At 41.1% G+C, this 554759-nt stretch overlaps 24 protein-coding genes and 2 long non-coding RNA genes across 39 annotated transcripts; 13 read left to right on the top strand and 13 right to left on the bottom strand.

Annotated features, from left to right (window-relative positions):
* Positions 1-6051: 6051 nt before the first annotated feature.
* LOC140573915 (galectin-3-binding protein A-like) lies at positions 6052-8595 on the top strand. The gene is made up of 5 exons (XM_072693539.1): positions 6052-6243; positions 6471-6680; positions 6774-6905; positions 7039-7306; positions 7383-8595. The coding sequence occupies exons 1-5, from the start codon at positions 6120-6122 to the stop codon at positions 8404-8406; spliced, it is 1758 nt and encodes a 585-aa protein (XP_072549640.1). The 5' UTR covers positions 6052-6119; the 3' UTR covers positions 8407-8595.
* An 11833-nt stretch (positions 8596-20428) lies between these two features.
* timp2b (TIMP metallopeptidase inhibitor 2b) lies at positions 20429-28424 on the top strand. The gene is made up of 5 exons (XM_072694401.1): positions 20429-20836; positions 26432-26532; positions 26760-26862; positions 26966-27090; positions 27198-28424. Exons 1-5 carry the CDS (start codon positions 20713-20715, stop codon positions 27393-27395), a joined length of 651 nt encoding a protein of 216 aa, XP_072550502.1. The 5' UTR covers positions 20429-20712; the 3' UTR covers positions 27396-28424.
* Positions 28425-29580: 1156 nt separating this feature from the next.
* Positions 29581-51310, top strand: usp36 (ubiquitin specific peptidase 36). 2 transcript variants are annotated; one of them, XM_072694400.1, is made up of 21 exons: positions 29581-29668; positions 33253-33514; positions 36826-37047; positions 38370-38480; positions 39771-39873; positions 40014-40081; positions 40879-40949; positions 41212-41294; positions 41405-41516; positions 41605-41745; positions 42130-42230; positions 42323-42458; positions 42667-43023; positions 43869-44090; positions 44821-44993; positions 45202-45912; positions 46020-46216; positions 46318-46509; positions 47531-47646; positions 47771-47904; positions 49182-51310. In XM_072694400.1, the coding sequence occupies exons 2-20, from the start codon at positions 33262-33264 to the stop codon at positions 47894-47896; spliced, it is 3495 nt and encodes a 1164-aa protein (XP_072550501.1). In that variant the 5' UTR covers positions 29581-29668; positions 33253-33261; the 3' UTR covers positions 47897-47904; positions 49182-51310. The 2 variants fall into 2 exon arrangements, with proteins under 2 accessions (XP_072550501.1, XP_072550500.1); XM_072694399.1 differs by having other exon boundaries at positions 36799-37047.
* Positions 51311-54686: 3376 nt separating this feature from the next.
* On the top strand, positions 54687-118010 carry cyth1a (cytohesin 1a). Of its 4 annotated transcripts, none has more exons than XM_072692878.1 (13): positions 54687-54933; positions 102386-102468; positions 104310-104374; positions 105013-105079; positions 105170-105288; positions 107312-107392; positions 107517-107629; positions 109304-109452; positions 110152-110264; positions 114076-114154; positions 114588-114656; positions 114784-114938; positions 115677-118010. In XM_072692878.1, exons 1-13 carry the CDS (start codon positions 54915-54917, stop codon positions 115753-115755), a joined length of 1191 nt encoding a protein of 396 aa, XP_072548979.1. In that variant the 5' UTR covers positions 54687-54914; the 3' UTR covers positions 115756-118010. The 4 variants fall into 4 exon arrangements, with proteins under 4 accessions (XP_072548979.1, XP_072548981.1, XP_072548978.1 ...); XM_072692880.1 differs by lacking the exon at positions 54687-54933 and adding an exon at positions 70067-70180 and having other exon boundaries at positions 110152-110263; positions 114078-114154; XM_072692877.1 differs by lacking the exon at positions 54687-54933 and adding an exon at positions 85405-85604.
* Positions 118011-144974: 26964 nt separating this feature from the next.
* On the top strand, positions 144975-147330 carry socs3a (suppressor of cytokine signaling 3a). The gene is made up of 2 exons (XM_072693227.1): positions 144975-145126; positions 145424-147330. Exon 2 carries the CDS (start codon positions 145482-145484, stop codon positions 146103-146105), a length of 624 nt encoding a protein of 207 aa, XP_072549328.1. The 5' UTR covers positions 144975-145126; positions 145424-145481; the 3' UTR covers positions 146106-147330.
* A 55340-nt stretch (positions 147331-202670) lies between these two features.
* LOC140573991 (transmembrane protein 235) lies at positions 202671-220961 on the bottom strand. Its single transcript, XM_072693650.1, has 4 exons — positions 220325-220961; positions 218223-218300; positions 217263-217400; positions 202671-205476 (listed from the first exon to the last, which is right to left on the bottom strand). The coding sequence occupies exons 1-4, from the start codon at positions 220494-220496 to the stop codon at positions 205232-205234; spliced, it is 633 nt and encodes a 210-aa protein (XP_072549751.1). The 5' UTR covers positions 220497-220961; the 3' UTR covers positions 202671-205231.
* Positions 220962-221287: 326 nt separating this feature from the next.
* LOC140574211 (baculoviral IAP repeat-containing protein 5.2-like) lies at positions 221288-228954 on the bottom strand. Its single transcript, XM_072693963.1, has 4 exons — positions 228701-228954; positions 225983-226092; positions 225763-225880; positions 221288-221562 (listed from the first exon to the last, which is right to left on the bottom strand). Exons 1-4 carry the CDS (start codon positions 228806-228808, stop codon positions 221473-221475), a joined length of 426 nt encoding a protein of 141 aa, XP_072550064.1. The 5' UTR covers positions 228809-228954; the 3' UTR covers positions 221288-221472.
* A 608-nt stretch (positions 228955-229562) lies between these two features.
* On the bottom strand, positions 229563-237034 carry LOC140573889 (E3 ubiquitin/ISG15 ligase TRIM25-like). The gene is made up of 6 exons (XM_072693501.1): positions 236410-237034; positions 234348-234443; positions 233985-234218; positions 233043-233202; positions 232865-232915; positions 229563-231336 (listed from the first exon to the last, which is right to left on the bottom strand). The coding sequence occupies exons 1-6, from the start codon at positions 236992-236994 to the stop codon at positions 230798-230800; spliced, it is 1665 nt and encodes a 554-aa protein (XP_072549602.1). The 5' UTR covers positions 236995-237034; the 3' UTR covers positions 229563-230797.
* A 3457-nt stretch (positions 237035-240491) lies between these two features.
* On the bottom strand, positions 240492-247300 carry fscn2a (fascin actin-bundling protein 2a, retinal). Its single transcript, XM_072693926.1, has 5 exons — positions 246478-247300; positions 243278-243434; positions 242955-243076; positions 242652-242819; positions 240492-241008 (listed from the first exon to the last, which is right to left on the bottom strand). Exons 1-5 carry the CDS (start codon positions 247298-247300, stop codon positions 240803-240805), a joined length of 1476 nt encoding a protein of 491 aa, XP_072550027.1. The 3' UTR covers positions 240492-240802.
* A 4327-nt stretch (positions 247301-251627) lies between these two features.
* On the top strand, positions 251628-259422 carry LOC140574106 (actin, cytoplasmic 1). 2 transcript variants are annotated; one of them, XM_072693818.1, is made up of 6 exons: positions 251628-251692; positions 253854-253985; positions 254073-254312; positions 255197-255635; positions 257389-257570; positions 258993-259422. In XM_072693818.1, exons 2-6 carry the CDS (start codon positions 253860-253862, stop codon positions 259134-259136), a joined length of 1131 nt encoding a protein of 376 aa, XP_072549919.1. In that variant the 5' UTR covers positions 251628-251692; positions 253854-253859; the 3' UTR covers positions 259137-259422. The 2 variants fall into 2 exon arrangements, with proteins under 2 accessions (XP_072549919.1, XP_072549920.1); XM_072693819.1 differs by having other exon boundaries at positions 251637-251692; positions 253859-253985.
* A 40131-nt stretch (positions 259423-299553) lies between these two features.
* bahcc1a (BAH domain and coiled-coil containing 1a) lies at positions 299554-498717 on the bottom strand. 5 transcript variants are annotated; one of them, XM_072692865.1, is made up of 29 exons: positions 390979-391174; positions 388228-388552; positions 340725-340907; positions 333118-333243; positions 330693-332927; positions 330279-330393; positions 329982-330187; positions 329407-329565; positions 327778-328022; positions 326294-326639; positions 324567-325457; positions 323342-323511; positions 323099-323235; positions 322803-322916; positions 316358-316481; positions 315276-315492; positions 314937-315140; positions 313123-313296; positions 312549-312790; positions 312022-312102; positions 311134-311266; positions 310862-310979; positions 309172-309247; positions 305648-305756; positions 305331-305447; positions 305007-305156; positions 303436-304643; positions 302892-303128; positions 299554-302666 (listed from the first exon to the last, which is right to left on the bottom strand). In XM_072692865.1, the coding sequence occupies exons 2-29, from the start codon at positions 388397-388399 to the stop codon at positions 302457-302459; spliced, it is 8499 nt and encodes a 2832-aa protein (XP_072548966.1). In that variant the 5' UTR covers positions 388400-388552; positions 390979-391174; the 3' UTR covers positions 299554-302456. The 5 variants fall into 5 exon arrangements, with proteins under 5 accessions (XP_072548966.1, XP_072548967.1, XP_072548969.1 ...); XM_072692866.1 differs by having other exon boundaries at positions 333118-333240; XM_072692868.1 differs by lacking the exons at positions 388228-388552; positions 390979-391174 and adding an exon at positions 498712-498717.
* Positions 393572-395928, top strand: LOC140574052 (uncharacterized). Its single transcript, XR_011980699.1, has 2 exons — positions 393572-393789; positions 394543-395928. It is a non-coding gene; the product is annotated as an uncharacterized lncRNA (long non-coding RNA).
* On the bottom strand, positions 396046-434828 carry LOC140573945 (uncharacterized). Of its 2 annotated transcripts, XR_011980689.1 has the most exons (5): positions 434771-434828; positions 434541-434689; positions 426878-426932; positions 401963-402074; positions 396046-397131 (listed from the first exon to the last, which is right to left on the bottom strand). It is a non-coding gene; the product is annotated as an uncharacterized lncRNA (long non-coding RNA). The 2 variants fall into 2 exon arrangements; XR_011980688.1 differs by having other exon boundaries at positions 434541-434821.
* LOC140574026 (protein VCF1) lies at positions 438880-441525 on the bottom strand. Of its 2 annotated transcripts, none has more exons than XM_072693711.1 (3): positions 440840-441525; positions 440503-440602; positions 438880-440095 (listed from the first exon to the last, which is right to left on the bottom strand). In XM_072693711.1, the coding sequence occupies exons 1-3, from the start codon at positions 440854-440856 to the stop codon at positions 439850-439852; spliced, it is 363 nt and encodes a 120-aa protein (XP_072549812.1). In that variant the 5' UTR covers positions 440857-441525; the 3' UTR covers positions 438880-439849. The 2 variants fall into 2 exon arrangements, with proteins under 2 accessions (XP_072549812.1, XP_072549811.1); XM_072693710.1 differs by having other exon boundaries at positions 440488-440602; positions 440840-441522.
* Positions 442849-461029, top strand: hid1a (HID1 domain containing a). The gene is made up of 19 exons (XM_072692870.1): positions 442849-443006; positions 444209-444358; positions 446181-446351; positions 448024-448146; positions 449089-449195; positions 451387-451503; positions 452112-452319; positions 452964-453020; positions 453115-453255; positions 453662-453752; positions 453914-454065; positions 455092-455170; positions 455275-455439; positions 456821-457048; positions 458293-458438; positions 458799-458888; positions 459087-459178; positions 459292-459450; positions 459990-461029. Exons 1-19 carry the CDS (start codon positions 442941-442943, stop codon positions 460051-460053), a joined length of 2406 nt encoding a protein of 801 aa, XP_072548971.1. The 5' UTR covers positions 442849-442940; the 3' UTR covers positions 460054-461029.
* On the bottom strand, positions 465840-473012 carry otop2 (otopetrin 2). Its single transcript, XM_072693979.1, has 7 exons — positions 472923-473012; positions 470143-470503; positions 468839-468975; positions 468664-468722; positions 468119-468249; positions 466612-467426; positions 465840-466097 (listed from the first exon to the last, which is right to left on the bottom strand). Exons 1-7 carry the CDS (start codon positions 473010-473012, stop codon positions 465927-465929), a joined length of 1764 nt encoding a protein of 587 aa, XP_072550080.1. The 3' UTR covers positions 465840-465926.
* Positions 477250-484531, top strand: ush1ga (Usher syndrome 1Ga (autosomal recessive)). Of its 2 annotated transcripts, XM_072693741.1 has the most exons (4): positions 477250-477529; positions 481576-482026; positions 482389-483188; positions 483623-484531. In XM_072693741.1, exons 1-4 carry the CDS (start codon positions 477366-477368, stop codon positions 483624-483626), a joined length of 1419 nt encoding a protein of 472 aa, XP_072549842.1. In that variant the 5' UTR covers positions 477250-477365; the 3' UTR covers positions 483627-484531. The 2 variants fall into 2 exon arrangements, with proteins under 2 accessions (XP_072549842.1, XP_072549843.1); XM_072693742.1 differs by lacking the exon at positions 483623-484531 and having other exon boundaries at positions 482389-483192.
* Positions 494740-498121, top strand: LOC140573904 (tripartite motif-containing protein 16-like protein). The gene is made up of 6 exons (XM_072693522.1): positions 494740-495355; positions 496152-496247; positions 496461-496694; positions 496920-497091; positions 497172-497267; positions 497448-498121. The coding sequence occupies exons 1-6, from the start codon at positions 494870-494872 to the stop codon at positions 497984-497986; spliced, it is 1623 nt and encodes a 540-aa protein (XP_072549623.1). The 5' UTR covers positions 494740-494869; the 3' UTR covers positions 497987-498121.
* amn (amnion associated transmembrane protein) lies at positions 498662-500083 on the bottom strand. The gene has a single exon (XM_072692871.1). The coding sequence runs from the start codon at positions 500081-500083 to the stop codon at positions 498662-498664; it is 1422 nt and encodes a 473-aa protein (XP_072548972.1).
* Positions 500084-502697: 2614 nt separating this feature from the next.
* On the top strand, positions 502698-507716 carry LOC140573768 (Golgi apparatus membrane protein TVP23 homolog B). The gene is made up of 7 exons (XM_072693319.1): positions 502698-502800; positions 503096-503166; positions 503581-503725; positions 503890-503979; positions 504185-504310; positions 506963-507091; positions 507193-507716. The coding sequence occupies exons 1-7, from the start codon at positions 502789-502791 to the stop codon at positions 507217-507219; spliced, it is 600 nt and encodes a 199-aa protein (XP_072549420.1). The 5' UTR covers positions 502698-502788; the 3' UTR covers positions 507220-507716.
* Positions 507717-509485: 1769 nt separating this feature from the next.
* LOC140574525 (5-hydroxytryptamine receptor 3A-like) lies at positions 509486-514912 on the bottom strand. Its single transcript, XM_072694370.1, has 9 exons — positions 514858-514912; positions 514623-514768; positions 513450-513494; positions 513205-513311; positions 512807-512976; positions 511769-511878; positions 511348-511558; positions 510639-510803; positions 509486-509736 (listed from the first exon to the last, which is right to left on the bottom strand). The coding sequence occupies exons 1-9, from the start codon at positions 514910-514912 to the stop codon at positions 509486-509488; spliced, it is 1260 nt and encodes a 419-aa protein (XP_072550471.1).
* A 4086-nt stretch (positions 514913-518998) lies between these two features.
* On the bottom strand, positions 518999-525460 carry LOC140574524 (5-hydroxytryptamine receptor 3A-like). Its single transcript, XM_072694369.1, has 9 exons — positions 525406-525460; positions 524450-524586; positions 524233-524277; positions 524055-524161; positions 523253-523422; positions 523029-523150; positions 521130-521340; positions 520273-520425; positions 518999-519255 (listed from the first exon to the last, which is right to left on the bottom strand). Exons 1-9 carry the CDS (start codon positions 525458-525460, stop codon positions 518999-519001), a joined length of 1257 nt encoding a protein of 418 aa, XP_072550470.1.
* A 2068-nt stretch (positions 525461-527528) lies between these two features.
* Positions 527529-535089, bottom strand: LOC140574523 (5-hydroxytryptamine receptor 3A-like). The gene is made up of 9 exons (XM_072694368.1): positions 535035-535089; positions 534764-534909; positions 534634-534678; positions 532744-532850; positions 531264-531433; positions 529906-530027; positions 528918-529128; positions 528571-528693; positions 527529-527782 (listed from the first exon to the last, which is right to left on the bottom strand). Exons 1-9 carry the CDS (start codon positions 535087-535089, stop codon positions 527529-527531), a joined length of 1233 nt encoding a protein of 410 aa, XP_072550469.1.
* A 3522-nt stretch (positions 535090-538611) lies between these two features.
* On the top strand, positions 538612-540845 carry whr1 (winged helix repair factor 1). 2 transcript variants are annotated; one of them, XM_072694436.1, is made up of 6 exons: positions 538612-538956; positions 539096-539241; positions 539463-539698; positions 539920-540017; positions 540214-540361; positions 540469-540845. In XM_072694436.1, exons 1-6 carry the CDS (start codon positions 538854-538856, stop codon positions 540512-540514), a joined length of 777 nt encoding a protein of 258 aa, XP_072550537.1. In that variant the 5' UTR covers positions 538612-538853; the 3' UTR covers positions 540515-540845. The 2 variants fall into 2 exon arrangements, with proteins under 2 accessions (XP_072550537.1, XP_072550536.1); XM_072694435.1 differs by having other exon boundaries at positions 539093-539241.
* On the bottom strand, positions 540570-547603 carry rac1b (Rac family small GTPase 1b). The gene is made up of 6 exons (XM_072694437.1): positions 547318-547603; positions 544575-544646; positions 544054-544171; positions 543780-543842; positions 543475-543634; positions 540570-542379 (listed from the first exon to the last, which is right to left on the bottom strand). The coding sequence occupies exons 1-6, from the start codon at positions 547350-547352 to the stop codon at positions 542249-542251; spliced, it is 579 nt and encodes a 192-aa protein (XP_072550538.1). The 5' UTR covers positions 547353-547603; the 3' UTR covers positions 540570-542248.
* Positions 547604-548118: 515 nt separating this feature from the next.
* On the top strand, positions 548119-551696 carry LOC140573931 (salivary gland specific protein SAGSIN1). The gene is made up of 2 exons (XM_072693561.1): positions 548119-548516; positions 550262-551696. Exons 1-2 carry the CDS (start codon positions 548337-548339, stop codon positions 550280-550282), a joined length of 201 nt encoding a protein of 66 aa, XP_072549662.1. The 5' UTR covers positions 548119-548336; the 3' UTR covers positions 550283-551696.
* The last annotated feature ends 3063 nt before the right edge of the window (positions 551697-554759 follow it).

The following is a 554759-nucleotide window of genomic DNA, read 5'->3' as shown; positions in this document are numbered from 1 at the left end:
AGGCCTCTAGATTACTGCTGCACCATTTAACAGTTTGATTTAGAGCTGTGGACCACCAACGAGCCGAAAGTTACCAAAGAATAGATGTAGATAGATGTCTCTGTAGTTAGTGAGTAATACACCGTAGTGTATAATGAGCATTTCTGTGTTAAGGGGTTAAGGATAGATCAAACTTATCCCATAAAAGCCTGAATATTATGATGGTATCATGGTTTTGTCAGAGTGAAAGTAGGACAGACTCCTCAAACAATGCAAATACTGGTGCTCCCTTTTGAACAAAGTTTCAAAGTTCAATTTTAAGTCAAGAATTGTCTCAAGATTTGGAAGAGTTTGTACACATTTCAGACCTATCAGACCCTTAATTAAGGGTGTAAGAAGAATTCATGGGGTGCAAAAATTCATGGCAGACAGTGGTTCATTTTGCATTGTGCTTAAACCCCGGCTGCTAGGTAGCAGTGTTGTGCTCTGTCTTCTGATCAAGTTCAGGCTGAAGTTCAAAGTTTATTTGTCACAGTTATGTAAAGCCGAAAAGTCAGCACACCCCTTTCACCTTCCCTACGGTTTCTTGGCTGTGGACTTATTCTACAATATATTTTTATCACATAATGTTTTATCACACAGGTTTTTAAACACTTATGATAAAACGTGTGCTAAGCTGGATGTTGTTTCCACTAATACTGTGTACTTGTGTACACTAATACTAATACTGAGGTTTCTACTACCTGAGGTATGAACTGATTGGACATGATAAGGTTTTGTCATTTTGATTGCAACAAAGAGAACAGTCTGTTTTTCTTTAGGATCTTCCTGGTCTTGGTCTAGCAAGATGGTCTGCAGGTCAAGAGGCTTGATCCGAATGATGAGCTTGCAACCCGTCTGCCACGTACTTGAAGAGGAATTGAATAAACAGCCCAAGGAGGTAATGTTGAAGACAATACTGCTATTTAACTTTTTGGAGCTTATAAAAAAAAATGGATAAAGGATAAATTAATGAAGAAACGGTAAGGATTCCTTATTAGTTTAGGTTTAGGTGTAGGTTAAAGTAGTCAAATTACATTTGACATTTTTATATTTTTTGCAGAACGTAGAAAAGGGTCGCTTTACAAGATGTAAAAACTGTTTACAGAGGATGATTATGTCCCTACGACATAGCTTGTGATTCAAGCATGTTGAATCACAAGCTTGTCCAAATCATCTTTACAAGATATCTCAGTCAGGGAAGTCAAAACATTCCTGCATGCAGGGCATAGATTGTTCTGTCCAGTCCTTGCTTTATCTATGTGCTTTATCTCTCTTTAAAATCACGATCAAGTTATGATCTGCCGACCCAGTGAGGATAGTGGGAGAGAATTAAAAGTGTCCTTGAATAACCTATAGCAAAGATCTAATGTCTTATCCTGCCTGATTGAAGAGAAAACATTTTTAACAGGGGTTAAAAAATGTGTTCATCAGTTTTATTTTCAACATTTCAGATAATTCAGTTAGTCTTGCAAGCTGGGCCAATGGTTCACCACACTGCTCCACAACAGTGGACAAGCACAACACAATGGCAATGAAAATAGTATACACACGTAGTACTGGTACACAGCCCCGACTAGCACAGGCAACACAACGTTACACCTGTCGGACATTTCGCTCACAACTCAAGTTGTAGATGCACCAAGCCTGGAGTGTCAACTGTGAGTGTTTAATGCCCCAGTGGTCCCATATGCGAAGGCGCTGTCACTATATTCAGAGGATCGCTGGTTCAAATCCCGGTCATTCTCCTAGCCATCGGCAGCCAAGGCCCAGAGAGAGCACAATTGGCCTTGCTCTCTCCTGGGTGGGTAGATGGGTAGGTGGTCTGCAGGCTAGTGCGTCGAAGCCAGGTATGTGGTGCTTCCCTCCAGGCTTGATGGTTGCATCTGCAACAGTTAGAAAATTAAGAGGCTAGAATTAGCATGTGATGGGTGTGCAATGGGGGGGGGGGGGGGGGGGGGGTATAATAAAGGATATTATAAAGGATACTGAGCAACATAGCAAAAACACTGCTGCATATCACTGACACAACCAGGCCATCACGACCATTTCATCACTGATTTATTAAATCCAGCAAGATAACAGTGTCATGTTTACATAGACACATAGATTTACACATTAGCAGTAATTATCATTGTATTATGTAATGTGTGATATCATGATTTCACATGTGGCATATACTCATGACATCATGACATCAAACATGGACATAAAATATTTGTTACTAATAATGGCTACATGACACTAGTGGTGTAGGTAGGTACACAGATAACATTTTGGGCATTGGGGGGGGGTTACAAGGTTTGCCACGTCAAACTGAGATCATCATACTACTTGAGTAGTGTGTCTCTTTCTCAAACCTGTCCTCCGGGGCGCTATCCTGTATACCAGCTCTTGACTCACTGGATTGAGCAATATTTTTTCAACTATGTGAGGCACCCTGAGGGCTGGTCTGAGAAAACTGCAGTTAGCTGTAGCTGATGAATAACGATGAATAATGCCAGAGTCAGGCAGACCGAAGAGTGCAATGTTGGAAATCTTACACTGAAATGCAGCAGAATTTCAATTCAGTACCAAAAAACTGAAATACTTCAGTAAAGTACAGATGCTTGAATGTACTTACTTGTACTTACTTGAATGTACTTTCCTTGCCACTGTCGCCGTTTGGCTTGCTCACGGGGGTCCTTCATGTTATTTCTTCTTTCGTCTCTGTCTCTGTCCTTTATTAAGTACTAATTATGTAAAGCTGCTTTGTGATGACAACAGTTGTAAAAAGCGCTATACAAATAAATCTGACTTGATTTGACTTACTGTCCAGCATTGAAACGAAATATGGTAGAATGCCTGGGATATCTATGATGAAAGGTTGAAAAGTGGACATAGCTTTTATTAGGAACCCGTAGGCATTTTTTTACTGTAAGGCAGGAGTGAAAACTCCTACTCTTTCTGTAAACAGAGAGTTTGTAGGAAAGATTGGAAAAATTCTTAGGAAGAGTTATCATGTGGCCTGTTAGAAGGAGTGGTTATACAGGAACAAGAGGACAGCTGGGGTACATTAAAACACTGTCAGCAGGCTTGATACAGAGTTCTGGGAACAGCATGTCTTGGCCTTAAATGCATGCGGGCGGGTGGCACTGAGGAACACCTGCGATCTTGGCTCAGAAAGGAAACATGAGGTACTACAGCCTGTTCCACCAGGAAAGGCACACAGGTATCGCCTGAAAAAGTTAGGACACACCAAACTGACAGTCCAGTGCTGTCAGTTTTTAGTTTTCCTCATCATTTGAACCCTGTAGCTGTTCTGAACACTGTGTAAGCAATTCTGGATAAATGGGCCAATAGAAATGCTCTGAACTTCCCTGGAATAAAATCTTTTTACATTGAAAGTTAAGAAGGTTGTTTTCGTCTCCTGTTAAGTTAACACTTTGGAAGTGTTTTCATTGGACAAGCCAGGATGTCTAGAATAATGGAATTTGGACAGAATCTTGACCCAAACACCCTCCATTGAAAGTTAAACTTGTTTGGTATCTTCTGATGGTTGATGAGGTACGTTGATATCAACTGTGGCAGGGGATACCTAGAGGTCCCATGATGAGGACTGAGGATGAGGATTTTAGGATTGTTAGGGACTTCTTTGCACATCTTACGGTCAGCTCTTGGGCTGAACTTGCGAGGACAGCCTGACCTGACCATGTTGACAGATGTATTACTTGTAAATTATTGCCCGGACAGTGGAACGGCTGATTTCTAACTGTTCTGAGATCTTTTAAAATCCCCTTTCAGACTCATCTTCCTCTACAATCATCTACATCTGAAGGCCTCAGAAAGCTCTTTGGATCTTGCCATTTTTAAAACTTCAACAATCAAGAGCAAACCAATCTAAATATCTGGGCTTTATATAAGACAGGTTCCTCCAAAATCCTCTCTGACCATCTTCTAATTATCTGCAGCTGATGTGGTGCACCTGTTTTTCATTTCAGGCATTTTAAGCAGCAATAAATGTGGGGGTGTCCTAACCTTTTCCTTACAAGGGACTTACACTTGTATTAATTATTCTATTTGCCTCTATAAATTATCATTAAAAAATGATTCAGTTTTATTGGTTTAGTTATGTCCATCTCCATATCCTCCTTATCCTCCATATCCATATCCCCATAAGTCCATATTTGTATAAAAGACAAAGGCAGTCAACTTTAGCCAGGGCAAAAATCGTAGAAGACACACCAGAGAGCACAGCAAGCAATGAAAATACAAAATCCAAATACGGGGACACTTGTTGACATTACTTAACAAATGCATGCAACTAAAAGAAAGTATAATACAGTGTCTTGTCGGGTTTTCTTGGTAAGTGTTTGGTCAGTGCAACCTCACAGAGTAAACCCATGTCTTATCCATAAGGTCCCGGCACCAGAAATCTGAATATACAGCGTTTTAGTTCTGGGTGTTGTCTTTTCTCCTTGCCTGCATTCTCTTGTGTGTTTGTGTTTTGTTTCTGTTCTTTGTCCACTCCCCTCTCCAGCCCTATTGTTGTTAGCTCTGAGAAATAGCTACTGTATACCGGGCTGCTTTGATGTAGAGCTGTGTTTAATGTGACTGAAGTAATATCTGCTTGCATTGGTTTCATTTAGTTTTGCTAGCTAAACATAATTACATTGATTCTCATGGAAGCATAAAAATACATATTACTCTTTCATAGGAACACATAGGAAATTCACAATGTTATTATTCTGCATTAAAAAGGGATCAGTATAGTACTGAAAAGGCTTAACTCAATAACCATGTAAGCAAAAGTTGAATTATGGTTCTATATAGAACTACTGCCTTTCCTAAAGAACAGACATCACTTTTCTGTTTCATCACTTTTTTGACTTAGTTGAATGGAACTAATTGATATTTCATGTTTTTGGGTTGTAGAAGAACATTTCTGTTTCTTTACTTATACTGAGTCAACATAGTTTCAATGTATCATAGCCCAGCAGTACTAGGGAAACCTGCAGTTGGCCATTAGAGGTTATGTCCTTCCCTTGTCCTTTGGTGCTGCTGTGTTTCACCTTGTAAAGAACTTGCTCACAAACTGATATCATCCCCAAAACAAATCCTATCTCCTGTATCCGATTCCTCTCTCACTGTACAAGGCGCTAGTTCAGCTCATCTAACAACATAGGTAGTTTTTAGGTGACTGAAGTAATATCTGCTTGCATTGGTTTCATTTACTTTTGCTAGTTAAACATAATTACATCGATTCTCATGGAAATACATACACATACATACATACATACATATACATAGGAAATTCACAATGCTATTAATCTGCATTTACACTCTATGCAAAAAAGGGATCAGTATAGTACTGAAAAGAGTTATTTGATTCATTTTAACAATAGTAGAACCTTCCCGGCACTATATACAATCCTTGTTTAAGACATTTTATAAAGAACCATATGCAGAAGGTTTTTTTCTTGTATTTGTACCAACTCAATAACCATGTAAGCAAAAGTTGAGTTATGGTTCTATATAGAACTACTGCCTTTCCTAAAGAATCCGATTCCTCTCTCACTGTACAAGATGCTAGTTCAGCTCAAGATTTTTAGGTGACTGAAGTAAAATCTGCTTGCACTGGTTTCGTTTACTTTTGCTAGTCAAACATCCTCAAATCCTTGCTGCAAATCCTGTATTCTGTATGCGATTTCTCCCTCATTGTACAAGACGCTAGTTCAGCAACACAGAGTGTTTTCCACTCTACATTTAGTTCCATTTTCTTATTATGTGTGTTGTGTGTTTATGTTATAAACAATACAGAGTTTCAGCACTTTCCCAACCCACCCTATAGTTCTCGAATACAGTCCTGTGGTATCCCATGCCTCCTTTGTCTGAACATGATCCATGACCCTGAGTTTCACAGCTACGCCACTTCCTACTTCTAGTTTCTCATGAAATGAAACTTGGGCTAGCTCTGTGCTCTGATAGGCCAGTGGTGGTTCCATATAAAAGAGATCATGTGACATAATCCTCTTCTTGCTGCAGAGGTAAGTTACAGTCTTTGTCTCTGGAACATTTTGTTCATTCTGTACCTTTCATTGCAATTAGACCTCAAGGTGTTTATGTTTAAGTTGTTACTGTTTTGTCTTCACAGTTCTCCAAAAATGATGCTGTCTAGATACACTTTTTTCATCCTTTGGCCTCTTCTCTTCCTTCAAGTCTCTGCACAGGGCTGGAGTCTGTTTGGTCAGTGAGCTCTTATATGTGCATTGCATATTGTTTTTAGAATTTCAGGAACAAATTTCAATTTGTTTTGCATACAATGTCTAAAAGAGAATGCTAAAAATGATTATTGCTATTTGGATGTCTAAGACATTTGATAGAAACGCTACTTTATTTTGCATTGCATTTGTGTAGTATCTTCCTTTTAAGTTTTAAGAATTCAGCATGAAGTGTATGTTATCAACTTACAGATGTCCAGCCAAAGGGGCCACCACAGGAGGGTGGAATAAGACTGGTGGGAAACGGCCAGCCCTCCGCAGGCCGTGTGGAGGTGTACCATAATGGGGAGTGGGGCACAGTGTGTGACGATAATTGGGAAATGGCTCAGGCGCATGTGGTGTGTCGCCAGCTGGGTTTCCTTGGTGCTGTCTCAGTCACCATAGGAGCAACAAGTGGGGAAGGTACGTTCACAGAGGACATGCATATGCAGAGAAGCATTAAATACTATTTAATGCTTTTTTTGGGGGGAAATACTCATCATTTCATTTTCTTAGGTTCTGGACCTATCTGGCTTGATGATGTAAGTTGCACAGGATCTGAGAGCTCTTTGGCCAGCTGCCGTTTTAAAGGTTGGGGTATAACCGACTGTTCTCACAAAGAGGATGCAGGAGTGGTCTGTCAGAGTGGTAAGCTCTTTATCAAAGAGTCTTCAATGCAGTTTTGTACTAATGGTCTTAAGTCTTAAGGTGCATTTAGCTGGACTGACCTGCACATGAAAGTTCAGACTGGCTTCATCATCTGCTTTTCAATTCTTTGCAGGCAAAAGTATGGACAGTGGCCAGGCGTTTTCATTGGACCATAGCCTTGGCCTATCTGAAGACCTTGGTTCACTTTTTGACAGAGGAGATAACTGTGATTTCAATATTCTGCTCCGTGACCCTAGCAAACAGCAAAGTGAAGAGCAAACAATCTGTGCCCACAGGGTGATCCTCTCTCTTTACCCCCATCTCAATGTCACAAAAACCTCCAGAAATCTTTCAGTTGAGATCAGCCAGACCTGCCATCCTCATGTCTCTAGCTTTTTCAGGTAAGGGTCCCACTGATTGCATAGACCCACCTATTGAGAGTGTTGATGAATTATGACGCATTACTTTTTATTGCAGGTATTTGTACACACGCAAGATTGATGTCACCGTTTCGTCAGCCCAATGCCTACACCAGTTATCTTATATGTTTGAGTTGAAGCAGCTTCAGGAGGAGGTAGGCAAGGTCTTCATTCTGCTCCTTCCTCAGGACATGACCTTCCACACCCAAGTGTCCTTGTACGAGTACGCCGTCCGCACAACAGACCTGCTGCTGCAGGAGAACGTTCTGCAGTACCTCTCCTGGAACTTCGAGTCCTTCATCAGTTCTCCAGTATGGAAAACCATCTCTGTAAACATGATAGAAGGTCTCCTGTCTCGCTCTGACCTGGTGGTGCGGGATGAGGCTTTTCTTCTCGAGACACTGGAAGACTGGCTCAAAGAGAGAATGGACCTAACATGCCCGAAACGCAAAATGAGTCTGCTGAGTCAGATTCGCTTCCCCATGATCCCAGTGGAAAAGCTTTATGAAATTCAGTTCACCTCATATATCTACCAGAGCAATGAAGCATTTTACAGTAGTGCTTTTCTGAAAGCTTTCCAGTTCAATAGCCTGCCGTTCTCAAAGATCCAGGAGCATTTTAATAACACTGATGGTTACCTGCCCAGGATCTACACTGCTGACCCATGGAGTATGGTCATCAATTCCACTTCGACTCCTAATAATCAATTGTATCATTACAATTACTACTACAATTCCGATAGAACACGGTCGTTTACGACTCCTGTCCATAACAGTGTGCTTTTCAAACAGCAAACGCTTCAATGGCAAGCACAGGTTCTTCTGTACAGTGGGGAATGCTCTTCCCAAGGTTTCACCTGTAACTCTCTCCCTGTAGCAAGGCTCTTTAGTAATTCTTATCAAAGTACCATTCGCTTCAGCAACAAGCTGATTCTTACTTGCAAGACTGAAAATATTGTGTTTCATGTCCAAGATTTCAAAAATGACAAGGCAGTGATTCCGACCAACAGCACTATGGGTCTGCCCAATCCCTGCCCTGATAGCTATAGCTATACCTTTGTAGTGCGTCCAGAGTACATCTGATTGCATTCGAGCGTCTACCATTTTCTTTCTGTTTTACTTTCTATTAAATTAGTGGTTTTATATCTTTTAAAATATTAAAAGTAATTGAAATGACAATGCAGGGGACTTTCTTTAGTATTTTAGAACATATATTGACAGTATTAAAAGCTATGTACAATTTGATTCAACAATAAACACTTTTCTTTGCCAGTCTGTTTGTTTGTGTGGTCTTTATAAATAGAGTAGTTAACAAGGTTTATAAACTATGGCATTCTTATTCTTTAGCTTAAACTCGCTTTAGCTTAAACTCACTTTACATTTGCTTATCAATTCTACTGTTCTTATTAGCAACCATTCAGTTCAACCTTAACAAAGTTTTGGCTGAGAACTAATAGCTTCTGATTTACTGTTACAGCGCAAAATGCAGTGAGGTTACCTAAGTGTCTCATCCACAATCTGATGCAGAACAGTATTTGACTAATACAAAGATTCTCCTATGAGTATTTCCTGGTATGATGTAATGTTTCCTAGCAGAATTCCACAACATCCAATACCATTCCCAGAAGTCTGTGATTGCGCCTACACATTCTGGTGAGACAATAAAGTCTGTATAGGGGATTTACATCACAACCGGACAGATTTGCGTCTTTCAACACATAAAAGGCTGGTTTGGCCAAAGTGCTGAGTCTAATGCTTGTTGAGAAAACAATGAGCTATGCGGTAAAGGCCCATGGTTGAGGACTAAAGAATACATGAAACCACTTTTAGGGTTTGAAATGAAAGAAATCCCAAATATTTTGTCTGATCCTATTCAAACACATTCAGGGAAAGCTTCAATTATAGGAATTTACCCTTTTTTATTAGAACTGCATATATATGCAATTCTGTATAACACACACAACCTTATTTAAGACAGAACATCATTTTTTGATAAATGTTACTTTAAAGGTTTACAGAATTCTGGATATGTTTCCTAGATTAACTTGTTCTGTAGAATAATAAAAATAGAGATTTAGATTTTTAGATAACACTAGGAACAATAAGGACTCACTATTCAGCCACTACATTGTTACCAGCTGGATTTTAGTTTAGTTAATTGCATGTCCATGAAACCAAACTTATGTTTTTCCTCCAAGACCTCTAGAACCAAATTCAAAATTTCGTAATCATGAAAAAGTTTGTAGACAGTTTCCTATTCCTGTTTTCAGAAAAAGATGCTGATTTTCCAGTTTCACTTCGCTTTTCCGTTAGCACTGAATGTTTTACCACAGTTAAACACAGCTGATAAGTGCTGACAGTAAACAAGTGTCATTTTACATAAACCTAAACATTTCTGGATCTGCTGGTGGATCCAAATTTCCAGCCCTCAGCCCTGTAAATAAGAATAGAAATGAAAAACAATAGCAAACTGGATTAAAGATAATCAACTCAATCAACTATTACAATTGGGTCTAAATCAGGAGGTGAGTTAAAAGTGAATATAGATAAAGAACCAATTGAACAAGTTTATGAACTGAAAGTATTGGGGGTTATCATAGACAAAGAATGATCATGGGGACATGAACGTTGTAGCAAAAATGGGAAAATGTTTATCAGTGATGATATAAGGCATTAAATAAGGCATTAAAACTAGTGATACAATCCTTAGTATTATCTAACCTAGATTACTGTGCAGAAGTATGGTCAAATGCAGCAAAAAAAAAAAAGTTTAATGAAACTGCAGATAATGCAAAACGTAAGAATGGTATTACAATGTCCTTACAGAACCAGTCTAAATAAAATGCATAAAGTGTTTGAATTGAACTGGCTAAACATCCATATACAGCCTTTATGAGCAAGTAAGAGAGCAAATACAGCAAATAATAGATAGAATAAAAGATATTAACTAAAAAAAATTTATATTACCAAGCAAAAACTAGTTACATGTGTAAAACTGCAGTTTACGGAGCTATCAAAGAATGGATTGCCTGTTTCACTGTTGAAAATTAAGTAAAACATGGTTTAAAAATTTACTAAACAGACACTACCTAAAACATATAGAGGTCAGTAAAGTGAAATAAATCATTAAAGCTAAAACATACAACTGAAGTTTAAGATGATGTCAATAAAAATCTAAATTAGATTATTTTATTAGAATTGTTTTTTACACAACTTGTGTTCTTTTCCTTTCTTTTCCATATTTGCCATATTCTTTTACATATTTGTTGGATGTATAGTGATGATGTATGATTGCTATTTGTTTTGTAAGTATGTCGGACCCCAGGAAGAATCAAGACAGCAGCTAATGGTGATCCAAATAAACAAAAAACTGATAATATAATTCTACTAATTTAACAAAGGCTCTCAGTAGAAACATCATACATGGTGGTGGTAGTGGCCGATTGTGGACATATTTTGCTGCCTCAGGACCTGGAGAACTTACTGTTATTGAAGGAAACGTGAATTCTGTGCCTTTTTTTCAAATAATAATAATAAATAAAGTAGATAGATTGTTTGTTCATCTGGGCTGAAGCTTAAACAGGTTATATAGCAAGACACAAAGTTTCAAACAAAAAGCACACTCATATTTGAATATCTGAAGAGAAATAAAATGAATCTTTTGTAGTAGCCTTGTCAAATTCCAAACTTTAACCCAACAGAAATACTGTCGCAGGGCATCAAACAAGGTATGTGATATATCAGCCAACAAAACTAGAGTATGTAAATTCCTTCACAACAATGTGAATGTCTAATATGAAACAAAGAAAGATGAAGAAATCAGGAAGAGGGCAAATACGTTTCACAGCAATGTATATTACTTATGTATGTTGTAGAACAAATGTATTTTTACTGATGTATAATGTACAAATACAAATGATTAAATAGAGTAGTATTTAACTTTTTACTCTTAACCAGAAACTTTTTTCATTTTTCTTTTGACCTAAAAGAGGATTTTCTTATAATTACTATTTTAAATGACTATAATTAACACATTTTACTGTCAGGCACACAATAAATGTGGAGGATGTTCAGTGTTGGGAAATAGCAGAGACCAAGGTGGTGTGTCATCAGCTGGGGCTCTCTGGAGGTGTTTCAGCTATCTTGTAGGAATCAGTAGGGATCACGGTTACTTGACATCTATGTTCATAAGATTCTATTGAGCCTTATTATGTGATATTGCAACAATTATTATGTCTTGACGTTTCATATGCATGTATTAATGTCACTGTAAGTTGTCTTGGCGAGAAAACAAGAGGCCTAATGTGTGAGACTGGTTGGCCCTCTACTGGAAAAATATAGAGCTGCATTGCTGTGGAGTCACTAGAACCAACCTAAATATGTACACCAGTAAGTATGCATCCTCATATAAAACCTTTTTTCTATTTTCTATATTTTCTAAGTTCACAGTAGCAGTGAGTTGTTATTGGATCACAGGTTTCTCTCCATAGTGTCGAATTCTCTCAGTGTTTGGCTTTCATGGAGCACTTCAGCAACAGGTTACACCTCACACATTAATGTTGAAGTAGGTTTTCCCGTCATAGATAAGGCTCAAGGTTTTCCCGTACAAGGCAAGGCTCCCCAATACCAACCCAAACAACTGTAATTTTTGCATATATGGAATGACTAATGGATGTCTTCTGGCACGTTGATTGTGAAAACTTCTAGAATGTGCTGTCGCTCCATCAGAGGACTTTAACAAATAATGTTATAGGTCCTAAAAATTGTCCATAAAGTAAAGTTCAATAAAATGGTTACATTTCATTAGTATATCAGTACTCTAGCTGTGGCTGTAATCTTTACACAATACACATATTGAATTTAGTCACACTCTCAGACACTGGCAACTACTAACTTGGTGGAAGTTAAACTGGACTTAAACTGGTGGACAAAAAAGGTTAGATGTCAAATAACTTCTTCCTGCTAAAATTTTAGAAAGGTTCTTCTGCTTGGCCCAAAATCTGCTAGAAACAGACTGCCTGATTTAATGCTACTCAACATCAGGTACAACTGAAAAACCATGGTGTTATGATAGACTCCTTATGATAGATCTGTTACTAAAGTAGCTTTTCTTCATCTTCGAAATATTCCTAAACTAAAATCTGCTGAAAAACTGAGCCTAGCTCAAGATAAAGGTGCACATATTTGCCACTGTACAATGTACAGCTAAATGTGTCCTCTGCATTTAACCCGTCTGTGGTAGTGAACTCACACACACACACACACACACACACACTAGTGAACTAGGGGCAGTGAGCACACACACACCCAGAGCGGTGGGCAGCCAACTCCAGCACCCAGGGAGCAGAGAGGGTGAAGGGCCTTGCTCAAGGGCCCAACAGTGGCAGCTTGCCGAGCCTAGGAATCGAACCCACAACCCTGTTATCAAACTCTAACCGCTGAGCCACCACTGCCCCAAAACACAGCTGCCAAAGCTCTTCCAAGAACTAGAAAATGTGATCATACCAGTTCAGTGTAATCAGCACTACATTGGCTGCAAGTCAAATTTCAGACTGATTACAATATTCTGCTGTTGATATGTAGAGCTATGAATGACCCTGCCCATCAATACCTAAATGAACTCATCTCCAGTTATGAATTCTCACACTGTTTAGATTAGGAGGTAACAGCCTCTTATTATCACCTAGATTTCTGAAAGCTATCGCAGTCAATTAGTTTTCATATCAGATCAGATTTCATAAAAGTGGAATGGAGGGACACTTTTTCCCCCCTTGCCACTATTGGCCATGACCTGCCCACTGCAACACGGATCTCTGTAAAGCCGCTTTGTAAAAACATCTGGTGTTAAAACACAACTAAAAAAACGTAAAGAAGCATAGCTACTTTTGTGTGCATGCAGATGTTGCATAACAGATGTGTTGGCTACTACACCTGAACGTATACATGCTATGAAGCTTTGCAATTGACATGTGATTCCATAATCTTATGAAATGAAATTATTGAGACGAGTGCAGAATGTTCAGAATCTCCTCATTTTGTAGATTTTGCAGTAGAATTGTTGTGCAAGTCAAAAATATCTGAAATGCGCATAGATGTACGCCAATGGTTGAAAATCTATTAGTAATGGTTGTATGAGTTTCACAATTACTGACGTACATATTAAGGTCAAAACATCCAGTCTGGCCTTGTGCAATACCAACGTACCAGGGTCTGACCACATATGCCCCACGACTCTCTGCCGTTTCGTCAGGGCTAAGATTACAATAGATCGCTTGAAGCAACTCTGTTAAGGCCTGACCTGAAAGACACTGCAGAGGTGTGTTATCCAGCTGCGGACAGTGACTGAACCTAATGGAATGCCCTCTGAAACTCAGAAAGACAGAGGAAAGATGAATAACATGAGAAAGGGGCAGAATGAAAATGAAATGCATGCTTTCCTTGTGGTACATCATCTGTTTGGGCTGAGTCTGAGGCATCGATTGACTGTGTCCTTTTCACGCCCCAGCATGTTTGATGTCTCACCACAATAAAAAAATCCAGAGAGAGGTCTCTAATCAACAATACGATTCATGCTGCTCTTACACAACACTGTGCTCTCCCTCATGGAGAACACTCACTCTGCTGTTTTGATTAGATGGGGTAGTTGCGTTTCTTCCTACCAAACATGGCGTGCAGCTTTCAGTCATCCCCGGCGTGCAACAGTCCAGTCGGAGCCAGGGTGTATTACTTTCACTGTACTGTAATATCATTGTCTAAGAAGTGATCTAGTTGCGAGTAACGCTGTGACTCACAGTCACGTAACCAGATGGTCCTTTCGCCTCAGGCGGCTCCTTTTCCAGCTAAGACTAGAATGAGCTTTTTGATTGTTTTAGCATGCATTCTTACAAATGACCCAATATGGGTGGATCTGAGAAGTAAAACGTCCACTTAAAAACAAATAGGATGAGAAGGGAAGAGAAGAAAGGCTTTGCTGTCGTCACTAGTTGTTTAGTAGTGGGTGACTACATCGCAGATCCACCTGTCAGCCACTCTACACACTCCCATAAATCTAGTTGAGGTATGATTTCCAGGCGGCTGAAAGTGGTTTGTCTCCATGTCATGTTAATTGCCATGTCATACTATTTTTATTCCAGAAATCCTTTTTTTTTGGAGGGTGGGGGGGGTGGTTTCCAACCCTTGTCATTTCCTGTGCTTGGTTTTGCTGTTTGGTTTTACCTCGTCACTTTTTCGCCCCCAGTTTTACTCAAATTCATTGCAGTCGCAGACAGACATTCCTAAAACATGCAGCTGCCAGGAAGTATCTACACTAGACTTCTGTAGATGTGTAAAGTGAGGGGGCGCTCTGAGTTCCTGGAAACCCCAAGAATAAGAATTACATCATGGCTGATAAAACTGAATTGGAAGCTCTTTTTACAGGCTCTGCAAAGAGAGGGTCTACTACTTTCCCCAGGAACAGGTCCAGTTTCTCTGTGTAAGAAGTGTCCCAAAGAGAAATGTTCTCTTTATGTTTAAAATATAGTGCTAGTTGCATAGCCTCGGGCCTCCCTAATAATTTAGTTGAATAAAACAAAACAATAGATGGATGTTTTTAGTTATCTTAGAATCGTTAGAATCTTACTTATATTACAAGTAATACAGAAGTATTTTAGAACAAGTCTTGTTTACATTATTACTTTCTACTACTCTCTTTACTTTCTTTATCATTATTTAGCCTTATTAGGCTAAACAGATAATTGTCAAATCAGGAGAATCTAGGTAAAAACAGCTAAAATGAGCCTAAATTAGAACATCACTGGTCAAAATGTGGGAACACAATTTAACCACCAACAAAGTTAGGATCTAACAGAGGAACTGACCAAGCCAATTTTTATGTATTTAAAAATTACATTATACATATGTCACTAAATGTATAATGTACCAGGGATCTAAACTGACGTATATATAAAATGTATTTTGTAGGCTTTGAATGTTTGTATTTAATGTAGAGGGCCAAAATGTTCACCTGCATTTTGTTAGCTTAGCATACTTAGCTTAGCATACTTCTCGAATTCCAGTGAGGGGCCAGCTGGTCAAAAAAAAAAAAAAAAAGTACAGATGACATTTTAACATTTTTTTATGTTTATGGTTTCTGGTATGTAAACTCCCCAGACAGACTTATCTGAGTGTCTGAGGTGGCAGTAGGTTCAGGCTCATGCAGATAGCATTGCACAAGAAAGATCAGGCTACAAAGAAGTGATCGAATTTGCTGGTGTATCAAAGCGTATGGTCATATGGGTCTACCAGCAGTGGCAAAAATTCCAGTCTACAGAACATTCTCATCAGAATACACCCATTATATAAAATTAAGTGTATAAAATCAAGATGCAGTCTGTTTTTACAAACATTTGTGCATACATTGTACATAACGAATGCATCATTTTAAAGAGCTCACTAAATTCCTGAAACTGATTGTATGTAGGATGCCACCATTGCAACAAATCAGTTTGTGAAACTTCTTCCCTCAATATTTCATCCCTTCCCTAGATATTCCACAGTGGAAGTGGAAAGTGGAAGCATTTAGGAACCACAGCAAACCCAGCCACAAAGTCACAGAGCGAGGTCTCCAAGTGCTGAGGTGAATTCTGCTGACTCAATAACCGAGCTCCAAACCTCCACTGGCATTGACATCAGCACAAAAACTGTGTGCCGGGAGCTTCACGGCATGGAAATTTGGGGCGGACTGAAAGTTTTATTACACACTTCTATTACCATGGAATATCCCCTCCAGTTTGTACAGAAGTCCCTGTGGTTACTTAATAGTGCACCATAGAGTGTAATAAGCCTTGGAGTGTTCAGGGGTTAACAGTTTAAAGAAATCACTGAAAGCTCCATAGAAAGCCATGACCTACATTACAATGACAAACATATGTAAACATCTGACCACATCTGCATATAAATAAAAAAAAACATTCTATAGGTGATGCTGTTGTCTGATTCTTCTGCAGGCCATTTGACCGTACATAGAGTGAGGTCAAGTAGTAAAAATATTGCATAACTCTCTGTCATCTGTTATTGACAGCTTACGTACAAAGCATGAAAGGCAGGATGTGTCTCAATTGGACCATGTGTCGTAGTACAAAAGTGAGTGACCTGACCTTACAATAGTTTTTGACCTGAGAGGTCCTACAGGGGACAAGTCTGCAACCTCGGGTTTTACATTCTACACGTCGTATTCTCAACAGTAGAACATATTATCTTACAATTACATGCTTAGTACAATATGAGCATGTAAATTACAGCTAATTATCAGTAAAACCACTAAGCTCTGAACTTTTTTAGCTTATATTTATATGGATATACAAATTTGATTGATTTTGCACATCATGAAGATTTGTACTAAATGGCTAACAAATACATACTGTATGTAATGTTTATTGTGTTATTAGTTATTCATCATATCCACCGCCTTCCGGAACCAGGCCCTCAGTAAGCTAAAATAAGACCAGTGTATGTATGTAATAATTCATAAATACTGTGATGTTTCCATGATCGAGCAGCTGCATGCAAGCCTTACATCCCCAAGTGCTAAATGCTAAGTGTTGGATGGAGTGGTGTGAAGTTCACAGCCACTGGACTCTGGAGCAATGGAAACGTTTCCTGTGGAGTGGCGAATCAAGTAAATTCCAGGAGAATACTACCTGTCTGACAGCACTGTGCCAACTGTAAAGTCTGCTGGAGGCAGGAGAATGCTATTGGGTAGTTTTTCAGGGGGTTGGCCTATGGACCTTAGTTCCAGTGAAGGGAAATCTTGATGCCTTAGCACCAAAAGCACCAAGACATTTTAAACTATTGTCTGCTTACGATTTTGTGGAGAAAGTCTGGGGAAGGCCCTTATTTGTAGGACTGATGCTACAGTGCACAAAGAAAGGTCCACAAAGGCATGGTTGGGTGAGTTTAGTATGGAAGAACATGACTGGCCTTCACAGAGCCCTGACCTCAACCCTATCAAACACCTCCATGTGGCCAGACCCCCTCGTCCAACATCACTGTCTGACCTCAAACAAGCACTTCTGGATGAATGGGCAAAAAAGGCCCACACACACACATACTCCAAAATCTTGTAGAAAGCCCACTGTAGCTGTAAAGGGGGAATCAACTCCATAGTAATGCCTATGGGTTTAGAATGGGATGTCATAAAAGCTTGTGTAGGTGTATAGGAGTGCAATACTTATGTCTATATAGTATATTTACATTGTACATTCACTCTAAATACACATTTTAAAGGATCAAGTGGCATTTTACAATGAAATAACTGCTTTAAACTTATTTTGATGGAATAGAGAGAATAGCAGCTCTATAATTGCCACCACAGGCCCAGTATGCAATACAGTGGTCAGAGGTTTACATATATTCTATATATATATATATATATATATATATATATATATATATATATATATATATATATATATTAATATATCAACTCAGTGGTACTGAAAAGTCAACAATGTCTTCACTTACCCAGTCCCTTAACTTCCTGTTAGTGATCCTGATTGGCAATAGCTGGTCGATTTCTGTGTACAAATAAAACCTTATTTTTTCACAACACTGATTGAACTGACTAACACAGTATAATGGGTAAGTCCAAGAGCTCAGTGCAGATCTGAGAAGGATGATTGTAAATTAAGATTAAGTCTGGAATCTGAAACAGGACAAAGAAGAGTCCAGTGTTAGCATCTGGATATTTTTTGTGCATCAATTACTAAATATAGTGATTTTAAATGTGCTAATCGTTCTGGAGTAAATTACTACTTAGGCACATTGTTGAAGAAACACAAGAACCACCAACCTGCCATGAACTAGAAGGTGGTGGAACACCAGTGTCACAGTCCAGCTAGGTTTAGAACGCCCTAGACTAGGAAGTTGCTGTCCATGAAAGAAGACCCTACTCCAAAAAAAATCAACATCCTTTTTTATTACTGTGTAACAGTTGAGATGCATTTCAGTCCATTAAAACTTCAGATAGACCAGGGTGGACAATTTTGGTCCTGGAGGGCCGGATTCCTGAAGTTTTGTATAAGCACACAATTCAACTCACCTGTTAATTGGCTTAGTAGGTCTGTTAGAATAGGGACATCACTAAACTGTGCTGGACTCTGGCCCCCACTGCCCACCCATGAGACAGACATGCTCCAACAGGACAATGACCACCAAAGCACATCAAAGGTGGTTGTGCGAGGAATAAAGCAGGCTATCATTAAGCTTGTGAAATGTCTTCTTCTGGCCTCAAACCAAACAAAGATATGTGGACTGTGCTTAAAAGCTTAAAACCAACATATTTAACCAAACTTTACCAAGAGAAGTGGTCAAATATCCAACCAGACTTGCCAGAGGCTTTTTGCTTGCTACTAAAAGTATCTGGTCAAGGTGAAACTTAGTGCTTAGGGACATTTAATCAAATATTAGATAAACTGTATGTATACTTTTGCCTATGTGTTGAACCCAGAAATGCCCAATGAGATGAAAACCTATGCATTCTTTTCTTTCTTTTTTTGTATGCTCATTCCACCCCAGGAAATTAACGTTGAATCGCTCATTCTACCACAGGAAATTACCATTGCACACTCATCCCACCCCAGGGACATTGGGGCGGATTGGCAGTTTTATTGCACACTTCTTTTACCAATGTTTGTACAGAAGTCCCTGTAGTTACTTAATAGTGCACCTTCATGTGTAATAGGCCTGGGGGTGTTCAGGGGTTAACAGTTCAGAGAAACCAGTGAAAGTTCCATAGAAAGCCATGACCTTGTAAACATGTAAACATCTGACCACATCTGCATATAAATAAAATAAAAAAAAAACACTCTATAGGTGATGCTGTTGTCTGATTCTTCTATAGGCAACACTTCTCATAAGAGGTCACTTGACCTTACATAGAGTAAGGTCAGGCAGTAAAAAATAAAATATTGCATAACTATCCATCTGTTATTGACAGCTTACGTACAAAGCATGAAAGGCAGGATGTGTCTCAATTGGACCTGACCTGACCTTACAATAGTTTTTGACCTGAGAGGTCCTACAGGGGACAAGTCTGCAACCTCGGGTTTTACATTCTACACGTGGCGTTTTCTCTACAGTATGTACATGTACAGCTAATTATCAATAAAAACCAATAAGCTCTGACCAATAGTCTTTATGCTATATCAAGCACTTCATGTACTGTATATACTATATATATATATATATATATATATATATATTTGTTTTGCACATCATGATAATTTGTACAATGTGGTTAACAATTACATACTGTATGTAATGTTTATTGTGTGTTCTATATTGATTATGCATCACATCCACCACCTTGACCTTGGAACAAGGCCCTTTGTAGGCTGATCTAGGACCTGGTTAGTGTCCAGATACTTTTCATGCATTGATTAATGGTGTGTTAAATGGTGCTAATCTTTGTACGGGAGTAAGGGTACGAGTTTCAGCACAAATCAGCCACATTTTGGCCCATTCACACGTGCAGCAATCTATGGCTATGGCTTCTCAATAGAAAGAAATATGATATTATCAACAAGATCAAGATATGCTTTTTCCTCATAACAGTTCGTAAATAATACATATTAAATACAGAACACAAACAAGTACTGTAGCCAAGTGAGGAGTGGAGTGTGGAGAACCTTTTTAAGGGTTAAAGGCACCTCCACATAACACACAGTAGTTGTTCACAGTCACGGATCTTGGATGTTTACTAGTCCACATGAAGAACAAGGGGTCTTTGGGACACACCCAGAGTGGGAAAAGACAATTACAGGGGCCCTGATGCAGTCATCAGCCACAGGGTGTGTGATTTACAGAAATTCTCCGCTGTGTTTAACAGATCACATCAGCTCTGCACTTAGATTAGCTTAATTATTATGACCACATGTTTATAAAGCTAATGCGCTCCTAACAGCTTCCCGCAAATATTTAGGCGTGACTTTTGCGCACTGTCTAAGCTTCGTGAATCTCGGTGTACGCCTACGTTTAGAGGAGGGAGGGGAGGGAGGGGAGGAGGAGCAGGGGGGGGGGGGGTAAAAGCGCAAAAGCGCCTGACAGGGCGATCGGTCAGTATGCAAATATGGTCACCGGAGGGCGAGGCTTGAAGCTCGGCTCGTAATAAAAAGCAGCTGTTCGCGAGCTGAGGAGCAGATTCACCGAGCTGAGGCACCGGCGCACTTCCAGTGGTTCCGTCCCCTCCTCTCAGGACTGTAGGAAGTTTGTTTAGTCGGTTTGACTCCGTCGACGAGTTGTATTCAGGTTCTGGGGTCTCTACTGCTTCCAGCCTCCGCAGTTTACCTTCACTTATTTCGAGTTCATTTCGTTTAGTTTACTTTTAGGAACAACCTCCTTTGTTTTGACAAGATGACCAAGGCTAGTTTTTCGGCTCCGTTGTTGGTGTTCCTGCTCTGGAGGGTGGGCGAAGTGGCGGAAGCCTGCAGCTGCGCTCCTGCACATCCCCAACAGGCGTACTGTAACGCGGATGTCGGTAAGCCTTCTCCTTTTTCTTCGCCCTTTTCTTCGCCCTTTTCTTCGCCTTTTTCTCCAGAAACATTTGACCCTCGTTTGTTTGGTTCTGTCTGTAAGTGTCCCCCGAGTCTGAGGAAGTCTGCGAGGCGTCCTGACCTGTCTTAATCATCCTCAGCCTGCTCTAGACGATCATGTCTGTGGCCTGTTTTCGAAATTTTTCACGTATCTAGAAAAGCGACGCGGTTTTACTCGGTTTACTCTCTGTGGTGTGAAAATGGCCTGGATGCAAAACAACTTGGAGTTTTTTTCTGCCATGACTTTTCCTTCTGGGAGCTGCTCGGTGGTGAAGTGTGCCCTTCTACTTAGGAGGAATGCACGAATGTCCAGACTAGGTCCTCCTGAGAGTATCTTCACTAACCACAGCTTTCAAAATGTCTGCTTAAATGGCTGACTTTGACTTTCTGATATCACCACAGGTTATTTGCTTCAGCTAAAACCTCCAGTGCAGTTTAGGCTGTTCTACTAAACTGGGCCAGTTCTAAAAATGAGGTAAGGGGGGGAAAAAACACACAAGGGTGATCTTGTGATTTTCACAGAGCAGATTTCCTCAGTCTTCAACCTAAAGTCGAGCCAGTCCTGTAGCATTCCTACTGGACAGTCCTCCGTTAAAACATCTCCCTGTTCTTCTGAAGGTCTGTGCTGAATCTGTCAAAAACACCGACTTGGTGTCTTAAATTCCCTCTTCGGGTCAGATTGTCTGCACACGACCTCTTCTAATGTTCATCGGGTCAGTGAGGGTCCACAAGCTCTGCCCTTTCTCCAGCTATAGTGAAATTGACCGGACTCGTAACTGTGGTGTAGGCATCACTTACAGGAGCTTGCATCACCTTAACCAAAAAAAAAAAGGAGGCTGTAACGCTCACATTGCCACTTCCTCAAAAACAACTCACTAACACTCAGAAACACTCAGCTAACTGCATCACAACACTTCATGTATGTGTGTACTACTCCGGCCGATATGGAGGACTGGATCAGCTCGGACTGGATCAGCTCGGACTTGATCAGGATCGTTCTTCTTTTTCCTTCCAACGTCCATTCCAAGATTTTCCGCTCTCTGTAATTGCATTACAACTTGAGAAGGATAAACATGTAGAACCAAAGAATAGGGAGACCAGATGCATGGATTCCCCCTAGCCAAACAGCCAAAATACATTTACCAGGCAGAGAAGGGGTGGGCAATATTGTAAAAATATTATATCATGATATTTATAGACATTTTTACAACACACAGTATTGTAATACACGTGATTCTTTACATTTATGGCATTTAGCTGACACTCTTATCCAGAGTGACTTACAAGGAGGTGGGCCAATGTAGTGTTAGGAGTCTTGCCCAAGGACTCATATTGGTGTAGCACAGCATGGTCACCCAGACCTGCAATCGAACCCCAGTCTCCCACATGGTGTGGTAGCTCACTGGCAGATAGTGGTGTTATCTGTTGCGCCACACCAACCAGTAGTAAGGGAGAGCGCTTTTGACTCTGGTGGGACTCGAACCCACAACTTGCACTTTTAATTGCTCCAGCTACTAATCTAGAAATCCAATGCCCTATCCATTGCACCACAGAGCTGAAAGATTCTTATACATTACCATTCAAATACTCTCCCATACTGTATAATTCATACAGTTAAACCAGACCAATTACTCTGTACTTAAACGGTATCCTCGATATGCTTAGAATAGTATATTGTATCTCACAAGAACTGGCAAACTGCATCTCAAGGCAATATCGCCATATTGCCCACCCTTACCTACACCCCTAATAAAGGTTCCTTAAATGGACGTTAGCTTGGCTGTATGGTTCTTCTGGAAGGTGTTTAAGCTTCAAAAAGTTCACCACTCTTTTCTGATTTAGCAAAAACGCCTCTTTAAGAAACAGTCCATTGACTGGAACCAAACGTAGTTCTGTGTCATTGCGCCAAAGAACCCAACCTAAGAACCTAACCTTTTTTTAGGCATTAAACCGTTCTGGTACACCTACAGCATTTGTTGTTGTTGCTGGTGGTCTGCTTTGCCTTTAGACGTGTATAGACTGGTATGATGGTTTATGGTAAAACCGTATAATCAGAAAGCCTTTTAACGGAAAGTGTTCATCCTTCCTGCAGATTGTTTAGTTAATCCACCTGGGGTTGGATGTGTCATGCCCAGGCATTTTAGGCCACAAGCTGAAAAGCCAACATGTTTTTGCCAAGGAAGGCTTGTGGATTGGCAGCCTTAGATGCTTTAAAATCAACTTTCAAGAGTTTCAAAGGAAGGTGGGGCGACACAGCGAAGTGGTCTCAACACTGGCTATCCATAATTTCATGTGGCGGAAGTAGACAGTCAAGGCGGTTTAAGGCTGATTGGGGGAGGCTTGAGAATTCGAGTTTATCTGTTTATCTCAGATGTTTAGAGGTTTATTTGACTGCGCAGGTTGGAAGCAAAGAAATAGTAGCCTTCACCTTTCAACTTCCAGTGGTTGGTCACACAGCATTGCATGGTCATCGTGTTTCTTATTGTTTTTCAAAGGTCAGTTGGTGGAAAGCTCCTCGTCATTGTCTTTGGCTTTGGTCATTGGCTTATTGCAGTTCCAGAGATGAGAAAGCATTGCTACATTCGACTGGTCCTCCACCCAACCGTCTGGCCGTGCCACATTATGTGGTTTTCCAGTGACTGTTCTGATGCCATGTAGGGTTGTGGGATTTGTTGGAGGGGTCTACCACACGGACCAATTGCCTTTTGCCCACCTACACCCTGTCTTTAGTCACTGTGACTGAGCCTTTTTGTGCAACTTTCCGTCATTTAATCTGTGGTCCCTGGTGACCTGAGCCACTGATATTTGGAATAGTCACCGTTATTTCGGTTGATTCCCTGTGTGGGGAAGACGATTTATGGCATTATGGTACTTCCCAGGTTGGAGAGTTAGTCATTTATGGTGCTTCAGTATGCCTTTAAATGTAAACGTTGAGAAATATTCAAGTCATGCCTGAGTTGCTAGTTGTTAGTGTTTCCTAAAGTCTGTTTGCCGGTGCCGTTTTTACCCACCCACTATGTTGAGCCTTTGGTTAAGTCAGAAGTGCAGTTTGGCCTGGATTTAGGAATCAAAGGGAACTCCACACTGCATCAGTTTCTAAATGGATATAGAACAGGGTGATCCAGGACGGCTACACCCTCAATAGCTCTCAGTGATGTAGGATACTTCTATTACTCTAATAACCTGCATAAACAGGCTGGCAAAGAATACTTATGCCGTATTATTGTAAAACGAGGTCTCTGTGTGCGGAAAGGGCCATCTAAGGTTGACCCCACACGTAACTGAAAAAAAACAGTGTTGCTGCTTCCATTTCCCCGTCCTCCCCCTTACCTGGAGCTGGAAACAGCCGACGCACTGTGCTCCTCTGCTCCACCTCAGAATGGAATGAGCAAGCGGAAAAGAGAGGTTGAGATTGAACTGGGATGAAACATTGCAGGCCTGTGTAGGTTTAGTTACTGATGAGAACGCTGTGCTTGACTTTCGAAGCTGGGGCTCCTGTGGGCGTAGCTGGCATCCCACACGTGTGTGTGTGTGTGTGTGGCCCAGAGAAAAGGCGCTCTGTGCTCGGCCTTGTGTTTGGGAAGGGTATGTATGGACTCTCTGAGAACACACTTGAACGCATGGAGGAGAGTGCTGGAAGGCCAGAGAGAGCACAGAAGACCCATGAGATTGCACCTCTGACTTCCTTTGTGAAATAAGGGAGTGTGATGAACGGTTACAGGAAAGTATAGGAAAGGGCAGAACTAGGAGGAGTGAGGCTGTAATAAGTATAAAAGAGAAAGACCGCAAGTTCCTGCATCTCATATTATCCTGGCATAGTCATCTGAGCTTTAATAAATTTGTCCAACAATCTTTTATGAATCCGCACATTTAAAAACTGTCTGTGTACAGGCATGCGCTTTTGGGTCCGAGACAAAAACCGTGAAAGCTTTTGCCGTTTTTGCTAAAGGGAAAAGCTAGAACTTTTTTTGTCTCATCTTTGGCCAGACTCTGATCTTGCGAGTGAGCCTGTAGCACACAGGGCTGGACACAAAATAGGCTACAGGGAGGGACTGGTATGTTTGTGTCAACAACTCTCCTGGGACGAATGGGCTAGAGATCTAAGAGTCTGTGAGAGTGAAGCCCACTGCCGTGAGACTGCTGAGCGACTTCAGGCTGAGATCTTTGCCCCAGACGCAGCACATTCCTCCCTCTACTCCACCGCTAATCAAACACTCATGTTTTTCCGTATATGCACAGTTTCAGCACCTGCAGGGTATAATCCTTCAGAGCAGAACGGTGCCCTAGAATGGAAAACTGTATTTACCTTGGCACAGTTGAATAATGAGCGTATAGTACGTGGAAGTGACTGTGAATCTCAAACTGTTGTCTCCTCGTTCAAATGCATATCCTGTATTAGCAAAACTGGGCTGTAAAATGGGTACATTTTTGAAACCCTAATCTTTTGTGACCATCTTAACTTATTAATATTCTTGCACCCCAGAAACGTACCAGCATTCTTTGCCTTAGTCTGTGATGGCTGCGTGGTCCTGTGTTTGGTAACGTGGGGCAGATTTAATGGACAATTAAAGATCCATAAACCTGTCCATAAAGTCTGTGACTATTAGTTATCTAGTTATCAGAAAATATGTGATCTGAGGTTGGTGCATGAGGTCAGTACCTGGAAAGCAGTGTGCGAAAGCAAAGGATTGCAAATGGATATCTATTCTAGGCTAAAAGATGACCCTAGGCTAGCAGCATTCCAGATAAGACCATTTAGCTAGCCAACAGGATTGCAGCTTCAACTGGCAAGACTCACATTGGCAGTAATAGTTACAAAGATGTTCTTGTTAAAGCTTATTTATACTCTCATTCTGTACGAACATGAATATGTCCATTACAGACCTTCTAACCACCATTGCCCACATAGTTCTATGCACCCTTTACGCTGGTATGGATGTTAAGCAATGCGTCCGGCAGAGGGCTGTTCAGAGTCTATAAATGATGACGGTGGAGGTGGTTGTGGTGATGCAAAACATGTGTATAAGCGGTGTAAAGATCTGTTACGTTTATTTTCTGCCAGTTTCTTCTTCTTTGTATCCGTATGACTGTGGTCGCGTTTTGCTTAAACTATTGGCTACTCAAATGGTACTGCTCTGTTCTGTCCATATCCATAAGCGTTCACAAGAATGCTCCGTCTTTATCCATATCCATATTTAACGCTCCGCATAAATGGGCCTTTACAAAAAAAAAAAAAAAAAGCTGTTGGCTAGTCATGTTGAGGGGTGTGAGACATTGCTGTAAACCATCCAATCCAAGCAGAGCTCATCAGATTATTCATGAGCACACTGTAAAAGGAAATACAGCCTGTTTCATTGTTGTAGGGCCAAATCATAGGGCTGTAAATTGCAGTGTAAAATCCCATCTGGTTTGCTTAACCAAAGTCACATACTTTCTAGGTATTTCTATTTGAAAACAGAACCACAAGCATTTGCTCATAGAAATGTTTTCATTTCTCTCTCTCTCTCTCTCTCTCTCACTCTCACTCTCACTCTCTATAGCTATAAGAGCTAAAGTGACTGGACAAAAAGAAGTGGTTGTTGGCAATGACAACTATGGAAATCCAATCAGGAAGATCCAGTATGACATTAAACAGATGAAGGTATGTTTGCATATACTTTATTTATTCTAACTGCTGTTGGTGGCCCTTAACATGCCCCCAATACACTTTTTAAATGTATTGTTAGCATATTAAAGCGACTTAGTACTTGTTGCATTACAGAACCTACGACTGTGGTACTATACTATTCACATAAACAGTATTGTTCTGCATTATACAAACATGTATGAACAGACCTATTTTACATTAAAAATCATTTCACCCATTAGATGTTCAAGGGGCCTGAGCAAGAGATCAAAGCCATCTTCACTGCTCCCATCTCTCCTGTGTGTGGGGTGAATCTTGAGCGGGAGAAGGAATACCTGATCACAGGTACAGCAACAGCTGTGAAATGCAACCTTTTCAGTTTCTGCTGTGCAGCTGTTAGCGGGGCCGTGATCTCACTTGTTTGCTTGTCTCGTCATTCCCTGTGTAGGTAAATTGGAGTCCGACGGCACGGTGCACATTACACTGTGTGACTTCATTGAGCCGTGGGTGTCTCTGACCATCGCTCAGAAGAGGGGCTTCGAGACACGCTATGAGACGGGCTGTGAGTGCCGGGTATGTACTGGAGCATGGTGTACATGTGCATCCAAGTCACTGATCTAAATCAGTCATGACCAGTGATTGTATTGTCATCTCTCTTTCTCTCTTTTATCTCCACACAGATTGTCCGCTGCTCCTCGGTTCCCTGTTCTATCAACGACCCCGTAGATTGTCTATGGACTGACTGGATTACGGAGAGCACCGTGCAGGGTCCCCAGGCGCAGCACTTCACTTGTGTAAAGAGGAATGATAACTCCTGTGCTTGGTACCGTGGGGCAGCCCCGCCAAAGACCGATTTCATGGACATTGAAGATCCATAAACCTGAAGGCAGCAGATTTCAGAGCTTGCTTTAGAAAGGCCTCCAAACACTGCTATGGACCCTCACAATAATCCCCCCAGTTTTTAGTACTTTTATACCATACTTCCGATTACATATGACAAGATGAAAGAATATGGCAGAGGTGAAGTTCTCTGACTTTCTTAAGCACTTTGAGTCCCCGGTAGCACCTAGTTGTGACCTTACTCTTTAAGGAAAATAAATTAAAGCTATTACCACTTTTTTTTTTTTTTTTTTTTTTTAGTTGGGAGTTAAATAAGTAAAGGATTATAAAAGTATAGAATTATCTGTCTGGTACACAGCATGCACGGAAATTGATTTTTAGCACCTACAGCAATAAATTGATCTAATCCATGCTTTTAATGTGATTTAGGTATGGATTCAGATTAGATAAAGACCAGTACTCGCTTCTTTTTTTGCTTGTGTTCTGGAAATAATTAAAGTAATTGGGGTTTTGTGCATTCAAGTCTGTACAAAAGGTATAAATTGCGTACTATACTGTGCACAATGAAATGGCATCCGGTAATATGCTAATTTATGTATGTTGTAATATATATGCAGACATTTCTAATTTATATCTCAACATTCCATTATAGTGTTGTTTCATAAAAAATACTTTTCCCATTTTCATTTTCTATTCAGTTTGTGATCCTTTGATGGAAAGTGTTCAATTAGATTTGAGATGATGATGTTTATAGGTTCCAGTGTTCCAGTCCATCTGATATTATTCAATATTCAAACGTGTGAAAAAGGTCATGAAGCCGATTGTTTAATGTAGCCATTTTGTATATCATGAAATTGTTTTTTTTTTTCTTAATTTTCCATGCTCCTGTACTGCGTGTATTTGTATGTCTGAATGTTTTTTTTTAGTATCACAAAAAAGTGTGAGATTTCCGGTGCTGGAACCACTTGGGAAGACTTTGAGCGCTAACCTGTGCATGCCTTTCATAATTCTGTATTATTCATGTTGGTGTAACAGTTAAATATTATAAATAAAGGAAAAGAAAAGCACTTACTGGGGTCTTGGGATCTTCTGTAATGTATGTTGTTCCTTTGTCGTTCAGTTGATACTTTTAACTAATCCTTATCTTCCATCATTAAAATGGTGATTAGTTTAAGCCTAGAAGAAAGAAAGAAAGAAAATGTTTGGAATTTGATTAGAAACAGAACAGGCGTGCATTCTTGTCTTATAGTGTGGGGGTGAAATTTACAACTGGGAAAGTGACCGAACATTAGTGCCCCAGAATAAATTGGCATAGCTGAATAAGAAGCGCTCAGTACATGGAAGTGACATAACGTGAACCTCAAACACTGTTATCTCTTAATTAAAAAACATCTGGCATTACCATGAATTTGCTAATTCCAAAACCATGAAACTGTTACATAACAGTCTTGATGTCTCGCACAGTTGGTGTACGTCCATCCCACTAGTGAAGAATACGGAAGCAAGGCTAAAAGCTAATGCTAGTCCAACAGGAGAAGCGAGAATTGAAAAGGGCTGACTGGGACTGACTGAGAGGAGTGCCTGAGTGTGCGGAGGCCTGGGGCCACATCGGGGTGAGATGAAGATGGGTGAGCGGCTTAAAAAGTCTGAAATGCTCAATCCTAACACCAGTCTGGAAAAGGCTGACTGGAGGGAGATAGAGGACCGCCGCAGGGAAGCCGAAGACGTGAGCAGGTGCTAAGCTGGGGCTAGACTAAAATGCTAACCCAGTTTACTGTCTGCAATCACTTCAGCTAGCTAACCTCTCATCTCTCATATATTCTTGTTACAGTGCTAAGCTAGGCTAGGCTATTCCACATGGCTGCTGTCATCCAGATAAAAGCAGAGCCCATCATTGCCTGATTCTGTGAATCCCACAGATGCCTCATTCTGAGGCAAAATAACCGGGTTGTAAAACCACATCTGAGCAGTTTTGAGTACAGTTGCAAGACCACCATCACATACCCTGCACTATAGGGTGTAATGCTGCACATTCTGTCCTTAGCTATAGTAAACAACAAAACGTGATCAGAGCGGTTATGTTAGAGGCGCCCGCGTCCCGCCCTCTGATTGGACACCCGAAACATGAATGAAGCGCGGCGTCGGTCTTATCCTTGCAGCCGATTGGCCGCTCTGCCCCGTCCATCACTCGAGACCCCGCCCTCAGATAATGCAGCATGGGGGAGAGAGCGCAACAAAATGAAGGACTCCACGGCCGTCGAGGGTCTTTATAGTAGAACAGATTGAACGACTCTCGGTGGTTCGCGGATGGGTATGTATACAGCGGGCTCTCTCTTTTTCTTTTTTTTTGCCAATGCTGAAACACACCAGCTTCAGTGAACGGCTCGTGTCCGGGGTTTAATCGCATGAAGCCCACGTTCCCGCGGCAGGGTGGTGATCGCGTTGCAGTAATGTACAGCGCAGCAGCGGCGGAGGAACTGCGACTCCCGTGTCCGTCCACTGTAAGTCAGTAGGCCAGTCAAGCGCTGGCTGACCAGCAGCGAACAGGCACCATGTCGTTTGGGACCGCGCTGAAATGTCACGGTACAGACCGATAGCAGGTTCGTTCTCGACTGCGACTCGGTCTGAGCCAGACTCGTCGATGCCATGTTGTCGAGAAAGGATGCTGATGCCTGGCTAACCTCACCTGTGTGGACTCGTCAGCATGGGGTTTAGCTTGATGGCTAGCTGGCAGTTAGCTAGCTAGCTAGCTAACTGTGTAGCTGTCTACCCGTTTTAATGAGTTAGCTATCCAGCAATTTAGCTACCAAGCTAAAAAACACACTTCTTTGCTTATTTAAGTTTAGTTAGCTAGCTAGCGCAATGCAGCCCGTCACTCAAATGCTGTTTGCCAGTGGACCCAGTTAGCTAGCTAGCTAGCTGGTTACGGTTAACCTGCCTCAGTGCGCTACGGTAGAAAACAAGCCTACGTTAGCACTGTTGCTAACTCGTCGTTTTGGCTAGCGCTCTTAATCTCACGACCCCTCTCTTGTGACACTATTAGTCCTCTGTCTAGCCGACAGAAGCACGGAGTTTAAAATAATGTCAAACCTGTAGGTTTTATAGCTACAGGTTTAGGTTCCAGACTCCAGTGACTAACGTTAGCTGGCTGGCTAGCTAGCTTGGCTAACACGCCGTGCTCTTGTGAGCTTCTTGTCGAAGACAGCAGTTATTCTGACCAACGTTACTCTAGTCAGGCCACAATACTTGACTTTTGTTGAAAACTCTTAATTCGTTGACTATTTCGCCGTGTTTCGAAGCACGTCGCTGAAATTGGCTGGCTGGCTAGCTAAGATCCAACCTGACCGGAGAGGAGCTGTGAACGTCAGGGCCGCCGACGCCGTGCTGTAAATGTGTGGCTAACGGAGCTCTAAACACACCGACACGTGTCCGGATTGGCGATATACAGTTTGTGATGGAGATCATTTTGAAAGTATTTAAAGATTTATACGAAGCTACCGGTCACTTTTCACCTTTTATTGTGTATAATTTCGCTGTTTGGCAGCTCGCTCGCTCTCCGTGCTTTCGGCACGTGGCTTTTCAGCGCAGTGGCGATGTTCGGCTCCTAAACGAGTCAGTTTTAAATAAACCGGCCGAGTCGAATCCCGATTCTAATGGAATCGAACTTTTTTGCAACGTATGAACACAGCTGGGCGCCTGACTGTTTAACTCAATAAAATGTCCTGTATTTGTATTCACTTACATTGACCGCAGTCCTTATTCCTGTGTTTAGGAATCGGTCGTTCGGTGAATCGAATCAGATTGTTCGAAAGAATCGGTTCAGTCAGGCTGGAGCCTTTCTTTCTGAAACTGTTAACTAGTGCCGATAACGATACAATCCGAGATCCGAGAAGTACTTCCCCACTCTTACATGATATTATGTAGGTACTGATTATACCATGACCTAATTTTCTGTGCAGTTTCAGGGATTGATTCATACTTTGTGCCCCCCCCCCCCCCCCCAATCTAAACCAGCATGTCCTAATGATGCTGAGTTGGTGCCATCTACAATCTTATGCCAATGTGGACTTTTCCGTGCCCCCCTTGGTCAGTGATCTTAAGTTGTTACATGACCTGTAGGAGTATATGAAGGGTGGCTCCTTGTGTTGTGCAATAATGCATTATCTCAAAGCCCTTGCTTTCTTTGGTGACACTGGAGTTCCTTCTAGGAAACCTTTAAAACATTTAGCCTCTAAAAGACATTTATGGCGCATTCTACTGTACTATATCTCATTAAATCAGTGAAATGTGTCTCTAAAATCACTAAGTAGTCTGTCAGTGTGACAGCCTGTGTGCCAGTGGAAGGTCAGTGCTTACATCACAGCGCAAGTCCTTGAATGTGTGGCTTCGGCGCTACGAAGATATTCCGTCTTTGTCATGGACCGGCTATTGCAGAGGAAAGCTGATCTGCCCTTTTTTAGCCGAATGCCAGCAAACATGAGAAACATGACGTCGATCATCCAGAGCCTTGGCGTCCGGACACGCAGAGCCTTTGCATCGCGGGCGCTTGGCTGAGTCGCGATAAATCGCATCAGTAACGGCACATGAAGGTTAGGCTGCCCTTGTGGGGTTGGATGCATGTGCAGCCTCCTCGCTGCTCGGCTTCTCGTGTGCGTCAGCACCACAGCTGATGAGTAAGGCTGCTCTCTGCGCTTTCTAGCACACTACAGCTCGCCCCTTCTGTCCCCCTGAGGACTTTTGTCTCGAGTGTGCTCATATGGTGGGGTAGGGGTGGGGGGGGGTGGATTGAAGATAATATAAAATGCTTGGTAATGATGTATAGGGAAGAGAAGCCATTGAACCACTGCTGGGTTTATAAAATCTCGTTCAGTCGGGAGTGGTTCACTTAACAGATTTTAGGAAATCCATGACTGTGGAGTCGAGTATTTATTTATTTTTTTTGGCATGTGTGCAAGAAAGCTTTGCATCTACTACTGCTGCCTGGTGGCAGTACTTTAGCATGTGTACGGTACTTTTATGGTGCAACAAAGGCAGGAATCTGGAGAAAGGTGTGTCCAGATACAGTCAAAACTTTTCTATGAAAAGACGACCAAAGGCACATTCTTGAACGTTAATGTCTCACCTATCTTTTTGTATTAACAGTCTGTATACAGTATTGTCTCTAAGACAAGTTTCTGTCTTAGTCTTATCACAGTGTAATTGTCAGGCAGTATCGCCCACCACTAGCAGTAGTCATAGCTTCCCATAAAGGCAAAACGCCAGCCAGCTGCCTGCTCACTACCCAGCACAGGAAATGACCAGTCTGATGAGTCTCCTTTCAAGTGGCAGAAGGAACCTGTATTTTCTCACAGATGGCCTTTTTCTTTTTTGGCTTTGCTTCACTCTCACTGCCTATATTGATGATGCTTGTCTGTTTTTGCTGTTAAATATTTAAAGGGGGTTAATCAAGAGTGTTCAGTTTTAGCTCTGTGCGCTTTGATTGCTTTGATTTTCATTCTTGGAATGCAGTGAAAGTTATCAGGTTGAATCAGCCTTTCTATACCCGACCATAGACACACAGGTGAACTTTCTGCATGTTTGCTGCCTTGTTACGTAACTATTAGGAGAACTGCCAAGTTTTAAAGTCTCTCCCAGTACACTTAGCTTTCAGGCTTTTCACTCACATCAGCCTATCTGATGCCTGCTCTCCAGATTTGTAAAAATTGGAACGGCAGCTCGTGTGCCATTCCTTCAAAATGGGCCCATTTCCTCTTTGCTAGAACCAGTCATTAAATGCACCTAGGTCATTGGTCTTCATCAGATTGTGCTTAGCTTTTTTTCGGTTAAGTTCCTGATTGAATTTGAAAGGGCTTAGTCAATTACAGTGTCTGATTTTGTTTTCTGATTTGCTTTCAGTGATGCACAATGCCCATAGTGGACAAGCTCAAGGAGGCCCTGAAGCCAGGGCGAAAGGACTCTGGCGATGAAGGCGACCTGAACAAGCTGCTGGCCTCTTCTGCCAAGAAGGTCCTGCTACAGAAGATTGAATTTGAGCCAGCCAGCAAGGGCTTCGGCTACCAGCTGGAGACCCTCAAGACCAAGTATGTGATTCTGAACCCCAAGAACGATGGGGTGTCGGCCCAGAGACAGACCGAACCTGCTCCCATCAAAAGGCAGGGTAAGGTTGTAATGCTGTGATGGCAGCTTTACACTTTATACCAGTTCGTTGGATGTGTTTGAAAAGGACATTGGTTTCCATGTAATCATAGCTGTAAAATGGTGTATGTATATGATGTGTACTTCAGCGTGGCAACTGTGTTTACCAAGATTATAAATGTGACCTCAATGATTGGGTTACAGTTAATGAAATGTGGCGTTTCTAAGGATGCACGTTATGGGAATTCAGTTTATCCTATGGATCTGTACGCATCTACCAGTGTCTGTACACAATGGGAATAGAATTGGTGTTCACCTGGATTAGCATTACAGAGAATTATTGCATTAATTTGTAAATTCTATAAAGTAGTAATACATAATCAAATGTTTGTTTTAAATGGGGGGGGGGGGGGGGGTCACTTTAGAACAGTTATTTGGCAGAAATTATATTTAACTGCTATTGTGCATCCCTATAAAGTTCACTGCACTTTGTTTCGATGCACTTTAAATTGGGAAACTGTAGTCATATCAGAATATTATGACCACCCCTGGTTTAAATGACCACTGCCTGTTTTGTCAGCTCCACTTACCATATAGGAGCACATTATACAGTGGGGGGGAAAAAGTATTGTCAGTCACCAATTATGTAAGTTCCCCAATTTAAAAAGATGAGAGGCCTGTAGTTGACATCATAGGTAGACCTCAACTATGAGAGACAAAATGAGAAATTTATTTGCAAAAAATGGTGGAAAATAAGTATTTGGTCAATAACAAAAGTTTCTCAATACTTTGTTATATATCCTTTGTTGGCAATGACAGAGGTCAAACGTTTTCTGTAAGTCTTCACAAGGTTGGCACACACCGTTGCTGGTTTGTTGGCCCATTCCTCCATGCAGATCCCCTCTAGAGCATGATGTTTTGGACTTTCAACTCCCTCCAAAGGTTTTCTATGGGGTTGAGATCTGGAGACTGGCTAGGCCACTCCAGGACCTTGAAATGCTTCTTACGAAGCCACTCCTTTGTTGCCCTGGCAGTGTGCTTGGGATCATTGTCATGCTGAAAGACCCAGCCACGTTTCATCTTCAATGCCCTTGCTGATGGAAGGATGTTTGCACTCAAAATCTCACAATACATGGCCCCATTCATTCTTTCATGTACATGGACCAGTTGTCCTAGTCCCTTTGCAGAGAAACAGCCCCAAAGCATGATGTTGCCACCCCCATGCTTCACAGTTGGAATGGTGTTCTTTGGATGCAACTCCGCATTCACTCTCCTCCAAACACAACAAGTTGTGTTTGTACCAAACAGTTCTACTTTGGTTTCATCTGACCATAAGACATTCTCCCAATACTCTTCCGTAACATCCAAATGCTCTCTAGCAAACTTCAGACGCACCCGGATATGTACTGGCTTAAGCAGGGGAACACGTCTGGCACTGCAAGATCTGAGTCCCTGGCGGCGTAGTGTGTTACTGACGGTAGCCTTTGTAACGTTGGTCCCAGCTTTCTGCAGGCCATTCACTAGGTCCCCCTGTGTGGTTCTGGGATCTTTGCTCACTGTTCTTGTGATCATTTTGACCCCTTGGGCTGAGATCTTGCGTGGAGCCCCTGATCAAGGGAGATTAGCAGTGGTCTTGTAGGTCTCCCATTTTCTGATATTGCTCCCACATTAGATTTCTTCACACCAAGCTGCTTGCCTATTGCAGATTCAGTCTTCCCAACCTGGTGCAGGTCTACAATTTTGTTTCTGGTGTCCTTCGACAGCTCTTTGGTCTTCACCATAGTGGAGTTTGGAGTGTGACTGTTTGAGGTTGTGGGCAGGTGTCTTTTATACTGTTAATGAGTTCAAACAGGTGCCATTAATACAGGTAATGAGTGGAGGACAGAGAAGCCTCTTAAAGAAGAAGTTACAGGTCTGTGACAGCCAGAAATCTTGCTTGTTTGTAGGTGAACAAACATTCCACCATTATTTGCAAATAAATTCTTTAAAAATCAGACAATGTGATTTTCTGAATTTATTTTCTCATTTTGCCTCTCATAGTTGAGGTCTACCTATGATGTCAATTACAGGCCTCTGTCTTTTTTTTTTTTTTTTTAAAGTGGGAGAACTTGCACAATTGGTGACTAAATACCCCCCCCCCACTGTAGTTCTATAGTTACAGGCTGTTGTACATCTGTTTTAATCTATGTAAAAACTCCAGCAGCACTGCTGTCTGATCACAACACACACCAACTCACCACCACCATGTCATTGTTACTGCAGTGTTGACAATGACCCACCAACCAAATAATACCTGATCTGCAGTGGTCTTGCAGAGAAACAGAAGGACTACAGTGTGTAATTATAGAAGGGATCCTGTTGTGATTGTGTGTTTACAGTCAGATAAGTCAAGCTTTTTAAATTTATTTTGAATTTGTGGGTTGTTTTGTATCTGCTCCTGAACCTGGAGGTTTACACTGCATAATTTAGCATTGTCACTTTTCGGTCACACTTTACTCAACTCATGTAAATAATTGAATCATGAGCTGATTTGATTGTGTTGATGCTGAAAAAAAAGACTTTACTATGGGTCTTTTAAAGCAGCATCATGAATTAGGATTTTTTTGCTCCCAGCCTCCCCCTACAGATGGGGAATACAGATAGACAAATCTGGCTTTGCGCTTCCACTCTCATGGCACACATGAAATCGGTGAGAGATGTGAGAAATGCAGAACCGACACAAGCCTGAAAGTGAAAGCATGTGATCTGTGGCAATAGAGTAATATTTTTAGGTTTTATGTGAATATAACTGATTACGCAGCATTACGTAGTTCTCGCAAGCATTGTCCTGTTACGTACGTAAAGTTACGCGCTGCAGTAAACGGCTTGCGGAAGCCGGGAGTTGCAAGGCTGAAGAGATTCTCTCTTTCAAGTCGGTGGTGATTTTGGAAGCAGTCATTTAGAGGCGAAAGTGCTACATAATGTTGCTTTAAAGACGTAAGATCTTAATTCTGATTGGCTACTTAGTTAAAATAACGCTCAGAGCTGAAATGCGGCATGGCACTACAGAATGGGGTGGGGCTGAACCGTGGCAGGCTGAAGATGCATGTATGGTTGGTTTTTGTAACATCTGTAAATTGATAAGCTGTTTGTGTAGCTTAGTTTCCAGGACTGGAGAGTGGGATTCCATTTTTAAGAGGAGAAGCTCTAGGCAGAAGCATAATTTTCTCTGGTCATGTTTATACAAGTCTCATATCTATTTCACTACTTGGATGCCTGCATAGTTTTAGTCTCCAGATTAGAAAAACGATGTCTTCCGCCCTACAGCTCTAACTGCCGTCAATCTTCCGGCAGTGTCGGAAGGCCTTGGTGGGGGGCAGGGTGATGGCATCCCTGCACCACAGAAGCTGCTCTTTCCAGGGAACAAGCTCTCCATGAAATGGGAGCGGGTGTACCGGGTCGGAGCCGGCCTCCACAACCTGGGCAACACCTGCTTCCTCAACTCCACTGTGCAGTGTCTAACCTACACGCCGCCGCTGGCCAACTACCTGCTGTCCAAGGAGCACAGCCGTGCCTGTAAGTATAAAACTGCATAGTTGAAAAAGGCATAAGCATAAAAATTGCACAAGTGTCTTTTTTCACTTCAGTGTAAAAAGTAATGCGCCAGCAAGTCGCCACTATCTCCACCTACAGAGATGAAAATGTTGAAGTCTTGTTTCTATCTGTAGTGTTGTCATCAGTGGCATACAGTATATTTAAAGAAACTGATATGTCCTTGTCATACGAAAACCTTGTATCTCCCTTGGTTTTCTTTTTTTAAATAATGTGATTCTGCCAGGTGCTCAGTACGTTTCATGATGAATGGACCAGTAGAAATTCTTTTTACATTGACTTCTTTGATTACATTGATTGATACCTTTCATGACATAAAAGAAAAAAAACCACCCAAGTAGATGTTGTTTAATTATAGTTTTAAGAGATGAGGTTTTGGCCTTGCTTATTCATGGCAGAAAGGTACACAGTGTGTTTTGGGGAAAAATCTTCCCCTAAAATGATTATTTTTATCTATTAATTTCAGATGAACAGCTGTTTTGCTATCGCCAACATAACATACAATGAAGACGCCTGTAGGTTCACTGATCATTTTAGAATGAAAATGAAATGGCTATGTTTGTACTATAGATGTTTAGAATAACCTCTTCTGTTGATGAACATTGATAAAGGGCCTGTTTACATCTGGCTTTAACATGCGTTTTGTATCCAGATCGTTTTGGGGTATCTTTTGACCAGATTCATAAAAAGCACACCAACGCGCACACAGTTTCTGTCTTACTTCCTGTCTTGCTCCAGCAGACTGTGAACAGTTTACAGGAACAGTAAGGGTTTCTACAACACGATGGAGCAATAGATGGTTCTCGCATTCCTGTAATGGCACTAGTAGATATCTAAACCACATTGAACCAAACTCTACAGGTAAAAAAAAAAAGTGCTAGTGCGTTTTTTTTATTTTTTATTTTTATTATTTTTTTTTTTTACACACACGCGAGAGACAGGACGAGGGAGTGACGAGCCAAGATCTACAGCAATTATTACTTTCATTAGCATTTTTTTTTGACTGGCGCGTTTCTGCTTGTGTAACCGAATCCGATCACAGAAAACGTGTGCCGTTTATACTCATATTAAACTTTGACAAGTGGTCTGATCATAATCCGATCACGAAAACGCATGTTGTTGCGTAAACTGGTGTAAACAGGCTCCAATTCGGCCACAGAAATGTAGAAAAATCAGCAGAATTCTCCCTTACTTGGTTCTAGCTATATGGCATGTTCTCCATCTTTACATGTCCCATTTTACCGTTACTATTATTGCTAATAACAGTAATGCTCTTTCTCTCCTAGGTCACCAGTCAGGATTCTGTATGATCTGTATAATGCAGAACCACATCATCCAAGCCTTTGCCAACACGGGCAACGCCATCAAGCCTGTGTCCTTCATCCGCGACCTGAAAAGTAAGCTGCCTTTCAGCCGCTCCTGGACAGGTGCATGTGCTCCAACCTGTTATTGTCGCTCAGTTACAAGAAGGCACGATTCACCTTCATGACTCAGACGTATCAGGAAATGCATGTTTGGGTGCTCTCACCAGACTTCAGACACCGCCTCACTGACTGTGGTCTGTGATTAAGGGTTTAGTCATGAGCTTTAGCTCCTGTTGGGGCTGGTGCCAGACACAGAGATGTTCTGGTGTGTTGTGGCTCCCCCTTCTGATCCTTACTGTGCTTTTTCTGTCTGTGTTTTTTTTTTTTTTCCCCTCTCACGTGCTCTCGCACGCCCTTTCTCATAAACACATTCTTCCTTCTCTGTCATACACATTCAGGCTCTCTCACTCCTCCTCTCTCACATATGCCCTCTCTCTCCTTGCGGCTGTGCTGGCGGAATCGCAGTACTAGCACAAATTTACAGCAGTGTTATCAGCACCCCATCAGCAAGCAGAGCAGGACTCTCCCCCTGCAGACGCATGCTTCGCCTGTTAAGACCTGTTCTCTTGAATGTTCTCGAACTTTTAGTCTGTTTACCATCAGCATCTCTGTCATCTGTCTGACGCTCATCTGTGCGTGCATTCTCTGTGCTTGCGCAAGAGCTGCTAATGGGTGTCGTTCTTTACGTTTAATTTAAAATGTTATTGTGTGTGTGGGGCGGTTAAAAACAGAATTTGCCAATAAATAGTTCAACCTATGCACAGGTGTAAGCATGCGTTGACCTGACAAGATGAGATCACAGCTAGATGTACATTCTCAAAAGAAACTGATATCAGTAGAATGTCAGGGTCCCGGTATACCATCTTGGACTGGGCGGGACCACCATTGTCACTGCTTTGTTCATTAGTTGATCTAGAGAACCCTCTTAAAAAGGTGATAGCAGGTGTGTTTTGTAATTGTCAGCTTTGGTTCGATTAAATGATTAAATTAGTGTACTCTGCTGTGATTGCGCTCTCAGTGCTGTTTGTTAACCCCTTAACACTCAAAGGCTTAATACAAACTAAGGGTCCCAAGGGTTGTTTGAGGTGTCATTGTTCTGTATAGAGCCATTGCCTATGCCCTAATGGTACTTGTGGTTTACTGGTAAAGGTTGGGGCAAAACTCGCACCGTAGAAATATTTTTCAACTGCAATACTTGTCCGGTGCCCACTACTACTTTTGAGGTTGTTGCAGATTGTTACTCATTTGGTCTGAGTCATTTGAAGGGAAACCAAGAATTTGATTTCTGCTCATTGTAATGCACTGTTTTCCTCCTCCTTTCAGAAATTGCTCGCCACTTCCGGTTTGGAAGCCAGGAGGATGCCCATGAATTTCTACGCTATACCATTGATGCCATGCAGAAAGCTTGTCTTAATGGTTATCCCAAGTAAGAGCTGCACTGACCACAAATGAATAAAGGACACCTTGATAAACTTTGCTTGCATTGTTTATGAACAACACTGTGTTTTTGTTTTTTTTTTTTTTAAATAAATGTTTTTGCCTCTCTTTCTCCTCCCAATTGATTAGGTTGGACAGGCAAACGCAGGCGACCACACTGGTACACCAGATCTTTGGGGGTTACCTGAGGTCAAGAGGTAAGGCAAACTGTCCCTGTTGAGCTCATGTGCAAGATACAAGTCATATCAGTTCAGAATATAGACTTTGTATACAGTCAACACGCACAGGCTGACTGTGTATATGGCAGGCTGTACTGCTTTTCAGCTTCTCTGATGTTAGATTTGTGCCTGGAAAAATAATGTTCATTTGAAGTTACCACAAAAAAAATTCTTGAAGGTCCTATTTTGGGCAGGTGTCACAGTAGACAGTAGAAGTACATGCCGCCCCTCCCTGAAGCCAGTGCAATCTTGTGGTTTTCAAAGTTATTAATGATTAGGTTAATAATACACTACACCGGTGTTTCTTAACCCTGCTCCTGGAGGCACCCTGCCCTGCACATTTTAGTGGACTCCCTTCTTTAACACACCCCTTGCAACTCTGAAAGGACTTGTTAATGAGCTGATTAGTTGAATCAGGCAAGTTGGGAGCAGGGTAAGCACTAAAGTGTGCAGGGCAGGGTGCCTCCTGGAGCAGGGTTTAGAAACACTTGCTTGTGGTTGTACAGGCACGTGATTTTTGTATTTTAGCATTTTTTTTCTTATTTTATTTCCTTGCTCTGTTTTCATTGGCTGTTTGATCAGTGACTCAGAATAGATTCCACAGTGTACACTACCCTATGTCCAACGATATGTCCAAACACGTCTGGCTGGCTCTGCTTCATAGTACGCTAGAGCCCATGAGCCCTATGATCAGCCAAGCTAGATAAAAATGACTGCGACTTCGTCTGAGTCTTTCTCATCTTTTTCCTGATGTTTTCTTGTTCCTCTTGTTCTAGTGAAGTGCTCCATTTGTAAAAGTGTGTCAGACACGTATGACCCTTACCTGGACATAGCGGTGGAAATTCGGGTGAGTTTCCTGCAATGTAAACATTTGAACAAATACAAATCCTCACATAGTACTGCTTTCAAGAAAGATGTTTGTTGAGTTGGATGGTGCGTTACTTGCACATGCAGGTCAGTTCAGAAGTGTGACCTGTTCAGGCTTATATCGGATATTGGCCACACTGAAAATGACATTGCCGTAGTGTCAAGATGATGGATGTGTCTCTTCCCTGTGTGAGAGAACTCCCCTCTGTCTGAACCTTTTTTCGTGTCCCTCTCGCTCTCAGCAAGCGGCCAACATCGTCCGTGCCCTGGAACTCTTCGTCAAGCCAGATGTTTTGAGTGGCGAAAACGCCTACATGTGTGCCAAGTGAGTTGATGCTCGTAATACTAGTAGAATGTGTGAGCACAGATGTTCAAAATCAGCGTGCAGCATGCCAAACTGTTGGGTTCATCGTGTATCGTTGTACAATGTTCTAGGTGTAAGAAGAAAGTGCCGGCAACGAAGCGGTTCACGGTTCATCGAACATCGAACGTGCTCACGTTGTCCCTGAAGCGGTTTGCCAACTTTAGTGGGGGAAAGATTACCAAGGTCATTACCTTGTCAGTACCTTAGTGTCTGCAATGCCAAGCAGCATACTACATTTAAATCTCACTGATGCCTGTTATGTTTTGTTTAGGATGTTGGCTACCCAGAGTTCCTGAACATTCGTCCATACATGTCTCAGAGCTCAGGAGACCCAGTGATGTATGGCCTCTATGCAGTCCTAGTGCATTCTGGCTACAGCTGCCATGCTGGCCATTACTACTGCTATGTCAAGGTATTTGTGCTGGAAAAGCAACAGCTATGGACTACTGGGCTATACTTTTGCTTCCCTTAAAGTTATGGGGTACATTTTATTTTTTTAATCTTCAAAAGGTGTTTAAAAATAGCCATTAAACAACTGCAGGTATTGCATGAGTGCTTGTCATATTCCTTTATAGAGCAAAACCTGCAACCCCTACAGTGTTTCGCCAGAGCAGTGCTGCAAACTGTGAATGGAATAGAATAAAGTTGTTTTGACTGGATCTGTGGCATTAAAATGTATTGCTCAGTAAAGAGGGACCTGCAGAAACTTCTGTTTCTCAGGAATAATATTCAAAAGGCTTACCTGGGAATTTCTGTTTTCTTTCCTTTTTATTTCTTGTTTGTTTGTCCTTCTCAGGCCAGTAATGGGCAATGGTATCAGATGAACGACTCAATGGTGCATTCCAGCAACATCAAGGTCGTACTCAATCAGCAGGCTTATGTCCTCTTTTACCTGAGGTACGACGAATGCTCTTTTCACTCCTAAAGTGATTCAACTCGTAGTTTAGAAGAGAAATGTGACTCATGATACTTGCATCCTTATGCTGTAGGATCCCAGAAAAGAAGAACACGGATGGTCCAAATGTAAAGCAAAACCTGATGCATTCTGGGAGGACTAACATGACCCCTGAACAGCTGAAGAAAATCACACTGAACGGACCGTTGTCCTCACCACAGATTACCAAGGTAAGGGCCCTCACTGTGATATCTAGATGTTTACTAAAAGCTGTCTTGGTGTTCATTGCAACTGGTGATGAGCATGTTTATTGTGATGCTAGGTTAATGACTATTAACTGTATCTTTGTGCTAAGCTACATTTGTGTAGATTTGTGGCTGATTCATCAAGCGAGTGATATATTGCTTATACTTTGTTCTTTCCTCCTCTCTCCAATAGAAGCTAGACACCGCTCAGCTAAGAAAGATCCAGTCTGTGGATGGGGGCCTGGGCGTGCCCGTGGCTCGAAACGGTTTGAGCGTCCAGTCGCCTAAGCTGGCCAATGGAACACCCTCTGCCCACGCTGTGCCCAGGCTGCCTGGTGGCCCGACGCTGATCGAGGAGCCTTTCAAGAAGCTGAAGAAGCCCGCCCCTCAGCCCCAGGGTCGTAGTAGTACACCCAGCGCCTCCTCCAACGGGATCGCCAAGCCAGACCCTGACAAGAAGGGCAGCGGCGAGGGCCGCAGCCTGGTGCTGTCTACCTCACTTAAATCCCTGTCGGACTCATCTTCAGCAGACACCTCCTCCGAGTCTAAGGTAAATTTGTAGTAATTTAAAGGTTAAAGCACAAATTCTTTACTTATTGCACAGATTATGTGGGGGGTTTTATTTTGAATATTTGTCTAAATAGCCGTTGATGAGGAGAGCTACATACTGTTCATTAAAAGTGTGAAGACAGCAAACTTTCTAAAGCCTTTACAATGAGTGAGCTGATTTTAGAACCTCTGATATACAGTATTTATAATATATGTAGTACAGTAAACATTTGACAATTAAAGGAACTGCTTTAAGTCATATGATTTTTTTTGTTGTTTTAATTTTGGGTAACGAGATCACAGTTCTGCACATTTTTAATCTGCCTTTTTTAATTTAACAAATTATGAAATGTGGTGTGATTCTAGGTATATAAAGTTATTTTTCAAAAGATTCTAGCAAAAGAATGTTTTATTTACAATATTGATCAAGTAGCCGCTTCCTCTACAATTTGCTTAAGAATGCCATATTTAACCTGTAGAAAATCTGTAGAAAAGATTTTAAAATCAACAAAACCTTTTGAAGTTCAAACTGACTAATTCTGTTACTATACAGACATGTATATGCCACAGTTAATGACCCCCTAAATAAAGAAACCTGAGGATGGTAAAACATTTGGTTTGACTTTATTATTTGATTAATTTTTTTGTTTACCCACTCGAAAAAAGAATGTTTAATAAAAGTGTGTTCTCAAGCCAGGCCTCCTCAAACATTTGGCAGACAGTGTAGATGTAGACTTGGTGAACCTTCTATAGCCCTCATTGATTTGTCATTTATAGCTGTCTCCGTGCAAATTGTATAGACCAAAACATTGAACAAGTCTTGTTGCCTCTTGTCGCCCCCTCCAGGAATCTATTGGCACCAGAAGTGCTCCTGTGGGAGATGTGTGCGCCCCCGCCAAGAGCAACACGAATGGGACCGCCTCTCCGGCTAAAAGTGCAGAGCGAGCAGCTACGGAGGAACAGAAGTCGGCAAAGCTGAAACCGCCGGCCCTCACCAACATCACGTCTGAACCCAACAGCACCATGTCTCCTCCTCCCGCCAAGAGGCTGGCCCTGTCCGCCAAGAAGGTGAGCGTAACCGCCACTTCTTTACGTGGTTGCATGGTCCTTATAGTTGTGTTTGTGGCCTAGGACTGGGCAGTGTGGTCTGAAAATTGGATTGCGATATTTTCAAGGTTATGATACTGTAGTGGATATTGCTCAAGCCTAACCATTCTCCTTCTGCTGTTTGTTCTGCAGAGCAGAAATTGAAATCTGTGGCTTGCATAAAGTACTATTTTTGCATTGTGCCAGTTTTGTCAAGATTAGGCAATTATTAGTTTGGAAATCCCAATCATGTTTTATATCGCAATGACCATATTGATCACATTACTCAGCCCTGGGTTTGGAGGGTTATTTGTGTTTGCCTGCTGCCTGCCCCTTCATTTCTTTCCAGCGGATATTCATGACTGAAAGTTCTCCCGTTGCGTTGCATAGCCGCGCTGATAAGTGCAGCCTTAGATCTCTTTGTGTCTGCTCTTGTGTCTATACTGTTGACTCAGGTTTGGCACTACTGTCCTTTTTAGAATTTCTTTGTCTTCCTTTGCTTTTGTATTCTTTATTTCTAACCATTTCTAATTCTTCTCTGCCATGCCTTTTTTTTTGTTTTTGTTTTTTCTCTCCCTGTTTTTGTTCGTTTTCTGGTCTTGATTTCCCTCCATGTTTGGATCCCTCTATCTTTGTCATGTTTTGTTGGCTATGGTTTATTTTTCTTTTTTTTTTTCGACCACCAAGTTTTTATTTATGTCAATAACTGCAGGCCAGTCCCAGTCCCAGCCTCAGCCTCAGCCGGACCCTGAACAACAACAGCAGCAGCAACAGCAGCCGCAGCACTGAGGCATCGTCCTCCTCATCGCATCATCAGTCCTGTGTCCCCACGCATTCAGCTCAACTTCACCATCTTACCCCTGCTTCACCTCCTCAGCGCCACAGGTACCACCTTTCAGCTGATGTTTCAACTATGGGCTTCATAACATAATACTCCTACCATAAATGAATAAAAGCTATTGTGTGCCCCTTGGATTCTGTACATTTGTATCTTAGTGCGTTTATCACTGTATTTGTTATTAGTTTGTGATAAGGGAATCCCTCCAGCAGTGCTGTTCTTTAGCATGCTGCTCTTGTTTTTGTCTTCTCTCAGGGTTCCATTCCATTCACCCAAGCTTCAGTCTCCACCTGTGACTCATCTCTTTAAAAACACGAGCCCCCTTAAAGAGCCCCCCTCTTCCTCGCAGAATCCGGCAGTCTCCTCACCAGTCAGCAAGCTTCTGCCCCACCCTTCCAGCCACCCTGGACCAATCAAGAGTCAGAAAACTGTGGAGTCCGGTACAGATGTTGCTGATGGACTTGGCAGTCCCATCCTAAAGAAAAAGAAGAAGAAAAAGAAACGACGCCACTCTGATGTAGAAGCTCCCATCAGTGAGCTTCCTGCCAAACCCCAGCAGAAAGAGCCAGAGCTAAGAAGTGAAAAGAAGAAAGAAAAGAAACGGAAGAAGAGGAAAAGGGAGGAGAAACAAAATGGTCTTGAGACACAGAGAGAAGTTGTGCAGTCTCATCTAGAGCCACCGCCTCAGGATGAAGACTGGTGCCTCGGAGACACTTGGACGATTAGCGTAGATGCTAAAAGAACTACAGAACGGCCAGATAAGCAGTCTGAACCCTCCACAGAGCCAAAACTATCTCAGCCCAAGGCCCAACCTCCGAGTCCGTCGACAACCCACCAGACTCTGCCGTTACCTTCCCCTGGACCAGACCTGCAAGACCCCACTTTGAAAAAGAAGAAAAAAAAGAAGAAGAAGAAGCTCCGAGAGGAGCTGCAGGAGACCAAGGACCAACCTGAAGTTTCTGCAAGGTTTGGTGGTTTGATATCAGTTTTTTTTTTTTGTTTAGTTTTTTTGTTCCAAACAAATGAATTCCTTTCTGTAACCTTATGTTTTATCTTCTGACCCCCCTCTGCAGTACTAGTGGAACAAATGGGATGTTGCAGATAAACACAGAGTTGGTGGATTTGCGTGAGTCAAAGAAGAAAGCCAAAAAGAGGAAAAGAGAAGAGGCAAAGCAGAGTGAAGCTGGGGGAACTCGAGAAGAGCCTGCTGGAGAGGAGCCGTTTAGTCACATGGACCACGTGGAGACAGAAAAGTGTAAACCTGCTGCAGGTAAACACATAGACCCGGTCCAGTCCCAACATATAACTTGCACATACTATTCTGTATCTGTTCTGGTGTTTACTTCTGTTTTACTGTTCTGTGGTCACCAGAACCAACCACCGTGGTAGTTTGGGACAGCCAGGTTCAGGACGGCTTTAAACGCAACAAGAACTCTGCCGGGTCGGAAGACGCACATGAGAAAGAGCCTCGTCCTGCTCCCATGGTGTGGGATGGCAAGAAGAGCTCAAGTGTGGTCGAGGAGCTCCTGAAGAATGCCACGGATAAAGCGTATGGAACTGAAGGTGAGGCTGGACTGGTGCATGTGGTGGTTTTGTTGCTTTTCCTTATCTTCATTGTTTCTTTTGCTTTTGCATAGGGATGTCGATACATCGTTGTATCGACGTATATTATGTTTGTCAATACTGTGTTAATTCTCAAACACTGTATTGATTTTTAATTAATTACATGCAAAGATTCATAGCAGACGTTATTCATTTTGTGTTTAAACCCCTAACTGCTAGGTAGATGGAATCAGATCCCACTGTTCTGATTGCATTACTTGATACTTAGATTTAAGCAGATATTTCTTATCTTGCTAATAGAAAGCAAGTTCTACTCTTTCCAGACATTACTGGAAAACTTTCCAAAGCCCCGCTGTTTGAAAGATCTTTGGTTATATTTTTTTCTTTTCTGTACGCTGTGTAGTATTTGCTGAACAATGTTTGTGTTGTGAAACTACTGAAGACAGACTGGTGCTGTCTCAGTAAGGGCCTCGTTGTACTTCTTCCAGCGACAACATTCATGTGGCTTTAATGAGCCATAGCCCAGGGTGTAATTATTGCAGAGAAAACGAACGATGCAAAGCGTTACACTAAGGGTGTCTCTTGTGGTGCTCGCACATGGCAGCTGGGCCAACTTTACGGATGAATGCTTTACAAACCATGACAAAGCAAGTGATTGGGTGCTTCGAAATGACCGCCAAGATGGGGGAACTCAAAGACCTTAACTACTCACTCAAACCTTTTACTCATACAAATGTTTCTGTGCTACTATAATCTGGCTTTAAAATGGTATGTTTTAACATTGTGTTTTTATTATTATTCTTATTATTATTATTTTATTATTATTGCTCTATCACTTTTGTTCAGGGAGCATCTATGATGGAAGATATAATGAATAGGGAGCAGTTTCGGCCGCAGCATGCAGGATGTTGTGTTTTCTTTGCTCTAATGGCATATTCAGCTGATTAAGGGTGAAGGAATGTACGAATATGGTTTAAGCACTGGCAACTTTGGGCAAGTAATTAGGTGTTCTTGCTTTCAGTTCTCAGTTGGGATGGAGAGCGCTCTTCCATTAGTAGAGATGCCATTGAGGATGCGCGTTATGCCAAACATGACACCGTAATCGATGAATGGGACGAGGAGTTTGACAGTGGAAAGGTGAGCTGTTTGATTTGGATTTTTAATTTTATTATTTATTTTTGGACATGCACGTTTTATCTAGACCTGTGGTATCAGTAACTACTTTTGTTACGAAATACAAGCTGTGTGAATAAATCAACAGGTAAAGAAGATAAAGTTCAAGAAAGAGAGGCGAAAAAGTGGTAATGTCTTCCAGAAGATCCAGGACCGTCGCAACATGTGGTCTGTCACCGCGAGAGGAAGGAGAAACAGTTTGGGATATCATTGACACAATGGGTAAGCCTCGTTTACATGCACACTTATGGCTAGATGTTAGTCTGACCTAAGACGGGTTGTCTTGACTGTGCTGGGAACATGTGAAGAGCACATCTCTATTATCAGAGCCCTATTCGAGTCTTAGTTGTACTAATCTTACCCTAATTAAAACATGGTCCAGCCTGATATTTGCAAGACTATTCAAGATCCACTTAGACATGAAAGCATTTTCTCTGCAGACTCTTGTGCTGAGCCTTTGGGACATTTTGCAGCTTGCGCTGTAGAACCACACATGTGAAAACCGCTTTTTGGCACAAAAATAAACACTTCTAATAAAAGGCAAAAGGGCTGCGCTTTTGTGGAAAGGAAGACTTGTCCCTCATGTTAAATACTTCATGGGCAGGGGGAGGGATTGCCGACGTTTTTAAAAGACAGGAAATTCAACATGGATAACCGTGGGTGCAGGCCAGACTATGCTGGCGTGCATGTAAACACCTTGTTTGCTCCAATTGAACTGGGCAGTGTGGTACCAGTACTAATTTGAATGCAGAACTATCTGTACTCTGGCTAAGTTCTTGTGGTGTTTTTTCTTTTTTGTTATTTATTTTGGCGGGAAACACTAGGTGTGGAGCTTTTAAAAGCTGTGTACCTTTTTTTTTTTTTTTTTTTTTTTTTTTTTTGTGGCAGGCTGTGTTAAATGAAGTAAGAATGTGCTACACAGCGCTAAAAGTGTGCAGGGGTTGTGCTAATTGCGTCCAACATGGCCTAATTAATTCTAATTGATAATCAGCTCAGAAGAACAATACCGATGCAGAAACATAAAAATGTTACTTTTACATTACAGGCCTCATTAATTTAATTCTAATGTTTTGCTCAGATCAGATTTTATAGTTATACCTAAAGAACAGATGCTTTGTGACACATTGACCTCAACATGCCCCTTCTGCTAATATCGGAGCTGCATATAGAGTAGAAAGACCCCACCCCCACTCATCATAAAGCTGATTAACCCACAGCATTTACATGCACTTTAGGGTCTTAATAAAGTAGTGCTATGTATTGAGACCCACAAGTGCATGCACATGCTGTGGGAGAATCTGCTTGATCACAATTGGATACTTCTTCTAATGGAATGATACTGTAGAAACCGCTGCCAGCCCATACACTTAGACAACTGACAGATTTGCTTTACGGGGTCGGACGCTTGTAATTGGGGCGCGTCGAAGAATAGAAACTCGGAGCAACCTTAACACGCACTCTGTTATTTATAACTCGTCTTGTCTCTCTGTCTTCCGCAGTTTTGAGACTGAGTCTTGCTTGTGCTCCCTGACTAGACCGCTTGCCTGCTTGGACAAAGAGCTGTGCGGCCTCTCCGAGAGCGCTCTGGAAAAATGAAGAGGATTGTCCGAAGAGTACTGTGAACTAACTGAATGAGGCCAGGGTCATCCTTTGGGGCTTAGTCTGGTGTTTGAGGTCTAGGCCACTTTTTTTTTTTTTTTTTTAAATTGTGGGATTAAGGTCAAATCGCCACAATAAATGACTTTAGCCACACTGATCCAGCTTACTTCTATGATGAGATACTGTACTGTAGCCACTATCTTGTTATATCAGGACAGGACACAAATTGAACCTGAAAACTGACAACCCTCCAGGGTGAAGGGTAAAGGTGCTGTTATGGGCGTACTTGGGCACAGACCACTGTTGCGTACTGCCTCCCAGTTTACTGACGAAGAAACAAAACCATGATCTCAGAATGATGATTATTATTTTTTATTATTGTTATTACTATGATTTTTTTTTTTTTTTTTTTTTTTTTCCAAGTGTTTTTAGTTCCTTGAAGCACAACACTGAATGTTGGACGTTTAGGAGAACATTGCCCAAATCAGAAGTGAATCCACTCTGATCCAAACAATACAGTATCACCTGCGCTCCTCAGCTTCAGCAGTGATGAGTGCTTTGGAACAATGTGATTGTTGTGCATGTTTTTTGTTTTATTTTTATTAGGTTTTTTTTTTTTCTTCAAACGCTTCTTGATGATTTGGGGGCGATTCTGAACCAAATAGACTGTTTGTCATTGAAATGTACCTAGCCTTGCTCAGTGCATTGCTCAATTTAATATGCAGCAGCGTCACTCAATGGCCCCGAATCTTCCGTTATGTTGTGGGTTTGCCTTATTTGAGTTGTATGAGAATATTAGGAATTTTCTTCTCATAAATGCTATGAGAAGCTTCTTGAAGAGAAAGCTGTAAAGAAGGGAGGAGGAGTCCCTTTTTGTGTGTACTATCCAATCTACCCAACCACCCATCAGTCGAAGCAGCATATCCAAAGGTTTCAAATGTAAGACGCCTTTTAATTGGCTTTGCTCTCCAATGTGGAGATGATGTATTCGTCTGCAACATGAGAAAAAAGCAAATGGACGGCATGCTTTCTCGAAAGCATGTATCCATCCGTTTCACTGCTTGAACTCCATCCTACAGAATTCAGCGGGTTGATGTTCTCGCACATATCCCATTTTCCAGCCCCATTGCCACTCTTTCTACTCTATGCAAGTCGCACAGGTCACCTAAAGCCGGGGTTCACCTCAGGAAGCGCCCCGCAGGAGCTGGTCCTAAGAGAATGGCGCTCTCTTGTGTCCCTCCATCGAACCTACTGTAGAAACCGAGCCACAGTCCAGCCCTTCTCATTTTCACCAGTCATCTGTAAGACAGAGATAGACGTCTCTGGAATTGTACTATAATGCTTCGGGGGGGGAAAAAAAAATATATTCCAGATACTTGACCACAGACAAGTTGTCCATTAATGAGAGTAAGATGTGATGCTTTATTGACTAGAACATTGTACAGTCCCACTCGTGCTCTCTGTGACTTCCTAAACAACCTTGTAGTTGAGAATTACCCCTCCATCCCCAGATTCTTCCATTTTAGAAAAGTTGCCTTGAACTGATTAAAAAAAAAAAAAGACTAGATGATCTTGAAAGTTCTACTTTATCATTTAAAGCGAGAAGTGTATTAAAATGCACATATAATTCACAAAGTAAACCTATTATTATATTTAAAAGGTTTTTTGAGCTGTAACTGGGACCTTCTCAGTGGTTAGATGTCCGGGTGTCCTGTGTGAGAGGACTTGTGCTTTTCTCAGACAGGGCCCTCGTTTATGGCAGTACTTTAAATCCAGGAAGAGGACAAAAATAAAAAGCTGATCTCTGTAGAAAGTGTTGGTGTTCTGTTAGAAATGTCACTCGAGATCCTTTCAGTGGAACTGATGCTGAAGGACACGCTCCGATCTCCGATCCATGTCATATTTGCACCACTGATTCTGTACCTTTATGCCGCCTTTTCGAGACTAAGAAGAGACTATTGTTGACGATATTGAGGATACATGAATATAAATATACTGGTGCAATAAAGTTGTGATTTTTTGTGAGAAACTTTTGCCATTGGCCTCAATTCTCATGTGCACACAATCTATACTTGGACGTTTTCAAATGCCAGTGGGTTCAGATGGCGGTTTGTCAAGTCTTCTAAAGCCAAGTTCTGTGCGTCTGTCTAGCCTTTTTTTTTTTTCCCCTCTCTAAAATACAGAACAAATGCAAAACAGACTGCAACGTTCTTGCAGACCGTTCTTGCAGAACTAATTTAAAGAAATGGTGACCAGTGTTTTGTTTGAGACCGCAGAATGCATATGAGGATTCACTTACCCTGATAGTCATCACAGTTCTAGTAGACCCTGTTAAGAATACACTGGTTATATTGTTTATGCTGAGTTGAAGTACTTGTTTCCATGGAAATGCAGTGGCACATTTTCTGAAGTATGCCCACTCACAGTACTGATGCTTTGCAGTTATAGTAGAGTGGTCAGCAGCTCTTACCTGGAGATTTTACCTCCAATCTCCAAGTACAACACCCTTCATTCGGCTAATCTGGCACTATCGCTGGCGACAATTAAGGGATTAGCTGGACTCCATGTAATAGAGAAAGTAATAATGCCTGCATGGTTGGTGACCACTGTTCGGGGGTATAGATGGACAGAGAGCTAGATAGAGAAACATGCTGAAGTTTGGGAACCCCAGTCACAATTTGTTACTGTGAACAGTAGACGATGAATTGGCAGTGACTTGTGGCATAGACAATGAGGACCTTGCAGAAGGCTGGGCACCCAAGAGCTTTGGGCTCTAATAAACTTTACCAAGGTCCCAGACCATAATTAGCTTGTAAGTTTTTAAAATGCATATCAAAATTAAAACATAATTCACAAAGTAAATAGTACTACTATATTTGATAGGTTTTTGGAGTTGTAACTAGGACCTTCTCAGTGGTTAGATGTCTGGGAGTCCTGTGTTAGAGAATGCACACTCTTCTTAGACAGGGCCCTCGTTTAAGACAGTACTTAAAATTCAGGAAGAGGACAAAAATAAGCTGATCTCTGTAGAAAGTGTTGGTGGAACTGATGCTGAAGGACACATTTCAAAGATTAATTGATTTCTGAAAGGCCTACACTTTAAAGGAAGTGAGGACCATGCAGGAGGCTGAGCACTCTAATCAACTTTAAGGTCTCAGACCATAGTTAGCTTGTACAGGCTTGTTAGGACGAAGTGTTCTTCACAATCATTGTTAAAAAAGGCCAGGTGATCAAATTTCAAAGCTTTATTAAAACGGTGGCCTTTTCCTTAGTTTGTAATTGAATTAAGATATCAAGAATAGTGGAGGTCAGATGGAGGTCTGGAAGACCAAATAGACTGCTCGTAGGATTGTTAGAAAGCTAATTAACAAGCCAATTTGACTGCAAAAGACCTCGAGGAAGATTTAGCAGTCACTGGAATGGGGGTGCACTATTCAATTGTGCAGCAACTCCTGCATACATATGACCTTCATGGAAGACGCACAGAAGAAACCCTTTCCTGCATCTTTGCGCCTAGAATTCAGAATCGGACGTTTTCAAAGACGTATCTAAACAACCCTGATGCCTTAGGAAACTGGTCTTGTGGACTGACTTTCAAACTTTTTGGCCACAGGATGTAGTACAAAATGTGTGGAGTTGAATGTGTATTTTCATGAAAAGCATAGAATAGAATAGACGAAAGCCTAATGCACTACACCATGTTTGGAGGGAAAAAACTCTGCATACTAACATCTGAGCATCATGGTTTGGGGCTGCTTTGCTGCCTCATGGCCTGGACACCATGTGATCATTCAAGGAATTCAAGGGTGAAAGTATAAGTATGTGACCACAAGCTGAAGAGACAGTAGGTGATACCACAGGACAATGACTTAAAGCACAGGAGTAAATTAACTAAAGGAACAGGTAAAAAAAAAAAAGAAAAAAAAAGCAGATTTATGTTTTGTGTAAGGAGGAAACATTTGAACAACATTTGAAGTGAGGCACATTTGCAGGGAATTGTCAAAAAATTCCCTTCAACATTGTGCAAATCTTATTTGCAGCTATTGGAAATGTTTGGTGGAGGTGATGCCAAAGGGAATCTACAGGTTATCTAATTCAAGGGTTCACTTACTTTTTCTAGCCTGCTTCAATCAATGTGCTTCAATAAAAGACATGAACAGCACAACTGTATGTGCGTTTCTAAATTAGTGATATTGTGTTTGTCGACAATTGCATCTGTAAATCAAACCACATATTATTAAAACCCAGGAAATTATATAATCAAATATAAATGATTTTATAATGATAATAATAATATAGTCTGACAATATCTTAACAGGACACGACTGATGACTTGCGCTTGAATTTGTATGAATTCGTTTTTTTAATGGACGTATTGCAATTAAATATTTATATTTATATTTATATTGCAATTTAATATTTGTGAATGAGGTATTTATTTTCATTCTTGCATACGGAAGAATAAGATAAGATAAGATAATCCTTTATTAGTCCCGCAGTGGGGAAATTCTCAGTGTCACAGCAGGAAGGGATAGCAAGAGGGTTTGAGGGATCTCTGTTCCCTGAACATGAACATGTGTGTGTAGTTAAGTGTGTGTATGTGGTCCGCTGGGAGCAGTGCTGGTTGTGTAGTCTGACGGCAGCAGGAAGGAAGGACCTGCGATACCGCTCCTTCACACACTTGGGGTGAAGCAGCCTGTCGCTAAAGGAGCTGCCCAGTGCTGCCAGAGTCTCATGCATGGGGTGGGAGCTGTTCTCCAGCATGGATGCCAGCTTGGTTGTCATCCTCCTGTCTCCCACCACCTGCACTGGGTCTAAGAAGCACCCCAGGACAAAGCCGGCCCTCTTTATGAGTTTGTCCAGTCTCTTCTTATCTGCCGTCGAGATGCTACTGCCCCAGCAGACCACAGCAGATGTTCATACCCTGGATGTTCACTGATGGAGGGGGGTGTCTGCACCTGCTGAAATCCACCACCAGTTCTTTGGTTTTCCCTGCGTTTATCTGAAGATGGTTCAGCATATCTTAACAGGACACGACTGATGACTTGCGCTTCAATTTGTATGAATTCACTGTTTTATGTTTAAATATTAAATTGTGATGTCCAGTAAATCTAATCATAATAATATAATATTTCTCCCCTGATCAAAGTGAATGAGGTATTTATTTTTATTCGTGCATACGGAAGAATATGACTGGATGATGAAGATGATCTGACACACTGTAACAATCCCCAGAAGCAAATTTACGCGAACTTTTAAAATATTTGAGAAAAACTTGTATTAGCCATTAGCTATTAGCATTGCAGATGCATTAACATCCCGATCTCCTACGTCACCATCCGTGAAGCCCCGCCCATCGCTCCAGGTCCAGCAGGAGTGGAGGGAGGGAGGTTTGGACCCAGCAGCCTGGCAGAGCCCACAACCGCAGCAGCGGCAGCAGCAGCAGCAGCAGCGGCACGGTGGCTGCAGACGGCCGGGGCGGGGGGCACCGTGAGGCGGCCTGAGGCGCTGCTAGGAGTCGGTAGGCTGATTGGAGAGACCGAGAGAAGGAGAGAAGGAGAAAAGGCGAGCCAGCGAGCCGGAGAAGACCTGCTTCACGGAGAACGCCCCTGTCAGTCAGTCAGTCATTGGCCATGGACGAGGGGAGCTACGGTAAGTCACGCTTCCCTTCGCAGCGCATCTGAAGTCATCTGCGGGCGAGATGAACAGGTAGCTAGCATTAAAACGAGTGGATTATTAACGGCGCTGTGAGCAACACTGACAGCATGTCCTGCCGCTGTGCGCGGATTCTGCGGCAAGGCTGCTCCCTCAAGACCGTGACCATCCCTAGACCTGGATCTGCCTGACAGATCTGAAGACATCCAGGCACACTTTTGGGGACTGATCATTCATAGCCTTAGAGGCCAGAGGCCAGAACCTCCGTGCTTTCACTGACTCCCATCTGTGTTGGGAGTGTCAGGAATGCCTTCAGAACTTTTCACAACTCCTCCATGCAGCTTCATTGATCATTCAGTCATATTTCCAGTGGCTGTCGGCCTGTCATAGGCAGAAGCGGGCGGAAATCCCTGCTGAAGAGGTTCCTCGTTTCCCCACCGAGTATGAGGGTAGAGCAAGCTGTAGTCGGCCCATGTATTGTAAGGATGCATGGCCGTGGAGGCCACGGTGTACTGGTCTTACTCATCAAAATGGAAAGTCTGGTGTTAATTATTCATAGTGTGGCTCGCTAAGTGCATGATGCATCTCGGAATAGAGCTGAGCTGTGCCCTTGTAGGAGACCGTCTCTCCTAGGAAGTTAATGGCACTGGAATTTGATTAGCAGTTGAATGGAGATGTAATGTGTAGGAAACATGTATGTATGTGAGAGAGAGAGAGAGAAAGATATCATCCCATAAACCTGGTTAGGGAGTCATGACATATAGGACATATAAGGGCCCATGCACTGTGCACAGCAATATGTCAATATTCCATTGGACAGCACCAGCAGACGATTTCGGCCACAACCCGCCCACGAACGAGCACACCATAGACTAATTGACACGACAAGGACTGTGCTACATTTACCAAGTGACCGACCTTACATAAAGCATCTGATATCTCCTCAGGCTTCTCAGGATACTTGCTGTCCTGCGTCCATTTACACACCAGAGTAATGCTTATCTCTCTCGCTTATCTTCATGTCTGTATCACCCCAAGGTGGTTCTCTATTACATCCATTCTGTAATCTGATAAAGGGTATTAAGCCCTGAAATGCAAGCCCTAATCAGTTTTACTTGGCTGTCCTGCATCCTTAGCCTGCGCCCTATCAGCCTGTTTGGAAGGAACAGTTCACTAGAGATAGCGTGGGTCCCACTGTGTGTTCAGAAGGCCTGCACAAACATGTAAACTTGGGACTTTCCGAGATTACCAAGAGATGAAGGACTTCAAATTAAAGACACAGAGTAGTAAAGTCAAAGGGGGACGTCGTGGCCTAATGGTTATTCTAATGGTACCTAATCCTAGGTGGGATAAATGTGGAGGACACGTTGTACAGTGACAAATACCTGCACCTTCCCCAGTAAACCCAAGTAAATTCCAGGTTACACAAGCTCACAGGTTGTGGCGTATCGCCGCCCTGCTAAAGAAACTCCAATGAAACTTGGTCCATTGGATCTGGTTTCAGGTGGTCTAAGCTGGTCTTTGATGGTCAGGGTGGCTAGCTGGTTATAATGAGGGTAATGTTGGATATGCTGCTCGCTAAGCTCATCCACCAGCTAAGCCAGTTGGACCAGCTTGAGTTAGCTAGCCAGTGCACTGCAGCACAATGCATCAAAGCTGAGTGGATGAATAACTGTGCGTACACACACCTACTAACACTTCTTCTTCAGGCTACCAAAACTGGACTGAACTAAGGTCTACAAGAGTTTGTCCTGATTAGGGTCTTTCCCTTACATGGGACCCCTACTTAATGACACTGTGTGTGAGCCTCCCACCATTTTCCTGCCTTTGGCCACTTGCAGAAAGCACTGAAAAACACCTCAAAAGCTCCGTGTGTGAGTCGGTGGAGTGATTTAAGATATTTTCTGTCCAAATCTACCTTCGTCCAGCCTTCGTCGGGTTCTTCGGACCATGACAATCCAACTGTACTGTTTCCGTGCTGATTTTAGCTAGCAGGGATCGTGTGGTAGTGACTGCACAGCACTGGCAATTTCTGTGTCTGTATAATGGTGGTAATTGCACCGAGCCACATTTCCATCTGAGCACAAACACTGCAATGTTATGATTTTGTGACAGTTTTCGACTCTATCTGATGAGTTTAAGGATGTGAGAGTGTGCGTTAGGGAATTTCATGTAGGATGCCTTGAGATGGAACAAAACAACATGCAGTGTAAAGGTGCAGATATGGTGTGATGTAATGTCAACGAAACCACAATGTTCAACAGAATTACCGTGGTATGGACTATTGGAGTAAAGACAGAGAAAAGCAACATTGTGCATGTATTCCATAAGTGAGCATAAGCTGTATTCTAACGAGGGGTGCGTTGATCTGATACTCCGTATCAGCGCTGGTCCGATACTGGCCAAAAAAATGGTCAGTCTGATCCATTACCCTAAACTATCACGTAAAAATGCATGGTTCAAGCCTGCGTGCTGGTCTTCTAGGCCTCATAACTCCGAATCAGCTGCAATACCTCTCAATCTAACCTTGTTTCTGACGGTCTTTACATGTGCATGGTCGTATTTGTACAAATATCTCAATTCTCTTAATATTTACAACTGAGATTCAGACATATTTAACTAACCTAAAATCTCCTAAACAAATAAAACTGAAGAAACGTCTTTTAAAAGCAATTGGTGAAATTAAATTAATAGAAATGTTCAAATTAGAAGGAGATGCTCCACATCAGCTGCAGACGATTAGAAAATTGTTAGAGAGGATTTTGAATGGGCTGTTATGTTTAAATCACAGACGTTCAGTCTGGTTTGCTCTTGATTGTTGAAAGGAGTGTTGTAAATGTTATCACCATTGAAAGCTCCAGTGAGCCCTCTGAGGCCTTCATTGGGAAGGCTGTAGATGCAGGTCTGCAAGAGACTGTTCTGTGATCCTAAATCCCTTTCCAGTTAGAAATCTGCTGTCCAGAAAACAATTACAAGTGAATCAATTGCCAACATGGCCAGTTCAGACTGTGCTGGGAGCTCAGGAGCAGACCACAAGATGTGTAAAGAAGTCATCCTTAATGTTCTCACAGGACCTACAGGCAGTTCTTGCCACAACTGATGCTGAAGTGATTCCCGTTCCAGTTACTTTGGGGGTTGATCTATTGTTTAAGACCTTCAGACCATCTCTTGAAGCCCTCACCAATGGGAGATATTACTTGGCTGTATCTGGCCTGGATACTATAAGTAAAAGCATCCTGATTGGATAATTTCTCTTATTGTATTTCAAGGTTTTTTTCAACCTGGTTTCACTAAAACAATTAAAGGAGTATTTATATTATACTGTTTTTTTTAGATACCAAGTCTCCTAGAAGACCCCGCAGGTTCCCCGCAGGTTCCCCGCTGCACAAAACACTGGCCGCTTTAACTCGGCTTGAGGTTCTGGACAAAGCCTGCTCTCACTTGCAGGTCTCTGACAAGACCTGCAGGTGTGTGATCTGCGAGACCGGTCAGTGCAGTCTTGATTCTTGCTTTTCAGCCCAGACGGCTGAACCCAGATCAGATGCCCCACCGTGAGAGACATCGAATTCAGACGCAGGGCTGGCGTTGAATCAGACGGCCAGTATGAGTGTCAGCTGTGACGAGCTGTTGTGCTTTGTGCCGGCACCGTTCCTGTGAAAAATGTGTTTGTGTGCGTGTGGGTTGCTTGTGTGAACCACCTGTGCCTCTGGAGCTCTCTGCCTCGCCTCCCACATGCAGAGCACACTAAAGCGAGGAGACACTTTTTGAACTCGCTCAAAGGGAACCCGCCATACCGCTCACGCTGAGCTTTTCTTTTATAGTTCCAGCTTCTCAAAGCAGATGACGTGTTCAAGTAGTTTGAATGCAATGTCAGCCTCCAGAGACTGAAGCTACATGCTGGAGACAGGCGCATGGTGAAGACTGGAGACTGTGAGCTGCTTCCACCAATCGATCGTGTACTGAATGCTTACGGTGATTACTAGCACCTTCAAATTAGGAGACCATGTAAAACCCATAGGCTGATAGGGTGCAGGCTAAGGATGCAGGACTGCCAAGTAAGGAGCTCTCTGAGGCCTTCAGAAAGAAGGCGGCAGCCATCAGAAATCAGCCGCTCTGCTGTCCGGAAATTAAATTACTAGTGAATTGACTTGCAACATCAGACCAGGTCAGACTGTCCTAGCAAGATCAGCCCAAGAGCAGACTAAAAGACAAGTCAAAAAGACGTCATCACGGGACCTACAAATAGCTTTTACCGCAGTTGGTGCCAAAGTATATGGATCTACCATCAGAAAGATGCTGCACAAGCTGATTTTGATGGGAAGACCTCACCCCCTTTAACACGTGTCCCTCTTCGGCCATGTACAGCGGTATGCAAACATGCAAACATTGTGTTAAGCAAGTAAAAAATGACCTGATTTCCAAAAGGCACAAAGTTAACACATTTTAAAATGTATATTTTAAGCAAGATTCATTTAAAATTTCCATCTCTAACAGTTGTACATTTCTTTTTCATCCACGTGACTTTCAGGCTTGTTTAGATGTGTCTTGTGACGCTGTAGTTTGTGTTTTCTTCGTCTGGCCACTCTGTTCATGCAGACGGCGCTGCACAGTAGAACAGTGCACCGCTGCACTGGAGTCTGCCGAACCTTCTTGAAGGTCTTCTGCAGTCAACGTGTGGCGTGTCCCTCAAAACCAAAGCTAAAAAAGCTCATTTTCTGTGCTGGCTTTGGTCTAAAACATGAGCTCATCACCTCTTTCCAGTATCTCTCTATCCCAAGCCTCCACACAGCCCTGCGCAGTGTGCTGCCTAGGTGAGGACGAGGAGAGGCTGTGTGGGTGTTGGCAGCGCAACAGTAGCTCTTCAGTAGTCCTCAGGCATGAGAGAAAGAGAGAGAGAGAGCAGGAGAGAAAGACAGCACACATCAGATCGCTTGTGTGAAGAGCGAAAAATAGACTGCGACTGTTCTGCCAGGCCTCGGAAGTTTGTTTGGGCTTTGTTTTTGTTTTTTGTTTTTTTGGGGTCTCTTGTGCCATTTTATCTCTAGGCACTCTGACAGTTCCCACAAGATCTGATGGGATGAGTTTACGGTTGCTGCCTCTTGCCTTCTCATTAGGGGGTGGGTGGTTTGCAAGGTGAAACGACATGCGTTTTAGCTTGCCTTGACTAATCTTCCACTTGGTGACCACATGATGGCGACATCGTAGCACTGTTGATTTTGGAAGCTGCTCCAGTTCAAAACAAGCAAGAGAGATGAAAGCACTGGGAAAATTATATAACAGTGTTTTCAATTACCATCCAATATCTAGTAAATAAGGAGAGCTGATGGTTGAGCTGAACAAGTCCCATACAGTGGCTGGAGGTCCCAGAGAAGTCAGCAACCAAACCTGTGCTCTTCTAACCAGCCCTTTTAACTAGCAATGTTTCTTTGTAGTTATTCCAAGGGTATATAGTATATTCTAAGCAAAAACAACCCAACTGCTAAGATACATAGTTTCATGACTGCCTAACCCTTTTGGCACATTGGCCCCTTCCTCTGGACGAGCTAATGTAAGCTTTATTGAGCAGATCTCATGAACTGGAGTTTCTTTGTATCATATGCAAGTAGCCCTGCATTCTACCCTGAAAACCCATGTAGTTCCCTTCTTTCCAATTATGTGGTGTTTAAAGAGCGTTAAAGCGTCAATCCGTAAGTTTTGGGGATTTGGAGACCTCTCTGGTGAGAATGTGTAATTGCATTGAGCATGCGGAGGAGTACTTTATGTGATGTGGTCTCCTTCCAGAGCGGATAAATGTAAACATTTCTTGGGTTTCACAGTGGGTGAATAAATATAGAGTTGGCCGCTCCGATTACTCCACATTTGCAGTAGGTCTCGCAGTAGTCGTCCTGCTTGTATCAGCACCATGAACAGCGCCGTGGTTGCTCAGGTAATTAGCGGACGGTGCTGGATGGTATGTAAAACTCTATTGAAAGACTAACAGACCACTCTATTGTTAGACTGAATATATTAGGCTTTTGCTGGTATTTTCGTGCAGACTACCTCTCCTTTAGTTGAAATGAAAAAAATATTAAGGACTGCTGCTTTAATTAGTGGGTGATGTTTTGTTTGTAGGGCCTATGATTAAGCACAATCTTTTCTATTGTATACATTATTGAATAAACAAACCATGGTCTACAAGTTAAAGTGATGTCCATGGGTGAGTTATAGGTCAGAGATTAATATACACACTTGTGGGAATTATAGGTTCTGTAGTTTCTGATACACACATCAGTTTCCGCTAGGGATTTTTCTTTTCCAGCAGCAGTGGTAGGCCCCCACAAACCTCCCACTCCCTCCCTGCCGGCTGATGAACGTGAAAAGATACTACAACTGCAGAATTTCCAATAAGATAAATAATTAGATAAAAGAAATAGTTTTGTGAACTATTTATTTACAGCATTTAGAGCATCTATACACGTGGCATCTTTCATCCATTGCTTACGTAGTGCAGCAATATAATTGTTATATATTTTTCATTTATTAGTGGTAATAATTAGTTGACCCGCTGAACATCAATAGTGTAGCAAAGCGTTGCGTATCAGAGCACTGTTATATAGAGTTGCTGCAGCGAGAGCCGCTAATCGCTAGGTTCAACTTCATTTGTACACTTTACTCGCATAAATTAAATGATATAAACCATTCAGCATCTCTGGCTGTTTGAGAAAGATGCGAGATGAGGTTACTTAGCCATATCGTTTGTTTGTTTGTTTGTTTGTTTACCAAAAGACCATCTCAAAGAAGAATTTTTGGAAGGGAGGTGGCGTGTCCAGTGTGTGACGGGCTTTAGGTTACATTGCAAATGTTCTTTTTCTACATTAATGTCAGCTAGATTGTTGTTAACATATTAACTAGCTAGTATCTAATTTACCATTAACTAGTTTGTATGTAGTTTAACATTAGCTAGTTAGTATCTATTTTACCATTAGCTAGTTTGTTAGTTTAACATTAGCTAGTTAGTATCTATTTTACTATTAGCTAGTTTGTTAGTTTAACATTAGCTAGTTAGTATCTATTTTAACGTTAGCTAGTTTGTTAGTTTAACATTAGCTAGTTAGTATCTATTTTAACGTTAGCTAGTTTGTTAGTTTAACATTAGCTAGTTAGAATCTATTTTACTATTAGCTAGTTTGTTAGTTTACCATTAGCTAGCTAGTATCTATTTTAACGTTAGCTAGTTTGTTAGTTTAACATTAGCTAGTTAGAATCTATTTTACTATTAGCTAGTTTGTTAGTTTAACATTAGCTAGTTAGTATCTATTTTAACGTTAGCTAGTTTGTTAGTTTAACATTAGCTAGTTAGTATCTAATTTAACGTTAGCTAGTTTGTTAGTTTAACATTAGCTAGTTAGAATCTATTTTAACGTTAGCTAGTTTGTTAGTTTAACATTAGCTAGTTAGTATCTATTTTAACGTTAGCTAGTTTGTTAGTTTAACATTAGCTAGTTAGTATCTATTTTAACGTTAGCTAGTTTGTTAGTTTAACATTAGCTAGTTAGTATCTAATTTAACGTGAGCTAGTTTGTTAGTTTAACATTAGCTAGTTAGAATCTATTTTAACGTTAGCTAGTTTGTTAGTTTAACATTAGCTAGTTAGTATCTATTTTAACGTTAGCTAGTTTGTTAGTTTAACATTAGCTAGTTAGTATCTATTTTAACGTTAGCTAGTTTGTTAGTTTAACATTAGCTAGTTAGTATCTATTTTACCATTAGCTAGTTTGTTAGTTTAACATTAGCTAGTTAGTATCTATTTTAACGTTAGCTAGTTTGTTAGTTTACCATTAGATAGCTAGTATCTATTTTAACATGAGCTAGTTTGTTAGTTTAACATTAGATAGCTAGTATCTATTTTACCGTTAGCTAGTTTGTTAGTTTAACATTAGCTAGTTAGTATCTATTTTACCATTAGTTAGCTAGTATCTATTTTAACGTTAGCTAGTTTGTTAGTTTACCATTAGCTAGCTAGTATCTATTTTAAAGTTAGCTAGTTTGTTAGTTTAACATTAGCTAGTTAGAATCTATTTTACTATTAGCTAGTTTGTTAGTTTAACATTAGCTAGTTAGTATCTATTTTAACGTTAGCTAGTTGGTTAGTTTAACATTAGCTAGTTAGAATCTATTTTACCATTAGCTAGTTAGTATCTATTTTACCGTTAGCTAGTTTGTTAGTTTACCATTAGCTAGCTAGTATCAAATTTAACGTTAGCTAGTTAGTATCTATTTTAATGTTAGCTAGTTTGTTAGTTTAACATTAGCTAGTTAGTATCTATTTTACCGTTAGCTAGTTTGTTAGTTTAACATTAGCTAGTTAGTATCTATTTTACCATTAGTTAGCTAGTATCTATTTTAACGTTAGCTAGTTTGTTAGTTTACCATTAGCTAGCTAGTATCTATTTTAACGTTAGCTAGTTTGTTAGTTTAACATTAGCTAGTTAGAATCTATTTTACTATTAGCTAGTTTGTTAGTTTAACATTAGCTAGTTAGTATCTATTTTAACGTTAGCTAGTTGGTTAGTTTAACATTAGCTAGTTAGAATCTATTTTACCATTAGCTAGTTAGTATCTATTTTACCGTTAGCTAGTTTGTTAGTTTACCATTAGCTAGCTAGTATCAAATTTAACGTTAGCTAGTTAGTATCTATTTTAATGTTAGCTAGTTTGTTAGTTTAACATTAGCTAGTTAGTATCTATTTTACCATTAGCTAATTTGTTAGTTTAACATTAGCTAGCTAGAATCTATTTTAACGTTAGCTAGTTTGTTAGTTTAACATTAGCTAGTTAGAATCTAATTTAATGTTAGCTAGTTTGTTAGGTTGTTGCTGTTCGCTAACTAGTATCTAATTTAACATTCGCTAACTAGTATCTAATTTAACATTCGCTAACTAGTATCTAATTTAACATTCGCTAACTAGTATCTAATTTAACGTTAGCAAGTTTAATCTACGTTTCTATCTTCCCTCCTTTCGGTCTTTCCTATTTCTAGGATAGGAAGACGGGATTGGACGTCCTCACATGTGTCCAATTCCTGAATCTGTTGTTTCAAGCCCTCTGCAGAGTTTTGGAATTGCAATTTCATGACGTTTCTGAAGCTGATATAGTCTATCTAGCAGAAACACTGCGCCTACTGGCCTCTTTACTGGTGAACAGTTGGGGTGCTTTACTTCCCTGTACTAGGGTCCTCATGTTGCGGTGAGGTTGTAGGTAACTCCTCATGTAGCGGTGAGGTTGTAGGTAACTCCTCATGTTGCGGTGAGGTTGTAGGTAACTCCTCATGTTGCGGTGAGGTTGTAGGTAACTCCTCATGTAGCGGTGAGGTTGTAGGTAACTCCTCATGTTGCGGTGAGGTTGTAGGTAACTCCTCATGTAGCGGTGAGGTTGTAGGTAACTCCTCATGTTGCGGTGAGGTTGTAGGTAACTCCTCATGTAGCGGTGAGGTTGTAGGTAACTCCTCATGTTGCGGTGAGGTTGTAGGTAACTCCTCATGTAGCGGTGAGGTTGTAGGTAACTCCTCATGTTGCGGTGAGGTTGTAGGTAACTCCTCATGTTGCGGTGAGGTTGTAGGTAACTCCTCATGTAGCGGTGAGGTTGTAGGTAACTCCTCATGTTGCGGTGAGGTTGTAGGTAACTCCTCATGTAGCGGTGAGGTTGTAGGTAACTCCTCATGTTGCGGTGGTGAGATTTAAAAAATGAAAAATTAAGCAGCATTATTATCTTTTACAGTTTCATATTTCCATCTCCTTCTCTTCTTTCCAAAATGGCTTGATTAGCTCCTGAAAATGTCATACACTGTTTTTGTGATGAAGACACAGGTATTGCTGCACAGTAGAACAGTGCACCACCACTCCAGAGGTTTTTTATGGTCAAACGGGGGGTTTGATTAATGTGCAGTTCTCCCTGAAGTTTTTCGGTCTTCCAGATCTTAACTTGACCTCCACCATTCCTGTTGTCTGCCATTTTATTAAGTACTTTACAAACTGAGGGAAAGGCTACATGGCTACAGGAAACGGATAGTTCCGGATTCAGATAACTTGCCGTACAAAGCCGTACCGCACTGCCTGGAAGCACCCTTCGAGACTGTGGCCCTGTTGATGCTTAATTTGTCTTAGCCATCCTGTTGCTCTTCACGTGTGACCACAGAGCAGCTCACGACAGGACACTGATAGGTGGGGCAGTAACACCGACGTGTGTAAAAGCTCAGCATCACCGCTGTGCCTGGTCCACTCATACCAGCACCACACGCAGTAGCATTGCAGTACAGATACCAGCGTCACTGCTGTGTTGAGAATGTTCCACCACCCGACTAATATGTGGTTCAATATGTAACATCCTGTGGTGAATGGGGAAGAGGGAGAGGTGGACTAGTTGCACAGTTCCACACTCTGTATCTGTGCACCAGTGTAACTCTTAAGGTCAGTGGAGGTCATATAGTATAGGGCTGTATTGTGTATCTATTGGGCAGGCTATTTTTATAGTATCTGGGGCCTGAGAATACTGGGGGCTTTCTTTTTACATATACATATTTTTCTAATAATTCTTCCAGACATGAGTAGCTCCTCTCTTTCTGTTTCGCATTGCATTGTGGGATAATGGTGTCCTTCGTAACCACACGAACCACACAAAAAAACACCTGATATCAAGTATGTATCATGGATATGTGAGTAAACTCAATGCTGACACTCTTATCTATACCACATGCTCCATCCTCAAAATAATAAATGTAAATAATAAACAATAATAAATACATGAACAAATCCTCCACAGAATATGAACTAATTATTAATAAAATAATAAAACAAAAAACTATTCAACATACTTTGTTAAATATGCCAAAATCTTTGGACATGCCACATTTAAGCAGTCATACACGAGAGGGAGAGGATATTGGCACTTGGGTACTGCGGCTGTTTACGGCTGCGTCCCAATTGCGCACTATACACTACCACTATAAGGCCACTGCAAGTTCACAAGCCACGGTTGCCCTTTTTGTTTCACATTGCATTGTGGGATAATAGTGTCCATCATATCTACGCTCAAACAGCCACCGGTTCTGAGTACGTACAGTATCTTGGACATTTGAGTAAACTCAACTTTGACACTTTTATCTACACTACCTACTACATACTCATTAGTATCAGTAATTACGAATGCGATTGGGACATACCCAACATTGTCAGACTTTCAACCAAATCAAATTAAATATATTAAGATCTTGCGTTTATGTGATGCTGAACTTTGTTTCGTATTTGCCCGCTCTGTATTCCAATTATTCATTCTACCCTTAAATAGTGCAGCTGATCATGCGCCCTCCTATTGGCTGATCAAAAGCCGTGTCTCAAACCACGCAGCGTACCCTACCTAGCAACACTTCTGATGTGTACTGCTCTGTGTTTAGTCAACTTGTGTGCTTTTTGGGATGCTGTGTGAATAACTGCGTAAAATCTTCTACATTTAAATTGAACATTTTAATTAAATCATTATAATTCAGTATAATCATTTTCTACTTGTATGATTATTACATTGCTGCTTTGTTACGGCTGGTGTTTTTGTCTTGTAAGTGCTGCCGTTATTGCTGGGTAATGTGTACATATGGCGGAGTAATACTTGAAGAGGGTCGGTCAGAGTACTTAGAACATCTCTTAGCCAATCATGTAGTGAGTTGGAACTAACTTTAAAATTATGTGTTTTTAGGATTTTGTCCCAGTAACTGTGTATTAAATGATTATTATTAATAATTATTATTATTATATTAAACTGCACAGTATTTGTTTTTCTTTTATAGGAGTTGAACTTTCCATTTTCACTTCAGAAATCAACAAAACAGGTCATTTGACCTAAATAACCTCTCTTCTGATTGGCTGACCTGTACCTCACTCACAAAAAGAGGCGTGGGCTGACTCTTAACTCTTAACTCAATTCGAACTGAAATAAAAAAAAAACTCTTTTAGGTTGTCTGGATCTCCTGACAGTCAGCAGGAGCAGGGCAACATTCAATGGTTTTCCCCACAGCTTCTGCTCCAGTAGCACAGGTTGTGGCATCATAACCAAAGTCAATTCTTCCATTGAAAGCTTCTTCGGTATACAGTATAGGGACGGTATATGGATATGATATACGGTAAATAGGTACTGGGAAGTGACCAGTACATTATTGTGGTTAAGTTTGATAACTTTAACAGTGCTTACATAGCACATCACACTTTTCTGTCTCAGAAAGATGTGTTTTTTCTTGCTATGAGCTTTTTAATGCTCTGTCTCAGGCTGAAGTGTGAACACTTGTGTTTACTGCATTGTGAGTCAGATCGGATTGAAAGTGCATACTAAAAGTGGAAGTGCACCCTAAATGTGGAAATGCATACTAAAATGTGAAGTGTGAGGCATTCGCTGACTTGGTGGAATGGGCTCTGTGTGTGTGTGTGTGTGTGTGAGTGTGTGTGAGAGTGTGTGTTTGTGTCCTCAGATGGGCTTGTTTCTCTGACATGCAGCTGCAGCACTTTCCCTCCCTGACTCGGCAGCTCCCGAATGTGCACTGTGGCCCCTCTCTGTCTGTCTCTCTCTCTTTCTGTCTCTATCTATCTCTCTCACTCTCTCTCTCTCATTTATCCAAATATATGAGAAATATATGATATGATATATGATAAAATTGAGGATTGTTAAAAATAAAAATGTCTGTATCTCTCTCTCTCTCTCTCTCTCTCTCTCTGTTTCTATGTGTCTCTCTTTCTTTCTGTCTTTCTCTGTGTCTTTCCCTCCTTCACTCTACATGTCATTCTTCTCTGTCCTCTTGATGTCATGCTCCTTGTCACTTCCCGTGGCTGTGTGTGTGTGTGTGTGATTGTCATGGAGGAGGTGAGGCTGTGGGACTGATGACTGTGTAAGGTGTGGGTATGTGTGTGTGTGTGTGTGTGTGTGTGTGTGTGTGTTCTCCGCTACATGTAGGTACAAAGGTGTGTAGCATGACTGATGAGTATAGAATGTGGTAGGGGTGGAACGGTACGTGTGTACATACTGAGCCATCATGGGGGGCGGGTGGGGGGGGTGTCTCACGGTTTAATTCACACAGTCGCACGGAGAATAAACCGTAAACACAGCGATTTCAGAAGTGCAAGTGCCGCCCAGAAACCTTTAACTGTAAGCTGTTGGGTTTGCATCATGGTATTGTGGGAAATGTAGTAGTTTATAAGTAATGATATGGCTACTGTTGTCTTGTTTGCCCCCACCCCCTTTCTCATCTCTCTCCTTGTCGCTGCTGTGTATAGAGAGAGTGTGTGTGAATGTATCGGACAGTGTGTGTGTGTGTGTGTGTGTTTGTCTCTTTGAAGGAGGGATCGAGACAGACAGAGGGCGGGGGCTTCTGTAAACTGTAGTTTGCAGAGTAGCAGAGCTGATGCTGGCAGTGGCTTTGTGTTGAAGTGAATAAGAAAAAGCAAATGAATCATTTCATTTCTGGCAGCATGGCAGCAAATCACCTCTGCAACCTGTTGCCAAGCAACAATGCCATCTTGATTAGTATGTGGAGATTTTATGAGAGTAAATAGTGGAAATGGGCAGTTTAGGTAATGGAGGAACGCTGAAAACATCATCAGCCTTCAGAATTTTACAAAACAACAGGACAGAACCTTTAGAACAACAACCTGTGCAACATGTGATCTTACTTCTGCACGTATTTATTCAACATATCTCGTTCTCCTCAAAGGCAAATGATAAGATTGAAGTGTTCTGCTTTAAAGTGTGTGTGTGTGTGTGTGTGTGAGAGAGATCCAGAGAAGTACCCTAGGAGTACTGATACTGACACATGAAGTGACCAGGTGTAAACGGGGTCCCTGAAACTGAAGATGCACAAAGTGACCAGGTGTAAACGGGGTCCCTGAAACTGAAGTCGCATGAAGTGACCAGGTGTAAACAGGGTCATTATGTGTAAGGAGGTGGGGCAGTGGGGCTGATGAGTGTGTAAGGTGTGTGTGTGTGTGTATTGAGCTTATGCACAAAATTGTGGTGGATGACTAGGCAGTGTATTGGCAAAATACCTGGCGATTCACCACACAACACAATACAGGGGTTATGATTCTATATATTGCGATATATTGTGAACCTGTAAGCAAAGAGATATATTGCAATTTAAAATGATCATATTTTTTTTGTTTTACAAAAACTGTCATAGTATGAAACACATTGTATACATAGAATCTGAGTCCAAAAGTTTACTTTTTGAGAAATTGGAACAGTGTGATCTGAAGACCGCGAGCTTTAAAGGGGTTTAGGGGTTTAAACACGCAAAATGAAGCACTGTCTGCCACCAGTCTTTACAAGCAAATTAATTATTAATTCAACTATGACTTACAACTGTGCTTGAGAATTGATGCAGTACGGCTAAACATAATATTGTGATACTTCAATATCCAAGTGAATGTGCAGATTATGTGCTTTCAGTCATAATGGGCTCAAAACAGTGAGTGTGTATATGTTGAGCAAGAGAGCGTGTGTGTGTGCGAGAGAGTGTGTGAGTGCAAATAAGTGAAAAATGTGAATATCTGTGTGTCAATCAGGATGCTGACTTGCCGGTAATGCACTGCTGTGTGTGCATGTGTGTGTGTGTGTGTGTTTACAGTTTGCTAGACCTTAGAATACCTTATACAGGCACCAAGCACAACAGCAGCCAAGCCAGTAGAGAGAGAGAGAGAGAGAGAGAGAGAGAGAGAGAGAGTCAAGCACATGCCAGCAGAGAGGGGAGGGAGAAAGGGGTTTACAGTGTAGAGAGTTTAAGACGCTGTGCAACTAAAGCAGAAGGCTGAGTGTAATGCAAGATTTGAGGAAATTGCTCTGGAGACGCACTGGAATTATCACAGAGGGAGAGTTCTGTCTCTCTCTTTTATACACACACACACTACACACACACACACACACGGCCACTTGCACACATCCAGGCATGACCAGTTGAAGAGCAGTAGCCCCACAGAGCTAAGAGCAGCCCTGCTGAAAGCCTCAAGAATGGCAGCTGGACTGACGCTGACACATCCTCGTCTACCGTCACCCTGAAATTGCAGAAGAGCGAGAGAGGAAGTCGCGAGGCAGTGGGGAAACCGCGCTGCTTGACGCTTGCTTGGTGTTTCGCAAAAAGACCGTCAGACCTCCGAAGCTATGGGGACTGTGAGTGAACTGTGCGTGTCCAGCTTACAGGCGTTCCTGTGTCCGACCGTGCCGAGCACTGCCCCAGGTAAGGCGAGGGTTGAGGTGATTGAAGCCTGGCTTGAAGTGCCTGGCTGTTGATCTTTCCTGTATGACTTGTGTTAAAGGTGTGATAAGTAATAAGTATAGTGGGTTTGGTGTAGCTCAAGAAGTCCTGTCGGAATTTCATCGGAATCTGTGAATCTGGGGCTTTTGTTGGAATTCCTTGGATGGAACAGGTGAGATGATGTTACCTGATAAAGACAGCTACCGTGGGAGTACGGGAATTGCAGAAAAAAGGGCTTATGCCGAACGGCGCTCTGAGTAAGTGACGTTTTTTGACGGTCGCTTGCGCACACTCGGAATGTTGTCATGGTCTGGAAAATTGCGATTGCAAGGCTGATTGAGAAACACTTGCGGCCATTGATGTAACAAGAACAGTTCCTCAAACATAACGTTGGTTGTTGAGTCCAGCATCCTCTGTATTCAGTGGTGCTGTAGCGTGACCGCATTGCTTGGAGAGTGTTGCTGAGAGTGTTTAGTCACTCAGCATATGGACCTCGGTCCTGGTTAATTAATCATAACAATATGGGAATTGCTTTGAGAGAGAGAGAGAGAGAGAAAGAGATGGTGAGAGAGTGCACTTGACTGCTCTGGAAGGAGGAAGAGGAATACCAACATCAGGACAGAAATAGTGCAAGCTCGTTCTGCCTAATGAACTTTGTCTCATTACGGTCAGCTTAGGTTCCCCCCTGCTTTTACAGGACAGCAGCTAAAAGCTGTTAAGAAGAGCAGGCATATGTAATCCCTCAGGCTGGACCCTGCCAAGCAGGCCGAGATTTCCAAAGAAATCCGCTCCCGGGCTTGGCGCCCCCTTGCTGCGCTTAAAGCAGCCAAGCGTGCATGTTGTGTCTCGGGGGGGTTAAAAGCGTCCACTGTTTCCTGTGGTCCTGTTTTCAGATCCTTCAAGCTCATTTGGGGTAATGCCTGCTCGGAAGATCTCTCCGAAGATCTTATCGTAGTTCAGCTCTGCGCCTTCTGTTCCTCCAAAGTCTTAAAAGGCACAAGAGGCCGTATCGCTGCCCAATCATCTGCCAGACTTGGATGAAAATAGCCCCTTTCTGAGGCAAATAACAGTGGAAGGCGCGCGGAGGACGCACTCCGCAAACAAAAATGGCAGGACGAGGCCGTTCTCTCGCTGCCACCACGCAGACAGACAAATTAGAAGTTAACTATGGTGCGGGGAATTGTGGAAGGGAAAAGTGCAATGAGTGCAGTCGCAGTCAGGGGAGGTTAGAGTGTGGCAGAGCTGCAGGGAAGGTGCTGTTGCTCGGAGAGGTGTAATTTGATGCTGTGTGATAGCTGTGCTTTTGTGGAGGGTTGACATGGCTCCAGGGGTTGCGCAGTGCCAGAATACAGGCTGCTAGACAGAAGCAGAAATGATGGGATATTTATATATATTTTGTGCCACCCTGATGGAAGAATGGGTTGAGTCCTGCACAAGAGATATGCGCACACAAGGGGAGTACATGGCACTCAGGCTCAGAGATGTCTAATGTAGAATCTCCCTACTCTACTCTTTTTTTGTATGGTGGGGTTCTGCAGGGAACAGTGTTAGGGCCCATTGTGTTGTGTCATGATATACCACTATTTTGAAGAAACAAGATGGTGACAGTTTTGTTCAGGTTCAATTCTAAAGCTTCCTTTATAAAGCTTTGTGTGGCAGAGTGCTGCAGGATCCAAACTGAACGGGGGCTGACTGATGAATTAGCAGCAGGGCTGCAGGGAGCAGTATTAGGGCCTATTATGTTGTCATGGTATAAAACCTGTTTTGAAATGGCTGATTTACGCCAGTTCTGCTTAGGTTCTAGAGGTGAATCAGGACCTAAAGTGTGATGCCGTTCTCTGCAACCTTTGTTAGACTGTCAGCTGGCTTCCATTCTTTATTTTAAATAAAAAAAGTATGAGCAGCCTTTGCATGTGGATTATAAGAAATTAGAACTTAGACACAGCTGTACTATTTCACTTATGTGGCCACATGTTTAGAATAATGCAGAGGTGAAACACACTATCAAGCTGTAGCACCTGATGGTAATTAGCAGATTAATATTGGTCTAATTGGGCACCGGGTTGGCCACCCTTACCGCTGAGAGCGAGTGAACAGACACGTCTGCCCAGCGTCTGCACATCTTTATTAGAAACAGGTGAAGGAGTTGGAACATCAGTGCTGTGGGAAGGGCTGCACATGTCGACAGCCACCTGTTTGCTCCCCTGGCCTCCCCTGGAGGAGTAGCAGTGGTCAACAATGCTTGTATTTAACAGCGGTAATACCAGGGCACTGCTTCATCGGTCTCTGTCTTCTGACTGCCGCACTGTGGTGGCATCAGTCTCTCTCCGCCAGATGCAGATGATCTCTCACTCAGCTCGTTTTCCCTGCTGCTTTCCCGACCCTGCAATTATCCACAAAAGCTTCAAGCCTTGCTGAGACTGTTAGTGATGGTAAGTGGGGGAAAAAATGGAAAACGTCCAATGCGAACCAGTCACTCGAAATGGAATTTGCTTGACGGAAGATTGGGCAAGATGGACAGAAATGTGATGAGGGTGGGGATTGTGTGTGTGTGTGTGTGTGTGTGTGTGTGGGCGGGGGGGTGGGGGGGGTTACAGAGAGATCATGCTGAGCACTAAGAGTTTCAGAGCGCAGTCGCTCTGACAGCCACATCAAAGGGACTCCATTGTGGGGGAATCCAAACAGGGATCCTCAAAGCCGAGTCTTTCAAAGCTCAGTCTGACTGTTTGGTGTCTGCCTTGCCCCCCCCCCCCCCCTTCCCCTCCCCTCGCATCGCCGGCATATATTGGGAATTAAAGGAGATCAGAACTTAGTCCCCCCCACCCCCCACCCCCTTCCACCACCACCAAATGAGACATCTAAGAGAGACCGTGAGGAGTGATTAGGTGATTAGGCCAGTGACCATCTTGCAAGGCCACATTTTGATCTGTAGTTCCGGTGTTTACTCTCTTAATCTTGTCAGATCACATGCTCACTGTATTCCAGCTGTCTATAAGGCAACATTGACAACAGAGCATCAGAGCGCTTTGTGATCTATAGAGGTGCTCCTCAAATGGCGAAATGTTGATGTGCCTCTACATCCGCTGTCTTGCCCGGTTCCCACAGCTTATTGGTTGCTCGCTGTAGGCCTGTCACTGTAGGACCTTGATCATTTTTTGCTGACCTGTTTACTTGTTTTCTTGTCACATGCTTTTGTCTGCTCTCTGTTGGAGTGAGTCCACCTCATCTAAAACACATGACAAAATTGTGCACGCCCACAGATGTAGCAAAAAAGATGCTGCCATTAAACACTGTTTTAAAACAGTAAAACAAAAAAGTGTAATTGTGTTATTATATTTTGTATCAGTGGCATAAAATTGTCTTAAAATGATAGTAGTAGTAGTGAGAGTAGTTGTTTCTGGGAGAATATACCATCCCAAAAAAGTGGTTATTGTTGCATTCAGTCTAATTCAATTTGGGTGGTGGGGTGCTGCAGGGTGCAGTATGAGGGCCCACTAAGTTGTGCCTTACTGCAATTATAAATAACTGTGACATGCCATTTTCATTCAAATTCACGTACATACATAATTCTTTGAGCTAGCAGGGAGCAATAGCATGGGTTCTGACAATATATAATTCCTGAAAGCAAGTCATCATCAAAGTTATTGAAAGCTCAGCTTTGGCTGCAGGCGCTAGAGTGACATCCTTCCATTACTGTTCAAGTGCCACAATATCTTGCAGCAAAAAGATTGGAGTAATTTACGATTACCAGTGATTTAATGAAAATTCTGATCTACAAAGTAACATCTTACTTCAATTGGTGGTTGGTGTGGCGCAAAAGATGACACCACTAGCTGCCACTGAGCTACCACACCATGTGGGAGACTGGGGTTCGATTCCCGGTCTGGGTGACTGTGCTGCGCTACACCAATAAGAGTCCTTGGGCAAGACTCTTAACACTACACTGACCCACCCTCTGTAATACGAGTGACCTTGTAAGTCGCTCTGGATAAGAGCGTCAGCTAAATGCCACAAATGTAAATCTTAATGGCCCAGATAAAGAATACAGCAGGTATGCTTAATGGACCTAAATGCCTTGAGGTGAGTCTTTTCAGTTTCTGCTTTCAGAACTTACAAAGCAATAACTGAACTCACCTTGGTTTACAATCCAATCATCCTACACCATTCTTTGTGTTGTTGTTGGAGTCTGAGGGCATAGGCTGAGGTGGGTGGTAGCAAGCACAATTTCGCCTAGAGGTGCCAAATAGGTCAGGCCTGCTACTGTTGGTAGATAACAGAGAGGTACAGATAATGGGGCTGTGTCCTTGCATTGACGAAGGCCCTTTCATAACCTTGCAGTGGTGGATGCATAATAAAAATGTTTGTCACGGCATGACGCAATGGAATTTGGTACGACTTCCAATCTCAGGCTTTGATGGAAGAGGTCTCCTCGTCGGACCACCACATTTCACACTCCTGATTTAAAGCCTTGATCGATTAGGTCACGCTCACACACCGATACACAAACATTCAACAGGTCCACTGCACTGAAAGGCCGCTGCTGAATTTGTGTGTGTGTGTGTGTGTGCAGGGGCATTCAGCAGCTGTTCATAGCCACAGGGCTTCCATCTGTATAAGATGCATAAGACTCGTTACAATGCTTGGATGGACCCACATTACTTTAATCTCACCAACGGGGTCAGAGGCTGATGAGAAGAGAGCAAGCCCAAGCTTTAGTGGATTATTGCAGTTCTTAAAAGCACATAACAGCCTGACTGCCTCCTTAATTAGTTCTTTATCAGCATCTAAAAGGAGCTATTCTGATTCATGGACTACTGTGGATGTGCCAGTTGTTGGTCCAAGCCAACAGGTTATGTGAATTGCGTCATCTGCCTAAAGAAAACTATGTAGGCTATGTATTAGATGCATATTAATAGCTAGTAGAGGTGTAACGGTATACACAAGTTCAGTTCGCACCACAGTTTAGGCTCAGTATGGGATCTGTACAGCATAAAAAAGTATTGTATCATTAAAATGATCAATTATTAATCCTTGTCATATATACGAGTATAAGAACTGTTGGTTGAGATGGATGCCTTGGTCTTTAAGGCTTGACCATTTGAAAAATTCACCTGGTAGGTTACCATAGAGCAATCTCAGATGTATCTCTAGACCCTCCTTCAACAACATTGTGTCTCTGAGGGAACTGGCTTCATTGTGTTGCTGACATGCCTCCCCGTTTTAGCATGGAGCGCATTCATTATACTCCCGAATTACCCCGGCGAAGAAGAGTGCTGTTGCTACAAGGAGGGAGACGTCTGCAAATGAAGAAAAATGAGCCAATTACTCCGATAATTGCAGATATTCCTCTGCTTCCAGGGGGCCGCTTGCCATGCTTTTATTGTTGTGCTACCTCATATTATCATTTGTGTCCTATTTAAGGATTAGATTGGTCCAGCTGGGTTGTCATCTTTTTTTCCAGCCTGGTGTAGAGTGGGATTCTATTACTGGAGCTCAACTGGGGTGGTCATGCGTTGCAAGTGGATCCAGTAACCACCAGGAGGCGCTTAAAGAATGATGTCTGGTGCTTGAGGTTGAGCTCCTTTTGAAATGCCTTGTTTTTGGCTTTAGAATTCAAAAGGTTGGATCTGTGTGACGTTGTGTGTTTTGCTCTACAGTGGGAGACCATATATGATTTCTCAATGCTTCTTGTGATACTGGCCTTTTTAATGATGACATAGAAGATGGGATACAACAGGCAAATATTTTTTTGGCAGTGTTTTGACCGGTGTTGACCAATGACACTTGAAGGCCGGTCTTTAACCTTGTAACGCTATTGATAAACAAGTGCACTTTTAATATACGTCAATCATAACTAAAACACATGTATTTTATCCATAACGCACTCCTCGTCCTCCTTTTGTCTCGAGAAGCTGACAGTCTAATTACCTTCCCCGTATCTGCCCTTTAATTCTGATGCTGCGTTATATAACTGTGCAGCCTACGATAATTAGATTCTGTAATGGCTTCAGTACTTCAGCCTTGTGTATTGTTATTTTATAATCACCTAAAGTCTGAGTCACAAGACACTTAACAGCTGTCAATCACATCACCACTCAGTTTTCCACTATGCTTGGCTAAAAGTAGGTAAAGGACTGTCTTTTGATGCCAGAAGAAGTGAGAAATGCTTTTGTGGGTTAAGTAGGTTATGGTATGGTATGGTATGGTATTTTTTGATTTTGGATTGTCATGTATATGGAATCTTTGGCCCAGATGGGTAATTTTTGGTGATTTTTGGTTTTGGATATTCATGTATATAGAATATTTTATTTTGGGATAGTCATGTGTATGGAATTTTTGGCCCAGCTGGGTCATTTTTGGTTTTGCATAGTTAAGTGTATAGTATTTCTGATTTGGGTTATTCATGTGAATGGGATTTTTGATTTTGCACTGTCATGTGTATATTTTAAGTTTTGGATTGTCATGTTTTATGGAATTTTGGCCCACCTGGGTCATTTCTGGTGATTTCTTTGGTTTTAGATAGTCCCGTGTATGGATTTTTTATTTTTGATAATCATGTGTATGGATTTTTTTATTTTCCATCGTCATGTGTATGGAATTTATAATTTGGGATTGTCATGTTTTTGTGGTATGAGGAGCTTGCATGACTTCTCACCCATACTCTTATGGTCACATTCCAAAACACAATACACAGTGGCGTGTCCTTGAGGAACAATAAAGGGAAAAAATAACACTCCACAAATAGCCAAGTGTGCTTGTGCATCATTGTGATAACAAGGCGAAGTCCACAGTCAGGAAGATTTCAGGAGCTTTGGTTTATTGGGAGTTCCTATATGTACATAAAGACCCATTGTGATGAACTTTAAAAGGCTGTCTGACATGCTAATATGGCTAACATGAAGAATAGCCCTACGTACAGCAATGTACTTGCTGTACTATCTAATTATAGCTCTAATACTCTAAGTAGCGAGTAGTAGGGCCCATAGGCTACACATTCCTTGTGTTTTACTTCTTTCCTCTGTGGTCCATGAATACCATTTGTATACGTTTTATGTATCAAAAAATATTTTTTATTTGCTTGTTTTTTATGTAGTTTTTCCAACCTCTTTTTCTCCTTTAGAATTAAACAGACTTACATTTACAGCATTTAGCTGACGCCCTTACGCCAGAGCGACTTACAAGGTTACTCGTATTACAGAGGAGGGCCAACGTAATGTTAGGAGTCTTGCCCAAGGACTCTTGTTGGTGTAGTGCAGCACAGTCACCCAGACCGGGAATTGAACCCCAGTCTCCCACATGGTGTGGTAGCTTACTGGCAGGTAGTGGTGTTATCTGTTGCGCCACACCAACCATATACAGACACAGACTTGCCACAGACTTACCACTGTGGTTTTACTGTGCTTTTAACATGATAATATGGAAATGATCTAATTGGCAGACCTGGATTGTGTCTCATTTAAAAAGCATTCGAAAATACTCTGTATAACCTAAGCTTAAATGGGTGGGTCTAAACTGCAGCGTATGTGGATGTACAGGGCCATGCAGAGGTTTGGGCACCCATGGCCAAAGTTTCTATTGAATTCTCTGTTAATAATTATGTGAGTAGAAGATGAATTGATCTCCAAAAGGCATAAAAATTAGAAACATTATTTTCAACATTTTAAGAATTAGTGTAAGATTAGTGTATTGTTTGTTTTGTACTTTTTGTAATTTTAGACTGATTAAAAAAGCGCATCCATTCAAAAGTTTGGTCCCCCAAGAATTCCATTTTTAAGTAATTTATTATATTATATTATATTCATTTATTTATTTTAGTTCGCTTAAAAGAAAATGACACCTCTCCAACTTTTTACAGGTAGAAGGAAGAATAAGTTTACTAAAATACCAGCAAATTCTGGAAATAAACATCACTTCACTGTTAAAGAAAAAGCTGAAGATGAAAATAGGATGGGAGATACTAGATAGGATACTACAGCAAGGTAATGATCCTTAACACATCTCAAATCCCACAATGGACTTCCTCATGAGGTGCAAGCTAAAGATTTTGCCATGGCCCTCTGACTTCAGTCTCCCAACCTAAATATCATCAAAACTCTGTGGATGGACTTTAGAAGTGCTGTCTGTCTTGCTGTCTGCAAGACGGCCCAAGAAGCTCACAAAACTAGATTTTTTGTTCAATTTGCTGGAAGAACAGGCAAAAGTTCACCAAACAAGAACTGAAAGGTTCTTAGCTGCTCCAAACAACATTTACAAACTGTGATGCTTGCTATAATGGTGGGGTTAGGACTGACCATGTAGGGGCCCGAACTTTTGCTTCAGGCTCTTTTTTTTTTTTTGGAAACTGTAAAATATGGAAATCCTGCATAAAATCTAACAATAACAGTGTGTCCACTTTAACTGTCATTTTTGTCATTAATTATTTCAGCCTTCGATTCAGTTCATGAAACTTAGTTCACAATTCGTTATTTACACAAAATCTTCTATCTGAACAGTAGTTTTTTTAGAATCTGTCGCTACTGATGTATTTACATGTATCATGCTAAATCTCCTTCATCATGAAAAATCTTTAAAGTCTTTAAATATTGTGATATAGTATTTTACCATATCGCCCAGCCCTATTCTAGGGCTTATTACACATTTTACTCAGTAACCAGAGGGACTCCTGTATAAACTGGTGGGGCTATTCTTTGGTAATAGTAATAGTTTGTAATAACACTTTCACCGGCGGGCCATAGGCTTTTAAATGGGCTAATGAAGAAGGCTGCTCACTATCCATGTTGTTGCAAGATCCATTAATGAGACTAGAGCTGGGAGGAGTGTAGGGACATAACATGACTGTACTGGAGTTGGGTGCCGGATATTTTGTGTTTAAAAATGCAGTTGTATGAAATATCATAAACAGAACCTCTATTCTCAAATATATTGTCACATATCTTTGATGCACATGGTTTTTCATGTTTTTTTTCCAGCATTTCTATGGTGGCACTGGGTGGACATTTTGTCACAAAAGAGGTCTGTAAAGGCAGAATACAGCTGGAAAACGCTGGTCAGAAATGTCCTTTGCATTTTCATGTTTCCATAAGCAGAACTGAAACATCAAACATGCGAACAAAGCCCATCTGAAATGCGTCATATGTCACCATCACATTTACATAAACAGATTTTTTGCCCAATTCAGGCCGAGCATCAGATCTACATAGGTCGCGCGATACAAGGACAGCAGCGAAAGCATGACCTTGGGTAGAAATGTGAGGATGTCTTGTCCCAGTGTTTTTCACATGTATTTACAATATGGGTCAGTGGGCGGGAAAAAAGAAGCCTGTCTTTGTGCTGGAAATCTGCTGCACTCAACAGTGGCTGTATTGTCAGAGACTGTCAATTTGAGGAAGCACAGCAGTGGCTTTTGTGAAGCAGACAAGCATGTCTGCTCTGCTCATCAAAGTGATGCTTATCAGCTTCCTGAGTAGCTCTCCGGAGATTCCATTCTTTGAAGGAATTAAAGGTACAGTCAATACATTAGACCAACTGCTTCTGTTTCGGTGAGGGCGGACATGAACTCTTTCCCACAGGCTGGACTTTAGAATGGACATTGTTTTCAAGAAGTGATCATGGTAAACCTATTAAATAGTGGTGTAACAGATTGAACCTCGAGGTTCAGGACGTGACTAAAAAAAGCGGATTAATCGGCAGAATTTAGTGTGGAATGCAGATTTACTGCTGCCGTAACTTTTTACAGTAGTAAATCCCATCAATCTAAACACACAGCAGCATTGAGTCCGTCTGACTGGAGCGTGTGGATAAAACCACTACAGTTTGAAAACACCTTATTATATTATATTATATTCATTTATATACCTGCAATTATATCATATATAATACCTGCAATTTCCAGCAAATTCTGGAAATAAACATAATTTTTAAAGAAAAAGCTGAAGCTGAAGATGAAAATAGGATGGGAGATACTAGATAGGATACTACAGCAAGGTAATGATCCTTAACATATCTCAAATCCCACAATGGACTTCCTCAAGAGGCGCAAGCTAAAGGTTTTGCCATGGCCCTCTGACTTCAGTCCCCCAACCTAAATATCATCAAAACTCTGTGGATGGACCTTAGAAGTGCTGTGCCTGCAAGACGGCCCAAGAAGCTCACAAAACTACAAACTACAAACTGGATAAAACCAGTACAGTTTGAAAACACGGTGTGTGGTTGGAGAGCAGAGTTTTATTAGTGTGAGGTGTGGGAGTCTCATATGGACACAGGCACAAGTGTGAAAAGGAGAAATCTCCAAGCAAGTCAACCTTAGAACGATGGACTCAGCTGTTAACTTTAACTGTGGAACGTTAGGAATGAAAAAAAAAAGTGTGAGAAAGGGACAGGCACGCCACTGAACCGCTACATCACACATAAACTAAGTCACTAATACAAACTAACAAACAGTGTCTACATAAGTTACTAGTACAAACTAACAGTGTCCAAATAAAAGTTACTAATACAAATAAACCATGTCAAAATAAAACTCACTTATACAAACTAATAGAAAGTGTCAAAATAAGTCACTAACACAGAATAACAAAGTTTCAAAATACAAATCACTTCTACAAACATAACAGTAACACAAAATACTTGTGCTGCTTAAATTAAATACTGCCTCACATTTGTCCCTTTTTTTGCTGAAAAAAAAAAGCTCAGATCTGTGACTCAAAAACCATAATCCGATGTCAAACATGAGGTTTGTGCTCCTTTATACCACTGCTATTAAATGTAGGCTAACCAGGGGAGGTGGGCATGGAAAGGTTAATTTTCCCTTCTGATCACATGTTGGGGCCCAAATTTAAAAAACCTCAACACGCTGAACGACTGTGGCCTAAATACTTCTGAAGGTTCATCTAAGACACTATATGGGCAAAAATGTTGGGACAGCTGCTTATTTGTTGTTTCTTCCAAAATCAAGGGTATTAAAAAAGAATTTATGCTGCTTTTGTTGGAGTAACTGCCTCTATTGTCCAGGGAAGGCTTTCTATGAGATTGTGGAGCATTGCTGTAAGGATTTGATTGCATTCAGTGACAAGAGTGTTAGTGAGGTTGGGGTATTGAATGATCACCACCCCACCTCATCCCGAACGGCCCAACTCATCCCAAAAATATTAGATGATGACTATGATGATGATATTCCACTGTTCCACAGCTCAATGCCAGAGGGGTTTATATATATAGCCCACTCCTAATATTACACATGGTGCCAATAGGTTTATGTTTATCTGCTATTCCTATTTTTTGGTAGTACTTCTTTACAGGGCCATGTGTGTGCATTTGCACATCTGTGTCAGCAATGGTTGCAACTTAAAATAGCTGAATGCATTTATTAGTTGGGGGTTCTACAAATATTTGGACATGTAGTGTGTGATTCCTGAGGTTTATTTCCTTTTAAACAATGCGGGGTCATCTGGTCTAATGTTTTGTCATTGGATGACCGTGATCTTTGTGTTTATATAATAAGTTATAAAAGAACAGTTATTCCTTTTTGGGGACTGTGAAGACAGCGTTTTTGTGCTATTAAAACCAAACTGACCAGTTTATTTCCTCTCTTTGTGTGCACAAACCCTTGCATAGATAATGAACAGTTTCACAGTAAATTAACTTAACTAGCCCTGTTTGTAAACTTGGTAATTTCTGAAGCTGTGTGCATGTAATTAAGCTTCAGCCCTCGTATCATTTTAAAATCCATAAACCTTCAAATGCCACCCAGGACGCTAAAGCATCCTGCCCCAACACTCCTGATCCAGCTCATTCATTGATAACTTAACAGTTGAGAGAATTGTTGAGTTGAATCAGGTGTGTTGGTGAGGGGAATAGCTGAAATTGTGTAAGGAATGGGGTCCCCAGGCCTGGAGTTCAGAACCACTGGAGAAAAGCGCAGAATGCAGGATGTGTGTTTGATCGAGACTGAAAGTACCTGCTGAAAATATACACTTTCATATGATTATTTACCTTGATATGAGTCATTTTCTAGGTCAGGCCCTGTATCATGTTCTAGAGTAGTAATAATTACAAGATAAATAATGATTTAAAACACAATCACTTCATCTGAATTTTCAAACTGGGTTCATTACCAGTTCCCCAAAAACAAACTGATTATTGTGTGGCACTTAGTTGCTCACCACATAACAATAACTCTTAATATGGCATAACAGTTAAGAACCTCTCCCCAGTCTTCCTGCTTCGGTTCGACATTCTTTTGGCCTTACTTTATACAACCGCAAGCAGGGACACGCTTCCATACATCTGACAACTTTAGCAGGAAAACGTCTAAGCAGTGCCAGTATTAATCTTGCTCTACCTGTTCCTTATGGACATTATCAAACCTGTAGTAAGACAGAGCACAACAGAAAAGATCTTACTTTAACCGTAGTTAACTGGAAGTTAACTCAGGAAGTTAATAAAACTACAAACTCCAGTGTAATAAAGCTACACATACGTACTTTATTAAAAAAAAGACACATCCTAGCACTAGTACTTTATTTAAAAAGACATGTCCTAGCACCAGTACTTTATAAAAAAGACATGTCCTAGCACCAGTACTTTATTAAAACAAAGACACGTCCTAGCACTAGTACTTTATTAAAACAAAGACACGTCCTAGCACCAGTACTTTATTAAAACAAAGACACGTCCTAGCACCAGTACTTTATTAAAACAAAGACACGTCCTAGCACCAGTACTTTATTAAAAAAAAGACACGTCCTAGCACCAGTACTTTATTTAAAAAAAGACACGTCCTAGCACTAGTACTTTATTAAAACAAAGACACGTCCTAGCACCAGTACTTTATAAAAAAGACACGTCCTAGCACCAGTACTTTATTAAAAAGATACACCCTAGCACCAGTACTTTATAAAAAAGACACGTCCTAGCACCAGTACTTTATAAAAAAGACACGTCCTAGCACCAGTACTTTATAAAAAAGACACGTCCTAGCACCAGTACTTTATTAAAAAGACACGTCCTAGCACCAGTACTTTATTAAAAAGACACGTCCTAGCACCAGTACTTTATTAAAAAGACACGTCCTAGCACCAGTACTTTATAAAAAAAGACACGTCCTAGCACCAGTACTTTTTTAAAAAAAGACACGTCCTAGCACCAGTACTTTACAAAAAAGACACGTCCTAGCACCAGTACTTTATTTAAAAAGACACGTCCTAGCACCAGTACTTTATTTTTAAAAAAGACACGTCCTAGCACCAGTACTTTATTTAAAAAGACACGTCCTAGCACCAGTACTTTATTATAAAAGACACGTCCTAGCACCAGTACTTTATTATAAAAGACACGTCCTAGCACCAGTACTTTATTTTAAAAAAGACACGTCCTAGCACCAGTACTTTATTATAAAAGACACGTCCTAGCACCAGTACTTTATTAAAAAAAGACATGTCCTAGCACCAGTACTTTATTAAAAAAAAGACACGTCCTAGCACCAGTACTTTATTAAAAAGACACGTCCTAGCACCAGTACTTTATTAAAAAGACACGTCCTTGCACCAGTACTTTATTAAAACAAAGACACGTCCTAGCACCAGTACTTTATTTTAAAAAAGACACGTCCTAGCACCAGTACTTTATTAAAAAAAAGACACGTCCTAGCACCAGTACTTTATTAAAAAGACACGTCCTTGCACCAGTACTTTATTAAAACAAAGACACGTCCTAGCACCAGTACTTTATAAAAAAGACACGTCCTAGCACCAGTACTTTATAAAAAAGACATGTCCTAGCACCAGTACTTTATTAAAAAGACACGTCCTAGCACCAGTACTTTATTAAAAAGACACGTCCTTGCACCAGTACTTTATTAAAACAAAGACACGTCCTAGCACCAGTACTTTATTTTAAAAAAGACACGTCCTTGCACCAGTACTTTATTTTAAATTTTAAAACTACATGTTCTAGGGTCAGTACTTTGTAATGAAGTTACATGTTCTAGAATTGGTACTTTGTAATAAAGCTGTATAATCTAGAATACTTTTTACATTACTTGTAATAACTACGTTTTAGTGTCAGTAGGCTACTTCGTAATAAAACATGTTATCATGTCAGTACTTTTTAATAAAATGGCATGTTCTAATGTTAGTTTTAATTGCAAAGTTAGCACCTACACTAAAACTAGCTACATGTTCTAGTTCTAGGAAGCCTGTCCCTCTCAGCCTTTCAACTACAGGACCATAGAGTCTACTGATATTTCTGCCATATGATTAAACTACCATCTCTCAATAACGGTACACAGCCTAACTGGTCGTATGTTTTGATGAAACTACATGTTCTAGTGTCAGAACTACACTCTAGTACCTGGAGTTGTATTTCAGCTTGTCAGCTTTACTTTGTTTTGTAGGAGTTGTAATGGTCTTTCCCCATGTGGCTGTACGCTAGTGTTTGTCAAGCCCCCCCTCTCTCTCTCACTCTCAGTCTTAGTCTCTCTCTCACTCTCTCACTCTCTCTCTCACTCTCAGTCTTAGTCTCTCTCTCTCACTCTCTCTCTTAGTCTCTCTCTCTCTCTCTCTCTCTCTCTCACTCTCTCACTCTCAGTCTTAGTCTCTCTCTCTCTCTCTCACTCTCTCACTCTCAGTCTTAGTCTCTCTCTCTCACTCACTCTCTCACTCTCAGTCTTAGTCTCTCTCTCTCTCTCACTCTCTCACTCTCAGTCTTAGTCTCTCTCTCTCACTCTCTCACTCTCTCTCTTAGTCTCTCTCTCTCACTCTCTCACTCTCAGTCTTAGTCTCTCTCTCTCACTCTCTCACTCTCTCTCTTAGTCTCTCTCTCTCACTCTCTCACTCTCTCTCTTAGTCTCTCTCTCTCTCTCTCTCACTCTCTCACTCTCTCTCTCTCACTCTCAGTCTTAGTCTCTCTCTCTCTCTCTCTCTCTCTCTCTCTCTCTCTCTCTGTGTTTCCTGGGCGTGTGCATGTAACCGAACACCGGTGGAGCTTCAGGGCCTTCTCGCGCAGGTTGAGAACGCGTCATCCGGGTCGTTGCGGCCCAGCCCGATACTCCACTTTGTGGTCTTGTGTTTTTTTTACGAAACCTGGAGCTAATTGGTCCGTGAGTCCCGAAGCAAATACTTCATTGGTTCTTGAGTCGTGGCTGTAATACGCGATTGGTCATTGCGGTGTGACGCAAACGCCCGAAGCCACGCCCTCGAAAGCGGACGACAATCTCCCCCTCAGTAGCTCCCCGCACGGTATCGGCTATCGAGTAAAACGACGACCTCGGTGTCCGAAAGTTGGTCCAGAAGTTTAAAAAACTGACCGTCCGCCTGTCCGTTTAAGCGCTCTGTGATTCTTCTCCAAGCGGAGGTCTAGAGGTCTACCAAAGAAGGCGCAATGGTGTTGAAATCGGAGGACGGTGTCGGTAAGTGACGACTGTCAAGTATCAGCCCAGGCTAGTGAACGTCCCCACAGGCGCCTGGCAAAAAGGCTCGAGCGCAGTTTTCTGGAAACGGTTTTTATTAAAGCTCGTTTTAACGGTTCAACAGGAGCCAGCCTGGACTCCTGTTCTTCATAGCCCTGCTTTAATCAGACTGAAGTGGGCTGGCTAGGTAACACAAGCGGGGCAGAAGTTGTTAGCGGTGTTGAGTCACATTAGCTCGCTGCATGATTACATGTCGGTTTGCTCAGAGTTTGGATTCCTCTCCTCAGTCTTAGAGATGTATCACTATGTTCAGAAGAAAATCGCTGAAGCGCCGATTGTCTGAGTTAGACATTTATACTACACTGAAATTCAGAGAGAATATATAACTGAAATGTTAGCTACAAATGTCAGAACTGGACCCCAGATCTCGTTTCCGCTCCGGAGTCTCTGTAGTTCAGTAGTTAGCTGTAGCTAACGCACTGTTTACAGTGGCGAGGCTGATTCAACAAGTGCATTTTTGAAAGTTTGCATTTTCTATGTGATTTTAGTTTAGTTTTTTTTTTACCCCTAAATTAAAAAAAATGGTCCAGAGTATTCGGACATCAGCTATGATGAACGACGAATCAGACTTGTAAACAAAAAGCTTAGGCACGGACAGGTTTCACAGGCGTTGCTGTAATGCCAGCTAGCGTTACGGCTTATCCTGCACCTCTCAGACGCCTCCTGGCCTTTAACCGAGGACTGAAATAGTGTCCAGCACGCTGAGAGACTGTCTCAGTCTGAGGCCTGTGAGAGAAGAGCTGTCTAACTCCGTCATTGATCTCGTCATCCTGTTTCTTATTAGCTATCTAGTTAGCTCAGAAAAGTCCCTTTGGTTTGTGGATAAGTTGAGATCGTCTCTCTGGAGCTCTTCACTATGTGTGTTTCACCAAAATGGCCCTTCCCTCTGAATGGCTTTCCCCTTATGTCTGTTACTCATATGATGAACCGTTTAGCTGCCTTTTTTTATTTGGCTCACTTCTCATTTGGGCTCATCTTGTCAGTTGATCAGAGGTGTAATTCTCTGATGTATCAAACATGTGCCTTTGAAGTAAACAGGCCTTCTTCCCTTCCAGTTTACAGCTAGTACACGCTTTGGTTCCATGTAGTGCTAAAAAAGTTATCCTTTGACCCATAACAATAGTGGAACCTGATTTTAAAGGGGGAAAAGGTAGAACCATTTCAGCAGCTACATTTGAAGGGATGTTTGAGTTGTCAGGGTTCTAGATAGAGGATAATGTCCTTGCTGTAAATATATTTATAGATGTACCGGGGTTGCTAAAGTTAACATGTAATAGTTAACAATGCAAGTAATGCATTAATGAGGAAAAATCAATATCACATTTTGTTTTTAACAAATTAACAAAGTTAACAAATTGATTAATTCATCAGACCCTTTATTACAATGCAGGTTGAGGCCCGCATATTCATGCCAATTTGTTTTTCTGAGCTCTCTACTATATGAGGTCAAGCCTTTTCAGCTTATGGTTTCTTCAGTGCGAAATGTTAAAAAAAAAAAAGACAGATCTTATTAAACATTATGGAGATCTGTGAAGATCGAGACTGCTTGAATGTTTGTAAAACAAAATGATGCCTATTTAAAATCGATATATTACTGAATTGATTCCACAAAATACCAGGAAATCTAAGACGCAGGAGATGTTGGGATGTTGAAGCTGAAAAGGATGACTTCTGCAGTAGCACAGTGAGACAAAGCATACCTTTAAAGATCACCAAGGACTACCTAAGGAGACACAAACTGACACTTTGGGATGCTTTTTACGGTGTCTGATCTAAACACCATAGAAATGTCTTTAGGTTCCTTTAAAAACCTATGTTGACACGATGAAAATAATCTGATTACATGACTAACATACATTCGAATGAAGCTCATTTTCTTCAGGGTCAAAAGCACAGAAGACGAATGTTATTTATCACAATTAACTAGGTAAAAATAAGGCGTTTAGCAGCTCTGTTATGTATGTGTCCTATGCATGTGTGCATGTTGACAGATCTGTTTCATCTGTTGGGCTGTCATTACAGACTTGTTGTCCGGGTCTGTTAGATATGAAGGTACAGTGAGTACAACTGGGTTGCATAGTTTTATTTTCCAGTACATACTATTCATCCGTTATTTCCAGACTGAACTACATATGACATAAACTAATTGAGTGTTTTCTGGAGTAGAAGATCTTGGAAACTAAATTCTAAGTTCTCAATGGTGGTCTTGCTTGGTGCAGACTTTATGATTCAGATACCGGACACTCGTATCTTCTGTGTGAGCTCATCAGTGTGTCATATGGTGGCTTTGTAAATAAGCACTACTTGTATTTAATATCTGAACATTTGTAAAGTTACATAACGTAACACAGCCTGCATGAAAGAATAATACATGGCATAAGAGGTCATTAGATTATTGTTTGAAGGCCAACCGGTGCTTTCCTTTAATCGCAGTGCTTAAGCTGATCCCGCACGCAAGGACTGATTTTGCGGCCGTTGTGCTATGTCGGGCAGCAGGTTTGTTATGAGTGTTTCTTTTGTGTAAGAGACTGAGAGAAAGAAAAGCCCGCCATGATGGGGTTATGACTCAGATTACCTGGCAAAAGTGTCTGGGCGTAAACCACACAACGCAGACCGTTGGTCTACCGTTACAGTCTAGTCTGCCGTTAGTGCAGAGGTTAGTTCACGTGTTGTTTGCAGCATTTTGGGCCTGCAGAGGTCAAATGTTAGGAATGTTTGTTAGTAGCCATCTTCTGCTCTCATGTGTGATTCATTCTCTGCACATTCCTCAGTTTTCCCCTTGCTTTTTTTCTTTTAGTTTTAACCTTAGTAACCTTAACAAACAATCATGGGTAGTTTATCATGGTGTTAAAAATCACTCTATAGGTGTATTCAGTTCACTTTGTAAATAGCTAATCTTTAAGCAAATGCTTCTCCTATCATAATGCTCATTCCCACTATAGAGCCCCTGTTGAACAGGCAGTGCTGTTTATAGGGATGTAACAATATGGGAAATGTTTGTGTGTAAGGGATCTAAAATTTACAGCTGATACTGATCTGCATTAGCTATTGGGATTGGCATTATTGTTTATGTAATGTTTTATTAGTGTTACAAATACAGTAAGAGCGCAGTAGCCCAGTTAACCACTACCTCACACTTAAGCCCTATTTGGACTGGATTAGTTTGACAAACTAGGGGAGGTGGAGTAATGTAATTTTACTACAGGATGTCCGATTTGCACAGCATAAGAAATCTCTGCATAAACAACTTGAATGGGAGTGGCTACACACTGCTGTCACCTCCCAAAAAATGGCCTTTGACCACTGTATTACAGGATGATAGCAAATATTGTAACCTTGAAATTTACACACTTGTATACCTGAGGTATCTGTGCCAGTGTCTCCTTGAGCGCCTCCATACATGAGAAAAGCAGCGAAAAACTAGGATGTGATAGAATATGTATGTATGACAATTCACTTAATATTTAGATAACCCAGGGTTATTTTTATGGCTTGTTTTGTGGTAAACGTAAAGGTAAAAGGCTTGAATCTTTACTGAAACAGAAATGCGCAGTCCATAAAAATGACTGACATGGAGCATTCAGATGGGACAAAAATCGGTAGGGCTTTAAAAAAGCCCCAAAAATAATAGGGCTTTAGTCTTTAGCGTGCAATACAATCCAAATATGAAATTTAATATAGGTAAAAACGAAACATCTGTCTTATGTCTGCTGATACCAAAATAATTGCGGTGTTATTTTAGCGGCTGACAGCTGAGCTCACTTCAAAACTACGTTCAAATTGTTTGATTTGGGCCATTTTTGGTCTAGATTTAGGCCTACTAGGTTTTTTTTTGCCTCCCCAAAGCTGAGGGGTGGTGGGCTTGAAAGGACAGGCTGTCTGACCCATATAAAGAACCTGAAAATGCTGCATGAGGAAGCAAAAGCACAGACGTACAAATACAAATAAATTATTATAATGTTCTTATGACAAGGATAAAAACAAGGACTATGCTGTGATTTTTGGACGATCTGTTATGGTGCCTTGCTGTATACCAGCCAATCAGAGCGGAGCTCCTCAAATTATTCATGAGCCCAGCATGAGGAAAACAGCTTGTTTCATTCTAGGGTTAAATGATTAGGGTTATAAATAAGTGTGTAAAACCACGTCTGGGCATTTTTCACACCAACCAAAGCCATCAGACCATACAATTTAAAACACTTGGAAGAAATGCATTTTTAATGGCAGAGGAGGTTTCTATAATCGCACTGCACATTTGTTTGAAGGCCATTTTACTCCAGGTGTTTACTCGCTCACATTTCCTGCTTCAATAGATTGAAATGTTCTTTTTCTTGCTCTCATTTATCCCTCTCCTTTTTCACCTTGCAACTCACTCGAGGCCTAAAACAAGCAGCTGCATGTCTTAACCCACCCCGTTGTCCCGACAGTCAAAATCTGCTGATCTGCACTTGTTGATGAGACCCAGCCCTCCAACAGCCATGTACGCAGCACTGTTCTCAACTGCTGTCAGTTTTCCGAACCACGATTCATCCATGCATCTCCCTGATATGAGTAGAATAGAAACCGCAACAAAGTTTCCAGGAACAACATTTGCCTATCATTTGCACACAGAGACAAAAAAGCAGCCAGAAATAATGATAAGGGCTATGTGGAGCTGTGCTTAAAATGTGATTAATATTGTACTACAGTGTAAACATGAAGGCTTGTGGTGCATTGTAAAGCAAAGGGAGCTCGCATTTGCTCAGCATGTGGGTGAGCATAGCTGCGTCGAAGGCGTGTGAGAGCCCAACACTTGTGCTCGTAACCGAGTCGACTGTTGAGAAGGACAGGAGGGTGTGCAGCCCAGCTGTCCACAGTGTGTGAACAAGGAGGCATGAGCAAGCCTGGGATAATGAGCCCTTTTCAAGGAGTGCACACAGTAATAATAGGTCATTATTAATGATATTGGGTTTTTTGCCATGTAGCAGCTCTTTTTAGACACTTGTACATGTAACAGCTGTAAATGTTCTGTATTCGCTTGCAAGTTGCTTTGAAATGTCACCATGCAGAAAGACAAATTAATAATCAACGTTTCGGTAAACTCTCAGGTTCTGTATCGACCGTAAGGAAACAGGATGTTGTGTGGGCTGCCTTTCCCACGCAAAGGGTGTGGACTTTGGTCTCTCGTGTGACGTAGTAGTTCTAAGCGAAAGCCTCAACAGGAAGCAGTGACTTGCGCTTAACCTGATCTCCAGTCCCAGCCCTGTGAAATGTATGTAGCGCAGCAAAGGATTGTGGGGGATGGGTAGCAGTTTGGCTGTCATTGAAGAAAGTGTGCATGAGATGAGATGGGTGAATGTGTGCAACTCTGCTCATTTCCTGTCTAAAAATGGCTGCTGATGTGTTCATTTTCTGCTGTCACATGACCACTGCCTATGGCTTCCTCTGTTTAAGCTGTGGTAGTGTGGGTGAAGTGGCATATTGGATGTATGTGGGTTGCCCCCCCCACCTCCAATTAGGCTTTGTGCAACGTGTGTGTGTATGTATGTATGTATGTATAAAGCTAGGACTGTTTGCACAGGCAAGTATTGAAGTATTGAGTGCAGAAATATTTAAATTGACTAAACCACTGCTCAGTGCCTTTTTTTGTTGGGTGACTGTGATTTGCATGTACTCTTACAGATTTCTGTACAGATATAAATCACACACAAGTGTTTATCGCATTGTATAAATACCAATGGCCTACTTGTACACATAGCACCTTTACCACAAACTATTTTGAGCCTTACTCACTAAGTAATTGTGTAATTGTGCGTTTTTTTGTTTTTTTGTTTTTTTGTTTGGTCATTACTTATATAAATAAAATGAGGTCAGTTTTGTATGAATCACAGCTCTGAGCTGGCCCTTTAAACATGAATGGTGAAAGTTCTAGTTAGGCTGATCCTCTGGGCTTTCCTCCGGTCACACACGCTGCAGGATGTTTACGCTGCAAATCCCGGACTCTGTTTGCTTTGGGGAGGCCCTGTCTGTCCAGCCTCCCCTTCACACACACACACCTATGCGCGCTCCAGGAACACTCTGTACCTCTCCAATCACATATTGACATGGCGGTAGCTGAATAGATGGAGTCTCACGTGGTTCCGAACACTTTTCTGTTTGATTTAATCTTTTTTTTTTACTGTCCGTAAGCAGTGGGTGATATTTGAGATTTTGATCATTTTCTTTTTCAAACAAACTGCTAGATCAGTTGTAGTTTAAGTTTGTGGGGTTAAGTTTGTTTCACTCTTTACCCTAGTAGTGATGATCAAGATCCTTTTTGGCATGAGGTCAGCAGACAAAAGTTTATACTTTACTGGGAGTAACTATTTTAGTAAACACAATGTTTAAAAGCACTGCCACAGGTTACAACACCTGATTTGAATTGTTAAATTCCAGTCTGGCTGAATAACGAAAATGAAACGAAGCAACGGAATGAGAAACAGACCTCCCTTTACGGCATCGTTCGGTTTAGCTAATGAAAAATGTTCATTAGGGCCACAAGATTGATTGGCCAGTGCAATTGTTTAGATCTGTCAACCCCTGAATTTAAACCTGGAGGCATTATGGGCCTACGAGGTTGTCCTGAGGGAATGGCTACCGCATGACTACAGACTGTGTCATTGCCCTCCCAGATCATGCTGAAGTCAGCTCGGTTCAGGAACACAGTGTGAAATGATGGTCCCCGACCCAAATGAGTAGTGGACTGAGTAATTTGGCCCTGCTTGACTCACCTTTTGGGACTTTGTGGTCTAGTGAAATAGCTTTTGGATGCAGTGCTATCGATGAGCATCATGTGTATGAGAAAGATGGAGGGAGAGAAACTCTGCTGATTAAACGTCTAGAAGGATGATTAGTGTGAGGACGTCTTTGGTCTGACTCATTGGCTTGAGTGAGTTTTTCCTGTTTTTACAGACATGTCCGCACACACACACACACACAATGTAGAGCACACATGCTGTAAACGGCCTTTGAATTTTTTTTACTTTTTCAAAAAGCGTCAAAGCTACTGCACTATAGCTTGGGTGATGTAATTGTAGACAGTGAACATATACTGAAAGGCTAGCCTGAAGTAATACTTGTACTAGTGGTTTCACCCTCGCAGCGCAATCAGCTGACATACATTGTATTACTGCTGGTATCTCCAGATTTGCTTGTCCCCTAGCAACAACCAGAAGATGGTAATGAAGGTACACCAGAGTTTAAAATCAAGGGTAACAAGCCTGGCAAAAAGAACAAGCTTCAGTGTCACCATGTCCTAACAGCAAGCGACTAGAACAACAACAAGACCAACATGCTCCCATTACAAACACAAAGCTCTCTACAACCAGCACCAGTGACTTCTGTGTTTGGAGCAATGTGTTGTTCCACATGGTCAACAACACCACAGGGAAGGCAGACATCTTTCATCAAAACACACAGTAAAGCTATCCAAACACAGGCAGGAGAAACTAACCCATGTGATGGAGACCAAAAGCTGGGCTATTTTTCTTCATAAACTTGTTAATTGGTTTTTTTGTGTCTTAGTAGTCTGAAAATGTAATAAATATCAGGACTAATAACACATAAATGGAATAATAACCCAATAATTCCCTTCAGATCATGTTCTACTATGGCTCTTGGCACTGTTGTGCTGATCTGCTGCAGCCACATCACCCTCAGAACCTGCCGCATTGCTGTATTGAGCCCCTTCCTATAGACAAGCTCATTCATAGCTCGTTAGTCGGAGTAGCCCAACAGTTTAGCATCACTTGCTAAACAGCAGCATTTGATAATGTGTTTAATTATTCAGAAATAGCTAAGAGTAATCTGTGGGAGTAGCTGAGTGCCTCTATAAAGGAGCTAAATAGCTAACGCTAACCAGTTGTGGATGCTGAGGAGGACTTGTTGTCTAGGGCACTCATGATTCTGAATATTATAGTGTACATTTCAATACATGCTCACTCACAGACACAAACGAAGTGTCACAGTAAATGTGACTGTGTGTTGAAAGAAAGAAGAATGACCAGGACTGTCCACTGGGTGGAGCCTCTGGGTTATTGACAGAAGAGCCTCAGGAGTAGGGAGGGAGGGAGGGAGGAGGAGAGGAGAGGAGTGGAGTGGAGAGGAGCACAGAGAGAGGGATGTCTCCAGATGGACCTAAGCAGTGTGCTTGCTATGGGCGGCTAAGTGACAGCTCTGTGGTGCTGTCAAGCCTCTCTCTTCCCTTTTCTTTTGCTTTCTGTCTGTCTTTCTTTCCGGAGAGTAGTGTTCGTTCTTTCTCCAGCATGCTGGCTAGTGGACCGCCGCCTTTTCTCTGGACCAGCTGACACAATGTGTCATGTAATTGTGCTTCTCGTCACTGACAAAAATAGAAGGCTCATTTAAGAAGGAGACCTGGATTGGCTGGAGATCTGAAGGAACTTACGAGAACTTGCAGGTCAGTTTTGTTGCATCTCTGTGAGGACGCTGATTTGAAACTCCTGAACTAAATGCTGTGTATGAGGACTGTGGTACAGTTTCTGTTGCTGGCAATATGAAGTTGACCTCTGAAGAATCTTTGTCATGTTGCTGTCATCAGTGCATGAGCAGGCTCTTTAGGCTATTATCAGTAAACCCTGGCACATTGCGTTTTGCTGTGAATCCTCTCAGAATTGCATGGATCAGCTTAAGGCGACCGTCTGTGTAGGTTTGTGTGTGGTGTTTATTTTAACTTCGTGGGGTCAAGCTTGGGTCATAAAAGGAGAACTGTCAACCTGGCTGGCTGTGAGTTTATGACTGAGCTGTAAAATGAGAGTAGCTGTAGCAGTGTGACCTGAAGTCATTATGTGCCACGTGCTTGTTATTTACATAGAGGCCTAGGAGTCCTGGTCTGTGCAAAGGGAGTTTGCAAACAGTGGGCTAAGATTGTATTGAAAATATCATGAGTGCCTAATGACACCCCTAATGGAAAAACAATAGCTGAAGTAGCTAGTTAGCATGATCTCATTTGGGTAGAGCTACATGCTAACATTCTCTCATTATCAGTGGTTGCTAGCATTTTTGGGTAAGGCTTTTCTTTAGAGTAGACAGTAAAAAGGGCCAAATGGGAAGTGAATAACTGGGCATGATGAAGGACCTCTCTTGTTCATTTGCTCAAGTGTTCCTTTTATAAGAGAAGAGGTTCATAAAATACAGGATGCCTGACTTGAAGATGACCGTACAAGAGAGCAGAGCCTCAGGTTCAGCTGTTCATTATACTGTGTACGTTGAATAATGCCATTGAAGCTTGAGTGGGTGCTGATGTGATCTGATCTGTGATCCTCCCACCGCTCATGTGTTCCTCCGCCAGTCAGGCCCACGCTTCCTCTGTCCAACACTGAGCTCTCTCTTCCATTGCCGGTCAGGTTGAGCCCCCTGTGGCCCTCGCTCTGTTAAAGACAGTTCTGTCCTGCTTTGCCTCCCCTTATGCCACGGGCTGGACTGTGACAGTCTTGACTCTATGAACGTGTGTGGTAGTGCGGTCAGAACGAAGAGCAATTTCGAGTCCTACGCGTGATTGTTCACGACGGGGTCTCTTGTAAAGCTGCCAGAAGGTCCTCAGATGCAGAACAGGCCCTGTGTTGTGAAGTGGGTGTTCTGGGAACTTGGAGTGTTCCTGATAGTTTTCATTTGAAAGCTTCACAAATATCTCTACCGCTTCAGTGTTTTAGGCATGGAGTTGTAGCAGGCCCACTCTGGAGCAGAGCCAGGAGCTTTGTTGCGCTGCGTCAGATTGATGAACGAGGTTTGTTCGAATGAGTAAATGTCAGCATGCTGCATGGCCAGATGTGCCCATCAAGGCCACGTGTAGTGGTCTACAGTATACAGAAGCCTTGAGTCAGATGAGAGGGGGTGGGTATTGTGACGATGTTAAGATGGGTGGGAAACCGGGTCTGGAAGATAAGGAAGCATGAGGGAATGCAAGATGGCAGTAGATGAAAGTGGAAATCATGGAGAGGTCTGAAGAGCAGGATAATAAAGGATAATGAAAAGTGGGTTCAGAGCACAGCCAGATGGGAGTCTGAGTATTGTTTTGTTTTGTTTTGTTTTTTTCTTAAAAAAAAAAAAAGGAAGGGGGACTTGCTTTTTGTTTTGTTTTTCAGTTTGGTTTTCAGCTGAGAAGCATTCACATTAGAATTAGCAGTGGCTTGGAGGTATATTTGTTCAAGTCAAGACTGGCTAGAATCCAACCATACACAAACCATTCTCAGTATATGCATCCATGTCATAGGTGTTAACTCTTGGTCCCTGGCTTGAAAGGACTAAGCAAGGTCATGGGTCATAATCATGATCATGCAGCTGAGAGCTTATTGACATTTTGGGTTTCCAAGCTGCCCGACTTCGGGAGGTATACTCTGAAATGGGCCACATCAGGAGGGTTCCATATCAGATCCTCGTCTTGGCCGGTACTCCAATTTCCTGATTTTTTTTTTTTTTTTTTTTTTTTTTTTTTTTTTTTTTTTTTGCTCGCTCAGAGATTTCTCTAGCGGTCTGGATGGAAATGAGCTGTCTGCTAGCAGTCCTGCTGCGACAGAAAGCAGGCTGGGTCTTGAAGGGCTTCGGCACATGGGAAGCTACTCTCTAATTGAGCCTCTCCCCAGCAGGCCATTGCTGTCTCATACCATAGATTCCCTCCCATCCAGAACTTGCTTCAGTAGGACCTCACAGGGATGACTCTGCTGCTGTGAAAATGTAAAACATTGTCTTGTCTTGCCTCCCTTTTTCTGTCCTGCTTGGAGTAATCTGGGAGCAGCAGTGCTGTGACGCAAGCAACGAGGGTAAAAAGAGCTAAGAATGACAGAAATTCTGCTAAAACATGCTGTGATACTGCAGACAAATAATTTATCAGTGTTTCACCGAAACCTCCCAACCAAATCAGGTCAATGGATAAGCTGTGTTCCAGATAATACGCTTATACAAGCTGATGCACTTTGTCTCAGAAAACCTGATCTGGGTCAGTCTGTTGTGTTGATGAGTATTAGAGGTGTTGATTTTGCAGATCCTCATGAAGTCATTTGATACAGCAGTTTTTTAGAACCTTTTATTGCAGAAAATGATAGCTTTTTGAGCCGCAGGGGTCCTTAAGAAGTCTGCCCCTTGTGAAATTACAGAGCAGTCAGCATGCACAGAGTATTAATAGTTATAGTGTCAGTACTATGTATTGTTTTGATTGTATCCTTGTAAGCTTCTGTGTTGACGGGTAAACTGTAAAACAGATATTGTACTTTAATAATGTTGAATGCTCCAATAAATTCAAAAAGGTGATAGTACAACATTAATAGAATCAAGTCTGGTTTGGTTTTGTAAGGAAAAAGTCATATTGTGAGTCATTACACCCCTTGCTGATACACTGTTTGTTGTTCTTAAAAAATAATAATTTCTTCTGTTAAGTCTCTTGTGTGCTTACAGGGAATCAGACTGTGATAGCAGAAAAACTCTTAACTGTAAAAATCCACTTACTTCTTAGTGAAACAAGCAGCTATGAAAGGTTTTCATGTGAATTCCCTTACATTCTGAATGACTTCCATGTTCAGAGTCAGTGTCTGAATCATAGCCCCAAAGGACCTGTGTAACTGTAAATGTAAGATCCAAGCCAACAAGCAGGATTGGTGGCCATACAGAAGAGTTTATCATCCGAAGTTTCTGTGAAATAGAGCAAAGAATAGAAACCTGCTACAGATGGCAGCACAATAGGGAGGATATGCTCACTCTGTAAACCTGTAAACGTGTGTGTGTGGTGTTCTTGTTCTTGGAGAATTTGCTGCTTGTGTGGGCTGTCCCACCATATGATTCTCATATAATACAACCGATTCAGTGTTCAAAGCTTTTTAAGTTAGTCTCAGTCTTTGACCCCGTTTACACCGGTCACCTCATGTGACTAAAATCTGCATTGTATGCATTTACACTTGGTAGGCAAATGCGTCACCGGTTAGTCAGACTCAGATTGGCTCATTGTGCAGCAATTATTACAGGTTTTGCAGTTGTACTTGGAGGGGTTTTAGTTGTTTAAAGTGTTTTGGAGGGATAGATGCATTATGCACTGCTATAACGTAGCTCAGATGCATCTCAGACCACCTCCTGCCTTGACCTTATTCAGATGAAATCCTGATGCTCCCAATACTGACCAGGTGTAAGTGGGGTCATTTGTTTCTTATCCTGAGAACTGAGTATGACAAGAAGAAAACTGGGTCAAAATGCTGTAAGAATTTGGTTTATGGCATAAACACCAAAGGGTATGACTGAGATCACATCTCTACTAGGTTAACAAGTGACCATGTGTTTATGCCATACGGAGACACCATAGAAGGACCATATCCCTATAATATTTCTTAGGTATATGCAAGATTTTAAAAAGCACATTCACTTGCAACATATCTGGTCCATAACTGGAAACTTGGGTGCTAAAACACTGTTATAAAGTTGCGTCCAACACAATTACATGCATTTACCTATTCAGTCTATAGCAGTTTAGCTCCTCCCATTTACCCTGAAGAAATCTTAAGCTTCAACCTTAAATGAGACACAATAGAGAACAACATACATTGGTTTTAAAGGCACTGTAATGGCAACAGCCTTTATTTATTATAAAGGATAAAGAGAGCTTAAAATGAAATTAAAGCTCTGGTTGGTACATAAAGTCACACAGATATTCTAAGTGGACCACAAAAAATATATACAAGATTATAGCTGATTGTTAGGGAGAGACATATATACCAGCCAGCATTTAGGCATATTAATAAAACATATGTATTTCTATTCATCTCTAGTAGCATTTCTGATTTTTCTTTTCTTTATTTCAGTCTTTCCACGTGATAACGCAAAAACGACCTAATGTGAAAAGTTGCTAGTGTGAACATCACCGCTCAGCTCTTACCAAGTCAAAATGATCAAGAAACAGCATAACGCCCAAAACAGACCTGAATACAGCGCAAAGTTAGAGCATATATTCATACATGGGATACATGTAAACAGGGCCTTGGAGATCTTCATCAAGCGTTAGGTGCCCAGTGGGATGGTTGACTCTGATGCTTCTAACAGCAGAGGCTGTCTGACCCTTCAAGCAAGCCAGTGTTCATTGCGATAGCAGAACAGGCAGTTGTGAAAGAGAGAAGGTGAAATGACAGAACATTGTGCACTACGCTTCGGGGCTTTCCATCATTAAAACACAGGAACACAACAAAAGTTCATCACTTACTTGAACTGATGTGCTACATCCTCCTTTCAAAGGCAGCACTGAATGACTGGCCATACTGAAACTTACTTTGCTCTTTCTCTTACTTAATAGTTCGTAATTCTGAGGGTTCATTCGTTGAGAATTGATGTTTAATGCCTTGCCTTTCTAAATGTTAGTTTCTATCCTCTTTTAAAGAAGCCCATCATTATAGTCTTCTTCATGTAGACCAACAACCTTCTTACTTGAAGGACGTTCATTGGTTTGATGTTGAGCAGTATTGCCTGACCCGAAAAATCAGTTCCATTCTGAGAGGTCTATGAATAACTGCAGGCGTTCGTGCCAGAGTGTCCTCAGGGGCCTGGCCACAGGACATCTCTCTCATCCAAGCCCCAGCCTGTGGTCCATCAGCGCCACCGGAGTTTCTAAAAAAATGCTGTGGGTGGACGTGTGGTGCTCAGAGGGTGTCCACACATTATGACCTCACTCTTTCCCTGCAAAAAAAAAAAAAAAAAAAAAAAAAAGAGATGATAACGTCCTGTTTTCTCATGCAAACTCCAAACTCCTTTGAGGCTTTTGCGAGTGTAAACTGCTTTGCTCATCATTAAGATGTTCCATGAGACTGCATGTAATCCAATCTTCAGGGAGTGGAGGCTTAATCCAGTAACTCAGAACCTAAAAGAATCTGGTTTCTTTGCCAACGTCTTCTTTAGCCACTGACTAATATTACATGTGCTGCTGAATGGCATATAGGAGCTAACGCCTTTGAAAAGCTAAAAGCCTGAGAGCCCCTACTTTGCTCACTCGTGGTCTCCGTAGCATCACAGTGGGAGCATTTTTAAGTACTTCATTGCAATTTTGAGCATAGTCATTTGGAGAGGTAGCTCTGAAACAGTCCATGTTAACTGAGTGGGGATGAGGGGGGAGGTGGTTAGAGAGTTGTGACCAGCTTCTCAGGGAAGTTCAGTAACAACAGCTGTTGTGCCGTGAAGAGAACATTGCGCCATTGTTCTAGGTACACTGCGTCATAATGTGTACACTCTTTGCCTCAGGCCTGTGCTTGATTGGGCACGTGCTTCATTTGGGCGTCTGTATTTGTTTTCTCTTACAGACCAGCCATCTCATGTTAATTCGAGCTTTACAAGGATAGTTCACCTTTGTAGTGATTGAAGCTATTTTTCTTATTTTACTTTGTTTTTGACAAGAGATGGACGATCAGTGTTTTTGGGGCCAATGCCAATCGCCTTTTAGTACGATCGGCTGATCTATTGTACCAATCGAGGGCTGGGCTGGAAGCCACATTAACCTTTCCAGGCAAACTTGGTAATGCATCATTTGCAGGGCTTTTGTAAGGTCAAGATGAAATGTGCTTTGCTTTTTTGGAATGAACTACTTTAAGAATGTTGTCGAACTCCCAACGCTATCTGCAAGAGCCTGTGGATTTCTGTGTAGAGATTCTGAGACTGCACCTCAATTGATGATGAAATGGTGAGGATTTTCCTCATTATTATGTAGCGCTGAGTGGCCTTCCGAATGTTGGCTCTCCCATTCATGGCAGTAGTGACAAACAAAGAAGAAAGGCCTCCTTTCTACCATGCACACTCCTCACAAAGCCATGCCTCTCTATGATTGTTGTCAGTGCCCTTAAATATTAAGGGTGGATATACTTTTTAGACTATCTAGACCCGGTCTCGTTACATTCTGACTTATTCTGGCATCTGTAGTGAATGTCCAAACAGTGATTTTGAGTACCTGTATACATCCAGTGTATTCGCTTAATAAAGCTTATTTTCCTGTATTGAGAGTAAGCTACATTAAACCATCTGTATAATGGAGCTTGGATGGAGTTGGATGATGATGTGTTGTTCACCTGTATGAAAACAGCAAGGATAGAAGTCAGATTGCAGTGATTCTTAACCTAAACAAAGGTCCATGGCTGACCAGTCTTTCATGGACGAAGAGAACATGTGGTGTTCTGACCTTCTGCACAGTCTTCCCGTGTTGGAGTGTGGGAAGGGACACTTAAAATTGATGAAGATTTGCCGCCACTGTAGCCGATGGCCTGTTCAGCGTGGGTGGCTTCCTCTGGGAGACCCGGAGTAAGAGAGGTGGGGTAGGGTAAGTGCATTCTGGAGATTGTCCTCCTTGTCAGAAGCAGTTTAAGGAGCCTGTGGGATATGAATCATAGAATACCAGCGATCTTGCATACCTCCACCCCCACGTCTCTCAGTGTTGCTTAACTAGTTATCCCCTTCTGAGGATGTGACTTGATAGCTGGACAAACCTCTGACCCCAGAACTGGCCTTTGGCCAGGACAGAGTAAGGAAGTGGGGTCATCGGTGGTGATTAAGTTGAGAGGGCCACTGAAAGGGCAGACTCTCATAAGAAAGGCATCAAATTTACTCTTGCATGACCGCCTTGTGTACCCTTCACAAAGCTGTTGTGGTAGCAAAGCGATATTCAACCATTATTTTTGTAATTTTAGCATAGGCAGGAGATCCACACAATATCCACCTGATATTTATTGACAAGACAACCATATTCACCGTTTGGGTTGGACACAGAATAAATTTGGCCTCCGGCTTTAATCCATCCGTGCAGTGAACACACACATACACACTAGTGATCACACGTAGTGCCCGTGTAGCAGAAAGGGTGAAGGGCCTCGTTCAAAGGCCCAACAGTGGCAGCTTGCCGAGCCCGGTTAATAACTGTTATTACTTTGTCATTACACTGACAGAATGTATACCTAATCTGTAATAAGACATCATCCATTATCCTTACACAGCTTTCCTATGGGACAGTTACCCTTAAGCTTTAATGTGGCTTCGTGCTCTTCGACCCAGGAGGACATGAAGGGTTTTTTTAATGATGGTTTGCCAATCTAGTGACCAGAGTACCGGCACAAGGGAACAGCCTGCATGGGAAGAGCTTTCATCCAATGTCTTATATAACTCCAATTAAAGAGCCATTCATGGATGTTTCAGGACTGTTTTTTTTTAATAACCTTTGTTATTAAACTTTTTATAGTGTTTAATATCTTGACTGACCTACCTGACCATTCAGCTCCTAGTTCCTTTAAGAGAATGCATTCGAATCACTTTGCATGTTGTGTAGAAATATATGATTTGCTTTTCTTATGCTGTTCTTGCTAAAAGTTGTTGCAGGCAAGCATACAAAAACACTATGCTGAGTCCAATACATTGTGTGTGCACATATGACATATATAGCAGAGGGTAGACAAATCATCCCTTTCGTACGTTTTAACTATTAACGTAAAGATAGATGTTGTATAGGGTGCACAAAATTTAATGCGATTCATAATATTGGCTACACCTTTCAGTATTCACTCACCATATTGTGAACAAAAGTGAGTGTGGGATTGTAGTGTTCTTGTTCTGTTCCAGTTCAGTATTAGTTGATGTGAGTGCCTCTGTCTCCATTAGCATCCTTCAAGTACTGAAGGTCCGTTCTTAATGAGACTGTTTAAAGTGTTGCTTATGATCCTTCCCCTCTCTCTCTTTTTTTTTCTCAGTGCCAGACGACCTCACTCCTGAGGAGCAGCAGGAGCTGGAGAATATCCGCCGGCGCAAGCAGGAGCTGCTGGAGGATATTCAGGTACCAAAACTTTCAAACTCTTCAGTCTCAAGAGTGTTTGTCATTGGTTATAACACTGATGCACATCCTAGTTGTCTTGTCTGTCATGTGCTGCAGATGTGCAATCAATGCGCTTTAAGTGCTCAGGATTTTCCACTGCTCCCAGTGCTCATAGTGCAATCTCCCAGGTTGTAAGAGTCATGCCGAGAGCAGGGGAACAGTCTCCTCTCTTTCCCCGTCTAGACGTTTGTCTAGCCTTCTCTGTCTACATTTCCCCTACTTTTTAATTAAACATTTATATCCTCCTCCAGACGTCTCCAAGAGAGAGAAATAGTTTAAATATTTCAGGCCCAATGTAACTCTCCCATCTGTTGAGAGAGCTGTATTTGATTAGCAGTTCTAAGAAGTGTATGTAATGAAAGTGTTGATGATTTGAAAAATGTAACATGCAGGCTGGGTATTAAAATTCAGTACTTCTATTGTAAATGTGTAATTTTACATAGGAATATGGGAATGTTAGGTGAGGTGGTAATCATCCAACATCCTGACGTCACTAACGCTCTTGTCGCTGAATGTAATTAAATCCTTACAGCAATGCTCTGTCAAAATCTAGTAGAAAGCCTTTCCTAGACAGAAGAGGATGTTTCTCCAACAAAAGCAGGATAAACAGTTTCTTCATACTTTTATAAGTATGAAGAATATATATATTTTGGAAAAAAACATGAATGAGCAGGTGTGCCAATACTTTGGGACATTTAGCATAGGCTGTCTGAATTATCCACATTCATGCTATTAATTTCAGCGCTGTTTGATTAGTCTGACAGTCATTTATGGTTTAAGACACTAGTATTGAAGTCAAAGTACTGGAACGGCCCTGTAACAACAGTTAATTGCAGTGGACACACTTTTCTGCTAACATCAGATGCCAAGGAAATGAGTCAACTTGACAGAGAGGGACTTAAAATCTCCTAAAACCCTGCAGAAGAGACTGCTTACATGAACCAAGGCAGTCTGACTAGACTAGTTATGCAACCAAAATCAAATCAATAAAATTCACTTGAATTTTAAGCCCAGTGAGGACTAAGTCTCCTTGACATTCACATCGGCCAGTCAATTTTGTATTGACAGACCACCACAGATAAGGTAGCTTAGCTCTGGTCTCCATTGCCCTCACTGTCTGTCCTTCCCAAACCTACTGTACCTCTTACCCTTTCAAACTAATAAATAAATACACCCCCCCCTGGCATTTCAAGGTCTTCTGTTACAAGCACCGCTTTTGTTTGTGGAGGCAAACATCTGAGGAATGTGTTGGGATTGCTCAGGCCTTGAGTGAAAAAAACAGCTGCTAAATTGTAACAATAGGGCAGCACAGAAAAAGTCTGAATACTAAGAAGAACAATGGTGAAGGAATTTCACTTATTGCATTCATTCTAAGCTAGATCAGCCATATATGGGGCCTGGTAACCATCATAGTGGAAGCTCGCTATTCTACTTAAGACTTTTTTTCTTTAATTTGGGAGATACTCTCACAATTAGATGTATCCTGTACACTGCATTTGTGAAGCAAGGCCTCATGGTTTAGCTTTGGGGATGTGCATGTGTGTGTGGTCAGTTAGCTACTATTTCCATTCTCTGCACCACACCCCTTCGTTCCAAACACAATCATCATCATCATCCATCCGTTCCTGTTTACGTTTAGGTCTGACTAGCATGACCAGCCAGCAGGCGAATTTCTACATGTAGTTGATCAAGATGTTGTGAACCCACACATCCAGTCCAGTCTCACATTGTCAGACTCTTGACTTGATGATTTTGTTCCATGGTGCTGCCCTGTGCTAACATCTTTCCTCTTCTCTTCACAGAGATTGAAGGATGAGATAGCGGAGGTAACCAGTGAGATCGAGAACCTGGGGTCCACTGAAGAGAGGTGAGTGTTTCGCCCCCCTCCTCTTCACGCTCGCCCGCCATCTAATTCACATGGACAGGAGTGTATTTAATTCCAATTGTTAACTCCAACCAACTGCATTAAGCATTAATGCCCAAATTGCCAGCGCTGGCTTCCAGACCTGCTCCACACCGGCTCTGCATTTGAAATAGTCTATGGTGGCGTAAATCTTTCATCAACCCACTCTGCTGTCGGGAAGCCGTTGAATAATTCACGGTGGTTTTTGGTAAAACAGACAATAGGGAATCTCCAGAGGAGAACATGAAGAGAGCTTGAGTGCAGGTGGGGGATTCTTGCTGTTCTCAAAACTGGAGTCTCAGAAGCTCTCAAGATCTTTTAAAGCTCTTCACGAGGAGTTGTAGGGCTGTGATTGGGTGCGCTTTTAGTTCCATTAGCTACGCATGGGTCTATGAACTGAGGCGCCTCCCTGTCTCTTTCAGACTGAGCGTTTCTCTCTCCCCATCATGCTCGTCATGCAAGTGGTTTTTGTGTCTGCCATTAAGAGTCAAATTTGCTGAAACTGACTTGTAGAAAGCTGAGATGTGTGTTTTAGCATAAAGCATATTGTACAGATATTTTCTCCTGACTGCTAATACTCATAATGCCTTTCTCCATTATAGGAAAAATATGCAGAGGAATAAGCAAGTAGCCATGGGTCGCAAGAAGTTCAACATGGACCCCAAGAAGGTGATTAAGTACTCCATTAAAATCTGTATGTATGCAGACATGACATCCAGTGTATTGATTACGCTGAACTGTGTGTGGATGTGTTCTCAGGGGATCCAGTTCCTGATTGAAAATGACCTTCTGAAGAACACCAGCGATGACATTGCCCAGTTCCTGTGCAAGGGCGAGGGCCTGAACAAGACAGCCATAGGGGACTACCTCGGAGAGAGGTGAGTGTGTGTGTGATGGTGTTTTCAGTGTATAGCAACAGGTTAAGTTACATACTGAAACTTTAGACTTTGTTCACATAGCAGGTAAAGTGGCCCAAATCCTTTTTTTAAGCTTTTTAATCTCATCCTTTTAATGTGACCTAGTGATTACATTTTGAACTGACGCACATGCGCAAATGTGGAGCAATGTCACATTTCACGGTTTCATCTTCACCAGCGTCACAGGAGCTATCAGAGAGTTCCAGTAGCAGACAGCTGGGCTTATTAACGAAAATCCATTCAAGCTCGCTGTAAAAAGGGCACATTATTCGGCCATAGCACTTCCTTGGTTTGCGCCTTTGCTTTCTTTTACCTGCAGTTTTTCTTTCTCAAATCTGTTTCAGTACCTGCCTCTTCTTAACTAACGAGGTGCAGTGTTATTGGAATATCAATAATGGCTCTATCGTTATCTGATATTCTTCTGTCTGCTTTATTTTTGCTGGCTAACTCATCCCGCAGTTTTCAAAATATCGACTTCATTAAGTGTGTCTTATGAAATGTCTTATTGGGAGCAATGTGCTTGTACAGAACAATTTGATCTGCTGTACAGTTTCCGCTTGGCTACCGTTTTCTTCGCCTGTGTATAACAAATAGGCCCCTGTTGTTTTCATAGCTGGTATACTAGCAACACCCTTGCAATTACTTGTAAAATCATAGAAACCACCAACTAGTCAGCAGCTCACTACCAATTATCTGACAACCACCTAGCAACTGGGACAGCATTGCAACTGCACAGCAAGCATTTGGAATAGCGGAGCAGCTGCTCGACAACAGCATAGGAGCCACTTGAAGCCACATAGTAATCAACTGGGACACCTTAGCAACCACTGGGAACATTGCACTGTAATGCTAGTCAAGGTGAATGTAGTCACCATTTCTACGTTATAAATGCTAATATATATAATATAGATCAGCATTGACAAATCGGCCCACAATTCCCTTATCTGTGCATCCCTAGTCCAAATAGTTTCCTACACTCTTCCTCTCCGCTTTCTGTTGGCCGCAGAAAGTTGGATGGTGTGGATTGCTGTGCTAATCTCCTCTCCATCTGCGTTCTATTTCCTTCTGAACTGGTTAATCAGTTTGGATTTCTGAAAGATTGGGGCAAACAATGAGGATTTAAATATTTTTTCAGTGGTCTCATTCCAGCCAACGCCCAGCGAAAGTACGTTGACTGTACGTTGATCTTATGCCATCACCCCCCTCTCTCTCTCTCTTTCTCCTCGTTTTCCCCGCCATTTCCAACCACAATACCTGGGCGTGTCCCCGAGAGATCGGGAAATGGAGAGTACACCCGCTCAGAAAAGAGCTGATTGGTATCACCATTTCATGGCTAATCTGTCAGGAGAGGATGGATGATTGGGAAGGTCTGCATTACTTACTCCGTGGGCAGATTGGATCCTGTGATACCAGCAGAGAGGAGAGAATAGCAGATGGGTCACTGAGAGATGAGACCTTATCAGAAAAAGCTTTATTGTGGTATCCCCACAATCCTCCTGGGGGATATCGCTGGCTCAGCATAGGCAAGGTCAAATGTGATGTCATGTTTTTGATAAAGGAACTGCATGTGCATGCCCACGGCCTTGTCAGTGTTCCTTATCCTAGAACTGCACTCACAAGATTTCACTTTGTAGTGAAGACTTCAGTCTTCTTGATTTCTGACATTAAATCATTTGTCAATCTGTCTGATTGATCTGCATTTTCTGATGAGCTCCAGTTATAGTTCAGTTTATGACTGCTTGTAAATGGAATTGACTTGCATATCAAAAAAGAAGCCAAAAGCATCAAAGCAGAATAGGTGCTGATGTCAATTTGTACAGTTTTTTTTTTTTTTTTTTTTTTTTTTTTTTTTTTTATTGTGAGGAATGCCAGGCTGAATCTATAATGTGGAAGAAAGTGAACGTTTGAAGATTCAGGGTGTTTTTAAGTAGCTAATGAGGATTAATGTTTTTTATTTAATTCTTTTTTTTTTTTGGGTCAACAGGGATGACTTCAATATCCAGGTCCTGCATGCTTTTGTGGAGCTGCACGAGTTCACAGACTTAAACCTGGTTCAAGCTCTCAGGTAAAGCATACACATGGAAGCCAGTTCTCCAGCGACCCAACTAATCACATGGATTCGTACATACACATTTCACACATCCACCAATACGCTGATTTGAATAATGTGTGTATTCTGATGTGTGCAGGCAATTTCTGTGGAGTTTCAGACTGCCGGGAGAGGCACAGAAGATCGATAGGATGATGGAGGCTTTTGCCCAGCGCTACTGCCAATGCAACCCAGGAGTCTTCCAGTCCACTGGTGGGTCACTGCGTGTTTGTCATGAAGGCTAGTCCTAATGAACATATAGGACACACTTTTTAAATTGTCTTTTTTTAATGTAAATTTAAATTGTAAATATTTAGAAAAATTTACTATTTTGGCTTTTCACTGCTGAACTGTTCTGCTATCAGGCACATCTTTCATGTTTGTGTGTGGTTAGGAGGTGGTGTGTGTGATTGCGACAGTGTGTTCATGGCTGACTGTCCCACTGTTGGACAGATTGAACTACATTATTCATGTGCTTTCTGCTGAGACGCACAGACTAGATAAAGTGTTGCTGTGTCAGCTTGAAACACACACACACACACACACACACACACACATACATATACACATTCAAAGATGCAAATGTGTTGACCTAAACATCCTGTCTCACAATTTTCTCTCTCATTTTTCCTAGATTTTAGCGTAGTGTCTTAATTAGCATGCATTTAAACTACACTACATCTTATTTGCATTGCCTAATGCAGTGTCTCCCCTGCTACCCTGCTTTCAGAATTACCACCGTTAGCATCTTTGTGTGGAAACCCCCCAGCTGTATCCCAACGTTATTACTGTATTCCTTTTACATTTTCAGCAGGGATTTCTTTCAAGTGAACAGTGCAGCCGAGCAGTATTTAAGCAGCGTAAAAGAGCATTGCTGTTTTGTAAGGGTGGGAATCTCCAGGCACAAAAGTTTAATGCAGAGTATGTGTTATGCTCCATAATGAATTTACTCCAATTATCTTTTTTTAATAAAACAAATGGAAGCAACATTGCAAGTCAACTGGATACAGTGGGTAACATGAGAGGTCAGGTTTACTGTGTGGGCAAAGCATTTCATATGCATGAATTTACCCAGTTCAGCAGCATCAACTATGTTTGAGGTATGTTATCAGTAACTACGACTAAATCTTTCTTGGTGATCTATCGTTCCCCTGCTACATTCTTTAACAGCTCAGCCATGTCTGCACCCGTGATAAAATGCGCAGTTATGGTGACACAAGATTCTGTGCTAATTAATGTTACACCTAATCTACTAGTTTTCTCCAGTCAATTCATGACTTTGTTTTTGGTCTTTTTGAAATGAAAAAGATAGAAGTGGTGATAGTTTGTAATTCTTTCGCCGTTGCTCGATGGTCTTTTGGTTGGCAGTGGGCTGTTGTAGTTGCTGCCAACCATAGCCAAAGTGGTTCCATATGCTAGCTTTTAATGCAGAGGGTGGCAGGAGGGTGGGGGATTTCCCGCTTCCTCGTCTTATGTGCACACCACAGATTGTCCGGTTCTACACATTCATGCGTGAAGAAAATCAATTCAGAATCGACCACGTTCATGTCGAGATGCATGTAAGAGTCAAATCTTACCCCCCACCCCTAGTGTTTAGTCATGTCCAAGTCTGATAAAGTGGTTTTCTCGGCACCTAGGAACTTCCTGAAATGTTAGTATCAATTCTAATAAATTATGATCAGATAAAATCTGCATTTAAAAAAAAATGTATATATATATTGTTTTTTTTAAACTATAAAACTACAAAACAGAAGGCTGTATAAATAGTTCATCCAGTTTCATTTGTGTATTTTTATAAATGGTCGTATCAAAATCATGAACAACGTTAGACACGGTCACAATGTGTGATGATGTAAGTCTAAAGAATATTTGTTTGTTTTCCCACAGACACATGTTATATTCTCTCTTTTGCCATCATCATGCTCAACACCAGCCTTCACAACCCCAACGTGAAAGACAAGCCCACCGTGGAACGCTTCATCTCCATGAACAGAGGCATCAACGACGGCGGAGACCTACCAGAGGAGCTGCTCAGAGTCAGTCTCTTTCAAACTCCTATATAATTATCATTACTGCTAAGTAGAATTACTGTCCGCAATATGTTACTTAAAAGCACAGTGCTAGTATCAGTCATGATCCTTAAAAAGCCTAATAATAGTTTCTAGGATGCATTCTAAGATGAGTTACAAAGAGCCATCATGTTTACCTATGCACGATAATGAGTTACCTAAAATAAACATTAATGGAATGCTTTCTGGGGGGTTAAATGCTGTTGAACCTGTGCTTAGACTAATGTTGCTAACAAAACACTGGGCTGGCGTTTTTACAGTAGTGTTTTCATTTGGGGAGGGTTCAGAATCTGAGGTCTGGGGGTTCTCTAGAACCTTCTCTGACTCTAGTCTGGTCTGCCGCATGGGTGAAAGCTGTCTGCTCCTGGTGTTGCGTGTGGGGTTGGGGTTGCTGCTTTAACTTCTCATCTGCAAGGAAAAGCAATAAATGGATGAAACTAGTTCCTACCATTTCACAAAAATGTGAGCAGTATAGAGGTGTGTTCAAGCATGTGTTTTGGAGATGATATTGTTCAGGTCAGTGTTTGTTAGCAACGTTAGCCTAGCATCTCCTGTTCTAAACTAAAGAAGCAAACTTCAGATACCAGATACTATTCTAAAACATGCCATTTCTGGCGTGATCCATGTTCCTTCATGTTTATCTCTGCCGTTTCATGACCCCTGTAGAACCTGTACGAGAGCATCAAGAACGAGCCATTCAAAATCCCTGAGGATGACGGCAATGACCTCACTCACACGTTCTTCAACCCAGATCGTGAGGGCTGGCTACTCAAACTGGGTGAGTGGGACCTAAAACACAAACCTACTAAATACACTTAAATAACGTCCCTATTTCACAACAGGTGAGACTTCACCCAAAAATGCAAACTTTGGTTGAAGTTAGACAGTCCTTTAAAACATCTGTTTTGGAAGGAGGTTGACTTGTCTGGGGGATGAGTATGCTGTTGTATCATGTATAATGGATGAATTCTAACATGGAGTCTGAGGAGGATGCCATTCACCCCCACATCCATAATTAATTTGCAGTCTTGAGGTCAAACAGCCACATCTGGGAGGATATTAATAATGCACATATTTGTGTATCATGTATTTTCTTCCACAGAGCTTTAGGTATAGACTAAGCCTGTAAGTGGGCTCTCCGTGGGTGGTGGTCACTGAGCGGAAGGTTTTGGTCGCAGCCGTGGTAAATTAGTTGGGCTGCGACGAAGATCCGGTGGACTGAATGAAATATATGAAGGACTTGAAGAATTACAAAAACCACACACCTTCTTTTTTCTCGCCCTCTGTCTACACACAGACAAATCTACACACTAACTACTTAATACCTCTGGAGCCCTGCTTTGCTGTAGGTAAACAGCTTTATGTTGACATGCAGCAAAACACAGCTCATTGGTTCTCTTCACACTGTTCCTCTGGTCAACCCGACTCGGTCTCTTTGGGATCATTACAACAAACCAACCCAACCAACAGTTTGACATTTGACATAAATCATCAGCCACTGTTTCAGTATTGTTCTATTGTTTTGTCGGAGTCTAAGTTGCATCTGAACCAGAGCAACAGATCCTTGGGCGTCGATCAGAATGCTGCCGCTTTGGTGAGGAGGGCAGAGATGACTGGCCTATATATCTTTGCTCATTGAGATGTCGTTTATTTTAACACACAAACACCCCCTAGTGGTCAGAATGAGTCATTCACCCAAGAAAGTTCCCAGAAAGATGGATATAAGCTTGATGCTGCGCAAATATATTCATTCACCAGAAGTATGTTTATATAGAGAATATTGATTTGTGTGTGTGTGTATGTATGTATGTATGTATATATATATATATATATATATATATATATATATATATATATATATATATATATATATATATATATATGTGTGTGTGTGATATATATATATATATATATATATATATATATATATATATATATATTATAAAGAACGCAGTTGGCCTAACAATGTAAAATTTGCTGGGGGGGAATAATTTTTGATCCTGATATACTGGTTATCCTTTTATACTCTCTTACCTTCTGTTTAGAAAAACGTGCACCTCTTTTGATGAGCAGCGAGCGGTGGATATGATTTCTTATTATTTAATTTGATTTTTTTCTTTTCTTTTCTTCCTCGTTTGTTTGTTTGTTCCCATGATTTTGGCTGTTGTCTTTACCTCAGGAGGTATGTACACCTGCTTCCACCCCCCTCAAAAAAAAAAAACAACTCAAACTAGTCCATCTCTTCGCTGTCAGGTGCTTCTGGTGATCTGCCATGCCTTCCTTTTTTCCTCTGCTCCTTCTGTTGTTAGCATTCTTGGGTTCCTTTTCATTTTTTTTTTTCCAGCTGAATTTGTCCTTCCATCAGTTTGGTCTAGTTTATATATGTGTGCGTTTGTTTGTTTGTTTCTGTTCTGGGTCTGTTATTTTCCATCAAGCTGGTGGTTTGTCCGTGTGCCGCTCTGTCTGTGTGGTTGCCGGGCGGTTGCCGGGTGCTTGGGGTTTGGGTTCTATGTGACCACCGTAGTAAAGAGTACTACTTCTCACTGTTTGCTGTGGTGTTCAGATCTTTTTATTATTATTATTATTATTATTCTGTCCTTTTTCACTTTGGGAGCTGCAGTAGTTTCTGTCATAACCGCCGGTCTGGACGAGAATGTGCCAACACCAATATGAGTACCCCCCTCAAAAAGGAAAATAAATAAATAAATAACCTCAATCAGGAATAATATCACCGCAATTAAAACTTTATTGATAATTAATTATGTTGAGTCATTGGAAGGAGACGCTCATTATGTGGTGTTTGCGCTATGTCTGGACTGATTCGGAATACTGCACCTGGACCAAAGTGCTTGGGCTGCTGTTCTCCATGCTGTCAATGAAGCAGATGTGTGTGTGCGTGTTTGTATATCTCTGTGTGTGTGTGTGTGTGTGTGTGTGTATGTGTGTGTGTGTGTGTGCGCGTGTGCGCGTGGCCTGCTCTGTAGCAGTGCTGGACTGCAGTGCAGTGGCATTCGGAAAATAATGGTGTGTGTGTGTGTGCGCGCGTGTGCGTGTTAAGGGAGGGTTGGGCTCATTACTAAGGTACAGGGAGAAGTCAGGTTGTGGTCATTGGCTATTAGTCATCAGATACTTCACCAGCCCAGTACGGAAGCATTATGTCACCTCTGTGAGCCATCTAAACACACTTCCCCCCTGTCCCTGTGTCTGTCCGCCAGTTACCCAGCGCTTTGGGTTCCTGTCCGGCCCCAACCTCCCCTTAACCCCTCCACAAATCTCCTCAGGCTGAACAACTGAGAGACATTTGTGTAAAGGGACGCCGCTGAATGACTGTGCTCCAAAGTGATCATTAATCCTCGGTTGACAACCCAATCAAGCAATCAGGTTCTTTGCTGAGTGTGTGGATGTGTGTGGGTGTCTGTGTGTGTGCGTGTTGTCTGCTGCAGCTTTAACAGTTCCACAAGAAAGAGCTAAAAAGAGAAATACTGAGGCAACTCCTTTAGAGTTTCAGAAGACCCCTTATTGTAGGACTTGAATACGCAACTTGACACGTCTTTGATTATCTTGTAATTACAGGACATATATTTTTGGACGCGTTAGTTCAGCCAAGACACAAAAATGAATAATTAAACTAATTATACAGATAAGCAAGAACTGTTGAGCATCTACAGGTTTTTAGTTTCAGACGCCAATAGTCGGTCCTGGCTTTGAAGTTCAGGGTTCTCTATCTTTTTTAATTCACCCTCATATTGCTTTTGGCACCTTAACTGCTATTTGCTGTCAGGAACAGGTTTCCAGCTGAGGAAACAAGGGCAGCAGAGGCCAGGGGTCACATCCAGATCACTGAACTCGCCTCCCTGTGGAGAGCACCAGGCAGCTCGTAAATCATCGACAGCCAGTGGTGTAGAACTGCGTATCTAGTCTTCTGTGCTCAGTGTTTTGTTATGGACAGTTAAGATTACCGCATGGCTTTGTTATCCCATTGTTGACCCTAATAAACACACATCCTTGACCACAAGGTGTTGTGTTAGCCGATCAGGGAGAGGTAACTTCTGAACTAACACATCATCCAGAAATACTGTGATGATTAATAATGAATGAGAGCTAGTCAGAGCTGCACGATGCCACTGGATTCCCACTAACTTTTATTCAGTATTTGGACTAAATCCATTCCCCCAAAGACACTTAAGGTCAAACTAAATGGCCTAATACACCTCTGCAATTGTGTAGTCTAGTGTAGTTCCCATATTAGCACAGGTGTCAGGAGATCCTGAACTGAAGAGCGTGAATGGTGGAGAGATTTCCTTTTCCATGCGGTCAGTACTATCAGTAGTGGCATTTACTTAGCAGCTTGGTCAGAATATCAGGCTGAATGCTACTGACAGTGTTTGAGCATGGTGTGGGGCTGGAGAGGAATGCAATGCTTGGGGTGGAAGATCATGAGAAATGGAGTCATTAGTAGAAAAGCTCTCATTGTCTGCTCGCTCATCCGTCTGTCTTGCTTGTCGGCCGCTCCACTATTCAACTGCTGGGTGCTCTGAGGGTCCCTTGTGCTCTTTCGCTGTCCTCTAATACCCGTCCCTTCTGTTCCACAGGTGGACGCGTCAAAACCTGGAAGAGACGGTGGTTCATTCTTACAGACAACTGCCTTTACTACTTTGAGTACACTACTGTAAGTGCGCTCTTTGTGGAGCTCCTGTCCCGGTTTGAGGGGCTGTTCACTTGAGGACTACGAATTGTGATTTGCTGTTTTACTTGTATATGTACATTTTAATAGATACCGTGTCCTACATGGTGGTAATTTAATCCAGTGGGTCCCAATCACCATCCACATTTTAAGATCAGGTGTTCATGAAAATCATCCAATTTCAGTCCTCGAGACTCCACGCTCTGTGCAAATATTATCTCAAACTCACCTGATTTAGCCAATGAATTATAATTAGCTGAGCTGTGTTATTGATTTGTGTGTTAGGAAATTAGAACATTGGGAACTCACTTATATAATGTATAGGAACACATTGCACTCACTGTCCGTTACAAGGAAAAAGAGTTCTATGGCTGATACAGCAGCTCATTCTTATGATGGGATCTATGTTTTCTTGCAGGACAAAGAACCCAGAGGAATAATTCCTTTGGAAAACTTGAGCATTCGTGAAGTGGAGGACAAGAAGCCGGTGAGCTTCATTTTAAGCAGTTTTGTTACCTTAACGACAACCTTTTGTGAAGAATTTGCATGAAAAAAATGATGTGGCTTCACCTTAAAATGATAAATATGTGATGATCCATGTGTTTGCTCCTCAGAACTGCTTTGAGCTCTTCATACCAGATAATAAGGACCAGGTGATCAAGGCGTGTAAGACCGAGGCGGACGGACGGGTGGTGGAGGGCAACCATACGTTCTACCGCATTTCTGCACCCACCACAGAAGAGAAGGATGAATGGATCAACAGCATCAAGTGCGTAGATACTTACATGTAAATGTAAATGTAAATGCGTAGATACTTCATTAAAGAGCCCTGGTCAAGTTTACCGTTAATTCTTAAAATGCATATGTAGATTTAAGGCCAAACACTATGACTTCACCTTCTCCAGTTGATATGCTAAATTTAAATAAGTAGGCTACTTCATAATACAACAAGTCCTATACGCTGCTAAACAATACCTGTATTACTGTTTGTAGTGTATAGTACATGTTGTATTATAAAGTAGCCTACTTATTCGGTTTGAAGGTTTGAAATGTTGATGGTTTTTAGTCATAGTGCATAAATGATTTATTTTTTTTTTTCTAGAAATCTTTGTCCATGCACATGCACGGGCAACTGAAATCTGAGCATGATCCAATCGAGTTGTTTATTACACAGACTAGAGCTGCACTGAGCTGCACTTTCTTTTTTTATTTGTAATTTTATATATTTTCTACCTTTGTAGTCCGGGCTTAAGTCAAATACAACAGAACCCAAACTTACAAAAAAAAAAAAAGTACACTTTGGGCCAATAAAGTGTCTTTAAAGCACTTTTAGCATACAGTGGTGACAAATACTGTCACACAGCCACACCACAGCGATTCCAATAATACCATGCGGTCAGCCTGAAAGCGCAGCCTCAGAGTTCACTTATGTGCTTAAAAACAAGAATAAGTGATAACCAAGACTTGTGGAACACCCCATGATTTTTTCTCTCCTCCCCCCCTCCAGGGCGGCAATCAGCAGGGACCCTTTCTACGAGATGCTGGCTGCCAGGAAGAAGAAAGTTTCCTCTATGAAGAGGCACTAGATTTGCTCAGGGCGCCGGTGCTGCACTCTGGAGATTCAGGGCTGTGTGAAAGTGCTCCCTCTAGTGGAGAGGACTGAGATTTGCAAAGGGAGGATGAGGCTGGTCTCCCCCACCCACCCACAAAAAACCCATTCCCACCCCCACAGAGTTTGTTTGTTTGTTTTTTTGGACAGAAAGTGTTTAAACACAAGGTTGGACACTGCAGAGAAAAAGGCCTGGACCGGGCTGCTGTCTCAAGCAGGAATCGCACCTTCTCCCCCCCCGCTGCCCCTTTTCTGTTTGAAATTCCTCTCCCTCGGCTCAAAGTGTGAGTGTGTGTGAGCGTGCACGTGTGTATTGTAGAGGAGTCAGAGAGCATGATGTTCGCTGCTCTTCTCTTGAAAATCCCCAAAGAGTCTATTCTACCCTCATGCTAAACCAAATCACACATGCTCGCTCTATCTCTCTCTCTCTCTCTCTCTCTGTGTCTCTCACTGTCTTAAACATGCACACACAAACACACGTTATCTTTTAATCAGCAGGTCTGACAGAATGTGGGTTACCAAAAAAAAAAGAGGCTTCTCCTGGATTTCGAAAAAGGAAAGACTTTCTTGTGTGCTTTGATATGTACAGGCAATAAGTGTATTTTTACATTTCTATATATTCTCTGTATAGTCTTCTTTCCTTCTCGAATTATTTGATAAAGGCTATTGTAAACCTCGTTTGCTTATTGTACACCTCGTTGTTTTCATGAGAAACGAAAGAGACGACTTTAGTGCCAGAATGTAGAACACGTGGCCAGATTCAGCTGGATGCCCAGTGCCTCTCGTGGTAGGATTGCTGATCCAGGATCAGATTTCCCTGTGTACGTGCTGGTCCAGGAGAGTAGGATGGTTAAAACACCAAACTGTTTTAGAAGCAACAGTCCTGCTTTGAGATGCTTTGTGGACACTGCCCGTGCAGTTTGTGCTAAATGACATGAATATTGCAAAGCTGTTCATGTTCTCAGCTACTTAGAAGATGAAGCAAAAACCTATTCTGGGAAATCTCAAGCTTTTCTACTTAAATAACTGCTCAGGTTGGAGCAGTCTTAACTTAAAACTGCCAGTTGTGAGGATTATCTGTGTGAATACACATGTGTATCATTCGTTTGCAGCCGTGAAGCTTGAGTTTTACTGCCAATAGGGTTTCATGCAGGCGTACATGAAGAAATAAGGCCGTAGACTTAAGCTTCAGAAAATTGGATGTTTAGGTTATCGCTAGAACCTAAACCTGAATAGTTATTTCAAACAGTCGCACAGTGGACGACCTCCAAGGTCCTGCGTTATACCTAGAGCTACTGACAAGCGCTCCTAATATGAACAGAAATACGAAAAGTATGGTGTTCGTTTTACAAGCCATTTTACAAGCCACGCTTCTTGATGATGCTCGTAGGACTTCAGAGAGAAGGCAGGTATAGGCGAGAGACTCTTATGAACTTGGACTTTGCCCACTTTACCCAAATGTGCTGTTTTGCTACACCTGTATATAAACATATGAACCTGTAAGCCTGCAGAGCAGCAAGTCATGAATGATGAATGCCATTGCTCCATTTTCCAGCGGTTACGTTCTGGATCGACTACTTTTGACGAGCTTCAACTCAGGCCAGACTCACTGATGACTCTTTTGAAGCCTAGTTGAGTCCAGTGCAAATCCAAATGTGTCCAAATTCATCCAAAATGTCAAGTTGGCGAATTGCTCTAATGCCTAAAACTGTTTTAGGTGAAGCTCTCTGAGAAGACTCACACAAACCCCCTGATTCAGCAATTCTGACTGACGAAAATGCCTTGATGAAATTAGAGCTTGTGAAAATGTGCCTAACTATAGTTAAAGGCTCTAAACAGTAGTGAGGACTCTATATAATACGCCAGAGATTTTATTTGCAGATCAGCTCTGCTGTCGAGTTCAATATTGACAAAGGCAGCGATAGCTGATTGACTTTTTCCTTCCTGATCTGACTGAGTGCCTGCTTTTAGTTCACTCCCATTCTCTCAGTTTCATACTTTTTACCAAGCTATCAGTCCCAGTGCACTGGCTATTCTTACAGCGAAGTCTTAAATCTGAGCAGTATTGGTTTATTTATCAAGGATGTATATACTTCAGTGTATAGTGAGTATCTTCCTCAGTTTTATGTAAATGTTTATGTAGCAAATATATTATTAGCTGAGTGCCATTCTTTTTTTTTTTTTTTTTTTTTTTTTTGTTTAAAGTGTGTTTGATTCTACCATAAAAATGGTAGTGAAATTCATACTGAAATAAAAATGACTATATATCAAGAATGTTTGTAAATGCTTGGTCCTTTTTTCCGTATCTGTTCCACATCTCTGATATGTGGACATCATCATCGTCATCAAAATGAGGGAAAACAATCATCACTTTTAATGGAAGTCAATGGGGAAAGTTTTTTTTATGATGTCTACACTTGGACATCTCCCAACTAAGTGTGCTAAATGTACATCATATAGGCAGTGTTGTTTGGCCACTCTAAAGCACCTATCCTAAAAACACTTAAAGTAAGGGTTCAAATTGCAAACACTTTCCAACAGTAGGGGGAGCCCTGGAGCCAGATATGCCAACTCTCACACAATGCTGCTTTAACATGCAATGTCACTTTTCTCACCACGATACCCAGCATGCATTCTGCAAATACGTCATACGAACTTTGAGAATCCCTGCTGTGCTTAACCTGTCCTGACTGCCAGCCTAGCCCCTGGTCAAATGATAGGTTTTGCATTTTATTTAAAAGTCCAGGTTTCAGAGTCTGAAGAAAGCGTGGGGAGGCACAGAACTTCAGTGTGGTTTGGGGTGGCCGTGTCCACTGTGTTCTGTTAAGTCCGAAGACCATTTTGCGTCAGACGGATGGAATTTGGCTTCCGCTTTTAACCCATCCGTGAAGTAAACACACTCATAAACACCAGTGGACAGTGAGCATACATGCCCGGAGCGGTGGGCAGAGAGGGTAAAGGGCCTTACTCAAGGGCCCGATAGTGGCAGCTTGCCGAGCCCGGGTATCGAAACCCACAGCCCTGTCATTAATAGCCCAGAGCTCTAACCGCTGAGCCACCACTGCTGCTAGCCATCTGCTAGGAGATTTTAGAGGACTTCATGGAGATGCCGATTTCCTTCTCAAGCTGGACTTAGCTTCCATGAATACTACCAAATGATTTGCTGACCATGATATGACTGTGCTTGACTGGCCAGCCTACTCTCCAGACCTGAAATGCCAAGAGGAGGATGAGAAACACCATTCCCAGCAGCATGTCATGCAGTAATTCATGATAAAGGAGCCCCAACAAACCCATTGCATGTATGAACGAACATACTCAAACGTCAGAAGGTGGACGTCTCATGATCTATTCGCATAGCGCTTTATTTATTTATTTATTTGTAAACAACTGCTGGTGTCCCACTGCAGCTTTACAGAAATCCAGTAACAGGGCAGGACAACAACAAAACATAAAAACCTAAAACCCCTGGGGGAGAAAGCCAGAGATGACAGTGGCAAGAAAAAACTCCTCAGAGCTGGAGGAAGAAACCTTGGGAGGAACCAAGACTCACAAGGGGGACCTGACCCGTCCTCCTCTGGTCAGAACTTCATATAAATTATTGATCAGAAGTCACTGTACCACCACATAAGACTGTGCTACTGCTCAAGTGTGCTGATCTGATCATAATGTGACTAATATAATCATGGTGGAGATGGTAAAAATAATGATAATGGCAAATAATACATAATTTTCAGTCCAGATGCACTAACATGTTAGACAATATCTAAACAGTTGGTCCCTTAGTGACCATAGGGCACCTCAATGCTCTTGTAAGGTAAGTGTTTTGGTGGCATGTAGATGACCATTAATATCTTAGGCATGTGGTGTTAATGTTTTGGCTCAAAGACTATAAGCTGTACAATTTTCCAAGCCTCTTGTGAATACTTGCTGAATACATGTTTAGACCTACTACTCTTACTAATGAATCAAGCTGGGCTATAGTCTACATAACTGTGCCTTTACACAGTGGACCAGTGCGTTTCAGCACTCATTTCTCTACTGCAGTGTATAAGGAGTGTATGATGTCATGTGAGTATTCACATACGATGTCATATCAAAATACAACACTAGGTGGCACTGTCCTAATGTGTTTCGGATGGGACTAGGCCACTTAAGGACATACGTGGTATGCAGAGACAGAAGTAAGTACCCTTAAAAAGCAATTCCCTTTTACAGGAACCCTCAGCAAAGCTGGGGAAGATAAATCTCCCACTTCTATTTTACTGGTGCCTCAGAATTCAGGCCTCAGCCGCCTCCTATAAAACAATATTGGCTCATCTCATGCCAATAAAAGGCACTGATGTATTTTGTTTAACTAGAAGGATGCTATAATTCAGCCTCCCATTGTTGGGTGAACCTGATAAGAAACAACCTTTGCTGTTGCCACAGGAATCACTGGATTATGCTAAGCTTGGATAACTGGAAGCCACGTTGGTAGATAAAGGAAATTATATGAATCTAGATCAGACAGCCAGGCAGTAAACTAGTGATGACCCAGTGCTGGCCTGCTCTTATGCTTCCATCCAGCTCACATACCGCCATGGAATTTGGGTGATGCCTGTGTCGGAATCTGCGTGCTGTTTTGGCCCAAAACAAACAGACATGCAGTACAATATTTCATGTGATGGGCTGCTGGTGGACGACGTGACCCGTAAAAGCCCTATGTCATAGAAAATCTTATAGAAAAGCATCCGTCAAGGGCTGGGATAGATTATGCAACAAGGAAACAAACAGTTCTTGAAGGTAATATGTCAAAAGCAGGAAATACGGGCAAGCATGAAGATCTAAACCACTTTAACCAGGACCAAATTGTGATGACTAGATGACTGGGACAGAGTATCTCCAAACATCAGGCAGGTCTTGTGGGGTTTTTCTGATATGCGGAGGTCAGTACCTAACAAAAGTGGTCCAAGAAAGCACAACTGGTGAACTGACAACAGCGTCATGTAGACATCTAAGGTGATTCATAGAGGCCCACCTCACAATTTACAGGACTTGTGAGGTTTAAAGGATCTGCTGCTAACGTTTTGGTGCCAGATACCACAGGATGCCTCCAGAGGTCTTGTGGAGTCCATGTTTTGAATAGTCAGGTCTGCTATAGCAGCATAAGGGGGCCCTACTTAATATTATACAGGTGGTACTATTGTTATGCTATGGTATGTTGGGCAGATGGTTCTACAGAATAACCTCATCTCATTTACACACCTCTGCCCATTCAGCGTACAGCAGTTTAGCCCCACCCTTTCAGTTTGTAGTTCTCAGGAGTCTTTTAATTCTGGATGATTTTTGAATGAGGCATAATCCAGGACAGCCAATCAGAACAAAGCTCATTTATCTTTAATCTGTCCTAACAGGGACAACAACCGGCAGTTTAATTAGGGATAAAGAGAGTTGGGAAAATGGGCCCACCCAAGCCACCCAAACGTGGCGCTCATTTTTGTTTTGGAATCTGGCAGTTGTAGTTCTTTACATTGTCCCAGACTTTCACAATGAATGCACCAATAGAAATGCTCCAAAATGAGTTGGATTCAAATGTTTGTACATTGACTTCTATTGAAAGTTAAAAGGGTTCTTTAAATCACAATACACTTTAAGACCCATTAACCCCCTTTTTTTTTTGACTCAGAACCGTCTAAAATATGTCTGGACTATGTTTGTAGATCTAATCTAAGGAATGCCCCTGTCCACAACCCACCTCTGTTCTATTGCAAAGTGATTCACAGCAGAATAATGGAGAAGTCCCTTGCATGTCTCAGTGAATTCATCCACTCTCCATGGAAAATGACTGCTTCCATTCCCTGGAAGATTATGGCCAGGCAGACTGTGAGGTAAAGTGAATGGAAGTGAGTCATGGCAGAAAGGGATATGAATGTAATGAATGCAAATTCTAATTCAGCAGAAAAAGTGATCCAGCGGAGATAATTAAAGATACAGTACGGAGGAAACCAGTGACATATTTCCTTGTACCTTCTCTCCCTCTCAGTGCCGTGTCATTTTAACAGAGACGCAATACTATCGGACGATGACGGCCAATTCGTCTTTGCATTTTAGCCTCACTATCTGTTTAGGACAGCTGGTTTATGGGCCGGGCTTTTTAAATGGCCATGGATAGGTGAGGTGAGCGTTATTGCTCTGCGCTGCTGGAATTGCACTCCTCCTGGATGCTTGAAAGGGGCATTGGGTGGCTCTGTTTACACAATACAAGGACATTCTGGTGATTTTCGAGAAATCCGGGCGTGGGCCAGGCAGAGGATGGGCTTCACCTCACTGGGTACACGTGAGCGGAGAATGCCTAGAAGAATTCTTTGTTTGGCCCTCGTAACATGACACTTGTGTGAGAAGCGTCTTTTTTCCACCTCGCACGGGTCATTTGAGTGGAAGAAAACAAGCTGGGCTTATGTGTTTGTTTGTGTGTGTGTGTGTGTGTGTGTATGTGTGTGTGCCATGCAGTGGGAGAGAGGGTGCAGGTCAGTCGTCGGCAGGAATGGTCTGAAGTCTATCATGGTTCATTTACATACATTTGCCCACTTCAGCTCATTAGATAAGGCCTTCAAACCAGACTAAAAACAGCAAATGCTTAAACCACATCAGACTTATTACTCAGTTATTAATCCTAATGCAGAAACGACTGTTTATTTTATAACTGTTATATTCTGTAATGCCACAGGGTTCTATTTTAGGGCCTATGACAGAAATTTGACAGCAGTATAGTTATGAGAATAAAGAACTGAAGAAGTGTGGGGGTCATTTACTAAAGGGGTCTAAGGGGTTAATTCAGCTCTTTAACCTATAACTTAAAGCTCTGTAGATTCGGCTGAAGTCATCATGGCTGTTCTATCTACAATGAGTAATACACTCCAGCACTAAATGCATGCAGGCCTCCCCATGCCCAAGAATGGGCAGCTGGACGTGGACTTGGCCTACCTGCTGTCTGGACTGAAGTGCACTGTAAATGCCTTTGCCCACCAGTCATCCTTCTTGGCAGAGGGCTGCTGTGAGGTCAGCTCAAGGGGTCAGTGCCTGGTGAGCTCTGCGTAAGGAGTGCAGTAGGCCAGGAACTGTGGGATCCCCTCAGCCATGCCCTTTCAGCAGAGCCACGTTTGAATTGCTTAGAAACCAGTTCACTGCAGCCTGCTTCCCAGAAGTGCCACACTCCACCTGCCTGCAGAGCCAGCTATGCACACACACACACACACACACACACACACATAGTCACAAGCCTCAAACTCTCCTCCCTTTTCTGAGTTACAATTAAGGACCAGTGTGTACAGTACAGTACAGGAGTGAAGTGGCTTGAACAGGTCAAACTTCTTTACACTGTCGAGTAAGCATGCTGTTATTAATGGGTTATATTCCCACCTAAATCTTACATTTAATATATTATTGCCAATGTTTTGTGACATTCTGATATGCAGCATTTATCCTTCGGCCTCAGTGTTTTTGATAGAATTCAATATGTTGTATCCTTTTTGGTCCATCAATCTCCTTTCACTGCAATACCCAGCATGTATTATGCAAAATATCATACAAGCACTGGCAATCCCTCATCCCTTTGTGTAAAATCCTGTACTCTGTTACTGTTATTTTCTCAGTCAACATTGTTTATGCTGTTCCACTTGTCAACAAAAACACATGTACAGCTGCCCATATGCAGGAGCTCATAGCACGATTTGTTTTTACGGCAGTGGTGTAAAAGTCAATTACCCTCCACAACTGTAGGGGGAGCCCAGGAGAAAAAATAAAACATTTCGCAAAATGCTGCTTTAAGCACAAGTACAAGTACTTATTATTATTATTATGGTTCTTTGTTTCTGTAAACACTTACCTTATACATACATTTGCATATTCATAAGTCATCTGTTTTGTCAAGTGTAATGTACACACATTTTACACACATACATTGTTTTCAACAAGTGTTGAAGACATCTGCCATAGTTAGTCAGCTACACCAAAACCTGAGGGCTGTTCTAAACACACCTCTTCTTCAGAAGTCTGAGCGCATGAACACAATCTCACTTCCCTGTAACACAGAGTAATCAGACTGCAACTGACTCAGCAGGTCCTCAACTGTAAAACTTGAGCAGACATTCACTGGGCTCCTGGGAATCAGATACACACACATTCACGCAGATTTGATACTTCAACAAAGCTTACCTTTGTGGGGACTAGAGGTCTGCACAGAAGCATGACCCTGTACACAGTCCCTTCTGTGAAATTATGAGTCAAGTCAAATTAAAAGTACCTTTCCCAAGAACAACGTGATCAGAAGTACAAAAGTAGCAGCTGAAAATACTTTATAAGCGCTGTGGGTTTCTGCAGAACTGCCTCAGAACTCAGTGGAAGTTAGTGAAATGGCTTAAACAGATCATCATCCCTTTAATAATGACACATGCTACATATTACAATATTATATATATATAGAACATTGAATATTTCTGAAGTTTAATAAGCCGAAGAAGGAAAAAGCTCAAGTAGTGCCACATATTAAACCAAAACTATAAAAGATTAGACGAGAACAATGATTTTTGCCCACAACTGCCCTGTGTTTATTAAGTACTGATGACATCCACGCAACACTCCGAAAATAATACTTTGAAGTCATTTATCACAATAATGATAATAAACTGCCGAGGACAAATCAGTGTGATGTCACAACACCAATTACCTTCCGGATAACATTAGCTTCCCGGATAACAGTGCGCTGCGATGAAACAAAAGGATTATGTACTCTTAAAAGTTATTTAACCATTTTTATACACCTTTAGTGATTTTATGAGGAAATGGTAAATGCTCCTAATCCCATGTTATTAATAGCAAACCTGGTGCCTTCACTTTTGTTCACTGGGTTTCAGTATAACAGCAGCTTCTTTTGGTAGCTGGAAAACAGGAGTAACTGGTATTTTAATTGGAGAAAGTGTTCAGTGTGATGATTGCTCGACCATTTAAGAATCATCCGAGTGCTTTTGGGAAACCCAGCCCTGATTATTCTGCTTCATCACAGCCGCGCTGTCATTTCACGAGAACGCACTCCCTCTTGTGTTTTATTGCTTTATTAGTTTTAAAGTTCGAAATTCTAAATCAATTACTATAAAGAGTGACTGACCAATAGGTGTAATTTTTAGTATTCCACTCTAGCTTGTGGAAGATCGAATTTTACATCGATTAAAGATATGAAAAGGTATCAATAACTTTTTTATTGATACATTGTCCTAGAAATAATTGCAATATCTGATATTATTGTCCTTTTAAGACTAATGTATACTACTGATACAATAAACAGTGTCAAAATAACAAAATAATATGAATGCAAATAATAAAACTACTGTTTTTAAACAAAGTTGACATTTCAGCTCACTCACATTAAGAGACTCTCCTCATTAAGTAAACACAATGGCCAAAATTGAGGTCAGCTAAAATGATTGAGGTCATGTCCTGTTGTACGATAAGACAAGATTATCCTGGCAGGCTTGGGTATTGCCCTAATGAGGAACTGGCAGACAAATGTTTAGGTTCAAAATCTCACCTCTGCTGGAGTAAAGACCCACTGATGTCAAGTACCACTGGTCAGATTTTGAATCTGAATGAAAGCTGAGAAACTGATGACCATAGTACAATAAAATTTGAGATAAAGTTTTAGATGTGCACAAATTAGGAAAAGGCTACAGAGGATCAACTGTGAAGAAATGGAAGCTGATTCATACCACCCAGACACTGCCTGGACAAGGCTGTCTCTCAAAATGTAGAGAGACTTGTGAGGGAAGCCACAAAGACACCAATAATCACTTTGAAGGAGATACAGAGCTCAGTGGCTAAGACTGGAGTGAAGGTGCACTCAACAATACAAGAGACTCTCCAGTACAAGAATGTGTGGTTAACCAAGAAAATAGGTAAATATTCTACAATTGCAAAGTCAAAGTCTAGATCCTGATCCAACCCAGAATCTGTGGTACTTCAAATTACAATAAAAAAACACCCTCAAATAGTGTGCAAAACCAAAATGTACCCCAACAGATGGCCAAATGTCAGCAAATGGTGGTCCTACTAAGTACTAGTCCCAAATAAGAATACTTATGTGATCAAATAAATGAATGTAAATAAAATGAAGATGATCAGCATGCATCTTCATAATTTTTCTTCATTATCACGATGCCTACAGAAGAGCATAAACAGAAGAGCATAACCAATAATGTTCATTTTAAATATATAAATATGAAGAAAACACAAACAGCAGAAAATACAAGAACAGGATTAAGAAATACTGGATAATCCAAATCCAAATCAGATAAAAAATGTTTATGATTAAATGTAACTGAGACAGAAAAAGTATTATTTCTACAGAAATACACATAAGCAGAAGTAAAAGTAAGTTCTGAGTCACTAAGTCGTCACTTGCTACCTCTGAGGCGAGGACATTTGGAAATACAACTTGCGTATGCACAAAGCAAACACATAATAAAGCACAAATCTGTCACGTTTCAGGACGCTGTCCTTTGAACACCCTTGGAAAACAAGCTAATGTTTATTATGTACATGACCATAAAGCAGGTTCAGTCACTGGAAACACTGTTTAACACTGACCTATATTTGAGACAATATGAGCTCACCCAGCACAGCGCTTTCTCGAAACACCTGTTACCTCACAAACCTACATTTCACCAACCAAACCAGGAACAAGAAATAAAGTAGGCCTATAAAGCCACCAGAATCCTATAACAAGCTCCAATATAATAAAATACATCCTGATAAATCATTCTAGTGTTCAAAGCAGGTAACTTCTTCTTTTACGAACTGACGGAAACCATAAAAATATACAGAAGAACTGTTTACAGTCAACTAACAGAATATGCTATTTACTTGATTCAAATATGTACATTGATTCAGGGGACACTTTAATGTATGTTTATCTAGATTGTTTAGAGTAGCAAACAACTTAAAACCAATCAGAAATATGCTATGGCTGTTTGGAGAAGTTTACATGCAGCTGATCTGTCTCTTCATGGTTAGTATTATACACATATAAGACTTGATGCTTTCCATCAACTTCTAACAGACATGGATCAATCAAGTCATACTGAAGTCAAGCAATGCTCTATCAAGCATATTCAAATACTCAGACTATAGACTGGTACATGTTCATACTTGCTCCTTCAGCCCTGTCAGTCTCCACCAGCTTCTCATCCTCACTTTGTCTGTATTTAATGACTTTATTAATAAATTCAGATTTACAAGAATTGGGCTTATATTAGTTAAAAATCATTATCCATCTACAGGTTAAGTAACTAAAAAATGAACACTGCCACTCTTTCACTGACATTAACTCACTAAACAACAGTCTTTTCCAGCTATCTGTGACTTTACTAAAAATATTTTACTCGTCATATTAACCTAAAAAATTAGCTAGCTAACAAGACGCTAAGAGCAAGGTTAAAACACAAGGCTAGCTATTGTAGATAGGTGGCCGATGTAAACATTGACTTAGGGTACAAAGTAATCTGCCTTTACACATTCATGCTCTGCATCAAAACACCTCCATATTCATAAGAAATGTTGGTTGTAATCATCTGGATCCTAGAAATAACAGAAACACATGTACAGTATTTTTGATGAGATGTTAAGGGGTGATCTGTGCTAGCTATTTTTTTTTTTTCAAATCCTCAGTTTCACCTTAAATGGAGCAGCAGTTGCACTCTGGCACCTGTGCTCCAGTTAAGGTAACTGGTACAAGGTGGGATTGACAACTGACACAACAGGTGGCCGAAAAAGAAGCAAACCAGACTTGTGACAAGAGGAGCCAAATACATCCACACTGCTCTGGGGTGACAACTTTTTTTCATTGGTAAACACATTTCCTTTAGTTTAGTACTGTAAATAATCTGTGTTCTGTGGTTTTTGTTACTTGTCATACATGTTGCTCTCACCAAGACAAATTCCTTATATGTGTAACATACTTGGTGAAATAAAGAGATTCTGATTCTGATTCTGATAACTCAGAATTTGGAACTCAGAACTTGAGTTAGAATTTGGAATTTGGAACTCGGAATTTAGAATTTGGAATTCGGAACTCAGAATTCTAAATTTCGAATTTGGAACACAGAACTCTGAACTCGGAATTTGGAACTCAGAATTCAAAATTTTGAATTTGGAACAGAACTCTGAACTCGGAATTTGGAACTCAGAACTTGGAATTTGGAACACGGAACACGGAACACAGAACTCAGAACTCAGAACTCAGAACTTGAGATAGAATTTGGAATTTGGAACTCGGAATTTAGAATGGAATTCTAAATTTTAAATTTGGAACACAGAACTCGGAACTCGGAATTTGTAACTCAGAATTCTAAATTTCGAATTTGGAACACAGAACTTGGAACTCGGAATTTGGAACTCAGAATTCTACATTTTGAATTTGGAACAAAGAACTCGGAAATTGGAATTTGGAACACGGAACACAAAACTCATAACTTGAGATAGAATTTGGAATTTGGAACACAGAACTCGGAACTCAGAATTTGGAACTCAGAATTTGGAACACGGAAAACGGAACACAGAACTCGGAACTCGGAATTTGTAACTTAGAATTCTAAATTTTGAATTTGGAACACAGAACTTGGAACTCGGAATTTGGAACTCAGAATTCTACATTTTGAATTTGGAACAAAGAACTCGGAAATTGGAATTTGGAACACGGAACACAAAACTCATAACTTGAGATAGAATTTGGAATTTGGAACACAGAACTCGGAACTCAGAATTTGGAATTCAGAATTCTAAATTTCGAATTTGGAACTCAGAATTTGGAACACGGAAAACGGAACACAGAACACGGAACTTGGAATTTGGGAGAGTAGATTTTAGGAAACCCATGTCACATGACTGCACAGGCCTAAACATTGTCTCGATGCAACATATATCAGGTGGAACCAACATTTTTCTTGGTGTGGCAGCTGTAAAATACTTCAGAACCATCTCATTTATAGACCTGCTTTGAAACATCTTAGTACATCCAGTATCTAGCAGCATGGGAACTGAAGATTGCTAGGCTCCATTCTTCTCTTCATGAAAATCCCTTAGGTGTTCAACTGGGTCGAGATCAACTGAGCAGGGCTTGTAACTGAAGCTTCTGCTCACACCCTACTAATGAACCTTCTTTCAAAGTCTTTTGATTTGAAAGAACCTCCACCACATCATGTAAAGATTCTATACCAATTTAAGATTTTCCTGGAACCATAAATTCAACCCAAGACCCACTTACGTGCTTTTATTTGTAAGAGCAAATACACATGTATCTTTTGCCAAATCAGCTAGCTTCAAATACTGCTCTGATAAACTGTGGTAGCCCAGAACCCTGGGGAAGACAAGGTTCTGGTGTTACCAACTATTGAAGAACAATGAGTAATATCTTTGTGACTCCAGGGGGATTCCTTGCACAAAACAAGTTCTTGAACAACTGTATTATCGTAAGTCAACCCACACTGATGTTGTAACCCCAGAGTAGCACTGGAACTCCAGGGTGGAAAATGGACCAACAAGGGTTTGGATGTTTTGAGTAGGGGGGGGGGGGGGGGGGGGATGAGAACACACTGTTCCTTTCCTCTGGAGAGATCCGATTATTGGGTGCAGAGCAGGGGAAGTGAGTTTGGAAACCCTCCAGACAAATTTCCTGTGGGCAGAAGGTCAATTAGAGACTAAAGGAACTGGCAACAGAGTAGTAGGCCTCACTGTTCTTCCACCTTCCCCAGACTGACCAACAAATCAGTGAGAAGAAAGGGGAACACAGTGAGGAAGTTGCACAGTGTGCCAGGCAGGGAAAGAACTTCTTAGCAATGGTATCAGCATTTAGAGACAACTCAGGAAGTCCAGTCTGTGGAACACTACGTTATTGTTCTCCCAGGGCATGGAGCAGACCTGCAGAAAGTCGGTACCAGGATGTGGGGGCACTTGCCGAAAAAACAAAAGGCAACCTGCCCAGAACAGATGCAGTAAAAGCAAAGGTTAGCACACTCACAACATAGAAATACAGGATCGAGATACAGCCTAGAAGGCCTGAGTGGGCTTTTCTCAGTAATTTTTATTCATACAGAGTATTTCTGCTAATCTTTTGGGATTTTCAAACAAGTCACTAGAGTTTCCTCAAAATGGTGCCTCAGAAGAAAAAAAACACACCTACCGAGGAGCAGTTCTACAGACACGTTGAATCTTGAGGTGGATATCAAAAACAGCAGACCACATTAAACTTCTGTCAGCCAAGAACACAAAGCTGAGGCTGCAGTGGACACAGGCTCACCAAATGATAGCCTGGTCTGATGAGTTCAGCTGAGGCACACAGATGGTAGGGTCAGTATTTGGCACCAACAGTATGAGTCCATGGACCCAACCTGCCTTGTGTCAGCAATCCAGGCTGATGGAGGAGTTGTAATGATGTGTGTTATCTTGACATGATTTGAGCCTCTTAATACCAGTTAATCATCACTTGAATGCCCCAACCTCTTTACATTATTAGCATTTAATGCAAATTACAGTGTGTAAGTGTTTAATCATTCACTGGACCCCAAATTCAAGATACTTTTGAGCTCTGATCCTAATAACCCTAACCTAATAACCCTTTATGCCCTATTATTTGCAAGCAATACACAATTCCTAGAATGTAGAGACCAGTATTAATCCAACAAAAGATTTTAAGAGATGCTAATGCTTTATTAGCTCTCAAATAAGGTGGGTCTTCAGTTGATGTTTGAAGATAACAAGTGATTCTGCTGTTTGGAGGATTTCATTCCACCACTTTGGTGCCAGGACAGAGAATATTTGAGGGTAGTTGCTGACCAAGTGCATCCCTTCATGGCCTCAGGCACCCTCCACCATGATGATGCACACCCAAAGTTAAAATCATCTCAAACTGGTTTCAATGACAAAGACTTTCCAACCTTGTGGAATCCACGCTAGGGCTGTTCTAAGAGCAAAGGGAGTATTAGCATTACCCAGTATTATTATGATGTTCCTAATAAAGTGCTTGGTGAGCGTAAACGTCAAAACACACGATCAATTAATGATTAAAACCCCTTTACCTATCAGATAAGAATAGATTAGGGTAGTTCTTGTCATAAAACTCTCCTACAGATTACTGCCACTATGATGTCTTGACCACAGTGGGTGGGTGGAGTGACCCATATGGCAAATGCCCACATAGCTATTACAGTGATTATAGTGGGCTGCTACCATCTGCTAGGTAACATAATTTGGCCATTTCTATCTCCACTGAGATCAAAGTCCAGTTTTTTGTTCAGATGCCTACTGGACTAGTTCATTTCCCCTTTCAGCGGTCATTACCTTTGATTATTTGTATTAAAGTTTAAACAGAAATGCCCAAAAAACATTTACTACTGGGGGAAAAGTAGCTTATCTTCTGAAGTTTCTCTCTGTTCTTACTGTTTGTAAGTCTCCTCGCCATGAGCAGTCATCTTAAGAACTGGGCAGATGCTGATAAAACCTTCTCATCAAAAACATTTGTTCCAGAAAGTTCATTACTACAATCTACCTCACTATCAACTACGTTCTGGAGTGACACAAAGGAAAATGGTGATAAAGCATGATCAAATACAGCTTGCTCACATTCACTTCCTTACAGTAAAACTGATAAAAAGGCACCTACTGACACAGATCGCTCTACTTTATATGGTCAGTGAGTCATTCACAGCATCTAAAGGCCATTGACCCTCGTCTCGGATGATTCTGACATTCTGTGCATTTGGGTGACACATCAGTCATGTGTAGCTTCCAGTGTAGCATTTCTTATTTCATTTCACTGTAGACACCTTAGAGAACAGTATCAAATACAAGAACAGAAATCACACAGCTGAAATGTTACACCCTACCGCTTCCTTTTTTTTCTTTTGCAACACAATGACTCTAACTGGGCTGAAATATGAAAAGGTTGACCTGAGTTCCACAACGTCATTGTGATTCAAAGAATGCTTGTCGCTCATCACTGCAGCTCAGAGCCAAGCTAAGTACCTGTTTCACACCCTTTCCTTCAGGCAACCCTTTGGGCGATATTCAATCCTATTCAGTTATTCATCCATTTAATAGCTAGGAATGATTTAGTTAGCACTAATAAACCAATACTTGAGGTATAGTATACAATACTTGAGGTATACTTTTAAGAAAAAGGGCTCTGTATGGTACCAAAATGGCTCTATAACCTTTTTTTAAAGGTTATTAAATTTCTTTTTTTTTTTTATTTGTGTTGATTTGAAATGGATCCGCCCCCTTTTTAAATGTTGATCTCACATTGTAATATTTTCATAATGGTGTTCTTGGGACAAAATGTAATGTGCTGTTTCCAATGTTCATGATGATCTAACTAATCCAAAATGACTTTTTCTAGATGTAAATTAATTTTTTCTTTTGAACTTTTTGAAAAATATCACATTGCAATATTCCATAATTTCTATAATGTCATAAATTTACTTGGAGTAAAATGTTGTTACTAACTGTAAAATGTTGTTACTAAAAGTGGTAAATGGCCATTTTTGAGAGGTTGTTGCTTGTTTTATGCAATTGCCAGTATGCCCTGTGTACTTAACCCCCTTACGTGAAAAGGCATATTATTCAGTAACTTCTGTACAAACTGGTGGGGCTATTCTTTGAGGTTTCGGCTGTTTAAGGGGGTAATACAATGACTATAACAAATATGAAGAATTGATGCAGTCGAGAATCTAACACCCGCACCAGTAAAAAACACTGCAGCATAATTAGAATGTCACACATTATCTAACCTGGCTTGTCACGGTTATGCATATTTTTCGTATCATTTTTAACGGTACAAAATTTGAGAGCACAGGCTCTTTAGAGTTTAAGGATGTCAGACATCTAAACGGTCAGTGTCAGTGCAGTTCATTAGCCCTTGCGTGTTATATCATGATAAGCTATGGGGGAACAAAACGGTCATTAAAATTCTGTCACTATCTTTGCATCAAATAGAGGCCAGTGTTAGCTGAAGCTAACTGACACTTGACTCATTTACATTAGCTAATCGGAGGGACAGGCCCATCCAAGTGTCCAACCTTCTGCAGAATAGGAGGAGTCCCGGTTTACTAGCTGGATATTGGCAGTCATAGATAAATGCACTTTATAAGGAAGCACAGGAGAGCCGCAGTGCTGGGAATTCCTGATTTCCTGGTCGTCTTGTCTGCAACTTTGGCTGGCACCTTTACTACAAGGAAGCAGCTGCGTGATTAGTAAAATATGAAAAACAATGTTAGCTCTGAAGATATTTCAGACTATGTTCCAGAACTAGAGGCATGGTACATATGGCTACACCTTTTGTGGAACCAGGAAAAGGAAAAACAACAGTTTATAAAGGACAGTGAAAGTACTTTTGGTAACCTTCATGTTTACAGTGTCAACTTCAAGACTTCATTAAACAGAGAAAACACATTCACTATTTGCCTTAAAACACACACCCGCTCATCCTGCATTTCTTCTGAAATCAGTATCCTGTAATAGTCGTCACTGTAACTCATCCCAGAGATACTCAACGGTGTGGTGATCATGGGTCACATGTGCGCCTTATTCAATCGGCCTTGCTTTTCTATCAAGATTATAAAAACAGGGTGAACAGTTGACCCTTGTGTCAGCAAAGCATCTGAATTCAATACTAATTGAAAGGGGTGTCTGGATACTTTCATAAAATATAGAATAACCTGTATTGCTTATGACTGTTCATGTGACTCAGTGCTGACAGTGTTTTAAAGTCTAAATATTTAAATATAAAGTCTAAATATAATATAAAATTCTCTTGTAGTTGTAGAATTACAACAACCAATGTATAATATATACTGCTATACTTTACTTTTGTAGAAAGGAGAGATCTTCTGAGACCCCTTAATAGTTATATACAGAAACTATATATATATATATATATATATATATATATATATATATATATATATATATATATGCAAAATAAAACACAGGCTCAGAACCAAGAAAAGTCATTTCATTGATCCATTCATTCTCCTGTTTGTCAGTATTACAGTGTGTCCAGAGCCTACCCAGGATTATCAGGCACAGGGTGCCAGTCCATTGCAGAGTCCATTGCTTACATAAATATGGGGCCATTTAACTACTTTGTTGATAGGTGGGAGGGAAACGAAGCACCAGGAGGAAACCCATGCAGACTCTTCATAGACAATGACCAGAGAGAGGCTCAACCCATTATCTGGAGCTGTGCAGCACACAAATACACTACCGGCACTACATGCATCAAACATGCTCTTTTGGGCAGTGGTGGCTCAGCGGTTAGAGCGCCGGGATATCGATAACAGGGTTGTGGGTTCGATTCCCGGGCTCGGCAAGCTGCCACTGTTGGGCCCTTGAGCAAGGCCCTTTACCCTCTCTGCTCCCCGGGCGCTGGAGTTGGCTGCCCACCGCTCTGGGTGTGTGTGTGTACTCACTGCCCCTAACACGTGTGTGTGTGTGAGTGTGTGTTCACTACCAGATGGGTTAAATGCGGAGGACACATTTCGCTGTACAGTCCACACTGTACAGTGACGAATACATGCACCTTTTATCCTTTATCCTTTTTAAAATCAGGGCTTAAATTTTGTGTAAAAGATAATTCCAACTTGCAAGTTAACACACAAGAGTGACTGACTGGCTGCTATGCTGATGCATAACCCACATGCAGGGTTCGTCTTTTGCCTAACTATGTGCAACTCTGCTCATTCTGGTAGGAAGACTGCAGCACTGCTTTGAGCGCCCTGCCCAAGGGAATAACAAGAAGTTCCCAGTCATTTCTGGGATTTGGTTGCTGTCTTAAACTGACTTCCCCCTTGACTCCTCCTCCTTAGCAGCACCTGCAGTGTTGTGAAAAAGTATTTGCCCTCTTAAATTTCTCCTATATTCACGTATTTTTTGTTGTTTATGTAATCATGCCTGGGGTTGGGGGTTGTTGTTTATTTTTTTAGTGGACCCAATTGTCGATTTCATATGGGTGATACAGGTTTTGAATAAATCTTTATCTTTTATGAGTGACCATTGACGAGCTGCATTGAGAGCTTGAAGAGCTCATATTAATTAATTGTATGATCTGAAATTAAAATGTGACAATTATGTAAAAACATCATCAGTTAATCAGTCAAATAAAGTGCTGAATAAATACAAATTTTACTAATTTAAGGTAAAATAAATAAATAAATAAATGGGAATTTGCCCAAGAGCAAGTAAGATGAGATGAGTGCATCGTTAAGGAAAGATGGTACGTTCCCACAGAACTACTCTCACATGGCCTGGCATCTGTTTTTGTTTATTCTTCGACCGGTTGACACCGCAAATGAGAAGATGAAGTCACCCCTTATTTTTCCATTCTCAGAAGATAAGCCGAGAATAGTCGGCAATGTTGTTTCTCTCTGCGCTGCAGAATTCTTTCCAGCCACATCAGTTGTACCACACTCACATCTCCCTTTGTCCTCTGATGTCTCAATAAGCTAGATGAGCACAAAGGTTTGTTTATTCGCAAAAAAAAAAAAAAAAAAAAAAAAAGCCAAGTCAGGATCAGCAGCCTGAAAGAAACCTTTCAAGCACTCCATGCATAATGACATTAGTAACACAGGTAAGCCACTTTGGAAGAAAAGGAGAGGGAGATTGCGCTCATCATTGGGGCTGTCAGTCACTCTCTCAAGGTCAGTAGTGTGGAAGTGTGGAATTCCTGCCTGTACCCCCTGTTCCATTGCTCGCACTTGCATCCTTGCACTCCTCGTTTGAAAATAGCAGCAACTGTAAAACCCAGCATTGTGGCAGCTGCTGTGTTTGGTGTTTAAGCTGTAGTGTTATGTACAGATAAGGGGACATCAGGCGAAGTTTGTCCCAGAGCCTTCGACCACTTCATAAAAGTGTGGAATTGGGACAAGGCCTTTGTATGTGGTTCAGCGACTTAAAAATCTTAGTAATCTTAGTTGCACAAAGATGAACTAGCATAAATATTAAAACACAACTCACGAAAATGTTCTCTGGGGAGATGGAGCAAAAAAAAAAAAGAAAAAATAAAGAAAATAGAAATAGAAAAGTCTTCTGGCCTTTTAGATTTGTAACAATTACGTTACAAATAAGTAAATTAAGTAAATTAAGTCAATTTAACTACTTAAGTTAAAATATTACAATGCTACTACTAAAAAATACTATTTTCTGCTCTTTCCTGACATTCAACTTCCAAAAGTTTATGTTGGCTTGAGATTTTGGTAGTTAAAATGCATTTATTTTCTGTTTATACATATCTATAACTTTAATATTGTTCTATGTTATATGAGCGTTTGTAGTAAAAGTAGGGGAAACTGCCTTTCAACACTGTCACATTCTTTTCTCATTACAACCTGAACACACCAGCTGTGCCTCAGCGATGAATAATCAGTGGGTCTAGTGCTTATTCACTACCAGTCTACACACATTTCCCATCATTTGTAGCAATCTGTTGGTTAGTTTTAACAGCAGTGTTCACAAGGTTGTTACAGTTTTGGATTAGTTTTAACGCTTAAATCTTCAGTTTTGTTTTTAGTGTTACTTTACGACAATAACCCAGATCACACACTTCTCCGATTACTGGAAATCAGATGCCCTGAGGATGACTGGTCTTGTTTGCAAACTGGTGATGCCACCGTGGATGTGCGTGTTTGTTCCTGTAAAGTTAGGGAATGAGTTTACAGGATGGGAAAGAGCTGATCGACTGAATATACAACGGAGGTGGAGGGGGGGGGGGGAGGGATCAGGAAATAAAGCAGTTCTGAAACCTCAAAGTGTGACAAAGCAGTTACAGTTAATGCAGTCCAGTGAGGAAGAGCCAGGATGGTAACATAGGAACATTTTAATTTATTTGCTGATCAAATCAACTGCAGGTGCTTCAGAATCTTTGACAGAGACCATGAGGACCATACGGTCCATGTATTTTAATCAGGACCAGGGGTAGCAAGGTAGATGTCCAGCATTTTAAACATGTAATTCCCCTTTAAATACTTTTCCTGGTCATTTCTGTGTCTGAGCTTTGTTTGTGAAAAGCTGTATAAGGTAAGGTGCCCCATCAAAGGCTACATCATCAACCGCCTAGAAAGCCCATAATTACCAAAGTAACCTGGACATTGCTTAAGCTGCGCAATCACTCACACAGTTTTCTAGAACTTTTCTAAAACTGTTAAAATTTTATCGAGCCTAATGCCAAGCGTGGACTGCAGGGGTATAAAGCCCCCTAGCGTTGTACTGTTAAGCAGTGAAACCGATGCTCTTGTGGATGAGTGCAGTCAAACCCACACAGCAATGTTCCAGAGTCTAGTGATAGGAGCTTCCACAGAATGGTAGAGACTGACACTAATGTTCAATACTCTTGATTTTAGAAGAAATAGTGAATGGGCAGGTGTCCACAAACTTTTGAAAATGTTATTTATATAAGACTACTGATGAATGTAGAAAGGTTCTTCATTATAAAATACATAAAATAAACATATACAATAAGACAGTCAAAAAGAGACATTTTAATGTGTAGAATGCATAATGTAGAATGAAATGGGTCAAATTGTGATGGCTAGGCAACATCACAGAACATCTCCAAAACTGGAGCTCTTGTGGAATGTTCCCAGTCTGCAGTGGTCGGGACCTGCCAAAATTGGTCCATGGAAGAAAAACCGGAGTCATTAGTGTCCAAGTTCTTCTTCTGATGCACTTGAAAAGGGAAGGCTGGCCTGTGTTGTCTGATCCAATAGAAGAGCTCAAACTGCTGAAGAAGTTAATGTTGGTTCTGATAGAAAGGTGATAGAACACACAGTGCATCGCAGGTTGTTGAACATGGGGCTGTGTAGCCGCAGACCTGTCAGGGTGCCCATGCTTACATGTGTCCACCACCAAAAATGCCTACAATGAGCATGTGAACATTAGAACTTGGACCACAGAGCACTGGAAGAAGGTGGCCTGGCCTGATGAATCATATATTCTTGACCATTATGGGGATGGTTGGTGCTGTGCTTTGCTGGGAAAATCTTGGGTCCTGCCATTTATATGGATGCTACTTTCACCTGAACATTGTTGCTGACCAAGTCCACCCCTTCCTGGTAATGGTATTCTCTGATGGCAGTGGCCTTTTATTTTTTAGCAGGGTACTGTGCCCAGCTAAGCCAAGCGAAAATGGTTCAACAATGGTTTGAGGAACACAACAATGAGTTTGGGGTGTTGACTTGGCCTCCACATTCTCTACATCTCAATCCAATCAAACATCTGTGAAATGTGCTAGACAAACAAATCCTATCCACGAAGGTCACACTTCGCAACTAAACTATCTGGGACTGCCGGCTTGGTGACAGATACCAGAGCATTCGTTCCAGGGTCTAGTGTAGTCTAAGCCTTAATGGGTCAGGGTTGTTTTGTTTGCAAAAGGGGGGCCTACTCAATATTAGGCATGTGTTTTAATGTTATGGCTGATTGGTATGTCATTTTTTAGACTGATCCATTCATAAACCACTATCTATTGTTTAATAACTACACTGGATCGAATATGTAAGTCGTGTAGTTCCGAGAGTGAATTTGAGCGACCACAGACAGGCCCTTAGAGTGTGAGGGGTTAAGGGAGGTCAGCTTTGTCGCAGGGGAGGAGAAGCATCAGCCAGAAAGAGGCAGCTCTTCCCTGAAAACATAAGCTCAGCTGATTTGTATGACAAACTTGTACATTTACGTGAACAGCTTTGTTTGGTGCCGATAGGAGGTCTTCTTTATTCCCATGGCAAATATCACACATTCATCCAAAGCAAATGAGTAACTGACCGGTCATTTTAATCAGCGAGTCTAGGAAATACTACACCTAACTGTGTGTTTGCCTTATTCACGCTCTCGGTAAGAGGCTTACTCACTTCATTTGCCAATATGGGAAGGGACAGACAGATACAAGCTTTGCCTCAGGGGTGTCATAAATTTGTGTGTGTGTAGGTTTCTGTGTTCTAGAAAATACAGCCTACAATTGGGTTAAGCACACACACTATTTTCTCTGCCGTGGTCTCCCTCGGCTCTTGAGGGGCTCAAGCCGGCTTTCTGTAAAGCAGCTTTGTGACTACGCCCGCTGTAAAAAGAGCTATACAAATACATTTCACCTGAATTGAACCGAACCTTAACTCCCACACACCCACACAAACACACACACACACACACACACACACACACACACACAGATGTACAGAGATACAGTCTAACAGACAGATGGACACACAGGCATACAGTCCAGACAAAAATAAGACAGATGGACACCCACCGTACAAACACTCACCGCTGTTTAATCTTATGCAAACGTTTGGGCACCCTAAATGACATTTTGCTCATTTTTAAGTGTAAATAAGTTTGCATTGTAAACAGTTAACACAACTCCAGCAGATCTTTCAGGTGTATCTTCATGCATTGAATGCAACATCTCAGAGATGTTATACTGGATTCTGATTCAGTGAGTGGGAAGGCCACTGAAGAACACTGAACTCATTGTCATGTTCATGAAACCAGTTTGAAATGGCTTCTGATTTGTGACATGGTTGCATTAACAAGCTGGAAGCAGTCATTGAGAAGATAGGTAAATTGTGGTCATGAAGGAAAGCACATCAGCAAAAACACTCAAATTCAAACTCGAAAAAGGCTGTGACATTCGAGAGACAGTTGTTTGGAATTAACAGTGTGCCAAGAAACCATTTCCCACCAGCCTGAGACTGTTGACTCAATTCAAGCTGTTGGTGCCAAGTTCTGACTCTCCAAATCTGTGTACCTCAGCAGAAATCAAGACTCACCAGACCAGACTATGTTTCTCAAGTTTTCAACTGTCCCGTTTTGGTGAGTTTTTGCCCTCTGCAGCCTCAGCTTTCTGCTTTCTGTTCTTGGCTGAAAAATGTAAACAGTGATTACCTGAGTTCCTGTAGCTAGCTCAAACCAGTCTCAGGCCTCTCTCATCAGCTGTCTCTATTCTATGTACAGGCAGTTACATGCATGCATACTGGCCATGTGTATTCTAATGAATGCATTAAGTACTTTATGTTGAACCCCCTGCAGACACAGATGTGCAAATGCACACACAATAGTAGGTATTGCCGAAGGAATGGGACTATAACATAAATCTATTGGCCAGGCATGAGCTACAGGTGTATAAAGCCCCCCAGCATTGAGCTATGGAGCAGCCGAACTGTGGTATCCAATATATTTGGGATGAGTTATTCCTCCATGATCTACTAAAAAGCCATCCCTGGACAGTAGAGCGAGTTACACTGTTTTTAATACCATTGATTGAGTGTCCCAATACTTTTGTCTATATATATATATATATATATATATATATATATATATATATATTATGTAAAATAAAACATGATTCATCAGACCAGGCCAGCTACTCCATGGGTCCAGTTCTGATGCCCAGGGTAGATGCTGTCAGCTATGGTCAGGGGTCAGCATGGGCACTCTGGTCTGTGGCTACACCTTTCTGTCATAGCCAACATTAACATTTCTGCAGCTTGTGCAACAGTATCATGGATGCAGAATCCATGAAGTAAGTTTTTTTGTTTTTGTTTTTGTACTGTATGAAGGTCAGAACCTGTTGTTTTCAGTAGTATTTGATGTGAAGAATATGGTTGGAAACCACTGGACACAGGTTTGGGTTTGGTTTAATGAAGGACTGATTAGATGAATTAGGTCCCGGATGGTAACTGTAAATACTTGTTTCCTCAGGGAGAGCTTACTTGCTTATCCTTCCATCCATGTTCTTATCTACTTCTTTCTGGTCAGGGTCACAGTGGGTCCACAGCCTTGAGAAGCATTGAGTACAAGGCAGGAATATCCCCTGGACGTTTTATGTAAGACATTTATGTTCTGCTTTCCTGAATGGCCATTTTTCCCTGAAACTATATGCAATCAAAGATACCGACACACACTAAAAACCCAACACAAGCAGAAAACCTCAACAGAATCTCTACAACAGACTGTAGGAAGTACAAAAGCCCTCAGACCAAGACATCTCAATTGCAGTTCAGTTGAGCCTTTGCCTGCTGGGTCACTCTACTGCCCACAGGTTTTTCATGGTCAGTCTCGGTTTGTAAAATAGACGCGGAAAGTCCGGCTCAGGGCTCTTCAAACATGGTGGAACTTTCCCTGAGTGGGCAGATGGAATATTGGCCTGGAGACTTTTCTCTGTTGCGTCCAGTTTCTACCAAAGCGAACGAGGCCTGCTTCAGTTCCCCTTCCGGTTTTGCTGCAGCTGACTGGTAATTTCACAAGCCGGTGTGCATCTCCGGAGACATCATTACACACTGTTACTATGCCAGCTTTCAGGAAACGAGTGGCACAATTACCTCGCTTGTTCCCACCTGTAGCGCCACTGCATCCTTCCTGAGGCACTCCCTGCCGTCTGACTCACCTCGCTTAACACAGCTGTTCGTACACTTTTTTACCACAATCGACCACACACTGGCGATCACTCAGCATTCATAAATCGGAGCTCGTGTGAAACGCTCTGTACGTATTAAAGTTTTCTTGGGTTTTTGTCTGGTTTTGCAGGTGTTCAGATGTCTCTGAGGAAATTAGTAACACCATCTGGATAGTAGGGGAGAGCAGGGCACCAACTAACAGGGTTTTTTTTAATGTAATTTAAAGGAACTACTTTATGATGACATTATGTGAGTTTTGACCTTATAGACTGTTTTTTAGTTACTGACTTGTATGTGTAGGTTACAGAATTCTTTTATTATTATATATTATTTTAATCTATTTCATAGTGGCTTTAAGGTAGCACCATTTTGAAGCATGCAAACAACTAACAGTGAGTCCTAGCAATGCTGAAATACAGCCTTCATGTGGTGTTTTTAGGTTTTTCAACTTTTTTTATCCACTTTTTCTCCCAAATTGTTTCATTAGCCCATTACCCAAACTCGTTAGTACTCTTCCCCATCACATGTAATGCTCCAGACACTAAGAGGGTGAGGTAATGTCACCAGGCAACCGACATGGAAGGAAAGGAAAGGGCCTGTTAAAAGGGAGGGCTACAGCTCCTCCCTTTTAACCCTGTCCTCAATCATTGCATGTATTGGAAATTCGTTACAACCAGCCCCTCAATGTGTTACCATTAGTCCCACATATGGGGTAAATTGAAACCTTTGCACACTTCACTTACTGTGTGACTGTTCATAAATGGTGTGTGAGTTTAAAAGAGGGAGTTATATCTTGTTGAAATACTTTATTTGATCACTAAATACTTAGTTAATAGGCCATTTATTTCTTTCCTACATCCTTTCGACACAGCAGCTGTGCTGTACATTGTGTAAAAAGGCCAATATAAATGCTTCCAAATTACTTGGAATGAAATCTCGCACCCATAATCAGGCTTTATTGGCCAAGTGTGTTTGCACATACAAAGAATGAGTCTTTGAGTTATACAGTAGCTCACACCTAGACAGTAGCACAGACATCCATACCTTCAGTAGTTTTACTACATATACACATTGTCACTCGCACACACACAAGCATGTACATCCATACCATGTACACATTGTCACACATATATGTACAGTGCTGTGAAAACATATTTGCCCCTTCCCAATTTCTTCAATTTATTTAATAATATATGATAATATATTAAATATTTTTGATGATCCACCTAATTTTCATTTCAGCTGAGGACAAGTTGCCCTGGTCCTTCAGAAGCAAATCAGTTCCAAACCATCACACTACCACCACCATGTTTGACTGCTGGTATGATAATCTTATGGCGAAATGTGGTGTTAGCCTTATGCCAGATGTTACTGAACCCATGCCTTCCAGCATGTTCCAGCTTTGACTGATCTAGATGTTTCTGTGTGTCTTTGTGTACATTGACCTTAACTGAGTTCTTTAGATGTTGGTTAGAGGTTCTTTTGTGACCTCCTGGACGAGTCGCAGTGCACTCTTGGTGAAGCTTTGTTAGGCCGAACACTTCTGAAAAGATTCACCCCTGTTCCAAGTTTTCTTCTTTTGTGGATAATGGCTCTTGCTGTGGTCCGCTGGAGTCCCAGAGACTTGCAGAGCAATGGCTATGAAAACTTTTCCAGTCAGCTACATTTCAAGGACTTTGTTTTGCATCTGTATTTGAACCTCTTTGGAACGCAGCATCCTGTGTTGCTTTTTGCCTGCTTCACATTGCCAGACAGGTTCTTTTTAAGTAATGTTTACATTCAACGGGTCCAGCAGTAATCATGCCTGGGTGTGAAACTTGGTCAACTGGTTGATTAAGTACCTAAGGGGGGGTAATGTTGTGAGGAATCTATATCTCAAATAAATGGCATGATGGAATGTTGTTTTACAGCTATTTTATATTTTAATCTCGGCTTATGGTCCGCTGGTGGGCTGAACTTTTTTTCCAAAGCATATCCACACCAGTTTGTACAGACGTCCCTATGTTTATTGGATAATTTGCCTTAGTGTGTAATAGGCCATGCTGTGTTATGAGGTTAAGTAACACCATCAACATCTAAAAAAGTAGTGGACATGTGTAATTTGTGTAATTCATGTTGATTTGTATGGACATCATGACCTCTGGTCCCTATCGCCACCACTGTACATGAGTCTGAAAATTTCTCTACAATGAGCCATTTCACAGCGAACCGCTCATAATGACTTTATTTATATCTGATGCAGAATTTTGAAAGATCACTGGAATTCCCCTTTAACCCTGTCTGGCCTTTTCCCATGAAACTACCATTTTGGAGATACATATTTTGTTTTTGGATGACAAAAAATATATATTATGTATATATAAAATATAAATATATTAAATATATATATATATATATATATATATATATATATATATATATATATATATATATATATATAGAGAGAGAGAGAGAGAGAGAGAGAGTACTTTTCCACTGTACATATCAGAGATTTTTCAACAGTCTGTCAGTGTAGAAGGAGAACCCATGCTTTTCTCAATTAAGTTCCTCTTTCCTCCTACGGAGAATTTTAGGAGCTCCTTCATTGACACCGTTTGGAGACTCCGCTTTCATTTTCCTGACACGGCCTTAAGACTGTCCTTTCGGGAAATCTGTGCATTAGCAGTGGCTGTGTTAACCTCAGTGTGTTATTAACCATCATTCACGCTGTTCGCTCCCTCTGCTCCTCTGTGGTCTTGCTCTAAATTTAAGTGTGACGGTAAGCTGCTGTAAATAGGCAGCAGTGGGGCCTCTCTCTCTCTCTCTCTCTCTCTCTCTCTCTCTGTCTTTCTTGCACACACAGTGGGCTGGCGGTCAATGGGCAAAGCATTAACACTGAAATATTACAATACGGCGCTGAAGCCAGTACAGTACACATTGTGGTGTATTACAAGCACTGAAGGTCTACATGACCTACCAGCCAGTAGACACACACACACACACACACACACACACACACAGAGACAAATGTGCACGATCCCATGTGATTCATGAACAATGACGAATCAAGGCCAAGCGATCACAGCAGACTTCATTGATCACCACATGAGCACATTACAACTCACTGGCATGTTTCAGATTTCCTGTGCTTCACTCCTCTTCGTGTCTGTTCCAATGGGTATTGAGATATTTGAAATATGTAATAATAGAATACATATAATATAATATATATAGTCTTTTTTTTTTATCAATATGAACATATGACTATGCAGAATTAATATTAGCATACATCTCACTGTAAGATAAACACTATTAAAACTCCCTCCTTCTTCTTCTTTTTTTTTTCGTGGGCTAAATTCTCTTGAAGAGACAGGTATGACTTCATATGTTGGTTCATCTAACAGTTTTGTGTTTGTACTCGAGGCTCAATTCCCCCTGTGTAAAACCGTGGCTGTTGCCAAGCAGCGGTGTCTGTTTTACTATCAGTTCAGCAGTGATCTGGCACAAACTTACTGTAAACGAGCCGCACAACTTCTCCTTGTTGGAAGAACAAAGAGAGGGAGGAGGGGGGAGGGGCCACAGCCAGTACCAGGAATCCGCTTTAACACACTTACTGACAGCCTGCCTTTACTGGAACGGCTGGGGAGGAGCCTATGCAAATGAGCGGGGCGGGGTGTTCGCGGAACGGGGGCGGGGTTAGGGGAGTGCGTTTAAAAGGCCCCCGGCGCGACTGGAGAGGCAGCAGACGCTGAAACAGCCGCGGTGAGGAGAGCGCTGAAGTTACACAGAGCGGACTACTTCTCTCTGCGCGGCTCTTTAACACTGGAAACATACAAAACCGGCAAAGTCCAGCTTTGTCAACGAATCATTTGGATATAACAAAGTTTCACCACAAGACCTGTTAAGGTAAATATCCGCTACATTGCTTATATAGCTTGCTTGAGTGAATTCTGGGATATTATATTATATATTTAAATACATTTAAATAAGAGCCCTGACTAACTTCAGTTTGAGTATTCATTTGAGTTTGGGTGTTTCTAGTGATGTTCATCGTTCCCTAATTCAGAGAGATGGTGTTTATGTCATAGGAATGAATGCAAGTGTGTTGTCACCTAGTTCAGGCCTCCATGCAGATGACCATCCTCTCGAGCTTTGGGTTTGGCTTAGAGTTCTGTTCTAACACGTTTCCCTCCTCTTCCTCAGGTACCCACCATCTTTGAGTAACTTGGGCCTGACCTTTTATGCCAGCCTCAAGTGCGCCATGGTAACACACAGCAAACCCGCAATGAGCAGCTGCACTCTGGATGCCAACATGCGGCTCGCTCCCCACCGTTACAAGACCTTCAGCTCCAAGCTACAGTATCAGCTGGTCCAGGGCACGGTTAGGAAGCTCCAAGAGAGCGGCTTCTACTGGTCCTCCATCAGCGGCAAAGAGGCCAACAGCATGCTGGCCTCTGAGCCAAGTGGCACCTTCCTGATCCGCGACAGCTCGGACAACCGCCACTTCTTCACCCTGAGCGTCAAGACCGAGTCGGGAACCAAGAACCTGCGGGTGCAGTGCGACAACAAGTCCTTTTTCCTGCAGACGGACCCCAAGAGCTCCCAGTCGGTGCCCCGCTTCGACTGTGTGCTCAAGCTTGTGCACCACTATATGTCTTCGCCAAGGACTGCCACTTCTATGGGCAACATCCGCAGCGCCTACTACATCTACTCCGGAGCGGAGAAGATCCCCCTGGAGCTGCTAAGGCCCTTCTCCAGCACCATGTCTTCCCTGCAGCACCTGTGCAGGAAGACGGTCAACGGCCACCTAGACATTTCCAGCACGAGGGACCAGCTGCCTCAGCCTCTCAAGGACTTTCTTCAGGAATATGATGCTCCAATTTAAAGGGCAAATCTCGGAGCATACTCGGCATAGATGCACTGCTATCCAGCACATGGGTCGAAAGCAAGAAAGGATGGCTAGACTACAGCACAGACAGCTGAAGCTCTACAGGCTTGGACTGCATGGAGAATGGACTTGGAGTGGAGCTAGAAGCTCTGCCGGTTTTGAGTTTTAGGAGAAACGACGCAAACCAACAGTGCTGCTATTGGTCGCGGCGACCAGGTTGCCCCTAGGGAGTCTTATTTGCACAAGAAGTTCTCATCACGACAGTGGGTCTGCTGTTTAGATGACCACCAACTCGATCTGGGCTAACAATGGACAAGCTTTGTGAATGGGCAGCTGTTGCACTGTTCCATTTGCCCCCGGCGCTGGTAACACGATCCACTCCATGCCCACATGGGCACCGGCCTCTGTCTCCTCGCTGCCCCCAACCCGCCTGTGCTTACCGAGCAGGGAGCGGGTTTGGCATTTAGCGGAAAACCAACCACCGCCTTCTTCCAAGTAAATATTTGTGCCTTTCATGGAAAAAGGAAGAACTGAGTAACAGCACAACACCCAAAGGCAGAGGAGCAGAGATGATTATGAGAGATGACTTCTGGGGAAAGTGAAGCAACATGAGCCTTAGAGAAAAAAAAAAACTAACAAAAAGTGATCGTTTTATGATCAGTGTTCTGTTTAAACTGGTTTAGATCAAAACCTGAATAGAGAAGGCTTTAAAAGACCTGTACTGTTAATGTTGAGGTGGAAAGCATCAGAAAGGATTGTGTTTTGAAACAGTAACATCTGGATAAAGAGCTTGTTCCTAGGAAGAAAGAGCAAATGCGCACACAGCTGGAAGTGTGGTTGTTATTAAGTAAGGGGCACAGTAGCAGAATATACTTGGTTATGAATGTATTTAGATAGGGGCACCTTAACCCTCCTTTCTGTCAAGGAAAGGGCCTAAGATTCACCCCTATCTAATTGTTGTACTTTAGAGTATCTCTTGTACTTCAACAAGACACTGTTTACATGTGTGAAGACCGTTTTCTTTCTTTTTTTTAATCTGCTGTCTTTTGTAAAGATGTTTCAACCTTATGTCTGTTCATGTGACTTGTGGTTTATGCTTGAAAAAACAAATCCCTGAGAAACCACAACAAAAGCAAGCAGACTGAAAATGCATTGCACATATTTATATTTATAAATCATTTCATAATTTATATTAAAGAGCACTATTTTTCTAAAAACGAAATCCTTGTGTATTTGTGGTGATTCCTTCAGTTTCAGAAGAATGACGCTCAAACCTTGAGGAACACTTCATCCTGAAGTGCCACCATAGCCAACTATGGATAAAAGCTGGCTCAGGTCCCTTAGCATTTAGCAAATGTGATGATATTCGCATGTCCCCACTAGGTCCTCTACTGATAGTGTTGAAATACTCTTTGAAGGTATACACACACACGAGACACGACCCATTCAAGCCCAGCCTTGTTCCTTACTCAACATATTTGGGAAAAGCCTAATCTCAGAGCAGCCTATCCTGCTGAGATGAATCAGACTTCTTCAGAGTAAGAGGATGGTTACTGTTGATTCAGAGATATTTACTCCTGAAAGCGGGAATTTTCCTCCCCCCTCACAGTCTCTGACTTGCCATTTCCAGTAAGACTTTGACCCTCATGAGTAACAGATCCTTTTGTATGCACAGGATTATCGTCAGTGTATCACACAATGATATGACAAGTCATGTATCATTACCTAAAGTTAAATCACTGGGAAAAGAATGAAAATCACAAACTCATTTATATGTATTTCATCCTTTAAGCCTACAAATATCCAAAACCTAAAATTATTAACATGATATAAAGGTTACTAGATTATCTTTAATTCTTATCAAAGCCTTGGATGGATGTTCTTTAAACATTATGGGCATTCTTCACACTCACACTCCATGCTAAGCTCTTCAGAGAACCAGCAGAAAGTGGTTCTTCTGTGAATTGTTAGCCACTGGTATTTGGCATTTACCCAGAACATCAGTGTAAATAAAATATCCGTATGACTAAATCCACAATTTAGGCATTTAACTGTTGTCAGGTCCTCACTTTCACTCTACTGGTTTGACATGGACATCAAATGCCATATAAACAATCTGTGTTATCATTAATACAAGAATAACTTTCACTATGTGGATTTAAACATTACACATGACCAACCACAGACATTTGAATCAATATTTTAATAAATCAAAACAAGAAATTCTTTATTATATTTTAATAATAACAGCTAATGTAATATAACTAGACCATAATCTACACATGCATTTATTATTTGTCAATAATAGTGATATTTTGACTTGATTCTCAACTCTCAACATTACTGTAATTAGTCATTTCTGAACACAAAAAAATTACATTACTAATTATTTGAACTAAGAAATTAGAATTTCTAATGTACACAGTTATCTAAATCTAATTGGTTTAAAAATACTGATTGATTAGTATAGCTTACTGAATCATTTCCAGTACTTTCTAAACGACAAGTCATACGATTAATAAGTTTAACTTATATAAACTTATAACTTTAGTGTGGTTTTATATCACATCATTCATTCATTAGTACATGCTCATCTTCCATCCTCTCTTTATCCCTGAGAATTTCACTTCTGTTGACCTCTGTTCTGATTGTGCAGTAGTGGTTGGTGTAGTGGGTAACAACACTGCCGTCCCTGTGGCAGAGTGGGGTTTGATTCCCTGGTCTATTTTAACCTATTCTAGGCCTATCTGATCCTTATGATAAGGCTCTATTGGCCTACCTGTGTAACATGATTGACATTTATATATACACATACATGTACATGACATATACATACAAATGCCATATTAACAATGTGCTATCATTAATACAAGAATAACTTTCACTATGTGGGTTTAAACATTACAATCAATATTTTAAGACATCGAAACAAGAAATTATTATTAGAAGTAGTGTAATTGTATTGCAATAATAAATAATGTAATGTAGCTATACTTCATATTTTTTTTATTTTCTTAGTGTTACTAATTATTTAATTAGTAGTGTGCATAGCTTACTGAATCATTTACAGAAGTTCCTAAACGACAAGACATAAGATTATTAAGATGATAATAATACGTCCAGAGTTTTAGGCGGGCAGGATTAAAGGGTTCATATTCCACACCTGTGTGGTTTTATATACCACAACAGACATCATTCATTAGTACATGAGCACCTTCCATCCTCTATTTGTCCCTGACAATTTAACCTCTGTTGACCTCTCTTCTGATTGTGGTTAGTGTAGTGGTGTAGTAACAACACTGCCATCCATGTGGCAGTGGCTTCTAGGCCTATTCGATTCCTATTGTAATGCTACAATAAGCATTCTTCCCATTCACACAGAATCAAGAGTCAGAATTCACAGCTAAGCTCTTTAGAGAACCATCAGAAAGTGGTTCTCCTGTGATTTTTTAGTCACTGATATTTGGCATAACTTAATGTTTTGACCCAGAACATCAGTGAGAATAAAATACTGTGACAGTGGCTTCTAGGCCTATTCACTTCCTATTATAACATGGAGCGAACAGGACTGACATGTGTATGAAATGCTATTAATGTAAATGTAGCATTAGTCTTGACTGAAACACACAAAACAAAACAACTGAAACAAACTGATACACCAGGGGCTAAGCAGATGTAGACTGTCAGTGCAGTTTCTACATGGACTGTATGTACTGGGGAGTGAATGCTACATTGTGAAACACTATCCATGTTAACATAGTAAATAAAAAACAGCACTGCTGAATGATTCAGTCTGGCGGTGCAATTAGCATTCCTATTATTCACTTACCTTCAGAGCCGTTTTTACCTTAGGAAAGCCTAAACACTTACACGCCCTCCCACCAACCTTTTTAACAATGAGACAAAACAGCCCTTATTATTTACGACTCGTCTTGTGCCGCGCCCTGTGTCAGGGCACTGAATGGGAAGTCCCAAAAAAAAATGGCATGTTCCCAGATGAAGATGGAATGCCAAGCATTCACCTGTACAGTACTGTGAGTACAATGCAAATAAAGTAATCTGCACCGGAGATGGGCGGGGAGTTTGTACTGTAGTGAAATGCCACACATTGTGGACAAGCTCTTTTTTTGTTGTTGCTTGTTGTTGCTTGTTGTGGGCAGTGGTGGCTCAGTGGTTAGAGCGCCGGGATATCGATAACAGGGTTGTGGGTTCGATTCCCGGGCTCGGCAAGCTGCCACTGTTGGGCCCTTGAGCAAGGCCCTTTACCCTCTCTGCTCCCCGGGCGCTGTGTGTGACACATGTGTGTGTTCACTACCAGATGGGTTAAATGCGGAGGACGCATTTCGCTGTACAGTGACAAATAGGTGTACCTTTAACTAGTGTATGCTCTTTAGACTCACATGGGTGTTCCTCAAGTCAACAGCCCTGTTGAATGTGGTGTTTGAATAGGGTTGGTGCTTCTGCTGGGAAACCCACTCGGATTGCTCTGATTTTAACTCCTGTGTTGTGGTCTACCCAGCACATACAGAATGTGTTGCGCGCACACACACACACACACAAGACCAGAATGTGTGAGTTCCAAAGAGGTTCTACATTTGCTGCATTGCATCTGAAGATGTGTGCACACCCTGGTGTGCCTACACACCTCTCTTCTAGTGTAAACAGTCCTCCTTAAGCAGTGTATTTTCCCACCACGTGGCGCCATTAACTTGATGACATCTCTGTAACTCTCTGAGTGTGCAGCATTTAGTGGAGCATGGCTTTACCACTAGCCATTATTATTATTATTATTATTATTATACATATTCTATACGGAAAATGCAAAAATGTCCTGTTTGTGATGTTACAATAAACACATTTGTGTTTACATAAATCTGCCAGTTAAACATATAGCAGTTTAGCTCCACCTATTCATGATGAAGTCATAAGGAGTGTTTTAGCCCAAACACCTTTCGTAAATGAGGCACAATATAGGGCAACCAATCAGAACTGAGATCATTTACATGTATTAGTCTCAAAATACAGGCCTGTTTAATTCCAACTTTTTAAAGTATATCAAAATAACTACTAGATTTTGTTTAGTAATGTTGCACTATTTCTAATGACCTATATGTCAAGAAATATGAATTGCTGCCATGTGCCACTGACAGCTTACATTTTTAAATGGTAAAGCAGGGAAAAAAAAGGTTTGGATATGACTGCGACAATCTCCTCTGAGTTGTCTCTGTTACACATGATTACTGAACATCTGTTTGTAATGTGTCAGGCAAGTTTCACTGAAGCCATAAGCATCCCCTGTCTCACTTCCTCCAAACACACTTTGCACTCTCTGTGCTCTTCCTGTTCCTCAGGAGTTTACAGTAAAACCAGACTGTACTTTCAAAACACATGTGAACTATAAGACTTTTCACACATAGAATATATCCTATATAATATATACTTTTCACACACACACACACACATATATATATATATATATATATATATATATATATATATATATATATATATATATATATATATATACACACACCAAATAAATATAAATACAAATAAAAGTGTACTGAGTTGGGATTTCTAGCTTATCACATGACTCAGTGAGAACGTAGCCTGGTGTGAAAGGCAGGTATGTGACTCCTGTACAGTCAACAGGTATTCCCGCTAAGGCTAAGGTTATGAGAAAAACTGCGTTTCTGTCACATGTGCAAGGTGATCACATGGGGTGGCTTTAAAAAAAAGAAAACACACAGCTCTCACTTTGTATCTGAGGAAAGCCACTGCCATGGAAAGATCGTGCTGTTGTGTTCCGTAGCAGTTGGGTGGATGTAGCTTGTAGAACAACTGTTTTCAATATTAACAAAAACTATTCTTAAGTATTCTTTGCACTTACAACTGTTGGTACTTCAGTGTATACAGTTTTAATACAGATTCTCTTTGGATTGAGATCTGGACTTTGGATGTTGACCATTCACCTTTTTTTGCTCCTCAGCCACTTCTGAATTGTGCTTTCATTATTGCCCTGCTGTATGCTAAGCTTTACATAAGCTTCACGTGAAGCTAAACTGAAGCAGGCGGTCTTGCAGTATCTCCCTGTATTTTGTATTTATATCTTAACAAGGTGCCTAGTTTCAGCTTTACGGGTGCTCACAACATGATGCTGCCACCCCCATGCTTCACTTTTGGGATGCTGTTTGTTGAGGAAGGAACAGTGTTTTGGGCCACATAGCATTTGTTTTTATCCAGAGACGATGAATGGTCCCAGATAAAGGCCATCTGTGTCCTCTGTATGGCTATATACATTACAAAAAATTCAAAATGATTTTTAATAGAGACAGATATGAAAACTTTAAACCAGGACTACCCAAAGTATGGACATTTGAGTATGGAAGGTTACCCTAATCCCACCCCCTAACCCACAAAATGTTTGTACTATATATAATTTATATAATATACATAGAAGTATACATATAGTGTAATGTCATGTAACCTACCAACCTTATTTACTTACTATGTTTACATCTTTTGACCCTTGGTCTACCTTCTAAAACTTCTGCTCTAGGCTGTATTAGCCTATACTATTTGGTACATATATCAACTAGTACAAGGGTCCCCATTGGGCTACTGTGAAGTTAAAGCTAGTCTTTTATTCAGAGGTGTTTTGTGAACACTTTAGCTATTATCAAGCTGTTATATCACACACTGTTCCAAATAAGCTACAGGCTATTTGATAAATGGTCACACATTAAAGAAACACCCCAATTAATCTGTTTCAGTCAAGAACTCTTTGGAACAAACGCTACAGTATCACACCATCAATGTTTAAGCTTGTTCCCCAGTATCTATTAATCAACTAAAGAGAAATTCTGGAGTACCCGTGCATGAGATTCCGGAGAAGTGCAAGCATGATTACGCAAGAAAAAGAGCTGTTGTGAGCTGTTGCTCTCTCGCTGTCTTTCTCTCTCTCTCTCTCTCTCTCTCTCTCTCTCTCTCTCTCTCTCTCACACACACACACACACACAGAGACTCTCCCCCTCCCTCTCGCTCTTTTCATCTGTTCCTTCCCACATGGCCTTTGTCTGTGAGGTGTTCAAACACATGCCGCCCTGCCTCTGTGCTCTTCCAAAGAAAAGCCACGCTTACACTGGTAACATTACGACTGAGCTAAATTTAGACAGAAGGCCAAATTAGAGAGGTTTGGTCTGAAGTCAAATTATACCGTTTTACTCTTAAACTCCTAATCAGCCCAGACATGTTTGGTGCTAGACATTTGCACTTCTTTAGCTTTGCACTGCAGTAATAGAATCCGATTAGGTTAGTGCAAACAGTATGTCTACATAATCGCATTGAGCTATTAGCTAAGGGACAACCTAGGTCATGTCATTGCTAAAGTATGGAGCAAATTCAGACTTCAGGGTAGCTTCTAGGTATGCCAAATATTTATTCATGCTTTGACCCTTTGACCTATCCATAGTACAACTGGGAGCTATGTGTGCTATTTGTTGCTATGATAGAAACTATGATCATTCAAATACAGCTTTCAAATAATAATTGATTAGATGATTAACTAAACAAAGTAATAATGTGATCAATCGTGACTAAACACTTTGATGATCTGGCAGCTCTTCTTAGGAAGAAAAAAGAAGTTTATACAAGTAATATGCTAACTGGTGTCTATAAGCCTCCATGATTGTTCAGCCTCATTAGCCTCAAAACAAAAAAATGCAAAGAACAGGACATCAGATATGTCTTGCATGTCTGATGAGAGCTATTTGAGATGAAGGGAAATCTTTAAGAATCAGGCTTGCGCCCCACAGCCCTCGCTGTTTCACAACAAACCATTTCCAGCGGACTGACCTGACTTTTACTTCAGATTTGCGCATTTAAGCTTGCGTAATCAGAGGAGGATGTGCAGGAGCAATAAGCAAATGAGATCGCCATCCAAAAGACTCACAAACACACATCGCAAGATTAAACCACCAGTGCGACCGGCTGTACGACGCCAGTGTTACTTGAGGCCATCAAGACAGAGTCTTATCATAACTCCTGGGAGGCCTTTAAAATGACAGCTTCTCAGAAGCTTATCTGTCGGGTGATAAGAGTTTCAGGTTTAAAAGAAAAGTTGACAGCCTGATAAAGGCAGTAGTAAAAAGCTGTCTGTCGAATGTAGGGATTCCCCTCCCTCCCCATACCAGTGGCTTAGAGTGGCTTGGCGTCATGTTTGTCATTTGCATCTGTGATGTGCTGTCTGTACATATCACTCAGGAAATTACGTAAGCTCTTTTAGAAGGGGAGAGGCAGTCGCTGACATTTCAGATGACTTTTAATAAAAACTGTGACGCCACGCTGCTTCCTGAAAGCTTAGATGTCACAATTGACAGACAGACCCACAGACAGACAGGCTGAATTTTTACACTCATACTCACAGCATGACACTGAAAAATGCTAGTTGCTATAATAATAATAATAATAATAATAATAATAATAATTACTAATACTTGTATTTTTTATATATGAATAATATTAATCATCCTCATCATGTATGCCAATACTTCTTAAACCTTCTATAGATAATGATTAGATGCAGTGGGGAAGAAAAGTATTTAGTTCTCATCATAATTTTCATCATAGGTACACTTCAACTATGAGAGACAAAATGAGAAAAAATCCAGAAAATCACATTGTAGGATTTTTAAAGAATTTATTTGTAAATTATAGTGGAAAATAAGTTTTTGGTCAGTAACAAAAGTTCAGCTTAATACTTTGTAACATATCCTTTGTTGGCAATGACAGCGCTCAAACGTTTCCTGTAAGTCTTCACCAGGTTTACACACACTGTAGCTGGTATTTTGGCCCATTCCTCCATGCAGATCTCCTCTAGAGCAGTGATGTTTTGGGGCTGTTGCTGGGCAAAACAGACTTTCAACTCCCTCCACAAATTTTCTATGGGGTTGAGGTCTGGAGACTGGCTAGGCCACTCCAGGACCTGGAAATGCTTTTTACAGAGCCACTCCTTCGTTGCCTGAGCGGTGTTTGAGATCATTGTCATGGTGTATATCTGTCTTGTCCAAAAATAGTCAGAGACCCTTCTAAATAGTGCATGTGACCATTGTTGACATAGGCCATAGCGAAATGTGTCCTCCGCATTTGACCCATCCATGGTGGTAAACACACACACACACACACACACACACACACACACACACTAGTAAACTAGGGACAGTGAGCACGCATCGACCCTGAGCGGTGGGCAGTCAACTCCAGCGCCTGGGAAGCAGAGAGAGTGAAAGGCCTTGCTCAAGGGCCCAACAGTGGCAGCTTGCCAAGCCCAAGTGTTGAACCACTACCCTCCTTTATAATCACCCTTGGAAAGGTATTGCCAGTATGGGATGCTCTGCTCTCTTTTACTTTAAAGCCTTTGTATGAAGCTAAAAGTAGAATTTAGTGACCAGTAACAAACACTCTTCTTTCTAAAGAGGAAATGAAATTCAGTGGAATAACCCAAATGACTCATTACTATTGCTAGCGTACTCTGTGTAATGCTAGTAGACCCATGCTACAACATGACATGTACCTACATGTATTAGTAACACTGAATTCACACAGGATAGAAGCCCAGTTCCTCAGTACAAGGAAATCAGGGTATAGCTAACACCGCAATTTATACAGAGAAAACTTCCCAGACAGTGTTTATTCCATTATTGAAACAGCAAACATTTTAGGCAGATTCAGTGGAACGTGATTTCCCAGAAGGCGGTGGTGGTGATCTGGAGAGGCAGGTTTTTTGCATTGCTGTTTGCATTGGTGTCATGTCTATTGTGATTCATTCATCTGTCGGTCTGTCTGTCTGTCTCTGCTACTTTAAGGTGCACCCATTGTTGATTGCATGCACCCATACTATAGCTTGTATAATCTCCATAGAAAAGCCATGCTGGTAGATTGGGGTGCTCTGGAGATGCCACACATGAGCCTAAGGACACCAAGCCCAAAACCAAGCATTAGCTAGTGAGGTATAAAGCACCTCAGCATTATGCTGTAGAGGAGTAGACCTACATTTTCTTGAGGGATGGAGCTTCATCCAATATCTGATAAGTTGGAGTGGCGTCCATGATCCAGAACTGCTCATCCAACATCAGTGCTTGACCTTGTGTCTGAACAGCAATCAATTGTTTTACATTACTGTTTAAATGTCTATAGTAAAACCATCCCAGAAGATGAACAATGTGACTGCAAAAAAATAAGGCCAAAACAAAGAAATGTTGGATGAGTTGAATTGACATTTAAATCATAAACATGAGTGACATTTCAACATTGATTCAATGGCCACATGTTTGCTGGGAGGTGTCTACAAACATAGAGTCTACAAACCATTGCCAATAGAATAGGATACACTAGAGCAGTTACATGTGAGCCTGTGTTCACCATGTCCACTGACAATCGTAATAAATGCAGGTAGACATCGCCATGTATTTTACAACAGCCTGTACAGAGTGAACATTAAAGATCAATACATAGATGTACAATAACTGACTGTTGTATACAGCAGTCCAGCGACACCACTGTATCTAACAGTCATGCAAGCGCCACATGCAGCATATGCCATCCCATTTAGAGCTTTCTGGTTAGTAGAACATTACCTTAACATTTTTCAATATTACCATTTTGGTTTTCACAATTTACAATTTTTTATTTTTTATGTTTATTTGTTTATTCACACAATTGAATGTGGGCTTTTTTCATTTTTCATTTTTTATTATCAGTGCAAATTAGTTTTGGGATTACTTTGGGAAATTACTTTAGAACCTGGCCAAAAAGAGCCTTGCAGTCAAAAACTGACCAATAAAGTACTAGGAGATGGCTGACAAATTCTGCATGGCTACAGTCAACAAAATAGGGTAGTAATTATTATTATAAGTAAGTATATTATTATGTAATATTCCATGTGATGATATGTGATATAATAAATGTTCAATACAATAAATTGTATGTTGCTAAATTAATCTAATTCTGGTTGTCAGAAGTCCAAACTTCAGTAACAAATCTAAAGAAACACAAGCATTGTGGTTAAGTATTTGTGCTAGCCTTCCAATAACTCTTCCATCAATGTTCAGTGTTGACCACACAGAGCTGCTCATGACTGGTAAGTTGTGGAGCACAGGGATTTCCACTGTTGGCCAGTGTGGCGTAGAAGTGGAACTACAGCAGATCGACTGACCAGAAACTGACATTGAAACAGTCCAGCTGACGACACACTTCTTTTAAGGCCAGTTTGCTGGGAAAAGTGTAGAGCAAGAGAAGTGTTGAGGTGTTTTCACTGAGATATCATTGGAATTTATGAACTTGCGTTGCACACCGCTTCTGTACTTTCTGTACAACATCAAGCTGAAAAAAGTAATGCTTTAAGACTAGACTAGATTTCAGAAGTGTAACATATCTTTTGTCAAAAACATCGACACAGTTGTTGCCAAAAATGATTTAACTAAAAGACTGGATAGTGTTGATGCTATATATTAAATTCATGTGTAAATGACATTACACATTAAATCAAATAAAATCAATGTCATAATACTGGATCACGACCAAACCAATGGTTGAATTTATTTAGGTCAGTGACTGGTATCTGGGTAAAGATCTAAGCGAGATTGCCCATTGGTTGGGACATCACAAAAAAGAAACGCGTAAACGTCTCAGTTTAACCAGCAACATAATTAGAAAGTCATGGTACTGTTTTGATGTACAATATGCAGTCCAAGTTCATAGGAAGATACGGTAACACTTTACTTGGATGATCAACTGCAGATGTGTCATAGATGCCCACCTTATGTTAAATTGAATGTCTATTAAATGCAACTGAACTCTAAGCTGAATGTAAATGACTTCCTATTGAATGTAACCCTAAACTTAACGGCTTTAGGGTTAGGGTCCGCTGCCGGGTTACATCCAATAGACAATCATTTGCATTCAGCTTAGAGTTCAGTTGCATTTAATTGATAATCAGATGAATGTTAGTTGAATGTCAGGTGAGCATCTTTGAGGCATCTATACATACATATATACAATAACAGTGAGAACAATAGTAGCGTAACCAGGATTGTCCAGTGTAAAAATGGAAAACAGGGGTCGCATGAAAGTCACAGCAGAAATGTATGTTAATGTCTGTGTTTAATCTAAAATGGCCAAAATGTTCCAAACCATTGCTGTTAGCTTAGTGCTGACATACTCCTTGAATTTCATAGTGGGGTATTTATGGCTTAAGGCCTACTTCTAATAGTCAGGGTTCACCACTGTTGTTAAGCGAATAACTGTGGTGCTGATATGGTGTTACAGCTAGTTTGAGATGTTTCCAGCTAAGGAGGGCTCTGTGGTCAAGAAACAGTCTACATATTTACATATTATTAAAATATTTTCATATTTTATATATACACACTAAAGTACACTAAAGTAAAAGAAAAACTGTATAAATACAGTACAGTATGTATGCATGTGCAAGTAAAGTTGTGTATGCATGTGTAAAGTGCATTGTGCGAGTACAAATGTAAGCAGTATTTGTAAAAACAGTAGCAGCAATGTATGTAGTGGACTTATATTAATGGGTGCACGTTAGAGTTGAGGCAGTTCAGAGTGGAAGGGGGGAGGAGGTGTTGGCTTGTGTCACTGATGGCTTGTGGATAGAAACTGTTGTCAGTCTGGCTGTCCTGGACTTCACACTCCTGTAGCATCTGCCCGATAGTAGAAGCGTGAAGAGGCTGTGTTGAGGGTGTGTGCTGTCCCTGATGATGAGGCTGCTTCAGAAATGGACTTGTGCAGTCTTGATCACATGCTAGAGAGCCTTCCTGTCCTGAGCGGTGCAGTTTCCGCACCAGGCTGTGATGGAGCTGATTATAGCATAAACAAAATGCAGCATAAAAACCATGATAAAACTATTAGTGTGACCTGAGAGCATGAGAAAAGCACTACACTGGAGGTAGTGTGGAAGTAAACATACTGTTTCTTGTGCTTAGTGAGAGTTCCGGAGCTTTGGATTTCTCTGGAATTCTGAGATCTGGATTTTTTTCTACTTCTCAGGAAGTCAAAACATCCGGACGAACACTGGCATTGGACTGTTTGATCTACAGATTAGAAAGTGGCATATGCGCAAAGAAATGAAAAAGAAAGAAGGAGTGTTCCCTGTCATGCTTGACTTGTATGTTCAGAGAGTGCCTTATAACTTTAATCACCTACACACAAGTTTACAAAATGTTCAGCTTTGGGGTGGAACGTAAGCACATTCAGGCCTACCTGTAAAGTGAGATAGCGTTTGTGTGAAGGAATGTTAAGAAGGACTTAATGTCTTGCTGATGTCATCCATTGTGAAGCACCCCACCTTTTACGTACTGCTCTACTCTGATTGTGTGCTGCTGATTCACAGCTTGAAGCACTAAATTAGTTATGGGCGCCATGGAATGGAATGCCATTTATTTTTTGCCTTTGAATTGTTCTTGATGTATTCCTCATAACTATGAGGGATTTCTGTAGAAATCATCAAGGACAGCCAAACTTAGAAAGACTAAAGTTAATAAGGCAAAAGAAGAAACAGATTACACCATTAAAAAGTGGTGTAAGTGGTTATTTGTTGTAAAGAATTAGATGAAATTTTTTTTCCATAAAGAAATGAAAGAGGTATTTTTGTCAATATGATGTGTGAGTGTAAGTGTATGTGTGATTTCAAGGTTTTTTTTAAAATACCTTTCTGGTAAAGCGTGTATGGGTAAAGTGAGTGGTTTCCCCAGAAAGCCTCATATGAACCATCCATTCAAATGAATTGTCCTTAGTTGAATTACACAGGGAACCCATGTGGAAACACTGGGCAGGCAGGCCAAAAAAACCTGAAGGGTCGACTTCCTCTTTCTTTGCATTTTTTGCCTGCCTAAAAGCTTTAGAGAGGGGTTGCCAGAGTGTTCTTGTGTAGTGTAGAAGTCACGTGGAATAGCAGATGTTTCAGTGGAACTATAATATGCTGCCTGGTAACAGAAAACAACAATGAACCGGTCCAGCTGACTATGTCTTCTTCTAAAGGCAGTTTACCAAGAAACATATAGAATAGGGGAACTGTGGGTGCTTTCCCTTATTCCAAATACAGATAACACTGGAATTAGTGAACTCTTTTTAACTCAGTTCCACAACATCACATTAAAAAAGGATATTGAAATTACCTGTGTTCCTCATTTCCACAAAAATAAAGCACATTACATATGGTAGCCATAGCATACTCTTACATACACTTTGTCACACTGCTCTTTTTAAATAGGCAGTTTGTAAACATATTCCGGTATCAATATATGTAACTGCTATGGACCTCATACAACATATATATATATATATATATATATATATATATATATATATATATATATGTTCTGTATTTCTAAAATTTAGTAATTTGGGCCCACATACATACGTTAGAGTAGAATTATAGAAGATGTCAGTGCTTTCCATATAAAAAGTGAGTGTATATATAGTTTATGTGTATACAAACAATGGTACCAGCATTGTTCTAAAGATCCAATGAAGGCTGTAAGCGGAGCTTTATATCCACAGAAACTTCCAATGTACATAGATCTCAGGTCACACATAGCTGATAGTTACTTCTCTGTGACCAGGACCCTGAAACATTACTGGAATGTGATGTTACAGGAAATGAGGAAATGTGCTTAGGCACCAAGATGTGTTCATGATGACACGACAACTTGGTTAAGAAAACTTCAGTTTCTGGTCAAAGTTGTAATGAAATCCATCTGAACTGCAGAACTTCTCCTGTAGGTTTTAGGTAAATTCGCCCAAAATGTAATAATAACTTCCATTGACTGAAGTTAGCAGGAACTCACTGGAACCTCTAGATAAACTTTTACCCTTATCTGAATGATTGTCTCACCTTGATTTATTTCTTTTATTCAAACGGCTTGTAAATTCTTTGGTTACAGAGGCTGTGGAGTTAACCCCTTAAATAGCATATAGGTAGAAAGTGTTATTACAAACTTCTATTGCCATAGGATAGCCCCACTAGATTATACAGAAGTCCCTGTAGTTACTGAATAATACACCTTAGTGTGTAATAGGGGTCCATTAAGTCTATTTTCATAAAATCATGCAGTATGCTTTTAAGCACCAACCAGAACACCAGGGACACCAGGTTATTGGATCTAGGCCTTCAGTTCAGGCTGTCAAAAAAAGAACGAAATAAAAACAGCTACATGTCTAATTTTTTCTAGCCCCCTACAGGATTCTAGTAGTATTATATACATGTTGTCTAGTAGTATTTGTAGTGTAACAGTGACTCTTTTAGTGAAGTATATTATAAGTGTCATTAAGAAGTGTTATTATAAGTGTTAATTTAACACTAACAGTACACAAATTTGTTGTGTAGTGTTATTCAGAATGCAGCTGATTCACAACGTAAAGCACTCGGTTCTGGACACCATAGAATGCCATTTATTTTGGTTTTCGAGTAGTTTTCACATATTGTTCATAACTATGAGTGACTTCTATGGAAAACATCAAGGGCAGACAAACTTGAAAGAAACAGAGAGGATCTTTAAACTTTTTTTCTTTGTTGCCAAAAAAAACCTTTCCATAAAATGTATGAGTGTAAAGAAGGCAAAGTAGCCTTCTAGTAGAAGGCTGTACTAACTATATCCATTTACTAATTAAAACCGTTGTACTATATCTAAAGTAGATTGATCCCCCTAATGGGGACATTTTTTCGGGCAGAACTGGTCCCACTTACTGAAAATCAGAATGTGACTATTTCAGTGGTCTATCATTTCCTAATTATGTTGGCCTTTAACTTGACATATTAGACCTTCAGTTCTACCAGTGAAGTCCCAACCAAACCCAGAACTCATTTAGCTGCATCGGCCTGAATTTCCAAGGGGGAGAACATATTTTTGGACAATTAATCTATTGTTTCACAAATGTAGCCATTTTATTGCCACCCAAAATTACAATTACACACGACTAGTAGTGTAGTTATCCAGAACAATTACAGATATGATTGTAGTTTATAAAAACAAACTACGATTACAGAAATGCATTTTCTAATTCCCTTGTATGAAAACCTAGTACATTAATGGGATTCCTGTTGAGGAACTCAATTATATCCAGACAATAACAAAAGCAAGATGCAGATGGATAGAATTGAACTCAGACATTAGATTATTAGTATTAGTGACCAAAAAAAAGCGATAACTGCTAAAGCATTTACTTTAAGAAGGGCTTGGTAATTCACAGGAGTGTGAGACAGCAGGTGTGCAGCCAAATGAGATCTTAGACATGTCATAGCCAGGAGCATTTTGAGAATAAAGTGTGATAGAAAGTATTCAGCTAACCCATGTCTCTTATAATATTTAACTGTGTAAAAAAATTCCTTTTCCATGGTGACAGTTATTATATGATAGCTCAGATTTGCAGTGCAGTGTCACTGTGCTTACATTTAAAATAAAAAGGCCTTACACTATTTCTCCAGTTTGCACACTTTGCTTCTGGCCCTGCTTCTGATTCAGTTTCCTTTATTGTTGGGTGGGCTTTGTGCAGCCCTCATTATGATAAATCTCACCTTTCATATCTCGCACAGAAAAATGTTTTTGTCCACACAAACAGAGAATGTGTGTTCTGATGGAATCGCTTCCAGAACAGAAGAGGATTTCTTTGCAGAGCTGCATTCTACAGCATACACACCCACAGCCACTCACGCACTCTCTTTCTCTGAACACAAGTGCAGCTAAAAAAGGACCCCAAAAACATATTTTCAAATTGTCCCGCTTTCATTTTCTATTACTATTCAAAGCTGCACATAAATTCATTTACTGTAAATGGCCCTGAGGTAAAGTAAAGAGGGTAAAAAGAAAGTGAAAAAGATACAAATACAAAGAAAAAAAAAAAAAAAAAACGGGGCATGCAGTGTGACTCATAGTGACACTGAAAGATCAAAGGGAATTAGGTGGTTTGATCAATGATGCTGGCTGTGCCAAATGCACCACCTGGAAGATGTCGAGAGAGCTATCAGATATATCTACATCTGATCGCTCTCACACAAGTCATGCTGTCTGTCTGAGCCAGCTCATCTGTGAGCAAGCACACCCATCCAGCTTCATCTCAAAATCCCCCACTGGTATTTGATCATCAACTCTCTGGAAATGTTCAGCTTTCAAGTGTATTTTTGAGGACATCAGTTAACCCCTAAAGCCCCCCAAAGATTCTGACTATGATTAGCTCCTGAATTAGGTAGTCGCAGTTTTGTGCCAGGATTAGAGTTGGATTAGGCTTTGGGTCCTTTCAAGTGTCATTTTGAAAAAATGTGTGTGTATGTATGGAAATATTCTTCCTTATGTCCTCATTACAAGAACATCTGAACCATCTAAAATACAGGGTGAATCCCATAGGGTACAGCTGGCTACACAGATGCCTGCAAGCATCAGCTTGCTTGTTTTCTAGCAAAGTATCCTGCCAGCATACGGTGTAGAAAATATGCTTGTTATAAAGAAAACTTGTTTCCAAAATGGAACTTTTGCAGGAAAGGGTATATGTAAAAAAATGTATATGTATGTTACAAGTCTAAGGTTTCACAAGTGCAGGAAACCACACATTAATAGGTTAAAAAAACATGGTTTTACCTCTTTCAAAACACCCACAAAGGGCCTCTATTTCTACATTTTCTCTATAAATAGTGTAGAACCTCACTGATGCTGCATTTACTGGATATGGTATAAATGTGATCTAACAAAACTGAAAATGTATACATTTATGTTATTTTAGCATCAAAAAACATAAGAAGAAAAATTTAGTGTAAGTTACACATCATTTATGTTTTATACTTACTCAGAATACAAATAATAGGCACATAGTGATGCAAACTGTTCTCTGAATGAATACTTGCACTGTAATTAGAGAAAAAAACACAGTGCATCCAACAAGAACAAAAGGCTCAACCATTGTTGCATTTTTTATGCAAAATAAATAAATAAATAATCATAAAGCTCTGATTCTGCATGCTGATCTATTTTATTATGAGTCTAACCAATCCAGTATTTCCATTCTCCCTTCAGAATGGCCACTAGGGGGGTTGCGGAACAAGACTACCATGCTAACTTTTTAGTAAATGACTTTATATATGTAAAAAGAGTTAGGACTGGAATTTGAGCGAGTGCACTGTTGAATATCATGTTGAGTATTAGGCTATTTTCAATATGCAGGGCTGCCTGTGAGTCAAGCCTTTGATACTGTGCCTAAGATTGATGTTTGCAAATTGGTTCTATTCAGACTGGCTGCGGTTCATTGTCAAGTCAAGTCAAGTCAGTTTTTTATTTTTTTTGTATAGCGCTTTTTTACAACTGTTGTTGTCACAAAGCAGCTTTACATAATTAGTAATTAGTAAAAGACAGAAAAAAATAAGCTAACAGCAACAGTCGCAAGGAAAAACTCCCTCAGAGCTGGATGAAGAAACCTTGGGAGGAACCAAACCTCACAAGGGGGACCCGACCCATCCTCCTCTGGTCAGACCTTTAAATAAATTATTGATAAAAGTTACCAAACCATCTATACTGTTGAACTGCTCTGGTCATAATCATTATATAATAATCATGGTGTAGTTAATATAGTCATGGCAGTGATGGTCAGAGTAATGATGGTTAATAGTGGTGATATTAATAGAGGCAGATAGTTAAGAGTCCATTTAGGTTTTAACATGGTCATTAGACAGGTAGCAGTGGTAGGAGGGTGTGCCGCTGGTCTGGCATGGGTGGTGGTGGGGGCAGGGCCTGCAGGTTATACTGATAGGTGGCAGCTGGTCTTATGCAGGTAGAGGGGACCTCAGCGGGCAATCTTTCAGCAGGTCGGGCTGGGTGACCATTTACTCAGAGAAGGTAAAGAGAGATAGTTCTGAGGGGATTTTATAGAGAGCAGAGAATGTTTGGCTGTAACATCCTAATTAAAAGTAGAGAACCAGAAGGTAACACAGACACGGGATCACCCTGAAATGCTAGCATCCATCTGCTCCACCATCCACAAACCAGAGTGATTGGGTGCAAGCAGCGAGACGACAGCTCCAGCATCTCAGTGTACTACAATTCCCTGTGTCCGCGAACCCCTGGACCTGCAACCTTTATCTAAGAAACATTAATTACCAAAAGCTAAACTAAACAGATGAATTTTCAGCTTGGATTTAAAGATTGAGACTGTGTCTGAGTCCCGAACATTATCTGGAAGGTTATTCCAGAGTTGGGGGGCTTTATAAGAAAAGGCTCTTCCCCCTGCTGAGGTTTTCTGAATTTTGAGAACTACTAAGAAGCCAGCACCCTGAAATCTTAGTAGTCTTGATGGTTTGTAATATGTAATAAGATCTCGCAGGTACTCAGGAGCGAGGCCATGTAGGGCTGTATATGTTAATAGAAGAATTTTGTATTCAATACGGAATTTAACTGGGAGCCAATGTGCCTCCTTCTTAAAGCAGTCCAAATTTAAACATTCTTAAAACACAGGCTGTTTTTATATTTTAGTTTCTATATATATATAGTGAATGGACTGGAGAGTGAATGGTATGCTTTAGCAAACTTTAGCAATGTTTACGTTGAAAATTAAAATCGTTAATTTTAAACAAGAGAGAGAAAGGTTTTTCCTTGTTATGTGTCATTTAATCTGTATTATTATATTAGTGTCTACCATTATGTAAGAGTTTACTATTTCAGAAGAGGCTTATTTATATGTATATATGTATAAATTAATTTACAGTATAGTTTATCAATTGTATTTTTGTCACATTTTAGCATTATCGCTACTGTTTTAGAAATTATAATGAATGATTCTAAAAAAACAACATTTTACAGGATTTTGTGAAAATAAATATTTTTGGATTGTTTACAATTGACTATGCATAATAATGTATAATAATGCTGCTTATCTTATAAGATCTAACTCTTGATTACCATATAATGAGATATACACCTCGTTTTATCATTATTTCACCAAATGTATATTAAGAGTTGCTGTATTGATTCATACATGAATCGACTGCAAAAAGTGACTGGCAGCTCCAGTCTGTTGATTTTCGGGTATATTTGTAAGATACCAGCATTTTTACAACATTTTAATTTGAAATCAGCACAAATGGAACTAATTAAACTTAAAACCTCATGTTGAAAGAATGGAACCTCCTTTCAAAATGAATTACTTGTGAATTACAAGCAGGGTTGGTCAATACAAACCACAAAAGTAAAAAAAAAAAGGTAACTGGGGAAAAAATGTTGGAAGCACTCCCAGAAAAGGAAGGGAAAAAACATTGTGCTTCCATAGCAACCACGCCAGAGCACAACCACAGTGCTGACGTCAACTCGAGCTGCTTGGAAAACCAGTACGCACAGTACTGTACCCGGGCTGTTGCTATGGATACCACACATGGGAGAGTGAGACATGACTCCAAATAAAAGTTCATTTCCGACTACACCGGAGAATTCGGGTTCACAGCCTGGCCTGATAACGATTACTAGAATCCATTCATAAAATTGGCTTCAACGTGAGTGTTGAGAGACCGCCATGAATAACAACAGAGACTTACGAATCTCTTTATAGTTAAAAAGGCAGTATAACTTTCAACAACCACAAAAAAAGAGCTAAAAGAACAGCCTTTTAGCTCTCTAAGGGAATTCACCATAGGCTAAGCAAAGCGGAGGTCAAATCAAGCTGTTGGAATGCCCTAACAAATCAGTCTGGGAGGTCTTAGGAACAAGTTCTAGCCGGTTACCACAAGGATCCTGCGCAGACATTTACTCTCTGTAAGAGAAAGCAAGTCCTGTTCTGGGTATCTGAAGGAGGTTTTGCCGATAGGGAGCGCTCTCCCCAGTTCCAGGAAATGCTGCTGAGTGGATTATATCACTGTTGCCAAAAAAAGCTGTCTCAGTGCTAGAAAAGCTGGCACTGTGCTATAAAAATATCACACAATATTTATTTCACAAAGCAGGATTTTGCTAAGCTTGCCCAAAAGGAATGTCAGTGACCTCTCTACCTATTGGACAGGCTTGACTTTCAGCAAAAGATATATGGCTAATTGAGGAATCTTGCTTAGTCTCCAGGTATCTATGATATCTAAGTCTGATGACCTCTTTGAAGACTGGAAAAATGCAGCATGTTAAAGCTTAGATAATAATAATAATAATAATAATAATAATAATAATAAAGAGGAAGAAGAATATCCTGATTCCGTGTTCCATTTGGTGCACTCTTCTTGTGTCCATGTAGGTTTTCTCCAGGTATTACAGCTCCCTCCCACCTCTTAAAAACTGCCCCAAGGTGTAAGGGTGTGAGTGGTACCTTGCAATGGACTAGTGCCCTATGAATATTAAATACCATTTGTTGGGTGATTCATACTGTTTTAGAAAAAAGTTCAAAATGCCAATTAGTTTCTGTCTGGTTAACATTTAGAGTCGACTACTGAGAAAATATCAAGGGCATGGCAATAAAAGGAAGCTATTTTTTTAATATAAGATTAACAGTTTTAAAATTAAGTTAAAAAATCTTTTGTTCGGTAGTCATTAAAGCCAATAATTGTTCCCTGAGTGCATTTTTTCACCTAATATTGGGGGGTTGTTTGAATTACAAGGTCTTTGAGGATAGAATATGTGATTGTTGACACTTCTGCACATTGGATTGACACTATAAGACTGTGTTCATTGTGAGACTTAAGGTGCATAGTATCGTTTGAGTAGTTTAAGTAGTTACATGATACTATTGTAAATGTAAAGGTGCACGTATTTGTCACTTTTTAGAGCAAAATGTGTCCCCCACATTTTACCCATCTGTGGTAGTAAACACACACACACACTAGTGAACTAGGGGCAGTAAGCACACACACACCTAGAACGGTGGGCAGCCAACTCCAGAGAGGGTGAAGGGCCTTGCTCAAGAGTCTGTGTATCAAACCCACAACCCAGTCATCAATAGCCCGGAGCTGTAACCGCTGAGCCACCACTGCCTCGTATTGTTGTCCTAACATCATATTTTATTCAAAATATTCAAACATTCTCTTTTTTTGGCAGTTAACATTTGGATCCTCAGCATTGCCTGATTTGCCTCCTGCCTTCTATTTACATTAAGTGGTTCAGTTCTCTGTCAGAACAGGTGTCATTTGTAATTGAGAGCAGTGCACTGTGAGTTGGGGGTGAAGCAGCATGTTGCCTTTAAAAGAAAAATCTAGTTGCCAGAAACACAGAGAAAGAAAACAGGAGATAGGAGAGACAAAGAAAGCCTGGGTCTAGTCTGTGAGTGGGGGCAATGAACCTGTTACCTTAGTGCATAATAAAATATCCTAACATTGGTTATTTAATATCTTGTATATTATTATTTAATATATTAAAAATTCTGTTTCACTCCTCTTTTACCTGACATTCAATCAATGCAGCAACATTTTTAGCAGCTGTTGAAACTAAATGAGTTGTCCCTGCCTCTTCCCTGTATCAAGACAGGCTGAAGCAGCTTCAGGCTCAGCAGCCCAGCCTCCCCATCCCCACTTCACAGCCATATTAACAACCGAGTAGCACTGTGTTAAACGACTTGTCAGTTGGCATAATTTCAGAGGCTACGTGGAAATTTCTTTTATTATTATTATTTTAAAAATCTTATATATACAAACCTTTTTACACTAAAACAAATTATAGATGGTATCAGTTTTGCCAAATAGTGATTTCCACTGTATGCATAATGTTACATTTTCAGGGTTGGCGTGGCCTGGGGCAGTAGAGTGGTAGGGCCCAGTGTATTATCTTTTCTTGGGGCTCAAAATCCCTGGCAGAGCCCCTGTTTGGGAACAATGAGTGGTGAAATTGTAAGAAAAGCAGAATGGAGCAAAATGAAGAATCAAATCAAGCTATAGCACATTTGTGAGACATTCTTTATACATTGGGGGAAAAAAGTATTTAGTCAGCCACTGATTGTGCAAGTTCCCCTACTTAGAAAGATGTATGTGAGACGTATCACCATGTATCGTGAGATTTTAATCCAAAACCTCCTTCCATCAGTGAGAGCATTGAAGATGGAACGTGGCTGGGTCTTCCAGCATGACAATGATCCCAAACATACCACTCGGGCAACGAAGGAGTGGCTCTGTAAAAAGCATTTCAAGGTCCTGGAGTGGCCTAGCCAGTCTCCAGACCTTAACCCCATAGAAAATTTGCGGAGGGAGTTGAAATTCTGTGTTGCCCAGCAACAGCCCCAAAACATCACTGCTCTAGAGGAGATCTGCATGGAGGAATGGGCCAACATACCAGCAATGGTGTGTGCAAACCTGGTAAAGGCTTACAGAAAACATTTGACCTCAGTCATTGCCAACAAAGGTTATGTTACAAAGTATTGAGTTGAACTTTTGTTATTGACCAAATACTTATTTTCCACTATAATTTACAAATAAATTCTTTAAAAATCCTACAATGTGATTTCCTGATTTTTTTCCCATTTTGTCCCATTTTTTCCAATCAGTGGCTGACTAAATACTTTTTTGCCCCACTAAAATAAAATAAAAGCATACAGTACCAGCATTCAGGAATAATGCAATAATTACTTTATTAAATTACACTCAAATATGATCAGATACCAAGAAAATAGTATTTGTTTCATTGTGTCTACAAGGATAAACAGTGCCTTGATTGGGTGGGCCCTCAATAGCCAGGAAAGCACACTCAGCTTCGGCTTACTCATCAGTTCCCAAATGTATCCAGGCAGACTCAAAGTATTTCAATATTTGGATTAAAAAAATAACCTCAAGCTCACAAAGCAAGACACTCCCTATGCATCATTATGAATGTAACAGCGTTGCTTAACAGTTGCTTTTGAAAAAAACTCCTCAAACTCAGTGATGATGGTGGGCTACTTTGCACGAACTACACTTTTTAGATTCTTTCACATTTCTGTTTGAAAGTTTGCTTTGAAATCTAGACTTTGACTTTGGAATTTGGTTATTTCCAAATGTTACATTTCTTCAGTTTTAACCATTTTTTGTTGACTAATGTGTGTGTTTGTGATTGTTGTCTTACTGCATAAACCTTATTAAGCTTTAGTTCAAGGACACATAACCTGAAAGTTTCAAGACAGATTTGCCAGCACAATCCATCATAGATCCATCGGTCCTGGATCATGATACACCCTCATGCTTAAAACGTAGGTCTGGTCTTTTTCAAATGTAGCTCTTTTCTTTTAAAAAAAAAACGGGGAGGGGGGATTCATCTGTCAATAGAACATTCTTCCAAAAGGCTTCTGGCTTATCCATGCAGACCTGAGCAAACGTCAGCTGGACAGCAGTGTTTTTTTTTTTGTTAAAGAGTAGTGGTTTCCTCCTTGCTATACTGCCAGGAATACTGTTCTTCTTCAGTGCTTACTTGATGGTAAAATCATGAACCTTGATTTAATGCAAGAATGGTCAGTAGGGCCTTAGATGTTCCCCTGGGGTTCTCCTTTTTGACTTCTTTCACCACATAAAGTGAATTTTGTTAGGAGAGAAACAGTGGTGTTGAAGTTCCCCCATTTGTATATCATCTGCCTTACGGTGGAGGCCAAACTCTTTAGATACGTAACCATTTGTAACACATTATATTTTATTGTATACATTATAATACACTGATATTGACGGATATCAACATATGGGAAAGCTGGTTTGTATCTGCCTAAGTACCACACAAATAAAAATCAGTTTTCACTGGGTGTTTCACAATGTTAATCCTTTTTTCCCAACCAATAATAGATAATACATTTTATTACAGTTCTAGCACAGTTTATATACAACAAGCATGGTTATTCTATTATTCTGAGTAAACAACATTTAATATATTTGATAAATTCCCAGAAACTAGGTTTTCCACCGATTTCAACCCTTGTGCTATCTGAATACAGCTGTATCGACCCCATTTAAAGAATAAGCCCAATGCTTGCAGCCATTGTAATGCAAAGGGCTCTGCATTTTTCAGAAGAGAACCAGTGACTGTGGTCTGCAAGTGAGAATTTCTTGTTAAAGGAGTGTCTCATAGTTCCCATAGATCAACTAGTGTGTCAACAACTTCTTCTTTCTTCAAACCCATTACACTTACATGCTCACATTTGCATCGTACCACATGGGCACATGCGCATGCAGCTCGCTGCTGAAGATCAAAAGAATGACTCGACATCTCTAAAACTGAGATCTTACAGCACATTAATTTGTCAGTTTAAAAATACAGAAATTACTTGAGGTGGGCTTGGTTGTACATTACAGTCGGCAGGAGTTTTGTGGTGACTTAGTTGGGTTTCCCTGAAGAGAAGAAGGTTTGAGCTGAGTAGAACTCCCATTTTCACCGTTCTTCTGCTTTGAGAACCCTCTACACTACCAGTAAACCTAGACAGAATAAAACATTTAGGCCCATGGAAAAACTGAATGAACAACACTGAGTTTTCAGTGGTTTTTACCCCTTCCTCCCACCCCCCCCCCCTTCTTCCAGATTCTTTCTGACTCACCCTGTGGAACAAACTGACCACTCACCCGTACTGTAAAATCCACTTTTTACCACTTTACTATAACCCTCACGCTGACAGTCACAGACCTGAGATTTTTCAGCAAGTGAACGTAACAACAGGCCCCTATGAAGCCTGCTCCAGTACTAAGCTGTCACAGACTCATATCTACCACAGCTTCCTGCCTGTCTATTCACCTTCATTTCCTGGAATTGCAGCTGCAATGATGACAGCTGTGACATAGAAAACAATGCTAGCCAGGTGCATGCTTATTAGGTTTTTTTTTATTTTTTTTGGAGAAGGGGGGGGGGTGTAGAGCAGGAGGAAGAAATGAAGCTATCTTATTTACATTAGATAATATGAAATGACTTGTTTGTAAGGAGAAAGGAGGACAGCCAGAACAGAGCTAAGTCTTTGATGCTTAACAGATAAGCACACCTTTCACGTCTATGTTTTTTTTTTTCATTTGCACAGCCTACATTGTCTGCCATTAGCTAGATGGAGCTGGCTGATTTGGAAATGGAGTTATTTCAAAATCAAGTTCCAAAGGCTGTTCTTACGAGAAGGCGATGATAGGTCAGATATTGCACCAAGAACTTCTGCCAAGTAATGGTAGTTTTTGCCAATTAGGATTCCGCCTAGAGAGGTTTCCCCATAAATGGCAGGGATATCGCTTCAATTATGCTATTGCACAGATCATAAACAAAAAAAGACTACAAAAACACTACAAAAAAAGGACAAACAAATACTACAAAGCGTGTAGAGTAGCTAAAAGTTGAAGGGGGGTGAGAGGGTGTTCTCTCACAACACAACGAACGATTCGAGGAAGTTGCAAGTGGTCTCTGAGAAGAGTGACTCATTACTATCAGGAAACCCTGGACATGATACTCGCAATCTGTGCTTGGCCAATCAAGAAGGTGGATGAGGCCATGCTTTTGTCACGCCAATTCATTTCTATCTGCCTCATGCAAACAGTTTATTCCACTGCTGCTCCAGAGCCGTCTTCTATATTTGACTTTGCTGGAACGCAAACTGGGTTACACAAGTGCAGGGCACTTTCAGTCATTTTTGGCTCAATGTGCAAGGGGGGGCTGCTGTAAATCTGTCTCCCAGAGTTATAGCCTACAGGAATCCATCTGCTACATTTTACATTTATCCACATAACGTGACAACGAGAGTAATAAGTGGCCATTCCTTTGCGAATATGGGAAGCAAGTAGCATTGTTGTGTTGCATTAGAAACTGTCCTGAGAATACTGCTTTTCAAGGGGTCCTTTGACAAATTCTGTATAATTAAAAAGTCATGATGTAAACAAAAGCCATTCGGAGTGGTTTAATGCAAAATGGTTCGTTATGGAGAGATTTACTTATTTAGATTTATTTATGGTGGTGATAAACAGTACAATGCAAATGTACTCATTTTACTTCCTATCCAAAATTAAATGAATGGTTTGGTGGTTAGCATGTTTGCCATGCTTGCCTATCAGTGTATAGATGTGTATATCTGTTTGCCCAGTTATGAACTGCCACTCTGTCCTGGGTGAAGAGCCCCCCCCCCCCCCCCCCCAAGCTAAATGCAGTTCTTTAGGTGGTTGAGTGCTGAGTGTGAGTTCCTGTAAAGAATCTGTTGATTATGAAGCTTACTTGTTTATTAAAAAGAAACTATATACATATACCTTTCATTGATTGATTAATTAATAAGGCGCAGCCATTCTGGCTCTGGTTCGCTGCCTTACATCAGCATTTAGAGCCTGTGCAAGCACAACTGGCCTTGCTCTCTCCAGATGGGTAGATGTCTCTTTCTCTTTCCCTACATCACTTCAGTGTGATGCTGAGTGTAGTTTTCCTGTGAGCGTGTGGGTTGCCCGGTGACATTGCATTGTCCAGTGGCAGTTCAAAAAGAAGCGGTGGATGGCTGTGCATGATCAGTCCTCACCTTCCCATTGTCAGGAGCATTACATGTGAGAGGGAGAGAGTACTTGGCTTTCTAAAATTGGGTCAAACTATAAATAAATAAATAAATAAACAGTCAAAATATATTATGCAGAGACTTTGAATAACCAGTGGAATTTCCCTTTAAACCTCAGAAGTCACTGACATTTCTGCATAGTATATTTTGAGAATTTCTGTGGAAGATGTGCATTCTAACCTTGATGATTATAAAAATGATAGCATATCATGAGCATTCTGTTTTTGCTGAAAAAACAGACATTCCCTGACATTTAAGACATCCTCATCCCCATTTTAATTCTTTTGTTGACACACCAGTTGACTTACTGTACAGAATATTTAATAAAACAAAACAGCAGTAATGACTCTTAGTGTCTAAGGGTTAAAGCTACTAAAGTCAGAGTGAGCAATATGTTTGAGCGATATTTGAAACCAGCGCTGTTCCTAGAATGAAGTCATTTCTGAGAGATGCGAGTAACGTTTAAAGGCCATAAACAAAAGTGAGACTGGCTGCTCTTGCTTTGAATGAGGAAACCCTTCCTGCCCACACCTCCAGCCTCTTGACAGGAAGTCACTTGCTGGGAGGTTCTTGACTATGCTGAAAACACCCACATCCAAGTATGATTGGCTTCCTTTTGTAGTAGAGTCAAACAAGCTTCAAGGTTGTAGCTTTTGCATGTCGTGCTGCCGGTGCCAAAGATGTAGTGACTCAAAGGTGACGCGAAGGAGGCTGGTGTGAGGAGATTCTGAACAGTCGTTTTGATAGTAACTAGGCTGTTTCATGTTTTGTGTATCCACCCACTCATTCAGTCTGCTTAAGGTGGCTGTCACTAACGTGGCCTACGCATAGGCAGCAATACTTTAAATCCTAAGAAGCGTCTACCTGGAAAGTCCTGAGAGGTTTGAATCAGATAAGACTGCGGCTGAGGTTTCCCAGTCACAGGCCTCGTTAGCTTAAACACACACAGCTATCTCACCCAGAACAAGTGGCAGCATTCCCAAGCAGTCATTCCTCTACACTGCCAGCAGATATTTCAAACAAAAGGTCAAACCAAAGTATAAAATTACATGTGCTTGTTAATTTTATAAATCAAATACAACACTGCTATATCGGTACTTTCTCTCTCTCTCTCTCTCTCTCTCTCTCTCTCTCTCTCTCTCTCTCTCTGCCACAGTCAGATCCATAAGTATTTGGACAGTGACACAATCTTCCCTCTCACACCACCTCAATGGTTTTGAAATCAAGCAGTCAATATCTGATTGAAGTGTAGACTTTCAGCTTTAATTCAAGGGGGTTAACATAATATGGCCTTAACTGTCAGTTGACTGATAAGCAGGTTTAGGCGTGACCTGTCCCATCAGTATTTCATAGCAAAATGAAAATGAAAAAAGGTCTGGAGTTTATTTGAAGTGTTTTGCGCTCAGTAGCTGTTCATGGGAAGTTATCACTAGACATTTGATTCTGAGTACAGAAAAGCAAGTGTGCGTGTGTGTGTGTGTGTATATATATAAACACAGTATCAGTAAAAGCACCAGGGCCAACTCCTACAGAGTTCACATGAGCCTACTCAGGCGAACATGGTGGGAGTTAGCTTAACCATAGTAGAGTTCGTTTTACAGTGCTGATATTACTGTGTGGGTGTTGAGGGTGAAACCCCATTGAAAACCCACACTAAACTCAGTCTGCTCCCTTTTTCCTGGAAATACTCTCTACAACGCTGCCTTGATGTACTTCTCTGAAGACCTGTATGAACAAACCCCAAGACTTTCCCACTACAAAAGCTTTCTGAGCACTGTGGGAAATATACAGCTCTAAAGACTGTCAATTCTGCCTAAAAAAAACTGTAGCAGTTTCTAGTATTGAGGAGCTACTAGTTGTCACTTTGTAAGCAGAAATGACTTCCGTATCAGCGCAAGAGAGGAAACAGCTAACGTTGCGATAATATTAAACAAACTCACACACAGAAACACAGAATATTAGGTTCATAAGAGGTCTAATGTGGAGTTTAAAGATTTACATGTAGATTCTGTATTGACAAGTTGGATTCTGCACTTCTGATGTTGTTTTTTTCTGTTTGTTTAAGTGAGAAATAATTTATGTAAAATTCTGCAATGCTTTTGTTAGTCATTAATGCAGCTTCTTAGGATTAGGACTCCCTACCCTAATTTGAAATACAGGAATATTATTAGGAACAGCAGTGTTGGCACCACCTGGAAAATAGCTCCAAATTCTTTAACTATTACACCTACAAGATAAAAAGTAATCACTGGAACTTATCACCATGCCACGCTATTTAGCTTGATTGCTAAGCATCGTCTATCCCTCCTGAGCTTCCCCTTGCAGCTGTTGGCAACACAGCTTTATATCTGGCATATGTTATCATGAGACTGTTTTGAGACTTGCCACTCGTTGCTTTAGAAAACTCACATATCAAATGACTGACTGTCAGACCTCATTTATAGATACAACTGCTGTGCGACATTCAGCTTAATATTACTTAGACATGTAGCTGCATTTGTAATTACAACTGACCTGCATCAACAGTCAAAGCCCATTCACACACATGTGAACACACATGCATACAGGGTGCTGCCAGGGATTACAGATACAGAATTTAAATGTTTTTTAGGGCCCCTGCCAGTCACAGGCGCTTAGAATCATCCGAACTTTTCTCCCCATACGGCGTCCCTGCATGCATACATACAGCCAAATCATTCCATGTGCCAGGAACTGACAAGGAGGTGTAACCTTAAGTATGCCCACCCATGGTTCTGAGGAACGACCATGAGTTGAGGTTTTATTAATATGTTTTATTATAACTTTTATATAATGAAAGTGGAGATGATGCTGCATACAAACACTGTAGTGTGCTAAAGTAAGCCCATATCTCTTCATCTTAAGAAACTAAGTAATTATTTTGAGATACCATGTTATTATTATGAGATACTAAGTCAGTATTTTGAGATACTACATCATTATTTTGAGATGTGGTCTCATTTCTTTGAGCCACTAATGACACTAAGTCATTATTTTGAGATAGTATTTAATTGTCTTAAGACAATAACTCATTATTTTAAGATACTAAGTCATTATTTTGAGATACTACAGCATTGCTTTGAGATACTATCTCATTATTTTGAGATCCTTTCTCGCTATTACATTATAGAAATTTACTTAAGAACAGCTGCTCTTCTGGGGTTAGCCTTTAACCTTGCATCGTCTTCCTCTCTAGCTGCATCAGACAACATTGTGATCTCTGGGCCTCATCCATTAGTTCCAGAATAACTGGATCTGAACTTTCCAGAGTGGTAGATCTCCAAAAGCAGGATTGGACACCCCAGTTGTGCCTCACTGACAATATGTTTTCAATCAGCCTTGCAAACTTAATTCTGTGAAAGTATGATAGAAAAATAGCTTTAATTAGAGCTGAATTTGTGTGTTTCCGGCCCTCTTCCAGTAACCGCTTACCTAGAATTTCTTTGGTAATGGTCTTGAATGTAAACATGCACAGAGCCATTCAAATTCATTCCCACGGGACCATAAGACATTGCACGCCGCATGCAATTCTGAGAATCGATTTGAATAGCTAAGTAAATGAATAAGACACTGTTGCCAAAAGCCAGATGGTCACAGTGTCACCATTCTGATGTAGTAGTCACCCAAGTTTTGAATTCCGTTAATCAAATTGTCCTGTGTTTGCAACAAGAATGCGCAAGACTAAGACTGCTTTGTGCACTTCTCGGACAGGCTGTTAGGATAAAACGGAACAAATCTTGCCTACAGAAGATGAACCTTTGGAATGTGTTGTCATCAGCAAAGTCAAAAACAGTTGCTCACAGTTGCCTACTGAGAGGCATAAATCAAGTCAGCTTGGTCTCAAATTCTGAAGAAAAGAACAAAATGCAGGGATTCAGGACATAAGGAAGCCACAGGAATAGTCTGGAGTGGTTAAATTCCTGTGTGTGCTTGCACTAGTGGCGCACTGTTAAAGGTAATGCTGTGTGTTTATGACAGCAAAGTTTAACATAAATTCCAGGCTACATTTGCTAACAATATTAGGCCTCTGTTGCCTGGTATTTTGATGGAGCACATTTTGCACATTTGCACATTTTGAGGATCTTACACGTTTTTTGTATTTCCTACTCAATGTACACAATTGACTTGAATCCTAAGCAAACGTAGTTTGACTATGGGCAATATAATCAGTCTCCACACCACATTTCAGCTACCTGTTTTGTCCCCACTCATTTGCTCATTTGCATAAAGTTCATTCAGAAGGAGAGAACTCAGAGTGAACAAGCTATGTATGAGCAGGTTTGTGTGTCTATAAATGTTTATATTTTCATTTCTTGTCATATGTTAACACCATTTGACACATTTTATTGGATGTAAATTAAAGAATGTAATGAAAAAAAGGCACACATTTTGCACATGTACCCCAACTCAGAAACATCCAGGACATTCCATGACAGAATGATTAATGGGAATTGTTGCTACACTAGCTAACCTAATAATGCAGCAAAAACATCACTTGTGTTACCATTAGTATTTTTCCACCCAAGTTGGTTCTTCCTCTGAATTTCAAGACAGGCCATGGAATCAGATGGTTCACATGCCATCTGGCATTTGGCTGAAACTATGCCTCCACACACCTTTACAAAGCACCCCAAAGGAAAGCCATGAACAACCATCTCTTTCATAAAGCCCCACAATTACCCCATTCCAGTCCATGTGTTGCTTGTTATTGTCTTTTCCTCCTCCAGTGCCTTTTCCTTGGAACCAAATATAGAGTACAAGTCAGCTGAAATTATAAAAGTTCTGAGGAAACAATTGAGACAGATGTTTTCCTGTGATAGCACAGCTCCACTAATGAATTCTGTAAACAAGTGGCTTGCTTGATCATTTGTAAAGCTTTATTTAGGAAAAGCAACTATTCTTTTCCTCATAACTATACAAGGCCCCTGTGCTTGACATACTGACAGATTATTCAAAAAAAAAAAACTATGATCCTCAGCGTATTGGCATCCAGTTACACACAGTTTACATTTTGATAAACTGCTTTTAAATGTGATTTTTCTGTATGTTGCACCCATAAGGTGCCATTGAATGCATGTATTAATTTCTTTAGGTTGTTGAGTATTTTAAGTGAGTATTTGTACAGCTCACAGGAGCCACATAGCATAGCATAACATAGCACTTTAACAAGAACACCTTTGTCATTATTATATCAGAAGTTTACCGGAAAATTTAGCTGTCCTCTTGCTGCTGTGAGAGATTAAGAAATGACCCACACAGCTAGGGTTAGCTTTTAGACGACACCCACACACCTCCCCGGTGGGCATGTTTCTCCGGTGTCGACCATCATGTTAGCCCTGTAGCTCCAATTTACAGCTAAAGAAGCAAACATTAAATCCCAAAAAGTCTGGGTTTGTGTGAGGAAACTGTTTGTATTTATATTTACTATTTATATAATATTCACATTTATTATTAACTTTATTAAATGTAATTTTATTTAAAACCAAGCCCAGACATGCGGCCTATGTTCAGAGCTATTTGGAGGATGCAACTGATGCATCCTTCCTGTCTCTTGGCTCTTGTAGTTTGCTAAAAACAAATGTTAGTTTTTATAATTATGAATAATTTCTATGATGTTTTCATAGGACAGTCCTACCAAGGACCCGCCATACCTCAGCTGCAACCTAGACTTTAGAAAAGAGCTTTATGATAGATTTAAATAATTTTTGGCTTTAAACATTTTGATGTGTTTGTGGTTGAGGGATGCATGAAGGACATTGCAAAGCTTGATTTGCTGGTTGTTTAGGATAGTTCATAAAATACATATTTCTGTATATGAGAAATATCTATTTATGTCTATTTATAGTTGCTCTCACCACCACTGCTCTCACCACCCCTACTTCTCTACCAATTAATCATTTCGTGTCAAACAACTCAAAACGACTGTTCATACACCAGCAACTTATTTCTAAAGACATTTCTTTTTTTAATCAGAGGACGTGATCTTTGAACTGGGCCCACAGTTCAGTTCTTCACTCTCATAATCATATTACTTGACTATTAATATAATAGCACTAAAGACTAAATGATTCATAATGATTACTTTGCAATTTCCAGAATAACAAGCCAAGCAATTTAAAAAAGTCAAAGTCATTGTATGAACTGTATGAAACTTTAGTCTAGGTTTGCTGCTTCAGATCTCATGCAGGACACCAAGGTATGCTAATCTGTCGTCTGTGTCTTTGAACTTGTAACCTTAAGTTGCTTAAGGTGAGCTGCAACATTCTGACCAAATTGTACCTTCTCCTTTCACCATGTGTTCATTCGTTGAAATTGGTTCTTGGGAAACTTAATACATTGTGAAACATTCTTTTTACACAGGATTTCTTTCTCAGAATTCTAACTGCGAACCAGTGAACCTCAGTACTGAAAAAGGTGGCGGACTTCAGAAATATTACTTCCATGAAAGAACTCGCCAAGGGGTTCCTAAGAACGTGCTTCAGTTCAAAAGGCCTGTTAACTCGGCTCTCACCCTAAAGTGAGGGTGGACAACGTTGTGAAAGACACAGTGGAGCTACGCCGAGCAAACGGAAATGTATAATGCATTAGAGATAGAGTTCACAAAGAGATGGCCCAGGATCATTGACTCATTTCACCTATTGTTAGAAGCTGATTGTGGAACTCATTCCAAGAACTCATGCAAGCAGCACTGCAGTTTCCATGTGTTAACCACAACTATGATGGCTGTGCTGAGTTCAGATGGGTTGGCTGAAGTGAGTACGCAGTAGTGTGAAGTACCAGGAACTGGCTGTAGGGCTGGTGAAAGGTGGCCTATCTAGGTCATGTAATAGAGATGTACAACTGATGTACTTTCTTATCTCTCGCAACAGGGTCATGTTAAAACGAGAAGATGTTTGCAAGTGTGAGGGTGTATCAGTGGGGAGAGAGAGAGAAAGAGAGAGAGAGAGAGAGAGAGAGAGAGAGAGAAAGTGTCAGTGACCATGCAGTTCCCCGAATGACTCTAGCAGGATATAGATTTGTTATTCCAGCTCTTTCGGGAAAGGCTGGATCCCAGCATTCGCACGACAACCAGGTGCAATGTCATCCATCTGCTGAGCCTATTATTGTTGAGGGAGGACAAACATACAAATGGCAAACAAGGACACTCTTGTTCTCCCGCAGTGCAGACAACAGAGCGGGGCATGGTGGGCTGACCATAACCGCCCGAGACCAACAGTGACCATTACAATGCTAGCAACCATTCATTACGATGTGGAGAAGGATAAGTAGTGGTACTCAAAATACTCAAGTCACTTCACATATCTGTGCCTCTTTGCTAGTCTTGATTTCAGACATAATGAACCTCACATTATAAAATGACTGAGCCACATTTCCTAACAAGACTAGCCTACTGTTAACAAACTAAACAGTGTGGTGTAGGAACTGCTCATTGTGATTATATTGTTGATAATACATTATATATTTTATTGAACATTGGTGTGTTTCATCATCTCACAGTTATAGTTACAATAGTTAATCATGTTAACAATCATGCTAATATGTCTCTACTGCCATATTGCTTTAAAGGTCCAATATAACAACTTTTTCATTTATAAATCTGCAAATATTTTTAACATATGCCATTTATGCCAAAATAGACCTATTTAGCAATTTAGCATTCACGTTGCTAAGCCTGGACAGCACAGGGCAGCCAAGCAGAGCAAATATCACTGTATACCAGTCATACAATGACAGTAACTAATGAAGCCTTAATATTATACAGTAGTAAGAACAGTGAAACACAAACACTTAACAATAAAGGTAGGTTGGAAAATGGTCATCGCTTACTCTTTTTTGTTAAATAAACCCACAGAATTATCAGCAAAGAAAATACACAATGCAAGAAAATGCAGGATATGAGCCCTTTAACAATATCTGTGCCAGGCAGAGTTCTCTGGGGGAACTTTCTGGCTCAAGTAACCTGTGCACTGGAAGAAGGCTGGGCTCAGTACGGTAAATCCTGCCTCAATGCAGCTGTGGTTATTCAGTTGACTTGTAGAAAATGACTGACTTATATATGAAACCTGCTCCCGCTTCCCTCAAAAACTGAAGTTCAGCAGTGCAGCATGTTCACTGAGGCTGCATTCGCACTAAATGTTAAAGGTTTCCTCAGGCATGGAGAAATATAGCTATATTCCTGCCTCAACAATAGCAAAACTGTTGGAAACATGCAGGGTGACCTTTTGTAAAACTAATGAAATATTAATTGTGCTTCTTGCCTTTAAAGCAACCGATAAAACAGCTGGCTTCCACATTTTCGGCAGAGGAATTGTTAGTATCAAGCCATAAAGTTTTATGCAGTCTTTTGAGTCACTATTAACTGTGGTCCACAGGATCAAAACAGTGCACATATGCCAGCTGCTGCTACTAACAAGAGCTGTGACCTTTCCTGGCATGTGAAAAGGTTTTGGCACCTTCTCCACTGTCTGTGTGTCTAGGCTATCTCCACTGTGCTCAGTACTGAAACCCTGTCTGCAGTGCGTAATTCCCATTCCCACACTCCATTCATACGGATCACTGCTCAGTGTGTTTTGTAACCGCACACTGGCTATCTTTATCAGCCCTGTGCATTACCGTCTGTGCTGAAACACTATCCACACACTCGTGCTCAATGACGTGCCATTCGAGTGCAGCTATTAATGGCAGGACCATGTCACTGAATACTGAAATGCATCCACTGCTAGCATTAATTAAACCTGTTCCAGCTCAATGGGGTACGCCATGAGATTTTCCAAAGATTCCCTGACTCTTCCCTACAGCAAATTGTTATATTGAGAATGAGAATGATTATATCTTACACCAAACAGTTTCTAATAACGCAGCAATTATACACCTTAGTCTAAATATAGTCGACCTGCTAAGACACGTTTGTTCCTTAAGTTTTGCACTGGAACTAACAGGCTAATGTAGCTAACAAGTAAAGAAAGAACCAGTTAGCATCATGCCAACTCCATCACACTTTCCTTAAACCACACAGATGTTTGTGAGTCAAACTGACAATTGTTTAGCTTGACCAGCATAAGGTATGTTTTTGATTTAATGGTTTAACTGGTCTACAAGCATGATCAACCTGACCAAGCTAGGCAATCAGTATGACCCAGCTTGATTATGTAGGTCGACCAGACTGATCAGTATGACCAAGCTAGTTGTCCAGCAACACCAGGTCTGTCGACCTGCAAGACCACGTTGGTCAGCCTGCGTGACCAAGCATGACCAAAATTGAAAGCAGCATGAACTACGCAGGTCAATAGCTGGTTAACCAGCTAGGTTACCAGTATTGGATATGGTTTCGTCTGGATGATCAACTCTCAACAACCTTGACAATCAAAGACCAGCTTAAGCTTTGATGGTCAAGGTTGTTGAGAGTTGGTCATCCAGACGAAACCATATCCAAACCCACAAACATCCAAAACCAGCTACCAGCAAAAGCTGTTCATGAGCTGGATTTTTGGGTAGGTAAAACAGACAGACTCCTGAAATGTCTTTTAAGAACAAGACTGTTGACATTTCTTTTTGTCAGTCATATGTGTGTAATATGTATTTGACCACTGGAGAGAGTTTATGACAGTGGGGGGCAATTGTATTTGAATTAGCTTGAAAAATACTAAGCAATAATATAGAAATGGTGCAATAAGTACTAAAAATGGCTCAAAGGTGAAATAAGGTGAACGTCCCCTTTATGAATTACGTGCTTGGCCCATGGAATGACATGTTTGGCAGCAAACAATGATTACTAAGAATCCAGGTGCCAAAGGCTTCATTGCATTTTGTGGAGCCAAGGATTGATCAACACTACCCCCACTGTGTTCCCCACTGTGTGGAACAGGTTATAGGCAATCAAAACGATGCTTCACTACGTGCCGTTACATGCAGTGGACTGAGCGGCCTTGTTCAGCCCTGCGGCTGTGCAGAGATGGAGTATTGACCGTAGCTGTTCGGGATGCTGGGAAAGCGCTCGTTCAGAAAATGTGCAGCCATTTGTCTGGAGCAGAGAGCTCGAAACGCAAACCTCACTAGCCTGAGGTAATGCCTGCGGCTCCACCGGTGTATCAAATAACGGGGAGACAAAGCCTGATGCAGTTAAACTGTAATAGCTGCGGATGCAGACGTGCACGCATGCACAGATCCACGCGGTGTGAACTGTCACATTAGCTAGAACTGTCAGCCATGCATATTTTTGTATTATTTTGTAACAATATTGCAGTATTATAGATATTAAGTTTAAAAACTTAAAGTTAAGTTTAAAAACCCACATCCAGTTTTTAGAAGTGAGCCAGAATGATCCTAGGGCCTGTCTTACATAGCAGGATAATCTGCTCCTAGACAAGTTAAGTCCAGGATTTCAGGTCAGTAACGTCTTTTAGGCCATTCAGGGCAGAGTTTCTGGTGGAGGTGGACCAACTCCAAGATTTTTTTCTCTTTGTGATGTTTGCATAGTCAATCCCATGGCAATTATACATTTTCAATGAAGGGAAATGATTCATATTAAACATAGATAGAAAAAAATTATACTTTTTACTTCAACTGTGGTAGTGTTGACAACACTGCTCTTAAAAGAGTTTAAATGCTTATATGTAAAACCTTGTTCCTTCTTTGACACAACAACAACATTTGACTCATGATTGGCAGATTGACTTAAACATTGAACTTTCAAGTGCACATGGTAATGGTCAAAAGCTGATCCACACCAAGAGCCCTTCGAGCTGGCTTTTTTCTGCCCTGGCACCAAAGTGGTGGAACGAACTTCCCCTGGGTGTCCGAACGGCAGAGTCGCTCGCTGTCTTCAAACGCAGACTGAAGATCCACCTCTTCCGAGAGTACTTGGGCGAATAGTAGAGTGGTCACCTTATTGACTTGTGTTTAGTAGAGTCTAAAGCTTAGAGGTATATTTGAATTTTTAGTCTATTCAAACTAGCTGAGGTTTTTCTTGAGTAAATAGCAAAGCACTTTTGTAAGCTGCTCTGGATAAGAGCGTCTGCTAAATGCCTTAAATGTAAATGTAAATGTAAATGTACAATAATCCTAGCTTGAGTACCTAAACCTAGGTGACAAGTTCTGAACTACTTTCATTGCGTTCATCCGGCTGCATCTGATGAAACTAGGTCAGAAACACTATGTTGAACCATATTTTCACCCCAGTTTTAGTCATTACCAAAACCTGACTCCCTCTATTACACAAGGTCAACAGTGCAAGAAAGGTTAGAAGCTAGCTTGTGCATCCTACAAATCTCATGCCTCAATTCCTCTGAGTTATTTGACTTGCTTGAACGCAAATATCATTGGACAGCTGAATGCGCTTGGAGAAGAGTGGTAACTGCCAGATGATTACTGTTACATGAACTGACTAGCATTGCAGAGGGATTGTGTTCTCCGGGATTCCCAGCTTGGCTGCGGCATCGCCAGAAATCGACCAGGCAATCTCCCAATGATAGGGCCAACACCACTGCCAGTACCAATGCCACTAAGTTGAACTTAGTTCATGGGACAGGCCCCTGATGAACTTGAACAAAAAATCCATAACCATTAGAACTATGACAAATACCTGTAAACTGTATCTAAACAAAACCTTTAGCACTAGGATAACATGGTATACTTACTACCAACCAAAGAAAACTCTAAGAATGATCTAATTTCGCTACAAAAGCCATGTTTTGTGAACTCAATATAACACTCAACATGTGTACCTCACAGATGGTAAAGTTTGGTTAGTTTTGCACAGGGTCCATGAGGTTAATGTAGCTAACAAGTAATGTAAGTTTATACTCTACAAATTAGCATTGTACAAACTTCATGCCTGAACCAGAACTCACCAAATAACATGTAACAATAACTAAGGTGTTACAATTGAGTTATTAAGTCATCTCGAGGCTGGGCTGTATGAGTTGTGAATTAACTGTGATTTGAACGAATTACCAAGCCTAACATCTGTAAAACATCATATAAATGTTTTTTTTGACATAGTCATTCCCCAGTCTCTTCTCATACCACAACCATGGCTGCTGGAACCATGAGGACAAGCCATCATTTGACTTATCACTTTTTAAGTACTGGGAAAATACCGCAACAATTTTTGGTTGTGTTCGGGCCACTCTCCGGAAACTCCTGAAAGGATAAACTCAGCTCAATAATCCAGTAACTGTAAAAGAGGAGGGAGAACTAAGGGGACTTTGGGCTGTAGTTCACAAGGCTTCTGCTTTGTGGTAAGAAGCCAGTCCATCCTCTGATATGTGGAGCTTAGAAAGACAGATGACAGGGTTAAAAGGGAGGTGACTGGGTGGAGGAGGGTTGTGCAGACTTGTTCTCTTGTTCTATGAACAAGAAATGGTATTTATAGGTTGTTAGATTAATCAAATCAAAATCAAATCAAATTTTATTTGTCACATACATAGTCATACACAGTATAACTTGCAGTGAAATGCTTTTATGACAGTCTGCCCACATCAAGCTATACAATAAAAATCTACATTTAAACTTAACTAAACCTTAACTTAATGAAGTAAAGTGCAAAAGTGCAAAAGAAAAATAAAATGAAAAAAAAAAAATAGAATAAGTTACATTTAAGTTAAAGAATAAAATATAAAAATATGAAAATATAGAAATATAAGCAAAAAAAAAATACAAATATACAAATATATATACACAGATGAAATAGTGCATGTCTGTGTGTGTGTGTGTGTGTGTATATATATATATATATATATATGTATACATATGTACATAGAGAGGAGGGGCTTAGAGAGGAGGGGCTTCAGGTTTCATGTTTTTCCTCCTCATTTAGATATTCTTTAGAGTTGTTATGTAGCGACGTTTGTTAACTAAAGTAACGAAAAAACGGCTGCTCTTTTTTCAAACATTAGCCTCATAGCTCCAGTGGAAAACTCAAAACACAAAAGTCATTTGAACAAATATTTGCTGAAGCACAAGCCTGGACAGGGCCATTTTTTCTGCCTAATTAGAAAGCTTGTCTGGTGCATGTTTCATGATTGCCAATGTAAATAAGGTTACGATGCATATCATGTTGCAATCAATTTCAAGTAATGTTTCTGACAACAACCCTTTCTTCATCATTCATTGAAGCCAACAGTTGGGTTTGGACAATTTTTTTAACAGTTCTAAATCAACATCAATCAAGCTCAACAGTGAATCAACTCATTGTTATTCATACAGCACAATTCCCTTTGTAGACTAATTGTCCTCGGGCAAACTATGCACCGCAAGCAACTCCAGAAAATCTGCATGTAACAGCCTGCTACGTCCCTAAAACAGCTAACGCCTGTTTGTTAGCATGAATGAAAAATAAATAAATGTAAAAATAAGTGACCAAGTCACAATTTATACATAATTCAGCAGGAGCTTATTCAGCGATCTGTTATACCGCATGACGTATGGTAAATAATACACAACACAAATTTGGAAATGGCCCCAGGCAGCAGGGAATGTAGTTCAACGCAGCTAACATTTGGAAGATCGTAAATGACCTTGTGTTTTCTTTGTTGTTTTTCTCGCGAGATGGAAAATGAATATTGTCAATGACACCATGAACTGTGTCACAGGGCCGAAATGCATTCGGTGTGTGTGATCTGAGTCCTACAGCAGTGGATATAAGGAAAAGTATGTTCAGCTCCAAAATACCTAATATGTGCAGTGAATATGTGCCCTTAATGAAGTTCACTTTGAGCAATATACACAGGCTTGAAAGCAGATAAAGGAGGAAAAGAATATACCAGATCTTGTACCAGATCCTGAGGACAGTGACTTAAATATTCTGCTTAATGTTGCATTTGAAATGTTGGAATTACAAGTAACAAACTTCAATTGTAGATGATTAAGGTGTTTACTATGTGCAGGCCTTCTCCTTTCACGCCAGTGAAAAAATTATTAACGTTGGGCCCAAACATGAAAAAAATTGACCTGTGCAGTATGTGTATTCTCCAGAATAGTGGTGGGTGTATCTTTCAAGCACTCAAATAGAGTGAAGTCATATTTATTAGTTAACCATTTAGTATGTACAAAGCTTCCAATGACTCGAATACAGCATTAGACTTGTCATCCACCATTTAAAAGCCATTAATGATAAGAAAAGCGCATTCTGAGTAATTATTTTGAAATGAAAACATAAACTCCAGTAAATTACAAGGAATTAATGCAATGGTATTTCAGCCTGAAGCCCAAATCAGTCTTTAAAGGTGTATTGGTTATTTCATGTTGAAACGTGAATGCTTCGTGTTTGAAACTGTTATGAGGATGAAAGGTGGTTATCTTGAGGAACCCCAGATTTAACTGTTGCTGTGTCTCTTCTGTGAACTACATACATGGGTTTCCTCTATGTGTTTTTACACTGGAAAGTGTTTTTCTTGTAATGTCTTGTTGATGTTGATGTTTAGCGAAACCATTTCGCTCCTGATACTGTAGGCCTACATACAGTTACTCAGGAAACTCTGTAAACCACATCATTCTCAGAAATCATGCTTAGAATTGAGTGTTTTTTGACTGTGAACATTTCTGGTGTGTGATAGGGGCTTATGAAAATGTAATGATTATGTAATGTTTGATTTTCCTTCCGCACATAGAGATTATGTCATTATCTGATAGGTGGTGTGTGACACAATCAGCCGGATTTCACAGCCTTGCTTCAAAGAAAGCATATGACCAATTGAAAACTGCACCCATGGCCTACAGCGTCATTGATGTGCTTCTGGATAACAGGGAAAACACTGTGATGGTGCTGCCTAGCAACCATAGGAAATAAGGTCTTGGAGGAAGGAGAACTGGGTGGAATGACCTCAGGTGGCCCATAGCACACATCTGACAGCTGGCTATGGGCTGCAGCTTTGATCAGTGTAGCATTTCACCTGCTAGTTGACCCATTTGCCATCCATTCATCAAAAAGCAATGCTCTGGGTGTTGTGCGGGCAGCGAGAGCGGTCATTCATCACTGGCCTGGAAAACTTGCTGTTGTGTTCTTGTCATGCCTCACCTCTCTCTTGACTCAGATTCTCCCCTCGTCTCATTTCTCCCTGGCAGTCTCATCATCCGTGTTTCTCCCTCTCTTGGATTGCCACAGTGCTGCAAATGCTGGCACTACTGCACTGATCTCGCCCTCACCGTCTGCACAAACTGACTGTGTGGAACCCTCTTAAACTGTAGGCTTATGGATCACTTACTAATACAGTTGCCACTTCAATCCAGTAAAATTCCTGGACAACCAATTTGATGGTTTAACTGGGTAAATTGTGTACCGGTTTCAGTACCTTTATGCTCAAACCTAGCAACACCTTTTCTCACCATCACTTTGCTCCGTGTTTGGTGTAGTTTGGTGGAAATGCTTGAGTCGCCGAACTTTGTATAAAAATCAGTGATCTGGATGCTTGTTAATGAGTTAAACTGCTGTCAACCCAGCAAGAAATAACCTTTGTGCTGCAGTGCTGCCAAGTGCCAAAACTCATTGCCAACAGTGCACCTTTCTTAAACAATAGACTATAAGTGAAATGCTAACATCCTAAAACACCATAAGAAAAGCATCCATATGTCAGCACATGAAAATACTCATATTCCGGGATGCTTATGTCCAGGAAAGGAATGCATATTTTTGTCTAGGAAAGATTATGCAAGAGAGAAAGCTTTAAGTGGGTGGCAACTCTATTCATCAATTGTTAAACCAGTTGTGTAGTCTAGTCTAAAAGCAAGGCAAGGCAAGGCAAGTTTATTTATATAGCACATTTCATACAGAGAGGTTATTAAAAGTACTTTCCAAAAAGAGATAAATAAAAAGATATATATAGAAACAAAAAACTACAAAAGCTAAAATGCTAAATGCCTTGTTTTATCTGAACTGTAGGCCCTATTACCTGACCTGTTGATGGATGTAAGAGTTATTTTCTTTAAATCTACCATTGAAGTATGCTGGGCCTAAACGATTAAGTGACTCATAGACTAGTAGCAGCACTTTCAATCTATTCTATAGCTACAAAACTGCCTGTCGTTTGGCACCAGTGTAATACAGATATGTTCACATCAACAATGAGAATAGGAGGCAATGCAATGTCAGAGAGTTTAAACATGGCATGATTGCTGGTGCCAGACAGGCATGAATGCTGATCTCTTGGGATTTTTAAGCATGACAATCTCTAAAGTTTATTCAGAATGGTGCAATAAAAGCTTCCAGTGAGCGGCAGTTACATGGATTGAAACAGCCTATTGATGGGAGAGGATAAACTGAGACTGTTCAGACTAGTTTGAGCTGACAGAAAGGTCACAGTAACTCAGATAATCTCTCTAAAAAGTTGTGGTTGGCAGAAAAGCATCTCTGAATGGACAACACGTTCAACCTGATGGGCTACAGTGGCAGGAGACCATGTTAGGTTCCAATGCTGTCTGGCAAGACCATAAATCTGTGGCTGCAGCAGATATATGGACAGGTGTAGCCTGTCCTGGAGGTCTGGATGCAGACGGATGATTGGGTCAGAATTTGGCACAAACAGCATGGATTACTGGGCCCAACCTGCCTTTTATCCAACAGTCCAGGTTGTTGGAGACAGGTGTGTCCAGGTGTGGGGAGTGTTATTATGTTATGTTATGTAATATGAGAGTCAAGTCTCAGCGTAAAAAACAAAACAAAAAAGAAACAGTGTAAACCAGCATAGCTGGTCACCAGCAAAAACATACTGGCTTGGTAATCACACATACAGGCTGGTATGCTGGCCACCAGCATGTTGTGTTTTGAACTATGGTATCCTGGTCAAAGCATGGCATGACCATGCTGGATATTCATCTAAAGCAGCGCCACTGTAAACTGTTTTAGACTGGTATAGGCCCATCGTTTCCCTCAGAGGTGTGAGAAAGATTGTGTGTATAGCAGAGATATTTGAATATGCATTAAACTTGACTTTCTGACACCGCTCAGGGAACCTTTATTTAAATGATTAAGCAAGCTTCATCTTAAAGTAAAGATCCCTCTGAAATGTTTGTATTTATTGCCTTTGACTGGGGCCTTAATTAGGAAAGCTAGACCCTAAAGTTAAATATAGCTGCCTGAGAGTTTAAGGGGTTTATTGCTTTCCAGGCCACAGCTGCTTTCTACAGTAACACATGGCAGCCAGCCTTGTAGACAGAGCCAAAGCTACATCTACAAGCTCAGCTGCACCTTTTATCCCTCAAAGCTTTGTCTTCCCTGCCATGAAACAAAAATGCTGCCAGTGAGCTCATTCTTGGAAAAGCCTACATTAATCACCTGCTCACTGTCACTTTACATAGGTCCCTGAATGACCTCAGAAATTAGGTCATCAGGTTCATTTGAAACTAAACAACCAGGATGGTAATGCCAGGTGAGATGGGGGGGTGGTTGGGTAACAGGAGATTGAACATGGCCTCAGCTTGTCCCGAGCACATGCAGCACTCCAGTAAAAACCACACAAGAATGTCGAGGAGACAAACACAAGGGGGGAGGCTTTCAGGCCAAAATACATTCATCTCTCCCACAGCAAGTGAAACGGCAGGATGACTAGCAATAAATCTCCTCCAAAAATACCATGTGCTGACTACACTTCATCCCACATGTAAAATAAACAAGGCTTATTTGAATAAAACGCCCAGTTCTGCAGACACATTTAGGGAAGGCGACTAAAAATACATTCAGAGTTTTGATAAACACGCCAGGCACTTTAGCAGTACATTATAATAGGCCATTGCCACCATCTTCAGATCCTTGATTACCTAACTAAATGTATAAAGAAATAGTCACATCTTAAGACTTCTTATCAATGGAAAACCAAAAAATACAAGATGCATTCACACAGTAAAGCCAAAAGGCCTTTTTTTTCAATTCTTTGCATTTGCTCATATCATTTGAGAACACAAAAAGGCCTACTTCAACAGTTCCCTAAACAGTACACATGAGGACGCTCCTTCAACAACTTCTTTCCCCAAACGTTCTCTTATATCAGAGCGACCCCTAGTGGCCTTCATGTGCTTGAAATCATGTGTAGTCTTCAAGCTCCCAGTTTCATTTAATTTTTAACAGCTGAACAGACAATAAATGCCTGCATTTCCTACATAAGACCTACATATCAATCAAGCACCCCCCCATGAAGACAAATGATTACAGTCTGAGAGTCTCCATTAAGCTGCTCTTTAAATAATTCTGGCCATAATGTGATTTAGCAGCACAAAGGAACAATGTTCAGATGGCTGCATTCTCAGAATAGTACATTTCACTCTAACAAAAGGCATGGATGACAGCATCTGTACATGCCAAATACTGAAAATCCATTTGCTGTAGAATAGACAGTCTAAATCAATCCTGGCTCTGCTCTTTCGAGGCATGCGGAGGCATGTTAGATGAATCTTTGGCATAGAACATTTTTAGTCCATTCCAAGGAATGCTAGCTAGCTCTGAACATGCCCAGAATTGGACAGTAATGCATTTGTGAAGAACACAGGCACTAACATTATGGAAAATTAATTTACCATTACTGAAAAAGCAAATCAGTTAAATGGTCGATCAGACTCTCCAGGAACGGGCAACTTTAGGGGTCAGCTTTTTAAATAATATTCATTTGACCCGTAGAAGCAGAGACATATTTATTTGTTTCATTTATTTATTTATTTACAAACAAACCAATAAGCTAACAAAAAAAAAAAAAAAAACACAGAATGCCTTCAGCCAGTTCATTTCCACTTATCACCCAGCTGCAGACAGTTTGAATGATGCCTCAGGGACCCGTTCTCGCAAACTGTAATTTTCAACCCAGTCTTGAATACTGCCCTTGACTTCGACAACACAGATTCATTAAATGGACCCCGTGTAGGTGTACTCAGACCGCAGGAGTTGAACTCATCAGCTTACAAATGTGTGGGTTTACATAAGCCTATGAATATGTGACGGGTTTATGCAGCTTGTAGTTTGGGCCTCAATGCCAGTACAGGATTTATGAGCGCATCTTGCATGCTTACAAATAAAGGTTCCTAAATGGTTCTTGGCCCAGTGTTTTAGAACCTTTACAGAATGTGGAGGTTCTATACACTTTATCCTTTATTTTTGAAAAGTGTGCATGCATCTTACAGAGCTTAAAATTGGGAACCTAATACAGACAGTGACACAACTGTACAGCCATGACTTACAGAAAGATCCCATTTCTGATCAGTTTTCAATTTCAGTTAGCTTTCATCAACAATTCATACATAGCCCTATTTACCCCCCTCTCATTGCTAACGCAGCTCATCCATAGTAAATATTCTCAAACATATCCTTCACAACCTGGGAAATCATATATATTTATATTCATAAATATGGATATAATGGATATAAATATTTTTGCCCATTTAACCTCTGTACACCACCGCAATGGATTTGAAAATGCAAGATGGGATTAAAGTAGACTTTTAGCTTTAATTCAATATTAGAGTAACCATTCAGAATGATAATTTTTCCAAAGACAAACTAACATAATTGTAAATATAAGGAGAATTTTTAATACTTGGATGCAAATTATTTGCCGTCAATGACTGCCTGAAATCTGTAACCAATGGATATCACCAAAATCTAAGTTTAATTCCTTGAGTTGCTTTGCCAGGCCATCTCCAGTTGCTGCTTGTTTGGGGTCTTTCTCGTTTCAGTGTCCTCGGTAAGTTAGAAAAAGCATGCCCAATTGGTTTGAGGTCAAGTGATTGACACAGCAAATTAAACACATTCTATCTCTTTGCCTGGAGAAGCCCTTGGCTTCCTTGCATGCTATATTTTGAGTCAGTATCTATCTGTACTGTGAAGCACCATTCTGGTAGTTTTTCAGAACTGTCTCAAATCTGAGCAGAAAGAATAGCCCTGTACACATCAGAATTTGTCTTTCTACTACTCTCAACAGTCACATGACCCTGTTCCATTGGCAACCATACATGCCAATGCCATCACAGTGCCTCCTCCATGTTTGACAGATGATGTAGACTCATATCATATTCAAATCTGATCTTTCTGTTCTTAAGTGTAACCAGTGGTTTGTTTCTTGAGGTAAACCCTCTATATTTACATTCATGAGGGCGTCTCTTGGTTGTAGACTTTGACAATGATATGCCTACCTCTTTAAGAGTGCTCTTGACATGACTAGATGTTGTAGCACTGTTGATTTGGAAATCTATGGTTGATTTTTTTTTTTTTTTTTTAGCCTGAAGAAACCCTCCTTGCATCAACTCCTCATTGGAGACATACTGAGAGCTCCCATGAAACACCCAGAATCAACTCCAGGACTATTCTTTCCTAAATCATGAAATAACGAGGCAACAGACTACACCTGGCCATGAAACTGCTTCAATCCATCAATTACTTTATCTGAATATGATGGCAGTTCTTACACAAGCAAGCGTATGTGAGAGGAACTCACATCCAGATCCTGATGTTAAGACAACTAAGGCAGCTTGTCTTGTATTTTACCTTATTTGTACAGCCATTGTATCCCATACAAATGTGTGTGTTGAAGGGTTGGGGGTGCCATCAATTACACAGGGTGAGCAAAATCAATTGAACTTCCATTAATGAAGCAGCCAGTCAATTACATTTCAGCTTAACGGTTTAGTTCAGATACTGCTGACTCCAATGGTAAGTTAGGAAATGAGGTACTTAAAGGAACAGTAAAAGGACAGTTTTTTCTGTCTAGGCAGTGCAGCTACTTTTGAATCATTGAGGTCTCCGTCGATACTTGTGAAGAATTTATGGGCTGGAACCTGGCCCTGGATCAGGCGCCCTTCTATTCACACTGATCCTCAACTTCATGAAGACCAGAAACACTGGCATTACAAATTACAAAATGTGTGGTGAGCAGGTTGCAGCCATTAGGCTCCTGCATGACAGATTGAGAATCTCTAAGGAATAAATCAGCCATGAGAAACATAGGAGTGACATCCTATGTTTTTCTTTTATTTTATGACATTGATTTGGTTTGTGGTGTACTTCTACAGCCACTTAAGTATCTAGGTATTAAACAAATATGTGTGATTTGTTTATGTTTGTTTGTTGATTTGTTTGTAACATGCTAAGGTGAAAAAGGACATAAATATAAATAAAGGACAAAAATATATGAGAAGTGGTTCTCATTATTTGGAGTATCAAGGCAAACCTTCACTCTGACATATACAAGTAGGAAAGTAAGTCAGACAAAAAATGATAAATACACAATAAAACCATAATGTTAATCTTTATCACTATGTTTTATCTAACAGCCCAGGTCCAGGTTTGTGTATGTAAGTACATACAATATAAAACTTGTATGTCTTCGACAGCCTTTGTACTGCCTTGGTAGTTCATATTACTACCTGGTACCCATATTACGTTTACCTTTTTTTTACTCTGATTTACAAGAAAAATATGTAAACATATGTTTCTGAGTTTCCCAGCAGACATTTAGCCACTGTGACGATGTTTCTCATGTGTATGATTTCAGTGTTATGTATAGTTCATAATCGCTGTCCTGATCTCCTAAATGGTAACTTTACAGGAGAAGGCAAAATCACTCTGAACGCTGAATGAAAGTCAAAGAAAAATAAGTGTAATCCATGTAATTTAGAGCATTTCTATTGGTCTGTTTATCTAGAATGATTCACACAATGTACAGAGGAGCAACAGGGTTCAGATTATGGAGAAAAAGTAACAAAAATGGAGGTACATGTTTTTCATTGGACAGCAGCGATATATGCATATACTTACACTACACAGACCAAAGTATTGGGACTCACCTCTTAATTATTGAATTCAGGTGTGTCATTTCAGTCCCGTTGTCACAGGTGTATAGAATCAAGCACCAAACATTAGAGAAAGAATGGGTAGTTCTACAGAGCTCACTGAATTGCAACATGGTACTGTAATAACAAGTCAGTATCTTTCCTTATAGATATTCCATGTTCAGCTGTGAGTGGTATTATTGAAAAGTGGAAGCGTTCAGGAACCACAGCAACTCAGACCACATTACAGTAAGAGTTACAGTACAGTAAGAAGGGTTGCCGAGTTCTGAGGCTTACAGGGCCTAAAAGGATTTCCAAACCTGCTGTTAGAGCTGCAATGGGGGGACCAACTCCATAATATTGCCTATGGATTTAGACTGGGATATCATAACATATTCACTGGTTAATAAAACAGCTACATGGGATGCAAATGACTTCTAACTGGCTATGTGGCTTGTGCCTCTTTTAAACAATTATCCACACGGAAACAGTCCCTATAACGTCAGCATGAATGACCAGAGCTAAGATGCTGTGAACTGAATAGGCAGAAATAAGCATAACTATTGTTTCACTGATAAAATAATGAATAAATTAAAATTAATTAAACTGTTTACTGAGAAAATAAGCTTGTTTTTATAGACTAGGATCCAAAAGATACCTCTACGCTTAGACACTGCTAAATACAAAAGTCAGTATGGAGACCACAACACTACACTACACTTCACCCAAATACTCTCGGAGGAGGTGGGTCTTTAGTCTGCGTTTAAAGACCACCATGATTAATATATTATGATCAGAACAGTTGGAGGGAGTTGAGGGAGTTTCTCCTTGCCTCTGTCGCTGTTGGCTTGCTCACTGGGGGTCTTGGATCCTTTATGTCTTTTTATGTTATTTCTTTTTTTCTGTCTTTTACTAATTACTAAAATTGTGTAAAGCAACAGTTGTAAAAAGCAACAGTTGTAAAAAGCGCTGTACAAATAAATTTGACTTGACTTGACAGTAAGAGACTCTTTCGTTCGGACACACAGGGGAAGTTCATTCCACCACTTCAGTGCCGGGACAGAAAAAACTTGGATGCTTGTCTTTTATGGATCTTATAGGATGGCGGGTTGAGCCGAGCCGTATTTTAACTTGAAAGGCTCTTGGTGCAGATCGGCTTTTGACCATTGCCATCAAATAGGGGCTGGTCCGTTCTTGGCTTTGCAGACCAGCATCAGGGTTTTGAATCTGATGCGGGAAGCAGCTACAGGAAGTCAGTGAAGGGAACGCAGCAGAGCAGTTACATGGCTGAATTTAGAAACGTTGAAGACGACCTGTGCCGCTGCATTCCGAATCAATTTCAGGGGCCTGATGGTGCGCAGAGGGAGACCAGTCAGAAGAGAATGGCAGTAGTCAAGTTTTGAAATGACAAGGTAATGAATAAGGATCTGGGTGGCCTCTCTAGAGAGGAAAAGTCACATTTTTATAAAAGATTTCCCAGTGGAACTCTGTCATGTGTTACTCCTAACACATGACTTAGAATGGCAGCCATGTAGCAGTTAGCTCTGGGCTATCTCTTGCCATCTGCAACTTTGAACAGTGTGAGAATCTCGGTGCAAGCTTGCAGAACTGTTGTTTTACATAACATCAAACCATTCTGCCTCATGCTAGCAAGATGATGTCAACCCAACTAAAAATGTTACACTTAGAAATCACCCAGTCACAAACATAAGAATTACAGAAAATCATGCGAGAAATAGCACAAGAGTGTTTGAAGTTTCCAAAAAGGAAAATGGAAAAAGTAAGAGTGTGAAGAGGAAATGTGAGACCCTGGAGAGCTGTGATGTGTGACATTATGTGCAAGCATGGTAGAGGCTATCAAATGGAGCTGAAAGCAGTGTTCAGTCCCCCTGCACACTAAGAGCTGAGATCTTTATTCTTAAGTGCAATTATAAGAAATATTAATAGCAAAACAATGTGAATAGAATATAGCATATTAGCATAAATATTAGCATAATTAGCTAATTGTAAAGTTTTTTTAATTTAGTATTTTTGGATGGTGGCACCCATATCCCTTTTATTATGATAGTTGTTGTTTTGAGAAGCTGTTTAACCATAAATGAAAAATCAATTTACTACAATTACTGCAAAACAACAAATTACATTTGTTTACATTCACAGGATTGAGTCAGTCCAAACGATGTAAACTAAAAATAATCTAAATAAAATAAATAAACTAAATACAAATTAATTAACAGCATGCTTTTGCTGCTAGCAATACATTAGATTGTAATTTTCAGTTCGTTTTTATATTTAATAATTTTTGTTAGATTTAAAATCTGCAAGTATTTGAAGTAACACAATCAGTGCTAAGTTTTGTTTGAAAACGAAACCAATCTGCGCTATCTAGAGATACATCATGGCCAGCTTTCTAGTAAAACATGGTATAATGGTATCAACTTTTTTTCTCATTTTTAATGAATTTAAACAATAAAAATGATCAAAAAATGTAATAGTGTCACACTCAAGAACATGAATCTTAGCAAAAAAAAAGGTTCCTCCGCTTTTAGAAATATATTGATGAAAAGTAATTATTGCCATTTACTAAAATAGATAACATTTGTATGCTTTTCTTGTTGTAATTCATTGAGCCATGCTAGAGAAAATCCCACTATAAGACAATTTTGGAATTTGGCTCAACATTTTTTAACATCTAATAACAAAGCATAATAACAACTGGTTCATGTAGAACTGCACTGTAAATGACGACAAATATTAATTATATTTTGGTGACAGTAAAAATGCCATATCAGGTCAACAACCCACATACTCCCACTTAGTTTAGTAATTTAGTGGTTCAGATTTAACCAAATATTGGGTATGTTCCACATATAAATATCCCTGAACTGTAGTAAGTATAATGTATAAAGATCTGGCCTAATTATTTTCACAGTCCTACATATGTCCCTGACTGTGCTATCAGGAGTTTAACCAGGTTTAACAAGGAAAAGTAAAACTCACTAAGGCGAAATGTTAATAGCTGTAGCAAGCATCAAAGAATATAAGGAATGTCTTTTACAAACATCTAAGATGATGGGCATCTTATATCTGAAATATTACTATGAATCAGTAGGACGGTCCTGTCTGTCCTCAAATAGACTCTGTTGACTGTCCTAACTCTCATAATGCACCTGATAAAGTCTTATTTATATGATAATAACACATTTTCCAGATCTTCCTCACTTTTAATCATGTTCACCTGTATTATATGCCTGGTTGTCTCAGCTTTTACAAAGCATTGCCTATCCACATGCCTCCTAAGTTTTTATCCCTGTCCTGCTTTGGTCTGTTTCTTCTTTGCTTTTTTCAGTTTTCATTAAAATCCCTCTGGTTTGTTTTCATCCATGTGTCTCACCAATCCTAAAGCGGTACAATTAACACATTATTAGATAGTCTAGCTCCAATAGTCATGTTTTGAGAATATGAACGTTGCATCCACTTGTGTCTTCATCTTAAAAAAAGGAACAAAGGCTTTAACAGATGGTGGTACTGATGGGGGAAAAAGGCCAAAGGACCAAAATGACAGAGCTCAGTCACAGTCCGGGCAAAGCCAATAGGAGAGAAGACGAATGTGCTTTGCCCCCCCCGCAACCCCCCCAGCAGCTCATGCCCAATATGCAGTGCAAGAGGGTTGAAATATTACACTCTATAAAAGTTGAATGAGTTCCAGGCTCTACCTAATCTAGCCATGGCCCTGTCCCAGTCTAGTGCCTTCACACAACCAAACTGGTCTCCACATACAGAACAGGCACAGGTAATAGCTCTTCAAATATTTACAACTAAATCATTTACTGAGCTAAATCAACCAATTATAACCTGCTGTATTATAACCTGGAAATGGATGGATTCAAAAAGAGATATAAGGGAAGAAAAAGAGAAAATTGGAAGGACCGTAAAGAAGTTGACCCAAAACAAAGATTTTGTTGGACTGCCATTAGCTTTGCTTATTTATTTCTGTCCAGAGCTCTTCTTTCCCCAAGATCTTGCATTGATGATGGGAGATTTGGACCACTGCACACGTCCCAAAGATTCTCAATGGGGTTCAGGTCAGGATTCTATGGCGGCCAATCCATGTGTGAAAATGATGTCTCATGCTCTCTGAACCACTCTTTCACAACTTGAGCCCGATGAATCCTAGCATTGACACCTTGGCCCATGCCTGTGCCATCAGGGGAGAAAAAATTCCATTGATGGAATAACCTGGTGGTTCAGTATATTCAGGTAGTCAGCGGGGCAGTCTTTCAGCACATAATGTTGCTGAACCTAGACCTGACCAACTGCAGTAACCCCAGATCAACAAACTGCCCCCATAGGCTTGTACGGTAGACACTAGGCATGATGGGTGCATCACTTCAGCCAACTCTCCTTTTACCCTGATGTGCCAGTCACTCTGGAACAGGGTAAATCTGGATTCATCAGATCACATGACCTTCTTCCATTGCTCCAGAGTCCAAAACTCTGCTTGCTCCCTCGCAAACTGAAGCTGTCGCTGCCGATTAGCCTCAATGGCAGGTGGTTTTCTTAAGGCTCACAGCTGTTTAGTCCCAATTCCTTGAGTTCCCTTCACATTTTACATGTGGAAATGCTCTTACTGTCACTATTAAATATAGTTCTACTGCTGTTGATTTCACCCACCAATCAAGTGATCACCGATCACGATCATTCAAGATTTTTTCTCGACCACATTACTTTCTCGAAGTACCATCTTTCCACTTCCTAAAAATGCAATGTGACAGTTCTTAACCCGATTTAAGTAGTTTTAGCAATCTCCTTAGATGTTGTCTCTGCTTGATGCATTGTCAATAATTTGACCCTTCTGAAACAGATGAACATCTTTTGCATGGCCACGGATGGATGTTTAACAAATTAGAAGCTACTCACTGTATTAGCTAGGGTTAAATAACTTCTTGTAACACAATCACCCATGCAGTAATTATCCAATGGGAGGCTCTTCCTATTTGCTTAGTTAAATCCAGGTGGTGACCTTTTTTTTGGCCAGGCAGTATATTTGGAAGCTTCATGCTCACTGGCCTCAGTAGCGCTATATTACAGTGGCAAAAATGGGACCCAAGTGAGTGGCTGAATATGGCTGTTAAAAACCAACTACTTCTTATGAGAGAGTTTGATGTATGTAAAAACATACATAAAGACGTTTCAAACTGCAGTTTAGCTCCAATTGGTTACAAAGATGCTGTAATGAGCATTTCAATCCGAATTGCTTTTGAATAAAGCACTATACTGGGGGGCCCTTTACAACCGATCATTTTCATATCAGTCTTAAGGGAACAGTCTGTTTATAAGGTAATAAAGTATCGTCCGATTTTGCCAATTTAGACCCTGATAAACATTGTAAGTGAATCCCAGGAGACAGTTAAATACAAAAAAAAAACCAAAGTAGGTTATTTCAATGATCTTACATTTTAGAATACGCAAACAGAAGGAGCCCATGGATCAAACAAGCTCCTTTAAACACTGAACCATAACCGGCCTCCTGTTCTGCAGGATTTCCAGGTAAATCGGTTGATAATTGTTTGCTCATTTCCACCATTCACTGCAGTATCCAGAATAACTGCTGAAATAAAGCTGCCTGTCCAAGCGAAATAAAAGCCATAGCACTCAAAATAGACAGAGAAAAAAGTCAAGGCATGAGATTAACAATATAATTGGCATACTCAGAACTCCATATGGTAATTTCAACATTGATCAAAGCTTTTTTGAACAATTGCGCACAAATCTGCAGCCTGTTTTAGCCATGAAAATCAGTTGCATTATTAATGTAGCTGTGATTGCACCTATTCCAGTCTTCAGAGACATAATAACGTCATTGATGTCTTCTTCCCTTTTGTCATTTTGTGGACAGCAATTTCAACATTATCATTTGGAGCTTCCAGACAGATCTAAAAAGTTTCCTCAAACAATACCAACACCCCTTCTGTGAGGACATCAGAACAGCTGAACACAGCTGATTATTAAGAGGCAAACTGATGATTCACAGTGAGGCTCATGTCCAATACGGTGCAGAGCATGCTTATGGCTAATCAAACATGGGCCGTGAATACCCTGGCATACTTGTTTAGCCACAAATTGAAAACATAATCCTAATGTGAGTCATTAAAAAAAACTTATTAAAGATTATTTGATGAACTGCATTGGGGTCCAAAATCTGAGACTACATTAAGAGTCAGGGATTTTTTTACTCATTTAAAGATGGAAAGAGAAAGTGGGCCAAACTCATAAAACTCAAAATGTGCACCAGTATTTAGGTCCTACTCATAAAGTCGCTAGTGTTCAACATAACGCTCTGTCTTTATAGCCTCAGTAAAAGCCAATGAACATGTTGATATGTTAGCGCCTGTTTGGGTGTGGAAATGAACTAAACATTGGGATCATGGATTCCAATAAAAGAAGCAAAAGTACTGTTTGGTGAAATTCAGCAAGAAATAAATAAAAATAAATAAATATTTGATATAAATAATTACACTTACTTGACAGTGGAATAATTCCATCCACTTTCAGGAAGTTATTTTTTAAAGATTCATTCTCCTTATGAAAAATATTTAAGAGCTAACTTTTATCTTCTTAAAATTTCTATCTGGTTTTAATCTGATGACTAAACCTTGGATTTCTCAGATTCTGTATTGGCAGAAAAAAAAGTCAGAATTGTCAAGACAATTTTTTTCCTGTGCAACAGCTATGATCATTAACATGCATGCAAATTAGTGAACAACAAACATGCTGGTATTTTTTCTTTATGAATAAATGCCATAATGCTGTCATGCTAAATCTGGCAGCGTGTTTTGCATCTAACCCAACCATATTTTAAAATTAAGAATTGTTAATAAAAAAAAAAAAATTAAAACCCAAAACAAACAAGGAGACATACTAATAGCACCCCCTTATGGACAATTTTCAGCCCAACAATGAGTTACAGCCTAGGTTCTTGATGTCCTTTGCATTTAATAAGTAAGCAAAATTAGGAAACAAATTTCCTTGCATCTATTTCCTTGCATCTCAGTAACGCAAAAATAGGACATATGTATTGAAGACGAAGTCATTCTTAAAACTTCTCAAAACTCAAAACTGATCCTTTCATTTCTAATCAATTTTTAATAATGTATTGCATTTGAAAAAAAATGCAAACAGAAGCATTTTCACTAGTGCTCCCAGTCATTTGGACCCCAATATATGCTTTCTAAATATACATGCCTTGGCAAGGCTGCAGATAGTATGTCAACACTGAGTCAAATATGATCTACATTTGTAGATTTCCAACAAAGAGTAGAAGAAAATGCCACAAAGTTAACAGGACTTAACTTTATTTGTGCACTCTGCTGTTGACAGGTTATGGGTCATATAATGAGAAGCACTGCCATAATAAATGACACATATGTGTAACTATGAGCACAGTGTCCATTTCATCCATGCAGTTTTATGAAGAGGGGCTGTCCAGGGATCAGTCTTTTGTTGGTTTTAAGAGTACTACAGTAAAAAATACTGATTGTTAATTGAATGAAAATAATTTACACCAACACCTTCCTACTAGGGCTTGACCAATGTATTGGCTGGTTGATGATATTGCCTCCAACACCTTTAATATGAGGAAAAAACATTTACTTCTGAGAAACTTTGTGATTTAATATGCTAAACATAAGATTATCTGCTCAAATCAATCATATTGATACAAGCTAAGCTAGAACACAAAACACAATCATAACCTGGCAAGCTTCAACCCAATTTACATGTCTAAGATACTGAGGTTTTAGTTTTTTGACACTATGGACACATGAACATCTGCTGTGGATAGGATACTGTGACTGGAGGTCTTCAAGCAGTCCCAAGTTGTAGACCCATAACAATGTGTATGTGTGAGGGTGGGAGACTAAATACCTCTCTAAATGTGGAACTATGTTAATGAACATTAATACATAAACATTTGTTCAGTTCAACCAGGACTAGTAAGTAGTATTATTAGCCTATATGGTCAAATATCTTACCAGTAAAATTTAAAGTTTAAATAGTTGTACATTTACCTTTTCTTTTTACATACATACATACATTTTCATGGCAATTCACTTGTAAGTCCTTTTGATGTGTGTAACCAGCTATTTGACACAGATTTAAAACTCTTGAATATTAGGTCCACTTTGTTCTAACAATATGAAACCACATATTTCTTTCCTTTAACAGATTTAGAGTTGGGTGGTATCCACTTGTTTCATACAGTCATAGTGTCTACAGATATTGCCACGGTATATGGTATTACCAAGGGCCCAGAGCAGCATAAGCACAGCACAGATGATTTTGGCTTTCGATTAGCTCTTTTTTTTTTTTTTTTTGGGGGGGGGGGGGGGTGTAGATGCATGTAAATGTAGACCATTTATTGTGGCACTGAAGAATCCAGACAGGGAATGTATTCCACCTGTAAAAGCAAACGCTAACATGAGGTTAAAGAGAAATCCTGGACATTTTATGCAAAATAGAAAACAGACAAGACAAGATCCTAAAAGGAGGACATGTCAAAAAAAGAGGATACATAACCCTGGAATTGCAAGTAATGCAATGTAATACAGTTTTCCAATCAAACAGCCAGTTCAGATTTTTTTACAGTCAGTATTAATGGCAGCGCTTCCCATAAGGGTGTGAAAAAGGTTTTCTGTAATGCTGAACTTGACCAATAGACCATTGTCAGTTCACCTGGCTGCAAATGCTGCGAAAAAAATAAATAAATAAATGTAATCTAAATGCAAAATGTGCGTCAGCACAGAGTGAACGTAAAGACCTTTCACGTCTGTTGAAGAATATATGTTAAACATATATACGTTAAAAGGGTGCACAATAAAAAGAGACCAAACATCTCACAGGCAGAAGAAGATATAGACTGGCACAAAGGATCGTTTGCTATACACATTACGCAACCCTGTGGGACACTGCGCTGCAAGATACTCATACAGCTGCAGATGTACACAGATGTCTACGGTTCTGATGAAGAGCTTTCAAGCCCGAACAAAAAGGGCATAATTTATTCCAATTTGAGGGCATGGCATGAATCAGGAAAATGAGCATAAAAACCACCACTACCCCTTTCCACCCCTGCCAACAACCTCCCAAAAAAGAACATGTCTAAGTCCGCTCTTCAAATGCTACATGGTTAATCCTCCTGCTGCATAATTACACCCTAATTAGTAACATCATCATAAAACATGAGGAACAATAATTCATGCGCAAGCTTCGCTAATCAGAATTTGGCTTCTTAATAAGGATTTGAGACTAATTAGGAGTAGACAGAGACAGCATAGCTAGAAGTGGTGTGTGCAGCAACATGGCATTTGACTTCATTGCTTCGACTAAGTGAATGAATGACTGGTAATAAGCGGGGACACAGAGCTAAGCTGTACAAGACAAAGCAACATGCCTCCAATGCTTATACACTTATATGCCTTAATACTTCCTCAACACACCAGTTTTGCTAGCAATGAAACCTGCAGGATCCACTGATCATTTTGGAATACAATATCGATTCCTTCTATGCCCACATCATTTCTTTGATAAGGCAGAGCTACTTCAGCAGTGCAGCACAAAAATCAAATAACCCATTTGTTAGAGACTGTTGGTGGTAGGGTTGAGGAAAACCCTTGACTGGAGCTTGAGTAATGGGAGACGAATTTCATCATTCTTCCACTGGGCAGTCCTCTTTAATAATGAATCCACAGCAAATGAATTCAGCAGCTTTGTCTTCTCAGGCTTTATTATACACGCAACTCAAAAGAATCCTAAAAGTCAGGCTGGAAAGTGATTTGTGCAAAGTGGAACGAACATGAGCCCTCAGGTCCGTTGGTCTTGTGCTTTTTGGAGCCGCGACTCTACGCCATGGACAGGGCCACGGAGGACTCGTGATGGTGCTGGCAGTAGGCGAGTCGAGCAGCCAGCATGAGCAGAACGCTGGTGGCTAACTCCAGGCAGTAGGAGAGGCAAGCCATGGCCAGAGACCAGCCGAAGGACACATGCACGTGAGCTGGCAGTTCGGTGCCTATCTCCCACTGCAGCAAATCCAGAGCCTGCTCAGAGTAGCTGACGTAGATGCACACTCCAGAAAGAGTGAAGAAGCCTATGGAGAGAATTAATCACAGTCAGTGACTAGATCCAACATGAATCATGGTTAGTGACTGGACTGAATGTCCATCAGAATCACTTTACTGGCCAATCACACTCACTGACATGCATCTTGCCGGAACATGACAGGTAAATAAATACACGGTTATAAGAGAAAGCCTAAAAATGATTAGGTTCATGCAACACAAATATGGTCTGATCCATTTGTCGGATCCAAGCCTTTAGAAGTATCTAAATACTAAATCTGGTTTAGATTTTTTTTTCTAAAGCTTTTTTTTTTTTTTAAAGAAGGTATGCACTGTTGAACTTGGCTAACAAAAAAAACACTGGCAAAACCATGGAAGACAACTGAAGTGTATGATTGCAGAATTCTGTCCTTGGTGAAGAAAAATCCTTCTATGAAATCTAGTCAAGTCAAGAACAGTAAAATGGCATATCACTGTCAAATTCTACAATTAAGTGATGCCTTCATTTGTTTAAATACAGAGGGTTTACTTCCTACCATACGTAGGAACAGAGAAGCCAGATTAGAATTTGCTAGAAACAATCTAAAGTTGGTTCAGTTCTGGAACAAGATACTTTGGATAGATGAAACTTAAGGTTAACTAAAGAAAGGAGAAGAATAAGGGTTCTTGATCTGGATACCACCATCTGTCAAAATGGTAAAGCACTGTTATTGCATGGGCATGTATATCTGTAGCTTGTTTCCAAGTAATAAAATCCATTCTTATATTTATAATTGCCAGCTAGTTTAATTACTTTTGTTTTATCCTGCTTTTATTAGAGTAACTGTCTCGACTGTCCAGGGAGGGCTTTCTACTAGATTTTGGAGCATTGCTGTAAGGATTTGATTTAAGAGTTCAGCAACAAGAGCATTAGAGAAGTCAGAATGTTGGATGATCACCACCACATCTCATCCCCAACTCATCCCAAAAGTATTGGATAGAGCACAATCTGGAAGCTCCTCTCCTGGTTCTTGCTGCAGTCCACCATCAGTGGACTGCTAGGCATGGGTGCTTGGTGTGCCCAAGCCCTCAGCCTGTTCCTGACACTGGTTCGCTTTCCTTAGGGCCAGTGCTTTGCGCGACGTTCTTTGTTCTTCCTCAGGATCTCAATCATCCAGCTTGGATCCAGAGTTAATAGTCAATAGAAACAAGAGTGTTTCTGTCATAGCTGATGCTGGATGAGGTGAATTAAAAAAAGAGCCAGCATAAGTGCAAAAAATAGATAAAAATTGCCAATGTGTGAACGGAGCTGTCATGACGGCAGGCGACCTCACTGATGCCATCTTGAAAGATCTGTACATCATATCGGGACACTACCATATTGTTTCGTATCCAGATTTGAATTTTGAGTATCGTTTTACGAGTACAGTACTCCAGACAGCATATGGTGTGCTAATGATTAAAGATGTGCCACCTTAACACATTTATATGCCCATTGCATTGGGAGCACTTTTTGTTTATTTACGTTTCAAAAAAGATAATGGAATCAAAGAGACTAAAAAAGTAAAAGTGTTATTATTAGGGTCTATTTAATCATTTTGAGAAATTTTACAAAACAATTACAATAGTTCAATAATTATAACTGCAAAATTCACTGCTGAATATTTTGAAATATGAGATCCACCTGTCAGAGATTCTCATCCATTGCATTCAGGGCACAACTTGATTGAAATTTCAACCTGATTTAAATTCAGTCCTGCATGATTATTCTCATATTAATAATTTAATTCTTAATAAAAATGTGTATATTTCTTTACTTCCATAGAAGGAAGAAAGGATGGTCCTAATCCATGGTTGATGGTTGAAGTGCTTGAATGCTGAACTGCCAGTGTCGTACTTATTAGCATAATTAGCCAGCTGACATGAACTTTCAGGAGTCCTGACCTTTGAAAGGAACAGGGGCAAAATTTTAAACCTTCTGCACAGCACTTAAAGCCCAATTTAAGACAGTCTTTGAACCCTGCCTTCTCCCATTGTGTGTCTGTTAAATACCTATAATGCCTACATAATCAACCTGTAATCAGGCGTCTTTTAAATGGGATGTGGCAGACATCAATTACAACAATCAATAGTTTGATTGAGCTGCTTTCTGAAGTCACCCATAGAAACTATGCAAGCATATAGACAATACAGGCAAGAAGAGAGAGCAAAGCAGAAAAGTGTGAGAGCACAATATAGAGTGAAACACAGAGAAACAGGGGGAGAGAGTATGGGGGGATGGGTTGAAATAAGATCCTCTGTAATGGCCCAATTGTGTGATTTCATTAAGAGAAGATCTAAGCAACACACTAGACAGAAAAGCATCAATCTGCAGTAAACACTTCTTTGTTTGCACGTTGTATTTAAAATAAATGTTAGAGTAACTGCCTCTACTCTCTCAATTGGGAAGGCTCTCTGGTGTGGACATATAGTGTATATATACCCAGTGGGAGGATGCATGCAATATATCAAGTCTACACACAGTCCAGACACCTATTTTTCTTAGACTAGAGGCAGACTAGGGTTTGAATACCTAGCCCTTGGGTAAGACTATTTTTGCCCCAACTGTGTAACGTGACTCAAATGCAAGTCGCTTTAGATAGAGAATCAGCCAAATGCCATAAATGTAACTGTACTTGCTGCCAATGATGGTAACCATCTTCACACTAATTCACCACAACCTGCAAAATGATATGCTGCTTAATTGAAACTTTAGAACTTCCAAATGATTCAGTTTTAATATATTTTCAAATATGCATGTTATCAATAGTATGGTTTCTCTGGAATGTATGTAATTTGGTCAGTATTATTTTTGTGATGCAAAGGTTAGTATTGATTGTTTTTGCACTGAGGCCCATAAGGTCCTAGTTATGCTATCCCCATCTTTAAATACTAAATACTGTTGTCAAAACATGTCTAGTACATATCAAGCACTTATCAACAGATATCACAAGAATCTGACCCCTCAGTTAGAACTGATGATCCTGAAAGAACAAATTAGGCTTTCAGAAATAAGCTAGCCACCACAAGTGCTGTTCTAATCATGTTGAGATTCCAGCCTTGATTTGCTTCCCTACATGCTTCATGTGCTGCTGATTACATGAAAGCACTGTGGAGTTGTGGAACGAGCAGGTATTGACAAGCTACTTAACACTGTGCCCTCCTCCATCGGCATCCTCCACCTCCTAAACAACCGTGGCACTGTTCAGAGACATTGTAAACAGCAGTGAGGTGAACACACCTCCAGACACAACAAGGGAGAATATGGAATGGAGTGAATTTGGTGTGTTTTCGAATCGAGATCTATTAATAGCACGGTAATCGTATGGCTTCACACATGATTTACTTCTTGCAATAAATAGAAAAGGGTTGATTGAACAGGGTCCGAAGGTACACATTATGATGACGAGCCTCATGTGGAGTATTACTTGTATTAGAAACCAGTCACGGATTGGAACAGATGTTGATGAAAGCTCGACTACACTTCTCACATTGTACACAGTCAATTTACAAGTAATTAACACCAGAATGCTTTCGTTATCAAGGGAGATGCTTTGACAAAGGAAGTCTGGAAGGTAAACAAAGGCACGATATTTAAAAAAGCTTTCAAGAACATCAGTTGTTATTACACCCAAATGAAGGAGCAGGACCGATATTCATGCTGCATTAACTCAAGTAAGCATAACTTTGACACACAAAGGAAACTGTAATATCTCCATAATGAAAAGTAGCTCTCCCCACACAATAGCGACTGGCTTGTTATCAGTGTCTTTATTTCGGCAGCTAAAACAAAAAGTTCAGTTTCAGACATAGTTGCCAAAAATAATTCTGAGGCCCGTCTGCCTTAAAGAGAGCCCTGACTGTTGAGGCATGTATGTAAATATAGTACATTTGTCCGATACTATTCAAATAGAGTGCCTTGTGAAAGAATCCCCATTCAAAAGTGATTCTACAAGACAACAAAAGACATTTCTATTTATATTTACGCTTTACATGTGTGACATTTAGCAGAAGATCATATCTAGAAAATAGCCATAGCCGGTTTGAATAGGCTAGAATCTAAAAGAAGACCTCAAGCTTAGATGCTTGATGCCTAAGGCAAAAACTCACAGTACTCAAACCAAGAAACACAATTTTGCCTGAATATCAAAAGTGTTCTAATTGTTTTTGTCATATTTTACTTTAAAAGGACTCTCAACTAATTAATTTCAATGCATTTATGTAAGAAAATATTTTGTGACAAAGATTTGAGGATGTCTGGGTTGAGGCTTCAGTTCAGGGTGGTTTAGTACCCAGCACATTTCACACACACCTGTCTGAAATGAAAGTGAACTCCACACACTTTGTCAACATACTTTAATTTTGGCATGACTTTTGGAGGTAAATTGATCTAATGAGCTTCTGGTTGGCCAACTGCCAAATCAAGATGTAATTATAGCACCTGTGAGTGTATTAAAGGGCCTATGTTTACAGCCACTGTAAAATCCAAGCGACTCATTTAAAAATTTGGACCTCCTCAAGTCTGGCCTCAATTCCAAGCAACGGTACAAACAATAGTATGCACATCTGAAACATTTCGGACAACGAAAACACTACATTGTTCAGACACAAATTCTGAAGCCCCAAGGCTGAACGAATTAAAGGTGCACGTATTTGTCACTGTACACTGTACAGTGTTAGGGGCAGTGAGTACACACACACACCCAGAGCGGTGGGCAGCAAACTCCAGCGCCCGGGGAGCAGAGAGGGTAAAGGGCCTTGCTCAAGGGCCCAACAGTGGCAGCTTGCCGAGCCCGGGAATCGAACCCACAACCCTGTTATCGATATGCCCTGTTATCGATCCTAAGCTACGATACTGCCACTGCGCAAAGCTGTGGCAAATTATGGACCAAGACAACAACAAAGGAACTAGTGAAGGAGCCTAAGGCATCAGGTACTGAAGTACCAAACGTCTATCAATAAGAGAGTGCTTTGCCCATACTTCAAGACCAGCATAAACAAGCCAGGCTGATGTTTGCATGTGATCACCAGGGCAAAGACTCTGGTGAGATGAAACAGAAAACCATAATTAATCTGTTACTCAATTCATTCTTCAAACATCAGGGTTCTTTGCATTAAGGTCACCACAACAATTGGAGCCACACCAATCACTGCACATTACTGTGTGCCACAATGGAGACTCGACCCCAAAAACCCCTACAAAAAGTCAAAGTCAAGAAGAAGCTACATTTCCTCAACAAGACTGGAATTCTCCAGTCAGTGGTAATCTTCATAAAGCATGAATAAGGCTTTTGAATGTAGTCTCTCGAGAAAAGATGCTGCAGAGCTGGTTCTTTTCCCACAGTAGAGCAAAGAGGTCCACAAAGAACAGCATGAAAGATGAAGAATGATCTAGGGTGAATGACCTCTACGATCCGGCCTCCAGATGTCATGCAGACTCCCTTCTCTAACAATCACACCAGCCTTCTCTCTGATACTGCAGCATGCAATTTACTGCACTGCCAAAATCAGTTTCAGTTCCAGGCTGACTCAGAACCTGGAGAAGCTATCCAAATAGCACTCCACAACCACATCCCATCCTTTAAAAAAATAAAAAAGCAAAAATTTATATTAATAGTCTCATGTGAACAACATTATGCAACACCACTAGACCCACAGCCATCTAAATGCTAGATGTGATGTCATGGTGTCACAATGAGATGCCTGTTTAGCTGTCAGAGCCATCATTAGAAAAACAAAAGCAGACCAGGTGCAGACCAAATCCATTTCACAGATTTAACCTCATGTTTTTCAGCCGTCTACAGCTAAGTATAAATGTATATTATTAAGTATATGTTACGCACAATATGAAGCTCTACAATCTAATGTGGAAAGGGCACAATTTATATGATTAATGTTTGTTTGCGTTATATTAGAGTATATTACATGACTATGCCAATGGAATTACTCAATATGCATGCAAGAGAGGTTTAAATATATGTGACAAGTCTGCAAGTCAGCATGATTTAACTCTTTAATACTACATACTTTTATCTGGTCTTTTGAAGTGATGTTACAGCTGAAATCTATCACGTAATTCACCACGCAGCCAATTGTTATGGAGACTGTGTTCCCCATGCACTCAAGAGCTAAACACAGTCACAATCACTTGAAATGGGAAAAAGCTGCTATTCAAAATACACCTTGAGCAACATCACAAATCATGCAAAATGTCAAATTACACCATTCAGCATCAACTAAAATGAAATTTCAGCCTCAGAAGTGAAAAGGGTTGTCTATGTAGCAATCCAGATGAATCCCCATCACCTAAGTGCAAAGCTAATAACCCTTAATGCCACAGCACACCCCTGGGCATGAGTAATTTTCTTTCTGCTAAATGCTCAAATGTTCACAAGGTTTTCCTCTCTGTTACCCCACAGATTTAAAACGACTTAATATAATATAAATGAATAACAAGTGAGTTTCAAAAAGCCCATGGTTTAATGCATATGGCAAAACCAAATTAACAACATTGATTTGTTCCAAACTCTAAATTGTATTCATAGCAGTCATTGGGCTGCTAATTTCCAATCAAACTTGGCAGTCACAGGAGCTACTGGCTTGCATGTCAGAATCACAACTGCTCTGAATTTCCTTTTTGCTGAATTAATACATTTTAATTTATTTGGAAACCCTAGCATAGGGGTATCAAACATACAGCGCAAGGCCCGGAACTGACCAGATAAAATATATATGTGGGTTCATGGATGGGTTAAAGGCAGAGGCCAAATTCCATCTGTGTCCAACAGTAATGATGAATATGTCTATTTGCAAACTCACCCACAAATTGACAACACAGGTATGTTCCACCTTGTGTGAAATGTAATAAATGTCAGTGTTTCTTACTACTACACTCTTAAGCTGCTTCAAATGGTTCTTTGAGTAATGCCAGATGTCTGAATAGGAAGAACCCTTTAAAGATCTAAAGAGCCATCAATTAATGCGTCCTTACCAATTTAAAGGTTCTTCACACTCAACTTTTACAAAATATTCACAAACTCTTCATCATTAAGTTGACAATGCCATGCTGTAAGTACACCAACTTCCAAAGAAATTGAAATAGGTTTTGTTACATGGCCTGTTACCAAAAATGAGTTTCCTACCCCTGCCCCAAAATATTGGAAACCTCACAGTGGAAAAACACCAACCACATTTGCCAGATTGGTGGTATTTTTTGTCCTTAAACCTGAAATATGTGACCCATGCATTAACTGTTCTCATTGAAATATTCTGTACAGATGTCATGAGCGGTGTTGCAGAATCCATTGATCAGTCTCAAACTAAGCACTAAAGTATATTTCTGCTGACAAATGATCAATTTCTGGAGCCAGTCAGAACAACCCCCAATTTGTCCATGTCCTAGGGGACCTTGCAGGATAGCAGAGTCATGCTGTTATGGTTAGAATGTGCTGAAAACTTGAAAGTTAGGTTAAATGAAATGAGGTGCACCATGTGCGTGTGTGAAATGCACAATTTTAAATTAGTCATGAGAAAATGCACATTTCAGTTCTTGGGTGATTTGATGTATTATTAATTGCAAACAAATACAGAAATGATCAATCATCCTTAGTTAGCCTGCATGCATAGCCATTTGGTTTTTCTCAAAGCTGTCAGACATGCATGCTTTATTCAGTAACATATGTGAGCTTATGATCCTAACATGCATGACCTCATCTACTGTTAATGCCACCAGTATGTGCTTTATTAGGCTGTGCTTAAATGATGTAGTTACTTATTTTGAGTTTTGTAGCCACTGATAAAAGGACTAAAAACCATGACACTAATTGAGGTTACTACACTTTACATTGGTTCTTCGAGGGTTCTTTAGTAAAGGCAATGGTTCTGCATATAACCACGCCACCTATTCAAAGAACCATTTGAATGCTTAAGTAGTAGTTTCATTGCATGGTGGAAACCTTTAGTAGACTGTTCTAAAGTGAGGAGAACCTGAAAGGGTTCCCCTATTGTCACAAGCCAAAGAACAATTTTAGTAGTACTTCTAACCTTTTTAGCTTACTCTAACTTTCTGCTCAGGAGTGATACCAAACATAAATGTCACAAAAATAATTCTCACAATAAATAGAAATCAGGAGAGCAGATTCCAGTTCACCATGCATTCTCTGAAATGCTTAACACATCTGAGTGAACCACAGCATGCAAATTACGTCTTATTCCAACACCTGGCTGAGTGCTTTACTATAGTGGTATATCCTGGACTGTAATAATAGGACTGTATGTGTATATGCCAGATGGTTTCCAGTTATACAGCACCTCTTTCTTACACTTGAAAAAGGACTATCAGAAGTACAGCTGAAAATGTACAGCTGGAAAAGGAAGAACCTTTGAACTTTGGACCTTTCTATCCAACACATCCACTGTAAATGTTGTAAATGAGTCTTGAGTCTTTCACCCAAGGGAAGTGGCTGGAATTGGTGATGTTCAGATTGAGACGGATCTATGATCTTGCTGATGGGCTTCATGATTTCACTGTTAAATATTTCTTCAAGCATTGGCAAATTACACCCAATGATTATCTCTGCTGTCCTGATTATGCACTGCTGTTTGGCTTGTCAGGTTGAATTTCTTCAGCTGCCTCAGGAAGACAGAGGAGACAGAGATGGAGACAGAGATCCGTCTTGGATCCTTCATGTCTTCTTATGTTATTTCTTTTTTTTTTTGTCTTTTACTAATTATTAATTATGTAAAGCTGCTTTGTGATAACAACAGTTGTAAAAAGCGCTATACAAATAAATTTGACTTGACTTGGCTCCAGTGCTGAGTGTCTGGATTTCTGATGCATATTCCAAGCTATAATGGCTGCTTCCAGTTGATCAGGAAAACCATGGAAATCAGATGGAATCTGACACTGACAGCTCAAACATTTGACCTGCAGGGCCTATCAGTGGCACAATGGTGTTAAACACTGACCTGAAGTCCAAAAACAGAACTAGGATCAGCATAGGATGTCAAGATGTTGTGGTATGAAGTGCAGGGCCAAATTTACTCATCAATTATCAATAGACTGGTTTTAATCTGTACACAAACTGCAGGGGGTCCAGCACAACGTCTGTAATAGCTTTCAGGTGGGCTAGGACAAGGCCTTCAAATAAGTTATGACTACAGAGGTCAGGGCAACCGGTCTAATTTAGTCCTGTAATGTTTGTTCTTTTGGGGACTGGGGTGATGGTTGAGAACTTAAAGAACATAGGAAAAGAGCCAATGTTCCAATGATTGGTTAAAAAAGGTCTGCGGAAATTGGTGCCCTGATCACAGGAATGCTTGAGACAACCATATTTCATATTCACCATTTGTGTTGGAATTTGGCCTCCACCTTTTCCAATTCACCTTTTATTCTCCTGAAAAGATCATTTTTGGTGAAAAGAACAGCAGGTGGAGGTGGCTGAAGAGCCTGGTGGTCATTCAGGAGAAGGGACGCTTTTCTACACTTTTCCAAACTGAAGTTGGGTTGTGATCAGCAATCTGACTTTTCAGCTTCTCTGGGAATTTTATCTTTGCTGCTTTAATCTCTTTCTCCACCCAGGCCTCTTTGTAGATCCCGGGAACTGCTGGACTTCAAAACGATCTTGCCATCTCCTTTGAGAACTCCTTTGGTCACTCCATTTACAGAAGCTTGAAGCCTTGGTGTAGTCATGGATGATCAGTTATTGTTCTCAAGTCATGTTGCAAACGTAACTCTATCATGCAGATTTCCCCTGTACAACATCCAGAGAATTCAACGCTTCCTCTCTAGAGAGGCCGCCCAGGTGCTCGTTCGGTCACTTGAAGACTTGACTACTGCAACTCTCTTCTAGCTGTTCTCCCATTGCACATCATCAGGCCCAGAATGCAGTGGCATGAGCCGTATTCAACATTTTAAAATTCAGCCATGTCAGTCCACGGCTGCGTTTTCTTCACTGAATTCCTGTAGCTGCTTCCCACACCAGATTCAAAACCCTGACGCTGGCCTACAAAGCCAAGAATGGCTTGACCAGCCATCCCTTAAAATCCACGGAAGACAAGCAACCAGGCTTTTTTCTGTCCTGGCTCCAAAGTGTGTCTGTCGCTGTCTTCAAACGCAGACTGAAGCGAATTCCTCTTCTGAGAGTATTTGGGTGAATAGCAGAGTGATCACCTTATTGACTTGTGTTTAGTAATGTCTAAACTTAGAGGTATCTTTAAATTATCAATCTATTTAAACTAGCTGAGGTTTTTTCTTGGGTAAATAGCAAAGCACTTTTGTAAGTCACTCTGGATAAGAGCGTCTGCTAAATGCCTTAAATGTAAATGTAGAGAATTCTTCCCCCACTTCTGAAAACTGGGGTTAAAATGCAGCTGTCTTCGCAGAATCTGTAGATTCAAAGCCGCTTAGTGGCTTTACAAGGTCTTCACTGGTCTACCCCTTTAACTGGCTTGTTGGTTTTTGAGCGTAGGGCCTGTAATATATTTCAGATGGGCTACGACCGACGTTCAAAGACATTCATGACTAAAAAGAGTCCTGTTATGTGTATTTGTCTACTCTGTCTGTTGCCTCTTCAAAAACAGTGCAACTCTAAATGCCTTGTAGCATTTCATTGTCTTCACCACTCTTCCTCTTCAACAGGCTTGTTGGTTTTCAAGTTTCTGCCTGTATGTGAGAATGAGGTGAATGAGGCCGTGGATACAATGCCCGAGAGCTGCTCACGTGACGACGCAATAGATCCAGAATGATCCAGAATGTTGACCGTGCTGTTCTGTTCCTTCTCTCTCTCTCTGCTGTGGCTAAATCTTCTCAATCTAGCTGCCGGGCAGAGCGAGTAAATAAACGTGTTTTCTGCATAATTTGTTGGCTCACTCTGACTTAGCCAATACATGCTAATGTGGCTTGAATGATTTGTTGCCCATAACAGCCACCCAGCTCCAGTGCAATCCATGCCTTGGGAACACTTGATGTACCACTTTTTAAAGGACAGGGGCAATGTCCCATCACTTTTTGATTGCAAAAAAAAAATCCACTTTGCCTGAATTATAAGGAGCTCTACCCAATAGACCCAAGCAAACGGTCGCACTGTGTGGTAGAGCTAATAGAAAATCTTTATCTCAGCTGGACACCAGTTATTTTTGGACATATTACCAAGCAAATTTAGTAATCTGAGCAGAATCTACTGAAACCAATGTAGTGCTTTTAGCTAGTTAGTTATTCAGTCAGCTGCCCAACTGAGGAAGCTGTCCTTTGTCAGTTAGTCAGCAATGGTTCCACTTGTACACTTTATGAATTAACTATAATTAATGAATGCTTAAATAAGCTGCTCGAGTTGGTCAGGTGGCTCGGTGCTTCCTGGAACAGGTGGAGTCACGTGACTACACACATAGTAGTATGCCTTTAAGGGGACAGTACATGAATGTCATATTTGACATAATTGGCCAGCCCTACTTGTTGCTATGATCAATAAAATTCAAACAGCGTCTGCATAATTGACCTGATTCCTACCTGTCTTAATCACCAATACTCACTAGAGCAGTTATCATAGTTTCAAATTTCCTTTTCACAAACAGGCATTTTTAAAACACTAGAACTAATAACTGTATTTCTATACAATGTGAACATATTCAAGGTAGGTAAACTTTCTTCCTTTTTATAGCTACAGTCTGAAAGCATGCTGTGAAATTCTGGTCAGAGTGACTGACACTGTTCTACTATACCTGCTCACTAACCTTGAGTGTTTGTTACATCTGATCTAGGACTAACAAAGCATCCTGAGGCACAACAAGGCACACTTACTGCAGATGAGGAAGTACAAGGCCTCGCCAGAGAGGAGAGTGTAACTGCGTGCCAGGGAGGCCACTAGCCCAAAGATCCCTCCAAACACCAGCAGGACCAGGCTGACGGGAAGTAAGATGACTATGGCGCTGTGCAGGTCTACAGAATTAGAGAGAAAAGAAAATCCATGAAAAAAATGTTGCAGGCACTCAGGCATCTTAAACAGTAGTTATTCATTTATTATTCACACTAAGTTAACATTTTTAAATCTATTTTGGACATTTCTGCTTATTTCATCAATTTTATCAAGTGTAATTAAGGATGCATTGAAGTTGACAACTATCACTGATGCACCCCCCCTCAGTCTTTGGCAAGCTTTTCTGATTTAGTAGCTTTCGTGGAAAGCGTGGAAATCAGCGAGGCATCTCGGTAGCGTCTTTAAGTGAAAAGGGCAGGGAGGCGAAGATGCTGATGTTAAGTACTTTTGAACGACTGAGCTCTTTATGAATTAATAATACATTCAAACTGTTGCCGTTTTAGGGGTGTATTTTGTTGAGAGACCACAAACAAATATCTGAAAATGAAGAGTATTCAATATTCAGTATTCAGTATTCATAATGGGATAAAGGATTACACCCATATTGCATTTGAATAAAATTAGCTGCTTGCCAAGATCAGACAAATCAAATATTTACAAATGTATCCACTACAGTATTGTATCTACTGTATACCTCATAGTTCATTGTGCCCATTGGGCTATTAAGAGAAATCTTTCATTTGGTCTGGCAGATTACAGTGGAGTGTGTGGGTCACACTTGCCATGACCATTTTGGTCCCGGTAATGACCCCTACCGCTATTGTGCACAACAATACTGGGAGAGTCCCTTGCAGAACCGAAGCCTACGCTCACCATTCACATGGTTTCGAGTCACTCCATTACTGCCATTACAGCTAATGGAGAGAGGGTTTTCGCAAACTCACTTGAAAGGTGTTCGTGTTGCTCAGTCTGCTCCGTTGTATTCATATAGATGGAGACGGCATGATAGCTTCCATTCTTTTCTGTGTATGATAAGGAAATACCAATTATGCATAGTAACACAATTCATTACACTCCACGTGCTCTACCATGATAAAACACTCAGAATGATACAGCGAAGTGTAGACAAAAATACACACTGAAGTCTGCGTTAGAGCATGTGACACAGGGCAATGTTCAGCCTGCCAAAAATGAGTCAGAATGTTTGTGATAAAATGTAAAAACAGCCCAGCGCTGTAAAGGAGAGAAAATGATGTTTATTGTGTCCAGAATATCCCAGCAATTACGGCTGTTCTATTCCAAATAGAAAAAGATAGTCGTAGACCACGGCTGCATTCGGTTTAACCATTTGGTCTAATTGCATTTCAGTATAGGCTTAGCATGAACACAGAGACAAGAGCTCTGTGATTAGTTATCATTGCCTGTGCACATGCACCAGAGGCCAGCACAATACAAGCACATCACTGAGATTCATGGTTAAGGAAAAAGAAAACCACAAGCCTCGTTCATCCACTATGTACACTTTTTTTCTTTTTTAGATTAAGCCCACTTTATTGCAACCACCCCAGGTTATGTGATTTTTTTTCTTGATATATTAGGGAGTAGGGAACGGTAAATTTTACAAGAGGAAAAAAGAAAAGTATTCCGATAATATCAAGCAACACAAGACATTTAAAAGACTGAAGAGTCTAATGGCTGTGCATCTGTGTGTGCATGTGTAATTTTCAGTGGGAAACTGAATAGAGAGACTGCCTTTCTGAACAAATACCATCTAACCATAATGCTCTACATTATTTGATGAACACCTGAATTCCACATGGCAAGTCCAGATATATCTGGAATCACACCTTTGTGCATCTGACCAGCTCTAAAGATATCAAAGAACCAATTGTAAATAATGCTTTTTCTATTTCAGGGCATAAAGATGAGCAAACACTCGTTAGAAGTAAAAATGAAACACCTTATTTATCTCAGTGTTACTGAGCTCTACTAAAGTCTGAGTAGACTGATAAATCACTGTGCTGATCAGTTATTTATCTCAGTGTTACTGAGCTCTACTAAAGTCTGAGTAGACTGATAAATCACTGTGCTGATCAGTTATTTATCTCAGTGTTACTGAGCTCTACTAAAGCCTGAGTAGACTGATAAATCACTGTGCTGATCAGTTATTTATCTCAGTGTTACTGAGCTCTACTAAAGTCTGAGTAGACTGATAAATCACTGTGCTGATCAGTTATTTATCTCAGTGTTACTGAGCTCTACTAAAGTCTGAGTAGACTGATAAATCACTGTGCTGATCAGTTATTTATCTCAGTGTTACTGAACTCTACTAAAGCCTGAGTAGACTGATAAATCACTGTGCTGATCAGTTATTTATCTCAGTGTTACTGAGCTCCACTAAAGCCTGAGTAGACTGATAAATCACTGTGCTGATCAGTTATTTATCTCAGTGTTACTGAGCTCCACTAAAGCCTGAGTAGACTGATAAATCACTGTGCTGATCAGTTATTTATCTCAGTGTTACTGAGCTCTACTAAAGCCTGAGTAGACTGATAAATCACTGTGCTGATCAGCTCTTTATCTCATTTTAAGGCATGACAATACGCACAGATCTTTATCTGAAAATCACATAGCAACTAACTTTACAGTCAGCGTTACAGGGTTGTTTGATAGGGATACTGAGAACTGTTTGCTGAGTACATGAGACAGATCACTTTTGCTCATGGCATTGAGGAGCAGTGGTGGTTTGAAGCAGAATGCCCCCAAAAAATCCATAAATCAGAATTTCTGAACATAGAACATAATTACAAAAAGATAATTTGTGGTGGTTTAAAAGGTAACAAGTAAAACTGACATTAGCAGGTTATATAGACTCAGGGAATGCAGACTGAACACCAAACAGCTACCCAACAGGTAGCCAGCACTGCTAGCCCTGCCCAAGCCATATTTAGACCTTCACCACCATCAGCACCACCACCACCACCACCACGCTGCCTCACAACCCAAAAAGAAAAGTTATGTGAGCATCATAAGCATTATACCCTACCTTCATAGATCCTCCACAGCCCTGAGTGGGAACTCTTGAATTCCCCAGTGGAGTTGCTCTCTTGGTCCACGTCTATGATGTACCAGTACTCGCTGCCGATGGCCACGGCGAGGAAGGCGAAGCTCAGCAAGCCGGACAGTCCAGCTGCGACCACCACCCTGCCGAAGTTCATTGTATGGCTGAAGGTCCACCAGCAGCGCGGCTCTGTGCGATGGGAGAGCGTGTATGCCTACGATACCAACCGTCCGCATTGGTCTGTCGCTGTGCTGGGCAGTACATCCAGTCAGAGAGTGAGCAGGACCTGTGGTTCTAACGCAAATGCTGGAGGAGGCGGGGGGATGAGGAGAGGGTCTTTTTTTTTTTTTTTTAAACCAGCCCTTAAACTACAGGATTTAACTGATCAGTTCATTTTTTGCATTAGTCCCATATAATTGTCCATTGAATTAGAAGTAGCCTAAGCGCACGGACGCAGTCCAGGCTCCACGGACAGAGGCTATTAGCGAGTCAGCGAGTAAGCAAAAGAGCGTGGACTTAGAGAGAGACCCCCTAAACTGGGTTAGTGGCGCCCTTTAATGACTCGTTTCGAAGCGTTTGTGCCAGTTTGTTGGAGCGTTGATGCGTGTTAGCTGTGGGAACCTTAGTGGTCCACTGCTCCTGCTCTGAGGGGAGAGAATAAACCAATAGAAAACCAATGATATAGAAGGGAGGAGGGAGGAGGGGGAGGGGGGGGGGTACAGATGCACAGTTGGTGTGTGTGTGTGAGTGGTTTTTGTGTGGAGGGGGGTTGGGGGTGTTAAATCACATCAAATCAAAGCATCCATACACATAAATGCTCAATTTGCTTAGAAATGACTTCTTCAATGTCAAGGGTTACAATTCTCATTTGCTGACATTATGGTCTTCATTAAACTGACAGAAGGGGTACAATCACCATAAAAAAAAAAAAAAAAAAACACAACACTGTACTGATAATTCATGTTTATTGAATCAAACATGCAAGGACAGAGTTTCCTTGACAACAAACGCTCAGCTTATACAACAGAAAGGAAGGACTATGGCACAACTCCATGTTGTACACATAGTGACATGGATAATCAAAGACAAGGTAAGAAGGTAAGGTAAGAAACACATACACCAGACAAGTCCATTTATGCCTCCATGGCCATTCGGACGATGTCGCCTCTTCTGGACTTTGCAGACTCTTCGAATTTCTCAATGACTTGGTTGCAGGTCTTTTTCTGGAACGAATAAAAATAAAATAATAATAAAAAGAGAATATGCCTTACATTTAAAAAAAAAAAGAAACACACACAAAAGAAATAGCATTAAACATCCAGATGGGCATTATAATGATAGTCTGGAACTGAAATCCAATCTTGGCTGTCAGCAAGAACAGGAAAAAAGAAAAAAAAGGAAACAATCCACATCATTTCTTATAACCCATAAGTCAAAAGACCGCAAAACGTGCCACGAAAACTAATTTCACCTCATGCTGACTTACAGAGGAGGAGATAGAAAAGTAGTCAGAATGGGGCCCCTAAAACCCCCAGATAAAACTGGAGAAAATTGCTGTAAAAATGTAATGCAAGCTCAAGGCAACATTGGACACATGCTGATGGAGTGGTCATCAGTTTCGCCATTATGGTTCTTTGCAAATCTGCACATCACTAGCTCAGGTCCACTCCAGCAGTCTTGAGTAAGGAGTGTGATTGAATGCATTCACAGTGAACATTAGTTCAAAAAGTATAAGCACTGCATTACCCTCTTTCACTTGGAAACATCATCTGTTCAATGTCGCATCAAGGACTGGTAAACGTCATTCAAAGACCCATTAAAATTTTTCTCTGGTATGAAGCGATTTCAGAAAGGCTTGAATGAGAAACCACTTCCAATAAGCGGTTTTAGTATTCGTTCACGTCTCTGGATTTTTCACTATCCATAAGAGAAGCCATAGAAGCCATAGAATGACTTGTAGGCAATGCAGTGTTTTAAAGGATCCTCTCTTTATCTCTGAAAATTAAACATGAGGTTTTGTTCTGAGCTTTTAAAGACTGATATGCAAACAAACAATCTCCATTCTGATCGTTCTATGCCTCATTTAAGGAATATGAGCCCTGGATGAAACACTTCTTATAACTTCAGTATGAACAGGCAGAGCTAAGCTGCTGTTGGGTGACCGGCTTATGCAAAGCTGTTGTAATACTGGTTGAGGCAGGCTGCATCTGCATAGGAACTTTATTAGGGCCAAGGCAAAACTCAGGAGTCCAAAAATAAATACATTTTGTTTATTTATTTATGCTGGGATATCTCTCCACCCGAAAACCAAAAAGCATCACAAGCACAAGTTTAGGTAGTGTTACAGTGACTCCAGCAAGAGCACGCCAAGCCGAGGTACTTTTGAGGAGTTGCGATCAGCCCCCTAAATAAACAGCACCTGTGTGCTTGGAGTTTCAGGTGAGGGGCGGAGCTTAGCCCTCGCTCCTTAGAGTGCTTGACATGAGCCATGAGCTCCCCACTGAGGCCAGCAGAGGGAGGCAGTTTAGTGTCCTTATATTGACCGTATGGTATGGGCTGTAGAGTGGAGTTTTGAAAATTTGCTGAATCCAATTTCATATAATATAAAAATATATATATATAAAAAAAAAAAATTAATACAAGTGTCTAGCGAATCTTGCTTGAAATAGCACACAAATGTCAAGTTAGCTGCGCAATTCTTCATGTGGGGCAGTGTTTGGGGTGTTTGATCAGTTCGAGCTTGATCGGCCACTTGAGTGAAATGATTCTATTAAGAACAGCCTCCAAGTACAACATGTGTGGTCAGCATGTCTGAACATATACCATAAACAGATTGTAGAGCCATTATAGGGCGACCAATTTACACACCTCACTCGTCTGATGAGGTAATTCTAAAGCAATGCATGCGCCAAGGTTGAAAAACACAAAAACCATGTGCTTTAGACCCCAAGTACATACAGTAGCACACAAAAAAAAGAAAAAAGATGATTGCTGAGAAGCTTCTCACCCAAACCTTGTGGCTGTATTACCTATGAAAACACAAAGGTTGAAATAGATATTGTGCATGGAGGTGCTTGGATTGAATCCCTAAATAAAAGGAATGAATTCAAAGAACCTCTCTGATGCACTATGACTGAAGATGAAGTCATTTCAAAGATGAGTGAGAAGATAAGGCTGCACAAGTGAGCCTTGTAAAATACAGCAGGATGAAAGGTCCTGAAAAAGAATACAAAAGAGTAAGCAATTTGTGACCAGAAGGCAGTTAACGAAAGACTGCAGCCACATGTGAAAGAAAAACCATTATCAGCTTTAAAGAAAGAAAGAAGAAAAAAAAACAGCAAATAAGAGCCAAACAAATTGCAGACATTCTGTAATGTTGAGTCAGAAGTATAATGATTCACCATTCACACAAGAAAGAAATGAAATCTAGAAGTCACGCTGCTAACCTCTTGTTGGGGCTCTTGCGATGACTAATCAACTTAGTCGTCTAAAACCAGGCATGTTTCTTGTGCTAACTAGGAACGGTTCAGGACAAACGTGAACCATGGATTAATCGCCAAAGTTCAGCAATAACAGTGTGGAACACAGTTTTACAATAATAAATGTTTCAACACCAACACTTCCCTCAATCTGCACTCTTAAAAAGAAAAGGTGCTACAAATGCTTCTGTGAGCAATGCCATAGAAGAACCACCTCTCGTTCCAAAAAGAACTATGGTTGTCAGAGATGTGTCAGTGTAAAGAACCGTTATAAGGTTAATCAATTTTAAATTCCACATCTCAGTTATGAAAATGGTTCTCTATGGAACCTAAAATGGTTCTTCTATGGCGTCGCTCAAAAAAAATCTTTTGTGGAACTTGCGTTTAATTATTTAATTAATTGTAGCATGCCTTTTTTTTTTTTCTGTGTGGACCCAGAGCTGTAGTGAAAACGGACAGACTGAGCAGCCGCCAGCAGTCATATGAACTGAGCATGTGGATGAAACCATTACAGAACCATAAGGAAACACGGCCACACATCTGCAGCAACATTACTCTGGTGCTCTGGTGTGTGAGTGGGGAGCAGAATTCATTGGCGTGAGGAGACTATCACAAGTTGGAATATGAATGTTTGTTCTCGTAAAGCTGAACATGGCGTCTGTTTCTGGATAAAGTCCCGCCCTTCAACAAAAAGAGTCAATCAGCTTTCTAGTAACGCATAAAATCCTGCCCTAAAACACTGCAAGCAGAAGGGCCGAGATCACAGCTCCAGCCAGGCCATGTCAGAATAAAATTCACCAATACAAACATAGCAGTAACACAACAGTTTCAAACTGAAATATAAATTTACTGTCTCATATTTTTTTCCTTTTTTTATTCCTGTTACTTTTACTTGATTTTAGCTGACAGGTAACAGACACTTTATAAAATCCTTATTAAAAGGAAAGTTCTTTAAAACTGTGAATTATTGCATACAATTGATCTCTGTCATTGTTGGTTGGCAAATGCATAAAACAAATTCAAGCTAAATGTTTAAAAAAAAAAAAAAAAAAAAAAAAAAAAAAAAAAAGGTCAGTTATTCCTTTTAATAATCAATAGGTTATATGACTACGTCTGCTGTTGCAACCCTAACGCTCATCAGCACCAAGAACAGAAAGGAACTAGTAAAGTGGTATTAGCAAAGCCCTATTCGGTGGGGTAGTTTCTCTGTGATTTTCGTCCTGTCTGAATGTGCCATGTTATATGCTGTAGAAAGGATTTCCAGTTTTCCAGTGCTCAAGGAGACATTTAATATCGTTGTTCATTGCATAGATAGGTTGGGTTGTTCAAGTCTGTAGCAAACCTCAGTCCAGAAAACTCCTGACAGCTTTAGTTTCTACTTTCACCATTTAATTATTATATATATATTCATAATAGGTGGGGTTTTTTGGGAGCGGTGAAGGCAGTGAGAAGCCACTAGTAGCCACTCCCATCTCAGTCATTTGTGATTTTTTTTAATCCTGTGCGAATAAATTGTACAGACATTCTGTTGTTCTGCTAGCCTAACTTCAGCACATGGTCAAATACTTTTTCTTTTATATACAGCGTGTCAGATAAATTATGTATTTTAATAAAGATATATGTAATATAAAAATATATTAATGATTTCTATTATTTATAATTATTTGTTAACATGTCATCTTTGTGCGTCGTTGTCCTTTTTGCATACTTAAAATAATAAAATAAAAAGACATTCTTTTTTGACTGACTTGAAAAATCTCACATTGACTGACTGCTGATTCGACTTGTCGACTTTCAGTGGGCAGCCCTGTTAAAAAGTGTGTCATTTTATAAAGAAAAGAAAAATAATATATATAAAATTACACTGAAAAACCCAGCACACGCTCCCGCTTGAGAATTGATCAAGCCAGTTAAACATCACATTCATCCACACATCTTACTCACAATGTGAAATTTCTGTCTCTCCTTCTGCAGCTTCAGAAACTCCTCAACTGTGAGCTCCTCCACTGTTTTTTTGAGCAGAATAAAATTACAACTTGGAGAGTGAGACTTGTGTTCCTTCCTAAAGGGGGAGAACGAACAGTGAATACCTTCATAAGATCATTTGTTATCATAATCTTAATTTGAACTTCATACTGCCAACCTGTATTAATCAAGCACTCACACTGGATCATCTTGAGGCTCCCAGCCCTCTAGTTCTTTGCAGCAGAAGAAACACTGGACGACATCCGGACTGTTGTCAGTGGGAGTATGGATAAAACCAGCTTGGGCCATCTGTGAAATTATATTGTAAGGTTTTCAGTAGTGTCTTGCTGAGAGTGTGCACATAAAAGCTTATTTTCCACATTTCTCACAAATAAAATTCAAACGCACAATAAACCTCAGGTGTCAAACTGGGTTTCTACCAGGCCACAACACGGCAGGGATTAGCACTTTCCACTTGCGTTAAAGTCACAAAGGCTTTGCCAATTAGCTGCTGAATCACACACATGCACTAAGCTATTGAGCTCCCCGTTTCCCCAATGAGGTTCCTGGAACTCGCAGGTTTTTTAAATGACCGCACTAAACTACACTAAATGCTACATATTAAAATAAACATTTATTCCCAGATATTTACTGTTAGTTTCCTCAAATCTAGAGACTATCACTCTTAGATATTCGTTTAAAACTGTTAAAATTATTGTTATTGTTAAAATCCAAAACAAATCTTTTCTAATGATAACCGAACAAGCCACAGCCCTTGTGATTGGCTTATTTAGAGGTCAGACTGAATTTGACAAATTTCGATAGCAGAAGCCTGGCCTAACTGGTCAAAAATACTTTCCACAGTTCATGTGACAAAACCAAACACATGCATTCAACCAGCAGGAAACTAGACCAGGGTATATCTGGAAGCAAACCAGTCATCTGTGGACCATGGTTCATCTATTTTGTGCATGCGCAAGTAAATTCACCTGTAAACTAAAGAATGCCAGAAAACACTTGATTGGTACACACCAAACAAGGTACGTGTGAAAGCGCCCTAAGGGGACAAGCAGATCCAAACCACGGCAGACACCAGACATCCTCACTGTAAGGGTTAAGCATTCAGGCCTGTACCAGTCTCTTGGTGAATGCCACACATATACTGGATTATGGAGAAGGATGATTCATCTCGACCACTCACTTTTTTTCTTCTTGCTGACAGTCTGATCACGTCCTACACTGAGATTCAGTCACCTGATGAACAGCTGCTCTCCTGTTATTCCTTATCGCACTAATGCACAAGCATAACACTCACTGAACGTGCGCCATCACTTTTAATCTAATTTACTGATGTCTTTCCGATAGGTCTAAAGACAGAGGTCACTTTAACCACTACTTCTATAGGCACACCGGTCATTCGAGCCAACTTTGTGACTAAAACTTTAGGCGGCCATTCTCAAAAATGCATTTGTCTGGTCCTCTTGCAATCTTGATCCAAACATGAGGTTAACAGGGCCTGTTCGCCATTTCTTTTAACGTCACAGAGCATAACAGACCGTTTCCTGCATAATAGTAATACAACAATAACAGGATGGTTTGTGCAGCAAACATGCACTGATCATGCATCTCTGATCATTTAGTCAAGTTTTTCCTTTAATTTGTCACTGTTCTGTTCACATCCAATTACATCCGTCTAACTAGCAGATCCCCTCTAACAGAAAGCAGTAAAGCACAACACCAGTGAATCAGTGATCAATGCTTGAGACAGGTTATATTGTAATTAGCTAGCTATATTGATTATTGGCAATCAGAAATGTTCCCATTAACCTAAATTACTGTACCAACGTCCCTGCTCCTCACTGCTTCTACTGAAAAAAGAGAGGTCTCAAGTAAGTCATACAACGCTGATCAAAACATGTTAACATTGTCTCTGGGGCTGGACGATATGTTAAAAAATACTATATCGCAATATTTAAAAAGACATTTCTCATGATACATGATATTTATCACAATACATGTAGCTAATCACAGACTAAATACATCAGTGGTGACCGATTCTAAAATCTAATATTCAGATACTCTCCTCTGCAGCACTTTGTCTAATTAAACCAGTCTAATTAAGTTTGTAATGAACCCTACAGCTGATCAGGGACCTTTAAACATTGACAATATCCTAAACATGCTTAGAAAAGCATATTGTGTATAAAATATCGTAATATTGCCCAGCCATAGTCTCAGATATGTCTGCAGAGCTAATAGATGTAATATAGCTACAGCTCTAAGATCACACAGGCAGTTTGACCTAACGAGAGAGAGAGAGAGAGAGAGAGAGAGAGAGAGAGGGGTTTACTTGTGGTTCCAGTTTTAATTGCAAGCACCAGCTAATTATCCGATATTAACCAAGAACATATTCATAAAACTCAAACAACATTCAGGGAGGAACAGCCCCCTCAAATTAACTAGCTAAGCTAGCTAATATGTGCTAAATAAGGGACGCTACCCACCTAGCTAGCATAGCTAGCTATAGCTATCTACTGAGGCAACTGAAGGCAACGCCTAAACTGGGAAAACCTCAGATATCAGACTATACAGCCCGGTAACTAGATAGTCTTGTTAGTTGACTAAATAGTCTGATAGTTGAACATTCAGAGGTCTTTGCTGTTGTCTTTTGAGTTAAATAAATAAACTGCGCTGAAGAAGGAGAGAACATTTTAAGCACATTTTAAGGCTCTTGAACTGTTAGCTCGCGCTAGCTACGGCAAACCGACCAGACGTTTGTGTGTGTGTGTGTGTGTGTGTGTGTGTGTGTGTGTGTGTTTCTCCTCGTTTGTCAGGTCGCTGTACTCCTGCCTGTACTTTCTGAAAGCTCGCCGTTATGTAGATAGCTAGTGTAATGCTCGCCGGCTGCGACACTCACATTTTCAGACGTGCAGGCGCACTCTTCGTCAAACGGCCATCCTGAATACGTGGATAATCTGTTCTTGTAAAAGTACATTTTTAAATGATCTTCGTGTGTGGGATCCATGCCTTCAAGAAGACGAATGAAGCTGTTCAGATGCTTGGTTATAAAAGAGAAAGCTGAGGTGAATAAAGCTATAGCTAGCGAAATGTGCTTAACCAGAGGAGACTGTTTGAATTCAGCCCGCTGGACCGACGGCTCTGTTCATTGGTGGAAACCGCTTACGTCATCATGTCAAACCGCTTTTCCGCTTGAGCTAAATGGACCAAAATAACAACAACAACAACAACAACAACAACAACAACGATAATAATAAAAAGAAGAAAAAGGAGAAAAGAAAGTGTATTGTGCTTCGATAATCGTTATCTGTGCCCAAATGAAGTGGTGTTGCATTTGGCTGTTTTCTGTTGTTGTTGTTGTTATTATTATTATCATTATTATTTTTTATTAGTAGTAGTAGTAGAAGTAATAGTAATATTTAGTTGTTAATATTATAATTATTTTTTGACAGTATGTAACTATACGTAATAAAAAATACGTATATCTGTACATTAAAATACAGATGTAATGCATTTAATCCGGTTTACTGCGCCCTCTAATGGTCATTCGAAGAAAATAAACGTTTTATTTTTATTTTTAAAACGAAATGAAACTTTATGAATGACATGAAAACGGAATCACCTCATATATCTTAAGGTTAAGATTAAGCCTGCCCAATAGGCAAAGAGCTGAGGAAAATTCCTATTGGACAGCACACTTGAGGCGTCTTGTCTAGCAGACTGCTTTGTGAAACAGCCCCCTGTTTAAACCTGTTTCAGTGTTTATTCAGGTTTTTTTTATTATTCAGGTGAAATCAGAAATTCACCACATTGGAATAGCATATAAAAGTACTGCAATCCATAATGATTCATTAAGCTCACTGCATTTCAAATAGGCACGTGTAGTGGTGTGTTCTAACATCTGTCAAAACACTAGTGGTAATATGACGCAATAATTTGTCATATTGATAAACAGCATATGTCATGGTCTGTTAAATCAGTGTTTCATACCCATCTGTGGTAGTGAACACACAGCGCCCGGGGAGCAGAGAGGGTAAAGGGCCTTGCTCAAGGGCCCAACAGTGGCAGCTTGCCGAGCCCAGGAATCGAACCCACAACCCTATTATCGATAACCTGGCACTCTAACCGCTGAGCCACCACTGCCCCTTTTTGTTCCAATAATAAAAATATCATCAAATTATCAAAACTCAAATTGTCTGTGGCATTCGTCCCATAATCACACCACCTCCACCTGGCTGGACTGTTGAATCAATGCAGGTTGGGTCCATGGATTCAAGCTATTGGTGCCACATGTTGATCCTTTTGACTCCGTCTGGCCATTCTACATTGATCTACATTTAAGGTTTTTCCGTCTGTAGAACTGCCGCTCGCTGGGAGTTGTTTTTTTTAACACCATTAAGCAGTTCTAGAAAACCTCAAACCAGCCAACAATCAAGCAACACTCAAAATCACATTTTTTCCCCATTCTGATTGTGGATGTGAACATTACCTAAAGCTGCTGCTCTGTAGTTACATGATTTTATCCACTGCACTGCAGGCACATGATTAGCTGATTAGACAAATGCATGAATATGTTTGTGTACAGGTCTTCCTAATGTATTGTTTGGTAAGTATATTTTGTGTCATCATCATTTGGTTAGTGCCCGAAACAGATCTCATCTGTGTTACAGTAGAGTTCCATCCTCCTCTTGTGTAGAATCCTCTAATATCTCTCAGCTTGTCCAGGAATGCATGTAGACATGTCCTTTAGGGCTGACTCAAAGCAAAAATGATACTTTTAGGAGTCCAGGTTTGAGAAATACCAATCCTCCGTAATGCTGCTTTAATGCACTGAAGTGGTTCTTCTTTGATATTGCTCCAAAGTAGCCTTTTTGACACTTAGCCTGAAGTAAAGTACTGCTATGTGCTTGGAAGAGACTCCTAAAGATCTGTGAGTAGCTTGTATGGATCTAATCTATCCCCAGAACAGCAATCCTCATCATTATCTAAATCCTTCTCACAAATTGCTATCACAAATCTTAATTGTTGAGCCATAATAACCAAATCCAAACCCTGGATAGAGGGGCTGAGTGAATGCGGTTTTCACTTTGTGGAGGAGGATCATTGAATCAGTGATGCTGTAGAAGCAAAGAGCTCCTGCCCTATGATCCAGATATATTCCTAATCTAGAGGAGCCAAGTGCTGCTGAGATTTGAAGTTTTCTGTTATTGTGCCAGAAAGAAACAGCTCTCGATGAGCAGTCGAGTCTCCAGGACTGCTGATCGCATCCAAAGAGACATTCAAAACCCCAGCCCTTCCTGCCAATGCTTTTGTAGGAAACTGCTACAGAAAGTCCATCCTTTCCATCCAGCTCCACCTCCCAGTAGTTGCGTCCTGTCAAGCCCTCACAGCACAGCACCTGAGAACTCTTTTCAAATCGCTCAGGATTATCGGGATAGGCCTGAGGTGAGTTAATATAGCTCCCTTTTTTGTTCCGCTCCGTCAGATAGAGGTGTTTGTGTGCTGTATTGGGGTCCAGTGTGAGCTGGCAAGAGTCTAGCAGAAGGAATGAAAAATTGGTGATCATTAAAATGATTATGAAATGAGGTGAAAATGTCATTCAGTTACAATTATTTCCTGTCAAAAAAATTAAAAATGCACAATATTAGCATATTTTATATGGTTAAAATATGAACAGATGTCCACAGCGTAGCACAGATGTGAACTTGGATACATCGCTCCAATTATGTAAAGACAGAGGGGTCTGAGGTGGGTAGTAATAGAGCTGCAGAAAATAATTTTCATTAAAATATTACAAAAAAATATTACAAATGGAAATTGCATTGAATTTAATGTAAGAAATATATTTTTCCTTTTCAATCCAATAAACAATTGGAGCCTGATACCCAGACCCAGACAACTATAGTAGTGTATAAGTAGTGGGGATTTACCATTAACACTTCAGTTTAGTCCAAGATTATAGGTTTAATTAGTGTCTAGAAAACTGGCCTCTGGTGTTCAGACAGCGATAGTGTTTAAAAATGTTTGTATTGAGCTATGTGATACTATACTTGGCATTGGTTTCAAAATCAAATTGTTATTAGTAACACAGTAGTACATTTTAACCAGTTACACACGCTTAGTAAAATATGGATGGATTTGTACTGTAGTATTTGCAAATGTTTTATATATACTGATTCCTACATTTTTTGAATTCTCACTTTGTCCAAATGGTCGATACATTTTAAGGTTGAGCCTAAAAAACTGAAGTTGCTTAAATATTTTGTAAGACTTTAGTAAAATTAGTTTACTTTTTCAATCTGCAAGCAAGAACTTTCCCTATCACATAGGGGGAGGAGGCCTTCCTATTCTCAGGCTCCTCACCATGGAGGGCCGTGGTGTTGATGAGATTTGAACTTATGATCTCCTGTCTCTTGACAAGCAGGCAGTTAGACAGTCGCACCACTGTGCAACTGCAAATCCCTGTAGATTTCTGTGTTCAAGAAAGAATGAAAATGTAAATTGACTCAGAACTGGGTTTTATGTAGTTTTGCAGCTGCCTGCGCACCAAGAGATTATGAGTTTAAATCCCAGCAAGTGCTCAGTGCTACTGAATAGCTCATTTACAAATGTTTTTGACTAGGCTCAGCTCAGTATGTATTGTTGACCAAACTGAGATGCAGAACTGAAAATGTGAGTTAGGAGAACCTATGACTAAACTAAGCTGAGTGAACTAAAAAAAACACGCTGTGTAATCAAAAAAGCAATCTACTTTGTATTCAGTTCTACATTAGCCATTCACATAAAATTTCTAACTCTCTTTTTTGTGTTTGAGTTCATTACATTTTGTTGGATCAGCTTTTCACTGGTCTGAATTGGTTAAAACAAGTTCGATTTAACCTGCCTAAAAAGTGCGGGTGTGAAAACGCTCCTACAGTTTATTTTTTGATCAGAGCTTATTTCTTTTTTACTTTGATTTAGGTATGGGTTTAGGCTCTTTTACTCACTACTGTATAAGGCCTTTACGCTAAGAGGGGGGTGTGTGTTCCCATTTCTGATTTTGTGTTTTCAAGAAATTGCTCACATTGCAGGAAGTCTTCTCTGGTCAGAGGTTCTGTAATACCGACGAGATTAACTGAAAAAAAAACAACATAAACACACAGTATTAGATTTCTTTCAATAAAATCTTCTCAAATCTTCTCATTTTGTAATATTAAACGCCAATCTGTATTCAGTGTGCTTTTGTACAGTATTCTACTGACCGTCTCTGGATATCTTGACTACGTCTTGCTTACAGAGATTCTCCAGGCCGTCTTTCAGTTCAGATACATATTTCACCACATCTTTAAAAGTGTAGAGTTGGTTGACGGCAATGCTTGGTAACGCTGCAGACCCAGGTGAAGCACAGAAAGCTGGGAATCTCTAAAGACAAAGAGCAGACTCCTGAGTGCTAAAAATAATAATTGCCAGTCATTAAACTGTAAGAGCACTGTTTAAAATGGCTCAGAGTTACTGTGAATTATAACTCTATCCTCTTCAGATAGAGGGCCATGAGAGACCATGAAAGTTTAGCACTTCTTTACAAAGAAATCAGAGCAAGAGCTTTTTCTATTTTTTTCTATTATTCTCTGCAGTTTTTGCAGAGTTCTGCAGAGTTTTTCAAGACAAGACAAGGACACCCATTTTCACCATTTGGCTTCTGCTTTAACCCATCTGTGCAGGGAATACACATACACACACTAGAGATCTTAAAAACACACAGTGACAGTGAGCAAATGTGCCTGGAGCAAGAAGGGTGAAGGGCCTTGCTCAAGGGTACAACAGTGGCAGCTTGCGGAGCCTACAAACCCACAACCTTGTCATCAACAGACTGTTGCCACCACTGTCCCTTCATTGTGATACCTGGCATTTGTGTGGCCAAAAGTAAATATGATCATAATTAGCTTTCTTTTTTGTAATTTGGTAGATTTGTATGTGTATCCGACCCTGCCGATTCACAAAACAGGCCAGCAAGCAAGAACCTTTTTCTAGCTTGACCCAGATTTAATCTCTGGAGCTGCAGGCGTATTATTTAGGTATCACACAGAAGACTGCCTCTTCATGGTGAAACCATCATGAAATTTCATTTGGGTTGCATATTGTAAGCCTCCTGCAATACACTGCAACAGTTACCACTACAACGAATAGTTGTGGCGTGACTCTACCTGGAGGGAATGGATGTGATTCTCTGTGTGTAAAAGCTGCTCCAGTTCATTGTCTCTCCCCTTCAGCTCAGCAATCTCCTGCTCCAACAGCACCAGCAGTTCTTCAGCCCGGCTCACTGTGGCCTTCTCCCGTGCTCGAATCAACTGCTTCACTTCAGAGCATGTCTTCTCAATGGAGCGGATCAGCTCAGTAAAGATTTTCTCGCTGTCCTCCAGTGCTGCCTGTGCACAGGACTATTAGGAAAAACAGAATGAAGCGATGTGCTCCATTTAAAGCAGCCAATGATCCAATGACCTCTTATGTAAACTCCAGGCAGCCTGCACTGTATGTTCCTTTAAAAGCCGATACAGCACCAAACTCACCTTGTAAGACTCTACAGCTTTTCGCAGCTCCTGAAGCTCCTTCTCTCTTTCTTCAATCTGCTGCTTGAATTTGCCCTTAGTATTAACCATTTGTTTCTGTAAGAGACCGTAAACCAGTAAAAAACACTTTGCAAGACACTGTAGTATTATTGTACGAGAGCAGTGTGTATAACAGCTGCCTACTTGTTTTGTTCGCCTGAATTCTAGTAGCAACAAAATCATATACTGAGATCTGAAGATAATATATATCAAAGCCATGGGATAATGTACTGAGGCCAAACAATAATGTAAATAAATATATTATTTTGTGGTCTCACTATATTAACATGTTGCTTGTGGCCACAGCTTATTAAAAACAACCACCATATCATCTTCAGGGCTCTGTGGAAAATTGACAGCATTTTGGTATTCCCATGGAAAAAGAGTGTTTCACTAGTTTGAGCATGACTCCTTTTTTTAAGAATTTGTCATGCCTGCCCCTGTTCTGTCTTGCCTGCCCCTCTCCAGCACATGACTCTGTTTGTGTCTTGTCTGTCCTAGCATCTCCTGTTCATTAGTGTTTCCACCTGTGCCTCCTCTGTAGCCACACCCCCTTGTTAGTCCCAGGTGTTCCTCGTTGTCTCTCTGTATAGGCATTCCCTTGTCTGGTCTTATGCATGTTAACACAAATGTTTCCGTGTCAGTTTATGGTTTGTTGGCGTGGCCTGTTTGTGTTTAGTTTCTGTATTGTTTGGTTTGTTAGTCCTAGCACTTGTTTTTGCTAAACCTGTTTGTTCTGTCTGCTTGTTTCTTTGGTCAGTTTCCCTTGTTTGGACCTCTAATTAGTTTTCTTTGTATCCTATTTACTTTGTTTGGTTTAGTATTTCATAAATACTTGGGTTTACATCTGCCTCTGCCTCCAAGCTCCTACACACGTGACAGAATTCAAGTAGAAAATGTTTAGACCAGTTGTAGTTTATACCAGACATATAGGCACACAGAGGCATTTTTACACATTTACATCTCCAAAAAGATATTTTGTCTGCACAAAATGCAGAAGACAGCAAAGCCTGCGTTTATCCAGACTCTTATTTGTCAGGACTATTTGTTTCTCATCGCAGAGAACCTTACCTGGTCCCTCAACACCAGCTCCATTGCCAAGAGAGGCCAGAAGTGCCTCTATGTGCTGAGGAGATTGAGGAAAGCTAATTGCCCCCCTCCATGTGAATTAGAAATAAATTATATGAGAAACTGGTCGATGCATTAGAAACTGGAGTGATTAGCAACAGAAAAAATCTCCTGGTCTTTGGGATGAACAGTGATGAGAGTATTTAGAAGGTTTAGAAATAAAAGAAATAAAAAGTTTGCCTTTTTCAGTTAGAAATCTAATTGTGTAAAAGTATAAGCGTTTAGTTTCAATAATTCTGGAATATCTTCCAAATTTGGGAGGAGTGGCTTTAGACATGTTGCTCCTCCCAAATTTGGAAGATATTCCAGAATTAACTAAACACTTATACTGTCTAATCTAACGTCCTCTAAAATCCATCTCTTCCTTGTTCACAAGTGTGCACAACCCTCCTCCACCCATTTAACCCTTAAAATAGCTTCCTACCACAAATGGCATGGCCCAGACAAAAAAAAAAAGCTAAAGGTGCAGGTATTTGTCACTGTTCTATGTACAGCAAAAGTGTAATTGTCACTTCATGGGTTAAATGCGTCCTCCGCATTTAACCCATCTGTGGTAGTGAACACACACACTAGTGAACTTGGGGCAGTGAGCACACACACACCCGGAGCGGTGGGCAGCCAGCTCCAGCACTCGGAGAGCAGAGAGGGTAAAGGGCCTTGCTCAAGGGCTCAACAGTGGCAGCTGGCCGAGCCCGGGTTATCAAACTTTTTTCTAGATAAATGAGATAAATATTTGTATTAAATCAACAAAATAATGAATTCAATATTTTTAATTATTATATTAACAAAACTAACATAAAAGCTGAAGCATAATAGGTGACGTGAAATGACCAGAGCAAATACTTCATTACTGTAGTTTGTAGGGTAAGGGTTAAGGAAAGTAAAGTCTGCTCACCTGTTTTTCAGCCCTTTCTGTGGCTGCTGAAACAATGTTATGGCCCTTGTGTTCGTCCAGCATGCACAACATGCAGACGCATTGCTGGTCAGTGCGACAGTAGGCCTCCAGCAGTTTGCCGTGATGAGTGCAGATCTGCTCCTGAAGCTGTGTGGAGGCTTTGACCAGCGAGTGCTTCTGAAAGGCAGGTGATTCATAGTGAGGCCTGAGGTGAGTTTCGCAGTATGAGGCCAGGCACACTAGGCAAGACTTGATGGCTTTGAGTTTTTTGCCACTGCAGACATCACATGACACCTCTCCAGTGTAACTCTGAGTTGCTGGCGTCATCAGCAGTCCGGCGTTCATCATCTTCTCCATCATTTCAACTATCAGGGTGCTCTTGTTAAGAGCAGGTCTTGGAGAGAAGGCCTGTCTGCACTGTGGGCAGCTGTAGACGCCCTCCGGATGTTGGTCCTCATTCCAGCAGTGTTTAATGCAGTCCATGCAGTAGCTGTGTCCACAAGGAATAGTCACTGGATCCTTTAGTAGATCCAGGCAGATCGGACAGCTAAAGGAATTCTGATCTCTTGCCATGGCGTTAGCCATTTTACACTCACACAGACACACACACTTACAGACACACACACTCACAGACAGACAAGCAATGAGAAATAACTTTCTATTTCGTTTCCAGTTAAAAGCAAGGAGGAAGTCATGGAGGTGGAGTTTATTTCTTGACTTCCTGCTTAGGACTAGCAAGCAGGAAAACATCCAAAGAGTCATTCATCATTAACTTTATCTCTCTGTCTTGGTGCCTAACTCCTGATGGATGAGAAAACTATTGCGCTTAAAAAGGAAAGTAAAAGTAATCCTGGTCATGCGCACTTCATGATTTATTGTTTGTGATACCAACATGAATTATAGTTGGATTCATAAACTGTGTTTATGCACTGTGACACATCTAACACCTTATACAGTGCTTTATGACAAACCCATGTGATCATAATGACAGCATGGTGATAGCAGTGTTATGCCCAAGAGACACTGTAGCACTAAACCTGATTATTATTCTTCTGACAAGCTTTTACTGAACTCTTAATATTCCATTATACCAAAGTAAATACATTTTTCGCATTCTATAATCATTCTGAGCATTTATTGCCTTTTTTGCATTTTTAAATGTAGTTTTATTTAAAAAACATAAAAGATGAATTCACCTCAACCATTAAAAAAAACCTCAAACTTTGTTTAGGATGAGAAATGCCCCGAATGATATAGAATGTCATTCTTGGCATAATTCAATAACTAGAGTTCAGTACATGGAAGTGACATACTATGAATCTCAAATATTGTTTTTCTTCCAAAGAAAAGTAATAATAAAAGGTTATTGGTTTTATCATAGATTTTATTCTGAGGCAAAATAACGAGCTTGATAAATGACATTTGAGTACTTTCTGCCCCAACCAATGTCACATACTTATTTATGTGTCAAAGAAAAACCTAAATACTCAATAAAAATATTCTTTGGCGCTTTTAATAATGTCTCGCTGTTGCAAAATGCACTGTTTACTCCCCCAGTACATTCTATGTATTAACTGTCTTTTTTTAATCCATTATTTTTGTGATGTAATGAAAAACAATGAATTTCTAAATGCTTGCCTACTACAGCAGGTTAGCCCAACCATTCACACGAATATTATAAATAGAAAAAAATACAAGACAATGTTGAAAACCCTGGTCCTGCACATGTATGTGTTTTTCTGCTCTAATACACTTATGTGAACTAAGATTGGGCTTGGTAATATGCTAATAAGTTGAATCATATGAGCTGGAGTACCAAAAACACTGTTCAAGGCAGGAAGTATTCCAGGACCAGGGCTAAGTTTAAAAGACCTACAAGTTTAAAGCAGCCAGGTTACTTATGCTTTAAACCACAATAGAAGTAGAAATTAGCTTTTTGTACAACTGCAGCAAGTCCTTTACTAATTAACCCCCATTAGTATGATTAAACTCAACCTGAAACCATAATGGCCCTTTCTTAACATTTTAGCTCATGCCACTGGTCACATTAAGCATTGAGTCCTCACCTCACACTTCATAATTTGTCACAGTGAGGAATTATACAGCATTATGTGCAGTTAAATATCAAGGGGGCTGGATTAGTTGTTTATCTGAAAGCCCAGTATTGTGTGTCCCCTTCTTTTTTCTAAAACACAAAATACTGAGAAAAATTACTGACAAATTATATATCGTTAGCACAATTTGGCTGTAGTGTGCAAGTGGAACAATTCCAGATTGACTGACAAATGTCATTCATCAGTTAAGTTAAGTTAAGTTTCTTTAGCAGCTTTAAAGCAATATTATGTAGCATTTTACCTTAAATCATTAAATCATCCCAAAATCATTGGGATGCTCCACTTGTAATTGGGAGAATGGCACCTATGTCATTGCCACTCTGGGTCCGGAACACTGCTACTGCACAATGTCAGTTTGTAAAACCTGTAATATGTAATAGTGTCAATCCACATATTTCTTACCATATTACACACGTTCAGACGCTGGTTCGGTATCTCTCAGCTTGAAATGCATGTGTAACGCATGTCCTTAAGGGGGAACTCAAAGCATGATTTGTATTTACTGCAATGGTATGAAAGAGAATTATACTCTTTCACGCCATTGCATGCTATTGCAGTTTCATGCCACCTGTAGGGGGAGCCCAATTCTCATGTAAGGCTGCTTTAACTGGTGTCTCAATGCTCTGGGGTATAAGGCTTATCGTAGCATGTAATTCCACTGGTAAATCCGGTGGTAATTGAGAGGAAATTGTAAACAGCACAGAGTTTGGAACTTCTTCTGTCATAGAGAAATTCAGCCTTGCCCTGAAGATCCTAAAATGGGCATGACGTTTTCTAAAGAACAGTACACAACATTAGATGTCTACAGGTTAGTGTCTATGTAGTTAGGCAGAGTGGGTGTTTGGAAGTCACACAGACAGTATTCACACAGTTTGAGGACAATGATTAAACTTCCAGAGCATCAGGATATGACCTAATTACTACACATCATTGTAATGCTGCCCTTACACAAGCTTATGTATTAGGTATTTGTATTATTCTGTGTTAAGCTTAACGGGAATCAGGTGGATAAGCCAAAATATAAATAATTGTGAGGGATGGCAAAGGCCTTTTGATTTGCATGTGTTTGTGGGGATGAATTGATATGTGGATTTACAGGGTCGGTAAGGGCAAGCATTTTAGTAAGGGATAAAGCAGACAATGGTGTTGCTGTGCTGTAGACAGACATACACATACCCTGAGTGGCAAAGTCTTAAAGTTAATTTCTTTAGTCAGAACTAAATGGATTCAGCTTTAGTAAAAAGGTGTATGGTGTCACCATTTCAACTTCAAAATCAAGTTGAAGTTTAGCTGCTGGGGGAACTAGAGGGCAGCCTAAAGACTCAATTTCTGAAACAAACTACAGGAAACCCCACATATTGATTGAGTTACAGATGAAGGAAGGAAGTAAAATTGTCTTTGAATCATGTGAACTGTTGGCTTGATTTTAAGCGAGGAGCCAAAGAGCAATGGAGACCAGCTTCAATCTGCCTAATTAATTTTCTTCCCTGGTAAGAAAAAAAAAACGGGAGCTTTTACATTTTTCTGTAATCAGAATTTTAATTAAACAGAACAGCATTATCAAAGATATGAATACACAGTGTGTCCCTAGAAGTTGATATGAATTGAGCTGGTTGAGCTAGTTTACTTATAAAAAAATTCAGACAAGCCCTAAGGAACCTTTAAAGCAGTGATCTCCAGTGCTATAATGATTAGTGGGTAAGAGTAAGTTGTCAAACAAGAGAGACAAAAGTGAGGGGAAATTATTTATAATAATATTTTATTCTTTCGAGGGAGTTTCTTTTTTCTGCAACAGAGAGGACTCTTCAGTGGATCAATTTATCATAAGAATCATCACTTTTTTGGTCTTATGCAATTCCCTCATAAAATCAAGAGGCATTTAGTTGTTACCCAGTTTTCATATCACTTTTTGAAAAAAAAACAACAACATTTTGTTGTCATTAAGTTTGTAATGCATACACATCATGGGAATATTATATTAACAGTATCAGTATCCTAACTAATCAACTACCAGTGTTAGTCATGCTGAGAGATATAACAATGTATACCATCCAAAAATAAATTGAACATGAAAGCAGTTGCAATGTTGAGAACCTGAACAAATATTTATATTGATTCTAATATTACACATTATTTGCAAAAATAAAAGGTCTAGAAGAAAGAAAGACATCAGTAAAAAGTCAGCTGTGAGCCATTAATTAAATGAAGGCTTTCGTTTCTCCATCAGTCTCTGAGGCTGATGCTGCTGCATGGAGCTCCACTGAAGCTCATCACAAGGCTCAGTATTCCCAGAGAGAAGAGAGGTCCAGGCCAGCAGCGTCACACTTGAGGGTGCCGCCCTGATCTCCACGTAGGTATTTGCCATTAATGCTCTTGATGCCTACCCGTCCATGCTCAGGGAACTCTAAGAAGAAGTCCTCAGGTTTGTCACTGTCCGAGCAAACCAGGCCGCTTCCAGAGACGTACCAGAACTTTCCATTTCCGCCTGTGGAGGAAGCCAATCAGTGAGTGCACTGCAAAACATGATATCTTAATTCATCTAAATCTAGTCATCTAAACATCTAATATTTCTCATTTTGACAGTGTTGTAAGAACATATAGAGAAATTATATTAGTTTGATGACATTTTACTAACTGACAGTGTTCTATTGGCAGATCATTTTGCTTATTTTAAATAATGTTTGAAATAATGAATAATGTTTGTTAAAATAATTTGGCATTGAACACTTTAAGTGGATACAGTTTTCTTCAAATAAACTTAGAAAACTCTAGAAAACGTTTTTCATTCTTACAACAAAAATTATACATTTAGACTTGATTCAAGTGATGAAATAACCACAACACAAGCCAGCAACAAGATGGGGTAGTGCACTGAAGAAAATCTCAAAATTATTTGCCATAACAATCAATTTATCATAATGTTTTTATTCAACTGAAATGGATACTTAAAATAAAGCAATATACAGCAAATATTATATTATAAGATAAGATAAGATAAGATAAGATAGTCCTTTATTAGTCCCGCAGTGGGGAAATTCACAGTGTAACAGCAGAAAGGGATAGCAGGACACTCAGTTACAAAAATTTAGATAAATAATTATAATTATATTATATTATATTATATTATATTATATTACATTGGATTATATTAATATTCTACAGGTAGTATTCTAGTGATATTTATATATGGTATTTGCTTTTATCTGTGTTATAGCCTCCTTGCTTTGGATTATACATTATCCTATAATGGTATCATGTAATTTATCTTATTGTGTGACATTATTAAAAAAGCCATATATGTGACCTTTAGCCAACATGATGTTTAACCTTGTGATTTGCATTGTTTATTATTCTAAAATGTTGTTAAGACTCTTAGCCACTTACAGAATTTTATCTTTATGGAGCCAGATTAAATTAATAAATATCCTCATGGATTCAGCCTTTGCCAATCCCAGAGTAGGTGATATACAGTTATTTATTCATAAAGGTGAGGTTTAGATGCAATGTACTGGTATTTATCATTTAAATTGATCAAGTTTAAAAAGAAATAAATACTTTTTTACTAAATACAAAATCCATTGAAAACAAATAAAAAAGGAGAAATTTTACCAGTTCAGCCTGTATCATGTTTAACTTGGTTATCACTAGGTTCACTGGTTGTTGCCTCTGAAGACTTTCTGCTACGGACTAGCACAAATGAACAAAACCAATGCAATTCCTTAAGTTGAGTTATATCACAACTGATTTTTGGGAGATGGACCACGACCTAACTCCTCCTTTCCCTCCCTATGTAAACCCTCCAGTCTCATCCTATTTTCGCGTTGAGCTACATCACACCCACTGTCTCCTCTTTTCATCCCTGCTATTAACCTCAACCATGGGGGAGGGCACAGCTTCATGCACCACCTTGAAGGCTCCCCGAACTCCAGCCCAACACACTTCTGAGTTTGCCTCCCCGTGCTAGCTCCAAGGGTATGGCCCTCACACGCAAAAAGGTGTATTAGGATAATTTGCTTTATTTATTTTTATTTCTTGTATAGACGTTCATTATGTAGTGTTCCTCTGCACAAAGGTTTATGCAAAACATGTTTGTAGCAAAACACAGAGAGCTAGAACTCCCAAGCTTACTTTTTATGTGGTATGCACCATCACTGAAGAGCAATGAGAAGATGTCATAAACAGAGCGGTTGCCATCCAGGGTGTTAGAGCTCTTGTGGTGACAGACAAAGCCGTTCTCCCCTCGCAAGATCAGAATAGGACGGTTGATCAGTTTCAGCAAGAAAAGCTCGTCATCACCTAGAGGAGTTCATGCCATATAGAAAACAAGTTCAAACCCTGAATGCCTTGTTCAGTTGTAGTAGCATGAATAGAGTTTAAATGAAAAAAATGCCAAACACCACAGAGACTATTGTCTCGGCCCAATGCACTCACCCACAGTATCACTGACAGCTGCAAGCTGGCCATTTTTCTTAGTGCAGACGTACTTTCCATTACTTGCCTTCAAAGCTACTCTGCGCCCAAGCCATTCGATTTCGAACATTGTGTTAGCCTCACTGTTTGTGAATGAATAGACACAGTGTCAATTCTGAGGTTTTTAAAAAAACATATCAGATATTGGACATTTTCTATTTTGTCCCACCCTTCACTGATATCACTCATATTTAAAATCTAATACATAATTCTAGTTATTCTAATGAATAAGAAGAGCAGAAGCAGTTTCAGAGATGCTAACCATGCAAGAAACTTTGGCTTACATTTCTGTAGCTGTGGACTGGATGCCTCCATGTGTGACGAGTGTCCAGTAGTTTCCTGCATTTGTTCTGAACATGCATTTCTTTGTCTCCTTGTCAATTTCCATCTGAAAGGTCTCCATATCTGTTTCTACATCCTGATTGGCTGAGATGCTGACACCTGAAAAAAGGACACATTATGGTGATTATAGGGGAGGTGAGGAGTACAACAAATAATTCATATTCTAAATGATTCTTTATGAACACGTCTCTGACTGTCACTGTCTTTCAGTGTTTAACCCCTAAACACAGGAAGGCTTATTACACACTAAGGCATATTATTATTTAGTAACAACAGGGACTTCTGTGCAAACTGGTGGGGCTATTCTTTGGTAATAGAAGTTTGTAATAACACTTTTGGGCCTAGCCTTTTTAATGGGTTAAACCTTCGACACTGCTGGTGATGATAACCAGCAAAATCAACCAGATCATTCCAGAGCACGGTTATACTACAAAGGCTGCAAATTTCTCACAGACTCTCTGTATTTCTTTACTACCGATTTAAACCACTTGAAAACTCCTCTGAAAGAGGAGGCTTGCAATCACAAACTCACCAAGGACTATGTCATTGTGCCATTTTGGTGAATATCTCAAAATGCTCAATTATAACCTAGGTATGTAATGCCAAGACACTTGTATTTTGGTTCAGGACCATTTTGAGGATTTTGGATGTGGCGCTATCCCCTGCAGAAGTCTAAAGGAGGTCATTTTACACTGTTGTTTACTAAAGGTAAAGAACAGTAGTACATTTATACCCACACCAAAAATTCACTTTACATTTGTAATGATACAGTCATATGCACCAGGTCACTCCCAAAACAAACAATGCCTTTCCAAATATCTAAGATTTAAGGATTCAGAGATGCTATGGAAAGTTTTGAAGACTACTCGACGCACTAGTGCTATTTACTTTGTTTGTTTAGTCTTGATTTTTCTGTGGAACTTTGGAATTTAATTACAAAAATGAATCAAAAATGTCTGGTCAATGTAGCCATCCCTATAGACCCATGAACTTAAAGTCTCTTTTACAGCCAAGAGGGCAAATAATAAAGGAGACAAAGCTGCATCTGAGCTACAAATGATGCACTAACACACCAGTTGATTCCTTATACAGTGTAACCAATGCGCCAGACTAATACAATAGTACATTTTAGTAATAATAATAGTTTGACACTCATATATGTCTTACTCATATGTCTACACATCTCATTTCCAATATTAAATATTTTGTTTTGGATTAGTAGCTTTACATTTTAATAATTTAAAGCTACACTATGTAGCAATTTTACCTTAAAGTAACAACTTGCAATAGGGTGAATGGCGCCTCTATAATCAGTGGGTGCTCAAAGTGTAATTAATATTTCGGCACTGGCGTAAATGTAAGTTACACTCCCCAACTGTAGGGGGAGCCCAAGAGTAAAAAATGCCAATTCTCTAATAAAGCTGCTTTAAGTTCTTTTTTCCCACGTCAGCATCCATGGATAACACAATATGGCGGCCTAGCATTTTGCTAAACCCGCTAATCACGCTCTCTGCATCTCTTTCACTCTCCCTGAGCCTGTTGTTTAAATAACACCACCGGTGGTATTAAATCCATGCTCTTGTTTAACGAGGGCCAGATCGTAAAGGATGAGGTTCAAACGAGATACCTCGGAAATATCCATCAACCTTTCGCATAAGCCTGTTACTAGCGTAATCCTGCACACACACCCTTCCACCTAGCCTGTTCATTTGCCTGCTGCAGTAATTCCCTCTGTGGTGCAATGCAAATCTGTGATGAAGGCCCCACTAAGCAGCTTTAGGTGCCTTGCTCCAACCACCATAAAGTGGGGGGAATACAACATACTATGTTACAGTAGTGAGTAATATTTCTCAGCTGAGGCACTGAATAATATAAACTGTTTCTCACCGCGTGAAAGATATGATAAAGTTCACTTTTTCTTAGATAGTACAGACGGTCTCTGAATAGTTTAATATGATATATGTTTCTTGTTCTCATAAATTCCCTTTGATGATCTTTTAGTTATCACAGCTACTGAATAAAACATTATCCAATGAAATTCCCATTTGCAATTCATGATACGTTGCTCCTGGGATGGTATAATCCCTACTGTAGATAAAGACATCATTGGTATCTCATTGGTATAAATCTCTATTTTAAGGGAATAAGAAGTAATGCTTAACAGTTGCGAGGCTCCATATTTCATCCGCTTTGTTTTGGGGTTCATCTTCCTTTAATTTTCAGTCCACGCAAACCTTTTAAGACCTTCTCAGATCTAATTTACTAGCCAGGATGCTCCAATACACAACACCTCCTCAGCACCACGCTCCTCACTCTCACTCAATGAGTAATAGTATGGGTATTTAGCAAGCCAAGGGTTCTTTCTAATAATAGCAACAGTCCTTTGGCTCATTGATAGGAATTACACCAGGGCACCAGGACGTGTCTGACTGAAGTCATCTGCAACTCCTTTAATCTGCACTGGACAAAGCCCATTAACTCCGAATGCTTCCCACAAAAGCTGTAAATGTCTGGCCAGATGGTTATGAGTAATGGCTTGTGCTTTCTGTTGCAGGTAATTGGTTTGCAGTTGCGATTTGGAAGTTTTTGGTCTGATCCGGTTCTAAAAAATTGAGTTTCAGCACACTCTTGCTTTGGACATCTAGCAAATGTGCACATTTCAAAGATAATTCTTAGAAAGGTGCTTTAAATTCCAGTCCTTCTTGTTCTCCTGTCACTTAGTCTGTCGTAGCATGCAAAATGCCATTCAGTGGTGTGCTCCCTATTATTCCAATGTTGCTGGCCAACGATAGTGGCGAATCAAATTGTGCAAACAGGAACAAAATAGACCTTCTGAGAAAAGATTGTGTGTAAATGTTCCAAAATAAAAAAAACAACTACAGTGTAGGGAACGTCTGCCTGTGCTCTTGCATGCCCTACAGTTCTTTTGTCCCACATAATAGCTCATAATATTGTCTGATTGTCCTCATTCCTCACAATAGCCACATCAAAGTGTACAATTTTGTTGTTCAGATGGATGAGCTGTCCACATTTCAAAAACTGCAGCAGTTTGAATTCAATTGAATTCAAATGCATTTAAAGCGATTTACCCTCTGAGCACCAACAATGAATGGCTTCTAAAAAGAGAAGTATGATGCTTTACCTTGTCGGATAGATACGTATCTTTTGTTGGCTGCCTGGAACACCACTTGTGGATGACTCTCCTCCAGATCAAAAAGCTCATCTTTGCCTGGTTTCGTACATCTCCCAGACTTCAGAGTGCCAGTAGGACCCATTGGGGTGAGATACTTGCCCTCATTATCTTTAAAAGCCAGCTTGCCAGATCTGAGCTCCAATGTGAAACCCGTGTGAGGCCCATACTCCTTTACCAGCTTGCCATCACTGCTGAGAAAGCGGTTGTCACAAGTCTTAAGGCAGTACTTTCCTTCCGCATAGACCAGGGTGACCAGAGAATCTACACCCCATGGGATGTTGCTGTCCACCGAGATTTCACTATCTGGGGCGGACAAATGCGCATACCGCTTGCGGGCCACACTCAGCAGGTTAGCTTGCGGATGGAGGGCCATGTGGACGGCCCACAGCTCGGCCTCTCCGATGGTCTGGGCGAAGCATGATAGGTAGTCTGCCGAGCCTCCAAAGTACCGCTGGTATGGCTCAGACTGCAAGGCCCAACGACCATCTGACTGAGCCACGATCATGAAACGGCATTCGGAGTCTGGTACCTCAGCAGCGCAACTCACCTTGCCGTCTTTATCTGTAGCCATGTAACGGCCAAGGTGACTGCGCAGGAAAACGACCTGAGTGTCCTGGTCATCCTGCTCTAAGGTCCAGATCTGCTTCTTCTTCATGCTGGAACCAGATGCATTTACCTTAAAGCCAAAGGTCTCTGCTGTAAGGTACCGGTTTTCGTGGTTGATGAGCCCAAACTGGAGCTTTAAAGCTTTGTTTATTCCATTGGTGGGCATTTTGACCAAACAGATGACAACAGTTTGGTGTTATGAAGGTTAGGATGAAAGGAAGGGAGGGGAAAAAAGGGGTAGGACTGCAGATTTTACTGGCTGTCCTTTGTATCAAGGTTGTAGTCTTTCTTCGATTACTGCAATGAAATCCCTTTGAGGCGCCCCAATCATTTGGTCCCAAGTTCACTCACCCTTTTATCCTTTCTGATTTGCCCCCAGACTTTGTTTCGACCCTTCTTGATGCTCCTATTGTTCATAAGAAAGCTGGCCCCACTCTTCACTGCGCTACGTCTCTAGAACCCACTGCACTTGCACAGGTGCCTGCTTTCTGTTCCCTAATCAGCACGGATTAAACTCAGCAGGACACCGCACCTCAATCCAGCAAGCCTCTGACGTCACCCTCCACGGCTCTGACCCCTCCTCTTCCTCACTCTGTCTTACACTCTCTCCTTCTTTTTTCCTTTTCAATACACCCTATTACAAAGACTAAGACCCCTAAGACTCCATGCCCACTTCTCATTTGAACTGTTTTGCACAGTTTCTCTGTTGTCCAGATAGCTTTCTGCTAAGACAACCTGTGTCAGTGGGTCAGCAGTTGCTTTGTAGCGATGCCCCACAATGTGAATTATCCAGGATCCTCTGATGATCCACTGTTTAGTGGCTCCTCATCTTTTAAAGATTTTCTCTAATAACCCTCTGTGATTATGTTGCAATTGGGCAAATCTATACTGTGCAGGATATATATCACTTGATTTCCATGAGTTCAGTAAGCCTCTCATTCTGAATTCAATGAGATTTGGGCCCTTCCCCCTCACTTACTAAGTCTCCTTTTACTTTTGTCCCCATTTTTCCCTTTGTGTATCCAAAATTTACATCCACTTTGACTGCTTATACCCTTTTCCTTTTACAGGTACAATGTTTCTGCCCTATATGTCAATCCTACCAGCAGGATAACTCTTTCACCATTCCTTCTTTACCTTCTAATTTCCAAGTCAAATGTCTTCCATGAAGTAGCTAAGACACCCAAGATGGGACGAGAAGGAACTTTCCAATGACATACCGCATTCAAGGCTTCTCTAAGAGCATTACTGACCTCACTCTCTGGAGCTTCAGCTGTCGGTAGGGACACCTGAAGATAACTCTTAAAATGCAGCCAGCCCCTTTCCTGACCCTCAAATGTACCCTCTCTTCTAGACACTTAATAATTGTCCCACACTACTTTTGCCCATGACAAAGATAGTGAAGAGGATTGACAATGAAAGTCTCCCAGACCACCAGTGGAGACTTTAATGTCTTTACTCTGTCAGGGGTAATGTGTGGAAGCTCCTTGATCCCAGAAGCATAGTTTCCTACACTTGTGATCAAACTCATGGTATCATGTCATGTGATATATCCATTTGCACTTCATGTTATTATCAGTGCTGAAGTCACTGAAGTCCTTTGTACATTTGTCAAGAAAATGAAGTTTAACAATCAATCAGTTTAACAAAAGATAATCAATCACTCATGCGATTATTTCAGTCCCACAATTACAGTGCAAACATAGTTACAAACTTATGGATGCATCTCTACCTTGTTGCCTAATACACATTTCATCTGACACCTCCCTTGAAAAGTAGTATACAGTGTATACACTGCAGACATTTTTCTTAATCTATATCAAACGTGATCATCTACAACAGGTCTACAGTAACATGACATCTGAAATATGCTCAGATCACAGAATTCTGAGATACTAATAGCAAATTGTAATCTATGCATTCTCTGCGCATCCTCCTAGCTGTTATTTAACAAAGCCGTGACAAATGTCCAACACGGCTAATAGGATTTGTTCTAGTAGTCAGTCAGGCAGTCACAAGTGCTGACTGCAAAAATATCTCAGCTACATTTTCTATTTGAACCAAAAGAGGGCGCTGTGAAAGTCTCCCTGTACTAATTCATGCAGTGTGGCTGAGGAACAGACTACAAATCTTCTTTCTGTGACTTTAACTGTTTGACAGTGTAAAAGAAATGTGTGTGTCTCATGTCTTACCTATAGAGTGTATAGCACCTGCGGTCTCTTTTGACAAAGTGTGAGGACACTTCATATGTCTGAGGTAGCTGAGGTAATCATCGGACAATGGTTTTAGGAAAGTTTCTGGAGCTGTACTGTACAGTTTTGACTATCGACGTGGCTCAGGCTGGACTGTAATACAGTATTTTACACACAAATGTCATAGAATATTAATGAGCAAAGTCCAGATACTAAGATCCTCATATGTAATGTAACCCTAAAGTTCCCAAATAACCTGCTCTGTTTCATCCTCTATATCTTAATCTCAGTTTACATGTCAGAGACAGTTGATTACTGTATTCTTCACTTACCTAGAGATTTGCTACCATCACAGTGTAATTATAGAGATCACAGAGTCCTCAACACATTTGACCTATTCTTCAGTGCCTGTTACCTTTGTATAATTGTATAACTGCCTGAGTTAAATACCTCCTATATATATATATATATATATATATATATTAAAAAGTGTGTTATTATAGGACTGTATAACTAAATATAAATGGACTGTGACACTCCAGAAAAATGTTCTGTGCATATTGAAAAAATGACAATGAACTACTCCAGTCTCTACTTCCTCCGGAAGCTGAGAAAGGCCCGTCTCCCTCCACCCATCCTCACCCTCTTCTATAGGGGAACCATAGAGAGCATCCTAAGCAGCTGCATCACTGCCTGGTTTGGGACCTGCACAGCCTCTGACCGCAAGTCCCTCCAACGCATTGTGAGGACAGCTGAGAAGATCATCGGAGTCTCTCTCCCCTCCGTCATGGACATTTACACCACCCGCTGCATCCGCAAAGCAACCAGCATTGTGGATGACTTCACCCACCCTTCACACAGACTGTTCTCCCTCCTGCCATCAGGAAGAAGGTACCGCAGCATCCGGTCCAACACGACCAGACTCTGCAACAGCTTCTTCCCCCAAGCCATCAGACTCCTCAACACAACTCAACTTCTGAACTGATGTCTTTCTGGTACATGTACACTCTCCCTCTCTCTCTCCAACCATTTACCCCAGATAACATGGGAAGCATTTTTTGCACAAGCATTTGCACTAATAACTTTACTACCTCACTGGACTCTATTTATTGCACATTGCACAACTTGCACACTACCGTCATTATTTATTATTATTCTCTGGTCTGTACTGTGTTGTGTTGTCTGTCCGCACTTGTTTGTTTGTGTTGCACTTGTGTCTTGTATGCACTGTCTATGTTGCACCATGGTCCTGGAGGAACGTTGTTTCGTTTCACTGTGTACTCTGTATGTAGTTGAAATGACAATAAACCCACTTGACTTGACTTGACTTGACTAAAACGATTACTCAATAAATCCATGCTGACGTGCCAAACGGGGCAGAACACTCACCAGATAAATAACCACTATTGTAACACTGAAGGCCAATTCTCTGACCACTCCTAAAGCCATCATCTCTTTCGCAGATGAGAGCTGCTCCTGCAAGCTGAAACTCTATTGTAGTCGTATGCTGAGAGTCGTATGCTGGCGCCAGGTCACAGCCTCTCCATTATTCATCAGCTTCAGCACAGCCACAGAGGACCACTGCACTGCAACAACACAGCCCTGAGACCTTACACACTTTCACCTGACCACTGCTAAAACAACACCTTAGACTCAGCCTATCGCTAATATGGCCTGCAGGCCTAATCCTGCTGTCTAATCCTCCCCTCAAGACGAATGGATGTGGCCTAAGGTCGACAAGTAAATCCTCTGAATAAGGCGTGTTAATAATGATGGACTGGCGTGAAGCGAGCAAAATGTAATCCGCCCCACTAGCACAGTGAAACACACACCTGCGGAGGCTGACTTTGACCCACTGTAGGTAATTGTGTAATAAGATTGATTTACGCAGCCATTAGGCCAGCTCTGTACAGTGTCTGTGCTTTTGAAAGCTTGCATATAACGACAACAGCCTTAGCTGATACAGTCTAGCAAAGTGATTGACTGTCCTTAGCGAGCAAACACGCGCTTCCTTGTTCGGAGAAAATGCCCTTATTTGGAAAGAGCAGTGACCTGGCGAGCCTCTGCCTGAGCTCGGGCGGAAAACAGACACAGCAGTGGGATGTTTTCCCACCCGTTTTCCTACAGCTGTTGGATAGGCTGTGCATTCATTCTCACAAGGCGCTACGTGAGGCAATAGCCAATAAAGTAGCAGAACGCGACACGCTACTAGCCAATCGTAGCGCAGGGGGCGGGTTTTGTGGGAAAACGGGTGGGAAACAAAATTAGGCGGAAAGCTACGGTCCTCTGTTTATGGGCTGCGCAGCGGTGGAGAGTGAGCAGAGCCTACACTACAGTTACTGCGTGTTTACCGGCATCTTTACCAGGTAATCTGAATTTACTCTATTATTAGTTTCAGAAATGCAGCAAAGCTGATTTTATTATTTTATGGATTATGTTCACGCTGTCTGTCTTTCATGAAAAAAAAAAACTATGTTTAGTAACCCAAAAATGCAGTAAATAAATAAATAAATAAATAACTGTTTATGGGACTCGTACGTTAATGCAGACTGCATTCGTATTATTATTATTATTATTATTATTATTATTATTATTAATAATAATAATAATAATAATAATAATACGTTAATAACAACAACAGAGTTGTACTTTTTTTTAATATATATATATATATATATATATATATATATATATATATTTATCTTATATGCAAATGGCCTCTGTTCTGATAGGCTGAAGGTTTCCCTGTGTTGTGCCTTAAAAAGCAGTCCAGGTTAAAACACTTGTTTATATGTGTAACTGTTGTAGACTAAATAGATGAATATATGTAAACATGCTGTTTTCTGCGACATCACAAACACAGGCGATCCAAAACCAGCTATATTTGCAGCTTAATTTCCATATGTGTACGTTGTGTATTATGGATTGAACAAACATGTCTTGGAGCAATGTTAACATCATACAGCAAACTCTGTTAGTTTAAAACTGTGTGGAAAATTTGTTCTTTCATGATTGTGGGCTCTTTAAATATATTACGTAGCCTGCCTGGTGTAAATAACATGGATATGCTACTGACCTGGCCTACATTCACGCATCATTTGAATTGGGTTTGGGTCAGAGGGGATAGCTGTCACTCAGCAGGGCAGATAAGTTGATAAAGGCAGTGGTACTGTTTCTGCAGCTGCTTACAGAACTTCACCATAACTTAGAACCAAAAGCACTAGGTGTGTTTTAATGGGTGTGAAGTGGGACGGTGGAGGAGAATTGCAGTGACATGATCTGTATTATAACAGATAAGTTGCTGTTGCTGCACATGGAGGGGAGATTGACATGTAAAGCTGAGGGGATAAATAATGCAGGATGCAGGCTGAAGAACTGCTTGAATTGCAAAGTAGCAGACCTGCTCTGTATGCATGCAGTTGTTTGGCTGAGCTCCCAAGTTTTCTTAAGTTTTATGCTATTCGCTTTGTTGTTGAGTTTTCTGAAAACACCGAATTCATGAGATCCTTTTAAACACATTCTTAAAAAGGGGAGTTCCATATTTTTCAAGATGGTTCCAAACATAGAAATCAAACATCAGACTAGTTTAGTCCTGCTGAAAGTTACAGTACTTTGTTACACAACATGGTTGCTGCCTCATATCTGCATATCTGAGACAGGTTTGAGACAATGTTTTGAGCTTAAACGTGAATTTAACATTTACACATTGTAGAAAATATGGAAAAACTATCCCAAAAAAAATAATATTATCACTATTCAACCATTATCAGTGGTTGAACAGTTCACTGGTGGTTAAAACAATTGCTAAGTCAGACAGTGTAGACAGTGCAACTCTTTACTCACAGCTTTCCATCACCACCACTGTAAAGAAACCTGAGTCTGTAAGTTTCTCTGCATTGAACCATTAATTATTTATTAATTAATTATGCAGAAATGTAAAGTAAATGGTAGAATTCCCCTTTAAACTCTTTGTAATGCTTTGTTTTAAACACAACTGCTTTACAGAAAATGTCATAAAAATGTATAAATATGTATGTTTTATTATATTTAAAATATTAAGGATTAAAATGATGCCTCAATCAGTCAACTGATAAATAAAAATACACAATATAACGCATGATCTTTCACAAATAATTAACAAAAAATATATATCCATATCTTCACCACAACAAAATTGGCCCGAACAAATAGATTGAATTTTACTATATAAGCTACATGCCTTTTATCCATCTGGTTTAAGGAGTATTTGCTCTGAAAAATGTAAAAACAGTACAATGACTTGATAAAGTAATGCTACATATGTTTCAGAAATAAATCTGGTTATATTCTCCTATGGTAGTGATAGGTGTGTGAAGTTCATATACAAAGGCTTGTTTTGACCTCTAGTGGTTCAGCTCTGCTATTGCAGTGTGCTACATTTCTGGTAGTTCCTTCAAGACATAACTGATACACATTTTAAAGTTGTCCGTCTTCACCAATGTTTATGCCAAAAAATGCTAAATGGGCAAAACTGCTATCTGTCCAAAGCGCAGAATGGCTGATGATGACATTGCTGCACTGGTGGTAGATAACGGCTCTGGGATGTGTAAGGCTGGCTTTGCAGGAGACGATGCTCCCCGTGCTGTTTTCCCCTCCATTGTTGGCCGTCCCAGACATCAGGTGAGGACCAACGTTGCCTTTTTCCTCTGTAATTTTTTTTACTCCAGTGTAAATTGTGTACTATTCTCACAACCATCTCCCACTTAGGGCGTCATGGTTGGGATGGGCCAGAAAGACAGCTATGTGGGTGATGAAGCACAGAGCAAGAGGGGCATTCTCACCCTCAAGTACCCCATTGAGCATGGCATTGTCACAAACTGGGATGATATGGAGAAGATTTGGCACCACACCTTCTACAATGAGCTGCGCGTGGCCCCTGAGGAGCACCCCGTTCTTCTCACCGAAGCCCCTTTGAACCCCAAGGCCAACAGAGAAAAAATGACCCAGGTGGGATCTTGTAGCGTAGCTGTCCCTGAACAGATCACTGGAACTCAAATATCCCTATACTTAACCATATTATGTTAATAGCTGTATTTTATCACTCTTAGGAAGTTCATGTAAATTAGGAGTTTATTCCAAGTCATTTAGAGCATTTATATTCATCTATATTTACCCAGAATCATTTACATGATGTACAGGGTCGTTACAGGGTTCAAACTATGGAGGTACTATTAAGGGAGTTGTGACCTTTACATTATTATAAAGCTTGTAAAATGTAAGTAATATCTTGAAAGCGTCTTGCTAGCATAGTGGAAATGGATGTTCTGCAAATCACTAAGCTTGTCTCGAGAGAGAAAAAAAAGACTCATCTGAGGTCAGCTCAGCTGTCCATCATTAGTGTTGCCGTATTTTGATGGTAAAACAATTACAGGATGAAGAGTTTCTAGATGGTTGTACTTTTTAGTACACTAGACAGCACTAGACCTTTACTGTGAGCTGTAAAGGTGTAGAACTGCTCTGTGTATCGAAGAAATCTCTGATAAAATTGCAGCTTGTTTGACTGAAATGTGTCCATGATAACAATATTGCGTGTCGAATGTCATAGTATAGCTTATTATCGATGGTCAGCTTGTCTAGTTGCATTAAAGAATCTTGACCACAATCATAAAGTCCACAATCTTTTGAACTAAGCCATAAAGTTCACAATTATACATATAGCAATAGCTCTTGCTACAATATTGACAGTCACTATGCTGCAAACCAGTGACCTTGCCTAAGGTTTAGTATTGATGACCAGCTCCTAACTTTCCATTCCATTGTCACCCTTTGGCACACTGGCGAAAAGCTAAAGCCAGACTGGCTCTTTGTCTCCATCTCGCCCTGTCAAGCAGATTATGTTCGAGACCTTCAACACTCCAGCAATGTACGTGGCCATCCAGGCTGTGCTGTCTCTGTATGCCTCTGGCCGGACCACTGGGGTGGTGATGGACTCTGGCGATGGGGTCAGCCACACTGTGCCTATCTACGAGGGCTATGCACTCCCTCACGCCATCCTGCGCATGGACCTGGCCGGTCGAGACCTCACCGATTATCTGATGAAGATCCTGACCGAGCGAGGCTACAGCTTCACTACCACGGCTGAGCGTGAGATTGTGAGGGATATCAAGGAGAAGCTGTGCTACGTGGCGCTGGACTTTGAGCAGGAGATGATGACTGCTGCTTCTTCATCCTCGCTGGAGAAGAGCTATGAGCTCCCCGATGGGCAGGTCATCACCATCGGGAACGAGAGGTTCCGATGTCCAGAGAGCCTCTTCCAGCCCTCCTTTCTGGGTAAGAACCAGATGGAAAGTCAGGGAGACACCAGAAATCACACCAGTCAACCAACCATCAACTAACATTGAGTACCCAGTTTAAAATTGTCATAAACTATCATAAACAATGCCTCAGTATAATTCCACAGGTATTGAACTGCAGGTATATAAGTTAAACACACAAAATGGAATCAAAACCCCTAAAACAAACTGCTTGACAACAAGAGCATGAGCATTATATGATGGAAGGAATGCCCTATATCTTTCAAGCATATTGAAGGAATGCCCTATATCTTTCTAGCATATTGAAGGAATGCCCTATATCTTTCTAGCATAATGAAGGAATGCCCTATATCTTTCTAGCATAATGCTGAAAATCTGTGGTCATAGACAGCCCCAATTGAGTGTGGATGCAAGGAGATTAGCAGGCATTTAGCAGATGCTTTTATCCAGAGCGACTTACAAGGTTACTCGTATTACAGAGGTGGGCCAGTGTAGTGTTAGGAGTCTGGCCCAAGGACTCTTATTGGTGTAGCGCAGCATAGTCACCCAGACCGAGAATCGAACCCCAGTCTCCCACATGGTCTGGTAGCTCACTGGCAGGTAATAGTGGTATCTGTTGCACCACACCAACCACCAGAGATGCCTTCCCTGTTTAAAAAAAAAAAAAGAGAATAACAATGTATATTTGAATTCTTATTAAATCCAAAAGTGTTCTATCCATTCAATTAAAGAGAGTTTTTTTAAGACGCTGACGCACGTTGTCCTATATAAATGTTTTTTGAGCTGAGCTAAAAAAATAACTACCTTGCATCTCCACCTTACAAACCAAACAGACACACAGCCTCAGGTTTAACTCAACATTCCACTTTAAACACTTAATGCAATTAGACCACTGGTTATGGGTATATAGTAAAATAAATAATATTGCTATTGCTTTTTTAATTCTTATTTATATTGTGTATATAGTGTAAATTATTTATCTACATTTTTTGTAACTGAGTGTCCTGCTATCCCTTTCTGCTGTGACACTGAGAATTTCCCCACTGTGGGACTAATAAAACTTATCTTTTCTTATCTTATCTTATCTTATCTTATAGGTATAGGTATATATATATATATCTGGTTATTTTATGTTAATGATAACTCAATTACACAACAAGAAAACTTTTCAAAGGTACAATATATAACCATTCATTTGGCACAATCAAGACAAGGTAATTATGTGTGAATTTTAGTGCAAGTCAGTGTAAAGTAAACAGTGTCATCTTTGTTTTTGATAAAGTTCAGCATATTTGTTTGTATTTTGAAAGATCGTAAAAGCTTTTGTGGCTAAGGGCCACAACTTACAAAAGGTTCAGAACCACTTTGGAACTTTTACACATGAACAGAATAAATATTGTTTATACTAAATACTTTTTATTCGAGGATTTTGACATTAGGTTAAATAGATTTATTTTAGCTAAGCTTGTCCAACGGTGCAACAGTTGTTATTAAAAAGAACAACCAGAATTTGTGGCCAGAGCACGGATTGGTCTATTCCACATCAATAGTGTCCTGATAACACATTCTGCATGAGACAAGTAAGCTTTCCTAATGTTGAATCCCATTTTTATATTACATGCTCATAAAATATAAAAGGTCATTTCATCACTTATAGTGCTGTTGTGTAAATAATAATATTCACTTCCCTCATGCAATAAAGCTTTAGGGCATCACACATGAATCTCCTTGTTAATTTATGCAATCAATCATTATTGGCATTGTTGCAGGAATGGAATGTTCTGGAGTTCACGAGACCACCTACAATTCCATCATGAAATGTGACGTGGACATTCGCAAAGACCTGTATGCCAATACTGTGCTCTCTGGAGGAACAACCATGTATCCTGGAATCGCTGACCGGATGCAGAAAGAGATCTGTGGCCTTGCTCCTCCCACCATGAAAATTAAGGTCTGTTCATGATCTTCGTAACCTTGTGTCTCCTCCACAGTAAAGTTCCTCGTGCCATCCATCTGAGCTGTTAAACTCTTGTCGTAACACTTGCTATGGCATTGCACTTCGCCTTTCTGACACTGAAGTCTGTGTCTGCATTAAGCATATGGGCTGTGTCACACTGCCTTTTGGAGGCTCTGCTTGGGAGTGTGACTTTGGCATAGATCTTTAGTCCATGGCCAAAGAGGGGATTGGATTTGTTCGTGATAAAATTGGCGCGAGTGCGCATGGCAGCGGATGGCCGAGGGCCCTGCTGATTGCCTTTGGCATTCAATAAAGATGGTGGTTCCACCCTATCTCTCTCGCCCCCTCTCTCTCTCTCTCTCTCTCTTCCTCTCTCTCTCTCTGTTTCTCGCAAACTCACACAAACACAAAGCTTCTCTCATCCATACTTACATGCCTTCACATACCCTCAGGCCTATTAGGAAAGAACGACTAAACTGCACTGTTCAGTTTTGTATATAGTATATACTCTATAGGGTAGAGTGTAGTACACAACCTTCATCGTGGCCTCCCTCACCAGTCTCCTTCCTTCACGGTCGCTCAGCTTGTGAGGACTTGAGATTTACACACATGCCATATTCCTTCATTCCTTAATTCATTCCTTAATGATGGATTTAACTGAACTCCAGGGAATGTTCAGCAACTTGGATTTTCATTCCCTGATTTCAAGCCCTTTTCTCAGAGTTGCGTGGCATGTTAGCGTAGCCAGAAATACTGAATAAGCAGTGACTAGACTTCCAGACACGTGTACTCACTGCACTCAGCTGATCTACATTTCACTAATCATGAGACTAATAGCACCAGCTGCCTGCAGCTTTGTTGAATTAGGCCAGTCGATTTAAAGGGGGTGAATATTTATGCGATCACTAATTTTATAGGTACTGTACAAAGCAAAGAGGCCAACCTGTGAAGCTAGACTACTGTTCAGTAGTTTGGAATCAGTGTTTATGATGATCATCAACATGATGATGAGATACTTGTCCTGTGCAACTTGACAGGTGTCACATATTTAGTAGAAAAAATAATAATTGTAGATTACTGGATGTTTTTATGTCACTTTTAACCCCTTAAACAGCCTGTGGCCCAAGTATTATTACAAACATTTATTACTGGAAAATAGCCCCACCCATTTGTACAGAAGTCCCTGTAGTTCCTGAATAAGACACCTTAGTGTGTAATAAGCCTTAAGGGTGAAGATAAGATCTCTACCAGCATGATCAGCTTAACCAAGCTGGGTGACCAGAATAACCACACTGGCCATCAAGCATGACCAAGCTGGCCTGGTCAGCTCGGCTGAATATGAATCGAATATGTTGTAAAATATTTTGTAATGAGCATGTTACTCAGGTGTGTTCTGCTCTGTGCTGTTCTGTGCAGATCATCGCCCCCCCTGAGAGGAAGTACTCGGTGTGGATTGGTGGCTCCATCCTGGCCTCTCTCTCCACCTTCCAGCAGATGTGGATCTGCAAGTCCGAGTATGATGAGTCTGGACCCGCCATCGTACACCGCAAATGTTTCTGAACACCTCGCCTCTCCACGCTGCCCTGTCCATACCTGCACAAGACACACCAACTGACCGCAGCCAGCATTTTCTGAGGGCTTGACTGAAAACAAAGACGTGTGGGATCTGATACCACATGGCCATTACAGTGACCCAGTGCTGTGCTCAAAACGTACCTCCTTCTCTTCTCCTTACCTCTCAGGTTATTCTCAGCCAGCCAACCCGTAGTAAAGCCCAACACTCGCCTGGCTGTTTTGTATATACATCTTTTCAATTTTTGATGCAAGTGTATACCTTCTGAGCAATCCTGATGGCTGCTAATGGCCCTTTGAATAAACACTCAGAATTTAAAATGTTGTTTTCTCTTTGTTGATTGGGTGGTAATGACAGAGCTGAACCAAGTAAGCAGAGAGGAAATGCTGCAGCCATTTAATATAGACTGCCAAGTTTCAGGCTTTTGTCAGTGAAATCAACCTCTCCAGAGCCAGTTCATCAACCTTCTGCAATCAGGGTAAGTACTCTACTTATCAGCCAGTGTACATCGACAGAGAAATTGTGCCGAGCCTATTCTCCAGTTGTATGGATGCCCTGGGTGTGTAGCCTGTCTCTAAAAAACATTAAATAATAATAAATAAATACAAAAAAGTGAATGAAATTAAAAGCTAACTGACTATTTAATCTCGTCAGACAAAACTTCTATCACTGAAAGCTCTGGCATTATTTCTGCTTAAATAAATTAGAATGGCTTAATTTCTCCAAATTAGTTATCCTTCGATACAGGCAAGTTGCTGTTTCACCCATTTTGATGCTAATTTAAATGAATTTCTAAACATTTTGCCAAAAAATTCAACAAGCTGTCACAAAAAACTCACACTTTCACTGTGTAGCCTAGCTGACAGTGATGGCTAGACTACAGCAAACAGTTTCATAGACATATTTAATTAGACACAAACAACACATCTGATGGTGGGCTTTTAGAATAGCTGATTATTCTAAAATGTAATCAACAGTCAATTACTGAAAAAATAATGACTTGCTGCAGCCCTAATTCTGCTAATAGATTCATTCATGTATTTCACCTGAACCAACTGTCTGCAATTTCCCAAGATAATTTTAATGAAAAGTAAAAGCTTGCAAAGAGTTTTCTAGCCTGTTATCCAATTAATACTGCAGGTGCTGAATGTGCAGTAAGCACTGGTAATGAATGAGTAGCATTTAATGCATATGAAGAATGTGCATTAAACAAAGCTTTAACTGGGCAGTGAAAATCTACTGAGTGGTATTAACTGCAGATCTTTGTGTGTGGATACAAAGTGAGAGACGTGTACAGAGATCCATTGTTCATTAGCAACCATAGCATAGCATAGCATCACCCATACTAAACTAAAGCTCTACAGGTACCGAACATGTCTTGGCTGATCAACTGCAACTGGGATAAGTGATAAATCCTGTTAATTAGATTTTTCATTGATTAAAAACAAATCCTTTAAGTTCTATGATGGCTGACGAATAAGAAACGGATTGGAGGAGCCCCGAAGCAAAAAATTCCAATTTTCCATAGTGTTGCTTTAATACATGGTGGATATTGTCAGTACTTTAACAGCAATACTTTTTTACGTTCAGCTACATTCATGTTCATGTTCATTATACGAAGAGTATCCTTTTCTAGATTTCTTTCAATTTCACAAGGAACATGATTTAAATTTACTTCCCACCAAATGAAGTTTCCTTCACTTTACTGAGAAGGGTCATGTTTATGTGTTTACACTGTGTACAACATTTTTTTTTACTCTAATGTACTGTAATATTCAATATAACACGATATAATAGAATGTTTGGCAAAGCATTGGAGGCTTGAGTGAAATTCAATGGAGATTTTTTAATTTTCCAGATTATTTTGTGACTGATCATGCTGTGTCACATCCTTGGTCATGATCTTAGTAGTCAAAGAGGCTTTAATTTCCTAATGGAAGATAATAGCCAGCAATTGTACAACTCTCACTGACTTCAGGTCCTTTTGTTTTTTATTTCTTATACATCTTTTTTGTATTTTACTCTATAACTTTAACATGATGGGAGGACATAACATATTTGTTGGTTATACAAATATGTAAAACATTGATCATACATTGATCAATGTAAAACATTGATCATACATTGATCAATGTAAAACATTGATCAGTATCTTTTAAAACCTTAAAAACATTATCACTCATCACTTAGATTAAAGTTTTTTTCACAAAAGCAAGAACAAAGCAGGCAGATGCTTAAGCTAAGTGAGGTTTTGGCAATTCAACATGCTAACTGAGATTATATTATTAGTGTCCAGAAGATGGCGCTATTTAACTGTGTAATGGGAGTGTTTCTGACTACGAGGTGGCAGTAGAGTCTGCAGATTTTAACACAGTAATCTGATTTCAGGTTAATTAACAGGCATTGTTTTTACTTTATTAAATACTAAAATACTGGTCCTTAAAGATGAGTGAAATGTTTATTCTAAGAACCTTAAGCATTAAAGACATTTTACATTCCCTAAAAATCCTGACTAAGGAAAATGATTCTGAAAGAAATCCACAAACCTCTATAATTACTGGCACCAATAATAAAAAGAGAGGAAAATCTTTGATGAAATTTTAATGAAAAGAAAATCTCTGGTGTCATCAAAGCACAAGTGCCTGGAATTCACATAAAAGATCTCGAAGCTGCATGGAAAGGAGACCTAAACCGCCAGTGATGTATGGTGGTGGATCCATCATTTTAAGCTGATTTTCATCTAGATAGGTGCTCCAGCCCAGTAATCTACTGCAAACCTCAAAGTGCAAAGACACACAAACCTCCAAGTGCATCTGACCACACAATACAGCTTTTTGCTCTGGCTATCCCAGTCTAACCCAAACCCCACTGTACTGTAAACCTGTGCAGTGACCCGAAGTTGAGTCCTTAAGTGAAGAGCAAGAACTCTCATTTTTAAGGTCTTTTATATACTCTCCCACCCCTCTATTACCTACATATATTCTCCAACCTCACCCAGCACCCAGCATTATAAGAGAAAATGTTAATAATGTGGTTTATGATCTGGAATCTTGGAAATTTAGGCTCTATAAGGAGGGGACTTTTTCTGTAAATAAAATTGCACTGAAAAAAATGCCTTAATTTCTCTCATATTTTCAGTAAAAGAATGAGCTGGAAAACAAAATATATGTAAGATATTATTCTTAACTTATTACCAAATGTGCTAGTCCATGAGGGCTTTGTATAATCACAGCTCACTGGTAGAGGATAGAAAAGTATAAAATAAAATATCATATTCAATAAGAAATATAGAAATTAATACCAGTAGAAAATTCATTTCTGTTTGATACTTTCTACTTAAAAATAGTAGCAAAATATTTTTTATTTCACAGCTTTAAGTCATTTTATAAAGTAAATCATCTTATTATATGTGGCAGATAATTGTATGTGTTATAAAACAATATGTGCTACCATACTAGATTTGCAGCTTTCTGGTTAGGGTCATGGTGGGTCCAGATCTGTATGAAACTGGGCATGAGGCAGGAATACCAACAGAACAGGGCACCAGTTTATTGTAGTGTACCTCACACACCAAGAGGCAATTTATCATGGCCAACTAACCTTCCCTGTGTTTTTGGCAGATGGGGGGACCTGGGATACCCAGAGAAAACCCATGTGGACACCAAATGCCTCTTAGACAGCAAAATATTTTTATAATCTAATTATAATCTTACAACACTCACCAAATGAGAAATATTTGCCAGTATAGTACAGTATTTTCTTTTGCCTAACAAATGTAAGCTACAAATGTTGCAAATGAGTTCCAGTTCAATCAAGAAGCTCAGCTCTGTTTAGGACGACACTGCTGCTGATACTGCACTCACATCCATATCGCCAAAGTAACAGTACGTTGTTTCACATGGTGATATAATCACACCATTTCAACACCCACATTAACCACAATAGGGCCCATCCTGCTCTGTATCAACCTCCCACTGCCCTAATCAACACATCTAACTCCACCACTGAAAGACGAGACAGGAAGAGGCGGCCTCTTCTGACAGGAAGCGAGCTCTGAGTGACAGGTGTGGTGTGCAAACCCATGCCTTAAACAATGCTAATAAATGTCAGCGGGTGACAGCAGCTGTGGAAATGACAGTTTGACTTGTTTATTCAGGCACTAAACATCACGATTAGCGACAGCATTCAACAACCTAGTACTGCCATTAGCCTGATATATGGCTTTTCTTTCACTGTACACTGAAAGAGTATGTTTATCTTTGAAATGTTAAACCCAGAAGTCTTATTGTACCCAAAACACACCATGATAACATAAAAAATACATGGATTCTATTTATTACATGTGAGTTGCTTAATTCGGAAGAATTTTTCGTTTGTATTTAAACTATTTCTTATGAGGAAATTATAGCAACTGTATGTGTGCTGCACTGCTCCCTAAAGAGATCCTAGCTCCAGCCTCTGTCTGTGAGAAGTTTCCTCCCATCTCCCACATGGTAGGTGGTTTGGTCATGCTAAATTGGCCCCTAGGTGTGAGTGTGGTACCTTGCAAAGGACTGGCACCCTATCCAGGGGGTACTCCTGTCTTGTGCTGAATAATTCCAGGTAAGCAACTATTTGGATGGAATTGTAAATTTGTGGAATTGGAAACCATGCAATTATTTAAATTTCAACATGTCAAAGTTGACAGCAGATAGATAGATAGATAGATAGATAGATAGATAGATAGATAGATAGACAGATAGATAGATAGAAAGATAGACAGATATATATATATATATATATATAGATAGATAGATAGATAGATACATAGATACATAGACAGATATATATATATAGATATATAGATAGATAGATAGATAGATAGAAAGATAGACAGATATATATATATATATAGATAGATAGATAGAAAGATAGACAGATATATATATATATAGATAGTTAGATAGATTGATAGATAGATAGATAGATAGATAGATAGACAGATATATATATATAGATAGATAGATAGATAGATAGATAGATATATATAGATAGATAGATAGATAGACAGATAGACAGATAGATAGATAGATAGATAGACAGATATATATATATATATATATATATATATATATAGATAGATAGATAGATATATAGATAGAAAGATAGACAGATATATATATATATATATATATAGATAGATAGATAGATAGATAGATGGATAGATACATAGACAGATATATATATATATAGATAGATAAAAACCTAAGCAGACGTTCATTGCTACCTTGGCAGTGAATTGTCAACACAGGTGCGTGCCTGACGTGCATACACCCCCGCTTTGCGCCGTTGAAATAGCAATCCACCAAAGTCAGACCTCATCTGGCTCTGAAAGGGAATGGCAAGTGACACGCTTATTGGTCTATTGCACGTTACCCCCAAAGCACACCCTATTTTAGCGATCTTTTGGCGAGCTGTCAACCGTGCACCACACAGCTTGATTAGGGCGTGTCAGTGTGTCTTTGCTATTGCAACGACGAGACAATTATGCCTTGCGCAACTCGAAAGACGCAAAAGGCATGTACTAAATCTCTCAATTAATCAGGGGTGTGTTTTGGGCATAAAGAGAAATTTACCTGAACACACCTCATTTCAAGACCACCACGCCCATCAGCGTAGATACTATATTTGCAAGCACCGTTGATGTTTTAACGACGCAGGTAGATGGCGTGTGTGTTGGCGGGAAAATAGAAAATTTGCACAAGTTAAAATTCATTTCATTCATACTACTAAACATTGCTCCTTCTAAAGGTGAAAGTCAATTGCGAAATAAAATATTACATGCTATATTATACACTTAGTAGTGCGTAGTGTCTCTGACCCTGTTTTCAAACTGAAAGGTCCTGAAGTCAGTGTGAATTACAACATCATTATTCGTCCCTGACTCTCATGCATACAAACATTTTTGGCCTTTTTAGATTAAGATCATTAAGATTAAGATTAGATCAGCACTTAACCACTGGTGAGGGGTTTTGGACACAAATGAGAAAAGCATGACATTTCCTTCCTTTCCTAACTGCTCTCATAGACTGCTAAAATATTTCTGAGGTGTAGGAGAGAGCTTCATAAGAAAGGAGGAGATCTTACACTTGTCTTATATGAATACTGATTAAGCCTCCTGTGCCCATGGTTTTGTTTCTCAGGAGCTGAATTTCACACATTACGTCTGACACGTTGGTCTTAAACAGAACTAAACCATGTCTAGGAAAAATAATAAGACTAAGAGGAGATCTTAACTTGAATATTTCTTTCCTCTGGGGAGCCCTGGCACATAGTTGCCACTACTGTTCTCCATTTCTATCAACTGACTGAAACCACACACCATTGTGCGGTGCTTCACAGTGTAGTAGAAACTGCGCCCACACAGAACAACTGGTACATAATAAACCCAGTATCAAGGCAGGTTGTAGTTGGAATAGCATAGTGGATATCATCACTGCTGGCAAAGTTGTGTTTGATTCCCAACTTGCAATGCAGCACTATTAAGACTATGGCTGAGGTTCCTATATGGACAAAAATATTGGGACACATGGCAATGAAATCAAGGGGATTAATAGGAAGTTATCCTGCCCTTGTTGGAGTAACTGTCTCCATTGTCCAGGGAAGGCTTTTTACTAGGTTTTGGAACTTTGTTGTGTGGATTTGATGCATTCAATGACAAGAGCATTAGTGAGGTCAGGATGTGGGATGAGCACCACCCCAACTCATTCTCAACTCCGTAAACTCACCCAAAACGTGTTGGATGGAGCACCTTCATTCTTTATAGCCTTCTAGTCATGGCATTAAGCATGCTGCCAACCGGTTCATGTTTATCTGCTGCAGAGAGTCCTCTTCTATTAGCAATACTTCTCTACAGGGACAAGAGAAGCTGTGTGTGTGTGTGTGTGTGTGTGTGTGTGCATTTGCACATCTTTGTCAACAATGGGTGCAACTTTAAGTAGTTAAGTGCATTAATTAGAAGAGGTCTCCAGACACATTTGGATATAATGGTGTATCTCTTAACATGATTAATAATTAAATATACTCTGGATAAGAGTGCCGTACATGTATAAAAGTCTCTATGCTAGCAGTGCACTGTGGCTTGATGAAAGGCGGGACGTAAAACAGTGTTATTTATCCCTGTGTGCTGGTGCACAGTGATGTAATCCGAAATCATAAGCCGGTTTGAAGGCAGGTGGATTTTGGTGGAAGATTTTAGGCAAACAAAAATTTTGTCTCTTAGATGAGAATCATAACCAGGGACATTAACGGGGTAAAAAAAGGTCCGTTTAATATTTAGGTCCTTTTTGTGCAGGAAAGAAAGAGCTTCAGAGAGAACCCGAGCTGCTGAGCAGAGCTGTGCTTCAGAAAAGCATCGGAACACACTGATGTTCACTGGAGCGCTAACACAGAGCTTCGCAATGGGCTAGGCCTAATGTAAGCTCCATTACGGCTCACTGGGGAGAAATATGGCTGGACTCTGCCTCCATCAGCTAAGGTGCTGGGAAAATATCACTCCAGATTGCTATAGAAAAGCCTTTTTCTCCATTTTCCCCCTCACCTCATCCCTCTCTGTCCTTCTCACTTTCTCTTTCTTCGTCTGATTCTTAGGGCTTCTTGCTGAGGGAACTGCTTAGCTAGCTACAGGAATAGATGCATTTATACATGGCCAAAGAGAGAGCGAGCCAGCTAGCTCTGATCAAATGGCTTCTGGAAGGTCCTTCTTTTGGTCAGGACACAGATAAATGTGGTGTGCATGATCATTTCATTTATAGCTGTCCTGGACCTTTTCAGATAAGGCCATTTTTCAGTCTGCCGTCCATTAGCACCTACTACTGCATCCATTAGCTTGCCAAACTCGCAGGAGGGTATGTTTAAAGGGCCAGTGCTCGTATGGACTCTAGATACACATATTGCATGATGTGCAAGATGTGCAAATGCACACAAACAGCTTGTCTAGTCTCTGTAGAGAAGTATTTCCAATAGAATAGGACTCGCTGGAGCAGATAAACATGAATCTATTGGTACCATGTCTAATGATAGACATGGGATAGAAGGGTATGAAGTCCCTAGCATTAAGCTGTGGGCCAGCAATGCTGTGGTCTTTGGTATGATGGCGCTCCATCTAGTACTTTTGGTATGAGTTGGGAAGTTGGGGATGAGGTGGGCGGTGATCATCCGACCTCTTGACCTCAATAACACTTCTGTCGCTGAATACGATTAAATCCTCACAGCAATTCTTCAAAATCTAGTAGAAAGCTTTTCTGGACAGTAGATACAGTTACTCCAACAAAAGCAGAATCATCTCTTTTTCAGAAGAAACAATGAATGAGCAGGTGTCCCAATACTTTTATCTATATATTTGAGACTGCATATGTAAAAGTAGCAATTGAATGAATGGCTTTTGTGTTTGGTAAGTGCTTAGTACTCTCTTAAGTGCACTATTGACTCCAGGTTGGGGTCCTCTAAACGTGCTTGTACCCAGGAGCCTACGAAGCCCACGATCTAGCCTTGATCTTGGAGCGATGGAGTCCAAGTCACTTAATATAGCAGGTATATTAATTGACTGATGGGTTGAAAACAAGGTGTGTTTTAGCAGGATAATCACCAAACCATGCTGTTGGTCATCCCACAAGACTGGAATTGATGACCCCTGCTTTAAAGTAGTACTGCAATCATCTTGATGTTCTTTTCTTTATTCACTATTAAAAAAAAATGAAAAGTCCATCAGTTCATACTAGCAACAAAAGGGCCCTTGCTTCAATACCTAGCCATTTACCTTAATTATGTTATGGGGTGATTCTTCAATTGAGGGCTCTTTTTAGCATTTTAACTTATAAAAATAAAATTAGACATTAACTACATCAAGACAATGTTCACATGCTTTAAAGTAAATATTTAATGTTGGCACTAAGGCTTGTAACTTGTAAAACTTGTAAAATAGAAAATCTATTTATTTGCTGTGGCAAAGTGTAAAAATGCAGATTTTCTTTTTTTCTTTGTTTACTTTTTATGTTCTATGTTCTGTATTATATTTATGTTTTATGTTATTCTCTAGAGCTTTTATGGAGGTCTTACGACCATATTAAATAAAGGAAATGCACTTCAATATTTTTTCCTATACAGTTAAAAAAAGTTGACGGTGAAACTGAAAACCTGTCAATACCACTGCCACATGTTTTGTGTTGGTAAAGTGGCGTGTAAGTTTTTACCTGTTTTAAAGACGCTAGGTCATGGATTTCTTTACACTCTTATATACAGCTAGTATAATATGCCCTTTACATATAACTATATGAATATATAACATGTAAAAATGCATTTTTCAGAAAAAATATTGGCATAACAGTGTAAATGGTAATGATGCCTAATAATTCTACTCCAATATCATGACCATGATTAAATAATTCACTTTTACAGACATCAAAATGTTGCTCTTCTCTCATGGCATGATGTGTTACCCTGTCATATCTTGTTTCCATGGTTACAACATAAAGAAGTGTTACCTTATAAAACACAGGTGGTAATGACTGTAATGTTGGCAACGGTTATCCTTTGTTCAAAAATGCATTGTGATTTTATAATTAAAAATAAATGTTTTATAATGTGATTTTATAATGGGACTTTGTTTTTATTTTATTGGAGCAAAGAAGACTAACAGTCTGCGTTGAGGAAAAGGCTAAAATAGCAAATTATTGAGCGTTTAAAACATTTAAATTCAAATGGAAATCATAATGATGTTGGTGTATGATTTATTTATGTGGCAGAATAAATCATATTTTCTATTATTTATATAATATAATGTTATTTATATATTTTATTATATGTTATTCAATACCTAAACTTTGTATTATTATTATTTTTTTTTCTAACATGAATTTATAACTGCGGACATAAAAGTTCCCCTAACTATAGAATCACCATATGGACAGTTTTTCTGCTATTTGATTAAGCACTGAGACTTGCATTGAAATTACTGTCCAGGGCAATCAACCATGGTGTGCAGATACAGCAGACAAAGATGATCTTGAATGCTGAAGCATTCCATTCATATTTGGCCATACACAGCTGACAATAACAGCAGAAAGGTGAGAAAATAATAGATTAGCAGCGAACCGGGACCAACCAATTATCATGTTGTGAATGCAGAGAATGAACCGAGTGTGAGGTCTTCACGCTGGGAGTGCAGCCCTTGCATCCAGACAACCTGCCCTTCAGCTCAGGCTGGAGAAGAACACACGCTTCTGAACGGCCCTCATCACTCAGTGTGCAGACACAGCAACCACCACGGGCTGCTTTCCCTCTCATCACCATTTCTGCCCTTACTGACCCCATAAATCCACACATCAATTCATCTCCACACACATACACACACACACACACACCCACACACACACACACATATGCACCCACACAAATGCTACTATGTTACGGTCGGTGTGTTCTAATAGGAGCTGGTGGTAAACAAAGCTGAGGCATTCGTAATAGGCTGTAAATGTCACCTGTTTAATGCGAAGCCATTGTGCAGCCGAGGAGCCATTTTCTGTTTTCACGTGGCAAGAGCTTATTCATCTTATATCATTTTTCATTGTGCTATGGAGAGCTGAAACAGTGGAGAGGGGAAGAAAATGAGAGAGGGAGCATTTTTTTTTATGAAAAATGCTTTTAAAACACACTGGGTTGGGATCAAATCTGTTGAGCTGTTTTTATGTTTCACATATTGTGTGTTTGTTCATATGTTCAGTCCTAAAATGATAACTTGAACAAATATGCTAACATTTCAGCTAGCAACCAGTAAATGGTAGAAGCCATCCATTTGCATAATGCTAGGTGCCCATTCAGCCGTTTACTGTTGGCAATATTAGCTTTTGTGCTCTTAATGCGCTAAAACATGCTTACAAAAGGTAAGTCCATTTCAAAACACTCAAGAGCAGGGTACCTACATTACATAGCCCACCTAACTCAGACGTGCAAACAGTAGCTGGAGTACAGTAATAGAACAGATACAGTATGTATGATATATTTGATCTAAATGAGTATTGAAATGAGCCAATATCCTGCATTTTCCTTGTATTTTTTGCACCAGAAGTCTATATATCACATTTGGGCAACCACAAACAGTTTCTTGTCCACTTTCCAATCTCTCTAAGGACAAAATGTCTTTTCTGATTGCATTAGTACATATTGTGATTGTAAAGCGTCCGATGAATCAATAGTGTCATATCTGTAAAGATTTTGACTAAAATAAATGACTTTTTGTTGGATTTGACTCATCAGAACACTCATCTACAAGTATAACTGGTGATTATCCTCACAGCGGACAGTAAAGAATTTGAATTTGTTTGACTAGAGGGTTCATTTGTACAGTTGCATACTTGTAACGTAAGAATATACAAGTGATTAAAGGTGTAAAAAATACTGAGACCCAATGCCTAAATATAAGTATGGGTACTGTGTTAAAATCATACTCAATTTGAAGTAGGAGTTTGGAGTCTTTATAGAAAACATACAGCCTTTTGATACATAGTCCCTCCATTTTTAGGCTCAATTTTACTAGAACAATCCAAACTAATCATGTCCAGATGTGGCCTGTTGCCTTGTTATTGTATAACAAAATAAAGATAAAAAGTCTGGAATTGATTCACATGATGGAGGCCATCATTAGGTAAATCAAGAAAAAAAATCCAAGAAACCCCTGAGAGTGATTGCAAAAACCTAAGGAGTGGCGAAATGAACAATTTGGTACATTCTTTGAAAAAGAAGCAATGCAGTGGGAAACTAAGCAACTTCAAAAGGCATGGAAGTCCACTGAAGGCAACCAAAGTAGATGATCACAAAACAAGTCCCGACACTTCATAATATCTAGCTATATCAACACTTCCTGAGGAAATAGGCATTTCATTGTTACAATCAAGAAACACCTTCAGGAAAGTAAATTTACAGAGGTTTAAGTAACTTAAGTGTGTAGAGGGAGAGGAAGGGTTCATAATCCAAAGCATTACCACATCATCTGTCAAACATAGTGGTGGTAGTGTTCTGGGACAGACATGTATGGCTTAAATTAATTGAGGTGGTGTACAGAGGCAAAATGACAGAAAAAAAAATCCCTGTCCAAATACTTATGGATTAGGCTGTGAATTGTGTGCAGTTTCATGTAATGACATTTCCACTGAACATTTGAATAAAAACAGTGAATTCCAATATACAGAAACTCAACTGAGGTTGGTAACAAGTTCTCTGCAGGTCTAAACCAAAATACAAGTGGATCCCAAATAGAATTTACATGGGTTATTAGCCTTAAACTAGGCTTTGACCAAAGTGAGTCAAATTTATGAGCTGTGATTGGGTTTCCCATTAAAATTGTAGTCTTTCAATTGGTCAAGCCCAGTTTGGTCATCAGTGGACAATGGCATGGGCTGCGCCAGAGCATTGCTTGGGCTGGCCCTGAAACTAGATGGATTTTACACAAGCCTGTAGGCTATCTGATGGTTTCTGGCCAGTGGCGAACCACGACTATAAATAAATAAAGCATGACAAGACAGATAAATCTGAATCAATCAAAATATGTCCTTTCTTACACTGGTGTGTGTAGGCCCTGTGGGAACACATGGTTCATTAGGTCAATTAAGAATATGCCTAAATAACAATATAGCCTACCTATGTGTGCATTCATTGACAAGATAAGTACTCATTGCATGCTCAATCAGAATCACCTACATCATTTCTCAAACATAAGCACCTGATACAACTAATCTACTCATGGTCATGCACTTGATGATCAACTCACTTGAAATGGGTGTGTGTCAAAGCAGGAAAAACACAAAAATGCACAAAGCAGTGGACCTCCAGGACCAGGGTTGAGGGGGCAGTAATATGCTCCATGTGCTTTTTTCCTGTAGAAACAACACAAACAATGCCATGATATATCCACACTGACTAATGGCATCAGTTCACACTATAGCTGATTATTAATATATTATTGATTACTGATCAAGGGCAAATTCACAGAGCCCTAATGCCACTTCTGCTGTCAGAATATGAGGCAGACATCAGCTGACCAAGACAAGACATATAACCATATTAACCATATTCACCATTTGTGAATTTGGCCTCTGTCCTTAACCCATCCATGCAATGGGCAGCCATTGAGGGTACCCAGCAGGTGAGGGTAAAGGGCCTTTCTCAAGGGCCCAACAGCTGCAGCTTGCCATGCCCAGCTATCAAACCCACAACCCTGTCATCAATAGCCTGGTGCTGTAACCGCTGAGCCCCCACAGCTAACAGGTTGGATCTGTCACTCCATGTTTTTGCTACCCTAAGAAAAAATATATGGTGCAGCCATAAAATAGACCCTTCACGGACGTACACATTTCCTGTCCAAGGCTGAAGATTTTAACGCAGACGGCACAGACACTGAACAGTAGAGCTAAAGAGAGGCAAAACTATTGTGCAAGCTCTCAAACTCCAACTTGTCCCTGGCCCAAAGCCTGTGCTGCACTGGGACACATATATCCTCTCAAAACTTCTCAGCCTCTTTCTGACCCTATAAATCCACCACTCTGCCATATGTGAGTGTGTGTCTTGGCTCGTCTGTGTGTGTGAGAGTGTGAGTGACTGTATCTCCATCTCCGCATTCACTGTTTAATATACGATGCTGCTATCTCGGCCTAACCCCGCGATGTGGTTTACTGCATTCCCACACGCAGAGACAGTAAAAAAGCGACTGATTTACACACAGGAGTGTAAATACTCAACAGGCCAGTCACACTGTACTGCACGCCATTTTAGTGCCTCCGGCTGAGCTGAAGGCACAGGCGTCTGAATACTGGCAAACGTTCAGTTTTCTCCTCAAACAACTGCTGGAAGGGACCTCATGATTGCAACGTGTGTGTCAGGCAGCCACGATATATTGAGACAGAGAGCTGTTATCAATAGATATTTGTGCACCAGTGTAAGTTATTGCCCTGTAAGAAATGCAGCTGTTGGTCCTGGAAGCAAGAGTTTATTAGCAAAAACACCAATTTTGGAACACCTACCTTTAAAAATGTTTAATACAAGCAACAGTGTTTCCTGTGTTGGTCAGCTTACCGGGTTTTAGTAAGACGAAACAATATCACACGTAAATATTTGCCACAATTAAATTAGAAGTTCATCAATAAAACACTTTCCTCAGCTGCTCCAGGTGCTGTACTGTGATTTTTTCATACACTCTTATCAAGGGTTGTTCAAGGGCTCTTTAGTCAAAGCAGTGGTTTTATATAGAACCATAACAACTGAGCATGTGAGCAAGTAATGTATGAGCAAATAATGTATAACCATTTCTACTGTTTCTAGATTTTAGAATATATGTTTACATTTGTGCATGACAGAAATAAATGGTAACAGTTCATTATAGTACACTATACTGCTCTTATTAAGGCTTAACAAGCCAGTACTGCCTGGTAATAATTACATTATTAAGTGATAACATTGCTCTATATAAGGCCTATAAGCTAGTAGTTGGTAATTAATTGCCTGATAACAACTACATTATTATGTGACAAGTAAGGTGAATTGAGCATTTTCCAGAGTATTTATAATGGTAATTAACAGGCTGATAATATTTAAATGATTAAGTGATAGGTAGGGTGAATTCAGAAATTCAGAGTATTAAAAATGCTCTTATTAAGGTTTAACAAGCCAGTAATTGGTAGTTAACTGCTTGATAATAGCGACAATATTATGTGACGGTGTCAGGCCCTCGTTTTCATGCCCTCCCCTGGAGCAATCTCGAGCAGCTGCCCACAGGCCCAAAAAAGGACAGTTTTTTTACGTTCATGTGTGTCGATTCACTGACTCGGTTTGTGTTCATTTAGGTTCATGTGTGTTTGGTTCAGTTCGTTTTCGTTCACGTGTGTTTTGGTTCGGTTGTTTGCATTCTTTGTTTAGTTTCTGAGTTTCACCTGGGATTGGGGGTATTTAAGGAGCTTCCACACCGCCATTCGGTGCCGATAATTGTATCGTTTGGGACCTCAAGGTTTCACAAGAGGTTTCCCGTAGAAATGTGTTGAGGCCATTTTCTGCTCAAAGGTCTCTTTCAGGAGCAGGTCACGCTGCTATCCACTTTTTCTGCAAGGCTCACTCGCTCACAGTCCAGATTCTCTGGCTACCCATGTCCCAGCTAGGCGACCCCGCTCAAGGCAGTATGCTGTGGTTCCAGGTTTAGTCAGCCTTTCCGTTGTTGCTCAGTAGCTGGACCCCCAGCCACCACCCCTCACCCCCCCTTTGTCAGTGTAGCGCCGTTCGAGCGCAGTTTAACCCCTTGTTAACCCCTGTTTAGCCCAGGCTCTGACTGTAGGATTTCGTTCTGTTCCCCCTTTGGTTTCTCTTAGCTCTAGTCACTCTCGCCAGCTCAACCCCCAGTCCCAGGTGCGTTTTTGGTTCGCCCTCTTATTTGGCATGTTTGTGTTGTGTTTGTGTTTGTACCCCTTAGTTGCTGCTTTGTTTGCCTTGTTTTGCCCTGTTGTTTTTGTAAATAAATCTGCTTGCTTTGCGATCATCTCTGCGAGTGGTCGTCCCATCTTGGTCTGGCCTAGCACGCCATGACAGAATTCTCGGCCGACAGCCTCCAAACAGCAGGGATGGAAGCCTTGAATCAGGCTGTTCGCACCCAAGGGCAGTTCTTGGGGCAGCAGCAGCTCATTCTCCACAGTGTGTCTTAAACTGTTGGTCACCTGGCACAGCAACAGGTGGCCCAGCAGCACCAAGTCACCCAGCTAGCTAGACACTTTAAGGCGGTGTTCCAACACCCCTGAGAAGGGCTCACTAACCACAGGCAGTGGGTGGAACCAGCAGTCTCTGGTGGCTCTGTTCTGCAATGGGCTTAGCCTCCCGTCTGCAGCAGGAGCTGGTTACTCAGCGGTCTGCTCAGCTCTCGAGCCTAGCCGTTCTACCCGCAGCCACTTCACCAACAACGTCGTTTGCCAGTGAGCCAATGGAGGTGAGCATCGGTCGCCTCGCCCCCGGAGGACCCCTGTAGAAGGAGCCGCGAGGGGCTCTGCTATTACTGCAGGGAACCGGGGCACCAGCGCAAGGACTGCGGGAGGCGACTGCGAGGAGCTACATGGCAGGTCACCGGAGAGCACGGGGAGGAGCCTCCTCGCGCTAATGCGGTGAGTGTCCCCGTCCAGGCTGTTCACATTGCCTGTGGTGGTGTCCTTCCAGTGCCAGTCTTCTATCATTGCAGCGTTGATCGACTATGGTGTGGAGGGCAGCTTCCTGCAAGCAGATGTCGTGGACCAACTCAACATCCCGGTCGAGGCCTCTCTACATCACCACCCTGGACGGGCAGCCCATGGGTCCCGGATGTGTTCAGTAAGGCCCAAGCCGCAATGTACACTGTGGTTAGCTTAGTGTATAATTAGGCTAATGCAAGCTTGCTTTATACTAGAAGTAACATGGCAAGGAGCAATGCAGTCAATGTAATGTTGTGTGAGGCCTTTTAACCAGTTGCTTGCAACATTCATGGTAGTGTAATTTATTCCCATTTGGGCACAAAGGATATTAGAAATTTAAAACTGAAATGAAGTGGTGCGATGCAACTGGCTAGATTCATGTGCCACACTGATGAACTCTGGGGTGTACAGTGTATATATACAGTGAGGAAAATAAGTATTTGAACACCCTGCGACTTTGCAAGTTCTCCCACTTAGAAATCAATGGAGGGGTCTGAAATTTTCATCTTAGGTGCATGTCCACTGTGAGAGACATAATCTAAAATAAATATCCGGAAATCACAAGGTATGATTTTTTAATAATTTATTTGTGTGTTACTGCTGCAAATAAGTATTTGAACACCTGCCAATTGAGCTTAAAATGTTGAGATCAAGGGAAGACCATGACTAATAACGTGGTCTTCAGATCAGTCTTTATGCTATGAAACAAAAATAAAAGTACAGCTCGTTACTGCTTAATAGTTTATTGAATAATAGAAATAAATGACTTAAAAAGGGCTTTACAAGGGTATAAATGTCCTACATCTACGATTTCCATCTTTAATTGCATAATTTTTTTTGCATGAATTTTAAAATCGTATAAATTGCATTGTACAAATACAAAAAAAAAACATTTTAAATAAACATTTTCTATGAGCATGCTCAGTGTGTCTGTCTCACATTTATATCCTAGACAAATGATCTAAATTAAAGATTTATTTTTCAAATCCAAACAACCCTGCTTTCAAAGTTAGCCAAAAGCCACATGGACAAAAGTACAGTAAAATTAGTGGAACTTTAAAAATGTTCTAGATCTAAACATTTCCACCAATGTGAAGATCCCAATTGAAGGCAAAGAAAAATGAAAACATCCAAATAGTTCTTTGAGTTATCATGGTACTATGTAGAACCATTGCTTTTACTAAATAACCCTTAAAGAAGCTCCTTTAAGAGTACATAAGAAAAGGGCAAAGTAATTATCATCTCATATTTAGATATTTAGTATGTTCTGCATGTCCATGCTGTAGAGCGACTAGTGTCAACAAGTGTAATTATAGGGTTAACATACATAACTAACATAAGTCAAGTTTAGTTTTGAAATAGTTGCATGTTCATGTTAAATTCACACATATTAGAAGTAAAGGCTAATTTAACAGGCCGTGATAATTGCAGTTTGCAGACATTTTTATTGTTTTTTACATTTGTACAGTCAAGGCCACTCATGGTTGCAGAAACACCCTTATAGAAAGAACAGAAGTTCTTAGTTTTTCTACAGGTTTGCACCTATAATGTAAATGGCTCTGTGTACGTCTAGGTATATGTTACAATGGTTTGAAAAGAACAAGCCACTATACACATTGTATTAGATTGTGTTCAGAGCAGCTAATGGAAAAAACATCTTCTCTCCAGCGCCCTCTTTCTGTCGGTAGTTAACTAAGGCGCTTGGCAGGTCCTTTATTTGGCAGCTGGGCAGTAGGATTTGGCAAGTGTCTGAGGCAGAGCATGCTCTGCGTTCAGTATGCCAGTGCAATTCTAGTTTATGTACTGTTGGGATCCATCATTTTCCCAATAAAAGACATTTAGCAGATCATTCAGACTGCCTTTGATTGCATTCAAGTAAGCCCCCCCCCCCCCCCCCCCCATTCAGCACCATGCCAGCTAGGATCCAGTATGGGATTAGCGATGTGACAACAAGATCAGTGGGCAGCAATGACTAGGTCTAGAGTTTTTAGACTAGATGTCAGGAGAGTGACATCTCTCTGATCATTCAAGACTTTTTATGTACCCTGGATTGAGAAGTATAACATGGCAAATTTAGTTAAAGTGGGACACTTTGTCAATTACAGTTGCATACTTAGATGTTGTTTATGAATGCAGTGCAGTAAAAATTTAGATATTCTCTATTATTGCATATTTGTCCTAATACATTATATTAAATGCTTAAGCAACATGTAATACTAGACAAAGAGAACATAAAATAATTATTGTATGTATTTATGGTGCAAAGTTATCCAAACCAATTATGTGAAAAAGTATCTGGACCACAAGTCACTCAAACAACAAAATGACTACATTCATCTGATCATGAGGTTTAGCAAAGAGAGATGTGTGTGATGACTTCGGCAGATCTAACTATCACAGTCTAATTAAAAGAAGAGAGCCAGAAGGTAACACAGACATAGGAATACCCTGAAACACTGGCATCCATTCACTCCACCGTCCTCAAACCTGGGTGATGGCGGGGGAAGGACAGCACCAGCTGTCTATAAACCCTTGGATCTGCAACCTTTATCTCTAGGGAAACATTAATTACCAAAAGCTAAACCAAACAAAGACTTTTTAGTTATTCCAGAGTTGGGAGAAAAAAGCTCTTCCCCCCCACTGAAGCTTTCTGAATTCTGGGAACTAGTAAGAAGCCAGAACCCTGTGATCTAAGTAATCGTAATATCATTCTTAATATGAAATGAAATCTTGCAGGTATTCATGGATTGAGTCTATGTGGTGCTTTGAATGTCAGTAGTAGAATTTAATAATCAATACAAAATTTAACTGGAAGCCAATGCAGTGTTGATAGAACTGGGCTGATTTGATTATTTTTTCTAATTTTATTAGAGTTTGCTGAGGTTTTAAACAAGTTAAGGTTTACTGAGGTTCTTGCTGGAACATCCTGACAATAGTGCTTTGCAATAGTCTAGTCTTATGAACTTTTGACTTCCCTGTTTCTTGACTAATTGCATCTGGAAAAGATACAGTTACAAGCCTGGTTTGCTTTACTGATGCACATCCTAGGAATGACTGTGTCAGCACCTTTTAATTGCAACCAGGCAGCTCTATTGTTATTTATTTATTGTAAGATGACTTATTTATAGTGTATTAGTTTATATTATTATATTGTCCTTTTAAAATTTTAAAAAGAATGCCAATGCAAGATAATTGTATTGCAGATGAGTTTACAGTCAGATACAAATGTTTTGGCAGCCCTGATTAGATGTATTATCAATTTTCTAATAGACAAAAAAGTGCATAATTTAACATTTTAAAAATAAAACTTTTTAAATAATCAAAAAATGTAATTTAACTGCTGCATGTGACGTGCTATAATGATGCAACAAGAACATACTAATCTAGTAAACACTAATACAGTTTCTAATATGCTTTATCTTAAATTATTATGTGTAACTGTAGGTAAGCCCAGAAATGATTTTTCATGCGACTCACAACCTGCAACCAGCCAGTCTGAATGAAATTTGTTCCAGGTAAAACAGCCTAATAATTATTTTGGGCAAATATTCTTGCTGATCATCTTAGCATCATGTGCCTTTAATGCTTCAGTTATGGTCTGCAGCCATTGAATTAGCATGCGTCTGTGTGCCTAGATTAAGAGCGGTCATGTCAAAGCTCAAAGGTTAATGAGGGCATACTTAATCCCTGCTCTGATTGTTTGACTCAGGCTCTTCCTGTTGTTTGTGCAGCTGTAAGGAACCCAGGAAGGCGAGAAGCACAGAAAATACACCAAGGGAGAAAGGGAGGGGCATACAAGCAGCCTCTTAGGTGCAAACAGAATAGATGACCTTTGACCAGTGCCCCCTGAGAGAGGCTAACATGGTCAGCATAGTGCGAACTCCAAATTACAGTGGCTGATCGGTAAGTGTTGAAGTGTTAAGCCTTTTGGGTGCAGTGACCTCTGAGGCAGCACTATGAATGTCACTCATACATATGCTTGTATATACACACACACAGACACACACACACACACATTTGAAAAGTGTTAGCAAGACCTTGGTTTACCTTATGTATTACACTGTAAATACCTAATAACAGTTTGTTCAAGTAAACCTACCACTGAACAGCATTTTTTTATTTGATTATTTGCAAATTTACCATTTAACATAGACATGTCTGGCATGATGAGTTTGTTTACAGCACTGTGCAAAGGGTTAACATACCTAAGCACATGCTTTTAAAACATTTATCTTTCCATAAGTTTGTTTTGACTTGTAAAATGCCATATATCATTAAAATACATTAACTCATTAAACATAAATCTCATAAATATCTCCTGAATGCCCCACAGCCGGTGCATGATTTTGATTAATTCCATCACCAGCTCATCTGATTTAACATCATAAAGTGTTCATTGGCAAACCAGGCATATAATAATGACACTAGTATAACATGGCCACCATGAGAAAAGCTTTGGAAATGGTTAAACAAACACAGAGACATGCATACAATTATTACTCATTTTACTACTGTTATAAACACTTGCTGGCAGCTTTTCAATTCTGACTTATGGCAGGTGCCTAAACCATTTGCACAGTACTGTTCATCACGCCATTGGATATGGGGTGAAGGTGCCAGCAGGGAAGCTTTATGTCCCAAAAACTACATCTATAATGACTGACAGTACACTACAGCAGACAAAGGCTAATTAACCTTAAGAGCCGTACCTTTTACAGCACTAGGTATAGAAAGTCTATGGACGTAATAGTTGAATTCCATTATTTTGTCATTGTTTACCACAGTAACAACTTTGTTTTCTTTACCATAATTGCTATAGCTTGGTAGTAGCCTAAGCTAGGAACTAGCCTAAGGCCCCACAGTCTGCAGAAAGCTCTGTAAAGTTAGGCTGATGCAGTGTTTCAAGTTAAATTTTCATTCAAATTAGAAGGAATAACATTAAATTAGCATCAGTTTTAGTTTCCCTAGCTTAAATGTAAATACTTGTAATAATGTTTATGTATTGCATTCACTTTTATGTATTTTAGGTGGATGAATAGCTCCAGAATAGCATCAGCTATTCAGCTGCTTACAACAGCTTAGGCTTTTCTTTTGAACAGTCTTGAAACTCTTGCAAAAGTTTGACATTACCAATAAGCAGGAGTTAAGTAATATTTTGCAGTTTCAGTTTAAAAAACCTTTCAAGACATAATTCAAAACACAAAGAGTACAAAATAATTAATTGAATTGACCACAAGAATGCAAGTTGAGCTTGTACACTGTGTGCATAATTATTAGGCAAATGAGTATTTTGATCACATCATCCTTTTTATACATGTTGTCCTACTCCAAGCTCTATAGGCTTGAAAGCCAACTACCAATCAAGTAAATCAGGTGATGTGCATCTCTGTAATGAGAAGAGGTGTGGTCTAATGACATCAACACCCAATATAAGGTGTGCTTAATTATCAGGCAACTTCCTTTCCTTTGGCAAAATGGGTCAGAAGAGAGATTTGACGGACTCTGAAAAGTAAAAAATTGTGAGATGTCTTGCAGAGGGATGCAGCAGTCTTGAAATTGCCAAACTTTTGAAGCGTGATCAGCGAACAATCAAGTGTTTCATGGCAAATAGCCAACAGGGTCGCAGGAAACGTGTTGAAAAAAAAAGGCGCAAAATAACTGCCCATGAATTGAGGAAAATCAAGCGTGAAGCTGCCAAGGTGCCATTTGCCACCAGTTTTGCCATATTTCAGAGCTGCAACGTTACTGGAGTATCAAAAAGCACAAGGTGTGCGATACTCAGGGACATGGCCAAGGTAAGGAAGGCTGAAAAACGACCACCTTTGAACAAGAAACATAAGATAAAACGTCAAGACTGGGCCAAGAAATATCTTAAGACTGATTTTTCTAAGGTTTTATGGACTGATGAAATGCGAGTGACTCTTGATGGGCCAGATGGATGGGCCCGAGGCTGGATCAGTAAAGGGCAGAGAGCTAAACTCCAACTCAGACGCCAGCAAGGTGGAGGTGGGGTACTGGTATGGGCTGGTATCATCAAAGATGAACTTGTGGGACCTTTTCGGGTTGAGGATGGAGTGAAGCTTAACTCCCAGACCTACTGCCAGTTTCTGGAAGACACCTTCTTCAAGCAGTGGTACAGAAAGAAGTCGTTATCGTTCAAGAAAAACATGATTTTCATGCAGGACAATGCTCCATCACATGCATCCAAATACTCCACAGCATGGCTGGCCAGTAAGGGTCTAAAAGAAGAAGAAATGATGACATGGCCCCCTTGTTCACCTGATCTGAACCCCATAGAGAACCTGTGGTCCCTCATAAAATGTGAGATCTACAGGGAGGGAAAACAGTACACCTCTCTGAACAGTGTCTGGGAGGCTGTGGTGTCTGCTGCACGCAATGTTGATCGTAAACAGATCAAGCAACTGACAGAATCTATGGATGGAAGGCTTTTGAGTGTCATGGTAAAGAAAGGTGGCTATATTGGTCACTGATTTGTTTTTGGTTTTGTTTTTGAATGTCAGAAATGTTTATTTCTAAATGTTGTGGTGTTATATTTGTTTACCTGGTGAAAATAAACAAGTGAGATGGGTATATATTTGTTTTTTATTAAGTTGCCTAATAATTCTGCACAGTAATAGTTACCTGCACAAACAGATATCCTCCTAAGATAGCCAAATCTAAAAAAAAAACCACTCCAACTTCCAAAAATATTAAGCTTTGATATTTATGAGTCTTTTGGGTTGATTGAGAACATAGTTGTTGTTCAATAATAAAAAGAATCCTCTCAAATACAACTTGCCTAATAATTCTGCACACACTGTATATCAGGACTGTGGGTTTGCAGTGCATTGGCCTGCCGTTGTGTTGAGCCTTGGCCTTTGTTCAGACTGGAGCTAAAAAGCTACACTGTAACAAATTTCTGTAGTTTTTACAGCATTACTACTGTATAATGAACCAGTTCTTACTGTAGAACCTGCAGATAGCATGTTACTACAGGTCCGCAAAGCATCATGGTCAAAAATGAATTCTACGCGAGTGAATTCTACAGTATGCATTTCTCCAGTAAATCATAATACGGTGGTTTTAAGTGGGATATTTTTCTGTATTTTTTCATTATTTCCAACTCAGATACTAGTTTGTACTGCCATGCAGACAGAAGGATGCCTTAACATCCTCCATTACTGTTTATAAACACAGAAAGCAGAAGGTACTAACTTTACTAGCCAAACATTTCGCATCATTCAGTCAGTAAATAGTCAGTCTGTGAAGATGTCAAGCGTGAAAAGTGGCATTGAAAGCTTTATTAATTTATATGAGTAAAGTCTAATAATGAACTTTCCCTTCCACCGTTCTATGGTCCCGCTCTGCTCAGTAGAGCTACACTTCATTGGGTGTGAAAGAAACACATTAGGGAGATGAATCTTCCTTAGCTAGTAAGCCAGTGTGCATTGCATCACTTAAAAAAGAAATTAATTACATGAAATTGCGATAGATTTTCTTAGCTGGTGACATTTAGTATATAATGTTTGATGTAGGAGTAACATTACTGGACGAATGTTTGCATGTGTCCATGTGTATAGCTGGCTATGTACATATGCTGGTGCCCCAGCTTCCTTTGATGAAGCCTGTCACTTAGTTTTCTCATTTTTATATAATTGTATTATAATATAATAATATTAATGAGCTTATTACATTAGGTTTTAACATTATGTTTTCATTCTACAGTATATAATTATTTTACTATTCTTAAATTACATTAAAAATGAATGCATTTTAATGTAGTCTAATATTTGCTGTGATATAATACACAGCAGCCTATTACTGTAAAAAAAAAAAAAACAATAACAGTAATGTGATTATTGCTGTAATATAGGTACTGATAAGTACTGTGGTTAAATGTACAGTATGCATACTGTGAAATGTACCACAGCACCTTACAAGCTAATTACTGCACATTTCACAGTGTTCTCTTTATAGTGTATTGTTTCTAACAATTAATAGAAGCATTACCCCATCATTAAGCATCAAATCATCTAAATCATCACACATTTGGCTTAAACTGTATAGAGTTGTTCACGCTTGCTTATGTGGTTCTGACACTGTATGAGTTACTGTTATCTACACAAATGAACAAAAGTACAGACGTCAGGACGTTTTCATCCAGTTAAAGGCAGTCTCCTCTAAAGGAATTGGCATGACAAGGGCAGCTCTTTTGTTTTTGCTATACACTGGAGACGTTTAAGTTTGAGATAAAAAAAAAAGATGAATACCAGATGATAGATCTGAGTTCCAGCTCAGGTACTAACAGCTAAAAAAAAAAACTAAAAAATCTGATCTGTCATCTAATATTGTCCTCAGTGTAGCAAGGACAAAGGAACCGGCCTTGGTCTTCCGTTACGTTCAGAGGAGACTGCTGGTTACTACATCATACAGTATCTAAATCACATAAGCAAGTCTGTTTAATATTACCTAACAACCTGATGTAGTTTAAGGCTACACAAGTGTGATGATTTAGGCCTGCAGTTTACAGAAATGCCTCTGTGGATCAACCACATTGAGAGTAAATGTCAAATGTTCTTTTTTCCAAACTATCACCTTCCAACTAGAAAAGATACAGGTCCATTCCAAACGGCTCTGTCAGAAAATCACTCAAAAGGGAAATTCGAGATGCACAAATAAGTGCCCTCCGCCTAGAGCTAGCTGAGAGGTGTGGTCAGCTGGGGGCAGTGTGGGGCTTGTGGCCTGGCCGTGAAAGTGGCTGAAAAAAGCCTGGAAGTGGTGGGAGGTAATCGGAGAGATAATGGCCTCTCTCAGCGCTCTAAAACTGCTCTAAGACAGGGTGCAGGTGGTGGAAGCTGGAGCTCAATCTAAGTATGTGTGCGTGTGTATGTGTGTGTGTGTGTGTTTTCCCCAAAGAGTGACAGCAGATCACATTACATTATCCTCTGAGCTTCAAACAGTTAAAATCGTTAAGACTATCAGAGCCACACACTAAATCAGAGGGGGCTTTCCACAGCTGTACTGCTCATCAATAATACCCCCTCCAACATGCATGTGTGTGTATATATGTGTCTGTGTGTGTGTGTGTGTGTGTGTGTGTGTGTGCAGAAGCTCCCATTTCAGAGCACTGGTAATGTTTTGTTGCAGGCAGGAGAGAGTAAGTAAAGTAAAACTAATTAAATTAAAGGAAGTAATTAAATATTCTTGAGTTTAAGTAAAAACAAAAATAATACGCTCTTTTTAATAATCAGTTTAAATAAATTCTAATTCAAACTAGAAAAGTGTGGGATGGTTGCACAGCTTAAATGCTCCCCAGCTGGGTTGTTGCTAGTATCTGAGGTGGTTTCTCTGGTGTTGCTGGCTGATTGCATTGATGCTCCAATTCCACCTTAACATCTGTGTCAGTGTAAACTCAGTACTACCTTAAAAGAAGTTCCACCTTAAGGTTCAGCGCTACTTAGGCTCAATTCCACCTTAAAAGCAGTTCCACCCACGTGTGGCATGTTGCCAAAATTCCGTCCATTCATTCTCTATAGGACAAAAATTCTGCAAAATTCCTTTGCTACTCAGAATCCGTGCATCCGATTAAAAAGCTGTATATGAGCATGCATCACACAGTCAGGCCGGACAATCTGGAGTTGGAACAGTGTTGATATCTCAAAAACTGCAGGACTAGTTACGAGACAAAGAAACGGCTGGAATAAACCATGAAGTACTTTATCACAGAATGAAGACACTGAATTGTTGAAGCTGCTTTAGTGGGAGTGATGAATAGTGAACACCTAGTGAGCAACCTGAGCTGGAATGACCTGGATCTAGAGTTTCTGCAACAGTGTGGTATCCTGGACAGACTCTCCTCCCAAATTTAATCTTTTATTTGGCTGTTAATCTCTCTCTCCAGTGCCTCCCTGAGATGGTTAGTGTTGAGAGGAGAAAGAAAACAAGTCTAAACGAGATGCCAAATGTCTAGAGGATGGATCTGCACCAAGCAATTCAAACCTTAAAGACATTTAAGATTTGAGCACTGAGCAAATTCAGATTTAAAAAACTAGCAAAAAAATTATATATAAATAACATAAGCAATAATTAGTTTAAAACTTTCTAAAATCTTTGTTTAATTGTGTGTGAGGCTGTGATGTGTGATGCATCGACTTATACATGTGACAGACAAATTAGCAAAGTAATGGACAGGATGATTCTTGCCTGGGAGCAATCTGGACAGATGTTTTAATAAAAACAAAAGGTCAAATTAACAGAAAGTCATTTAAAAAAAATAAAAGAGAGCAAGAGAGTCCACTGCAGTGTCAGTCTGGGATAATCACCCAAAAATCAAGTAAAACAGCTAAACTAAAAAAAAAACAAATAGTGCTAAGAATCGTCGGTTTTCGAGAATAGCAGCTCTATTGCTGCCACTCCAAACCTGAAGAGGTTTGGTAGACAGACAACAGAGGTAGACCTCTCTTTGGTAGACCACAACAGAGGTTTGGTAGAGCCGCATGCGATTGCTCACAAGAGCTGCACAATGCTGCAGAACCTGACAAATGTGAGTGTACAGCACGTGTCCATGACAGGGAGCTCAGAGTGTGATTTGTATATATGGCATATACTCCACAACTGTAGGGGGAGCCCTAGAATACAAACATTTCTCATGTAATGCTCTTTCAAACAGGTGCTGTACTTGTTAAGTGTGTTATGACATAAGACTGATATAAGACAAATGAGCTCTGTTGTGATTGGCTGCCCTGTTTTGAGTCTTATTCAAAAAGTATGCAAAGCTAAAACAAACTGCTAGGCTAAACTGTAGGCTAAATTGGCAGAGATATGTAAATGAGAGAAACGGTTCAATCAAATCGGGCTGTTTTTTACAGCTAATTTTACATATATGGACTGTTTGGATTAGGAAGTAAATGGTACATTTAGATATTCCCTTAAACTCAGTCTTTAAATTTAAATTTTTTTGGTATGGGCCCGGTACCGCTCACAATTCTCCTTTTTTCATTGCCTTCTGTACTCATACGCCACTCCACGTATGAATTTCAGGAGGGACTGTCTGCCAGTATTTGGAATTACAACAACGTCAGCGCCTTACCTGAGAGAGGAGAGGACGTTAAGCAAGGGAACCCCTGTGTTTCGCTAATGTGAACGCTAATCCGTCTCCCCTGTAGCCACCTAGATAAAGTACGAGCAGTAGCAGTGGGTGAATATGAATGAACGTGTGACTGTCCTGTTTGGGGATTTATAAGCAATAACATGTCTGTGGGAATACAGAGGGAATACGAATGCGAGTGGATGACGGAGGAGTGGTTTGGATGCGTTTTCAGGACTTTGGCAAGCAGCTCTGCGGGTTTGGCACGGCGTAAACCTCTTTCGCAATCCCATGCTGAGCGGCACTTTTATGGACACACTCCACTCCCCCCCCTCACACCTCACAGTCTAACACACAGTAAAGACAGAATTTCAATTTCTGTGCTCAGGACCCTTAAAATGACCCAGAAAAACTATGCGCGAGCCTCTGTGTCAGGTTTGACATAGGAGTGGATTCAATCGTCCCTCTGTCTGAGCTCCACGGGCATGGATACTCTGGAGGATGGAGGATTTCCCAGCTTAAATGAAAGAACATCTACTTCTGAGCCTTGTCAACAAGCAGGCTTGTGTTCCTGGGACACCCAAGTAGAGGAACCATAATTTCGACTGTTTACTTGACATCTTTTTTTAGAATGATGTCTCCCCTTGTAGCATGTAGGCCCCTATACTATCAGACGAGTCTCTTTGTAATCAGAGGTGTCAAGTAACAAAGTACAAATACTTTGCACCTGCACATGTCACGTCACACTACAGACTTTTTGCATTATAATACTTATAGGCGACTACTCATCGTATTTTCCGCTCCATGAATCACATGATAATGCTCAGTAGTACACATAGATGCTCCTTTAATATATTTGATATTACTAAAATGCATTCATTTTCAATGGGCAGATAAGCAGCTGAAACAGGTGGCCTAGTGCGTCCCAAAAAATTTCAACATGTAATTTGGTACTGGTTTTGAAACCAGTACTTTTGCACTTTTACTTGAGTAAAAAGCTTAAGTGGATACTTCAACTTCTATAGAAGTCTTGTTAAACCCTAGTATCTCCACTTCTACCTGAGTAATGAATGTGAATACTTTTGACACCTTTGTCTGTAATAGAATACACTCCCCTGTTCAGTGTGTAGTGGTGTCTGGCTGTGTGGAGGTGTCTGGATGCATTCTTAGGCCCCCTTACACACATACTGTGTTCTGGGCTATGTGTTTTCTATACAAAATAGAATTAGTATAATATACTGTGAAACACTATAATACAATTAAAAAGCATGAAAAGCATGTACTCTTAGGGCAGCCAGACTTCTTGTCATGGATGGTTGTGGGGTGGTAAGTTTGAGGTGCTATGATTATATGCTTGTTCAATTTATTATTTAATTGTATTTATTGCTTTTTGGCTGTATTATTATTTCTATAGTATTAACTGTTTCTACATTATTACTACAAAATAAGGAAAACAACAACAACAAAAAATGCATTTGCTCATTCATGATTGCTACCATGAGGTCCTTGTCCTCTTTCTTGCTAAGCATGAGTACCATTACTTAACCATGAGTGCTAATTGGGTCATTAACATTAGGATTTTTTGGGGTATACAGGCACCTTTTTGTGTCTAAATTTCCATCTCTCACTAGAAGCCGACTAACATCAGACTTTATCTAACAGTATGTCATAGCATTAATGCTATATATTAATTAATTTAATATTATCACATTAATTGTCAGAATAAAAGCTTGTATGCAGAGCCAGATCAACAGAACCATTGATTTATTGAAACACTCTGGTTCCTAATCGTGTTTAGTTTGCTGACCATGTCTTGTTACTAACCTTTAACTTTTCTTGAGTTCCTGTCTATGTTTAGTCTATAAGGTTCCTCATCATTCTGCTGCCCTGATCTAACACACACATGGACTGGTGTGCTCTCCTTATCTCATTCAGAAGGCCTTCAGTATACAGCAAGTGTGTTTTTGTAGCCTGTTCACAAAATGCAGTTGTGTGTCTGCCTAGGTCTGCATTAAGTCTGTGTACAACTGAGATAGCCTGAAAATATGTGCTGGTGCTATGGAGGGGGTCCTTGGATTTGGCAAAGCCTCATGGCTCTGTGTGGTGCTAATCCCGACCTGCAAATATTTATGAACATGGTTGCAGGCAGTTTTCGCGTGATGACCCAGATCCACGGCTTGTTGGCTCGGCCTGATGAAGCCTAAAATCAGCTGTGTGAGTCTCAAGGTCATTGTTACACCCATTGAAATGTGGAAGCTTTGACTGGATGACTGGAGGCTACCAGAAGATCTGCAAAATGTAAAAGTACAAGACAATTAGAAACTACAGTGGGGGAAAAAGAATTTAGTCAGTCACCAGTTGTGCAACTTCTCCCACTTAAAACAATGAGAGAGACCTGTAATTGACATCATAGGTAGACCTCAACTATGAGAGACAAAATGAGAAAAGAAATTCAGAAAATCACATTGTCTGATTTTTAAATAATTTATTTGCAAATAATGGTGGAAAATAAGTATTTGGTCACCTACAAACAAGCAAGATTTCTGGCTGTCACAGACCTGTACCTTCTTCTTTAAGAGGCTTCTCTGTCCTCCACTCATTACCTGTATTAATGGCACCTGTTTGAACTCGTTAACAGTATAAAAGACACCTGCCCACAACCTCAAACAGTCACACTCCAAACTCCACTATGGTGAAGACCAAAGAGCTGTCGAAGGACACCAGAAACAAAATTGTAGACCTGCACCAGGTTGGGAAGACTGAATCTGCAATAGGCAAGCAGCTTGGTGTGTTTTTTTTAAGAATTTATTTACAAATAATGGTGGAAAATAAGTATTTGGTCACCTACAAACAAGCAAGATTTCTGGCTGTCACAGACCTGTAACTTCTTAGCAAAAATCCCAGAACACAGGGGGGGACCTAGTGAACGACCTGCAGAAAGCTGGGACCAACGTTACAAAGGCTACCGTCAGTAACACACTACGCCGCCAGGGATTCAGATCTTGCAGTGCCAAACGTGTTCCCCTGCTTAAGCCAGTACATATCCGGGCGCGTCTGAAGTTTGCTAGAGAGCATTTGGATGTTCTGGAAGAGTATTGGGAGAATGTCTTATGGTCAGATGAAACCAAAGTAGAACTGTTTGGTACAAACACAACTCGTTGTGTTTGGAGGAGAGTGAATGCGGAGTTGCATCCAAAGAACACCATACCAACTGTGAAGCATGGGGGTGGCAACATCATGCTTTGGGGCTGTTTTTTTCTGCAAAGGGACTAGGACGACTGGTCCGTGTACATGGGACCATGTATTGTGAGATTTTGAGTGCAAACCTCCTTCCATCAGCAAGGGCATTGAAGATGAAACGTGCCTGGGTCTTTCAGCATGACAATGATCCAAAGCACACTGCCAGGGCAACAAAGAAGCAGTTCAAGGTCCTGGAGTGACCTAGCCAGTCTCCAGATCTCAACCCCATAGAAAACCTTTGGAGGGAGTTGAAAGTCTGTGTTGCCCACCAACAGCCCCAAAACGTCACTGCTCTAGAGGACATCTGCATGGAGGAATGAGCCAACATACCAGCAACGGTGTGTGCCAACCTTGTGAAGACTACAGAAAACGTTTGACCTCTGTCATTGCCAACAAAGGATATATAACAAAGCATTGAGATGAACTTTTGTTATTGACTAAATACTTATTTTCCACCATTATTTGCAAATAACTTCTTTAAAAATCAGACAATGTGATTTTCAGATTTTTCATAGTTGAGGTCTACCTATGATGTCAATTACAGGCCTCTCTCATTTTTTTAAGTGGGAGAACTTGCACAATTGGTGGCTGACTAAATACTTTTTTCCCGAACTGTATATTACATTTTAAAAAGGATACATGAAAAGTAGTGTGACCCCTGACCCCCTAGCTGAATTCTCTCTATCAGTCCAGTCCTGACTTACCTGTCCAGCACAGCTCACAAAGCAAGAGAGAACCGCTTCAGTAAAATCAAACCAGGCCTTTCTGGATTAGATTCCAATAGTTTTTCTAAACTATCCAGACACTTTCATTTCCCAAGCTCACTCCAGGACGTGTCGAGGAGCCTGAGTGAATCAGAGGGTGAGCTTGAGCTCTCTCTGAGAATTGCTGATCAGTAAGGATCATTTTGTGGATGGCACCCCAATCAAACTGCTTTTTCATTGGGCCTTTTAAAAACAGGTCTGAGCTCGATTTCTTTGTGGGTTTGTGATAACGTAACGTATTAAAGACTAGCCAGGTTTATTGAGAGGAAAACTAGACGTTTGAGTATTCATCACGTTTTCTTTGTGACAGTACTGTCTTGGGACACATTTTCATCTCTTTGTTGTAATGTCAGAACTTAATAATCAGCGCTCAAATCTTTTAACTCTAGAAACCAAATTTGCAGCTAAAAAGAGTCTCAACACGTGCTTTTAACAATAGCGTGGAGAAGAAAACTGTCAAATCCTTATTTAGGGTAAACCTGCTCTTCATACCATGCATGACACTTTGATGAGCATTAAGCTGAGCATCGCTGAAAGGTTTAGTAAGCAGCTGTTTTATGCTTGTCTTATTCAAAGGTGCCAGATCCTACATTCATCTTGTACGTCTTTTGTTTCCCTGTGGCCCACTTACAATGCGTATGTAGTTTTATGTTTCAGAAACAGTCATACTTCATTTTTATATAGCATCTTTTCCAACCTCTCTACATCCTAGAATAAGACTGCACCTTTAACACCTATGTTTGTAACCAACCTCCTGTGGTTGGCTGGATTGTATTGAGGTTGAAATAGAGGTTGTATAGAGGTTGAAATCAAACAATGTGAACAGATCAGCATCAGCAAGGTGTTTCCATCCATAGAACAGTTTTATTCTCTTGTATAGCAGTTCGAGGAATGAAACATTGTAGGTCACCGATTATCCTCAAACTGAATTGAATGGAATTAGAAGAATTCAGAAGGAGAAGGGAGTAGAATATGGGCTGTACCGAGAACTATAAAGAGATGGTGTGAGTGAGAGGGAACCAGAAAGAGAGAGAGAGAGAGAGAGAGAGAGAGAGAGAGAGAACGGAGGGTAAAAGGAGGAGGTGGGCTGGGGGATTGGTGAATCTCTTCACAATGAGCCATTCAGCGCTTATAACTGCCTCCATTCAGCAGCAGATGTGGCGGGTGGAGCCGGCCTTAGCATATCTGTGATCACTGATTGAGGATATGGAATTCATATAGAATGTGTGTGTGTGTGCGAAAGTGTGTGAGTGTGTGTGTGTGTGTGGGGGGTGGGGGGGGTGATATGGGGCAGGGCAAGCAGGGTAACAGATTTCAGTGCAGTCTATAACTCTTGAAATGTGATTAGCCCCCATGATTGGTTGTTAAAGGGGGTCCTTGTGTGGAGACTCTGAGTTCCGGTATCCATGACGACTGTGACATCATCAGTTGCCTCAGACAAGAGGAGTCGTTTGACTGGGCCAAATGAGGTTGCTCTTTTTCAACCAATGTGCTTCCTTTAATGATAAAGGGCTGTACATGAAAGGGAGTTTGTTAGGGTCTGTGCTCTCAAAAATCGCACACACACACTCACACATAGGAGTATACATGGCCTGAGGCAGTGGGTATTGTTTGGAGATTAATGGCTAGTCCCCAGTTTCAGAGTCTCCAGGGAGATCTAGTGACCTTCCTGCTGAGGTTCCTTTCCTCCTGACTCAGCTACAGCTGCTTGCTCATACACACACACACACACACACACACACACTCACATACACTATATGACTATATGACTAGGCACAAACAGTGCACAGCATGAAACCTTTGCTTATTAGACCCATTCAGCTAATTAGTCCGTGCTCATTACTGCCCACTATTGAATGTCACAACAGGTATGCCATTAGGGAAAGGCTGTGAAAGACATGCACCTTAGAAAAATGTTCTCTTCACTCAAGTGAAACGGTCAGGAGCTCTGGTTCTGCAGAACAGAATTCTGTATTTCTGCATTAATTTGGCCTGACCTGGGATCAGCTATTCATCACTAAAGTCCTAAACCTACTTAAATAGAATATCTTTATCAGAAGAACCACGTGAAGCCTTGCCTTTAATAACTGGTTTGATGCCCTTTAACAGCAAGACCTTCAACCAAATTGGTCCTGCCACAAAATGTATATTAGGCTAAGGTCTGGACTTTGTGTTGCTTAGGGTCATCTTGCCGCATGACCTTCTTACTGTTAAGCTTCAGATCATGGACACCCTGTCATTTTAGAACTTGCTGGTACAATCCAGAATTCATAGGTCTGTTAGTAACTGCAATCTATACTGGACTTGAGGCAAACCATGATCCTGCCATCCCCATGTTTAACAGCTGGGGTTAAAATAATGCTTTCATTTAACCAAAAAGCTAGATTGTGGATTTATAGGTCCGGCTTCTGGTTTCGATGTGGTCTTGAGCAGTGTTGTTTTTGAAGTGTACTGGCTTTCTGCTTGCTGTTCTGCCTGTTCTTGTCCAATATTCGCCTGATGGTAGATTGGTACATTAACATTGCTCAATGCAAGAGAGGCCTGTAGGTTCTTAGAATTGAACTTGAGGTTCATTTTGACTCCCCATAATAATAATCGCTGCACTGTAATTTTTGTTGAATGATCACTCTTTGGGAGAGTACCAGTGGTGCTGAATTTCCTCCAAATTGTATATTATCTGCCACACAGCGGACTGATTGAGGCCAAACTCTCAAACCTTCCTCAGGAATCTCTTTTCTTCAATGCATGGCACACTTCCATAAACCTGTGTGATGAATACCAGGCTTTGCTGGTGAAGGCCTGCCTAACTCACACCTGACTGCTATTGTCTTTTTTGAAACACTTCACTTCAATTACCACGTCAAATTAATTCAAACACCTAAAGGTTTATATACTTTTATTTCAAGAAAGATATTTAATGTTCTGGGAATAATCAACAAACAAATCCAAAACGTTTACTATGTATTTTTGTAATATGTAACTTACTTTGTTTAGAAAATCAATAGAACATTGCTAAAAGCCATTTATAAAAATTGAGCACCCTCAACGGTACATTTGCCCAAAGCAATATGATACACAGTGCAATCATCTACCCCTCCTCCACCTACACACACACACACACTTCCAATTTACAACCCTGGAGACCTGAGTAAACAGGGGCCGAGTGCTGTGTACACAGGGACCGGATTCAGCGAGCTTTGCCACTTTGCGTGTCATAAACACACGCGCGCACAGAAACATTTACCACATCATACAGAGTCAACGTGACTATGTATGAGAGTCCCTATTTTGAGTGTAATTAACCAATCCATGGTGCGCATACAAATGTGTTCCACTGTAGCGGCCGTTAGACAAGCGTGTTGGCAAAAATCCTCTGCAACCTGATCAATTTCAGAATTTTTTTGGACTTTAGAGTCCATCAAGCTACATCAAACATTTTCAAGCCTATTTCACACATTCAGTTTTACCCAAAGATTATAACAGAAAGGAGTCTCTAATGGTCAAATGAGCCCAGTAATTTACCCAAACAAGACCTAGTACTAAGTTAATATACTACTTAAATGGTTCTTTGCCTGTTTAAGAGCTTTTCAGGTTGGTGGGAAACCTTCTATAGATGATGCTATTTAGAAACTTTTCAAAAAGTTTACATATAGCTCCAAAAAAGGCTTCCTCTCTATATACCTTAGAGTGTATGGCCAGGAAATGTCCCCAGAAACACCCTCTGCCTTATTTGTTTCCAGCTGCCTCACTGAGCTTGGAGCAGTGTGGCTGTGAATATTACAAAAAGAGGTAAAAAGGATTGTGCTGTCTACTGTCGGTCATTCAGTATAGACCAACAGGAGAGGCAGATTCAGCTCTAACAGGAGCTCTAACAGGTGATAGTAACTGAAATGTTTGTATGTGGCAGCACGACACCACATGGCCCCATTAGAATACAAGGACTCCCCTATGAGGCCTGCTCAGGAGAAATACAAGGACTCACATACACACACACACACACACACCTTAATTTCCCATGGTAACCTTTCCACACTGAGCTGCACCTCCACTGCTCCACAGCCCCACAGCGTCCTAATGGGGCCCCAGCAGCAAAGCCAGAGGGAGTGTATGTGTGTGTCTCCTTCCCTTAAGTACAAATCTGGAGCTGGATCCTCCACAGCGTTCATATAGAACTGGCCATCAGCAGTACTGGACCAAGCAGTTACCTTAAGCAAACTGATGAAGTGATGTGACGACATCAGTAGAATTAGGTTGAGCCTATTACATTACTAGGTGACTTGATGAATGTGGAATCATCATTGGCATCAAAACATAAAGCAGAGTAAAACAGAGAATCTATCAGTATGGTGTAGCTCTCCTATAGTCTTCACCACTGCTTCTCACTGCTTTGTTATATTTTCTTAAAAAAAAAAATCTCTAAATCTCAAAATCTGCTTCCCACGCATTCTTCACAGCTGTCCACAGATCTCCTGTAGAGCTTGGAATGTTCTCCTCCACACACTTCCCAATGCACTCCCACAAGTTCTCAATGATGTATTAATCTGGTGATCGTGTTGTTCATGCCGTCACCGTCACTTCCTCACTTCTCAACCCACTCCATTGCTAAATGAGCGGCGTGGCATCTTGCATAGCCTTGTTGGCTTATCAACTCCTTGTTTATGGTTCTCCACCAAAAAGGACGGGAGAGATTGTTCATACACATCCCAAACAGCTGCTGTGATTCTACATCACATCACTCGTATTACGGTTCTAGAGAGTTTGACATATGTTGTATCTATAACACAAAAACATCACACCCCCTGCATCACCACACCAAATCTGACCATTCGAGGCATGGACTCCACAAGACCTCAGAAGGCGTCCTGTGGTATCTGGCACTAAGATGTTAGCAGCAGATCCTTTGATGTCCTGTAAGTTGGGAGGTGGGGACATCAATGAGCCTTAGGTGCCCATGAGACAGGTTTACAGGTTGTTTGGTAGGTACTGACCACTGCATAACAGGATCACTCCACAAGACGAGAAGGTCAGAATATTAGGCCATCATATTTTGACCCTGAATTTGACCACTTTCCTGCTTTTAACACATCATACTCAAGAGCTGACTGTTCACTTGCTCCCTAAAAATCTCCACCCCCTTGACAAATGCTACTATAGATCAAGATAAACAATGTTTTTCACTTCAGCTGTCAGGATGCATACTCCTCTGCTGTCCTCAAACCCCACCATGCCCTAAATGTACACACACAAACACACACACACATTTACAGGCATGACCGGGTCAGCCAGAGGGTTAGATGTTTATGAGGTGTTGATATTTGTGGAGGGAAGCATTTCTCCTATTGACACTCGGACAGCTGGAAGGATGGGGGGTTGGTCTGCAGGACAGAGATTGGAGTAAAGAGCATGGCCAAAGGACAGGGAGACGGACAAGGGAGGCCTTAGAAAAACAGTAAACCAGTCAGTTGACTGCCAGTTTGTAGCCCGGTGTCCGGATTTTGCATCTTTACATTTGCACCGAAATTACGAGGCTAGTTTAATTCAATTGGATTTTCAGTTCAGTTCAGATTTATTTGTACAACACTTTTGTATAAGTTGGTCTTGCATAAACTGCATGCCTTGAAGTGTGTAATGTCACGTTTCCTGAGGGGTACTTTTCCCCATGCTACAATAGCTTTTAGCCTAGCATGGAGAACCACTTGCTTCCCCGGCTTTAGCTTCCTAGCTCGTGAGTTTGAGTTATCCTTTTCTTGAATAGTGTCATCTAGGAAAGATGCGACCCTGAAGCCTGGTTCGCATGGCAACCTGTTTTCTAGTATCTAGTCTGGGAGTGCACATCCTGGGAATGATTGTGTGACTAAAAGTATCAACACCACCATATTCTCCAGTAGCAGGTGTTGCATTTCACATATGCATTTCATATGCATCAAAAGGCTTTTGCTACTGAATGTATGTCCTTTTAGATATAATATAATGATTCAGAATTATATAGTTTTAAAGCTCTACAGTTATGGGTCTGCTGGATTTTCTTTTGAAAGAGGACACAACCGTATTTGAGGTTCATGTTATGTCCTTACTACTGAACTCTTAACTTATTGAGAGATCAGCACATTAGCTTCAACCCAACAATCCAAACAAGGTACCTAATCTTAGTGTTGTCAAGAAAATCATGTTTAGAATTATGAGTCCCTCCCACACTATATATTTTTGCTGCCCTATTTTTGCTCCTAACCCCGGTGCCGGTACTGCCAGACCTGCTACTCGCTGTCCAGCTCTGAGGCCTTGCATTGATTCATCCTCATCTCACTGCGTGACTATGCTTATGACTGTTTTGGCCACTTTTCTCTTAATTCAGCATTGTTTTATTGTTGTTATTAGTCCTGTTTCGCTTTTTATTGTGCTATCCGATGTCGACCTGAGGAGGAGGGGTTCCTCTTTTCAGTCTTGGTTGCTCTCAAGGTTTCTTCCATTTGATCTGAGGGAGTTTTTCCTTGCCACTGTTCCCACTGGCTTTCTCAAAAGAGGCTGGGACCCGGCTGCTTTGTAACATTTGTTATGAACAACGCTATATAAATACATTTGAATGAAATAGAATTGAACAGAGTGTGTTTTGCATAGCTCCATGGGCCTGGGATTTGGGGTTCGATCCACACTCCGGTCACTGTATAGAATTTGGTGTGTTCTCCCTGTGTAGAAATGAGTTTCCTCCAGGTACTCAGTTATCCTCTCGCCACCCAAAAATGATAGGGTAAATTGCCCCTGAGAGTGAGAGTGTGTGAGCGAATAGTTGTGTGTGTGGTACTCTGCAATTGACTGGCGCCCTGTCCAGGGGGTATTCACGCCTTGCACCCAATGATTCCACCACAACCCTGACCAGGAAGAAGTGGATAAGAGCATGGATGGATGGACGTTTCTAATATTACCCGAGTAAGAGGTGATATGAAATAACTCGATTTTGGGCCCCTCCTCCCAAGTCTAACATCCTATAAATTCCATCTATACCTTGTTCATGTGTTTACAACAGGTCTTTACAACCCCCACCACCCTGTCTCCTCCTTTTCAACCCTATCATCTATCATTCCCGGCTCCACTTACCAGAGGGGGGACCTGTGGAGCTTACGCCCATAAGCAGTCCTCCCCCATCTCTTACAGTTGTCTGCCAAATCATCATAAATTAAAGGCATGGTGCGAGCTAGCAAATAAAATTTAATAAAAAATGAAAATAATCAACATTAGATCAAACCTAGAGTTCAAGGGGGTTAACAATCCGAGTATTTGTGGATGATCTAGCCTTAAAATAAAGTATGAGTGCAATTTGTTGATTAGAAGCAATGGCAGGTATATACTCTTACACCAGAGGGTGTTTCCTTTCCTAATAATGTAATAACTTATTATTTTTTATTTGTTTGATGTGTGAAATTATGTTGTAAATACATTTGCATAACCTAGACATAACAAATAAAGCCAGCAGTGCTATTACCTATAAGCATGATAAGATTAATCCTCATGATTTTCTCATCTATCAGACTCAGTTTGATGGTCCTGTTTGTTTTGATCAGTGGATTTAGAAGCTGATGATATTGATATATAATAGAAAAAAGTGATTGAGTGAAACTGAGGTCGAAATAAAAGAGAGCTCTTTCTCCTCAGCCCTTCTAGTTTGTGATTACCCATTTCCTGGCATGGTTTCCCAGTTACGCAGCCATGTCTTCTGTACTGGGACTCATTGTGCCATTTACAGCAGTAGCCACTTTTTTCCATTGAGTTTCTTGCTAAATAGCAAGCAATAAAATCAAAATGCTTAAAAAATAATTAGTAGTTTCCAATAAACGAACTTTCAGTGATGAAAAGTCTATATTTAATGATCTCATGGAAAAATCCAGCTCAAGTCCAGCTTTTGCTGGTAGCTGGTTTTGGATGGTCTAAGCTGGTCTTTAATGGTCAAGGTGGTTGAAAGCTGGTCATCCAGACAAAATTATACCCTATACTGGTAAGCTAGCTGGTTATCCAGCCCTTGACCAGCATAGTATATGTTACATTTGATTTTGGTCATGCTTGGTCACTCTGGTCGACCAGCGTGGTCATACTGGTCATGATGGTCGCCCAGCCTTCGTCTCGCCGTCATGCTGGTCAACCAGCTTGGTCTTGCTGGGGATGCAGGTCATTCTGCTTAGACAGGCTGGTCAAACAATTTAGTCATGATGGTCGACAAGCTTGGTCATACTGGTGGTCTAGCTTGATCAGGTTTAGCTGGTCAACCATCTTAACCAGCTTGACCAGCATGAGCCCCCATGCTGTTTTTTTTCAGCAGGGAAGGCTAGGCTAGGCGAAATCCACATAAGCCTTTCATGACAATTTACATACACCTGTATAAACATTTAGAAAGGCCAATTCCACAAAGTGTCAGTTGCCAAAGCAGTGTTTAATAAAGCTTATTAGTCGTTTGTGTTAGTTTATGTCAGTCGTAAAATTCATGTAAAAATCCTTAGGATGAAAACTGTAGTAGTAGTATGATCTACTGGAATTATGTTAAAGAATATCTGATTACTATTATTTTACTATTATTGCCGTTGGTATCATTACTCATGTGGTTTCCACCACAATGTGTAAATTTGTTGCTGACTTGCCCCAGTCAACCCAGCCCTGTGACCCAACATAAACCTGGAACTGGCTGATTGTGTTCAGTGCTGAACTGATGTTCGGTCTCAAACCTGGTTGCAGACTGGGGGAGGGCTGCCGCACACAAGGCCCCTACAGCCAAAAGGTCAGTGACCCATTTTGGTTCCCTGGTGATGTCAATGCACAAACACTGAGCTCTCAGAGCCTACAGAGTATAGCTATTACAGTACACGCAGCAAAGAGGCAAAAAAATAAGCGCTGACATATGTGGCCGTGGTCATCCAGGGGTAAAACGACTTGTTTTTTCATCATTTTTGTTCCAGTGGTCATCAAGAGACTGACTCCTTACACTTCATACGACTCAAATTGACCACCACATTGCCCTGGCTGTCAGGTGGACTTTTGTACCACAAAATGACCATCATCACCATCACTACCATCATCATCCATTGACTGCACACACCAGCTGTTTGAGTGTGATATTTATTCATAGGCCCTCTATAAAAAAATCTTAATACTAAAGCACGTTTACAGTTTGATACTCATAAAGTCTTCTTTAGTAAAATGTTTACCCCCAAAAGCAAACCGTACTTTACACATTTACAGTCTTTACAACAATGTTCATCACAGAGAAAGAACAAAAACAAAACCGAAAAGGAAGGGGAAAAAGTCAACAACCATTAAGAATACACTTAAGTTCGCTTTCATCATCGTTGTGGAAACACCTCAGTACTAACAAAGAAACACAATGAGAGGCAGAAGATCAGGTTCATGTTTGATGTCATTTTCCTGTGTACGAATTGAAACGGAACTGTAAAGAAAGAGTCTTCATAGGACAGACGTTCCTGCGTCTTCCCCATCGTTTCCCGTGACCCATTGTCAGCCTTTGCTCGAAGCACCACGTATGCTGTACGCCGTTCAAATGTTAAAGTCAAAGTAGTATTGCACTTTCGCCATGGGCAAGTGACTTGCTCTTAAATAATTAAATTACGTCAGCTGACCCACCTCTCAGGCAAGCCAATTTGAACATCTCTAATTTCCGGAAAGAAAGACACGCTGACCTTCTCAATGGAACAATAATCAAGTTTTTTTTTGTTGTTTTTTGCTTTTTATTAGCTTAACGAGAATCTGGAACTGATAGAACCTTGCTTTCGCCCTCGAAGGTCAGACACTGTTGCCTTTCAGACAGGTGCTCAGAGGATATTCGTGCTTAACCTACACTTACAGTACATTCATTTACTCAATCCAGTGCCTTCCTCCTTTATCAAGACAGTAAAACAAAGGCAAAACTGTGAACACACACACATACGCACACATACACACGCACTCGCACTCCTTTGTGTGGTCCACACAAAGAGTTTTATAAATAACCCATCAGAGCCTTACGTCAAGTTTGAATATATTTACTTAATTACTTTGATGCTGATTTGGAAAAAGTGGCCAAACTCAATTGAAGATCTGAGGCTTCCAGCCTTTTGAAGGGGGGCCGTCACCATGTGCACTCTTTCCTTTCTGCTTTTTCTGAGGGAGGAGAATGAATAGGCTAAATAATTGCGAGACGGACGTTAGCGAGCGTCCGTTTGCAAAGCACGGATGGTAAGGGTAAATGATCACGGAGCGGAGGAGGGGTCAGCGAATGATGTCACTTCCCCGGCAGGGCCGCAGAACTTGTTAATGGGGGCCAGAAGGTGAAGGTCTAACTGTACTTCAAGGCACATACCATACCAACAGACAAGTCCAGTGTTCCTCTCTCACGCACAAAGCGCCCTCTGCACTCGGGTCGAACAGACAAGACTGCGATCGATCTATTGGTTTTTTCGGGATGAAACAGCAACACTGACAATAAATAGATGATAATTAAAAAAAAAAAGAACACAAATCACGACAATAATAATAATACTCATAGAACACAGTGAAGATTGCATAATTGGAACGATGAGATGTTTTTGGCACAAAAAGAAAAGTGAACAAGGGGACCTTGTGATTGTGTGAGCCTGTCAAACAGTCTGTGCTCGCTCTTTCTGCTGAACGTGATTGTCCCTAAAGACTACGAGCTAGCATGTGGCAACACAGGAACGCCTCTAGGAGCTCTCGTTGTGCTCGGCGTAGTGCTTTTTTTTTTCTTCTTTGTTCTCAGTGCCTCGGCCTTGGCAAGACAGCCTCCGTCAACAGGCAGTAGCCACTGACTGATGGGTGGACAGTTAAAAGACATTGTCAACCAGCAAATTACAGAGGACATAAGCAGTGCAAGACCTTAAGAAACAAGTAGATTGCAGAAGAGTGTACATCATATATATAAATATTTGTGATTTCAAGACACACCTTCCAGCTCGCTCTGGTATTTTATACCTAGTCCCTCTAATTTCCCTATATTTCCATCTTATTTTATATTCTTATTTTAGATTTAAATAATTGCAAAGGATGTTTGTTTTTTATATTAGTAACTTTTGGAATTGGGGAAGAGAAGGCATATGAAAATGAAGAAATGAACAGAACAAAACAGAACGACACAAACAAACAAACACAATAAATGCCCAGAGTGCCGCCATTAACAATGACAAACTCTATATAGCCTCTTCTCTTTCTGTCTCAGCAGGCAATGTGCAGTGCAACGCATACATGTTCAGTTCATCTATCTCTCCTCGTTGATATTTATCGCTCATATAGAAAAATAAATCAATCAAAGCATGGGACGATTAGCCTCGTATGTACTGTACATCACGCATATAAAATAACTTTTGTATGTACATATAGACAACAATGACAGAAAAGAACAACAAAAGGATCCGATCACACAAGCAACCTGTACATTATACACCTGAATAAGAAGACAGGCAAGAGGTACTGAAGTGTATGGCTTGGTAGGAAATCAATCCTCATATATACACATACATGAACTCAATATACTTAAATCTGTTATGTACTTAAATATCCCTGGAATCACGACAACGGCGAGGGGCGGAAGCACCACGCCATCTTTGCCTCAGTTTCATTTTCTTGGCTGCAGAATTCCGTCAATCCACAACCGTCTTCTCCAAACCCATGAAGAGTTTCGCTTTGGTGACCTTAAACAGAATGCAGGTTCTTGGAAAGTTCAACTGTAAGACGTGTGATCAAGGGCGCTTATCCCACCCCACAGACAAGCTGGATCACGGGCAGTTCGTCTTCGGGAGACCAGGACCTTGCCTGGGAGACTGTGGGTTGCTTGCCGTTCTCAGCACCCCATGTCCTTTTGGAATCAGAATAATCCCAGCTGTGATCCTCCCCGTACCCTGTCTTGCTTGGGTTGCGTCTTCTGTCAAATGCTCATTGACACTCGGCCCGAGTAGACAGACCACATGGCCAGGGCTCAGCAGTAGCCTCGAACTAGAGCTAGCAGAGAATGGACACCCCATCTGCAGTGAGCAGCTGGCCACTGGTGGGGTCGTAGGTGCCGGCCAGGTAGTACAGGTCCTGCAGGCTGCTGCCAGGCTTTCTGTTGCGGCTCAGACGCTCATATTCCTCACGGCTCACCACCTGGCACTTATGAGAGATTGTCTGCACGTCATTCTCGTCTTCATGGCACGATTGATACAGGGCATGCTGGGGAGCAAAAAAACACAATCAGATTTTTTTATATGACTACACGCTTTTTTAGACCGTCTGCATGTGTTACAGTTAGCCAAACATGTTATGAAACATATACTCACATTCATAAATGATCATTTTTTTTATTGCACCATAAAAGCAGAAATCACTTGTCCTGCAGACAGATGGTCGAGTGACAGTGACCACAAAGGAAAAAAAACTTCTAGAGGGCTTGCCTACCTTGCCATCATGGTGCCTCTTGCCCAGCTTGGTTTCCTCAGGATGGTAGAACCACTTGACCTTCACAACCATGCTGCTGGTCCAGGACTCCCAGAAGCTCTCGATGCGGCCAATGTAGGGCAGCTGTGGCCGGCCAGCGGACAGGAACACAGCACAGTCCCCTACACGCACCATGTCCCTGCCACGCACTATGGCCTTGTAGAAGAGCTTACGAGCTTTTCCTTTCAGCCCACGTCTCTTGAGAAGAAGAAACACTTAATTTATTGTATTTTCTGGGTCACCGTTTTAAACATATCATTAATGTGATGCACGGATGTCTCTTATGCAGCAGTAAGGCATGTTTGCTGATTTGTGTGGTCAGACACATGGCTACTGAGTCAAGAAATGTACAAACCAATGGTCTCATTTTGTTTGTTTGTAAAGTACACACTCTACCAACTTCCAGATAATGGTGAAGCTCATAAATGATTGACATAAATGATGGACTGATTTCCATCGGTTGGTGTAAAATTAACTAAGGTAGCACTGATTCTTTCTGGCTTACCTGGGTAGGGCTCCCAGACCATCTCCACAGTTGCCTGGCTGGCAGGAAGGACGTCACTTTTGGCCTGCTCTGGTCAGGCAGCAGCTTTTGCCTCTTGACCAGGTCCTTGGAGGGTTTGGAAGGTGAACTGGGGCACTCTTTCCTCTTCAGGGGCTTGCTGCCAGCACTGTGGTTGGCATTTCCACTTTTGGCATTAGACACGGCCACAGCTTTGGCCACAAATGAGTGCTGTGGGGGTCCCGTGGGGGGTTTGGGGGCCTGAAGCAGGGAGTGATGGGGGGTCAGGCAGCTCTGGAGAAGCAGTGTGGAGCTCTCTTCGTCCTCCGAGCTGTAGGAGGAGTCGTTATCTGAGGAGCAGAGGCTGGAGCTGGAAAGAGAACCCGAACTGGAAGAACTAGATGATCCCGAGGAAGACGAGGAGACGGAGAGTCGCGACAGGAAGCGGCCAGCTGTTCTCATGCTGCTTGAGGCCGAGGGCAGCATCGACCCACCTCCTCTTCTCCTACGGTCTTCCTCCTCCTCTTCCTCGTCCATGTCTGAGTAAGAGTTGTGGCAGTCCCTGTGACAACTGAGGCCTAGATCTCCATATTCACCCATTCTCAGGGACGGCGAGGGCTTTTTCTGGATCGGAAGGAGTTCTGCCCTTGAGCTGTCGCCCTTTCTGCTGTCCTTCACCAACAGGACGGGGTGTGAATAGGCTTCAGACCTGGGTGGAGCGCCTATGCTTTTAGAGCCGAACCCTGAACCTCCCAGCAATAGCAGCGCCTTGCTGCTCTTGTTCTTTGGAGATGTTACTCCTTCATGATCGAGCTTGATCATGAATTCGTTTTTCCTTCCGCGAGGCATATCGGGGTCTTCAGACCGTCTCTTGTGCCCATACGGGCTGCTCCTACCCCCTAGAGGTGTCCCAGAGGTCTGACTGCAGAAGGATGAGTAGCCATTTGCAATGCTGCTGAACGAGTCCACCTCAAAGGAACTGCTACTGAAGATACCTTTGGCTGGTGTTGTCATGGAGACTGGAGCATGAGGAAACATGTCTGCCTCTCTGTTCCTCGAGGCCTTCTTGGGGGCTGAGCCATTAAGCTGGAACAGATTGACAGGTGCTCTCTTTCTAGGCACATCTACTGATGGCCAAGTAAGTGGAGATGTTGAGTTCTTGGCAACACTGTCTGAGATAAACCTCTTCAGGCCTGAACCTTTAGGTCTCCCTAAAACCAAACACATTTACATACATAAACATCTCAAGCAACACTAAAGGACAAAAATATTGGGACACCTGTTCGTTCATTGTTTTCCTGCTTTTGAAGAATCTGTCTCTACTGTCCAGGGAAGGCGTTCTACTATAGTTTGGAGCACTGCTGTGAGGATTTGACTGCATTCAGCAACAAGAGCGTGAGTAAGGTCAGGATGTTGAATGATTATCACCCCAAAGTTTCAAAGACAACAAAGTTTTTTTTTTATAGTTTCTTTATAGTTTGTTGCTTGTAACCAACAGCAATATCTAAAATGCATGACAATAAGAAAATATGGCATCTGATTGTTTTTCCTGAAGTGGAAAAAAAAAACCCTACCTGGTCTTCTCAATGGCTTCTCCAGGGCTTTGGCCTCCTCGGTGCTAGGTGCCTTCTCAGATTTATTGATTTGTGAGTTTCTTCCATCTTGAGCTGAAACTACCTTGTCTGGTCGACTAGTGGAGTCCAGAGTAGGGCTTGATTCAGCACCTATCAAAGTGAAACAAGAGGTTGCATTGAACCATTATCACTAAGATTGGGTCAGTAGTGAAGAAACTTCATACTTGTGGAGCGTCATCCAGCGATGCAGCACTTTCTATAAGTTTCTGTTTACTATGAAGGAGTCTACTGAGACTGGGCTATAAGTGAATGTGAGGGACTTACATTGGATCTGGTAACCGGGAGGAAGAAGGCGGATGTTGTGGAGAGAGATCCGTCCCCGATCTCCATCATCAAACTCCACCATCACCCCACCTGGCTTACCCTCATCACCTGCGCCACCTAGGTGAGAAAATGATAATCGAGCTTGAAAGCAAATGTATGAAACATAAATATGACAGTGGTTTTGAGAATTTGGATACACAAACGAGTATTCAAAGCCTGGACATTTGGGCCAGCCTTAATGGCAGGAGAATGTACTGCTGTTATTTAACAACCGATTGATTTTGTCCATCTAAGAGAAATCCCACAGTGTTCCTTACCCCTGCGGACATAGCCTGGGTAGAGACATCGCGAGCGCTCGCTCCAATAGGCGCACACTCTCGTTGCCTCAGTCAGCACTGCCTCTGTTTCAGGACGCACATCCAAAACCTGGCACACAAGCGCACACACACAGTTACCACGGTTAGTCAGTGCCGGTCCAAGAGAAAGAGGTGTTTGGACTCGGAGGAAAAAAGTCAGACAGGCAAACAAACACATACACAAACACGCACACACGCGCTCACACTGGGCAGTGACTGTGGCAGCGCTGAAAGCAGCACTTATCTCATGCCAGCGTGCCAGTCAGGCCTGAAAGCGGCGGAAGCTGTGATGCGGTACAGGCAGACTTGCTGACTAATACTAAAGAGGCTGTGAATGGAATGGCTGTGATTGCAGGCTGCCAGCGTTTCTCCTTCTCCACAATGCAGCCCGGGCTCAGCATCCGCCATTCGCCAAGGCCTTCTTTCAGGTTGCTTTAATTTGGGGTTGCCATGGCAACAGGCACTTTCTGACTGATGATGTGTGAGGCAGGATGGCGGCTAGTGAGTGAGAGTGATTTTTGCTCCCTGTGTGTGTGTGTGTGTATGTGTCTGTGTGCAGGCACGTGTGTGTATGTGTGTGTGTGTGTTTGTGATGGAGGCAGTAGATTGGAGTCAAAGGTAAAAAGGCTGTTGGAGAAATGGAAGGCCGGGGAAAGTAGAAGTGCTTGTGTAATTAGATCCAGCTGCTGGGAGACTGCTGTTTACACAGTGGAGCAGCTGCACAACAACTGTGTGTGTGTGTGTGTGTGTGTGTGAGTAAGTGCTGGGCTGGATTCAACCAATCTAAAACAGAAGTTGTGAAATGTTTATGTGAAAAGCTTTGGGAATTGTTGCTGAAGAGCTCTGAAGAATGTATGTATGTATGTGTGAGTGTGTGTGTGTGTGTGTGTATTAGGGGTGTTAATGATTAGCTGTTAACTGACAAATAACTGCCTTAAATGAGTGCTGTTTTGCCAAATAATTGTTCATATCCATTTTCCTAGCAGCTTGAGTGTGGATTCTGGTACAGGCAGGGATTGAAATTAAAAAAGGCAGTCTTGGAAAATTATCCTCATTTTCACTGGCTCTTTCCTGATCAAGAGTGACGGGGGTAGCGTGTCCCATCTGCTTAGATCTTTTTATTTTCTTTAATCAATTTGTCAAAGATTGAGGAGAATAGTTGTGTTGTTTTAGGTGGAAGCGCATCTGAATCTCGGCTTGGATTTTCTAAAAGGCAGTCTAGTTGGGAAGGCCATTCCCCAGCTATCATCACGTCATTGGATATATTTTTGTTAATCTTTTATCCTCACCCAGCACCATAGTCACTAGGCTATGCAGGAGGGCAGGTATAGACGTAACAGTGATTTCTAAGAATAATAATGTATTATCGATGAAAAGTGCTCATTTATATTGATCTTTTTTTCCATCAGATACTCCCTGTACGAGCGGATTAGTACTTATTGACCCTTTACTTGGAACCCTCAACTATTTTTGAGTAATTTTTAATAGTTTCATAGTCAAACTGTAATCTATGCAAGTCGGATTTCCTACTCTGGAGATCAGGAGAGTCTTGTCAACCCAGAGTTTAAAATCCATGATGGCTACACAGCACATCAACAGTACTAAAAGCAGTGGTATGATACAGTTTATTAGCACGTCTGTCTATTTGTGTCTCATTAAATCAGTTGTACATACAGTACCTTCCAACTTCTATTTGTGGATATGTTTCCATGGTAATCGGATGCGCAAAATACCGTATAAAGCATTATTATCAACTGGTATCTTGAACAATGCTGATAATGATAACCATGGACATAAAGTGGGACATATTTTGGTCAGATTTAGGTTATTTAAGGATTGTCAAAGAATTGTTCCTGAGTTAAACTGGTCCAGAGTTATGAAGAGTTACGAAGACTGAAAGACTCAGGTTTCAGGTTAAAAGGGAAACCCTTATTTGATGTAATGGTTCTTTGTAATGTGCAAATGCCAACACACTCCTGGAACTCCTGAACGTAATCAAATCCCATAGCATTGCTTCAAAATCTAACCTTCCCTGGATAGTAGTGCCTTTCATTACAGAAGAAACAATGAATGAGAAGATGTCCCAATACTTTCGTCCATATAGTGTGTTTCTCTCTGTGCGGTTTGTTAAATTTGGATAAAATATACTTGGAATACTATAAGTGAATAGTTGGTTAGCTAGTTCTGATCCAACACAATATTCAGACGCTCCCATGACGGTCTTCATTACCTGAATCAGGTTTGTTAAATTAGGGCTGCAGGGATCTGAGCAGGTCTACTCACATGCTGATTCTGTACATGAGTGTCACGTTTACACTGACTTAACTTGAGTGTTTTTAAATGCTCCTATTTTCTGGACCAGTTCAGCTCCCACTGATGCACAGAGCAGGATGTTATATGTATGTGGAACAATAGTCAGCAAACGGCACAGCTATTCATCAACACACATGCATCCTCACCAAGCAAGAGGAACAAGGAAACGCAGACCAGGCATTTAAAAAAGCTAAGCAAAAAAAAAAAAAAGCCAGGATGAACGCCAGCCAAGAACACACTGCGGTTTACAGTGTATAATTAGAGGCCATTTCAGTGATGGCTTAGATAAACTGTAATGTTAGCATAACCCCATGGGCTCAGCACAGAACACATAAAGAAGAAGAAGAACCTCATACACACTTCTATCCCACACCTCAGGCCTCAGGCAGCTCGGTGAAATGAACCAAATTGTTTATTGGAATGGCGGGGAGTACTACTAATGTGGAAGGAGCAGTGGGGGTGGTGGTTGCATTTGGTTGCAAATGGATGGGGATGCTCTGTCGGATTGAGCTGGGGCAGTGTGCGGTGGTTCTTAAGAACTACTGTATGTTTTGATAAAGGAACTAAAGATACATGGGCCACATGGGCCTGGACAGAACTGGCAGAACAGCAATTGTGGCACGAGTCTTAGAAACTGGATGCCAGATATCTCAGAGAACCTTCGAAGGCCTTTAGAGTTAGCTGTTTTAGTGTCATGCAAAGGAGCATCAGCAGGTCTTAACGTTAAAAAAAAATCTGCAAACATTCAGCGAACTGGTTTAAGAGTTTTCTGATTTCATTACAGGAAATGCAGATGCAGAGGAAGTCAGTCATTAGGCTAACAGCTAATGCTCTTAATGAGGAGGTGTGAACAGAACTGGACTTGGCAGTGTTGTACACGGGGGGGGGGGGGGGGGGTTGGGCTAGGAGAACTGCTCTCTGACAGGAAAGAGCTTTATGTGGAGATGTTTTGGGAAGAGGATGCGGCCTGACTGTGGTGCTCTGATGGAAGAGGGGATTTCGGAGGATGTGGTGATAGCAGAAAGCGCTGTTAAAAACGTAAAGGGTGCCGGTGGTGTGTGAGTGGTAGCTGTAGAGGAAAAGGGTGTGTGTGTGTGTAAGAGGATAGTCCTAAGAGGCCAAAGCTCAGAGCGTGGGCAGGCTTTTGAGCTCCAATTTGAAGGAGAACTCACTGCTTCCTGCAAGAGCTGCTCCAGGGAGTAGATTCTGGGGCGGTTTCCTCTCTCTCCATCGATAACAATACTGTAGCTGAAAGAGAGAGCGAGAGAGGGGTGAGTACAAAGGAGTTATTTTCAGCTGAGTGTGTAATGCTTGACTTCCCGTGTCCGCCGGCTCCCCCCTCTCGCTCTCTGCCTGTGACTGACCCTTTGCCGCAGCACTTCTACAACACAGTGGTTCCCACACCCTGGTCCTGTGGCACCCCTGCCTGGTTTGGTGTTTTCCCTGCTTTAACAGTGCACAGTGGTTTATTGCCCTGTTTGAGCCAAAACCTTTTCAAAAATGTAGGAAGGATTACTAGAGATGGCACAGTGGTACTGATGGGTATCGATTTCGATAACAGCAGAAATTGCTGGGGTGGGATGGGTTGTAAATGGGCTTGTAAAATCACACCTTAGCCCCAAACAAAGTCTACTGTATACTGACTATTTAAACATCAAAGAACAACTTGAAATACTCTTTAAAGTAAAAGTAACTAATTACCTGTTATTTTGCTTTAAACCAATCAGGTTGCCCAGCTTATCAAAAATATGTTCAGTGGTCTGTTTGCTCATATGCCATCATTAGCAGTAGCTCCTACTGCAGGAGCCAAATGAGCATCTGTAAAGAGTTAAAAGAGCTAAACAGGCAGGCTACGCTGTCACTACAGTGCTGACTTGCACTTATGTTGAATTCTGTCATACACAACTTAACACACCTACTAGAGATTGCACAGCGGTACAGGTGTGTATCAGAACATTAACGGACCATTAACAGCTGAAAATGCTGGATAGGACATTAGAAGGTGAAAACCACAAGGATCCAATCCAGCCCTTTAACGGCCCTAAAAATACAATAAGGCAACCTTTTTCATATTATGCGTAAAACACCTTGCATTGCTTAAAGATGCCCAAGTTAAACAACCACTGCTTACATACCCCATCCAATTCAGCAAAGACTTATTAATATAATTATTAATATAATAATATTTTTAAAGCAGGGAAAAGACCAAGTCAGTTGTTTTTACAAACTTTCGGTATCTCGCTATGAGAAACACCCCCCTGTGTAAACGACTTCACATCATAGTAGAAAATCCAGATCTATCCCTTACAACAGTATTCTCTGTCTTTACACATTATATTTATGCCCCATAATTTACATAGACCAAGCCCACTAGCAAAGCCTTTCGAGACTAAACGCAGCGGCTACATCTAAGGAATATGGAAACAAAGGCTAAAGGCTAATGGCTGACCACTCCAGGAGCTGAGTGAGCTAGCTGGAACTGTAAGAGGAGAGCCATGAGCAAAGGTCGCTGAAGCAAGTCGGTTCTAGCTGGATGCTAGGCTAAAAGCTAATCCTACCAGACCCCACTACAGTCTCTTCAGCTAGCTAACCACACACTGTGCCGATTAGACCCCGAAAGGACCAGAAGAGGACAGCAATACTATCTGGTAAGACAAATTCTTATTACATATTAAAAACAATGCCAGGATAGCTTATGCTATGCACCTACTGTGGGTCATACCATAGTAAAAATTGAGTCCACCAAGGAAAATCAGCATGTTCAAGTCAATTACACACATTAGAAAATACACACGACTCATTGAGTGCATTTCTGTGATGTCTGTGTGTGTGTGTGTGTGTGTGTACAAGCGGCGCACTCACATGTCTGGCACATCCAGAGTTCTCACTCTGGCAGCATACAACAGCTCGTCTTCTTTACAGATGAGAACCCTGAGCCCATCAGTCAGCAGTTCTTTGGTCAGCACGCAGTTTGGAGGAGCTGAGAAAACACACACACACACACACACACACACACACACACACACACACACACACACACACATAATTATCATTCAATAAAAAGACAATGCCAATACAGTGACTATTTTGACAATAAACAATGTAGAACCAGGAACAGGACTGCTGCTGCTTACCAGGAGGGTTTCTGGAGTGTGAGGAAGAGCTGCCCTCCTCATCCTCATCAGAAAAGCTGCTGTCCTCACCTAGGTGGAAGCCTTCGTTGGCTGCAAAGCTCTCAAGTAGACGGCTGACAGCCCGGCCTTTCGACTGCAACACACACACACACACACATTGTAAAACTCACAGTTAAATATCTACCCATATAATATGTAATGTGAGTTTACTTGTGTATTTCCTGTAGGTAGTTTGATATTTAATATTCTTGATGTTTGATAGTAATTTTGTAGATATTTTTAAAAATAATTTTAATAATCAGGATTTCAATACGTGTATTGAGAAAGAAAAAGTGGCCTAAAAATCTATGTGACCACAAAAGTGGCTATTGAGAACCAACTAGTTAAAGATGGCACAAGATCAGGAATGGAACTCTTAGTTCCTAAATACAACTTATTAGGTGGACAAGGTGTTATCTTAGGTCTTTAGTAATAAAGTCCTTACAGGCAAGTCTGGTCACTCGCTGCCAGGAAGCTATTTCCAGTCAGGAAATGTGTCTCTACGAATCTATTTAAATCACTGATAACATCTCACAAACACCTCATGTCACTACAAAGTAGTTTAGAGCATTTGGCTCAGTAATGCACAAAAGCACAGTTCGATCTTCACACCGAGGCACGTTGACAGACGACATGTTGAGTGTTATGAGAACTCCCATTCACATTTCAACAAGTGGCCGGCAACCTTGTTAAGAATGTCTCTGGTAATAATAGGCCAAAATCAATGTATTGTAATTGTCATCAAAAGATTATGAAAGAACGTGTATGTTTTGGTATTTTTTTTTTTTTTCAGGTTTATTTGTGAGACTGTAGTCCAGTATCAGTAGCTGCTGTGTGTACAGTACATACCTGTCTGAATCGGGTTCTTCTTTTGCAGTCATTATCATCACTCTGAGGAGACTGGGCCACACCTGACCAGCAGCTTTTTCTCTGTCATATTAGAAAAAAAAGGGATGAAGGAAAAGGGACAAAAGAGAGATTTAATAAGCCTTCCCTAATCAACCTGCTTGGTCCTAGAACCTGCTTGGTTCAAATCAGGTACTTCTGCCCCACACACTTTGGTGTTTTCCTGCTCTAACACACTTATGTCCAACTAACAGTCAACGAATAACCTAATGCTGAGTTGAAGTGGGTGTCATGACCAGGGTTTGTGCCTACTTTTCTAGAAAAATGAAAAATTCAAAGCTGAAGCTTGTCTACATTTTTATTTTGTTTAAGCTCTTCACAAATGTACTGAAAAATATAAACAAGTTCGGTCCGAAATTAAAGACTAATCATTTCACAAAAGTAAGTCCTACTATACTCTTCAGGAAATTTGAGAAAATACATAGCTTAGGCTTGAGCTAGGCTTGAGCTGTTTGGGACTTAAACCTCACCTTGCTAACTGCTCCTCGTAGCATGGAGCTCTTTCGGGTGGCTCTCCTCAGTCTTTCGCTGGTGGTGGAGAAAGAGAGGAGGCCTGGGGGTTTGTGGTAGTGGCCCGTCCAGGGCTTCTCCTGCAACCTGGGCCGACCTGGTCTCCTCCTTACCCCCGGGGGCTTTGCTGCGGTAACGGGTGCAGACCTGCAGGGGGCTTTCTTTTTCACCTTCACTTCACCTTCCGAGTGAAGCTGCAAGCCTGTAAGAGTTTGTTTACCGATTAAGAAGGGGCAAAATAAAGTGCATATTGCATATTTTAAGAGCGAGTTTGCTGAAAAAGTGAATTGACAGATGCCGTCCAGGCTTAGGAACTCCATGGCATTGTTTTCATGGCAGAGCAGCTGCATGCAAGCCTTAAATGAGCAAGCACAATGCCAAGCGTTGGATAAAGTGGTGTAAAGCACACCACCACTGAAAGTGTATGTGAGCAGCTTCAAGCCTGAATTTTATCTGCACTTTTGTGCCTGTGCTTTTTATGGGTCATACAGTGATGAGAATACACTACAAAAATGAACCTAAAGCTAAAGTTACCGTAAAGTTCTTGTCGCTCCCTCTTATTCTTTGCCTTTTGATTGGCTTCCAGTTTGACGACAGAAGAGGGGGAAGGATCTTTTACAACAGAGCTGGATGGGAGCTCCCTGGAGGGTGGGGATTTGAGAGTTTGTCCTTCATCGCTGTTTTCACTGCCCTCTTCTTCCTCCTCTTCTGCAGGCATTGGAATAGAAAGAGTCAGCTGGAACCATGCAGTTGGTCATGCAAATCCATGTACATACATTGTATAACAGCAACCATGTGAAGCGTCTTGTTCGTATAACTTCATAACTCTTTCAGGTGCATGAGAATGAGATGATAGTAGGTCAGTTAGGGCTATGCTCTCTTTTGCAAACTCTGTACTGATTAAGTGTAGCATGTGTGTGTGTGTGTTGTGTTTGCATGTCTGAGAAGGGGCAGGCGCTAATGCCCAGTCAGCTGTTGTGCAGTCCTGGGAGGCAGCGGGCTGCAGCTGCAGCAGCGTGTCTGCCAGCGAGGGGCTGCAGTGAGAGGTGTCAGATGTCCACACACCCCGGACACTCTTGTCATTTACAAGCCATTCATCAACACCCTCTCACTCACCTCCACGCACACACAGACACATATACACACAATCTCACACACTCTTGTCTTTCACTGGCCTGCCATTAACAAATTAACATGTCCCTGCATGACCACTGGGGGCACACAAACTCAGGCTGGAGATTTATTCAAGACAAAAATAATATGAGAGAAAGAGCGACAGAGAGAGGGCAAGAGAAAGACCGACAGAGAGAGCAGCAGCTACGGCTGTAACAACGGCTGGGACCTCCTAAACTTTTGGTAACAGTTGATGACTAAAGTTTTGGCCACTAACAGACGAAGTGACCACTGACGAGGGACAAGTGGATGACCAATACAAACTGCGCAGCAACAGATAAGCTTCTGTCTCTGGAGTGTCTAATATAGTGCACAGTGTTTAAAAACTCCAGCAGCACTTCTGTGTTGTATCCACTCGTACCAGCTAGTTACACAACATCACGCCACACTGCAGTGCTGAGAATGAACCACCACCCAAATATTACCTGCTCTGTGGTGGTTCTGACTAGCAGAGTATGCAGAGAAACAGATGGACTACAGTCTGCAATTATAAAACTCCAAAGCGCCTCTATATGGTAAGCGGAGCTGATATAATGAGTCTGAGTTTATTAAAAAAACTGAGGTGGTCACACTATTCTCATTGGATATGTGTATAATGTCGCTGTCAGAAAAAAAACACTCTAGATCTAAAATGGTAAGTTACAGGAAAAGGAAAACACCTTCAATGGCAATCAATGTAAAAAACATTTCTATTGGTCCATTCATTATAAGATTTTGACACAATGTCAAAGACTGTTTTCATTCATTCATTTATTGTTTATTAGTTTCTTATTGGTCAGAGTCAGTGTGGATCTGGAGCCTACCCAGAATCAGGGGAAATAAAATAATAAAATAATATCTTAGTCTAATGCAAAATCACTTTCAAATTTCCGCTAATTAGAATAGTATGAATAGCTAAAATTGATTAAAAATAATCATTTTAGATGTGTCCAGAATTGTAAACATAGCGGTAGAGGATGGTCTAAGAACATTTTATAGCAGAGAACTAACTCAAAATAGCATTAATATCTTGACATAGAACAAATGTATGTAAACGGGTAATTACAGTATATCATTTAATAACAACACACGCTTCCTAAAATATCTACAGTACCCTTTGGTGTCCATTAGTGGTTACAATCAGCTTAAAACTATTGCAAAGCAACCCCTACTTCAGACTCTCCAGACTGACTCACCTTGCTCAGAGGACTCAGTTTCCAGTGCTGATGTTTCACCATCCTCTGTCACTTCCTGTCCCTTGGCCCGCAGCATCCTTGCCCGGGGCTGCTGCAGACGGGCCGACGCTCGATTTAAAGCCACCCCGCTTTTCCTCTTGCCTTTTCTTATCGTCATCTCCCCGCGGCCCTTCCAGCTGTCCTGGGCCCCGCTGTCTCCACTGCCTGCTGGAGAGAAGACAGCAACACACACACACACACACTGTCAGTTATGAACCAGTTACCATATTTACACTCTCACGTCCATTTTTATTCTACAGTTCTTAGTCAGTGACTGGAAAACAGGCTAGTGACTTTGACCTGTGTCACTTTGGCCTTCTGACTCGTTTGCTGCTGAGCTGGGCTGTCTGGACTCTGCTTTTGGGCTCCGCTGGGGTGTGTACAGGTGGGCAGGGGTGGAGCCGCAGGCTGAAGCTTCTCGGTCCCTGATTGCAGTCCTATTTGCAGAGGTTTTGGGCTTCAGTTGTCCCACATGATGCTCATGAAGGCTGCTCTTTTGACAGCACTGCATCTTCATCTGAGAGAGGGAGTACATTAAATGAGAAATAACAATAATGGGATTTTTAACAATTATTTATTGATATCTGCTTTAATATTTGACCACTGCTATTCCAAAATTATCTGTTGTTTCAGGTCTCCACTGGCCTCCTAATTGCATTCTATTATGCAATGGGATTTAAAAAAAAAAATCTGCCAGGGGAGGCACACTGCATAGAGTACAATAGATCAGTGATCTGTGAGCTACCATATATTTATTATTGCTGTATAACCGATGTCCAAGGCTTTCCTTCTTGTTGGATGCACTGTATTTTTATGAGCTTAATGTTCCTACATAATGTTTTTCGTTTCCCAGTCAAAGCAATGACCTAATTGATCAGAGAGATATGTTATGTTCTTAATCATGTGTTTCCCTGTCTGCTAGATCACGTTCATCACAAGTAAATGCAAAAGCGTCACTGAGGTGTCATGTAATAACAGAAAGGTCTATTAAACAGCAAAAATGGCAGCCGCTTGTGGGCCTGCAGAGAAAGAGGTAAAATGGAAATAATTATCCAGGAATTCAGTGGGGTCTTAGACTTTCGAACAACACAGTCTCTGCAACAAAATTGGTTGCATTTAATTGAAAGCAGGAATTCCAAACTTTTGATCTTTTCCACGTTGATGAACACAGAGGGCAGAGGACACTTAGATTTCATGGAAAGCAGAAGGATAACCTTCTCTGGAAAGGCTTTAATCTTTAATTAAAAAGCACGAGCCGAATCCTAATAAGAAAGCATGAGACGTGGGAATAAAGGGATAGAGAAAGAGACTGAGGAAGAGGGAGAGAGAGAGGGAGAGAGAGATCGAAATACACAAGGGACACATCGGGTGCTGACACTGACCTGTGCGGCTCCAAGGCGGCTAAAGCCCCGGTTTGACAGCTTCCTCTTCTTAGCCGAATCGCCACTTCCTCCTCCTCTTCCTCCCGACTCGTCCACCAGCAGACTCAACACCGCCCCCACAGACCTGTCAATCAAACAACGCCAAAGGCTTTCATAGCTGCCCGGAAGGAGAGAGTGCGAGAGCCAGATCAGAGAGAGGAAAAGAAAGAGAGAGAGAGACAGAGAGAGAGAGAGAGTGAGAGAGAGAGAGAGAGAGAGACAGTCTTCTCTCACCGGGCTCTAATAGCTCCCTCTTTCTTCCTCTGATGAGTACCAAAGAAAAAAGAGAAAGAAGGCTATTGAGCGTGAGCGAGACGGTAAGAGACAGAGAGAGAGTGAGAGAGAGAGCGAGCGATAAAGAAAGAAAGAAAGACACAGCCTCTCTCGACCACAGGCTTGAAGAAGAAGGATCTGACGGCAGACCCGGTGTTGTTGCGTTGGATAAGAAGCCGGCACACTCTGTCAGGGGAGATCCACCCCCCCCCCCACAAATACACTCACACACACACACACACACACACACAGTTACACACTGCTCGCACAAAAGCTGCGGTGGCTCTTTGAAAAGATACAGAAAATGGTTGGGAGGCAAAGGCATTTGTATTCGACGCCGTTGTTCTCGCTGAACATCACAGCGCTCGAGCTGCATTTCCATATCAGTGCCGCGGCTCTTCCGTCCTACAGTTAGCCCGGCTGCCGCGGGCGGGGAAAGAATGCCCTCGCATTTCCCTGGAAACCTGCCCAGCGGACCACACAAACGCACGGCGGGCTGCACTCGAACAAAAAAGATTAACCATCCCTCCTCCTGTTGTGCGGAAGGCCCTGGTGAGCCATCCGTCAGCTTCGCTGGGAGGGCTCTGCTTAACCCCTTAAACTCTAGGCTTATTATTTAGTTATTAATCGTGAAGGACAAAATCTCCGCCTGCCGCACCTGTGGACAACAGCTTTTCTGTTATTTATGGGAAAATGGCAGAAAAAAAAAATGAATGAGTTCGAATCTGTAACAAATCTAACCAGAAACAGCACACACTCCTAATGTGTGATGTGATGTTGTTAGAGTGCTAACACTGACTACTCTGAGCATGATAATCTGCTTTTAACATTTTACGTTAAAACTCATTTTTACACTTAATTTGAGTTTCAGAATGGCGCTGGATGCCATAAGGACATTGGTGAGCATTGACAGCTGACCATCGCCCCTAATCTGTGCTGTGTGTCCCATATCGTTGGCTCAAGTTTATCTTTTCCTTCTGTCATGTTTTCATTGTTTAACGCATGCACACTCACTTTTAGATAGCTTTAATTCCCCAGCGCTAACCTAACGGTGGCTTCCTTCAAACAACATGCCATCACCAAAGATCGAACTGGTGATTTCCCAGTGGTAGGGTCAACACTTAGATAGCTGCACTGCTCGAGAGCTTAGTAGCATTTAAAGACAAAATTCTATGAGTATGCCAAAAGAGTGAACCTCATAATTAAAGCAACGCTATGCAACATTTTTACCTTAAAATAACAGCTTCAAAATCACTGTGATGCTCCACTGACCTGTGATAGGGAGAACAGTGTTGCCATTATTGCTGCACTGGGCTCGGCACGCTGCAGGATGTAACTCTGGTGAAGTGGGCATGACAACGCTCACCAGAACATGTTTGTGTAAAATCCTGTAATATTACTGTACCACGTCAGTCCACATGCCTCTTATATGTTCAGTGGCGATTCTGTATATTCATAGTTTGTCCATAAAGTAGGGATGGGCGATATGGTAGAAATCTTACATCACGATGTTTAAAGACATGTTCATGATACACAATATTCATCAGCAGTGACAGAATCTTTAAACAACTGCTATTCAAATATTATCCCATACACAGTACAGTGATTTGTATTCCAAATCTGCCGCACTTCATGTAATTAAACAGTGCTAATTACACTCTCTGTAATGAACTGTGCAGTTGGTCAGCATACTTTAAATATCACAATGACATTTTTCACGATTTTGATAAAATATTGTCATATTTCCCACCTCTACCAGAACCTGTACTTTAGTGTCCAGAAAGTAGTGTCCTTTAGTGGTAGCTAAAAACGTGAATTACACTTTCCGACTATAGGGGGAGGCCAGGAGCAAGAAGTATCAATTTTCCGTAGAGTTGCTTTACAATGCGATGTATACGCTCAAAAATTTTTATACAATTCCCAAATTAATGAAAAAATTAGTTAATGATTCAATCCAGCAAAAATAAGGCCTGAAAACGTGGCTTATGTTGATATGCTAATATGTTTCTAATGTTGATTTAGTGAAACATTCGACAATAGAAAGGTTCCAATATTTCAATCAACAGCTGTGTTTCGTAGTGTCCTGATTTGACATTTTACAACCTAATATCATATCCCCACGTTAACACACTAGCCACCAGCTAACATGCTAGTTACAGTGCAGTGCTAAAATACAATATTCTATAATTCTAATTTGATTCAATCCTATAAGAAATGCAATGAATACACTGCTATGTAGGATCAATGCATGCCTTTATCTGCTTCTTCCTGGTCAGGGTCATGGTGGGTCCGGAGATTACCCAGAACAACTGGATGCAAGGCAGATATATCCGCTAGTCCATCGCTGGGTACCCCACACACACACACACACACACACACACACACACACACACACTCACATTCAATTACGCTTAAAGGCAATAGACAGTTCCCCTGTTTTCGGAAGGTGAGGGAAAATCCTGAGCACCTTAAGGACACCTACACGAACACACGGACACGTGGACATACACAAACCAAACTCCTCACAGGCAGTGACCGGAGCAGGGATTAAAACCTACAACCCCAGGCCTCTAGAGATACACACTACCTGCTGCACCATCATAATTGCTGCAGCATAACATACTTGACATACTCTGTATGTATGTTGTCCTAAAAGTGAGGAACTGAGGTCAGTGTCCTTCAGACTTCAGGGATTAATATGAATTTAACATCAGTGAAGCTCTTTGTGAGGAAGAAGGAAACCTCATTGACACTCCTCCCCTAATGCCCTGCTTCTCACATAACAGAAGCAGTGTACTTTTGTACTGTTTGAGTATGTGTGTGTGTCCATCTGCATTTGTGCCAAATATGGGTCTGTATATGCGTGTGAATGAAAGAGAGAAAGCGAGAGCGAGACAACGAGGTGCGCTGGGGTTGTGTGATTGGCAGACTGGGTACATGGGCTGCAGTGGCGTATGTGTGTGTTGTCCCCATGAGGCAGGCCATGCCACGGCACACACTGACACACACACAACGTGACACAGCCCCTCCCTGCCGAGAGCGCTCCCGGTGACTAATTAAACAGAATTGATTAGCAGGGAATGACGCTCTCTCTAGACACACGCACACACACTGCAGACAAGGTGTCTGTCGCTAAAAAGAATCTCACTCACTCACACACACACATTCATACACATTCATACACAGAGAGATCGGGTCTGGGGCTATTACCCACTAACCCACTACCCTCAATCTCATATCATCAGAACACGTGAGAAAATGCAGAACGTGTGTAACACCTGCGGTTTGAGTTTAAAGGCCTCATAAAGCCACAAAAACATAAATACTGGAGTCATAATGTGCCCCTCACCACCCCCCACCCCCCCTGGTCCATAAGCGGAAACTAGGCTGTTGTTGTTGTTCATCCTACATCAGTTTAGCTCTGCCCATTCATCACATTCATCATATTTTCCATTAAACAATGGGGGTGGCCATATTTATTTGGCGTAGAGCGTCCAGTGAGACAGTGGATCCGTTATAGATATAGAGTACAACCACACTGATAATAAACATACAGCGAATAGTATGATAATCTCAGTTACAGAGCATCACAGTGATAGGAAGAATTACGCTTAAAACAACAACAGCTCTACGAACAAACACCAAAAGGTCGGAGCGTTGTGGAACGCCATGTCACTCACATCCACCACCTTCCACAGACGTCCAGGCATCACCAGAACATCACCAGAACATCCTTGCCCAGGGAAACGGCTCGGACATCATCACATGCACCCAGCATGTGTGATTACCTTCTACAAAACGGTAATAATCTGCAACCATGGCTGCAGGCCCTCTCCTCTTTGGACAAGGTGCATCACAGCACTCCGATCTTTGTGTAGCTCTAAATAGCGTTAATAAGCCTGTTGGAATGCAGAGTTAGCATAGCTAGCTACTTTACGACCATTGCATACCACATTCACTTTAAATAGGATAGGAAATGAGCGGACATGAGCAGAAGAAACTCCTGTAAGTAAGCATGGAAGGGTGAAATAGGGTGAATGAGGAATGTTTTAGCCTAGTTTGAATGATGTGTTATGCAGGACATCCAGTCGCAACAAAAGGCCATTTACATCTAGCAGTCTTAAAGAGACTGGGGGGGCAAGAACCAGTGTAGAGCAGAGTAGAAAGCAGAAAGCAGCCAATCAGAGGCTTTGCTGCTTCATACTTTACCACGGTGACCAGTAGGAGGATTACGATTCGGAAGGTCTCTATTTCTTTATGAGTTGAGGCAGAGGTATAGTTGTAGCAGAACTGAACTTTCAACCTCTTGGAGGCGTTTGGAACAGCTAACGTGTACATTATTGCCGTAAAATGGTTATTTTTGGACAAATTACTTGTTTTACCCAAATGCTAGCAGGAGAATGTGTGTGGAAATGTTTGCAGATAAACATTTATGTTGAGGTTACTTGCGCTTTACTTGAACAGCATGCTCAATTCTTCGGGAATAAAGAGAGGATGAATACAACAGTGTAAAAATGAATTCTGACTGTTTTTTTGGTACCTAACCCCCTTTAAAGCATTGTAAATTGATCTTCACGAAAGAAAAAAACATGCAGATACAAGCAAATCCTAAATCCTTCAATGAACTGCTTTCCATTATGCAATATCTCACCCCTCAGCAACATCCACCAACAGTGACAACAAGTGCTATCATGAAGCAAAGCAGTGTGAATCAAACAATAAGGCAAAACACATTCTGTAATGTTTAAGAGGACTCTGGCGAATAGCCTGGTGACTGTAGCAAGACTTCCCCAACCACACACACACGCACACACACGCACACACACATATATACATATATAGCCATGTCCATACACCCCTCCCTAGCCTGCGGTGAGGGACTCTGGCTAGCTGCCCACGCGTTTGGGTGTCACTGTCATGCAGTGTCACTGTCATGCAGTATCACGTCGCGGCTGTGTGCCGGCCGGCCGGCACGGGGACACAACTACGAGGGCGGAAACAGAGCGGAGGTGACAAGGCAGCAGGACAGCTGGGAACACAATGGAACACTGCCCAGAGAGAGGGAGAGAGATTGAGAGAGGGAGAAAGGCCACCGGCCTGCCACAAAGCCCTTTCGAAGCTTGCACATGGGCACTGACGACAGAGCTAATTAAATATTGACAAGCACTCTCTTAACCTGCATGGCGCTGAGGAGCCATAGACACAGCACACATGTCCGAGAGCAAGGGTCAGGGCAGCCGGCAAGGAGCTTTTTTGCTTATCCTGAGGGCTCATCTGAACTTCAGTGCACCAGCAGGGAAAAACATACAGCGTGCATCAATGTCAGCATCTATCAGCATCCATCAGCCCGTATGGGGAATTAAACCTATCTGCTTTCGCTGCTTTTGATTAAGATAAACCTCTGCTTTCATAAACAAATACTTCCACCAGAAACCAGCTGCTTGGAATATATTCATAACCACACTGCTGCACATATTAACTTTATTACAGCATGTGTGTGTGTGTGTGTCTATCTGTGTGTGTGACCTCTTCCCCTCTTGACCTGAAATGATCCCAGTACTAAATGGTAAAGCTACGCCACATCCCTGGCACTGGACTAGATTACAGCAGAACTCACAGGACTCTTATTACAACCCCCGCCTGTCAAGGCCCTTTGCCACTAGGCCTTCAGTTCCTTTGGCACAGCAATGACATTTGACATTGAGCATGAGGATTAGCATGGAAGGAGCTATATGCAGTATTATATCCAGCATTATGCAGAACACAACAGTGGCCCTCCCTTATTTATACTGTAGGCTACATAGGTCCAAACCCAAAATGTTCCATGATAAAACACTTTGAATGACCAGAAAAAATACACACACACACACACACACATATATAAACAGTGGACAAAGCTCAGACCCAGCAGAAGCGGTCTGCTGCTTTGGCTCACCATGTAATGCAATTTAAGCTCTGATTAGTTTAGGATAAGGCTAAACTGGACTTCCTTGCTGGGGTCAGACGAGTTTGCATGTTTCCTGTTTATAGTATGGGGAGCAATCTGCAGGATTGCGCTGATATGAGGGGCTTCTCTGTACATTTGCAAGGAGGAGGAGGAGGAGGAAGAGAAGGAGAGGCATTAGTTACTCACTTGACTTTCTTCTGCGGCTCAGGGGGGGCCACAGGCCCCAGGCCTGGAGTGGATTTCCGCTTGCGTGGTCGTCCGGGGCCCCGGCGTGCAGGGCTTCGAGGAGTCTCTTCTTTTCTGGAGCAAAAAAAGAAGAAACGATTGACTAAGCAACTTATCACCAAGTGTTCCCTAAACATGGTTGACAGCATCCTGAATCCGAGTGCCTAGGCGTTCACTGATGGTTCTGTAAAGGGGTTTCTTAGAAATCATTGTTTTTATTGAGTACAATTTGGAGTGAGAAGCAAAGCAGTGCTTACTGGTGGTCGTGCTTTCTTTGCAGCTTGGCTAGCTCTTTTTGCTTCTCTTTGTAGCGCCGTTGCAGCTCTGCTAGCCTCACACGCATAGCCAACTCTTGCCCGTCCATAGTGTCCATAGAACCCTTCACGGGACACACCTGTCAACAACACAACAGCAGCATAAGCAATCACACTCTTTGACATAAATGTAAGACAAAAGCTGCTGTTCTGTTATTGTAATGTCAGTAAATGGACAGTAAATACCGGCTCATGGCGAGGGGTCCAATTGCATTTCCGACGCAGGTTGAGTATCCTCTTGGCTGGGTACTGCTTCTCAGCCTCCGCCATGCTGTTCGCCTTGGCGTCCAACTCCAAGGCCCGGGCAGCTGCCAAGGTAGCCAAACTCTGGAGGTCAAAAATGAACTGCTCTTCTCCTGCATAATTCAAGGAAAAGAGACAGAAACATCATGACTGCGTTCAATGGACACACGTATACAATGGATTTTACTAGGAGTCAGGGGTAGGGCTCATTTCCATAGGTTTTCATTGGGCAACGTAATAATTCTATTCCTTTTTTTTTGTTTTGCTTTTGTTAGAAGGACTATTGCATTACATGTAAACCTTGATATGCAAAAGCTGGACCAGCCTGTATTATACAGGTGCTTTATGAGATACCATCTAGGCACGTGTTTCATATCTAGGCACTTGTATGAAGCAATTGCAGCTCTAAACCTTTAAGCAACATTACAGTAATGGACAAAAAGGGATCATCTATAATGTATAAGAAAGCATTGCCTAGCCTGGCACAACTGAAGTATGTTGCTTTGTGTATGTCTTTCAAGCATGCAACGATGCTGAGAGACTTGGTGTTGTTCAGACAATTTAGTAATACGTTTCAAGTGAGATCTTCTGGGACTGGTTAAACGCATTTTAAATGCTTTAGAATGCTCCGCTGAAACACAAAACATCCGTTTGCATGAATAAAAAAGTGCCTTCATAGAAGGGAAGCTTTTAAAGCATGTTTAGAACAATGTGCTAATGGGCTAATTAGCCCTGGCAATGCTCTAGAGCCGCAAAAAACATCGAGCTCTTTTGTGATCGCAAACCAAGTTTTTTAGCAAACGTGTCTTGTTCCGAGAGGGAAAACAAACCACCACATTTGCTCCATTTTGCGAGGAGCGCACGGATCAGGCAGGTTTACAGAAACAATAGGCGCAGAACTTTCTCCCTCAGGATAAAGTGTAACAGCAGCAACCTGCTTCCACTTCTCCCTTGGGGCTACCGTCATTAGAGCAGGCTTTTCAGGGTTGCTCCTGAAAAGTAACCCATTCCTAAAACCTATTTTCCAGTGAGGAAGGCTCACTTGAACTGAAGAATAAACGCCACCTTGCGCCTGAGAAGATCATGAGTGGAGTGATATTTTTGAACTTGGTGTGTATTCTGTAAGCTATACGGGCTTGCTATCACGACATCTGCTCAAAGAACTCACCTTCACTGTTGCCAGCGCAGTGGCGATTTTGCTGGAGCTCTAAATCAGCTACCTCGCTTAGGAGCTCCATGCCATGTGTGCTGGGTTGGAACTGGCCGCTACAGTCCTGGGGAGGAGTGTGAGGGGGCGGCGAAGGGGGAGGACAGTCTCCACAGAAAGCCGCAGCTATCAGGAGCTCTAGGCTCCAGTAGCTTGGCACAAGGGTCTGCGGGCATGAAGTGTCATGAACAGGAGAAGTAGAAGAGGACACGGTTTGCAGACCGTGATCTTCTTCTTGAGCCTTCTCTGCGGTTTCTTCAAGTGCCACCTCAGTGGTTGCGTTTGGTTGGAGCTCAGCCACAACATCTGGAGCACATGGATGCTCTGGATCTGGGATGCTTTGAGCTTCCAGCTCAGGAACCCCTTCATCATCTTGCTTCGGAAGGACCTTGCTCACTTCCTCCTGACAGGACATGACAGATTCGTCCTTCTGGACTTGTTCCTCCACTCGGGTGATGGGACAGTGTGCAGCCTCACAGGTTGGGGCTTCAGCAGGGGGGCAGAGGAGAAGTGCGGCTTGCTCTTGCACTTGCTCCTCCCCAGCAGGCACACAGCAGCTCACATTTTCTACAGGATCTGGCTGCGCAGTCTGCTCCAACATACCTTCTGCCTGCCCCTCCAGATCTTCATCATTCTTTTCATCTAATGGCAGCTGGGACTCGGGAATAGGCCTAACTATCGAATGGCACTCAAGTTCCTCCCCAAGGCTGGAGAGAGGGGCAGGGGCATGCTCAACTGGCTCCACTGAAATGGTCTCCAGCTCTGCAGGCTCTGCCAGTCGTACATCCTGAGGTGAGGGCCCACCTCTGTACCCCATGGTGATTGTAGGATAAGTGTATTCAGGTGGGAGATCTGTGGCAAAGCAAAGAAAAGGGCTGAAAAACTACTCATAATATTAAAATAATTTACATCACAGCTTTAATGTTATAACTGATAACACTCTTCATGGACATGGAAGTGCTTCATTATTTATTCTGAACTTCTACATATGAAATTTCGGTGTAATATGGGTTAGTAGAACCATGCCTCGATCATTGAGGCACAAGGAATTGGTAGAGCTATTAGAGAGCAATTTTGAGGTAGAGCTGTGCTGCGTTTTCTCACCAGCTCTAGCACTTTTATATCATCTGGCTGTACTGTAGCGCTTAGTAAGGTGTTAATGATGATGAAAAGGGTGTGGACCGAGAGGGAGGGGGTGGGGGTGAGGGCTCTGGACGAAGTGTTTCTCATCATTACTGAGGTGACTGGTAAAGCATGGGACATTTTTTCCATAACTTAGTCAATCACGCACTTGCCAATGCAGCCACCCACACAGAACCACAGAGTCTAAAAACAGCTGCACTGGTCCAGCATGAGTGTTGAGAAGCTTGGCCTGTATAACGATCTACATATGATACTCTTGTTTTGAAGACTAAGTTACTGGGGCCACTTGTTTTTCAGAGAAAAATACATGAAGGTGGGCGGACAAAGACTTTATGTGATCGTATGTGTTTTCTCTGAAACCCAACAACACCAAATCCAAAACTGTTTATCAGCACATTCCCCTGGCAGGCCTATCCCACAGGCACACTATATAAAGACTTAGCATAAACTAAATTAATTCAATATGTAGAATTATTATTTTTATACCTGAGGCAGTTTTTAGATACACAGCTTTTTTTTTTACAGTCTAGATACATGTCTTTTACCTGGTTCCATAGACTGGGGGTAGTCCTGTGGAGGCTGCCCTTCTGCCCTCTTGTCCTGGGATTCTGCTGCTTTGGGCAACTGTGATGGAGCAGGGCTGATAGCAGGGGACCGTGGTGCAGTAGCAGCTGGACTAGCAGCAGGACACGGCGTGGAGGCTGTGCTTTTTGGATGAGGGTGCATACAGGGCGATTGGCAGCAGGGCGACAGGTGTACAGCAGAGGCCCTGGGAGGCGAAGAGGACTGATTTGACGGGCCATAAACGTAAGACTTGGCAGGTTTGGGAGTCCTGGGCTCGGACAGGATGTCCTCCAACTCCATGCTCTGCTCCTCTGGCTTCTTCTGCATCTGCAATGAGTGGAGTTACAGGATTAAGGCAGAGCAAATCCATAAAGAGCTTCCTGATCTATGTGCCTCTCCAAGTGTCATAAAGAGATTTGGACAATTTGGTTAACCAAGGGAAGCTGACAAACGCTGGCTTCTGCCAAGTCACGCATTCGCTTATCAATAGAAGTGCAATTCGGCACCTGTGCATCGCTGAATCAGGCATTCATTTAGACCCCAATGTCTATTGATTGTGAGCTGTGATAGAATTGCACTTGGTCTCCTCACGCTGCAATGTGTCGTGCTTGTTACCGAGACTGAAATACCCTTGACTCGTGCATGGATTCTGAGGAAGCTGGGGAGCTGTGGGAGCTGTTGTGGTGTGATAGGGATTTTTTCAGATGTAAACTTATGATTCACTGGCTCCAAATGCTGCTTTCTCCCCTCCGCACACAAAAACAGCTGTAGGTCTCTCAATGAAGAGGACAACGTCCTCACTTGTCAGGTGTCAGGTGTCAAACACATGCTCCCTGAAATGTCTGGAACAGATCTATTGTTTCACTATCTGATAAAGACATGGCAAAGGTCTGGACCTACTTACTGAAAAATGGAAAAGGTTCCAAATAACGATTGAATGTCCACAGGCATTTAGTTAATATGTTGTCCTAAAAATTGTCCTACACTGGCTTTCATTAACTAAAAGACATGCTAGAATTCCTGGAACTTCTAGCATGCATGGCTCAGGATTCGAACTTGCGACCCCCGGGCCACAGTGGTGGCGCATTAGACCGCTGAGCCACACAGAGGCCCCCAGGACCATTTCTTTACAAAACTAAACTACATATTAGGAAGACGATGTGGCAACAACAACCACAATCACCATTTGTGTTGAACACTGATGGAATCTGACCTCTGCCTTTGAACCATCCCTGCAGTGAATACACACATACACATTAGTGAGCAAACAGACGCATTGGACAGTGAGCACACATGCCCAGAGCGGTGGGCAGCCTCTGTGTAGAGAGGGTTAAGCTCCTTCCTCAGGGGCCCAACCATCTGGTGCTCTAAACACTGAGCCGCCACTACCTCCTGACTTATTATATGTTGTTTTTTAAATCTGTAAACAGTATGAAATGAGAGAGGCAAAGACAGTGTCTAATACCTGGTTGTGACCATTTCTGTGCTGCAGCTCTACGCTGTGTGCTCCTCTGTGTTGCTGTGGTGGCTGAGGTGGCTGTTGATGGCCAGGATGTTGCTGATGCTGCAGCTGCTGATGCTGTTGGAGTGCGTACAGCTCCTGTTGCCGTAGAAACTGGGAGCGCGAGTACACAGCAGGATGCTGCATGTGGGAGGGTGGCCCCCGGGCCCTGTACACTGGGGGCCAAAGACCAGGCTGCTCCATCACATCTAATGAAAGAGAGACAGAGCAAAATAGAAAGAGACAAAGGGAGATGGGGGAGAGATACAGTTAGTGTTAGCATACCATCATGCTGAGAGCTCAGAGATCATTAATGTATGGTTCTCACGCGTCCATCCAAAATCACGAACACATGCATTTCATACCCGCTCACAGAGACTCGTACGCAAATGCAGTACTCTCCTCTCTCTTATACAAACACAGCCTACACTAAGGGCATGGGAGCAGGACTGTTCACACAAACAGAAGCACTCCCACGTTCTCACCCTCTCATATACACGCACTGTGCCAAGAGCGTCCTGGAATGTTCGAGCAATAAGTTACTGCATAATAATGGTGATGATGATGAGGATAAATCGCTGATAGTTCGCAGGATGGAAACAGTTGCTACAGGCCACTTTGACGGGCTGGGATTTGGCTGTCTTTCTGGCCTCTGTGAGCAATCAACCAGGGCCTGCCCCTTAAAAACCCCCATCTCTGAAAGCCACAGAGGGCCCATGTCAAAGCATGTAGTCCAGAAGAGCTCCTGGTTCCCATGTTACTGAGCTGCTGCCTCTGCTGTGGGACCCCGCCAGGGAACATGCTGCGGGTCAGAGACAGCTGAGTACACTGACTATGACACATCGCCGGCCCACGCCTCTCAGGGTCCCAATGTGTTTTTCAACTCTCCTGCGCTTCACACAGCTCTTATTAACTCCACACATCCACGCTGACCCTCCCTGCTCAATATCCCCTCCTTCCTCCCCCCATCGCCACCCCTCCCGGCACACCACGGACCTTTGTTCTGAAATGTTAACCCGGCTCGGCTAATGTTTCCCGGGGGAAGAGTTTCGTGGATGCGCTTCCTGACTCAGCTTGGATTCCTGTGGAGAGCGGAAGGAAGCAAGCTCAGTCGAGGACAGAGAGCTAATTAAATTTCACAGCCTGTTTGCGGAGAAGAGGCCTGTGCAGACCTCAGAGTCCAGAAAAGCTCTTCCTTAAGTGCATTTTAGCACACACACACACACACACAGCCTCTCTGTGAAGGGCTATGGGGGAGGGGTGGGGGGGCATCCTGACCCATCCAGACGACCATCCCAATGGCGCTGGAGCAGGTGGTCCACAGGAAATAGCTGGATTTAGGGGGAGTTTGTGCACAAGTTTTGTCCATTAGCTAACCCCAAACACCACAAGCAACATCTCCTCTGTAAACTGTGGTGTTCTCCCCAGTCAGTCTCTAGAAATCTTGAAACCTAAATGGAAAACTGTCCGACAGTCCAATTAGTCACTGCCGGACAAGTCTGAGACAAATACAGGGAGTAGACAGTTGGGAGCTGGAGGAACTGACAGGTTAAAGTGAATGGAAGACAAGAGAACAGAGAGAGTTTGCCTTACCTATGTGATGAGTTGCTGGGTGGGAGGCAGGCTCACTGGGCAACACCACCAGCTGGGCAGAAGGATCCTGGGGCAGGGGCAGTACGGGCTGGAGTGGCGCAGGCATGGCTGCAGAAAAACCTGGGGGTAGATTCTGATGGAGGGCAGTGTGGCTGATACCTGAGTAATGAGGAGAGGGGGCATATGTTTTAAGATACAGTATGATCATGTAAATCATTGTTTATGGTAAAAAGTAGTAGGGATGATGCTGATTCAGGCATATTGTCATATCTACGAAAACACAAAGACTGATATTAGATACAGATTACAGATACACCTCAGTATACTAACTCGAATTCTGCAAAACTAATTATGTCATTTATTTATAATTTCACCCCAAATTTCTACCTAATTTGCAATGCCCTCAACACTAGGTTGAAGACTAACACAGGTCTCCTCCGACACATGTTAACTGCTGCTGAGCAGCATCGCTAAGCAGCATCGCTAAGCAGCCAAACACAGCCATAACATGAATAAACACTAATCTTAAGCGTAGCACTGTTATTTAACTTTGTTTAAAAAAAAAAAACATATACCATAGGAATGGCCCGTCATCCAGAGGGAGGGACTTCCTGTACGTGGCATCCAATGGTGGTGTGCGGAATGGGCGTGTGCAGCAGGGTCCCCTAATTGGCCCGACTGCAGAGAATTGCCACCTGGCACCATGATATGAGAGGGGAGGTCACCATGGCAACTGTTGGAGGGATGAATCCGTGCAAATTCTACCCTTTCCTTGTTATCCCTAAGGAGAGGAAGAAGGTGAAAGTTTGCAGGGTGAGCAAGTGAAAGAGCAGTGGGAGTGTGCAACAGACAGAGAAAAGTGGGTTATATACCTGATAAATGTGTCTCGCTCCCTGTCCAGGCATGGGTGACCAATGTGCTCTCCACTCATTCTCTTCCTCTCCTCCTCTCCAGGTGATTCTGAAGGATACATGGGCCGTGGAGCACCTGAGAAAAAGTTAATGTAATGAGCCATCCTTTCCTAACTTTTCCTCCTCAAATTTTCTACTCTATCTATAAACCAACCCATCCTGTATGGTTGCCTCACAGCGAATCACCATGTGCGTTCTCTTTCTCCCTGTGCAAGTACTTAAATGAGTAGCAAGAAAAAAAATGTTTTTTTTTGGGGTCCGGGCCCTTCTGTTTATTTTTCATCAACCAGGTCTTCCAGGGGTCATGCGCAAGGCCTGCCTTCCTGTGCTTCTGTTTGTTTAAGCGGCGCCTAAACAGTTAAGTGTTGTGCTTACCTTTCATAGCCGAGTGGACCCGTCCCTGGCGGCTATTCGGGTGGTTGTCTGGTGGACGGCACGTGGGGTCTCTCTGCCGCGCCACAGCAACCGCAATACCCACAGGAGGCTGCCGCACTTCACTTTCAACATGAGGTGCTTCTCCAATATCCCTGGCTCGTCCCCCACAGTCAGGTCGCTCGCTCTCATTGATCGGGCCTTTTCTGGAAGGTAGGGCGGGTTTGCCTGTCTGCAAGGTGCAGTTTGTGCCGTTGGGTCCCGTTTTGAGGTTACCAAGTCCTCCAAATGGGCTTTTCTGGGATAGGAGGAGAGGCTGCTGCTGGTTGCTGTACTTGAGAAGGTTCTTCATAGCGCTGCCCTCCCCCTGTGAGCCCAAAGCCTCCTGTTGGGTCTGCGCAGGAGCAGGAAGCGCTGGGAGAGGAGGAGGGGGGCCCATTCCTGCCGACTGGTGCTGCTGAGGCTGCTGCCTACCGTTGGCAGGTCCACCGACAGATTCCATGTAAGCTTTGCGCTGGTCCTCCTCTGGGTGAATGTGATGTGGGTGCATGACCCAGGGTGGTACTGGTGGTTGCTGATGTGAATGGTGCTGCCCACTGTTGCTGTAGCCATATGGAGACATTTCCATCTTCCGCTTCATCTCTTGACTCCCACTGGACTGGTTCAGCTCTGCTGAGGAGGCATCTGAACCTGCCCTGCCATGCTGCTGGTGGCGGATACGGGCCACCTTCTGACCATCTCGCTGCATTGAACAGCTCCCACCCCCACCACCAGGCCCCTGCTGGGCCATGGTCTTGCCAGCAAGAGGTGAAGAGTTGGGAGGAGGCCCAGTGTGTGAACAGTCTCTATAGGACTGGGGATTGACATTACTGGGGTGAGTCAATGGGTGGCCAGTTTTGGGCTCCTGGACCAGAGCAGGTCTGTAGACATCTGCATCCATGCTGTTGATGCAGTCCGCACTACGAGAGCGAACAGCCTGATGCTGCTGGGCATGGCTCTGCTGCTGCTGCTGCTGCTGCTGCTGCAGATGATGATGATTGTTGTGCATCCAGTCAGGAGCCTTTTCTGCTTTTCTATAGGGATGCTGCTTCTGGGGTGGCGGTTGCTGCTGCTGCTGCTGCTGCTGCTGCTGCTGTTGCTCCTGCTGTTTCCTGTGCCAGTTCCCAGCATGACCCCCGCCCCCACTTGCCTTCTCCATGGCCTTGTCCTTGGAACCATTTCCCCCACCTCCCACTCCCTGACACTCAGGGTTTCCCAGCTGGAACGGGCCTCCAACTTTCTCCCCCAAGTGGCCCACAGATGGCACAAATGTGGGTCCAGTGACTTTGGGTTCTCTTGCTCCACCACTGCCAACCCCTTTATCATGTAAGGAGGGGTTGGCTATAGGAGCAGGCGGAGGGGGGCAGAAGAAGTCTGGGTGATGGTGTGAGTGGTGGCTGTGGTGCGGGTGATGTGTGTGATGTGGATGATGCGGATGGCTTGGGTGGAGCTGTAAACAGTGGAAACCCCCCGGATGTCCACCACCAGCGGCTGAACCCATAGGCAAAGGAGGAGGCACGGAGTAGGTCAAAGACTGGTGCAGTGTCTGGCCCCTTTCCAGACAGTCTGAAGGATGCTGTTCACTTATTCTCATCTCCCCGCTCGCTGCTTCCTTAGTGCAGCGTCCAGTGTTGCTGTTGCCCATATGTCTAGCTTGCGCATTTCCTGAGCCTCCAGCACCCCTGCCCATTCCCTCTCCTCCACAGCTAGCCATGGGTCCCTTGGACCCAGCTCCAGCCACGACCCCACCTCCAGAGTCTCCGTTCTGCATCTTCCCATTGAGCAGGCAGGCACTGAGAGGCTTACTCATACTCTGCGAATGGTCCTTGTACTCCATAAGCACGGAAGCTTTGTGTCTTTCCAAGGCCCGGCCGTTCACATCTTCCATTGTGATAGGGTGCTGAGGGTGGTGCTGGGGCTGGTGCTGAGGGTGGTGCTGGGGCTGTGGATGATGGTTGTGGGTATGACGATCCTTAGACTCCTGCTTGCTGCTAGGCCTTTCTTTGTCCTTTGTGCCCGAGACCACTCCTCTGTCTATGCTGGCATCCTTAAGGCCCTTGTGCAAGTTCATCCCACTTCCTGTGTCCCTACTGCATGAGCCCTGGGGGTGCCCAGGCCCTGTCCTTGACATGGGTGGGATGCCGTGATTGGCTGAGATGAGCGGAGGCTGGGATGGAAGGCTTCTTAGATAGAAATTCTCTGCAAGGGAGATCAAACATGATCGTCAATAATTCAAGCCTCCACAGTGCAAGAGCAGCTTTCCACGGGTGCTGCATTTTTAGAGCTACGGCACATTTTTGTGAACAGTAACACAAGAGAAATGAGGACAGCTAGAACACATGCTAGGCAACAATGAAAGTAATGTATACCTGGTTGTTGGTTTACCCACCTTTTTGGGTGTCATAGAAACGGTGCTGCCCATAGAGGACCCCACTGTTGGCATGGTGATCCAAATGACTTATGGGAAGGAATGTGTGGGCTAGACTCCCTGAGAAGCGAGGGTACCCTGGGGCTGCTGAGAGAAAAGAAAGAAGAGCCGGGAGTGAACAGAAAGAAGACGAGAGAGAGCGAGATAGGGAGAATGGTAGACAAAGCAAGCGAGAAAAGGCAAATGAATATTACAGAAAAAGAGAGAGAGAGTAAAGGGGAAAGGGGGGTGGGGGGGACAGAGAGAGAGAGAGAGAGTGAGAGAGAGACTGAGGGGAGCTCTGATAAGGAGAGACAGCAGTCACTGAGCCATATTTCCTTTAGCTGTGAGGATTCTGGTCATGATTTAATCCTTCAGGTCCAATGCAGCTGGTGCTCTACATACACCAATAACCACGGGCTTTGGATGTCATATTTGCCATTCCTATTTGGGTTTGCAATGCAAACAACAAGACAAGCTCAGTCTTGGGGATTTGGGTAATGGATGAATTTTGTCTCCCAAACATATGGTTCTCACTGAGCTAATCTCACTGCCTCCCTGGTGCTGAGGTAAGAGATAACGCAGCAAAACAATAAGCAAAAAGCCATGGCAGCAGATCCTGCTGTGCTTTAAGCCAAAGGCCAGAGTTCAACTTTATTTCAGCTTGCTGGACTTCTTAACATCTGCCAGTACCACAACTTCGACCATGTGGAGGGCATTTCCAACAAAACCAAACAGCACACATCAAAGTCGCTCAAGCCTGGTTAAAATATCCAGAAGAAAATGAGTATTTTTTCTAGAAATCCCTGTACAAATAGTACTGGTGACAATATTCCATGGGATACTTGGGGGTGCAAACTCAACTCTGCTTCTTCAGGGAGAATCATTCTAAGCACAAAAGCTTGTTAAAATAGGATCGATGACATTAGAAATGGAGAAGAAAAAAGCAGCTGGGCAGTTTTTTTTTTATTCACCAAGACAATTAACCCAGTGAATCCCCTCCTCCACAAATCTCCCTGTCACCCATTAAGTCTAAAAATAGCATCAGCCAAGACAGCAATGCTATCCATTGTTAATGTGAGTGAAGCAACTACAGAGAAAAAAAGAGAGGCAGATAATTCAATATATCTTTATTCCCTAATGCATCATATTCATAACAGGAATATCCTGATCCGATAGAGTGGCTTGGAATCTTTTAAAAAAATGTATGGGTCGGGTATCGGCTATTTTAATCGGATCCGGTTCCAGTGTCCTCAACATGCCAGCACTGAGGAGCGTTCTCAAAAGGTAAATATAATAGTTTAGAGTGTGAATCTATTTTACAGTGGAACAAAAAGATAACATAATATCTGAAACTATGAAACTATAGCTGAAATGCTCTGTTCTACCAGCGGGAGAACCACACACCATTCTGATGACTGAGCACTGATGAGCGCATTCAGAACAGTGAATTAGTGGCGGCTAACACTAATGTTCATACACACATGCTGTAGAAACCCAATTCACATGACTATAAAACAGTTATTCACATCAGTAGTCGACAAACAACAACAGATATCAGTCCAGAGTGTGTAGCCCTATACATACACACACAAAGCTGAATGGTCAGGGAGGTGAGTGAGACTGGATTATAAGATAAACACACTAGTCATTTTAACTGTCAGTCCAGAATGTCTCATTACAGAAACTGCTACTACAAATAAAATGATTTTGCTTTATTATTTATTAGCAGCACATCTTATCTAAACTATGTGGCTACATTTTTAAACTGTTAAGGTGATGATACTTTATTAGGTCTAAAAAAAAAAAAAAAAAAGCAGGCACCAGCGAATTGGGAACTTGTTTGTCCATTTTCTACAGGTTTGGCTACGACACTAAAACCATGAGACAAATACCAACATGTACTTTCACTCCTCAATTACGACTATTTAAAAACTAAACTGCTGCGTAAATGCTATGTTTTGACGGCTTTAGCACCATGGACCTTTCTTTGGTTTTAAACCCGTGTTTACCAGCATGTTAAAAACCAAGAGAAAGAAGCAGGCAGAATGTCACACGGTATACACAGTCTACTAAACCCGTAGTGATTTGCCGTGTACTAGAGATGGAAACATCTATTGGCTATGTATTGTATCGGATGACTTCCAGCCGAAATATGCAGCAATCAGCCAATACTTCTCTAAATGAGAGCTGATCGGATCACAAGTTAAAGGACAACAAGACTCAGAGTAAAGACTTTTAACACCACTTACCGGATACTCACCGAGAGTCTATCACTCAGCCCAGTATAGTGAGTATCAAAACACAGCAGAGCTAACAAACCTCGTTAACCACACACAACAGCAACCAGTGCAGACCACGTTTAACCACGTAAAGGAATTGTGTCCAAAGTGATGCAGCTTTTAGCACTAGATAAGCAGCCCTTATTGGTTGGGTTTCCAGTCTGAGCTCCACAGTGCAGTTCTGTATGGGAATTCCTGAGCTATCGCTGTTACTGCTTGGAGTTCGGCAGTGTTTTAAATGGTGAGAGATCCTGAGAGACAGTGCAGGAACATTACAAAAGTCCTGCATGATGATGCATATGTTTGCCATCCAAAAAAAAAAAATCAAATGTCTAATATATCCCTCATTTGTGTTGCTGTCTTCTCTATGAAAAAACGGTCAATGAGTCGTATACGTATTGCCCAATACGCTATGTTAAGTTACTCAGATCCGAGTAACAGAGGGCAAAAAAAACAGGAATGGGACATTCCAACTCCAATCCCTTTCTGTCATCCCTAAATAGTTAAACTGCCACAGTGCCACACCATCTTCAAACGGGTGAATTAAATATTGCATCTGGCAGCCTCCAAAGCATCCATTACTGATCCTGGACTTTCTGATCTCAATCCTTTCAGTTATGCTTCTGCCGATACACCTGAAAAGAATACAATTCTGACTACTGCTCTGGGTTCGACATTGTACCCATGATCTCAATGCCGTAAAAAAAAACAAAACATGCATGCCGTTTAGGACTAAAGCCAGCGTTGAGCCTTGTAAGACGGGGTGCTTTAGTGTGCCTTGTGTCTGACAGTGTCTCCCTGCTGTGGGATCGATGTGCACCACATGTCGATTTCTAGCCGAAGCCCAGTGAACAACTGTCCCTTGTGTTTCACAATTGGACACAGAACTACAGACTCTTTCTTTTTGTGTAAAAACAAAAGGTCCAGGTGTACAGTGTCCTCACACCTGTCTCACTGCTGCCTTGCGTTTCAACTGAAAGAAGTGGGGGGGGAGAGAAAGAGAGAAAATAAAAACAAGATGGTGCAAGCGAAATGAAAGTCAGAAGTATTTGCACTGGCGTGTGTGTGTGTGTGTGTGTGTGTGTGGCGTGACCACAGAAAGTGCAAACGCAGTTCACTTGGTTCAGGGAAGCTTTGCAGCCGTGTGGCTGCCCAGTGTTGAATGTCACACTTAGGAGGAGAACGACAGACAGTCCTAGACTGAGAGAGAGCAAGACAGAGCGAGAGAGAGAGTGAGAGATCTGCCGTAGTCTTTAATGACAGAGTCTTGGAGAGCCCCCCCCCCCCCCCACACCCAACCCCGATTGTCAGACCTTAATTAATGAAGCTCGGGCTGCAGAATAAACATCCTTCCAATAACACGGAAGGCTTGGCTTTCTTTTAGGGAGCGGAGGAAGGTGATAATTACATAAAGTCTTTTTTTTTTTTTCTCCTCCCTCACCGCCTGTCAGCATTAATAAGCATTCTCATTTATGCCAATTCATTTAGGATTCAGAAGAGGGAGAGGGAAAAAATGGGTTTTTGTTTAAACAAGACATTTTCTCTCTGGTTTCCTTGCGAGAGGAGAAAAATCAGCGTTGCAGCATGCTGTAGGAGAGTCTCGCAGAGTCGCTATGGTGTGTGTGTGTGTGTGTGTCTGTTTTCTCCCCATGTGTGACGCCTGGCATCGTAATCCCTTTTCACAGTGCGGTCTGGCTGTGCCCGATAGCAGCAGGCTGCTCAGCGCTGGGCAGGGACTTCTCTGGGTGGGGATTGCGGACACCGCTGGGGTGGTGCGGAGGCTCGTTCAGCCGTTAATCCGGCCGCGACGAGAGACGGAAGGCGCTGCAGCTGCAGCCTGGCCGTGTCGCCGAGCGCTGACGCTTACGCCAGCGAGTGTTCATGGAGAAAGACGAGCGAGGATTCTTAGTGACTGACAGGGGCCAATTCAGCACATCCAGAGCTCCGCGCTCGGCCTGAACGGGACAATGCAGCACCTGGGGAGGGGGATTTACTGGGATCCTGAAGCTTTTGCCCCAGCAGCAATCAGCAGAAAAATGAGAATCCGGCAGACAAAGTAGGTCTCGCTCCAGCCGGAGGTGTGCGAGAACGGGGACCTTAAGACAGATCAAGATTGGGGGAAACCAAGCATGCGGTTGCATCGTCGTAGGCTGCTGGCATCGTGTCCGGGTGTATCAATGAAGCCTTTCGTACGACGGTGGATGAACCCAAAGATTAGCGCGAGCCGAAACTTTAAAGTAGAGCAGCTCAAGGGCACCACGTGCAACTGCACTGTGCATCCGGCTGCTGATTTTGCCACTAAATCACCTTGCCCCAGTGGAGACGCTATGCTTCTTGCTTCCAAATACAAGTGTGCAGCTGTAAATAGCCCAGAGTAAATAGAATTTGAGAAAAAAGAGAGAAGGAGCGAGAGTGAGAATTGTGAGGGAGCGTGAGCGAGTGACAGTAGAAAAAAAAAGGAGGAGGGGCAGGTAGAGCTGCCTGTCAAGAGCACTAATTGAGAAAAAGTGACAGAGTAATGTCGACAAGGCAGAGGGAGAGGAGAGAGAGAGAGAGAGAGAGAGAGAGAGAGAGAGAGAGAGAGACGCAGAAGGGAGGAGGGGCAGTTGCAGCGCTGAATGTCGCTCCTCGGAATTGTTAATTGAAAGGAAGGGATGAAGCTTGGCACGCGCAAGGAGTGAAGGGGGGGGGGGGCAAAGCACATTTATCAGACTGAGTAAAGGCACCAAAGATATGCTTGGGTAGAGGGACATGACAATGACATGAGAAAGAGAGAGCGAGAGAGAGAGAGAGGGAAATGCAAGAGCATGAAGGAAACAGAGAGACAGAGAAAAAGTGAGAGAGAGAGAGAGAGAGAGAGAGAGAGAGAGAGAAAGAGAGGGAGAGAAAGAAGGGGAGGGGATGGCAGGCCTTGCGTTTGGCACAGTTAAAGCCGTAATTTGGACACTGGCCAGCTGGCTTCCAGCCCTGTGGGCTTTCCCTGTGTTTCTGAGATTTTGATTTTCCCCCTTTTTCAAACGGAAATCAAATCTGGTTGGTGTTTATGGGCTCCACTGGTCAGGCCTCATGTTGTTGATTTCATAAGCCTATTTATTACATTAGCGTAAGGTTAATATAGCCGTAATCCACCAACTTGGAAAAGGTGGCTTGGAAATGAACCAGAAGGCCAGAGCGGCGTGTAAGTTCATTCCTACTCCTGGCCTCTGCTTACGGCAGGCTGTGGCTTCGATTTCTGTCCCCACCTAACGTCTTCCCCACTCTCCTGATGGCACTCTTTATCAACATGTCACATTCCGCAACCGGGAACAGCACCCAGGAGGATTTGGGACTGGTAGGTACACACACACACACACACACACACACACACAGAAGACTCTGGATGCTGAAGCCTGCTACATGGATTTCAGTAACTGGAAGATGCTTGTAGCTTGAAGCTGCTCTCAGTGTTGCAACATTGAATCTATCAAATGCAGGAGAGATCTCAATACAGTTACAGCCAGCGGATTCAAACAAATAGGTACAAGAGGAAGGCCTTCAAGGGACCGGTTCGAATCCGGGGGAAAAAGAAGAGAATTCCACACATACTCATAGACCGTATGCAGCCATGGAGCAAAGGAGAAGCTGGGTAATTGTGCCCCTCACTTTGATGACTTGCTTTCAATGCATAACGGGAAAAAAGACAATATGCAATTATTGAGAGAGAGAGATCGAGAAAGAGAGAGAGAAAGAAAAGAGCACGGCTGATGAAGAGCCGGGATTCAATCACGCTCCCTTAGCGTTCTACACAATTAAACTGCAATAGAGATAATAGCCCATCATAATAATCCTGCTCATAATCATCCTTATTACTTTTAGTAATGTCACTATTATCGCCGTCTTTCTTATTAATGCCCCCTTTCTTCAAAAGGAGATGACTGACACAGATACCGCCAGCGTTTTCTGCTTCACCCAAGCTGCTCCAGCAGGTTAAAGGTACTCTGGCACACAACCATCTGTTCCTAGCAAAACTAGCCTGAGTTCTTCCGGAGGCCTCGGCCCTCACCAAGGAGCAATTGTCAAAACGGGCAGTGGTTTAGCTGCTGGCTCAGGAACCATCTACATTTGCAACCCTTAGCACCGACCACAATAACCTCCTCAGAGTTTCTACCTGCTCAATACGTCGTGCATACAGGGAATTACATCCTAAAGTTTACTGCTGTTCATGAAAGACCACCGAAAAATATAGTTTGATACCCAGTTCAACATTACGGAGGCTTGAAAACCAGTAATAAAGTTGTTGTTGTTGTTGACACACACAAAAACAGAGGATGGGCCAGGGTGCCACAGCAACTCTAGGGCATGAGGACAGTGCTGGGCCCTGTAATTACCAGGGCTGAGTTTCCGGATTACACAAACGACACTGGGATGAGCTCCTAATGGTTTACGAGCGCTTGGCACGTTCAAACGCGGCCAGGGACCAACACCCCCCTCCCCCCAAAAACTCTGAACCAGCTCAGAGTGGCACTCGAGCATGCCTGGGCAGCTCTGTGTCTCTGTACTTGTCTTCCTGTCTCTGTCTCCATCTCTCACACTAGCAGCTTTCTTGATCTGTCATCTGCCTCAGTGGCGAGCCGGAGTGTGATGGTGGACGGAACTGAAGCGAGAGGGAGCTGAAGGGAGGGATGGGCGGTCATTGGTTTGGCAGGCCGAGGCACGGGTGGAGCTTGGGTTCCGGAACGAGAGGCAGGGCGGGGTGGGAAAAGCCACACAGGCTTTCACATGACAGCTGCGACCACTGTGGACTGTGCAGCGCTTTTATTGCCTCGAGTGTGTGTGTGTGTGTGTCTGTGTGTATGTGTTTGTGCTTATGAATTGTGTGTGTGTGTGTGTGTGTGTGTGTGTGCTGGGCAGTGCAGAGCTGACATTCTTGCTGACGTGTATGAAAGACCACAAGATTCTTTGGCTGAACTTTTGCCCTCTTGTCGCAATCTGGAAAACCACTAGGGTGGGGCCTTTAAGAGAGCGGGAACCAGAAAGATCTAGTGGGACTGTAAACTCAATGAGAAACCCAGCAGACACACAAACACACCTAGGCCTGAAGGAGCCTTTGCCTGTTTTCCTGGCTCTAGCACACGTTATCCAACTAATCAGCTAATCTCAATTCCTGAGATGAAGGGCTTCCTTACAAACACAAAACAATGCAGGCCATGAACCAATGACTTAGACGCAACCCACAAACACATACACACACACACACACACACACACACACACACACACACAGTGCCAGACCAACGTGTGGTGTAGGTGGGCATAGCAGGCAGCTTACCTTCATGCGAATGTGGGAACCAGATCTGGGAGGCGCTGGAGTGTGGCCCCCCACGGTAGGGAGGAGAAGAAGGGGAGGACGGTGGTCTGGAAGGGTGAGGCGGGTGGGAGGGAGGGGAGCCCAGACTGCTGGCCAGAAACGTCCCCATGAAGGAGGCCGAAGAATTGCCCATCAGTCCGCTGCCTATATCCGCACAGAGGGAGGGAAGGAGGGTGGGAGGGAAGAGAGAGAGAGACAAAAAAAATGAGGATTAGGGCTGTAGGTTTGTGCATGAGTGCTGGGTAACAATGGTGGACAACGGTTGACTGGGCATGGGGATTCACCGCCTATCACTGCTCATAGCCAATCGTTTGTGCTTTGCTGGCTGCAAAATGGCACACGATGCTTCAATGATCGCTACTTGAAGACAGAAGCTAAACTCACAGTGGTTAAGACAGTCAATAGATATGTGCATGTTCTACATCAACATATTTGCTGGATGTCTTGCTTGCTAACAATGATCAATTACACCAATTATCCCTTTTCAGTCATTGTTTTGGTGATTTTACGAAAGTATGGATTGGCTCATAAAAAGTATTATATCTAGGGCCTCCGAGTGGTCCAGCGTACTAAAGCAACGCTACTATGACCCGAGGCTCAAATCCTGGCTCACGCTGCCTGCCATCAGCAGCCGGAGTCCAAGAGAGCACAACTGGCCTTCCACATTCTCTCTGAGTGGGTTGATGGCCTCCCTCTCGCTCCACATCATTTCATTGCGATGCTGGCTGGCACGGGAGTATGATAGCCGACACATCTGAGCTGGGTACCTGGCATTTTGGTTGCCCAGTATCACTGCACTGAGGTGGTGGCTGGTTGCATGTATTTCGGAGGATGCATGTGTCAGTACTCACCCTTCCAGTGTTGGGAGCATTACATGTGTTGGGGGAGAGTACTAACAAGTGAAAATCTGAAATAGGGGAGATTCATTTGGGGGGGGGGCCCAAACAGCAGATCATATTTCTCAAAACTCAAGTATATTATATAGTATAATAAGTATATATTATAGGCATATAAAAGTATATAATATAGGCATATTCTTCAATCAAAATAACACCCGCTGTTAAATGTCGACCAGTTTGTCGACCAAAAGCACAAATGGACACAAGCTGCAGTCTGAGTGTCACACTCTATAAGGACACTACACACTCTCCATTTGTCTTTCAAGAGCAATCCAGTAGTAGCTGCACTCCCCACCTACGAAGCAGTGTTTTTACATCTATGCAACAAGTACAGCAGTTCACACTGCTGCCTTAACTGTCAGCATGCTTATCGTTAAAGTGGCTTTCGGAACAACTGCAGGTCCAGTTTACAGAGGCAGAGTTACTTGGCAATTGTCCCCTTGAGCCCGGAGGTTTGTAAGCGCCACAACAACACACGTGGAGTGGAGTACGTGCAGTGGGTCCTTGCGCCAGCAATGCATTAGCCAGTCACTGTCATTTGCCTTTGTGTACTGTGTGTAGGATGTTTCAGGCCTAACCATCTCACTGACAAGAAAACCAACCTCCCAAGAGCATGTCTGATTAGTTCCCAGGTTTGCTAATGATATAAGAAAGAGTACACACACACACACACACACACACACACACACACACACCTAAAGCTGCCCAGGGACATTACGGCCCAAGCCTGGCTGCCTCAGACCAGCACTGGACAGACATCTCATCTCACAGCTGAGCGCACACTCTCTCTCGGTCGCTCTGCCTCTCCCTTACTCCCTTGTGTTTCTTTCCCAATCTCCCTTCCCTCTCCCTCTCCTGCTCCCTCCCTCCATTATCTTCTTTTTTCAATCTCTCATTCTCATGCCCTCAATCTCTCCCTGAACCCTGCTCCACTTCTCTATTATCTTTTCCTCCGCCATACCACCCCCTGTCCTTCTGGAATTTTCGTCTTCCTCAAGCTCGCTCTCACACTTTCTCATCTCCTGCCCACACCAGACCTAAGAAGCAAGGAACGAAAACACACTCCGAGACGCAGAACCGGGGGCTCCGGCCTCGGCCGCCGATCGACACTCGATAGCCTGATTCATTTGGCCCCTACGGCTGCGGGGAGACTAACAAAATCATACAGCCTCCATCTGCAGGCAGGTAAACACTTTGTCTTAATTATAGGGAACGACACAAAGATGTATAGACTACATTACCCTGTACCCCGAGAGCTCTCACTCCACTCTCAAAGGGTTCCTGTTTGCCTTGGCCCTGTAATAAATGTAGCTGCGCCGCAATCTGCTCCGCTCCCGTTCCGCTGTGTGTTTAACTAGACAAAGATGAGTAATTGACCATTCAGAACAACGCCTCTGTAACTGCCCGCTGATTGGCCATTATCTGTTATGGGGAGTATGAGCGGGAGAAAACATACTGATTAAGCACGGCTTAAACTGTGTTCCCATTATCCCGCCAGCTCTCTTGACAAAGAGACCCAGGCGCCTGTATATCCCTTCCCCAAAGTCAGAACCGCAGAGCCAGTCCCATTAATATGTATGAGTGTGCATGCGTGCATGTGTGTGAGAACGTGTGTAAACAATCCACATGTATGGATCGTAGTTGCTGACACTGAGGATTACATTACGCTACACACACTGCATTAAGCCGCCCAGTTCACTGGGGAGGTAGTTCGACTGATGCTTTTTCATCAAAATACTGTGATAAAAAAGGATTTCTTTGACATGATGGAAATTTCTATGGTTACACCTGGTCGTTCGTTTCGTGATTCATAATTGAGCATTAGGATTATATCTGGATAGGGATTTTTTTAAGCACCCAAGACACATTTTCAACAGATTACAATCTCACCGCTCAAATCAGTTTAGGAGGTGGCCTAGATGCATTTTAGCCACATGGTTTACATGTGTAAACCTACTGAAGGCAGCTCTCCACATTAACGGTTGGATACCATTGGTCTGGACAATCTACACATGAGCAATCTACACAAGGTCACCAGGCCCAATGTTAAGTGTCAGCAATCAGGGTATAAATCCCCCTAGGGTTGCGTTGTAGAGCAGTAGAACTGTGCTCAGTGACGGAGCTCCTTTCCATATCTTGGTCTGATGACTTTGAGAAGCATGTGATTCCAAACTAATCATCCAACATAAGTAGCTTCCTCCTCCTTCTTTAACAGCTCAGCCATGTCTGCACTCACGTAGATCTCATGTTAGAGCTATCCTACTCGATTTCTTCAATGATTCCATGGCTCTGATTCTAGTCCCGCTGTAGAGTGTGGGGACCGCAAAATATCGAGATGGGACGCTGCTGTATCTCAGCTCAGACGAAAGTCCTGGTTTCATCCTATAGTTGCTCCCATGCAGAGCCAAAGTGCCTCCATACACTAGCTTTTACTGTACTTCCAAATTCCGCCGTTTGCGTTTCGTCAACATTTCGAAAATTGGTCTTTGATCTTTGATGATCTAAGAATCTAATCCTGAAATACATGTACACTCCATGCACACTCTCTTGCTATGTGCTATACGCAACTGTCTGCATGTCCACTTCGCTGCCAAGAGCTTTGGTTGGCAGCACTCACACTTCTCAAATCCATCACTGGCTTCGCCACATCACACAGAACTTCTTCTAGAACTGCCATGCTTGCATAAATTTGAGAACTCACTCTACAATAAAATACACTGCTCTCCTTCGCACTCGACACGTGACCTCTAAAGCTTCCATGGAAGAGACAAAAAAGTAGCTTTACCACAAACCCAGTGTCTAACCATTTGTATGAGGCTAGAGCAGTGCTAAGGAAAAAGCCAATGAAATGCGTTAGCCCTGTCGAGGGCAATCACATTAACCGGTAGAGACTAAAGCCAGCCACAGATACAGCCCTAATGTACACACTCCAAAGTGCAGTTATGTCCCCTGGCAATGGCACAGGGAGGGGTATGGGTGGGTTGTTGTGTACCACACTGGCACATGCAGAGGCAGAAGCAGAGGGGCATGCTTTAATTATGATGGTTGGAGGAAAGGACAACCAAATACTGCCTCACCCCTCCTCCCATGCCTCCTTTGACAGCTGTGGGCGCCACCTTGAGGCAGGGGTGTGGGCCGATTAGGGTTCCAGACAGCAGACAGAGGGTCACCCCCCCCCACCTCTCACCCATCCACATTAATCAACTAATTATGCTGCATTATTAACACAGCAAAAACCAGAGAGAGCGAGAGAGAGATGTTCTTGCTTAATTATTAGACATTTTTAAGTGTTTCACTTACTCTTACACTTCCCCTGTAAAATGACCTCTCTCTTGCACACAGACACACACACACACACACACACACACACACACAGTCTTAAACTCTGTCGAAGGCCCAGTAGCAACAGCCTCCAACAGCCACACCACTACTTTCACATCACTCTCCCCTCTCCTTGCCTTAGCTCACTCTCCAACCCCAATGAGCCAGTCCCACATACACCCGCACAAACACACACGTGTACACCCAGGCCGAGAGCGGAGCAAAGTAGCTGGCTAGGGGCCGCTGCCAAGGAAAGCAAGGCAGTGGAGTCTAGCACAGGTCCAGGGTGCGAGAACACGGATGGGGCCCACGCCGCTGTTTGTTTAGCAGCTTATTAAAAGGATGACACAGGCTTCGCCAAGCTTGCCGCGGCTAAGCCAGCCCTCGTAATGGCCTGTTCTCCCCCCCACAAGCCACCCCGCCCCCCGTCCCCCGTCCCGACCCATCTTCTTCAGACCACGTTTATTTACGGCTCTGGTAGAGGGCCCTAAGCTGTGCCAGCGGAGTGCTTCTGTGGACGCTTAAGAAAATCGGGTCATGTGCATCCTAATCGGCGCCGAACCCTGACAGAGATGGAGATTAATCCTATTATAGAATTAAAGGTGGGGGAGTTGGGAGGGGGAGGGGGGGCTGTAATCACACTCCCTTACCTCTGTGCAAAACACACACACACACACACAAATGTGTACACTCAGTTCCAATCAGTCAACCCTTTCAAAGGGGCTCTTGTTCTTACAACCATAGTCGAAACAACACCTCCAATAACAGTGTTCACATTCAGCTGTCTAAGGCACATCCCTGTTTTTCAGACACACACTCATGCTCTGTAGGCATCTTCACACGCCCACATTTTCAATGACCAATGTGATAATCAATCCAGCATGTCTGTCTGGGGAATGGACAGTAGCCCTAACAGTCGTCACACAGCAGAAGACAGCAGGAGCAGCAGTAGTCGTTCTCTCACTGGCTCCAAAGAGGCCTCCAACTGTGCAGATGTCAGATGAGGACAGGAGAGTTAAGAGTGACGGCAGCAAGTGGGAAACGAGTCAGTTGAGGCAGTCTATTCAGCCTAATCAGGGCAGTATGCCTGCTTTTTAGCGGTAATGGTGGTCATTTATGGATCAAAAAGCACAATGTAAAAAAGCAGCTTTCTAGTTTAAGAGACGTTTTCTAGTTGACAGAAGTGACCTAAAAGCCGACTGGCAGTTAAGACGCTACTAATGCTTAGCAACAGGGAGAAGCGCAGCTCAAAGCAGTCTTCGAAAAATGCAGCAGTCTGAACCCCCACACCCGAGAAGATGGATAAACTTGTGCTCCCATTGGCTGTAGCTAGTCACAGCACTAAGTGAGTATTTCGATATTTAACCTGCTAGATATTTGTCCGGGGCTTGAGCGGAATGCCAATTTGCCTCTGAGGTTTTTGTTGCCGATCTCCAAAACCAGTTGCCGACCCGAAAATCTGGGCTATAGTCGTGTAACGTGGCGTCTGAGAAGTGCCACAAATGTAGAGCCAATCAGCGAAATCCTACAGTCCGCCATCCCACCTGGCCAGTTATTCTGTGCTGAGTATGGTCTGCTAATCACGCTGAGGAAACCATGCTGAGTTTGTAAACACTCTGTGCCAAACCGCATCCAGGTGGATATGCCACTGGAACGGTTCCTCCGTACAGTGGAAAAGAGGCTTAAAACATGCAGGGAAAGGCTATTTCAGGACAGGGTGTGAGGAACACTGGTATTTGGTATTGGAGGTACTCAATGTGTTTTTTTTTTGTTTGTTTTTTTACAACCATTTTTGTGGTCTTCCCAACCATGGTTATGCTTTGAATTGGGTAAGGAGAACTGGTCCAGCATCTGCATAGACAAGCTAGTCAAATAGGGAGCATAAGACATAGCATTTGCAACCTGAATCCACTCCAGGCACTGTCATGATAACCATACTTCAGTGCCACACACCTGTTCACTCACGTTTAATCACAGCTGACTTCATATTCACACTACAAGACAAACCAGTAAAGACACAGATTGGTTTCAATGGAAATAAAACTGGCGATGCTGGAATCAATGCTGGTATCGCCACACCTTGTTCTGAAGTATAAATTTATGGAAATCTTTGGTTTTCGGTTGAAGGCAATGGTTATACATAAACCCATGACATGCGTAACTGGATCTTTGCCTGGTTAAAGGTTCCATGGTTCTTCACTATGGTGACAAAACCATCCCCTGAAAGTGGTTCATCCACAGCATTGCTCAAAAGAAGACCTTGGACCTTGTGTAGAAGTGCTACCTTCCAATATGGCATGGCTGTGCCAATGAGAACAGCATGAAGACAACTTCGCCGGCGGCAGATGTGACATTTGGAAGATCTGACTAGTTCACACACACGCATGCTCTTAAATTTCCCGGTGACACATACTCCCAGACACACACACATACACACAGATTAAAAACATCCACCATATGAACCTGAAACGGTGAGCACAGGGGAAAATGTGTACATTTGGACCTCATCCACCCTGGGTTCTCTAACATGTGGCGCAAGCTCAGGAAGCTCTCAGCATGCCGGTGCGATCCAAGAGAAACAATTGTCTTGGTTCCACAAGCTTGCCGCTGGAAGCCAGCCGCCGCGCTACAGGAGGAAAGAAATGGACTCTATAGGTGGCGAAACTCTGCAAGAGCAAAACAACAGCGAGGCTGACTCAGACTCACCCAGCAAAAACATCCCGCCAGCGTCGTGCGAGTCACACAACCCTCTCTCCGCTCTCACTCTTCTATCTCCCTCCCCACCACCCAAAACAGATGTTAAGTAGAGGGTCGGAAAGCGAAGTGGTAAATCACGGCGCCTCACGCTCCCATGTCCCAGAGAGCGAGAACCAGATGAGCCGAGCTGGGGCCCCAAGACAAGCGGCTCGTGCTCTAACGGCAGCTAACTAGTGCTTCCTCGAGTCTCTGAAGACGGAGCGGGGCGGCCGGCTGGAGCTTCTCGCCCAGCGACTCGGAGCGCACTTCCTCGCTGTAAAAAAGCAGAAGGAATTTCAAATGGCTACTAAAGTGGGGGGATTTCCTTATAACAGTCAAAGTCATCTTGAACGCATTAGACCAACTGGTAGCCAAACATTCTTGTTGGTTTGGAGCCGGCTGGGGACGACAAGCTCCGTTTTTGGAACGTCCTGGGAGGAGGACGGCTAAAAAGGAGGTGGACCCCCTCCGGGGCTGAGTCTGTGTGTGTGTGTGTGTCGGTGTGTGTTGGTGCATGTGTGTGCGTGTGTGTTTTTAGAGGGGGCGGAAAAGCTGTCTGATCAGAACCAGAGTAAGCAGAGTTGGAGCCGTTCCAACACATGAGTGGGAAGAGAGCGAAGAGGGGGGCGAAGCACACGCCTCCAACACTCCGCTCTGCATGCTTGTGGAGTGAGTTTTGGTGGATGTGGTCAGTCCGGGGGTGGCGACGAGAACGAGGGAGGGAGCGAGCGAGTGAGGGAGGGAGTGAGGAAGGGTGTGTTAGCAACCGTAGGCCGGACCATGAAGAGAGTGGGAAACGGTGAGAGCGGTAGAGCGAGAAAGGCACTAGAGGAGATAGACGCTGAGGAAGTGTGTGTGTGTGTGTGTGTATGTGTGTGAGAAAGAAAGAGAGGGAGAAAGCTGCGGCCACTTGTCCTAGGGTTGACAGCCAGTGTTTGTGCAGCGGCTTGGTGGTTAGCCACTCGCACTCAAATCAAAGAGGGTGGGGTAAAGAAGCGCCTCGGACTTTGTAGTCTAATGTAAATAGAGCAAAAAAGAGAGGGAGAGCAGAAGGTCAGCCGAGCCTCGTTTTCAAACAGTCTGTTTACATTAGCTGTTTACATGAGTTGACATGACTGGGATAAGGATGCTCAAACCTCAACAAACCAAAGAAATCCAAAAAGTCCCCAGTCCTGACCAATGGCCTCTTAAGGTGGATGGAATTAAAGCCTTATGGTAGGATGTTTAACCCCTCAAAGTTCTCCGGAACTCCAGCAGTGTCCAGATAAGTCTGTACATGTGTCCCACAACCCAAGACCATAATAACCACAGACTATAAACACATTAGAACAGGCCAAAAAGTGAGCTAAACCGACGCTCTCGGTTTAGGCCTGTGGTAGCGATGTGACGTTTTTGGCGATCGGATCATGTTCGGATTTCACTTGTCCGCATTAAAAAAAGCCAAGTGTAAACACCCCTCCATCGATCGGATCACTCAGACCGCATTCAGAGGTTGTCAGACACGGATCTCCTCCACATTCAATACAAGTATAAACCGAATGTGTTTCCTGTGATCGGATTCCGCCAGGCAAGCGGAAATCCGGCTGTGGAAAAAAAACACTTTAATATGAGTAATAATTACTGTGGATCTTGGCTTCTCCCTCGCCCTCTCTCTCGTGTGTGTTAGTGTGCGCATCTGTTCCCTTGCAGCTTAATCACATTTTCTGATAGAGGCGTTATAGGAAGGCGAGAACCATCCACTGTTCCATTGTTGTAGAACCCGCACCGTTCCTCTAAACCGTTCACAGCGTTCACACGTTGGTGTGTCTTGGGTTTTTTTTTTTTTTTTTAGGGACATGGGAAAGAAAACTCGGATCTCATTGGGTCTCGCTGGGGATGCATTTTAATGACAAGTGTAAACAGAATGCGGTCAATCAAAGTAGATCCAGACACTGTCCGGATACGAAACGCATGTTTATGCCAGATGTAAACAGGCCATATATCTCAGATTTACTTTATTCTGATCGTCTGCTGGTGGTTAATCTGAAGCATGAGGTCTTTAGTTCTACCACGAAAGCCCTAGCCAACGGGAGAGCTTGCTTGGCTATGGCTACCCTCACAACACAGGGGGCAAAATCCTGATTGGACTATTTGTATTTAGCATTTTAACCATTTAAGCTATTTGTGGTCAACAAACATGAGCAATGATACATGATTAGCTATGTAATATTTGCACTGAATGGACTTTAGCATTAACACTGAGCTTGTGTCCTACACTCACTTGCATTCTCATAAGTCATGGCCTGCTGTCCTGCTGTGTGCGCATCTGTTCCCTTGCAGCTTAATCACATTTTCTGATAGAGGCGTTACAGGAAGGCGAGAACCATCCACTGTTCCATTGTTGTAGAACCCGCACCGTTCCTCTAAACCGTTCACAGTCTCCAGGAGCAGGACAATTTTGCGGTTTACAGGAAGTACAATGGTAATAACGTACACGTTGGTGTGTTTTGGGTTTTTTTTTTTACATGGGAAAGAAAAGTTGGATCTCATAGGGTCTCGCTGGGGATGCATTTTAATGACAAGTGTAAACACTGTCCGGATACGAAACGCGTGATGTAAACAGGCCATACATATCGGATTCGTTTTCCATTCAGCCTTTTAAAATACGAGCGGACATACAAAGTTAAGGGGCGACACGGAGGGCCTGCAGGTAGGGTGTGTGCCACACAGCTACAGGAGCCAGAGGCTGTGGGTTGGATACAGGCTCCGGTCGCTGTCTGTAAGAACTTTGGGTTGTTCTCCCAGTGTTTGTGTGAGTTTCCTCTGGGTGTTACGGTTTTCCCACACCTCCCAAACACAAACGGTAGGTTGGTAGGCCATAATAAATGAAGTGAATGCGTATGCGGTACCCTGTGATGGACTGGCTCCCTGTCCAGGGGGTATTTTTGCTTTGCATCTGATTAATCTGGGAAGGCTCCTGACCCGCTGCGACCCTACCCAGGAAGAAGACGGATGAATGGATGAATAGATGCAACGCAGGGAGAGTATACACTGCATCCTGGGGTTAATTGGTAACTAATTGGCTGTTGGCTGTTGTCAGTGGTGGGAATCTTCTTATTTTGATAAGAATTATCATTCACTACCATACTTAGCTTTAGATATCTTCTTGATTATGTAAAAATACCTCCATTAAGTAATATTAAGTATTAAACTAATGAATGAAATTTATGATATTGGTATAGACCTAGAAATTGCATATGGTGCACCCTTAGTTGTTACTGAATAACTGATCCTAATTATAGTGAGCCTTAAGACATGCAACCAAATAACAAGCATAGACTGTAAGCAGTTAAAGGGGTTAATGGCTGTGAAATGGCTCCAGTCAGATAGACAGCTTGCTCTCGAAAACTTGATCATGACAGGCGTCTGATATCCGCGGAGTCGGCCAAGCCAGGCTCATATGGACTGTGTGTGAACGCATGTGTGAGAATGTGCAAGAGCAAGCGTCTGTGTGTGAAACGAGAGAGTGGGGGGGTGGACACATCTGCAGGCCTGACAAGCAGGACATGAGGGAGCACATGCGGCGCTCTTCTACCTACTGTGCCAGCCTCGGTCCCCGGGGGCACCAGGCTTCAGCTTTACCACAATTAATCATTTATAGGGGCCTGTCTGCACACACAGCTTTCTCATTGTCAGGAGCTCCAGCGTTTGTCGCTCTTGTGCCAGCAGCCAAACGGCAAACGGACAGTGTTTTTATGGGTTCGGTAAATATTGGTGGTGGGGGGGCTGTGCTGGGCTGGGCTGGGCTGGGCTTGGCCGCCATGGGATAGGCCTGAGCCGGGGAAGATATTTGCAGAGGAGGAGAGCGGCAGGAAGTTTAGCCTCTGAAGGACAATGAGAGCTTTCACAAGAAGACACCAAAGGGCCTGAGGAGACGGAGAGAAAGCGCTGGCTTCTAAATATTCACCTAATCACTATTCCCTTCATTGTGCTGCTACATCCCCTATTATGTGGCACACTGTTACAGGGGAAAGGAACAGAACTTGATTCAGGGAATAAACTGGATCCAGTTCGGTTTACGTGGGTTTGCTCATCACTCTGCCACAGCTGTCACATTCCATTGCATATGACACAGTGCACTATGGGTATTCTCTGTCTGCTAGCTATCAGTTGTCGTTTGCATGTTACGCTCTTTAAAATAAAGGTGACAAAAAGAGGTTTTGAAGTGATGCCATGGAACAACCACTTTTTTTCCTTCCCTAAACCATGACAATCTCCATGGACCGTCCCTCAAAGAGCTGTTCCTGTAAGTCTATTAGAGCTGGCTTTTTGGCCCTGCTATATAAAAAAAGCTGGTGAACAACATTTCCTGATGTAAACTTAAAACAGACTTTAATGTACTTTCTACCTTGAATCACAGCGTAACAGTGTCTGTTTCAGTAAAGAGCCCTGGCACTGAGCTGCTGCCGGTGTTTTCCAAGAACTGATTGAATCCTGGTGCGGCTACAGCTCGAATGTTCAGTAAGTGACTGTGGGACTTCCAGAAGGTCTAGACTGACGTATTACTGGACGAAACTGATCCCACCTGCTGGAAATCATAACATAACTGGTTGAATCATCTTTCGATTTCTAATTGTGTTGGTGGTTAATCTGAAGCATGAGGTCTTTAGTTCTACCACTAAAGCCCTAGCCAATGGGAGTGCTTGCTTGTCTATGGCTACCCACACAACACAGGGGGCTACCTAACTAGCTACCTAATATTTGCACCTAATATTGAGATTCTGCTAAACTAAAATGATATACAATGTATAACCATTGATTATGTCCAAGTCAACAACCTTTTAATAACCTTCATTCAGTAACCTTTATTTTTACCATGTATTGAGATGCCCTGTTCCTACTGTTCTGTCCTGGGGCTGCCCGACCTGACTCTCCATTCCCCTTATGCCTGCTGTGATGCGCTCCTGCTCTGGATCCTTGCATTGATTAGTTCACACCAGTAAATACCGCAGATACGACTGTGTAACCTGAATGGACTTTAGCATTATCACTGAGTGTCCTACACTCACTCGCATTCTCATAAGTCATGGCCTGCTGTCCCGTTACCCCTAGCATTCCCTTATCTCACGCTGTCTGTCCTGTTATTTGTAGGGCTATCCAGTGGCGAACCACTGAAGTCTTGATTTCCTCTCATTCTGAGGGAGCTTTTCCTTGCCACTGTTGCCTCTGGCTTGCTTTAAAAGAGGCTCGGACCAGGATCTCTGGAAAGCTGCGTTGTGACAGTAATAGATGAATAAATATAGATATAATATTTATAGATAGGCTATGTAAATGGACTGTAACAGCACACTGGATATTCAATACTATGTTCAATATAATTCTATGTCTCTTCTCTATGTTCTACATAGCCCTACCGCTATGTTCCCTAAATAGTGTTCTATGTCCTGAACCTCCCAGCATAGCCAGGGAGGCGCAAAGCAAGAATATATGGGGGGAAAAAAAGAGACAGAACAGAAAAGAGAAAGTCAGAAATGTACGAGAAAGAGAGACAGACAGAGATGACAAGTGCTGAGTCATGGCCTGTTGTCACGGGGATGGAGGTTCTCCATACACACACACATGGTGGAAAGAACGACAGTAAAGGTTTGGACACAGGAGGTGTAATGCCAGTGCTGTTACACACACATACACACACACGCCCCCACACACACATGCCATAGTGAGTCAGGACTGCACAGAACCACTTGGCAGCAGCGTCCAAGTTCTGGGAGCGTGTGCAAAGCCGAAAGTCATCACAGCATGCTCTCACACGCCCACCATTACTACATACCTCACATCACAGGAAGACCATAACACTCCAGACTACTGCCGTTTGGCTTGGACCCCTACTCCCCACACTCCCCCTGCCCTGTTTTCTCTTCAAACACCCAGTGTTGTTCTTCCAACCCACTTTCACTTTATTAAATTCTGCTTTTCACTCTCGCGCCCTGCTTTTTCTTTCTTTTTTTTTTACATTTGTCTTTTTTTTCCCCCACCTACAACTGCCTGCCGTACAAAGCCACATGAAAGACTTCTGCTAAGTGGAGATAGCACAAAGATCGGTGATATGGAGATAAGAGGAAGCGTTTGAGTCGTTGGTCTGTTTTGTCTGACTGCACCTTTTCCTCACGTGGGCCAGTCACCTACATTCAAATCCTGTGTTTCGACGCTGTGAAATTAGGACTGGCAAGGTATCTCTCGCATCCCCTGTTATATCACACAGGCTAAACTATAGCATCTCTCACATATGCAAGCCAGAGGTTTACATACCAAGGACCAAGGTCACTTAATCTACTCCCAGGAAACCTGCCAGAAACCTTTACAGCAGCTACTTTAAAGCCTTTTTAAGTCATGCCAAAATATTACCCCTAGTTTGATGATGATGATGATGATGATGATAATCTGTCATAGGAATAGCATATCACAAGTGTTAACCCCACCACCTTTCCCATGGAAGACTAGGGTTCCATGGCCAGGTGAGCACAAGTGATCCTCGAGGAACTTTTGGACGTTCTTCAGTTTGAAACTGTGGAGGAACCTCTTAAGTGGTGCAACAGCAGTTAGTGCAAGAGCAGCTTTTTCTTGAAGGTTCCTCAAAGCACCACAGTTTCAAATTGAAGAACCTCCAAAAGGTCCTCAAGGATCTTGTCCACCAATATGTGTCCTTTTGCATATTTCTCACACCAAATGGTTTCAGTTACTCGTTCATTCAGACAAGGAGAACATGAATAAACACAAACGGAGTTCATTTACTAAGGGAAAAATGTTTTCCAACACCTATATCACTCACGTGAAAATGTAACTGCCCCCTAAAATGAATATCTGGTTGTAACATCCTGCATCCTACAACTACTGCAACCAAACACGTCCTATAACTGGAGATGAGTCTTTGGCATCACTGTGGCTCACTCTTCTTTTCAGAACTGCTTCAATCGAGCCACATTAAAGGGCTTTCGAGCCTCGACTGCTCATTTAAGGTCCTGCCAGAGCGGCTCAATGTGGTCTTATTTCCTTTAAGCCATTCAGGGGTGAACTTGCTCGTTGTCTTTCTGCATAAATAAACTGCACTTCCTCTTTAGATCACATAATGATGACCAGACATTCTCGTGAAGATTTCTGGTTTGATGGTTTGGGATGGTGCTGGATGTGATGGTGATGGATGTAAGCTCTGGTGAGTTGTGGTGTTGCAGTTCCATTGTACCATAGAGTTCGTCTTTGTGGCAGTTGCGGCAGCACTCTTGCAGTAATTATGGTTGTCTGGAAACATCTGAGAAGATACACTACCGTTTTTTCACCTTTTGGAGATAATGGCTCTTATAGAGGTGTCCTAGAGCCTTCGAAAAGGGCTCTGATATTTCAGCACCTGTTATTCTCGCCTCTTCTGGAATTTCTTTTGATTGCGGCATGGTGCGCTGCTTGCTGAAGCCTTTTAGTCTACTTCACTTTGCTGAAAAGCTGCTATTTAAGTAGGCTTAGGCACTATAGTGTATGGTCTCCTTAGTATTGCACTGTAGTGAATAGGCTGTACCTGTCTGTAGCAGTGGATTTCTCTTTTAACAACGTCTTGAAACATCTGCTGCACTGAATTCACATTGCCTCCCTACCTTAACAGGAGCTTGAAATGAATGGCTGAGCTGGGTCCAGGTCTACTGTCTGAAGCAGAGTGTGGATCATGGGGAAAATGTGGGAATGGCCTGCGTGGGTCATGCTTTTTGGCAGCTCCCTCACTTCTTAGTTGTCAGCTACAAAATTAATTACTGTGGAACTGCTCTACGTTATAAACATAGAGTCTAGTAGCGCGTTGTGTCCCATCGACTGCTAATGTAGCCCACAAATTGCCAGCTTCCTTTGTTAACATTTATTCCTAACTAAGACTGCCAACAGCAGGGTTTTTACTGAGACTCTGTACTAAAATCGCATACATCTAGACAACAGGAGTTTTTAGCCCTGATCATTAGTTTTGCACGACTAGGCCCCAGTGCTGCCAGCTTGACCATGGAATAACAGCTTCCTCAAGGCGAATACTGATGTTGTAATGTTGTGTTTCAGAACCCTTGTCTGAAAGATATGCGCTACCTGAGGAGTTTCTGTACCCTGTACATGTTTAAATACCCCCTTAACCACTGCAGCTCATTGGTAAGTTAGTTACTCGCAACTCAGCTCCATCCGATACTGCTAAACACACACAGCCACACACACACACACACACATACACACATAAAAAGAGCCTCCCACAGCTGCGTCAGCCCCATCTCCCTACAATCCAATCTGCTCCCTTTCTCATGCTGTTCCCACTGGCACGGTGAGGGGAAAATCCGATTTAGCCGCCCACAGGGCCCGTGCAGCAGCGCTGATATGGAAAATGATTTCAGAGAGCTGTTCAGGTCCATAAACGGTGTTTCGGTCCCCTCTGATAATGACACACTTTTTTTCCCACCATCCCACAGTCCACCCAGGGAAAGAGGGAGGCCTCTCCCAGATGGATGCGTAGATCCCCTATCAGCACGCTAGCAAGATACGAAACCTCCTCCGGACTTTGCGTTGAGGGAAGCTGTCCTTTCGGTGCGTATCCAAGAGCAATTTCGAGATCACTCTTTTAATAGTTAAGTTCAAGACTGGGAGATGTGGACCGAGTTCAGCATAAAATAGGGCCTGCAGCCCTTTCAAAAAGCCCCCTTCTTCTTTAAACACTGCAACAAACCAGCAGAGAGTGAGAGAGCGAACCAGAAAGGCTGTTCTTAGTTGCCTGGTTTTACTTTTACTGGCTAATAGGACAAAGACTACACCCGTACTGGGATGAAAGTCATGCTATCTTCCACTGACAAAAACAGACAAAATAGTTCCCCAGAGTCCTGGGGTGTTGAGGGATGGAGTACAGGATTCGGCAGAGCGCTCCCTTCCCTTCCAAGTACCCAACCTGTGCTCATCAACAGCGTGCACGTTTCTGTCTTCAGTGTAGGTGGAGTGGGCCATTCTTTGCCGTTCCCAGAACGCTGAGAATACTTTTTGCTCTGCTCCATCCTTAAGAGCTGCCATCTGTTTGAACCGAGCCTTGCTTGAGTCATAGCGCGCCTTACAAAAAGCAAAAAGCGGCTCCCACAGCTCTCAGATACCTCAGCAACAGGATTTCACATGGTTCCCTCGTTCCACTGGTGAGGAGCAAGGGGGGGGTGGGTGGGGGGGATTTTACGGCTCTGGATTGTTTCACAAGTGTTGTTGCCCAATCCACTGGCTTTTCGGTGCAGACAGGGGTGAACGGCAGCGTGGGATATGCTACGTGTCAAAAGCCAAACAGGCGCAAGACAGGAAGTCTTGGAGGGGACTCTGTTTGTTGGAGTCTGAGAACGCAAGCGAGATGCTAAGGCACTGAGGCAGCACAGTCGTTGGGAGCTGGGAGAAGACTTGTGCTTTTTTAATAGGTTTCTCATCAGCTTCTGAACGTAATTGGGAAATTAGAGAGTGGTGTGATCTGCAGATTTTGCTAGCCTCAGGCTCACCGCAAGAGCCTGGAGTGGGCAGAGAGCTCTCTGTGGGTGTGGGCACTCAAGAGTGGGTGGGTGTAACACAAGCCTTTGACTACGTACGCTGACGCCACACAGGAGGCCGTAAAAGTGCATGAGTGTGTTTTAAGAGACGCTTGTATCCATGGCTCACATATGCGCCTGCTCCACATCAAAGAACCCCCCCCCCCACCCCACCCTCTCTGCAATGAAGACCTGGGTGGTCTCTTCCAACCACGTGATCAATAACGGTGAGCAAGCAGGTAACCATGGAAAATCCAACAACTCAGCTCGGCCTACACTCTTAAAAAAATAAGGCTTTCTAAATGGATCTTGGCTTCGATGTATGGTTCTAGGAAAAAAAACTTCAATTGATACCAAATCATTGAATTTAACCCTTTAGACCCCAACAGAATTGTAGAACATCTGGATTCTTGATATAGGTACTGGCCTTACTGATCACCACTTCTTTGATTGGAAAACCAAACCAGGGGATAGAAATAAACACAGAGTGGTTGGTCCAGTGAAAGATGAACACGGAAACTGTAAGGCCATTATAATGTCGAATATACCGTTCTGCCCAGCTACAATTCTGCAAGGCTCCCAAAAGTCTGATAGAGAGATACTTAATAGTCAAAAATTTAGATAACTGAAAACTATGTAAACTAGTCAAATATGCTTGTTTGGCACGTGGTGGGAGGAAGCTGAGACTGTCCGGCACTCCGGACTGAGACTAGTTGGAAAGTGGAAAATACAGAGAACACAATCTAGATAACTGCTTTCTCTGGTTTGTACAGGCTATGAACTGCCTCTGTAAATGAATGCATGTTGGAGTGTGAGAGTGGGTGGGTGGGTGGCATTCTACCCTGTTAAAACGGTTAAAAGACCCTTGAGGAACTTGGAGGTTCTTCAGTTTGAAACTGTGGAGGAACCTCTTAAGGTGCTTTGAGGAACCTTCAAGAAAATGTTTTAGAAGAAAAAAGGTTCCTCCTTCTGAAGAACCACCAAAAGTTTCTCAAGGATCTTCTGCTTTTAACCAGTTTCGCTCGTAATGGAAAATAAATTTGGTTCTGATTTGTGTCTGAATCGTTTGACTGAACACTGTTTTAAGTTCTGTAAGAGGATCTCAGCTTTGCTGGAGCATTTATTGTAAAAAGAAATGCATATGGGGCTCAGAGTGGTCCAGCAGACTAAGGCACTGCCCCCCATGATCAGAGGATTGCTGGTTCAAATCCCGGGTCATGTCATCAGCAGCCAGAGCCTGAGAGAGCACAACTGGCCTTGCTCTCCTCCACCTCCGGCTGCAGTTCGAAATGAGGAGGCGGCTGGTTGTGAATGTGTCAAAGAAGGCATGTGTCACCCCCACCCTCCCGAAGTCATGGGAAAGTGCTCATGAGTGGGTTGGGTAATCTAAAATTTCTCCCTAGCATCATATTAATTCCCACCTTTTGTGTTCCATAACAAAGTTTCCACACCAAGGCCCGAGGTTTCCTCCCTTTAACTTGGCCATGTCTCTTGGTCCTAACTCAAAGTTCTCTCAGAGTTCCCATTTCCTTAAAGGCTGCTCTCATCATCATCATTTCCTCATGGCATCGTCCTAACTATGAATATTTCTATAAAAAAATATTCAAATGTCATTGGTGTAAAAGATCACTGTAAGTATTGTGTTTTCAGTCTAAACCAAGTGTGACCTCAGTCAATTATGGCTGTCTACAGACTTTAGGGTCTGTAGGCTTTAAAGGTTCTTCACCACTGCGTGTCTCATTTACAAAAAACACTGGTCAAAGAATCCTTCCTCTGAATAGCTCGTAAGGGAGCGGAAAGTGGTTCTTCTGTGGCATCGCACCAAATAATCATTCTTTACACCTCTTATTTTTAAAAGACCAGAAAGGCTCCATTACACACAAAAAGACACACACACACACACATATATATACTTAAACCCTGCAGGGAATGAAACATTTACATAGGCGCTTACAGCCACAATCACTACTACGTCTCAGTATCTCCAGAGAGGCCATTCTATGGGTAATGGATGATCCATGGAGCAACACTACATAAATCTACTGTGTGCTACTCTGGTGTGCTTTTGGAGTCTTCAGGGTTGATTTACTCAACAAACTCTCTCTGCCCCCCTCCACTTCCACCCCTCTCTCTTTTTTTCTTTCCTTTTTTTTCCCCGCCAACTCAATCAGCCACTCTTCTTCTCGGTTTGCCTGCTCCGTCCGCGCTCGCCATCTCTCATCTCTCTCTCCATATTCTCTCCTTGCCACTCTCTCTCTCTCTCTCTCTCTCTCGGTCTTGCTCATATTCCTGTCCTCCCTATTACCTCCCCCTCCCTTTTTGTTCATCAGCACCTACTTACAAATTCCTTCTTCCCTCTCAAAGCTCTCCCTCTCTCTTCCCTGTCTCTCTTTCCTCTTTGGCTCATTCATCAGTTTGGCTGGAGTTTGGGACTCGAGAGGCTAATGAAGGCCCAGTTTTTTACAGCCAGCCGTGGTTCCACCCCTTTTGCTCTGTCCGAATGCCACGTAAATCAGCATCCTAGCATGCAAGTGGCACAAAGCTGGAACGTCCTGCTTTAATGTGTCGCCCCAGCGCCCTTCACAAGTACACGCACAGGCTTGCGGGCGCGCACACACACACAGACACACACACTTTTACAATGTCAAAATGTGGGATCGTACATACATCTCTTATGTAAAATATTTACCTATGTACAGACTGTACAGGCTTAATAGCTGAAGGCCCAGTTACACTGGCTTTGCTCAGAAAATGCTCTTAAGCTAAATTCCCATGCAAAACAACCTAATGTAGCTATTTCCTCCCTACTGGCTATAAATCAACACATTAAGCAGATTTTATTATTCTATTTAGTTTTGTGATTTTATCTTTTTATGGCAGGCGAATGAGCCAGCACGCTAGTTGCAGGGCCAACCACAGCAGTTACCTACACCTTTAAGTAAAACGCAGCGCACTGCACTATATTGTAAATATACTCAAAGAAAATAACCGTCCGACAGAATCACCTTCACTTTAAAGATTTTACTGCCTATGGTAGACTCGACAGCCAGCCTGCTAATTGCTAAGGTGGCTCCTTGGCAAAGTACAGCTCCGCAGACAAACGGCAAGGCTTCAGGTCCAGTCGTCGACATACCAATTTCACACAGACACGCAAAGCACAAATGTCTCGGCTGACTGCAGCGTTAGCCTTACCATAAACAAAACTCTGACCTTTAACCCCAGTAAGACTAAGGATTTTTTTGTAGACCCTGGCCAGGGTTAAACAGGTTAACCCTGTTTGGATTTGGATTACTGTATAGAAAACACTATTATAGGGAACAGAATTCGGCATGGCAGTGTGTTATGTGTGTGGGTGAACACACCGCTATGTGACAACAGATGAAGCTCAGCGAGAATCTTCGAACTAATGCAGTGAACTAGGGGGTATTCCATGGCTGCTGGTGGTGTTCACGGCCTGTAAATTGACAGACAGAACCCCAATGTAGTGCACTAAATAGTGAATAGGGCACGGTTTGGAACACAGTGAGTCTCAGACCAGGCTCTTATCAGTAGAGTATTAAAAGCACACATAAATCCCAATTGCTCCTGCCAGCACCCCCAAGGTTTCAGCCCATCAGCCAAACTGATCTCCAGCAACTGAACAAGGAGAAAAGGAGACAAGCTACCCTTGCAGAGGCAACCAGCAGATAAACCAGCCAAGCCAAGGTTATGACACGTGGAGACATTAGAATTTCATGAGAGTACATGGGATGCAGAGGATATCTGTTGGTTTGTGAGTGTGTGTGTGTGTGTTTATGTGTGTGTGTGTGTGTGCAAACATTTGCTTTCCAACACAGATCATTAAGCTACATTCAACACTTCGCTTCTTCACGGACAATGTCGGCATGGTACTGGTCCTGTCCCCCCCGCTAAATGTCATACACATCTGGGCTGTTCCTAAAGGCAATCAGAATCCCAGTGTCAGTGTCAGGGAAGAGTACTAACGATTGGGTTGGTTAATTGGCTAAAATCTAAAATTAGGGAGGAAAATAATTCTATAATTGTAGAAAACTACCGTTATAATTATAATATTATAATACATAATACAGTGGAAAACTAACTGAAGGTTCTCATAGAGTTCCCATCGTCTTACAGGCTCCTCACATCATCATCACCATCATCATCAGAAATTTTTTAGGGGGGGGGGCACAGAACAGGCCTAAAACCCCTAATTTCTCCCTAACTTCCTTTGAATTCCCACCTTTTGTGTTCCATAACAAAGTTTCCACACAGATTAGACGTTAGTTGACGCAGCACGTCAGCAGCAACTATCTTGAAAAGCGACAGTGGGTGTAAGAGTGGAGAGACAGTGCAATAGCTGAATATATAGCTTGATATACTTGAAAGTGGACCGTGGAAGGCTTCTGACATTGAACAGTGTTCCAAAGGACAGCTGTTGTGACAGTTGTTGTGACAGTTGTTGTGGTTAGGGCTCGGATATGGATCATGCACGTGCCGTTAATGATGACAAATGTGTGTATTTTCTATAGGGATGCACTGATCTGGCTTTTTCAGTTACAATACGGATACTCATGCATAAACTTTGCGGTGGTTGGTGTGGCGCAACAGATAAGATCACTACCCGCCAGTGAGCTCCCTCACCACATGGGAGACTGGGGTTTGATTCCCGGACTAGGTGACTATGCTGCACTACACCAATAAGTGGAGCAACTTACACTACATTGGCCCACCTCTGTAATACGAGTAACCTTGTAAGTCGCTCTGGATAAGAGCGTCAGCTAAATGCTGTAAATGCAAATGCAACTTTGCATATCGGTCGACACTCGATACTAGTCCGATACCATTGCTGAATTAATAAACCATATACCTCACCATGTGGGAGAGACTTAAGGCATCAGGATTGACTTAAACATTACTGTATATAATCTAACAAATGAACATATAGATATAAATGTACTAAACTGCCATTTGTAAATTATTTATTTATTATTTATCCGATACCCGATAAATTTGTTAATACTGGGGCCGATATCTGATCCTAATATCGGATCGGTGCATCTCTAATTTTCAAGGCAGCATAAAGACAACTATGAATCACTTACAAGCATGAACATGAACAGACAAGGCTAAGATCAGATCTGAGCAACAACAACAACAACAAAAAGGAACTGAGCGATAAGGTTTGTCATGTGAAAGTAGCCCTAAGCTGCGGTCACACTGAACATGAGCAGTTCAGAACAGGTGCAAACAAGGTAGGGCTGGGAAAACGCTGCACAGTTAGCACATTAGCAGTGACGAATTTCTGCAGCAGATACCGATACAGCAGGGGGGTTGCAAGCCAGCTAGTCAACCAGATCTATCAGCTAACTCAGCTGTCTGCCATTGGTAGCCTGAGAGTCCGAGAGACCACAATTGGCCTTGCTCTCTCCTCAGCTAGCTGATGCTCTCCTCCGCTGCATCGCGGTAGGTTAAAAAGAGGCGCCGGCTATGTGTCAGTCTCCACCCTTCCAGTGTTGAGAGCACTACATGTGATGAGGGAGAGTAATTGTGTTGGGTAACTGGCTAATTCAGGTGGATACATTTTCGTTTTTTTAAATAAATATCATAAATCAAATCATAAAAACTGCACTGCAGGCTAAACTGTCGGACCTGGAAGGCTGCTCACGGTGCAACAACATTCTCATATAAGGTTTTCCAGAACTTTTTGCGACAATTAGGAGCAAGACTAGAGGCTGTTCTTTGACCATGACTACGCTTTACAGGTGCAACAGAAGGCAGCTACAATACATATGGCCGTCCCTTCAGAGGTTGCAGCCAGAGGAGTCAAGCTATTGGTCAGCAGGGCACACTGCATGGCAAATGTCTGCGCTCTGGAGGTCTGTGACGTGAAACTTCCACACAAATAAATGTAAATTCAAAACACCAGCATGACCGGGCCTCCTCTGGCCTACTCTGCCAACCTCGCTCTCCTCCTCTCCGCCTCCTCCACTAGCACCAAGGTCGCCCTGATCGCACAGTAAATCTGCGGCAAATCTGCGGCCTTAAAAGTGAGTTATGCTTCCCGTGTGCCGACACTGGTCATCCGAGGAATGTCAAATCCCTGCTGCCTGCTGAACATCTACCACAACAGCCCTCCTTGGCTTTTCTTTTCTCTTTTTTTTTTATTTGGGGAGGGTGGGAGCATTTCCTCTGACCCGGACTCAGCGAAGAAGGTCGTTTTTTTACGAGGAGAAGAGCAGATGAGGTGAGATTTGAAGTGGGTCAGCTCGTTTAAAAAAAAAAAATGAAAAAAGATGCAGGGCTCCTCTCCAGTTGGTTAGGCCCAAGTGCCAATTTATCGGTCAGGAGAAACAAGCGCATAACTGCCTCAAGGTCAAAGACAGAGAGGCTGCTTTTGGGATTTTAAGTTTCTCCCACCCCTCACTCTCTCTCTCTCTCTCTCTCTCTCTGTGTATTTGTTTCTCTATGTCTCTCGCTCCCTGGTCTGCTGTTACTGCTATGGTCCACATTGCACTTTGTTCTCCTTTTCAACACATTTATCTGTTTTGTAAAGCATTTCTTTCCAGGCGTCTGTTTTATGTCTAGTAAAAGAGGAGACTGAGACAGACAGAGATAGAATGAGAGAGACAGAAAAAGAGAGAGAGAGAGAGAGAGAAAGAGAGAGAGAGAGAGATGTGTCAGCAGCACACAGATGTAATACAGCTGGGCTCTACGTACTAGGCCAGGGGTTGCTACTACAATCAGGGCAGCGAGAGCTGAAGGGCACACAGATACACGAAAAATGCAAAAATACACACACACATACTTTTACATACACACACACCCAAAAGCCCCATGTATCTGATTACAGGGTGAGAAAGGGGAATAATAAAGTGGGTAGCCAGAGCTTAGCTTCATAGCCAATAGTCATATTATGAATGTACCTTCATATGACTCAGACGCACACGCACACACACACACACAAACACAGACACTCAGTCTGACTGCCATGTCCTCCGTCTCACGCAGGACCGGAAACCATTTCTTGAATTCATACAAAAACTACACACACACACACATTCACCCATATTAATGGTATTAATCCAATATAGCAACATGTTAACATTTAATAAACGATGTGTCTTTCTAACAATTTCAGGGTTACTTTGCATCAATGTTTCCATGAAATCATGCAGCCCCTTTTTTCAAGGCGGCGGTTAAATGCCATTGAGGAAAATAATATCCCGATAACATAATTATTTTAACTGGCTTTCAGAGAATCTGAGGCATCTGAGGCAAGATGGTCTCACCACAGTCATTCCCTGTTAGTGTTCTCCTCCAAGCATGCTGAACTGTCCAATGATGTTGCACTGGCAGCAGTCCACCCTCCCATTTACAGTAATATTAGAGCATGTCTGGTGCTGGTGAGATGCGGGCTGACCAGAATACCGGTGCTGAAAATACATGACATTCACGTTTTGTCATAACTTGAATCCGACAATGGTTTGTTATATTGTTATATTACAAAATTACAGTGAGTAGTTCTGTTAAGTTGTTGTTGGGGGACATGCTGGTTTGTGCTGGGAAGTAGCAATGCTGGTCTGTTATTGCACTGTGTTTATAATTGGCAGACACACGACTGCTAAAAAAGGCAAATTCTTCCTCTGGCTGTAGCGAATAGTTACCCAGGTTGATTAGTTGATTATAAGAAAGTACAATCATAAGGCATTCCAGACGAATAAGCCACTAGACAATAATTTGGTCATGTTATTATTGCTAGGACTAGGTGGAAGAGTTAGAATATGGTTAAATATGGTCAATAAATGATGATGTATCAAGCTGTAAGTCACATGATTCTCTTATCAGCTGACACGGGTGGCCGGTGATTGGAGAAATGACCGAGCATGACACATAGCTTTTCAACGTCTGCTGAAACGCCAAATCCAATGCTTGTCTGAAAAATGCCTCTATGCTCCATCAGAACTGTCTGGTGGTTTAAACTCCCAGGTGTATGGCGGAAGTCGTCAGGGTGACCCGGACCTGACTTCAGCCCATATTAGGTGGGCCGCTGCTCGCCCTGCCCGGCACCTCTGAACTACAAACAACACAGCCATGAAAAGATCGGCTTGAAAAAGAGGATTCTGCCAAAAGCAATGGAATTCCGTAATTGCGCATAACGTTAGTGAGTGAAACCTGGCTACTGTGGCATGTGAAAGATGGTCTCGCTCTCTTTTCCTGCAGTCCACGCCTCTTCCGCTGCTTCTAGCTCACTCTTCTGCATGGTGTGAAGCCGACCTAGGCTTGAGCGGATCCACCGCATGCATGACAAAAGGGGGAAAGGCTAACGTCAGCTGTCAGACACCCCATAACCACGCACACCAAACAGCAGGCCAGCTAGGAGGAGCGCCGCGATCGCTGCCTTTCTTCACTCTGTCATCTCTGACACAAGTACATGATCTCCACACTCCTCCACAAGTCTTGCACAAGAGAGAAAAAGGCGGCGTGGGAGATGTGAATGCGGGCTTAGTGCGGTGAAAAGGCGTAGCTTCAATATGAACAGAGAGTCGAGAAGCTGAGACGCATCCCGGTTTCAGCCTATTGATTCCGCTGTTGGCTGGAGTCAACGAGAAAGAAAAAGACAAGACGTTCAGAAAAGAAGAGACCCTGAACTTTGAGTAGCCACTGAAACGATGCCTCTCAAAGCATTAGCCAGCTAATTTGATAAGGCAAAAATTTGAAAGACGCTTCTCTGCTAAACTCACACATTTACAGATTGACCACGGACGTGTGAGCAAAGTGAGCAAAGACACACAGTGACCATTAGAACACACATGCCCGGTGCGGTGGGCAGCCATCGCTGCAGCACCTGTGGAGCAGAGAGGGTGTAGGGCCTTGCGCAAGGGCCCAACCCAGCAGTGGCAGCATGCCGAGCCCAGGTATCGAGATATATATATATGCATTATTAAGTAAATCCTTGCAAATCGGTTCATATTCTTTACATATGAAATATAAGCACATATAAGCAATCTGTTATTGCACTGTTATTAATGGAGAACAGCAGATTAGTCAGCAAATTAGCCATGTTTGTGCACCAGTACTACAGGGTTAACAACAGCAAAAACAAAGCTTCATTTTTACAGAATGTAAAATGTTTTGTTATGGAGAAAATGTATATTTTAATATCTCATAATGTAAACATTGTCAAAAAAAAAAAATTATTTTGCAACCACCTAATTGTATGGCCACACAATGGTAGACCACAGATGGACTGATATGCACAACTATATATAGACAGGCACAGTCACACTTGTGTATACACACACACACACACACACACACACACACACACACACACACACACACAAAACTACACACACAGGTTGACTCCTCAGTTCCTGTCCCTGGTGGTGCTGGCCTCTCCCTCATTAGATAAGAGTGCTGTAATGTCAACATGTATTCACTGAGGAAAACCCGACCTGTATTGACATTTCTTTGCTCTAACCACAGACCCACAGCAACTTCCTACCATATCGGAAACAGGACGGCGCCCTCTACAGGGCTCACAAACTTTTTGAACCTTTTAAAAGAACAATTAGATTATTACCTTTACTCTAAATGGAGCTAATCCTTGGAAGGCAAGGGAAATGCCTTAATATTGATGCAAACTAAATGAAAACATCCTGAACTGAATCATTCAATAAATCTGAATCTGTTTATTTGTTGTATTTTACTAAACACTATTTTTGCTTCTTGGTTTTTATTCCATCTAATCCATAGTTTGTAGGGTGCAGTGTATCCTACTGTATTGGGACTAGCATGCTGGCTTGAGGCCATTGTGTTAGAGTAGGTATAGTGGGATAGCTTGTGGGTAGGGTGTTAAATTGAGGTACAATTAGGCACGGCATGTTAAATGCTCCAATAAACTGAAAATGTGACCATTTGAATATTAGCTTATTTTCATATCGCTGCTGTCCAATGAAAAACATGTATCTCCAGTTTTCTCCATCACTTGAACCCTGTAGATGATCTGTATGCTGTGTGGGACCAAAAGAAATGCTCGACATTTTACACTGACTTCAATTCAGAGTTAAGACCACTTCTGCCTTCTCCTGTAAAGTCATAATTTTGGAGATACATGTTTTTCCTTGAACAGTGACGATATACTCCTTATTTTTGCAGCAAAACATACACAGAATTCATTGCATTGCCTTGAATTCTAAATGCAGTTCATCATCATTACACCCTTAGTAGATCGTAAGATGCTAATTTGCGGTTATAAACTGCCATTACAGCATCATTAGCCTCATATCTTCGAAGCAAACCGCAGAAAACAACACAAACAATTGAGAACAATGTGTGTATTCTTCACTTCACCACCCATTTAAACCTGGCCAGAGATCAGGTTCTTGGTCGAGCTTACAGTGTTTTAGTTGTCGATATACGGGCACTGTGAGGAGGCCATTGGGTCAGAATGAGGTCAGCTTCGACCCAGAGCGTCACACTCTGAGGTTCTAGGTAAACAGGTTCACGGGGAGGTGAAGAATGTGGCGCTGACTCAGTGAGAAAGCCAGGAAACACACGCATTGGGCGATGCAAGTCGAAGGTTTCCCATTTTCTTTTCTTAAGTAGGGTCCACATTCCTATCGGACAGGTTCAAGAGCATGTGCAAAGGTTGTGCGAGATTCATGTAAGTGTGTGTGTGTGCGCGACGGTGTGTCCCTGGGCCGAAACGCACAAATGATATATAAGGTAGCACCCAAGTGAACAAGCGAACGTGTACAGGGGAAAAAAAAAGACCTGACCTCCAGGTGAACCGCGGGTCGATAAGGGCAAACGAGAACAGAGACTCCTTCCCCCCCTCTCTCTTCCTCTCTCTTTTCTTTTCGCTCTCTCATCCCTTTTCTTTCTCCCTCGTTCTTGGAAAAGCAACCAAGCGCAGAACAACAACACTGTTCAGGCGCCATAACAGACTCGCTGAATTATTCACAGATAAGGGTATACCCTGCTTAATGAGTCATGTCCACACACACTCACAGACATATGCACGGAGGTATTTTACAAAAGGTCCCCCAACCACAAGGTTTTTGTTGAACAGGATCATAATAGTACACTAAAAATAGTGGTTGGTCTACTTCATTCATTCAACCATGCAGCCTCAGCCTCTCTTCTCAGGGCTGAGAATGTGTGCATGTGTGTGTGTGTGTTTATAAAGAAGCTAGGGAAACCACTTACTATACATACAACACAGTACTGTACAGTACTGTATACATATGTCTTTACAACTGTATATGCATTTTTCTGATATGCACACTGAAATAAGCGATTTTTAATTTATTTATTATATTAATACAAGAAAACAACATAAATGTCTTGGATTAGTCTGAATAATTCTGGTATTTGTTTCTCTATTTAGTATTCATAAGCTATCCCTTTTTTTAAGCCACCAGAAATTAAGATATTAATACATTAACAACACTGAATTACAGCTTTCAGATTTCTTGCCCAATATCCACATCGCCTCGCCTAAGAGCACAACAAACCACACTGCTTTCCATATGGCAAGCCAAAAGAGCAAAGATGCTTAAGAAATCATGTGTGGGAGCAGAATCTGCGATAAGAGGCTGGTATGCCAAGCAGATACGGCAAGTTTAATGAATCGTCTCCAAAAAAGTATGCTAAAGTTTGGGTTACAAGCGGTGTTATCTTTGCAACGGAGGTGTTCTGGACATAAAAGTGAGTCCACACTTCTGAACACTTCTGCAAGTCAAGTGCATTAATATTTGCAGATTCCAAATTCAGCAATTTACAATGGGCGCACGAACCTGTGCATTCAACTGTGTGCGTACTGTGAGGTTTCAGGGCTTACACATTATGGTATGGTGTGGTATTAAATGTTTCTGTTCTTTTAAATATTCATGGCTGATTTCAGTTCTTTTGCCCAGCTATCTCGTCATTAGATATATGTTGAACTAGGGCTTGGAGATATGGTAAAAACACCATATTACGATATTTAAATACATGTTCACGATACATGATATTTAGCACGATACACCAACAACAGACTAAAAACATCAGTAGTGACAGATTCCTTAATTAGCTTTTTTTTTCACCCATGAACCACTCACCCATCTACCCTATGAGCTACTTATCCATTCATCCATCCCTCCATCCATCATCCCATCCACCCACCCATCCCCACCTCTCCACCTCCATCCACTTACCTATATACCTCTCCATCTTATGTAGGATTTGTTTAACTTTACACACCAAAATAAAAACAAGCATATTCATCAAATTTAAAAGTTTCAGAGTTTATACAAAAAATGCAAAATGCTGTTTTTGTTATTGCTGTCTTGCAAAGTTCAAATCATAGAAGATATGCAATGAAAAGAGTTTAAAAACGCACTGGTAACAAATAAAAAATGTGCAATAAAACAGAATATTGAGAATTCTGATATCTGTCGACTAGATCCTGATGGCTATCACAACAGTGTCATCTCTATTTATGTCCCGCCCCCACCTCTCTCCCTCTGTGTCACTCTCTCTTCTTCTCTCTCTCTAATGTCCCCCCTCTCTTTTCCCCTCGCTCTCTTTTTCTCGGTCTGTCTCGTTCTGTCTCTCTCTCTCTCTCTCGTGTTCACAGAATCGGTGGAGTGTATGGGAAGCAGAGACAAAGCTGGCTTCTATTGACGGAGGAGAAGAGGAGGAGGGGGGTGGGAATGGAAGAAAGAGATGAAAAGCGACAAATGAGAGATTTCCTTCTCAGGCCCATAAATCAGAAGACCCAAGCAGGGCCGTGCAAGGCCTCCATTTCCCTCCCTCCCTCTCTCTCTCTCTCCTTCTCACAGCCAATACCACAAGTGCTACTCTGACACTCATACCAACCAACCACACACACATATAAACCTGATCACACACAAACACACTCCCTCAGCCCCATTCACACCCCCTCCAGCATGCAAACATGCACATACACACATACACACACGCTTGTTTTGTGCAGGACCAGGGATTACGCAGAAGTCCCATATGTACTCTATACAAGTAAATACCTACATGTACTAATGATGTTTAATATGTATTATATATGCGCTTTACTGTGCAGAAACCTTAGCCATTTTTTCCCAGTTTGGTACTGGCAGTTAACCCACCCGTTCATAGCTCCCCTTAGCACTGGCAATGTTCCCGACACTAGGAGCATAAGAGCTTAACACAAGTCACGCATACACGCAAAGCCGGCAACCGCCTCTTTTCGAACTGTTGCGGATGTGGCACCCTGCACCCTACTCCGGGCACTGGCGGCAAAGCGGCATGGCCCGGGATTCGAACTTGCGACCTTGTGGGTCCACAGTGGCTTTAAAGCTATTGTTATTAGTATGTATTTATGTTCCTCAGTATGTATTCAGTGCATCCAGTTAACTCAGGTGAGCTGCTGCCAGTGAATACCTAACCAATCCATGTGGTACCTGTGGACACCAGGGAGAAACCCAGAGCCCAAGATTTGTTCCCCTCACCTCACAAAACACATGAACTACTCTTCTGAAAACCAGACATTTGAGTTACTATTTGCTACATTAATGTTGTTTGCATTTTTTGAGTGTTTTAGTGTTTTCACAGGCAGAAACACTTTTCTATTACTGCCAATTTGCAAAGTGCAGGCCACACTATGAGCTGAAGCTTGGACTGGAGTTCTGGGCTGCTTCAGCTGATGAGACTGATGAAGCCAGCCCCACACGCCCCCCTCCTCTTGCCAAGCAAAGACCGAGAATGAGATGGAAGAGAAGGAGAGAGAAGGGGCATTTTTATAAGGTGTGTCATAATAGAAAGGAGGAGTTTGGGCGTGGTCGTTGTCCCAAACATTATATTATTAAATATTTCATTTATATAGTATTTATATAGTATTATATATATCACATCTTCATGACGAATGGTTTGCTTAGTGCCCAAGACTTTTGTACAGTCCACGGTGTACCTTCATGCAGTACTAAAGTGAGTACATATTAGGGATGCAGCAAAAGTATACCTCACTATGTGGAAGACTTAAGGCATCAGGACTGACTTAAACATTACATTACTAACTTTCTAAAACAAAATACAACAAGTTAACACATAGATTGCTATTTATTTGGCACCAAAATAATAAACAGTTAAATTTCTTAAAATATATTAACATAAATAAAACGTAAAAACGAAAATAAATAGCTTCACTTTGTCAAACACACAAACAGTAATCAATTATATCTTGAAATATTTCGTGTAAACAGTCATTCAAAATAAAATCTAGCAGCTGAACCTAAGAATAAATAAGTAACTTTAAGCCAAACGTACAAGCAATGATCAAACACAGCAAACATGTAAACATTTACAGATCCAGCTAATATTGTTAGTATTGGGACCGATATCCAATCCTAATATTGGATCGGTGCATCCCTGAGACATACGTTTTATGTAAAATAACAAAGTAATGAATGTTTTATATGCATTATTATATTATATGTTATATGTTTTATAATAATCAATGTTTTATATGTATTGTGACCACACATTTGACAATCATTTTTTGACATAAGGCGAATCTGGAAATTGTTATTTACGTTTTATCCAAAATGACAGGGAATGACTTCCATTAAAAGTTAACTATTTCCTATTTTTGGGGGTTTTGTGTGACAATATTTACACATAAAATCTAAAAAAAAAAACTTTACAGGAGAAGGAAAAATTCAAAACTTTTAACTTAAGCCAACTTTTTATTTGAAGTAATTCTGGACCATTTATGCTTGTCCACTCACAATACAATTTTGACAAAGAAAACACATACCAGATTCAAATGATGTCAGAAAGTGAAAAACAACAAAGGTATACAAGCAAGGTTTTTAACCAAAAAGGACCTAATTGTACCTAACTATACATTTACTATACATTGAAACATTTACTAAGCTTGACCCTAGCCCTGCTCTTAACGTCAGTAAGCTAGAACCCATGGCTTTGCCTGCAGCTTTTGTTTAGATGGCTTCCTCAAAGTCAAGACCGTTTCGCTGGTCCTGGAAATGTACAAAAACAAAAGCACACACACAAACACCCTCCACAGATGGAGTGTGCTAGAATGGCGTCCAGACCCGCCAGGAGGCCGTGAGTTGGCACCGTGGAAGGCTCATAAAATCAGTCAGAGTTAGAGAGACGCCATGCTTCAAAGCAGCACGTCTTCAAACTGGCCTCTTTAAAGAGCCCCACACACACGCGTGCCCAAATAAAACACACTCACACGCGCTGTCACATAAAACACTCGCGCGATCGTGCACATACACACCCACACGCACAGAGCCACAGACTAGCAGAAGCACACAGGTGAGAGGGACAGCCATCATCAGCAGACACACACACACACATATATATACAGTATGATCGAGCATGCGCGTACACACACACACACACACACACACTGATACTGGTAGAAAGCAACCCAAGGATGTTCAGATGTGCTTCCATTAGGAACTGCTGCCATCTGTTAAGATGTGGTGCAATTGTGGAAAGCTCTGTGTACTGAGGGACTGAAGTTAGAGTGCATGTGCATGTGCATGTGTGTGTGTGTGTGTATGTGTGTGTGTGTGTGTGTGTGTGTGTGTGTGTGTGTGTGTTTTTGTTTTCATTTTTGGGACAAAACTTGGAAACTGTACAATTGCAGTTATTTTACCTTGTAGGGTGTTGTGAGGTAAAATGCAAATACCACAACAAAATAAGCCAACACTTGCTATTAATAATAATAATAATAATAATAATAATAATAATGACTGCAGCAACAATTCTTCCACCAAGCACATAATTCTTTAACAGTAGGCGGCGGTTGCCTAGCAACCTAATGGCATTTTCTGCATTAACAGCAGAACAGTTTAAATACAGAATTGATGTGGGCGACCATATGTGAGCTTAACTGAGTTTTTGACCATAAACATCTGTGTATATGTATATATGTATATAAAGGGGACACACACACCGATCAGCCATAACTCCTGATCGTAACCTTAACCCTAACCACACTAGCCCTAATAGGTTACTGATCACAGGGTTGTGGGATCAGTACCTGCATCTGTCAATGTTGAGCCTCTATACTATATATACGCTTTATACGTTAGCAGCAGATCCTTTAAGTCCTGTAAGTTGTGAGGTGGGGCCTCCATGGATCTCATTAGTGAGCCTTAGGTGCCCCTGACCTTGACGCCTTTTCACCGGTTGTCCTTTCACGGAGCACTTTTGGTAGGTATGACCACTGCATACCAAGTAATGCTACACCTACACCTACATCTAAACCATAAACATTAATCAATCATACTAACCCTAATCTAAACCATAACCATACTAACCCTAATCTTAACCCTAATTTAACCATACTAACCCCAATCTAAACCATAACCATACTAACTCTAATCTTAACCCTAATTTAACCATACTAACCCAATCTAAACCACAACCATACTAACCCTAATCTTAACCCTAATTTAACCATACTAACCCCAATCTAAACCATAACCATACTAACTCTAATCTTAACCCTAATTTAATCATACTAACCCCAATCTAAACCATAACCATACTAACCCTAATCTAAACCATAACCATACTAACCCTAATCTAAACCATAACCATACTAACCCTAATCTTAACCCTAATTTAACCATACTAACCCCAATCTAAACCATAACCATACTAACCCTAATCTTAACCCTGATTTAACCATACTAACCCCAATCTAAACCATAACCATACTAACCCTAATCTTAACCCTAATTTAATCATACTAACCCCAATCTAAACCATAACCATACTAACCCTAATCTAAACCATAACCATACTAACCCTAATCTTAACCCTAATTTAACTATACTAACTATAATCTAAACCATAACCATACTAACCCTAATCTTAACCCTAATTTAATCATACTAACCCTAATCTAAACCATAACCATACTAACCCTAATCTAAATCATAACCATACTAACCCCAATCTAAACCATAACCATACTAACCCTAATCTTAACCCTAATTTAACTATACTAACTATAATCTAAACCATAACCATACTAACCCTAATCTTAACCTTGATTTAACCATACTAACCCTAATCTAAACCATAACCATACTAACCCTAATCTAAACCATAACCATACTAACCCTAATCTAAATCATAACCATACTAACCCTAATCTAAACCATAACCATACTAACCCTAATCTTAACCCTAATCTTAACCATACTAACCCTAAACCCACCCCTAACCCTTAACCCTCCTAACCCTAACCCTACTAAACCTAATCTTAATCTAATCCTAACTCTAACATAAACTTCAGTGAAATTCACCTAAACCTAAATGTAACCTCAGTATTAAAACGCTGATCTTTCTGCTCTTTCAGTTTATCTGAAAATAGATGATTTTGTGCTGAAAAATTCATAACACACACATACACACACAAATATATGTATAGCTTTTGACCCCATGTTAAGATCAAGTCTGTGTGTGTGTGTGTGTGATACCCCACAATAAAACAAAAGCATTCCACTTCAGCCTCATGAAACTCAAACACACACAAACACCCACCCACCACACACTTCACCTATTTTTGTCCATTTTACAACACTAGCCTCCACTCGGGTGTCATTCTGGCCAGGTCACCTGTCACACAGCTGGACATTAAACCCCCTCACTGCCTGCCACCCCCATAAAAGAGCAGCGATGGTCCATTCCATCTCTGGCCTGGGATCCATTTTAATGACCCATAGAAGCTCCATATGTGGGTGGAGACGAGGGCCATTGCCTCGCATGACACGCTTATAGACGTCCAGCTTCGTCACAGTGTCACGCCGGGGGCGCCAGGGCTAACCAAAACAATCAAACGCTGTGTGTTCTTCCATCTCAACCGTCTGTCTCCACAGCAAGAGTGGCCAGGGGAACAGTCAAGGCCGGCCAGAGCCTGGGCTCGAGCTGTGCACACGTCCACAGTCCAATCCAGTCCAGCTGTGGGTCTGGAGCATGACCTTGGAGCAACCCTGGAAGTAAAACTACCCTGGCTGCTAGCATGTCATGCTAACACATGACTCCAGCCTGAGGTTAAGGCCAGCACACCAGTTTAAAAGGCTTGTTACAACGTCCTTCATAGACCTCCACTTTTATGGCTTGTAGCTTTGAATGACGTTTTCAAATCCCTTAAACCCCCCGGACCTGAATGTAGGACCACACTTCAGTTCCTCACTCAGGGGCGGTTAGTGCAGAACTTGCATTACTGTAAGGTTGCCACTAGGCCAGAGTTTTGCGACCACAATACCAAGTGTAGTATCATAATGCTGATACCAGACCATATTTTGGCAACAAGACTGGCAACCAGCTGTCTAAGGGCTGGTTTTATGAACAATGATTAACTCTAGCACTACAGGGGTTTGACATTTATTATGGTACACAATACGCAGCACCATCTTTATTTCATTTTTGATATATCGATAAGTGTTTCACACACTTTACCACACTAGATCAAAATAACACACACTAACTACGCTCACTTTGTAATTAAGCAGCTTTTGAGCCTCTCTCTTTAAGAACTGACGATATCGGCAAGATGATCATAAGAGCATATTGTGAGAAATTATCACGATACCGGAAAAATTAATTAATTAATCACATTTCCCACCCGTATATACTTTCAATACACTGGCCATGGTGGTGTGGGTCGCTGTAGAACGAGGGGCCGCTACATTTGATGGAACATCATAAAGTTTCCCAGGGAGAGCGTTAACGTGTTTAGGATTTTCCGTCTGGGCCCATAATACGAGATTGGTGACTACACAAGCTGGACAAGTCAGGGAGCTGGTGGGCTTTTCTATTTCCTGCTCTTTATCTACAACACACACACACATACACAGGCAAGCTACTTAAAGGACTAAATAAACAAAAATAGCCCAAAGGCTCTCAGGCACTTGAGGGGGGGGGGGAGATAGAGGGACTATATGTAATCATAGCCTGAACTCGCAGCAATTAGATGCATATCAGCAGGAGCAGCACCCTGTCCTTCAACTAATACAAACATACACACACTCAATACATGAGCTATACACATACAATCACAAAGCCCACAAGCACATACAGACATGCATGGCACATACAAACACACCTCTGCACACACACTCTTACAGTTGGGCAAAATTTGGTGCTCAATTACAACACATGTAACATAACAATGACAAAAAAACATAACATATTAAACAGTGATTTATCCGTTCAGTAACACTGAGATTAATAACTGATCAGCACAGCGATTTATCAGTCTACTCATGCTTTAGTAGAGTTCAGTAACACTGAGATAAATAACTGATCAGCACAGTGATTTATCAGTCTACTCAGGCTTTAGTAGAGTTCAGTAACACTGAGATAAATAACTGATCAGCACAGTGATTTATCAGTCTACTCAGGCTTTAGTAGAGCTCAGTAACACTGAGATAAATACCTGATCAGCACAGTGATTTATCAGTCTACTCAGGCTTTAGTAGAGCTCAGTAACACTGAGATAAATACCTGATCAGCACAGTGATTTATCAGTCTACTCAGGCTTTAGTAGAGCTCAGTAACACTGAGATAAATAACTGATCAGCACAGTGATTTATCAGTCTACTCAGGCTTTAGTAGAGCTCAGTAACACTGAGATAAATACCTGATCAGCACAGTGATTTATCAGTCTACTCAGGCTTTAGTAGAGTTCAGTAACACTGAGATTAATAACTGATCAGCACAGTGATTTATCAGTCTACTCAGGCTTTAGTAGAGCTCAGTAACACTGAGATAAATACCTGATCAGCACAGTGATTTATCAGTCTACTCAGGCTTTAGTAGAGTTCAGTAACACTGAGATTAATAACTGATCAGTACAGTGATTTATCAGTCTACTCATGCTTTAGTAGAGTTCAGTAACACTGAGATAAATACCTGATCAGCACAGTGATTTATCAGTCTACTCAGGCTTTAGTAGAGCTCAGTAACACTGAGATAAATAACTGATCAGCACAGCGATTTATCAGTCTACTCAGGCTTTAGTAGAGTTCAGTAACACTGAGATAAATAACTGATCAGCACAGTGATTTATCAGTCTACTCAGGCTTTAGTAGAGTTCAGTAACACTGAGATAAATAACTGATCAGCACAGTGATTTATCAGTCTACTCAGACTTTAGTGGAGTTCAGTAACACACATTAATAACTGATCAGCACAGTGATTTATCAGTCCTACCCCAGCCCTACATGTTCTCAATACTTGTATTTCATTGCGTGCCACCCATGAGCAAACACAAATACATGCAGTATCTAAACTTCACATTAGAGGTGTAATGATACATAAAATGCATTATTTTCATTCGATACTTTATAATAATATCTAATATATTATTATCTAATACTGTATCATTAATATGTTTTTTTTATTGCCTGCCCTTTAACTCAAACACACTGTCATTCGAGTGTGGCAAATGAGAGACAGAGGAGTGTATCAGCAAATCGTCTATACATTGTTTTTAAATCATATCAACTTCCTATTAACTGTTACACCCTCACTGTACAACTGTATCCCCCCCGCCCCCCACAACACACCTCCAAAGCTAACAATGAATAGTGCAGAGAGAGACACACACACAAAGAGAGAATATGAGAGTGTGTGCATTAACATTATTTGCCAGCGCCTGGGTGTCACTTCAAAGCAGTGGTGTTTGTTAATCACACACTACCACTGTCCACTACGCAACACCTCCACCCTCCTCCAGCCTCCTCCACCCTCCTCCAGCCTCCTCCACCCCCAGTGACACAATGAAGCCATCATTAGCACACTTTCCTTACATGTCGCCTAAATGACACGCCCTCACATGTCCATATACTTCGCACCTTTTATATGCTGTATACTGTAGGCTTTTCCTCTATAACACACACACACACACACACACACACACACACAAACATGGTCTATTTTCTTGAAACACCGACAGTTAAGTGCACAGTGCATGCGGCTACTGATGGCGGCGAGCATGCCCGTCTCCGGCTCACTCCTGGCCCAGCTCACCCCAAAAAGCATAAATCCAGCCTGGGCTCCTCCTCTGCTCCCGGGGGGGAGAGCCATCACTCCTGCCCCGCAGCAGGGGATTAACTCCTGGGCCTCCGCTGTCTCTTTAATATTGGATAGATTTTATACAATACTAATCCCTCTCCCACCCACCTCCACCTCCTCTCCCAGCAACACGCGTTACACTTTCTGGCGCAGGGGCTCCATTTCTCATCAGTAACAAAAACACACACTCTCCAAACCCGCTACCATTCACGCTGAAAGCTCCCAACCAAAACCAATGACTTCACGACCCCCCCAACCCTCCTCCCCTACAAACCAAACCAAACCCACCCACCCGCAGTCATTCTCCCCTTCAGGTTCACTGCTGGAACCCGGACCTGTAACCAGAGAGAGAGAGAGAGAGAGAGCGAGGGAGAGAAAGGGAGAGAGAGAGAGAGAGAGAGAGAGACATACAGAGAAAGATACAGTCAGAAAGAAAGAGACTCTAGCAGAGAGAGAGGGAGGAAGCAGTGTAGCCTAGTGGTCAAAGCAGGCAAAGAAAGACTAAATCCATTCAGTATGGGTCAAAAACCCACTAAATACACACACACACACACACACACACACGTATCCAAGAGCCATGTATAACAGTAATATAATAAAACAAGACTGATTCTTACAAAACACGATATAGGGAGAGCTGTACAAAGCATTTGTTTTAATCAGTGTCAGAGAGAAAGAGAGGCACAGTCAGTAGGAACACACACACACACACACACACACACACACACGCCACACTTCAAGCGCAACAAGTCCCAGTGTGTTGGAGGCATTGCCAGCTGCGTGCTGCTCCCTGGAGACTGATTAAAATGGAATTTCTGATGTTAATCTTTGTTTTCGCACAAAAAGGCCTGATCCGTCCTCTGGAGGCGCGGGGCATGTATATTTAATATCACAGCCCGCCGTGCGTTTACCACCACACCACCACACTGCTCCACTGCATTCAGCACGCCACTGCAGAACACTGCACGCGCAACACGCACAGAGACAGAGGCTGAGACAGAGAGAGAGAGAGAGAGAGAGAGAGAGAGAGAGAGAGAGAGAGAGAGAGATCTCTATATATCACACAACATACACTCACTAAAAATAGCCACAGAGACAGACTGATAGACAGACGGACAGAAAGAGACAGACACACATATATATACAAGCAGCATCAGAGGAGGACACACGACTCTGTCACCCTAATAATAACCCAATTATTATTATTACTATTATTATTATTATTATTATTTAATCATTATAGCTGCAAGGGTCTGTGGGGGTCTCTGTAAGCCCCCGGGTTCAGAAGGGCAGTCAGTGAAGCAGATGAAAGGAATCAGTGCTGCACCTGTCATGAGCCCAGAGGCAGTGTCAGGGGGGTTGAGTGTTAACACTCCCACATCACAACACATCGTCATAACACACACACACTCACTACCACACAGTCTCACCACCACAGTCTCACAACACACACTCACCTCCACACCGCCTTACAACACACTCACCTCCACATCGTCTCACAACACACTCACCTCCATATTGTCTCACAACACACACTCACCTCCACACTGTCTCACAACACACACTCAATACACAACCTCACAGTACACACTCACCAGCACACATTCACCACACGCACTCTCAGTGGGCTCCTGGGAGCAAAGCCATCCGTATCTCTCTCTCTCTCTCTCTCTCTCTCTCTCTCTACGGCCCCCCAAAATCTGCCCCCGACCATAAACACGGCAAACTGGCCCCTTTCTGCGCTTTTCTCCCAAAGATTAGAATAATAAAACTGAAATTAAAAACAAGTCATCTGGCTTTTGAGCCTGAGCCGTTAATAATGTCTAACAGCTGTCACATGCGACAGAGCCACACTCAGCCTGCGAGAGAGAGTGAATGCGAGAGAGAGAGAGAGAGAGAGAGAGAGAGAGAGAGAGAGAGAGAGAGAGAGAGAGAGAGAGAGAACCAAGAAAAAGGGACAGTAGCTGCAGGTCAGAGGAGAGAGAAGGAAAGAGAATAGAAGAAACGGAGAAACGAGGAAGAAAGGCAGAAAACGCAGGAGAGACCAAGAGAAAGAGAGACAAGAGAGGGTGAGCGAGAGAGAGAGAGAGAGAGAGAGAGAGAGAGAGAGAGAAGGAAGAATCCACTTCACCTGCTTACAAGTTCTCTAAACATCTCTTTGTTCCTGCTGCCTATCCTCCATCCCCTATCTCTCCCTCAGTGTCTCTCTCTCACTCTCTCTCTCCGTCTCTGAAAGCGGTAGTGGTGGATCAGTGCGCTTACTCAGCTGAAGTGTAAAAATAGAGGCTGGCGTTTTGAAATGGGAGACAGTAATGTGATACAGGAAGGTATTGCCCGGTCGCTTGTCTCTCTTTGTGTTTTGGCCGCTTGGCCCACAGTGTGTGGAAGGGCAAGGCAGTGTGGCGCGCTGCCACACTGTAGGGCACTTGGCGGTCGCTCACACACACACACAACCAACACACACACACACACACACAAAAATGCACGCACACACACACACATACGCTGACTTCTCTCAGAGAACTCAGTCAAACGCCCCCCCTTCCCTCCCTAAATGATGTCTTGCACCACTGACATGGTCAACAAATAAAGCTCACCCAGTTCTGCCACCCAGGCAGACACACACACACACACACACACACACATTTCTGAACAGATTCTCACTCACTAAACAAACTCACAGAGACAATGAGAGAGAGAAAAAAAAAAACTGAGGTTGATGTATGACTTCCTCCAATAACAGCATGTTTGCTAGAAAACAGGTTACTGAAGGTTTGAATGGAGCTCTGGATCTATGGCGATCTCTGCATGTGCTCCCATGCAAGATCCTACACTAGGTGCTGCAAGATTTTTCCCCGTGTGCAGTTTTACGTAACCCGCATTATGAAGCTTGGATTACTCACTTGCAAACACTGACAATAGCGTCATTAGCCAACTGTCATGATTGCTCATCTAATTGTTTGTAAATCTGCTTTTCAAATCTCCCAGCCAGTCCTGCTCTCGCGCCAAATGTGCAAAATGTGACCAATATGGCAGTTGTTGTTTTTTTTGTTTTGTTTTTTTGCAGCCGTTGCAAATGCCACAAGCGCACAGACCCCAAACGTCTGGAATCACCGTTGAACCATTTGGAATAATCATTCAGAAGCTTGGAATTACCTCTCTAATATATGAAACCAGCACTCAAATGATGGAAATGACCATTTTAAAGCCTGAAACCACAGTTCAAGAGTTCGGACTCACAGTAAAAAAGCCTTGAATCACATTGAATTTGGTTTATTCAATGGTTAAATGTGTCCAGATTGAGGAACACACTTCTAGATTATTCTAAACTGACTGCATTCATTTATCATTAAAGTGACAGTCTGTATGTTTAGAGACCACTGGTTTGACAGTGGGTGAATGAGCAGATGAAGGCTGAGTTTGTCATTCTGATATCTCCACATTTGCAGTAGCTCTCACAGTAGCCATCCTGTTTGTATCAGTGCTGGAAGTATGTAAAAGTTTGACATGGCCAGGAAAACTCACTCGAAAGCCTACCAGACCACTCTGTTGTTAAGACTGAATTTATTAGGCTTTTGAAGGGAAGGTTATGAAGCACACTGATACCATTTATTGCAATAGTTCTGCCCCTCCCCCCTCAGGAAGACTACTGATTTTAACTGGGATTCAAAAAATATTGAGGACTGCTGCTTTAAGCTAATATATAAACTGCTCAATAATTCAAATGTGACTATTACATTACTAGGACACAACTTTACAGTGTGAAAAAAAATAACAGTGGATTACTCATTGCAGAAATACTGAATCTCAACATCTGAAAGGAACTTTTGTTGTCTAATTTAAAGTATTTAACCAGCATTTAGTTATAAAATAATTAAATATAGCAAACATTATTCAACTTTTGAATGGCAGTGTAGCCACTGATGTGAGAAAGAGCAGCAGGAAGGTTGGCTGGCCAGACGTTGATGACCATGTATGTGTATGTGTGTGTATGTGTGTGTGTGTGTGTGTGTATGTGTGAATATAAGTGCTGGAAGAGGCGGAGGGGGATGCTGGGAAGTCACAGCCAGGTGTTGGGTTCATCTTGTCTGAGTGTACTAGGCAGAGAAGAGCCAGTGAAGACACTCAGCTGGTGACATAATGTCTGCTCTGTGGTCCTTGAGTGCAAGAAAATTCACAAACAAGAAGACTGACCAGCTTTTCAATCATCCTGGTAACACACACACAACCACACATTCAAGTCACATTCAGATGGCAAAAAAAGGCCGGTGCAACGCGGCCATCAGATGAGCAGGAATGTCTCTTACTTGCACCCTCTGCTATCAAACTTCAAAGACCGTCCCCGAGCTCTTGTTTGCCCGTTTGATCAGAAAATAGTGGCTGACTGAAAAAGCTGCCAAAGTCCTGCTCCTTCTAGGAGAGTTAGCAAAGACCCTGACGGCAGAAGAACGACACTACCCTTTACACCAGCCTGTTTCATAGGGGAAACGTTCAAATTTCAATTCCCAAGACTTGTGTGAAATTTGGTGTCTCAATTTAATATATTTTGGATTCAAAAACAAACAAACAAACAAACAAACAAAAAACAATGCAGTGCAGTATGTCAACATGCTAAAGCATCCATTGTCATTCTATGAGAGCACCCAATATCATTAAAGTACACCATTTTAAAGCTGTGCTTTATAGATTGTCAATGTTCCGTCTCATATCTTCAACTTTCAACGTAAGTCAATGTAAAGAGATTTTATTATTTTAAGTTTTTTGGACCATTTATTTAAGTCCAATCATCATGATATGTTGACACATACAGCTGTTCAGATAATATATATATATATATATATATATATATATATATATATATACATACAAACAAAACAACACACTAGTTATAAGCTAATATGCTAGTCCCAATATAACAAGAGTTCTGTTCTGAGATCTGTTCCTGTCACTAAGATCATAGGAAATAAGATGGGATCCTGAACTTGAATCAGTACTCAGACCCTGAGAAGCAATGTGAAGTGCCAGCGAGATGAAAAACTCAAAAAGTACTGCAAACACTGCAAACGGTCAAGACAAGCTAGCAGGGACCGGCTACCGTAAGACCAACACACTGCTCCTCGCTGGCTTTAGCATGCGCGTTGATGTATGGCTTTAAAGATTGTTTGGAGGCGAGGGAGACGGCGCCTGCGAGTTTTATGGTGCACCAACAGCACGTCGCCCAGCAAACACCTTCGACAGCTGAGCCAAAGCTGCAGCCGGTCGTAAACACAACACACACTTTCTCAGCACCACCAAAACACCTGTGTTTGTCTTTGAAGCCCAGCTTTCACATCCCACTCTCCTCCAGGGATCTTCCAGCAATGAGGCGCTCAATAAAAAACCCCAGTATAGGTATTTATCCCACTTTATATTTACATATATATATATATATATATATATATATATATATATATATATATATATATATATATATATATATAGTGTGTACAAAAATAAAAAAATAACATCATGATGTTGAGGGAGGCAGGCAGGTTGCAGAAGTAACCTTTGAAGAGACAGAGGCTGTTTGGATATCCAGGCAGGATACGGAAACCAAGGGAGTGACGGGGACATCCTACCTCAGACACAATAAAAGAGGAGGGAGGGCGTGTGTTTTTTATCTTTAAACAACATGCCATAAAACACACACACACATACAAAGATGCACTCAGCAACAATGGCCCTGAGACTGGTGTGGCGGGAGGGGGTTGGGAGACAGGAAACCCCTTTTGGCCTCCCCAGTAACAGCATAGACTTTCCTGATGAAAGGTAAGTGAACATCTGTGTGTTTGTTAGATCAGTGAAGAATGAAGAGGGACGGAGGCCTTGTAAAGTGGTAGGCTTAGAGTGCTTAAAGGGTCCAGGATGGTTCTTGGTTTGGGTGTTGTTTTTGTTGTTGTTGTTTTTTTTTTTTGTCATAGGTTGAAATATTTCATTCATACAGAACCTTAGAACCAGATACTTTAAACACTGAAAGGATTAAAGAACGACCCATTGTGGACGGCACTTTCAGGCCACGGTTCTCCAAGTCAAGTCTGGGGACCCCCAGGTGACGATGATGTGTGGCCAGGGGTTCTATATTTTTTGTCTGAGCCAAAGTATCCCGTTCATGTATCCAAAAGACACATGATAGGAGATACAGAGTGTCACTAACCTTCAAGTACAATGACATAATCATCATCAAGCCTGATTTTAGCGAGAACAGTGTGAAGCAAATGAAGCCATGAAGCTAGGTGAGCTACATCTGCTTTCACCGTTAGTAGGTCAGCAACCGTTAAATGCCACACTTTACTGGAGAAGAGCTCATGCTCCCATAAAATAATGGTGCATGTTTGCCAAACTATGCCTTTTAGACATCTGAACAGGTAAACTGTAAATCTATGGGGGTCTCTGGCTGCAAAAGCTTTGAGAACCTGTGCTGTAGGGAATCTGTGCCCTGGCGTCGCTCTCCCTTTTGGGCACATTTACTCTGCTGAGCTTATTTAGCATCCAAGCACTGTGCAGCGCACCAGCTTTTTCCAATTAAAGTGATTCGAATAATCAATACAGGCGACCCCAAAGTGTTATATGGCCTATAGTGTATATTCAACATGTGTTGCAGTGTCCACGCATTACCTCACAGACATCTCAGAGAAAGAGAACTGAGAATCTGAAATTCTGTCCTCGCTTTAGTGGAAAACACAGTTCTATGCATATGCACACAAACACACGCACACACACAAGCACAAGCACATAGACGCACACACACATCCCCCCACCCCCACAGGCTGCATCCTTCATGTGGATGAAATGTCAGATGGCAAGCTGCTGCAGGTAGATAATGGCTATTATATCCAGTCTGATATTTATGAGGAACTGTCAGGGAATCTCAGCAGCCATCACTCCATCTGCGAGCCGCCCGGCCTGCTGGACGAGGCACGTTTCATCAGGAGGAACAACACAAATACCCCAGCGGAGAGAAGTGAAAGACACGCACTTCCCCAGAAACAAGCGGGGTATTTCATAACTCTTTGAGGCGTCGGCTGCTACTGCCACGGCGGCCTCTGTCTTCGCAAGCCTTGCGGTCAGGGAAGTAGTGAATGTAAAAAAAAATTAAATAAATAAATAAAGACACATCACTGTAGGCTTTTTAGAGTTCAAAAAATGATGCAAATCTAGACCTGCCGTCGGTTATGAGTGGTTGAACATTCAAGACTGAAATATTCAGTGTCTTCGTGAGAAATTTGTGTGAATCAGTGTGTTAACCAGTGAATAGGGTTGGCCCCCTTAGCCCTCTGGGACAGGGACAGGAACGGGACACGAGCACTACACTACCTAAGGAGAGCTCAAGTGTCTAAACCTCCCCCACTTTTGACGTTCGACACTAATCGACTGAAATATCTGAACCTATGACTTCATAACTTGAGCGAATACAGGTGCTTAATACTGTACTCTATATATTGTGCTCATATTGGAACATGTAGCATTAAGTATAATATGAAAAAAATGGCTATGTGAAATCGCTGTCAAGGGTCAACATTAGCGAAATAAGGGAGGACGGATGGGGAGCTCTCAACTTTCAATGGCTGTCGATGTAAAAAGATTTCTATCGGTCCGTTCATCATGAGATTTTGACAGAGGACAGCTGCCAGTATTGTAATATTATTTCTAATATTATTATTATAACAATATCAGAATTAGTCATTCTATATCATCAGAATCCTGAATATATATTACATATATTTTGGATCTTTGCTACTGGTCCCTTCTAGCACATGGTGTCAAAAATAGAAGTACTGTGACAAACATATATGTCATATAACTGACTATATTATATTCCATATTTCAGGGCTGTAGTAGTAAGACTGTAATAACATGAAGGTTGAAAGCCACCACATGAATCAAGGGGACATAATTGAGACAGCACTGTTCCAGGCAAAGTCAGAAAGCATTAAAAGGGATTGGCCTTTTTTTTTTTATCCTCAAGAACAATACCCCACCTGTTTCTCTCATTGAACAGTGATGACATCTGAGGGGAGGTTTGCATGGTGGTGCGGGCCATGAACAACAAACCACACGACACATCCGGTTTGCAGCACACCTGTACCCTTTAGCTAGCATTAGCCCAAATACTCTCCGGCCAAACATCTGCAAGAACAAAGAGATGCATCTACATCTATAAATACCACTGTTTGTTTTGTGGGCGTGTGTGTGTGTGTGTGTGTGTGTGAGAGAGAGAGAGAGAAAGAGAAAAAGAGAGAGAGAGAAGAAGGGGAGGGAGGGAGAGAGAGTGACTAATGATAATTCCAGTGCATTTGATGCGTACAGTGAGGAAAGGATGATTTTTTTTTTTTTTGGAGGGGGGGGGCAATAAGCTACAATTCACCTGATGTGTTGATTAAATTGATCTGACATGAGCTAATAAAAAAATACTAGACACATTTTATTTTATTACTAAAATATCCCCCATATGTAATGGATAAGTTTGAGTGGTTCAAACTAGTCAAGTCAAGTCAGATTTATTTGTATAGCGCTTTTTACAACTGTTGTCGTCACAAAGCAGCTTTACATAAATAGTGATTAATAAAAGACAGAGACAAAGAAGAAAGAAGAAAATAACGTAAGACATGATGGATCAAAGACCCCCAGTGATTAAGCCAATGGCGACAGTGGCAAGGAAAAACTCCCTCAGAGCTGGGCCTATATTAAAATACATTCAATTCATTTATTATTTAATAACAGCATCAAAAAATATCGATTTTTCGGATCGTAAAAGCCTCACGTTTTATCTCTATATAAACTTCTCTAAAACGGTTTAGAAAAATGATTTGCTAAAATTCACATAATTAATTCGCCATCTCAACACCGGAAGCTGGGCTGGCATGTTTAACCTAAAGCCTGGAGTAAGCAAATACTTGAAATATGCTTAAAAATGTCAAATAAAACAAAGGAGTCAACTCGACCCTAACATCAGAAACCATCAATCAAACACTCTCCCGTCAGCACAGTCCTTTGCAATGAGAAAAAAAAATAATAACTAAGCATGTCTAATTAAAATGGATTTACTGTTAGCAAAAACAACAACACTATTTTCCGACTCAAACCGAGGCCTCTGAGAATAAGCCCACCTCGCCGTCAGTCAGACTGGAGCCCCTCACCAGCAGCCCTGCGAGCTGAGGCCTTCCTCAGCGCTGGATGTGATCGCCACTGCAGGCGCCAGCCAGCACGCTCACCCCTCGATACACCTCCTCAGTACAGCAGAGGATTTCAGGCGTTACAGCGTCCCTCACACAACCACGCAGACAACGTCTGAGGTCCGTTTATTAAAGCCAGTCTCCTCTGAAGCATCGAGAAGAAAACGGAGAGATGCAGATACACGCTAATAGCCTACAAATGAGCAACTGTTCAACTACATAGGCGGAATGAGGCGAAACGTGTGAAACTATTTTTTTTTTACATGAATATAAAACCACGATAATTAACTGGGTATTTTTTAACTTAAAAAAAATACAATAAAAAAAATATATATGTGACATTTGATTTGCTTGTGAAATAACCATCATAAATATCACCATAGGCTCTCGAGGCTATTCATCACTAGAACCACGTTAGCGACACAAAGTGTAAATCCACCTCCTCAGCTATAATGCCTCATCATCATCATCATCATCATCATCACCATCATCTGACTGTAAATGTCGGATGTTCACATGAACAGTTAACGACTGAATCTCCATAAAGGAATTACTGTCTTATAACAAAATCAACTAAGACAGCATTAAAGACGCGGCGTAGCAATAAAAACAGGGCAGCACAAAAAAAAGGCAGAGTCAACCCAACCTGAGTGTGTTGCCATCGGTAGGTGGGATGGGTAATATTTCCCGGGTGGAAAAGGGCCGGCGTGCTGCACGGAGCCGTGGCCGGTGGAGGAGATCCGCGAGGCGGCGCGGTGCACCAGGGCGCCCCGCTCTGACAGGAGGTGAGCCGGAGCGGCGAACTCCCTCCCCTCCATACTGCTCGACTGCTAGCAATCCAAGATCCAGCGGCTGCACGGAGGTGATCAACACAAATCCATAGATTTATAATCCGTCCCGGGTGCTCACGGTGTCGCTTTTAGGGAAAGTCTCGCCTCTCCGGTCTGTGGTGCAGCCCCCAATCATCTTTTCTAGGTGGGAGAAAGAACAAAGATACAATCGGTTAACGTTCACCATCTGCACAGGCCAGTGCAGTGTCCATCGATTCATAGCTCGCCTCTCTGTAAATCGACCGCAGTGTTAAACTGCATGTTTTCAGCATAACTTGTATGCGGGGTTGAGAAAATTGCCCAAAGATTGCATTCAGTGGATACGCTGGCTAACACAGGACGGCGACTGCAGTGTGACTGGCCCGATGACCACGCAAAGATTTGCAAGAAATAAGAGATGGAGAGACACAGAGAGAGATATATAAAATTATAGTGGCGTATAACGCGTTTCTCATGAATACACACTGCATTGTGTTTTAATGTAGCTAATAATAACACAAATCGGCAGTGCAGTCGAGCTTACACGTCTAATCATCCATAAAGAACATGTGTGTGTTTGCACACGTGCCCTCAGACCCTAATGTGTGAGTATATACGTTGGACTAAATTAAAAAAATATAAATACGAAATAATAATAACAATATAAAATAAACAAGACTTCCTGAAATTGTTAAATAAACGCAAATAAAAATGGATTTCAGGACTCCAGTGCAATTTAGTTCAAGGGTTTCGAGCATAAACTTTGATGAATTGGCCAGTAATTGCCCCCATATTAAAAAGGCTATCAGCTCATTTGGGCTGGATTTACCAAAGCAGCGTGATCAATGGCGAGATGAGGGGCACAACGACCCTTAATCACCACACCACCGTTTACCGTCTACACGGAGGCCTTGGTTGCAGCTAGCTAGGATTTTACAGTGTGTGCGAGTGCATGTGTGCGTGTGTGTGTGTGTGTGTGTGTGTAAACAACTGCGATTCTGCTCCCTTTCATCTGCCATGACCTCTTCTGGCCTTTATTTGGGGTAATTAAATTGACCAGGACGCGACTGATAACCCCTATAGTTAAACGCGCAGCTCCGACTATATGGAGCTATTTCTCTAGTCGAGCCCATAAACACACCAGGCTGCTCCGTGCCGTGAGTGGGACCTCAGAACAGCGCAGACTGCTGAGACGAGAAGATGCCAGTCATGGCAAAGTGAAATTCAGTCATTTATCCACTCTATATTCATGTTGTGCGTCAGAAAGATTTATTTGATCTGAAAATGTAATTTGGAAAAATACAGGATCATTCAGTCCATGGTTGAGTTTTTAGTGAGTATTTGTAAAAGAAAATAGCACAGCTTGAATCGCCTGAGTGAGCTGCCTGTCTTTGTCTGGCTACACACACACACACACACACACACACACACACACGCACAGCTCCCCCCGTCAGCCATTACCGTCCACCGTCGAGCCCAAAATCCTAAAACACACCGTGGATTTTCTTTCTAACGCTGATCGAACAAACTGATTTTTTCCATTTCGGTGCAAACGCACACTCTACACCCGGACTCCTCTACATTTTTATATACCGAATTAAAGACCCCCCGGCGCCGCCTGTGTGTTTTCACATGACAAGGCAAAGAGAGCAATTGTTCTGCCTCGTCTAACAATGCCTCACGAAAAAAAATGCTCGGGTACGATATATTCCCTTTTTCTCAACAAAGTGATCAAGCGCCAGTTTTAAAGCCGACTTCAGGTGATCGAGGTGTATTTTTAAGGGAGAAATAAGGCGAGGAGTCAGTAGATTGTTCCAGGCTGGATGGCGCCAGTGTTGACCGGCCGGGAGAGCAGTCAGCCCGGACACAGAGCGAACAACGTACCGCTGTGTAACAACAGAGCTTAGCCGACGGTGCAACACAGCGAAAAAAATAAAATAAAATAAAACAAAACCGAGAGCGAAAGACAAGTTTAAAAAATAAGCTTAGTAAGAAATAATAAGTAAATAATCGACCATCTGAACATAGGCGTTACTGTAACCAAATATAGACTATTTTAAACGCTAAAAGACGGCTAACAATTACAAATGTTGTGAAATCCTATAAAGACTAGCTACACGCCACAGCCTGTTTCGACTAAGCAAAGGCAAATTAGTTTACACTTGCTTTAAAAATAATTAATGTTGCTGTATTTAACAGAATTAGCCGTCAAATAAATATGTCGAATAAAAAACGTCGAATTTATCAGCTAAAAAAATATATTTCTTGTATTATATTATTACATTATAAAATAATATATTAAGGCTTTGAAAAAATACCTGTAATTCTGAAAGCATGTAATCGCTGTTTTATATATGACATGTTACATGCATATTAACCTCTTCAAATTAGCATATTTTAAATTCCCTTGCATGGTCGTGTTATATTATTCCTACGCTCTTTGACTCTCGTAGCATTTATCAAACCCCAAAGCCAGTTTCTGCAACAAAAAAAATAATAATTAATAATAATAATAAAATTATAAAATACCGATATCTGCGTTTATATCCCAATCATCATTTACAAAAACTGTTAAAATCGTTACTTACTGGTATGTTAAATCCTTGCATAACAATAAATAAATGTAATTAGAGGGAAATAAAAAATTGCAGATGAAGAATGTCGCCCATTTTAAAAACCATGTTTCAGAGGTTAAATCCCAGTATCCTCCAGTGAGTGCTGCAGTTGTAGCTGTGTGCTAAAGCGCCGGTTCAGGCCGCTCAGTCGAGGCTCGAGTCTCCAAACGGTGATCCTCTTTCCCACCGCAGCTCGTGCCTCGCAACCCGGGGAGAGTAAACACAGCCTCCCATTGGCCAGAGACACGTATGTTAATGAGCTCGTGCCGCTCGCGAAGCGACACTCCCTGCTCTGATTGGTCCACGCCGTCGGCCAATGGAAACTGGGCAGAGGGAAAGAGGCTCGGAGCAGCGGGAAATTCAAGCCAAACCTGGCTTGCTCTGGAAAAGCCATGGATGAGAAGGCAACCAACACACGGCAGTGAAAAGAATAGCTTTGGAGTGTCAGAAATCTACAATAACTCATGAGAAAACTGACCACTGCAAAGCAACTTGTTCATTTTGTACCTGCGTTAATGTTAAAGTATCAACAATGCATTGGTTGAAAATGTGCTTAAAGGGCCAATATGCAACATCTTTCTCGAATTTGACATTTTCCCCCTGACGTAATACCATGACGTTTGTTCAAATTCATTCACCAAAACGGTCGTGATTGTTTTTCCCATGACCATTTCCCACTGTCTCTCTTTATCCTTTTTAAAAAATCTAATGAAATCAATCAGGCCGTTAGTGCTACTGTTCCTTTAAGACTGATACATGTTAATGATCTCTGTTCTCACAGGCTCCCTGTCTTACTGTCCTGTATTGTATATATATATATATATGTGTGTGTGTGTGTGTGTGTGTGTGTGTAAGAATAATGAGAAAGTTTCTTTCCCTGTGATTTGAGCTCTAAAAGAGAACAACAATTAAAAGAGTGTAGAGAATGCCATGCATTATCTTGTCAGTGACTAGATCTAGTGCATTTTCATAAGTAGGCCTAATAATTTTCTCTCAGACAGTTGAATGTAGGTTTGGCAAAAGACAGTCTCAGGGACTCATACTGAGCCTATCTCAAACAGGATCTAACATGTCAATTTGTGTGGCTAGTCTGAATATACATTCACATTGTTTTTGACGTATTTACTTATTATTTATTGATTTTGTTATTTTATCATCATGGTTTTTACACTGATCATCCATAACATTAAAACCACTACAAGGTGATGTGAATTATGATAATTGATTATGTAATGACAGTGGCACCTGTCAAGGGGTAGGATCTACATGGTCAGTTCTTGAAGTTGATATTTTGGAAGCAGAACAGAATGGGCAAGTGTAAGAACATGAATCACTCTGACAATGGTTCAATTGTGATGGCTAGACAACTGGGTCAGAACATCTCCAAAACCGCAGGTCTAGTAGTGGTGTGTTCCTGGAATGCGGTGGTGCTCAGCACCTACCAAAAGTGGTCCAAAAAAGGACAATCAGTGACAGGGTTATGGGTGCCCAGGGCTCATTCTTGCACATGTGGATTGACGGCTAGCCCGTCTGTTCTGATCCCACATAAGAGCTCCTGTAGGACAAATTCCTGAAAAAGTTAGGGCTGGCTATGTCTCGAGTCCATGCCTTGATCGGCCAGAGCTGTTTTGGCGTCAGGAGGGAGACCTACACAGAATTAGGGTTATTAATAAAGAACACAGCATTGGGGAAGTTATTTTAAGATGTATGTTCTTTTTCTTTTTTTGCTGTATATTTGAAGCGGCATTCATTATTTACTATTCATTCTGTGCTCTGTCATTCTGTTCTTCACTCTGATTGCTGTTTACATGTGCACCGCTAAATGTGAGTGCTTCTGTTAGATGTTATTGTCTTCTGCTCTTTTTGTACTGTAGGTACATATGTATTTCATCACTAACATGCAAAAACCTTGTATCTCTATTTTTGGCGTCATTTACTTTTTGACCAATTTTTAAATCTGACAGTTGCTCTTCACAAAATGTAATGAAAAATGGACCAATAGAAATGCTCCAAAGTGATTTTGGATAAAATATTTTTTTACATCCACTTCTAATGAAAGTTAAAAACTGTTTCCTCATCCTGTAAAACTAGAAAGGTTTTTTGCATGACCGTAAATATTTATTTATTGAGCTTACAAAGTGTTGATCTAATTGCTATTTTTGTGCCGATTTCTCCTTAGAGAATCACTCAGCCATAACATTAAATCACCTGCTTAATATATATATACTATATATTTATTTATTTATTTATTTCCTTCTAAAGACAAGGCCATCTTCACCGCGTGGATGTCAGGAGTTTGAGGGAGTTAGAGCTGGATCAGCCAGACAGGTTTTAAAATTGTGCTCCATTCGGGGCGGAATTTGATTGGCTGGCACGTCGCCAGAGCATTGTCACTCACAGAGTGTAAACAAGACTCTGATTGGCCAGCAGCCAGTCCGCATTGGGCTGTCTGAGGAGGGGAAAAAAGCAATAACTGGCCCTGCGGTTTCAAGGCGTCCCGGGGTTAGATGATGAAAAAAGATAAGAGGGGACCGTTTCAAGGCGCTCCGAAAGGCGGACCCTTATGGCCCCGGAGTCATTCGTGTCAAGCACGAAGCGAGGGCACGACGACGAAGTGGAGAAACAGGGTATTTATTAGGGAGAAAGAGAGGTAGAAGGTAGCGACGGCATGTCACCAACTCTGGAAAGGACCGCGGCGCCAACAGCGAGTCACTAGGCGGATTAGAGCCCTCTGATGTTTTAGGGGAAAAGTGGGAACATGGCAGAGCCGGATCAACTAGGAAGGTCTGTCCGGAAATATATACAACCTACACTTCCAGCGCTACTCTCTTAATCGCTGTACATCTCTGACAGAACTGTGTATTAGACTGTGCTAAAGTGACCCAGGTTAGCTGTGATCTGAAGTGTGTAGCTCACAGAGCAGGACTGAAGAAGAAAATTGTTGTCATTTGTTTCAGTTAATTTGGGCTAAAATATGAAACATGAAACAAATACATTAACGTTTTATTAATAATTAATTAACGTTTATATATATATATATAGCTACAACATATTTTTTTTATAAGTAGTAGTTAATAGATAGATATATATATATAATTAATGTAATTAAAATTGGGATGTCGAACATGTACAGTAATTAAAGAGAAATATACAGACCACGATCAAGTTTAACATTTTGTACCTAGGCGTCCTTTTTTTTTAATTTAAGGAAAACACATTTTTATTTTTTTATTTTTTATTTGCAGGGTTTTTAAAGTGTACACTGTAATACATATTAAAAATTGTTTAGGGAACAACGATTAAAAAATGAAAAAAAAACAGTAATGTCATGTTTTTCGTGGTTCAGACAGCAGGACTGCAGAGCAAGTGCATTTCACTAGCAGGCCTTATCAGGAGATATATATATATATATATATATATATATATATAAGGGGAATGAACGTAACACACTCACTCACACACACTCACTCTCTCTCTCTCTCTCTCTCTCTCTCTCTCTCTCTCTCTCTCTCTCTCCCTCCCCTGACCGTGTGCCAGCGTAAGCTTCCCTATGGCGCGGCGTGGTGATAATTGATGCAGGGAGAGTGATTTCTTTTGAACCACACGATTCCCACAAAGAGGATTGTCCTTGAGCAGCGGAGCGTCTCTGACTGACACTCCGCTTCCCTCTCTTATCCACGACCAACAACCGGAATGGGCTTTTTTTTTTTTTTTGTCATCGTTTCAGCTCGACGGACATGAGGACACGGTGGGCTAGGTCTGCCATTTTTCTGAGGGGAATATTTGTTTTAGGGCGAGCTGTCCTGAATCATATGTGGACGTTTTAGTAGCAGAATCACAGTGTTCACAAAATCAACGACATGCTTTAAGATTCACAGACATGCATTTCATTTGGCAATGCAAAATTCTGACTGCAGATGCAAAATCATAATTTTATACAATATAAAAAATACAAGCGTATTTAGTACAGCCATGGTTGAAACTCTAGATCTTAGCAGTGTGGATTTTACAGTGTAAGTACTTACATCTTGTGTGTTTAATTAATAGTATTCATACATCTCCATAATAGCAAAAAGTCCAACATACCAAGGCTCCACCTCAACCTCTACCCAGATCTGTTATCCACTTGGGGAAAATGCATATGACCCCTGGGATTTATTAAAAATGAGGTTGCCAAAGATTGAAAGAGATGTTTTCAGACCGTTTTGGCTTGCCATGTTGACGTATGTATGTGAGCGTCTCAATTCTTTAGGCCTTATTGTTTTTTTTGGTTTGCTATGAAGGATTGCCCGTTCTGCAGATGTTTCACACGCTGAATTATGCAGCTTCTTACTTCTCTACATCGGATGCTGTGGCTAGGCCTGCCGCTTGCTATGGAGAGCTTTATCGCCATGTTTGGCTATCTTCAGTGAAGAGCGGCATTCGTAAGGCAATACGACACCTATAAAATAAATGTTTTATGACAATGGACAAAAGCCTACATAATCATCTTCTTTGTAAAGGCTTACTACAACTGTTAGTTGTACGTTTTGAGGTCACTTGACCTCAGAAAGGTTTAAAACAGATGTTTTGGGGGGGTTTGAGTAAGCCTTAACCGGCGTATGTAGCTGTCCTGCAGCCTTATGAGCGTTTTCCCCATTCAGTATAGCCATTAGTTTATCATACCTTACAAATGAGCATGCCTACCACCAGCAAGTAATGTGAGATACAGGTGCGCCTGAAAGAAATACTGCTTTTAAGATCACAATAAATGAGGCTGAGCTCAGACCTTAAGCACTATTTCAATTAATTCTGACTCACAGGGTCTCTGACATCAGTCTATTTTTAAGTGTCCTGTAATAGGCCCAAGTATTCTGCATTATTGTGCACACCCACACATACATATGTTCATGCATATATATGTATATATATATATATATATATGCATGAAAATATGTATGTGTGGGTGTCAAGCTCATGTGCTAAATGATATATACTGTACACACAAGTAATATATATATATATATATATATATATATATATTACTTGTGTGTACAGTATATATCATTTAGCACATGAGCTTGACATTTAGCTAATGCATAGGGTCTTAGGTTTAGGATAATTTAGTATTTATGAACAGCTGCAGATGAAATATGTACTGCAAAGCAGGCGTACGCTAGATTCAGGACCTGGGCTGAAACCGTAAAGACTGTGTCTGTGGAGTGAGCTGAACCTAGGAATGCTTTTCCTGAGAGTAAAGCAGTAAGACTTAGTGTTATCAGGCTGAAATTCACATTGTAAAACTGTTGAATATACTCTTTGACAGTTCCCTACATATAACACCATATGGTATCTGCTGAGATATGTAGAACGTAGCTGGCTAACTACATTTAGCCAGACATACAGAGGACAGGGCCTTTTTAATCATTTTTTAAATTCTACTTAGTCACATGGACGCGTTAAGGTCATCAAATCAATTAGGCCACATTTCATTATGAGTGGTCATACAACGCGTAATTAAACAGAAGAAGGTCTGCAGGAAAGGTCAAAGCCTTTGTCATTGTCCAATATTTTTATTTAATACTACTTTAAAATAATTGGGAAAACAAGAGCCCTCTGTGCGCACACACACACACACACACACACACACACACACTTTCACACACTATACAAACTGATACATAGTGATGTATGTACAAACTACACATTAGTGCGAACCAACTCAATCACACAACGTGTAGTCACAGATATGAGTTATTTATTTCTGGTAATTGAACAGATTTAGACGTAGATGCCTTCATGTCTGTGGCTTCCACTTGAATTCACTTTGATTTGAGCACTGTATTTAGAGTATCTGATCTCAAGCAGATCTTTACTACTTTGTTTCAACACTGGTAGCATGCCATGGGATGTGAGAGTGGCTGCTACGAATGATATATGCAGAAGACAGTGTTTGTGTGTGTGTGTGTGTGTGTGTGTGTGTGTGGCGCAGGGAAATAGAAGCTTGTTTGTTGGATGGGCCTATGCTCCTGTGTCCGACACCCACAGGATGTGACACGAGGCCAAAGGCAGTCCGGAGGAAAGAGAACAATACGTGGAGGAACCAGCAGAGCCACGTGCTCATTAGCTTCCTTCGTCAGGCAGCCGCTGAAAGAGAGACCACAGTGAGAGAAATATACTGGGGATCCTGGAGCGTGAACAACACTAGGATAGATGGGGCAAAGGGCTCTAAAAGAAAGAAGGGGTGATTAGTTGTTTTTATGTTACCATCCTCCTGGAACACTGATTCTTTGTGCTGTTGCAGAACACTGCGAGTCTGTGTGACCATGTGTACGTAAAGCTGGCAAGCAGTGAGTCACCTCAGACAGACATTTGGATAAAAGAGAGGTAAATGTCTTAATTCATGCTGTTTTCATTTGTGGGAAACTGGAAGACAGTAAACACTGCTTGTTGTGTGTGTAGACAGTAAAAACGTGACTTATGTCACTTCTTATGTGAAGATTTGAGGTGGAAGATTTCTCAAAAATTCGATTCTGTCATGCAAAGAACTCTAATGATTCTTTTGGGGACACACCAGCACAAACATTTATAACAGGGGTCAGAGAACCAAGCACTGGAGTGCTGCTGATTTCCCTGCTCTTACACACCTGCTAAAGCTAGCAATTAACGGGGTTCAATCAGGTGTGCTGGAGCAAGAAAAGGCCCTCCAGTGTACCTCTCTTGAGAAATACTGGGTTGCGGCCCAACTGCATATTACACACTAATACTATATGATATAAACAATATATTCATCTTAATAGTGCAGGTTTGTTAGTTTAGCATGCATCCTATTAACATACTCAACAGGAAGTGATGCCAGCATGTGTCACTGCACATTCTCACTTGCATCATTATCCACCATTTTATTTTGCTCAGCAGTGGCAGCTTGCTTAGTCCAGTTATAGAACCCAGAAGGGGGTTCACACGCTACCATGTCACTAAAGCTGCGGTAGTACTGCCATAACATATTTAAGAGAAATACCAAAACCCTTAACTTGAGAAAACACAAGCCAACAACACTGCAGTAATCCCCAAAACTCTACTCAGGTGAAAACTCATGTTACAGGCCACATACCATTGAAAAGTCAAATATTCCTCAACTATAAAAAAAGTTATGCGTATGCAAATACTGCAATGTGAACCGGCCCATAAAGAAAAGCTGGGTAGTGGTCATTTAAAAGCAAATTTGACTACACCAGTACATACTACATACTCAAAAACTAGGGATCACATTATTTTGGTAGCCCTCTAAACTCTAATCAGCCAAAACATTAAAGCTGACCTAATATTGTGTCAGTCTTGCTTTTTTGTTTAGCAATTTGTGCTTCAGTACCTTTTGTGCTGGATCAGCTAGCCATCACGCTCCAAGCACATCATAGCACCTTGGATGTCAATGACCTTGTCGCTGGTTCACAGATAATCCTACCATAGACAACTTTCGGTAGGTACTAACCACTGCAGTACAGAAACACCCCACAAGATCTGCCGTATTTGGAGATGTTTTGACCAGATCATCGAACCATCATGATCTGCCCCTTCCTAAAGTAGCTCAGCTCTTTACGCTTGCCCATTTGTACTGCTACCAAAACATCAACTGTAAGAACTGACCTATTGCCGGGTGCCAGTTTAATGAGGTGATATTATTTGTTTTAATGTTATGGCTGATCAATGTAGATTATTAACATATGATGTCTTGGGCAACTTGTTTTGATTCTCAACAGTGTAAGGGTTAGGATTAGAACCAGGGCTATGTTTATGACCATGATAAGGGTCAGGTTAAGGTGTTGGGTTGAGGTTGGTCCCCGAACGTTAGTTTGAAATATTAATAAAATCAAAATGTTTGAACTAAAGTGAGATACTGATCATTTTATTTATCCAATTATCTGCTGATATAAACCCAATTCTGATATGACTGAGCATCACTTTTGCCACTAATCCAGCAAAGTCACTTTGTAGGCCACTTTCATCACCCACACACTAATAACGGCAGCTAGGCCATTTCATCAATAACCTTCATTCAGCATAAAAGAAGAACCTGAAGCCCTCATATATTCTGCCCAAACTCGCCACCAACAAAGGCAGAGGAATAAATGCAGAGCAAGCCCATATGGGGTGTTTCTGAGGTTGCATCTGGTGCCTCGTGGAAAGCCTAGAGTTAGCCTGAGGTGCTCCTACAGGACAGCACGCTGGGCTCAAGCAAGAAGGATGCTTTATACCTCCACAAATATAAGACAAGACAAAATGACCATATTCACCATTTTCGTTGGACACAGTTGGATTGTGGCCTCCGCCTTTAACCCATCCGTGCAGTGAACACACATACACACAGTGACAGTGAGTACACATGCCTAGAGTGGTGGGCAGCCATTACTGCGGGGAGGGTATAGGGCCTTGCTCAAGAGTCCAACAGTGGCAGCTTGCTGAGCCCAGTGAGCGAATCCACAACCCTGTAATCAATAGCCTGGTGCTCTAACTGCTGAGACACCATTGCCACAACCTTCTCAGGTGAAAGCCCATGTTAAAGGGCACATATCATTAAAAATCAAATATTCAAATACTATGCAAATACTGCATTCAAACAGTCTATAAAGAAAAGTTGGGTAATGTATGAATGTTGAAAGTCAAAGCAAACATACATCCAGTGGTTTTCTACTCGAGTACCTAGTTTTGAGATACAACTGACAAACACACTGCATGTTTAGACAGTCTAAGCTCCTGCTTTTCATTTCAGGAAGGCTTCTAGCTTCAACAGACTTTATTGGAATCGTAACACAGACTACTCGATTACCACGCTCCAACATAAGCAATCACTGTGGCGGAGAAAGTAATCACAATGCCTCTTCCACACATTTAAACAACTTGTGTTTTCTTGAGAGCAATAATCATGGTCACTGTATTTGTACACATAGTCACGGATGTTCCTTCTAATCGCTCATCTAATCAGCTGCTTGTTTTCCATGAAACAGCAGACACAATCTAGAACATGCTATTTTTTGGCCCCCCATTTGCCTGGTTTACATTGAGTGAGTGTCATTACTGGAAATATCTAACTTAACATGCATGACCCCCATCCAGAAAACGTGACAGATAAACCCAATGCAAAGACTCTGAAGGAGATGCTGGTGTATGTACATGCATAAGCGAAGATGTACTAGAGTAAAGGCTGAAAAAATATAGATATTTAAGTATCAAGTATTCAAGCCAAGTGCACTACATACCTTCATGTCCTTTGTTTGTTGTTTCATCATTAGAAACATAAATAATCTTTACAGTAATGGATTTTTTCGAATGCTACCACACACAATCGCACAATGTGTAGTTGAGTGTGAGGCGCAAACCGCAAAAACAACTGGCACATGGTGTTTTGCAGTGATGGCATAGTATGATTGTCACACCTCAGCATACTATGTAAAGAGTATCCTGCAGCAGGAACAGATATATCTGAATTTTATGCTACACTATCAAAAATAAAAGAAACATATTTTTTAAATAAAGAGTTTTTTATAGATGCCACAGGGGAAAAAACATCCTTGGTTACTTAAAGAACCAAGTGTGATAGAATTTGTGAATGTGAAGAACCTTTTGTGAATGTGAAGAAATTGTGCTGTGTATTTGTGGAGTGTAATTCACTTTTACACCACTGTCGTAAATACAATGGCGCTTATTGATAGCTGTACATGTGCATTTGTCAGAACAGAACCGTGAAAAATCAGTGTCAACTGACAAGGTACAATAAAATGACAGGGTGTCTCGGGTTACACAGCGTCACACCTGCGTTCTACAGGTCTCGTGCAGCTCCACCAAAGTTATAAGTAGTAGTGCAGCAGCAGTGGTTTTGGCCCGGAGTGGCAATAAGGACGCCATTCTCCCAATTACAGAATAATTTTGAAGCTGTTAGTTTAGGGTAGCAGGTAGCAGCAGTCCAGTTTCAATATATCTTCTTCAGCAATAATTGTTTCACGAATAGAATTTTTAATCAGCTATGGATTAATCCAATTATGTACGCTAATTGACGTGCGGTCATCAGTTTGCTCATAACACAAATGAACTTTTATCGCAGAGCTCTATGTGTTCCTGACGCAATTTGGTTCATTCCATTCATCATGGTTCGTAGACTGTAGTGCTGTGATGGGACAAAGAGCTCCAGGTTTTTAATCTGCATTGATTTGATACTGATACTGAAGGACTATAAAATACTTGTTGAGAGTCTGCAGGGATCCTGGTGTGGCAGTGGATCTGAAACCAGCAGTTGCACTTTTCTCAAGCACTGGGGACAGATTTGGGAGTCTTTGGAGGCAGGTTTGTTCCTGAGCAATGAAATGAAATAATTTAGTACCTAGCATTGCAATAAACAAACGCCTATCTGAGCTGCCCAGTAAGTACTTAAAAGGGCTCAAATGTGGAAATAATGTGAACTCACCCATTAAAGTATCTTCATAATGTAAAGGTTCTTTACACTCTAAGAAACAGGGGTTCCTCAAGGTTATTATGTTTTTTAAATGGCTAAATGGTTAAATGCTTCTTAATATACAATAATAATAATAATAATAATATAATAAATTCAAAATAAATCATTCTTTATAGCACCAGTATAAACAAACCCATCAAATCTATATAGACCACTTTTTGCTTAGAGTATACAACAGCACGTTCTTCCTAGGACAACAGTTATGTAACTTCATAAAGGTTCTTTATGGTTCTCTGAAGAGCCATTTAGTGAAATCATTTTCAGGGAACCAAAAGGGGTTTATGGCATGTATGGCATCAGTCATTGCACATTTATGTTTTAGCAGCGGCTCTGTGCTAACTGGGGGGACCCCCCCACACACTCCATTTTAGTCCATGTCAATCTGTGCTGGCCACATGTAATAAGTGGTACTTAAAAAGACATTCAAATTAAATGTGTGTTAACCAATCAAAATTCACACTCATTTCTTACCCATGTCATAAGTTATCTATGACGTCAGAACAGCGTTACGTCTCTTGCGTCTTTTTCTGGTCCTTATTGGTCAAGCCAAAGTAATGCCAAAGGTGGGGGTCTGCAGTGGCACCTACCACAAAGGAAGCCACAGAGTTAAAAACCTGGAAATCTGCTCAATACCCAATTCTACTACCCAAGCAGGCCAATACAAAATATTTGCTTGATTTAGGTCAAGGTTCTTCCGTTGTGTTCCCGAAGGTTCAGAATCTCTAAACACAGATCTCACATCAGTCAACAGTCATATTAAGTATTTAGTATTTAGTATAAGTGTTTAGGCATCCCCCAGGACTATGCATGTATCAGTGTTCTAGGAGTGCAGGTGACATCCACAGTGTGCTCAGAAAAGCATATTTTGACATAGTCAAAAATGCCTAGCCCTAGTTCTACATCAATTAAAGATTATTCCTAGAATTATCTGGCCAGTCCGGCAAACCGCTGAGGAGCTGCTCTGCGGTAGAGCAGAGAGAAAGCAGTGGGAGAGGACCCTGTGCTGGACGCTAGAGCAGCGGCGCTAAGGCTTGCGCACAGGGAGGAGGGGGTCCCTGCAGAGAGAGGCCAGGCTGTTTGATCAGCTCTACATTTTAATTGGCTCTTGGCACCCTGGTGTGTCAGCATGGCGGTGATGTGAGCTCCTGCAGTACCTTCCAAATTAAAATCATTAAGAATTCTAAAGTGCATAGCACTGCAGCATGTCTTTGTGTGTGTGTGTGTGTGTGTGCACACGCATACATGTTTTCCTGTCCCAATATCTTGATTTCAGGACTAGCACATTCACAGTTGTGTTTGCATCTTGCACTATTGACAAATCAGTCAGATACCCATTTTACACTGTCGATCAATCATACATGTTTTACAGTGTGACCTGATCTATGTTATTACCTCCCCAGGGATAAAGGCAGTGTTGTGTGTCCCTTTAGAAGACTCAGGACGTCAAACAAAGGCGGGTTAAGTCTCTTAAATATCCCCTCATTGCCCCTGGAGGCACACACAGACAAGCCTGCACTTCATTGGCCCAATAAAGATGGGAAAATATGCTGGAGGACTGTGTAACGTATCCAGGGCAGTATGTAGCCCAGAAGGGTTTCTGTGAAACACAGTGGGAAGAAATGAGAAAGTCAATATCAGATAGTCAGTATGTCTAAGACTGCATATGTTCTAAAAATATTATTTGATTATAAACGTATTTCTTGACATTTTGGCTTGCGTTAAGGCACAGTTCTTCAACTGTGGTCCAAGAGCATAGATGAGCAGATTGTAGCTCGACTCTTCAGTTCACACATATGGGCCCTGAACTTTTATACCATACCTTAGGGGTTGACCAATGTAATTTACAAACAAAAAATTAATGGTTAAAATATGGATTTTCAGTGGCGTAGTAAGGAATGATGTAAGGGAGAGGAAGACAATCCAACGCAGAACAATGGCTCATTTATGTTGGGACTAAAGGGGAGCAATGGGGAGTCTGTCTTGCCTATTCATCAGGATTATGGCACTGTATCTTGAAGGACAGTTTTGAAAGAAAAATGCTCCGTCCAGATCAACAACCAATATACCACAACAATTCACAGCCAGTCAATGCTGTGCACTGTTCTGGGGGGGAAAATGGGCGAATGGCCGTGCCCAACAAAGAACTGCTTTCAGACTCCCCCAAGAACAAGAACTACTGTACTTCTCATAATGGAAAAAGGCCATTGTAAAAAATAGAGGAGAGGCACAGACGCCAACACACCCGACACGCTAAACGCAGTGTGGCGGATTAACACACACTCATACCGGGCTTCAGCCTTGAGGCCTGAGGCAAGAAGGGAGGCCCTAAATCCCAGAAGAAATCATGGCATGATCAAAACCAAAATGAGCAGTGACTTGGTCACCCGCTTTGTCCGATAATGGGCTGTGGGTGGGGAAGCCAAAACTACAAATGCAGGTCAGTGGAGGTGAGGATTAATCAGTGAGTTGCACAGCCATCATCAAATCCAATCATATTATTCAGCTTTAGCATTTAAAAACAGAAATACCTTTTATGGCATTTATTCATTGGTGAAAATACAATTATTCTAACTACAGTAATACATTAAGCAACTGAGGAGACTGACCTAAGTATATGATATGTCCATAAGTTTGTAGACAACTGCTCATCCAGTGTTTCTTCTGAAACCAGAGGGTATTATTAAGACGTTTGTCCCCTCCTTTGCTGCAGTAAAAGTCTCTAATCAAGTCAAGTTTATTTATTTAGAGCTTTTAACAACTCTAGGCTCTGGAGGCTTTGTCACCTCTTGAATGATTAGTTCTGATCCCAAAGATACTGGAGAGTGCTCCTTTACTCCAGAAAACCTCCAGAAGTCCCACTGCTACACAGTGCTACAATGCTAAAGGGGGGTATACCTTCAATAGCGGATGCTTGGAGAACAGCCGCACATAAGGTGTCCTTAGGCTTATGTGCAGCTGTCCTATTTAATTTGTAATGGTTTTCATGGAGATTATTCTGTGTGTGTGTGTGTGTGTGTGTGTGCGCGCGCGCATTTGCACACCTGTGTCAGCAATAGGTGCCTCTGAAAGAAGCTGTACCCCCCAATTTATGTAGGGATGTCTAAATAGGTACTGTCCCAAGTTTAATTAGAGAATTGCCCGCTGGTGTTTTTTTAGAGGAATGACTGATAAGCAGATCTTCATTTGCAAAACAATACATGCCCTAATCTAAAATATGTAAAATGTATGTAAATGATATATCAGCACTCCTACAAACTGATAATGACAAGTAACTCACCATTAGGGTTGGGTATCAGCAAGGCACTTTGTGGTTTTGGCCTGATTCACTGTTAATGATTCACAAGAATATCAAACTAAACTGTGTAAAGTAAAAGTGAACATAAAGCAACACAATGTAGCGGCACACTGCTTACAGCACTATGTAACTCTGGAAAAGCGGGTAAGACATTCATATTTGTGTAGACATCCTGTAATATTACTTGATTCTGTATCTCTCAGCTTGTCCAGAAATGTGTGGGTAAAGCGTGTCCTTTAGAGATGGCACAAAGCATGAATTACATTTTGACTGTCGGGGGAGCCCAGGATCAGGAATTTTTGCTTAATGCTGCTTAGTACATAACCGGTCAGCACACAATAAACTAACAAATGAGCTCAATGCGGCCTACTTTACACTGTGGCTTTGCTAAAGCCATCGCTGTATCGACTTGTATGCTGCTAAAGGCATTAATGTCCAAAACAGCACAAACTGTGCTTTCCAGAATCTGCCATTGTCTTCTGATTAAATTCAGCATTTCGCCCTCTGTTTGTAAGTATTACAAAGTGGCGGTCTTCCTAAGAGTCGATGAGTGCAGTTTGGGGTTTGGCAGACGAGTTGGTGTCTTCCATATCATAGAAGCACCTGCGTTTTGCACAGTTGGTTAATGGAATGGAATTAAATGAAGAATAAATTAGGCATAAATGTCAGATGTTTTGACATACCCCCCCAATGCCACATACCCCATTTTGGGAATAGTGGTTTTAGAGGCATTAAATGCTTCAGTTTTAAGGCTTGACACAAACTGCATGGATGTGCAGAGTTGATTACTTTAATTCTTTTAAATCCTGACAGAGCAACAGCTTCCTGACTTGAAAATGGATTTACTGACTTGTAACAGTAGTGGAACCCTTGTTGCTGCTATAGGTGCTTCCTTGATATGGAAGACACCAACTAGTCTGCCAAATCCGAAACTACGCTCACCAACTCTTAGGAAGACCAACTGTTTGCAATACTTACGAACAGAGGGCGAAATGCTTAGTTTAATCAGAAGCCGGTGCCAGATTCTGGAACCATTTAATGCAGTAAATTATCCATCCATCCATTCCTCTGGTCAGGGTTGCAGTGGGTCCAAAGCATAACCACAATCATTTGATGCACGGCAGGAATACCCCATAAGCAGGGCTCCAGTCCACATTCACTGGCCCCTGGGGACAATTTAGCCTGACCAGTATTCGAACAAACAAATATAAATATAAGAATTATTTTTAATTCTTGGGTGCAAATCCTTCACAGTCAGTGTCTACCTACATTCTGGAACTCATCAACTGAATGCTGAGCTTAGATCTAAAGTTACTGCTTGTTTATGGGACTTTCTGCCCTTAGTTTTATCTTCAGTAAGTAAAAATCTCCTCAACTATATTAAGGTCAGGTGACTTACAAGGCCATTTCGTAACATTCCATTTCTTTGCCTTAAGAAGCTCTGGAGTTGCTTTGGCGGTATATTTTGGCTCACTGTCGAGCTGTACTGTGAAGAACTGTATAGATTGACACTTTTGCAGCATTTGACCTGAGCAAGACACAAAGCTCTGAAGAATTCTGTTTCTTCTATCAGCACTCACACCATGAATAAACACCAGTGACCTACTGTCAGCCATGCTTGCCCATGCCATAACACTGCCACCACCATGTTTAACAGATAAATGTAGTATGCTTCGGAACGCCTCCTTCCTTTCTCCATACTGTATTCTTCCCCATCATTACGGTACAGGTTCATCTTGGTTGTCTGAAATATTCAGTCTCATTTTTTGTAATTGAGTCAGCAAGACAAAAAGGCTGTGTCCAAATACTTAAGAATGACTTAAAAAGGACATGACTGTAAACTTAGGTCTTTGTTTTCAACGTCTGTTCTTCACCACACACGTTTATTAAGTGTTCCATACTTGGTAAATAGTATTAGAGGAATTTAACAAAGAACGCTGAGGTTTTTTAAGGATGTACAGGCTTCTCTTGCATTAAGTGATGTCAGTGGTTATAAGTCTACAATCAGGCAAACACTAAACAAGTATGGTGTGCATGGCAGGACAGCAAGAGGGCGAACACTCTGCTGCCTGTCTGAGGTTTGCTCAAGACCACATGGATAAGCCAGAAGCCTACTGGAAGAATGATCTGTGGATAAATTTATTCAAAACAAAACATTTTGGTTTAAATAACTAAACACTACATTCCAACATTAAAACTTCATCACAGCTGTTAAGCATGGTTTGGGGCTGCTTTGCTGCCTCGAGACCAGGACAGCTTGCCATTATTAATAGACATATGACCTCTGGATTGTAGCAGCAAATTCTAGAAGCAATGTCAGAGTGTCTGTAAATGAGCTGAAGCTTTGCCGTAAGTCGATCATCCAGCAATGTAAAACTATAACATTAACCAATTAGAAATATTGTGCAATTACCTAAAAACAGCAGATCATACAAGGAAGCAACATCACTGAGCTGAAGGGCTTTTACAAGAGGGAGTGGGACAAAATACCTGCAACCTGTTGTGCAGGATTAAACACAAGTTACCGGAAAGGCTGGGTTGATGTTATTACTGCCCAAGGGCTTAAGCAAAGGCTGACATTCTATGGGTCAAATGGGTCAATCAGGTCAAATTCACAAAGAAATTCAGAAAACTGCAATTGATTGCAATCCTTCTTGCAGTAAAACTTTTTTGTTTTGTTTTTAAAGGAAGGGATCAGACAGTAATCAGACCCTCTCAAGATTTGATGTTCGTTATAATGCTCAATCCAAACATCACATTTAGCCTTTTTAGAATGCTGGCTATTTTCCTGCCATGTATCAAAACTTGCCTGTGTGACCAAGCATGCTTGAAAACATGCTACAAATCAATTTCGGCTGCTTACTGGAAGATTCAGACTCTTTTGTGTGATGGCACACAAACAGTAACACAAAAGGGTAATCTGCATTTATGAATGAGCAAAGGTGCTACAGTGCCACTATTGCCACCATTTCACATCCCGGCAAATCTAGCAGCCTGTTTCATGAATCTGACCCAGCATGTGTTGCATGTACTGTTGTGGAAAGCGCATCAGATCAATGACGCTATTAGTTCATTACAGTATATTGCTAATGTGCTCTCTCCCTCTCTCTGCAGGAGGGTCGGTTATGAGCACTTTGGATTTTATAGGCCACAAAGAAAACTGGAAGCTCTGTAGAGGGTTAGAGGATGGTACTGTTTCAGAGTAGGAGATGTAACGATGTTCAGGCAATGTAGGGGGTGACAAAAAAGCCCATCACGTTGTACAGCTCTAAACTACCCTCCAAAACAACTCCGCATACACATTCTTCTATTTTTTTATACAGCAGTGTGGACCTCGCTCAACATGATACTTGTATCCAGCAGTGTTGTGCTGGATCCGAAAAGACAGCTGGGTGTCCTCCATGCTGTGGGAAAGCCCATTCAGTCTACCCAACCGCCTCTCCCTCATCCATTCTGGATTCAAATATAGATGCAGCGAAATGAGGAGATTGTATAGGAGGTCTTTTTCACTATTATTTGACTTGACCAACTCGGGATCCTCCCTGTGGCGGAATGCGTGGCTGGTGGGCAGCTCCGGGCGTGAGCTTTCCACCCTCGCATCGGCTTCAGTTTATGGACAGCAGGAATGGGGAAGCAAGAAATAAGACCTGACTACACCCGAAGGGGTGTAACAATACACACAATCCAAAACAACTTATTGCGATACATTTTTAAAAAAAGGAAAAAACAGAGTGGCTGGAAATGTGCCGTGTGTTTATATGTTAATGTTTATATGATAAAGTTTGCACTGCGCACATGCATATACTAGGGGCAGAGCAATAACTACAGAGCTCTAAATGTACTACACCATTTAGTTTCTTTTGGAAGTTCTCTAGTAGAACCTTCTCACTGCCTGCCACTCCACCAATTTATAAAACACAACTCAAATAAATCTTACATAATGTAACATTATCTTCCATTTAGTCTTATTGTAAGATTGTTGAATTGTTGAATTATATTGAATTGTTGAATTATATTGAAAATTATGACGCTTTAGCAGATAAAGTGAAAATGTTACTTAAAATGTGGGAAAGTATGGTATAGTCAAGATTTTACACAAGGTAAAATAGACCTATAACGTCACCTGAGAATGAGAATGAGAATACATTTTTTTCCGCAGTGAATAAACATCGTCAACTTGTCTGTCCACTTTATTCAGATATGCTGCACCCAGATGCCTTGTTTAACCTCTTAACATAAAAAGGTATTTCGGGCCGACCAGGGATACAGTATTAAATGTTGATATGCAGTTTCAAACTCCAACTCCAGTAAAAATGAAGTTACCGGAAGGGTTCTTTGAAGCAAGGTCACAGAACTGTCTTTGATTCAACAATATAGGTTTCAGTGGATGGTTCTGTAAAGGAATACTCCAGCCTTTTTCAATACTTTCATTAGTATTTTCAAGGGTTCATTAAAGATAATGGTTATAACTAGAAAATATAAGAGGTTTTATGTAGTTTACATGCACCCACTTAGATTGTTCATTCAGGGAAGCCACTTATAGCCACTTAGACAATATCTATCAGAAGACCCAAACAGTCACCATCATCAGAGAGGTAATTGGATTGGATGGTTAGGAACAACCCAAGAACCACCAACCAATGCAGGTTTGAGAATTTGACCTTTGCTCTCTAGAGACCACCCAGGTGCTTGTTCAATCTCATGATTTCAAGAATTGATTACTGCAACTCTCTTCTGACTGGTCTTCCCCTGCGCACCATCAGGCCTCTAAAATTAATCCAGAATGCAGCGGCACGGGCGGTTTTCAACGTTTCCAAGTTCAGCCATGTAACTGCTCTGCTGCATTCTCTTCACTAGACAAGCATTTTCTGGCCAAAGTGGTGGAGCAAACGACAGACGCAGACTGAAGACCTTCCTCTTCCAAGGGTATTTTGGCAAAGTGTAGAGTATTGTGGTTCTTACTGACCCCTGTAGTTAGTAGTATCTAAGCTTAGAGGTATCTTTTGGATCCTAGTCTATAAAAACAAGCTAAGGCTATTTTTCAAAGTAAAGAGTGAAGCACTTGGATAAGAGCATCTGTTAAATGCCTTAAATGTAAATATGGACGGAGATACTGCCGTCTATTAAAGAAGCATCGTTGTGCTAGTAGAACTGGTACCATGTGACTACCTCAGAATTCTTCAGCATCAACCCATACATTCAGCTAGATAGTTGAAACTTTGACACAACTGGGTGTTCCAAAAGGATTAACGTCAAATGACTACAAACACAAAAAGGTGGTTGTGAAATGGATAAAGCAGGCAAACATTAAGCTCTTGGAACGGCCTTCCCAGAGTCCTGACCTCAACCCTATCAAACATATGTGGACTGTGCTTAAGAGTCTGGTCCTTGCCAGAAAACCAACAATTTTAGCTGAACTCCACCAATTCGGTCAAGAGGAGGGGTCAAATATCTAACCATAGGTCTGCCAGAAGCTTGTTGATGGCTTACCAAAGTGCCTGGTCAAGGTGCAATCAGCCAAGGGACACTTCACCAAATAGGTTATATTTTTGATCCAGTGTTAATTTTTGGAAAAGCCCAAAATATTCAGACTTGTGCCCTAAATTCATGTATGTTGTGCACTGATTCCATCCCCAGAAAAAGGAGAGTACAAAGAAATGACTAAAAACCATGATCACTCACCATGACCTTCATGTCCATTAAAAACCCTCATAATCCACAATCACAGCCAAATAATCCACATCTGTATCGTCTACATTATCACAATAATCCTTTACAGTCCCCTGTAGTTCGAACAGCAAACAAGTGGACTCATTTCAGGTTCAGACACCTTTATTTTTTAGGCTTGTACTTTTTGTACATGTGGCATCTTCACAGGGTTCTTGGCAAAAGCGGGCCAGAGGGCCAAGGCAACAGGCCCGGCCAAAATGGCAGGGGAAAGAAGAGTGAAAAATGAACATGGAGATGAGAGAGGGTAGGGTGTCTCTTCAGGCGTCGTTTCCTGTCCGGAAAAATCCATTCATCATTTTCACGTCTCTCTGTCACGGCTCACTTTGGCAATGAGGAAGACTGTGGTAACGATGACACAAAGGATTGATGAGGTGCAAGCAGGGGGGGGGGTATGGTCAAACCAGATGTGAAGCACTGGATTGGAGATGGGGGAGGGGTGAGGAAAACTGACCCCCTGAAGTTCAGGGTGATGATATCAACCCCACCTCCAAAATTCTAATTGCCTCACTGTGGTCAGAATGGTTTGTGAACAGAAATAAAAACTGCTAAGTGCTTAAGACGTTAGGTGGAGATGCATCTGATATTTGCTTAGCTGAGCTTTTGGACTCGCATCACTGAATCCATCCAAACCTGGACATCCTATACACTCAACATCTGGTGGCTGCTCATATCTGCTGCACACGGCACCTGCTCAGATGCTGCTGAATCGTTAAGCGAGGGTGTACCCGCAATCTGCACTGATTATTCCAACACGCACAGCAGAAGACCTCCACAACTGAACGGCCCTCTAAGAATTCCTTTGGATATTAATTACTTTACATGTCAACCCCTTGTGTTTCAATCAAAGGCAGATAGCGAGAGGCGCCTGAAAAGGGAAATATATATTTGTCGCAATTAGGAGGCAATTAAAGTCAATTAGTAGTAAGGTGTCTAATTTTAGCAGCGTCCTAAATTGAATTTGCACTCACAATGAGACTGTGCCATGAGTGAGTAGTGCAAGCACAAGACTCCCTCTACTGGAGAAAGAGGAGGCCAAAGCCCCTCAAAGTGATCTCTTGCATGAAAGGGTAACGTCCCTCAAACGATCCTTGATATCTAAACACCACATTAGCCCGATTTGTTTAAACGATTGCTAATAGAAAAGGTTCGGCTTGTCAAGATGACTGAAGACCCCCCCACACCCCCCACCCCAACCCTCCCGTCTCTCTGGCACCGGGCACGAGCGTGTGGCTCCACTAACTCGGTAGCTGATCAGAACCAGGTGGGGAGCTTTTTGCATATGCTTTCCATTTGTGCGGCTTGAAAACGGGCCTCAATTAAAACCAAATGCAGTAACTGTCAGTCGGGCGAAGTGGCGAGCTTCGTCAAAGAAGCTCCCTTCTCTGCGGGGAAACAAAAACAAGGATTAAAAACAACTGCCCGAGCTTGCAACTGCTCACCAGGGAAATCGAAAACATTTTATAGGGCCAGTTGAGAAAAGGACTGTTGTATTTATTTTATTGTTTCGCTTCATATTGGGGTTAACTTCCAGTCAGATAGGCCATGTGCTTGGGTCTGACAGCAGAAGTCAAGCAGCAAAAAAAAAAAAAAAAAAAAAAAGCACTGCCATCGTGACTGCTCAGATGATGGTGTGACACAATCTATTGTGTCCCAGCATTCCTGCTGATTGAGAGAACAAAATTTGTAGTGAAAAAAAGAGGAGTGGGTCGTACCAGCTGCTCAGGTTGTAAAAGCACAACCATTAAGATTAAAGACTTCCAGGAAATGGACCAAGAGTAACTACTTTTTCCCTTTGTGTTGATTGGCCAGGACTACAGCAAGTGTCTTCAAACAAATTTCCAGGTCTACCCTCTAACGGCCTGATAGGGATTCCAAAGTGAACGGAGAGCTAGACACGAAGACAATGAAGACAGAATGAAGGCCATCTGTCAGGGCTCTGCATTGGGACTGTCCATTCTCATGAAATTGTTTTAATCTTTGAACTAATGTCTCCCCCCCCCATTACAGTGAATATGCAGACATTATGCCCATATTACTAATTACCCTGGGTAATAAGATTACCAAGGCCTTATTACACTGGCATCCTAAATACCACTGATGATACCTATCAGCAAAAATGTTAATTGCACAATTACACACCAGTGGGAACACATGCTATTACACATGCTACATGCTAAAAAAAAAAAATTAAAAAAGGTTCTAAGCCACTGATGAAACACTTTTGGTTCCCTAAAGAACATTTCAATGGAGTTGTTTTAAAGAAGCATCAATCGAAAGGTTCTTTAGGGAACCAAAAGTGTTTTTTCTATGGAATCAATCCAACAAACCCTTTTTGGCACCTTCAAGAGGTGTATGCTTGGTATGAGTGTATAAATCCATGCATGGCAGTTGTGCTAATGGTTGAAATATGTTTAAAAAAAAATGTATGTAGATAGATTTTATGCATCTACAACCTTCTTGCTGAAGGTCTCAGAGAGCTCTTTGGATGTTAAACCCACCAACTTCAACAGTCCAGGGCAAACCTACCTAAATGTCTGAGGTTTAGAAAACCTGACCATCTTCTAATCATCTGCAGCTAATGTGCTGCACCTGATTCTGATTTGAGGTATTTTAAACAGTAATAAATGTGGGTGGTGTCCTATTTATGTCCTCACAAGAAAATTATAATTGTAATTTTTAATTACATTTTACAAATAATGTAAGTATTTTTTTTATCACATGCTTAACTCTATATATTAGTATGCTTTAAAGGCATATTTAAAAAGGGACGTGGGGTGAGTTGAACTTCTAAAACAAATTTTGAAAAAATCTTGAATTTAATCTGAGCATAATAAAGAGCTATGGTTTATATATACTAGGTTTTGGGTGGAGCTCATCAAATCATTGTATGTTTTATTTACATCTTCTATTTATATAAACAGCTAGACAATTTGGGTTAGTGGTCAGCTAGGACCACGTTTGTAACGTCCTCGTCAACTTCTCCTTGTCAATCAGAAGTGTCATAACTGCGTCACACAAGTGGCCACTGACAGCAGAAGGAGGCATCGAGTTAATGACACCTAGTTAATGTTTTGCTTAATTTTATAAAACACTAAACTGAAAACTGTCCAATTAGGATTTTTGTCTTCTCAATGGTGTTTAGATATCTAGGCTCTCCCATTGATCAAAACTAATGCATCAATTTAACCACCAACATAATTCGAAACTGATAGAGAACTCTATCAGGACTCTGTCGGTACTCTTTACTGATAGAGACACTGTTAAACTGCAGAGAGAGTTCTCCTCTTTTTTGACCACATTTTGGCCTGAACTGAAGGCCTAGTCATGGTTCACCACTGACATTTTCAACTTCTATTTGAACACGCTGCACAGCCCAAATCAAACTCAGAGTTTTCAGAGCATAATGCACTCCACATGTCTCCCGCTTGCAATAAACCTACTACATGGCTTTGTGTTGAAGCTGTGGCCAGACAGGCGGGGAGAACTGGGGTCATTAGCACAGGTGAAGGCCGGATTGATGGAGAGAGACGGGAGGGCTGGGGGGAGGCCTGTGGACAGAAAGGAGGAACGAGCGACATGAATTGGAAAATGAACAAGGGAAATAAAGATCAGGTCAATAAAGTAGAGGTAAGAAGAAAAAAAAAAAAGAAGGAATAATGTAAAGTGCTGCCAGGGCCCTGTTAGCATGGCTGACTGTGAAACTAGCCATTCACACATCATTGTCTCATTTGGGCTTCTGCATTTCATTAGGAAAGAGGCTCTCAGGGTTCATCCAACTGCTGCGATGCCTTCAAAGCAGCCTGCAAATTGAACGCAAGCTGCCTGTTTGTCAACAGGGATGTTGGAGGCAGAACTTTGAGCAGCTGGGAGCTCCTTTAGCGAGGACAGCAGCCATCTGAGAAAATGGTCAGTAGCCGATTGGCTTCTTTTCTGCTGTGAAATTGGTGTGTATACAGTCGGGCTGCAACAAACGGCTTATTTGATAGTCAAATAATCTACCAAATATTAAAACGAATAAGAGATGATGGTATTATGAATTGCTTAATTAACAAACAACTCTCATGTTGCTATCAGCTTTTAAATGTAGCTTGAAGCTACATGAACAATGAAGACAATAAATGTTAACTTAAAAAAAAATACTGTTTTAATTAACTTTCCTGATCATATAAAAGATCAATAAAATAATAAATATATAATAAATACATAAATATCTTTTCACTGTCAACATTTAAAACCAAATTGTTATTTTATTTTTTCCACATTTTGACATGGTCTGTTGGTTTGTATTAGTGACTTTTCTTTTTGACACAGTCTGGGATGTACTGGTTGAGTGGAACGACTGCCTCCCTTTCTCATGCACTCGTTTCTCACTGTACTGGTTTTATCTACACTCTCCGTTCACGTAACAGACATCTTCTCAGGCTGCATGTTTTCAGATACAGCTCTGCGTCCAGATTGAGGGAATTACTAAAAGTAATTCAGTAAAACTATATTCCACACTTTATGGTAAAACTTTGGCGATTAATCCGTGGTTCTTGTGCGTCTTGAACCATACACTTAGTTAGTATGCGAAACACATGATGTTGCCAACTAATCCACTACTGAAGTAAAGTAAATGTTTTCAAAGCAGCCTGCAAATTGAACGCAAGCTGCCCATTTGTCAACATGAAAGCTCCTGACAGCAGCTATCTGAGAAAATAGCTGATGAACATGGCTTAATTTGTGCTGTTACAAATGACTATTTGAAATAGTACTATTAAATTAGTTGCCAACTAATTTGGTTGTGAATTCTGTTCGACTAGGTCAATAAGGCATCGCACCTCTAGTACACAGTACTATGCATACTGTAAAGTGAATACAAATACATTAATATAATAAATAAGTGAAATTGTTATTAATAGTAAGTCAGTGTGTTGAGTCATCATTTCAAACCTCTCCTAAGGGAAACACAGTGTTACGGTCATCATCTAATATCTAGTTTGGTTACTCAGTGCTTCGTGCTAACTTAAAATAGGTGTTGTGCTGCTGGTGAATTTGACTTGGAGCACTGGTGAGTGACTGGAGAGACCTGGAACAGTCAACTAACAATTCAGAAAGAGGATGCAGCATCATATGTGCCAATGTGCCAATAACTCATTGAAGCAGTTGGCAAGTTTGTGCCTCTCAAATATGGGGGGAAAAATAACGTTTGGCACATTTGGCTATCAAGTGATATGATTTTGTGACGTTATGATTTTATGAATTAATATTATTTATTTAAATATATATTTTTATTATTATTATTTACATGTCCAAGATTTTAAATTTCTTTAAATTAGAAGTACATTATTTAGGTATTTTTGGAATAGATCTGAATGCAATGTAAGTGTTGGAAACAATGGTTTATGCTTTCATTTTGTATCATGAGAAATGCAGGAAATGCAAAAATAGCATGTAATTACATATTCTCAGGCTGCATGTTTTCAGATACAGCTCTGCGTCCATATTGAGGGAATTAATAAAAGTAATTCAGTTAAACTGTATTCCACACTGTTATGGTAAAACTTTGGCGATTAATCTTAATTAATATTATTTATTTAAAAAAAAAAAATTATATATATATATATATATATATATATATATATATATATATATATATATATATATATATATATATATTTTAACAGTTTACCACTGTTAAGCAATGTGAAAATCACTCACCATAAACAAAGCCATAGACATGTGCTCCCCTTATAAATATTTGTGATGAGATAAAAAAAAAAAAAAAAGACATTTCTGTGAAATATTAGTACATTTTGTTTGTATGCACTTTTTTGTTTATGGATCTCGTTATGCAGATGTTTAATAATAAGAGGTCTTCATGTCAACTGGAGCGTCATTCTTCTTTTTACTTGTTCACTATAGTCATGTTTTTTTCATGTATGTTAATAAATATAGAAGGTTATATAGAATTTTGAGTATAGATTAGTGAGCACCATATATAGGAAAGTTTCATAGCAAAAATTGCAATTTTAGGTGTTTTATTATTTTTTTAACAATTTTTTTTTTCTAATAACAGCAAAATGAATCCTACTGTACTATTGTTCTCTGTATATTGGTTGTCTGTAAATTATATGTAGAGTAGCTGTATATTGTTAATACTAGAGAGACACTAACAGCCAGAACAAATTCCTTGTGTGTGTGAACATACTTGGCCAATAAATCTGATTCTGATTGTGATGAATCATCACAAAACAGAAATATCCCTGTTGTGTCTGTCCATTTAACATAGTAATTAAAGTCTCATTACATGACATATTAGCCACTTTCCTTCCTTCTCCATACACTGTTCTGGCATTTAATGTCTAGACATAGTGAGAGATACAGGTTACTTACACACAGCAGGTTTAATGGCTGACAGCGGGGCTTATCACTGAGAATGCATTCGTGCTCACTGTAAAACGAGCATGTTAATTTGCCACGGCCACTTCAGTGTGTTTTTGCCATTCATACTGCCACACAGATTACACATCTTTGTCACATATGACGAAAAAGACCGGATTTTAGCCGCTTTCATTTGCCGTGTGGACACAGCCATAGTGAGATGAGAGACAGAGTGAAAAACAGAGAGAGAGAGAGAGAAAGAGACTTCTGCTCTATATTTATCCAGATGGCAGTGGACCATGCGGTCTTCTATTGAGCGAAAGCCAAGATGAAATCAGGGTGACAGATACAAGATTGGAGACAGACAGTGAAGGGTAGCATGGAAGATTTGATTTGGAGGGACGGGGGATATTTGGCCTTTGCAACCAAAGCACAACAAGGCATTGTGTCGGGGCAGTGTAGATGAGGGAGCGCGTGGACTTGTGGCTCAGGGCAGAAGCAAAGCATGAAGGTATTAAAGCAGAGGTCAATACAGGAGAGGTGGAGCCCGCCGCCTCACGTCACACCTGGGACAGCACAGATGTGCTCCCGGCTCCAGCTGTGCCAGATGTGTGTACAACCATCTGTTCTGTGGGTGAGGGTGTTTGCATGTGTGTGTGTGAGTGGGAAAGGGAGGGAGAGAGAGAGAGAGAGAGAGAGAGCCTACAAAGAAGAGAAGGGGTGACTGATTCACTATACAAATACTGCAATCATTGCATTAACCCTGCAAATGTAATGTGTGTAAGTGTGAACATAAGCCACAGTCAAAATCCAAGTAAAGGTGATTGTGGATCATTGATTTCACCAAAACAAACAAACAAACAAACAAAAACAAAAAAAAAAAACCCACTGTTGACTGGGTATTTAACTCCAGCAATGACACTGACCCCACTCACACCTGGTCACTTTGTGCATTTTGAGAATCAGGATTATATCTGGATAACAGCAAGCCACATACAAATCAGGAGGCGCATCTGAGCCACATGTTATAGCAGTATAGACGCATCAGTCTCTCCAAAATGCATATAACAACCAAAAATCCTCCCAGAACAGCCGAACACTAGTAATAATTGCAGCGCAACAAGCAAATTTACATATTCCGTCCCACGCGGCAATCGGATTTCAGTCTGACTAACCAGAGATGCATTTGAATACCTAGTGTAAAAGCCAGTCCAGATACTGGTCATACATAAAGTGACCAGGTGGTAACAAGGTCACTGATGTGTTTAAGATCACTGTTAACACCACCGTGCCGGATACACTCGAACCAGCAACCCACACACTACCACACCATAACCATGTGTGTCGCTGCTTAGAAAAACATGCTTGAAACAACCAAAGTATCTACCAAGGATAAATCAGTTTTACTTGATCAAATCAAATAAATAAGCAGATAAAATATGCAAGTAAAGGTATTCTAGAAGCTTATACATCAAATTAGAATCATTCACTATATACTAGATCTGAGATGACTTCCTAAGGTGAGAGAAAGGGAGTGATCCACTGCAGCACTACACGTACAAAAACGCTAAAATAGAACTCAATAGCCCAGACTAGCAACTCCTTCATAAACCTGGACCAAAGGACGGCTATAAAGGTGGACGGAAAAACGAAGCTGATCAATTAATGCCCCTTTAGTGACAGCCATTGACAGCGAGTGATGCTTTCAGACCGTGTTCAGGCCTGAACTCAGCGGGTCTCCCGGCACTCCAGCATTGAGCGTGAGTGGACTCTGTTCAGCTGCAGCTGAAAAGCAGGGTATTGAGCGAGAGCATTCACCTCTTTAAATGGCTATGAAAATAAAGCAAAGGGAATTGCAGGCACTCACTCCGGAGCAACAGGAGGAGAGGACCAGCAGAGCGAGACGGAGGGAGCAAAAACTAACACTGCGCTGAAGGACTTCATAAGGTTTAGCAGGCCCTCCACTCTAATATATGGCGGTTGTAAATTCTCCATTTAGGGTTGCCTGGGTCTTGTGTGTTAACGTGCCGTCGTAAGAGGAGCGAGCGAGTTTTACTGAAAGATCATGTTTGTTGGCATACGAAACATACCACCGTAACAAGTGTCATAACAGCAGGCTACATTACCAATGGAGACTCCACACCATCTCAGCTGGGGGATGGTTGTCAACTCTGGGGCCGGAGGCTTTCTTAGAGCAGAGGTTCTCAACTTCAGTCATGAGGACCTACTGTCGGCACCAATCCACCACTGGGGTGTCATGGTTACTGTGTGTCTCTTCCTGTGGGATAGTGGAATGGCTGGCTGAGTAGTTTGAGCATGATGGCTTCCTATTACATGATAATCTAAGGGCTTCATTTAACACCCACTGCACCTGACAGACCCGGTACCCGGCCCGAGACGAGACAAAAAGTTGCTAGCTTATGTAAGATGCTGCTGCATTATTGTCCACAGCATTTTTCCACATAGTACCAAGGTGTGAAATCTCTGACCACTTACAACTGCCGCTACTCTACAGTCTGTCCGTCCGTCGTCATTATTAATAACGCACGTCTTTCGGGTGGTTGGTGTGGCGCAACAGATAAAACCGCTAGCTGCCAGTGAGCTATTACACCATGTGGTGATTCCCAGTCAGGGTGCGCTACACCAATATGAGTGCTTGGGCAAGACTCCTAATACTGCATTGGTCCACCTCTGTAATTTCAGTAACCTTGGAAGTGCCTCTGGATAAGAGCGTCAGCTAAATGCCACAAATGTAAATGTAAATCTGCAGATTCTATACAGTTCTGAGTTTTCTATTGCTATATAAGAGATGCAAGTGGTTACTTGGTGGTATGAGCCTCGCTGGCGCGATGTTAGCATTGCCCCCCCACCGGGCTTGTCCAACATCAGTATCCCAGCATTAGCTCGGCTAGTATTACCTTCCTGAGGTGAACACTTAAGAGTGAACTGCAGGGCTTCTGTGTAACAACGGTGCTGCACAATGTCCATGATTTTGTAACTCTATATTATTTCTTATGCCAGGATCACGTCTATATGTATCTGTTAGCCCAGTGCTAACCACATGCTGAAGTCGTCACACACTAGCGTCAAACCCTATTAAATAGTTTGAAGTGGATCACAACATTATTTGGCATACTTCATCCAGAAAGCAGTACAGGTCCATACCGGTGCAGAGCGGTACGGCACAGCCTTAGTAACCATTTGGCCCTGCAGTAGAAAAGAGGTTAAGGGGACCTACACAATATTAGGCATGTATTGTAATGGCAGGTTGGTGTAAAATGGAGAGTTCTCAGCACTGACATTGTCTGCGTATTATTAAAACTTAATTTCAGTATAGGGAAAAAAACAGCAATGACACAGGCTGATAACTCACTGAGGAGCATGCTGAAATAAGGAAAAGCAGGAAGGATGTACTACAATGTTTTTTTTAAATCAGCAGAATGAATACTGTATAAATATAGAAGCAAAAAAACAAAAAAAAGATCACAGCATTAACATGCTAGTGCATGCAGCTATGTAGGGTTTTCTGTCAGAACATTTTAACATATCAACTAGTTAAATGCATTCCACAAAGATTGTATAATAAATTATTTACACTTACAACAATTTACAGTCATGGAGCAAAACACTATATGCTGTTCACATGAACCACACTGGTGCACTCCGGCTCTATTTAAGCCTTGCTTCTAATCCTTCACGTAACTTGCATTGCCTTGTCAAAATCTGTGACATGAAAGTCAGTGTTCTGTTCATATTTAATTGTAAATCCAAATAAAAAAATGAAATGAAATAATAATAAAAAAATAAACTAAAAACTAAAAATATAAACTAAAAATATTTAATATATATAAATATTAAATATAAAAATGTATGTATGTGTATACATATATATATATATATATATATAAAAAATGACCTAGAAGTTGCTGACTTGTTATAAGTTGAAGACTTGTTCACAGAAACTAAACGCGTATGACATCATATGACAGCCGAACTTACTTTTACACTAGTTACTTTTACACTAGTTTTACTCTTTGTAAAGTGGGCATACGTTCCTCATTTCATAGGTTCATTTCCAAGTTTCTACATCACGATGACAGCAACGTAGCTGCGTTTCCTACAACTGACGGCTACTTTAGCTCATAGCAAGGGGGCATTAGGGGGGTACACGTCAAGACTATCAAGTTAAGCTAGTGTGTGTGCCAGTAACAAACAACTCTACTCTAACAACTCTCCCCCCCCCCCCCCCCACTATGTTGCTGTCATCAGCGATGTAGAGACTGGGACCATGTACCTAAACAGTGAGGGAATGGGTTCAAGTTCAGCCCCTGGTTCGCTTTTTTAGCTGCTGTTTTTGATTGGGGAATAAAATCAAGCCAGTATTTGTTTTTTGATATTATATTCATAAATAAATGAATAATTCACAATTGAATATGAAATTAAAAATGAAAAACACAAATAATACACTGATAAAAGGCCACACACTTGCTAATTTAGTGTTACCAGCATAGCTAAAGCTGTGTGCTAGGACTAGGGTTCTAAAACAGCACCTTTTCTTTTCTTTTCTTGGACATTTTCTGGACATCGCTGTGAATTTATGTCCATCGGTTCCTGTGTTCTGTTCTTTGTGCTCACAGTCAATGTACACACCTAACAGACATCCGGCTTCATGTGTATAGTCTGAAAGGCAAATCAGACCATTCTGCTTCCAAACATCCCTGTAGGGCCACCACTGAACAAGGCCATACAGCCAACAGGGTAGATGAACTGCCTTACCATTTCATATTGAAGATCATTTAACAGAAGAAATGAATTGGCCTCCATTGTATGACCAGAAAAGACTTGAAAAGTCAAGCTCTACCCAATGTGTATCCCCTACCCAGTTACACTGCTCAGTGCACACAATCTTCACCGTATATAGTGGCCCAAACAGCATTCTGTGAATGGCTGAAAGAATAAAGTGAAAACATCTAGCACTCAAGGCTGGCCACAGAAGTGCAACTAGGACCTATAGTTGATTCATTTGCAGTGTTCTACTAATCTACAAATTGGAATAGGGATGCAGACCAGGTGGTGACAAGGGCTCTAACTGCAGACCAAACTGGAGAAAAGGGCAGTGATGGTTTCTAAGCCTAGATCTGCTCAGCAAAACTGCATGAACTTAGAACGAGAGTAGCTGGAACAGTGTGCCGATCTCCCAGCTCTGCACAATTTATAAGCTACTGGAATGATTCAGAAGACGCATGAAGCATGCGGGCTACCAGTAGAATGGCCAGAGGGGTTTGTGCCCGGAGCTGCTGTTCCTCCAGATCCCTGCTTATTGCCTTCTCGCAGTCACTTCAGCATGTTCTCTAGTTTCAGGCCCACAGGCTTTATGTAGGCCATCTCCGTAATGAGATTGGTACAGAACTGTCAGTCACCGAGATGTGCACCACATCGGTGTGTTTACACAATTTGGTGGACTCTGGTCTGCGGCAACAGTATACATAATAAAGATTGACTAGTGGTCCACCAATTACAGTTGAACTGGTAGATTAGCATCCCAGCTACATTAATGCAAAATGCTTCGTTACGCTCACTCACACAAGTCTACTGGTCTTAGCATACTGAATCAGATGTATAGCCAACCAGTTGCATTTTGACGTTTGTCTTAACATAAGACTTTAGAAGTACTTCTTCTAAAAGCTCTGTACCTGCAAGCACACACGCTAAGCTTAATCTTCTTAGCGATAATCATGGTAACTCACCCGGTAGACTACACAGCTAATTTCTCAACAGCTTCAATGTATAACCCACAGTGTTAAGTAGGTCACAATTTATTTATCCACTTCTACGGGAAATGGATCATTTTGCTGAGCAAACTGCCTGGGGCAGTGGGGGCTTTATGTGCCTTGCCCAAGGGCACCACCAGGCCAAGAATCTCCAGTCAGTTCAGGGAGTTGGACCTACAACCTTCTCGTTGCTCCTCTCTCTTTACCACTAGGCTACCGGCCATCCCAGCTTGAGCTAAAAGCAAGCATTACGATCATAGCCGACACCTAGAGATGGAGCTGCATTAGCAGTAGCCAGGGGAACTCTCCAGCCTCTGCCCTGCCATGTCTCCTTTCCACCTTGGATCCACCTTAATAATTATGGTCTGCACCTGCGCATTATTAGGGCCTGTAGTTCACTCTAAATTAAATTAAAAAGGACAAACATGTCCTACAGCAATTGCAAAAAGCAGGACATTTCCGGTGTCGTCACCAAGCAGCCTGGATATGCTGTTCCATTCAAGTGACCAACTACTAAGAAGACGTTTTCATAAGACAGCCCTACCCAAGCAGCCGTGCTAAGTGATTGCAGCCAAGACTTTGGAACACACCATTATGCCATGCATGAATTTGACATATTTACCTGTTACTGGGGGGAATATTCTCATGTGTGGATTAGTGCAAGAGAGGAATATATCTAAATAGCCATGTCTAAATGAGGTAAACATTGTGCCTTATTCACCCACCAATCTTAAGAAGAAAATTCTTAAGAATCCTCTCACCCTGCTTTCATGCTGTTTCTGACATTCGCCAGTGTTTTCCTTATTGGCATTTCCTCAATGAATCAGATTAGGTCTGTCTTTTGGATTCTGTTGAGACTTTATTGAATAATAAAAAAAGGATTCCAATTAGATGAGCAAACTACCTTACATTTGGGATGCGTAAGCATTAACCGGTACTGGATAAAGCCTATGCAGTCAATAACGCATCCTTGTTTTTGAAAGAGCACCACTGAAACCTACCCAATTAAATCAAAATCTAATCTAGACATAGGTGTAATTTCACCCCCATCCCCCTTCAGATAATTATAGCTCAGCCATTCACCACCCCTCTCCCCTCCCACCCTAATAATTAATTTTGATAAATAACATTCTCAGCATTCACAGTGAATGTCCCCCGTGAGCCATGTCATATTAACCTAAGAGTTGCTACGAGTAATGGTATGCTTTTTAATATGTTTTGCACAGATGTTGACATATTAAGTATAAAAATATATTCAGAATGCAGAGTGTTCACTGTGCTGCAGCTCAAGCCACAAGGTTATCAGTATATTAGCAGGATGTATCACCTAACCCGAGGCTGAGACTCGCGCAAGTTAACTTTACATTAGCATAATCTGTGGTTGTGGAAGCTAGCACTAACAGTTGATATAAAAATAGATACATATACTATATGGACAAAAGTATTGGGACACCTGCTCATTCACTGGAGCATTGCTGTGAGTATCTGACGGCATACAGCGACGAGAGCATTACTGAGATCAGGATGTTGAATGAACATCACTCTACCTTTTTCCCCAACTTAGTACTAGCTACTGGGTGCAGAACCATTATTCCAAAGAGCACAGTTCCACTGCTCCACAGCTCAATGCTTGGGGGTGCTTTTTATGCATGGTGCTATGAGGTTCATAGCAATGCTCATGCAAGACCTCACTAAACAAACTAGACAAGCTGTGTGTGTGCATTTGCACATCTGTGTCATTGATGGGTGTGACTTAAAGTAGATTAATGTATTAATTAAAATGGGTGTACACAAACCTTTGGACCTACACAATCAGCTATGACATTAACACCACTCTTGTTTCTACACTCATTGTTCATTATCAATTCTACTTACCATAAAGCAACACTTTTCACCCTTTTCCTTAATGGTCAGGACCCCACAGAACCACCACAGAGCAGGTAATATTTGGGTGGTGGATCGTTCTCAGCACTGGCGTGTTGGAGTGTGTTGCACTGGTTCGCGTGAATCAGACACAGCAATGCTGCTGGAGTTTTTAAACATTGTGTCCACTCACTGTCCACTCTATTAGATGCTCCTTCTTAGTTAGTCAGTTTTTTTGTGTTGGACATCCTCTAGCCCTTCATGAGTGGTCATAGGACGCTAGTCTAAGGATGCTGTTCACAAGACGCTGTTGGCTGGATATTTCTGGTTGGTGTTTTTTTTTTTTCCTCAGTCTAGCAATGATGCTGAGATGTTTCAAAACTCCAGCAGTTTGAGGTGGTCCTGTGGGGATCCTGTGGGTTATTGACCATTGAAGAACATTACATTTACAGCATTTAACCATAGACAAAAGTGCTTCATTTTTTCCTCAGAAAAATATCCTTAGCTAGTTTGAATAGACTAAAATTTAAAGATACCTCTAAGCTTAAACACTACTAAACACAAGTCAGTCTGTGTTTGAACACAGCGAGAGACTCTGCTGTTCGGACACACAGGGGAAGTTCATTCCACCACTTCTGCGCCAGAACAGAAAAAAGCCTGGACGCATGCCTTCTGTGGATATTATAGGACGGTGGATAGGATGGCGGCCATATTTGAGGCACAAAGGTCTCTTGGTGCCGATCGGCTTTTGACCATTGCCATCAATTACAGAGAGGCTCGTCCAGTCTTGGCTTTGTAGGCCAGCGTCAGGGTTTTGAATGTAATGCAAGCAGCTACAGGGAGCCGCAGAAGAGAACGCAGCAGTGGAGTGACATGGATGAATTTAGAAACGTTGAAGACGACCCATGTTGCTGCATTCTGGATCAGCTGCAGGGGCCTGATGGTGCGCAGAGGGAGACCAGCCAGAAGAGAGTTGCAGTAGTCAAGTCTTGAAGTGACGAGAGACTGAACAAGCACCTGGACGGCCTTTATAGGGAAGGGTTGAATTCTCCGGATGTTGTACAGAAGAAATCTGCATGACCGAGTTACGTTTGCAACATGGCTTGAGAACTGATCATCCATGACTACACCAAGGCTTCGAGCTTCTGTAGATGGAGTGACCAGTGAGTCCTCAAAGGATATATGGTACGTGGAGAAGATATAATGGACAATGGAGCACAGAGTACACTGGTGGTATTAATGTTATGGCCGGTCAATGTATAGTGCAGGTACTTAGAATATTTTTGCTGTTCTCAGTTGCTGCGATACATCTGCTCTCTGATCCACAAGTACATGATAACAGGATTTCCAGGATATCAGTTGTCCCTGTGCTTAAAATTGGCTGTAACATACTGTAACATATTGTTTTTAATTTGTGTTGTCATAGTGGTCCGACTTACATGCCGTATTATTTTGAAACAACTTGATTACCAACAGCAGGCTTCAAACAGTCAAATTAAAATAAGTAAGCGGACAACAGCTTACCACAGTGAACCACAGTGAGAGCTATTATCTCCGAATGGAGAGATGTTGGAACAGTGGTGGATCTTCTGCGGCTGACCAAAATGTCTTATTACTTATCCAGGAAATCACAAAAGAACCCAGATGAATATCTGAGGAACTGCAGGCCCCATTCCACCATTATTAGAAAGATACTGGGCAAACATGGGATCTATTTTTTACAAATCAGTAATAATAATATTTTTAATGTTTCTATTTTTATTGTATTTTTGTCCAGCTCTCCCGTCAACTCCCAGAATGTGTGACTACTATGGAAAATAGACTGTGACACAACTGTCTTCGACTCAATAGGCTACATCAGCTCGAATGTGATAGGGACCTTATTTCATTCCATGTTTACGTTCAGAGAGCGGGGGAGGTGAAAAGGAATCCTTGTGAAATTTCAGCCTTGACGCTCCATATTGTCTGCACTGTATCGGCACCATTACACTGCATTCCTCTTTTCACATGCTCTGGGCTTGTAATCTTTTCCTGTCCTTTCTCCCTTCAGGTAAAACACTTTACGTTGAATTTTTTTCGGCCTGTCCACCTCACGCTCAAGCTGTCGCTACTGGAGGGGGGCCTTGCTCACATTCACCGCGAGTCTTCTTCCGTACACGAGACAAAAGGGAAAGAACCACAGAGGTTCAGACGTTTTGGAGAGCAGAGGAGAAAGGCCGGGGGGGGGGTGGTGGTCTTATTAAAAGACGCGATTGTTAGGGGACATGATAGATGTATTTAATAAAGACTTCATGCTGCTTGGATTCGCTTCCATTTTAAGATGTTTTCATTAAATCGGTGCTTTTATTATTATGATGCCCCCACCTTTCATTCTGCACATGGTCTCCTGCTTAGCACCAAGGATCTTCGGGCTCAGAAACTGAAAGAGAGAGAGAGGGGGGAAAAAAAGGTGCCATTAATGGTTAAGTTTAATGGTACGTGTATGTCTAACATGCCTAGACATTGGAAAGCCTCTCCAAGGACATAAAACATGTTGTTGTCCTTGGTGATAATATTCAGTGGCCTCCTCTTGAGCCATTCCTCATTCTTTAAAGTATAATGCACCAAATTTTCCAAAAATGTCTGCATAATTCAATTGAGGACATGTAAACAATGTGGTTCTGAGTGCTCTGGTGTGAAATGCGACCCTTTTACATCACTAAGTGAACCTGCACAGTTTTATATATACAGTTGTGTATGGTAAAATAATGGTAAAACTCGTCTGATTCCTGTCACCAACACTGAACAATTCAGACTGTTCTTTGCATGTTTTCTTCTTGTGTGACTTCCGTGTCTTCCTGAGACGAGTCTGAACCACTCTCCGGCCTCACAGTCCACGTAGCATTAAGCCGTGATGAGGGCAAGCGTTCGGAGGCCTATGTTTTATTAATTTGCAGATGAGCTCAGCTATTGATGGCGCTGGCAGCTCGTGGGTTCAATTAGGATAATATGGGGAGTGGAGGAGATTATGGGCAGCCATTTAAGTGGGGGGTATATCTCTTCCTGACAGTTATGGTCCAAACACAACAAATTGCACCTTGGCTGCCGCCAGCGCGGAGCGCTAATATGAGCGGCAGCATATGAGGCCTCCATCGACCTAAGATGCCAATGTGGCAGATTAGACCCTGGATCAGATCACAAGCCTGTTCTGCTTAGCTTCTAAAGGCCTTTACACTGCACAGAGACCAGCCACACACACACACACACACAAGCAAAGTGGACAGTTGCTCCTGGCTACAATCATGTTGTGCTGGCAGAGTGGACAAGAGATGAACAAATTAGCCTGATTTTACCAATCAGGCGGCCTGACGGAGGCCATAAACCTTCTCATTTGATTTGATCTACCACTGCAGAAACAGATTTGCCAACTCAAATGTGCTGCGCCTTTTGTTTTTCAGATGATTTGCGTGTGCTGATCCCCATCTACAACTGGAGCATATGTGGAGATGGGACGCACCACCCACCCCTCTCCTTATCAGGCCACATAAATCAGCAGAAAGCATGGGTGTGCAAAAACACTCATCACCCCCCTCGTGAAGCCGAACGCATCAGTCATCCCAAAATATGTGGATGACTATTTTGACTGGTGGTTGGAATTGTTTTACTTCAAACACCAAAGAAATGCAGCTCCTTTAGGCCTGCACTGCACATGAAACCAGGGGGTCTTGGCTGTGGCTCTTGCACCGCCAAAGAAAAACAAGTCTGGTGGAGTTCGTCTCTGCAGCGCATTGTGTGAAACTGAATAGGGAGCTCATAAAAGTGCAGACAGTGAGGCAGTAGCACTGTGGTACAGCGCTGTTAGCACCACTGCTATCTTCCTGGCTGCACAGAGGAATTTTTTTTTTTTCTTTCTGCCTCAGCCTCTCAAATCACACGGACCCCCACCCTCCTTACTTTCTGAACACCTTCGAATTTCACCAGTGATGTAGACATTTAACCACTACTAAAGTGTTTGCAAAAGGAACAGCACATGTAAAGAAATGTAAAGAAAGTATGAGAGATTCACTGCAAAAACAAGAGTGAACAAAGTACCAACATATCTATTCAGCATAACTAGTAGCTGAAAATGTTATATATATATATATATATATATATATATATATATATATATATATATATGTGTGTGTGTGTGTGTGTGTGTGTGTGTGTGATTTGTTTGCTTAATTTTTAAATCATACCATACAGTTGTATGCAAAGGTTTGAGCACCACTATCAATTATAATACATAGCATAACCATCTAAATCAATCACTGTGGCCTATGAAAATGTTTGGCCTTTACAAAATCTTACAGTTTTTTTTTTTGTTTTATGTCTCTCATGTCTCAAACATTGAAATGCAAATCAGGCCTGGGGCATGTCATCAATTGTAATTAGGAGATAATTACAATTGATCATTCAAATTGTCAAGCTTTCTAAAATTCCATGACTCCTCAAACTCTGTGCTCAACACTCAAAAGTACCTGTCCAAACATCTGAAAACAAAAGTAATCGATGCCCACAAGGCAGTGGAAGGCTGTAAGAAGTTAAGTCAAGAGTTTTCAGCTTGTTTCCTAAACTGTAATTAAGACATGGCAGTTCAGGTCAAGATGAGCTCTATAATACAAGAAAACTCTAAGAGACACCTGCTTGTATGCTAGCAAGATAGGTAAGACAGGTAAGATAGGTAAGCCCCTATGGGACTGCCTAGAACCTGCTGGAAGGTTTAGCTAAGTCAGGCATGGTGGTGCACTGTTCCACTGTGCAACATTGGTTATACAAACATAATTTTAATGTTGGGAGTCATAAAATAACCGTAACCTTGTCACAAAACATCTAGACGAGCCCGATGAGTTTTAGAAACAAGTGATGTGGACTGATAAAGCCCAAATAGGCCACAACTAGCAAATATGCAAAGAAAAAAAATCTGCAAAAGAGTAACCTTTATAAAGCTGGGGAAAAAAACAACTTGCCTAGTGTGAAACATGGGGTGTTGCTGCCAGTGGCTTTGGCAATATTGCAAAGGTCAAGGACAGAATTACACAAAATGTTGGAAATTTCAGGATGAAATCCTGGGAGTTGTCCAACCTACCAGCCACAAAAATATGGGGATAGACCTTAAACAAGCTGTGCAGAGGACTCAAGAATACCTCAGAACTAGAGGCCTTCTGCAAAGACGATTAGGGAACAAATTCAACAACAAGAGCTGAAAGACTTTAAGCTGCTGCGAAAAATGCTTGCAAGACTCCAAAACTGTGTCCAAACTATTTTTTTTTTTAATCACAGGCTACACTGAAGATTTAGATTGTTGTTTTCATGTTATGAAAGTAATGGTAACTGGGCATAAGGGTTTACATAAATGTGGTGTTATATGTTTGATTAGCTACAGATGCTGCTTGGGTACACAAGCAAAATGTGTCATTTGGACAAGGGTTTCCAAACGTATGCATGTATTTCGCAGGTCTGGCACATACTAAGACATACAAAATTGGTTAATTAGCATGTTATGGCCTTCATGCGACATACTTTGAGCTAATGACACTGACAGTAGCTTGTGTGACCCAAGCATGGCCCAGCAGTTCAAATCGGACACAATGTGTGCAATATAGGAATCATATGATGACAGCCTGAGGCTGTGAAAATGAGCTGTAAAATGTAAATAATATTAGATGGCTAAAATAAACAATTTCACAGTGGGGTCACATCGTAATCTGTTCGAGAACAGTGAATCTATTTTCTTGCAGGGGAGGGCACTGGTGCGGAGTTGTTTCTGTTGCCAGGGAGACGCACATCACACATGGAGAGACATTTATGTCAATCATCACAGCTCTAAGCAGGCATACAGTCATGTTTACAGATACAAACACAAACAGAGACATGCCAAAAGTCATGGTATCGGAGGACCCCTTCTAGCCCGGCAAAGTGCAGCAACTCAACAGATCATTGGTTCCACAAGTGGAGCCATGCCATCATCTGGACAGCTACCCAAAGCTTGTATTTGGAGGTGCAGGATCTTGGGTGCGAATTGACCTCTGCACATCCCATAAATGTTCGCTTGGGCTCGGGTTGAGTGAACGTACAGGCCACACCATTCATCTGAACTCTCCAGAACGCTCCTCGAACCAATTTTGGACAACCGGAGCCTGTTTGCAAGATGAATTGTCTTGGAGTGGGGGACAATGAAGTCCATGAAGGGCTGTGAATGGTCACCAAGCAGTGCAATATAGGCACCAGTCAATGATGTGTTTAGGCACACCAGTGGACCCAACCCATGCCGTAAGAATACACCCCATACCAGTATGGAACCACCTCCAGTGTCTTGTTGCTAACTGGGGTCCATGGCTTAATGGGATCTGTGCCACACACAAACCCCACCATCAGCCCAAAACAACTGGTACCATGACCATGTCACATGTTGCCAGTCCTTTAGGTTCCAGTTAGCAACCTCACAAGCCCAGATGAGGGGCTTTGTCCAGTGGTGTTGTGTTAACAGAAGCACCCTGGTGGGCCCGCTGCTCCCATATCCCACGAAAGCTAAAGAACACTGCACTGTAGCTGCCGGATGTGTGTGTGGGGGGCCTCCTGCATTGAATGTGGATGTGAATGTGGAAATTCTAGCCAGATGCCACAGGTCACGATCATTAAGTACCCGTGGGCGGCCACTGCGCTGACCACTGTGGGTGGTAATGCCTTCTATGACGTGTTCCTGGTACACACGTGACACCGTGGATCGAGGAACGTTAAATGCCCGGGAATGAAATGTCCTATTCTTCTGGCACCCACCATCATGCTTCGCTCAAACTCTGAGAATTCACGTTGTCTAGCCATGAGCAGCCTCACTCACAAGATAACATCTTGCAGCTTATACAAGTGTGGGCTTCCCCAAGCCATCCAATGAGATTATCTTTACTATTAAAACTAATAAAATTTTACTTTGTTGACAAGGCCTTGAAATGACCTTCCACATCATGTCAAAAACTAGGAAGGAATCTGTATTTTTCAGAGTATAGTTAAGTGACGCTGCATTAGCAGCACTTTGAAATAGGCCCGTCATGATAACCTTTCTTGTTAGATGAAAAATTATCTTAAAAATAATCACCCTAATCGATACTGTCATAGTATGCCACTGATATAATGATAATACCCCAATAATGCAAATACCCCCTTTAAATAGCAATAAACCTTTAATTATTAATCATATCATTAATAAATTGAATTATTAAGAAATATGGTATGACTGTAGAGTCCAGTCAGCAGCCACATGGATGTATGGTCAAGCTCATGTATGGGGTCATATTTGAGCTTGACCACATATCTGTAGTAAAAGGTGACATCTTTCTTCAGTTTGTTGTATAAGGCTGGAAGGAAAGTTCAGGGTTTTTGGCAATTCATGCAGGCCTAGATTGAAAAGATACAGTTGGCTGGCTTCACGTGTTTCAGAGGAAGCAAGTATTGGCCTTCACCTCCTTGCAATGATGGCATTATGTGATGGCGAGGCCTAGGCAGTCGGTTATATTTGGAAAAGACTAAATTGGGGAGAAATCTGGAAAAAAAAGGTTTATATATTTCAAAAATAAATAAATAAATAAATAAATAATAAATAATAAATGATGATGTTGGATGTGTCCAGTTCAATGAATGTAATTTTTGCCATGCCCGAGATATTAATTTAGTTATTTATCAAGTTTTAAAATATTCAAGAAATATTTAGAGCAAACAATTTATACATTCTTGTTTCCAAAATCAAAAAAAAAAAAAAAAAAAAAAAAATCAGTGAATGTGTACCAGTTATTAATTTCTGTGAAATTACTATTTGAAATAATGAGCTTTCAAACTTTTGGACATACGCTCTCGCATGCTCTCATCCTTTCTGCTTTAGCAGGGCAGTGCAGTGCTCTATGGCTGGAGTGCTACTTAGGCAATAAGGCACTAATGACAGGAGTGGTCAGTCATTAACTCTAGTGCTAGGAGGGAGGCGGGGGCCTAAGAGAGTTTGCCTCGTTTCCAGTGGCAGAGCAGAACAGATGTTAGTGTTGGCTTAAGGTGAAGAAGACCGCGCAGTGTGTGCCAGCTTCACACCAGACTCATGCCAGCCAACAGCTGCCTAAGCAGCCCTGCCTGGCACACAGCAGAGAGGACAGCGCTTTGTGTACAGTAGGCTGGCCAGTCGCAGGAACTGCTTCCTTTCTCGCTGCAACTCCCACGCCATTCCAATTACACAGATTGGGTCCAGATCCTTCCAGATAAGGGAGGCAGGATCAAATCCAAGTCTCGATGGCATTCCTCATGTGTTCTGCGAATGAAGAGGCATCACAATGCGTGGAGCACAGAGCCTGTTTTCAAAAAAGAAAGCCAACAGGCACAGATAAAAATGATTAGCACCAGCTAAGGGGAGCTTTTATAGCTCGGTCATCCACCATATTACCTGAAAGGAGTTCTGGGTGTTCCATCAGCTAAAATGGTACACAAAAATAAAGGTGCCAAAAATGTTTATTTGCACATTGCAACAGAAGAGGCACTTTTGGTTCTCTGAATAACCTGAATAAGTCTCATATATCGGTGGACCAGCGGCAAAAATTACATTTACGTTACATTTAAGGCATTTAGCAGAAGCTCTTAATAAATTAGCAGAGCGACTTACAAAAGTGCTTTGCTATTTACTAAAGAAAAAAAAACTAAAAATTCAAAGACACTTCTAAGTTTAGACTCTATTAAACACAAGTCAATAAGGAGACCATAATACTCTACTCTTCACCCAAGTACTCTCGAAAGAGGTGGATCTTCAGTCTGCGTTTGAAGACAGCGAGCGACTCTGCCGTTCGGACACCCAGGGGAAGTTCGTTCCACCACTTCGGTGCAGGACAGAAAAAAGCCTGAACGCTTGTCTTCCGTGGATCTTAAGGGATGGAGGCTCAAGCCCAGTCGTACTTGAAGCTCGCAGTGCTCTTGGTGCAGATTGGCTTTTGACCATTGCCATCAAGAAATACAGCCACACTCACACCATGGCTGCACTGCAATGGCTCCATTTTTTAGTCACTGTGTTGTCTGCCTGCACAGTTCAACAGAGCGCTTGCTGATCTTCAGCATTCCTCAGAAATCTTCATCGGGCTTCAGCACAGCCAACAGGAGGACAGTTAACATGTCTGAAAGTCCAACCAACAAGGACGAAAGGCTAGTCTGTCCAGGCCGAAATGCGTCGCGCAGTAGTTCCTACACGTCTGCACGGTGCATTGGGATCAATGCGGCAGGTTCACTTCTTTCAAATGAAGCGTATACTTCATTCTTCCTCATCCTCATTTACAGCGCCACTTAACAGAATCCCAAAACTTCCCTGTGATTTATTTATACGCTTCCGAGCACACTGGAGCGACTTTTCGTACGCTTTTGTGTCAGCAGAGGTGGCATTCAGTGTTTAGTATGCGCCTTACTGTGCAAACCGAAATCTCTGTGCCAGCTGCCACCAAATCTTCCTGCAGGTCTTTTTTTTTTTAAGTCACTCAAGGGTTTTTGACTACCTGCCACCTGAAATCTGGTGGCAGCCGGTGACGGCTTCCTCTTCCTGCCACGTCCAGGTAGTGTAGCTAGTGTTCCTTTAACTCTGAACCTGTGACCCATGCGTCCACCTGTATCTCTACATTCAGTGCTTTGCCGGCTTTCTGTATCCTTCTCCTTGACTGTGTGAGGCAGTGATCTCTTCTCTGAACTTTTTGGTCAACTCTCCTGATGCAACTAATGAAGCCCTTGATCAGCCACCTTATTTGCAAATGTGTGTTCAGGGGGTTGTCATTAAAAGTGGCATTTTGTAGAAGTGCATGTCCACATGAGATCTTTCTCTTTTTCAGATACATTTATACATTTATGCTTTAATCTAAGCTTTGAGAGAGAATAAGACAGAGAGAGAGAGAATAAGACAGAGAGAGACAGAGAGAGAGAGGGGGGGGGGGGGGGGGGTGGGCTTGTTGCTAACCCAGATCTTCATGGTAAAAATAAAACAATGTATGCGCATACTTACATAGCGGAACAGGGGCAGCTGATTTAACCCTCTCCTGCCACGGCGCCATGACTGACTGACTGACTGACGAGCAATCCATCACCCAAGCGCTCACAAGAGCATCAGGGCGGGTTCCTCTGGATCCACGCTGAGGACGCCGGAGGGGTTCGCTTCGTGTTGATGAGCGAGCATGGTGATTAATGGGAGTATCATTAGACTGTCTCGAAAGCATTTATCTTAACATCACTCACCGGTCTCAACTCCACCGCTCGCACATCTGCTCGTATTCAGTGCGTATTATACGAAGCTGATCGTGGAAGTGATATTTTCGCAATGGGAATCCACACAGTGAATATTAAGTGTGTGCTGCCACCTACTGGCTCGGCTGTGAAAACTCAACACGTGAGAAGGCTGAGAAAAGGGCGTTATTATGATATATGATCCTGGACAGTCTTTAACTTTTTTTTTTCTGTTTAATCACACCTCATTCAACTCCTCCGTGGACAATTTGACATCTTCAAAATCGTTGAACGTTTTTAAAGCTACACGTATAGGTAGTTGGGCCCCAAAACGTCTGCTACTGGGGTCTCTCGCGAGAACTGAAAAGAACGTGATCAATGTGTTGTGCTGACGTTAGCAATTAGCTAGCATGCTGGCTAACACAGTAATACCATAATAAACCCCCCCCACACACAGCATTGAACACAGTTGTGTCATTACATACTCAGCTACCACATTATAGTGCCGCAAACTGAGTTTTAGTATAAAACTACACCTACAACATAGTCCTCACCGGAGACAGTGAGGTGAATGCTAGCTAGCTAACTTAGCAATTAGCATGCCAGCTAAACATAGAGATGTCAGATCATTTACAAATGTTTTTTTTTTTTTAAATCCTATGATCTCCTAGATTTTTCTTCCTCATTTTGTCTCTCATAGTTGAAGTGTACCTGTGATGAAAATTACAGACCTCGCTCATCTTTCTAGGTTCACAATCAGTGGCTGACTAAATTCATTTTTGCCCCACTGTAGGAATTTCCAACATGACCAAGCAGTTAATGGACAGTAAAACATATTGTACACATCTATAATCACAACACGTTATTTAGCATAAAAAAAATAAATCTATTAAAAATATATACAAAAAAGCTTGCTGAAATTTATCCGCTGCAGAAATTGCAGGTGCAAAAATCACTCATCGTGGCAAAACCCATTGAAATGAATGCGATTTCGTTCATCAAGATTCACCAACAGAAGCTTAAGAGTGCAATTATTAAGATCAGTGTAGGGTCAAAATCCCCAAATTTCCCTTAAGGCCTTAAAATTGAGAATGAGACGAGACGTGCACTTTCTACTTAAACCACGCTCTCTCCTCCACTATATGAAAACAGACTTTCAGTAGACATCGGAGAATCAGTGAAGACTTTGTGCCAGTGACCATTAACTGGCAGACAGTGAAACCATTCTATGTGTGGGCTGTGTTCTAATATGATCTCATCTGTGACATGCCAACCGTAGTGCCACCTTAATTTTCATACCCTACATACTACCACTTTTCCCATGAATGAGGGCCATTATAGTACAAATGCAATTACTTGTTTTACAACATTTACCAAAGCCTCTGAACATGCGGCTTTTATTGCATGTCTAAACTAATTAATGCTTAAACAGAAAAGCCTGAGCCTGAACAGAATGCACTGATTGTTTTCCATTGGCACGGGTCAGTGTGTCCCCACAAAGAATTTTAGACAGGGACACTAAAACCGGAGTTTATGTGCAATTTCTAAATGGACATACCTTATAGTAATTTATGCTCAACTGAATGTCTAGAGGCTCCATTTTGAGAAGTGGAATATTACATTTGGCTGAAACAGATCAGGTCACTATTGTGTGAGATCAGATGTCAGCTAAGCAGAGGTGGGTAGAGTAGCCCAAGTATGTGCCCAAGTAGAAGTATTGTGACTTCTGTACCTTTCCTGAAACTGCTCGGTTAGAATTACGAAAGTAACACAACTTGAATTCTAAGTATTGTAAATACATTGACAGTGTTTGGCTGACGCTCGTATCCAGATCAATTTCCGTTACACAGGTAGGCAAATGTAGCACTAGGACTCTCGCCCGAAGAATTTTGGTGTAGCATGGTTTACTCCCCCCTTCCAGGGAATCAAACCTCAGCCTGCTATGTGGAAGGCCGTGTTGTTATCCACTATGCTACATCACCTGCTATACAGCACGCAATAGTCATATTACTAATTTACATCGTTATTCAGCATACAGCATTTCAGCCCTGTCTGCTTTTTAAACGATGCACAGGACATCCATTTCAGAAAGCAGTGGTGGGTACCTAGTAAATGTCGCCTAAGAACTGACAAATCACAACCCGATGACAGGTGGTTGGGCGCTTAAGAGTTATTAGTGTGAGGCTAACAAAGGCTGTTTAGATTTCTCCAAAAGCACAGTGGGTAGAACCTCAGCAAAAAGACATGCAGAAGACTCTAGAAACTGCAAATCCACAAAGGAAATCACTGCAGTGCAACAAACAGTTGCTGCATATCTCAAGTTTGCCCAAGACCACCTGGAAGTTTCCCAGTGGAAAAATGTTCTATGGACAGATGAGACAAAATGGGACTTTCTAGCACAAATGATCAACACTGTTGAAAAACTGCACACCTTCACCAAACCACATCCTAGCTGTGAATGGTTTAGGGCTGCTTTGCTGCCTCAGGGCCTAGACACCTTGCGATCATTGAGGGAACTCCAAGATGTATCAGAACATTTTAAAGGAGAATGCAAGGGCAACAAGGTGATGATGCACATCGCACAAGTACTAAGAGTGGTTAGAATACAGTCAGAGGTCTGACCTTAACCCTATTGGTATGCTGTGTCATGACCTGAAGAGGACTGTACATGCAGGGTATACCGTTTCTCCACAACACTGTGCAAATCACATTCATGAGATAACATTTGGGGGAGGTGATGGCTGCAGAAGGGAATCTAAAGGTTGCTAAACTCAAGCACCAATGTTTTCCACTGTGGATGTTTCCTCAATGTGCTCAGTAAAATACATGAACAGTACAGCTGATTGTGTGTTATTAGGCTAGGTTGCGTTTTTCTATAATTGTGACTCAGACCACATTTTATTGGTAATCAATGAAGAAATCCAGGTCACTTTTATGGGATGATTCCTTTTTTCTGGCAAATGTAACAGTGGAATCAATGACGAATGACTGACTAAATATTTATTGACTAAACTACATTGAAATACATGAGATTGGCCATTTAAAAAGAAAGAAAAAACATTACTACCCACACCTGCAGCTTACTAAGCTACTAGAGAGGTAGCGCTTCATAAAGCAGGATTTCTCAGTTAAGCCAGTTTCAGGGAAGCCCACACTACCCCAAGTAATATCTAAATAAGATGAAGCTAATGACCACAGACAAGCCCTATATGGCCTGCTCGTTTATTGGCCCCTCTTTGCCACAGAGAAGGATTTCCCCTAGATTTTTGAACATGGCCACTCAACCACAAGAGTATTAGTGAGGTCAGGTACTGATGTTGAAAGATTACTTCTCTATCTCAAACATTACTCCAGCTCATTCCAACGGTAGTGGAAAAAAGCTCAAAGCAGTTCCACATCTCTACAGCCTGGACATGGTAACCTATGGCTAATTTGTGGCCTCCCGTGTTATAGGCAATGCTTTTTTTCCTATGGAAATTTTAGACAAAGCGAGTGCAGTTAAACCAGCGTCGCCGTTCAGTGATCCTTAAAGCAGTGGACGTACTCAGTAGGTGCTGTCCACAAACCTTTGGACATATAGTGCACGTCATGTAAATTCCAGAAGAATCCATTAGCAAGGTGTTTTTGCAAATCCTGGAATGAGGCCTCCACCATTAGCCAGAAGAAACTGATCCTGGGTCAATATGGACACATCTATCATACATATCTTCCTCAGGAGGAGGAGGGCTGGGGCTTTTTAAAGGAGCCAGTAATGAGGACACACACTGAAGAGGAGCTGTGCTTACCAGAGGAGCATTAATATGCGTAATCTGTTATGGGCATGCGACATGACAAGACAAGGACATGTAGTGCTCTAATTAAAGTGACCTTTTCCCCCCCACTCCTCCTTGAAGAACAGGCCATCTCTCATTAAGGCCCAACCCAGCACACAGAGCGTTATTCATCACACACAGGGACTGAGATTAAAGAGGGATTCTCCACTCTCTCTGAACAGAAAGATCTGGAACCAACCCAACGCATTGGAGGATTGCAAAAGAATTAACAGAGAAATAACAGAGACCGAATCAAGTTCACCACTTCACTTCAACAAGGCACACACACACACACACACACACTCAGCCTTATGAACAGCCATCTTTATTTTTAAAATGTAGGTGATCTGAATGTAAAATGTAATGCATCTCTCCATACAAAACGTTATAAGAAAAATAATCAACAATCTTTAAAATGCTAATTCAAGCAGCAACCTTCCAGAGGGTCCGTTGTGGTCGGCTGCATTGAGTAAAGGACTACAGAAACGTAAGAGATGGGGTGGGGTAACCTGAACACATCAGTGCATTCAAGTAAGAGGAGAAATGTAGCAGGTTGGCTGTTTCATCGCATAGAAGTAAGCACCTTGCCTTTAATAATATATCTATAGGTTATACTATATATTCAACATACATCAAGTGCCAATACAACAATGGATCAATCAATAAATAAAACAACAGATATCTGGATCATTCCCTTGTTGCTGTATTGTGAATTTGTATGATTGGCTAGGGACCCTCATCAACCCCTCCCCTCCCCTCAACCCACGCACAAGTGCACACATGAACTGCAACTTGGCCAAATTCTGACACACAAAATAATCTTAAAATGATAAAATCATATGCCTCAAGTGCAGTTCCACTCAAAATGGAAAATGTTGTTCACGAAGCAAAGCTCTCATTTATATGTAAACTGGTCAGAAGAAAAGTACACAGTGTGAATGTCACAAAAGGTTGCATCGTAGCCAAGCTATTATTGCTTACAATATGAACACTTTTGTGCTCTAATTAGTCAACGGTTTACAGTCCCAGGTCACACGTTCTATCCAAAAGCACACCAACACAAATGAGAGCTCTAGCTTGTGTGGAAAATATGTCGAAAATAAAAGCAGACTTTAAATGGCAATGGAGTTGATGAAGCTTCAACCTTTAATCTTTACCCTGTCGTCTGGGGAATGTGGTCAGGCTTCCAGCAGAGCAAAGGTGTCGTCGTTGTCATGCACCACAGATGAGGAAAAAAAATGTCCCTGAACAAAAAAAAATAAAGCAAAACAAAACAAAATCACCTGTCCCTGGATTGTCCTCTTTTCTGCAGACTTTGGAAGTGAGCCTCCCTCAGGACCTGGTTGATATGTTGGTACGAGCCCAGGCTGCAGGGGCCAGTTTGGTCCGTGGAGCAGAGAGGACTGCACGGCCCAAGGCTGGCGAAGGTCGCCAGATTGTCGGCCCCATACTGGCTGCTGGCACTGCTGTTGCTCCCAGCTGCATGCTCCGGGCTACTGACCCCACTGCTGTCGCTACTGGAAGACTGAAGGTTCAGCAAAAATATAATCACAGATCATTCACACTTGTAGCATCTGCGTTTCATGGTGTTGAGACACATTAGCTTCAGAGCTTGTCAGCTTAATCAAAAAAGTCTCAAAGAAAAGGCAGCACTATTTATAAAAGGTATTTTCTAGTGATCATGTTTACCCAAGTAATGGATATGTTTTTTAAAGGCCTGATTCACATTTGTCCAGTTAGATATTTTGGAATGTTTAAAATATTGATTGTTTAGTCAACATATGTCCTGTTACTCAATTAGTTCAGCACTTGATTACTAGTACCAAAACAGATCCAAACTGTTTAACTGAGGCTCGACTGGGCCGCTACACTTTTCAGGCCTTTCAAATGCAGTCCTTTCCTCCCCCATTCCCTTACCTCAGACTCCCATACCTCTGGGTTGATCTCAGAGGACTTGTGCGTTGTGCTTGATCTTTTGGACTGAGGCATAAGCTGCGCGTCCTCGTCATCGCCTTGAGTACGCGCACGTTTCCTACAAATGAAGTTCAGGCACCGTGGTCAACAACAGCATACTTAAACTGAGCTATATATAGCTAGCTAGCCCCGTTAGATCAAGCAAGTGCAGCAGTGTCCACGATTCACAAAGCTGCGTTTTATATTAAATGTCCATAAATATTAGCGAGGGGGAAGAGATACAGTACTGTTGCTAAGGCATTTTTACCAGACACGTATCAAAAGTAGGCAGATGAGAAAAACAACTTGACGTTACCTGTTTTCGGACAACATAGCTGCACGGTAGCCGAAACTAACGCGAACGACGTCCTCTTATCTGCGCAGAAAGGTCGTTTCGAGTAATCCTAGCGTTAGTAGTCGACCGTAAACGTTTCAAAACATTGCCTAATGCTTTACTGTAGCTACACAAAGCCTTTAGACAAACAAAAAAACCCCAAACGTCACTTCAGCGAGCTATCTAGCTAATACTAAACCAGCTAGCTAGCACTAACAGTTAGCCAGCTAAGCTGCGCCAAACTTACAAGTCATCCAACCAGACGACTTCACACTTCCTACCTACAGCCCTGTTAACCTTTAGCTAGTTGATTATGGGAAACATGGACAGCTGAACAGAGGTAACATCTGACATTCAGGCAACGTATCCGACTAGAAAGCTCTCCAACTGACCAGCTTGTTAAACTGTCATCCGGTCACTGCCCGGCTAATGTAGCTACACTGAAGGGTAGCTAGCTTGTTAGCCAGCTAGCTTTCGGAAGTTGGAAACATGAAGGCAAGTGAGCCGATTCACGCCATAGTGACAACGATCATATGCCAAAATATTATCTCGTTACCGGCGTTTAACGTTTAACCTCACCACAAACTCCTGCTGGTTTCTACGCGTCTAATTTAAAGGGCCGGATAACTAGAAGCGACTGCTACTGCTAATATTTACATCGTACTGCGCATGCTCCAAGGCCAACCCACAGACTTCGAAGCACGTCACCGGGTCAATCTCAGATGGCGCCTTACTCCCTATAAAGGGCACTAGGGAAGGCGTACAGTTAGCTAGGACATCTACACTCATTAAGTTGTGTATGTCGTTAGTCATGCAGCCCATGACGGAATATAACATTACGTGTCTATTAAGTGTCTACTGGAGTACAGGTTAACGTCGCTGTTTTGGCGTTTTATACTTAGTGTCCTACATAGTGTACTACACAGCGAGTAGGGAGCCACTAGAAAGCAAACACCCAGCTTCGTGGTAGCGATACTTCCGGTGTTCAGGTAAAGCGAATCTACTTCTGTTCCAGTTTGTAGCTGGGAGGACTACAGTGTCTCCTGCCCCAGTCTAAGCAAGCCTAAAGTGACTGTATTCATTTAGAAAAGAGAAACTATACGCTTCAGGAACTCTGTTAATGGCTCAGACATGTTTTTCTTGACTGTTATTAGAGTAGGGCATTTTAAACATAGCCCAGTCTTACACTTCTAAGGAAGGAAGGCCTAACCCAAAATAAGTCTGCAAGCATTTAATATATTTTTAAAATAATTATTTGAAAATTACTTTATTATTATTCATTTTAAATTGCACATTTAGTCTACCACAATTCCTTAACGTCATGTAAGTTTTACAGAAGATACCGGGCCCATGTATGCTGTAGAAACGTAGTGATATATAAATAGAAATATTACACAGCATAGCAAGTGATACAGAATACAATGACACAATCTAAATGAGTAATAACCATTAAAAAACTGTTATTATTTTTTTTTTTCATTTTGTATTCAATCAGACTTTAAAGTGGGAAACAGGATGAGATTTTAAAAAGAATTCCAAACTGCTTCGAGTTATCATTAATTTAACAATGTAAGTTTTTAATGACAAAATACTTCTACAGTACTGCTTGCATGTGAACAGTAATATTTAATAACTGAAAACACAGCAGAGTGAGCAGTGAACAGCAGAACATACGTTCACATTGTTTTATTTCAATATTAATATTTTGTTTTTGCCTTAAATAATTATACATTTAAATGAGTCATGGGCGTTTACGTAAAAAAAATAAAATCAAATCAAAAATACAGTTGAAAAAAGGTTTACAAATCCATATGTGTTTTTGTTTTCGGGATGGGGCAGTTATTTTACTATCCGTTACCAAATAGACAAATTTGCCAAATTCTGCCTTTGGCTTCATTAAAGTTGTGATTACGACATTTTTAAGTAAACTGACTGTAGCTCTTAGCAACAGCGTGGAGCGCGCGGAACCCGGAAGTTTCCAGCTCGGCTCCATCACCGCCTCCGCGAATGACACAAGCAGCGCAGGAGGAGGGAAGGGGGATTAGTGCCGTATCACCTAGGAATAAAACATACACACAGAAAAATGGGAAACACGGATTCCAAGCTGAAATTTAGGAAAGCGGTGATTCAACTGACGACAAAAACCCAGGTGAGTGTGTAATGTTGCCTTTTGTACCGGTTTCAGGAGCGCTTTAACGGTTCCAGATGGAGACTAATGAAGTGCGACGACGGTGCAGGAGAATCAGACGGCAGATCTCTGCAACATCAAGGATGAGGCGCGATGCAAATGCGCAGACGACCCATATCTGCTGGCATATCTAGATAGCTACCTTTTCAGTGTTCGACGCGAAATGTGTTTTTCTAAGATCTGTCCCGTTTAGTTTATTTAATAAAAACAGCCCTGCACCTGCCGGACGGGGCTAGGATTTTGCCTGGGTCGACTTGTGGTTATTATTGTTGTTGTTATTATTATTTATTATTATTATTTCTTTTTGAAATGCAGTGGATGGCTGTGAGGGCGAAATGCCCCAGTGTCCGATTTCTAATTGACTCAGTCTCTGAGAGGCTAGGTTGTGGGCTTCGTTGGCGTATTGTTCATTATTGTCGTGCAGTTTACCCTGACTTGTTTTTTTTTTTTTTCTTTTCTTTTCTTTTCTTCCACCCTGAACGAAACACTAATTTGTGACATCTCATTTTTATTTTGGCTAAATTTGTCAGATGAAGTCGATGAAGTGCCGAAGACCGAATCAGGTTTGACGCTTATCCAGTGAAACGGGAGGCAGTGAGTGTTTGTTAGTTTGGTGATGACGCGAGATTTCAGCTTCACACGTGAAGTGTTGTTCTGGCAGCTGCACGCAGGCACACACACTGTTCCTTACCCAGCCTAGTTGTCTGTTTTTGCATTTTCTTTACTTAATTCTAGTGACATGTTCTTTAATATACCATCCCTTAATTTACATTATTTGTCCGTTTCCATATTTTAAAACTCCCAAGTACTTTGTGGTCACGGTTTGACTGGTTTGACTGGTGTCATTTTCATTAGACCTGGCGTGTATCTACTGTAATACTGTGCTACCCTACACTAAATAATAAAGAGTCGTATACCGTGCTATATTATATGGAATATATAATATATACTGACTGATTATATTTATTAGCCATCCAGTTTTCATTCCAAACACAAGTTAGTTGTCCAGTGAACATGTGCTGATTAAACGCGTCTATTAAAACAATATGCGTGTTTAATATTTGTAATAAGTATGCTTTCTTGTCTTACTGCCTGTCATTTTGCCCCTGTAATAAGTGTTTGCTGTGTAGGATATTTCACTCAGTTACTCCATTTCCTCACAGCCTGTGGAGGCTACAGATGATGCCTTCTGGGACCAGTTCTGGGCCGACACTGCCACCACAGTGCAGGATGTCTTCGCCCTTGTGCCAGCTGCTGAGATCCGGGCTGTGAGGGAGGAGTCCCCCTCCAATTTGGCAACTCTGTGCTATAAGGTAGGTCTCATATGCATATTCCAAGCTATACTAAACCATGGTCAAGTGCAGTGCATTATTGTTCGATCCAAAACCACAAGGTAACATGCATAAAGAATTGGTTTTGTATGAATGTAGGAATGTTTTCATTCATTTGAAGCAGAGGTTGTTTGGATGAAGTGCCCACATTTATGCAGGGGCAGGAAAGCAGTCTGTGCACTTCCCTTCCTGTCTCCAGCCTTCTGCTTCCTTTAGAAGCTACATATCAGTAGCTAGAAAGCAAAGAAAGGACAACACTTGTATCTCGATTCTCTGTGCAGAGATCCAAGAACACCATAACTGGGCCCGTATTTATCATGCATCACCCACTAAGACTGTGGATTTAGGATCAGCTTCACTTTGTCCATGAGGAAATGAATAGCCTCTTTCATTGGTCTTTCTCCTAGAACTCAGTGAGGTGAAATCGATCCTAGGTCAGTTGCATTTCCCAGACCCTCTTATTTTCAGGTTGATTTTGATTGCACTTACTTAGTGGTCTCACAGGGTCTTTGTTATCAAAACTTATTTCCATTAAACTAACCAAGCTAACAGGTTGAGGGGGGGAGGGGCATCCGTTTCTTTGACTACCTTGACAGTCTAGGGTTAACCTGACTAGGGTTAGATTGCGTACCTTCTGCACATGCCACAAATGCTTATGATGGCCGTAACTGAAATGCTGTGGTTATGTGATGCCTACCTCTGTATTGAGCTCATTATCATCATCAAAGTTATTTATTTATAAAATGTATAGTTCTGTCTCCAGAATCTGTTTGACTGATCCACGTGTAGAGTTGGGTTGTATAAAAGTAACACTGTATACTGCTGTATATAAAATGATGACCCTCTCAAAAAGAGAATAGTATTTCTCTTTAGGGCGATGGGGAGGTCACTGATTGGTGAGGTCACCATCAAAAAAAAAAAAACAGGTGGGGAAAAAAACAAGCTCACAGCAAGGAAAGCAAGCAAACCTGGATAAACCAGTCTGCAAACTCTCCTAAGAGCATTCACTCAACATTGTGCTCTTAGTTATGAGGATTTATTTTCTAGAGGTGTGCAATTTAAGCCTCAGATAGTTGGAGCACGGCCTGTGTTGTGGTGTTTAGCCCGTGATCTAACTTATCTAAGCCTAGCTGGTCAGATACAAATCCGAGCACGTGGTTGTGTTATTGGCTCAGCAGTTAGCTAGTCAAGAGCAGCTGCACTGAGCTGTCTGATATTTTGTGGATCTGTAGCCGAGATAGCCAAGCAAAGGCTGGCTTATCAAGTGGGCTACCAGACCACCAACATGACCAAAAACGTATAATTCCACTTTCTCTCCGTCTCCAACAGAAGTTGCTCAAGCTGAGTCATCAAACGGATGCCATCTAAATGCAAGACCATCTGCGCTACTTGCGTAGCATATGCTACTCCTTGACCCCCAGTAATACCGTATACTGTGGTAATATTTAGATACAGTATGTCCAAACACTAACTGCAGTACAGAAAATACACTGATGTTTAGTTTTTTTAAATATCATTGGAACTGTCTTTTAAAAACTAAAAGTTTTTAGTACTGATTTATTTTGTACAAAGCTTGGTTACAGTGCTCGTGCCTTAGACACACTTGACTTGATTTAGACTCATGCCTCAGATACTAAAGACTCTGCTAAGACTCGCGTCCCAGATACTAAAGACTCGTGCTCCAGACGCCGGAGACTATCAGAAATGAGAGTTTCATCTTGTCTCATCAGTTAGTCTCAGTCAAGTTAGCTGGCTTGTTTTCGTTTATGGTTACGGACCACTTCTCTCCATGATTGTCCCCCAGGCAGTGGAGAAGCTGGTTCAGGCGGCTGAGTCGGGCTGCCCCAGCGAGAGGGATAAGCAGGTGGTTCTGAACTGCACCCGCATCCTCACCCGCATTCTGCCCTACATCTTCGAGGACCAAGACTGGAGAGGCTTCTTCTGGTCCACTGTGCCCGGCGCGGGGCGGGCTGGGGTGAGTGAGCTGGATGCATCTTAATTTGGCTCATTAAAGAGAACTAAAAGAACGTACATTAGGAAAGCCTCTTCCAAATGATGAAATTGCTATATTTTGGCTCTCAACGAGTGTGGACACTAGGGGTATTCAGTTAGATGGTGTGTTACTCTTAAAATAAATCTTAAAATGAATGTTGCAATATATCTTTGGGGTGATATCGTTGATATTATGTGTACTTTTAGAAATAACACATAACTGCATGTATCATCAAAAAATGTACATGCACATGTAAGCAACAATGTATGCTGCCTTAATTATATCCTAGTCTATCATTTAAGTGTTTAGGTGGTTCTTTGAGATATTAGGGTACTTACATAGAACCATTTTCTTGACTCTTTTCTTGACCATTTACTTAAAACTCTTGTTTTAAGAGTGTAGCTGAAACAGGCTGGTCTTTGAGAGTATGAGAAAGAGGCTGTTCTGTGTGCTTCTGGAGGTTGGACTGTGTGTATCAGGTGTCTCAGAGAAAGAGTACTGATCTAAGACCAGGTCCCACCGTCCTGTGGGTTTGTATCCATTGGCAAGATACCAAAAAAAATGATCCTAGGTTAGCCGTAACCCCAGCAGTATAAAGTGGTACATGACAAAAGCATCATATTAAGACAATTGGCCTCAAAGTCTAAAGATTTTGAAAAGTTGAAAGGTTAAGCGAAAATAAATTATGGCATTGAGTGTATAAGGGAGCGTTGTTTTTGCAGGCTTATATTAATCACTCAGTTCCCCTAAATGTTCTGTCTGATTTTGCAATGAATTGGCTCTATTTTGTTGGACGTACTTCACAGAGAGTATACACAGAGAATACAGCCGAGAGCTGCAGTTGTACTACAGTACAAAAAGTAGTGTTGTGTAACTGTGCTAGTAAATAACCTAGTCCGTGAACCCCGCTAGCTGCAGAGAAGCTTCTCTAGAAGTGTAGGCTATAGGGCAGCAATAGTGTGGAATTATGTAATGCCTTAAAGTAGACCTCGGCTCCTGCCACAGAAAGGTATTCATGAAGTGGCAGCTGAGTGTGTAAGTGCTTCAGGGAAAGACAATATCCCAGTTTCTGCTAAATCAGAGTCCTCGTTTCAGCAGAGCGTGTCTGGTTTTGAGGAGATGCAACTGAGTGAGATGTGTACTGTGTGTAGTGATTCTTATAATAGAATTGCAGCATTGTACTACGAAGCTATAAATATTCAGATTTGTCTTAGAGGAATGATTCATGGAGCTAGACAGACATCACTGATCAAAGTCAGTTTTTCTGGCAGGGCCAGTTCTTTTGGTTTTACTACAAACTGAAGACATTTGTGTTTTAGCTCAAAAAATTATTTATGAGATGATTGGAAGTTTAGCTTTTATTCCCTGATATTTCTGTTGTCCAGATGTGTCAAAGAATTTAAAACATGATCCTTTTGAATGTCTACATTGGCTAAGGCTTTATGTTGATATTACTAAAGCTGAAAATTTGTGTTGTTGTGCAGCATCAACTCTCTTCTGTAGCGACAGTGTATAGACAATGAATGTCCAAGCCTGCATTAGTAGCTAATAATAAATTAAGCTATTTCAGAATAAATAGAATGTACAAATAAATTCTGCCATGTTTGTGAAGTATCCTTATCCTAATCCAAATTGTTCTGTTTGGTGTAAGCAGATGGACGAGATGGATGATGATGATGAAGGAGCCAGGCCACTGGCGGAGTCGCTCCTGCTGGCCATCGCTGACCTTCTCTTTTGCCCGGACTTCACTGTACAGAGCCACAAGAGAGGAGGCCCCGTGAGTGATTGGCTCTGTTCGCTGTCAGCAGTCACGATGCCTTTTTGCCATGTCACGCCTTCACTACTGTACTGTGGTTATTTCCGTCCTTTACGCTTGGCCAGAGTTGCTGTTGCTTGTCCACTTCATTCATATGCAAAAGGATCAGGTTCCTTTTATTTCCATTCAGCCCACTTTAACATATTAAAGGATTAGTGACTGGCTTGTGGTATGAGGAAGTAGGAGGCTCCATTTAATTAAACACATGGTTGTGTACATGGTTTGTGGGAGTGGAAATGGGAGTTAGATGTGAACTAGATTGGCCATCTGCTTTAGAAAGTGACTAGACTAGTGGAGTTGTAACGATTCACAAAACTCGGATATACAAATTAAAAAAAGAATTTGATTGAGAATGGCTTACTTTATGATGCCATTCTTTCAGTTATAGTATATTAGAGACTTCAGGGAGTAGTATATTCTTTAGATGGAACTAAAGGCTAACATGCTATACAATTGTATAGATACAACATAGTAGAATACGATACATTTTTTGATTCAGTTCAGTAAGTGTGGTGTTATATTATTTCCAAAACGTCTATTCCTCCAGTTTTGCAGTTTATTTAAAGAATAGTTGCTAAATCCCAACAACTTTATATTTAAAAGGTTACATTATTACAATCCAACCAAGAAAATTAACCACAATTGTTTATTTACATTAAAATAAAACAGTCCGAAAAAGTATTTTTATATATTGGACAACATTTCTGGTGAACAAGAAGAATAAACTCAAATTAAATCTTATTTCAACTAAATATTTATTTGTTCCTTAATTTAAATTTTTGGTTTCTCCTTTGGCACAGTGCACCTTTGTCACTTGCATAAACATTGATGCCATTGATATCAGAAAGTGTGTGGGAATCGTCTGAATACACCATGCTGACACCGTCTTGCTCTCATTATCAGGAGTCTGCCGAGGACATGCAGTCTTTGGACAGCTGTGAATACATCTGGGAGGCAGGGGTGGGCTTTGCGCAGTCTCCCCCCCTCAACTACATTCACGACCTAAACAGGTGAGCGTTGAATTGAGCTGGCTTCTGATTTCACAGGAATGTTTCCATGGTAACCTTTTAATCAGTAACCACCACACAAGGCCTGTTGAAAGTGGCCTGTATCTCAGATCAGTTGTAAATGAGCCTGTGGCTTGAGAGTTCATTAGTTAACAGAGACGTGGAGCTCATCCATTTTCATCCGATGCTGCTTTTAAAGATACAGTTTTGAGACAGGTCTTATCTGTTGAAGGGAGATAAATTAGATTTGTTTGGTGTTTGGAGTTTGTTTCTTGAATTTTTCACTGCACTGGGGTTAAGACCTCACAGTTTTGTACAGTGGGTGGGGAGGAGCAACATAAACCCCCAAATGCATAAGGCTTGGGGGATTTATTGCAAATAAATCATGCAAGTTACAGTTGCTTCCACCTAAAGTGTGTAGCCTTTAGTATGTAAATGTCAGCATGTTTGATGTGTTTTCCTACAGCCATTCAATACTGTCCTCATCTGATTCACCATGATGTAATTAGTTTTAATAAGATAGAAAAGGAAAGAATGTTGATGAAATACTGGTTAAAGAAAACACAACGTGCAACATTCTCCCTACATGTGGCAATGAGAGAGAGAGAAGGAGGAGGAGGATGAGGAGGAGAGAAGGGGAGGGGGCGGATACAAAGACCTCTGTTATTATACTTGCGGTAAATCCACTAAAATTACCACAATACCTTGCAAAACCAAACCAACAGGCTAAGGTTTCTAGTTACTCAGGTTTGTGTACGTTCATCAGTTTTTGGCCATCCTTTTGCCGCCTTATCTATAGACTACTGCAAACTGTGTGTTCTCCATACATAAGATGACTGCTGCTGCTGTTTTTAGCAATGCTTTTGCTCATGTATATAGATAATAGTCTGCCATACAGGATCATCACTTTATGGCCCACATGCCAGATCCAGCCTGCAAGCAAATGGCTGGCTCCAACCCATCATCCCACTCAATATTAACGGTTTGTTCAATTAATGTAGAAACAAATATTGAAGCATTGACTGTTGTCCAAGACCTAGTGAAAATGTCAACCACATATAGGAGATTTTCTAGCACCCTCATAAGGAATCCCATAAAGAAAATTGGTGCTTTTTGTTCAAAACATATTGGAGAGGCTATATTAGCCATGTTTTATAAGCGATAAAAACATTCATTTTAATGATTAACCTTGGTTGTCTACTACAATGGAGGTGTCCTGACTCATTTAGTCCCAGCATGAATCTGTTGTTATTCAGAAACGGATCATGGGTGTTTGAGCTGAACGTTCCACTGCTGTAAGCTTTCAAAATTGTATGTGCAGAATGTGAATTTGAGGAGTTTTTGTCCGTTGGGTTAGGGCAGGGTTTGGCAACGTGCTGCTCCAGAGCCGCATGCAGCTCTTTCTCTTCTCCCTTGCAGCGCCACAGCATAATTAGCAAATAGGTCAGAATGATGCAATGGCAAGCAGTAAAGTTCAGTAAAATAATCCTTTGCCAGTCACTCTAACACAGTTTAAAAATAGAGCACTTTATCGCTGCTGAACTTTAGAATGAACAGCTATAAATGAGATAAATATGTGTTAATCTAATGCATATTTGTTTATTCGACTCTCTTTAAATGACCTTTTGGTTGCTGACCCCTGGTATATGCAGATACATTTTAAAGGTCCTCTTTTATTGGATGTTTTTATCACTTTCTTGAAATAAAAATGTTTAGAGTAGAATGAAAGTTTCAAAATGTACTGCTAACACCCCCCCCCCCCCCATCCATATATGGGAAATTTACAAACAAACTTTACATTTTGAAATCCGTGTTCTCTAATGTCACAAGAACTCCTTTACATATTGCAGACTGTTCGGCCTACAGCACGTAATCTGAACTGAGGTTGCTTATCTTTAAATTGTCTTAATGCACAATAACAAAACTGGCCTGTATAAATCTTAATAAACGAAGAGATGGAAAGGAGTTAGAATATAGTCGTGTATAAATAAATTAGGTTTTTTGGTACATGAAGCGACAAGTAATGTCTGTTTATTTTGTCAGCTGGAAGCTGCTAAGAAACTAGATAGCTAATCAGACATGAGACTAATACTTTAGTAGTTCAGAGAAAATGTAATTGTTTTATATGAAGAAAACCTAGAAACCACCTTTACTGAATAGTGCATAAGAGCTTGTGTGTATTTTGTGTACACAGGACTGAGCTGCTGAGGCTGCTTTTGACTTGTTTCTCAGAGGCCATGTACCTGCCGCCATCATCAGATGGAAACATTCTCAACCCCTGGGTCACCTTTTTCTGCTCAACAGAAAACAGGTAAGGCACAACTGTTCATTTACAGAGGCTAAAGCCAAGCAGACATTACATGGCTTTCAAAATCTAATCCTAATACACAACATGCATCACTTCTAAACCTGCTGTTGTGTGGACATAGTGATCACAGATGAGGCTCACACAGTACACACTCCTACGCCTAGGGACTTGCGTGAGTGTGTCTGATCACAAAATCTCATGTCCTGTGGAAAAAGCTGTCCATCCAACCAGGGCAGAAGTTGTTTCTGCACTAATTTCTAAAAGTAAAGAAATTTCCATCTTTCCAGCCTTAGACCCCCAAGCATCCCCCCATGGGTTCATGGCAGAGAATTTCAAATATCTGGGCATCATAAAATGTCCAATAGCTCTTTATAGTGTGTAAATATTTACAGATGGTCCCATTTTTAAAATATTGTAACACAACTTGTTGCTATATCACATATTAAGGAGTTGCCACTTCAGATATACTGTATGGTTTTCTTATGACTCATAAATATATTTCGTTTACTTTCACCTGTCAAAATACTGCCAGTGATTAAAAAAGAAGGAAAAAAAAGCAAGACCATAGTGTGCATTTGTGATAATACTCTGTATGTATACACTCCTTCCAGGCATGCCCTACCTTTGTTTACCTCCCTGATCAATGTGGTGTGTGCCTATGACCCTGTGGGCTATGGCATTCCTTACAACCACCTCCTCTTCTCCGACTACCGGGAGCAGCTGGTGGAGCAGGCCGTGCAGATCCTCATCGTCACCCTGGAGCACGAGGGCAGCCAGCCCCACCGCGCTCCCTCCCCCTCTAGCATGGACGAGCAGGATGTAGGAGTGCCGCCACACCTTCAGCACACACACACACACACACACACACACGCTTTCTTTCAGGCTCGCGTACACGCGCAGTTTACTCAGTGGTCTAGAATTGTTAAACGTGAACAAAAGATTTACTGTGACTGATTTGAATACTTTACCCTAAACTAGTACTGTGTGCTTTTTCAGTTGATTTCAGTTCAGTCTGCCACTGCCAGGTTTCATTAATTGCAAGATATAGCAGAGCATTAAGTGCAGTGTTCTTTTACTTGAATGCAGCATGAAAGAGCAACTAAAAAACATACAGGAGTTGCATGATACAGTCATGTCTACATAAAACGTGTGAATGTTTCCAGCATCATCAGTTCAAGTATAGCGTTCCTAAAAAGTACTCAAAAGGTATTATTTTAAATATGCCGTAGCTGTTGCTGAGTCGCTCCTTTACGATGAACGGCACACTTGAAAATTACGACCCTGCTTATGTTACCCTAATCCAATCAGGGGGGTGTGCAGCACAACATGGGTCTCACAGATATTATCGCACAGATGTTTCCACCAGTTTTGCATAATTCTGATCTAAGAAGTGTGACTTCTGAAGTATGAATACAAATCAATTCTTTTATCTCTCATATCATTTTTTTGGTCTTTTTTTGCAGTCTGCTGGCCCAGATAATCTGTTCGTGAACTACCTGTCAAGAATTCACAGGGAGGAGGTGTGTATCATGGCATTGCCTCATAAAATGTATTCTACCTCGCCAGTTTGTTTCTCGCCTTGTAAAAGGATATTGTCTCCCTGTTTGCCTTCAGGATTATGACTTTGTGCTGAAAGGTCTGGCTCGCTTGCTGACTAACCCGCTCACTCAGACCTACCTGCCCAACTCCACCAAAAAGATCCAGTTCCACCAAGAGTTGCTGGTCCTCTTTTGGAAACTCTGTGATTTCAACAAAGTATGATATTGCATTGGTGCACATGAAACAGCAGCTAGTTTTCTACTGTCTTTCTACTGAATTTACAAGTGGAAAATGACAATTCACAACATTTCTGGTATCAACAAACTGTTTTTCTAACCAAAAAAAGTATTGTCAATATTAAATTTTTGGCCTTATTTTCATCTGGTCACTTCATGTATTTACACTTAGTTAATCTGATAGCTGTGTGGGGTGGAATACACAGGTTTGCTTATTGTGCGTTAATTATTAATGGTGTTTGGGTTGTACTGGGAGATGTTTTGGGTTGTCAAATATGGCTTGTACAGACACGTGTTTACACTGCTGTAACGTGTTTTAAATGTGCCTTGGTTGCGTTTAGACTTGAATTTTTATATGGCTTATCTTTATTGCCCTTTTGTTTCAGAAATTCCTTTTCTTCGTGCTGAAGAGCAGTGATGTGCTGGATGTGCTGGTGCCGATTCTCTACTACCTGAATGATGCTAGGGCTGACCAGTGTGAGTATCTGTGTGAGTAACTAATATAGTTGCATGGTCTAAATTGGTACTTGTGGCTTTTACACTTGGAGTGAATTACGAAAAGTGCGTCCTTAGTGCTGTGTTCTTTGTACAGCAAATAATTTCTGGTTGGCACTTAAATATTATGCACTTGTCGGTAGCTCGTGTCGGCCTCATGCACATCGGTGTGTTCATCCTGCTGCTGCTGAGTGGAGAGAGGAATTTCGGTGTGCGTCTGAACAAACCCTACTCTCTTCACGTCCCTATGGACATTCCAGTATTTACTGGCACGCATGCCGACCTCCTCATTGTGGTAAGGTCGCAATCTGTCTCTCTTTTTTTTTTTTCTTTTTTTTTTTAGCTTGCCATTATGCATGTTAGAGAAGTCACATATGTGATATCTACGGGCAATATGAACATATGGTGTTATCGTGGTAAATTACATCACAGTATGTTTTTCTGAGCACACCATGGTTATCGTTAGTAATCCCAAAACATTGACCAACTGCATGTTTAATTTACTGCATTTTATTTAAATATTGTGGTACTTCTTTTGCATTGTCTGTCTGCATAATGCAAACTGCAGGGACAAAAAACAAATGTTGTGATTTACAAGCTATGCCAAAATGTCTTGAAGGGGGCACCTTGATGAAATTGAAAAGTTGTCTTACAGCAGAATAGTGAATTTTGGGGAGTGGTTTTGGGGTTTACCTGCCTGGCTAATACAGAAACACTTACTGAAGTGGTAGGATTTATATTGGCATCATAACACCGCAATACTTAAGCTGCATATGTGCATATTATTTAGTGATATATAGCAAGCTAATCTAATTACATAATAATAACATTAATCCTCTAATAACATTAGTCCTCTGTCATTTTCTTTTTCAGCACAGCAAGTATGGTCAATTGTTGGTGATTTTTGGTTACATTGAATAATAAATCCATGCACACTGAATCCCAAATGGATCTTTATTGGGCATATAGTGCACTATGGATATAGCATATAAACAAACCGAAATACAAACTCATGACCTCTGTCAAACCAGCCAAACTGGAGGGTTTTAGGTTGGAGTTACCCTTTAAGAATACCCATGTAATATTTTGACATAGGAAGGAACAACAATCTATGAAAAGGCAAAATTTAGCAGGCAGGGCACTCATAGCTTACACTTGCTTTCTGAGGCACTGTGGAATTTTGCTATTGAGATTTTTTGGTTGTTGTTGCAGCATTAAGTACAATGCCAGTGTGTTTTTGTGCAGCTTGATCATTGTTTTAGATCCACAAGCAAGTAGCATTTCTTTTTGCCCCCCCCTAATATCAAACAAATCTTTTCAGGTTTTCCACAAGATCATCACTAGTGGCCATCAGCGTTTGCAGCCGCTCTATGACTGCCTGCTCACCATTGTAGTGAATGGTAAGTGTGGCTCACAGTGGCTGCATCTGCTTGTAGTGGTTTATCTGGTTTTAAATGTCTTTCTGCATGTATTCCCCATCTAATGGTGTTGTCTCACTGTTTAGTGTCCCCCTACCTGAAGAGCCTGTCTATGGTGGCAGCTAATAAACTCTTGCATCTCCTGGAAGCCTTTTCTACCAACTGGTTCCTGTTCTCTGCTGCTCAGAACCACCATTTGGTCTTCTTCCTACTGGAGGCCTTCAATAACATTATCCAGTATCAGTTTGATGGTAAGATTCGGTATATTCTTTTATCAGCCATCAGTAGTGTCCAGTTCCAGTGTCATTACTGGACAAGGTTACGATACTCAGCTCAGCAGAACCAGCTTGGTGTAGGGTTCCAACACTCTACAAATTTAACAATTAGATTCAATACGACAGTATTGTCTTGACACATTTTTTGCTACAGCAAAAATACAATTAAAATGTGACTCATGTGGTGTTTTCTTGCATATGTAATATACTATATAGAGAATTTCTGTTCCTGCCAAATGCATAAAGTTAAAGATGACTGTTTTCTTTTCATATTTTAAGCACAATTAAAAACTAAAAATAAACCTTGACCCCTTGCATGGTCAATACTTACCAGTACTTTGCCAATACTTGGCAAATGTCATCTTGAAAAAACACTTTTCGTAGCCAGCTAAGAATCTTTCCGTTTTATGTGGAAAATTATTTGCTAATTTGTCCTTAAAAGGGGTTTCTAGTTCTGTAAGATCTACCCACAAATTTTTGATGATGTTGTGGTCAGTGGACTGTAATCCCAATCCCAATCTTCAGTATGCACCTCTTCAGGTAGTCTAAGATGTATTTAGGGTCATTATCCTGCTGTGGAATCCATCCTCTTTTGATCTTCAGCTTTTTTAAATGTATTTATTTAATTGATTAATTAAATCTATACTTGACCGGTACTGTTCCTGTTAACTGCCATTTCTTATATAAATAGCAAACTAAGCACACAGCTACCTAAAACTAGCCATCTCCTGCTTTGTCCTCAATATGGGACAAAGTTTGAGATGTGTTTATGAAGCTTTAAGAAATTTGCATCACCGACCTTTGCTAACAGTGATTGTGAACAAGCCATAGCCATAACAAGCTGTAGAAGGTCTGAGGCCTTGGTGAAAGTTGTCAGTGAGCACAGACACCCAAACATTTGCATAGTGTTTTACTTTAAAATTTTACAAAAAAACTACAAAAAATATAATACACTAATCTTGTCTTAGGTATTATTATACCTGTTTTATACCTGTTCTCATTTTCCATGACAGATCTACCAGAGACAGATTATATTTGCCTAGTATCATTTGTTTACTCGTACAATCTTGTGTACATACATTAGAAACCTTAGGTATCTATATGAACCATGTAGAAAGTTCTGTAGTTTTAATACAGATATTTTCCTTAACTATGTTAATGTTTGCTGTTTCACTTTTTTAGACTCAGGGGACTTGAGCAGCACAAGCATTTGTCATTTTTGTCTGAAAATAGTTGTAGCCAGTGCTTAAAATCTTAGCACAGACAGAGTTATTTTGACATGATTTCATCGCTTTCATTCATCATCAAATGTGATTTATCAGTTTTACTTAAAAATGGTTTACCATTACTTTATCAGGCAACTGCAATCTGGTCTATGCCATCATCCGGAAGCGCAGTGTTTTCCATCAGCTGGCTAACCTACCCACTGACCCTGCATCCATCCAGAAGGCCCTTCAGAGGAAGAAGAAGTCTCCAGACACCATCTCTCGCACCAATTCCCAGGAGACCGTCTCTATGGAGGGATCTAGGCCAGCCGTCCCTGCTGAGCCGGGCACCTTGAAGGCCAGCCTTGTTGCCATGCCAGGTAACAACCCTTTTTTTTTTTTTTGAACCTGACTGGTTTCCAAACCTGGTACTGGATCACCCCTGTTGTGCACATATTGGTGCTTTTTCCAGCAAAGAACCACTTCAATTCAGGCAGAGCTTTTTAGTGAGTTGACAGTTGGATCATGGCTGTTGGATACTAAGGATAAAACAACAGAAAAAACGCAACAGAGATCGACAGCTTCACTTGTGAAATTAAACTGACCACTGCCTGAAGGGATAGTAGTTCTAGATTGTAAAAATCCACCTCTTTATTTATTTATTTATTTATTTATTTATTCCGATGTATTTGCACTGTTGTTGCAGAGGTGTCATAACTAGATATTATTCACCAGTTTTTAGACAATAACAAAGTGGTACAAATAATGAAGGTGTACAGGGGGAGACTATTTCGCAGTGGAAAATGAAGATAATAGGAGCTACAGCATGTAGGCAGGAGTAATATACCACTATTGTTTTACATAAGTAATCCACAATGCAAGGTTAAACAAAGTATTATGTTTCAGCATCGTCATCACAATGACCGTGTCGCATGACGTGCAGTGTTATGTAAGGCAAATTAAATTTTCCATGAAAGATCTACCAGAGACAGATTATATTTGCCCAGTATAATTGATTTACTCCTATCTTGTGTACATGGAGTGTAGTATTAATATGATGTTATGGTTCATTGACATCTGGTGACAATTCCTGTATTTATTTAAATATTGCAGTTTTCTTTTAATGTTGTGAAGTCCTAACCATCCAAATTATGCACATATTTAAAACTGAGTGATTTGTGGAGCATTATTATTTTTCAGCTTAGCATACTGTATCTAAACTGCACAGTTGTATTATTTCTGAAAACAAAGCTTAGAGTGGAATCAGCTGATATTCAATATTAAGGTACTCATTGCACTGGAGGGCAAAAAAAAAGGAATCAGGACATTCTTCAGGACATTCGTCTTGGCATTTAATGAAGGCATTACAACCTATGTTATGAGTTTATCATCAAGGTCACACAAACTTCCAAAATGGCAACTTTACAGGAGAAAACAGGAAAAGTAGTAGTAAAAACATGTACCAAGTCCAAGAACGTTTGACACACAGTCCAGAAAACAATTTTTTTGGTGCATGAAAGCAGTATTACAACAAGTTTGAACGACACTTAATGTTTCTTACAAAATTCCAAGTATTACAGTTTGAGGAAGAACTGCACAAATAACAGAATATGGTCTTTTTCAGGCATTGATAAGCTAACAGAGAAGTCACAGGTGTCAGAAGATGGTACCATGGTTGCAGTGCCACAGACAGAGACGCCACGCTCACCAGAACACAGCGGCATGGCCGGGGCCAGTGACACAGAGTCCAACTCAGGAAGAGACAATGAGGTGAGAGGAATGTTGTGAGAGAAGAGGGGAGCTAGGATATGTCCCACTTGACAGGATTTAAGTAGGTATATGTGATCAGGTATCTGGCAATGGCCAGATAAGCAGAAAAGTTTCAGTCATTTGCCTGTGTTTATGTAATTTGTATTTACCTAGGCTTAGGACAAGTTAATCTAGGTATACTTATTCAGTATACAGCACATTAAGCGGCAAGCAAAAAGCTATACATAACAGCTTGATATTACATAAAAATGTGCAGCTGAGTACGAAGATCACAGAAGTAATCATTGTTATGTGGTAATATATGGAAGACATAAGGAAGCCTATAAGTACTATACGAGCTCCATTTAATTTCCTCTGCAGGACGTCTTCTACACCGAGGCAGAGATGGCAAGAAGACGTCTGTCAAGCGCTTCATCAGCTGCCGCATATTGGAATCCAACCCCAGAGTGGGTGAGTAGCTTTTCACTGTTCTGTCCAGCCTGGGCGAAGGACCTCTAGGGAATAACTTGGTGATATTCTATCTTTCATTCCTGTTATTGTAGCCATATGATTATTGACATTATGATATAACAACATTAGCCTTTATGTTACAATAATTATTTGTTTAATTAATAATATTAATCTTAATAATCAATCTTTTCGGTGCAGGTGCTGTCCTGGAAGAGCAAGCTCCCTCTCCAGACCATTATGAGGCTTCTCCAGGTTCTGGTGCCCCAGGTGGAAAAGATCTGCATTGACAAGTAAAACAAAAATAATAATAGTAACACCTTGCACATCACAGATGATTATAAATACATGCAGAATGAGTCAGTGTTGGAGAACTTCAGTGCCTCTTTTAAATTCTTCCTCACAGGGGATTGACAGATGAATCAGAGATCCTAAAATTCCTTCAGCACGGAACCCTGGTGGGGCTTCTTCCTGTACCTCATCCCATCCTGATTCGAAAGTACCAGGCCAACGCTGGCACTGCCATGTGGTTCCGCACATACATGTGGGGCGTCGTATACCTGCGGTAAGCTTGTGACAGTACTGTGGATGCCCCAGATTGATTTATAGGTTTAATCAAAAGGCATGTTAGGGCCCTGACACACTAAGATGACTGTTGCCCAGCAGTGAGCTCTGGAAGCCAAGTGTCATGTATTGTCTGTGCAGGGTTTCTTGAATTGCTGTAGTTTCCCCAAAATCAGGCAACTGCAGCAGTATATGCAATATGTATTATCACACTGGGTGGTAACAACATTAGCCAGCCTGCTAATTCCAAGGTTAGCTCTAAGCTAAGGGCAGTGATGTCTGCACATCACCCCACTGCTACCAACCACAGCAGTTGTATACTTTTTAATGCAACTACACATGTAGCACAATGCGATTACCCAAGATAATTGCAAAATAACTGGATCAGGACATCCCTTATTTTAACCATGATTTTCCAGAATATAGGTGGAATATAGGAATTTACCCTCATTTACATTCCTAAACACTTCAAAATTGTTGAAAGTGTTGAAGCATGCATTCTTTGAATTAACTGACTTTGATTTCTCTACTCTTTTGTAGTAATGTGGACCCACCAATATGGTACGACACAGATGTACGTCTCTTTGAGATCCAGAGGATGTAAAGGGCCTGGGCCTGGGCAGCTTGTCGCTGACTAAAGGAGGGGCTAACTGGTTATGTCAGTTATTTGGCCCCTCACACTCTGGCACCCATTTTAAGCTTACAGTCTTCAACTTGCCTATCACAGTGCTGTAATCCTCCCCATTGCGTTTCACTGGTTACCCTGGTAATGGACGAGTTTTTCGTGGACTGTACAGGATTCTCTGACTTGGATATCTCCACTGGCATGGCTTCCTGTGTTGTTGGAATGGTTGGTGTGTAAAAAAAAGGAAAGATACAGATAAAGTTTCTAAATATAACCCTGCCCTTCTTGTCCTTTGATAAGACCACAGAATGTTCAGCAGCTTTGACCATTGCGACTCTCTGAGTCTTTACAAATCAATCTCTCTCACTGTGGATGTACAAATGAGTTGCCTACCATATGAATTAATGCTGTTTATAAAAACATATGTTGTATATTTGATGGGCATCATATCCGGAAGCCTCATGAAGTTGGGTGCACAATGTCCAACAAGTGAATGGTGTTAGCAGGCTAGTGTAACGGTGGCATTAACTGTGACTGTGTTGTCATGCACCTGCCACTAGAGGACAGCATATTTACAGTTTTTGTTTTTCTTCTCTGTCTGCTGATTCTCGAGGTGTGATGTTTAAGTCTTTAATTGTGAGTAGCTCTCGAGGAAAACAACAAACTGTCAACTCTTTCCCATCTGGAGTTTACCAGATTTCACTGACATCAGAAAATGTTTCAGGCTGTAGCCCATGTTTCCACAGTATTCAACTATAAACAGATTAATAGCAATTATAGCCAATCATTGTTTGCAGAGTGTCTAATAAGAGTTGTTTATGGTGAACCGATATTACTATTTTTGTCTGCATATCAATTTTGCTAATGAAATGGCCTACTGTAAATACTGTGTTCAATGTTTAAAGTAGATTTTTTTGTCTCTGTGTAAAGACATATAAACTATATTGAACTTAAAGGCATCTGTAATCATTTACACAAACATGAAATTACGGAACAGCAATATCCCTTTATTGCTACAAATATATACGAGGAGGTGAGTTTATTATTTTAATGTCATATATCATGTCATATTAAATGCTGCTTTATCTAAAAATATTTTAATACAAAGAGAGCAATAGTAAAGTAAATAAATTAAACATTTATTTAAAACACAATATCTTTATGTTTACTTCCCAGCAAGGCCAGTAAGAAGTTAAGATGCTGTTACTCTAAAGGCCCAATACGCAGACACAACAAGAGGAGAGCCTGTATTCATTTTCAGGAATGTGAGTACACAAAGTTTCCAGGTTGAACAAAATGATGTGGCATGGATTGCTGCTTTTCACATTTCTTCTGAATGCACCAATTTGCAGTCCTGTACTTCTCTACCACCCATCAGTCATGTAAAGTTAGTAAAAGCACAGAATAAAGGTGTTTCCATTGGGAAGATAACATTAAAATAGACAGATGCAGCTCTCACAAGTGACTTGAGAAACAGAGTGAGTGAGGCAACAAGAAAGCTTTTGTGTAAATGGGGCAGACTGCACCTGGAAAATGGACTTTTATATAGACGATCTAGTCAGTGAAAGCAACTCGTTCTCCCTACAAAGTACGGACACATTGCGATGAAACATCTCCATGGCACACGTTGCTACTGATTGGGTTCTACACCTGGCAAAAGATTTTACTGGAAAATTCATAAAAAGGGAGATTGAGGCTTAGGTCACCTGCAATGTATTGCACAGAATTGGGCAGTGTATTGACAGCTTGTTTGGATAGATTGCTCACATCTAGAGAGAAGCCCAGGAGGGTATGAGTATATATTTATTATGGTTTATGGGGTTAATCAGAGATGAAGATGCAGTCATACCCAAGTAATATGCAGAACAATAGTCTCAGAGAATAGAAGCATAAAAAGATTGCTAAAGAAAAAAGTTGACCATCCAATGCTAGAGGCAAGTCACATTGACCAAGGGTTTTGTATTGACTAAAGGATGTAGTCCTGCAGCCTGAAGACTGGGTTCTTGTGAGAAACCTTGATGAGTGCGGAGGTTCTGGTAGATTAAGGTCCTGCTGGACAACAACCATATATGTGGGGAAGCGGCAAGTAGGGGATAATCGACTCTATGTGGTTGCTCCTGAGACATGTAGTGCATTGCAATATGTTGTTGCTTCTTAATGACCTACCTATCTTCATGCCACCAGTTCTTGATTAGGATTAGAGAGGAATTGAGAGCGAGAGAGATCTAGATCTAGGGAAATCCAGCTCCGGAAGAGGAGGGTTCCATCTATTTCTGTCCAAGTGGGGGGGGGGGGGGGGGGGGGGGAGAAACCAATTCTGTCACCTGCTGATTCCAGAAACCGGAAAGAATGCGGTCGACACCTCCTGTCATCAACACACACATACTAAAAGTAGAAAGTAGGTCCACTGGAGAGAGAAGGCCAAAGCCATTTTTCATTTTTGCATTAGGCTGATTTTTCATACATGCTTATCCTAGAATCAACACCCTTGCAGCTAACACTGGACCTCACTTGCTTACATGCCACATCGCACCACCATACCTATTGGCAACTCACTCGTCACACTTTTATGGCACACATACGTTACCCTTATACCACATCCGTTAATTGAAGCACAAGGTTAAATTGTGTCGTTTAATAATGAACTTCTGCTTGAAATCATAGCTTGCTGTTATGTGTATTGTCCAGTAGGTGCTGTTGTGGCATTGATTGCAAATAGCTGTGCAACACTGACAGCAGAGACCTAGACGCTGAATGTGTGGACGTTCTGGCCAGTGGGGTTGTCCAGCTGTGGTTGTGCAATACAGAAAAATATCTTAGCAAGTGAAGTCACCTTAAATCTAATCTCCATATCTATTGTTTTCTCATTTTCTTATTTTAATAAGTTTTTTTATTGTCTTATAAAGGTATTAAGTTTTATCTACTGATGAGACACAATGTTGTCCCCTACTTCACATGTAATGTAAGTAATAGCCTTGCTGATGTGATTTTTGACACTCTGACATACCATCAACAATAACAATTATTATTATTATTATTATTATTGTTGTTGTTGTTGTTGTTGTTGTTGTTGTTACTATTTTTGCTACTACTTTTATATTGAAGCCTGGATTTTGTCCATTTTAGAGGATCAGAATATGTCAAACTCAAAAAACACCAGCAAGTTTATTTGATATTGTGTAAAATGCAGTTTAAACAACCCACTTTAGTGGCTTTTATGTTTCAATTACTGTTTATATCTTCCTGTAGCTACATTAGATGCAGTGCTAATCTAAATATGCAGACTTTGGGCACCAAACTTATCTTGGATAATCAAAGTTTTAAGCAATCATTACTTAATGCCCAATAGAGAATGTTCCTTACCTTTGCTCCTATTGGGCATGCTTGACTTTTGGCTTAAATGATCTAGCTATGCGCTAGGTAATATGTAGTGTATACAGTGCCTTTTAGCACAAACCCTTAAGTGTCATATAACTTTTGGCTTTTATGAAGTGTAATTGTCATCAGCTGGCAATTCTTGATCAGAGTAACCAGTCCTAAAGAGTCAAGTATTCTATGACTATACTACTGTGCTGGAAGGCTTTCCAAATTTAACATATTAAAAACTGTCTCAATATAAATTCTATATCTCAGTATAATGTACAGTCATGTGAAAATTAGGATACCCATTGAAGCTTTGTGGTTTTTAATATGTTTAAACCAATAAACATTTGATCTTCACTTTTTTAAGGAATGGAGGTAATATAACTAAACTAATAAAACTGAAGAAATGTCAAAAAAATAATTTGTAAAATAAAATCAATAGAAATGCAATTTTCTTGTGAGGAAAAAGTTAATACACCCTATGCACCCTAATAACTGGTTATTACCCCCCTTGGCCTGTAATGATCTATCCGTTTTTTTCCACTCCTCCATGCAGAATTCTTTCAGCTGTGTGATGCCAAACATTTTCTCTGTGTCTAAATAATTCAACTTTTTTTTATTTGTCCAAAGCATATTGTTCCAGATGCCCTGGCCTTGGTCTAGGTGTTCTCTGGAAAAGTTTAGTCTTGCTCTGATGGTGTTTTTGACCTCAAGGGTTTCCTGGTGGTGATGGTATATGCTGTTCTTTGACTTCAGCTGTGGCAAGCGCTGACTGTGGATCCTGTGATGACATTTCAGGATTGTTTATTTTGTGGTCTGCTTATAAACTGAACTTGTCAGAATGACCTAATCCACCCATGTTGGTAATTGTTGCAATTGGAAATGAATTTTTTAAGACAGTGAAACGGCTGATTTCTAAGTTTTCTGAGACCTTTTTAAATCCCTTCCCAGACTCCTCTGCATCTACAACCTTCTTTCTGAAGGCCCAAGAAAGCTCTTTGGATCTCTCCATGGTAATATCACTTACTTTACCAATAAAGAGCAAATTAAACTAAATGTCTAAGGTTTGAAAAAGACAGGCTCCTCCCAAATCACCTGCAGCAAATCTAGTGCCTTGTAGTATTTTTTTTCTAGCAGGAAATTAGTATTTGTATTTATAACATTTTAGAATTATTTTGAAAGCATTTTATTATGAGGCATTTAACCTGTTTAATGTGTCAAGTTTATATATATAACCTCCTTCTCCCAATATTGTTCAAGGGAAGATCAAATATAAATATATGTATGTTTAAATATATTTAAAAAGACAAAGGTTTTCATGGGGTGTTCTAACTTTTTCATGTCCAGTCACTGGTTAATCAGTGTTCCAGGTTGCAAATACTCCATGAGGACAAAAGAACACTGCACACAACTTGAGAAAAGGTTGAATAGTATAAATCAGGGGATGGATTAAAAAAAAATAGTTAAATCCATCATTAAGGAACAGAAGCCAAACATAGCATCTAATCTGATTGACAGAAAGCTCCATTTAGTCTCATCAGACCAAAGAACCTTCTTTCAGTTGACCCTGGAGTCTCCCACATGCCTTTTTGTGAACCGTTTCATTCTCTTTGCTGCTCTCCCATAAAACTTTGACCGGTGCAGAATCTGGGCAACTGTTGTTGTACTCTTGCAAGGTCACTCAGTTTGTGAACTGCTAGGCAGATTTACCATGGCCATGTTCCTTCCATTTCTTACAAGGGACGTTCAGTGACTTGCTAATCTTTTGTATTTATCCCAATTTTTTTAATAACTTCTTCCCTGAGTTATGTGAAGTGTTCTTTTATCTTCATGGTGTTTTCATAGCCAGGAATGCTGATTAACCAGTGGTTGGACCTTCCAGACAGATGTCTTTATACTACAATCACCTGAGACACATTCACTACAATCAGAGACTACTAGTGCCAACTGCCTGGACCTCTGTTGAATTAGGTCAGTCACTTTAATGAAGGTGAATATTTATGCAATCACTTATTTTACAGTGTATAAATATGTATTTAATTGACATTATATTAACCACTTATAAAAGCAATGAAAGGGAAAATATCCAAGGGGGTTAATTCTTTAAATAGGCACTGTATACCTTAACAGTAATTCAAACTGAGCCCACAGACATTCATACATATATGTTTTATTTTGATCATAATGAGCAATGTCCTCAACACAAGGGCAAAAAACATCATTTGTCAACATGGTTGCACAGATAATTACATAAAATATTTAAAGCTGTACATAATCAAATTGTATAAAAAGTATATTCATACATACACACACACACACACACACACACACACACACTAACACACACACACTAACACATGCGCACACACACACTCTGTGCAAGCTTTTCATTCAGGTGCCAAGTATAAAAGAAAAGACAAAAAGACAAATGGTTTGACACTATAAAATGCATTGTATATTTATAAATGTATACATATATATATAAATGTTCATGAGGTGAGGTACACCTCGAAAAGACTGGCTACTGAGTGCATTCTGTAGAAGATTCCAAATGGTAATCCAACATTAACCACAGCCACCCACATGTTAAACTGGTAGAATTCTGTTCCGATAGGGTTGTCGAACTGTGGCCGTGCTCCAAAAGCAGGCATGATCCAAAGCTGGGGAAAAAAAACAAAAAAACAAAAAAAAAACAAAGAAGGTTTAGACCTTAAATGGAGCACTGATCCTGGTATGGTTCGTGCTGATCTAGGACCTATAGTCTTTACACACAGAATGCAACAAATCACTCCATGCTCATTACGCCTTTCTCTCTCTAATAGATGGGACACACCTTTTTTTTCTCTCTCTGTAAAACTGTGATTTCATAGGTTGACAACAGTACAATCTTTGCAGCCACATAATCTTAGACTTTTTAAAGATCATCCTGGAGATGACGGTCATGGTTTCCCCTTTAGCTTTATTTATTTGAGATTAACAACTTGCTTGTGTGATGATTAAGACATGCAGTTTGCAGCGTTAATGGGTGCATAAGGTATTAGCTTCTAGCTCCAGTGCAAACCATCCAAACAGTGGGCACTGAACATGTCTTAGATGATCAACTACATTCGGGGTAAGTGGAAAATCATGAGCAAGTGGAAAGATGACATAAATGGATCCAAAGTTGCAACTTACAATAATGTTGGAGAGCAGTAAGAAGGCAGCGATCTCTTTCAGCGTCTTCCTCTTCCAGGGCAGAGGCTTGTGGACAGGAATGGCGATGGAGCCGCGGGGGGATGTGGGGATGTGGCTGGACCGGCGCTCCTCCTGCGCGTGGAGGGCCAGCAAGTTGGAGAAGATGCTAGCCCGGCGCACATCGTGATGAGGTTCGCGCCGAATGCCCTCCATTATGAAGACGTTCTGCACGCAGAGCTCCACCACTGTCAGCACGGACCAGGCCAGGTTGAGCGCGTTCACATAGCCGTCCACTCCAGAGGCCAGAACGGCCACTATGGTGAAGTAGGAGACTGTGAACTGACCCATGGAGGATCCCACCAGCAGTCCCATGTCCAGACTTCGTGTGGGGTTCTTTCCAGAGGCGTGTTCACGTCGCTCCAGCCGGTAGATGATGCATCCAACCACAGTGACTATGGTCATTAGAGCAATGGTCACTGTGTTGGTTATGTAATACAAGGTCAGCGCCATGTCCCTCTTCTCCTCTTCTACAGCTGTCACGTCCACCTCATAGACTACGAAGGTTGCAAGGCCAGCAACCACCACCACCAGGCCACCAGCTGGTCCAAGCAGGACATCCCGCAGGTGGAAGTGGTGCTCATGGGGTGGGTGATCATCCACCAGCCGGCCCACGTTCCTCCACATCACGTAGGTCATGGCAGAAGCAAACAGACTGTACTCGATGTTGAACGGGTACAGGTAGTAGTAGGCATGCTCGAAGATGGAGCAGGATGTGTGACTACACTGGCAGCTACTGTCTCCATCAGACGCTGCAGCTAACATTGGGAATAATGACATACACATGAAGCTGAGTGTTAGTAATCAATGCCTTTAAAGTAAAGGGGGTTCAACAAGGGTTTTTACTAAATACTTGGCTGGTTTAAAAAGTTCTTTGCCAGGTTAAATGGTTCTTCTCTATGAAAGAAAACCTTTTGATGGTTCTTGGTTCTTTAAAAAACCTTTTTAAATTATTTGGTTTTACCATTATTTATGTATTTTCTGGTAGGCAGTATAATATTCAGTAAATAATTCAACCAATAAAATGTAAAAGCATGAAAATAAGAAAAATATTTTTATTGTTTTTAAAGTAATGGAAGTGAGGTAGGGTTGAAAACACTGCACATCAAAAGTTTGAGGACACCTGGCTATTCAACATATTTTTCAACAAGAAACATAATTTCTTTGTCATTTTTTCAGTGTACCTTCTTATACTTAGGCTTATTATCTTATACCTAATAAGCTTTATTTAAGAAAAAACGCACCTTATGAGTAATCACATGAAAACATGAGTGTTGCCAAATACATATAAAGTGTTAGCACATGTTTAATATTAGGGAAATCTTTGTTAATGTGTTTTAGAACTAAATGGAAAAGTAAGAGTGAGAAAATTCCCATTGCAAAAATAAACAGGGTCCACAAACATTTGACATTTGACTGATTACAGCATTCAGTGACGGGTAAAACAAACCTCGGAGTAAAAGAGTACGGGACGACTGATTGTTGTTGCTGTCAGGATACACCGTTTGATGCAGCGACTCTTCTGTCACGGCCATCATCCACAGCATCAGGTTTGTGGCCAAGGTGAGCATTAGCCCACAGCTGCAGACGAAGAGGGATAACGGGAGAGATCAGTCGTCACAGAGTGAATAGGGAACTAGTTCAGGAAACCAAAGTCAAATTCCGGTCAAACTGTGCAAATATACCTAGTCAGTAAATTCTGAATCTGATTACACCACATAGAGTAACCTCGCTCCTGAATTGAATACTAAAGTGATAATTTACTGTCTCAACCCTAACGTCCATCCTCCCTTATCTCATTTCCCTTTATAAACCCTAAGAAAGTCACGTAAGCCAAAGCATGTATTCACATACTTTACCCACTAACGGGCATCATATGGGGAGTGGGGGTTAGGAGGATTCAAAGGACCTGTGAGTGACAGGGGCCCTAAAAAAATGTATTGGGAATTTTGGCAGATCCCTGGTAGCGCCCCAGCCCACCGACATCATACTCACCGAGTTACGTGTCTCTGAACTTGCACACAGTCCTTGGCGTGAAGCCAGAGAAAGTAAGTCTGGAATAAAGAAAAGCAAATATAGGAAAAGTTTAATCAAATGAAACAGCAGAGAAGTTCCATATGTGCGGATGGTCTGTGTGTGTGTGTGTGTCTTGTGTGTGTTGCCATCTCACCTGTACCAGAATAAACACAGCCTGCACAACAGGGAAGACAATTTTCACAGGTGAATCACAATGTGCGTAACCCACATAGTAGGCAATCTTAAAGACATCCATGATCAAACTGCAGACCCCAAATAGCACCAGACCACCTAAAAAAAAGAACCACAAGGAAACCATTTAAGGCAGGAGAAGCAGGTCAATGTAACTGACACTTGCAGACCAGTCTAAATCCATAAAAAAGTAACCATCAATAATAGCATTACAGAAGGCCTGGACATGCATACAAAGAAATCACGTGTTTAGATCCACAGTACCGAAGGTTTCCAGGGTTTTATTAAAGGGGACCTACTATTGTTTCCTTAATGCTTTTCTTATTCTTAGCCCTGGCCCCAACCCCTACCTTGCTCCAACATACCCCTAACTCAAGAAAGGCTTCCTAATTCGCTGATCACCTTGATCATGTGTTTAAAGCTGGATAAACAAACTAACTATGCAGAACTATGCAGGTGTTTGGCATCTGGCTTGCGTTATTACGTAAATGAATTATACAATAACTGAGAACATGATAAACCAGTGGTTCCCAACCCTGGTCCTGGAGGACCCCTGCCCTGCACATTTTAGTGGTTTCTTGCTCCAGCACTCCTACCTCTAGGCTTGTTAATTAGCTGGTTAGCTGAAACAGGTGTGTAACCCCTGCCTACACATTGTACTTTTCTCCTCCAACATTACCCATAACTCAAGAAAGGCTTCATAATTTGCTGATCACCTGGATCACGTGTTTGAAGCTGGGAAAACACAATCTGGGATAGGGTTATTACGTAACTGAGAATTATACAATAACTGCGAATATGATAAAACTGGTTATCTGACACGGGTGTGTTGGGAGTAGGGTAAACATTACAATGGGCTGGACAGGCAGGGGATTCTTCAGGACTAGGGTTGAGAACCGCTAATGGTTCTTTGAGTGTTCAGCTCTCTCTCTCTCTCTCTCTCTCCATATATATATATATATATATATATATATATATATATATATATATATATATATATATATATAAACCACACTGTCTTTACTAAAGAATCCTTGATATAACTGGGTTCTAACAATAACAACAGGTACCTTATTACCCTACATTAAATAATAATAATAATAATAATAATAATATATTTTAAAAATGACTGTTGTTTCTTATTACTCAATTAAGCAAAATATGGCTCTGACAGTCGTTTCTGAACAGTAGGTCTTAAGAAGTCAGACCCAGTGGGCTTTAACCAGAGCTCACCAGACGCTGCTGGAGCCCCCTCCTCATTCTTACCTCTGAGCCACACGGGCCCCGCGTGCACGTCCTTGTAGAGCACGGCCTCCTCCCCGCGGCACGTGTACGCCTTGTAGAAGAGCATCCAGACCGTGGTGGGGATGATGATGACGATGAGGAAGATCTGCAGGTGTGTGTTGCTCACCTGCACGCCGTTGAAGACGCTCCCGCTGACCAGCGCGCAGCCCAGGATCAGCACGTTGATGAGAATGAAGGCGGACAGCACCCAGCCCCAGCTGCCCGCGCGGTCCCTCCACGTGCTGATGGACGAGAGGGCCACGCTGGCGGAGCGCTGACCGCGGGGGGCCGCGTGGATCGTGGCGATCTGCTGAATCCCCTCAGCCTCGTCCTTCTTCCCCGCCTCCAAAAACAAGCCATGGTAGTACAGGTTAAGATCGTGGATGTCGAGGATCTTTAGCGCACTGAAGTCCATGCTGATTAGAGCACAGCACAGAGAGAGAAGCCCACCTCTGTCTCTCTTTAACACACACACACACCCACACACACACGTACACGCTGCGGCACTCAGGCAGTTAGACTCCTAAATTGCTGACTTTATATACATGCAAGCCTTCGTGGGTCACCTGACTCACCAAACCATGGCCTGCGTCATTCTAGGCGTTGGCAAAGGGGTAATATATTTTATACCCCTCTGTCTGTCCACATATCCTCCTGTCAGCAAGAAGGCAAGTGCTGTCAGTAAGCTATCTAAAGTCGAAAGACCCTCACTGAAGTCCATTTCTGAATCCATTGGAATTCAAATGTAAAATGGGAGGAACCCAGTTGCCTTAAGGAATTCACTCAAACACTAAAATAATAATAAAAAAAAAAAACCCGAACACACACACATACACACACACACACCCTATCACTCTCTGACCAACAGCTTCAATACTTGGTGCTTTATTTCAACAAGTCCAGGTTAGCACTACTATGGTAATACTTACACTCCTATACTATAGTACTACACTGTTATGTGTAGTAAAGTAGACCATCCTTGAGGAACTTTTAGAGGTTCCCCTCTTTGCAGCTTTGCAGAGTGGAGGATACTCTTTCTTAAGGTGCTTTGAGGAACCTTTGAGGAACAAACTGTGTTCCTCGAGGATCGTATACTTTTAATAGTGTAGAGTAATACTACTACTACCAGTGTAGTACTACTGTAGTGATACACATATATAACTAGATACTTATTACACACTAAGGCGTATTACTCCATAGGCCATAGGGCCATGGGCTGTTAAAGGGGTTAAGGTGAAATCAGCAACTACACCAACCAGCCATTACCTTAAACCTTCCTATTATTGTATAGTCCCCCCTTCCCAAAAGACTTCTTGAAGGTCCTAGATGTTAGCAGCAGATCTTTCAATCCTGTAAATTGTGAGGTGAGGCCTCCATGGATCTAATAAATGATCCCTGAGCAACCATGACCCTGTTCACTTGTTGTGCTTTATTGGAGCACTTTTGGTAGATACTGAGCACTACCAGGAACATCCCGCAAGACCTGCCCTTTTGGAGATGTGTCACAGATCCCTAGGCTTGCCAATATTTATTGCTTTCAACACATCGACTTCAAGGACTGACTGTTGCTGCTTAACATATCTCGCCCTGTTAATCAAGATAACCGCTGTTAATAACTTCAGCTGATCAGTGTATAGCAACAGTTAACCAAACACTGGTAAAGTCAGTGTCTTTGAGGATACATTTATCTTTTTCTCTACACAGTGTTTTGCTGAAAATGTATTACAGTCTAAAACGGACAATTCATTAATAAAGTGTTAATCATATTTCCACTTGCTTAAGATATTCTGTAAGTGGAATTCCTTAAGAAATGTATTGGAAAAAAAACAGCTGCATGTATAATCTCTAACGCTGAGGACTCAGTTAGTGCTTGTAGATAAAGTGGCGCTGAATGACAGCATTTGACAAACATATCCAGCTCAGTGACTGATTTAGTAGCTGTGTTTTCAAGGCCAAGTTCAGCAGTGATTTATTCACGGAAGCACAGGCTTATGTTAAGGTTGGAATATTATAGGATAGACCATTGCCCTTTGGCCAGCAGGAGTTTTCTCTCAGTGATAAACTGAGTCTCGTTTGGAAATCATAACCCAGCTGCTGGAGTGGCACCGTGTAATAGTCCCATTATTGTATCAGAACTGCCGACGTAAATTCATGTATAACCAATTCCAAGTAAAATTGTGTATAACAGATGACAACCACATCATGTTTTAAAACGATATAAAACTGATTTCATTCGTATTTCTCTTTCAAATATGAATATCATTTTTACGATTTTAGTGACAATCTTAAAACCTTTAAAACCTTTATTGTTTGTATATTTTTATGTCTATTTGGCTTGTGTTTTATTGTAGACCAGGGGTGTCTTATAGGTCCATAGTGTAATGTTTATTGTGGGCGTAGGGCAAAAAAGAAGGTGTGTAGATTTAATATCTTCTTGAGTAAAATACTAAAATACAGTGTTGAAGGTAAAATAGGAAATTAATAATAGTATAAAAATATGCTTGTTGTCTCACTGGGTGAGAGGATGGGGTTAGGGCAACTTTCTGGCAGGATAAATCAAGTCCTCCAGATTTCGTCAACAGCCAACTTTGGTCAGCAGCCAATGTTCATCTTAACTATTATGGAGGGTGTTTAGAGTGATGGTAAAGCCCACTTAGTTGATCTATGTGCTGAGAAGCTTTTGTAAACTCAACCCTGAATTCACAACTATGCATGACTTAGAAATGTAAAAACATGCAAATGTAAGTAGTGTAAGTACTCACTTCTAATTCCATGCCGTAGATACTGGACAATATGCCAGCGTGTCCTTGATTCATCATGGACATTATGCCAGAGTCCCCTTCTTGACTCATGGTGAGATCAACCTGCAGGAGTCCAATGAGTTTGATCAGTGTGCTAGAACCACTGCTAGTTTGCCTTTAAAACTTTCAAACGCCCACAATTAGCATTCATTGACCTCTTTGTGCTTCGTGGGATTAGAAAAAAAACGAAATTAATGAGTCTGATGTGGCTGATAAGAGAGAGCCTGAGCACATTTTGACCTTTGAATTACCCCAGGCCACTTCCCTAGAGGTACAAAGCACCTACTGAGGCTGAGAGTGAACACAAATATTTAGACGCTGTCGGTCCAGGTCTCCAGACTTGGATAAAACACCAGCAGTCAATTGTCTGTTCCCTGTAACGAATCCATATCCAGCTTTTTTAATGCTGTTGACAGAGTCTACAACCCCAGTATAAGTCAGCTGCATCTTTTACATTCATGTCTGCAATATTGGAAGCCTACAATTGGATTTGAACCTACATTAGGTGTCCCCTGCTTGAACCTAACTGGGGCAAGTTCATACCCTGCCACTGTGATAACAGTATTTGGCATTCGTGATAATTCTTTCATTCTATTCTTTTCCGTGTTGATGCAGAGAGAACAATGTAGTTATTCACCTACCTTTTCAGTGGACAAACAAACAATAGATTTTTATTACCCCTGCACTTCCAGTTACTCATATTGGCTAGATATTGAGCCTCACCTGTTTTCTATGTCATTGTTTGATTAATTAAACCAGGACCATTTTGAAGCCTGCTGAAGGGTAACATTATAGCTAAAGGAAAAAGCATAACTCTTAACTGTAACATACTGTAAAAAACTGTAATGAGATTTCATTCCAGGTCCAATTCTGGACAGTTCTATTTGTCCAATTGTCTTGCAATGTTCACACAGTAAAAATGACAGTTGTTGTTTTCAGTTGCTGTAAAAACATGGAATAAATAAACAAGTAGAAAACAGAGCTATACATATTTATAGGACAGCATTGATATGGTTGCGATTAATTTGGAAAATGTTTGAGATAGTTTGCTGTTCTTACCTACAGCACTGCTTCTTGCAGGTCCTCTAGTGATGGGAAATTGTCATCGGCATTCTTTTTATATCCATGCTGTACCCCTACGATTTATGGCCGTCTCTAAATTTGCAGGCAAAGACACAAAGCCCGACCATAATAAATAAATCTGAAAAACTGTCCAACATACAGTTATGTAGTACGACAGCACCATTAATCATGCCTGAAAAGTACAACATTTATGGGATAACAACTGGGAGAATATCTGTAGTGGAACACAAAGGCATTCAGAGTATTGAGGAGCATTGTATTTCGGGTTAATGTAGGGTAGGAAAAAAATATGGATAACCCACCATCATGCAGCCCGGTGCAGGTGTTTTTTAGCATCTTCTGTTTAGATGTTAACCCCTTAATGCAGAAAGGCTTTTTTTACACTCAGTAACTACAGAGATCTCTGTACAAACTGGTGGGGCTATTCTTCGATAATAGAAGTTTGTGAAATGACACTTTCAGCCTGCTGGCGGGACCATAGGCTGTTTGTGGCCTAAAGGTTAGAGAAGTGGGTTCATGACCAACGGCATGTTGCTGATTCTATCAACCTATGGCTGAGGTTCCCTTGAGCAAGGCACATAATACCCTATTGCTCCCTCGGGGCTGAGGTAGCTGTCCACTGCTCCGGGTTTGTGTTCTCACCGCCCTAATCACCAGTTCACTGCCACAAATGGGTTAAATGTGAAGAATGGATTCCGTTGCACTGCTGTGCAATGGCGTTAAAGGGTGCTTAATTATCCATTGTATTCATACATTTCTAAACAATTATGCTAATCTTATCACTGAACTATAATGTGTATGTGTGTGTGTGTGTAAGAGTGAGAGAGCTCCCACCATGTTTGTACACACACTTCTGGTAGCAGTTTATAGGTCTAATAACAATAAAGTAATAAATAATAATCAACGCTCTTTAGAGCTTATCATTACATGCTTTCAAAGCACTGTACTGTAAACTAAAGCAGACATAGGTAGCAAGGCCATTTCTATTGATCCATCCAGCAATTCTTAAGTGCCACTGCAGCCTCCCAGGGACCTCTTTATGACTCTAACTTAACCTATGACTTTTTCTTACTAGAAACATATCCATTTGGCCATTCCTCCCAGCTATCACTGACCTGTACATACAAAAGACATGTGGTGCTATTCCGTGACTTGATAGCTTGTTAAGTGGGAACATAAGGGCTGTGAATGGTGATTGGTTGGCACTTACTGAATTTTATATAAATAACATTTAATAAAGTTGACTAAAAATGTATATACATATTGTTCTGACAGGAGTAATATATTGCAAATTTGATAAGCATATACAGCATGTAAATGCAAATAAAAATACTATATATCAGAAAATATTTTTAAAAATCTACAGTTTTACATTTTTTAGAAATTATTTTTTGTATTAAAAACAACCTTGGTGATTTTATAGGAAAAAATAAGAATTCCACTAAATTTTCACAAGAATTTGCAACTTTGGTTTATGAGCCTGTGAGCATGCATGAAGTCAAAGGTGGGATCCAGCTGAGCTACGTGACGACCTCGCTGAGAAAGCATGTTTCCTCGTGGACAGGCAGTCCTGTGACAGTGTGGTCATGCGGATTAGCCACTTAGCATTTACCTCAAAGTGTGTTACGGTACTTGACAATGCTGTAGAGCTCCACAGAATAGTGTAACTGTTGTACTGATTAAGCAAATTTAGTAGGAAACATAGGAAGACAAAGTGGGGAATATTAATACGACAGAGTCAAAAAACATGACTATTTTATGTTATTTAAGTTCTTTGGATGAAATAAAGTATCTCTTAATTTTAACAACAGATTGTAGTGTACATTATAGTGCCTATGGCTGGTGGCAAAATCATTTTGCACACTATTGTGGGATGAGGTATACCTAAAGCATGCTTTCAGAAGATGCTTATTTCAGTACTACATCAAGGGACGCCATATGGGGGTCTTAAAAATGTATGATTGAGTATTTTGGCAGAATTATTAGAGTCCTGGGGCCCAGTGTATTATCTTTTCATGGAGGGCCAAAATCCCAGGCAGTGCCCCTGACTACACCCTTAAAGGGGGTTCTTTAAGAGTTCTTTGGTAAAGGCAATGGTTCTACATAGCAAAATAGGGACTCGAAGAACCATATGCTTAAATGGATCTTTGCCTGGTTTAATGGTTCTTTATGTACAAGTAAAACCTTTTTAAAGAACATTTAAAAACAGTTTTATTTATTTCATTTGTGAAACACGCACAGAACTGTACTATATAAATACAGCTCTGTTTTCTTTAAAAATTAATTATTATAAAATGCACTTCAGCCCATTTTAAGTCATTTACTGGGCCAATATACCTGGACAGTTTGTGCTGATTGTGTCTGCAAGGGTAAGGTCGCTTACATGTTTGCAACATACAGAGTGAGGTAGAAGCTGCATTTCGTCGCTGTACAATGAAAAACATGAGGACTTTACAGGTGAAGTAAATTATTATTTTTTTGCTTTGAATGGATGTTAGTGTAAAATAAGAGTTTAGTCCAGCGAATTTAGAGCATTTCTATTAGTTTGTTCAAACAGAATTATTTACACAGTTAAACATTTTTTGATTGGACAGTAGTGATTTACTCAGTAATGTGTAGTATTTCTTGTTTATTTCATTTCAATCTGTTCTGTAGATGACTGCACCTTTCACTTGCACAGTTTTGTGCATTAATATTTGAACTTAGAACAGTAAGCCTATAACAAAACAAAAATATTACTCATGTAATGTGCATGCAAAAGTTCAACAGTTTCTGTACTTAGCCATTGTTGGACCAAGTGATACGTTTTAATGTCATTTTTGTAAAACTAGTTTCATTATTGTATGAGAAGTCCTTGATTACCTGGATAAGGTGTGCAATAGCTGGGGTAGAGGTTAAGCCTGCATTAAGGTAGATCTCTGAGAGAAGGGTTGGTGACCACGATTTATGATATTCACGATTATTTTGTTTCACACCTGTTAAACAATTTGGTTTAAATATGTAAATATGTTACATATTCACACACACACAGTTGTGAGAAATGAAAAGCTGCACACCAGCACTCCCCTGTTTAAAGGAATCAGCACTTAACAGCTACTAATCCACAACACTGCGGGGTGATGACGTGCCCACGCCACGCCCCTCAGCCCTCAGCGTCCTCGGTGTCTATGGAAACGAGTAAGCCCTTGTTTGGCTAGTGAACAGAGGCTAGTGGAGAATGTCGCCCACCGCGGTCGAGCGAAGGGCTTCCGTTAACAGCCCTGCCAGCGCAGACGGCGAGTGACAAACCGCACACGATGGAGGCTGAGGTTCGGGAGCACCATGAATGACAAATACCACAGGGCAGCTCGAGATGGCTACCTGGACTTGCTGAAAGAGGCGACGCGGAAGGACCTGAACGCCCCCGACGAAGATGGCATGACACCAACTTTATGGGCCGCTTACCACGGCAACCTGGACGCGCTGAGGCTCATCGTAGCGAGAGGGTGAGTCCACCTTAATCACGTTCCTGAAGGCCTGCGCTCACTGGCTGCTCATTCAAAAGTCAATATTGGTCATAAAAATCACTGAAAACACCAAAATCAGCCAGAGAGACTAAGAGGTGCCTGTTGCAGAAACGCTGCTGTTTGCAGGCGTATGTTTAGTCGGTGTGCTCTGCAGCCATGGCCTTCACGACTTCTCCAGAACCCGTATGTAAACGGAGGCGCTGCAATAAATACAGACATGGGCATGAGCAAGAAGCATGAGCAATCTGTCCAGGAAGGGGCTTCATATTGGCACTCCACACTCCACATCTCACTACAACAGGTACATACACTCTCCAAAAGTTTATGGACACCTGCTCATCAAATGTCCTGTGAAATCAAGGGTATTAATAGGGATTTTGTCCTACTGTTACAACAAAAAGAGCAGCCACTTGTCTGGGAAGGCTTTACACTACATGTTCAAACATTACGGTGAGGGTTTCATTGCATTCATCCACAAGGACACCGATAGAGAACACAGTTCAAATGTTTGGCCGCGCTATGCTGTGGGGGGGTTATACCCCTCTAGTTGGTGCTTGACACTTGGCATGGTAACTAGTGGGATCTCATTCTATTGGCAGTGCATTTCCACGAAGATTCGTTTATTGCTATAAGTTGTGTGGGTAGTTGAATACCAGTTTCAGCAGCAGGTGCACTTATATAACTGAGGTAACTAAAAGGAATTGTTGCCTGGATGCTGTCAAAGCTGGTAGGTAACATGGGACAGTGTGTTATATGTGACAGTTTTCCTCTAAAATGGGTTTTGCAACTGTATTAGTCTTGGTTTTGGCTCAAGATTAGTAAGCAATAACCAAAACTGTCTGCCTTATTACCAGATGACCATAACACAATCTGCCCTATCAGGTTGATAGGTTGAAGGGTTGTGCATCAAATCTGTCTTCACATAATTGTACTGGTACTGTCACTTCCAGCTTGACATCTGTTTTATATGGTTTCATTTTCTGAACTGTACTATATTGATTTATATAGTAGAATAAAAGTTCTACAGTTGTTGAGGGGTGAGGTCTATATTTATACCTTGCTCTCAGTATTCTCAATGCTCATATTTCTCTCTAAGTTCTCCGGCTTTCCATCTCAGAGCTCCCAGCCCATTCTGCTGTAGCATTTGGACTTCGGTGAAGTCATTTCACTTTGCTGCCATCTGCTTTATTAATCAGACACTGTCTGTTTGAAGAGTGGCCACTTACTGGGGATGAGAATGTGGGAGGGACCAATGAAAAAGACATTACAAAAGCCTTTTTTTTAGAGCCGTTCTGGCTGACCTGTTTTCCTCCCTCAAGCTGAAAGGCCCATTACTGATGAGATTAATTGACAAAAGTTTTCAAACGCTAGCCCGTGGGACGCCAGCGGGTTTGGCCAACTGAGCAGCACTAGCTATCGCGTGATCTCTACCTAACAAAGCAGGCCTTGAGTGCCATGTGCATGGGCTGCTAACACACTTTAGTTCCCTGGTACATGTCTCCATTTGTCTATCAGGAACTATATGCCTATGTACATGCTCATGCTAGAGGCCGTGACACAAGTTCCCACCAGAGCTCAGAACACCAGGCTTTACACAAGGCCATGAATAGAACACCATGCTCTCCCCATCTTAATTTATTGGGACATAAACCTAGGTACTGGAAAACTACTAATAACCTCCAAAGGCAGACATTTATAGTTGATGGTGGCTCATATAGCACTCAGCGCGCCTGAGATTACGTTATAGACTCGCTGTCAGGTTAGGAGCTTTATAGCCCAGCAGTGGCAATCTGTCTTATTTGCTAGAGTTTGTTAACTGACAGCACAAGATAGAATTGGCTGTGATTTTTCAACCATTGGTACTTAAATAAACCTCTTAAATAAACATTGCTCCTGTATTGTCATGACTCACGCATGAGCTGTGTAAATTGGCATTGTAGGTAGACTACAAAGAATAGCTTTCTCTGTGGCACACCTGTAGCGGTAGTAGGTGTGCGGACGTGCTTCAGCTGGGCTGTTGTGGCTAGCTCGGGCCAAGCCTTTTGCTCACGTAAAAGGGTTTTCCAAAGAAATCTGAAGAAAGTTATCTGCATTCAGCTGACTACTTTCAGAAATAGCTTTCCACGCTGTAAACTGTCCTCCCACGTTGCTGTACAATCTGATGCCACTACTGAATAATGTGAGGCTGCCTTTTGCAAGACAAAGAAGACATGCAGTCATAATGTGTCAGAAATGAACATCGAAATCAGGGTCAGACAGGTAAGCAGGGGATAATCCCAGCGCTGGCTAAGTTCAGCGCTGCACACAGCTTCGCTGCCATCTGTGAAAACCTCGTAGCATTGCTCATCTATAATGCACTGCTGCAAGGCCTTGACTGCAGCCTGTCAAATATTGATGAGCGCTACTGCTGCACGAGTGCCATGGAGCTGAGCGAGATCCAGGTCAGGAGTCGCATACATTAAACTCCTCTGATTAAGAGTGGTGATCTGTGCTCTTTTTTTTTTTTTTTTTTTACTTTTCGTGAGTAAGTAAAGCTCTTTGAACTGGGAAAACGTAATTCTGCTTTATCACCCTTACTCTCTTTAATCTACTTCAGTAACTGTTGGCACTTTCTGGACAGGACCCTATTTTTCAATAGCCAATTTTGAATCCAGCAAGTTTCTTTTCTGTACTGTACTTTGTCACTTAACTAACAAGTGCAGAGTTGATGAACATGAATGTCGATCCAGTTAATGCCTTTTTTATTGCTCTGACTTTAACTTGCACCCATGGCACTTTTCTCCAGTGCTATCGTTTTTTGTAGCTTCCTGTATTCTAACTGAGATCTAAATGAGTTCATTACAGGAGGAGTAAATGCATGTCATTAAGTATAGTCTTTACTCCTTTGAGTGCAAACAGCAGAGGCCTGTGTGAAACAGAAGATACAGCAGAGAATGATTTTTCGAGGAAAAGCACATTGTGAAACCTTTGAGATGACTACCCATGGTATCAGTCATCACAGGTACAATAAAACGCTGGGCTAATGGGGCATACCTAAAACGAACAAAGAGTCTTTCATGTTCCTTTCCAGAATTGCATAATCCCACAAGGGTCATTAGGTGCAATCATTTGGAGCTATCTGGAAATTATACTATGGACCTTATCTACGAGTTGGAAATGAGGAAGTGCACCAGATACCTTCAAAAAAAAATTAAATAAATAACATTTCCTCATACGGACTGACACATTTTGAGTAAGTGGCCATACTAAGCACTATCTGCTGCAGACCTAATCTGTGGTGGTGTTATCCAAAATTTGAGTCCAGAATTACAGAATTGTTCACTTTTGTATTGGGTGCAGGAATTCAGGATGACATCATGCTGAATGCAATCCTACCGGTCTTCCCTGAAAGGGGATACCCATAGAGTTACCACATAGGCAAGCCATAGGTCATATTACAGATGCTCTGGTTCAGCTTCATTGGAGATGACCCTTCGGTCGCAGGATTGTAGCCCATGGATCATAATCATTTATTTAGGCAGACAGCATGAATTCTGCTTTGTCTTTATACTTGTATGCTTGTTCTGAGCTTGTTTTTCTTTGTTCTCGAATCAAGCTGCACCCAAAAGACACAGAATTTTTCATTCTGCGTCTTTTGAGCCTTTGCAAATAATATTCACAGTTGAGCTCCTCAGTGTGTCAGTCTCCTGAATAATTTACTGCTTGCTATGATCTGGTGTATGCCTGAGAGGCCAGGGAAAACATGATCAAAGAATCTTGTGCAGCTGTTTCAGGTCGACTATGAAGAATTATAAAAGGTGAGCGTAGCCTGATCCTTCTTCACCCGACACCTCGATGTGTTAAGCTCATAACTGTGGTGACACATGAACAGTTTTTATTATGCCGCATATTATATTCTCACAGATGAAATTTCATCAACCATGCTTTCAAGGATCTTACACTAGATGCCTGAAGATGAATGATGGTGAGTATTCTTCTTGAAATACTGTACAACTGACAATTTTCTGTCTCCATGTCTGTTTTAGAGGGAACCCTGATAAGTGTGACATTTGGGGGAACACACCACTTCACCTTGCTGCTGCCAATGGCCATCTCAACTGCCTGTCGTTCCTGGTATCATTTGGCGCTAACACATGGTGCCTGGACAATGACTACCACACACCCCTTGACATGGCCGCCACCAAGAACCACATGGATTGTGTGCGCTACCTGGACTCCATTGCCGCTAAGCAGACGGCCCTCAACCCCAAGCTGGTGGCCAAACTGAAGGACCGGGCCTTCCGTGACGCTGAGCGCCGCATTAAAGACTGCGTGAAAATGCAGCGCAAGCATCATCGTCGCATGGAGCGCAAGTTCCAGAAAGAAGCCACAGAGGTCTCAGTGTCTGATGCCATGAGCTTCTCCAGCTATAGCAGCAGCACCTTAAGCCGCAAGCTGCATCACTTCAACACTGCCACCAGCGTGCCATACTCCCAGGTATGCCTCACTGACATTCAGGACAACAGAAAAAAAGTACATTCAAAAGTACATTCAAAATCAGGGTTGTGGTATTAATTTGTATTGTTGTGAATAGTTAAAGTTATTTCTGTTGTGGTATAGTGGTCACAGCTATACAAAACCCAGGAAATTAGTGTCAGGAACCCCCCCTAGAAACATTAGCAAAAAATTCTTGCAAAAAGTTTATTCCATGATAATGGCAGATTTGTAAGAAAGGTTTCAAAATTATAGGTACTGATTAAGTGTTACCACCTTGTGGTTGTAATAGGTGTGGCAGATAATAAGTGAACTAAAGTTTGTGGCTAAAAGTCTAGTTTTGTGGTGTCTAATCTTTTAATCAGGCTACTCTCCACGCCACGGCCAGAGGCAAAACAAAGATTCAGAAGAAGCTGGAGAAGAAGAAGCAGGGCGACGGGACCTTCAAGATCTATGAGGATGGCAGGAAGAGTGTGCGCTCTCTTTCTGGCCTGCAACTGGGCAACGATGTCATGTTCCTGAAGCAGGGCACCTATGTCAATCCCAAAGAGCGTGGCCGACGCAACATCCGTGACATGTTCCCACGGGATGAAGATGCCATCTCCCGTGCCATCAGCGAGCCAGATCTGCATGGGCCAGATGTGGATTACTCTGAAATCAGCACTGACTCAGGCCACGATTCACTCTTCAACCGCCCAGGCCTGGGCACCATGGTGTTCCGACGCAACTATGTAAGCAGCGGTCTCTTTGGTATCGGAGCCCGGGATGAGGGTAGTGTGGCCGGCAGTGGACGAGGCCCCAACGTGCGTCTGCGCAGCCGGCTCCAGCGCTCCCCCAGTCTGGATGAGGACAGTATCGGTAGTGCCCGAAGCCTCCAGGAAAGGAACGTTCAAGAGCTTCCCTGGGACGAAGTGGAGCTCGGACTGGATGATGACGATGAGCCGGAGAGTAGCTCACTGGAGGTGTTCCTGGCTGCCCAGAGCATGCACGAGTTCATTCCCATTTTTAAGAGGGAAAAGATTGACCTGGAAGCGCTGCTGCTGTGCTCTGACGACGACCTCAAGAGCATTCATATCCCCCTAGGGCCCCGCAAGAAGATAATCGACGCCTGCCAGCGACGTCTGGAGACCATTGAGGATCCTGACAGCATAGAGGACACAGAGCTGTAAGTTGCAGGCCTTTGTTTTGATATCCATTTCATTTCTAAGTAAAATACATATGAAGAGGTTGCCAGTTTTGCACAAAGGTATAGTAGCTTAGCTATAAATAGTATAGTATGGACAAATGCATAATGACTTAGACATGCTCTGTGCTAAGTGGATTTATAAGCCTAAGTTACTTGTTAGCTAGGCTGACCTTGTATCTTCAGTGCAAAACAAAAACAAACGTCAGTGACCAAAAATATATACATATTATTTCATTTAAAGGACATTTGATTAGTAAACATTTTGGCTTATCCTTAGCTTAAAAGAACCAGAACATTTGTGGATGTTTTGTATATACAGTACAGTTAAGTATAAGGTTTTCCTACAACAATCTGCTTACTGTACGTGCTGTACTTGTGGCAAGCATGCCATCTAATTTTTTTTCTTTTTGCAGATAGCTAAAAGGATTTTTGCTACCTGACTGTTTTTGGACATCTCAGTTCATGTGAAACAACAGATACTCACACTCAGCGAAGGATTCACTGAATGGCAACAACTACCCTTTACTATAAGAATAACTTTCAGTTTGACAGACAATGTTATGACTGACACATACAGCGAAGAATGTATGCCCATTGCCACAGGAATCAAGCTGAAGTTTCACAGTTGCCATATTACCCATGGGCAAATCCTGCTGAGAGCCCTGACAAGGTCAGACTCAATAAGCATTTCTCTCAGCCCTACATGTCTGCCCCTGTGGGGCATGATTCTTAAGTGCCTGTGCTTCTACTGAAAATGTCATTTCAGACATAACCTTTATGTAATATTAGATCTTTTTTAATGATAATGTAGCCTTTAGCAACACACACTTATATATGAAGGCATAGGAAAGTTAACAAAAGGTAAGTGGCAGGTTTGGCCAGATTTAAACACTGCCTGCGTGAGTCTCAGACTGACTTGTGGTCGCCAATAGACATACAGACGTGGGAAAACACAGATTTTACAAGTTAGTGAATGTCTGCACAACAGATGTAATGTGAGCTTTGACATCTATCAGTTTGTTTACATGTGTCAAGCCATACTTCAACCTAAGAGTTGGGAGCTTTTGCTAAAACATCTTGCTCTTTACTTGTCCACATGCCATATTATGACAGACACATTCTTATTCTACATACAATACCTCCCACACAGAAAAGTATGGATTTGGCGTCCAGCTGAGCTGCGGTTTTTAATTCACTCCACTCACAGGCAGTACTCACTACCTGCATACATCTTTTTTTATATTGTTTTATAATACAACAATAAAAGGTGATAACCACTGAAAATCCATAGAACTTTACGAGCAATGATTAAAGACAATAAACTGATACTGCGACTGTGTCTGTGAACAGTTTTGTTTCTTAGTCACGCTCAAGTGTTTTTTACAGGTTGTTTTTCAGAGAACAACTTGGGGTTTTATAAACAATAACAGCAAGACATTCTAAGCAGTAATGAAAGAAAAGAAACACTATAAAAAGGGATGACATTGTGGCATTATTAGTGTTGTACATTCCTAATTACTAGTTCCCCATAATCTAAAGCACACTTCAGTGCTTATTCCTTGGGTGTGTAGCATTTTAGGATGACATCTTTCCCAAAAATCCTAAACTGCATAAAAGAAATTATATGGTCTGCTCCATTAATTTTACCCCAGGGCAGGAAAACCTGAAATTCGAATATCTGACTGAACGAAAACCAGTACGGATTTCTTTAAAATTGCAACATTTAAGTGTAATTTAAGTGTAATTAATAATTAACCTCTGAATTATACCTAGTATTCCATTATTTAACAGCAAACTACACAACACAGCATACCTGATGTTATTCTTCCATAGAAGAAAATAGTGTGAAAGCTGGAATGCTTTGAATGCTAATGTTTACACTGATGAGCAGGCTTAATATGTTGATGGTCATCTGGGTGCCACCAAAACAGCTCATTCTACAATACGAATGAAAGTATAATGAGGAATCTGGCACCAAAACATTGGCATTAGATTCTTTAACTCCTGTCAGATGCCAGGTGCATCTGCTACAGATTCAGTGCATCTCACAGGTAAGCAATGCATGCCAACCTGGCCATCCAAGTTATGTAAAAAAATAAAATAAAAATACAGGATTCGTCAGACCATCAGACCCATCCTCTAATGCCACAAGGTCCATTCCAGACTCTTGTCTTCTGAAGTATTCTTTACCTAAGTATCATTGAACATTTCTAAGACCGCAATAACCCTTCTTCCCACCTAGATGGGTTAGCCTCTGTTACACTAACAAATCAAAGATCCTTTGGTGCCCAGTTTTTTTATTTGTCCCTCATTGTACTCCTGTCGGTAGTTACCCACCTCAGCTCACTAGTCAGTTGTCCAACCCACTTGTCTAATCATAACAATGTAGGTCTTGTAAATGTCCTTTAGCCTAAACATTTCTCATGCATTTCTCCATCATACCGTCTATGAGAATCAACTGTTTAGTTACTGCATTCCAGCACCTTGACATGTGCCACTGTTATGGGCTAGTCAGTGTTGATCTGTTTTTCTCCCAAATAATGAAATCTTGTGACAATGTTATGCTTTTAATGTTGTTGTCTGTCAATAGCAGTCGAGAAAATGGCACTGGCACCCTAGCTAGCAGGGTTGTTACAGCCCGAACCTGAGCCACATCTGGAATTTCCACATTGACTCCCCAGAAGAGGGGGTGTGGTTAATTATGTGTGCTTACATATAATCATGTACACTGTTAAAAGTATAAGATCCTTGAGGAACCTTTGAAGGTTCTTAAGTTTGAACTGCCGTGGACCCATTAAGAGATCTTTTTTTTTTTTTATCTAAAAACCTTTTCTTGAAGGTTCCTCAAAGCACCTTAACAGGTTTCTCCACAGTTTCAAATCGTATACTATTACCACTGCATAAGTATATGTACATAACTGCATAAATACGTACGTAAGTAACAGACTTGTGTTGTTCCAGTAAATTTACAGCAGGAAATGAGCCCTCTCAGTGTCTTAATATGATGTAGTAACCTTACAGCAGGCTAAAATGACCAATATTATAGAAGTAATGGTTGAAGACAGAAAAGCAATGACGTCAACTAGGTTAATCTGTGGTACCAATGCCTTGTAAAATTGTTGTAAACGGTGCTTGCATCAAATTAACTTTTATGGTTGGCAGTGACAAGTGCCACTTGAAGCAATACGTTGTTAAGTCATTCAGTTATCTTTTTCAGACAAAAGAGATGGAGATACGTTGGGCAACATTAAGGTCGGAGGTGTTTTATGGCCTTATTTTTCCCAAACTTTATAGATCAATAATACAATAGATTATGATATTTGTATGAGTATACTTTAGCTACATTTCACTAGAGCTCACTTGATGTTCACTTTTCACTTCTCGTAAGGTAGTAGGTCAGCCCTCAGCAAGATCCAGATGTGCTTACCCTCCTACGTTAATAAAAAAAAAAGTTATTTCTGTAAAGGTGGAGTTGGGACGAAGGGTTTCAAAATATGCAGTTTATTCAAATGAAGTTAGAGAAAGAATATATTCTCACCAAATCCTGGCAAAGATTTTTCACAATTTTTACAAAAAAAGTGTAGGGTTGTTTTCTAACCCTTAACCTTTGTCCTAGACGCCAATCCCTTCACAATAAGTGGATAAAGCCAAACATGCTGTGTGTCTTTCAGGGCAGAGGAAGGGTGGGGCAGCTGCAAAAGAGCCTCATACACCTTTATGAAGGACACTTTTATTATTATACTCTCTGTAATCTTAGCCTAAAAAAATCGAATATGAGTTCAATGGTCAAGTCATGGTGTCGAGGCTTAGGCCATTGATTTCTACTGGCTGAATCTGTGTCTGTTGGAAGACGTGGCGAAGACCTTATCGTCCTTTCCCTGACAAATCTTTTTAGCTAGCAACTAAACATTAAAACAGGATTATCTTTTTATCTTCTGATATCATCTATCAGCTCCTGAATCCTCAGTGTTTGGAGGATGGAAATACAAACAGAAGATAGCAGAGGACATATTGGATACTCAATTGGCTTTTTATCTGGAGCTGAGCTAGACTGAATCTCTAAACAATGACAAAAGGTGAAAGCAGTTGCCAGTCAGATGTCAGCTTGATCTTGGCTGCTCCAGTCTGTTTTTGTTTTTATAAGAACATTTTGGACATTTTGATATGACAATGATAAGAATTGATAGATAACTATTAAGAAATGATGAGGGAAATCTTTAACCTTCGATTTGAATAATCTCATATTGGATCTTATCTTACACAAAAAATGCTCATAAACTGGCATAGAGCGTACAGCCACAAATACACCTCCTAGTTCTACCTACTAGGTCGCCCAAATCAGCAGCAGAATTCAACAAAAGTCTTCAAATTGAATGGATCTGTTCATTTCTACAAATAAAAACGACCAAAAAGATCAACTACAGATGGCCATGTTCTCTTTTCTAATACAGACATTGAAATCCTTAATGTTGGGTATTAACTAACTGGTTTTCTTAGAAGCACTTCACTTAAGACAAACATCACGTACATTACACGTCATTAACAACAGATCTGAAGACCACAGAGAACTTGTGGGAGTGGAAAATGTGCAGAGAAGAACAATCGTGGTTCATTTAGATCATTTTAAGAACATGTTATTAACATGTGACTGACCTGTGTGAGGCAGTCATCAAGGCCTGAGGTGGCCAACACAATACTGAGAGACATTGAAGTGTGAAGCTAAACCGTTTTGGTGATCAGATCAGACTGTAACTCAATCCTATACTCCTATATTGCTTAGTAGGCTGAAACGTCCTCAAAAGGGGGCTTTACCTTTGAATAAGTGCTAATAAAGCTATTTGTGAATTGCTTTTGGTGCTTCACATCAATGTCTCTGTGCGTCCTTGTTCATCTGATTCTGTAAGCACTCATGTGAAGTCAAGGAAGCCAAGGAGTTCACTGAACTTTTTCCTCATAGCATCTCCATAGCACTGTGGACTAGTTCTTTACCTTAAAAGGTGAGCTTATTGTTTGTGTCAGACATAAGGATTGATTCGTTTGCTTTCTACAAAGCAAGCCAATGAGGAAATCAATACTGTGACTGTGATAGATCCTTGAGGAACTTTTGGAGCTTCTTCTTAAGTTTGAAACTGTGAAGGAACCTCTTAAGATGATTTGAGGAACCTTCAAGGAACCTTTTTCTTCAAGGTTCCTTAAAGCACTTTATGCACCTGAGGTTCCACTAAGAATCTCCAACTGTTCTTTAACTATCTTGTACTGTTTGTACAACAGTGTACTCCATCATCGCTGCCTTTCAGTGATTCTTAACGGCACATCAGTTTTGGTTTTCCACTCTTCTACATTTGCCAGGCAGAATTGTATCTAAAAACATCTATGGCACATCTGTAGTTTCTCCCAGTGAATTGGCAACCTTTCACCACTAGAGGTCATAACTCACCTGTGTCTTTCCATTGTTGCACAGCAAACAGGTTAAGTAGGAAGCTAACATCCCTATTGTTGGGCTGCTAGGCTGTTGAGCCGATGAGCTCTTTGGCTGAGTACTCACAGATGTTCTATACAAATATAACACAGCTAGAAAGTCCTGAACTTAAAAAGCATTTAAAAATATGTCAGCAGTGTTTAAATAATATATGTTGTCCTGTTCTGTAAAAACATGCAGATTGCAGTGGACAGTTTTGCTGCATGAAAAGCTCCATATGAAGGCAGTATAATTATAAACTAGGCAGACACAGACAGAGATTGTAAAAAGGTCTGGAAAGTGATCTTGCATCTGTAAAAGGAGTGTTTAAACCATACAGCCTTGAAAGGGATCCTGAAAACAGAACAGCAACAACAGAACAGGTTTATTTTTATTTTTTTTCGTCTCATTAGCATTAACAATACAGTAACGTCACGGGATAAACATGAAAATACATAAAACCACATTTTTAAAGTTTTAGTGTTGAGGTCTTTATTTTGGGTAAAGTGCCTATGAATAAATTCACATCTATCATAGCTAGTTGAACAAAGGTGCACGTATTTGTCACTGTTCTATGTACAGCAAAATGTGTCCTCCACATTTTGCCCATCTGTGGTAGAGAACACACACACACAGCAGTGGGCAGCCAGGGTAGGGTAAGAGCAGAGAAGGTAAAGGGCCTTGTTCAAGGCCTCAACAGTGGCAGCTTGCCAAGCTTGGGTATCGAACCCACAACCCTGTCATCAATAGCCCGGAGCTCTAACCGCTGAGCCACCACTGCCCAACTATGTCTCACATTTAGGCTTAATTACCTACAATCAGTGTCTTATTAGTTATGATAAATTACATGAGCAAGCAAGCCCAGGCCTCTGACCTGTGAGATGTGTTTGAGTAGCTTGAGACTGGACAACCTTTGCTTTGGTGTGGTGTTTTATCTCTCGCATTGATTTTGACAACACAGTCATTGTTAATCTTCTGTTGTTTTCCTTACTGTTCTTGTAGGTAAAAGGTGGTGTGTGCCTTGATTCACTTGAGAAGGAATCAGCATAATAATAAAAACAGAGGCCATTTAAATAAGTTTAAATAAGTTACAAAGTGACACAAACAGCCTGTAAATTCACATTCAGAAAAAGATAAAGAGAGGTCTGACAAGTATTAAACAGATGTTTGCCCCTATCCTGCTGCAATATCTGTAGCTATGCTTCAAGCAATGCTTTCCGCTAGATTCTGTTATTGTACGTGTGAAGTCAAGGAAGGTTCTCCACACCGAGGGGGTCATTTGAAGTTGTTCCTCTCCTTAGCAGTGTTGACTAGTTCTTACCCTAAAAGGTGAGCTTATTTCTTGCGTCAGACCCAAGGATTAATTCAGCAGCTTTTTAGAAAGCAAGCAGTATAAGTTAAAAGTATTAGATCCTTGAGGAAATTTTGGAGCTTCTTCTTCAGCTTGAAACTCTGGAGGAACCTTTAATGAACCTTTTTCTTGAGCCAATCCAAACAGAGGTCATTTAAATATACTGGTCTTAAAGGTGCAGCCTGTGATGAATGATTATTAACTTAAATTATTTAAAGGTGATATTTCAAAATATTCACATCCACAGTTTCAAATTGAAGAAACTCCAAAAGATGCTCAAGGATCTTGTACTTGTAACAATGTACTCCATCATCGTCGCCTTTCAGTGATTCTTCACAACCTCTAACATCTATTTGTTTTTCCATTCTTCTGCATTTGCCAGGCTAAATTGTATCTTAAACATTTTACAGCATCTCTCAGTGAATCATTCAGTGAATCTCCCAGTGAATCTCTCAGTGAATCTTTCATTGAATCTCTCAGTGAATCATTCAGTGAATTTCTCAGTAAATCTCTCATTGAATCTATCAGTGAATCTCCCAGTTAATCATTCAATGAATCTCTCAGTGAATCTTTTAGTGAATCTCGCAGTAAATCTCTCATTGAATCATTCAGTGAATTTCTCAGTAAATCTCTCATTGAATCTATCAGTGAATCTCCCAGTTAATCATTCAGTGAATCTCTCAGTGAATCTTTTAGTGAATCTCTCAGTGAATCTCTCATTGAATCTCTCAGTGAATCTCCCATTGAATCTCTTAGTGAATCTCTCAGTGAATCTGAATCAGTTACTTTACTTTGGCAGCCTTTCACCACTAGAGGTCATAACTTACTTGTGTCTTTCCATTATTGCACACATAAAACAATGGAAATGGACTTCAGGGGGACATTATTTATTAGATTTACACTAGAAATGTTTGTGGACATGTCACCCAGTGGTCGTTCTAAAGCCAACACTACAGCTTAAAGATGTTTGCCCCCATTTTCTGCAGCATCTGTATCTATTCTTCAAGGACTACATTACATTTTGAAGTATTGCTGTGAGGATTTGATTGCATGTAGCCACAAGATCATCAAAAAGGTCAGGCACATACAAAGCTGGGTGGCTTTGTATGACGCTTGTCATTGGTGTAGCTGTTAGTGTCAGTGTAGCTCCTCCAGAGCATCCCTGTTCTATTGACATGCTTTTCTGTGGAGGCGATGTACACTTTAAAGCAGCTTAATGAGAAGGAGTGTCCACAAACCTTTGGACCTCTCTTCTAGTAAACGTGATTCACTCTGTTCTGTGCATGTTCCCACTGTGACTTTGAGAAGGGGTGAAGCAAAACTGCAGCATGGAGAGAATGTAATCCTCAGGAAATACTTTGTCAAGCCCTTTCCGCTTGTTTGGGCTAAATGTCCAGTCATGTTTCCTCTCTGATAGCTTCTACTGATGAAATTCCCAACTGTCCTCGGTTAATATAATATACAGCTGATCCAGTGACTGAGAGTAGACATGTAGAGATGCAGGTATAAGTAATGTAAATAAACAGGGCAACCAAGATTTATAGTAATAGCAGACAATGACTTTAACATGGTTCTCTTCACACATTAAATGGAAGAGTTTCAGATGGACTCTGAACGAGACATGATACAGCGTGTCCAATGAAAATTTAATTAAACAATTCAATTAAAAATGGTCTTGTCACAATAAATACAAAGAATACGTGTTCATAAAGAAGTTACATCTGTGATGGACTTGGAAGAAGAGGCAAGGCAGGTTGCATCTTTGCACAGCGAGGAGGACGATAGTGTGAAAAACAGAAAACACTCTCTGGAACAGCCTCAGCTCTGGACAGATCAGAAGAGATTTTGTATGGAGTGTTAGATACAGTTGCAAGAAAAAGTAAGTGACACCTTTCAAATGAACCGGATTTCTGCATTATTACTAATTAAATGAGGTCTTATTGTTATCTAAGTCATAATTATAGACAGACAATACTAATAACTAATACTAATAATTTTTTCTATTGAACACATTAAGTAAACATGCACAGTGCAGGCTAGAAAAAGTACAGAAAATCAAGATATCAAGATACTGGGGCATGACTTAAAGGCGGTGCATGCAAGATATCCCAGAAATTAAACCCATTATTATTATTTTAACCCATTATAACTCGCCTGATTTATTCTAAAGGCGTATCTACACATTATTAAAATATTTTTTTGCAGGCACTGTGGATGTTAACCTTGTGCTCAGTAAAAGACTTGAACAGTACAACTGTTATTAGTTGAGTGAGACTGTGTTTATTGCTACAACCGTGATACAACACAGATAGCAATTATTTACATTTTCTGAGCAATTAATACAGAAATCCAAGTAATTCCAAAGGGTTCACTTACTTTTTCTTGGAAAAGCTTTTCTGCATTGGTGAGTCTCTTCTTACAGACACCTTCTCAGTCCCTGTCTCCTCTGTGGTTCAGTGTGATGACATGAAGAAGTCAGTAGGAATTGTAAATGTTATAAATCAGCATAATGAATCAAATGAAAAATGCCGCTTAATGACAGTATTGCACAACTAACATGCAAATGTACAGATTCTGGTGTCAATAGCAACCAACTAAGTGGAGCTGCAGCAGTTCCCTCTTATTAAAGCTTTATTACAGCTTGTGCAATGAGATGTGATAGGTTCAAAGTCTGTACACCCGAGCATGACTAGTGTCGTACAGTCTTGAGTGTTGAGTCATGAACAACAGTCAGGAGACTTCGGCAATTGGTCAGTGCCAGCGTCCCATCTCAGTCTAAAGACACTGGGTTGTACCCATGTCTTCAGATAAATAGGTAGTTTCCACCCCAAAGTAAGGGGAATGTAAACAGGTGTGAGTATTTATAAAGAGTTGCTCATCTTTATGACCCCCATAAAGCACTCCTGTAGCCCTTTTTGACCTGCAGGTCATGGTAACATCTTAACCTGGCACCAGAATATCCACCAGTCCAACTCAAACAACATACTAAACACAAACCATACAGTGAAGGTTGAACTGTCAATACAGACAATGTATCAGATATTCCACATACATAAAAGAATATGCTTCACTAGGAACTACCAGTACAACGGGCTCAACCAATCAGACTGATTTCTTTAGCCCTCTAATTGATTTCACCAGTGCAGTAAGTCATCCAGGTGTCTTTTGCACATTGTTGATCACAATCAGTTTATGAACAGATGTAATTTAGTAATTGTGAACACAACCTTAAGCCCTTAAGTATTATAAGCCCAGTCCTTATTTTGGCATACCCACAATGACTTTAGGGTGCCTCTTTTTTCATTTTAGGGGGGCACTCATGAGCACCCTCTATGTTTCCTTTTAATATGCTTTAGATTGCATCAAAAGTTTACAGATGTGCTTGTTTACAGATGTCTGACAACATGGTGGAAAAGAAGATGTTCATATATGTGCTGAAATATATGTCCTGCTTGTAACTGAATTGAGCAACCGTAGAAAAGCATTGCTCATAGAAAAAACAGCTATGATGGACAACATCTAGAACCTTCAAGGACTCTTTCCCACATTTTGACAGCATCATTACAGTGCCTTGCAAAAGTATTCCATTTGAAGTCATCAGATTTTTTTATTCCAGCCAATGTAGTCAATATTTCAAAGTAAAAATCTAAGTTTGTCAGTACATCTTTAAAAAGTAAAAATTGCAAGATGCTCAATCATTTTATACTAGCGCTTGATAGAAAACCTTTTACTATAGTAAGTCTGCTGGGGTTGCTTTGCTCACTGTATAGTCAGATAATGATTCTTCCTGGCAAATGTGCTGCAGGTTGATCAAGGTGGTTGAATGGGCCTACATCCTTTGGAGGCTGTATTTAAAGGCAGATTGTGTCACAGTAGCGTAACTAGGCATGCAGCTCAGAAATGCATCCAGGTGGATTCTTTGCCAGTCAACATGTCCTGAGATTTATTGCATGCTGGTTAGGATGTCAATAAACATACTTTTGCTGAAATTTGTTATTTTTCATTTGTTTAGTGGAAATATATACACACATATAACATTACAAGCAAGGACATAGGACTAAACAAGGACAAACGACAAAATTAGGAATTTTATTTCGTGACGCAATGGTAAGGGCAGGAACGGCAGTGCTGTGACGCAAACAGGAAATCCATCTCTTTCAGTTCGGCCTACGCAATTTATGCAGCCTTTGAAGACAGCGCCCTTCGAAGGATGCAGCCCCTGAATTGGGACACACCTCTGGACTTTGACTTCATTAAAATACTGTCACCTTTTTCTTGTTCACCAGTCCTGTGTTGCTTTGACCTTGCGCTTGTGATTACGGTCCTACTAATGAAAGTGGACAGTTCGATGCCCAGTCTCTGCTGATATAAATGATGTTGCATAATTCAAACTAGTGACTATTTTTTTTGCTGGATGCTTTAAATACATATAAAGCATCTATCCCAAACTGGGTCATTCCTGAAAAAAAGGCTTGTCATGATTTATGCAACAGGAATGAGGTTCAAGAGGGGGAAAAAAAATCACATGACTCATGAGTCCATTGCCTTTGTTATGAGTTAACTGGATTATCATTTCCCGCACTCTCTTGCTAGTGTGTATTTGCCTTGGCTTCTCCTTCTCTGCAGGCTTCCAGGCAGGGAGGAGTGTCAGTGCTCAGCTGACCCTTACACTAGGTGTGGCCTTCAATAACTCAAACAACTGTATTGTGCAAACCGGTTTGGCTTAAAAAGAAGTAGGCTTGGGGGGGGAAGCAGTATGATAGCGTTTAAACAACTGGAAACACAACATACTTCAGCTTCCTCTGACTGCAAAGGAGCTCCAGCACAGTTTATGCCCCACAAGGGAAAAGCATGAGCACAGAGGAAGTTATTTTACCAAAACAAATTCCAGATGGAATTCAGCCGGCCATGGAGAACGACCAAGAAGAAAGCAGCCAGGCAGCGGAAAGCAAAGATGGTACAAAGACTCTGGGCAATGACGAAGATCAGGTAGACACTTGCAATGGTACCACCGAACACTCCACTGACCCTCAACCTGTAGAGGTAACGTGTGACTCCTGCATGGAGAACCCTCGTGTGGCTTCCAAATCCTGCCTCACATGCCTGGTATCCTACTGCGAGGAGCACCTGAGACCTCATCTGGAGAACAACAAGTTCCAGAGCCACAAGCTGGTGGAGCCACAGCTGGACATGGAGCTGCGCACCTGCCAGCATCACCATTTGGACCTTGAGCTGTACTGCATGACAGACAGCTACTGCATCTGCCCCAGCTGTGAAAGCGAAGGACACCATGAGCACAGCGTCACACCGATAGGGGAGGCCCGCAAGCAAATAGAGGTATGTGCTTTAGGCCTTTAACAGCTGTAGTTTCGGGGCACCTTCACTTAAAAAGGAATTCCACCAAAATGAAATCATTAAGATTTCTGAGTCTGAACTGTTCACAATGTTGGAGATAGGAAACAAACCGTCTGAAGCAGTTAATGCCTCTGAAGCTCACAGTCACGTACCATGTAACCTCATGCCATTCGAAGCAGAAGGGTACATGCCATACCTTATATGGCAAGACAGTGCTCAAAGAAAACTGTCAAAAAAATCAGTTATAGGTTTTCTCTACAATAATATCTACACTATGTCATATCAGACCACTCAGAATGATTCTGTGTATATGGCATCAGTTCAATTACACAGAAAATTGGTGGAATTCCCCTGTAACTATTGTAGGGGTTGGCAAGGGCTTCAAAGAACTTCAGAGCTAGGATATTTTTATCATCTGTGAATGGAACCAGCTGTATTGAATGATCTTGGGAGTTGACTTTAACAATACCCTTTCCCTGACGACACATGGCCCCTGCAACATGTGTAGCTGATTTTGCATGAATTAAAAAATGAAAAATCGAATGGTTCTCAGCCCCCAAAGGAGACATTTCCTAGATCAAAGAGGAAAATTTTGTGGTAATGTGCCATACATGCTGAATTGTTCAACTAGTAGGTCAGCTGACCTCTTGACTTCCTTAACACATAGTTTGCATTTTCCTCCCACACAGTGAATTCTCTGGTATGATAGAACTTTTGCATATATGTGTGTGTGTGTGTGTGTGTGTGTGTGTGTGTGTGTGTGTTTGTTTATCTGAAGGAAGAGATCCAACAGAAACAGAAGGAAATGTTGAAGACTCTGTCAGCAGCGGAACAGGCCATCAACAAGCTACAGGGCAACACTGAATCTATCGAAGTAAGGCCTTCACTGTGTTACATTACCATTTGCTCAAACACTGCTTTGCCCAGAAGTAGCCATCTGTCAGATCATTTTTTAGATACAGATGTCTAAGGTGTCCATAAACATCCTTAAACGTACTATAGTACTTTCACTTACAATTATTGCACAATCATATGATTATAACTGATCAGGTCAATGTCATGAACATTCAGCTCTTTACTCTCTCAGAGTTCTGTGACTGGGGTGCGCGTTGTTATTGAGCAGCAGTTCTCAACATTGCAAGCAGCGGTTGAGGACGCCCAGAAGAGCACTTTGGATATCCTGGAGGGGGAGTACAAACAGGCTCTGAGCCAGGCAGAGAGCATCCAGTCCCACATAGAGCAGAGGATTGGTGAGCTGAAAAAGACCATGGCCCAAGTGGAACGCCTTCCCAGGAAAAAGAATGATGTGGATTTTCTACAGGTTAGGCTGATTGGGAGTACCATAGCTAGGCTCAACACCTTATTTAATTAAAAGGATACTTTGCTCAAAAATGCTGCTGTCAATAATAAAAAATGAAAAGCAAAAAAGCTAAATATTGAAATGCAGCATACTATATATTAATAGTATTAGCTTTCATTCATTCTTAGCCACATATAGTTGTTGTTTTTTTGTACTGTCATGATCTCCTGCACCTCTATACTGCAGGAATACACAGAGTGGAGAAAAGGTCTAGTGGACGCTGGTTTACCGGGTGTTTACATCAGCCTCATAGATCGCCTGGCCACTTTTAGCCAAATTGTCAAAGAATCAACTGAGAGCCTGTGCGAGCAGCTGCTGTCCACCTATAATGTTCAGCTCAAAGAGCTCTGCAAGAGCGGTAAGAGCTAAAGCAATGTACATTCATATAAAATGTGTATGTGGTTTCTGTGTCAATAACATCAAATCTTTCCAACACAGAGAAACTAGGCATTACGACGATGGTACAGCCAAGCTCCCCAACCAAACGTCAAATATCTGAACAGGAGCCTGTAATGAGAGACGACTTCCTTAAATGTAAGCTTACAGCTTTTGACACTAACCATCACATGCAAACAAGAAATTGCACATTTTAGGCTAGTGGATATATCTTAAGCATATATAGGAGCTACCTACCATCTCGCAGCATTTAGATGTGTTCTTCTTTATATTTATGGGTATTTATGTTAATGTGCTTTATGCATTCATCATGTGCAGACGCCACCAATCTCAGCTTCAATCCTCACTCCACACACAAGTTTTTGAGGCTTACTGAAGACAATAGTAAAGCGAGCAACACCACACCATGGCAACACAACTACCCTGACACACCGGACCGCTTTGAGCACTGGCGCCAAGTGATGACTTCGGAGAGCCTTTACTTGGGCCGCCATTACTTTGAGGTGGAACTTACCGGCGAGGGGGCCTATGTGGGCCTCACCTACAAAAGCATCGACCGCAAAGGTCAAGAAAGCAACAGCTGCATCACGGGCAATGACTTCTCATGGTGCTTTGGACGAGAAAGCCACGGCTATTCGGCCTGGCACTGTGGTGTGGAGACCCCTCTTGAAGTGGATGAGTTTTCTCGGATCGGATTCTACATGGACTATGAGAAGGGTCTGCTGGCTTTCTATGGTGTAGCTGAAACTATGAGCCAACTCCATCAGTACACCACTCATTTTCTAGAGCCCCTATATCCTGTGTTCTGGCTCTCTAAGAAGGACAATACAGTCGTTCTAGTCAAGCCGGGTGACTAAATACAGTGTTACAATGAATATTTTCACCTCAATTTTATTGTTTTAGAGCCACGTGCAACAACAGTGTACATTTATTAATAATAACAATCCAAAGGTGATGTTAAAAACCATTGTTATAAACCATTTACAAATCAACACTGCCTCTTTTTAAATCATTTACAGTAAAGCAAATATGACATTATCTTGTAGTAGGATCACTGGGACAAGCAAGTGTATTCTTCCTTTATGAGTATTTAAAAACATGGGACAAAATCTCCTCAGAGACATTGTAGTATGTTGACATTGTTACAATTGCACAACATACCATTTAATAAGCTTGTCAATATATGAAAAACAGGCTAAAAATATGTATTTTTGTGATGTCACAAAAACTTTTACATACATCAATTATTCAGCCTTCAGCACAACCCATTCAGGTTTTTTGAATGAGGCCAAAACTTAGAAGCCAGTCCAAACAGAGCTTTTCAGTCTTAAAGGCAGAGTAAAATTAACTGTTTAATATTATGGAAAATGGTCATATAAAATTAATTCAAACTGATTTAGTACATACATCAACATAAATGTCATGAGTGCACTTCAGCAGAAGAAATAAAAATGCAGAATGCAGGCTCTGGAGATTTACAAGGGTGATTACTCTGTAAGCATCAACCAGCAGGCAGGATGATTGTGTGAATTTCACGCACTAAAGTCAGTTTCATCATATACAGGATTGACAAAATGCACACCTGAGTGTGTTAAGGTAATGCCGCTCAGACTTTCTGTTCCATACAGTCCAGGGATCTCTGGCAATGCATGTGGCTTCTCAAACATAGGGTTGTCAAATCCATGGTCTATGGGCCCTCCTAGTTCTCCGATCTCACTCTCCTTCTTCCAGCTACTAAAAGATGGCAAACGTGGCATTCTGGGCAGGCCTCGCCGATAGAGCACCACCATTAGGATCAGGAAAGCTGCCAAAGCCAGTGTGCCCAATATAATTCCAGCCACCTCTCCTCCACTCAAGGCAGACACATCACTACCACTGGCCCCTGAAGAAGCGTGAAAGTCGGCACTGTCTATGCCCAGGTGAGAGCCTTGGTCGTGGACGTCCTTCAGTATGTCACGAGCAAGAGCCTCAGCCAGCATGCCAGATTCTGAGCCTGTGTTCTGGTCCAAGAGGACCACCTGGATCTCATGGGTGGTTTGATAAGGGATTACTCCCAGCAGCCTCTGTGTTTTCGACACCTTTGACGCAGCCATCTGAATGGATTTGTACTTCGGCAGGGCAAGGAAAAGGTGCTGCAGGCGTTGCCGATACGAGTCGAGGTTAAAGCTGCTGGAAAACTGAATGGTCACAATGGCACCACAGACATCGCAGCAGTGACCCGCTGGGCGCAGTGGTTTCTTGCAGTCCAGCTGTGAGCACACTACATTTGCGCAGATCCGTTCATGGTTTCCAGAATTTCCACACTCACAGCCAGTGTCATCTGGGCAGCTTGATCCATCAACTCTGAGGGATGAGGATCCATGGAACTGCAGTTTGCCAAGGCTAGACGTCACATACTGAGAGAATTCTGAGTTGCTACTGAACCTCTGCCCAAGCACAGACACACTTTTGACAGGAACGGTGTTTGCAGCCCCCGATATGTCCACGCGAAAAGATGAGGAGTCCCGGAACAGCACGTCGTCATATTGGCATGGCACACTCTCTTCGTGGACAAAGAAGAGATATGAGCCCTTCTGCAGGTCGTCTACAGAGGAAGCAGCCTTCCACAGAGCTGGGTCGAACCACTTCAAAGAGTCTGAATCTTTGAACTGGATGGTAGCACCTGCCCCACAGCCAGGGTCTTGACCCTCTCTGACAGAAAAACCAGCGCCAGAGGCCAAAATCAACTCTCCGTCCACAGGTAGACTCATTCCAGCAAGAGTATGAGCTGTCTCCACATACACAGCCACTTTCCCCTGAGCTGGAAATACCACCTGGTCACTCCCGCAAGGCACAGAGCCTTTGTCCCAGTTTGTCACATTTTCAAAGTTAGTATCTGGAATCCACTGCTTGTAGACCGCACACACAGAACCAAAACCATAGAGAAACAGAAAAAGAACGGTCGCTGCCATCATGACTGTGGAAGAAACAGGACAGAAAGTAGCCACAGTGACCTTTGGTTTGTCAGTAAATGTGTGACCATCACATGGAAACACTAAACTTCTGTTAATGAGAATGTTAATTAGCAACAGGAGTCAAATATTTACCATAGACAGAATCACAGTGAACAGCACAGAAATACACCTTTTACAAACTGAGCTCCAGAAATAAGATCAGCTCCACTGACAGGTGAAGTCATTAACATTGATTAGCATCATCTACTGTGGCATCTGTCAAAGAGAGGACATATTAGGCATCAAGTGAACAGACAGTTGTTGAAGGTGATATGTTAAAAGCAGGAGAAATGGACTATAAGTATAAGAATCTGAGCCATTCTGACAAAAACCAAATTATAAGGGTTAGATGACTGGGTCAAAGCATCTCCAAAACATCAGGCATGTCTTGTGGGGTTTTTCTGGTATGCAGTGGTCATTACCTACCAAATGCGATTAGAAAAAGGACACCTGGTGAACCGACAACAGGGTCATGGTTACCTAAGGCTCACTTAATTGATCCATGGAGACCCAACCTTGCAACTCACAGGACTTCTGCAGCTAACGTCTTGGTGTCCAATACCACAGGACACCTTCAGAGGTCTTGTAGAGTCAATGCCTCATATGAATAGAAGACCTTCTCAATATTGGGGCAGGTGGTGCTATATTAATGGCTCTATTAAAGGGCAAACGTCTGACGTTTTGTTCATTTCTTCCCCCTGAGGTCCGCTTATAATTTATGTTGTTTCAAATGACCATTTTGCTCTTTATACCTATACATATACCGGTCATTAAGAGAATACAATTGATCTCTGTTCTGATTGGCTGACCCATTTCCTGTGCCTCATTAAAAAGCAATCAAACCTTCTCACTTTGGTGGCAGCAGGCTATTGAGATCTCAGATTGCAAAGTAAGGTGCTCAGTCAAGGTCTCAATGCCTGTACACCTCTACTGACTGAGGAAGCGGAAGCTTGGACGTCGTTGAACTGTGCAACAGGACAATGACAGCAGTGTAGAAGTAAAAGGGTGCTCTACTAAGTACTAAGGGTGCTTCTCGTGAAGGGGTTGAAAAATTAAAAAAAAAAAAAAGGTCATTAAAAGTGGCATTTTTTGTTAAATTTGGAGAAAGCTGTTGTTATATTAGTTGTGTTGAGTTATTAAAATTAAATTTTTTGTTGTGTTGGAAAGAGCCTGTGGGAATCTTGGGTTAGAGTCCTCAGTAGTGGCTTACTTCAGCCTATTGCCTTCACTTTATCTGATACGACTACAAACCATTTTGACCAGGAATTCTACACAAAAGCACAAGAAACTAACTCTCGCAAAATGTGCTGGATATATATATATATATATATACACTGCTCAAAAAAATAAAGGAAACACTTACACAACACAATATAACTCCAAGTAAATCAAACTTCTGTGAAATCAAACTGTCCACTTAGAAAGCAACACTGATTCAATTTCACATGCTGTTGTGCAAATGGAATAGACAACAAGTGGAAATTATTAGCAATTAGCAAGACACACTCAATAAAGGAGTGGTTCTGCAGATGGGGACCACAGACCACTTCTCAGTACCTATGCTTTCTGCTTGATGTTTTGATTACTTTGGAATGTTGATTACTTTCACACTCGTGGTAGCATGAGACGGACTCTACAACCCGCACAAGTGACTCAGGTAGTGCAGCTCATCCAGGATGGCACATCAATGCGACCTGTGGCAAGAAGGTTTGCTGTGTCGGTCAGTACACCAGGAGACATGGAGGAGGCCGTAGGAGGGCAACAACCCAGACCTGAATTCGATTGAGCACATCTGGGACATCATGTCTCGCTCCATCCACCAACGTCACATTGGATGCTTTAGTCCAGGTCTGGGAAGAGATCCTCATCAGGAGCATGCCCAGGCGTTGTAGGGAGGTCATACAGGCATGCGGAGGCCACACACAATACTGAGCCTCATTTTGACTTGTTTTAAGGACATTACATCAAAGTTGGATCAGCCTGTAGTGTGTTTTTCCACTTTAATTTTGTGTGTGACTCCAAATCCAGGCCTCCATTGGTTAATAAATTTGATTTCCATTGATGATTTTTGTGTGATTTTGTTGTCGGCACATTCAACTTTTTTACAGAACAAAGTATTCAATGAGAATATTTCATTCATTCAGATCTAGGATGTGTTATTTGAGTGTTCCCTTTTTTTTTTTAGCAGTATAAGTATAAGTATGACTTGATGCCTTGCTGTCTCAAAAGGCAGTTTAGTGATTAAGGTCTCTGTAACCGAATCACGAAGGCAAAACTACGTCCTGACGAAGCATCGACAGCACCACTGCTTGATATGAGCTATGATATGAGCTATGATAAGAGCTATGATATGAGCTATGATATGAGCTATGATAAGAGCTATGTTGTCATTAGCCATTAGTATTTTCGCCCACTAGAGTTAAAGGCTAGCTAGATGTTTACGCTTCAGACACTATGTAGCCTATGTATCGGTAAACTCGGCCGAATCTCAAATGGCCCCTGTGTAGTGCACTATATAGGGCACAAACATTGGCCCTCTGTAGGTCGTTATAGGAAAATGTAGCTAGCTCGCTATCTGCCGCGTAGCTGGAATAGCGCAGAGGTCCTTCAGGCAGATCTACCGATGCCTTTTGTTTACATACACGTCACCAGGAAGTTTGTCCAAAATGTACAGACAGGTACGTGGTCTTCAGTGATTATTAAAATATATATTGTTGTATGCAGTAAGTTTTTTGTTCATCAGGTTTATGGTAAAAGTCTACAGTTTTGTAAAAAAGTAGGACACAGTGAGTCGTAACTTGCTAGCTAGCAACCTAACGTTAGCTGGCTATGTTAAGGTTACTCTATCCCTGCAGGTGTTGTTAATTGTAATGGTGTTTTACTTAAATCGCTTTCGTGTGTACAATAAAAGCTCATACAACCACATACACAACGAATAAATCCTGCCTGAACTAATGAGACTCTTGTCGACAGGATTCTCAGGGTGATGTCCCACTCTTTGATGAGGATGAAGGAGCAGCCAGCAAAAACAAGTCAAAAATCCAGTGAGTCTCTGATTTATCATCATCATCACACTTGCATAAATGACTTTAATCCTACTATGATTGATTTATAAAGCTTCCTCTCATTTGCTCAACTTATGTTGAAATATTGACTTGTGATCCCTCCACGTTTGCCATATTTGCCATATTATTATGTGCTCTGTGAGGCTGTATGGTTTGAGTCAGTCAAACCTTAAATATAGTCTTTTGGTCATACCTTCATTTTTTATCAGTTTAGGATTAAGAATAAAAGAATGAAAATTACACATAATCAAAAAACATTCACTGATGTTCATTCACCGTGTAACTATTATATAAGATCACTATTCTGAGGGTTCATTTCCCCCAATTAAATCACATGTAGTTGTTGGGAATGACTGCATTAATGTAAGCATGCTTGTTTTTGCCCAATTTTAGACACCCTTTGGCCACTTTCTTCCACCTTTTCTTTCGCATAAGTGCTGTCCTTGTCTACCTGTTGTGTGAGATTATTAGCAGTAGCTTCATTGCCTGTATGGTCACCATCATTCTCCTACTGTCGTGCGACTTCTGGACAGTCAAGGTAGGTAGAATCGTTTCTGCAAGGCTTTACAGGCCTTTTTATCTATTTCTTTGTCATTGAACTGTATTAAAATATTTAATGTGTATAATATTTATTTTCAAAGTAAAAAAAAATAGGGACTTGTTCCATTCATATAATATTCTGGTACATGTGTCCTATATCAGAATGTCACTGGGCGGCTGCTTGTCGGACTGAGGTGGTGGAATCAGGTTGATGAGAATGGGAAAAGCCACTGGGTGTTTGAGTCTAGAAAGGTGAGTGTGTTAACATCACTCTTCTTTTTTTAATGAAGGAGAGAAACATCCCTCCCCCACAGCCTAACCCGTGTAAAACTTTTATCGACACCTTTACATTGATAACAGATGACTTTGACTGTTTACTGGTTTAAATCCTCTTTTTTGCTCGTAACAAAATATGACACTTGTTTTTAGAACCTTTCTTCTTTATTTTCTTCATTAGGAAACCAGCAGAAAGGGTGTCTCGAGTTCAGAGTCACGAATCTTCTGGCTCGGCCTTATCGTGTGTCCTATCTTATGGGTGCTCTTTGTGTTTTCCACTCTCTTTTCCTTCAAGATCAAGTGGCTGGTGAGTCTCAAACTGCCCTGCTTGTACAAATATTTGAGCAGTCCTCAAATCTTGCCAATGCGCTGCAAGGCAGCATGCCATTACAGAGCAAAAAGCATTTGCTTATTAAACAAGATCTTACACTCCTACAGCAAAAAGGCTTCTAAATAGCACAGAAACAAGGCCTGTAGTGGGAACTATTGCTGCACTAACCCTCTACAAAAGGTTTTCCACAAATATAAATAAATATTTACCCAGACAACTATTTAAGCATCAAAAAAGTTGTTTACATTGTCATAGTTATAAAAAGAGCCATTGGCTTTACTAAAGAACCCTTGAAGAACCCCTTTTTTAGGAGTGTACAAGTATTCATGACTTGCTCCTAGTTGCCACCTTAATCTCATACTTGTCACGTAAAAGTGTTTGTTCAGCTTAAACCGTTTGAGGTCAGTCTGGCTGCAGTTAAGAGCTTAAGAGCTTTTGTTTGTGGACACCCCTCCAAAAGAATGCATACAGCAAGTTGCACCCATTACTGACACACATAATACCTATAGAGAAGCATTGCCAATACGATAGGAACATAAATGATAAACATGAACCTACTTGCACCATGCCTAATGCAAGGCAAAGGCTAGAGGAGTGTAAAGCCCCCCAGCATTGAGCTGTGAAGCAGTAGAACTGTGTTCTCTGGGATAATGGTGCTCCATCCAATAGCTTTGGGATGAGCTTGGGTTAGGGATGAGGAGAGGTGGTACTCATCCAACATCCTGATCTTACTAATGCTCTTGTCATTATTTGCAATCAAATCCTCACAGCAATGCTCCAAATCCTTCCCTGAACAGTAGAGACAGGTACTCCAACAAATGCAGGATAAACTCTTATTTTAATACAATTGATTTAAGAAGTAACAATTAATGAGCAGGTGTCCCAATACTTTTGTTCATATATGGTGGCATGTGATTCACAAATACAAACTGCAAATCCAGTTTAAAAGCTTAGGCTTCTTGTTGTAGGGGTGCTGCCATGTTGAAATAACGTCATGGAATAGCAACTCTGAGACGTAGAAAATCATCCTCATGTTCCATGTGTTGTAATGTGTGTGTTTTTTTTTGTTTGTTTTTTTCCCCCCACTCAAATATTCCAAGTTCCCACAGCATTACACAGCATTACGCCCTGAAAGTACATTCATGATTCAGTATTTTTCCTGCTGATGCCCTGTAGTTTCACCAGCATGAAGTAAAAGCTTTTTCTGAAGCAGTGAAGCTTTCCTTTAAATTGTGCTGGCAAAGAGTTCATCACCTAAGGCTTTGTAGTGACACCTAGTGGCCAACAGGATGAACAGCAGCTACATCTCTACTCAATCAAGAAAAGGGTTCCGTTTGTTTCTATACTCTTATATACCTTTAATCTAACTGTAGTGCTTACCTTATTCTTTGACTCTCAATGTGGGCTTCATATGGGACTTCTAAATCCAGAGAAGTGCATGATTGTGCCTTAAAACCATGGAATCCCACATTGATCCCATATAATTATATAAACCAAAGCATTTTAACTGTATCTCTCTATATATTTTAATATATTTTAGTTTTAATGTGCCCTATTCACACTGATCCTAGCCTGGGTTTTTTTTAGGAATAATAAGTCAAAGACTGTTGCTCAGTACATACAGACCAATCGATCGATTATTGAAACAAATAATTGATTTCACATTATGAATCACTCAATTATTAAATCATTCTTATGTAGACGAAAAAGGGTATTCTGTCCCTTTTCCTGTCAGAATTTAAAACCAAGTATGTGAAAAGTAGGAGCAATAAAATGTATCAGTTTTCTCATCAGTTTCCATTCATTTTTCAGATCCGCAAAAAAGGGGAACAAATGTGAGGCAGTAATTTGAAAAGTGCTTTGTGTTCATGCTTTAGTTGTTATAGTGACTTTTATTTTAATACGGTCTGGCCAGAGACACAATATTGCAGACCCTCAGCATGCTGATTGGCCCTTTTTTTTGTAGGGCAGACGTTTATTCGTAAACAGATGCCATGTTAAGCATTACGAGAACTCCCAATCATATCCCAAACAGTGACCTCTTCTTTTTACACTCAGCCCGTGTCCATATGAGACTCCCACGTCTCACACAAATAAAACTCACATGCTGCAGTGGTGTGTGGTCTTGTTGCCTATCTCTGTAAGGGTTTTATCCACATGCTCACGTGACACCCTGTTGCTGTTTCACTGCAGCTCTGTGTCTAGATTGAGGGAATTATTACTGTAAAGAGTAAAAGTGGCAGTACAACTGTATTTCACACTGTTATGGTTAAACTTAGGTAATTCATTTGGCTCACATGCCCCCTTAACTGTTCCTTATTAGCACAAAAACACCCATGATGAAGGCACCAAATAATCGACTGTTATATTAGTTGCCAACAAATTTTAGTCAACTAAAGCCAGGATTTCGCTACATTCTACATATTGTAGCCCTGATTTTCAGTCTGTTTAGTCTGTTTAGACAGTGGTTCTTCTTATTCAACTAACATCACAGATTCAAATAATTGTACAAACGGAAAGGTTAAACAAAGATGTTGCAATAAAATAAAGTCAGTTGTTTTAATATTTATCCCTGGGAGAGAACTTGGTGTGCCAATCTTTTTGCTATGCTTTATTGTGTTTGTGCAGGCAGTGGTGATCATGGGATGTGTATTACAGTGGGCTAACCTCTATGGCTATGTTCGATGCAAAGTTGGAGCTGGGACCAATCTGAGGAACATGGCAACCAACTATCTTGGCCTTCAGTTCTTTAAGCAGGTAAGCAGTTATGATTCAGAATGTTTTAGCTTGTCTTTATTCACTGCACATATAAGCACATACATCTTTTAACATGATCTGTTGTTCATGTTTTCACACAGGCAATGAACAAATCACAAGGACCCTAATGTGCCTACATTTGACTGACGGTGCTGGTGCTGCTAATGTTCTAACTTATTTTGTTTTGTTAACTTCTAGAAAAACTCTAGAGCTTACTCTACTCTCTTCTCATTTCCTTTTCCAAGTGAATGTGGATAAGCCGTTTTTGGCTTTGTAGGGTAATAGAGTTAGTTTTCTCAAATTTACTTACCAAACCCTTTGAATATGGGAATTTGAGTATGGAAACTACAGCAATATATTGTGTTTATATATGTTCCAAAATGGAAAAACATAGTTAAATAGATGTATGTGTGTGTATATACAAAATGTAAGTATTGGTATAGCATTTTGTATAAGTTGTAAATCCTGCTTTTTGACTGTTGGTGAAAATGCTCTTATAAAAATAAATCATAAATAAATCATAAATAAATCACATATAAATTGCTCAGTGGTGCCTGAGAGAAAACTTCAAAATGTGGGACTAGTTCATTTAGCTGGTCTGTGCAATAAAAATGAATGCATTTTGTTTTGTTGTTGTTGTTGTTGTTGTTATGTATTTATTATTGTAACATTTGATTCAGGTCAGTACAGTTTTGTGTAGGAATTGCTGTAAAGGAAAGCACTGATATTGGGTCCAGACCACAATGAGCAAACTACAGACTAAAGGCTATAGTGTAGGGCAAACAAATCTTAAGTGTCTGATAAAGAAACTCCCCTAAGCCACACAAGGGCCCTGTCTCACAAACAGCAAGATCCAGCCCACAGACTCAATGCAATGGTAACTAAAGTTGCATGACTAACCTTCTCCAAGGCAGATTCTGTTCGAGGTTTAAGATCATAAATACCTCTTGGGCCTATTAGCAGTTTCACATGACTGTCTGCTGACCATAAGATCATGCTGACCATGTGCACACGCATGAGTATCTTAAGTAAATGAACAGCTTGAGTGTAATTGCTTTCATGAATCAAGCTGATGGCAGGTGAAAGTGTTTAGGTTTTTAGTCAGAAACCCAGTCTGGGATAAATTTGTTTCCTGAGACAGACCCCGAATAGTCCTGTTATTATACAAGTAGTGTAGTTTTACAGTACAGTCTATAAAAAGAGGCACTTAAATTCTACCAATGAGAAAGCTTGGTCAGCCTTGAAGACATCAAAGATTAGGCAGACTGTGAATGTGTAGACCAGGGGTCCAAATCTTGCACTGGTGACATATACAAACAAACATCGTAGACTAGTCTAGTCACCGTCTGTGTAATGGTCCAAATTCAGTAATTCAGTATGTGAGTAAATGTACTATATACATACTGTGAAATTTACAGTAACTTGCAGTTTGCAAGTTACTGTATATTTAAGTGTTCCCATTACAGCGTTGTTTCCGTTTTTTTGTTGTTGTTGATGTAATTATTGCCAGCTGGCTCACCCTTAATGACATAGGGCAAACACTCATAGGCATCAGTAAAAGTCAAAACATTTAATATGAGATTATAGAAAAACAAGAATGTCTTATTTTTTATGACATGATATGAGTAGTGCTGAATATGAGGTTATATTATGGTATATACATATTAGGTATATGGATATGATTATGAATATATGTAAGGTATGTACATGGATATTTTATCAACTTCAAGCTTCTGAGTGAAGACATGCATTAAAATACCCCTTGGAAAAATCAGGATTTTTACCAATAGTTTCCTGATCTTAAGCACAGGGCCCATACCAGTCATCCAAAGAAAGCTTACAGCCAACATTTCATTTTTGTAAATTTATCTTTCAGATTTGCAGATTTTTAATAGAGGAACATACACATAAATATCCTAATTGTCCACTGGAGATTAGAGGCCGCTTTCTGTTTTCTTTTACGTGGTTTGAGTTTGGCTTTCAATTGCTGGCCTGAAGGCCTCAATGTGTCCTTGACAAAAAGGACTGATAACTGGTAGCCTGCACTCAAGCCAGGAGAGTCAGCTGTCTATGACTCTCTCATCTCTTTTTTTTTCTTCCTGGCCTTTAAAGACGCACACGGAAATCGTGATGCAAGCAAATATTGCAGCACGGACATGACATCATGCTTGACCTTGGAATATCAAACAGTGATGAGCTAAATGCCATAGTAGTGTTTATATCATATTTTCTTTTACTGCCTGTAGTGACCACGCTCTTCTCACGGTATCTGTTGCTTTATTGTTGCACTTCTGCTGCAACAAATAAACCATTGTAACAATCAATACCATAGCAAGTAATGAGCATGAGCCATACATTTTTAGCTGTATGTAACCAACTTTCCTCATGGTCGTCTTAAAACTCCAGGTTGTTCACCTTACAAAATTCTGTTCTGGTGACAGCAATCATAATTATGCTGTAAATCATGTCCAGGCACAGGTAAGTCCAGAAACAGATTCTGTCCCAGGAGTTTGCATAGTTCTGTCTCCTTGTTTTGTCCCTCACGTCTTTGTCCATGTTCTCCACAAAACTACAGATGTTCTGGACAGAGGCCTCCTTTGTAGGCAGTTTTTCAGATGGTGTTAGGACATCACTGAGGTCAATGGCTGCTGAAATACAGTGGATGGTATAACAGCTTTCATGCAAAATAGTACAAGCAGTAGGTAATTTTCTTTCATAAGCTTGGCTAATACTTTACAACATAAGCTGATCATTTTTTTTCTGTGTACATTTGTCCTCCAAATGTTGCCATGCAACAAGCAAACATTGCTTGCTGGTGACCTCCCAAAAATGAAAGTGTGGCCACAACTTACTAGTGATATTATTCTTAACAATCCTAATAACTAATAATTTTCTCCTCATTCAGTTCTGGGAAAAACTGATTCCCACACCTTGCTATGTTGTGACCATGACCTAATTGTCACAACCTAATTATCTTGTTCCCATGCCTTACTAAGTCCTGGCTATGCATGCTGAACCTGTTCCAAACATTTGTAAGCTGTTTACATGCACTTTCTTTATTAAGAAGGGATGTTACCAGTGGGGCCCCGTATTCAAGTGCATTGAAATGACACTGCATGAAAGTAAATTGACTACAAAACTACCAAGCTGTTAAATAACAACACCCGCTGTTTGAAATGTAACATGGTTGATTGACCACATTTGACGAGGCTTGCTGGTTTGTTTTGTATTTCGTTGTAGTGGTCAATGTTGCATTGGTGACACCATCTGGTAAAATGTGTGTACTGCTTTGTGATTGAGGTTGTTTTGGCCCAAATGATCCTACTAAGATAAGAATCCACATGTTTTTATAGTTACAGTTACTAAAATCAACAAACAATACTGTTACTCAAGTATGGGTGAAGAAGGCATGGAGGCACAAGTTGCTTTTTTGAGGGATTTTGAGGGCTTCGTGAAATTAGATCAGACAAATCATCTGACATGTAACAAATCATTCAGAATGACAGAAACTGCTCTGGCATATGAATGGGTAGTAGACTTTTCTTACCCAGTTTCTGACTCATGCTGTCCTTTTGAGTTTTAAAGATGCCTATTCCACGCAGCCTTTGGGGCCTGCTGGGCCAGGCACTGCCGTTTTTAGCCAGTCGAGTCAACATCATGGATATCAGCACACTCGCAACCAGTACAATCAGGCAGAAGCAGTAGTGAAAATCTAATGTGAACAGATGAAAGGTATTATTCAATTTTGTGGGACATAGAACTGGTTAGAGAATTTACATATATCTCCATGCCATTCACAAATACCCCTGTGTGATATAAGAAGAAATAGTGGAGCTCTGCAGAGGTCTAGCCACAGATTTTTAATGATGACAAGACCTTCAGCTTTCACTTCTTGAGGTTGTCCATTAACTAAACCTTTGCTAAACCTCTCAATGCTAAAATTGTTTTTCTCTACAATTGTACAAAACAAAAGGAACAAGCTAATCCTGCTTAAGTATTTATCTTATATTCACTTGTGGCATTAAGAAGAAACCTAGTTGTGTCCTTTTCAAAAATAATTCTTAAATATTAAACGTATTAACATATTAGCTCTATCATCGTGAGCTTGCTGGTTTGATCTCTGGTGATAAAGAATTATATTTAATATACATTCTAGTGTTAAATGCTCAAATTAAATGCATGGCACATAAAAACATGAGGCACATTTTCAGCAACCTTTTTTGGTAACCCCTGTAGTCCCTGTAAGTCCCACTTACAGATCAGAGGGCTGCAGCGGCCAGAGACAGGCAGTTGTTTGCAGAGCATTAGAAGAAACATGGTAAAGCTGAACACCAGCTTGATCTTGAAGGGGTTGCGTTCGCCACCATCCAGGGGCAAAGCAAAGCTCACCAGGTCGACAACCATGATGAGTGCACTGGGCAGGACTAGTGACACCACTGCGTTAAAAGGATTGATGGACAGAGCAACCTGTGTGTTAAAAGAAGTTCATGGTGATGAATTACATTTAAATCTCTTTGAAATGTTATCTGTGACTGAGTCTCTTTGTTTAAAGGAGGGAAAGGGTCTGCTTCTGAGAGTTTAGATGATCAAAATTCCATTCACACCTAATGTTTTAAAGATATGATAGTAAGCACAAAATTGTATCTCTTTGTTATGAGAATTAAACAGCTTATTTACACTGAGGTAGTTACGTCCTTTTCCACGGAGGTCCACTGATACAGTTCTCCATTCCCCTCGATCTCCTCCCCTTGAAAATATCGACCCATACTGGAGATTTAGGCCACATGCTGAACCAAGACAAGCATGTTAATGTCAGCAAACTGATTAAGTTTATTAGATATAATGTAGATCTATATGTCATGTCTTCAGTGATAAAGCCATTTAAAATACACTTATACACATCTCATGCTGATGATATTTTGATGATACTAGCTTCAGTTACACTGAAATATGCAAAGGAAAATGTGCAATTTACAATAATACATCATAATGTACACTCATTGAGCACTTTGATTTGAACATCTGTACACATACTCATGCATTATCTAATTAGACAATAGTGTGACAGCAGTCAAATGCATAAAATCATGTAGATATGGGTCAACAGATAATGTTTACATCAACCATGTGTTCTCTCAATAAAGAAAGACCATCCAGTGAGCTCCAGTTCTGCAGACGAAAATTGCCTTGTTGATGAGAGAGAGAGAGAGTGATGAAGAATGGCCAGACAAGTCTGAGCTGAGAGAAAGACTGCAGTGAGTCAGATAATCACTCTTTACAATTGTGGGAAGCTGAAAAGCATCTCAGAAAGCTGAGGCTGCAGTGGCCAAAAGCTCACCGAAACCGGACAGTGTTGCATTCAACAGTCCAGGATGGTGGGAGTGATGTAATGGCACAGGGAATGCTTTCTTGGCAGGTTTCCTCACAGTAGCCATCTCTTATTGGCTACTTCCAGCATGATAATGCACCATGGCACAAAGTAAAAGTTAGCTTAAACATTTTCATTAACATGACAATGAGTTCAGTGTTTTTTAGTGGCATGACAGTGTATCTGATAAATCAAGCTGTTGTGCTTGATTGGCTCTGGCAGCCGCCAGCTGTTGCCCTCTGGTGGCAGTAGGTGCAACTTGCCTGGAGCCAGTCCTAACAGTAATGCAGTAGAAAGGGAACATAGGTTACAATTTTAAACAAACAAACAAACATGTAGTTTCTTACAGGTTTGATTCCATCCATTGATGGCCACAGGGCATGAATCAGAAACAAAGGGATAGGTGAAGAGGTTGATTCCACACATCACTGTAATGTACATAACAATGGCATATTTCACAGTGCCATCGCTTCTCACGATTATATCCTTAGAAACAGGCTTCACATCTGTGTAAACTCTATAGAACAAAAAAACGGAGAGATTACTGAATATTGAATACTATGTTAAAGAAGTCAGACTCTTGATGTAGCTGATGATGAGAAAATAAGTAAGTTTGAATGCCTCAGGGTCCAACTGTGTAATGTAGTCAAGGTCCAATATTGTAATAATTATAGTACACACTGTACCTAAATCAAAAGTACATTGTAAGAGAGAAAGGCAAATGACACTGTATTAGCTAACTCACGCGTTGTCCACAGTCAGAATAGGGGTCCAGATTTTACTGGCCGGCAGTATAAGGTCTTTAAACTTGTACTGTGGATCTGTCCATGTGAGATCTGGATCTTTCCATGCCTGTTAAAAGAGCAACAACAGCTTGTCTTGTAAATATCCATTTTGGTGGAGTACTGTGTATGTAAATAATAAATAATTGTTATTGTAATAATGTATTGTCATTTACTGTAAATGTAAATAAGATGCTAAGGGTCTTACCATGCTGATTTTTAAGCGACTTGAAAAACGCAAAGATTTGGTATCCTTGTAAAGGTAAGAAAAGAACAGAAAGAGCATGTTCAGGCTGGTTTTTCGTTTGTTTATTTGTTTACATTTATTATTGTAATAGTTTGTGTGTAATAGTACAGTAGTGATATTTTGGTAAATAAAATAAAATGAAATGTATGCCAAAAATGATCAAAGTAAATTAAATAATTAACCAATCACCATCATCATTAGATGTTTTTCACAAGAGCTATGAGGCTAATTTAGCAGTCAAGCGATAGTAGAGTATACCCCATATGTATATATATATATATATATATATATATATATACCCTTCCTAGATAGCATTATGCAAACAATCTCAAAATGATCAGTTCAACAGTGCATGTGTGGTGTAAATCCATAATCACCAAGCCCTAAAAATCCACTTTGAAGCCCCAAATTCTAAGTGATCAAAGAAATTAGTTGAAAGCACAGCCATGCCAAAGCAACCTGTGCATGTGGCTTTTACACTCACTTCTGAAGATTTCTGAGCAGAATCTGAAATCAGTCTTATGATCAGTCAGCCAATAGAGCTTCTTACTGAATGATCTGCAATGCAGTGGCTCCTCAGAGCTTGGTGATGGATTTACAATCATACCCTGTGAAGCCCTTACTGTAACCAGACTGTCGTGATCATTACACACGTGCTTAAAATAGTACAGTAGCACCCATCTCTAAGCCAGAACTGTGTCTGTACTGACTAGCTATAATCCTGATGTTTATGGTCTTCCACTTTTATAGATTGTACTGTTTTATATTTTATCCCAAATAAAATATTCTACTGGTTCTATTCGACTGGTTGAGTCACTGTACATTTAAAAAGTTTCAGAGCTGTGAAGAAATAGAAATGGCCACAATGCAGAAACACGTGCAAGTAGGGGAGCATGATCTTGCCTGTTAAAATTGCTTAAAAATTGTGTCTGTACTTCTGTGCATTTTTAGATATTACAATTTTTCGTAGTGTTTAGAAATCACATAAGATTACTTAACCACATGAAACAGTTACAGTTACCTCGTAGCAAACTTTAGCAAACTTTAGACACCAAGGATGTCTCATTTGGACTGTGGTGAGGGATAAACTGAGCACGTTAGCTAATTTATGAAAAACGTTAAGAGAAAACTTACGACAGAGAGGGTCTGGTACTGGATGGATGTGAGGTTCACAGTGATGGTGCACTCTGGAGGCTGTGGAGGACTGTACAGCTCCTTTTTAATGAGCTCATTAGCGAGACATCGACGCGAAACACACAAGTTTGTGGATCCCACCAATACTGCATTCAAACAGTGGGAGTCATATTAATACAACATTCATTCATTCAGTTATTTACGACGCTGCTTATTAGTACATTTGACTACTTACCTAAAAGGAAAGAAATGGCAAGAAGAAAGTTCAGCATCTGCTTAGTGGACGCCATAACCTTCATCACAAGCAAGAAAATGGTCACTACTGTAGCAAACGTGTTTCAGATTAAATACAGTTCTCTTGCAACTACAAAATTCTAGGGGATGCACCAATACCACTGTTTCCGATACCAATACTGATACCAGATTTTCAAGTATCGGCAGATACCGAGTACAGATACCAACTCTGACTTAAATTCTCGATAGATGACTATAAATCCTGATGATTATAGTGTTACACTTTTTATTGGTTATAGTTTTTTTATATTTTATCCCAAATAAAATATAATACTCTTGTAAAAACACAACTGACTGGTTGAGTCACTGCACATTTGAAAAGTTTTAGAGCTATGAAGAAATAAAAAGGGCCACAATGCAGAAACGCGTGCATACTCTTACTAAGCTTCACTGAACAGCTGGTGTTTAAAATTCGCATTTTGGAGCAGTGAAAAAAATGAAAGTTTAGAAATAAAAAATGCTTCTTCAGCAATTTCACATTCAAGTACACGTGTCTATGTAAAAAAGTACTAAACTTCAAACCGAAACAAAAAACAAAAAAAGCAAACACCAGATGGAAACAAGAAGTGCTAATGTAAAAGTTTCATTACATGTCTGTTTAATGGTCATTCATTTTTATGACTGGATTTTACTGGTTGTTTCAACATTTGGTTTCATAACAGAGTATGCAAACAAAAATGATCTATGTAAAAAAAAAAAAAAAGGTATGCCGTCAGTAAGCTTCATGGTATCGGTGCGCTCTATTGTCATACCAATACTGTGAGTAAGTGCCAGTATCGGCACAGATACAGATGCGGTATCGGTGCAACACTAATAAATACAAAAATAGAGGTGGAAAATGTACAGAGAAAGTGTACTCAAGTATGGGTACTGTGTCAAAAAAGAGGTAAAAAAAAAAACTTGATACTTGAGTAAACAAAACAAACAAAAGTTAAAATATCAATGTATTAACAGTTAAAATAAATGTTGGCTTTGCTGGTGTTTGGTGGGGTATTTACCGGCAGTACTAGTTCTCACGCAAACACAAATTAGCACAGTTGCAAGCAATATCATTTTACAATAATGGAAAATTTAGATGCTGTGATGAAGACAGTAAATGCAAATGTGCAGAAACAGACTGGCATGAGAGAAAGAGTAAATCTGAATATTTTAATGAATAAAGATCTAAGTTAAAAAGTGTGTTATTTTTCTATATAAAATATGTAGTTTCTGCAACTACAAATCTCTCAAAACAAGGCTTAAATATAGTAGCAAAGTGAAATTACTCAAGTGCTTTCCATCCTGGCAACAATACTATTAAAATAAAATCTCGTATTTCTATTTTCTGCCTGTCCTTCATATTGTTTTCACATTCATAATCGGAGGTCCAATACAATTTAAAAAAAATGATATAAATCATGTTACGTTAACATTTATTAATCTTAAGAATAATATTTCCTTCTCCTAATTAGTTATTGTTTTAGAGATGCATCATTTTCTTACAACAGCAAGGAAAGTAAACTTACCTTTATTTAAACCCAAATTACATGGAGGATGTTGGCCAAGCTTAGCTCTCTCAGCTTTACTGCTGCTCCAGCTCCTAAATCCTCTCCGAGAACTAACATCAGATGGCATTTTAAAAGGCACCACATGTGTGTCTACTTTACTATGTGTCTGAGGCATGACGTAAGAGAAGTGCGCAACTAAAGGCCCTGTCCTCCAGCATAGACATGACTATGTTACGTCTCCAACCACTGTGTTTGACTTACTGGTACATTAGTGTATTATAATACATCACCATACCTAATTATCTCTTCACCTACCTTTGGTCAGCAGGACTAAACAAACCAAATACAGGGCGACTCTTCTGGGAACTATTAACTCTGTGCTTTCGGGCATCTGCCTGTTTAATGGAAGAGAACAATACTACAGTTATGAAGCGAGCTATTACACCTGAATAGGGGCTCAGCTAAGTTTGCTCAGACTGTTGTTTCAGTCGGTTTGGATTTCAGCTAATGATGTGAATGTGTGAGTTTGTTTAACTTATTGAAAAGGTATGTACATTTGTTTAACCCCTGAAATGCCCACGCTGCACCAGCAGTCGTAGACTCCCACGCCTGTAACTTAAGAATCTGCCAGTTTGCACAGAGTTGGTAGCTACTGAATAATAAAGATGTATTACCTAAGATGTAATAATAACTGGACATTTTATGGGGTTAACTAACACTCATTTGGTTTTGCTGGTCAAATATGTCTTGTATTATGTATTAAGCTTTACTTTTGTTGACAAATAATAATATACTGAATATATCTGTAGCTTACTGTAGGTCACCTCTTCTGCAGTAAATGCATCTACTCTTTACTACTGGATCACAAATGCCACTCCAACTTATCGCAAAGATGTTGGATGGACACACAGTTCCACTGCTTTGTAGCCCAATGCTGCAGCAGTTTACACCCCTATTGCTGCATTGAGCATGATGACTGTAGGCTCATACACAGCTGCTCCAGAGTGTCTCATTCTATCGGCAATACTTTTTTTAATGGAGATTATTTATTTTTATTTTTATTTATTATTATTTATTATTATTTTTAGTTTAAGTTGTGTGGACATCTATTCATGTCCCTTGCCATACTGATCGATGTATCGTCTCCTATTAAATCCATTACTACTAAAACAAATGAAATAACCGTACGTATGTAAACTAACATGGCAATCACAGACCTAATTTGATAAGACTTCTAACATTAATCACTGATTGCATGCAATGATTTGCATTAGGTACAATGGTTGCCCACCCACTGTTAAGACATGAGACATAAGAGCTAGTTCTTAAAGAGTCTAAAGAACTTTAAGAGTCCAGTGCAGTCTAATGATAATATGATATGATATGAATATGATAATAACTACACTCACAGACATGCATGTACATACTGTTTGTGGAAGTTATTTTGTATTATGAACTTTTTTTTAATGACAGAGACACATTTCATGTCATTTTGCCTGTGAACGCCACCTTATTGGATTTTAAATGAAGCAATTCAGATGTGATTAAAATGTTCTAGCTTTAATTCAAGAGGTTTAACAAAAATATTACATTAACCATTATGAATTACAGCCAATTTTTACAGTCCCTTCATTTTCTCTCTTTATACTACTACACAAATTTATACACCAAATAAAATAACAACACACATGTATACATTTATTGTTCTTCATCTCTATGTTTTATGCTTACTGTTGACTTCATGCTCATGAATGGCACTGTGTTATTATATTTCTACATTTATGGCAGGTGCACTGACAGCCAATCAGTATCTGGCTGTGCCCTCTATATTGTGCATAATAATAAGTATTTGAAATGACATTATGTAGTCATAATGAAAGGAAAATATTGTGCGCAGAACACAAGAACAGAAATGTTTGTGGGAAAGGCCCAGATAGAAAGATGGTTCTTTTATAAAAGCAATGGTTTTATTTAGAGACATGACAACTTAATAATTTGAATGCATAAATGGGTCTTTTCCTGGTTAAATCATTCTTCAAATTTAAGTGTCCTTAACAGAAAAGGTGGTTCTTGTTTTATTGAAAAGGGTTCCACTACTCTGCTATTCTACTATATAGTCAAATAGTACTATGTTTATTTTCTCTGGCCCCTGAACTTGCTGCTCTGATCTCATTCTAACAACAGACCTGTTAACTACTCAAATCTTACAACAAAAATAATTTGCATACGATACCACATTTGAATAACCATCTTTAATTTTTAGAATGTGATAATATGCCCATGATACACAGAATTACATACATAGTACTTAGTGAAAGACCTGATATGTCTGCTGTCTATTACAAAACCAAAACTGTCTATTTTGTGCAGTCCAGCATTGATATGTGTACCTGGGAAGGTTGATATTTACAGTGTTTCTGGGAGTCATTAATGAAAACTAGATTATGTCTAGGTTTTCATTAACAACTCCCAGAAACCCTGTAAATCTAAGTTGTCCCTGAGATAAATTTACTTCAAACATGCACATGAAACCAGAAAGCAGAAACATGAACTGAACTCTCCCTCATCATTCTTTTTACTGTTCCTCATCTAACCTCAACTCCAGAAATCCAGATTATTAATTTTGCAAAATTCTGTTCTGGTGATGCCAATTAAACATATGGCATAAACAACATCAATCCAGAAGTATGTACAGAAGCAGATTTTGTCAAAACGGTTTGCAAAGTTCTGCTTCTTCTTTGTCTCCTTGTTGGCCTTCTCCATGTTCTCCAAGAAAGTCACAATATTCTCGATTGAGGCCTTCTCTGTAAACACATCAGCAGAGACTGTGGGAACACTCTTCAGGCTTAAACCTATTGAGAGAAAAAGTGGACACGCTTGCTGAAGTGCTTTGAGTGTCATAGGACATTTTCATGGGTATAAGTTGTAGAGCTTGGAATAATTCGTTGACTGTCTGTCACTGGTGTACTGAGGCGAACGTTTGCTGATCATTTCAGAATTCCGATTTGTTTTGAAATGTAGCTTAAAAGCAAGAACTCCCACTTTCGCATAATTGTACCCGTGCTGGAAGAGGGAAGGTCAGCACATGCTCTGCGAGACATGTGAAGCCAGCTAACCACATCTTTTTTTTTTTAACTGCCGCTAAAGCAACATCCTTGGATAGCTAAATGTGCTCATTGGAGAATGCTCACTGCCAATTTTGTTATAATAAGCTAAAATATATTGATGAAGAGGGAGGGCCATCCCACCTTAGAACAAGGCTAATTGTGCTCTCTGGCAATGGATGGCTGCGACACCATTGGGGAAAAAAATAATTTCCTGATGATAAAACCTATACTGTTGCTCATCTGTCTTTTCCAACTACATTGTCTCAAGAATCTATACAAAGAAGAAAATGTGTGTTTACCTGGATTATGTGTAATAGCTAAGACAGCCTATTCTGTCAGTGATCATTTTTTTTAAGGGGCCAATTTCCTTGTAAATTCAAGACAACACGACTCATTATGTCCTTGTAATACATTTTTTGATTACTGATTTCCTAAGTCAATAAGTGAACAAATCCTCAAAAGGAGACAACCTTAAATATAGCATTGTTCTGCTAATAAGGCATTATTTTTTACAGATCAAACAATAAACAGAAAATCCAGCATAATAAATGTTATTTTATAATATTTAAACATGATTGATGCTTGATGCTTTCTTATTTAATTTTTCAAGCAGATACACTGCGCTTGTAACATTAACATGAGTGCTCTCTGTAGATGATGTGTAACATATTCCTCTTAATATATATATGATTCCCCTTAATATATATATGATCAAGACTTGTATAGAAATCATTGTTTACCTTAATCACTTCCACTTCTTACCTTGCATTTTAGCATTTGTGCTTTTGGGTTTGTCTGAAGCACGTTTTGGTAGAGTGCAGGAAAAGGCACTGCCGTCTGTAGCTATTCGTGTGAAGATCATGGACGCCAGCAAGCTCACCACCAGAACAACCAAGCAGAAACAAAAATGATAACCTGCCAAATATAAATGAGAGGTTTTTATACTCCATAAATATTGGCAAGTTAGACGATTAGCCACAATTCAGAGTTTTTAGTATGTCTGCACTATCCATGTAAAAGCCCATATCATAAAAAAAGCTTTAAATATGGGTTTGATACAGTATGTAAACATATTTTAAAACTTGAACAATGTTTACATACTGTATCAAACCCATATTTGAAGCTTTTTTTAATGGTATGGGCATGGATAGTGCAAACAAACTGTATCAAACTTGAATTGTGCCAAATATAAATCATCATAAATATTATAAGTTAGACAATTTGCCACTATTAGAGTTCTAAGTATGTTTGCACTATCCTTACCCATATTTTTTAAAAAGCTTTGAGGTTCCAAACTCAAACTCATTTGGATATTTCCAGGTTTTTAGCCTACAGCCGCTTGGCTCCACCCATTCATATTAAAGTTATGTGGAGCGTTTCAGCCTGGACTTCTTTTACAGAATTTATTAACATACACGAGTCCTAAAGGCACATTAATAAAAACAGGCTAATTAATTTTAAAGAATGATGAGGTGTATGAAAACAGTCATGTAAAAATGAATTATAACTGTTTTTGATAAAAGTATTACAAGTGTGCCTCAGAGGACAAATAAAGCACATAATGTGTATACCGAAACATAGGGCCCTGTAATGTATGTCATGGCTTTGATTTGTCTTACGGATCAGAGGACTGCAGAGGCCAGTGTCAGGCAGGTGGTCAGTGAGGATGAGGAGTGACATGGTGAAGCTGAGCACCAGTGTGATTTTGAAGGAGCTGCGCTTTCCCCCTTCCAGTGGCAGAGCAAAACTCACCAGGTCAGCAAGCATGATGAGCACACTGGGCAGGATTAGTGTCACTATTGTGTTGAAGGGGTTGATGGACATAGTGACCTGACAGGATAGAGGGAAATGACTGAAATGCAGAATCTGGGATGGTAAGAATATTTTAAGCCAGTAGAAGAAAGTAGAAGCCTTGAGAAATAATGGTTTGTAGGATGTGCTGGTATTGTTTATTTTGGTCAACTGAATGTTTATCAACAAGGCATTGCTGCAGGTTTTAGGTTTTTAATGCCTTAATTTGCTAGTCAATATATCACAGATTCCATTGGAAAATAATTTAATGGTAAGTGATAGAAATTTTATTGAACTATATACAGTTTTACACAGTTGAGGAAGCACTTTGGCCAAATTATGCATTTTTTTTTTTGTAACACCTCAAAACACCTATGGCCCGGCAAACTTCTACTACCAAAGAATGGCACCCACCAGTTTGTACAGAAATCCCTGTAGTTACTGAGTATATGCCTTAGGGTGTAATAAGCCTTTCTGCATTAAGGGGTTAAACAGAGAAACAGCAAACACAGCATCTGTAGCTAATCAAATAGTAAGCATAATATTTCACCAAATCCTAATGCACAGTTATTCTGTGTTTCATTAATAAATAAATAAATAAATAAATAAATAATAAATCATCAATGCGGCCTTTGCAGAAGTTGGCATTACCCCAGATTTTTTCGAGAAGGTCTTACACTGATTAGCAAATTTGGCCTTAGGCATGTCACCAACTGTAATTAGGAACTGTCATCTTAATTCAGTTCCCAACCTTGTGCTTACTCTCAAACACAGACTTTTCTGAGCAACTGTCTAAAGATCTGAAAACTAACAAAGTAAGAAAAGTAATAGATTTGGCCTTAGGCATGTCACCAACTGTAATTAGGAACTAATACTCTCAGGGGACTGTTATAAGAAGATATAATGCAGAATGTTATTAAGAAATGGCTGTATAGTGGATCTGAGAGAACATGAAAACACTCAAAACACCCGTAAGACAGCCAAAGTCCAACATCAAATTGTAGCTGGGTCAAGTGGGCTGTGCACTCTACAACCGTGCAGTGTCGCTGGAACAAACATAATCTTTATATAAAAGCCATAAGAAGGAAACCCTAACTGCGACCTCATCATGAAACTCAACATTTGAAGCACGCTACAGTAGCCAGGGGAGTATTGGAAACTAGTTGTGTGGACAGATGAGGTAAAAATAGAACCACAAAGAAAAATCCAACTACAAAAACTGAAACTGAACTTATTTTTTTAGCTGATACATAAAAGTGATGCAAGCTGTTATTTCTGTCAAAGGGGTGCAGCTAAGGTTTGTGGCACAGGTCAATATACTGATTTTAATTAAGATGACTAAATGTGTTATTTTATATTATGTGGTTCCTCTAATGTTTACATTGCTGTTCTAGATTCTAATGGTTCTGCTTGTTTTAATAAAAAGACACAGAATTACCTGTTAATAGAATAAGACACTTTTATTGAATAAAATGACTTAGGTAAACTTAAGTCTAAAAAAACACTTTTCCTAGGTGCTCTGTTGCCATGTAATGCTACAATAACATATCTACCTGTCTTGTAACTGTCTTATGACTCTAGCAGGTTTCATGACATCATAAGTTTGTATCTAAGTTTAGTTTGTCCACAAATTATTAGACAGAAAGGTTGAACTGATCAACTGATGGAGGGATAAATAGTGAAATATATCTGAGACAGTGGCGGTTCTAGACCATTTGAACTCTTACATATAGATAGTTGCGATCCAGCTTGTCTTTGTCTCCACGGAGTTCCACTGATACAGTTTGCCATTCTCCTCGACTTGATCCCACTGTAGATATTGATCCGTACTGGAAACGCAGGCCGCAAGCTGAATTGACATAAATGTAAAACACAAAGGTGGTAATTTTTACATATCTATTTACACACAAGGGTAGCTTTGGAATTGGTTTAAACACAGCATGTCACATACAGCTTTGACTCCATCCGTTAAGGGCCACAGGGCATGCATCATAGACAAAAGGGTAGTTGAAGAGGTTGATTGCGCACACCACCGTAGTGTACATTTGGATGGAATGCTCCACAGTGCCATCCTGTCTCACCAGAATATCAGTGGAGACAGGTTTTACTGTTGTTTTCACTCTAGTGCCACAGGAGAGATCAGAGATTAATAATCCGATCTTCTTATCTAGTAGCCATTAAGTCATTTTTAAGCATAATCAGTCATAAAGAATTACTCATTTGCTCATTCAACCTGTTTTGACACTGAACACAAATTGATGCACATTTTGTTTAAATAAGCTCACCGGACAAATAATTAGTTATATCTATCATTTCGATATAGTACTTGGTTACATGTCCCCTTATCTTACTAACAGCAGGTAAGGATTACTGTATTATTTATTATGAGACTGAGACTGATTATTATAGTTAAAGATAGTGTACACTCATGAATGTGACGATTTGAAGGTACAGGCACATTAAAGGGTACAGTTTTCACCTTCCTGTCGAAAAAAGTTCAACTTTAATTACAAAATTGACATTTTCAAAATGTTCAAAGAATTATTCCACTATTGATACAAAGTCAAATAACTCTTTTTCTATGAACTTTGGTAATGTCCCCCTAAATCCCCCTGTATCTGCATGCGAAATTGGTGCATCAGTGTTTTCTATCACCATATAAAAGGTACAATGCTGCCTTTATTGTTGAATGCACTGTGATAGTTTCTGTGATAGTATCTCTAGGAGGATCTGCCATTACAGGGTTAACTTACGCATTGTCCACAGTCAGATCTGGTGTCCAGATCTTGTCAACTGGTAGCATTAATTCTGTAAATTTGTATTTTGGATCTGACCAGGCAAGGTCCGGGTCTTTCCATTCCTATTAAAAAAGAGCAACAGTTTAATAACCATCCGCTGGTTTTCCTGCATTTCAGATGTCTGAAATCTCACCATTTTAATTTTGATGCGACTGGAGAAACGCAGAGTTTTTGTATCCTATAGCAAAAACAAAAACAATGAGCAAGAAAGAAAGGAAAAAAACAACAACATGCAAATGAAGACAACAAAATGGAAAAATCACACTGTGTTATAAAGCTCATAAGTTAATTTTTTGCATTGCTCAGAAAAAACTGGACATGGCACTGTTTCTTAGAAAGGGTATACTTACCACAGACAGGGTCTCATACTGGATGGATGAGAGGTTCACCATGACAGCGCATGAGGGCGGCTGTGGGGGACTGTACAGCTCCTTTGAAATCAGTTCATTAGCGAGACATCGGCGTGAGACACAAGATGATGTAGCTCCTGCCACAACATGAGACCATATTATGGGACCAGCAAAGGTGGTACAAATACCATAAACAGTAATGTGCGACACATCTATTGTATCTATTTACATATATTGTATATAATATTATAAAATACTGTGCCCGAGTCAAAGACTACCTTACAATTAATTTGGCATAAACAGGCATAAACAAGAGGAACGTTTAGTACAAAATTATTTAGTTAAAGTTTAGTTTAACAAGCTTTAGAAAAAAAAGAAGGGTTTCTGTCCATCTTTCCACTGTGAAAAGACAGCTTAATATTCTGTGTAAGAATTTCTCAGTAAGAATCTCATACTGAGAAAAAGAAATGGGGGAAAAAAAAATATTTTGCAAATTAAACTGGTGAACTTGGTGTTCTCAGAACATTGGACTGATTACCCCAATCCAGATTTCAACATTATATGCTTGTATGGTGAGAGACGGACTCCTAAAAAGAATGAAAGTTGTAATAAAAGGTGGAAACACTAAGTACTGAAACTCTAGATTTTGTATTAGGCTTCTGTGTAATATTTCAGTAAAAATGTCCATTTTTTTTCCTGATGCTAAAAATAATTCATAAATAATGTCTGTTTTACTGGAATTTAAATAAACAATTAGTGGTGACTTTACCATAGTAATATATAAAAATAGTAAATGACTGAAATCAAACCTACAGTCCAGTTCAGATCGACACAAACAGCAGAATGTAAACAAAATCGATGTTTACCTTTTCTTTTTTTTTAACATTTAAAAATGTCATAGCTTTGGATGTTTCCCACACACCACCATCAACTCACAAAGAGTTTAAACTTCTTACCAATTAAACATAGAAGGACACAGAAAATGTTCCGGATTTCCTCTGCAGGCACCATGTTGTCTTTCCTTGCACATAAAAAAATACACATTTGCATCAACTGGCATCAACACAGTTACAAAATATGAAACAGCTGAAGTCTACCTTTAGATTGACTGTAAAGCGGGATCTGACTCTGCTGCTCTTCTTAGCCGTTCTAGGAGACAAATGTCTGCTGTCTCTTAATAAGGCACTGGTATACACTCTGACATTAAATGATTGCATGACATGAGAACAAAACACACAGCTCGTATTTAAAGCGTAGGTCCAAGCAGAAACATGAACCAAATAGCGTAGCTTGGCTTTCTCGTCTATTGAGTCATTCATGTACCCACGCTTTCACTACATGTTTGAACACATGAGTGTAATATAGCCATGACTTGGCAGGATTCAAAAGGATTGGCCAAAGCAATCATTTCTGACAATTCATTGTCGCACAGTGCTCTTGGACTTTTAATTAAGCTACTGAATACAGCACAACACAACAAATACCACAATGTGAAGCTTGTTATGACAGTTAGATGGTATCTAGTCAACGCAAATTAGACATTTCGTTGGTTTGAGTGGCTTGGATTCCGTATGGATCCGGTGATGGATGAGAATCATTTCAGCACAACACTGCCAGCTAATACCACAGCTTTAATTTTTAATCAATAGCTATGTCAGGATCGTTCATTACACACAAAAAAGAACCTTTTACTGTCCAATGAAGAAATTATTGAGAGGTAAACAAGCTTATGTTTACATTTTGCTGTCAAAAGTATATGATTTCATGACCAAGATTTAGCAAGAAGATTAAGGACATTAGCACAGGTCATTACTGTTATTAACCCTTGTATTGTCTTAAGGGTCAGAAATCACCTGTCACTATGTTTAACAGCAGAGAAACCCCCCTAAATGGTCTTTTTGCAGCTCAAAATTGTATGACTTTCCCTACAGTGACCCCAATATTGGAAGTCAAACACCACCTTTGTATGTTTACTTCAATGAAAGCTGTACACCACCATGGACAAGGGGAGAAAAACAAATGTTCAGAGCACACTAGGGTTAAATTGCACATTTATGTATGTATATTTTTACTATTCTTGCTTTACCCTGCTTATGCCCTAACACAGAATACAGAAATATAGATTTCTATTTTATTTTAATAACTAAAATGTCAACGCACCATTTAATGAAAACTCACCATTCAGGAGCGCTGCCCTAAAACCTTTTCTAGCCAAATATGTTTTCTCCAACTCTTCAGTTGTCAGATCAGATATGTGTTGGGGCAGGGAACCCCAGAAAACTGGGTAGAGTTGGAGTGTTGTGCACGTTGACACTTTTTTGACACTTTGACAATACTCCAAAGTATTTTCTTTCAGAAGCTTTGTGGTTCAAAGCTTTGTGGTCTTGCTTTTTTCATGTTTCACCTTCTCGGCATTCTTCAGTTACGTCCACGTTGGCTAAGACAGCGATACCTTGACTTTGGAGTTCATCTCTAATATCTGGAAGTTGTTTTGGGTTCTTTGGTTACCATTCGTATTATCCATCTCTTCAATTTGTCATCAATTCTTTTCTTGTCGCCAAGTCCAGGAAGGTTGGCTACAGTCTTATATACCTTAAACTTCTAAACAATATGTGCAACTGTAATGACAGAAATATTAAGCTGCTTGAAGATGGTCTTACAGCCTTTACTTTTAACATGTTTGTCTACAGTCTTCTTTTGAATCTCCTGAGACAACTCTCTCCTTAGTTGTCTGTGGTCCATGTTCAGCGTGGTACACACCATGATCCAAGACAGCACAGTGACTACTTATGACCCTTTAAATAGGCACACTGACTGATAACTGAAGTGTGCGAACCTGTTAATGCCAAAAATATGAATCTAGTGAATACGTATAGGTTGGTCAAAGACTTATTTATTTATAGGACAGGTTGATTGAAGAAGGTTACATCAAACAAAAACCACATGAGCTCAGTTCAGTGTATGCATTCTGCATTCGTGCAAAAAATCTGACCATGAAATTACTTGAGATCTGTCTGAGGTATGTGGCATATGTGTTTGATAGACAACAGCTCACAAGGAGGACAACTGCAGTCCATTACTACCAGAAGTCCAGATTGTTAAACTTACAGTACGCTGTTCTGGTGAAAGTGATTATACATAAGCTGTAAATAATATCAAGGCCTAAGAATATCCAGAAGCAGATTTTATCCAAATTGTTTGCGAAGATCTGCATTTTCTTGATCTGATTCTCCTGTTTATCCATTTTCTCCAAGAAAATCACAATCTTGTCCAGAGAATCCCCCTCCTTAGTCAAGCCAGATGATTTTGTCACTGCACAGTTCGCACTGAGATCTGTGAAAGAAGAGTATCACCAGATAGATGTGATTTTTATGTGGATTTTTCTTTGTCTGATAGATGAGTGTGTGCACATGTAGCTTATCCACAATAGTTTAGCCAGTAAATAATAATTTCACTATAACCAAAGCCCAACACTTGTATGCTGTTTCATTCAGGGGGAAACAAACAGATGTACAAGGTTTAGCCCAGATGTGTTTTATGTATGTACATTTTTAATATTTGACCAGCAGTGAAGCATCAGAGTGTGGTCAGTAGAGTTCCAAGAGATTTTAATAACTGCAAATAATTTGCTGAATTTAGTTGTTTTTCACTTTATTTCATATCTGTAGAACCTAGGAGAGATCACTGTTCCTGTTCAGATAACAGGTCTAATACTGACCATCTTAACATCCTCAACAAGGTGTTGTTTCTTAACTGGATTAGGTTAAAATTAAAGAGCCAGGGTGAGGGTTAGGATGATAGGATGATAGTTTGGATTAGGTTTTAGGTTGAGGTTAAGGTCAGGATTAAGGCCAAGATGAGGGGTAGGGTTAGGATTAGAGCAAGAACAAGGGGTTAATATTAGGTTTGGGGTTAAGATTAAGATTAGGATTAGGCCCTGGGTTACACTTATGATTACGTTTAGGGTTAGGGTATGTGTTACTGATACTTTATTAATAACCTAAAAGGACCAGTTTTATAGTACTATAAAAAGTATTATATAAAGTGTTTTTCAGTAAATACACTTGTATTTACATACAAGTGTGATATAGCAAATAATTTCTTCTGTGTTTTGAACCTGCCTGGTTCAGACATCTCCTGGAGTCTGAATGGTTGGATGCTGCCATCTGTAGTCAGCTTTGTGAAAAGCATAGAGACTAGCATACTCAGCACCAGACAAACCATGCAGAAGCAGAAATGGTAACCTAGCACAGAGAAAGTAGGAACATTACCCAAAACATGTTAATTTGCTTCCACTATGAAATAACTGCACTTTACTCTCCAGCCAACAAATAAACAGCAGTCAGGATCCAGACTGGTGACCACTCCCCATGAGAATCTTTTAGGCAGTTATTCTAAATAGGCCTTACATAACCTCATCAATTAGGTATCTTTAATATTGCTGTAGTACAATTGAAGTTCTACTCACGTATTAGAGGGCTACAGTGTTCTGCACTTGGAAGACTGTTGGTGAGGATAAGGAGGAACATGGTAAAGCTGAGTACCAGTGTGATTTTGAAGGAGCTGCGTTTTCCCCCTTCCAGTGGCAGAGCAAAACTCACCAGGTCAGCCACCATGATCAGTGCACTGGGTAGGACCAGGGACACCAAGGCATTAAAGGGGTTCATGGACATGGTGACCTATTTCATGGCATGGTAGGTTTTCGTGGGAAGGTGAAAAAAAAAAACAGTTCCTCATTGTCACTTCTTTGATGTTTATATCACAAGTGGATATCAATACAAATATTAGATTTCACCTCCAAAACTTCATTATTTCGACACTGTGCTGCCCAAATCAGAAGCCACACTTCCATAAAAAAGGAAATTATTGAGGTTTGCTTAGTAAGGTTTTTATGTACCACAAACATTTATAATTCATTGTTGCATGATTGTTATGATGAAGTATATAGTTTCTGTCCAATTAATTTTTTTTTCTCCAAAATGGTGATTTCACTGGACAATATTAAAAATGTTTGTAATACTGAATGGAAGTCAATGTAAAATAAGAGTTAATAATATGTTTTTCATTGAACAGCAGCGATATATAATTGACCTCTTGGTCAAAATGCAGTCTAGGCTGAAATACCACTTCAGTGAATGGGCTGAACTGTTGTAGACTGAATAGGTGAATATATGTAAATGTGCTGATTTATGTGACATCACAAAAACAATGAATAGGAAAGTCCATCTTTGCAGCTTAGTTTCCATTAGGGACTGTGTGGACTAGCAATGAGTACGTCTTACATTATCTTTGAAAAAAGATAACGAAACAATTAACACACATACAATAATGACATCTTTAGGGGACTAGAGATTATGTGCTATTGATGCATTAAAATCTCTAACTACAAAAAAAAAATCTCTAAAAACTACACCAACACGCTTCACCAGACTCAGCACTTTATTATTAGAATTTACCTGGAGGTAGTTGCGGTTGATTGCATGGTTGTCTCTATGAAGTTTTACTGATATGGTTTGCCATTCCCCTCGATCACCGCCCACAGTAAATACTGACCCATATATGAGATGCAGGCCACAGGCTAAACCAACACAAATGTGATAATATCAGTACAGAAAGCTTACACAGTTTGTTCATTCAGTACATCATAAGTAAGTCCTTCAATATATGGCATTTTCAATGTAGTTTTTGCGTACTGTAACATACATTTTAAACATTTTAAGACAAGCATGAAATAATCCGTGTTAGATGTAGCAATGAGCAATATTTAATTTATGTCAATAATTTTTTTTTATACTTTAGTGTAAGTTCAGGGATAAATGATTTGTTGAGAATAGAATTACCCCTGTGTCCTGAATCTTTTTGTCAGGACACAAATGTGTGACAGATTTTTCTGTGCCTCTTCCAATATACACTGCATCCCAAACCACACATGAGCACACTATATACTGAATAAAAAGTAGTACACCACCACTGAAAGTGCATTCATTAGTGTAGTAGGTAAAGTGCAGAAGTGTCTGGTTTGGCATACAGAAGCAACATCAGCAGCAGAAGATCCTTGAGGAACTGTTGGCGGTTCTTCAGTTTGAAACTGTGGAGGAACCTCTTAAATTGTTAAAGAACCCTTTTCTTTTTGAAAGTTCTGCAAAGCACCTTAAGAGGTTCCTCTATGGTTTCAAACCTCCTAAAGTTACTCAAGGATCTTATACTTTTAACAGTATAGTTGGGTCGAGGAGATGACAAGTATTTTTAAAAGGAAGTCTGCTACTTATTAGTTCTTAAAAAGAAGGAAGGAAAATAAAAAGGAGCATGATCTAATAGTTGTAATGAACCAAAGTCAAATTGAATTAGGAAAATGTCCTGATCAGTAGGTCTTGGGGACTTTAGGGGACTTCAGAGACCATCCTTAATTTATTTAATATCCAGTCAAAAAGACCATTAGGTACCATGAGATACTTCTGAGGAGATTGTGTAAGATTGCCCTACTTCAGTTTAAATAAGACTAAATGCTATCAAGAAAATGAGACCCCTATTAAGCATGTGGTAGACCACAATGACTAGCCGTCAAACAGGCTCAAACATATAAGAAAAACGTGTTTATAATGGATAGTTGGTGTTCACAGAACCATGGACTGACCACCTCTACACCTTAACATGGCTCAAATTGTGAGAAGCAGAAAAAATGGCTTAGTGTCTAAGACCAAACTGAACTAAGACTCAAGGTGTGACACTGTGGCACAGTCCTGTAGTCTTCTAAACCTAAATCTATTAATGCAGCCTTACTGTATCTCGGACAAACAGATTGGTAACAACTTACAGCTTTGATTCCATCCATTGATGGCCACAGGACATTCACCTTGGACAAAAGGATAGGTGAAGAGATTGATCCCACACACAACCGTGGTGTACATTAGGATGGCATGGCTCACAGTGCCATCACGTTGCACCAGTATATCACTAGAAACAGGCTTCACATCCATGTATACTCTGTAAGCACAAAGAGAAATGTCACAGCTTAAGTGAGAGCTCACAGGGATATGTTCCAGCATCTGTGCAGCTGGATGGTTAATGATGAATGAACAAAGGGTTTAATCATAATTAATCAGCAGGTTAACTGTAGGGCTGTGTTTTGACATGAACCTGGCGATACAATAAGTACCCTATATGGACAAAAAATTGGGAAACCTGCCTTCCTAAATCAAGAGTATTAAAAAGGAGTTTATGCTGCTTTTGTTGAAGTAACTGCCTCTACTGTCCTGGAAAGGCTTTCTTCTAGATTTTGGAGATTTTGCTGTGATGATTTGATTGCATTTAGCAATAAGAGAATCAAATCAGTGAGGTCAGGATGGTGAGTGATCTCCACCCCACCTCAGAAGTGGTTTGAGTGATCAGATTTGTATCTGGTTTAAATGTGCCTTGGGAGCGTTTACACTTGCGTTTATTTGTGGCTTGGCCTTATCCAGATATGATCCTGATACCTAAGACACAAAAAGTGACCAGGTGTGAACGGGGTCATAGAGTATGTCAGCAACACCTCCCTCACAGTCTGGTGTCACAGCTCTGCCACCAAACAGAGCAATCGGAAACTGCAGCACATCATGAGATCTCTGTGTTCACATGTCCACCCTGTTCAACCAGCAGCAGACCCAGAAAGCATGTAGAGAAAATCTGTGCTGATTTATTGCTGCCTGGATATTGTCGGTTTCATCTGCTCCCCTCAGGCCTGAGCTTCAGTCAAATGGGGATTAAAACAACCGCATAAAAGCTTTTTTCCCAATGCCTTCACTCTAATGAACAATTACTGCACATTAGCATTTCTATACTTAACCCTTCATATGCATATTAATTTTGTTGTCACTTACTTCTTATAATCGTATTCTGCTATGTTGCTCCCTGCTATCCAGCTGCTGCACTCAGCACTTAAAGCAACATTATGTATCCTTTTTAAAATCACGTTGATGCTTGACTGACATTTAATAATGAGAAAAGCATCTCTATCCTTGCTACTTTGGGCTCTGTACGCTGATAACTGCACTATGTAACTTTGTAAAATCCTTCAAGTAAGAGCAAGAAATATCAATTCTCCATAATGCTGCTTTAACATCTTTTTACATTCACTTATGCATGTACGCAAGTTTACAGGTATAGATGTGTGTGGGACTGTGTGTGTGAGTAAGAGCATGACAGTGTGTATGTGTGGCAGTACATAAAGCGCTGCTTGATTCTGATGTATTCTTTTTTTTTTTATAAAACATAACTAAATCATATACATAACCACAATAAAAACTTTGACTTACGCATTGTCCACGCCAAGGTCGGGAGTCCAGATTTTATTAAATGGCAGCACGAGTTCGTCAAACATGTACTGTGAGTCTGACCATGCAAGGTCTGGGTCTTTCCACTCCTATTAAAAGATGCAGACAAGGACAGATTATTGTCTGGGCCAGTGGGGCCAGCACCCAGAGGGTGTAGAAGTCCTCCAACCCTTCCAGCACTCACCATCCTCAACAGTACTGTAACGGCTGTGGACTCCTACAAGTTCCTGGGCACAATAATCTCCAAGGACTTGAAATGGGACTGCAACATCAGCACCATCATCAAGAGAGCTCAGCAGAGGTTGTACTTCCTGCGTCAGCTGAGGAAGTTCAACCTGCCCAAGGAGCTGATGGTGCAGTTCTACACCGCCACCATAGAATCTGTCCTCACCGCATCCATCACAGTGTGGGGCAGCTCAGCCACCAAACATGACACCCACAGACTGCAGTGCATCATCAGGTCTGCAGAGAGTGCAGTGATCCGTCACACCTTGGACATCACCTGTTCCAGTATGTTCCCTCAGGTCAGCGTTTCAGCCAGTTGAGGATCAAGACCTCCAGACTACACAGAAGCTTCTTCCCACATGCCATCTCATGAACAGCTGAACATTACATTACAACACTACATTCTGAATACAGTCTACTACATACACACATCCTATCCAGATGTTCTCTCACTCTTCTTCCTCTGTACTGCACTTTTATTTATCTGATAGTCTTTCAGAACACTCTGTACTACCGACTCAACCAGTGACTCCTCTGTTCTCCATATTTATATCTATTTAATCTAGTCTGCACTGTTCTTTACTGCTGCACTTAGCACTTTACTTTAAATATACAACTCTGCACATGTTAAGTTTACAGGTGTGTGTGTCTGTATGTCACTGTGTGTGTGTGTGTGTAGGTTGGGTGTGTTTGTTACTTCTGTCAGTTATCGTGCACTGTGAGCTACTGTAACCAAAAACAAATACCTTGTATGTGTAAGTATACCTAGCCAATAAAGTCTGATTCTGATTCTGATTCTGAGCCTCCATGCAGGTCATGGTCCAGTATTGTGGTTTCCTAATCAGGCATACACAGACAGACGCCTAGGACAAATGGTCACCCTGCAAAAACATTGCTGAGACAATGCTCCTTCTGCTCATGCAGTTACATTACCTCTACTTATCAGTGTCTTTCAATGTGCTCTTAAACATTTCTAACATTTGCTGACCCTTGGTTTAGTTGGTTTGAACCTAAATGACTAAATATTTCATCCCTTTAAACAGCCTATGGACCGTCAGCGGGCTGAAAGTGTTATTATAAACTTATATTATCAAGGAATAGCCACTAGTTTGTTCAGAAGTCCCTGTAGTTACTGAATCATACACCCCTGGGTTAAGGCAGGGGTGTTCAATTCTGTAACTAGATATCTTCCAACTGGAGTTCAAATCTAATATATATATATTTATATATCAGGTGTGTTAGATTAGGGCTGGAGTTAAACACTGATTGGTTGATCATCAGGACCTTTACAGACTAAGCCTGCTTTATGGTCATGTTTTACTAGAGACTGTAGAAAGAAAGTCATTGTGAATCTCATTAGTTTTTAACCATGTGTAATGTTATTTAGGGGGAATAAATGAGGAATTCAAATAATTGGTCTGCATTATCCTCATCAAGAGCCTATCTGATTGGAGAGGCATTTCAGGCCAGAAGAGTCAACTTAAGCCCACAATTCCCCACTGGCTATGGAATGTGATTCAGCCTCAAACATTCACTGTACTAACCTGGAGCAGGTTTCTGGATGTGATGGACCCACAACTGCATTATTAGTAGCATAATTATAAAAACAATCACTTGGAAATTAGATCTGAAAGCTAGAAAACTTACCATGTTGATCCTAATTCGGCTTGAGAACTGCATAACTTTGGTGTCCTGGCAGGATTGTTCAGAGAGAGCAGGAGACAGTTGAGGTGGACATGACAATCATTTCTCAACTTCTAAATATTTTGATACTTACCACAGAGAGAGTCTGGTACTGGATGGATGTGAGATTCACAGTGACAATACACTCTGGTGGCTGTGGAGAACTGAACAGTTTCATTTTAATAAACTCCTCAGCCAGACATCGGCGCGTAGCGCATGGTGCTGTGGATCCCACCAACACTAAGTGACAACAATGGCAGACAATTACAAACCCAAACACAGCTGCATAATAAGTGACTAAAATGTTTAGTTAATAAAGAGCTTCAAATTCAAATTTTAAGGTTTGGGAAAAAAAGCTTACTTACCAATGAACAAATATAGAATTTTGAGAGATTTCAGAATCCTCGCTGTGGCCATCATCACAACTGCAACACTAAAGCTGCCAATCTAAATAAAAAATTCTACAAAACGTTCTACATTCTAAAATACCTCGTTCTCCTACATTGCCCTCTTACCTGCAATACTGCTCATCTTTTATAATAAACATCAGGCGTTTTTTTTAAAAACCCCCAACGTCCTCTCTGAGATCTGGTTGTGTTATGCTAAGTGCAACAAAAGACATACAGTTTGCCTAGAGAGCTTCTAGATCCCAGTGTAAACATGGTGCTCGTGTAAAAGCTTTTAATGTCTCTTAATGTTGTTCATGTTATATTAAAGAGTAAAATAAACAGTGTAAGAGATCATTAGGCCTTATTTTCCATAACCTCTTTCACCTGCATCAGATATGAAAAGGCTGTCCTTGCCTGGACTACAAAGCATGAACAATAATATTTGAGAACAATTCACCGTCATTATTTATTTTCTCCAAATGGGCTCATGATGATTTTAAAAGGGTATACAGCTTGTTGTATGCCGACACTCCCTGGGGCAGCTGTATAAAATTCAAGTGACTTATTCTACTGGTTTCACATGATGGCATCACATGGATTTACAGTAGCAGTTTGTCAAATATGGGTGATGTTATAAGATGCAATAATATTGATGTGGTGAAAAATCAGATCTATTTATTGTACAAAATGATTGCTTTAATGGAAATAATTCTGGGTAAATTGTTGTAATTTTAAAGGAAAGGGTGATTACATTTGACCAGCCATTAGCCTACTTATGCATGTACTTATGCACCCACGTACAGAGTTTTATGTAGAATGTAAACAATGTTTTCACATTTACGAAAACAAAAAATTTGTTAATTCTTTCGCTCTCTGACATGTACAGTCAGGTCCATAAATATCTGGACAGTGAAAGTATTTTTAGAGTTTAGCCTCTGTATGTCACCTCAGACTATCAGGGGAACTTTAGGAGTGGTCAGATCAACAATAATTTCTTTTGTTTAGTTTTTTTGTTTGTTTGTTTGTTTTTCATCATTCTGTAGAAACACAAAAAAATGAAAAAAAATGCTTCTAAAGCATTTAGTCAGATTGTGATCACTCTCGAGGAGGTAGGCATATAATTGCCAAAGTCTTCAATTAAGATGCACCCCCAAAAATGTAAATACAGAGGATTTACTTCAATATGCAACCCTCAAGAACAGAAAGGCCAAATTAGACTGATAGAGAAACCTGACGGACAGATGAAATTAAAAATCAACTAGAGTTTGGAGAAAGACAGGAAAGGTTCATGATCTGAAACATTCTGTCAAGCATCTGTCAAACATGGTGCAGGCACTGTTATGCATGGGCGTGTATGAATGCCATAGGAACTAGTGTGTATTAGTGATGTGACTGCTGATATTAATAATAGTAACAAGTGTACAGAGCTTTACTTTCTGCTCAGATTCAGTCAAATTCAGTCAAATGACCTGACACATACCACAAGAGCAACCCAAGAGCTTCTTAAGTCAAATAAATGGAATATTTAAGAATATTTAAGAATATTCCATTTATTTGACTTAAGAAGCTCTTGGGTTGCTCTTGTGGTATGTGTCAGGTCATTTGACTGTAATGGCCGAGTCAATTACCTGACCTCGACCCAAGTGAGCAGCTTTTCATTTACTGACAACAAAACTAAAGGTAGAAAGACTCAAACAGAAACAAGCAGCATCTGAAGGCGGCTGCAGTAAAGGCCTAGCAAATAATTTCAACTGAGGAACCTCATCCTTTGGCGATGTCAATGGGTTGATTTGGAGCATTTCTATTAGTCCATTCATCATGAAATATTAGGGGTACAAATTACGTTAAAAAGTGGAACATGGGGGAAACACAAGGTTTTTGTGAGACAACACAAATTTAAAACTATGTAACTTTGTCCAATTACTTTTGAGCCTTTGAAAGTGAAAGGGACTGTGTCAAAATGTGTACAGAATTTCTAAATTATGAATATGATCATTTTGTTAAACCCCTTGAATTAAATAAGTGGTGTACAGAGTCAGAATTACAAAAAGTGTCCCTGTCCAAATACTTATGGGTCAGACTGTATACCTTCCTCGTAGGGTCTAGAGCATCACAGGCTAGTGAGACATCCTGAATGCTGATTGCCAGAAGCCCACTGATAACGCTCTTCCTGATGACATTATCCATCTCTGACCTCTCCATGGCATTGCTGCTATTTCCAGGATTCATTAATGGCTACTCCTAAAAGACCAGGGGAACTTTGTTCTCTGGAATGATGGTGGTGCTCCATCCAATACTTTTAGGAAGAGTTGGGGAGTTGGGGATGAGGTGGTGATCATCCAACATCATGACCTCACTAACGCTCTGAATGCAAGCAAATCCTTACAGCAATGCTCCAAAAATCTCTATGGACAGTACAGACAGTTGAGGAGGTGTCCCAATATCTTTGTTCATATAGTGTACTTTTAAATCATGTTAATGGTTGCATCCTATTGGCTTTCATTCCCATCTCTCATCCTATTCCACAACTCATCATATCTTTATATAGACTTGCTTTATTGTTTGATTTTTAAAAAATGTCGGAACTCCAAATTTTGATCTGTCCCTAATCACTACATAGTGCACTCCTTTGGGTGCAGAGTTTCCAGTGTACTGTAAGCATTCCACTATGCACTGTAATACACAGTGTACAAACGATGTACACTAGTGGACAGGAAATGCCCATAATCCATTGCGTTGTTTGGTTTGAAGATTGGCGCGCAGCTTCTTTAAGTAAGACTGACGTTAAGACTGTCAAGGGCCCTGACTTACCAGGACTTGAAAGATCACTGTGCCACAAGCAAACACAGGTCTCGCTGCTTAAGTATCTAGACTTGCTGGCAAGATTCATCTCCTTCAGGTATTAGGTAACGTGGTTCACAGTTCTGCAATATATCTGTACATAGTTCTGCTGTTGGAAAATGGGAATGACCAGTGATTCTGAATTGCTTATAAAGGTAAGGAGGTTTTAATATGTATGCATCGTTATACCTATTATTATTTTTTATTATTATTTATTTTTACTTCTTTTAGATTTATTCTTATGTATTAATGTATTAATTTTTGATTGCATATGACCATGTGTCCTATCATTTAAAAAACGCATAAAAAAAAACAACAATTTATAAATTATCAAATAAATATACACACATTGATTTGTACATTTTAAGATATCATCAGTTTATTATTAGGCCATTTTGGGTTTGTTTGCTGTTGAAATGCTGCTAGTGGCTTTTAAAAACCACTGTAGCAATCTGGCAACCCTCTACGCAATGAGCTCACACACATAACTAGCTACGTGTCCGAAATCGTTCAGTACCTTAAACGTCCCTACAATAGTGCCCTACAATAGTGCCCTACAATAGTGCCCTACAATAGTGCCCTATATAGTGACCTGGACCTACGCATGTAGGCGATAGTGGCTGGGGCACTTTTTAACACAGGGCTGTTTTTGGCGCTTGTGCTTTCGCTCCACACCAGCGAGTGGCGCTGCGACCCTGCTAGTTCAGTCAACACCACAGCGACTATCTATCACCACTAGCTCTCATTCACAAATGATCAGTGGTAGGGTGAAAAGCTGCGGTGCGTTACTCCCACCCTTATAATTCAGTTAACGTAAATAAGTATAGCTATAAAGCTACTAAACCAGCTTTCCGACCTTGTTTGGTCATCTACTAAAGGTTACGTTAGCATGCTCGCTCGCTCGCTACCTGGCTAGCTGAGTGTTACCCGTTACCCAGTCAGTTCACCTCCGCTATGAACAGAAAACGGACATTAATGCCGGACTCGTTCCGCGTGAAGAAACAGAGGTTTGGGGCTGACAGTATAAACGGAAATCCAGAACATGGAGACATTCAGGGTAAGTTGTGTGGTTTGCTTGTCAGGTGTGTAATGGTCATTGGCGTTTTGTTAGCTATCTAGCTAGCTAAAGTTACTAAGGCTACTTCTAGAAGAGTTTGTGATCGACTGTGTCCTGTCTGTATTCCTGTGTGAAGCAGAGGGCCCTCCTGACGTTAAGGCCACACTGCAGTACCTCATGACCCTTTTTCCTCGCAAACTGTTCAACGACAGCCTACCCCAAATTGTCTTCAAACACCAGCTGTACAGTTTACACAGCGACAAAACCTTGGTGGACAAGCAGTTGGTAAACAAACAAACAAAAAAAAAGTCATTTCTAATCAAGCCATACATTTCCATATAGGAAGGATGTGTAGTCAAAATATGCCAGCTACAAATGTACTGATCTGTCAAACTGTCAAGGGTGTTGGAGTAGAGAAATCACACACATGTTTAGGTCCTGGGGATCCCCAGGGCTGTCTTTCTCCCAGCCCAGGCACAATAACACTTCTTTCTCAATGTTGGCAGAATGACCTGAGAGATAAGGGCGAACTGCTCATGTTCCAGCTGGGTTTCGATTCGGATGCCTTTGCCCTGGTGTTTTCTGTGGACTACAGAGCCAAGGTTCTGGCAGGGGAGGCTGGAAGACCCACTCTGGCAACAGTGGAGAAGTTTCTTGATAAAGTACTGCCTGGTTGCTCAGAGCTGAGTTTCAGCAAGGACAAAATGCTTAAGCATTTTCTTTTCACAGATTCGGAGATAACGTAAGGGTCGTTTGATCACTATTGAGTTTTGTTTTACATTAAACATGTACATGACAAAATGATCATGAGGCACTAAAATATACCATGTGGTTAAAGCCCAGCCCAACACAGTGCTGAAATTTCTTACCATGGCTTTGAATGTATTTTGCAATCAAACCCTTTGCAAAAACACATTGGTCTATGAAGCATTCCTCTGCATTTGCTGATGTCCTCAACAACAGGCAGCTTGTCAAGTCGGGAGTGTTGACTGTGAGAGATGCTGGCAGCTGGTGGCTCTCCATTCCTAACTCAGGTCGGTTTACCAAGTACTTCCTACAGGGTAAGTAGTTAACAGAACATGTTCATTACACCAGTGGCGCTTTAACTGCAGTCCTGGGGGACCCTATGATCAGATGTAGCAGAGTGGGGAATAGTTTAAAATTGTGCTACTCAAGGAATCCCCAGGACTAGAGGTGAAGACAACAGTTGCATCTCCTCCAGATTCACGAGTTGAGCCGTCTTCATTTTTCTTTCAGGACGCAAAGCTGTTCTCGGCATGATCAAGAAGTCAAAATACAATGAAATTTTAAAGAGCGTTTTGGAAGAACGTCGCACCACTTCACACGTTAAGATACATATAAAGTACCACATTCATGATATCATGGGTGCAGAACTGGTAGAATGGTAGGTACTACATAAAACATTTGTCCCCCCTCGCAGATATTCATATATATATATATATATATATGATGATATTATAACTACTAATTGTGCCGTTTGCTTTTTCCTAGCATACAGACCACATCAGGGACTTTGTTACGATTTGTGAACACTTGATCTGATTTGATGAACCCTTGCAGGAAAAGAAAAACAACAGCCTTGAGAACAGAACTGAATGAATCAGGAGGTGTATTTATTCCTTCCCACGTTTTCTTGCTACAGTTCAACATACTTAAATGAAGTGAACCAAGTGCCATGTTAAGCACACACACACATGATGGACTGCTGGTGTGGTATTACTGTTTTGAGCTGCCAAAAATGTGCAATCCAGTCATTTTGCTTTCAATGAGAAGCTTCTTATTTATTGTTTAAATTCAGTGGCATTTTTTGGGTTACATTTTATGCCAATTGCAAGTTTCTGTTAATGAAATAAATGTTTAAATAAAAATGCCACAATGGAGTTGTCTTCCTTATAATTGACCTACTTTTTAATTTTCATAAAAATTAAGTAGTTCCCACATGCCATTCAGCAATACAGAAAAAAGAGAAATTAATTTATTACTGTTACCATTTTTGTATAGCAAGTGATTATGATCAGACCCAACAACAAGGTTACATAAGCTATAATTGTGCAGAAAAAAAATAATACAATGGCAAATGCACCTTTTTATGCTTTTGTATTTTGGGACAGTGGTTCAAGGATGAATTTAAAACAAGTATTAAACACGCCTTCAGAAAAGCAAGTACTATAAAAGATATAACAGTTAAAAGTACAAAGTAAAACTTGCAGATAAAAAACTATGGTGGAAGCGCTACTTCACAAATTCCTTTTACATAGCATACGTCGACAGTAGTCTGTTTCCTTTTCATTTTTGGACATTAAAGTATTTCTAAAATAAAAAAAAACATTTTAAAATGTGCCATTAACAAACTCCCCTTAAAGAATATCTTCACTGCTGTATCTACCTGGTTTATTAAAAAAAAAAATGCATGAAACCCATTAAAGGATAGCACTGCATAGTGCAACAAGTCCCATACTTCAGTACGCAATCCTTCAGACTGCAGTTTGTTTCTACCTCGTTAGGGATGTTTATGTAGACTGGGCTGTATGTACTGGAGTGGATTAACCTAACAAGTTACAATCTTGCTGTAGCGTCAGTGGGAGGTATATCTGTGCTTCATTTAAAGCTTGCGAACAACACTGAAGCCATATTTGCACTCGTTAAGGCCTAAAACATTTTACAGTATCAGGTCAAAGACAACAATAGTGTTCAGCAACGTATGATCTTGTAGTAATACAAATATGTAGCCAGTGATGACCTTAATGACAATACCACAACCAGATTGTTGTTGTTTTTTTTAGATGTCAACTACAGTGACTAATCTTTAAAGTATATTATTAAAACACAGGTCATTCTATCTTGGCTACTTCTCCGCCACTTCACATTGTTCAACAAACATTTTTCAAGTCAGCAATTAAATGCAAAAATGTAGAGTTTGCAGTGTAGTAACTGTAGTGCTATTTGGCAAGACCTTCATTCCATTCCAACAAAGACTGTAAACAAGCCACATGGTCTCTTAAATGAAGTGAACCAAGCATAGGACAGCTCCCTAAAATGTTACAAATCTGTTTAAAGGCCACAGGAATTCTAATATTCAGTATGTGCATACTTCTGTCTAAGGGAAGATGGATTTGAGGTCAATCTGTTCCATTCCTACATCTGCAGATTATCAGCTTTGTGAAGATACAAACTTGTACTGGTAGTCCCAAAGGAGAGGAAGCTTGGAATAAGTACGCCATTTCATTCTTTTCCCTGAAAATGCAGCTCAGATGACAGGCTTGCTCCATATTTACAGCAGGAGGCACTTCCTATTTCCACTCTTAACCGGGGGAGGGCAGAGGACAGCTCTGATGGCTTCATCAAACACTGTCTTAAGGCCACGCTGAGTCAGGGCTGAGCACTCGAGGTACTTGACGGCTCCTGGAGGACGAACCACAAAACATAACACTGTTGTGATACAATGTGCATGTCAGCTCATGGCTGTTCTTGGCCAAACAAATCTGATTACTTCATATTGGAGCAGGCGGTTTCATTTTAGTAGGGCTATGCAATATTTAGTAGGAATATTAATATTAAAATAATATTTAAATATCTAGGTTGCTATAAAATGTAAGCAAATGTGTGACATTAACCATGTTGACACCTTTATACAAAAGGACAGGTGTCTTTTCCAGGCTTCTCTTTAACTGACGCTTGTGTTCAGAGGACTCTCCGATGAAGCAGATGGCCTTGCAGCTCCACTGTATTTAAAGATTCTTTATGTAATTAATCATTAAGAACGGTGAATAAATAAAAAAAAGGAATAGTGTGAGAATATACTATTAAACTTTTTTTAAATGATTGCCATTATTTTGTATAATCCCTTTAAACTTAAATTTAACTTGTATAAACAACTAAAAACCTCTGTGTTAACTCTACACTAGTTTTCACACTACCTTCTTTAATTCACTTTCATAGAATCAGTTTTATACTGTCAGCTAATGGATATGTTTTGTCCAAAAGAGCACAACAAACAACCATCACACAGTAATCATCTTTGCACATCATGGCTTGACTGGCAATTATTTTTTTCTGCAATACTTAAAACGTTTACACCCCCAGTGGAAGGCATTTTGTATATTTCTTTTAAGACTGTGTTTGGTAGGTGCCAGAAAAGAAGGCTTGCTTTATATACTTAACACCATGGTAGCTGCTATAAAAGGCTATACTAAGTGACTTCAGAGTGACTGCAAAGCACTTCTAAAATGTTAAAGAAGTTGAAGTTCACACTCAGTTTTCTTGGGGGGTGGAGCAGTGGGTTCATCCTTCTCCACAACATGGTCACATCTACATCACCAGACAATGTCTGCCAGTATACATTTATATAAGGGTAGACCTCCCACCCACGAAGCATGGAACACACATGCAGGAGACCCCGTTTTTTTTTTTTTGCTTCACCTCAAACCAGGCTGAAATTTTTTAGGATTTTATCACTATATGTAATGAGTCCCTTTTAACTGTCAAGTTCATACATACCAATCTCTTTCGCCATCGCCAGGCCCTGAGGGTAGGTGATGGGAGTAAGCTTCTTCTCCTTCAGCTTTTCAGTGGTGTCCTTGTCATCCCTTAGATCAAGCTTGGTTCCTACTAGGATGATTGGAGTGTTTGGACAGTGGTGTCTTACTTCTGGGTACCACTGTAGAGGAGCGAGTTGTGCAACCATTACTATCTTTGGTTTGGAGTGCTTACACACACAAACAATATTTGGATTGTTTATAGTTTGATATATATTTGATACATATAAAATAGCTTTTAAATAAATAACTGGACACAGATCTCACCTTTGCACGAACATTTTCAAAAGATGCAGGACTTACAAGGGAGAAGCAGATCAGAAAGACATCCTACAGAAAAAAAAAGGTCAAAACATGGCAATGAAATATCCTTTAAATCTATTTATTCCAGTTATCCAGTAATGTCCTCTAACTCAATCTGCTTGTAATGGAAGGACATTACTATTAAATACATTTTCCTTCAACCACAAATGTAAAAAAACATGACCTGCAAAAAAATTTCACAATCGGTTTTGGACAGAAATGGCTGGAGTTGTCTTACTGTCTGGGGATAGGAGAGAGGGCGGAGTCTGTCATAGTCTTCCTGTCCTGCTGTATCCCATAGGCCCAGGTTGACTGGTTTGCCATCCACCATCACATTTGCAGAGTAATTATCAAATCTGCAAAATCAGAGCAGAACAAGTTTTTACAGAAATGTGCATACACCTGTGTCTAAGGTACAAAGTAATCATTATAGGAATCATCACACACATCCTTAGCATTCCAGTAACCGTACAGAGCCTGTAAATTTCCCCACTGTGGGACTAATAAAGGATAAAGGATTATCTTAAACAACCATGATGTCACCATAAAATGAAAACTACGATGGTAACAAAAAAAAAAAATCAGAATGAATGTTTGTCCATTAAGACATTAGCCTATGTACTTTTTTATGGTACTTGTGTGTAGTAGAGTGTAGTAGAGTACGCACCACCATATTATATGTTTGTCAGATTGTCTACCTCTAGTTTAGACTGAAAAGGTATCACTGCACCCCAATGCGAAAATGCAGCAATTACTCACACTGTGGGGATGTACTCTCCTGGAAATGCATTGGTGGTGTAGCTGATCAGCAGGCATGTTTTACCAACAGCCCTGGAATACAGCAGCATACAGTTAATATTAATAAAACAGATTAAAGCAGCAGGAATTTCAGGAGCAAATACATCCAAGTTATAGAGTCTGGATCATTGGTTACACATACGTTCAACGTAAACAGAGTAAACTGAGGACGCTTTAACTGTGTTTACCACGGTGCCTAAAAAAATGACATCAAAACTTAAGCAAGACATTTGTGTATGACTTCAATCAGGCTAACTAATTTGTTATGACCTACAGACAGTCATGTATTTCAAATAAAATCAACAAAAACAAAGAGAAATGATACAGACATAAAATAAAAGCTCTAGAAAAGACAGGAACCAGCCTGGCACCGCGTTGGTACACATTGTACCGTTACAGCCCTAGTATCTTTGGTTACAAAGTAAGGAAGCACCACACAGAGCAGAGCAAAACTAATTTAAACTGAACAGTTATCCCCTTGCTAATCTTGCTAACTGACTGAACCGTGGTGCACTCCTTGGTCACATTACTCTACTTTATTTGAAGACCTTCATAACGTTTCATCCTGGAGGTATGTAAAGTGGCCCAAACCAGGCTAAAGTAAAAACATTGTTGGTATAATAAAATTATGAATGTAAAAGGAAGAGTAGCTTCCAACAATAACTTTGGGAATGAAAAGGACCCAGTCCAAAAATATTGGTGGGCAACCTGGCGACATAACAAAAAGCAGTCTTATAAGAAAAATGGCATTTCTTGATCCTAGTTTCCCTTTACAGTTGAGAAGTGTAATTTGTGTGTTTTGTTTTTTGTTTTTTTTTACCCTTGATGGAGACGTTTTATACAATCTAAAAGATTACAAAGTTACAATGAACACACCTACACCCACTTCTCACCTGATGCAGCCTCTTTAAACAAGAACTGTATAACGCTGCGTAATCCATATTTGAGTCATATTTGTGCATCACTATCCCGTGAGTGCGGCTCATCGCTTACACTTCTCGACTGTAGGGGGAGCCCAAAGAGCAAGAAATGCCTATTTTCCATAGTGGACACAGACACAACTTCACTGTTTTTATGGATTTAAAATCTCATCACACAATCCGAATCATCCAGCAAAGCAGATAACTGCCAATATTTCAATTAATATATTGTCACTGCAAAAACCTTGTATGTCCATTTCTTCTTCTTTTTCTTTTTACTTTCTGACATCATTTGATTTTCACAGCTGTTCTTTACATTGTGTCAGTATTTCCTGATGATTGGACAAACAGAAATGCTCCAAAATGACTTGGAATAAAATCTTTTTGAATTAACTTTCATTTCATACCAGCACAAAAGTACTTTTTACATGTGAGTAGGTCCTGTCCTTTCTCTGTCAGATGTTCTCTGCCAAATTCAACATGTACCTGCTTTAAATCCCCTTGACAGAACAGAGCAAAGTCATACCGTGAGATCACCTAACAAGACAAGCCCGCCTTGGGAAAGTACTTTTTAGCTCCTGTGGTTTATTAGCCGGGCTTTTCCCAAGCTGTTCCTGGCATAAAGACTTCATTACAACGAACAGATCCACACCCACTTCTCGAAAATCACAACCTCTTAGAACAAACAATGCAAGAAAGGTGAAACTTCCTCAAACGTCCTAGGACAGCGGGACATTAGTGGACTGAACGTCCTTAGTGTTGTTCAACATTACTAAACTGTTTAAACGATGGTGCTAAACTGCTGTCAGTTTCTTTACATGGAAGGCTTCCACAGGGGAAGTATACAAGTACTTGTTTTTATGGATTTAGGCTGTCATTTCAACACAATCTGAGTCATCCAGTTACCTGTTAAGTCTGGGAAACATAAAATAAAAAATCATTTGACATCCTAACATGGATTTTTATCCTAACATTTTATTTTTCATAAAATCATTTGACATCCTAACATGGATTTTTATCCTAACATTTTATTTTGGCAGCTGTTCTTTACATTGAGCCAGTATTTTCTGATGATTGGACCAACAGAAACGGAATAAACTCTTTGGATGGATTGGAAGGTTTTTTTTCCCCACCGTCTCATGTAAAGTAACTACTTTGGAGATATGTTTTTTGATGTGACAGCCACAATATATTACTAAAAATGCTAAAAAAAACCAATACCAGAGTCGACCGGTACAAACAATATTTCACCCAGCATCAAAACCTCCTCCTCACACTGTACTGTCTCCACTGTACTGCAGTACACAGTCCACACACACAAGTCCAAGTCCAAGTCCAAGTCTAAGTCCAATTAAAGTGTGAATTTGGAAAAATTGCATGGAAATCTCCCTTTTGTTAGAAGATATAAGATTTTTTTTTAAATAAAAATCGTGTGTGCTGAATTTCACCTCCAGATTCGCCACTGCACGCTCACAGGTAAGGTTGCCCTGAACAGTGTAACACATACTAGAACACAGGAGCCAGCTAGAGCATTACAGACAACTACACATGTCGTATATTTTAATAAACCTTCTAAGAGATGAAGAGTTCAGTGTCTCCAACTTAACGAAAGTGGTTTATTTTTACAGCTGCTACACATCTAATACCTAGACAATATCATGTCATGAGCGATGAGGGGATTTCCGACCACTCAAACACAAGATTACTCCATTTTCAAATAACAAACAAGAACAAGTTTGTTCTAAGTTAATAATAAGGTTAAAGTATTATAATGCGTTTCTTACCCGTCCCCGACAACGACACATTTTATGGCCTGCATTGGTCCGGGATATCTTGAGGCGTTTCTCGTGTCCCGTGCGTGGCTTCGCCAGCTGTCTTAGCGCGAGCTGTTCGCTGATGTGCTAATAAAGACCCCCGTAATGTTCTACAGCTATCTGGCGAAGACAGGTCACGACCTGAGGTCCTTTAAAACCGTGAACTAATGACAGCTTCAAGTGCACCCAATATCCCACCCCTCACAGTCCACAGTCCTGCTGTCCGGAGCAGCAGAGTAACAGAAAAAGTTTGTAGCCACCACCCAAGAAGCCTTCCGGCTTTAGAGCTTCACAATAAAAGTCTCTTCGTGGCTGAACTTTGGAAAATCTTTTTTTAATTTGGCTATTCTTTATAGTTTCTTATATGTTTTAACACAACTGAAAATATAGTAAACATAAAGCAAATCTTTAGTATATATATATATATTATATATACATATACATACATATATATATACGTATATATTTTTTTCATACCACTTTCATTGTTTCAGATTTACCTTACCAATGTTTACTAGCTATGTTTTCAGTTGTGTTAAAACATACAAGACACTATAAAGGATAGCCAAATTAAAGAATATATATATATATATATATATATATATATATATATATATATATATATATATATATATATATAGCTATTTTAATTATTTATTTATTTCGCTTTTTATTGTATGTTTTTTTAACAACAGTATTGATTAGTATGTTTTTATTTATTTTTAAAGAAAGAAGGGAATCTGGAGAGACCCTAATGTCTAGGTTACAGGAAGCTGGCAGTGACATGCCCGCGTCTCAGGGTTCTTCCTCCGGAGGAGCGGAGCGGAGCGGCAGTGCAGCGCACAGGGCGGAGTATGAATCCAGCTGGGCAGTGGTATCGTTTCGAGCTTAAAACGAGTACAGAGTCATGTTCACCTAGCGCTGGATAACACGTTTGTTTTGATCGAAGTGCCGTGGTTTGGAGGACCGAGCGGCACATCCAGCCTCTTATGGCGGGACTGTCGTACTTGGTGCTGCGCTTCTCGGGATCCGCCGGTCGGACCTACGGAGTGTTTTCAAAAGGACTGACGAGGACACTGTTGATATTTTTTGATCTCGCATGGAGACTCCGAATCCGATTCCCATATCTCTACCTCATCGCCTCCATGATGTTTAATGTGCGCTTGCAGGTAAAAGTCTGAAAGGACTGAGGCCCAGCTCAGCTCTATTTTAAGCATCAACAAACCCAACAAGATCCAGCCAAGACAATCCCATGACAAGGCAGGCTAGCGGGAGCGGGAGCGGGGGTGTCTGAGGGACGAGATCGATTGCTAGCAAGTGGTGAATTAGCACAGGTTTCATTGATTAACTGACGTTCATGTGTCCACGTGTTTTAACGCCTTCAGGTATTTTGTATTTTATCTAGAGTGAGTTCAGTACATTGTCTGCCAGAGTCGCTTTAATCGGCTCCATTTTCAGTTGAGTAAGTTAGCTAGCAAAGCATCGGGCTTTCCGAGCATAACCCCACATTTCTTCAGTTTGTAAACACGCCACGCTTTCCCAGTGTAAATAAGTGTAAATAAGGGCAAGGACAGTAAGAAATGTGCTTGTTAAAGTAACACGAAGGGTCACATAAAGATACCAGCGAGGTTTCAGAGCTGGCAGTTGGTTGGGTGTTGATGGGCGGAAAAGTGAGGAATACTTACAAAATTTAAATTTAATTTTAAATCATTTTCAGTGCATTAAAAAGTACAGAGTATTGATATGTTAAAATGCCAAATTTTGAATATTTTTCTAAAAAAAAAAAATATATATATATATATAATCAATAGTGTATGTATGTGTATATATATATATATATATATATATATATATATATATATATATATAGTTATATAAAATAGTTCTATAATATTTATGTTTAAATAATGCTACAGAACAAAGATCCCACCATGTTGTTTAATGAACTCCAAACAATACACTTTGGCTAATTCCCACATAGCTCCATGCTAAACATATTGGCACCATTGTTTCACTTTCTATCTAGCGCACTATATACAGTTGTAGGGAGCAATTTAGAACTCAGGTTTTCTACAAAGTATTGATATGTTAAAATGTCATATTTTGAATATTAATCTTATAATTGTTTTCTGAAAATCAAAGTGAGCATTTGGAGTCACAGGTCAGACATAGATTAAGGCTAACCTCTTACAGTGTTTTCACATCTGGACCGTCTCAGCGTTTCATTTTGGGTAGGCATATGTAAACACGCCAGACGACCTCAGACAACTCCGGACGAACCCACAAACGAACCAAACCCAGACCACCTCCTGAGGCGTTCTCATTGTGTCCTGTTATGTAGTCAGATTAATCCTGGTAATTGTGTGGATGAAAAACTCCACAGGATAATGTCTGCCCACAGGTTTGCTTGATCAGCCCTATTATAATGTAGTAACACACCACACACACTCTTTTTATAAAAGAGTGACAAATAATATACAGTATAATAAAGTACAAAATAATAATTACTGCTACCCATAATTTAGTGCTACACGAGTGGGGTCTGAGTTCTAAAGGAGTTGGGGTGTGAACTGAAAGTGGTCTGAGATCACATACCTTTCAGACACAACACAACAAGACAACAATCTCTGATCAACTCCACAGAACTGACAGTGGCTCCGGAGTAGTAAAAGCCAGAGGTTGAGAGACTGCTCAGTGTTTTAGAGCATTCAGGGTCAGAGTTTTGATCAGATAACACGGCCACCTAAAGCATATCGCATTTAATGCTCTGTGCTGTCAAGCTCCTGTTCATAACCATCACGAATGAAATGAAAACTTGGAAAGTTTTAATTTTAACATTAAATAATTCGGAATGAAGGAATGAATGTCTTTGAATGACTTTTCCTACTTGTCTTACCTTTCTTTCTGTGTGTAGGTTCACATTGAGATACATTAATATGTGCCCATGAACTTTCACCAACCGAAAGCCCGACCCTCCTGGGACGGAATGGCCATTTATCGCAGCACTGGGAGAAGTATGGATACACATGTGAAGATGGAGCTGCCATCTCAGCCTCTCTGTTTCAGAACAGGGCCAGATCCTCAACAGGAGGTTTCTGCAGTTCTGAGGACAGGAGCCAACTGGGAATGTATGGTTCGACATCTCTCACAGTGTCATGCTGCTGCTGCTGTTGCTGCTGCTGTTTGTTGGGACCCCGGCAGCTTTCAGTGTGAAAGCTTTGCTGCGTGGACCATGTGTGATAGCCAAAGGTGATGGAAAGAATTACGAATTTTCAGGGTGTTCTTTAACAACTAAAATAATCCTGCTTTCCTGGAGTCATTTCTAACAGCAGAAGTGACCAACTAGAGCCTTGATATTTTTAGAATTTTAAGGGGATGGGTTCATAGGCATTTTTAATAGGTCCTGTACGACTTTAAGATCAGGCCGCCTCTTAGTTACGGAGTGGATTGTCTGTGTTGAGATGCATACGCCCTAATATTTGTCCCGATTTGTCGAAGATCAGGGGAGTTTTACTTTGTTTGAACATGTAGCAGTTGACTAATCTCACATGTTTACTGTAGGTCACCTAACATGCATTGCTGAGGATCAGGAATGGCTGTATTATATCTCCCAATATAAAGCTTGTCATGGGATGTGGTTTCTTTTGTTTATTTTCTAACCCCCTCCATCATCCCTTCCGCACATAAAAATGCACTAGTAAAATTACAAGTGGGATTCTTTTTTTTCCTTTTATCATCTCAGCTGCCATTTTTCTATGGGTTTACAAAGTAGAAGCTTTTAGCGTACAGTAGTTTACCTTTTACATTCACATTTAGAAACACTCAAGTTCGGTACACAAGTGGAGTTTGTTTATTTTAGTTTTTCACATGGGATCAGGTTAAAGTCTTGATGGGTGCCATGACACATGAGATATATATAGTTCTATAAAATGGTTCTATAATATGTATGTTTAAATAATGCTACAGAACAAAGATCCCACCATGTTGTTTAATGAACTCCAAACAATACACTTTGGCTAATTCCCACATAGCTCCATGCTAAACATATTGGCACCATTGTTTCACTTTCTATCTAGCGCACTATATACAGTTGTAGGGAGCAATTTAGAACTCCGGTTTTCTTTTCTTCTGATTTTGTCCCATTCCAACTGTCCCTTGTTCTGTTGCGGCACAGTGAACATTGTTACTTTCAAAATGTTTTAAAACTGGAGTGATTAACGTGTGACTTTACTCGTTTTTTGTCAGTTATGAATGTGCATTATTTTAAACGTGCAATTTTGTTTGAATGAAGAGGACAAGTTATGTGAGATGATTTGAACTTACAATAAATTATTATTTCTTATCTTAAATTCTTGTGAACATTTCAGTTTGTTCCACCTTCCTTCCTGTATTAATTCTTCCTTGTATTGATTGAATTAATAATTGCAGGGGGGGAAACATTTGAATATCATTTTAATCAGAGATATAGAGTGGTATGCAAAGTTTGGTCACATTTTATTTTACTGTGAATAGTCCAGTCCTTTGTTGGTCAACACCAAAAGGTTCCACTTTTGACCACAGTGAGGCGGTATGTCCACAATATTTCTGACACTGTAGAGTGGAATGCTGTTTTCTAGGAGAAGATGGAAAAGGCAATAATGCAACATACTAATATTACATTCATTTTAGAAGTTAGATTAGTTTTAGCTCTCATAATGTTTATCCGGAAGGTGTTTCCTGCATGATGGTGTACTTGGTAAATATGGGCAGAGGAAACAAAACAAAAATAGAAGAATACAAATCACCGTTGTTAATGTTTTAGTAATATATTCAGGTCATACAATACTACATTTATCCCCTGCAATCATGTACTGAATAAAAAAGTGCCCAAGTGTCCCTCAAAATAGCTTAATAACACTGATAATAAATAAGTATTTGGACATTGACATAATGTAGTAATTTTGCCTCTGTACACAACCACAATGGGTTTGAAATGCAGCAATTAAGATGTTTGAGGTGTAATGCATTCTGGGATATTTGGCTGTGCATCTTCGATAACATCCGATTGTTTACACTGTGCTTGGCTAGATGTGAACTTTTGAATAGTGCAGACCTTGGGCTGCTAGTGAAGTCCACAGGAACACAAGTACAGACGAGTATGCAGTTTGTGAATCATTGTTTGTAAAGTGTTTGTAAGTTATGACATATTTTTGGGAGGTGGCCCATGCCACTCCTCCCACTTAGCCACACATAAACCAATCTCAATCTCACCTCATCACCGCGACTTCACACCCTCCAGCTCCCTGTCTCCTTACCTTTTTACCCTTTCTCATCTCTAGCATGGGTGGCATTAGCTTCACACATCCACCTAGAAGCAGCACCGAACTCCTGCCCAAAAGCCCTCTGAGTTTGCCTCCCTGTTTCAGTCATTAAAGCCGTGGGACATCCTGGCAAAATGCCTCATCAACCGCCTCCATACTTGAGGAAAACTCATTTTCCACAGGCTACAATGGGATGTTTACCCAAATGTCCCTTCGCACAAGATTTATATAACCTGAGGTTATTTTTATGGCTTCTTTTACAGAAGGTGCTGGAATCTTTACTGATGTGGGCACAGTGCACAGTAAAAATGATTGGCGCAATGCATTTAGATGGGACTAAAATCACTGAGAAATTCTGCTAATAATTACATTACACCACCACCACCACCATCCCCCACATAAAAGTAATCGAGTCCGAATAGGGCTTCACAGCACTTAACACATGTCACTTTAAAATCATTGAATTCAAATGAGAGGATGGTTAGCATGACAAAAACAAAGGTATGCTTTCCCTGGTATTTTCCAATCCAATCTTCTAAACCCAATCTCTTTCAGCAACATCTGTATTTTACCATTCATTACCAGAGAAAGCTCATTCCAATACCTTTCCCTTTACTTAGAAAAGAACTGAAAACACTGAAAATTGACTCAGAACTTGCCTGTAATGAAAGCCCCTGGGCCGTGTGAATAAACGCTAGAAACATGTGAGATTGAAGTTACAACCTCTAGGTCTTAGACTACACGAGGCATCCTTTCATCCAATTTTCAAACACTGGACTCTCCCAGAAAAGCAATTCTGTTTGCAAGGTTTTCTGGCATTCACATGTGATCAGGCAGGCCATAGTGGTACAGATGCAGCAGAGAGAGATTGGGCTGAAAAAAAAGGATTCAGTATTCCTTCAAGAATATCATTTGACCTGGTTGAATGAAATGAATGGGTATTCCCCCTTCCACCGTCTTTTCCAGGAGGTTCTCTTTATAATCTGCAGACAACGTGGCTCTCAGTGCTCAATCCAGAAACTCCAGGACAAGTTACCTAATGGCGAGCTAGTGTAAAATAATGTGTTGCCAAGGCAACTGCCTAATTCTTTGCGACCCCCTCCCTTCACAGGCAACGCGTTTCCCCCTCCACTCTTGCGCAAAGAGGATTTGCAGATGAAAAGGATTTGGCAAATGAAAGTGGTTTAATAGGGTTAACAACAGGGACTGCTCGAAACAGAGTGTGATGAATGAAGGATAAGAACTTTTGATCTTCTTTTGATGCACAGCACAACTGTCCATATTAAAGCCAATCTTTAGATGGTCTTGATGGTCTTGATGGTCTTGTACAGTGGTGGTGGTTGCTATTTTTCTATAGTGGGTCAGCCTGTAGTGGCGGTGGGTTGTAGTTTATAGTGTGTGCTCAGCGGCCTACATCAGGTGCATCCTGTGCGAGAGGTCGTACACACACATTCAGGCGTGTATCCATATGGTCCTCGGCTGTGTGTATGGATGTGTGATAATTGACCTTTTTTTCATTTTTTTGGGGGGTGTGGGGCAAAACTGTAGCAGTGAGTCACATTAGACAGCCCGAAGAGAGGCTTAGATTTGAGTGTGTCTGCATGGGTAAATGTATACGGCTTTCTCTCGCTTTGGACTTAGCCATACCATAGCCTCACCGTAGACGCACACTTCCAAAACACGCTTGACATTACTATCAAATATTTGATCAATGGTTATTATTTGAACACAACTGATTCACTATTAATGCAGCCACCGCAGGGATTAGTGATGCATGCCAAATGTAATCAAAGCTTATTCCATTTACAGAAACACATCCTTTTAAGCAATAATCTCCTCCTGATCCAGCTGACTGAAGGAATCTCAGATTTAGCTCAGCTTGGCTGTCGCTGAGCACAGGGAGAACTCTGATCAGCGCTTAAAAAAAAACTGTTTTGTTCAATTCGTCAGAGCAGTTTGTGGACGCAAACCAGAGTGACTTATTCAAATTGCCATTTTCTAATTTAGTTATGTAAATTTGACTTATGCACCAGTAAAACATAAACAAGTAAATGAATTCAGAGCCAGCCAAACGGTTTTCCATAAACTGAATTCGATTTTTCAATAAGTGTC

Source organism: Salminus brasiliensis, chromosome 12, assembly GCF_030463535.1.
Source record: "Salminus brasiliensis chromosome 12, fSalBra1.hap2, whole genome shotgun sequence".
Taxonomy (NCBI): Eukaryota; Metazoa; Chordata; class Actinopteri; order Characiformes; family Bryconidae; genus Salminus; species Salminus brasiliensis.
Note: the sequence above shows the minus strand (reverse complement) of the source record. Positions and strands in the feature narration are given on the sequence as shown.

Coding starts and splice junctions, on each gene's coding strand:
- LOC140573915 (XM_072693539.1), top strand. CDS start 6,120: ATGTTTAAGTTGTTACTGTTTTGTCTTCACAGTTCTCCAAAAATGATG. Junction 6,244..6,470: donor ACAGGGCTGGAGTCTGTTTG/GTCAGTGAGCTC, acceptor ATCAACTTACAG/ATGTCCAGCCAAAGGGGCCA. Junction 6,906..7,038: donor AGGAGTGGTCTGTCAGAGTG/GTAAGCTCTTTA, acceptor AATTCTTTGCAG/GCAAAAGTATGGACAGTGGC.
- socs3a (XM_072693227.1), top strand. CDS start 145,482: ATGGTAACACACAGCAAACCCGCAATGAGCAGCTGCACTCTGGATGCC.
- LOC140574211 (XM_072693963.1), bottom strand. CDS start 228,808: ATGGATCCCACACACGAAGATCATTTAAAAATGTACTTTTACAAGAAC. Junction 226,093..228,700: donor GCGCCTGCACGTCTGAAAAT/GTGAGTGTCGCA, acceptor ATAATTTCACAG/ATGGCCCAAGCTGGTTTTAT. Junction 221,563..225,762: donor AGAGACAGAAATTTCACATT/GTGAGTAAGATG, acceptor TATTCGTTCCAG/AAAAAGACCTGCAACCAAGT.
- bahcc1a (XM_072692865.1), bottom strand. CDS start 388,399: ATGGAGGGGAGGGAGTTCGCCGCTCCGGCTCACCTCCTGTCAGAGCGG. Junction 340,908..388,227: donor ACCGATGGCAACACACTCAG/GTTGGGTTGACT, acceptor GTGCGGATATAG/GCAGCGGACTGATGGGCAAT. Junction 303,129..303,435: donor GGTCTGGGAGCCCTACCCAG/GTAAGCCAGAAA, acceptor CTTCTTCTCAAG/AGACGTGGGCTGAAAGGAAA.
- LOC140573889 (XM_072693501.1), bottom strand. CDS start 236,994: ATGGCTAACGCCATGGCAAGAGATCAGAATTCCTTTAGCTGTCCGATC. Junction 234,444..236,409: donor CAGAAAGGGCTGAAAAACAG/GTGAGCAGACTT, acceptor GGTCTCTTACAG/AAACAAATGGTTAATACTAA. Junction 233,203..233,984: donor ATCACATCCATTCCCTCCAG/GTAGAGTCACGC, acceptor CTTTGTCTTTAG/AGATTCCCAGCTTTCTGTGC.
- LOC140574523 (XM_072694368.1), bottom strand. CDS start 535,089: ATGATGGCCACAGCGAGGATTCTGAAATCTCTCAAAATTCTATATTTG. Junction 534,910..535,034: donor AATTCTATATTTGTTCATTG/GTAAGTAAGCTT, acceptor GTTGTCACTTAG/TGTTGGTGGGATCCACAGCA. Junction 527,783..528,570: donor CCAGGAGATGTCTGAACCAG/GCAGGTTCAAAA, acceptor CTTCTTTCACAG/ATCTCAGTGCGAACTGTGCA.
- LOC140573991 (XM_072693650.1), bottom strand. CDS start 220,496: ATGAACTTCGGCAGGGTGGTGGTCGCAGCTGGACTGTCCGGCTTGCTG. Junction 218,301..220,324: donor GCTGTGGAGGATCTATGAAG/GTAGGGTATAAT, acceptor TATCATACACAG/AAAAGAATGGAAGCTATCAT. Junction 205,477..217,262: donor CTTGTACTTCCTCATCTGCA/GTAAGTGTGCCT, acceptor TTCTCTCCATAG/GCTTCTTCACTCTTTCTGGA.
- LOC140573931 (XM_072693561.1), top strand. CDS start 548,337: ATGGCGGGACTGTCGTACTTGGTGCTGCGCTTCTCGGGATCCGCCGGT. Junction 548,517..550,261: donor TGTTTAATGTGCGCTTGCAG/GTAAAAGTCTGA, acceptor TTCTGTGTGTAG/GTTCACATTGAGATACATTA.
- LOC140574524 (XM_072694369.1), bottom strand. CDS start 525,460: ATGGTGCCTGCAGAGGAAATCCGGAACATTTTCTGTGTCCTTCTATGT. Junction 523,423..524,054: donor GATCTGACTGTGGACAATGC/GTAAGTTAACCC, acceptor CTGTGGCACTAG/AGTGAAAACAACAGTAAAAC. Junction 519,256..520,272: donor CACAAATGCTAAAATGCAAG/GTAAGAAGTGGA, acceptor TTCTCTCAATAG/GTTTAAGCCTGAAGAGTGTT.
- fscn2a (XM_072693926.1), bottom strand. CDS start 247,300: ATGCCCACCAATGGAATAAACAAAGCTTTAAAGCTCCAGTTTGGGCTC. Junction 243,435..246,477: donor ATACGTATCTATCCGACAAG/GTAAAGCATCAT, acceptor TCCTTTTTTCAG/GTGTCAGCATCTCAGCCAAT. Junction 243,077..243,277: donor CAGTCCACAGCTACAGAAAT/GTAAGCCAAAGT, acceptor ATTCACAAACAG/TGAGGCTAACACAATGTTCG.
- hid1a (XM_072692870.1), top strand. CDS start 442,941: ATGGGAAACACGGATTCCAAGCTGAAATTTAGGAAAGCGGTGATTCAA. Junction 454,066..455,091: donor ATGCCGACCTCCTCATTGTG/GTAAGGTCGCAA, acceptor AAATCTTTTCAG/GTTTTCCACAAGATCATCAC. Junction 455,440..456,820: donor TATCCAGTATCAGTTTGATG/GTAAGATTCGGT, acceptor TTACTTTATCAG/GCAACTGCAATCTGGTCTAT.
- LOC140573904 (XM_072693522.1), top strand. CDS start 494,870: ATGAGCACAGAGGAAGTTATTTTACCAAAACAAATTCCAGATGGAATT. Junction 496,248..496,460: donor GCAACACTGAATCTATCGAA/GTAAGGCCTTCA, acceptor TTACTCTCTCAG/AGTTCTGTGACTGGGGTGCG. Junction 497,092..497,171: donor CAAAGAGCTCTGCAAGAGCG/GTAAGAGCTAAA, acceptor TTTCCAACACAG/AGAAACTAGGCATTACGACG.
- cyth1a (XM_072692880.1), top strand. CDS start 70,105: ATGGGGACTGTGAGTGAACTGTGCGTGTCCAGCTTACAGGCGTTCCTG. Junction 104,375..105,012: donor CTGGGGTCCACTGAAGAGAG/GTGAGTGTTTCG, acceptor TCTCCATTATAG/GAAAAATATGCAGAGGAATA. Junction 105,080..105,169: donor TCAACATGGACCCCAAGAAG/GTGATTAAGTAC, acceptor ATGTGTTCTCAG/GGGATCCAGTTCCTGATTGA.
- ush1ga (XM_072693741.1), top strand. CDS start 477,366: ATGAATGACAAATACCACAGGGCAGCTCGAGATGGCTACCTGGACTTG. Junction 477,530..481,575: donor AGGCTCATCGTAGCGAGAGG/GTGAGTCCACCT, acceptor TGTCTGTTTTAG/AGGGAACCCTGATAAGTGTG. Junction 482,027..482,388: donor CCAGCGTGCCATACTCCCAG/GTATGCCTCACT, acceptor TCTTTTAATCAG/GCTACTCTCCACGCCACGGC.
- otop2 (XM_072693979.1), bottom strand. CDS start 473,012: ATGAGTCAAGAAGGGGACTCTGGCATAATGTCCATGATGAATCAAGGA. Junction 468,976..470,142: donor GGGGCCCGTGTGGCTCAGAG/GTAAGAATGAGG, acceptor TCTTTTTTTTAG/GTGGTCTGGTGCTATTTGGG. Junction 468,250..468,663: donor GTTCAGAGACACGTAACTCG/GTGAGTATGATG, acceptor CTTCGTCTGCAG/CTGTGGGCTAATGCTCACCT.
- LOC140574525 (XM_072694370.1), bottom strand. CDS start 514,912: ATGGCGTCCACTAAGCAGATGCTGAACTTTCTTCTTGCCATTTCTTTC. Junction 510,804..511,347: donor CCGCTGCAGCCCTCTGATCT/GTAAGTGGGACT, acceptor TGTTCACATTAG/ATTTTCACTACTGCTTCTGC. Junction 509,737..510,638: donor CAGCATGAGTCAGAAACTGG/GTAAGAAAAGTC, acceptor GTATTTCAGCAG/CCATTGACCTCAGTGATGTC.
- LOC140573768 (XM_072693319.1), top strand. Junction 503,980..504,184: donor GGGTGTTTGAGTCTAGAAAG/GTGAGTGTGTTA, acceptor TTTCTTCATTAG/GAAACCAGCAGAAAGGGTGT. Junction 504,311..506,962: donor CCTTCAAGATCAAGTGGCTG/GTGAGTCTCAAA, acceptor GTGTTTGTGCAG/GCAGTGGTGATCATGGGATG.
- whr1 (XM_072694435.1), top strand. CDS start 538,854: ATGAACAGAAAACGGACATTAATGCCGGACTCGTTCCGCGTGAAGAAA. Junction 538,957..539,092: donor AGAACATGGAGACATTCAGG/GTAAGTTGTGTG, acceptor TCCTGTGTGAAG/CAGAGGGCCCTCCTGACGTT. Junction 539,242..539,462: donor CCTTGGTGGACAAGCAGTTG/GTAAACAAACAA, acceptor CAATGTTGGCAG/AATGACCTGAGAGATAAGGG.
- rac1b (XM_072694437.1), bottom strand. CDS start 547,352: ATGCAGGCCATAAAATGTGTCGTTGTCGGGGACGG. Junction 543,843..544,053: donor CTCTCTCCTATCCCCAGACA/GTAAGACAACTC, acceptor TTTTTTCTGTAG/GATGTCTTTCTGATCTGCTT. Junction 542,380..543,474: donor GGCGATGGCGAAAGAGATTG/GTATGTATGAAC, acceptor TTCGTCCTCCAG/GAGCCGTCAAGTACCTCGAG.
- LOC140574106 (XM_072693818.1), top strand. CDS start 253,860: ATGGCTGATGATGACATTGCTGCACTGGTGGTAGATAACGGCTCTGGG. Junction 253,986..254,072: donor TTGGCCGTCCCAGACATCAG/GTGAGGACCAAC, acceptor TCTCCCACTTAG/GGCGTCATGGTTGGGATGGG. Junction 255,636..257,388: donor CTTCCAGCCCTCCTTTCTGG/GTAAGAACCAGA, acceptor GCATTGTTGCAG/GAATGGAATGTTCTGGAGTT.
- amn (XM_072692871.1), bottom strand. CDS start 500,083: ATGATGGCAGCGACCGTTCTTTTTCTGTTTCTCTATGGTTTTGGTTCT.
- LOC140574026 (XM_072693710.1), bottom strand. Junction 440,096..440,487: donor CAGAGGTATGGGAGTCTGAG/GTAAGGGAATGG, acceptor CTGAACCTTCAG/TCTTCCAGTAGCGACAGCAG.
- usp36 (XM_072694399.1), top strand. CDS start 33,262: ATGCCCATAGTGGACAAGCTCAAGGAGGCCCTGAAGCCAGGGCGAAAG. Junction 38,481..39,770: donor CTTCATCCGCGACCTGAAAA/GTAAGCTGCCTT, acceptor TCCTCCTTTCAG/AAATTGCTCGCCACTTCCGG. Junction 47,647..47,770: donor AGGAGTTTGACAGTGGAAAG/GTGAGCTGTTTG, acceptor ATAAATCAACAG/GTAAAGAAGATAAAGTTCAA.
- timp2b (XM_072694401.1), top strand. CDS start 20,713: ATGACCAAGGCTAGTTTTTCGGCTCCGTTGTTGGTGTTCCTGCTCTGG. Junction 26,863..26,965: donor GAAGGAATACCTGATCACAG/GTACAGCAACAG, acceptor TTCCCTGTGTAG/GTAAATTGGAGTCCGACGGC. Junction 27,091..27,197: donor AGACGGGCTGTGAGTGCCGG/GTATGTACTGGA, acceptor ATCTCCACACAG/ATTGTCCGCTGCTCCTCGGT.